Source organism: Phyllobates terribilis, unplaced genomic scaffold (assembly GCF_046119375.1).
Source record: "Phyllobates terribilis strain yellow unplaced genomic scaffold, ASM4611937v1 Scaffold_2__4_contigs__length_985480577, whole genome shotgun sequence".
NCBI classification, from domain to species: Eukaryota; Metazoa; Chordata; class Amphibia; order Anura; family Dendrobatidae; genus Phyllobates; species Phyllobates terribilis.
In genome coordinates, this window is record NW_027362762.1 from 435,321,761 (window position 1) to 435,744,086 (window position 422,326).

At 44.2% G+C, this 422,326-nt stretch overlaps 1 protein-coding gene across 1 annotated transcript; it reads left to right on the forward strand.

Annotated features, from left to right (window-relative positions):
• The first annotated feature begins 114,380 nt into the window (after positions 1-114,380).
• On the forward strand, positions 114,381-421,750 carry PPM1E (protein phosphatase, Mg2+/Mn2+ dependent 1E). The gene is made up of 7 exons (XM_073665370.1): positions 114,381-114,687; positions 277,898-278,016; positions 336,987-337,186; positions 353,209-353,397; positions 389,946-390,089; positions 399,539-399,632; positions 406,980-421,750. Exons 1-7 carry the CDS (start codon positions 114,506-114,508, stop codon positions 408,032-408,034), a joined length of 1,983 nt encoding a protein of 660 aa, XP_073521471.1. The 5' UTR covers positions 114,381-114,505; the 3' UTR covers positions 408,035-421,750.
• Positions 421,751-422,326: the final 576 nt, after the last annotated feature.

The window sequence follows — 422,326 nt, forward strand, 5'->3', positions numbered from 1 at the left end:
TTTTTGTTTTTTTTTACAGATTTTTAGCCGATTTTGGTCACTATGTCCATGTCCATCCATTATGTCATCCATTTTCCATGTAAGCGAAAAAAAAGAAAACTGATGGAGATTTCTCAAGCTTCTCCTAGCAACTAGTTAGTGAAGAACAGCACACAGATGCAACACATCCATGTGCTGTAGATTTTATTCACTAACTCGCTTGACTGTATAAGTTTCATCTGTGAATCGGTCCCAAAATAGGAAACGTCTTCTCATTCTTTATGCGAATTATTAGTCAGCATATAAAAACTGACATGAATGGCCCCATAGAATATAATGTATCAGTGTGCTGACAGTGGAAAAATTGACAGCACTCAAATTTGAAAATTGATATGTGAATGAGCCCTTAAGCTGCTGTTTACAGTGTATACTTCTTTCTAATACACTAACAGGAAGATACTTTCATTGACTGCTATGCTAAATATACAGTGGAGTGACAGTCTAGGCACTGTTTTTGCAAGCCTGCTAAAAAAACCATACACATTAGAACAGGGATGTCAGACTGAAACACACAGAGGGCCAAAATGAAAAACTTGGACAGAGTCGCGGGCCATACAGTATACAGAATAATGGGCCAAACATAGTCCTCCATACAGAATAATGGGCCCTACATAGTCCTCCATACAAAATAATGGGCCCCACATAGTCCTCCATACAGAATAATGGGCCCCACCTAGTGCTCCATACAGTAAAATGGGCCTCACATAGTCCTCCATACAGTATAATGGGCCCCACCTAGTGCTCCATACAGTATAATGGACCTCACATAGTCCTCCATACAGTATAATGGGCCCCACATAGTCCTCCATACAGAATAATTGACCCCACATAGTCCTCCATACAGCATAATGAGCCCCACAAAGTCCTCCATACAGCATAAGGGGCCCCACAAAGTCCTCCATACAGAATAATGGCTCCACATAGGGGTGGCAGTTCTGGTGTCGCGGGCCAAATATAACCATCCTGAGGTCCACATTTGGCCCACAGGACGAAGTTTGACATGTATGCATTAGACCAAAGGTAAGGCTAGAGCCATATACATCACAGGAGGGGCTGCGGCCATATACATCACAGGGGATGCTGGAGTTGGGACATATGTACATCACAGGAGACACTGAAGCCATATACATCACAGGGGGGCCGGGACCATATATATCACAGGAGATGCGGGGGGCATATACATCATAGAAAACACGGAGGGCATATGCATCACAGGAGGGGCTGAGGCCATATCCATCACAGGAAACACCAGGGCATATACAGCACAGGAGACACTGGGGGTACATACAGTCCTGCTCATCGTTATTGGCAGCCATGAAGTATAAGTACATAATGAGGAATATCTCTTGAAAAAAATGAATCAAGGGAAACAGTTTTTTGTACAGAGCCCTCATGTTAAATACAAATGAGCAAGTGATAAACAATAATTTAAAACAAAAAACATTGGGAGGGAAAAATAGAAAAACCTAAAGCTTGCTGTGTCACGGGTAGTGTTGAGCATTCCGATACTGTAATATCGGGTATCGGCCGATATTGGCGGTATCGGAATTCCGATACTTAATTCCGATACTTTTACAATATCGGATACCGGAATCGGAAGTTCCCATAATGCCTGCGCTCTGCAGTGTCTGTGAAGGATGACAAGTTGGATGGCAGCGCGATCCAGCCTGTCATCAGAATGCCATCCCAGCGGGGGAGAATTCTCCTGATTGTTTAAAAGCCGGCGGCTTTTAAACAATCACACAGCCCCATACTGCTTCCCCGCAGCCTCCCACCCCGATCCTCCGCTCCCCTCGCCACCTCCAATCCCAATCGTAAATTAGGACCGGGCGGGGAGCGCAGCACCAAGGAGCGAAGGACCCGGGCGGGGAAGCCGGCAGTGAAAAGACTTTACCGCCGGCTTTCCCGTTCTGTGCTGCGCTTTCCCGCCGGTTATTTCAAATGAACAGCTGAGGTATCAGGTGATGCTGATCAGCTGTTCATTTGAAGTCGCCGCGGTGCCCTCAGAGGGTTCATGTGAGTTCATGCTTGACTGCATTGCATGAACTCACATGAACTTTCCCACGGCCGCACAGGTCAGCCTCACCTCCCAGACCCGTCATGATTAGTGTGTGTGCGGGGTGTGTGTGCGGGGTGTGTGTGCGATGTTTGTGCGGGTGTGTGCGGTGTCTGTGCGATGTGTGCGGGGTGTGTGTGCGGGGTGTGTGTGCGATGTTTGTGCGGGTGTGTGCGGTGTCTGTGCGATGTGTGCGGGGTGTGTGTGCGGGGTGTGTGTGCGGGGTGTCTGTGCGATGTTTGTGCGGGTGTGCGCGGTGTCTGTGCGTGCAGGCAGACATAGGCCGATGTGACACTACTACTCCCATCGGCCTATGTCTGTCCCCCGTCCACTCCTGCCAGCAGGATCAGCTCGATGGGAGCAGTAGTTCCCATCAGCCTGATCCTGCTATTTAAATTGCCCTACTGTGTCCCCAATAAATGTTAAATACATGTCATTGGTGGCCAGTGGTTGCCTACAATAAATTAGTTCATACATTACCTGTCCCCGCCGATCGCCACCTAAAATAAAGTAAAAAATAAAAAACTACACCTATACTCACCTAGACACCTAATTCCCCGAAGCCATCGATCTCCTGTAATAAAATATAAAATAATAAACCACAACCTTATCCTTACCCCTCCGTAGTAGTCCACGAGTGTCCCACGAAGATCTCCAGTTCAGAGCAGCCACATAGAATGTGACCGCTCTGAACCGCTGCCGCCGCTAGAATGACGGGGCCGTAAGGGTTCACCGGAGATCAGGCAGCGCTGCTCCGGTTAGCTCCTTTACGGCCCTGCTGTATCGTGAGAAATTCCCACGGTACAGCAGTGCCGTAAAGGAGGTCTCCGGAGCTGCGCTGCCTGAATGCACTCCGGTGACCTCAGTCAGTGGCTCCCGCTGCCGGGAGCGGACGTGTTCCCGGCAGCGTGAGCTTACAGCAGCCATGACAGCTGTCACCATCTCCAGATGTGACAGCTGTGCATGGGAGATCAGCGCAGGAACGTGGACAGGTAACTATTATTTTTAGTAAACTAAGAATTAAATAAAATTGTGTGTTTTATTTCAAATAAATTATTTTTTTCTTGGTGTAGTGTGTGTTTTTTCTTTTTAACACTTTGTAGGTTAGTAATGGGGGTGTCTTATAGACACCCATCATTACTAACCTGGGCTTCATGGCAGCTGGCGCTGACATGAACCCCACCACTATTACCCCCTGCCACCGCACCAGGGCAGCGTGGAAGAGCGAGGCTAAGTGCTAGAATTGGCGCATCCTATGGATGCGCCATTTCTGGGGCGGCTGACGGCTGGTGTTTCTAGCCTGGGAGGGGGCCAATATTCATGGCACCCTTCCTGGGCTATTAATATCAGCCCCCAGCTGTCTGCCTAGCCTTTGCTAGCTATTAAAATAGGGGGGACCCCACGTCATTTTTTTTGGGGGGGTCCCCCATTTTAATAGCTAGTAAAGGCTAGGTATTCAGCTGGGGGCTGATATTAGTAGCCTGGGAAGCTCCGTGGGTTTTACCCCCTTCCCAGGCTTCAAACATCTGCCCCAGCCGTCTGCTTAACCTCCGCTAGAGACTAAAATTATGGGGGATCCCACGCCATTTTTTTTTTAAATAAATCCTTTATTTTAACACTAAATGACATTTGAGGAGTTAATAAAGATGCAGTCCCTAAATTATTATTTATTTTTTAAATAATTTTTCCCAAAACTTTTGACGTGGGCTTCGCCATATTTTTGTATGCCAGCCAGGTACAGCATCCAGCTTCTATGAACGCGCCATTTTCCGGGGCGGCTGCAGACTGCAATTTTCAGCGGGGGGGCAGAAAGCTTGGGCCTCCCTGCGCTGCAGATTCCATCCCCCAGCTGTCTAGTTGTACCTGGCTGGACACAAAAATAGGGAGAAGCTCCACGTTTTGTTTTTTTTAATTATTTCATGAAATTCATGGAATAATTAAGAAAAAAAGGGCTTCCCTATATTGTTGTGTCCAACCAGGTACAAATAGGCAGCTGGTGGTTGGGGGCAGCCCGTTCCTGCCTGCTGTACCTGGCTGGACACAAATATAGTGCAAAGCCCCACGTCAATTTTTTTTAAATTATTTCAGGAAATTCATGAAATAATTAAAAAAAAATTATGTGGGGCTTCGCCCTATATTTGTGTCCAGTCAGGTACAGCAGGCAGGAACGGGCTGCCCCCAACCACCAGCTGCCTATTTGTACCTAGCCGGACACAACAATATAGGGAAGCCCTTTTTTTCTTAATTATTCCATGAATTTCATGAAATAATTTAAAAAAAAAATGCGTGGGGCTTCGCCCTATTTTTGTGCCCAGCCAGATACAACTAGGCAGCTGGGGGCTGGAATCTGCAGCGCAGGGAGACCCAAGCTTTCTGGGCCACCCCCGCTGCAAATTGCAGTCCGCAGCCGCCCCAGAAAATGGCGCGTTCATAGAAGCGCCATCTTCTGGCGCTGTACCCAACTCATCCAGGGCCCTGGTGCGGTGGCTCACTGGGTAATAAAGGGGTTAAGGCCAGCTTGGCATTATCAGCTGGCCCTAAGCCCGAAATTCATGGGGTCACGCCAATATTAGACATGACCACCATGAATTTCTAGTAAAGTATTTAAAAAAACACAACACCCAGAATAAAGTCCTTTAATTGAAATAAACACACAATTCTTTATTGTTCTAAATTAAACCATACTTACCATCACGCCCATTCCAGCTGAAGCCAACGATCTCCTGCAATAAAAGTAAAATAATAAAGCAACCTCATCCTTACCTTTCCATGGCTCCCACGACAGCTTCAGCTCTGCTACATCGAGATGACAGGCTGGACCGCAGCAGAACGCTGCCATCCATCCTGTCATCCCGCAGACACTGAGAAGCGCAGGCATACTTCCACTCCTCAGTGTCTGGCTGTGACGGCATCCAGATGAGCCGAGGTCATGTCAAATGAACTAAGCTCACCTCATGTACGTCACTGACAGCGTGGGAAAATTCTCCTGCTGAAGCGCTGAGTGCAGGAGAATTTTCCCACGCTGTCAGTGACGTGCATGAGGTGAGCTGAGTTCATTACTGTACTTCATATATATGTGACTGACATGTTTCTATCTATCTAATCTATGTGTGAAGCTCTATTCTGTCTATTATAAATTGTCGGGTACAGATGCTGAATTGCCGGCCGGCTTTCTTAAAGAGACGGTGCACGAAAACACTAATATTTTTTTAAATAAATCCTTTACACTAAATGACAAGTACAGTAAGCAACACTGTCACTGTACTTCATATATATGTGACTGACATGTTTCTATCTATCTAATCTATGTGTGAAGCTCTATTCTGTCTATTATAAATTGTCGGGTACAGATGCTGAATTGCCGGCCGGCTTTCTTAAAGAGACGGTGCACGAAAACACTAATATTTTTTTAAATAAATCCTTTACACTAAATGACAAATACAGTAAGCAACACTGTCACAGTACTTCATATATATGTGACTGACATGGTTCTATCTACCTAATCTATGTGTGAAGCTCTATTCTTTCTGTTGTAAATTGTCGGGTACCGGTGAATGCCGCTGATGAATTGCCGGCTTTTCATGTCATTCTACATTATTCTTAGTTGTTTTACTTCATGTAGAATTAACCTACAAGGAAAGAAAGGGTTTATTTTCATTCCGATATTTGTGTCCCATTGACTTGCATTGGTTTCCGGTATCGGAATCGGCGATATCCGATACTTTTTGGGTATCGGCCCGATCCAATCCGATACGCTATTTCCTGATATCGGAAGGTATCGCTCAACACTAGTCACGGGTATTGACACCCTTTATATTAATTTAATATGGAAACAAATTTTGAATTGTCTGTGGTAAATCACAAAAGAGATTCACCTGTGATTAACCCCTTTCCAACCCATGACGTCTTAGTACGCACATTTGCGTACCATCCCGTTCAGTGAGGGCTGCTGCGCTGAGCCCTCACTGAACCGAGCACATGTCAGCTGATTCTTACAGCTGACATGTGCCCGCAACAGCCGCGGGTGGAATCGCGATCCACCCGCGGCTGTTAACATGTTAAATGCCGCTGTCAATCTCCGACAGCGGCATTTAACGCGCGCTTCCGGGTTGCGCGGCATAAGCCCCGCCCATCGGCGACCCCGTCACGTGATCGCGGGTCACCGATGGGTGGGCATGACAACCCAGGGTCTGCAGCAGACGCCTGTGGTTGTCATGATCTGGTCGCTATGAGCGCCACCTAGTGGTCGGCGCTCATAGCACAGGACCATTTCTGCTGCATGCAGGGGATCTGCTCGTCCCCTGTATGTAGCAGAGACGATCAGACAACTGCTGCTTCTAGTCTCCTATGGAGACTATTGAAGCATGCAGTAAGTGAAAAAAAAAAGTTTTTAAAAATATAAAAAAAAATAAAAAAAATATAAAAGTTTAAATCACGCCCCTTTCACCCCATTCAAAATAAAATATATATATATAAAAAAAACCTACATAGACATATTTGGTATTGCCGCGTTCAGAATCGCCCCATCTATCAATATAAAAAAAGAATTAATCCGATCGGTAAACGGTGTAACGAGAAAAAAATTCTAAACGCCAGAATTACGTTTTTTGGTCGCCGCAAAATTGCAATAAAATGCAATAACGGGCGATCAAAACATCGGATCTACCCCAAAATGTTATCAATAAAAATGTCAGCCCGGCGCACAAAAAATAAGCCCTCACCCGGCCCCAGATCACGAAAAATGGAGACGCTACAGGTCTCAGAAAATGGTACTATTTATTTATTTTTTTTTTTTTTTAACAAATTTTGGAATTTTTTTTCACCACTTAAATATAAAAGAACCTATACATGTTTGGTGTCTACGAACTCGTAATGACCTGGAGAATAAGAATGGCAGGTCAGTTTTAGCATTCAGTGAACGTGGTAAAAAATAAAAATAAAAAACAACTGTTGTATTGCACTTTTTTTGCAATTTTACCGCACTTGGAATTTTTTCCCCATTTTACCGTACACGATATGGTAAAACTAGTAATGGCGTTGAAAAATACAACTCATCCTGCAAAAAATAAGCCATCACACGGCCATATTGACCAAAAAATGAAAACGCTATGGCTCTGGGAACAAGGGGAGCAAAAAACGAAAAAGCAAAAACGAAAAAACCCAAGGTTGCGAAGGGGTTAATTGTTGATGCCATTGTGACATGAATTAGTCAATGACTTCAGTGTTTTTTTTTTAATAATAATTTTTATTAACCCCTTAAGCCCCGCGGGTGGTTTGCACGTTAATGACCGGGCCAATTTTTACAATTCTGACCACTGTCACTTTATGAGGTAATTACTCTGGAACGCTTCAACGGATCCCCCTGATTCTGAGATTGTTTTTTCGTGACATATTGTACTTCATGATTGTGGAAAAATTTCTTCGATATCACTTGCGTTTATTTGTGAAAAAAATGGAAATTTGGCGAAAATTTTGAAAATTTAGCAATTTTCAAAATTTGAATTTTTAAACCCTGAAATCAGAGCGATATGTCACACAAAATAGTTAATAAATAACATTTCCCACATGTCTACTTTACATCAGCACAATTTTGGAACCAAAATTTTTTTTTGTTAGGGAGCTATAAGGGTTAAAAGTTGACCAGCGATTTCTCATTTTTCCAACAAAATTTACAAAACCATTTTTTTAGGGACCACATCACATTTGAAGTCACTTGGAGAGGTCTTTATGACAGAAAATACCCAAAAGTGACACCATTCTAAAAACTGCACCCCTCAAGGTGCTCAAAACCACATTCAAGAACTTTATTAACCCTTCAGGTGCTTCACAGGAATTTTTTGAATCTGGAAGAAAAAAATGAACTTTTAACTTTTTTCACAAAAATGTTACTTTAGACCCAATTTTTTTTTATTTTCACAGGGGTAACAAGAAAAAATGGACCCCAAAATTTGTTGTGCAATTTCCCCTGGGCACGCAGATACCCAATATTTGGGGAAAAAACACTGTTTGGGCGCACGGCAGGGCTCGGAAGGGAAGGAGCGCCATTTGACTTTTTGATTGTAAAATTTGCTTGAATAATTAGCGGACGCCATGTTGTGTTTGGAGAGCCCCTGTGTGCCCAAACTTTGGAGCTCCCCCACAAGTGACCCCATTTTGGAAACTAGACCCCCCAAGGCACCTTTATAGATGCATAGTGAGCACTTGGAACCCCCAGGTGCCTCACAAATTGATTCGTAAAAATGAAAAAGTGAAAAAAAAACACTTTTTCATTTTTACGAATCAATTTGTGAAGCACCTAGGGGTTCCAAGTGCTCACTATGCATCTAGATAGGTGCTTTGGGGGGGTCTAGTTTCCAAAATGGGGTCACTTGTGGGGGAGCTCCAATGTTTGGGCACACAGGGACTCTCCAAATGCAACATGGTATCCGCTAACAAATTGAATGGAAAATCGGCTCAAATTGTTAGCGGACACCACATTGCGTTTGGAGAGCCCCTCTGTGCCCAAACTTTGGAGCTCCCCCACAAGTGACCCCATTTTGGAAACTAGACCCCCCAAGGCACCTTTCTAGATGCATAGTGAGCACTTGGAACCCCCAGGTGCTTCACAAATTGATTCGTAAAAATGAAAAAGTGAAAAAAAAAACACTTTTTAATTTTTATGAATCAATTTGTGAAGCACCTGGGGTTCCAAGTGCTCACTATGCATCTAGATAGGTGCCTTGGGGGGTCTAGTTTCCAAAATGGGGTCACTTGTGGGGGAGCTCCAATGTTTGGGCACACAGGGACTCTCCAAATGCAACATGTTATCCGCTAACAAATTGAATGGAAAATCGGCTCAAATTGTTAGCGGACACCACATTGCGTTTGGAGAGCCCCTCTGTGCCCAAACTTTGGAGCTCCCCCACAAGTGACCCCATTTTGGAAACTAGACCCCCAAGGCACCTTTCTAGATGCATAGTGAGCACTTGGAACCCCCAGGTGCTTCACAAATTGATTCGTAAAAATGAAAAAGTGAAAAAAAAAACACTTTTTCATTTTTATGAATCAATTTGAGAAGCACCTGGGGTTCCAAGTGCTCACTATGAATCTAGATAGGTGCCTTGGGGGGTGTAGTTTCCAAAATGGGGTCACTTGTGGGGGAGCTCCAATGTTTGGGCACACAGGAACTCTCCAAATGCAACATGATATCCGCTAACAAATTGAGCCGACAATTTGTTAGCGGATATCATGTTGCATTTGGAGAGTCCCTGTGTGCCCAAACATTGGAGCTCCCCCGCAAGTGACCCATTTTGGAAACTAGACCCCCCAAGGCACCTTTCTAGATGCATAGTGAGCACTTGGAACCCCCAGGTGCTTCACAAATTGATTCGTAAAAATGAAAAAGTGAAAAAAAAAACACTTTTTCATTTTTATGAATCAATTTGAGAAGCACCTGGGGTTCCAAGTGCTCACTATGAATCTAGATAGGTGCCTTGGGGGGTGTAGTTTCCAAAATGGGGTCACTTGTGGGGGAGCTCCAATGTTTGGGCACACAGGGACTCTCCAAATGCAACATGATATCCGCTAACAAATTGAGCACACAATTTGGAGAGTCCCTGTGTGCCCAAACATTGGAGCTCCCCCACAAGTGACCCCATTTTGGAAACTAGACCCCCCAAGGCACCTATCTAGATGCATAGTGAGCACTTGGAACCCCAGGTGCTTCTCAAATTGATTCATAAAAATGAAAAAGTGTTTTTTTTTTCACTTTTTCATTTTTACGAATCAATTTGTGAAGCACCTGGGGGTTCCAAGTGCTCACTATGCATCTAGATAGGTGCCTTGGGGGGTCTAGTTTCCAAAATGGGATCACTTGTGGGGGAGCTCCAATGTTTGGGCACACAGGGGCTCTCCAAACGCAACATGGCGTCCGCTAACAATTTGAGCCGATTTTCCATTCAATTTGTTAGCGGACACCATGTCGCGTTTGGAGAGCCCGTGATGTGCCTAAACAGTGGAGCTCCCCCACAAGTGTCCCCATTTTGGAAACTATACCCCTCAAGGATTTTATTAAGGTGTATAGTGAACATTTTGAACCCAGAGGTACGGCACAGAATTTGTTTACATTAGGTCATCATATTGAATAAGTTGTCATTATTCTTGAGCGCAAGTGCTCGCTACTTGAGTTTGCATCGGGTACTCAGGTATGCACCATGTACAGCGTGTGCTCGAGTGACATGCTCGAGTCCCTGCTCCGCATGTTTCACGGTTATTAGACACCCAAAAAAAAACATGCGGGGATCGCTCGTGCATGGCAGGCAATCCCCGTAAAGTTTTTTGGCCGCGAAGCATATGGGGCAGAGACTCGAGCATGTCACTCAAATACTCACGATACTCAATGCATACCAGAGCACCCGATGCAAACTCAAGTAGCGAGCACTTGCTCTCAACACTAGTCGCCATATCGTCATCTTTTTTTCTTACTTTTGAAAAAAATCCCAACCCCAGCCCTAACCCTAGCACAACCCTAGCCCTAGCACAACCCTAGCCCTAGCACAACCCTAGCCCCAGCACAACCTAGCCCCAGCACAACCCTAGCCCCAGCACAACCCTAGCCCCAGCACAGCCCTAGCCCCAAACCCAGCCCTAACCCTAGCCCAATCCTAACCCAAGAGTTTATTTTTGACGCTGTTCCTTGTGCGGTATAAGTGATTAGATGACTTTATTCTTCGAGTCAGTGTGATTACAGCAATGCCAGAATCATATGGGGTTTTTATGACTGACAGCTGTCACACACTAAAAGACGCATTTTTTGTAAAATCTAGTTTTTACATCGCCATATTTTGAGAGCTATAATTTTTTGCAGATTTTGGCAGACAGTCATGTGACGGCTCGTTTTTTGTGGGATGACTTGACGTTGTTATTGGTGCCATTTTCAGGCACGTGACATTTTTTGATCGCTTTCTATTCCGATTTTTGGGAGGCAGAATAAACAAAAACCAACAATTCAGGAATTTTTTTTTTTTTTTTTTAATTCTGTTCCGCGTGTGGTAAAATTGATGAGGTATCTTTATTCTTCGGGTCAGTACGTTTACAGCGGTACCACATTTGTATCATTTTTCTAAGTTTTGGCGCTTATACACAATAAAAGCTATTTTATAGAAAAAAATATTTTTTAGCATCGCTTTATTCTGAGAGCTATAACTTTTTTATTTTTTGGCTGATGGAGCTGTATGGCGGCTTGTTTTTTACGGGACGAGATGACGTTTTCAGCGGTATCATTTTTATTTATATGCGTCTTTTTGATCGCGTGTTATTCCACTTTTTGTTTGGCGGTATGGTGATAAAGCATTGTTTTTTGCTTCGTTTTTTTTTTTTTTTTTACCGTGTTCACTGAAGGGGTTAACTAGTGGGACAGTTTTATAGGTCAGGTTGTTCTGGACGCGGCGATACCAAATATGTGTACTTTTATTGTTTTTTTGTTTTTTTTTATAATAATATTTATTGATGGGTACATTATATTTTTATTTTTGGTGGATTATTTTTTTTATTTTTTTTTTTATATTTTTGCAAAATTTTTTTTTTATTTTTTTTTCCACTTTCACACAGTTTATACACTTTATTACTTTGTCCCACTCTGGGACTTTCACTTTTTTTTCTCTGATCGCCTTCATGGCACAGGAATGCAGCACCATCCCTATGCCATGCAAGCTGTCAGAAATGCACAGTGTGAAGATTGCTTGGAGATGCACTGCGCATGTCCAAGCAATCTTCCTGCTGTCTGGTGACCCGGATGTTGTCATGACGACATCGGGTCGTCATGGCAACACCCGGGAAGCCTTTGCAGACTGCGCTGGAAGCCGGAAGAGGAGGTATCGGCGATCACCTCCCCTTGCCCCCGCAATGCCGCGATCGACTTCGATCGACTTCGATCGCAGCATCGCGGGGGTTAATGTGCTGGGAGCGGTGCAGGACCGCTCCCTGCACATAGTACCGGGTGTCAGCTGTGACAATCAGCTGACACCCGGCGGCGATCGCGCCCGCACAGCCTGTGTGCGCGCGCGATCGCCATGACGTACTAATACGGGTCTGGCTCTTAAGTCCCAGGGCACAGACGCGTATTAGTATGGCAAATGTTGTTAAGGGGTTAAAATCTTCTGAAAACTCGAACATACACACAATGAAAGTAGGACTTTACAATCATTTAGCTTATTATTTCCACTTATTTTCTTATATCACAATCATGACAAACAATAACAGAAACAAGAAACCCCCACATTACTTCCCTCTTCCCCTGCAGATAAGAAAACAAGTATTAGCAAGATTAACGTACACATGGTCTTTTTCTTCTCTATTCTCAACACAGTAATACATATTTGCCACAATAACTCAAGTTACTTTCAGTTTTCCTAACGTGCCCTATGTCTTCTAGTAAGTACCAACAAGTTTGTTTAAACGGTGTCATGATTTCAATAAGTTCTTCATTAGTATGATACTTGTGCAAAAAGCATCTCCACTTTATCATAAGTGCCCTTATACTATTTTCTTTATTACGTTCATCTTCGAGCTATTCCAAGTGAAATTGCTCTTTCAATTGGTCTATCACAACTTTTTTATTAGTGGTATTCTCACTTAGCCACAGGTTCAGGATGTTTCTTTTTGTTAATATACAGTTATATGAAAAAGTTTGGGCACCCCTATTAATCTTAAGATTAATGTTTTCTTAAAATTGGAGTTTTTGCAACAGCTATTTCAGTTTGATATATGTAATAACTTTTGGACACAGCAATGTTTCTGCCTTGAAATGAGGTTTATTGTACTAACAGAAAATGTGCAATCTGCATTCAAACAAAATTTGACAGGTGCATAAGTATGGGCACCTCACCAGAAAAGTGACATTAATATTTAGTAGATCCTCCTTTTGCAAAAATAACAGCCTCTAGTCGCTTCCTGTAGCTTTTAATGAGTTCCTGGATCCTGGATGAAGGTATTTTTGACCATTCCTCTTTACAAAACAATTCCAGTTCAGTTAAGTTTGATGGTCGCCGAGCATGGACAGCCCTCTTCAAATGATCCCACAGATGTTCAATGATATTCAGGTCTGGGAACTGGGATGACCATTCCAGAACATTGTAATTGTTCCTCTGCATGAATGCCTGAGTAGATTTGGAGCGGTGTTTTGGATCATTGTCTTGCTGAAAGATCCATCCCCTGCGTAACTTCAACTTTATCACTGATTCTTGAACATTATTGTCAAGAATCTGCTGATACTGAGTGGAATCCATGCGTCCCTCAACTTTAACAAGATTTCCGGTACCGGCATTGGCCACACAGCCCCAAAGCATGATGGAACCTCCACCAAATTTTACTGTGGGTAGCAAGTGTTTTTCTTGGAATGCTGTGTTTTTTTGCCGCCATGCATAACGCCTTTTTGTATGACCAAACAACTCAATCTTGGTTTCATCAGTCCACAGGACCTTCTTCCAAAAAGAAATTGGCTTCTCCAAATGTGCTTTTGCATACCTCAGCCGACTCTGTTTGTGGCGTGCTTGCAGAAACGACTTCTTTCGCATCACTCTCCCATACAGCTTCTCCTTGTGCAAAGTGCGTTGTATAGTTGACCGATGCACAGTGACACCATCTGCAGCAAGTTGATGCTGCAGCTCTCTGGAGGTGGTCTGAGGATTGTCCTTGACTGATCTCACCATTCTTCTTCTCTGCCTTTCTGATGTTTTTCTTGGCCTGCCACTTCTGGCCTTAACAAGAACCGCCCCTGTGTTCTTCCATTTCCTTACTATGTTCCTCACAGTGGAAACTGACAGGTTAAATCTCTGAGACAGCTTTTTATATCCTTCCCCTGAACAACTATGTTGAATAATCTTTGTTTCAGATCATTTGACAGTTGTTTTGAGGAGCCCATGATGCCACTCTTCAGAGGAGATTCAAACAGGAGAACAACTTGCAAGTGGCCACTTTAAGTAGCTTTTCTCATGATTGCATACACCTGGCTATGAAGTTCAAAGCTCAATGAGGTTACAAAACCAAAAAAAGTGCTTTAGTAAGTCAGTAAAAAGTAGGTAGGAGTATTTAAAACAAGAAAATGATAAGGGTGCCCATACTTATGCACCTGTCAAATTTTGTTTGAATGCAGATTGCACATTTTCTGTTAGTACAATAAACCTCATTTCAAGGCAGAAACATTACTGTGTCCAACAGTTATTACATATATCAAACTGAAATAGCTGTTGCAAAAACACCAATTTTAAGAAAACATTAAGCTTAAGATTAATAGGGGTACCCAAACTTTTTCATATAACTGTACATAAGGTATGGAATAAGGGAGCCGAGGCACCCTCTCTTTTCTTTTTTTGTAAAGCATCGCTATCTCCACTTCGTCTGCAAACGTAAAAAAGATAGGGGAGAGGGTGTAACGTAACTTTCCCCATGCCCATATCATCTAGCAGACTTTTTCTATTCTTCCAGACAATTTGTATTTTTGGCAATTCCACAACCCATTTAGCAAGTCTGCATTTTTGAGCGAGCATTTTGGGCAATGCGTCAACCTGTCTCTCATTTTATCTGAGGGTGGAATATTAAATGCAATTATGGCACTATGCATAATTCTAAAGTGCGTGTCTCTCCAGACCTCACTTAAGACTTTTTTCCTAACCTCTCGCCAACCAATTAATATTTTTTCCCCAATTTCCTCTCCCTCGATCTTATTCCACCAGTTTTTAAATAGTTTTAGCCCTTTATATAAGTTGGATATGTTTTGTGTGCCAATCCCAGTAAAAATCAATTTATCCATTGAATTCCTCTTTGTTTCTTCTCTAACTCTTATTAATTGAGACATGACCAGCCCCTTAATTTGCCCATATTGCAGAAACTGGTGTTTCCGTAGGTTATATTTAGTTGATATGTTCTCCCAACACATTCATCTATCTTCTACACCATGAAACAGGTTAGCAACTTTATGAATACCCTTGGATTTCCATTCCTGGAATAAAGAGTTTTCGTTTAGAATTTGAAACGCTGGATTATCCCACAGCAGTAGATCTTTTGAGATTCTCCAAGATAATTTTAGTTTCCTTCTTAGTTCTTTCCAAGTGGCTACTGTGTCACGATAAACTATAGTTTTTTATTTTTTGGGGCATTAGGCCTAAAGGGGTGTGTAAAAGAGCTACCAAGTTCAGGGATGAGCGTACACTTTTTCCATCCTTATGTCCGAGTATCTGCTGGTGTCTCTAAACCAATCTATAATATGTCGTAGGATACATGCCAAATTATAGCGTTTACATCAGGTAAGTTAACCCCCCCCTCCTCATCTCTTGTCGCCATTAATGTACTCAGTCTTATACAGGGCCTTTTGTCTTTCCAGATACATTTTCTAATTGCCTTATTAATTTTTTTAATGTCTAGATGCTTCAGCAGTACAGGAATTGTCTGTAGGGGGTACATTAATTTTGAAATGCTCATCATTTTTAGTAAATGTATCCTACCTAGGAAGCTCAAAGGAAGGTTTTGCCATCTCTCTAACTCTTGTTTAATATGACTGGCGGGAAATTTAGATTATAAACTGATTCCTGTTTTTTACCCCATTTAATGCCCAAATATGTGATATAAGATCTGGCTATTGGGATGTCCCAAAGTTTCCCATCTCTCATCTTCGTTCAATCTTTTTCTGTCAGTAGGCTGATTTCACATTTACTTTTGTTTAGTGTGAAGCCCGAAAGACCACCGAACATTTCCATGAGGTTCAAAACTTTTGGCATATCCCTCTCAACACTTGCCATGTAGAGTATAATATCATCGGCAAAATATGAGGCTGAGAGTTTTGTATTACCAATTGAGATCCCTTCAAATGTTTCATTTTGTTCTAAAAAGCGGGCCATGGGTTCTAGCGCCAAGTCAAATTGTTGAGGGGAGGGCAACAACGACACTTCACGGTTGACCAAGTGAGTGTCAAATTTCTATGTTACAAGATTGATTGCGCAATCCAACAGAAAACCAGACGGAGACAGAGCTCTGTATGGGAGGATTCGGAGAATCTCTAACCCCGTTTATTCTACTTATCATTATATATTGTTTTGAGTATATCAATAACCAATCACCTACAGCCAAGCTACAGGCTTAAGCCAATGTTAGTACAATTATTATGGAAACACACATATGGTCATATTATCATAAGCTTGGCTCGTGATGGAAAGTTACACAAAGTTACACATCCCGGTGTAAACTAGTTAGAACATGAGCAGAGTGTAGCCTTCAGAATGTTCTGTGAAAAGAATGTATGCTATGCAAGGAGTACAATAACATGATTTTAGAAGCAAGCAACAAAAGTGGAGTAACTATGGCATGAATATCAATATGTCCTTTACATTTCCCCCCTAAAAAATTATGTTATTGTCAACAATAGAGGTGCTTTCCCAGGGTCATGTAGAGCCTGAGGGACATTGGTCTTCACTCAATTAGTGCCCATGTTACCAATTGAGGCCGTTGCGGCATGTCCATCCCCCCTTGTTTGTTGATATAATTGTAGAGCTCTGATCTTCAGACGTGAAGATGGTCGGGACGAGCGGGTAAAGGTCATCATTCCCTTGCCTTCTAGGCCTTCAATGCTGGTTAAATCTGGGAAATCCGTGTATCGTAACCCTGGATGTCGGTTGACAGCGTCCTCCTTGTTCTCTGACGACGGGCAGGTTTTCCTCATGCAAATTGTGATACAATAAAAGACTAGTTTTAGTAAGACATATATTAACAAAATGCAAACAGCAATACGCAACACTCCTTGTAATATTCCAACAATCCATCCACCAATCCCTTTAAACCAATTAGCAGGATTCAAAAAGGAGAATGTATCAGACCACCAACTGTCTTTGGTCAATTTGTTGTGTTTGTTATATGCTTCCCTGAGTTTCCTAATGTCTTCCATTTTAGTCTTTAACCGTATGGTAGAGTCGGGGTCAATATAGTGACAACAGGCTGGACCTATAACCTGACACATCCCTACTTGAGATGCTGCCAATAGTCCAGCACTAAGGTATGTTGATTGGTCACTATAATAAGCTGATTCTGCACCGCAACAGTAGTATTAATTACTTCCAATATACTCCAAATTTGGTCATCTAAGTAGTCCGTGACTTCCACTAATTTGTCCCACATTTGTGTTACCATAGGGTAGAGGAAAACAGTACTAACTATCTTATTGGGTATATCCATTTGTACCAAATGAGGTCTTCCTGATGGGCGTGGGGTATTGTCCTTGGCAAGTTTATAGATGATATGAAGAGGGATGGCTCTCATATCTACTTTACTATGGGGAATAAGATAAGTGGCTGGAGTTAGCCGGGCCAACGTACAAGTCCCCCCTACCCCGACTGGGAGCCATTTATACGCATTATTCCCACAGACCCAATATGTGGCTGATGGCAGATCCCATAAAGCGGAGTGCTGTAATACTAATTTATGTATCAAATCGATAAGAACAGTGATATTTGACAACATACACCATGAAGGCATTTGTCCCAGGGGGCTACAATATCCCACATCTGGATTGCCACATGTTGGATCACTAGGCTTATATTCAGAAGATTCATTACAAGGGACGTTACCAGATATTTCATAACATGTGTCATTGGTACCTTTTATAAACAGATTTGCATGTACCCATGAGTGATTATGAATGTATCTTTCCAATAATGACAGTTTAAAAGCATCTGCCGTACTAAAGGTATCATTAAAACTGATTTGTAGACCCTCAGTTGGTATGAAGCCTAAATTGGTCAAGGAAGACTTGTTCCTGGGTACCCATGTGTTTCCTTTAAGGGCAAGATATTGTAGATGTTTACTGGTGGCAGTAAGATTTCCTTGCCACCAGGGGAGATCAACCCACCCAACTACTGGTATACCTATAGTGGTGTTCCATAATTTACTAAACTTAGTAGCGTTATCAGCAAGGATGTCGCTACAATTGGGCCAGTTTAGTATTTCTTCTAGAGTGACTGGGACCACCAGAAAGGGCATACTAGCGTCTGAAACTGGTGAGTGAGTACATATCCAACAGTCACTGATTTGGTTGTTCTCTAATTGACTCAATTCTTGTACCAAAATCTGGTGGTGAGTAATGAACTTGTTATTAACCCCTTAAGCCCCGAGGGTGGTTTGCACATTAATGACCAGGCCAATTTTTACAATTCTGACCACTGTCACTTTATGAGGTAATTACTCTGGAACGCTTCAACGGATCCCCCTGATTTTGAGAATTGTTTTTTCGTGACATATTGTACTTCATGATTGTGGTAAAATTTCTTCGATATCACTTGCGTTTATTTGTGAAAAAAACGGAAATTTGGCGAAAATTTTGAAAATTTTGCAATTTTCAAAATTTGAATTTTTATGCCCTTAAATCAGAGAGATATGTCACACAAAAGGGTTAATAAATAACATTTCCAACATGTCTACTTTACATCAGCACAATTTTGGAACCAAAATTTTTTTTTGTTAGGGAGCTATAAGGGTTAAAAGTTGACCAGCGATTTCTCATTTTTCCAACAAAATTTACAAAACCATTTTTTTAGGGACCACATCACATTTGAAGTCACTTTGAGAGGTCTTTATGACAGAAAATACCCAAAAGTGACACCATTCTAAAAACTGCACCCCTCAAGGTGCTCAAAACCACATTCAAGAACTTTATTAACCCTTCAGGTGCTTCACAGGAATTTTTTGAATGTGGAAGAAAAAAATGAACATTTAACTTTTTTTCACAAAAATGTTACTTTAGACCCAATTTTTTTTATTTTCACAGAGGTAACAAGAAAAAATGGACCCCAAAATTTGTTGTGCAATTTCCCCTGGGCACGCAGATACCCAATATGTGGGGAAAAAACACTGTTTGGGCGCACGGCAGGGCTCGGAAGGGAAGGAGCGCCATTTGACTTTTTGATTGTAAAATTTGCTTGAATAATTAGCGGACGCCATGTTGTGTTTGGAGAGCCCCTGTGTGCCCAAACATTGGAGCTCCCCCACAAGTGACCCCATTTTGGAAACTAGACCCCCCAAGGCACCTATCTAGATGCATAGTAAGCACTTGGAACCCCCAGGTGCTTCACAAATTGATTCGTAAAAATGAAAAAGTGAAAAAAAAAACACTTTTTCATTTTTATGAATCAATTTGTGAAGCACCTGGGGGTTCCAAGTGCTCACTATGCATCTAGATAGGTGCCTTGGGGGGTCTAGTTTCCAAAATGGTGTCACTTGTGGGATAGCTCCAATGTTTGGGCACACAGGGACTCTCCAAATGCAACATGGTATCCGCTAACAAATTGAATGGAAAATAGGCTCAAATTGTTAGCGGACACCAAGTTGCGTTTGGAGAGCCCCTGTGTGCCCAAACTTTGGAGCTCCCCCACAAGTGACCCCATTTTGGAAACTAGACCCCCAAAGGCACCTATCTAGATGCATAGTGAGCACTTGGAACCCCCAGGTGCTTCACAAATTGATTCGTAAAAATGAAAAAGTGAAAAAAAACACTTTTTCATATTTATGAATCAATTTGTGAAACACCTGGGGGTTCCAAGTGCTCACTATGCATCTAGATAGGTGCCTTGGGGGGTCTAGTTTCCAAAATGGGGTCACTTGTGGGGGAGCTCCAATGTTTGGGCACACAGGGGCTCTCCAAACGCAACATGATGTCCGCTAACAATTTGAGCCGACAATTTGTTAGCGGATACCATGTTGCATTTGGAGAGTCCCTGTGTGCCCAAACATTGGAGCTCCCCCACAAGTGACCCCATTTTGGAAACTAGACCCCCCAAGGCACCTATCTAGATGCATAGTAAGCACTTGGAACCCCCAGGTGCTTCACAAATTGATTCGTAAAAATGAAAAAGTGAAAAAAAAAATACTTTTTCATTTTTATGAATCAATTTGTGAAGCACCTGGGGGTTCCAAGTGCTCACTATGCATCTAGATAGGTGCCTTGGGGGGTCTAGTTTCCAAAATGGGGTCACTTGTGGGATAGCTCCAATGTTTGGGCACACAGGGACTCTCCAAATGCAACATGGTATCCGCTAACAAATTGAATGGAAAATAGGCTCAAATTGTTAGCGGACACCAAGTTGCGTTTGGAGAGCCCCTGTGTGCCCAAACTTTGGAGCTCCCCCACAAGTGACCCCATTTTGGAAACTAGACCCCCAAAGGCACCTATCTAGATGCATAGTGAGCACTTGGAACCCCCAGGTGCTTCACAAATTGATTCGTAAAAATGAAAAAGTGAAAAAACACTTTTTCATATTTATGAATCAATTTGTGAAACACCTGGGGGTTCCAAGTGCTCACTATGCATCTAGATAGGTGCCTTGGGGGGTCTAGTTTCCAAAATGGGGTCACTTGTGGGGGAGCTCCAATGTTTGGGCACACAGGGGCTCTCCAAACGCAACATGATGTCCGCTAACAATTTGAGCCGACAATTTGTTAGCGGATACCATATTGCATTTGGAGAGTCCCTGTGTGCCCAAACATTGGAGCTCCCCCACAAGTGACCCCATTTTGGAAACTAGACCCCCCAAGGCACCTATCTAGATGCATAGTGAGCACTTGGAACCCCCAGGTGCTTCACAAATTGATTCGTAAAAATGAAAAAGTGAAAAAAAAACACTTTTTCATATTTATGAATCAATTTGTGAAACACCTGGGGGTTCCAAGTGCTCATTATGCACCTATCTAGATGCATAGTGAGCACTTGGAACCCCCAGGTGTTTCACAAATTGATTCATAAATATCACTTTTTCATTTTTACGAATCAATTTGTGAAGCACCTGGGGGTTCCAAGTGCTCACTATGCATCTAGATAGGTGCCTTGTGGGGTCTAGTTTCCAAAATGGGGTCACTTGTGGGGGAGCTCCAATGTTTGTGCACGCAGTAGCTCTCCAAACGCAACATGGCGTCCGCTAACAATTTGAGACGATTTTCCATTCAATTTGTTAGCGGACACCATGTCGCGTTTGGAGAGCCCGTGATGTGCCTAAACAGTGGAGCTGCTCCATAAGTGACCCCATTTTGGAAACTATACCCCTCAAGGATTTTATTAAGGTGTATAGTGAACATTTTGAACCCAGAGGTACGACACAGAATTTGTTTACATTAGGTCATCATATTGAATAAGTTGTCATTAGTCTTGAGCGCAAGTGCTCGCTACTTGAGTTTGCATCGGGTACTCAGGTATGCACCATGTACAGCGTGTGCTCGAGTGACATGCTCGAGTCCCTGCTCCACATGTTTCACGGTTATTAGACACCCAAAAAAAAACATTCGGGGATCGCTCGTGCATGGCAGGCAATCCCCGTAAAGTTTTTTTGGCCGTGAAGCATATGGGGCAGAGACTCAAGCATGTCACTCAAATACCCACGATACTCAATGCATACCAGAGCACCCGATGCAAACTCAAGTAGCGAGCACTTGTACTCAACACTAGTCACCATATCGTCATCTTTTTTCTTACTTTTGAAAAAAATCCCAACCCCATCACAACCCTAACCCCAACCCTAACCCCAACCCCAGCCCTAACCATAGCACAACCCTAACCGTAGCACAACCCTAACCCTAGCACAACCCTAACCCTAGCACAACCCTAACCCTAGCACAACCCTAATCCCAAACCCAGCCCTAACCCTAGCCCAATCCTAACCCAAGAGTTTATTTTTTGCGCCTTTCCTCGTGCGGTATAAGTGATTAGATGACTTTATTCTTCGGGTCGGTGCGATTACAGTGATACCAGAATCATATCGGGTTTTTATGACTGACAGCTGTCACACACAAAAAGACGCATTTTTTGTAAAATCTAGTTTTTGCATCGCCATATTTTGAGAGCTATAATTTTTCCAGATTTTGGCAGACAGTCATGTGATGGCTCGTTTTTTGCGGGATGAGTTGACGTTGTTACTGGTGCCATTTTCAGGCACGTGACATTTTTTGATCGCTTTCTATTCCGATTTTTGGGAGGCAGAATAAACAAAAACCAACAATTCAGGAATTGTTTTTTTTTTTTTTTATTCTGTTCCGCGTGTGGTAAAAGTGATAAGGCAGCGTTATTCTTCGGGTCAGTACGTTTACAGTGGTACCACATATATATCGTTTTTCTATGTTTTGCACTTTTACATAATAAAAGCAATTTTATAGAAAAAAATATTTTTTAGCATAGCTTTATTCTGAGAGCTATAACTTTTTTATTTTTCGGCTGATGGAGCTGTATGTCAGCTTGTTTTTTGCGGGACGAGATGAAGTTTTCAGCGGTAACATTTTTATTTATATTCGTCTTTTTGATCGCGTGTTATTCCATTTTATATTTGGCGGTATGGTGATAAAGCATTGTTTTTTGCTTCGTTATTTTTTTTTTTTTTTACCGTGTTCACTGAAGGGGTTAACTAGTGGGACAGTTTTATAGGTCAGGTTGTTCCGGACGCGGCAATACCAAATATGTGTACTTTTATTGTTTTTTTTGTTTTTTTTTATAATAATATTTATTGATGGGTACATTATATTTTTATTTTTGGTGGATTATTTTATTTTATTTTTTTTTATATTTTTGCAATTTTTTTTTTTTTTTTTTCACTTACTGACAGTTTTTATACTTTATTACTTTGTCCCACTCTGGGACTTTCACTTTTTTTTCTCTGATCGCCTGCATGGCACAGGAATGCAGCACCATCCCTGTGCCATGCAGGCTATCAGCGCTGCACAATGAGAAGATTGTTTGGAGATGCACTGCGCATGTCCAAACAATCTTCCTGCTGTCTGGTGACCCGGATGTTGTCATGACGACATCGGGCCGTCATGGCAACACCCGGGAAGCCTTTGCAGACAGCGCTGGAAGCCGGAAGAGGAGGTGAGTATCTGCGATCACCTCCCCTTGCCCCCGCAATGCTGCGATCGGCTGCGATCGACTTCGATCGCAGCATTGCAGGGGTTAATGTGCTGGGAGCGGTGCAGGACCGCTCCCTGCACATAGTACCGAGTGTCAGTTGTGACAATCAGCTGACACCCGGCGGCAATCGCGATGACGTACTAATACGGGTCTGGCTCTTAAGTCCCAGGGCACAGACGCGTATTAGTACGTCAGATGTTATTAAGGGGTTAAAAAGGTCAGTATTCTGTTGTAGGCTATTCCAGGTATTGACTGATTTAATCATGCATATTATCATAAAACATCTCAGGATGGTTGGCGTTTGCAGTGTGAAGCATGGATCCATGTTGACTTCCCTTCAAGTTTTACTGCTGTTGGGGTTGTCAGGAGCACTTGGTATGGTCCGTCATACAATGGTTCTAGTCCGTGTTTCCGAACATGCCTCTTCACATACACATAATCTCCAGGCTTGAGGGTATGACAACCTTCTGCATCAGCTGGATCTGGAATAGAAGATGATACTAACGCATGGGTGTTAGTTAGTGCTTTGGCAAGCTGAATCACATACTGTACAACATAATCCGTTTCTTCTGATAATTGTTGTGGGGTAAATCAAGCTATAGCTGGTTGTGACCCAAATAGTATCTCATAGGGTGACAATTTATGTTTCCCTATGTGGGTGGTACATATGTGATATAGTGCAATGGGAAGGAGCTCAGGCCACTGGGCCGTAGTCTCATGCATCATTTTGGTCAATTGCCTTTTCAGTGTGCCATTCAATTTCTCCACCTTGCCGCTTGACTGTGGATGGTCTTGGCAGTCATGTTTGGAACGGCAAATGCTTCTGGCCAGCTGGAAAACATATCCACTACCACTAAGCAATAATCATATCGTCCTGCTTTAGGGAGAGTGATATGATCAACCTGTAATTGTTGGAACGGATACTCTGGTTTAGCAAGGTGTTTTGTTGGTACATTCTGTAATCTACTTGGGTTGCAGGTTTGGCATATTGTGCAACCTTTGTTCTGTGCGCTCAACACTAGAGATGAGCGGTGTTCGACTAGAACTGTTCGCCAATCTCAAATTCGAGCTGTTTTGGGCGGTGTTCGAGTTGTTCGACGAACCCGAACGATTTGCAAAAAATTCGGCTGTTCGAGGTTATGTTCGATAACTGTTCGTGCACCAAAAGCGTGTCCTGCATGTCTGGCGCTATTTAGAGCACCAATCATGCAGGGATTGTCTGCCACTCACTGTAATGCCACAGCCATGGTGGTTGTGGCATTACAGTGATTGCCCAAATCGATGGGAACAGTGCCAACAGTGAAACATGAAAAGCCGGCAATTCAGCAGCGGCATACACCTGTACCCGACAATTTAGAACCGAAAGAATAGAGCTTCACACATAGATTAGATAGATATAAACATGTCAGCCACATATATACGAAGTACAGTGAAAGTGCTGCTTACTGTACTTGTCATTTAGCGTAAAGGATTTATCAAAAAAAATAATAGTGTTTTCATGCACCGTCTCTTTAAAAAAGCCGGCCGGCAATTCAGCAGCGGTACCCGACAATTTAGAATAGAAGGAATAGAGAATCACACATAGATTAGATAGATAGAAACATGTCAGTCACATATATAAGAAGTGCAGTGACAATGTTGATTACTGTACTTGTCATTTAGTGTAAAGGATTTATTTAAAAAAATAATAGTGTTTTCATGCACTGTCTCTTTAAAAAAGCCGGCCGGCAATTCAGCAGCGGTACCCGACAATTTATAACAGACAGAATAGAGCATCATACATAGATTAGATAGATAGAAACATGTCAGCCACATATATACGAAGTACAGTGACAGTGTTGCTTACTGTACTTGTCATTTAGCGTAAAGGATTTATCAAAAAAAATAATAGTGTTTTCATGCACCATCTCTTTAAAAAAGCCGGCCGGCAATTCAGCAGCGGTACCCGACAATTTATAACAGACAGAATAGAGCTTCACACATAGATTAGATAGATAGAAACATGTCAGTCACATATATATGAAGTACAGTGATAGTGTTGGTTACTGTACTTGTCATTTAGTATTAAAATAAAGGATTTATTATTAAAAAAATTGGCGTGGGGCTCCCCTTAATTTTAGGCTCTAGCGGAGGTTAAGCAGACGGCTGGGGCAGATGTTTGAAGCCTGGGAAGGGGGTAATACCCACGGAGCTTCCCAGGCTACTAATATCAGCCCCCAGCTGAATACATAGCCTTTACTAGCTATTAAAATGGGGGACCCCCCAAAAAAAATGACGTGGGGTCCCCCCTAATTTAATAGCTAGCAAAGGCTAGGCAGACAGCTGGGGGCTGATATTAATAGCCCAGGAAGGGAGCCATGAATATTGGCCCCCTCCCAGGCTAGAAACACCAGCCGTCAGCCGCCCCAGAAATGGCGCATTCATAGCATGCGCCAATTCTGGCACTTAGCCTCGCTCTTCCACGCTGCCCTGGTGCGGTGGCAGGGGGTAATAGGGTTGGGGTTGATGTCAGCTTATAATGCCAGCTGACATCAAGCCCAGGTTAGTAATGGAGAGGCGTCTATAAGACACCCCCATTACTAACCCCATAGTCAAAGTTAAAAAAAACACAAACACCCAGAATAAAGTCCTTTAATTGAAATAAAGACACAATCCTTTATTGTTCTAAATTAAACCATACTTACCGTCACGCCCATTCCAGCTGAAGCCAACGATCTCCTGCAATAAAAGAAAAATAATAAAGCAACCTCATCCTTACCTTTCCATGGTTCCCACGACAGCTTCAGCTCTGCTACATCGAGATGACAGGCTGGACCGCAGCAGAACGCTGCCATCCAGCCTCTCATCCCGCAGACACTGAGAAGCGCAGGCTTGCTTGCGCTGCTCAGTGTCTGCGGGATGACAGGCTGGATGGCAGCGTTCTGCTGCGGTCCAGCCTGTCATCTCGATGTAGCAGAGCTGAAGCTGTCGTGGGAACCATGGAAAGGTAAGGATGAGGTTGCTTTATTATTTTTCTTTTATTGCAGGAGATCGTTGGCTTCAGCTGGAATGGGCGTGATGTTAAGTATAGTTTAATTTAGAACAATAAAGGATTGTGTCTTTATTTCAATTAAAGGACTTTATTCTGGGTGTTTGTGTTTTTTTTAACTTTGACTATGGGGTTAGTAATGGGGGTGTCTTATAGACGCCTCTCCATTACTAACCTGGGCTTGATGTCAGCTGGCATTATAAGCTGACATCAACCCCAACCCTATTACCCCCTGCCACCGCACCAGGGCAGCGTGGAAGAGCGAGGCTAAGTGCCAGAATTGGCGCATCCTATGAATGCGCCATTTCTGGGGCGGCTGACGGCTGGTGTTTCTAGCCTGGGAGGGGGCCAATATTCATGGCTCCCTTCCTGGGCTATTAATATCAGCCCCCAGCTGTCTGCCTAGCCTTTGCTAGCTATTAAATTAGGGGGGACCCCACGTCATTTTTTTGGGGGGGTCCCCCATTTTAATAGCTAGTAAAGGCTATGTATTCAGCTGGGGGCTGATATTAGTAGCCTGGGAAGCTCCGTGGGTATTACCCCCTTCCCAGGCTTCAAACATCTGCCCCAGCTGTCTGCTTAACCTCCGCTAGAGCCTAAAATTAAGGGGAACCCCACGCCAATTTTTTTAATAATAAATCCTTTATTTTAATACTAAATGACAAGTACAGTAACCAACACTATCACTGTACTTCATATATATGTGACTGACATGTTTCTATCTATCTAATCTATGTGTGATGCTCTATCTTTCTGTTCTAAATTGTCGGGTACCGCTGCTGAATTGCCGGCCGGCTTTTTTAAAGAGACAGTGCATGAAAACACTATTATTTTTTTAAATAAATCCTTTACACTAAATGACAAGTACAGTAAGCAACACTATCACTGTACTTATTATATATGTGACTGACATGTTTCTATCTATCTAATCTATGTGTGAAGCTCTATTCTTTCTGTTCTAAATTGTCGGGTACAGATGCTGAATTGCCGGCCGGCTTTTTTAAAGAGACGGTGCATGAAAACACTAATATTTTTTTAATAAATCCTTTACACTAAATGACAAGTGCAGTAACCAACACTGTCACTGTGCTTCTTATATGTGTGACTGACATGTTTCTATCTATCTAATCTATGTGTGATGCTCTATTACTTCTTGTCTAAATTGTCGGGTACCGGTGTATGCCGCTGCTGAATTTGCCGGCCGGCTTTTTTAAAGAGAGTGTCTTCTGAGCAGTTTGTCAGCTTTTGGACACCTTTGCAGGTGTTTTCTATGTGTTTCTATGTGTTTTTGTTTGCCTGCCATTGGTTTTAACGGTGTTCGACGGTGTTCTAAGGTGTTCGACGAACAGTTCGACGAACAGTTCCTCGAACATCCCGGTGTTCGACGAACCGAACCGAACCCGAACACTACGGGGGTGGCTCAACACTACTCAACACAGTGGAAATTCCTGGGGCCCAATAAAGTTTCTGTACCAATAGCAAAGCTTGGTTTTTCTCTCGATGCACCGGTCCTTGGGCCCAGGCTGCAACGGCAGGATATAGGAGTCGAGGCAAACAATATAGTTGTTCCTTTTTCCATAGCCCATCTATCAATTTAGCACCTGCTTCCTTCCATGACTGGCGTTCCTCTTTAGAGACTTTCTGCTGTGTGGAGCGTAGCTTTGTGATTGGAGGGACCGGTTAATGATTTTCTGCCGGTTGATCCTGAGTTGGCACGGAACTTAGCTGTTTGGTCTGCTGTCGCGTAACAGCCATGGACATGGATGTCTGGAGAAGAGCTGCATGTTTAGCATGGAGATCAGCAAGTGCATTACCTCTTGCTTCAGGGGTGTCTTGTCGGGTATGAGCTTTTGCCTTTACAACAGCCAACTGTCTTGGTAGTTGTACCTGTTATGATCTGCTACAAGCACTAAGGAAAGACAGGAGATCTGTCCCTACAATAGAACTAAACTGGATCCCTACGATGTAACGGGGAACTTGATCCTGCGATCAGACCCGCTAAAGTCCTCAGCTAGTCTGTACGAAGACCTATAGATGCAAGGGAGGGATCCCTACAAGATCTAGGGACTGGGATAAAGTTGGACACCTCCTAGCAGAAACTGTAGCAGTAAAAGACAAACACACAACATAGAACATAGAGGTCAGAAAACCTAGCAAAACTAACAGAGAAAGGTAACAGAGCACCAAGCTAGCTCAAGAGTAGTAATACAATGAAGTCCAGCAAGGCCAGGAGGGCGGAGCCGGATTAAATAGGCAAAAAAGGTCATGTGACCAGCAAACTAGAAAAAAACCAACAGGAGAGTTCTAACAGTACCCCCTCTTCTAAGAGGATCCTCCGGATCCCCTAGGCCCGGGCTTATCAGGAAACCTCCTGTGAAACGCTCTGACAAGTCTGGAAGCAGAAACATCATCCGCCCTCACCCATGAGTTATCCTCGGGTCCGAAACCCTTCCAAGCGACGAGATACTGCAAACTCCCTCTATACCGTCTAGAATTTAGGATGCGGGAAATTTCATATTCCCCATCCTCCACCACCAGAGGAACAGTGGCAGAGGCGTCACCAACCGACACATCAGCTCTTTTCAACAGAGAAACATGAAACACCGGATTAATCTTCCAGGAGGTAGGAACCTCCAACCTAACAGCAGATTGGTTAACTATCTGAAGCACCTTAAAGGGCCCTACAAACTTGGGACCCAATTTTTTAGAAGGAATCCTCAATCGCAGATTCTTAGAGGACAACCAAACCATGTCACCAATAGCAAACGAAACCTCTTGCCGTTTCCTATCAAAGTACCTCTTAGATTTTTTGTTAGCCTCCTGAAGATTATCACGCACATCCGTCCAAACTCTCTCCAAATCACCGGAAAAACTCTCCTCCTCAGGCACAGCCGATACCAATTTGGAGAATGACCCAAAAGACGGATGTCTCCCAGAACAACAAAAAAAAGGCGAACACCCAGCAGAAGAGGATGTATGGTTGTTAAGAGCAAATTCAGCAAGTGGCAGAAACTCAGACCACCCCACTTGATTGTCTGCCACAAAGCAACGCAAGAACTGCTCAACATCCTGGTTCTTTCTGTCTGGCCATTAGACTCAGGATGATATCCGGATGAAAACGACAAATGAACTCCCAACCTGTCACAAAAGGCACGCCAAAAACGAGCCTCGAACTGAGGTCCCCTATCAGAAACAATGTCAGTAGGAACGCCATGTAGTCTGACAATTTCCTTGACAAAGGCCTTAGTGAGTGTCTTAGCGCAAGGCAGTTTGATGAAGGGAACCAAGTGACACATCTTGCTAAAACGGTCCACGACCACCCAGATGACCATGAAACCTTCAGAGGGGGGAAGGTCAGTAATAAAGTCCATAGCCAGATGTGTCCAAGGTGCACTAGGAACCTCCAGAGGGCAAAGCAACCCCGCTGCAGGAGCATGCGAAGACTTAGATCTAGCACACACAGTACATTGACGCACCCACTTAATGACTTCCTTCTGCCATCCAGGCCACCAAAAACTGCGACCCACAAGTCTCTTGGTCTCAGAAATTCCTGAATGACCTGCCAACCGAGACTCATGACACTCAACAAACAAATCTCTCCTAAAAGTCCTAGGCACAAACAACCTCCCATGGGGAGTGTTAGATGGGGCATTCTCCTGAGCTTTAAGAATCTCATCCTCCAAAACGGAGTCCAAAGCAGCAATCACAACACCTTCTTGTAAAATGCGCTCCTCCTCCTCCTCAGCACCGACCATGGGAGAAAAGCTGCGAGACAAAGCATCCGCTTTAACATTCTTGGTACCCGGGATGTAAGTAACGGAAAAATTAAACCGCGAGAAAAAAAGTGCCCACCTAGCCTGACGGGCATTCAAGCGCTTGGCAGCATCAAGATAGATCAGATTTTTATGATCAGTGAAAACCTGAATGGGAAATTCAGCACCTTCCAAGAGATGATGCCAGTGTTCAAATGCGAGTTTAATAGCCAGCAATTCCCGATTACCAATATCGTAATTAAGTTCAGCCTCAGAAAATTTTTTTGAAAAAAAGGCACAGGGATGTACTCCATCCTTGCTTTCCTGAGACAACACCGCACCGACCCCCACAGAAGAAGCATCAACCTCAACCACAAACGGCTTAGTCACATCAGGCTGCATAAGGATGGGAGCAGAGGTGAACCTCTCCTTTAGAAACACAAAAGCTTCAATGGCCTCAGAAGTCCACTGAACCGCATTAGCACCTTTCCTGGTGAGATCGGTCAGCGGTTTGACAATAATAGAAATTTTTTTTATGAATTTTCTATAATAATTGGCGAAACCCAAAAACCTCTGTATCGATTTCAAACCAATAGGCCTAGGCCATTCCTGCACAGCTTGAACTTTAACCGGGTCCATCTCAAAACCTTCACTGGAGATAATGTAACCCAAAAAACTAATTCTCTGTACAGCGAACTCACATTTCTCTAGCTTAGCAAAAAGCGAATTGTCCATTAATAACTGTAAAACCTCACGTACGCTCCGCCAATGAGACTCCAGATCAAGCGAATAAATCAGAATGTCATCCAAATACACAACCACATTTTTGCCGATCAAAGGTCTAAGGATGTCATTAATAAGATTCTGAAAAAATGCTGGAGCATTGGTAAGATCAAAAGGCATAACCAGATTCTCAAAATGACCCACAGGAGTGTTAAAAGCAGTCTTCCATTCATCACCCTCCTTCATGCGCAACAAATTGTATGCCCCCCGGAGATCAATTTTAGAGAACCACTTGGCCCCCACTAACTGGTTAAACAAATCAGGAATCAATGGCAGTGGGTAAGGATTGCGTACAGTAATTTTATTAATCTCACGAAAGTCCAGACAAGGACGTAAACCGGCATCTTTTTTTTTTACAAAAAAAAATCCAACAGCCACAGGAGACTTAGAGGGCCTAATGTGACCGGCGGCCAAGCTTGTCTGTATGTATTCCTCCAAAGCCTTTCTCTCAGGAATAGTAAGATTAAATAAACGACTTTTAGGAAGAGTCGCTCCAGGGACAAATTCAGTGGTACAATCATAGTCTCTATGGGGAGGCAAAATTTGTGACTCCTCCTCAGAAAAAACTCTACAAAAATCCTGAATAGGTACAGGTAATTCCCCTTTTTCCACCGCAGCAATACGTCCGTTACAACACTTGTCATAACATTTAGGGCTCCAGGACTTAATTTCATTGGTAGACCAATCCAGTACAGGATTGTGCAATTTTAACCAGGGCAACCCCAAAATTACTGGAGAAGGCAAATTATTTAATACTACCAAATCCAAATTCTCTTGATGAATACCATTAATAGTGAGGGGAAATTCACAGACCTTGTGAGTAACACTCTTCAAGGGAGAGCCATCAACAGAAACTACAGCAATAGGGGATGACAAAGGTTTAGGTTTTAATTTAAGTTTTTCCAAGAATCCCCCATCAATCACATTCAGAGTAGAACCACAATCCACAAATACCCGAAATTCAATTAATTCTTCCTGAGCAGCGGTAGTAGCAGATAGGAATACTCCCTTAATATTTAAACAGGCTATACGTGCATGACTGACCATTTTTTTTTCTTTGTTCATACGAAGCACACAGTTCTTAATGAAATGACCAGAATTTCCGCAATAGAAGCACAAACCTCCGGAAAGCCTGCGGTCTTTTTCCTGAGAGCGGGGTGCCATCGCCCCAATCTCCATCGGCTCTCCTTTGTCAGCACAGACCCTCTCAAGACTCGGAGCTGACATGGCAGAGGATTTACTCTCATTAACCCTTGCACGCAGTCTCCTGTCCACCCGTATAGCTAATTGCATTGCCTCCTGCAAGTTTCCAGGTGTGGGATAAGCAATCAGCAAATCCTTAACCCTTTCACCTAGCCCTGCAAGAAACAAACTTTTCAAAGCTGAATCGTTCCACCCCACCTGGGCAGACCACCGACGGAAGTGAGAACAATATTTTTCCACATTACCTGATCCCTGCCTCAGATGTCACAATTCAGACTCAGCAGATGAGACACGATCAGGATCATCGTACAACAAACCCAAAGCAGAAAAAAAACTATCCTCTGATCTAAAGCACGGATCACTAGGTTGGAGATAAAAGGCCCATCCCTGAGGATCTTTGTGCAAAAGTGACATTATGAACCCTATGCGCTGTGATTCATCACCAGAGGATCTGGGTCTTAAACGAAAATACAATAAACAAGCATTTTTAAAAGAAAAAAATCTTGTTGTTCACCAAAAAATAGATCAGGAAGACGTACCTTTGGCTCCACAAAATGTGCTCCAGAACAGCTACTCACGTGTTGCTGGAGCTCGGCCACCTCCAGAGAGAGTCCCTGCAAGCGTTGAGCCAAATCTTGAACCGAGACCATGATGGTCTTTCCTTAGAGAAATTTTTTTTTTTTTAGGCTGGACTTACTGTTATGATCTGCTACAAGCACTAAGGAAAGACAGGAGATCTGTCCCTACAATAGAACTAAACTGGATCCCTACGATGTAACGGGGAACCTGATCCTGCGATCAGACCCGCTAAAGTCCTCAGCTAGTCTGTACGAAGACCTATAGATGCAAGGGAGGGATCCCTACAAGATCTAGGGTCTGGGATAAAGTTGGACACCTCCTAGCAGAAACTGTAGCAGTAAAAGACAAACACACAACATAGAACATAGAGGTCAGAAGACCTAGCAAAACTAACAGAGAAAGGTAACAGAGCACCAAGCTAAGTCAAGAGTAGTAATACAATGAAGTCCAGCAAGGCCAGGAGGGCGGAGCCGGATTAAATAGGCAAAAAAGGTCATGTGACCAGCAAACTAGAAAAAAACCAACAGGAGAGTTCTAACAGTACCGCTTCCATCAATTGTCTGAGGCTTTCAGCATTTTTTACAGGAGAACCTGCAGTCGTGACAAAGCCTCTCTTTGCCCAGATCTCCCCAAAGTCATGTGCAATCCCGAAGGCGTATCTTGAGTCGGTAAATATATTCACACGTTTTCCTTTGGCCTGTTGACAAGCAGCAATCAGAGCTTTGAGCTCTGCTTCCTGTGCTGACATACTGGGAGGTAAGGCTGCAGCCTCTACCAATGTATCTTCAGTTGTGACAGCATATCCAGTATGAAACCTGCCAGAGGTATCAGCATATCTGGATCCATCCGTATATAACGTGAGTTCTGGGTCGTCCAAGGGTACTTCCCCCACTAAAACAAGTGGAGTTGACTCTGCAGTAATTTGTTCCAGACAATCATGTGGTGGAGCCTCTTTCCCCTCTCCTTCAGGTGCTGGCAGCAGGGTGGCCGGGCTGATGGTGGTAATTTCACATTTTCTGGTAAAATCAACGAACACTGCAGCCGCAGGTGTCTCTGTGTGGACAGATGGTTAGGTTACTGTAAAGCTAAAACAGCCGCAATATCGTGTGGAGCATAAATGTGAGTCTCATGTCCAAGCGTGATATCCGGCGTTTTTTTCAAGTAACTGTTGTGTGGCGTGAATCGCTCGTAGACAGCTGGCGGAGGCCCTGGCTACCGGGTCCAGACGCGCTGAGTAATAACCAACCGGGCGCTGCTTTGTACAGTGTCTCTGCGTGAGTATCCCAGCTGCATGCCCTCCCGTCTCGGAGACATACAAATGGAAAGGTTCAGCATAATCCGGGTTTCCAAGTGCAGGGGCTGTCATTATCCTTCATTTTAGTTGCTCAAAGGCTTGTTGCAGCAGTTCTTGGTGGTCCTTGTTGTTTACATCAGCCAGAGTGTCTTCTTTTAGTGCATCATATAGGGGTTGCATCAGACGTGAGGCGTCTGGGATCCATTGTCTGCAATATGTACATAGTCCGAGGAACCGTTGCAGCTCTATGGGATCCTTTGGGAATGGTAATAGATAGATGGCCGTTTTTCTTTCTTCTGTGAGATGCCTGGCACCCTAAGTAAGGCAGTGGCCTAAGAAAACCACTTGACCAAGGCAAAGCTGAAGTTTCGAGGCTGAGACTCGACAATTCAGTTTTGCTAGATGCTTGAGGAGGCTAACATTGGTCCTGATGGACATTTGCTCCGTGGGGGTGCACAAAAGAAGATAATCAACGTATTGTAATAGCACTACCTCAGGGTTGTCCAGCTGCCACGGCAGCAGACAGCTGAACATGTTCTTTGTAAACTAATTGGGGCTATTCTGTGCTCCCTGCGGCATCACCGTCCAAGTCAATTGCCTACCCTGATATGTAAATGCAAACAGAAACTGACAGTCTTTATGTAGTGGAATACTGAAAAAGGGGTTTGCCAAATCGATTACTATAAACCAGGCTGCGGTAGATGGTATTTGTGAGAGAAGCGTATGTTGGTTAGGCACCACAGGAATTTCCAAGACTGTCGCTGCATTTACTGCCCTCAAATCCTGCACCAATCGATAAGCAGGCGGCTGCCCCGGTTGGGATTTCTTCCTTACGGGGAACAATGGCGTATTGCACGGGGAGACGCAGGGAATTAGTACTCCTTTCTCTAACAAGGTCTGAATTTGCTGGTGTAGACCTTGTTCTTGTGCATGTTTGAGCGGGTACTGGCGAAGCTTGGGAAAGGGCTTGAGGTACGCCTGTATTGGTTCTACCGGCAATCTCCCAATGTCGTCTGGGCCTTGTGACCACAGATGAGAAGGAATTTCCCCTATGTATGGGGCTAACCTGGGATCGTTTGGGAGATTTTCATTCGTATCTGATACGTTAACCATAACCGTGGGTAGTGCTCATAAGATGCAGATCTCCTCTACGTGTGTATCAGAATTTGGATCCTTTATAGTAAGGATCATCTGACCATTGTCCTGGTATTGAATTCGGGATCGGAATTTAGACAAAAGGTCTGCCCCTAAAAGATTCACCGGGCAGGTCGGGGATATTGGTTTAGGTTTGGTGTGAGTATGTTGGTTAGGTCTGCCATCCACACCCATCAATATTAGATTGTCGTTAGAAAACTGGACCGGGAGACCCTGGAGCAGTTCAGAGGATTTTAGAATGGAGTTTGCCGCCCCAGTGTCTACCATGAACTTCAACGGATTTCCTCCTACTGGGAGAACGACAGATGAACAGAGCCCAGGGGTGGTTACGGGCATCACGATGGCAGACTCTGGTTGGCCTCCATTTCAGTATGGACGGTCTTGGGGGACATTTTCTCGTGAGTCTCGTGGGCCGGGCATCCTATTTCTGGATATGGGGGCTTGGACAGTACACTGGCTAGCAGGGGTGTGACAGTCCCTTTGGAAGTGTCCTGTCCGGCCACATCTCCAACATTGAAGACGGGAATTCACTACTGGTCTTTTCCCGGGATACAATACTTGTTGATTAGGCACCGCCATGGGATAATAGTGGGGCTGTAAGGGAGGATACTGTGTTATGGGTAATGCGGGTGTCGCAACTGCCACTGCAGCGGCTTTGGATTTAGGCTTAACTGCAGAAGCGGTCCGGGCGACATTTTTCTGGAAGCTTTTTGCTACCTTTAGGGCATCTCCTGGGGTGGCTGACTCAACATCTGGTCTTACAGCCACTATCGCGTCCTTGATTTCAGTATGTAAACCCTGGATAAAGGCGGACACTAACAGCTGGCAATGAGTTTTAGTATGTAAGGTGAACCCAAGGTCCTTATAGACCTGCATAAGGCGCCCATAAAACTTTTCAGCCGACTCCCCCTTCTCTTGAGTGACTTCTGTGAGGATAGTGGATTGATCAGCCAACTTATCCTGAGCCCATATTTTAAGGGCTTGACAAAAGTCAACCCCACTCTCGTACGTATTGGCGTCTAATGCTCTGTTATATGGGATAGCTGCCTCTACCATCGGATAATATCCTTCACCCGCTTTTACAAGGAGCAAGTGTAGAAGATCTTGCCTTGTTGTAAAATGTATCTCTCTATTTGCAGCCATGCCCCTGTAAAAAGCCATGGGAGAGTGTTCGGGATCCGGGAGATGGTTACACAGAGTATCCATCTCTGCTGGGGAAAATGGGGTATATTTGGGTGGGCCGGCATTCTGGTCCGCTTCTTCCATCTCTGGGAGAGGAGGCGGAGGGAAATCAGCATGAGTACTGAATGTTGGGAGATCTTGGAGGTAGGGGAACACTGGGGGAGACCAGATATTGGGTTTGATTAGTTGAGCGGCATAATCGACGAGATCCCTGTCGATGGCCAAGAGTCTTATCTCTCTTAGTTTAGTTGGATTCATTGCGATGTATTGCTTTATAGTCCCAACTATTATTTAGGCCGCGTCCCGTTTCGGATATCCAAAGATACCAGTGGAAATAAATGGCAGGGCTAGAGTTGGGGCCGCATGAAGCTGTGATGCGTATGCTATAATGTTCTCAATTGTTTCTGTAAGCAGGTGTTGTGACCTGGGTACATCCAGGGGGTCATATCTTGGTCCCACCGCATGTATAACATACCGACATGATAGCTGTCCCGCTCTCGTAGCCATCACCTCTCCTTCCCTTAACGGACCGTGGTCACGGATGTGATCGTTGGATGCGGTTTGTATTATAGGTCCCCCAATACGACATATTTCTGCAGCTAGCCCCCCCCCCATGCTGTAGTTTTGCATTTGCTGCGTTTACAATGATCCCAACTTGCTGTTGCGGTATACTCCCTATGCCTATTCTCAATATAGTGGAATATTCCGAGGGACCATTCAGTAAAACAGACGCCACTTCCTGGTACTCGTGTCCGTGTTCTATTTCCCCAGTTTGGGAGAGGGTGAATAGGGTAGAGTTCGGAGGACCTTGGGTCTCTCTGAATGGAGTATGAATCATGGTGGGAGCAGGTGGGGGCAATGGTTTATAATACCAGCCGTCAGTGTTAAGTAATGGGAAGGTTGGTGCTACAACTCCAGGTTTGCGTGCTTCACAATTATAACACGTCTCGCACCATTCCGGATTAGTAACTCAGCACACATTACAAAGCCAGCCATGTGGGTTATATGGTGGTGGCTGGCCATCAGTGGGAAGTGTAGGGTATTTAATCTCCTTAGGTATAAATTGCTCAGTTTCTGGGTTCATAGGCTGGCGTACGGCTACCTTTGTGGGGGTAGGGGATGTTTCTTTAGGGGCTTCAGATTCGGTCTGTGGACACATAAGTTGGGAAGGGGAATCTGCTTCCTCCTTCACCTTTTCCCCCTCAGCTTCATTTTGTAGCACAAAACAGCCAGTCTTTGTTACAGTACTAGATAATTTTCCCTTCTTGACAAAAAATACTTAAAATAACCAGGCTTTGTATCCTCCTCTATTTCAACATATGCTTCACTACAAATCTCATGTGCAACTTTCCTAAATTTTTCGGCATCATCAAACAATCCACAGTCAGCTAGTCTTCCCCTTTTCTGCCGGATTCCTTCGTCCCACAATGTAGGTTGAAGTCTCCCCTCCAAGGGAAAGTTTAACAACTTAAACATTTTCGGTGCATTCTTAAATGATCTTTTCCCTTCTCGACCGACCATGATGGTCATCACATCCTCTCCCTCCTGAGGGGAAGACACTTTCTTTCTGCTCCACGGAAACATTGATTAATCACTACTGCCTTCCGACTGACAAAGATCCTTGATTTGTATACAGTATGAGTCCGGCCGATCTCAACTGTGCCACTGACTAGTCCCCCCTTGGAGAAGTCACGTATGGTACTAGGTGAAAGGAGGAGGGCCCGCGTCTGCAACCCTCCGGACACTCCATATACGTATATCTATGTACATGTCCTACCCAATCTTCGATCACCTGCCGCGACTGATACTAATAGTGTTCAGTCTCCTAAGAATCTTTGTCAGAAGTTAAGTGAGATTCATACAATATTCACTTGTCAATCCAAGGTGCTACTGTTTTAAAAGTAATCAATATCAGACCCATAATGGGACAACACCCCTATAGTCTCACCTTTGACTATATCCAACCAAGACGTCCGGAGATACTGCAAGCAACCACACACCACGTGGAAACCATGCCAAACGGTTAGTATCACTAGTAAAGAACTCGTGCACTTACCGTGGCTTTTGTGGGGGATGATCAGTCCCAATTGCAGTGGGGGAGGCCGAAAACAAGTCTCTCTTTGTGGACGTCCAGAGGTGGTGGGGCGTCCCTGGTTAGGGGTCCCTGTTCAGGCGCCAGCTGTTGAGGGGAGGGCAACAACGACCCTTCACGGTTGACCTAGTGAGTGTCAAATTTCTATGTTACAAGGTTTATTAAGCAATCCAACAGAAAACCAGACGGAGACAGAGCTCTGTATGGGAGGATTCGGAGAATCTCTAACCCCGTTTATTCTACTTATCATTATATATTGTTTTGAGTATATTAATAACCAGTCACCTACAGCCAAGCTACAGGCTTAAGCCAATGTTAGTACAATTATTACGGAAACACACATATGGTCATATTATCATAAGCTCGGCACGTGATGGAAAGTTACACAAAGTTACACATCCCGGTGTAAACTAGTTAGAACAGGAGCAGTGTGTAGCCTTCAGAATGTTCTGTGAAAAAAATGTATGCTATGCAAGGAGTAAAATACCATGATTTTAGAAGCAAGCAACAAAAGTTGAGTAACTATAGCATGAATATCAATATGTCCTTTACAAATATAAGTGGGGAGAGGGTACATCCCTGACTAGTTCCCTTCTCAAGTGAAAAACTTTTTGATAGATGCCCTGCAGTTTGGATCCTAGTTACTGGGTTGGTGTATAATGCATCTATAAAATTTCTAAAATTACCCACCAATCTTACTTTATCGAAAACTCTACCTACCCACTTCAATTTTATCTTGTCGAACGCCTTCTCTGCATTTAATGTTACCAGTGCGGGATTTTCATTCTTGTCCTGAGCATTATGCACTGCATCTAACACTAGCAACGTTCTCTTGACGTTTGTGCCTGCACTCCTTCCCTTAACAAATCCCAATTGCGAGGGTGTTACCAGCTCTGGTAGTATTTCTGCCAATATATTAGCCATGAGTTTAGAGACTATTTTAATGTCTTGATTTATTAGGGAAATCGGCCTGTATGATGCCGGATCCTCCATGTCCTTCCCTTCTTTCGGAATCACACTAATATGTGCCACGTTAGTGCCCTCTAGAAGTTTACCTCCTTGCAGAAACCTCATTGTACCATTGTAATGTCAGTGTCGGTGCTATCTGTTGAGCCAGTGTCTTTTAGAAGTCCCCTGTAAATCCATCAGGGCCTGCGGCTTTTCCAGCCGACAGGTTCCAATAGCTTTTTTAACCTCCTCCTCTGAGACTGATGCATTTAACATTTGGAAGTGTGTTTCTGTAATATTAGGCATATTGATTGTCCCAATAAATTCTTCACTTCCCTGTTCATTTTCATTGGATGCCTCTTCTTTATATAGTTTTGCATAGAACTCGCTTAGGATTGAGCTTATTTCTAATGGATTATCTCTCACTGTTCCATTACTATTTTTAAGTTTAAGTATACTTTTTTTTTTAGTCTCCCCTTTGCCAAATTCGCCAATAATTTACCTGCTTTATCCCCACACCTTCTTAGTTCAATTTCCATTTGTGACCTCCTCAATAATTATTTTTTCTCCGCCCATTCATAAAATTATTTTTTAGCCTTTTTCCAGTCATCTCTGTTTTTTTTAGTATTTTGTTGTAAAAAATCCAAATAGGTCTTTCTCAACTGTTTGCCCAGTTCTTTGTATTTAATGTTAGTTTCTTTTTAATGTATGCACATAGGCTATTAGTTTACCCCTTATCACGGTCTTTCCAGCTTCCCAATACACTTGCAGTTTTACATCATCTGCCTGGTTGAAGTAGGCATACTCCTCCCACCATTCCTGCATTACCTGTTTAAACTGCTTGTCCTTAAGTAGAAAGGACGGGAACCTCCACAAGTAGTCTGCACCTTTGGGAAAGAGTTCCAATATAGTTAACTAAACAGGCGCATGATCGGATATTACCATTTCCTCAATTTTAGAGTCCTTGCTCCTGTCTATTAGCTCCCTGCTTATCAAAAATAGTCAATCCTGGACCAAGTTTGATGGGGGTGAGAGAAATGTGTAAATTGTCTTTCGTTAGGGAAATCCATCCTCCAAATATCAATTAAGTTTACATCCTCAATTAAAGCGTTGTTATTTCCTTATTGTTCCCTTTAGTCCCTCCTACATTACGTCTGTCTTCTGCTGTTACATGGACAATGTTGAAATCTCCTACTATAATTTTCCTATCTGTGATTTGGAGTAAACTATTTCGCAGTTTTTAAAAAAAAGGTTTTTGGTCTGAATTAGGCGCATAAACATTAATTATGCTAAAGTCTCCACCACCCCCCTCCAATTTTAACAAAATATACCTACCTTCAGTGTCTCTCTCTACCTGTTTGACAGTGTATGGCAGATTTTTATGCAACAGTACTAACATCCCTGCCTTCCTACCCTCCCTTTCTGAACCATTAACCTCTCCCACCCATAATTTTTTCATCCTAATAGATCCTTCGATTTTAAATGGGTTTCCTGCAATAGAGCGATGTCAGCTTTCAGCTTTTTTAAATGTCTAAGTACCATCATTCTTTTAGTAGGCGCCCTGAGATCCTTTACATTCCAAGATATAACTTGCATACAAAGTTACTTTCACTTTAACGTTATGTGCTTTGCGTAAATTAAATCTTTCGCTACTAGTTTTCCTGAGCTTATCTTGGTTCATCTGCATGTCCCCCATTTACCTAAAAACCTTAACCAAACTAATAAACAAGAAAAATGTTAACACTTTTAACCTTTCACGCCAAAAGCAATATTTTCTTTTTGACTCCCTTTTTTCTGACTCCTCTTCCCCAGGAGCTCCCTCCACCCAGCAATAACTGTAATATTAAACAATTTTTAAAGATCATATACAGTGGTGGCCAAAAGTATTGGCACCCCTGCAATTCTGTCAGATAATACTCAGTTTCTTCCTGAAAATGATTGCAATCACAAATTCTTTGGTATTATTATCTTCATTTAATTTGTCTTCAATGAAAAAACACAAAAAGAATTGTCCTAAAGCCAAATTGGATACAATTCCACACCAAACCTAAAAAAGGGGGTGGACAAAAGTATTGGCACTGTTTGAAAAATCATGTGATGCTTCTCTAATTCGTGTAATTAACAGCACCTGTAACTTACCTGTGGCACCTAACAGGTGTTGGCAATAACTAAATCACACTTGCAGCCAGTTAACATGGATTAAAGTTGACTTAACCTCTGTCCTGTGTCCTTGTGTGTACCACATTGAGCATGGAGAAATGAAAGAAGACCAAAGAACTGTCTGAGGACTTGAGAAACCAAATTGTGAGGAAGCATGAGCAATCTCAAGGCTACAAGTCCATCTCCAAAGACCTGAATGTTCCTGTGTCTTCCGTGTGCAGTGTCATCAAGAAGTTTAAAGCCCATGGCACTGTGGCTAACCTCCCTTGATGTGGACGGCAAAGGAAAAATTGACGAGAGACAGATTGTGCGGATGGTGGATAAAGAACCTTGACTAACATCCAAACAAGTTCAAGCTGCCCTGCAGTCCGAGGGTACAACAATGTCAACCCGTACTATCCGTCGGCGTCTGAATGAAAAGGGACTGTATGGTAGGATACCCAGGAAGACCCCACTTCTTACCCAGAGACATAAAAAAGCCAGGCTGGAGTTTGCCAAAACTTACCTGAGAAAGCCTAAAACGTTTTGGAAGAATTTTCTCTGGTCAGATGAGACAAAAGTAGAGCTTTTTGGCAAAAAGCATCAACATAGAGTGTACAGGAAAAAAAAAAGAGGCATTCAAAGAAAAGAACACGGTCCCTACAGTCAAACATGGCAGAGGTTCCCTGATGTTTTGGGGTTGCTTTGCTGCCTCTGGCACTGGACTGCTTGACCGTGTGTATGGCATTATGAAGTCTGAAGACTACCAATAAATTTTGCAGCATAATGTAGGGCCCAGTGTGAGAAAGCTGGGTCTCCCTCAGAGGTCATGGGTCTTCCAGCAGGACAATGACCCAAAACACACTTCCAAAAGCACTATAAAATGGTTTGTGAGAAAGCACTGGAGACTTCTAAGGTGGCCAGCAATGACTCCAGACCTCAATCCCATAGAACACCTGTGGAGAGATCTCAAAATTGCAGTTTGGAGAAGGCACCCTTCAAATATCAGGGAGACCTGGAGCAGTTTGCCAAAGAAGAATGGTCTACAATTCCAGCAGAGCATTGTAAGAAACTTGTGACGCTCACAGCCCTCCCTGGGAGATGGGGGTACTCGGAGCCGGGTCAGATGTTGGGGTGAAGCAGTCGTGGCCTGGACCCATTCCGTGCCCAGGGCCGTCACATTAAAAAGGATGTAATGGGCTATCAGGGTTGAGTGGTTGCTATCGACTACGCCACCTGTGGTACCTGGTGAAGGCCACCAGCGCTGCTGCAGTCCTCCGAGGCGGGATGTTGTGGCAGCCAAAGTTGTTACTACTCCCCAAAGGCGGAGCAGGGCCTCGGGGCAGAGAGACTAGGATGGAGGGAGTCGTAGTGTAGGAGTTCTGGTGCTGCGTAGCGCTGTGCAGTGCAGAAATAAAGAGTCCGGAGGCCATAGGGGTTGACTTCCAGGGTTTTTACTCACGATGGAGAGTACAGCTGCAAGGCTTCTCCCTGCTCCTCACGGAGTTCTGCGGTCACCAGGGACGGGGGTCCGACAACCTCCGAGTAAGTCAAGTGTCAATCAGGACCCCGCACCGGAGTGTTCCTAGACTTCAGACCGAGTCCTTTCCTTTCTGTGTGGGTGTAGATAGGCCGGGTCTCCCTCTGAACTTCACTCAGAAAAAGGGTATGGGTGGCAGCTCCGCTCTTTCCGTTACCCGATGGGATCCTCAGGGCCTACCGGACTTCCCTGACCAGGACGTAGAGTAGCAAGGTCAGGTGTTGGGGGCCGGTTCCCCTCTTGCAGCCGGAATGCCTCTGAATAAATCAGGTAGGCGAGGACAGGTGGCGTATACCGCTCCGTCTGCATCCCCCCCGGGATCCATTTGCGGTGGAGCTACACTCCTAAGCTCCGGGCCTTCTTGGTCATGGTCCTTGACTGGGCTGAGACATACATTATCTGCAACCTGCCCCTCGACCCAAGGCCAGGGTACGAGGGCCGTGCCTTCATCCGCTGCAGGTCCACACAGGATCCACGCTCAGGGAGGAAGGTCATGATAAAAGACAGTCAAAAGAAAAAAGAAACAAAATGGCTGTGTATTAAATATGAAATATCAAGTGTCACTAAAATGTGAGTCCTCCACCCTCACCCACTAATTGGTTCCCCCTATCTCTTGGTTCCCCAGTCTCCCAACTTCCAGTAGGGGCAGCACCTAGTGCCTTCTAGCCCCCTCTGGTGGGAGAAGTGTGGTGTTGGATGTGGAGGTAGGGTCCTGACCATCACACTGTTCTTACCTCAGAGGAGGAACACTACACTCCATTAGAGAAGTGCAGCATCCCTGTGGCGGTCGAACCCTCAGGGGCGCCACAAACTCATTGATGGTTACCGGAAGCGGTTGTTCGCAGTTATTTTGGCTAAAGGTTGTGCAACCAAGTATTAGGCTGAGGGTGCCAATACTTTTGTCTGGCCCATTTTTGGAGTTTTGTGTGAAATGATCAATGATTTGATTTTTGCTTCATTCTCTTTTGTGTTTTTTCCTTGCAAACAAATTAAATAAAGATAATAATACCAAAGAATTTGTGATTGCAATCATTTTCAGGAAGAAACTGAGTATTATCTGACTGAATTGCAGGGGTGCCAATACTTTTGGCCACCACTGTAGATGTTCACCCCCTTTATTGAGTCCAAACCGCGAGTCTCTTGGGTCATTTAGTTTATCACAATAACTCATTCCTGAGCCACGCTTCTCCCTTCAAGTTAACTTATCTGAGCCAACACCGTCCACTTGGTCTTTCCTGTTGCCACATGGGGTTCTAAGTCTAAGAGGTCCAGTTTTCGTCTTTCTCGAGTCCTCGTGTTTTCCTGAATTCTGTTCCAGGTTTTTCTCCAGGCATTGTGGTTCCCCAAGTCTTTGATCCTCTAGGTCGGCACCTCCCAGTAGCTTTAGCACAAAGTCCTTTGCCTCCTCTGGATCTTGAAAGCTCTTCACTGTACCATCCTCCTGTCGTATTTTCAGTATAGCTGGATATAGACGTTGGAACTGAATTTGGTTTTTAAACAGTTTGGAGCAACAGTCACTAAACAATCTGCGTCTTTTGTTAACTTCCACAGAATAGTCATTAAATAAGATAATTTTGTGGCCCTGAAAGGATAACGGTTCTTTACGGTGCTTAAAGGCTCGCAATATAGCCTCTTTGTCATTAAAATCCAGGTATTTGGCTATTGCTTGTCTTTGTCTCTGGTTGTCAGTATTTTTATTTTTTTTCTTTCAGCGGACCAATTCTGTGTGCCCTTTCAACCCGTCTCTTAGTGGATACTCCCAAGGCCTTATGCAAATCATCTTCAAAAATCTTCTATAATTGTCAGGGTTTAATAGTTCCTGGCAAACCCACTAGTCTCAGATTATTTCTGCGTGATCTGTTTTCCAAATCCTCAATGCTGTCTGCCAAGATGTGAACACTGTTTTGCAGAAAGTTAATGTCCTGGTTTGCCTGGTCATTATCATCCTCCATTTTCCCCACTCTGTTTTCCACTTCTTCTAGCCTTATTTCTTGTTGGGATACTTCCCCTTTAAGATCTGCCAGTGCTTGCTCCACTGCCTTTGTTAGAGAGTCTGTAATGTCTGGCACAATAAGCCTGGCAACCTCTTGTGCTAAATCCTTATAATAAACACTGTTGGGAGTAGTTTTTCCTGTTTTTTGAGTCCCTTCAGCAAGTAAACTGACTTCTCCCCTTCGCTCCTGCTCTTCACTTTCACCTCTCACCATTCTCTCCTGAGTGTCACAGATCTGTTCCCCTTTGTTCCCGGGTGAATCTGGTTGCAGTGGCGCATCACACACAGCCTCTCCTGCAGCGGCCATCTTGGGATCCCCTGCACACCACGCTGCCCGTCGCTCGCCGGGATTTTTTCACAGCTGTGCAGGACATAACAATCCATCAACATGCAGGTACAGTCCCCACTATGTTCCTCCTCCTATGCTGGAGTTTTGGCCCGTTCACGGTGCTCTCAATGGGGTGAAACTTGCTGGGGTTCTGCGGAGCTCAATTCACCTACTCCTCTGCAGCCAGCACCGTAACAGGAAGTCCAAGACTTCAGTGTTTTAAAAAGCCACATGGTAGGCCCTGATCCTTTGTCACAATGACAAAGGCAAAGGAGCTGTCTGAGGACATCAGAACTGCTATTATTAGCAAACACAAGACTTCCAAAGGGTATAAGGCCATCTCCAAAGACCTTGATATCCCAGTTTCAACAGTGCGCAATAAAAATCACGTCAAACATCCAAAGACCTGAAGGCCAACCTGGAACAGTCTGGGTTCATGGTTTCAACAAGTACCATACGCCACACCTTAAACCAAGCAGAGCGTTATGGGCGAAGGCCAAGGGAGAAACCATTGCTGAAGAAAAGACTTAAAAAGGAACAACTGATCTTTGCCAAAGAGTACCTTGACAAACCACAATCCTTCTGGGAAAATGTTCTGTGGACAGATGAAACAAAATTAGAGCTTTTTGGCAATGTAAAGCAACAGTTTGTTTACAGATGGTGCAATGAAGCTTATAAGGAAAAGAACACCTTACCAATAGTTAAGTAAGTATGATGTAGGATCCATAATGCTCTGGGGTTGCTTTGCTGCATCTGGTACTGGAGGCCCTGACCGTATCACAGAAATCATGAAATCAGAGAATTATCAAGAGATTTTAGAGCGAAATGTCCTACCCAGTGTAAGAAAGCTTGGTTTGAGTCGAAGATCATTGGTCCTCCAGAAAGTCAATGACTAGTGTTGAGCGATACCTTCCGATATCAGGAAATATCGGATCGGATTGGATCAGGCCGATACTCAAAAAGTATCGGGTATCGCCGATTCCGATACCGGAAACCAATGCAAGTCAATGGGACACAAATATCGGAATGAAAATAAACCCTTTCTTTCCTTGTAGGTTAATTCTACATGAAGGAAAACAACTAACAATAATGTAGAATCTATTGGGGGAGGTGGTTGCCCAAATCGATGGGAACAGTGCTCACAGTGAAACATGAAAAGCCGGCAATTCAGCAGCGGCATACACAGGTACCCGACAATTTAGAACAGAGAGAATAGAGCTTCACACATAGATTAGATAGATAGAAACATGTCAGTCACATATATAATAAGTACAGAGACAGTGTTGCTTACTGTACTTGTCATTTAGTGTAAAGGATTTATTTAAAAAAATAATAGTGTTTTCATGCACCGTCTCTTTAAAAAAGCCGGCCGGCAATTCAGCATCGGTACCCGACAATTTATAACAGAAAGAATAGAGCATCTCACATAGATTAGATAAATAGAAACATGTCAGTCACATATATAATAAGTACAGTGACAGTGTTGCTTACTGTACTTGTCATTTAGTGTAAAGGATTTATTTAAAAAAATAATAGTGTTTTCATGCACCGTCTCTTTAAAAAAGCCGGCCGGCAATTCAGCATCGGTACCCGACAATTTATAACAGAAAGAATAGAGCATCACACATAGATTAGATAAATAGAAACATGTCAGTCACATATATAATAAGTACAGTGACAGTGTTGCTTACTGTACTTGTCATTTAGTGTAAAGGATTTATTTAAAAAAATAATAGTGTTTTCATGCACCGTCTCTTTAAAAAAGCCGGCCGGCAATTCAGCATCGGTACCCGACAATTTATAACAGAAAGAATAGAGCATCACACATAGATTAGATAGATAGAAACATGTCAGTCACATATATAAGAAGTACAGTGACAGTGTTGATTACTGTACTTGTCACTTAGTGTTAAAATAAAGGATTTATTAAAAAAAAATTGGCGTGGGGTTCCCCGTAATTTTAGTCTCTAGCGGAGGTTAAGCAGACCGCTGGGGCAGATGTTTGAAGCCTGGGAAGGGGGTAATACCCATGGAGCTTCCCAGGCTACTAATATCAGGCCCCAGCTGAATACCTAGCCTTTACTAGTTATTAAAATGGGGGACCCCAAAAAAAAATGACGTGGGGTCTCCCCTATTTTAATAGCTAGAAAAGGCTAGGCAGACAGCTGGGGGCTGATATTAATAGCCCAGGAAGGGTGGGAAGGAAATAATTAAAAAAAAAATTGACGTGGGGCTTCGCACTATATTTGTGTCCAGCCAGGTACAGAAGGCAGGAACGGGCTGCCCGCAATCACCAGCTGCCTATTTGTACCTGGTTGGACACAAAAATATAGGGAAGCCCTTTTTTTCTTAATTATTTCATGAATTTCATGAAATAATTAAAAAAAAAAATACGTGGGGCTTCGCCCTATTTTTGTGTCCAGCCAGGTACAACTAGGCAGCTGGGGGCTGAAATCTGCAGCGCAGGGAGACCCAAGCTTTCTGCCCCCCCACCCTCCCCCCGCTGAAAATTGCAGTCCGCAGCCACCCCGGAAAATGGCGCGTTCATAGAACCGCCATCTTCTGGCGCTGTACCCAACTCATCCAGGGCCCTGGTGCGGTGGCTCACTGGGTAATAAAGGGGTTAGGGCCAGCTTGGTATTATCAGCTGGCCCTAAGCCCGAAATTCATGGGGTCACGCCAATATTAGACATGACCGCCATGAATTTCTAGTAAAGTATTTAAAAAAAACACAACACCCAGAATAAAGTCCTTTAATTGAAATAAACACACAATTCTTTATTGTTCTAAATTAAACCATACTTACCATCACGCCCATTCCAGCTGAAGCCAACGATCTCCTGCAATAAAAGAAAAATAATAAACCAACATCATCCTTATCTTTCGATGGTTCCCAGGACAGCTCCAGCTCTGCTACATCGAGATGACAGGCTGGATCGCAGCAGAAAGCTGCCATCCAGCCTGTCATCCCGCAGACACTGAGAAGCGCAGGCATGCTTGCGCTCCTCAGTGTCAGGCTGTGACAGCATCCAGATGAGCCGAGTCTCTCACGCTCACCGCATGCACAGGAGAATTCTCCCACGCTGTCAGTGACGTGCATGAGGTGAGCTGAGTTCATTGTCGGCTCATCTGGATGCCGTCACAGCCAGACACTGAGGAGCCAAAGCATGCCTGCGCTTCTCAATGTCTGCCTGCGGCATGACAGGCTGGATGGCAGCTTTCTGCTGCGATCCAGCCTGTCATCTCGATGTAGCAGAGCTGGAGCTGTCCTGGGAACCATCGAAAGGTAAGGATGATGTTGGTTTATTATTTTTCTTTTATTGCAGGAGATTGTTGGCTTCAGCTGGAATGGGCGTGATGGTAAGTATGGTTTAATTTAGAGCAATAAAGAATTGTGTGTTTATTTCAATTAAAGGACTTTATTCTGGGTGTTTGTGTTTTTTTTTAACTTTGACTATGGGGTTAGTAATGGGGGTGTCTTATAGACACCTCTCCATTACTAACCTGGGCTTGATGTCAGCTGGCATTATAAGCTGACATCAACCCCAGCCCTATTACCCCACTGCCACCGCTACAGGGCAGTGGGAAGAGCGAGGCTAAGTGCCAGAATTGGCGCATCCTATGGATGCGCCATTTCTGGGGCGGCTGACAGCTGGTGTTTCTAGCCTGGGAGGGGGCCAATATTCATGGCACCCTTCCTGGGCTATTAATATCAGCCCCCAGCTGTCTGCCTAGCCTTTGCTAGCTATTAAAATAGTCGGGACCCCACGTCATTTTTTTTGGGGTCCCCCATTTTAATAGCTAGTAAAGGCTGACATGTTTCTATCTATCTAATCTATGTGTGATGCTCTATCTTTCTGTTCTAAATTGTCGGGTACCGATGCTGAATTGCCGGCGGCTTTTTTAAAGAGACGGTGCATAAAAACACTATTATTTTTTTAAATAAATCCTTTAACACTAAATGACAAGTACAGTAAGCAACACTGTCACTGTACTTCTTATATACAGTATGTGACTGACATGTTTCTATCTATCTAATCTATGTGTGAAGCTCTATTCTTTCTGTTCTAAATTGTTGGGTACCGGTATATGCCGCTGATGAATTGCCGGCTTTTCATGTTTCACTGTGAGCACTGTTCCCATCGATTTGGGCAACCACTGTAATGCCACAACCACCATGACTGTGGCATTAACGTCTTAAAAAAATATTAATTCCTGCTATTCCATTTAATTGTAATGTAAGGGAGATAATGTAATGTCAGCGCTTGAGCAGGAGAATTCTCCCACGCTGGGATGGCATTCTGATGACAGGCTGGATCGCAGCTGAGCGCTGCCATCCAGCTTGCCATCCTTCAGAGACACTGCAGAGCGCAGGCATTATGTGAACTTCCGATTCCGGTATTCGATATTGTAAAAGTATCGGAACTCAGTATCGGAACTCCGATACAGCGAATATCGGTCGATACCCGATATTTCAGTATCGGAATGCTCAACACTAGCAATGACCCAAAGCACACATCCAAAAGTACACAGGAATGGTTGAAAAAGAAAAAGTGGACTATTTTAAACTGGCGAGCAATGACTCCTGACCTCAATCCCATTGAAAATTTTTGGGGTGAGCTGAAATCTGCCATTGGGACAAAGAATCCTGCAAACATTCAAGAGCTTGAACAAACTGCAAAGGAAGAGTGGGAGAAAATTCCAGCTGAGAAGTGCAAGAAGTTTATAGATGGCTACAAGAATCGTTTGGAGGCTGTCAGCAATGCCAAAGGGTGTGCAACCAAGTATTAATTAGAGGTGTCTTTATTGCTGGACATGCTGTTTATTCTGTTTCTTCCTTGAAATTGCAACATGGAAGTTGAAAAACAATGTTTTATTGTTGTATTACTTTGGACCACTAATTTTAAAAATCCCGAGGATATAACTTTGGTACATTTCCATTTATTTCTGAAGATATTGTGCAGTCTATGAAAAAAATGAAGGGGTGCCAATAATGGTGAGCAGCACTGTACATCACAGGAGGGGCTGGTGCCATATACATCACAGGAGACTGTGGGGCATATACAGGTGCTTCTCACAAAATTAGAATATCATCAAAAAGTTCATTTTTTTCAGTTCTTCAATACAAAAAGTGAAATTCCTATATTATATAGAACCATTATAAACAGAGTGATCTATTTCAAGTGTTTATTTCTGTTAATGTTGGTGATTATGGCTTACACCTAATGAAAACATAAAAGTCATTATCTCAGCAAATTAGACTACTTTATAACACCAGCTTGAAAAATTATTTTAAAATCCGGAATGTTGGCCTACTGAAATGTATGTTCAGTAAATGCACTCAATACTTGGTTGGGCTCCTTTTTGCATCAATTACTGCATCAATGCGGTGTGGCATGGAGGCGATCAGCCTGTGGCACTGCTGAGGTGTTATGGGAGCCCAGGTTGCTTTGATAGCAGCCTTCAGCTCGTCTGCATTGTTGAGTCTGGTGTCTCTGATCTTCCTCTTGACAATACCCCATAGATTCTCTATGGGGTTAAGGTCAGGCGAGTTTGGTGGCCAATCAAGCACAGTGATACTGTTGTTTTTAAACCAGGTATTGGTACTTTTGGCAGTGTGGACAGGTGCTAAGCCCTGCTGGAGAATCAAATTTCCATCTCCAAAAAGCTTGTCGACAGAGGAAAGCATGACGTGCTCTAAAATTTCCTGGTAGACGGCTGCGCTGACTTTGGTCTTGATAAAACACAGTGGATCTACACCAGCAGATGACATGGCTCCCCAAACCATCACTGATTGTGGAAACTTCACACTAGACCTCAAGCAGCTTGGATTGTGTGCCTCTCCACTCTTCCTCCAGACTCTGGGACCTTGATTTCCAAATGAAATGCAAAATTTACTTTCATCTGAAAACAACACCTTGGACCACTGAGCAACAGTCCAGGTCTTTTTCTCCTTGGCCCAGGTAAGACGCTTCTGGCATTGTCTATTGGTCATGAGTGACTTGACACAAGGAATGCGACACTTGTAGCCCATGTCCTGGATACGTCTGTGTGTGGTGGCTCTTAAAGCAATGACTTAAGCAGCAGTCCACTCCTTGTGAACCTCCCCCAAATTTTTGAATGGCTATTTCTTAACAATTCTTTCAAGGCTGTGGTTATCCCGGTTGCTTGTGCACCTTTTTCTACCACACTTTTTCCTTCTACTCAACTTTCCATTAATATGCTTGTATACAGCACTTTGTAAACAGCCAGCTTCTTTAGCAATGACTTTTTGTGGCTTACCCTCCTTGTGGAGTGTGTCAATTACTGCCTTCTGGACATCTGTCAAGTCAGCAGTCTTCCCCATGATTTTGAAGCCTACCCAAATAGACTAAGGGACCTTTGTAAACACTTAGGAAGCCTTTGCAGGTGTTTTTTGTTAATTATTCTAATTTACTGAGATAATGACTTTTGCGTTTTCATTGGCTGTAAGCCATAATCATCAACATTAACAAAAATAAACACTTGAAATAGATCACTCTGTTTGTAATGGCTATATACAATATATGAGTTTCACTTTTTGAATTGAAGAACTGAAATAAATTAACTTTTTGATGATATTCTAATTTTGTGAGAAGCACCTGTACACTGCAGGAGATGCTGGGACATATACATGACAGGAGACGTTAGGGGCATATACAGCACAGGAGACTCTGGGGCATGTACATCACAGGAGATGCTGGGGGCATATACTGTACTTTACAGGAGACGCTGGCAGCATTTACAGCATAAGAGACTCTGGGATATAGCAGGGACATATACAGTCATGGCTGAAAGTGTTGGCACTCTTGAAATTGTTCCAGAAAATGAAGTATTTCTCCCAGAAAATTATTGCAATTACACATGTTTGGTTATGGACATGTTTATTTCCTTTATGTCTATTTGAACAACACAAAAAAAATGAGAAAAAAAGGCAAATTGGACATCATTTCACACAAAACCCCCAAAATGGGTGGGAAAAAATTGTTGGCACCTTTCCAAAATTGTGGGTAAACAAATTTGTGTCAAGCATGTGATGCTCATTCAAACTCACCTGTGGCAAGTAACAGGTGTGGGCGATATGAAGATCACACCTGAAACCAGATAAAAAAGGGAGAAGTTGATTAAGTCTTTGCATTGTGTTTCTGTGTGTGCCACACTAAGCATGGAGAACAGAAAGAGGAGAAAAGAACTGTCTGAGGACTTGAGAACCAAAATTGTTGAACAATATCAACAATCTCGAGGTTAGAAGTCCATCTCCAGAGATCTTGATGTTCCTTTGTCCAAGGTGCGCAACATAATCAAGAAGTTTACAACCCATGGCACTGTAGCTAATCTCCCTGGATGTAGACGGCAGAGAAAAACTGATGAAAGGTTGAAACACAGGATAGTCCGGATGGTGAATAAGCAAGCAGCCCCAAAGAAACACTATGGCAGGAGACCCAGAAGGACCCCACTGCTGACACAGAGACATAAGAAAGTTAGACTGCAGTTTGCCAAAATGTTTTTGAGTAAGCTAAAATACTTCTGAGAATGAATCTTGTGGACAGATGAGATCAAGATAGAGCATTTTGGTAAAGCACATCATTCTACTGTTTACCGAAAATGGAATGAGGCTTACAAAGAAAAGAACACAGTACCTAATGTCAACTAAGGTGGAGGTTAAAAGATGTTTTGGGGTTGTTTTGCTACCTCTGGAACTTGGTGCCCTGACCGTGTGCAAGGCATCATGAAATCGGAAGATTACCAAAGGATTTTGGGTTGCAAAGTAGTACCCAGTGTCAGAAAGCTGGGTTTGCGTCCTAGGCCATGGGTTTTCCAAAGAAAGCACTGGAGTGGTCAGCAAGGAGTCTGGATCTAAATCTCATTGAACTTCTGTGGAGAGATCTTAAAATTGCTGTTGGGAGAAGGCACCCTTCAAATATGAGAGACCTGGAGCAATTTGCAAAAGAAGTGTGGTCCAAAATTTTAGTTGAGAGTTCTAAGACGCTTTCTGATGGTTATAGGAAGTGATTGATTGCAGTTATTTATTCCAAAGGGTGCACAACCAAATATGAAATTGAGGGTGCCAACAATTTTTGTCTGGCCCATTTTTGGGACTTTGTGTGAAATGATGTCCAATTTGCCTTTTTTCTATGTTTTTTTTTGTGTGGTTCCAATACACACAAAGGAAATAAACATGTGTACAACAAAACATGTATCCAAGGGGTAACATTTCTCCTTGCGGAGAGTGACATGATAAGCATGTCACGGTGAGGAGACATTTAAAGCCGCAATGCTCCTCTGGGAAATATGCAAATTGTCTCTTCAGAGAGGAAGAGGACTAGAACTCTAGTGCCACCTACAGAAAGTAGCAATCCTAAAAGTCAATGGTGACCCTTCAACGAGCCTTATCACATGACTTAGGATATAAGTCAGAACCAGAAACTCAATTTGCAGACAATGTGTTTCAGGGTACTGCCCCTCGTCAGTGCAAAGTGTGAGTTCTGGTTTGGCTCGGTGAGAGGCGTCAGACCGGTATCCAAGGGGTAACATTCACAAGTCATGTGATAAGGCTCGTTAAAGGGTCACTATTGACTTTTAGGATTGCTACTTCCTGTAGGTGGCGCTAGAGTTCTAATCCTCTTCCTCTCTGAAGAGACAATTAACAAAACACGTGTAATGGCAATAATTTTTTGGAAGAAATACTTCATTTTCTAGAACAATTTCAAGGGTGCCAACACTTTCAGTCATGACTGTTCATCATGGGAGGCACTGCACCCACACACAGCACAGAAGGCTTTGGGGCATATACATACCAGGAGACACTGGTGGCATATACAGCACAGGAGACTCTGAGCATTTACATCACAGGACATGCTGGGGCATATACATCACAGAAGATGCTTGGGGTATACACAGAACAGGAGGCATGGGGGCATATACATCACAGGAGACACTAGGGCATATATATGACAGGAGATGCTAGGGACATATGTGTGGCGCCCCTGTGGGTTCAGTCGCCACAGAGGTACTGCATCTCACCCAGAGGTGTGGTACCCCACTCTCAGGTAAGGAGGGAGTAGTGCCCGGGACCCACCCACCTACATCCAACACATCTACATCCAACACACCTACATCCAACACACCTACATCCAACACACCTACATCCAACACACCTACATCCAACACATCTACATCAAACACATCTACATCCAACACTACACCACTCCAGACCAGCAGGAAGGGCAAGATGCACTTGTTCACTGTTGAGCCCTGTCCCTGGCTGGAAGGGGGGGAACCAAGAGAGGGGGAACCATGTAGTGGGTGTGGGTGGAGGAAGAAGGTCAATGGAACACAGAGGGTAGGAGTATAAAAGAGAGGGTGGAAGGTTCTAGAGAGAGTACTGCTCAGGGGAGCAAGGTGAGAGGACAGAGTGGAGTTGGGAGCAGGAGCTCAGGAGGAGCTCTTCTCAGAGGAGTGGAGAGAGAAGAGACGGGCCTAGTCTGAGAGGCCCAGGAGAGAGAGCAGAGGGAAGGCTCCAGAGACAGAGGGGATCCCAGGGGCACGGCAAGTGCAGGAAGCCACCCGTGTGCCCGAATCTACATGGACGTGGAGGGATCAGGCCGCAGAGGGGACCGGCCCCTAAACTAGTGGAGAACAACCAGGCTCAGCTACATAACCGGAGGCTGCTGCATTTTCAAGGTGCTGCAGCCAACAGCCACAATTACATCGCCGAAAAGGTGGCCGCATAGGGTCCAGGGGATTGCAAGTCGCCCGACAAGACTCGAGGGTACTGGCTTGGGACACTGATTGTGAGGCGCAGGGCAGGAGGGCGAGAGCCAACCCAGGGAAGACGACCGGGAGAGGCACATAGAACGGGATCCCGTTTAAGTACTCCTGAAATACTTGAGAGTTTGCTGAACCCCTTCCCTGGAGGACACAGGATGACATGGGAGGTTACACACTGGCCCCGGTAACCTGGAGTCTTGAACAACCGTAAGTAAAACCTGAAGACTGCACCCCACTGTGTCCTGGAATTATTGCTGCGCCATCACCAGCCCTGCACTACACAGCACCAGCAACATCTACCTCATACCATTCTACATATACTGCCCTGGAGCTTAGCTCTGCCTGTGGAGAGCTGAACCAACTCTGCTGCGTCACCATCAGCTCCAGTGAATCTGCACTGCAGCGGCGGCTCCATATAGCCGCATACCACAGGTGGCGTCACGAACATTATCTCTAAAAACTTTATTTCCCTTTTTACTATCCCTTCAATTGACCGCCCTGGGTCACAGACCGGGTCACTGCCACCGTGACATTCCCCCAGCACCGACCGGCCTGGCTACCGGGTACCCCACGGCCCAGGGGGCGCGTCATATGCATCACAGGAGACACTGGAGCTGGGACATATACATCACAGGAGACGCTGGAGCTGGGACACATACATCATAAGAGACACTGGGGTATATACTGCACAGGAGACTCTGAGGCAAATATAGCGCAGAAGACACTGAAGCTGGGGTACATACATCATATTAGATGCTGGAGCATATACAGCACAGGTGACACTGGGGGCACATACATTGCAAGAGAGGCTGGAGCATATATATCACAGGAGATGCTGGGGGCATATACAGCACAGGAGACTGTTGTACATATATATCACAGGAGATACTGGGGTTTATAAATGACAGAAGATGCTGGGGCATATACAGCACAGGAGACATAAGAGCATATTCAGCACAGGAGACATCGGGGCAGGTACTGCTGAGAAGTTGCTGGGCAGTCGCTGTAGTCTTCAGTGGTGTGATAGGAGCATAGAGCACGCCCACAAAGTACATCGTCATTTCATGTACTGGCACTGGCCAGCATGAGGACGTAATCCATTATTGCATGCGCAGTAGCATTCAGTAAATGCTGCGTGCACATATTTGGTTAAAAGAAGCAGTTAAAGAGCCAGCCGCCTGCCCAAGCACTGTGGTCCCTTGGTATATGCCCAGCGAGAGAGATAAGAACATTGCGGGCTGTAAGTGGCCGACGGGCTAGAGGTTCCCTACCCCTGCATTAGACTAATTTTGGGTTGAACCCTCCAACATCAACAGATTCATTCAACACTTCAATTTTTACAGCAACCTGATTGTCTGGAGAACTATTGATTGACCATGTCCGATATTAGATTGTATTGTTCTCTCAGAGCTAAGCCACCAGCAGAGATGTCTGTCAGCGGCTTTCTCATAGAGAACACAGAAACACTCGGCCGAACAAGCACTCGAGTATGGTATGGTAGAGCTGGCCGAGATGACTGCCAGACGAATGATCGGCGAAGCATCATTTAGTCAACAGCCAATTAATGTGTATGGTGCGCTTCACTCATTACACTTGCTAATTTTTCCACTCCCCTCTAACATGGCAGAGACTGCCTGTTGAAATCTGTGCTGATGCTGCAGTGATCACAGGACTTCATTAGCTAGCAAGTGGCTTCCAATTACAGACACAGTTTGTATTCAAGTTATATTAACTTTATGTCTACATTTAAATTAATAAAGTGTTCAGCTTGCCAGTGATTATAATTAATAAGCAGCTATAAACACTAAATTTTATTTTTAGATTGAGACTTAAATTTACACACCAAGTTTGGTTCATATCCTAAAAGTCAATCACTTCAGATATGCTTTAAGAATATAGGACTACTGAAGACAAACAATAATTTGACGTCTGGATTAATAATTAATTTGACGTCTGGATTACAATTCAACCCCAGGTATCTATTCAAATGTATAACTTTACTATTTCTATCTATACTATTTTGTTATCAATTAGCGGCTTTATTATATACATACTATTGACATGAAATTCTCACAGATGTCGATAACAATCCATCCAATGCACACAGGCAAAGAAGTCAAGCCATAGATGTCCATAAATTAATTTATGTGTAATAATGAGAAATTACACAAGGTAAAAGTATTGAACACATGAAGAAAGGGAGGTGCCAAAAGCCATAGAAAGTCATGACACAAGCTGAAATCTATCAGTAATTAGAAAGCAATCCTGCCACTTAGTGAAAAATAATATCAGCTGGTTCAACTGAATGCCTATGAAAAGGTGTCTCTTTACCAAGGTGCCACACAAGGAACATCTCATGATGGGAAAAAAACAGTTAGCTGTCTCAAGACCTTTGCATCCTTATTGTTGCAAAACATACTGATGGCATTGGTTACAGAAGAATTTCTATACTACTGAAGATTCAAGTGAGCACTGTCGGGGCCATAATCTGGAAGTGGAAAGAGCATAATTTCACCATAAACCGGCCACGACTAGGAGCCCCCCGCAAAATTTCAGACAGAGGAGTGAAAGTAATTATCACAAGAGTTGTCCAAGAGCCAAGGACCACCTGTGGAGAGCTACAGAAAGACTTGTAATCAGCAGGTACAATTGTTCAAAGAAAACAATAAGTAATGCACTCATCCTCCATGGCCTGTATGCATGCTCACCACGTAAGACTCCATTTCTAAACAAAAAGCATGTTCAAGCGTGCTTAAAGTTTGCTCAACAACATTTAGACAAGCCTGTGAAATATTGGGAGAATATAGTCTGTTCAGATGAGACCAAAATTGAACTCTTTGGATGCCATGTTTGGAGGCCAAAAGACACTGCATATCATCCCAAAAACACCATACCAACAGTGACGTTAGGAGGTGGGAACAAAATGGGGTGTCGGGCTGTTTTTCAGCATTCGGCACTGCCAAACTCCTTGTAATTGAAGCTAGGATGAATGGACAAATTCTTGATAAAAATATGCTGCCATCTACCACAATGATGAAGATGAAATGAGGGAAGACATTTCAGTAAGACAATGATCCAAAATACACAGCCAAGGAAACTCTCAATTGGTTTCAGATAACGAAAATAAAGCTGCTAGAATGGCCCAATGTTATGATAATGTAGCAACTCACTTGGGAAAATAGGTAACACACTAAAAACTGCAACTGACCCTCCCGGTTCCTGTACTGACTAGAGATCCTGACCCTGCAGTCCCTAGTGCTTCCTGCATGAGGTGAGATAGCCTTAACCACAGACGAGACAAAGACAACACGGACCTATTGTAGCATACCTGGCGGCGTTCTTGCATGGTGTTCCATCTCTCATCATGCAAGATCGCAAACTTCATCTCCCGCCCAGCTTCCTGGTCTGGCTTCTTTCCTTGTGCTCTGCTCTGCTCCACTTTGGCTGCATAGGGCGACGCCCGCTGAACTTCCTGTTTCTTGTACCTGCTGCGGACACGCCCCTGTTGCACCTTCAGCCTATTGCTGTCCATCTTTGGGTATTTATACCACCTTCTTCCTCAAGATGGCGCCTGAGCATTGTTTCTTGTCAGTTGGCTTTTTGTCTCTGACATGCCAGGTCCTATCCTGTTTTCCTGCCTGTTTTCCAGTTCTGTGTCTGAACTGTGGTCTGTTCTTGTGAACACGCCTCTTGCCTGTTCTTTCGCCTTCTAGGGGCCGTATTCCTAGATCTGCCTGTCTGTGCCTTGCGGTATCTGTTCCCGTCTGAACAGAGTCCTGTTTGTGTCTCTGCCTTGCGGTATCTGTTCCCGTCTGAACAGAGTCCTGTTTGTGTCCCTGCCTTGCGGTATCTGTTCCCGTCTGAACAGAGTCCTGTTTGTGTCCCTGCCTTGCGGTATCTGTTCCCGTCTGAACAGAGTCCTGTTTGTGTTCCTGCCTTGCGGTATCTGTTCCCGTCTGAACAGAGTCCTGTTTGTGTCCCAGCCTTGCTGTCTCTGTTCCCGTTCCTCTGTTCCCTGTTGTCTGTGCCTCGTTTCTACTTTAACCTTGTCTCCCTTTTCCCTCTATGTCTGTTTTCTGCGTCTTTCTGCAGAGTCTGAACCCGCTCCTAAATTCCTTCTCGTCGTCTCTGTACCTCTGTTGTGAATTTAGTGTACGCTCGCTACTTCTATGTAAGTACTGTGCATGCTTCTGGTTCTGCCTTTCCTTCTCCGTCTGTTCTTTGTGAACAGAGTCCTATCCCCTTGCCTTGTTTACCGCTCTGCGGTGTCCGCTCTGCTCCTGCTTAGCTTGCCGCTCTTGCGGTTTCTGCTCTGCTCCTGCCTTGTTTACCGCTCTGCGGTGTCCGCTCTGCTCCTGCTTAGCTTGCCGCTCTTGCGGTTTCTGCTCTGCTCCTGCCTTGTTTACCGCTCTGCGGTGTCCGCTCTGCTCCTGCTTAGCTTGCCGCTCTTGCGGTTTCTGCTCTGCTCCTGCCTTGTTTACCGCTCTGCGGTGTCCGCTCTGCTCCTGCTTAGCTTGCCGCTCTTGCGGTTTCTGCTCTGCTCCTGCCTTGTTTACCGCTCTGCGGTGTCCGTTCTGCTCCTGCTTAGCTTGCCGCTCTTGCGGTTTCTACTCTGCTCCTGCCTTGTTTACCGCTCTGCGGTGTCCGCTCTGCTCCTGCTTAGCTTGCCGCTCTTGCGGTTTCTGCTCTGCTCCTGCCTTGTTTACCGCTCTGCGGTGTCCGCTCTGCTCCTGCTTAGCTTGCCGCTCTTGCGGTTTTCACTCTGCTCTTGCCTTGCTTGCCGCTCCTGCGGTTTCTGCTCTTATCTTGCTTACTGCTTCTGCGGTTTCCGCCCTGCCCTGCTTCTGCCCGCTGCTCCGGCAGTCCTGTCCTGCCCTGCTTGTGCTCGCTGCTCCTGCAGCCCCGTCCTGCTCTGTTCTTGCCCACCGCTTCGGGCGTTCCCTCTCTGCTGTGGTTGTCTACCGCATCTGCGGTTCTGTGACCCAGTCTGTACTGGGTCTTAACCTCTCTGTGCTCCAGCCCGTCCTTTCGGCCAGTACCTCCCTGCCTGCATACTCGCCTGTATCCACCCATCTGCATACCTGCCGTGTTTGCTTACATCCATCAGTCTGTGCCAGCCTAACCTGCCTGTTCCAGTAATCCTAGTGTGGGTCAACCCCCGTGTCCGGAGTTTGACCTGGAGTAGCACCTGGTCCCTCTGCCCGGTTTCTCCCTGGTGCACTGGCATCGTATGCCGTCGTGCCACCTTGGTCGGATCGGCCAGATACTTAGTCACGCCCCTCCAGGCACTCTCCGGTCCATGGTCCAGTGGAACCACAACACCCGCACACGCCAGTCAGTCCGGGCGTGTGCATAACACCTATGCTGCCTGAAAGGCCGGCAAGCGCTTCACGTTGGACATCCAAATGAGACTATCACCAGCAGGAAATACCAGCAGAGTAAAAGTATATAAAGCCGCATCCGAAAGGTGATATAGCAGACAAATGAGTAAATGAAAACATCCGTTACCCTAAAAAATCGGAAGCAAGGATAACAGAAACTAAACACGCGGAGAAAAGGTGTATCTGCTGTGGCTTGGCTGACAGAGAAGCCGACCACAAAGCACAGGCTCAAGGGTTTGAACTCAGACACGTAACAGTCAGCGAATCACCTGATCTGAATCCAATAGAAAATTTGTGGAAGGAACTAAGGTAATGCATGCGACTAGTTTCTCCATACAGTAGGTGTCTTGAAGCTGTCATCACCAAAAATGGCTTTTGTACAAAGTATTAAATACATTTCAATAAGTGTGTTCTATATTTATCCCCTGTGTCATTTCTCATTATTACGAATATTTACATTTATGGACAACTATGGTTTGATTTCTTTGCCTGTGTGGATTGGATGGGTTGTTACCGACATCTGGTGAGAATTTCATGTCAACAGCACTTTTAGAAATATATTTGTTTAGAAAATTTGTTGTATATTTCTATATGTATAATGTTAATAAATGCTACCTCTTGATAACACAGCACTCATATAACGGGCCAGAACACACTTAAGTAACTATGTTAATATCCATCTACGCCAGAAATTATTCATCTTTATCACACAATGTGTGTGTATCACTGAAGCAGTATTAACCCCTTCACAACCCATATGTCATAGATGGGAAGGGGTTCCCGACCTTTGACATATGAGGTACGTCATGTTGAACGTGCGAGCACAGGAGCCCGCACGATTGTCGCCAGGAACGTAGCTTAATTTAAAGCTGAGACTTGGCTGTCAGTGCCAGGAGTGGTGCTCGCATCTCCCCGGGCATTTTAATGCCCTAAATGCTGCGATAGATATCGATTGCAGCATTTAGAAGGCAAGGAGGGGGCTCCCTCTCCCGTCCGATCGGAGCCCCTGCCACGTCATCGCGAGAAACTGATCATTTGCCATGGCAACCCGAGGTAGTCATGATGACATCCGGGTCACCAGGCTACGGCAAGCCTGTTAGACCATGCTCAGAGCATGGTCTAAGAGGCTTCTGTCAGTACAGCACTGACATGTACAGTATAATGCATTGCAGTGCTGGTGCATTACAATGCATTATACCAGCGATCAGAGTGATAAAAGTTAAAGTCCCATAGAGGAACTAAGTAAAAAAGTAAAAATAAAGATAAATTTAAAAAATATATATATATAAAAAAAATCACAAAATAAAGAATAAATAAAAATATTATACCAATATACACATTTATGTAAAAAAAAAATAAACAAAAAAAGTACACATATTTGGTATCACTGCATCCGGAATGACCCGACCTATAAAATTGTCACACTACTTAACCCCTTCAGTGAACACCGTAAAACAAATTAAATAAAAAACGTGGCAAAAAAACAATGCTTTTTCATCATACCGCCAAACAAAAAGTGGAATAAAATGCGATCAAAAAGTCGAATAGAAAGAAAATTGGTATAGCTGAAAACGTCATCCTGTGCCTCAAAAAACAAAAAAAACAAAATGCAGCTCCATTAGCGGATAAATAAAAAAGTTATAGTTCTCAGAATATAGTGATGCAAAACCAAATTTTTTTCTATAAAATTGTTTTCACTGTGTAAAAGTGCCAAAACATAAAAACATGATATAAATGCGGTATCGCTGTAATCGTATTGACCCGAGAATAAAGCTGCCTTATCACTTTTGCCACAAGGTGAACAGTATAAGAAAATGAAAAAAAAAAAAACAATTCCTGAATTGCTGGATTTTGCTCATTCTGCCTCCCAAAACTTTGAATAGAAAGTGATCAAAAAATGTCATGTGCCCGAAAATAGTACCAATAAAAACGTCAACTTGTCCCGCAAAAAACAATCTCTCATTCTGACTGTCGGCAGAAATATACAAAAATTATAGCTCTCAAAATTTGGCAATGCAAAAACTTATTTTTGAATAAAAAGCGTCTTTTGGTGTGTGACAGCAGCCAAACACACCGACCCAAAAAATAAAATCGTCTAATCAATTATACCGCACGAGGAACAATGAAAAAAATTAATAAAACTGATTCTTGACCTACTGCTGATTTATTCATTTTGCCTCTCTAAGATCGCAGTATGGCTCGGCTCACATTTATCCTGTGCTCTACACTGAGCGCTTATATCGGGGTTTCCGTGTAAATCTCTGAAATACATAATTTAGACAGAACCTCCGGTGGAAGATTCCCTGTAATTATGTAATGCGCGCGGGGTGGTAGTTATGGTCGAGGAGCTGCCTCCTGTCACCCTGACTCCTTACAAGTAAAACGTGTCCCAGTCCATATGTGCTGTTTGTGTGGTGCAGAACACGCACGTTTCGGCCGCAGACACTATCTGCCATAATAAGGAAATGCTTTCCCTTTTAGTCTGACGTTATACCCTCCCATTCTGGGCTCGTCCAAAACATATTAACTGTATCCTAATCTGTACATATATCCTACTACTAATATGCCCACAGCTGCATATCTTCTTTTCCAACCTAACCTCACTATACTAAACCTTATGTCCTAAATCTAACTATACTTTCACTATGCACTGCACATTACTCACATTGTACATTGTTTACCTTATATTACAAGAACCGCATAAAGCAGTGCCCATAAGATTGTATTTAATGCTACATTTTACACCACTAATAAAAATACAATAAAATCAAATGTCACAACACATATTTTAAAACGGTTGTCTTCAGGAGGAAAGGCATATGACATTGTCATGGGTGTGTTAGATGTGACAGACAATCGCTCTGCAGTTGGTTGCAGAAGATCTCTTCATTTGGCATTACAGACACATTCTTAGCTGTCTCACTCTAGGACCCAGCGGCTACCTCCCTCCGGCTAATTGACACCCAGGTTTGGGGGTTTAAATGCTGGCTGTTTGCTAGAGGGAGGTACCAGTGATACTCATATGTTTCCTTGTGAATGCTTGGAGCACACAGACTGCTATCTTCCTCTGTGGTGCTAGGAGGACGCTTGGAGTTATCTCTCTGAAGTCGGCTAAAACTAAGCTACTTTCCCCAGTATTTGTCTCCCTTGTTGTCTTTAGTCGTTAGTGGGGATCGACTAGTGTTCATCCCCCCTTCCCTATCCAGGGCCAAGCGCTAGGGAAATACAGGGTTTAGGTTCGTGTGTGGCGATTGGTGAGGAGCCAATATAAGAACGTTAGTGGAGACATGGTCAGATCAGCCTAGGAGGTCTCCACTCTCCCCTTTCCCTAGAGTCTGGACTCCCTTTCCCCCTTCCCTTTGTGTTGCACTTAGTCTTTCACACACCTTGCGTGACATTATTACCGGCCGTGCACATTTAGGAGAAAAAAAAACAAAAAAACCTGACACTTGGGTTTAATGGTGTGTTCTTGTTTTTTTTCGGCCATGTTTTTTTTTTCCTTTCTCCTTGGTATGGGTTCAGTTGCAGAGCGGCTGCGCAGTCTGTCTGTGGAGGTAAATGACCTCCACTGTGAGGTTCAGCAACAGCATCAGCGGCTACAGGTCGCTAACGTGGGGGTCTCTGGAGGTAGGCCTGTCCAGCCTGAACCCAAGGTTGCCCTCCTGGACAGGTTTTCAGGAGGTAGGGACAATTTTTTTGTATTCAAGGAGGCCTGCAAACTGTACTTTAAATTTCGTCCTTACTCCTCCAGAAGTGAGGAGCAACGAGTAGGAATTGTGATCTCTCTACTGCAGGGAGATTCTCAGTCCTGGGCATTTTCTTTACCGCAGGATTCGGTTTGTCTACAGTCTATAGAGCGTTTTTTCCGGGCTCTGGTCCTCATCTATGATGACCCTGACTGAGTCGCCTTGGCAGGGGAATCAGTCAGTGGAGATGTACAGTTCTGAATTCCGTAGATGGGCAACGGATTCTAAATGGAATGACTCAGCCCTTAGAAGCCAATTTTGTGAGGGTCTTTCTGAAAGATTCAAAGATGCCATGGCATTGGCCATACGTCTTGATAGACGCCTTCGGGATAGACGGGTGAGTCCACCTTCTCCGGAACCTTCTTGTCGGGGTGATGTACCTCTGCCGGGGAAGCGGTCTGGCTGTGAACCAGTACTGGGAGAAGTGGAGCCATGCAGTTAGGGGGTGCCTTTACATCATACATTCCCCGGAGGTTTGCAAAAAAAAGGCGTAGTTTTTTTTGTGGGAAAAAGGGACATTTTATTGAGACCTGTCCTTCAATTCCTAACCAAAGGAGACTCGATTAACTCTTGGTAGTTTGGAGTTGGATAAATAAGGGGTGCATTTATCGCCCACCTGCAGTTCCCAGGTTTATCCTGACAGCAGAGGTGGTGCTAGAAAGCAAAACCGAGACAATTTCTGTGTTTGTTGACAGTGGAGCCTGAGTCAGAATGACTGATGCTGAGTTTGTGAAAACTCATGGTCTTGCTTGCTGTAATTTAGCTAAGCTTATTTCCATCTTCGCCATCGACTCGGTGCCACTTGCACAGAAAGCATTTACTCTGATTGTACATAATGTAAAACGGAGGGTGGGGTCGGTTCATTGTGAAATAATCCCTTGCTATGTCCTGGACAGTCTTTCCACCCCAATTGTTTTGTGTCTTCCCTGGCTGGTGAAACAAAATCTGCTGGTAGAGATCCATACCCTCTTCCTCTGATTCCTGATTTGTTCAGCCAGGTTGTAGGAGCTAAGGTATTCTCCAAGTTGGATTTAAGGGGAGCCTACAATTTGGTTAGAATTAGAGAAGGGGACGAATAGAAAACAGTGTTCAATACCCCTGAAGGGCATTTCGAGAGTCTGGTTATGCTTTTCGGTTTGACCAATGCACCTGCGGTATTCCTGCATTTCATAAATTATATTTTCCATCATTTGGTGGGGAGGTTTGTGGTGGTCTATCTGAACGATATTTTGATTTACTCACCTGATTTTGAGACACATCGGGGGCATTTTAAACATGTGCTCCAGATATTAAGGGATAACAAACTTTATGCCAAACTAGAAAAATGTGTTTTCGCCATTCAGGAGGTACAGTTTTTGGGGTACTTGTTGTCATTTTCAGGTTTTCGGATGGATCCAGAGAAGATCCGTGCCGTCCTTGATTGGGACCGTCCCGAGAACCTGAAGGCTCTACAACGTTTTCTGGTCTTCACTAATTTTTACCAGAAATTCATCCAAAATTACTCAGTAATTGTGAAACCCCTTACTGACATGATTAAGAAGGGGTCTGTTTTTTCCTAATGGTCGGATGCCTCCCTCCAGGATTTTTCTTCCTTAAAGAATTATTTTGCCACTGCACCTATACTCAGTCAACCCAATGTTTCCCAACCCTTTATTGCGGAAGTTGATGCATCGGAGGTGGGGGTGTGGGCTGTGTGGTCTCAGGGTCCGTCCCCTGCCCCAATATTACAGAAGGGGGTAGTCATTTCGGCATGATATCCTGAACTGGAGGGTGAGGTGTTGGAGGCTCAGGGGGACGCCCCTGCCTCCTGCCCTTCAGGAAGGTTCTTTGTACCATCTAATCTGCGCCGCAAAGTAATTAAGGAACATCATAACTCTGTGGCTTGCTGGTTATCCAGGTGGTAAGGCAACCGCGCACATCCTCTCTCGTTGTTTTTGGTGGCCGGGGTTGCATCAGGATGTGATTGAACACGCATCTGCTTGTAGTATTTGCGCGCGTCCTAAAATTTTGCATACCGGTCCGATTGTTACTTTTCTTCTGCTATCTTTCCCTAGTAAGCCATGGACACACTTGTCCATGGATTTTATTACTGACCTACCAGTTTCTGCAGGCAAAACGGTGGTTTTAGTGGTTGTAGATAGGTTCAGAAAATGGTTCACTTTGTCGCATTACCTGCACTTCCAAATTCCAAAACACTGGCTCAGGTGTTCATAAATGAGATCGTGAAGCTTCACGGGGTTCCCTCCGATGTGGTGTCAGATCGGGGGACCCAGTTTGTTTCCCAGTTCTGGAAAGAATTCTGTCCTCGACTGGGGGTGCAGTTGTCCTTTTCCTCTGCCTTCCACCCTCAGTCAAATGGACAGACCGAGCGCATCAATCGGAATTTGGAGACCTACCTCAGGTGTTTCGCCTACTTATCGCTGGCAGAATTTGCCATTAATAATCATACACAGTTTGGTACCTTTAGTGGGGGAGGAGCTTCGGGATATCCTGAGGAGGAACGTTTTGCTTTGTTGCTCTCCTCGGTGTGGCAGGGGGTTCTGAGTAATTTAAAGATCATGGGAGACTAGTATAAACGTGTGGCTGACAGAAAACTCTTGCCAGGTCTGGGCCTGAATGTGAATGACTTTGTGTGGTTGTCTACCAGGAATATAAGATTGAAAGTTCCTTCTTGGAAGTTGGGACCTAGGTTTATTGGTCCCTATAAAATAACTGCCGTCATTAACCCAACAGCGTTTCATCTTGAGCTTCCTCAGGCCCTTAAGGTCCACAATGTTTTCCACAGGTCCTTACTCAAGTATGTGGAACTCTTGAGCCCTCACCTCTACCGCCGCCCCCAGTAATGGTTGATGGTAATCTGGAGTTTCAGATTTCGAGGATTGTAGATTCTCGTCTCCAACGTCGTTCTCTACAATACTTGGTGCACTGGAAGGGTTATGGTCCAGAGGAGAGGATGTGGGTTTCAGCATCAGAGGTGAACGCACCCAGGTGGGTTTGTTCATTTCACATCTCTTGTCCTGAGAAGCCTGGCCCTGATTGTCCGGAGGCCACTCGTAGAGGGGTGTGTTAGATGTGACACACAATCGCCCTGCAGTTGGTTGCAGAAGATCTTTTCGTTTGGCATTACAGACACATTCTTAGCTGTCTCACTCTAGGACCCAGCGGCTACCTCCCTCCGGCTAATTGACACCCAGGCTTGGGTGTTTAAATGCTGGCTGTTTGCTAGAGCGAGGTGCCGGTGATACTCACATGTTTCCTTGTGAATTCTTGCAGCTCTCAGATTGCTATCTTCCTCTGTGGTGCTAGAAGGACGCTTGGAGTTATCTCTCTGAAGTCGGCTAAAGCTAAGCTACTTTCTCCCGTGTTTCCATTGTTGTCTGTAGTCGTTAGTGGGGATCGAATAGTGTTCATCTCCCCCTTCCCTATCCAGGACCAAGCGCTAGGGAAATACAGGGTTTAGGTTCGCGTGTGGCGATTGGTGAGGAACCAATATAGGGACATTAGTGGAGACAGGGTGATATCAGATCAGCCTAGGAGGTCTCCACTCCCCCCTTTTCCTAGAGTCTGGGCTCCTTCCCCCCCTTCCCTTTGTGTTGCACTTAGTCATTCACACACTTTGAGTGACAGTCTCTGTCACACCCTTACAATGAGGCAGATGGAGACATTGTGGATGCGGTCTGGCCTATGATCCAGTGGTGTCTGTCTTTTTAGAGTGCATAAAAGTACGGTCAGTTAAAGTTTTGTGCTCTTCTGGCACTTAGGGGCTCTGTATATGTAGTCTGCAAACTATTTTCTGAAAATGTGTCAAATAGCGCTCCTTCCCTCCCGCGTCTCACCGTGTGGTTAAGCAGTACTGTACAGTCACATGTGGAGTATTTCCACATTCAGCAGAAATTGTGTGACAAATTTTGGTGCCATTTTTACCCATTTTCCCTTGTAAAAATTTAACATGTGGGGCAGGGGTGGATTAAGAGTAGCAAGGGCCCCGGGCAGTTTAGAAGGCGCGGGCCCCCCCCCACCTGATTTATCACGTGACATGTCACATGATCCCCTGTGATAGATCATGTGATAGTTCACGGGAAATTAATTTGGCACAATATTAATTGTGCTGCCCCATTTGAGAGCAGCACAATATAGGGGCAGATACCCTGATTCCAGCGATGTGTCACTTTTTCAGCTGCTTGTTGTCATTTTGAGAAAATCACCGTTTTATCTGCTGCAGATCTAGCAGCTCTCTGAATGCTGCGCTCTGTATAGCCCCGCCCACACCACTGATTGGCAGCTTTCTGCCCATGCTCAGTGTACACAGAAATCTACTGATCAGTGATGGGGGTGGGGTCCTACAGAACTTACTAGTCAATTACCTTCTGACAAATCAATGATTTTATCAAAACAACACTAAGCAGCCCAGTAAGTGACACATTACTGGAATTATGCTGCTCGCAGATTAGGTGGCAAAAACCTGATGACAGATTCCCTTTAAAGGAGCTGTAAAGACAAAAAAGTTTGTATTAAAAAAAAATACAAGCCATTTGTGAAATTAACTTTTTTTCATTGTTAATTCACATTAGACTGTATCTTCAACACTTTTGTCAGCAGGTCTTATTACAGACTCTGAATAGGGCAGCTCTCTCCCTCTCCCTCAGCAGAAAGTCACAGCATGGTTAAAAAACGGGATCTTTTATGATTTTCTCCTAATAAATAAAAAAGGACATGCAAGTCCTCCAAACTATTTTCCGTTTCTGTATAGGGTAGGTCCTAAATCTTTCTTGTTCTTTAGTTGATCACATGTCAAAAAGGCAAAGCATTTACTATGAACTCGCCTAAAAAAATATGCACTTGGAGAGTAATATAATCATCTGCATGTAAATATTCCTTGACTCTAAGGGCTCGCTCACACTGTCGTATAACACGGCCGAATGCTATGTGATGTTTTATCGGATAGGACTCGGCCCTATGTTATACTATGGGACAGTGCAGATCTGCGATTATTGGCATGAGAAAATAATCTCATTCGATATTCGGACCATGTGCACCCATACAAGTCTACGGGTGCACGTAAAACATTGGACTGCACTCGGATGTCATCCAAGTGCAGTCCGATGAACACTCACAGAGACTATGGAGAAGATGGAGAAATTAAGTTCTCCATCTTCTCCATATCTGTGCTGCGAGAGAATCAGATCACACTCAGTTGAAGTTCTGACAGAGTTTGAGCCGAGTGTCTAGCATAATTGGCCCTATTCTCTTGCATGAGAGAATATATGGCTTAGTGAGTGGACCCTAAAACTGAATAGTAGTGATGGACAGGCACCTCACAAGCGGGATCCATGTAGCTCTCAGATGTCATGTAGGTAGGGCTTCATTCCATGGGGTAGGGCTTAATTTCAAGGTATATAAAAAAAATGGACTTCAAATAAAAATTAAATGAACACAAAAAGCACTAATTGAATTATTTTTTTCGTATTTATGTTTGCAGCCCCTTTAAAAACCCTTTGAGGACCAAGGCACATATATGTCCCATAGTTTTAAACTGGAAAAAAATTTGATTGAATAAAATTTAAGGTCCTCCAAGGTTTAAGTAGGTCATAAATTCATATGAATACTTGCTCATACAATTGCACATGCCAAAAGATGAAGAAGAACAGAATCAAAAATATGACATTAAGTGGAGCACTTACAGGTATTCAAGGTGAAAGAGACCAGCAAAGGCATCGTCTCGAATGACAGTAAATGAGTTAGAATTCAGCAAGCTGAAAATGAAGACAGCAGGTTAGAAGCGAACCAGACTTTATGGTGCTCAGAATTAGTCAAGCAGAATTTATTGACTGCTGTTGCAAAGCACTGAGACTCCTGCAATGTATAGATGGCGCCGTGCTGCCTCCCGCTGTGTATAGATGGCGCCGTGCGGCCTCCCGCTGTGTATAGATGGCGCCGTATAGATGGCTACGTGCGGCCTCCTGCTGAGTATACGTGTAAAGATGGCTACGTGCGGCCTCCTGCTGAGTATAGATGCCGCACGGCGCTCCCCCCAGAGACAGCAGGAGGCCGCACAGCACCATCTATACTCAGCGGGAGACCGCACGTAGCCGTCTATACACAGCAGGAGGCCACACGGCGACATCTATACTCAGCGGGGGGCCGCACGTAGCCATCTATACACAGCAGGGGGCGCACGTAGCCATCTATACACAGCGGGGGGCCGCACGGCGCCCTCTATACACAGCGGGGGGGCGCATGTAGCCATCTATACACAGCGGGGGGCCGCATGTAGCCATCTATACACAGCGGGAGGCCGCACGGCGCCCCCCCAGAGACATCAGGAGGCCGCACGGCGCCAACTATACTCAGCAGGAGGCCACATGCAGTCATACACACACACAAACATATACAGACACGCATAAACATATTTGAAACACACACACCTGCCCACACACACACACACCTGCCCACACACACACCTGCCCACACACACACCTGCCCACACACACACACCTGCCCACACACACACACACACACACACCTGCCCACACACACACACCTGCCCACACACACACACACACCTGCCCACACACACACACACACCTGCCCACACACACACACACACATATACACACACACCTGCCCACACACACACATATACACACACTCCTGCCCACACACACACACCTGCACACACACACACACCTGCCCACACACACACACACACACACATATATACACACACACCTGCCCACACACACACACCTGCCCACACACACCTGCCCACACACACACCTGCCAACACACATATACACACACACACCTGCCCACAAACACACACACACACACCTGCCCACACACACATATACACACACACATACACACACACACACACACACCTGCCCACACACACCTGCCCACACACACACACACACCTGCCCACGCACACAAACACCTGCCCACACACACACACCTGCCCACACACACACACACATATACACACACACCTGCCCACACACACACACACATATACACACACACCTGCCCACACACACACACCTGCCCCCACACACACACATATACACACACACCTGCCCACACACATACACACACACATGCCCACACACACACACACACACACCTGCCCACACACACCTGCCCACACACACCTGCCCACAAACACACACACACACCTGCCCACACACACACACACCTGCCCACACACACCTGCCCACACACACACATATACACACACACCTGCCCACAAACACACACACACACACACCTGCCCACACACACACACACCTGCCCACACACACACACATATACACACACACACATATACACACACACACACCTGCCCACAAACACACACACACACCTGCCCACACACACACACACACACATATACACACACACCTGCCCACACAGACACCTGCCCACAAACACACACACACCTGCCCACACACACATCTGCCCACACACACACACACTCACCATCCCCCGGCTCCATTCTTCCTGCCTGCTCTCTCTTCTCCGTTGCAGCAGTGCAGGCCGGGGCGCACTGCATGACGTCACAGCTAGGAGACACGGCCGCGCACAGGGCCGTGTCTCCTAGCAGTGACGCGGCCGGGCCAGCACAGGGAAGTTAACTGCTGCAGTGCTGGCCCGGCCGATGAAGAAGTAGCGGCGGCCGCTGCTGGGGGAGCGGTCCGGGCCCCCCCCTCCCGCCACTGCTACCGCTATGTGCCGCGGCGGCCCGCACGTATAATGAGGGCAATCCGGCATTAGACACCCCGCCTGGAGCCGCGGGCCCCCTGCCGGCTCGGGGGCCCGGGCGGTCGCCCGGATTGCCCTCATTATAATCCGCCTATGATGTGGGGCTAAAACAAAGTTTTTGTGGTAAAAATGTAATCATTGTTTCTTCACTGCCCAAAGGTATAAAATTCAGTGACACACCGGAACTGTCAATATGATCATTGCACCCTTAGATGAATTAATTGAGAGGTGCTGTTTGTAAAATGGGGTCACTTATGATTCAGTCCAATGTTATACAATTCTGTGAATCGCCTGAGGGTTTAAAAATGCTCACTACACCCCTAGATGAATTCCTCAAGAGGTGGAGTTTCCAAAATGGGATCACTTGTGGAGGGATTTCCACTGTTTAGGCACATCAGGGACTCTCCAAAGGCGACATGGCATCCGTTATCGATTCTAGCCAATTTTGCGCTCCAAGAGTCAAATGGCGCTTCTTTCCTTGCCGTTCACCCAAACAGAAGTTTTCACCACGTATGAGGTATCGGCATACTCAGGAGAAATTGCACAACAAATTGTATGGTCCATTTTCTCCTGTTACCCTTGTGAAAATGAAAAATTTGGGGCAAAAACATTTTTGCAGGAAAAAATATATTTTTTCATTTTCAAGGCTCTACGTTATAAAATTCTGTGAAGCACCTGTGGGTTCAAGGTGCTCAACACACCTCTAGATACAATCCTTGTGGGGTGTGAATCAATATTTTTGATGGAAAAAGTAAAATTTTAATTTTTTCCTTCCACATTTAGTTTGTGTGAAGCACCTGAGGCTTAATAAACTTATTGAATGTGGTTTTGAGCACTTTGAGGGATGCAGTTTTTAAAATGGCGTCATTTTGGGTATTTTCTGTCATATAGGACCCTTAAAGTAACTTCAAATATGATGTGGTCCCTACAAAAATAGGTTTTGCAAATTTTGTTGGATAATTGAGAAATTGCTGATCAACTTTTAACCCTTTTAACTTCCTAACAACAGCAACAAAAAAATATGTTTAAAAAATGATGCTTATGTAAAGTAGACATGTCGTAACTATTAACTTTTAACTATTTTGTGCGGTATAACTATCTGGTTTAAGGGCATAAAAATGTAAAGTTTGAAAATTGCGAAATTTTCTAAATTTTTGCCAAAATTCCAAAATAAACACAAAAAATATCAGCTTAAATTTACAACTAACATAAAGTACAGTGTGTCATTAAAAAACAAGCTCAGAATCACTGGGATACATTTAAGCGTTCCAGAGTTCTTACCACATAAAGTGACGCTGGTCAGAATTGTAAAATTTGGCCTGGTCAGGAAGGTGAAAACCGGCTGGGTGGTGAAGAGGCTAAAATTAGCTCATTTTGAATGTGATTCTATAGCGTGTGACTAAATATAGTATATTTAATTCAAACTTGGTCCAATAAACATGAGGTCAGACAACTTCCAAACTCTAGTAACACAAAAAAGGTCCGTCGTGGCCTATAACTGCCAGACAAGACGAGATTCTGACACTATATATAAAATAAGATACACAAAGTATCCTGAAGCGCAGGATACCAGAGGTGTCCTCCCCACACCTCTGGTCTCCTGCAGTTCAGGATCCACCTCCAATACCAGGTAGTAGCGTTCTCATCCCATAGGCCTTGCCCACATTAGCGCACACTGTATCAGGGATTTGATCCATAGCCTTTACAGCTGCCTTGGCCTTTGATATTTTGGGTTACTTTGTGTATATACGGAGAATATGCTCTTTGTCGCACTGGCGCTATACTGGAGTACAGTATTCCTCTGATTAGTATACTTATCATCTGTTTTGGGTGCTAACCTTTACTATATTGAGGTACATTATCCTACAAGTACCATCAGTCATATTATATGAATGCAGTGGACCAGCATTGTGTTTCCATTCCCCGGATTTTTGGAGGTTTTCCCTTGCCTAATTTTAACGTATTGTTTTAAAAATTCCTATTGAATAAAATTGTCTTATTTTATATATAGTGTCAGAATATCTTCTTGTCTGGCGGTTATAGGCCGCGACGGACCTTTTTTGTGTAAATATAGTATATGTAACATAATATTATGTTATTTTTACATAGCAAGTAAAAAAATTAAATTGGAAATCATGTTTCTTTAGAGTAACACAAAACTGATACAATATCTAAAGTCACTGCCTGACTAGGACTCATGTGCACAGCAGTCCAGCTAATCTGTGTAATCCCGCTCTCACCACTGATTAGCATCTTGCTGACATTGTACGCTAAAATAAAACCCAAAAAATTGATCCGAAGCATGTGTTGGTATAAGTGCAATGTCTACACATTGTGGCCATTTAACAGACAGAATCTAAGATAAAAAAATGTGCAAATAGTCTGCAGTAAGTAAATTAATAAATAGCAATAGACAATAGTAATAAAATTACATTGTACACTGGGTACAGGGGTGCCATTCAGTGGTGTGCAGGGTTTTACACAGTTTAGCATTATGACCACTGCTACTGTACATCTGCAACAGATAAAACTATTCTATCAACATTACACAAAGCAGTCCAGTAAGTGATTCCTAATTGTAATCAGGCTCCCTTGCCCTATATTAGGCTGTTCATGCTCATTAATTTTAAGTATATCTGGCATATCAACAGGATAAGCCATAGAAGTATGATAGATATGGTTCTCATCTCTTTAAAGTGCACCTGTCAGCAGGATTGTGCTTAGTTAACCACATACACTGTGAGGTGGGCGCCGTTACACTGAGTAAAATGATACCTTTGTTGATTAAATCCGCCTAGTGGTTCTTTTATAATCTTTATTTTCATTTTTGCCATAATGAGATGCTCGTGCTTCGGGGCGGCCTTTCTGGAGGGGCTGTAACTGGTGCTCTCATTATGTATTCCTATCTCTGGCTTCTGACGGGTCACTGTGCCTTCAGTGACCTGCCTACTATTTTAAATACTACTTTTGTAATTTCTGTGCCAAAGTGAAATTTACATGTCCCAAAATGGCCGAGAGATGCTACTGCGCATAGAAGTTTATCAAATCCAAGGAAGTTAATGATTGAAAAAAAATAGGTAATGGGAACACTATAAATAGATCTTTGATAATAATTCCATACTGGTTTGATGATTAATTAAGTTTTGAGGAGGAAATTTTGGAGGAAAATGGGGGGTGCGTCTTATAGTCCGAATGTTGGGGGGGGGGTGTATATATATGTTGGGTGTGGGGGGAGCGGTAGCGGTGGAGGAGCAGGGCACAGGAGGCAGCAGCCGCCCGCTGCAGCCTACACTGTCCCCGCTGCAAAAGAAAATGAATATTCAGTGGGGAGCACTGAATATTCATGCTCCTTAATAGCGGCACACAGTGAAGCCGCAGCACGGCTCCTCCTGATGCCGGAATCGCCTGTGCCCGCTGTTAATGGGCATGAATATTCAACCTCTCTCCACGCCCATGGGCATGGGGAGGGGGTGAATATTCATGCCCTTTAATAAGCGAGCACACACGATAGCCCGGCAGCAGCAGGAGCAGCGCTGCGGCTACGCTGTGTGCCGGCTATGAAGGAGCATGAAGTCACTGCTCCCCGCACACACAGTCCCGGCGTGGGGAGCAATGACTTCCGGCAGCTGATCTCTCCTTGTGAGTTGCGCATGGAGAAATCAGTGCGGGCAGACAGGACGCAGCGCTGGAGGAGAGAAGAAAGGTGAGTAGGAGTGTTTATTTTTTTATGTGCAGCATGATGGGGATTAGGGGGACCATGCATACTAGGATAAGGATGAGGGGGCCATACATACCAGGGTAAGGATGAGGGGGCCATACATACCAGGGTAATGCTGAGGGGGGCATACATACCAGGGTAACGCTGAGGGGGGCATACATAACAGGATAAAGATGAGGGGGCCATACATACCAGGATAAGGATGAGGGATGCCATGCATACCAGGATAGGGATTAGGGGTGCCATACATACCAGGATAGGGATTAGAGGTGCCATGCATACCAGGATAGGGATTAGGGGTGCCATGCATACCGGGACAGGGATGAGGGGTGCCATGCATACCAGGACAGGGATGAGGGGTGCCATGCATATCAGGATAGGGATGAGGGGTGCCATGCATACCAGGATGGGGATTGCTGTGCCATGCATACCAGAATGGGGATTGCTATGCCATGCATACCAGGATAGGGATGAGGGGTGTCATGCATACCAGGATGGGGATTGCTGTGCCATGCATACCAGGATAGGGATTAGGGGTGCCATGCATACCAGGATAGGGATTAGGGGTGCCATGCATACCAGGATAGGGATGAGGGTTGCCTTGCATACCAGGACAGGGATGAGGGGTGCCATGCATACCAGGATAGGGATGAGGGGTGCCATGCATACCAGGACAGGGATGATGGGTGCCATGCATACCAGGATAGGGATGAGGGGTGCCATGCATACCAGAATAAGGATGAGGAGTGCCATGCATACCAGGATGGAGGGGTTCCATGCATACCAGAATGGAGGGATGCCAGGCATACCAGGATTGGGATGGGGACCACGTATAAAAGTAAGGGGGGGGGCATATATATGAGGATGGGGGATATTGTCAGAATTGGGGGACATTACCCCTATACCAGTGTCAGCAGAAGACCCCCTCCCCCTTAAAAGTGCATCATGAACACATTTTTTGCTTAAATTTTTTTTTTTCCTCCTCTAAAACCTAGGTGCGTCTTATGCTCCAGTGCGTCTTATAGTCCGAAAAATACGGTACATCCTTTTTATAGAAGACTTATGCTTAATATTTATTGTGGACATCCCCCCCCCCTCCTGAGCTGTAGTGTATTTTATTTATGTTTTACATATTTTTAACTGTTTGTCTTGTTGTCTGTTTTTATTTGTCTTTATTGAATGAAATAAAACATATGAATTACACTTGATAGTGTTGTAGTCCCTTTTATACCTTTCTTTTGTGGTTTGTATTCAGAGTTTGAGGTATTTGGATTTACTATTTTTTTGAAATTTGTGGTATTTCCTTCTCTTTATAGGATTTATCATCAGACTACAGACCATTCAGGAACCACAGTGCTAGTGATAACATAGGCAGTGTCACATAAATACATTTATGTTCAGGTACCTTATAAGTGATATTTTCTCTGATTGAAGTTGTTCCCATCCCTTTTGTCTCCATGTAGTACAAACGCCATGATGAGATTTCACAGCCAGAGCTCATCTCTTCATACTTTCCCCTTCTCTGGTCTTCTTGAGAACTTCCTGCCAAGGTGACCTTAAGGCTAAGTGCCCACGTAGCGTTTTTCAAGTGGATATGCTGCGGAATTTCCGCAGCGCAAACGCTTCAAAAACGCATGGTAATCCGCCCCCCATGGTCCCCAATCACAAGCCGCACTGTCAATGCCCATGCTGCAGATTTTTCTGCAGCGTTTATGCTGCGCTCAAAAATCCGCAGCATGTCCATTAATTTCGCGGAAGCGCGGCGTAATCGCCGCCATTGACTTGCATTGAGACGCACATAATCCGTGTCAGTACATTTATACTCACGGATTATATGCGTTTCAATGTGCGGATGGTACCCAAGTCTGGAGGAGAGGAGACTCTCCTCCAGACCTGGGTACCATTGTACCTGTAAAAAAAAGAATAAAAAATAAAGATTATATTCACCTTCCGACGGTCCCCGGTCTCCTTCCCTGTGCTTGCGGGCAGGACTGAAGGACCTGCGGTGACATCACAGTCATGTGACCGCAGGCCCTTCAGTGCAGTGTCCCGCGATCAGATGGCAGTCAGGAAGGAGCGCAGCTACACACGCCGGGCCATCGGAGGGTAAGTATAGGTTTATTCTTTTATTTTTAAACATTCTTTCGGTCACACTATATAAATCCATGCTGTTTGCATGGATTTATATAGTGTGACCTAGTTGTCAAGCACTTTCCAAGTGATGCTAAAATCGCCTGGAAAGCGCTTGTCAATCCGCATGCAGAAACGCATGTGAATAACGCTTCAAATCCGCATGTATTTGGCAGGAAAAACGCATGCACAATCTGCATGCGTTTTTTCTGCCAGGGAGATGCAGAAATGCTGCAGAAATTTTCTGCTTCATTTCTACATCGTGGGCACATAGCCTAAACATAAAAGTATCACAAAAATTCTCCTGAATAAAAATATCTCCCATGATGTGTCCCTGAATAAAGAATTGTTTGTCACTGTGGTTCCAGCACAAAATATCTCCCTACACTGCCCCTTCCATAATATCCCCCCACACTGCCCCTCTCTATAATATCCACCCACACTGCCCCACTAGATAATGCCCCCGCCACGGCCCCTCTTTATAATGTCCTCCCCATTGCCCCTCTCTATAATTTCCTCCTATATACTGTTATGCTTCATAATGTCTCACAAACACTGCCTCTTTCCACAATATCCCTCCATACTGCCACTTTGTATATTGCTCTTCCCCCACATTGCCTTTCTCCATAATGTCCCCCCACACTACCTCTCTCGATAATATCCATCCCACACTGCCTATCTCTATAATGCCCCCCCACACTGCCCCTCTCCATAATGTACCAGCCAGACACTGCCCCTTTCAATAATGTCACACTCACACTGCCCCTCTTCATAATATCTCCAAAAACACACACTGCCCCTTGCTATAATGTGCCCCCTTTCACAATTTTACACCCTTTGCCCCATAATGTGCCCTCGCAGTAACACCCTCCCCCACACCAACTCACCTACCCTGCCATCTACAGTAATGGGACATTTAATCTTTGGCTCCTCTATGGAGTGCTTACTGTTCCCCACCGCATCCTCGCCACTTCTGCGCAACAATTCGGTGATAGCAGCAGTGTGATGAGATCAGCAACATGACACCACTGCACGTTGGGACAGGGAGCTGACAAGTTCTAGTATTAGTGACATATCCTCATGATAGAAACAAAAAACTGACCAGCACCTCCTAACAGAATGAAGTATAAACAGGTGCAAGCTTCTGTGACTGTATTATATAAAAACCAAAGAATAGAGTACCACACTGATTGCACTAACATATATGCAAACATTGAATATATGACTTTGAATATGTCATATTACTATGACATTGAATATATGACTTGTTAAATTAAGGTACTTAGCGCACAAATTGGCTAATTTGTGTTTTCCCACCAGCCTCAACAAGGCAACCTTTCTCTGATGGGTCCTTTTCTATCAGACATGCATCTACTGGATAAAATGCATAACAAAAGGGCAGGTAGGATCCAGCACTAATTAAAAACAGCCTTAGACTGATAGGAGCAGTACTCAGCTAACTAAGGAAGCAGTCTCCACCTCTAAATATCCTCAGGACATTGATGACCTCAGGATAGTTCATCAATATCATAGTAATGGAAACCTCTTTAGATTAAGTCTGACAATATATTAAACGTTTACATTTAGGATAGGGCATAATTTATCATAGTAATGGAAACCCCTTTTAACATAGTCTAGTTAATGAGAAAAATAAATCTAATAATGACACATTGTCAAGGTATAGTGATATCAAATCATAGATCAAACCAAAGTATGTGAACCTGAGTAAAAGCATTAAAGGGGTGGTCTGAAATACAACTTAATTTTCATCTAAAATCCCTAGATTTTTAAATCAAGTATATTAGAAAATAGTTTAGATTATGACATTAAATAGATAGGGTTTTAGGAGAAAAATTAAGTTGTGTTTGGACCACCCTTTTAATGTAATACACATAGCTTCAGAAATGACTATTGGTAAAAATTGTGAGGATTCACTCACTTTCAGGCTGTAGCATTCAGACAGGCACAAAGTTTCATGTTGCAACAGGAAGGTTTATTAAATATTCATAAACCTCCAGCATGAAGTGAAGCAAACACAGAAGCGTCTGAGCAGTACACACAACCTCTTTCCAACCTGCACACACAGACAGAGTGAAGTCAGCTGCCCTTTTAACCTCAGCTGCACCTCCTGGATTGGAGGGTGGGAACAACTAGTCCTGCCCATCTCTTCTAGTCATTCCTAAAAACCTGGACCGATTTGGTCCTATTTACCCTCTCAGCATCTATCAGTGCTGGAGCCTGCTTAACATGTTTCTCAACCTTGCCACCTCGGTGATACACACCTCCAATCCAGGATTCTGCCAGCTGTTTGCTACAACATCCATAGAGTGATGTCATTTGACGGGCTATAGTACAACTGAGAGTAAAATTTCCTGCTCGATTATCATACTTTAATGCTCATAATCAGAAAAAAATCCTAAAAAGCACTTTTACACTTACAATTTACACTCACTCATCTTGTAAACCTTTTTACTTATATAAAAAGGAATTGTATTTACAGAATTTTAAAATTTTGACAAATTACCCAGATCTCTCCCCTTACATGGAAATAATTCAGATGACAGTAGACAGCAGCAGAAGGACCTCAAATCCTCTATCTCTGTATGGAACACTTCCTCCTTATTCTCTGTAATCCAAATGGCCTAGGATTACAGGGATGGCTAAAACTATGTCCATCTTCACCCACCCTCTTTGTGTGCCCACATATGATGTTCTATGGACAAGACCACCTGGTTAAATTGAAGTGGAATAGCAACCCGCAACATTAGCTCCCAATATTTAGCATTTATATATATACTTTCAAAATAAATCACATCTACTGACCCATTTTAATGTGGTATTGTATGGATATGACATGTCTTCACGAAAACTAAAATAAGACCTACAGGAAGAGAAACCAATTCCCCTCTCCCCCCGCCCTTACTCTCACCTACTCCCTCTTACTCTCTCTACTTATCCCACCCTTCTCTTAATCACTCCTAGTTTGTTTTAACCCGTATATGACTTTTATTTTCCTTTCTCTACCCTTCTCTCTATAAGTTTTATGTGATTACTCATGTATGTTATGAGCTATATACACTGCTCAAAAAAATAAAGGGAACACTCAAATAACACATCCTAGATCTGAATGAATTAAATATTCTCATTGAATACTTTGTTCTGTACAAAGTTGAATGTGCTGACAACAAAATCACACAAAAATAATCAATGGAAATCAAATTTATTAACCAATGCAGGCCTGGATTTGGAGTCACCCCCAAAATTAAAGTGGAAAAACACACTACAGGCTGATCCAACTTTGATGTAATGTCCTTAAAACAAGTCGAAATGAGGCTCAGTATTGTGTGTGGCCTCCACCTGCCTGTATGACCTCCCTACAACGCCTGGGCATGCTTCTGATGAGGTTGCGGATGGTCTCCTGTGGAATCTCCTCCCAGACCTGGACTAAAGCATCCATCCAACTCCTGGACAGTCTGTGGTGCAACGTGACGTTGGTTGATGGAGCGAGACATGATGTCCCAGATGTGCTCAATTGGATTCAGGTCTGGGGAATGGGCGGGCCAGTCCATAGCTTCAATGCCTTCATCTTGCAGGAACTGCTGATGTGGCACCCTGCTACCACAGGTACCACAGGACCCAAAAGGGTGCATGGATGGACTTCTCCACAAGAGGCCCTCATTACATAACAGACACCTCCACCCTTCCACCTCATACCACCAGAGGGAACCCTGTTAGGCATATATATACTGGAGGGTGGAGTTAGGTAGTCAGTGTGTACTGGCACAGAGTTCAGTGAAGAGGCAGCATGTGAGCTGCTGTGCTGAGGGCCAGCCAGGGCCTAAAGCACGTGCTGAAGCCTCAGGGCCTAGAGCGTGTCCGGAGGCAAGGAGAAGAGTGAGAGGAGTTATGGGGGCAGAGGAGCATCTTAGGCTCACCCCAGAACACAAGTCGGACACCGGGTCCGCGCCTACAGGGTCCTCTACGCCCAGTAGGAATAACCGGTATACCAGGAGGATTCTAAACCCCTGGTCAACCTGAAGCTACAATCATTTAAAGAACTAGGAATCACGAAGGCCCCAGTGTCCAGGGATAGTGGTAGCCAGAAGAAAGTTCTTACCACCAAGCATGCAGGTGAGGAGAGGGAAAGAGTACAGAAGCTAGGCCTAGTTTCAGGCTGATCAGAAGCTTCAGAGAGAGAGGAAGAAACAGATCAGGAGGCCTTATACCCGCTCACTGGGGAGAGTCCAGAAGTGCACCCTTCCTATCAAGTACCCTGGACCTGCCGTCTACACCAGTAAAGGTACTGAAGTGAACCCCCTGTGTGCGTGTCTGTCATTCTCCCCTGGCCCGGCTGGGCCACCTCTCACCTGCATTCCTTCCATCAACCCTGCCCCGCAGGCCCGCTCCGCCTGTGGGGAGCAGAAACATCCCAGCTGCCATCCCATCACCCCCGGAGGTCTGCAGCAGCGCCGGTACTCATTACCAGAAACCATAGGTGTTGTCACGAGACAAAAACTGTTAACAAAACCCCCCTTTTAAAGAGTGACCCCAGAGGACGGGCCCGGGAGCCGACTGCCGTGACATCCTACAAAGAAGGTAAAGGCCCGGGTACCGAGTCCCCCATATCCCCCCTGGGCGAGTCAGCTCTTCCTGGCGTCACGAACAGGATTTCGTGACCCTTGCCACCGGGTACTGTGTGCCGTATTTGAACTGTGTTTGAACTGTGGTGAACAACATCACCGTCATTACTGCGCCGCCGCGCGGGAAGAAGAGGGGCGTAAACGCGGGAACCAGAGAGGCGTGACCGTTGGTAGCGCGAGAAGCTCAAGCCCTGCCTCGTGCCCTGACGCAGCACCAGGAAGCGTCAGTTCCTGGAAGGGGACCATGATCTGCGGAGCTGCAGCCTACCTGATAAAAGTAAAGAAGGTAGGCTACGGTTTACTAGGGGGGCGCAACTATGGCCGACGACCAGCAAGACGCCGGAGCACCAATTAATGCTCTTGATGCTCAACTCGCACCCGGCGCTGCTCAGGCCGAAGCGGCCGCCCCACCAGCAGGGGTCGTGGCTCCAGTGATACCCATGGCCCTGCCATATGTCCACAGGGTGGTGGAGGAGAGCAAACCCTCGCCACCTAGAGCTGATGACCCGGCTGGGCCAGCCTATTGTGGACAGGTGCTTCCCTGGAGGGAGCACCATTATTGAACTGCTGAAAAGTACTGTAAATAGTTACCCGGTAAGGGTATAAAAACATTGCAAGTTTAAAAAAGTTATATGTGTTTTATTTATAACATGCCTTTATTTAGTGCTTGCATTTATTCCAAAAGCCAGAGACTTGGAGGTCAACAACTGTGAGTGGCCCAGGACTGTCAGATGTAAATAGTTACCCGTAAGGGTACAGAAGAAAATTTAAAATTTGTGTGTGAACTGAAAATGTTATATGTGTGCATTTAGTTACCCGTAAGGGTATAGAGACTTGCAGGCTTAGGACTGTGAGCAGCCAAAAACTGTCCACTGTAAATAGTTGCACTTATTAAAGTGGCCACTATTGGTTTTATGTCAAAAGACCACTGAACAAAAACCCGTTTGGCGTGGCCGAAGATGTCGTCCAACACCTGGATCACTTATGCCCTGTAGCCACGCCCAGGGTCTACGTTGAGGGTTTTCAGACAGGTCCCTCATGCTGCTTATGTTGCACCTTCATCGGTGAGATGGACACCTGGTTATGGGACTCACTGTAACTTTAAAATGTGTTATTATAATTGTTGTTGTAATTACTATTGTTACTTGTTGTTACCTGTTTAAAATGCTTCAGTCCAGGAGTACTGAATTGTACTAGGGGGCAATGTTGCACCCTGCTACCACAGGTACCACAGGATCCAAAAGGGTGCACGGACGGACTTCTCCACAAGAGGCCCTCATTAGATAACAGACACCTCCATCCTTCTACCTCATACCACCAGAGGGAGCCCTGATAGTGATATATATACTGGAGGGTGGAGTTAGGTAGTCAGTGTGTGCTGGCACAGAGTTCAGTGAAGAGGCAGCATGTGAGCTGCTGTGCTGAGGGCCAGCCAGGGCCTAAAGCATATGCTGAAGCCTCAGGGCCTAGAGCGTGTCCAGAGGCAAGGAGAAGAATGAGAGGAGTTATGGGGCAGAGGAGCATCTTAGGCTCACCCCAGAACACAAGCCGGACACCGGGTCCGTGCCTACAGGGTCCTCTACGCCCAGTAGGAATAACCGGTATACCAGGAGGATTCTAAACCCCTGGTCAACCTGAAGCTACAATCATTTAAAGAACTAGGAACCACGAAGGCCCCAGTGTCCAGGGATAGTGGTAGCCAGAAGAAAGTTCTTACCACCAAGCATGCAGGTGAGGAGAGGGAAAGAGTACAGAAGCTAGGCCTAGTTTCAGGCTGGTCAGAAGCTTCTCAGAGATATGAAGAAACAGCCTTATACCCGCTCACTGGGGAGAGTCCAGAAGTGCACCCTTCCTATCAAGTACCCTGGACTGTACCTGCCGTCTACACAAGTAAAGGTACTGAAGCGAACCCCCTGTGTGCGTGTCTGTTATTCTCCCCTGGCCCGGCTGGGCCACCTCTCACCTGCATCCCTTCCATCAACCCTGCCCCGGGGGCGCGCTCCGCCTGTGGGGAGCAGAAACATCCCAGCTGCCATCCCATCACCCCCGGAGGTCTGCAGCAGCGCCGGTACTCATTACCAGAAACCACAGGTGTTGTCACGAGACAAAAACTGTTAAAAAAAAAACCCTTTTAAAGAGTGACCCCAGAGGACGGGCCCCGGAGCCGACTGCCGTGACATCCTACAAAGAAGATAAAGGCCCGGGTACCGAGTCCCCCATATCCCCCCTGGGCGAGTCACTGACACTCCAGCCACATGAAGTCTGGCATTGTCCTGCATTAGGAGGAACCCACGGCCAACCGCACCAGCATATGGTCTCACAAGGGGTCTGAGGATCTCATCTCGGTACCTAATGGCAGTCAGGCTACCTCTGGCGAGCTCATGGAGGGCTGTGCGGCCCTCCAAAGAAAACCACCCCACACCATTAGTGACCCACTGCCAAACCGGTCATGCTGAAGGATGTTGCAGGCAGCAGATCGCTCTCCACGGCATCTACAGACTCTGTCACGTCTGTCACATGTGCTCAGTGTGAACCTGCTTTCATCTGTGAAGAGCACAGGGCGCCAGTGGCGACTATGCCAATCCTGGTGTTCTGTGGCAAATTCCAAGCGTCCTGCACGGTGTTGGGCTGTGAGCACAACCCCCATCTGTGGACTACGGGCCCTCATACCACCCTCATGGAGTCGGTTTCTAACCGTTTATGCAGACACATGCACATTTGTGGCCTGCTGGAGGTCATTTTGCAGGGATCTGGCAGTGCTCCTCCTGTTCCTCCTTGCACAAAGGCGGAGGTAGCGGTCCTGCTGCTGGATTGTTGCCCGCCTACAGCCCCTCCACGTCTCCTGGTGTACTGGCCTGTATCCTGGTAGTGTGACACCTCGCCCTCCCTGAGCGGTGGGGTTACTCGGAGCCGGGTCAGTGTAGGGGTTGCCGGGGGGATGCAGTCGTGGCCTGGACCCGTTCCGTGCCCAGGGCCCACGGAAATATTGGGCTTTCAAGGATGAGTGGTATTTCGACTATGCCACCTGTGGTTTCCCCACAGGCGGAGCAGGCCTCAGGGCAGTGTGAGAAGGAATGGTGGGTGCAGTGCCGCGCTGGAAATAACAGGCTGAGGCGGTGTGTGAAGTCATCCGGGTCTTTACTCACTTTAGATGAACTTTCAGCCGCAAAGCTTCTCTCTGCTACACATGGCGTACTGCGGCCACCGGGAAGGGGGTCCAGCACTTCCCAGGTGGATCAGGAGCACCTGTCGAGACCCCTCTGGTGTTGTTCCTCTCCTTGGTTAGTTCTCCCACTAAGTCTTCTTCTGACTGTGTGTGGTTCGAACGTGGTGTAAGGCCGGGTCCCACTGGATAAACGCAGTGTGAGAGATACAGGTGGCGAATCCGCTCTGTCCGTATCCCCCTGGGATCCCCTAAGCCTCCGGGCTTTTCTGACTGAGACGTGAAGTAACAAAGTCAGATATCGGGGGCCGGTTACCCCTCTTGCAGCAGGAATCCCTCTGACTAAGCCAGAATAAAGAATACAGGTGGCGACTCCGCTCCATCCGTATCCCCCTGGGATCCTTTTGCCTGTGGAGCCTATCTCCTCTGCTCCCCTCCAAGGCCTTCTTAGGACAGGACCCTGACCGGGTAGAGACAGTGGTTAACTCTGACCCGCTCCTCGTCTCAAGGCCAGAATACGAGGACCGCGAACCTTCCGCCAGCTACAGCCTCTTGCTGGACCCTGACAGAAGACCCTCAATCAAAGACCTTGAACTTAAGATGGCTGTAGATTAAATATGAATCAATAAGTGTTTCCTAAAAGTGTGTCTTCCACCCTCACCCACTACATGGTTCCCCCTATCTTTGGTTCTCCCCATCTCCTCTATCCCGGGCCGGGGCAGCACCCTGATGCATTTAGGCCCACTACAGGACAGGAGTGGTGTAATGTTGAGTGGTAAAGTGGGGTCCTGAGAAATGCTCCATCCTTACCTGGAAGAGGAGATACCACACCTCAAGCTGAGGTGCAGTACCCCTGTGGCGACTGAACCCTCAGGGGCGCCACAGTAGTGCCTCCAGCCTCAGGACACTACGCTGACAGACACAGCAAACTTTCTTGCCACAGCTCGCATTGATGTGCCATCCTGGATGAGCTGCACTACCTGAGCAGCTTCTGTGGGTTATAGAGTCCGTCTCATGCTACCAAGAGTGTGAAAGCACAACCAACATTCAAAAGTGACCAAAACATCAGCCAGAAAGCATTGGTACTGAGATGTGGTCTCTGGTCCCCACCTGCAGAACATGCTGAGATGTGGTCTGTGGTCCCCACCTGAAGAACCACTCCTTTATTGAGGGTGTCTTGATAATTGCCAATAATTTCCATCTATTGTCTATTCCATTTGCACAGCAGCATGTGAAATGGATTGTCAATCAGTGTTGCTTCCTAAGTGGACAGTTTGATTTCACAGAAGTTTGATTTACTTGGAGTTATATTCTGTTGTTTAAGTGTTCCCTTTATTTTTTTGAGCAGTATAGATAGTTTCCTTAAAATTTCACTCAATTACCACCTAATTGTTTACAAGTTCATTTCTGAAATATTTTGTTACTATGTGATTTAGTGAATATAATACTTTGTCAAGCTTTTTGCAACTTTGATTATATGTATTTTCTAATATGACTTTAAAATATCAATAAAATTCTGATTTACAAAAAAATAAAGTATTGACAGGAAAAACGTTGTATAAAATATGGGTGTTTTTAATGCATTTTTTGGTGTGATTTTCATGTGTTTCTATATGTGTTTCTTTTCCCATTCAGTTGAATAGGTGGAATACATTGCAAAAAACTCTGAAAGAATTGATATCTAAATCAAATCAATAATTGATGTGACAACCTTTTGCCTTCATCAATCAATTCTTCTAGGTACACTTGTACAAAGTTAGGTATTTTGTAGGATTATAGTCTGTTGTATGAGTAACCTACGGCCCTCTGTTGTGAACAGTTTATTGAAGTGGGTTATCCAACGGAGAGTAGGCGCAAAGTTTGTACAAGAGGCTGAGAGGTGAGACTTTTCCTCCCGTGTGTATAACACTTCATGTCTTCAAAATCATCATTTGGCCAAGGATGGTAGACTCGTTGTAACCGGATTCCAATTATGAATATTGGGGTTATTGTGACAGGTATAGGTCCTATAGTTATGGGAGACATATGTTCAACGTCATGACGATGTGGCAAACATAACACATTCACCTACATCACTGAGTGGTCTGTGCATCAGCCCTGAATTAAAATCGGACAGATGGATAACGTTAAAGGGGTTTTCCCCACGAACAAAAATTCATTTTAATCCATGGCTGTGTCTGACCGTGTACACAACATACCACAACTCCTGTGCAGGGGAGGAAGCAAAAGAGAGTATACAGATTTTACAGCAGGGGATCACAGAGGATACATTTTGTGAGGTAAAATATTGTTTAAAAACAGGCAGTGAAATGTTTTACCTCAGAAAATGAATTTTCTGCGATCCCCTGCTGTAATATCTGTATTGTCTTTTGCTTCCTCCCCTGCCCAGGTGCTGTGGTATATTTTTATTTATTTATTTTACTCCCTTATATAGCGCCATTAATTCCACAGTGCTTTACAGACATTATCGGCACTGTCCCCATTGGGGCTCACAATCTAAATTCCCTATCAGTATGTCTTTGGAGTGTGGGAGGAAACCGGAGAACCCGGAGGAAACCCACGTGTGTCACCCCAGGCCTGGATGCCACAAACTTGTAAGGCTGTGTCTGAGAGCAGGAGGGAGGTTCTCTGGTCAGGGACTATTAGCATGCAGCACCTCCTGTCCCAAGCCAGTAGGGGGAGCAGGCTGCCCCTATAAAAACTGGTACTGAGGGCAGGGTTAGAGAGACCAGGACCCACTTCTGAAGCATCCAGAACAGTTCTCAGAAGAGAGGGACAGGTCAGCCGCAGCTGAGGAGTCCAGGAGGCAAAGGAGGAACAGAAAGCCAGGGACAGAGGCGATGAGAGCCAGTCCTGGCAGAGAGAGACTACACAACCGGACACTGGGGTCTGAGGCTGTCAGGATTGTAAGTCCTGCAGCAGATCACCTTCCTGCAAGGGATTTTAGGTCCCTTGGCCCGAGAAGCCTGGAGGCTCCGCCACACAGAGGTACCGGTACGGCACGGAGAAGCTACAGGTACCTAAAGCCCGAGTCGCAAGCCATACAGGCGTAGTACACGGCAAGCTCAGGGACGTGGGCTATCATACCACTAAAGGGGGAGATAGTCAGCAAGGGCAGAGAGAGAACGGTAGGCCTACCCACTCACCCTGGCCAGTGGAGCTCATCCGAATGCCCTCAGACACCCAGGTCCATTCCTACCCTGTACTCCTGGTGGGTCTGTGATAAGATCAGTAAAAGACCCTGGACTGCATTATTGGACTCTATGTGGTTACTGCTGCGCCTGCACCATCACCCCCAGCATCCTATTACACTGCCCTGAGGCTACACTCCTCCCGTGGGGAGTTGTACTATTCCCTGCTGCATCCCCAACACCAGCCTCAGCGGTCTGCCTTGCAGCGGCGGTCCTCCCTGGGTGGTGTAGTCGGACATTACCTAAAACATATAAAAGACTGCCACTGGTCTGACCACCCTGAGCCACGGGACCGGGTTGCCACTACTACTCCCAGCATTGCCCTGAAGCCTGATCCCGAGTGCCCCACGGCCCAGGGGGAGAGTCACATGCAAACACAGGGAGAACATACAAACTCCTTGCAGATGTTGTCCTTGGTGGGATTTGAACCCCGGACCCCAGTGCTGCAAGGCTGCAGTGCTGACCACTGAGCCACCGTGCTACCCCCGTACATGATAAGACACAGCCAATTACTAGAATGAACTTTTGTTCGTGGGAAAACCCCTTTAATACCATGTTTCCTATCTATTGAAAGCTAAAATGATGATAGGAAATATGACATTAATATCTCCAGCCTGCAGGGCTGGACTGGGCATCTGTCAATTCTGGCAATTGCCAAATGGGCTGGTACCTACACTGGGCCACTCTGTCACTTGGTGTCACCTAGTATCTTCCACTGCACAGGGATCAACAGCACACCCCTTCTCCCACGTGATCTACTTTTCTTCACATTCACGTTATGCACGTGAAGGGTGAAAGAGGAGATGACGCCTCAGACAGTCCGCATGATTATTACCTATGGCCAGCCTCGGAGGAGCAGGCTGAGGTACGTGGCTTCCACACACTGAAGAGCAGCAGTTAGTGCAGGAATCCTCTCCCAGTCCAGCTGGTGAGAAGGACTTTTTCCCAGTGTGCGGGACAACGTGTTAGCAGAAACGCTTGTTCTCTGTTCTGTCCAGTGGTTCCTGCCTCTGATCTGCTGCTCCCATGTTGCTAAACATGATCTTCGGCGTGCGAGCCATGGCACATGACGTCACTGCCATGTTCCCCCGGTTAGGGGCCCGCAGACGTCAGCTGCCAGCATCTGATTGGCCAGCAGCATATATGGCAGCATATGGAGCCGGCAAGCTCCCTGCATCGCAATACATTTCAGCTGGACGTGCGCCGTTGTTGAGCTACCCTTCCAAATCTGGGCTCTGGTGCAGCTGCACTGGCAATATGTCCTCCCCTGCCATTACTGATCCCTATGGCACCCCACTGTTAATTGTGACCCAATCTGAGTGTTCCATTAATAACCACTTTCTGTTTCCTATCACTGAGCCAATTGTTAACCCGGTTACACATATTTCCCCTGGTCCCATTGCTCTCATTTTATGTACCTACTGAGTCTTCATTAGAGCCTCTGGTGTGAGGTTAGGCTGGGCTGCCGGTAGACATCAGGTACTACTACAGGTCAGTCTCTGGGACTGCAGCAGCAGACCGGAGGGTCAGGGCAGGGCGTGGGTACCAGGTACAGGAGGGCAAAGACAAGGGCGAGGTCAGACAGTCTGAGGTCGGGGCAGGCAGCACAGGTTCAGGATAGAGAAAGTGACATGCTGCAGATTTCAAAAACTCAATGCATTTCAAATTCTTTAGTATTAAAAAAAGTGCACAGGGGCGTGAGATTTACATACATATCAGAAGCAAAAACATGCAATGATTAAGACAGTCATCTGAAAATGGTTTGCATAATTTTTTAATGGTTTTTAGAGAAGAAGTTGCGACTTCCTTTCTCTATTTTTGCACAATAAAGTATGGCTTTTAACCCCTTTACAACCCAAGGTGGTTTGCACTTAATGACCAGGCCAATTTTTACAATTCTGACCACTGTCACTTTATGAGGTAATTACTCTGGAACGCTTCAACGGATCCCCCTGATTCTGAGATTGTTTTTTCGTGACATATTGTACTTCATGATTGTGGTAAAACTTCTTTGATATCACTTGCGTTTATTTTTGAAAAAAATGGAAATTTGGCGAAAATTTAGAATATTTTGCAATTTTCTAAATTTGAATTTTTATCAGAGAGATATGTCACACAAAAGAGTTAATAAATAACATTTCCCACATGTCTACTTTACATCAGCACAATTTTGGATCCAATTTTTTTTTTTATTAGGGAGCTGTAAGAGTTAAAAGTTGACCATCGATTTCTCATTTTTCCAACAAAATTTACAAAACCATTTTTTAGGGACCACATCACATTTGAAGTCACTTTGAGGGGTCTTTATGACAGAAAATACCCAAAAGTGACACCATTCTAAAAAGTGCACCCCTCAAGGTGCACAAAACCACATTCAAGAACTTTATTAACCCTTCAGGTGCTTCACGGGAATTTTTGGAATGTGGAAGAAAAAAATTAACAATTAACTTTTTTCACAAGAATGTTATTTTAAACCCAATTTTTTTTTATTTTTGCAGGGGTAACAGGAAAAAATGGACCCCAAGATTTGTTGTGCAATTTCCCCTGAGCACGCAGATACCCCATATGTGGTGAAAAAACACTGTTTGGGTGCACGGCAGGGTTCGGAACGGAAGGAGCGCCATTTGACTTTTTGATTGTAAAATTTGATTGAATAATTAGCGGACGCCATGTTGCATTTGGAGAGGCCCTGATGTGCCTAAACAGTGGAAACCCCCCACAAGTGACACCATTTTGGAAACTAGACTCCTCAGGGAACTTATCTAGATGCGTGTTGAGCACCTTTAACCCCCAGGTGCATCACAGAAGTTTATAACATTGAGCCGTAAAAATAAAATTTTCACATTTTTCCCACAAAACTGTTTTTCAGCCCCCAATTTTGCATTTTTCAGAAGGGTAACAGGAGAAATTGCACCATGCAGTTTGTTGTGCAATTTCTCCTGAGTAAGCAGATACCCCATATGTGGAGGAAAACCACTGCTTGGGCATACAGCAGGGTTCGGATGGGAAGGAACGCCATTTGACTTTTTCAATGTAAAATTTGCTTGAATAATTAGCAGATGTGCCCCTGATGTGCCTAAACAGTAGAAAACCCCCACAAATGATACCATTTTGGAAACTATACCCCTCAGGGAACTTATCTAGATGTGTGGAGATCACCCTGAACCCCCAAGTCCTTTACAGAAGTTTATAACATGGAGGCGTGAAAATATCAAAATCAAACTTTTTCCACAAAAATGATGTTTTAGCCCCAATTTTTTTATTTTCACAAGGGTAAGAGGAGAAAATGGACCCCAAAAACTTTTGTGCAATGTCTCCTGAGTACGCCAATACCCCATATGTGGAGAAAATACAGTGTGTAGCGTCGGCGTCCCTGCCTCCTGCTAGGCAGGGACGCTGTTCTCCTCACCTCTCTGCTCCGTGCCCGGCGGCTTCCTCCCGCTCTGCCTGCAGCGCCCGCTCTCCCCCGGTCACTGTGCTTAGGGCGCGCGCGCGCACGCTCCCCCTCTCTTAAAGGGGCCGCGCGCGTCGCCCTAAGGAGTCCCCGGCCAATGGCCGGAGGATCCCTCCATATATAAGGCACCTCCTCCAAAATGGAGGTGCCCGAGCAATGTTGTTGCACTGTTCACTACTCTGCTTCAGCCCTCAGGTCCCGTTGCCAGTTACCTGCCAGTTACCTGCCAGTCTCCTGCCAGTTTGCTGCCTGATTCCTGCCTGTCATCCGCTTTCCTGCTTGCTAGCCTGAGGTCCAACGGTCTGCCTTCCGACACCTGTCAGTCTGTCTATGGACCAGCTTGCCCGCTCACCTGGGAGCGCTCACCTGCTACCTGCCTGATAGCCTACCTGGAGGCTCCGCCGTCATGTGCTGTGACCACCTGCCAGTCCAGAGACTCATGCCCGCTCACCTGGGAGCGCTCATCTGCTACCTGCCTGTTAGCCTACCTGGAGGCTCCGCCGTCACGTGCTGTGACCACCTGCCAGTCCAGAGACTCTTGCCCGCTCACCTGGGAGCGCTCATCTGCTACCTGCCTGTTAGCCTACCTAGAGGCTCCGCCGTCACGTGCTGTGACCACCTGCCAGTCCAGAGACTCTTGCCCGCTCACCTGGGAGCGCTCATCTGCTACCTGCCTGTTAGCCTACCTGGAGGCTCCGCCGTCACATGCTGTGACCACCTGCTTATCCTGAGACTCTCGCCTGCTCACCTGGGAGCACTCATTTGCCATCTGCCTGCTAGCCTACCTGGAGGCTCAGCCGTCACAGGTCGTACCTGCCCGTTTACCCAGAGACTGCCCCGGTCACTTGCCGTGACCTCCTGCCCGTTTACCCAGAGACTGCCCCGGTCACTTGCCGTGACCTCCTGCCCGTTTACCCAGAGACTGTCCCGGTCACTTGCTGTGATCTCCTGCCTGTTTACCCAGAGACTGTCCCGGTCACTTGCTGTGACCTCCTGCCCGTTTACCCAGAGACTGTCCCGGTCACCTGCTGTGACCGCCTGCCTGTCTTCCCTGGTCGCCACCCGCTTCCTTACAAGGACTGCCCCCTTGTATAAGTTGCTCAGAGGTTCCGCCTCCCAGACCCGTTACAGTTTGCTCGGGCCATGGAACCCGGTGGCACCCAAGCTCCCTCGCTCTCGGACCTTTGTCATGAACTGTCCCGACAGAGGTCCCAACAGGAGTCCATCCTGGGTCACCTGCGGAATGTCAATACTCGCCTGGACACTTTGACTGCCCCACCAGCAACCACCGCTAGTGTCATGACTCGCAGCCCGGCTGCTCCGCTGCCCACCAATACCATAGTATCCTGCTCTGGAATCCGGCTTTCTGCACCTCCTCGCTTCGGAGGCGACTCCGCTCAAGCTCGGGGCTTCATTAACCAGTGCATTCTGCACTTTGAACACCAGTCCCACCAGTTTAATTCCGACCGGGCCAAAGTAGCCTTCATCATGTCCCATCTCACGGGAGAGGCACTGGCTTGGCTAAATCCTCTATGGGAGAGAGGAGACCCTCTGGTGTCCGACCTGCCAGCCTTTCTCACGGTTTTCCGGAAGGTCTTCGACGAACCCGGACGGAAGACCTCATCCGCCTCATCTCTGCTACGCCTCCGTCAAGGGAGTCTCACCGTGGGCCAATATGCCATACGGTTCCGTACCCTTGCTTCGGAGCTGGCCTGGGATAACGACGCCCTGGTGTCCGTCTTCTGGGAGGGTCTGTCCGGCCGTATTAAAGATGAACTCGCCGGTCGGGACATTCCTACCACTCTCGACGACTTGATTACACTTGCCACCCGGATTGACATCCGGTTCCAGGAGCGCGCTAGGGAGGTCACCCGTGAGAGGAGGATTCCACGTCTAGTCCCTACCTTCCAGAGACCCGTCACTCCCCCTGTTACTCCCCAGGCACACTCACCTGAGCCTATGCAGGTCGACCAGACCAAGATGGTCAAGACCCGTCAAGACTTACGTCGTGCCGAGGGGAGCTGTTTCTACTGTGGCAGTAAGGAGCACCGGATCCGTTCCTGCCCTGAGAGGTCGGGAAACGCCTGTGTCTAGGATCGCTCAGAGAGGTCGCCCTAGACAAACGTAAACCCTCTCCATCCCTGATGCTGTCTGTTTCTATCCTCTGCGGAGAGAACCGCTATTTTGAACTGGCTCAACTTGACTCTGGAGCTGCTGGAAATCTCATCTCTCAATCCCTGGTAGAAAAATACCACATTCCCACCAAACCTCTGGCCGTACCTATATCTGTCGCCGCCGTGGATGGGGGCCTCTTACCACATCCCATCCAACTCATCACCGAATCTCTGACTCTACAGGTGGGAATGCTGCATTCCGAGAGCATCTCCTTTCATGTTCTGCCTGGACTCTCTCACGCACTATTGCTTGGCCTGCCTTGGCTCCAGAGACATGCACCCGTGCTTGACTGGCAGACCGGAGAGGTCCTTCGCTGGGGACAGGACTGCCATAAGACTTGTCTAGTTCCCGTTCATCCTGCCCGTCCTTCTCCTACCCCAGCCAATCTGCCCGGTATTCCGGTTCCCTATTGGTCTTATGCGGATGTCTTCGATAAAAAAGAGGCAGAGACTTTACCTCCTCATAGACCATACGACTGCCCAATCAACCTGATGCCTGGCTCTACTCCTCCCCGTGGGCGAATCTACCCTTTGTCCGCTGCTGAAACCCGGTCCATGTCTGAATATATTGAGGAGAACCTGGCCCGGGGATTTATCCGGAAATCTACCTCCCCGGCGGGTGCAGGCTTCTTCTTTGTCAAAAAGAAGGACGGCTCACTCCGTCCATGTATAGACTATAGAGGCCTAAACCAGATTACTGTGAAGAATAAATACCCCCTTCCGCTTATTCCTGAATTATTTGACCGTCTGAGGGGGGCTAGAATCTTCACCAAACTGGATCTCCGTGGGGCATATAACCTGGTCCGTATCCGTCAGGGGGATGAGTGGAAGACGGCATTCAATACCCGGGACGGCCACTATGAGTACCTTGTGATGCCCTTCGGTCTCTGTAACGCTCCTGCCGTCTTTCAAGAGTTGGTCAATGACATCTTCCGTGATCTTCTCTACTCCTGCGTGGTGGTGTACCTGGACGATATCTTGGTCTTCTCTCCGGATCTTCCTACTCACCGGAGGGACGTTCGTCAGGTCCTGCTCAGGCTCAGGCAGAACCACCTCTACGCTAAATATGAGAAGTGCATCTTTGAGCAGACCTCTCTTCCATTTCTGGGCTACATAATCTCTCAGACTGGTCTACAAATGGATCCTGAGAAACTGTCTGCCATCCAGAAGTGGCCCCGACCAGAGGGGTTGAAGGCTATTCAGCGGTTCCAGGGCTTCGCCAACTATTACCGCCTGTTCATACTGCACTTCTCTTCCCGGACCGCCCCTATCTCTGCTCTCACCCGTAAAGGTACGAACCCCAGAGAATGGCCGCCCAAAGCAGAGGAGGCATTTCTTTCCTTAAAACAGGCCTTCCTCTCCGCCTCGGTGCTGCATCGTCCGGACGGCAACAAACAATTCTTCCTAGAAGTTGACGCATCCTCCTCCGGAGCTGGGGCGGTACTTACCCAAAAATCTTCTTCCGGAAGAAAGGTAACCTGCGGCTTTTTCTCCAAACTTTTCTCCTCTTCTGAGCGCAATTATTCTATAGGAGACCGAGAATTGTTGGCCATTAAGATGGCACTGGAGGAGTGGCGTTACCTGCTCGAGGGGGCTCTCCACCCGGTAATAATTTACACTGACCACAAGAACTTGGCATATCTCCAGAGCGCCCAGAGACTTAACCCGCGCCAAGCCCGGTGGTCTTTGTTTTTTGCCCGCTTTGATTTCATTCTTCATTTTTGTCCGGCTGACAAAAACATCAAAGCTGACGCCCTGTCCCGATCCTTTCTGGTGTCTGATCTTGAGGAGGAGCCTAAACACATCATCGATCCCGCCAGAGTATTGCAGGTAGCCCCCGTGGGTCTAAATCGTCTCCCTCCCGGTAAGACGTTCGTAACGGAGTCCGATCGGGAGAAGATTCTACACTGGGGTCACTCGTCTAAGCTAGCTGGGCACGCCGGTCAGAAAAAGACCCTCCAGCTTATTACCCGGCACTACTGGTGGCCTACCCTGCACAAGGATGTAATTGACTTTGTTTCTGCCTGTGTGTCCTGCGCCCGCAACAAAGTTCCGAGACACCTGCCTGCCGGCCGCCTTCTTCCTCTGCCTGTGCCTGCTGCCCCGTGGCAACATATAGCTATGGACTTCATAACAGATCTCCCCGTCTCTGCCGGTTGTACGGTCATTTGGGTGGTCGCTGACCGCTTTTCCAAAATGGCTCATTTTATTCCCCTGCCAGGCCTCCCGTCTGCTCCCGAGCTAGCTAAGGACTTTATCCGCCACATCTTCCGTCTCCATGGTCTGCCTCTCCACATCGTGTCGGATCGTGGGGTTCAGTTCACCTCACGCTTCTGGAGAGCCACATGTAAACTGCTCGACGTCACCCTGGACTTCTCCTCCGCTTACCACCCACAGTCCAATGGTCAAGTGGAGCGGATCAATCAGAATTTGACCAGTTACCTCCGGCACTTCGTCAATGCCCACCATTCAGACTGGGTGGATCTCCTACCATGGGCCAAGTTCTCTTACAACAATCACGAGAGCGAATCTTCTTCTAAATCCCCGTTTTTTGTAGTCTTCGGTCAGCATCCTCGGATCCCTTTTCCTGTCTCCACCTCTGTGGACATCTCTCGTTAGCAAATTTTCCTCCATTTGGGAAAGCACCCGATCCGCACTCCTTCAGTCATCCGAGCGGATGAGGAGACACGCCGACAAAAAACGCCTGGATTCCCCACAATTTCGTCCCGGAGATAAAGTCTGGCTCTCATCCGAATATGTCCGGCTCAAGATTCCTTCCTATAAGTTAGGGCCTCGGTTCATCGGTCCACTGGAGGTTATCAAACAGATCAACCCGGTGGCCTATAAATTGAAACTCCTGGCCAACTTACGGATCCCTAACTCCTTCCATGTATCTCTTCTCAAACCCGTGGTACTTAACTCCTTTTCCAAGTCTACAGGTACGCCTCCTGCTCCGGTTTCTGCTGAAGACGAGTTTGAGGTAGAGAACATTCTGGCCACCAAAAGGGTAAGAGGAAAGACCTTTTTTCTAGTGGATTGGAAGGGGTTTGGTCCTGAGGAGAGACCATGGGAGCCCCGGGAGAACATCCATGCCCCTCTCATCCTTGCTAAATTTCTGTCTGGCCTAAAAAAGGGGGGGCCTAAAGGGGGTGGTACTGTAGCGTCGGCGTCCCTGCGTCCTGCTAGGCAGGGACGCTGTTCCCCTTACCTCTCTGCTCCGTGCCCGGCGGCTTCCTCCCGCTCTGCCTGCAGCGCCCGCTCTCCCCCGGTCACTGTGCTTAGGGCGCGCGCGCGCTCCCCCTCTCTTAAAGGGGCCACGCGCGTCGCCCTAAGGAGTCCCCGGCCAATGGCCGGAGGATCCCTCCATATATAAGGCACCTCCTCCAAAATGGAGGTGCCCGAGCAATGTTGTTGCACTGTTCACTACTCTGCTTCAGCCCTCAGGTCCCGTTGCCAGTTACCTGCCAGTTACCTGCCAGTTACCTGCCAGTCTCCTGCCAGTTTGCTGCCTGATTCCTGCCTGTCATCCGCTTTCCTGCTTGCTAGCCTGAGGTCCGACGGTCTGCCTTCCGACACCTGTCAGTCTGTCTATGGACCAGCTTACCCGCTCACCTGGGAGCGCTCACCTGCTACCTGCCTGATAGCCTACCTGGAGGCTCCGCCGTCATGTGCTGTGACCACCTGCCAGTCCAGAGACTCTTGCCCGCTCACCTGGGAGCGCTCATCTGCTACCTGCCTGTTAGCCTACCTGGAAGCTCCGCCGTCATGTGCTGTGACCACCTGCCAGTCCAGAGACTCTTGCCCGCTCACCTGGGAGCGCTCATCTGCTACCTGCCTGTTAGCCTACCTAGAGGCTCCGCCGTCACGTGCTGTGACCACCTGCCAGTCCAGAGACTCTTGCCCGCTCACCTGGGAGCGCTCATCTGCTACCTGCCTGTTAGCCTACCTGGAGGCTCCGCCGTCACATGCTGTGACCACCTGCTTATCCTGAGACTCTCGCCTGCTCACCTGGGAGCACTCATCTGCCATCTGCCTGCTAGCCTACCTGGAGGCTCAGCCGTCACAGGTCGTACCTGCCCGTTTACCCAGAGACTGCCCCGGTCACTTGCCGTGACCTCCTGCCTGTTTACCCAGAGACTGCCCCGGTCACTTGCCGTGACCTCCTGCCCGTTTACCCAGAGACTGTCCCGGTCACTTGCTGTGATCTCCTGCCCGTTTACCCAGAGACTGTCCCGGTCACTTGCTGTGACCTCCTGCCCGTTTACCCAGAGACTGTCCCGGTCATTTGCCGTGACCTCCTGCCCGTTTGCCCAGAGACTGTCCCGGTCACCTGCTGTGACCGCCTGCCTGTCTTCCCTGGTCGCCACTCGCTTCCTTACAAGGACTGCCCCCTTGTATAAGTTGCTCAGAGGTTCCGCCTCCCAGACCCGTTACACAGTGTTTGGGCGCACGGCAGTGTTCAGGAGTGAAGGATCACTGTGTGACTTTTTGAACGCAAAAGTGTCTGGAATCGAGAGCGGACGCCATGTCGCATTTGGAGAGCCCCTGATGTGCCTAAATATTGAAAACCCCCCACAAGTGACCCCATTTTGGAAACTACACCCCTCAAAGATTTTATCAAGGGGTATAGTGAACATTTTGAACCCAGAGGTACGACACAGAATTTGATAACATTAGGTCATCATATTGAATAAGTTGTCATTAGTCTTGAGTGCAAGTGCTCATTACTTGAGTTGGCATCGGGTACTCAGGTATGCACCATGTATCGCGGGTGCTCGAGTGACATGCTCGAGTCCCCACCCACATGTTTCACGGTTATTAGACACCCAAAAAAAAACATGCGGGGATCGCTCGTGCATGGCAGGCAATCCCGCGAGGATTTTTTGGCCGCGAAGCATATCGGGCGGAGACTCAAGCACCCTTGCATACCCAAGTACCCGATGCAATCTCAAGTAGCGAGCACTTGCGCTCAACACTAGTCACCATATCGTCATCTTTTTTTTTTACTTTTGAAAAAAATACCAACCCTAACCCAACCCTAACCCTAACCCTAGCACAACCCTAACCTGAGAGTTTATTTTTTACGCCGTTCCTCGTGCGGTATAAGTGATTAGACGTCTTTATTCTTCGGGTCGGTGCGATTACAGCAATACCAGAATCATATCGGGTTTTTATGATTGACAGATGTCAGACACTAAAAGACGCATTTTTTGTAAAATCTGCTTTTTGCATCGCCATATTTTGAGAGCTATAATTTTTCCATATTTTGGCCGACAGAGTCATGTGTGGCTTATTTTTTGCGGGATGAGTTGACGTTTTTATTGGTGCCATTTTCAGGCACGTGACATTTTTTGATCGCTTTCTATTCCGATTTTTGGGAGGCAGAATAAACAAAAAACAGCAATTCAGGATTTTTTTTATTTTACATTTTTTTATGCTGTTCCGCGTGTGGTAAAATTGATAAGGTAGCTTTAGTCTTCGGGTCAGTACGTTTACAGCGGTACCACATTTATATCACTTTTCTGTGTTTTGGCGCTTTTGCACAGTGAAATCTATTTTATAGAAAAAAATATTTTTTTGCATTGCTTTATTCTGAGAGCTGGAACTTCTTTATTTTTCGGCTGATGGAGCTGTGTGGTGGCTTGTTTTTGCGGGACAACATGACGTTTTCAGTGGTACCATTTTTATTTATATTCGTCTTTTTGATCGCGTGTTATTCCATTTTTTGTTTGGCGGTATGGTGATAAAGCATTGTTTTTTGCTTCGTTTTTTAAATTTTTTTTTTACCATGTTCACTGAAGGGGCTAACTAGTGGGACAGTTTTATAGGTCAGGTCGTTACGGACGCGGCAATATCAAATATGTGTACTTTTATTGTTTTGTTTTTTTCCATAATAATATTTATTGATGGGTACATTATATTTTTATTTTTGATGGATTATTTTTTTTTATATGTTTACAAAAAAAATTTTTTTTTCACTTTCTGATACTTTTTTTTACTTTTATACTTTGTCCCACTATGGGACTTTCACTTTTTTTTATTCTGATCGCCTGCATAGCACAGGAATGGAGCTCCATCCCTGTGCTATGCAGGCTGTCAGCCCTGCACAGGGAGAAGATCGACTTAGATCTCAGCATTGCGGGGGTTAATGTGCCCGGAGCGGTGCGGGACCGCTCCCTGCACATAGTACCGGGTGTCAGCTGTGACAATCGCCATGACGTACTATTCCGTACCTGGCTCTTAAAGCCCAGGGTGCAGGTACGGAATAGTACGTCATGGGCTTTAAGGGGGTTAAAAGAAGATTCTGATGCTGGATCACTGTTTTTTGCTTCTGCATACCTCTCGCTGCATTACAAGTTTCCGTGCATGGATCTTTTATGGGCGAGCTTACTTTTTTGGCCTTTTTGATAATATACATTTCATCCGTTTTGCTGGAACTGCAATACGCTGTAATGTTTTTTTTGCATGAAAATATGTAGCAGAACTTAGCCTAAATGAGTGCGTCTCAAACTCAAATGCAGTAGTTGGTTGTAAGAGAGGTGAGGATAGGTGTCACGGGTTTACCGCGACAGAAAGGGGCCAAAAGACTGCAGTGTCTGATTTCACGTACTCTTGCACTGATTAGAAGTACTTCACCATCATATTAAACAGTGCAGGTTTCTGTTAGCAGTGCAAGGGTTAAAAGTTTAGAGCTTCTGGAGCTTTTCTGCTTTGATGTTCTCAATTGTTCAGTATTGGCCACTCCCCTCTATTATATCTACTCGCCTCTGGCAATCAGGGATTAGCAGTGTTAGTTTCATACTGCCTGGTCCTGCAGTTGGAGGTGTTGGTTGTTTGAGGAGGCATTCGGAGAGTTGTTCTAAAGACTGTTGCTTGGTAATTTGTCTGTGTGCATATCCTCATCCTATCCTATTTGGTTTTTCCTTCCTTTACTTCCAGGTGTTTCGCTCTGTTGTTTGTGAGTGCATAGTTGTATGATTAGTATTTTCATTTATCCCTGTATGTCTTCCCTTGTTAGTCTGGATTGTGTATTCTTATACATTACAACTCCCTACTTCCCTGGGTGGAGGAGGGGATTGTATGATTGGTATTTTCATTTAGCCCTGTACATCTTCCCTTGTTAGTTTGGTTTGTGTATTTTTATACATTACAACTCCCCACTTCCCTAAGTGGAGGAGGAGACAGATAAGGGCTGATTTAGGAGCTCAGCAAGGCACGTGGCCCTGGCGTCTTCACCATCATGAGCAATCCAGGGAGCAGGGATAGCTTGCATGTCCCTAGCTTTAGGGATAGGAAAGGAGCCGCTAGCCCCAGGATATTTTACAACAGTGCTGTGACAATAGGAAGGCAGTTATCATAGAAGTGATTATATGCTGCAAAGTCTTTCCTGGGGAGGGTGAGAAAAGTACAGTTTGTTTGTTTTTAAAACGGCAACCTGGGGACAGGGGTTTTTGAAATGGGAAAACTCCTTTAACGCTTACAACTTCTGCTGCTTAGCTGCAACTCAAACTGTCAAATCAGTCAGTAAAGATTTAGGGCACTTTTAAATGGCGATGTTTTGCATCAGTATTTGTTAACAGACACCAGGAGTGGATCTCAAACAGAGAAGAGGTGAAAGTGTTTCAGTTATTATTTTTCTCTGTGTTTGTTGCCCTCTGAATTTTAGTTTACAAATACTGATGTAAATTACTGCCCAAAATACTCACTGTGTGAACGAGGTGAGGAAGCTGCTTGTAATATTGTTATATACTGTAAGTCCTTATTCCGAGGATGAGTGCACACTTCAAGGTGCTGTGCTGTAATGCTTGTCTTCTCTGCTCCATCATATTCCACAGAGCAGAGGCAACCCCTGGGGAAAAAACGCTGCCGGCAGATGTTCAGATGTATAACTCAGTGATATGTTATGGACCTCAACTCCCGAACAAACTGAATCAGACAGAAACACACAAAATAAATACACAAAGCATTACAATTAGGTGTCAAATGTTTTAAACTTTATTTAAATTCACATGACACCGAAAATAGCACAACCCCCGACTCACGAAGTGTCACCCTCTAACACTCAGGAGAGGAAAAACCCCTGTTAAGGAAACATCTAGGGAACCGTGGCTGGAGGATTGCCCTTCCCTTGGGCTTAGAGAGTTCGTGCCGATATATAACAGAACAGATGTAACAGCAGAGTTTTAGAATTTGTACATTGTACCAGATTTACAGAGAATGAGATAACAAATATAGACTATAAATGTGATAAACTGTATGTGGGAGAGATCTGGCTAAGATATATGTCACCACATTGACTGCTAGAATAAATTTAGCTGATCTGATTGCCGGGTGGATGTATCATTTCTCCCTTACAGATCCAGGTCCGACTCTCAAGAAGCTGGACATTCGGTTACACTGGTTGTTCAATATGAATAACCCCTTATAGGATAAATACCCCCTTCCTCCTCCCTCTTTCATTTATCATCCATTAAAGTCATAGATCCATCCATGAAGTCCCAAAGGAGAGCTGCTCTATGTAGATCGTGACAGAAGGGAATCCTGTGCTGGGGACCCCCCTCTGTTACCTTCCCATGCCCTGGGGGTGTGTAAAACAGACAACCCTTTTGTAGCATCGGCATCTCTGCCCCCTGACAGGCAGAGACGCCGTCCCCCTTACCGCCGCGCTCCTGGCCTGGCGTCTTCCGGCTCTCCTGCTGCTGCCGGTGCGCGCAGCTTCCCGGGCACTGTGTTTAGGGCGTGCGTGCGCGCTCCCTCCCTCTTAAAGGGGCCGCGCATGCCATCCTAAGGAGACCCCGGCCAATGGACAGAGGACTTGTCATATAAAAGGCACCTCCTCCAAAATGGAGGTGCCCGTGCAAGGTTGTAGCTCTGTGTTCTAACTCTGCTTCAGCCCTCAGGTCCCGCTGCTAGTCTGACTACCAGTCCAGTCCGCCAGCCTGACTATCAGTCCAGTCCGCCAGCCTGACTACCAGTCCAGTCCGCCAGCCTGACTACCAGTCCAGCCCGCCAGCCTGACTACCAGTGCAGTCCGCCAGCCTGATTATCTGTCTCCCCCAGCCAAGTACACTCTCCAGCCCGATGGTCTGCCTACGGTCCAAACCTGCCAGTCTGTCTATGGCCTAGGCTTGCCTGCCTACCCGAAGAACGTACCAGTTACCTGCCGTACCTACCAGCCAGCCTACCTGGAGGCTCCTACAGTTACCCATGGTGTCTGCCAGTCCGTCTACCCGGATCACCCGTCAGCCTGCCTGCCGTGCTCATCTGCTGTACCGGCCAGTCCCTGCCTTCTGACCCATGGGAGTCACCTGCTCTCATACAAGGACTGGCCCAGAGTAGCACCTGGTCCCTCTGCTCGGTCCTTCCCTGGTTCACGGAATCGATTGAGCCGCCGTGCGACCTTGGTCAGTCCGAGTTGATACCTAGTTATGCCCCTCTGGTCCCTCCTTGCACCGCAGCACAGAGGTTCCACCACCCGGATCCGTAACAGTTTGCACGGGCCATGGAACCCGGTGGCCCCCAGGCTTCTTCGCTTGCTGACCTGTACCAGGAGGTTTCTCGTCAGAGATCCCAACAGGAGACCATCCTGACCTACCTGCGGTCTGTCAACTCTCGCCTGGACACGCTGTCCGTCCCAACTGTGTCCACCTCGAGCCGAGCGACACCCGCTCCGGCAGCGCCTCTGCCTACCAGTGCCACGGCACCCAGCTCTGGACCCCGGCTCTCTGTGCCTCCTCGTTTTGGGGGTGACCCCGTCTTATGTCGGGGTTCTCTGAACCAGTGCACGCTGCACTTTGAACTACTGGCACATCAGTTTCCCTCCGACCGGGCCAAGGTGGCGTTCATCATGTCTCACCTCACCGGGGAAGCATTGGCATGGCTAAACCCTCTATGGGAAAGAGGGGATCCTCTGGTGTCCGATCTTCTGGCTTTCCTCACTGCCTTCCGGAGGGTCTTCGATGAGCTTGGACAAAGGACTTCTACTGCCTCCTCATTGCTCCGTCTCCGCCAATGGAGTCTCACCATGGGCCAGTATGCCATACAGTTCCGTACCCTTGCTTCTGAGCTTGCCTTGGACAACGAGGCCGTGGTGTCCACCTTCTGGGTGGGTCTTTCCGGACGGATCAAGGACGAGCTAGCCGGCCGGGACATTCCTACCACCCTGTATGACCTGGTGTCACTAGCTACCCGGATTGACATCTTTTCCTGGAACGAGCTAAGGAGACTACCCGGGAGAGAAGATTTCCTCGTCTTGCTCCTGTTTTCCAGAAACCTGCCTCCCAACCAGTACGCTCGCCCGAACCCATGCAGATCGACCAGATGGTCAAGTCTCACCAAGAAACACGCCGAGCCGAGGGGAGCTGTTTCTACTGTGGTAGTAAGGAGCATCTGATCCATTCCTGTCCAGTGAAGCCGGGAAACTCAAGTGTCTATGACCGCTCGTAGAGGTCATCCTAGGCAAGAGTAAATCCTCTCCGTTCTTGACTTTATCCGTTTCTATTTCCTGTGGAGAGAACCGCTTCTTTGAAACCGCCCACCTGGATTCTGGAGCCGCTGGGAATCTCATTTCTCAGTCCCTTGTAGAGAAGTATCAGATTCCCACCAAACCTCTGGCTGAACCATTGGCAGTCGCTTCCGTGGACCATCTTGCTCGTCACAGAACCTGTAACCCTTCAGGTGGGAATGCTGCACTCGGAGAGGATCTCCTTCCATGTGCTATCCGGACTCTCTCACTCCCTTTTGCTAGGTCTACCCTGGCTACAGAGACATGAACCCGTTCTGAATTGGCGATCTGGTGAGGTGCTCCGTTGGGTGGCAGGATTGCCATGAGACCTGCCTGGTTCCGGTTCGCCCGGCTCGACCTCCGTCTACTCTGGCTAATTTACCTGGTCTACCGGCACCTTACTGGTCCTATGCAGATGTCTTCGACAAGAAGGAGACAGAGACACTGCCACCTCATAGGCCATATGATTGCCCTATCGACCTGGTACCCGGTGCCACTCCACCCCGTGGGCTTATCTACCCCTTGTCGCTGGCCGAAACCCGGGCCATGTCGGAGTATATCGAAGAAAATCTGACTAGGGGATTCATCCAGAAATCTACCTCCCCGGCTGGAGCTGGATTCTTCTTCATAAAAAAGAAAGACGGTTCACTACGCCCCTGTATTGATTATACGGGAGTCAACCAGATTACTATCAAAAATAAATACCCCCTGTCGCTCATCTCTGAGCTGTTCGACCGCCTTAAAGGCGCGAAGATCTTCATCAAGCTCGATCTTCGCGGGGCGTATAACTTGGTCCGGATCCGCCAAGGAGATGAGTGGAAGACGGCATTCAATACTCGGGTCGGCCACTATGAATACCGTGTGATGCCCTTCGGCCTCTGTAATGCTCCAGCTGTCTTCCAAGAACTAGTTAACAACATCTTTCGTGACCTCTTATATTCATGCGTGGTGGTGTACCTGGACGACATCTTGGTCTTCTCTCCGGATCTACCCACACACCGGAGGGATGTTCGTCAGGTCCTGCTTAGGCTCAGGCAGAATCAGTTATACGCAAAATTTGAGAAATGCCTCTTCGAGCAGACCTCTCTTCCGTTCCTGGGCTATATTATCTCTAAGACTGGTCTACGGATGGACCCCGAGAAGGCCTCTGCCATCTTAAAGTGGCCCCGACCGGAGGGGTTGAAGGCGATTCAGCGATTCCTGGGCTTCGCTAACTATTACTGCCTCTTCATCCCACATTTCTCTTCCCGGACTGCACCCATCTCTGTGCTCACCCGAAAGGAAGCAAATCCTAAGGAATGGACGTCCGAAGCAGAGGAGGCCTTCCTCTCCTTAAAACAAGCCTTCTCTTCGGCCCCGGTGCTGCACCGTCCTGATTGCAACAAACAGTTCTTTCTGGAGGTTGATGATTCCTCTTCCGGAGCCGGAGTGGTGCTCACCCAGAAATCTCCATCCGGAATAATGGTAACCTGCGGCTTCTTCTCCAAGCTTTTCTCCTTGTCCGAGTGCAACTATTCCATAGGAGACCAAGAACTGCTAGCCATCAAATTGGCGCTGGAGTTGTGGCGTTACCTGCTAGAGGGGGCTCTGCACCCGGTGGTCATCTACACTGACCGCAAAAACCTGGCATATCTACAAGATACCCAAAGACTCAATCCGCGTCAGGCCCGGTGGTCTTTGTTCTTCACCCGTTTCAACTTTACCCTACATTACCGCCCTGCGGACAAGAACGTTAAAGCTGACACTTTGTCTCGATCCTTCCTGTCTTCTGATCAAGAGGAGGAACCTATGCATATCATCGATCCCTCCAAAGTGATGAATGTGGCTCCCTTGGACCTGTCTCGTCTCCCACCCGGTAAGACGTTTGTAGCGGTTCCGGATCGTAAGAAGGTTCTTCACTGGGGTCATTTATCTAAACTAGCCGGCCATGCTGGCCAGAGGAAGACCTTCCTGCTCATTACCCAGCATTACTGGTGGTCTTCCCTGCGCAAGGATGTTGTAGACTTCGTCACAGCCTGTTCATCCTGTGCCCGCAACAAGGTTCCCAGACATCTTCCAGCCGGCCGTCTCTTGCCTCTTCCCGTACCTGCTGCCCCGTGGCAACACATCGCTATGGACTTTATTACTGATCTCCCTGTTTCTGCCGGTTGTACTGTCATTTGGGTGGTCGCTGACCGGTTTTCTAAAATGGCCCACTTTATCCCTCTGCCTGGTCTCCCGTCTGCATCTGTGCTGGCTAAGGACTTCATCCATCACATCTTTCGTCTCCACGACCAACCCCTCCACATTGTGTCTGATCGAGGGGTCCAGTTCAGTTCGCGCTTCTGGAGAGCTACGTGTAAGCTGCTGGATGTCTCCCTGGATTTCTCCTCTGCTTATCATCCTCAGTCCAATGGCCAAGTGGAAGGTATCAACCAGATCCTTACCAGCTTCCTCCGGCACTTCGTCAACGCTCACCATACCGATTAGATAGAGCTCCTACCATGGGCCGAGTTCTCCTATAACAACCATGAGAGCGAATCTTCTTCCAAGTCCCCGTTCTATGAGGTCTACGGTCAATACCCCTGGATTCCGTTTCCCGTCTCCGCTTCAGTGGACAATCCTGCCACGGAGTCTCTGTTCAGCGAATTTTCCACCATTTGGGAGGACACTAGATCCGCACTTCTTCAATCCTCCGAGCGGATGAAGAGACATGCCGACAAGAGATGTCTGGACCCACCTCAATTCCGTCCGGGAGACAAGGTTTGGCTCTCCTCCAAACATGTTTGTCTCAAAATACCCTCCTATAAGTTGGGTCCACGGTTTATCGGTCCATTTGAAGTTCTCAAGCAAATCAATCCAGTGGCCTACAAGTTAAAACTCCCGGCCACCATACGGATTCCCAACTCCTTCCACGTATCTCTCCTCAAACCGGTTGTTCTTAATTCTTTTTCTGACGATCCAGGTACCTCCCCAGCTCCGGTCTCCGCTGAAGACGTCTATGAGGTAGAGATCATTCTGGCCACCAAGAGGGTAAGAGGAAAAACCTTTTTTCTGGTGGATTGGAAGGGGTTTGGCCCAGAGGAGAGAACTTGGGAACCCAGGGAGAACATCCACACCCCGCTTCTTCTTAAAAAAAAAAAATTCTGGCCTAAAAAAGAGGGGGCATAAAGGGGGGGGGGTACTGTGGCATCGGCGTCTCTGCCCCCTGACAGGCAGAGACGCCGTCCCCCTTACCGCCGCGCTCCTGGCCCTGCGTCTTCCGGCTCTTCTGCTGCTGCTGCCGGCACGAGCAGCTTCCCGGGCACCGTGCTTAGGGCGCGCGTGCGCGCTCCCTCCCTCTTAAAGGGTCTGTGCGAGCCGTCCTATGGAGTCCCCGGCCAATGGCCGGAGGACTTCTCATATAAAAGGCACCTCCTCCAAATGGAGGTGTCCGTGCAAGGTTGTAGCTCTGTGTTCTAACTCTGCTTCAGCCCTCAAGTCCCACTGCTAGTCTAACTACCAGTCCAGTCCGCCAGCCTGACTATCAGTCCAGTCCGCCAGCCTGACTATCAGTCCAGTCCGCCAGCCTGACTACCAGTCCAGTCCGCCAGCCTGACTACCAGTCCAGTCCGCCAGCCTGACTACCAGTCCAGCCCGCCAGCCTGACTACCAGTCCAGTCCGCCAGCCTGACTACCTGTCTCCGCCAGCCAAATACACTCTCCAGTCCGACGATCTGCCTACGGTCCAAACCCGCCAGTCTGTCTATGGGCTAGGCTTGCCTGCCTACCCGGAGAATGTACCAATTACCTGCCATGCCTACCAGCCAGCCTACCTGGAGGCTCCTGCCAGTTACCCGTGGAGTCCGCCAGTCCGTCTACCCGGATCACCCGTCAGCCTGCCTGCCATGCTCATCTGCTGTACCGGTCAGTCCCTGCCTTCTGACCCGTGGGAGTCACCTGCTCTCATACAAGGACTGGCCCAGAGTAGCACCTGGTCCCTCTGCTCGGTCCTTCCCTGGTTCACGGAGTCGATTGAGCCGCAGTGCGACCTTGGTCAGTCCGAGTTGATACCTAGTTACGCCCCTCTGGTCCCTCCTTGCACAGCAGCACAGAGGTTCCACCACCCGGATCCGTAACACCTTTTCCCTGCTAGAACCTCCAAATTACACCAAGGTTGGCACATTACATGGGGTGGTCAAGCTCAAGGTCCTCAGGTGCATCAGTAATGGCGCTGATCATTGCAGTGCGCCTTTCTTTATGGAATCTTCTTTATGACACTTGTTTATGACCTCATAATAGTTGTCGTTGTTACTACTGGGACTGTTACGGATTCAAGTCCTAAGTATTAACCCTTTGATCATTGGTAATTCGCTTTCATTATAGACACAAATAACTGCACTTGTTACCAAGCAGGCGCCTTATCATTATTGCTTCCTTTAGGCACCATAAGAAATACAGATTATATGTGCAAATATTTCAGGAGTGTTTTGCACTTTTACGATGCAGAGATTGGGGTTATAACTAGCACTTTACAAAGACAAAAATTAAGAGGAAATTACTTGTAAAATAATATTATAGGAAATTGCATTTCAAGCATTTTCCCAATGTACATTCTACATACCGGTAGTTATATAAGTTGAAAAAAGACCTAGGACCATAAAGTTCAAACTATCTTCAAAGTTATACATTTTCTATTGCTAGATTATTTATAAGTCACAATGTCATGTTTTGTTAAAAAAGTATCCAGACCTTTTTAAGTGCTGCTATAAGTGTCTGCCATTACTATCTCTTGTAGTAGGGCACTCCACAGTCTGACTGCTCTAACTGTAAAGAACCCTTTCCTATTTAGCTGCCAGAATTGACTTTCCTCCACGTGTAACAAATATTACATTACCCTTTGTAAGGTCCTGGAAAGTGATAAGTCATGTGTCAGTACTATGCATTAACCACATATGAATTTATACATATAAATGAGATCTTGTAATAATGTAATAATCTAGTTTCTGTCTTTGAACTGACTCGAAATTCCAAATATCTTTTTTTAAAATGTGGAGCCCAAATTGGATCCCATTTCCAAGATGTGGCCTTACAAGGGATTTGTAGAGGGGTAATAATACATTTGGATCACAGGATTTTCTCTCTTTTTAGATACACCCTAAAATCTTGCTTGCTTTTGCAGCTGCTTCCTGACATTGAGTACTGCTGCTCACTTTACTTGTAACCAGAATACCCAAGTCCTTCTCCTGTTCTGTAATCTCTAATATATTTACATTTAATCTATATGCAGCAGTACGATTACTCCCGTTGTGGTGCATTGCTCTACATTTATTGACATTAAACTTAATTTGCCATGTGTTTGCCCTTACAGGAATATTTTCCAGATCCATTTGTAATATTATAATGTCAGAGGCATAGGCGGATTATAATGAGGGCAATCTGGGCTACTGCCCGGGGCCCCGGGGGGTCCATGACCAGATTGCCCTCATTATAATATGTGCGGCGCCGCGGCACATATCGGCAGACAGTGGCGGGGGGGCCCCCGGACCGCTCCCCCAGCAGCGGCGCACGGCCGCTGCTTCTTCTTCGGCCGGGCCAGCACTGCACCTGTTAACTTCCCTGTTTGCTGGCCCGGCCGCGTCACAGCTAGGAGACATGGCCCTGTGCACGGCCGTGTCTGCTATTGTGACGTCACGCAGTGCGCGCCCTGCACTGCTACTTACCACCGGAGAGAAGCTGGACGACTGGAGCCGAGCAGGGGGATGGTGAGTGTGAGTGTGTGTGTGAGTGTGTGTGTGTGCGAGTGTGTGTGAGTGTGTGTGTGAGTGAGTGTGTGTGTGTGTGAGTGTGTGTGTGTGTGTGCAGGCAGATATCATTGTATGATGTCTGTTTATATGTATTTTTGTGTTTCAAATGTGTTTATGCGTGTGTGTGCAGCGGAATTGCCGCTGCGGCAACGCTTAAAAAACGCATAGTGGGCACACAGCCTAAAAAAATATATTATAATTAATATATTAATATTGTGCCAAATTAATTTCACGTGAACTATCACATGATCTATCACAGGGGATCATGTGACATGTGATACATCAGGCTTGTGTGTGTGTGTGTGTGGGGGGGGGGCGCGCCTTCTAAACTGCCCGGGGCCCTTGCTAATCTTAATCCACCCCTGGTCAGAGGTTAATAATCAACATGTGCAGTATGGAGGGTGACTTGATCCATTGGAAAAGGTAGGGCTATCCAGCCATTTTTTGGATATTTTTTTTTTAAATTGCATTAGTTGAATTGAATAAAAACAGAGCATTTTGGAAAAGGTCTCACATTTTTTCTGTAGTAGTGGGAATGTTCTGTTTATATTGAAATCTACTAATAAAATTGTTTTGAAAATTTTTATCCAAAAAAAAGTCCGGATATCCCTATCTTAGCCTATTGCTACCACCAAGCAAGAGTAGTTTTTTTTTCATCCGAGCTGAGGATTCCCTGGCTAGTTCTACATGGGTGAGCTAGATCACTCTCTTTTATTTATTGTTTTGATCCATTGCTTTTAGATTCAGAACAGCTGCTGAGTTTAAATAATTTTTACTTAAAGGGAATCTGTCAGCAGTTTATAGCTATTTCATCTGAGAGCAGCATAATGTAGGAAAAGAGACCCTAAATCCAACGATGTATCACTTAGTTTACTGGGTGCAGCCGTTCTGACACAATCAGAGTTTTTAGATTTAGCAATGCAGCAGAGCTGAGAAAGCTAACCCCGCCCACACTATAGCTAACTCCGCCCACACCAGGCTCATAGTATACATAGCTAAGCTATAGAGAGTGAGCTGCTTATTACAGAAGGGGGTGGAGTTGGACCAGGGCTCACAAGACCAGCTAGTGACAGCAATGTTAATATAATTGTGATGTTTGTATTATTAGTGAGATATGTGCTGTTGTAAGGCCACCTTGAGCTAGTAATGCTTGGGTGAGCTTCAGGTCCATGATGGCAGGCAAATTTGCCCCTGACGATCATGCTCCTTTGTTTTTATGTAAGGTTAGGTTCTTATTTTGTGGGACGGAGGCATCTTTAGTGTTGCATGTCCACATAACCCAGTATATATTATATTGGGAGGTTTTTTACACATCAGGTATATTGTGTATGATGAAGTACTGAGTGAGGTCTGCAGTAAAGCTGCCGTTGGTGAACAGACACCTCAGCCTGGACATTTGTACCATCCAATCATGGGGTGGTGTGAGGGAATCTGGTAGAGGCAGCAGAAGAGTACTCTAAATTGGGGATCAAAATGTACTTATTGGTTTATTGAGTAGGTGGCAGCAGTACTTGAGCAAGTAGGACATATAGTGATTGGCCCAAGACCCAGCTTATAAAATAATATCTTCTGTAGCGCCAGCGTCCCTGCATGCTGTCTCTCTCCTCCGGCAGAGACGCCGGCTCACTCACCGCCGTGGCCCCCGTCCTGCACTTCCTTCTCCTTCAGGGTCTGCGAATGCCCGGGGTGCGCGCACGGCACGCAGATCACCGGGCACTGTGTTTAGGGAGCTCGCCATGCTCCCCGTCTCTTAAAGGGGCCGCATGCGCCGTCCTAAAGTATTCCCAGCCAATTGCTGGAGGTCACTTACTATTTAGGGCACCTCCTCCAAAATGAAGGTGCCTGAGCAACGTTGTATGTCTGTTATTAACACGCTTGCTAGTTCTCAGGTCCCAGTGCTTGTATCCTGTATACTTGCCTGTCCATCAGCCAGGCCTACCTGCCTGTCTATCAACCGTACCCGCCTGCATGTTCATCAGCTGTGTTTGCCTGCCTATCAGTTGTGCCAGCCTGCCTATCAGCCGTGTCCACCTGCACCAGCCTGCCTATTCTCCAGTTGTGCCCACCTGTACCTGCCTGCTCGTGTCTCTGGCATACCTGTTACTATACCAGCTTTGGAAGCCTATCTACCATTCATGGCCTCCCTGCCTCCTGTCCCTTGGGGGTCAGCTGCCCTCCACTCAAGGTCAGTCCCGGAGTAGCACCTGGTCCCACTTTCCTCATCTCTCCTCAGATCATGGTATTGTCAAGCCGCCGTACATTTGAGGTCAGACTTGGTGAGGTCTCCAGTCACGCCGCCCAAGGCTCTCCACGGATTACGGCACACTGGTTCCACCACCCAGCCCGTTACACCTTCTAAGGATTCCCACAACATTTAATGATGAGGAGCTGAGCTCATGGCTTACTGATTGGCAATAATGCTCAATTTTGTCCAGAGGGGTTTGTGCCCTTGGTGCTTGTCACTAGCAATGCCGATGCTCTATGGCTAGAGTAGCACTGTAGTACCTAAAACCCATCCCATCAAAGGGAAATGATTAGAGAAGTCCATGTATTGTTTATGAAGTACATGTGTATGGCTTCTTTTAATAGCAAAAAATGCAAATCTTGGTGACCTCATTAGTCAGGTATAGTGGGTAATTTGTGAATTGTAAAAAATTAAAACTATTGGCAATTGATTTCACCAAAATCAGTTTCAGATGGTTCACCTCATTCTGGAATTCATGGGCACCGTTGTGCCATTATCATGTAATCGAGTCCACAGGATCATCCGGAGTCTGTGAGCTTTGGGTGCATATATTTCAGACCAGAGTGCTTTCAATTTGGTCCATGATCGGCTGAGTTACAGAATGTGATAAATGCTGTATGGCTCCATTTAGAAGGTACAAAATCAGCACAGCCCAAACCCGAAAACATATAGAATTGATATCTATACAACCAGTTTGTATGGTACATAGGAAGGAACTGGTTCTGGTATGTAGTCTAAGGACTCTTGGGATATATGAATAGGGCTACAGAGGCAGGTTTTTTGGTGTATGAAAGTGACAAACAATGGCACATGCTCCGATTTGGGCTACAGTTTGTGACTTTTCCCCCTGCTCGACAGTTTTGAAACCAGGCAAAGTGGGAGATAGTGGGAGTGGGCAGGGTCTCCGTCCTTTTCACATATAGTATATATCACATGTAAAGCACATATTGATGCAAATCTAAATTACTGAACAAAAGTTTGGACACGCCTGTCCATGCAATAATTGTCCTTCCTGGTGATTCCACAAAGGAGCTCTTGATGAGGCATGCCTGTTCATTGGAAGCCATTCCAGGTGGCTACCATGTGACGCTGCTTGTGCGATTGCCAAGGGGATGTAAATCTGTTATCACAGTGAAAGGGGGTACATTAAGGAATCTAATATCTAACACATACTCTGTTTTATTCTTGGGTTTTGTCTGTTAAATTGCCACAGTGTGAACGTGCTCTTACAGGTTGCACGTATACCAACTTATGCTGCGGCTCATTTCTTTGGTTTTATTGTAGTTCCTTGTACTTTTTACAAACAGGGGCGTGGATCCCATTTCTGAGCGAGGCATTTCATCTATATAGCTTCCCATGGACAGGTGGCTGCATAGATGGGCCCCTGTCTCGTTCTGCCCTTATTCACCTTGAAGCCAGCTGACAAGGTAAGGGATTAAACCTACAGACAGGCTAGGACCTACCAATGGAGCCATCTGATTGGGGTCACTACACCTACGTAAAATCCCATCATGTATACCCCCAATCAGGATCAGGTGGAGAAATGTGACCCAGGAATGAAGCACAGTCACCAGGCACATCACCAGGTGTCTTACTCTCCATGCCTGAATGTCACTGCCGGGCTCCGCAGCAGAAGCACACAGGAGTCACAGTGACAGCAGCCATCGTGTGACAGCGCAGGCCCCGCCCCCGAGGTCACATGACCGCCTGCTGCCGTCACGCCGCCGCTATTTGTAGGATGCAGGAGCAGATCGCTCAGTGCCGCCAGTGCCAGTGCTGCCGCCGCCGCTGCCAGTCCTTCTTCCCGATCTCCGCCCAGGAATGAGAAGCGATGTCCGGCGCATCCAACGAGGAGAAAACCTGCCGCAGGTTCCTGGAGCTTTTCCTCGGGGAGTTCAGGGGACCCTTCGGGGAGGAGGACCCCATCCCACTCCGTCCGCTGTCCGACCATATCACTCCGGAGGAGGTGGAAGGAGAATGCCTGGACCTGTGCCTGCAGCAGCTCTGCAAATAGTTAAGTGCTGGATTCTTCTGTATGCATAGAGTTGGCTGGTGCAGAGGGCATGAGAGCAGGGCTAGGCATGGGCTTTCCCGGGAGCAGAGGGCACTTGATGAGAAGGGGTACATGAGTGCTGCTAAAAATAGCCTGAAAGCGCTGTGATCAGTGACATTGACAGGATGCATGTGCCCTGCCTGACTTCACAATGACTGGCACGGAGAGCTCTACCTGTAGGGCAGGATCCCCTCGTGTGGCAGATGTCCTACAGGGCAGCCATGGCTGACAATCCCACCTAAGCCCTGTTACATAATGCTGGTTGTAAGATCAAGACATCCCAGCCGGCAGTGTGCTCATCCTCATCCCAGAGAGTTCCAGCCAGTCCTGGGGTCCACAGAGCTGGCAGTGTGTCACCTGGTGGAGGAGCTACAGCCCCCTCTGCCCTGCTCACCTGACACCTGCTGAGCTGTCACTGGCATGCTGTGCCACTGCCGGGCACAGAGCTGGCATCACAGGGTGTCTGTCTATTATCTATCTCTCTCTATGTATCATATCTATCTATCATCTATCCATCAATTATCCATCTATCTATCCATCCATTATCCATTTATGTATCAAATCTATCTATCTGTCTATCTAGCCTTATCTATGTATCATATCTATTCATCTATCTATCATCTATCTATCCATCCCATATCTATCTATCTATATCATGTATCATATCTATTCATCTATCTATCCATCCCATATCTATCTATCTATGCATCCCATATCTATCTAGCCATATCTATGTATCATATCTATCATCTATCTCTGTCTCTTTGTATCATATCTGCCATCTTTCTATCTCTATCTATGTATCATATCTATCATCTATCCATCTCTGATCTATTTCTCATTGACGTACCTATAAGCAACAAGTTCTATCACTTAGCCTCATCTTGCTTATCCGCTTTGTTTAATACAGTGTGCCTTTTAGGTAAAATATATAATTATTCTCTTCCGATTGTTAGAATTGCATCAGTTCTTTGGAAAGCTGGTTGAGCCCCAATCTGACTGCTATAAAGTCAGTCCACTGCAGCCATGGGGAGGTGTTGGAGCTTTACATTTGTGCAGAATAACTGTTCTCCATTCAGGATCTTATACAGCTTGGATGGCACTCATATAGTCATCAGGGCTGCAGAACTATAGATTTGACAGTCAGTATTTTGTGGAAACCCAATGCCAGCTTTAATAGCTGATTAAGAGGTTTGGGGGGAAAGAAAGGCCATTTTGTATCACTCATAATGGGAAGATGAATGTATTATTTACCAATATTGCTGACAATATTCTATTGTTTGTAATTTGCTTACATGAAAACTGTTTTTATGGAAGGCTATAATGTACATCTTGGTGCCAGTTATGCCATCACCGTCCCAGCAAATGTGCTGCCTCCTCTTTCCATCTCTATAGCAGGGCAGAGGCTGGGGGTCCTTTGCCGTGTTCCCCTCCTAGTGTGTGTGCTAGCATTGGAGTAATTTTGGGAAGGAGAGTTTGTAGATTCCCACTGCCCATGAGAACGGGCTGTATCCAGACGAGCTTGAAACTGCAATACCCAGCTCAACCAGCAGGTCTACTGATCTGTTCTTACTGGCCCATCAGGACAGTCGTATATGAGGCAGTTAGCACAGACCAGGAAACCTGCCCATCAGGCCAGGAATTGTAATCCAATCAAGGTCATGGACATGTCGAAAACCCCTTTCACTTATATTATACAGCATATTGCTGAGAACTGAACATGTGAACATGGCCTTATAGCGCCAACCTGAGCTGGCCCTTAACAGTCATTGAAGATGGCTTACTAGAGTAAATGCCCATTGTGTACAGATTAGGATATAAATTTATTGGCAAATTTCTATCCTAATCCCACAATTCTCACAGACAAGAACAATGTTAGAAAGACATGAGTTGTCTTTTCAGAGAGAAAGAGGACTTGCCTTGTCACATGACTTAGGATAAAAGCCAGAATCTCAATTTGCAGACACAGTGTTTCGGGGTACTGCTTCTCATCAGTGAAAAGTATGAGATCTGGTTTGGCTGGGTAAGAGGCGTCTGACCGGGATCCAAGGGGTAATGTTTCTCCTTGTGGAGAGTGACATGTTAAGCATGTCAAGGTGAGGAGACTTTTAAGCTGCAATGCTCCTCTGTAATATGCAAATTGTCTCTTTAGAGAGGAAGAGGACTAGAACTCTAGTGCCACCTATAGGAAGTAGCAATCCTAAAAGTTAATATTGACTCTCTAACGAGCCTTGTCACATGACTTAGGATAAAATCCAGAACGAGTGTTACGTCACCTCACAGATAATGACAATGTTATATAAGAATTGTGATGCTAGCAATGGCAAACTGTAAAATTTCCCTTCATGATGTGTACATGTACTACAAAACCAGCTCATCAGGCTCCATTCACATCGGCATTGAAAGCACAGCATGGAGTCTTTGCCGCAGATCCGGGTAAAATTATGCTTCATTATTTTGTTTTGTAAAATGGTGGATACCATGACAGAAATCAGATGAACATATTATTATTTATTTATTATTAGTGATGAGCGAGTATGTTTTGTTAACCCTTTCTCCGAGTATACTCGGCCGAGCACCGAGTATTTATAGCGTGCTCGGGCTTTAAGTTTTCGTCGCTCCGTGAACATGATCTGCAACTGTTTGACAGATTTAATACATGTGAGGAATGCTGGAAAAACAGGCATTCCTCACATGTATTAAATCTGTCAAACAGTCGCAAATCATGTTCACGGAGCGACGAAAACTTAAAGCCAGAGCACGCTATAAATACTCGGTGCTCGGCCGAGTATACTCGGAGAAAGGGTTAACAAAACATACTCGCTCATCACTATTTATTATGCTTCAATTATATAGCACCATCATATTCCACAGCGCTTTAAAGATATTGTCAACTCTGTCCCCAATAGAGCTCACAATCTAAATTTCCCTATAAGTATGTCTTTAAAGTGTGGGAGGAAACCGGAGAACCTGGAGGGAAACCAGACAAACATGGGGAGAACATACACTGCTTTGAAAAAGTATTCATACCCCGTGAAGTTTTCCACATTTTTTTCACATTACTTCCATAAACTTAAATATATTTTATTGGGATTTCTTGTGATATACCAACACAAAGTAGCAAGTGTTTGTGAAGTGTAAAGGAAATGATACATGGTTTTCTAAATATTTTGAAAATATAAATCTGAAAATTGTGACGTGGATTTGCATTGAGTCTCCTTGTATTCTGATACACCTAAATACTTTTTCAAGCCACTGTATGAACCCCATTATAGTTAATGGGGTCTGTCTGAGCTCTGCTGGTGTCCAGGATGTCCATCACTTCCACAGTTTTTGCATTTCTATTCACAGAACATAACAAAAATACAAAAAATAACATCGCAGATGTGAACAGAGCCTTACCCTCGGGGATATCACTTATACACATAACTGTTTATAAAGTATTATGATTTATCTTAAGATAAATATTACATTTATATACTATTGGAATCTAGTAATCGCTTTTAAGCCACCACCTCTCCCCCCCCAAAAAAAAATGTCAATGCAAAACAAGAAAAAAAATAAAGAATAATGCAAAATAAGTTGACTACAAATACAGATAAGACACATTCTTCTATATAAATGTCAGAAATATTTTCTGGAAGCTAAAACATTGCTTTCTATATGACTGAAGGTGCTTCAGGAATAGAATAAAAAGTGCCCTGTAGTAAAACTCACCTGGCGACTTGGGGAGGCGAGGTCTGGCAGTACTACACATGTCCAGTTGTGGATAGTTTTCAGCAATGAATGTTCCCAATGTTCAGCAATGTATGTAAAATACTTACCAGTCACCGTCTTCTGCTGTTCCCAGCGCCGCTCCAGTCTCCTTCTGCGCCACTTAAGCAGAGTTCTGACTGGTCGGATCACTCCAGTGACTAACAGTGACTTCCGGCCAGTCGGATGTGCGGTCACAAGATGGCGGAGAAAGACCAGAGCGGTGCCGAAAACCGGTAAGTATTTTAATACACACAGGGAACACATAAATTACTGATACCTAACCCGTGGTGAAATAAAAAAGTGTGTGGTACTTTAAATTATTTGGTAGTGAAATGGCGTACACATCCAGCGATGTGATAGAAAGCCAGTTTATGAACTAGATTTAGGAAACAAGTTCATTGCTGATCATGCTGAATATGTGCAAACATGAGGAACAAATTCTTTCTGCCTGCAGTCACAGTGAGGAGCCCTGCTGCGCTCTATAAGGAGAAGAGACATGTTTACGGTAATATGGGATGATATAGGTCACTTTTTTCAGAGCCTTAGCTAGATTTCTCTCACTCATGGCAAAAAATCAGTTTACTGCCCCTCGGCAAGATAAAGTGGTTTGATGGCATCTCTCCTACCACCCATCACCTGAGGCTAATGCATGGATTTCCTATGGTTTGTTGGTGTCCCTCCTACCTCACAGCTTCTGAAGCTAATGCACTGGTTGCCTAAGGTTTGATGGCACCCCTATTACCACACAGTACCTGAGACTATTGCATTGGTTGCCTAAGGTTTGATGGGGTCCCTCCTACCATACAGCACCTGAGGCTAATGCACTGGTTGCCAATGGTTTGATAGTGTTCCTCCTGCGACATAGCACCTGATTACTGGTTGCCTAAGGTTTGATAGCGTTCCTCCTGCCACATAGCACCTGATTACTGGTTGCCTAAGGTTTGATAACGTTCCTCCTGCCACATAGCACCTGATTACTGGTTGCCTACGGTTTGATAGTGTTCCTCCTGCCACATAGCACCTGATTACTGGTTGCCTAAGGTTTGATAGCGTTCCTCCTGCCACATAGCACCTGATTACTGGTTGCCTAAGGTTTGATAGCGTTCCTCCTGCCACATAGCACCTGATTACTGGTTGCCTAAGGTTTGATAGCGTTCCTCCTGCCACATAGCACCTGATTACTGGTTGCCTAAGGTTTGATAACGTTCCTCCTGCCACATAGCACCTGATTACTGGTTGCCTACGGTTTGATAGTGTTCCTCCTGCCACATAGCACCTGATTACTGGTTGCCTAAGGTTTGATAGTGTTCCTCCTGCCACATAGCACCTGATTACGGGTTGCCTAAGGTTTGATAGTGTTCCTCCTGCCACATAGCACCTGATTACTGGTTGCCTAAGGTTTGATAGTGTTCCTCCTGCCACATAGCACCTGATTACTGGTTGCCTAAGGTTTGATAGCGTTCCTCCTGCCACATAGCATCTGATTACTGGTTGCCTACGGTTTGATAGCGTTCCTCCTGCCACATAGCACCTGATTACTGGTTGCCTAAGGTTTGATAGCGTTCCTCCTGCCACATAGCACCTGATTACTGGTTGCCTACGGTTTGATAGCGTTCCTTCTGCCACATAGCACCTGATTACTGGTTGCCTAAGGTTTGATAGCGTTCCTCCTGCCACATAGCACCTGATTACTGGTTGCCTAAGGTTTGATAGTGTTCCTCCTGCCACATAGCACCTGATTACGGGTTGCCTAAGGTTTGATAGTGTTCCTCCTGCCACATAGCACCTGATTACGGGTTGCCTAAGGTTTGATAGTGTTCCTCCTGCCACATAGCACCTGATTACTGGTTGCCTAAGGTTTGATAGCGTTCCTCCTGCCACATAGCACCTGATTATTGCACTGGTTGCCTAAGGTTTGAGAGCGTTCCTCCTGCCACATAGCACCTGATTACTGGTTGCCTAAGGTTTGATAGTGTTCCTCCTGCCACATAGCGCCTGATTACTGGTTGCCTAAGGTTTGATAGCGTTCCTCCTGCCACATAGCACCTGATTATTGCACTGGTTGCCTAAGGTTTGAGAGCGTTCCTCCTGCCATATAGCGCCTGATTACTGGTTGCCTAAGGTTTGATAGCGTTCCTCCTGCCACATAGCACCTGATTAATGCCCTGGTTGCCTAAGGTTGGTAGCGTTCCTTCTGCCACATAGCACCTGATTAATGCCCTGGTTGCCTAAGGTTGGTAGCGTTCCTTCTGCCACATAGCACCTGATTAATGCCCTGGTTGCCTAGAGTTTAAAGTTTTTTTTGAGATCTAATAAGCTATGAATTTTGACTAAATTTAAAAGCTAACAAGCTTTACCATTTACATATCTTACCAATTGTGTTCCTACTTCTCTGGGCCCACATATCTGACACCTCTCGTGTTGTCCCCTAGTGCTGACATATTTTCAGTAATGATAGGCCATCATGGTGGGAACAGGAGTGGAATGGGCAAGGTAAGTATATTTGAATATTGATATGTTTGAGCCTAAGTTCAAGGTTTTTCAAATCCTTGAAAACCCTTTAAATGGTTTTAAGAGTTATTCACATTTTATAATTATATTTTTATGGGCTCTAAAGGGTAGATCTACCTTACCAGCCTCACACAAGAACCAATTGTGCCAATCTAAAAGCAGGTATTATTTTCCTTTTCTTCAATTTTCTGCCGCATAGAAATGAGCACTCCCGCTTAGCTGTTCTTCCTGATAAAATAAATGTGCTGTTATAACATTATGCAAACTCATGTTGTGAAATTGTGCTGAATCCTTTCAGATCCTTCTCATCTAATCATTTATGTGTAATGGAAAGTGTTACAATTTGAGTAAAGGCGATTACACACACTGGTTACAAACAGGAATGTATATAGAGTGTCTGGATACAGTGCTTGTACTTGAGCAATCCCCATCTCATCTCATCTCATCTGTAAGCGATGAGGCACATTTTTGGTCTAAAGTTAAATATTCAAAGTATAACCATATCATTGTGTGATTGAAACCATATTATCGCAACTAAACAATGTGAGAAAGTCAAACTTAATAGGGAAAGCTCAAATACAGGTTGTAAGGGCTTATACACATGGTGGTATGATGACCATCCATGAGCCATATATTTCAAGTCAAAGGCAATTCATATCTTGTCCTACAATCGAAGCCTCTCAGAACGTCTCTGCATTAATGTAGTTTGGAGAAACATGGGGCTTTGACATAGAGATAAATGCAGGGCTCTCTGTTGGGGGGCCCCGCAGTAATTACATATTTGTCAGCTATCCTGTGGATAGTTGATAACTATCTATGGTGGGAAAAGCCATGATAAAACAGTTATCTTTACATTTTACACTGTGTAAAATGTAAAGAAAATAAGAATGCAATGATTTGGAAAGCGTTTATAGCATATTATTTCACAACAGAGCACATATCAGAAGGTAAAAGTTAGACATTTTTCCATTTAATTTGAAAAAATTAACTAATTTAGAAATTGATGTCAGCCATGCATCTCCAAAACCTTGGACCAGTGCCATGTCTATCATTGTGTGGCATCTCATCTTCTTTTTACATTAGTCTGTAACCATCTGGGAAGTGTGGAGACCAACTGCTGGACTTTTGGGAGAGGAATGTTGTCCCATTCTTATCTGATGTATGATTATTTCTTTTCAACAGTCCGGGGTCTTCTTTGCTGGACTTTTCATTTCATAATGCACCAATTGTTTTCTATTGATGAAAGGTCTGAATACAGGGAGGTCACCTGAACTCTTCTTCTGTGGAGTCATGACGTTGTGATGGATGCAGTATGTGGTTTAGCATTGACCTGCTGAAATATACAAGGCCTTCCCCGAAATAGACATTGTCTGGATGGGAGCATATGTTGTTCTAAAACCTCTATATAATACTCAGCATTGATAGTGTCTTAAAAGATGTACCATCAGCGGTGCAGACTTTTGGACTGTGCACTGATAACAGGCTGGATGGACCCTCTCCTCTTTTGTCCATAGGACACCGTGTCCCTGATTTCCATAAAGAATTTCAAATTTTGATTTATTTGACCACAGAAAAGTTTTCCGTTTTGCCTCACCCCATTTTAGATGCTTAGGCCCAGAAAAGACAACAGCGTTTTTGGATTGTGTTGATATAAGGCTTCTGTTTTTGCATGATAGAGCTTTAACTTGCATTTATGGATTGTACAGTGAACGTTGTTCACAAAATGATTTCGGGATGTATTCCTGAGCCCATGCAGTGATTTACCTAACCAAATCATGACTATTTTCCTGAGAGCCCTTAGATCATGAGCATACAATATTGACCTTCAGCCTTCTCCCTTGTACTCCAGGATTTAGGCAGAATCACTCAATCTTTTGATGATATCATGTACTATATAGGTGAGATATTAAAAATATTTGCAATTTTACGTTGAGCAACATTTTTTTAACTTTTTTTTCCACAATTTTTAGAGGCAGTTGTTCACAGATAGGTGAACATCTGACCATATTTGATTCTGAGAGCCTCTGCCTCTCTAACATGCTCTTTTTATACACAGTCATGTGAGTTAGTTGAAAATGACCCTTCAGTTGTTTTTCACTATACTTTTCCAACCTTGTGTTAACTTTGTCCCAACTTTTTTGAGATTTGTTGCTTCCATCAATTTCTAAATGAGTTAGTTTTTTCAATTAATAGAAAAATATCTATCTTTTAACTTCTTATTTGTGCTCTGTTCTCTTGTGAATAAAAAATAGCTATAAGAGATTTCCAAATCATTGTTTTCTTGTGTTCATTACATGTTAAACAGCGTCCTAACTTTTTTGGAATTGGGGTTGTATGTCAGAATGTCTACAATAATCCAAGGGATGCCGTCAAAAATATTATGTAGTAACCTGAGGGAAACTTATGTGCACACATCTTTTTCAGGCTGAAACCCCTTACAAAACTATCAGAAAATGATTAAAAGAATGAACATATGCATTTTTATGTAGAAACAAGTTGCAGTGCATATGTTGAGGCTTTTGTATGTTTTTTAGCAGCTTCAGGTTCCTAAAAACACCATTAAAATAAAATGCCATGCACTTAAAATAAGTGACATGTCCATTTTTTACATCATTTTCCGCTTAGAAGAATCTTTGTACTTTACAGTACAAGTCAATGGACAAGTTCAAAAGATGCCCGAAGACCCCCAGACGTATTTTGGAGTGTTTTGCCATTGTGTTTGCTAAAAAAAAACACATTACTGGTTTCCTCATTATTCAGTGGAGTGGGAAAAAACAACAACCGGAGAATGACACCATTAAAGACATCACAAATGTGATGTGAATTTGTGATTTGAAAACCCTTCAAAAATCAAGGCATAGGTCTCTTTTGGAATGTTTCGCCATTGTTTTTGCTTAAAAAAAAGCATTAGCAGGTTCTTCATCATTCAATAGAGTGGGAAAAAAAAGACGACTGGAAAATGACAGTTAAAAAAACACCACAAGTACTATGGGAAAACCCTGCAAAAGTCAAAACTGTTGGAGAAAAGCTCAGGAAACAAATGAAAAATTGGTCATGGTCCTTATCAGCTTAAGATTTAAAGGAAAAGTTGCTTTACCAAAGTTTGTTGTGTTTTATTACATAAGTATTCATTAAAATGATAGGTTCGTATCCATACATAGTTTATGAAACTGTATTTTTAATTATTACGATTTATGCGAACTGTCATTTAGGGTTAGGCAACATATACTTAGTACTTCTGCATGTCAAAACCTCATACTTTGATCCTCCATGGCAACACATGGGGACCTCACAGTTCTGAACTACCATAGGTAGTCTTTTGCACCGTGTGGTGCCTTCAAAGTGCACCATATTCTCCACTAGCAGCGCTCTGACTAGTAGAATCATTAGTCTCTAAATGATGAGTCCAAACTAAGAGTATCTTCTTCTAGCCTTTAACAACAGACATGCTATGGTTGCATTTTAGCCGCCCTGGTCTATCCAATATCTGTTTGGGAATCATAAACCTTGGAATGGAAATGCACTTGCCATAAATTAATTATATATTTAATGCTCTTTAACTTGCCATGTCATAACCTGGTGCTAGCCAGCCATAAAACTATTGTGTATCACAGCTACAGATTAATCAATCAACCCACGTTTTGTTACATAGACAAGGAAAGAGAATGCCATTACTGTGCCCAGGAACCAACTTTATGACCTTTCAAGAAATGTTATAATCCTGCATTTCAGGAAATGGATATCATCCGGGTTCTCTGTGGGTGGGTGGATGCTGTGCTGTTGATCTGCTGTGTCTAAAGGGACATCTCAACTGTCTACTTTCAATAGGAAAAGTAGACTGTGGTCATAAAAATACTACTAAAGTTTGAGAAAGTTTTAGGCTGCCATTGTCCTTTCTTTGTTCACTTTCAGACCACTTGATGTACAATCTGTTTTTAGTTTCAGACTTTCCTCTTATACATGTGTTTGGTCTGTGTGTCAAGGAAGCTGCTATCTTAACTGGCTTTCATATAGCAGTACAACTTCATTGCTGTTATACCTTCCCCTTTTACATCCTTTGTTTCTTATCCAAAATGCTGAGAGAACAGTAGGGGAGAGCAAATGACATCCATCCTAAGCTGACCAGGTGCAGTGTGCTACCTATTCTGTCAGAAGCAGCAGGACAGCCAGCTATGTTTAGGTGTTGCACAGATTCTAAAGCAGCAAATATGGTAGGAAATGTTTTTCTTTAAGCTGTTGTTTCATTTTGGAAGCAAATTAACAACAACAAAAAAAGTGTTAATTCACTCTGCTGTAGGCAGAGCTGTGTTACTCTGCTGTCCCTCTCACCCTGTATTGCATTAATTCCAAATCTTCATGGCCAGACTCAAAGCGGTTGTCCACTACTATTTAAAATGCCCCCGAATGTATTTAAACTGTGGAGAGAAGATTTTTTCTAATTACCTTGCGTTGTCTTTATTGCCTGTGAGCGGCGCTATCGCTAACAGCTCATAGGAATCATGTAACCCCCGGCTGCAGCCTTCTCTGGCATCCACATAGGTCACGTCAAGTCAGGTGTGACTCAGTGACGTGCTCCCCGCTGATTGATGGGCTGTGGGCGGGGTTTCCCCCGCGCGTCACAGCCCAGCATCCACCGTGTGCTTTCCCTATCCTGTATTCATTGGGAAAGCACACGGTGGATGCTGGCCTGTGACACGCTGGGAAACCCCGCCCACAGCCCATCAATCAGCGGGGAGCACGTCACTGAGTCACGCCTGACTTGACGTGACCTCAGCGGAAGCCAGAGCCGGCTGCAGCCAGGGGTCACATGATGCCTGTGAGCGGCCAGCGATGCCGCTGCTCACAGGCAATAAAGACAGCGCAAGGTGTGCTGTTCCCTTGTGTCTCTTTCATATAGTTCGGTCTGCTGTTCTGTTGTTTCCTGTTCATGCTCGTCTGCTGCCCCCTGCTGACCAGAAGCTTTATGTCACTCCCTCGCTCCTCCTTTTACCTTTTTTCTAGAATGTGGGAGTGTCCTGCAGCTCTGTGTAGTAACCTCACTTCCTGGCATCCATTTTTACTCCAGCCACCAGTGTGAGAGGTACACATTCCCCTTAGGGCTGCAGAAAGCAAAGTCTTTTGACCAGCAGCAGCTCCGCAGCTCAGTAGCGGCTCCAGAAGTGAACACCCACAAGACTATTACAGTACTGGCTACTCGTATCATCTGCACTGTATTACCTCACTGTCTTCGGGTATGGTTCAAATAAACCACCGCTGATCCATCTCTCTGCGTCCACGTTTGACTCCATCCACCTGGAGCCGCACTTGCTCCTGTCTGCCTCGCTTCAAGGATAAGAAGGTAACACCTCTCACATCATAATTTTACTGTGCACCTTCAATCGCCTTAAGTGGGGACAGAACAGTCAAAAGACTGCTTTAAGCCCAGCAAAAACAGTGCCTTAAGATCATTATCCGGCTACTGACTCCCTAAGAATCCAGCACCTCACTCTGGAATCTGCCCAACAACAGCGCTTGCCTGGGTAAGCCTAACAGGAAGCCCTCACATCTGTGCCAGAGGTTTCCCTCCGCCCATACCCTGCTATAAACTTGCAGTATGTTATACCACATCACTGTTGATTGCCGCACCGAAAAACAAACAAAAACCCACATTTCTCTACAAAACACCTTAGGAATCTTATCAGGGCGTCTTAATGAAGCTGCACCGCAATTTCCAGCCCCCAATTCAAAAGTTTAGTTTCTTAAAGAGACAGCACACCTTAAACCAAAATGGCTGAAAAAGACCTTGCACAGTTTCCCACTGCTGAAACAGAGCAAATACAACCCGATTCTGTCCACGATGAAGAGCGAGAAGCAGAAGCCACGATCCCAGCAGATAAAGTTGTTTGACAAAGACGCTCTGTCAAACCAACAATAAAGGCTATTGAGAACTATCGCAATACAAAAGACGAACTATGTGACAACCTTGAAGAACTATGGGAACAGGTTTCTTGCCACATATCAAAACTTCAATCCTCTTCAGGTGACACTGCAAACTTACAAGCTGCCATTGAACGACTGAACACAGCTCAAGAAAAATACCAGAGGCTGTTTACGAGGTACACTACCTTTCTAAAAAGCTTCAATCTTGACGAAGCCCTTTCAGATCTGAGCAAGGCAGAATTGGTATACAGGGAAAGAGACGCCAAGGTACAAAATGTCAAAGATGAAGCAGAATACCGTATTTCTCACCAGCAAGAAACTAGATCTCACAGGACAACCTCATCTAGACACTCCTCTCCGTCATCAAGAGCATCATCCTCAAGAAGCTTAGCCTTGAGTGACAGAATTCTAGAGGCCCGCATAAGAGCAGAACAATCCAAGGTGAGATGTTCCTTCACAGAAAGAGAAGCTGAAGCAGAGATCAAGAGAGCTGAAGCAGAGATCAAGAGAGCTGAAGCAGAGATCAAGAGAGCTGAAGCGGAGATCAAGAGAGCTGAAGCGGAGATCAAGAGAGCTGAAGCGGAGATCAAGAGAGCTGAAGCGGAGATCAAGAGAGCTGAAGCGGAGATCAAGAGAGCTGAAGCGGAGATCAAGAGAGCTGAAGCGGAGATCAAGAGAGCTGAAGCGGAGATCAAGAGAGCTGAAGCGGAGATCAAGAGAGCTGAAGCAGAGATCAAGAGAGCTGAAGCGGAGATCAAGAGTGCTGAAGCAGAGACTAAGAGGGTAGAAGCAGAGAATAAGAGGGCAGAAGCGGAGGCTCGGATAAAGGTTCTTCATTTACAGATGGAAGAGGAAGTTGCGTTAGTTGAAGTGAAGCTACTCGAGCAAGCTTTGAGCCAAGGTCTTGATCCAGTTTGCTCTCCACCACAGGAAATAGACGATCCGGTTGATCGCACCAGAGACTGTGTTGAGCCAGTTACCTGAGTCAATCCCAGGCTGCATCGCCGTCCAAGCCAACGACACTGAGGTCTCCAAGTCAGCTCCACCGGCAGTACCAAAGCCTTCCACGGCACCTGAGCAAGTGAATGACAGTCACCAGGAGGTGCCTTCTCAAATGCAGTCACTACAGCAAGCTGGCTACCAAGCATTTCTTCATCCACCTCCACAGCTCAAGCAGCAGTCATCAGAATCTACAGAGGCTAAACCACAGCTCAACCCTGCCGCAACATCATTCTACCCGGAAACATCTCAACCTTTCACGCCAGGCAACCCATACGCCCAAAGGACATCACAAGTTGTCGTGACAACAAGCAGTGAGAAATCCGATATGTCGGAGTTTGCCAGGTTTATGGTGAGCAGAGAGTTAATCAACACCAGTCTTTCCAAATTTGATGATTGTGCAGAGAACTACAGGGCCTGGAAGACAACCTTCAAGGCTGCAATCGCCAACCTCAGTCTCACCGCAGAACAGGAGCTTGACCTCATGGTCAAATGGTTGGGTCCAGAGTCTACAAACCATATCAAGAACCTTAGAACTGTCTACGTGGGACAAGCAGGAGCAGGTCTCGCTGCTGCCTGGCAAAGACTGGAACGCACCTTTGGCAGTGCAGAAGCAATAGAAAAGGCCCTATTCAAGAGACTTCAGAACATCCCAAAGATCAACCTCAAGGAAGTCCACAAGCTTCGAGACCTAAGTGATTTGCTCATAGAGCTGGAGCTCGCCAAAAGAGACCCTCGTCTGTCCGGCCTGTGTTATCTGGATGCAGCACATGGAGTGAACCCAATCGCGATGAAGCTACCGTACAGTTTGCAGGATAAGTGGGCAACGTCAGTCACAAAGTCCAAGAGAGTGCACAACGTCACCTTCCCCCCCATTCATTCATTTCTGCAGGTTCGTCGACGAGCAATCCCAGATGAGGAACGACCCCAGCCTCGACTTCCTACAGCTTAACACCGCAACCTCGACTACACCATCATCGAAGTATGAAGGTGTCATACAGAAACGTAGAGACTTTGAGAACACTGTGATTGTTAGAAAGACTAATCTCCCATCACCTGCAGTACCCACCGGTACACAGTACACCGCATCATCAGGAGACAAGTCCTTCAATCAGGAGTGTCCCATTCACAAGAAACCTCACTCACTGAGCAAGTGCAGAGGGTTCAGGTCCAAGGCCCTTCAGGAGCGCAAAAAAGTCCTCACCGAGCTTGGGGTATGTTTCAGATGCTGCGCTTCAGTGGGGCATATGGCCAAAGACTGTGAAGCTGTCATCAAGTGTAAGGAGTGTGATAGCGAAAACCACACCTCAGCTATGCACCCAACCCCGCTCTCCAGAGATTCACCGACTGCAGTCTCCGACATCGCTCCCACTTCCAGTCATGGCGGGGAGCCCTGTCAGTAGAGAACAAAGAATTCATCAAGATAATGGTCTGTGAGTTCTCTAAAGACGAAACAAACCACTGGGTTTCTCCATTACCCTTCCGAGCTACCAGGGTAAGACTCCCAAACAATCGGGAACAAGTTCTGTCTAGATTTAACTCCCTTCAGCGTACCATGAGCAACAAGCCCAAAATGAGAGAGCACATCGTCACCTTTATGGACAAGATATCCCGCAATTCTTATCACTGAAAAGATCGACAACGCAATATTGCCTAGCGGAGATTTTACTCATGCAAACATTTATCAGAAGCATTGGAAACGTGTTCAATACTTGGCGGACTATTTCAGAAGGTGGAATTTAAGGTCGTCGGGAAAGGCGAGGCAAAGCCTTTTACAAGACCCATCCACGAACTTGTTCTGTTGTTGCCTGTTGAGAGCATCCCTACTGAATGAACAGTACAAGTCTCGAACCTTGAGTCTTCTTCGATACGGACTTGACTTGTGTTTAGCGTTACATTTTAACATGCCTTTTCTTTACAGGTTGTTTTTTAGTTATAGACTCTAGTAGTGAAATCCCCTAAGTGAATTTCAGACGGGGAGTGTGCTGTTCCCTTGTGTCTCTTTCATATAGTTCTGTCTGCTGTTCTGTTGTTTCCTGTTCATGCTTGTCTGCAGCCACCTGCTGACCTGAAACTTTGGGTCACTCCCTCGCTCCTCCTTTTATATTTTTTCTAGAATGTGGGAGTGTCCTGCAGCTCTGTGTACTACCTCACTTCCTGGCATCCATTTTTACACCAGCCACCAGCGTGAGAGGTACACATTCCCCTTTGGGCTGCAGAAAGCAAAGTCTTTTGACCGCAGCTCAGTAGCGGCTCCAGAGGTGAACACCCACAAGACTATTATAGTACTGGCTACTTGTATCATCTGCACTGTATTACCTCACTGTCTTCGGGTATGGTTCAAATAAACCACCGCTGATTCATCTCTCTGCGTCCACTTTTGACTCCATCCACCTGGAGCCGCACTTGGTCCTGTCTGCCTCGCTTCAAGGATAAGAAGGTAACACCTCTCACATCATAATTTTACTGCGCACCTTCAATCACCTTAAGTGGGGACAGAACACAAGGTAATTAGAAAAAATCTTCTCTCCACAGTTTAAATACATTGGGGGAATCTTAAATAGTAGTAGACAACCCCTTTAATTTGACAAAAATGTTTTATTAAGTGAGCATGTACAAGTCCAGGATTAGAAAGGCATTCCTGATTTATTCTAGAAACAGGTTTTTAATTTTTTCAAATTATCCAGCATTCTTATATAAAGGTGATACAGAAAAAACTTCAACGTAAAGGGGTTGTACGGTGAAAACAAGTTATCACCTATCTGCAGGGTAGGCAGAATAGGTCACTAATATCTGTGTAAGAATGATTAAATACTGCTTCACTCATTCCCTATGGGTTGTGGCCAGCTTTTTCCAGCAGCTCCATAAAGAATGTATGGAGCAATGGTCAGGTATCCCGACTTTTCGCTCCATTTTGATACAGGTAAAAAATTCAGGTAAAAAAAAAATCACCTTTCTGCTGATGAATAAACCGATTTTAAAGCGCACCTGTCAGCAGGATTGTGCGCAGTAAACCACTTACACTGTCAGGTGGGCGCCGTTACACTGAGTAAAATAATACCTTTGTTGATGAAATCCGTGCTGTGCTTCTTATATAATCTTTATTTTCATTTCTGACATAATGAGATGCTTGTGCTTCAGGGCGGGACTTTAGGGAGGGGTGTAACTGGTGCTCTCATTATGTATTCATATCTCTGGCTTCTGACAGGTCACTGTGCCTTCAGTGACCTGCCTACTATTTTAAATACTGCCTGTGTAATTGTGTTCCAAACCTGACATTTACATACACCAAAATGGCCCCCGCCGCCCGTGCATGTGCAGTAGCATCTTTCATTTTCTTCCAGAAAAATGGCAGAAAAAGAATTTGCCTGCAGTAATATGGCACCTTCAGACGCGCTTGCGCAGTAGCATCTCTTGGCAACCGAAGGCACAGCGACCTGTCAGATGGCAGAGATAGGAATACATAATTAGAGCACCACATAAAGCCCCTCCCCAAAGGCCGCCTGAAGCACGAGAATCTCATTATGTCAGAAATGAAAATAAAGATTATATAAGAACCACAAGACAGATTTCATCAACAAAGGTATCATTTTACTCAGTGTAACGGCGCCCACCTGGCAGTGTATGTGGTTTACTGCGCACAATCCTGCTGGCAGGTGTGTTTAATTCTGAAAGGCATAAGCTTTTGTGCAAATGTCGAGCTATAAGGAGTTGTTTGTTATGTTGTTATGTTTCATTAATCAAATCAATATGGTAATGATCCTATAATTTAAAGACTGAATATGTGACTCATAATTATTTTTCCATACAGGTGAAGATGGTGGTGATAGAACTATTCATTTACAGTTTGCTATCTTAAATTCCCCTTTCCTTCTATTCCAAATAGCACACATTGTCTCTGGTTATATTTTCAGATTGGCTTGGTGATCTCATGGATGTCCTAAGCTAGCCCTGCACATTCCTTGCGTGTGCTGAGGCTGTCCTGGAGCATTCATGCATGTCCTGAGAATCCCCTGGAGTGTCTGTGTCCTGTATTTCCAGCTTCAACTCCTGCCTTGTTGTGGGGGAGTCATTGCTTGCACTTTAAACTGCCTGTGTGTTATATGCTATGCATGTTGAAAGATTTGATTAAACAAAATTTGCCTTTATTTTCAGTACAGCAAGTTAAGAGCCTCATTCTCCCACGCTTCATGGGTTAAAATTTGCCTGGCAACTGGGAGATTATATTGTGTTTGCTGTGAGCTCTGAAAGAAAATGTTTCATTTATGTGAAATTTGTCTTGCCTTCAGAATGTTTTCCTGTTCTGCTACTCCTGATATTTCACATTTGTTTTTACCGGCCTTTTCTGAAAATATGTGCGTCAGTTTGTACATAATCAAATCCGTTAGGTTATATAACTCTACACATGCAACCTTCAACATGTAGAAATTTACTAGTGATACATACGAGTTCATGCTACCAACTCTCAGTGTGAATGAGAACATCACGATCTCTACAAGAGCATGGATGTCCAACCTTGTCACCCAATGACTATGTTTTTTGCTGCTAAGCAACAAATTGTCTTTAGTCCATTGCTTGTAACTAAAAGAATTATCTTTGGTAAGCTTACCTTTGCAATAATATATGAAATGATTATATATATATATCATTTACAATGGGGCAAAAAAGTATTTAGTCAGCCACCAATTGTACTCCCACTTAAAAAGATGAGAGAGGCCTGTAATTGACATCATAGGTAGACCTCAACTATGAAAGACAAAATGAGAACAAATCCTGAAAATCACATTGTCTGATTTGGAAAGAATTTTTTTTTCAAATTTTGGTGGAAAATAAGTATTTGGTCAATTACAAATAAGCAAGATTTCTAGCTCTCACAGACCTCTAACTTCTTCTTTAAGAGGCTCCTCTGTCCTCCACTCATTACCTGTAGTACTGGCACCTGTTTGAACTTGTTATCAGAATAAAAGACACCTGTCCGCAACCTCAAACAGTCACACTCCAAACTCCACTATGGGGAAGACCAAAGAGCTGTCGAAGAACACCAGAAGCAAAATTGTAGCCCTGCACCAGGCTGGGAAGACTGAATCTGCAAAGGCAAGCAGCTTGATGTGAAGAAATCAACTGTGGGAGCAATAATTAGAAAATGGAAGACATAGACCACTGATAATCTCCCTCGATCTGGGGCTCCACACAAGTTCTCACCCCGTGGGGTCAAAATGATCTAAAAAATGGTGAGCAAAAATTGACCTAGTGACTGACCTGCAGAGAGCTGGGACCAACGTTACACAGGCTACCATCATTAACACACTACGCCGCCAGGGACTCAGATCCTGCAGCGCCAGACATGTCCCCCTGCTTAAGCCATTACATGTCCGAAGTTTGCTAGAGAGCATTTGGATGATCCAGAAAAGTATTGGGAGAATATTATATGGTCAGTTGAAACCAAAGTAGAACTGTTTGGTAGAAACACGACTCGTCGTGTTTGGAGGAGAAAGAATGCTGAGTTGCATCCAAAGAAACACCATACCTACTGTGAAGCATGGGGGTGGTAACATCATGCTTTTGGGGCTGTTTCTCTGCCAAGGGACCAGGACGACTGATGCGTGTACATGAAAGAATGAATGGGGCCATGTATCGTGAGATTTTGAGTGCAGACCTCCTTCCATCAGCCAGGGCATTGAAGATGAAATGTGGCTGGGTCTTTCAGCATGACAATGATCCCAAGCACACCGCCAGGGCAATGAAGGAGTGGCTTTGTAAGAAGCATTTCAAGGTCCTGGAGTGGCCTAGCCAGTCACCAGATCTAAACCCTATAGAAAACCTTTTGGAGGGAGTTGAAAGTCTGTGTTGCCCAGCGACAGCGCCAAAACATCACTGCTCTAGAGGAGATCTGCATGGAGGAATGGGCCAACATACCAGCAACAGTGTGTGCCAACCTTGTGAAGACTTACAGAAAACGTTTGACGTCTGTCATTGCCAACAAAGAATATATAACAAAGTACTGAGATGAACTTTTGTAGGTGACCAAATACTTATTTTCCACCAAAATTTGAAAAAATTTTCTTTCTAAATCAGACAATGTGATTTTAAGGATATATATATATATATACAGTACAGACCAAAAGTTTGGACACACCTTCTCACTTAAAGATTTTTCTGTATTTTCATGACTATGAAAATTTTACATTCACACTGAAGGCATCAAAACTATGAATTAACACATGTGGAATTATATACTTAACAAAAAAGTGTGAAACAACTGAAAATATGTCTTATATTCTAGGTTCTTCAAAGTAGCCACCATTTGCTTTGATGGCTGCTTTGCACACTCTTGGCATTTTCTTGATGAGCTTCAAGAGGTAGTCACCGGAAATGGACTTCCAACAATCTTGAAGGAGTTCCCAGAGATGCTTAGCACTTGTTGGCCCTTTTGCCTTCACTCTGCGGTCCAGCTCACCCCAAACCATCTCGATTGGGTTCAGGTCTGGTGACTGTGGAGGCCAGGTCATCTAGCGTAGCACCCTATCACTCTCCTTCTTGGTCAAATAGCCCTTACACAGCCTGGAGGTGTATTTGGGGTCATTGTCCTGTTGAAAAATAAATTATGGTCCAACTAAACGCAAACCGGATGGAATAGCATGCCGCTGCAAGATGCTGTGGTAGCCATGCTGGTTCAGTATGCCTTCAATTTTTAATAAATCCCCAACAGTGTTACCAGCAAAGCACCCCCACACCATCACACCTCCTCCTCCATGCTTCATGGTGGGAACCAGGCATGTAGAGTCCATCAGTTCACCTTTTCTGCGTCGCACAAAGACACGGTGGTTGGAACCAAAGATCTCAAATTTGGACTCATCAGACCAAAGCACAGATTTCCACTGGTCTAATGTCCATTCCTCGTGTTCTTTAGCCCAAACAAGACTCTTCTGCTTGTTGCCTGTCCTTAGCAGTGGTTTCCTAGCACCTATTTTACCATGAAGGCCTGCTGCACAAAGTCTCCTCTTAACAGTTGTTGTAGAGATGTGTCTGCTGCTAGAACTCTGTGTGGCATTGACCTGGTCTCTAATCTGAGCTGCTGTTAACCTGCGATTTCTGAGGCTGGTGACTCGGATAAACTTATCCTGAGAAGCAGAGGTGACTCCTGGTCTTCCTTTCCTGGGGCGGTCCTCATGTGAGCCAGTTTCTTTGTAGCGCTTGATGGTTTTTGCAACTGCACTTGGACACTTTCAAAACTTTCCCAATTTTTCGCACTGACTGACCTTCATTTCTTAAAGTAATGCTGGCCACTCGTTTTTCTTTACTTAGCTGCTTTTTTCTTCCCATAATTCAAATTCTAAAGTCTATTCAGTAGGACTATCAGCTGTGTATCCACCAGACTTCTGCAAACACAACTGATGGTCCCAACCCCACTTATAAGGCAAGAACTCCCACTTATTAAACCTGACAGGGCACACCTGTGAAGTGAAAACCATTTCCGGTGACTACCTCTTGAAGCTCATCAAGAGTTTGCAAAGCAGTCATCAAAGCAAAAGGTGGCTACTTTGAAGAACCTAGAATATAAGATATATTTTCAGTTGTTTCACACTTTTTTGTTAAGTATATAATTCCACATGTGTTAATTCATAGTTTTGATGCCTTCAGTGTGAATGTACAATTCTCATAGTCATGAAAATACAGGAAAATCTTCAAATGAGAAGGTGTGTCCAAACTTTTGGTCTGTACTGTATATATATATATATATATATATATATATATATATATATATATATATATATAAAATCTCAGCAGATGTTAAAATCAGGACTCTTCCAGGATTCCTTGTTCTTATTTACACTGAAAATGGTTCTTAATGATAATGGCAGTATGTTTGGGGTCGCTGTCCTGCTGCAGAATGAATTTGGAATCAATCTGACGCCTCCCTGATGGTATTGCAAGATGGATAAGTATATGCCTGTAATTATCAGCATTAAGGACACCAATAATGTTATGACGGTGTTGAGAATATGGCCGCTAACCAGGTCCCTAGTTTTAGGGGCGCCCTAGTGTATCACCAGATTACTCCTGAAGGTGGAGACGCCGGGTTCACGTGCCTTGCTATGCTACTATATCAACCCTTATTTGTCCCCTCCCCCACCCAGAATAGTGGGAAGCTGAAGTGTATAGGAACACATTAACCAGACAAGCAAGGGAAGACTGACAGGAATAAATGAAAATACAAACCATACAAAATTCACACACCAAACAGAGTGGGACACTGGGGAGTTTAAGGAAGGAGAAACCAAATAGGAGAGGATGAGGATGTGCACACAGACAAAACTCCAAGCAATAATCTCCTGAAAAATCTCCAAACGCCAACTCCAACCACGAACTACACCTTAAACTCCATAACCAGATAGTTAGAAATTTGTGAAACCAGATACCGCGGTCTTCTGGCCCTTCTCTGTGTTGGTATCCCTGTGACAAATAATCTTGACTAAATTGCTAACTCCATTTGCTGAAATGCAGCCCCAAACTTACAATGCACCTCCACCATGCTTCACAGATGCCTTTAGACACTCATTATTGTACTGCTCTCTAGCCGTTTAGTGATAAACTGCCTTCTGTTTCTGCCAAATATTTCACATTTTGACTCCTCAATCCAGAGCACCTACTGCCATTCTGCACCCCAGTTCCCATGTCTTTGTGCCTATTTGAGCCCTGTTTCCATGTGGATGGTTTGGTTTTTGGCCAGTTTTTGCATAAAGACCACTTTTGGCCATACTTCTCCGAATAGTAGATGGGTGTAGCCGGGTCTCATTAGTTGCAGCCACTTCTGAACTAATGGCACTGCTGGACATTTTATGACGTTAAAAGGAACTAATCATGATGTGTCTTTCATTTGCTGCACTAAGTTTCCTTGGCTGACCACTACATCTAAGGTCCTTAGCGTCCATTTCTCAGTGTCCTCAATGGTGAGAAATACAGGCAGATATTTAACCATTATACCATAGCATCAAGGAGGTGTTTAGCTTCAAATTTATTTTTCATCAGGGCAATGAACCCCAGATATACAGCCAATGTCATTACGAACTATCTTCAACGTAAAGAACAAGGAGCCCTGTAAGTAATGAGATTGCCTCCACAGAACCCTAGTCTCAACATGATTGAGTCTGTCTGGGCTTATATGAAGAGACAGAAGGATTTGCTGAAGCCTACATCAAAGGAAGATCTGATGTTAGTTCTCCAAGATGTTTAGAGCAACCTTCCTGCCAGGTTGCTTCAAAAACTGTGTGCAAGTATACCTAAAAGAACTGATACTTTGATGCTGTTTTGAAGGCAAAGGGTGTATGTATGTATGTGGACTCCACCTCACTCCATATATTGGGCACTTCACATGAGAAAATGTGAAGGCCCCCACACACATTAGATTAACAGCCGACAAATTTTCATATATATGTGTTTAGTCAAAAGTGATGAATGTCAGAAGGATGTGTAGTTGATGGCTGTTAGAGTAAGGAAAGGGTTAATGTCTTTGGGCCAAATCTGACAAGGTGTGTTAGCTCTCACAAGAACTTTTCAGAACACAGAACTGTTGCGGGTGTGAATAAACCGGGATACAGGGAGTGCCTTTTACTTATTATGCAGCTGTGTATCCTGCTATTTGCTAACATGTAAGAAATCCTAAATTTATGCATGGAATGCCTATATTCATGACTGGTGTAAAATAAATGAGCACTCCAGAACTTTTTGGAGATTGTTTGAAATAACAAGCTGTGCATTTCTTATCCTCATCAGCCTTAAAGGGGCTTTCCGGGACTATTTTATTATTTTTTTTTACTATGGGCCTAAAAGCTAACAGGCAGGTAGTTGCTTCTCTTTTCTTTGAGGCTTCTCTGTCAAGGGGCATGACTGCCGACATCATGCTGATTGTCAACAGAGCAGAACGGAGGAGAAGCTGCTGCCCTGTTGACGGAAGCAGCTGAATTGCCTGCAGGAGCGGTCTGTTACTACTCTGTGCCAGCAGAGATTGGCGCCAGGCACAGCCGGTAGGTAGTTAACTACAATCTGCCTGTTAGTTCTTAGGCCCATTGTAAAAAAAAAAAAAAAAAAGAGCTGGATAACCTGTTTAAATTGAATCCCAGAAACTTTCAAGTTGGAGTTACCCCTGCTCCAACACAGCTATCTAAGGTGTATGTGTAACTTAGAACTTAAAAGTGATATTTTCAACCAGGTCACTGAGCTTGCCTTGTACCCTACTCTTATGCATCAGACAACACTTCGCTCTGGCAGCTGCAGTTTCTCTAGCAGTCCAATCAATTATTCCCCCACCACTTGCATTTGACCCGGTCTTTGATTCTTGCCTGTATTGTTTTGCAGTTTTAACCAGCTTCTGCTCAAAAATAAGCTGGAGGCCACCATAGGCCGGGGATGACCCAAGCACCCAATACCTGGAAGCACCAAACTCATCATTAGGCTACAACAATCTAATCACCAATTGGGATCAGAAGGAAAGCATTTCGCTTTTTGGGCTGGTTGGCTCATGAAATACGTTCTTTTTCCTTCATGTGGATCAGTATGAGGGGAATATTTTTCTCAAGCTTAGCCATGCCCCTTCACTTCATCCTTATCTTCTCTGATCCTTTAATTTTAACTTGAAGGAAATTTTTCTTTTTTTTTTAACCATTATTATTTTAAAATATTTTGGTCAAGGGTAAACAAGGAATAAACCTGTAAGATGTCTAGTTTCCTTGCCACTTCCATGCCTACATCAAATGTAGCTTTAGTTTAGCCTGTAGTAAGCTGTACATTGGATTGTATATGGGTGAGAAGTCTGAGACTTACAGGAAAAAATCTCTGAAGCTTTATGAAGAGATTTATATTATATTCCTCTGGATGACTACAAAATCAATGTGAGATCCCTTGTATCTCCCTTGCGTATTGTTATTTTTTTCCCACTAAGAAAAGTCTGCATGCTCTATAGGCGTCAGTGTACCAGCAGTATATAGTAATTATAGTGAAGTATGTAAATCTGAAACATGCATTAGCAATTGGAATGCTTCATTCTAATTTTTTCGTGAAAGCATTTTTTTAAATTGATTCTAGTTTCATCTAATTTCACCAATGACCAAATAATACTGAACATTTACCTTGCAACCTGTACTGAGGAGCATTCGCACCAGATGCAAGGATATTACATTAGACTGAGGCAGACCTAATTCTAGTTATGATGACAACTGTTTTAGACAATTTTCTATTTTATTTCAATCACAACTCCTTTTACTATTGATCTATAAAATTCTAATTGCCTACCATTTAGCATAGCCACAGGGTATTTCATTAAGTCTGGACAAGTGTTAGTCCTTAATATGGCCACTTCAACAGTAGCGTTTTAAAAATTGTGAACCATTCAGAATTTTCCATATTTCGGCATAAATTTGGCAGAAAACTACAGTGAGTTTTCAGAAAAGTAGAGAGAACCAAATCAAACAAATGAGGTAAAAATATTAGACTTTATAATTTGTTAAACGTATCCAGTATATTTTAAATTTATGATATATATATTTTTTAATTTATCCAATATCTCATATTTGTGAGTGACAAAAGTATGTAGACCTTTAAGATTAGCAGATAATTTGAAGTTGAAATTTTCATTCAATGGGGATAGCAATCAGGTATGAGTGGGAGACCTATTTTATTTAAAGCACCACTTCGGCGTTTATTTGAATTTTACCGCTGGAGTGGTGCGTAATCCAAGTCTCCTGCCCCCTGTCTGATACTCACCTTCTGGCGTTTTCATCTGTTTTTGCTACTCTGGTCTATCTCCTGCAGTTTGTGACCTGCCTGCTGCTCCAGTGTTTCATGGAGCGAGCTGGAGGTCATAATCAATGTAATTCTATGAGAGCCTTGTTCTGGCTCTCATAGACTAGCATTGAGCGCTTGTAACGTAGTTTATGAGTTTCGGCCAGCCAGAAGCTGTGCTTACAAGATGGAGCTGTTGGACTGGACCATCACCGGAAAAATGGTGAAGACGCCGGAGGGTCAGTATATGACCAGAAGCAGGGGACTTGCATTTAGAACGCTACATCAGCTGTGAAAAACAAAATGATGGAGTGGTGCTTTAAAGAACAGGGATCTAACAAAGTCTGATCTCTACAGCGCTTGTTTGTGAACGTGTATCATAGCATGAACAAAGGAGATTTCTGAAGACCTCAGAAGAGTTGTTGTTTCTTATCAGGAAGGAAAAGGCTACTACACCATCTCTAAAGAGTTTGGACTCCACCATTCCACAGTCAGATAGATTTTATACAAATGGAGGAAATTCAAGACCATTATTACCCTCCCCAAGAGCAGCTGACCAACAAAGATAACTCTAAGAGCAAGTCCTATAATAGTCTACAAGGTCATAAAGGAGCCCAAGGTAATTTCTAAGCAACAAAGCACCTCTCTCACATTAACTAATGCTAATGTTCATGGGTCCACCATCAGGAGGAAACTGTACAACAATGATGTACACGGCAGGCTGGTAAGAAGAAATCCACTGCTTTCCAAAAATAACATTTCTGTCTTTCTGCAGTTTGCTAAAGATCTCCTGGACAAGTCAGAGGGCTACTGCAACAATGTTTTGTGTATATGTAGCGCCCCGAGGGCTCGGCCGCTACAGGGGTATTGCACCTCTGCCAGAGGTGTGATATTCCACTCCCGGGTGAGGATGGAGTATGGACCAGGGCTCAGTTAGCTGCATACAGCACACACACCCCATTTCCGAGGGACAGCTCAACGGTGCTCCCACTAGACAGAAGTGCAGGCACGACCGACTATGTCCCTGGCTGGAGTGGGGAGGGGGGGTGGAATACCCAGTGCTGTAGGGGCAGATAGGGGTTGGTTCCTGAGCGTAGGAAGGAGCCCATTGGTTGCTGGTCACCTGGGCTCATGGTCAGAGGGAGGTATATAAGGTGGGCACCATCTTAGCTCTGGGAAGTTCAGTCTGTTCAGTCAGTGAGAGGAGAAGACCGGGAGTGGAGGCTCTGTAGGAGCTCCACTCAGGAGCGGGCCTAGAGAGAGGCCGAGGAAGAGAGAGTGGAGGAGAGAGAGAGAGGAGGTGAAAGGGAGCTGTGATTACGTCTCACCCCAGCTCCACAAGAAAGGAACAGAAAGGGAACAGGAAGGAAGAGAAAAGGAGAAGAAGAGACAGAGAAACAGAAGGGCTCAGGAACAAGAAGGTGGAAGGGACCCTAAGAACCCACGAGAATACAGGGTGAAGGGTCAGGCAGATTAAGGGTGCCGGATCCCAAGTTGGTGGAGGAGAAACTACCCTCAGCCAAAGACCGGACGTCGTGATCATTTATTGGTGCGACCCCTCATCAAACCTGCTAGGAAGGCACCATATAGGACAGCGGAGAACGGGGCCCACGTTTACCCGCACAAGTCCGCGGCAGCTGGACAAAAGTGGGTCACTGGTGAGGCAGGCCAGAGAAAGGAAAGAAGGGGGTCCTGTGCCATATTCCTGAGCTGCCTGGGAGTTGACCGAGCCCCTCACCTGGTGGACGCAGCACGGCTCGGGCGGTCACTACCTGTACAGAAGTGACCCGGAGTACCTGAACTGTGAGTAAAAGACATTGGACTGCAGTACGTTGTCTGTGTGCTCTTTCGCTCCTCCAGCACTAACGGTACTGGGACTCTCACCACCATCACTCCCACCATCCACTACACTGCCCTGGGGCCGCACTCTTCCCGTGGGGAGTCACACCATCCCAACTGCATACATCACCGGCCCCAGCGGTCTGCCCTGCAGCGGCGGTTCCTAATAACCGCAATCCACGGGTGGCGTAGTCGGACATTATCTAAAACATCTAAAAGACTGCCACTGGTCTGACCACCCTGAGCCACTGGACCGGGTCGCCACTACTACCCCCATCGTCTCCCTATTGCCCGGTTCCGAGTGCCCCACGGCCCAGTGGGCGAGTCAGCTTTGGCGTAGTCGGCAGGATTACGTTCCCGCTAACAACGGGTACTGCGCGCCTGAAGAGAAAGAGACTGTTTTATTGAGATTGACTGTGTTGGAAAATGGCGCCCGCCCCAGAAGAACGAGCGCCATAATGTGCGCGCCAAAAGACCACAGGAGGCCGCCTCCCATCATGGGCCAGGTCCCAGAATGGTGCTAAAGAAGGAGCCCGCCCCCAACAGCCATGAGCATGGCTGTGGAGATGTCCATCAAGGTGGGGGGGCTGCCCCTGAAAGTGATTGTCACCAAGTTGCCCCGGGACCACCCCCAATGGGGGTGGGAAGAGAAGAAAACTGTGGGGCAGGGCGCGGTCTGGATCAGTCTAGACATACCGCACCCGGGAATGGACGCCTTCAGCAGCACCAGCCTCCTGGCCCGAAGCCTGCTGCGGGCTGAACCGCCCTGCAGCCTAGCAGAGGTCTTAGCGCAGCTCCCCCGAGATCCGGAGCGTGCGCAAGCTGCGCTGGAGGACCTGGAGCGGAGGATGGTCCGGGCACAGCGGGTTGCGCTCATCGAATGGAGAGAGGAACTGGCCCGGCAGGCTGAAACCCGCCAGCGGCAGGTACCACTCTCACCCTGGAGTCCGCCTGCCTCTGAGGACAGAGCAAGAGAAGTGAAGGCCGGAGGCGGCGTCGCGGAGGAAGCTATGAGGACCGAGGCAGGTACAGGGGACGTCACCACCCCAGACCCAGCAGCTGCAAGCCTGCCCCAGCCTCCCCTAGCAGAACCCGAGGCCCCACTTACCACACCGGTTTCCGCACCGCCACTGCTCCCTGCTAGGCCTCAAGCGGCGAGCGCCGCGGCCACGCCCCGCCCGGCGCCACGCCCCTTGACTACGGGCGCCATAAAGCGAGAAGCGTCATCGGCCCGGTCGCAAGGCCTGGATGACCCGGGCGCCATTGCTAAGCCTGCGCCCCTGTCCTGGACGGGACTGCCATCAAGCGCAACCAAGAGACCCCCGGCCTGGTCGCAAGGCCGAGTGCCCCCGGGCGCTGCTCCCAGACCAGGTCCCATCGCTGGGCGTGGACCTATTTGCACATCATACCGGTCCGGATGGACTGCCGCTGGAGTGGCCGGCTGAAGTGACCAGCAGTCAACCATGGAAAACCCAGCCCCCGCACGAGCCTCTGATACCGGCTCCAGAGCCCGTAGATGTCACCCTACCCCCACTGGAGGACGCCCAATTTGAGTGGGACCCCGCCGGCGAGAACTTGATGGGGTTCACTCAAGAGACCCGGGCAGACGCGGTCCGTCATCTGGAGGCTTGTCAACAGCAATTGGCGACCTTCGAACGGGAACGGCGGGAGAGGCGCGTCAGGGAGGAGCAGCTCCAGGCCCGAAGCGCGGAGCAAAAACGCAGAGCCCGTCAAAACCCCCGGGCCGCCCGCGGTCCCCGAATCACCGGGACCATAATCAAGTTTCATCTGGAGAATGGCTGGGGCTTTATCAGGGGTCCAGAAACTGCCGGCGACGTCTTTTTAACCCGCAGGGACGTTGAAAGCCACCTACCGGAGGGACACCGTGGCCGTGACCTCTACCCTGGTGATGTGGTCACCTTTACCCGACACGAGGGCGCAAAAGGACCATATGCCCTACATGTCCATCGGCTCACCGAGAAGGAGCTGCAGCACTACGGCTGTGAGGAGAGCCAAGAGGGCCTGGATGGGTCTGAAGAACCCTATGAGGAGGAAGAAGGAGCATATGGAGGAGACCGCTACTAGTAAGTAGCAAAAGCATGTGTGTAAATAGTTACCCGTCGGGGTAAAAGAACTGTTTCCAGAGAGTGTGTGGTCCCCGTTAGGACTGTTACCTGTGTGCTCCTCATCCCCTACAGGCTGAGGACTGTGAGCAGCCATTTCCCTCCCCCTTTCCAACCGGCCGAGGACTGGGAACGGCCAACCCCCTGTAAATAGTTGCGCTTCCTAAAGCGCCCCCTACTGGTTTTATAAAAAGACTACCACGTCTACCTCGGGACAACAAGTCCCTCATGTTTACAAGTTTGCCAAGGTTCCTGCACTTAAAAGAAGAATGCACACCTGGTCGCAAGTTGCACCGCCGCCAGGATCCAAGAATATGTTTTGAAAAATGTTTTCTTGCAAATGTTTTATATGAAAAGTTTTTATATGCTGCTAAATAGTGTTGTGAATGTTTTCTATAGTGTTTATATGTCAAAAGAGTTCCAGAAGTATTAGTATGTGTTTTATAATAGTGTGACAAGAAAAGAAAAGCGTTTCCCATAAAGGGAATTGAACCATATTGCCTGTTTTCTGATGTGAAAAGTTTTGAAAAAGTTTTGCATGTCCTGTACTTAATTGTTTTTGCTCTTTTCCAGCCCGATGACGTGCTGTGGTTTACCAGGGGGGAATGTAGCGCCCCGAGGGCTCGGCCGCTACAGGGGTATTGCACCTCTGCCAGAGGTGTGATATTCCACTCCCGGGTGAGGATGGAGTATGGACCAGGGCTCAGTTAGCTGCATACAGCACACACACCCCATTTCCGAGGGACAGCTCAACGGTGCTCCCACTAGACAGAAGTGCAGGCACGACCGACTATGTCCCTGGCTGGAGTGGGGAGGGGGGTTGGAATACCCAGTGCTGTAGGGGCAGATAGGGGTTGGTTCCTGAGCGTAGGAAGGAGCCCGTTGGTTGCTGGTCACCTGGGCTCATGGTCAGAGGGAGGTATATAAGGTAGGCACCATCTTAGCTCTGGGAAGTTCAGTCTGTTCAGTCAGTGAGAGGAGAAGACCGGGAGTGGAGGCTCTGTAGGAGCTCCACTCAGGAGCGGGCCTAGAGAGAGGCCGAGGAAGAGAGAGTGGAGGAGAGAGAGAGAGGAGGTGAAAGGGAGCTGTGATTACGTCTCATCCCAGCTCCACAAGAAAGGAACAGAAAGGGAACAGGAAGGAACGGAAAAGGAGAAGAAGAGACAGAGAAACAGAAGGGCTCAGGAACAAGAAGGTGGAAGGGACCCTAAGAACCCACGAGAACACAGGGTGAAGGGTCAGGCAGATTAAGGGTGCCGGATCCCAAGTTGGTGGAGGAGAAACTACCCTCAGCCAAAGACCGGACGTCGTGATCATTTATTGGTGCGACAACTCATCAAACCTGCTAGGAAGGCACCATATAGGACAGCGGAGAACGGGGCCCACGTTTACCCGCACAAGTCCGCGGCAGCTGGACAAAAGTGGGTCACTGGTGAGGCAGGCCAGAGAAAGGAAAGAAGGGGGTCCTGTGCCATATTCCTGAGCTGCCTGGGAGTTGACCGAGCCCCTCACCTGGTGGACGCAGCACGGCTCGGGCGGTCACTACCTGTACAGAAGTGACCCGGAGTACCTGAACTGTGAGTAAAAGACATTGGACTGCAGTACGTTGTCTGTGTGCTATTTCGCTCCTCCAGCACTAACGGTACTGGGACTCTCACCACCATCACTCCCACCATCCACTACACTGCCCTGGGGCCGCACTCTTCCCGTGGGGAGTCTCACCATCCCAGCTGCATACATCATCGGCCCCAGCGGTCTGCCCTGCAGCGGCCGTTCCTAATAACCGCAATCCACGGGTGGCGTAGTCGGACATTATCTAAAACATCTAAAAGACTGCCACTGGTCTGACCACCCTGAGCCACGGGACCGGGTCGCCACTACTGCCCCCATCGTCTCCCTATTGCCCGGTTCCGAGTGCCCCACGGCCCAGGGGGCGAGTCATATAGAAAAGACCAAAATACAGCTTTTTGGTTGAAATGAGAAGTATAATGTTAGCTGAAAGAAAACCAATTCATTACAGCATTAAAACCTGATACTATCTGTGAAACGTGGTGGTAGTAGTGTAATAGTTTGGGCCAGTTTTCCTGCATGTGGGCTAGGACAGCTTGCCATTGATAGAACAGTTAAGTTCTGAGTTTTAGCAGAAAATTCTAAACTAAAATGTCAGGACATCTGTCCATGAGTTGAATCTCAAGAGAATGTGGATTATGCAACAAGACAACACTGTACTACAAAAGAATGTTTAGAAACAATAAGGTTAGTTTTCAAATGGCAAAGTCAAAATCCTGACCTTAATCCTATAGAAATGTTGTGGAAGGACCATGTTGTGCAGTTCATGGGAAAAAACCATAACCTACTAGAAGCTTTTTTGTAGGGAAAAGCTAATGTGCAGGACTAATCAACAAGTGCCGGGAACATTTAGATACATTTATCGCTGCTGTACAAGGAGGTCACACCAGATACTGAAAGCCAAGAATCCCTTACTTTTGCCACTCACAGACATGTAAAATTTGATAATTTTCCTCCATAAGGCTATGTTCCCACATTGCGTTTTTGCTGTTTTTTAATGCAAATTTTAAGCTGTGTTTTACTGCACAAGCAAAAGCTATGAGATTTCAGAAATCTCATGCACACACATTAGTTTTTTTCCTGACTGAATTGGAAAACTTCTGCATTTTTGAAAACTGCAGCATGTACCTTCTTTCAGCTTTTTTTGCAGTGTTTTTTTTACCCTAGAAAGCAATGAGTAAGTGCAAAAACACTGCAAAAAACACAGATATCGGGTTTTGCTGCATTTTTTTGTGAAAAAAAAAAACATGTACAGCAGGATGCAAAATTATTTTTGGGATTTTCCCAAGTTTAAACCATAATGTCTTGGTCTCCTCACATGAGAAAGGTCAGTTAGGATTAGTACAGTTTAATTAAATTAGTGATATGTTTAAAATAACCATTGTCTGTCCAAGGTGTGAAATTGAACAATACCTGACCAACCCAAGGGCAGACCAAAGTGTGAAAGTAAATGGTGTCCTACAAACTTAATGCTCTGCCAATGTCTTAGGTAAACTATTCCTGACCAATTCAACTGCCCCTGCTGTTACATTTGTAATTGTGTATTTTTTCATGAACTCATGTGAACTTTTTTGTTCAGAATAGTCACTATTTTTTCATACTTTATTATTTGTTACTTTTCCTCTCCATCCCTGAGATATGAGATATATAAACCTCATTTTAGCCAACTAATCCTCAGAAGACCCCTAAAGAGAAGAGTTGAGGACCACACCCACTTGGGAAAAAAAAGACTAGATTTACATGTCTCAGTTGTAGAGTTGTAGAGACTGAGGAACAAAAGAAACATAACGCCAGATTTAGGAGAGCAGTGGCACTTACACCTGTCTAAAAATTATTATGGCCCTCTTTAATGTCTCATTTATTTTGGTGCCCATACATTTTTTCAATTTAAAATAGGGTGACATTTTGCAGTTCAGCTTGTGCCTAAACATTTTATGTAATATAGGGAAACGAGAACTGAATTCTGGTGACTTTGATATTATATGCAAATTACCTCTTCAGAGAGGAAGAGGACTTGAACTCTGGCGCCACCTGGAAGTAGCAATCCTAAAAGTCAATACCGCCCCATTAGCGAGCCTTGTCATATGGCTTATAAAAGCTAAACCAGAATCTCTATTTACAGACACATGTTTGGGGTTATTGCTCATCCTCAGTGCAAAGCATGAGATCTGATTTGGCTGTATTAGAGGCCTCTGACTAGGGTCTAATGGGTAACATTTCTCCATTTCCATTCCCATCTCTTCGACTGTTATTCTCATTTTCATGGGTATTACCATTACTATATTTATTGTTGCAGTCATGTTTAATTTAAAGAAAGAAAATGCTAATGGTGGCTTAAAAGAGATTTGAAACCTGTAAAATCACTCCCAAGGCCTTTCCATAGTGACCTTCAAGGCATCTGACAATTTCCTCACTTGGGTATTAGTTGAGCTAATGCAACAAATCAAGTCAAATTGCAGATAATTGTGGCCAGGCTTTCTGTAGCAAGGACACAGAGCCACAGGGGAAGCGTGCTCAGATGTTTTAGCAACAAAAGTCATTTTTCTGAACTCTAAAAGGAGATCTCACCATCAGCATATTATGGTTATTTTTATCTTCCCCTGAATCAATTGTACATTTAACCAGCTTCAAACCGAGGCCTGGTATTTTAAAACAAAGTTTATGCAATGAGACACAGTCTGTGCTATTAGCTCTAAGCAGAACATCAATACAAAGTCCTGTGTTGTCAAGAGACTGTAGCGTGGGAATTGACACCAATGTTTCAACTTCTGTGGATGTTATTAACTGAGCTTTAGAGATCTTTAATGCAGTTTTTTCTTAATGAGTAAAGATATTAAAAATCAATGGACATTCCCAGGATACCGTTTGTACCATGTGCTTTGTGCATAGGCATTGAGGCATTTATCCTGCAGTAACGTCTACCTTAGAGCCACTTTAAGTGATTCTCTATTATATTATTTAATGGGCACGTAGCCATTCTAATAATAGCTGGAAATTTCAATTTCTTAAGGTTGCATTGCAGACCCTTAGTAGAGTGCTTAAGAGAGTCAATCAGCGCCTTTAGATAATTAATTGCATTCTGAAGACTAGCCCTTACCCTTGACCTCCATCTTCAACAGCTGATCCCCCATGTAAAAAAAAGTATATTTTTTATATACCACCTCCCATAATCTAATACCCCTTCTGTAATATGCACACCACGTTTTCTCTCTACTGTTATATAAATCTATAGATAATCAGATAATCCTCATCCATGCCTTCAGTTTCTGAGATATGAAGTGCCAATTTACTGACCTCCATCTTAGCTTCCATAGGGCTATTTTCTTTCTGACCCATAGGGTTTTCCTTTCTAACTAGTAATCAGAATGAAATGACCCTACCCCTTTCATCTTTATAGACTATGTAGTCTCTGGCTTGGGAAGAAGTCCACTGGGTGTCTCTCCTTTGGCTTCTTCCCTTGTGGCTTAGCTTGATTGACAGGTGTCTATACACTAATAAGAAGAGACCTGCCAATCATCAAGTTGGGCCGGGTCAGGGGAGCCAAAAGGGAGTTACCAGCAGACTTTTCTTCCCAAGACCTTCACCTTTAAAACTAAGATTTATTGGAGTCGTAATTCATTTTTATCCATGAGCCTGGTACTATTTCATACTGCCCGATTTTCTTTAAGCTGTCATTGTATAATAAGTTATTACAGACAGTTGTCTGCTTTGGCTTGTCTGTTAAGCTGTGAGATTATTTCTAGAGCTGGTTGTTCGGAGAATTGAAATCTTTAAAGGCCTTTCCACCCAACACTAAGAACAGCGAAGATGCTAGGAACATAAAATACATGGCAAAATAGAGCATGTAATGTAACACACAGCAATGTCTTTATATATCCAAAAATTTTGCACTTGAAACAATTATAGTAAAAGTTAGGCAAGACACTCTTACTATGGTGCTTATGTATTAATGCAGTAGCTTGCGAAGGTATTCACCCCCCTTGGTTAATTACCTATTTTGCTACATTTCAACCTGTGTTTAAATATTTTTGTAATCTGATTTGGGTGTGATGCATCAGCACTAAATAGTATAAGTTGGTGAAGTGAAGTGAGAAAAATATAGGCATAATTTAAATTTATGGGACCAAATAACTAAAAATTCTCATGTGCATATGTATTCACCCCTTTTGCTATGAAGCCCATAAAAATTTCTGGTGCAAGTAATAACCTTCATAAGTCACCTGCTTAGTGACAGGAAGTCCACCTGTGTGCAATCTAAGTGTCACATGGTCTGTCAGTATATACACACCTTTTCTGAAAGGCCACAGAGGCTTCAACACCATTAAGCAAGAGGCACCACTAACCAAACTACACCGTGAAGACCAAGGAGGACCCCAAACAAGTCAGGGACAAAGTTGTTGAGAAGTACAAGTCAGGGTTGGGTTATTAAAAAAAAAAAAAAAAATATTCCAATCTCTGATGATCTCCCAGAGCACCATCAAATCCATTATCATCAAATGGAAAGAACATGGTACCGCAAGAAACCTGCCAAGAGAGGGCCACCCATCAAATCTCAGCCCAGGCAAGGAGGGCATTAATCAGTGAGGCAGCACAGATACCAAAGATAACCATGAAGGAGCTGGAGAGTTTCCAAGCAGAGACTGGAGTATCTGTCCATACGACCACAATAAGCCCTACACTCCATTAAGGTGGCCTTTATGGAAGACTGGGCAGAAAAAAGGCCTTTACTTACATGCAAAAATTGTAAGGTTCGTTTTGAGTTTAAAAAAACAGGTGGGAGACTCCCCAAATGTATGGAGGAAGGTGCTGTGGTCAGATGAGACCAAAATTGAACTTTTTGGCTACCAAGGAGAGTGCCATGTCTGGCACCAAACCAATACTGCTCATCACCCCAAGAATACCATCCCCACAGTGAAACGTGGTGGCAGCATCATGACCTGAGGATGTTTTTCAGCAGCAGGGACAGGTAAAATGGTCTGAGTCGAGGGGCAGGTGGATGGTGCAAAATACAGGGATATTCTCGAGCAGAGCCTACTTCAGTCTGTCAGTGAGTTAAGACTGTGACGGAGGTTCACCTTCCAACAAGACAAAGACCCAAAGCATACTGCTAAAGCAACACTCATGTGTTTATGATTATATTGGACTAACGCTTGTGGCAGAGTGTCAAAAGTCTTATGATGTACCTATCAGAATTATTTCTGGACCCACATTCTGATCCATACTACAAAGCAACAATGTCTGTAAATTGTAAAATGCTTAAAAAGTTATTTATTTCAATTCCTCCTTATGTGAAAGCGTAGATTTCTACTGTCAAGCATAGTAGGGTTAAGGGGAAACTAGTAAATGTTTTGGAGTGGCCTAGTCAAAGCCCATATGTTAAAAGGAATCTGTCACATCCTAGTTACTATCTACGCTGTCCCCATAGCATTGTTAGGGATGCAATGTGCATCACTAACAAGCTTTTTTCATTAAAATTGTTGGTATTATAATGATTTTATAACTTTTGATATACTTTGTCCTACATACTCGTATTGAGTCTTAGGGGTGTGATTCTCACATTCAGTCATGGGTGGGCGCCACATTCAGTCACTTCTGGCGCCGCCCTCATATTTGAATATTGCTCCTGGCAAGCGCTATTATTGTGGGGCGCATGCTTATTTGTACATGTCCTGCCGCCTGCGCAGTGCTGTTTGATTACCAGCTTCACTGCACACGTGCTATGTTCCCCGCGCATGCGCAGTGAAGCTGTGTAGTTCGCAGCTTCACTAATCATGCGCTATGACGCTCTATTCCCCACGCGTGCGCAGTGAGGCTGTGTGATTACTAGCTTCATTGCGCACGCGCTATGTTCCCACGTGTGTGCAGTGAGGCTGTGTAGTTTGCAGCTTCACTACGCACGCGCAAGGAACATAGAGCGTGAAGCTGGTAATCACACAGCATCACTGCGCACGCTCGGGACCAGCGGCCGGACATGTAGAAATGCACATGCTCCCCTCAATAATAGCGCTTGCCGGGAGCAATATTCAAATACGTGGGCGGCACCAGCAGTGAGTGAATGCGGCACCCGCCCTTGACTGAATGTGAGAATTACACCCCTATGACTGAATACGAGCAGGTAGGGCAAAGTATATAAAACATTATAAAATCATTATAATACCACCGATTTTCATAAAAACTGCTTGTTAGTGATGCACAGTGCATCACTAACAAAGCAATGGGGGCAGTGTAGTTTGTAGCTAGGACGTGACAGTTTCCCTTTAATCTGATTGAGAATCTGTGGTGAGACTTGAAGATTGCTGTTCACCAGAAGAAACCATCTAACTTGAAGGAGCTGGAGCACTTTTGCTTTGAGAAATGGGCAAAAATTCTAGTGAAAGATGTGGAAAGTTCACAAAGGCTTATCCAAAGCGACTTGCAGCTGTAATTTCCAGAAAAGGAGGCTCTACAAAGTACTGAGTTTAGGGGGGTGAATAGTTATGCACACTTAAGTTTTCAGTTATTTTGTCCTGTTTGTTGTTTGCTGTACAATAAAAAGAAAACCAAATGTTCACAGTTGTAGGCATGTTCTTTACATGAACTGATGCAAACCCTAAAAAAAGACAGTGAAATTCCAGGTTGTGGGGTAGCATAACATGAAAAATGCCAAGGAGGGTGAATACTTTTGCAAGCCACTGAATGTATGACAATTCCATTGGTGAGTCTGTGATATGCTTGTAGCAGCCAATCGGAGGAGGCAGAAGAGTGCAGAGGGAGGGAGAAAGCAACAGCTTGAACCAATGACTAGTGAGGAGGTTTGTCCTGGACTACCTGTAGTTACTGTAGCTAGGCTGTAATAATAGATGGCAGGTATTAAAGCTGAGATAAAAGAAGCCAAGCAGCTAGCACTAGGAAATCAGCAGGTATATTTGTGAATATGAACATTCACTATAATTTCCAATACTTTAGCTAATCTGATGAAGTGCAGGACAATCCTATATTTTTTGGTGTATGGTTTTACAAGCTCTATTGGGCTGAATTGTACAAAAGGATTAGGTATCCCCCCACTATCCAATATAGTGAGATTTGTGGAAGACTTAGGGGATGGTTTCCACATGTGGCTCAGGATTCACCTGCCACACCTAAATTCAGGGGCAGGTGTGACAAACTCCGTCAAGGTTTGTAAGGTTCATACTAGACCACTCTTGCTGCATATTTGTCTTTTAGCACTTAATATTTTAGAATACCTAATTAAAATACTGACCAAATACTCAATGTGTGAATGTGGCCTCACACTGATATGGAAGGTTATTTATATACAAGTCTAAATTCGGACTACAAAATACTGTATCTCCTGTATATTGGGGGTGCTCTGAAGCTACAGAACAGGTGGTTAGAAGAAAAACATTGCTTCCAGCCTACTGGCGGACACAGACAGAAAAGGACCCCTGTGGAAGAACAATATATGGGCCCTTTGCAGCCCAAAAGCTCCTACAATTGCACCTGCTTTGGAGGTAGAAATAGGCCCCCTTAACTCTTGGGCCCCTGTGCAGCCGCACAGGTTGCACCAATGGTATGTCTGCCCCTGATTCAGCCTAAGTTTTACATGTAACTTTTTTGTGATAGAAGTTGCTAAACAAAGATGATGGTGTAGGAATCTATTTAGAGAAAAGCCTACAATCCTAGTATACACATTTATAGTTTATGGCAGGTATTGCCTTTGTTCTTAAATCCTGCTGGTTCACAGTCAGTTTCTATCTTAATAACATTCATGGACTATTATTTTCACGGTATTTTAGGTTGATGACTTCAGCGGATTATCATAACAGACAGAGAGCAGGGTCATTATTTATGGTAACTGGACCATCCTGCGTTATCAGCTGTATATAGTGTTATCTGTCATTATAATTCTGCCTCTGATGATAAGGAACCTGCTGAAAACTCTTCCTAAAAGGACTGAAAGAATGAGTCTAAAAAAGTCCCAGCTGCCACTGTGAAAATTGAAAGATTACTAATTTTATTGTTTTATTTTGTTATAAAGATATGAAGATGGTGATATGAAATTGAAACATAGCCAAAAATATTTAAAACCTACTGTGAGGAGCTGCCCACTTACTAAAGACTATGATACTTTTCCAGCAACGGACCACCATTTTTGTCAATATTATTATTGTGTATTATTAGTGATTTACTTGTTATGTTTTATATAGTTCTGCTTACTTGTCAGTATGTAAGATTCACTTGTAAAATGTCCAGCATTCCACTAATCTCATCTTTATCTCAGGAGTTAATTGTTTCAACAGACAATAATCTCATTAGGTGAGTGTAGATTGAGACACAGTGGAGCCGTCACCACAGGGGGTCTTACAGGCTGTCTCGGATGAAGGCTTCAAGAAAATTCTTCATTGCTTTTTAGGGAACAGTAAATGCTTAAGGCGGAGGGGTGATCACTTCTGACCTGGGAGGGGACTGATCCCAGGGAAATAAAGGAGAGTCATGTTTTAGTGAGAGTGGTGTGGAAGGATTGAAGGAAGAGGATGGAGACCGTGGACTTGGAAGGATGAATGGATAAACATGTTTCCATTATGGATTATGTTGTTTGGATTTACACTTTCTTAAAAGGACTGCTGCTACTGGATACCTGTGCTTTCATCGTTTTATCTGCCGTCTAGAGGATCATGGACTGTGGCTACAGACTATACTGGCTAGAGATACGAAATCTGTGGGCCAACCAAAAGTTAGGAGACAGTGAGTATGGCCTTATACAAAGCCAGTGGAACTACTGAACCTAGATTGGGAATTTGAGGACTGAGAGAACTGTATTTTGGCCATTTACCTGGAATTGCTTTATTACCATGGCTGTGATCAATAAAATTTTGTTGCATCGTTAACCTGCCTAGGTGATTACTTACAACCCACAATCTCAGATCTCTACACATACATATACTCAAAATCCTGATTTAAACTGGTAATTTTCTGATGACCCATTCCCTATAAGGCCACTGTGATTGTTGGCTTGATTTATAGGGTAGAGATAAATTGAATTAACTAAAATTATTAATTCATTATTATTTTTCCCAGTGATAACAGGTAATGATGATTTTTAGTACAGGCACCATGTCCATTTCTTGTATTACTGCTGCCCCAGTCATTTGCTGCTGGCTTAGTGCCATTTTACCACCGCTACACCAAGTACTAAACTAACTTCACGCTTATTTGACATGGGACTATTTTTTCCATACTTGATTTATAGAGTATAGTCAATTATAGAGATAATTTGTAATTACTGAGAAGCCAGGTTGGCCATCTGATGATCAAGCCTTCATCATATCTAGGTTATTATTACAGTATAATCTTGTTAGGTGCTTTATTCATTGAAAATTTATGACGAAACGTTAGTGCACACTGTGCATGACGTACGTTTCTCCTCAGCTCCAGCACATATATTTTTATTATGATGGTTAACATTTATCATTACTGAGCATGCAAATATAAAGTGGAAACAAAAAAACAACAAAAAATAGAAAAGAAAATTACAATAGGTCTTAGAGCAAAACAATATAAGCAGCCATGACAGGATGACAAATGGAATAGCTCTGCCTGGGAAATATCTGACGCAAGCGGTAGAAAACTTCACCCACACAATATCCCTTTACAGAATCTCTGAGGAGCCTGCAAGCTATTCTTAAATGAGTGGAGGGCTTTTCTTGTAACATAAAATGAGTCACTTCGTATGGAGGACACCATGTAATTTATTTAATAATATGTATACCTTCAAAATCGCAAGGTACGGTTTAGAATAATAAAACTTAGAGATAAAGAGGTTCTTTTCAAATGGCAGAAGGAAAAAAGAAAATACACCTTAATAGATTAGTTTGCCTAATAATCAGAGTTAGTTATGAGTAATTACACACTTTGACAAAAATGGCAGATATTTTAGAGAAATGTTTTGTGATTCAGTTGAATTTTGGGAAACATTTGCTTTTTAAGGGGAATTATCAGTGATTTTAATTTCTCAATGATTCTATGGCACTATCTTTGGGTATGTTCACATGGATGCCAAAATGTAATTCTGCCCCGAAAACCACATCTATGCCTTTTCCTTTTGATTTCAATGGGAATCCGTTCCATGGTTCATATGGTGTGATTTTTTTCTGCTGCGGATTAGAAATAGGTGACATATATCTTCTGGGTGCTGTTCATATCAAATATTTGCTGGATGTCCATGGTTTCCATCTGAATATGAATGCGAGAAAAAGGTTCCAGCCTCATAAAATTGCAAACATCTTTATTAGAAAAATGAGTTAAAAAATTCCATATAAGAACGTGGGCTGGAGCGTTCGAAACGCGTAAGCTAATCCTGTTTTAACCATGGAATCTGTTTTTATGGAATAAAGTTTTGTCTGCTGCACTTCAGAAGTTGGAATTCCTCCTTTCTTTTTTTTTTTCCTGCAATTTGCTGGGGAGTGGTTCTTCGTCTATTCCGTGCTTCGGGACATCTGAGTCAGGGTGAGCCGGTGTTTGCTTTCTTTTAGCCATAAACTGCACCAATGCAGATGGAGTTGAAATGGACTATTGGAGCACAGGAGAGCAGAAGGGGAGAGCCGGAGCACCATACCTGACTGCTTTACAGGTGATGTATTGTGTTGCTTATTTCCTGTTCTCTGGTTCTCCAATAGGAGGAAGGGATGCAATGACTGTGGAGTGAGAACGTGTTCAGTCAGGCTGCTGCCGTGACCTTCTCTTTTTCATCTCTATGATGCGGCCATGTTTTGATTGGTCAGCATCATAGAGAAGATACAGTAAACACCCACAGAACAGGTCACACCTGACTCAATGAGTTCTCACTCCAATGGAATTCTGTGTTAAACACCCAGTTGGTTGAAGGGAGCATTTGTATCTTTATTACTGGGGTGGGCATCTCTTTGGAATGGAGGGGTACGAAAGGAAAACTGTTCAGGAATCAGTGGAGCAGTGTAAAGGAAAAAAATCCAGTGAGTGGTCCTCTGCGGTCCTACATTGATTACATTTCATCATTCATTCACTTGATTGTTGCAGCCAATTCCTGACATCATTGTTCATATACTGTGTATGTAAATGCATGACATGATCACTGCAGGACTGGAATCCCTCCAGCTACATCAATATAATGCAAAAAAGACTATTGAAATATTAGGTTTTTTTTCAACGTATTTTGAAGCACTGTTTGTTAAATTTTAGTTACTAAAGTCTGAGTACAGAATCAGTTGGTGCATAGGTGCTTGATCCTACAGGGAGAAACTTTAATGTCAAAATCACAGTGAAGGAAACATTCAAAAATGTATTTTGGTGGGGCTGTGGATAGAAATGCTACATATAAATCTGTACAATTCTTACAACCTTCTCATCTAAGTAGCATCTTTACCAAGGTACACCAACAATGCGGCATTGAATTAACGTATTGATAATTGGAACTTCATGTTCTATCAGTCAGCACTTGGCATTCATCTGCAGAGTTGCTTTTTAAGAGAGGCTGCTACAAAACATTGCCTTATAAAAGGAAGATGGTTTCCTGCCATGGCAATTCCTTTCTAGCAGTGCTTTTCCTCATAGAATATTTTTTGTTTTCTTGTAAATAAGAAATTCATTACATTTCAATTCTCTATCTTTTGTCACATCTTATGTACCTTTCCCAGACTCGCTATTTGGACAAACTGCTGTATCATTACTTGATCTACTACTCTGCAGTTGGGGAAGACCGATGAGTTATATTTTTTCAGAATTTGTGTTTGTTTTTTAAGTCCTATATAGAAGCTTTTGGGAAAATTCTATAAAGAAACTAAAATAATCAGAGCATGTCAAGTGTTAAAAAAAATTACATAACCCCCAAAATGGTGTAAATAAAAAACATTGTGTATGTAGACATTTCAAAATTTGTTATAGACTTATTTTTTGCAAAAGAAAATGTCAATGAAAAAGGCATTTTCGAACCTTTTGAAGTTAAATTGCAAATTATCGTATTTTTTTGACTATAAGACACACTGCGGTGGAAAATGGGATTTTTTTTTTTTGTATAAGATGGGGGTCCGTCTTATTGTCCGAATAGGTATCTTACCTGGGGGACGGCGGCGGTGGAGCAGGGGTCACAGGAGGCATGGTCCCTCAGGAAGTCGACTGTGGCATTAGTGGAGCAATACTGCAGGCCTTGGGTGGGAGAAAGGGGTGCCCCAGCAGCGGGGGGTTGCGGTGGTGGTGGAGCGGGATCGCAGGAAGCAGGGTCCCTCCTTCAGGAACCTGGCGGCGGCAGAAGCGGTGAGATGCTGCGAGGCTGGTGTTGACGGCATTTCTTTTTCGACGGCCATCTTCCTAAAGCCGTGGTCTACAGGGAAATGGCTGCCTGAGCCGGTTTCCTGAGGGAAGGACCCTGCTTCCTGCGATCCCGCTCCACCTACACCGCAACTCCCAAGTAAGCTACATTCGGACCATATGACGCACTCCCCATTTTCCTCCCAAGTTTTTGGGGAAAAAGTGCGTCTTATGGTCCGTAAAATACGGTAATAAAATAAATGTAAAGTGAAAAAAAATTTAAAACATGATATTAAATTTTTTTTTAAAATTGGAGCTTTCAATGAAACCAAAGCTGTGATCCCAAGTCCTGACCGGCTTGTTTCAGCATCTTTGCTAGCCCTCTTCTTTGACTATCCATTGTGTGTAACTAGTGTTCAGCGAGTATGTTCTGTTAACCCTTTGGGCGAGTATGCTCGGGCCGAGCACCGAGTAGTTACAGCTGCTCGGTGATATGTTTGAATCGCTCCTGTGTGCATGATTTGCAACTGTTTGACAGTTTTAATACATGGGAGGAATGTCTATTTCTTACACATTCCTCACATGTAATAAAACTGTCAAACAGTTGCAAATCATGCACAAGGGAGCGATTCAAACATATCACCGAGCAGCTATAAATACTCTGAGCTGGGCCCGAGCATACTCGGACAGAACATACTCGCTCAACACTACGTGTAACTTAACGGAGGGCAAGTTTAGCTACTGAAATAAGCCAGTCAGCAGCCACATTTACAGAGAAGGAAGTCTAATCCAGAGGTAATAAATAACAGATTTGGGTGCCTGACTCTTGGGACCTCTGCTCATAGTTGGAATGGGAGACCACTATGCTGCTGGATTTAGGAGTGGTATAACTTTTTATTAGGACACCATGACTGTGTGGCATCATTGCTGTTCAGAGCCTGAACTTTAGGTACACTTTAATGCCATGTGTATTGTGTATGTCTGGCATTATGTAACCGGACGGGATGGCATTGTTTATTCTCATAGTTCTGAATATTTTCCTAAATACAAACATCTGTTCCTAACATTGCGTGCTTACCGGTGTACCGAACAAAGAAGCTGCTTGTCATCTGCAACTGTTCCTTTCAATTGCAGGCTCGAACCCTTGCTGTGGGCACAGTATTCTGTACCCTTTTGTACATGGCATAAACCTTTTGATTCTAAATGCAGTCTGCTTTTCCATTTAGTAATGCTTTTATTATGAGGTAAGACTAATTGTTTTTTTTTTTTCATGAGCGTTATGAGACATTTTTGCAACTCTTATTTATTGCTTTGTCTTCTCTTTAATAATAATGTGCTGATCTGGAGTTAACACACAAGAAAAAGCATATTAACACGCCAACTTCCCAGCTACTTGGTGATGGCGAGTTGTGCAATGAAGACATGTAATTAAAGATACCCACGTGTTTTATTTTAGTAACTTTCCACCCTACATACATATATCTGTATGCCCCAAATGATATTGATTTCTAACACATAAAATTACTTTTATGATCAAGTATGTATCTTGATCTAGCTTCTGTATTGCACTGTCTGTTGCTGGCTGCAGAATGAGTTAACTGAGAGTTTGTTAGTGAGTTAACAGGAGAGCTTGTAACTCTTATTTGTCTTTTTTTCTGAGCTCCTCTCAGCTGATTTATCACCACATACCACATCAAAGCTGAATGCGCCAGGAAACAAAAAAGATTTGACAGCCAAATGATTCAAAATGTTCAACGAAACCCAACTGCAAAAATTATTTTAGTCCATAATATCAGCACATTTCTTAGTGTAGATATATGAAAACTGATCACGCACGGACGTTACACGGACACATGAATGAAAATTAGAAGAAAATCATCCTAGTTTTCTGGATGAAACTCAGTTGATTTCTCATACACTCGTTCTTAAGCAGGGGATACCATAGATTTTTATGGGATCCATTTGGTTTCTCTTTGTTTATTTTTAGAACAGGAAAAAGTTCTGCATGTGGGACTTATTTTGTTCCGTTCTGAAAATAAACTACAAACGGAAGCCAGGCGGACCCTGTATAAATGCCTGCTTCCGTTTGTAACCGGAAGGCACGGAATGCTAGTTCCGTTTATCTATTCTTTTTGTCAGTTCTCAGCAGAATAAATAGACGGAAAGCATAAATAGACGTGTGAACAAAGCCTTACTGATGTAGATGGTAAAAGGAGAGGACTTCAAACTGGTGGTACTATATATGTTTTCTTTTTCTAAAATATCTAATTAAATAGGCATTCTTTTAGTAAGTGTCACTCGACTCAGAATTTGGTGTTTGATTGAAAGAAAAACAATATGGTAATAACAGCTGTAGTAAACAAAAGTTGACTTTGATTTTCAGACCGAATAGTAACACATTTATAAATGGAAACATGTATATTTCTTACAATATGTGAACCCAGAGCAGAAGAATGTGCACTTTTTTTTTAAAAACATTTAGCATTCACTTCTCATATGACTGTCTTTTATGCCTGCGCAATAATTAGTTTTCTGTATTGGTTTTTCTCTTCATTTTTTATTTTATTGAAAAGAATGAAAATGATATTGACTTTTACATATTTGGTTTCCCCTTGTGAGTACAAAAATATCATTCCTCTGCCTCAGCAGAACCGTTTAAAAATCTATTTCCTTTAATATTCTTTCATTGCTTCTGCTATCATCCTCCTCAATCTTCCTTTTTGTTGATTGAAAACAACCCATTAAAGCAGGATAGTTAATTAAAGTCTTGACCGAAAATAGCAATTTTTATCTGGATTTTCACACTTCAGTAACTCTACCTTGCTGTTTGTTTTCATATAGATAAGTCGAAAATTAATGGTGGAATTAACTCTAAAACATCAAATGCAAGTCTGTGTTTTGTACAAAAGCTGGAACAGGCCAGTGATTTGTGGCAATAAATGCCAATATGCCATAAAATGGAATTGAATTGTACTGGCTTTTTTTTTCTAAAGTAAAACAGATAGAGACGGGGTTTGTACCGGTCAGTTAGTGTCCATAGCTAAATGCCGAACACTGACGTCACCCGGAAGTCCATTGCAATGGTCAAAGTTCCGGGTAAAGTCCGTTAGATAGAGAGAGAGTGTTCGGGTACCAGAACTGAACTTTCGGATAGGGTACCAGAACCCGAACTTCCACGGGTCCTTTCATCCCTAAAAACAGACTATAGCTTCATAATATTTTCCTAACTTTTCAGAGTCTCATAGAGTTTAATAGAAACCTCCTTATGTTAACTAGTAGAGATGAGCAATTCAAATAAAAATTAAACTCAAATAAGCCAGCTTCGCTGAATTTTTCATAAAAATTGAATTTGCAAATCGATTCACAATGAATAGCAAGTACTCAAATTGTCCTGAAAAGATATTGTAGGGATGTTACTCACTTGTGTGCGTCGGGAGGCAAACAGGAGGAGTTTTCACTTCAAATGTCCACAACGGTTTATTTGCTTCATAAACCGGTCAAAACAGAATGCAAACAAACAGCCTTTAGTGCAGGCAAAAGCAAAAGAAAACAGTCCTTTAAGCAAAGCATCTGGTAAACCGGACCTGTGGTCACACAGGCTTGTAAGCATCCAGCACACAGCTCAGTCTGGAGACAACACACAGAAGGCTTTCTCCCTCCAAACACAGACCATGTGCCAAACAACAGCCTCCATTTTATAGGCTGTTAACCACACCCAGAGGTGAGGTATGTGGGTAGCAAGACCCGTCCAACTCTCAAACTACCCGTAACCCGGCTCCCAGGTGCACCAAACGATCCTCTTAGTGCTTATGTGCACTAGAGAAAACACTCTGGGTTACATCACAGAGGACAGCCATCTCTGTGACACATACCTCCCATCGACTATGCGACCATTAGCCACCTTACAATATATATAACACTCTGAGGTCTCCTATGACTTTATCCAACTAATTTCAAGGTCTTTATACAATAACAGTCCTTAATGTGTCGAGGTGACCTCAAAATATATGGCTATGGTGAAGAGATTTTAACTATTCTTCACTGCTGTGCTGTCACACACTATCTGCAATGTTTATTCCTTGTTTTATGGCTTTCTCTACCTATCTCTTTTGCTAAGCTGTGTGCAGTGCCATCCTCTGATGATCTAGATTCACTACAATCTGGCTGCTGCATTCCCTGCCTCTGCTTTTAAGTAGGCTATGATAGTTCCTTCTGATTGGCTGTATTATACCATGTCATGTGAAGGCTGCAAGGCATTATGAAGAAGCCCAGCCGCTCCTGACGTCATGCCAGCCTTCTCTGGCTAATGCAGTCTTCAGAAATTTGTAAAATAGCGGCCAGTTGCAGATTGTTTAGGTTTGTCGGGTTCGGCGAAGTCCTAAAAATCTGACATGAATGTGATTTGTATTGAATTGATTCACTCATTTCTCTTACCTACTGCTGAGAGTCAATTCCTCTTATTACGAGATTTCCAATATTAAAATAGTTTTTGAGATTGGCAAAAATTAGCCGTGTTTTTCTATAGAAACAGCGCCACTCTTGTCCATGGGCAATGTCTAAAATTGCAGGTAAACTCTATTGACTCTGAATAGGGCTGAGTTACCATACTTTACTTATACAGCAATGGCATTGTTTTAGGTATAGGAGATACAGTATTTGTTATCTAGGGGCTACTGTTACTGAATGGGGGGCACTATGAGTCAAAATAATTTGGATTGACCGTATCTACTGGAAATGTTCTGCTATATTTTTTCCCCTTCGCAATGTGCATACCTTTAAAACCAGTTCATTTTTTACACTGATTTAAAACGAGTTATTGACCACTTGATTGATAAATTAGGTTTGCTAATTAAAGGTATAGTCATTGGTATCAAATATTTCCTAAACTACCGATTGCAGTGTTGATGAACAGCGGCTGAGAAATTACCAGTCAAACACAAATGGCATGTAGCTTTTCCGTATCTCATAGACCACCTCTCAGCTGTCACCAAAAGTAATTCATTCTCCACAGAATGAATCAGGCATCACCTATGTCCTAATCAGTCTTGTGCTGACAAGTGACACATCTACTCAGATTGGACTAGGATGATTTGTCTTTTTACCTGTCGGCTGAAATGGTACAACAATTAATTATTCAAGTGGATTTATAGTTTTATACTATATAAACATTTCTATGTTTTTAATTTTAACATGTAAAATCCATTTTTCACCATGTGTTATGACTGCGGTGATGCAAACTTTAGAAATCATGATAGTTTGATGGTGTAACTTTGAAGATCATACCGGGTTAATATTATTCCTGTTTTGATGCAATTCATTACTGTGCAAAAGGTCATCAAAATAGATCAAAGATGCCGATCTCTTGATAAACCAGTTCACCTGATGATGAAATGTTAGAGGCTTCAATATTCGAGCCCTGAGCTATAGATTATTTTACTTTATAATACCTTTTAAAAACAGATCTATCCATTTTTTTTAATCTGTAAATTGTTATTTCAGATAAATAAGCCATATTTTATTTTTGGAAAAGTTACTGAAACCACTCATATTATATTATATTATATTATATTACAGTGTGCGTACACCACAGATCATACAACGTAGATCGAACATACAGGTGCATCTCACTAAATTAGAATATCATCAAAAAGTTAATTTATTTCAGTTCTTCAATCCAAAAAGTGAAACTCATATATTATTATATAGAGTCATTACAAACAGAGTGATCTATTTCAAGTGTTTATTTCTGTTAATGTTGATGATTATGGCTTACAGCCAATGAAAACACACAAGTCATTATCTCAGTAAATGAAAATAATTAACAAAAAACACCTGCAAAGGCTTCCTAAGCTTTTAAAAAGGAACTTTAATTTGTTTCAGTAGGCTCCACAATCATGGGGAAGACTGCTGACTTGACAGATGTTCAGAAGGCAGTCATCTGTGCAGAAGGCAGTCATTGCATTTCATTGGGAAATCTAGGTCCCAGAGTCTGGAGGAAGAGTGGAGAGGCACACAATCCAAGCTGCTTGAGGTCTAGTGTGAAGTTTCCACAATCAGTGATGGTTTGGGGAGCCATGTCATCTCCTGGTGTAGGTCCACTGTGTTTTATCAAGACCAAAGTCAGCGTAGCCGTCTACCAGGAAATTTTAGAGCACTTCATGCTTCTCTCTGCCGACAAGCTTTTTGGAGATGGAAATTTCATTCTCCAGCAGGACTTAGCACCTGTCCACACTGCCAAAAGTACTAATACCTGGTTTAAAAACAACAGTATCACTGTGCTTGATTGGCCAACAAACTCGCCTGACCTTAACCCCATAGAGAATGTATGGGGTATTGTCAAGAGGAAGATGAAAGACACCAGACCCAACAAATGCAGACGAGCTGAAGGCTGCTATCAAAGCAACCTGGGCTTCCATAACACCTCAGCAGTGCCACAGGCTGATCGCCGCCATGCAGCAGTGATGCAGTAATTGATGCAAAAGGAGACCCGACCAAGTAGTGAGTGCATTTACTGAACATACATTTTAGTAGGCCAACATTTCGGATTTTACAATCATTTTTCAAGCTGTTGTTGTAAAGTATTCTAATTTACTGAGATAATGACTTTTGTGTTTTCATTGGCTGTAAGCCATAATCATCAACATTAACAGAAATAAACAGTTGAAATAGATCACTCTGTTTGTAATGACTATATAATATGAGTTTCACTTTTTGTATTGAAGAACTGAAATTAACTTTTTGATGATATTCTAATTTAGTGAGATGCACCTGTAGGATACCATTTATGATCAAAAGTAAAATGTATGTGAATACTGTGCTTCAATGAAGAATTACATAGTCATCTTTTTCAAGTCTTTCCCATATTGAGCTTAGTTTTTGGGACAGATGTACCTTTGCAACAACTTTTCAGGAAAATTATCTTCTACTGTTTTGTGTATTGAGCTTCTATCCAGAACTGTGTCTCCATAGGTACAGACTACAGACAATCCCTGCAGTCATTGGTACCTTCCATTTTCCCCATAATCTTACTCATCAGTTGACGGAGGAAGAGACGACTAAGTGTGGAGAAACAGAGCATTGAACAGAGAGTCAGCAAGCAGCAGCATTCAGTAGAGTAGCAGTCACTGCTGGGTACTGAAGATCAGCTCCTATTCTCTGCACAGTGCAGCGTCAATCAATGTTTCCATCTGGTTGCCGATGGAACTAATAACAGCTTATCTTTCGGAATGATAGTTGTCAGTATCACACCAGCCCAATATTGATGACCTTTCCTAAAATAGGGAAGGATATACTGGATTCATGAGACAAAAAAGGAATACTAAGATGTTTAATGTGAGTGTGAGAATCTTATGTTGTGGGTTGTAATAATCACCTAGGCAGGTTAACGATACAACTATTTTTTATTGCTTACGTCAATGGTCTTACAGCAATTTCGGGTTGATGATCACAATGCAATGCTCCCCATTCCACAAGATCCCACCCTGGAGCCGGTAGTTCCACTGCCTCTGTGCCAATCAATACCCACTGTCTCTCAACTTTTGGTTGGCCCACAGCTTTTGTATCTCCCTCCAGTATACAGTGGGTACGGAAAGTATTCAGACCCCTTTCAATTTTTCACTCATTGTTTCATTGCAGCCATTTGGTAAATTCTAAAGTTCATTTTTTTTCTCATTAAAGTACACTGCACCGCATCTTGACTGAAAAAAACCCCAGAAATGTAGAAATTTTTGCAAATTTATTAAAAAAGAAAAACTGAAATATCACATGGTCATAGGTATTCAGATCCTTTGCCCAGACACTCATATTTACGTCACATGCTGTCCATTTCCTTGTGATCCTCCTTGAGATGGTTCTACTCCTTCATTGGAGTCCAGCTGTGTTTAATTAAACTGATAGGACTTGATTTGGAAAGGCACACACCTGTCTATATAAGACCTCACAGCTCGCAGTGCATGTCAGACCAAATGAGAATCATGAGCACAAAGAAACTGCCCAAGGAGCTCAGAGACAGAATTGTGGCAAGGCACAGATCTGGCCAAGGTTACAAAAGAATTTCTGCATTACTCAAGGTTCCTAAGAGCACAGTGGCCTCCATAATCCTTAAATGGAAGAAGTTTGGGACCACCAGAAGTCTTCCTAGACCTGGCCATCCAGCCAAACTGAGCAATCGTGGGAGAAGAGCCTTGGTGAGAGAGCTAAAGAAGAACCCAAAGATCACTGTGGCTGAGCTCCAGAGATACAGTAAGGAGATGGGAGAAAGTTCCACAAAGACAACTATCACTGCAGCCCTCCACCAGTCGGGCCTTTATGGCAGAGTGGCCATACGGAAGCCTCTTCTCAGTGCAATACATATGAAAGCCGGATAGAGTTTGCTCAAAAACACATGAAGGACTCCCAGACTATGAGAAATAAGATTCTCTGGTCTGATTTGATGAAGATAGAACTTTTTGGTGATAATTCTAAGCGGTATGTGTGGAGAAAACCAGGCACTGCTCATTACCTGCCCAATACAATCCCAACAGTGAAACATGGTGGTGGCAGCACCATGCTATGGGGGTATGACAGGACGACTGGTTGCAATTGAAGGAAACATGAAAGCAGCCAAGTACAGAGATATCCTGGATGAAAACCTCTTCCAGAGTGCTATGGACCTCAGACTTGGCCATAGGTTCACCTTCCAGCAAGACAATGAACCTAAGCACACAGCTAAAATAACAAAGCAGTGGTTTCAGAACAACTCTGTGACCATTCTTGACTGGCCCAGACAGAGCCCTGACCTAAACCCAATTGAGCATCTCTGGAGAGACCTGAAAATGGCTGTCCACCAACGTTCACCATCCAACCTGACGGAACTGGAGAGGATCTGCAAGGAAGAATGGCAGAGGATCCCCAAATCCAGGTATGAAAAACTTGTTGCATCATTCCCAAGAAGGCTCATGGCTCTACTAGCTCAAAAGGGTGCTTCTACTCAATACTGAGCGAAGGGTCTGAATACTAATGACCATATGATATTTCAGTTTTTCTTTTTTAATAAATTTGAAAAAATTTCTACATTTCTGTTTTTTTTTCAGTCAAAATGGGGTGCAGAGTGTACTTTAATTAGAAAAAAAATAACTTTTTAGAATTTACCAAATGGCTGCAATGAAACAAAGAGTGAAAAATTGAAAGGGGTCTGAATACTTTCCGTACCCACTGTAGTCTGTAGTCACATTCCATGCTCCTCCAGATGACGGGTGTAGTGACCTACCACGTGTATCCCAGTCAGCAACAACAGTCCTTAGGATAGTTCCTCAAATCAGAACGACAGATCCCATGACCATAGCACGTGCAACCAGCTCCAGCCGGCATCCGATCGCCAATCTCCATAGGCCATCCATACATGGTCATCAGGATCTCAGCAACAGATCCTTCCCCCTCGACAGCACTGCACCAACTCTCTCACTAAACATGTGGCTTATTCTCCCTCTCCTGGGATCAGCCCTCTGGATGGGCAGCAGTTTTCACACCCTACCCCTTAAACATTTGCTGAAGAATGTTCCAGAAGCCCAGTCTCCAGTCTGTCTGCAGGGTAGTGTATTAGGGATGCCCCCCTGCAGAGAGGAACAAAGACACACATGCCCCCACCAGATGCAGGACAGAAATGCTAATGTAGGCCTTATACAGTACAGACCAAAAGTTTTGACACGCCTTCTCATTTAAAGATTTTTCTGTATTTTCATGACTATGAAAATTGTATATTCACATCGATGGCATCAAAACTATGAATTAACACATGTGGAATTATATACTTAATAAAAAAAGTGTGAAACAACTGAAAATATGTCTTATATTCTAGGTTCTTCAAAGTAGCCACCTTTTGCTTTGATGACTGCTTTGCACACTCTTGGCATTCTCTTGATGAGCTTCAAGAGATAGTCACCGGAAATGGTTTTCACTTCACAGGTGTGCCCTGTCAGGTTTAATAAGTGGGATTTCTTGCCTTATAAATGGGGTTGGGATCATCAGTTGTGTTGTGCAGAAATCTGGTGGATACACAGCTGATAGTCCTACTGAATAGACTGTTAGAATTTGTATTATGGCAAGAAAAAGGCAGCTAAGTAAAGAAAAACGAATGGCCATCATTACTTTAAGAAATGAAGGTCAGTCAGTCCGAAAAATTGGGAAAACTTTGAAAGTGTCCCCAAGTCACGTTGCAAAAACCATTAAGCGCTACAAAGAAACTGTCTCACATGAGGACCGCCCCAGGAAAGGAAGACCAAAAGTCACCTCTGCTTCTGAGGATAAGTTTATCCGAGTCACCAGCCTCAGAAATCGCAGGTTAACAGCAGCTCAGATTAGAGACCAGGTCAATGCCACACAGAGTTCTAGCAGCAGACACATCTCTTCAACAACTGTTAAGAGGAGACTTTGTGCAGCAGGCCTTCATGGTAAAATAGCTGCTAGGAAACCACTGCTAAGGACAGGCAACAAGCAGAAGAGACTTGTTTGGGCTAAAGAACACAAGGAATGTACATTAGACCAGTGGAAATCTGTGCTTTGGTCTGATGAGTCCAAATTTGAGATCTTTGGTTCCAACCACCATGTCTTTGTGCGACGCTGAAAAGGTGAACGGATGGACTCTACAAGCCTGGTTCCCACCGTGAAGCATGGAAGAGGAGGAGGTGTGATGGTGTGGGGGTGCTTTGCTGGTGACACTGTTGGGGATTTATTCAAAATTGAAGGCATACTGAACCAGCATGGCTACCACAGCATCTTGCAGCGGCATGCTATTCCATCCGGCTTGCGTTTAGTTGGACCATCATTTATTTTTCAACAGGACAATGACCCCAAACACACCTCCAGACTGTGTAAGGGCTATTTGACCAAGAAGGAGAGTGATGGGGTGCTACGCCAGATGACCTGGCCTCCACAGTCACCAGACCTGAACCCAATCGAGATGGTTTGGGGTGAGCAGGACCGCAGAGTGAAGGCAAAAGGGCCAACAAGTGCTAATCATCTCTGGTAACTCCTTCAAGATTGTTGGAAGACCATTTCCGGTGACTACCTCTTGAAGCTCATCAAGAGAATGCCAAGAGTGTGCAAAGCAGTCATCAAAGCAAAAGGTGGCTACTTTGAAGAACCTAGAATATAAGGCATATTTTCAGTTGTTTCACACTTTTTTGTTAAGTATATAATTCCACATGTGTTAATTCATAGTTTTGATGCCTTCAGTGTGAACGTACAATTTTCATAGTCATGAAAATACAGAAAAATCTTTAAATGAGAAGGTGTGTCCAAACTTTTGGTCTGTACTGTATATACATGAGATCCAGTCCCCACATCTTCCTTTGCTTACTATCACTGAATGGAAACATTGATTTGTGAGGCTGAACACTTTCCAGGAGAGATTTGTGGACCTTAAACTGAAGAACAAGCAAATCTCTAATAAAGCAACAATAAGATTGACGTAACCGGTGCTCCGTGCTGGAAAAAGTCTGTATCCCTTAGAGCCGTGGACTCCGCTCTACATCCATTGGTCCAATAGTCTTTAGTGTGTGGCCATCTCCTCATAGTGAGCATGAATTTCCACTACAGATGGTGAGGCCCACATCAGCTTGGTCTATCTGTTGAGGCCTAAACATTATGTTAGTCAGCTGAGGCCCCAGCAGAAATAGTTTGCTTTCCCTGCTTTAATTCAGCCATGCATATTGGTTAGCTGTCAGCTGTTTGATCAATTCGCTAACTTCTATCTATCCCAATGGCCTTCATAACATATATGCATGTTTGACTTGACCGAAGTGATTAGTAGATGACAGACCACTCTGGTTTTTTGATCTCCTACAGAGTCAGAATTGAACAGGAAAAATCCACCCTTTTACTGAAAGTAGCTGTAGGGGCAGCTTCAAAAATTCATTTTGTCATGACGAATATATATATATTTTAAATTAAATTGGTTTATTAACAAATAGACATTTTACATTGAGAATAATGCAAATTCAACTGATAGATATTATAGATTTTTACATTAATGAAGCAGAATATTCCTAAAAATGAATTATTTCCGTATTTTCCAATTACATAACCATATATTGTACACAAGGTTTATAAAGTCAATAAACTTATTGTTTCAAGTTTATGTATGTGTGATTATTACCCAGAATGACATGTCTAACAAAACAAGTGTTCTCTAAAATTAAAAAAAATAACTACTTTGTTGCCAAAAATTATCCTATTACAGAAATTTAGGAAGATAATTAAAGTTGCAGTGTTTATGGTATTACGAAAATTAAATATGAGTCACTATACCTTTATGTTTTATTCGTCATTATATCTCAAATCATTATCTGTGTGTCGGGATAGTAAGATGGGATCAATTTCAGAGATCCCAGATCTTATTAAATTTCTCCAAACATCCTCTATTCTGGTAAACCGTTAGTTCATACGGTATGACTGAATTGACCAGTTCAATCTAGGATCTAAGAGATGGGTGGGAATTACCCATCCAGTGTACAGCTAGTAATTTTCTGGCTAAGAAGAGGGTTTCCCTTTGGAAAATTTTATTATGATGTCCCAATCACTCTTCCTCCAGAACACCAAATAAGCAAATTAACGGGTCATGGGGAATTGGAATAGATATTAGAGAAGATAGTAGTGAAGTAACCTCATTCCAAAAAGAAAGAATAGTTGGGCATTTCCACACCATGTGTATAAAGTCCGCGTCAGGTGCATGACATCTCAAACATTCCGAGGTCTGGGATCACCCAATCTTAAATAACCTCAACGGGGTTAAATATGATTGATGTATAACAGGATCATTTTGTTATTAGCAGATGGAGAAAGTTTGGTTGAAGAGTCCAAAATCTCTTCCCAGTCCTCATCCTGAATACTAGGAATAAGAAGCTTCCATCTTTCTTTTACCCCCCAGGGGAGTAGATTCAACACCTATGGATAACTTATATGTATATAAAGTGGAAATGAGGCCCTGTGGGCCTTGTGATTTGAGTATCCCTATTAAAGGGAAAGATGATATTAACTTGATGGTGCCCATATTTTGTAAGTGAGATTGAGTTGCTGTTCTAAGTTGAAGGTATCAAAAAAATTGGGACCTTGGAATTCCATATCTGTTTTGTAATTGTTCAGGACATTATGACGTTTTGTTCGTGTATGTCTTTTAATAGAAATATATTATCTCATATCCAAAACTGAGTGGATGGGTGGTTTAACAGAATAGGGAAATATGTGTTCTACCATAGTGGAATCTCAGCTATAACATTATCGAAATGATGCACCTTTTTAGTCTGCCTCCAGATCGATCGTGCCAGTTTAAGAAGTGGTAATAATCTAAGGACATTAGGCTCATCCATTTCTAGAAAACTCAAAAGGCAGTCAACTCCAGCAGCGTGGGCCAAGTGACTTTCTGAGTTAGGCAAGCAAGTATTAGGCATTCATTTACCCATTGCTTTAAGTTGTCCTGCTAGATAATATAGAAAAAACTCTGGAGGTGCTGCTCCTCCCATTTGTTTAGATCTATGTAGAATGGATAGTTTAAGCTTAGGTCTAGCACTTCCCCATATAAAGGAAGAGACCAGTGAGTTAAGGGTTGAAAAAAAGGATTTAGGAATTGACACTGCACTGTGTTGAAGAAAATAACTAAGCTTTGGAAGTAGAATCATCTTGATTAGGTTTATACGACCAGATACAGATAGTGGTAATTTACTCCATATGGCAAATTTTAAGTTTAATGTATTCTAGTAATGAAAAAATATTTAATTGTAGGTCATATTTACTGTGTTTGGATATATTTATTCCCAAGTAAAGCTAGATACAATGGATAGTGGGGATAATATTTCCAGGTGATCTGTCGGCCAACGAGAAAGAGGCATCATTGCAGACGTTTCCCAGTTTATATATAGCCCTGAGTATATACTGAAGATATCTATAGTCGCAATCACTTCGGGTAATGTTTCTTCTGCTTTATCCATGAAAATCACCATGTCATCGGCATATAAACCAATAGTATCTAAACGGTCTGCTATAGTAATGCCTTTAATGGTTGGGGTGGAACGTATCCGTATTGCCAGTGCTTCAATAGCAAGGGCAAAGAGGGCTGGGGTAGAGGACACCCTTGATGCGTTCCCATTGCCAAGGGGAACACTTCAGATGTAGAATTATTGATTATTATTCAGACTTTCTATATATTATGCTTATCATGAAGAGTATATTTAGGGTCAAATACACTGATCAGCTATAACAATAAAATCACCTGCCAAGTATTCGGTAGGTTTTCTTTGTGCCGTCAAAGCATCTATGACTAGTCAAAGCATGAATTCCACAAGATCTGTAAACATTCCAAAATACAAAACTAGCTGGTCTTATAAATAATATGCGTAGATTATATTAAACATTCTAATACCATTACCGTATATTCCGGCGTATAAGACGACCTGGTGTATAAGACGACCCCCCTACTTTCCTGTTAAAATATAGAGTTTAGGATATATTCACCGTATAAGACTACCCCTTTTCCAACGCATACCAAACACCGGTAAAAATTAAAAAAAAAACAGATTTGAATTTAACATGGTCCTTTTTTAATTTAAATTCTTATGACATGCAGGTATATAGCAGGAAAACTGTCACTCATAAACATATTAAAATAGGGGGGACCCCACGTCATTTTTTTGGGGGGTCCCCCATTCTAATAGCTAGTAAAGGCTAGGTATTCAGCTGGGGGCTGATATTAGTAGCCTGGGAAGCTCCGTGGGTATTACCCCCTTCCCAGACTTCAAACATCTGCCCCAGCCGTCTGCTTAACCTCCGCTAGAGACTATAATGATGGTGGATCCCACGCCAATTTTCTTTTTAAAAAATCCTTTATTTTAACACTAAATGACAATTGAGGGGTTAATAAAGATGCAGTCCCTAAATTATTATTAATTTTGTAATTAATTTTTCCCAAAAATGTTGACGTGGGCTTCACCATATTTTTGTGTCCAGCCAGGTACAGCAGGCAGGAACGGGCTGCCCCCAACCACCAGCTGCCTATTTGTACCTGGCCGGACACAACAATATAGGGAAGCCCTTTTTTTTTTAATTATTTCATGAAATAATTAAAGAAAAAAAGACGTGGGGCTTCGCCCTATTTTTGTGTCCAGCCAGGTACAACTAGGCAGCTGGGGGCTGGAATCTGCAGCGCAGGGAGGCCCAAGCTTTCTGGCCCCCCCCCCGCTGCAAATTGCAGTCCGCAGCCACCCCGGAAAATGGCGCGTTCATAGAAGCGCCATCTTCTGGCGCTGTACCCAACTCATCCAGGGCCCTGGTGCGGTGGCTCACTGGGTAATAAAGGGGTTAAGGCCAGATTGGCATTATCAGCTGGCCCTAAGCCCGAAATTCATGGGGTCACGCCAATATTAGACATGACCGCCATGAATTTCTAGTAAAGTAATTAAAAAAAACACAAACACCCAGAATAAAGTCCTTTAATTGAAATAAAGACACAATTCTTTATTGTTCTAAATTAAACCATACTTACCATCACGCCCATTCCAGCTGAAGCCAACGATCTCCTGCAATAAAAGTAAAATAATAAAGCAACCTCATCCTTACCTCTCCATGGTTCCCAGGACCGGTCCAGCTCTGCTACATTCACATGACAGGCTGCACCGCAGCAGAACGCTGCCGTTCAGCTTGCCATGCGGCAGACACTGAGAAGCGCAGGCATGCTTGTGCTCCTCAGTGTCTGACTGTGACGGCATCCAGATGAGCCGAGATCCTGTCCAATGAACTCGGCTCACCTCATGCACGTCACTGACAGCGTGGGAAAATTCTCCTGCTCCCCACATGCGCAGTAGAAGTTTCCCACGCTGTCAGTGACGGACGTCCAGGAGGTGAGCTGAGTTCATTGTCGGCTCATCTGGATGCCGTCACAGCGAGACACTGAGGAGCGCAAGCATGCCTGCGCTTCTCAGTGTCTGCGGGATGACAGGCTGGATGGCAGCTTTCTGCTGCTGTCCAGCCTGTCATCTCGATGTAGCAGAGCTGGAGCTGTCCTGGGAACCATGGAAAGGTAAGGATGAGGTTGCTTTATTATTTTACTTTTATTGCAGGAGATCGTTGGCTTCAGCTGGAATGGGCGTGATGGTAAGTATGGTTTAATTTAGAACAATAAAGAATTGTGTGTTTATTTCAATTAAAGGACTTTATTCTGGGTGTTTGTGTTTTTTTTAACTTTTACTATGGGGTTAGTAATGGGGGTGTCTTATAGACGCCTCTCCATTACTAACCTGGGCTTGATGTCAGCTGGCATTATAAGCTGACATCAACCCCAGCCCTATTACCCCCTGCCACCGCACCAGGGCAGCGTGGAAGAGCGAGGCTAAGTGCCAGAATTGGCGCATCCTATGAATGCGCCATTTCTGGGGCGGCTGACGGCTGGTGTTTCTAGCCTGGGAGGGGGCCAATATTCATGGCTCCCTTCCTGGGCTATTAATATCAGCCCCCAGCTGTCTGCCTAGCCTTTGCTAGCTATTAAATTAGGGGGGACCCCACGTCATTTTTTTGGGGGGGTCCCCCATTTTAATAGCTAGTAAAGGCTATGTATTCAGCTGGGGGCTGATATTAGTAGCCTGGGAAGCTCCGTGGGTATTACCCCCTTCCCAGGCTTCAAACATCTGCCCCAGCCGTCTGCTTAACCTCCGCTAGAGCCTAAAATTAAGGGGAACCCCACGCCAATTTTTTTTTAAATAAATCCTTTATTTTAACACTAAATGACAAGTACAGTAATCAACACTGTCACTGTACTTCATATATATGTGACTGACATGTTTCTATCTATCTAATCTATGTGTGATGCTCTATCTTTCTGTTCTAAATTGTCGGGTACCGCTGCTGAATTGCCGGCCGGCTTTTTTAAAGAGACGGTGCATGAAAACACTATTATTTTTTTAAATAAATCCTTTACACTAAATGACAAGTACAGTAAGCAATACTGTCACTGTACTTCATATATATGTGACTGACATGTTTCTATCTATCTAATCTATGTGTGAAGCTCTATTCTTTCTATTCTAAATTGTCGGGTGCCGGCTTATGCCGCTGCTGAATTGCCGGCTTTTCATATATTGTCACAGAAGCGATGCGAACTTCCCTGCTCCGGACACAGCGCAGCGCTTCTGTGACAAGTGAAAGCTGTCGGCACAGAAGCCCTGCGCTGTGTCCGGAGCTGGGAATACGCAGCGATGTGTCAGTTTCAGCACAGAAGCGCTGACTGTCTGGACCTACCGCCGCCGTATTTTAACTCCCTCCACCTTATATTAACTCCGACATGGCAGGGATACGGCCACGGCAGCTTATTAACACCCCCAGAGTATCCCCGCATGTCAATTTCTGAAAGTTCAAAAGCATTACCGGCGTATAAGACGACCCCAGACTAGACAGAAGATTTTTCAGTCTTCAAAAGTCGTCTTATACGCCGGAATATACGGTAATTCTGATCAGTGGGGGTGGTGGACCCCCATAGGTCTAATATTAGTGACCTATCCAGAGGATCTATCATTAATATTGTAAGCCTAGAAAAACCCTTTAATTCTAAACAGAAATTTAGGGTGTTGTGGTGTTTGTTATAATCTGCACATAACTTTTAAGTAAATTATTTATAAGAATTGTTAGTTTTTACTCTTTTTAGCATTTTTTTCATATTGAATCCCCTTATGTGAGTGAAATTTTCCATTCCCTTTACTTTTGCTTCCCATTTAATCTTTTTAAATAGTCTTCCTCTGCTTTTACTAATCCTTTCACAATGTTGTAGAAATTTTCCGTATAATGCCTATTATCATCTTTCAATCATCTCTTTCTATACAATCTAAAACTTCCCATTTACCAATTCTTTTATTTTGCATTATTTTCCAAAACTAGCCCATGTTACAGTTGAAAATACGGAAACTTGTAGCTGTCTCTAAGTACATACATTTTTATGTATTTATTTTTTTATACTGTATCTAATTTTCCTCTCAGAAAAGTTGTTTATTAAAGGAGTTGTCTCAAGTTCTTAAATAGGTGAAAATTCTAATTTAATTTCCATTTACCGCCTATTAAAAATCCTCTCCATTCTCAAGAACAAAGGGAATTTTAATTTTATAGTGTACAGCTCATTGCCTAGATTACCGACCACCCTGTAGCCTCAGAGTGGCTTTGGAGTCTATTCGTGGTTTTGTGAAGCTGGCCGCATCGCTGGATCCAACTAGTCTCCGTCCCCCTTTGCTTCACCCATGTTGCAAGGGTAAAGACGCCTTTTGCCAGCAGCGTGGTAGAGAGGACAGTTCGGATCAGTAGTGCCACCATGCAGCTAGGTTGAACTATCAATCTTCCTGAGTGCACCATCCCCAGCAAAATAGGAATGCCGGGAGCGGTGTGCTACTGGAGAATGACCATTGAAATGCCTTATAACTTCACAATTCCACCATTTACCCAAAAGGTATTCTTCAGCCTTATTTTCACTTCTTTTATGTATTCTCACACGTTCAGCACCCTGGACTTAATGGTGCTTTAAAAATAAATAATAGTAATAATAGTACTTTACATAATTCAAAGTGCAATGTATTTTTCCTGAAAGCATCTCACTAACTTTTTTTGTAATAACCCATATTTTGTTCATCATTTTCCCTGTTGGGAATTTACATTTCAGCAGATTACAAAAGTTTGTAAATGTATTCAAACTTCTTTTTAGCCCAAACATCAACCAAAAGTACCGCATTTGCATACATTTTCATATAAAGTGGTAAAATCTGCAGTTGAGTTGCTAAATAATATTGGGTAAAATTAGGGAGGCCCATTCCTCCATGATTTTAGTAAAGAAAATATACATTTTATTAAGAGGGAATGTTCTCTTTTCAGGTTTATGATTCTCCCATTTGTGTATTTACTCCTAAAATATTCTTGTCGGGCTCGTAACAGTGTGCTGGTCTCATTTACTATACAGGAAAAATGAGCTGTATTTATTCATACTTCTCATTACAGTAAACATTTTATGGTTGGTACCAGTGATTAAAGCAAATCTCAGAGACAGTCTGACACTAGGATAAGTCTAAGCTAACTTTTCAATTCCATTTATAGGGACCATATCAGGTTTTACAGCGTACAACTGTCTAACATAATATTTACCAGTGATGCAATGAAGGGAGATCCTAGGATTTCTAAAAGTGTACGTCTGTTTGATCTCTGTAATTCAGTGTCTTGTTAAAGGGAACATATCATGTTCCCAAATTATATTAACTTGCAGATATAGGGTTAGTCTGCAGGTTAAAAGTGTTACAATTTTGTCTGGACGTCTTACTTAAAGCACAGATACCGGGACAAAAATTACCTCCATTCCTCCAAGGAGCCGCTGAATTTCAGTCATACTGGCATGGCTAAGTGGCTACAGTCACTGCTCAGTATATGGTAAAAGGTGGCTGTAAGCACACCCCTGCACTTTGATTGACAGCTCGCTCTGCAGAGCATCTGTGCAGAGTGAGCAGTCAGTCGAAATGCTGGTGTGTGCTCACAGTCACCGGTGACTGTAGCCACTCCGGTACTCCGCTATGACTGAAAGCCGGCTGCTACCAAGAGGAGTTAAGTTCATTTTCTTCTGGTTGCCGTGATTTTAGTAAAACGGCCGAATAGAACTGTAAAGTAATTAATCTGCAGATTAACCGTAATATGCAGGTTAATATAGTTTGGGGACATGGAAGGTTCCCTTTACTTACACTTTATGGAGTGTACATATCTATCTTGTGTGCATATACATTATTTATGTATTTTCTAATATTTTTTATATAGTGTATTCTTTAACAGCTATGGTTTCAAAAGTTGACTTTCATGTTAACCTTCACTAGAAAAAATTATTGGACTTTTGGTAAAATGCCAGCATTCAAGTGATATGTCTTCCTTCAGACTGCAGGAGCATGTGCATTAGTGACCCTCCAAGAGCTTTGTCCTTGATCAGTCATTAGTACATTCACCGCGAAATGCTCTGTCACATGCAATGCACCTATTGAACTGGCTTTTTCAGGAGATCAATTTCAGTAATAGTATTATCTTCAGTTAGCTTAAAAGGAAAAATAGTTGCAGTCCATAGGATCATACATGAACATAAATGTACTATTTTCCTCACCAGTGGAATTCAGCATTTTCTTATATAAGTTGTGTATCCAGAGACATAGATATTGGTGAACTAAAGAAATATAGTGGGCTTGCCTACATGTAGACCATAGTGGCCCCTTATGTTTTAATATTATTTCACTGTGCCATACACAGAGCAGGGGCAACTTAAGTGCTGTACTGCAAATAGGTGTCACTAAACAGACAATTATGCATCTACTCTGTCACTTTTGTGCGAGAATCTGGCCCCAATGTGATCTGTTAATTGACATTCATTTTACCTGTGAAATAAGTTATAAACTCCATTACATCTTAAATATATTGGAACCTTAGCCCTCTGAGGGACCGCATGTATTATTAGGAAGTAATCATACTGCTTCCGGTGCCTATTAAATACCCTAATTCAGACAGGTTTTTTTTTAAGTTGATATTTAAAAGAAAAAAATTCTGGAACAATTTAAGAAATGGGGTGAGCTTCTTAGTTTACTAATGCACACAGATTCATTGATGATGAGAGTCGTAGGCAAATTGGAGGCATATTTTTTTCTGCTACCTGTCTTTGATTGAATTGAATACTGTATTCAGTGTAACAGAACACTTAAAGGGAACTTATCATCAGAAAATGACCTGTTGTTTAAATGAGGTCATTAGACACTTCATTACAAAAGATAGAGTCAAGATCTGACCATTGTGGCTATGTACACGCGTTGTTTCCCGTAACAATAGGAAGTTAGAATCTAAAAAAAAATACCAGTGGTCAGGTTGAAAATTGCAAGAGTTCTTTTCTCCTTCCACCCATGACGGCACCATGGAGAGAGGGGATCCGCCCTTCAAGGACAGGAAACCTACAGATAAAAAGGACGGCACCTCTCTCCCGCATCAGTTGGTTTCCTGTCCTTGACGGGGACCTACAGAAAGAAGAAGGAAAGAAAGAAAGGAAAAAGAAAGAAAGAACGATAGAAGATGGACTTACCAGACCCGGCCAGACCGGTTCAGGCAGCGGGGTTCCCTGCCGCGGCTGGTGCGGTGTCCTGTAGCGCCACCGCTGGGGTCTGTGGGCTTCTAGGGTGGCAGGGAGACATAGCACAGGAGAAGACTGGAGCCGCCGCGTTCTCCAGTGGTGTCGGGGCCCAGGTGGTGAGTATGCCTGGGCTTCCGGGGCCCAGGTCAGTGAGAATGCCTAGGCTTCCGGGGCCTGGGTCGGGGGGCCACAAGCACTCTAAAGGTTCAGGTTGCGGCACTAGGAGCCCTATACAACTGCGACCTGGCCAGAAATAGGTTGATTTCTAGGTTCATCAAGGCATCACACAGGTCTAGGCCCATCCCCTCCCGGAATAATCCTCCTTGGGACTTAAATTTAGTTCTTTCGGCCCTAACCAAACATCCCTTTGAACCTTTAGCGAATGCATCTCTAAAAGTCCTATCTCTTAAGACGTCTCTCCTAGTAGCCCTCACATTGGCACGTAGAGTTAGCGACATACAAGCCTTATCAGCAGGGCCCCCCTTTATGCAAATTCTAGAGGACAGGGTGACACTTAGCACTGACCCAGCATACCTTCCTAAGGTGGGATCACACTTCCACAGATCGCAGGAGGTCACCCTCCCTTCCTTTTGCTCAAATCCTAAAAACGGGGGAAGAAGACCTACACACCTTAGACGTCAGAAGGTGCATTATCCAGTACTTAGAGGCCACACGGGAGTATAGGAAGGACAGGTCTCTCTTTGTGTGCTTCCAGGGACCTCGGAAGGGACAGAAAGCTTCCAAGGGCACATTGGCAAGGTGAATAAGGGACACCATCTCACTGGCATACTCATTAAGCGGGGAGACCGCCCTGGAGGATTTAAAGGCTCATTTGACTAGGGCAGTGGCAGCCTCCTGGGCGGAGAAAGACGGTGCTTCAGTTGAACAGATATGTAGAGCTGCAACCTGGTCTTCACCTTCTACATTCTTTAAGCACTACCGGCTTGGACCTTACCTTTGGTAGAAGGGTTCTGGAAGCGGTGGTCCCTCTCTAAATGACACTTCTCTGCAATTCTCTCCGTGGTGCCGTCATGGGGGAAGGAGGAAGACGTAATTACTTACCGGTAACGGGATTTCTCAGAGCCCATGACGGCACCCGTACATTCCCTCCCTTCACTCATGGGTGTGCACATTTATTTATTACCTATGTTTAGTCACAGAGTGTGTCTGGTAAGCTCCTTAAAAATGTTAAAATTTGTATTACTAACCTGGGGGTCCTTTCTGTGCTCTGTAAACAACTGATGCGGGATAGAGGTGCCGCCCTTTTTATCTGTAGGTTTCCTGTCCTTGAAGGGCGGATCCCCTCTCTCCATGGTGCCGTCATGGGCTCTGAGAAATCCCGTTACCGGTAAGTAACTACGTCTTTTTTTTTATTTTTAACACTTATTGTGTGTCTTCTGCCTCTTTGTTTAAACCCTCAAAATGATGGAATTTATAGTGGTTCTGGATTAAAATAACTGCATTCATCCATATACTGTTCATAAAGCAGGACAATGTCAATAAGGCTGTAATACAGTCTTTCATTGGGCACAGTTCTTTGCCTAAAATTCTAGACATAACTTGCCAATGAGTCTGGGTATATCCATATGTAGAGTGAATGAAAGAAAACATATAACATGATATCCAAAAAAAAAACATTTTAGTGGACCAAAAAAGTAATCAGTCACATTTTTATTAGTAGACTGCAGTGATATTCCATCACTTGTTGATCTGAGAGGGAACCTCACGTATTCTCAAAGTGAAGGGACCATAGTGACAATGTAAAGTTGGCTTTTTCAAAGTTATTCCTGATACCACTAGCTACTTCTTGTAAGTTTTTACCTGTTTAGTGGTGCTATCGGACATTTTTTGTAATGTCACATTTCTGGGCAGGAAAAAGCAAAAATGTATTTTCTTCTTCATTCATGTGGTTTGGGCCACACAGGTTAAGATGTCCAATAGATTTGTCCCATTTTGCACTGCATATATATTGTTTTTATACTTTTTGGTTCAATGCTGAATTTTTGTATTGATAAACTTTATGAAATATAGGATAAAAAAATTCTGGTAATAAAAAGCCTAAAAATAGAGATTATGGCTTTAGTTTGTGACAGCTAAAAGTATATTCTGCCATGCATGCATAAATATGACATAGACTAAGACTAAAATCTTTCAAAGGTCTCCTATTTGATTTTAAGTTATGTTCACATCTGCTCTAGGTTTTCTGTTCCTTTATAGATACAGAAAAATGGAATTCAAGCAGGGGGCGAATCCATCACATGACTGATCTTAGCGTTGGATGGTGAACCCCATTGACTACATAAGGGTCCATTGGGATTCCATCATGGTGTCCATAATTTTATCTAAGAAACCTCACAGAATGTTTTCTTTTTTTTATCAAAATAAGTTAATACGTCATAGTGATTATTTTTATGACAATTTTGTTCTACAATCGCAGTAGGAATTAGACTCTGTCTGTTCTTGTGACCATCGCATATGGCATCACCGTCTGAAAATGAAATCTGGAACATTAGAGCCCTGCAAGGATTGCTACTAGCACTATAAGACCTGAATGGAATCTTTTCCTGTCACTTGGTCAAAAAAAGTATCTCAGTACAATATTTCTAGGATTTAATTTTTTTCTTCTTTTTTTGTGACCATCGCATATTGTCATATGGTCTGCAAATTAGATGTCCTACACCATCACTGGGACCCGGATCTATCTCGGAAACAGGGCCCCAGCACACATTCATAGGGGGCTGAATACGAAAAGTATCAACCACTAATTTCTGGCTTCTATAAAAAATGTTTCCTTTCCAGGAAATCTCCTAGCAGAATGGTAATTAAGAAATATACTGCTTAAGTATTTCAACTTCAAGTATGAACTTCATCTGAAGGTTTCTTTAAGTTGTCAGAGTTCTTCGTCCTTTCTAGAAAATTATCTGACTTGGTTTTCTTTTATATGTTTAAAAGAAAAAAAAAATATTCACATCTGATATTGTTTGCTTTCCATTTTGAAGTCCAATATTAGTAATTCATTTATTCTACAGAGCCTCTGGGATGCAATAGTAATTCTATTTCTCAAGTGACCATTTCCAAAAACTGAAAGGAAAGTCTCTCCCAAGTTCCCATAAAAATTAAGCCCCAGAACTAATACTTCAGTGATATAATAGCAAGGCATATAATCCTTCCATTCATCTGTGTACCAGATATCCTCAGCATTTATGAGAGTAGAACCGAGCTGAGGAGCTCTGGTATTTAGAGAACATGATTATGAATATCTTGGCCATATTTTTGCAATTCACAAATGTGACTATAAATATAAAAAGTAGGAAATTAATTACTGGCATTTATGGAAATATAGTGGTCTCGCATTCTCAATTTTAAAACCTCACAATAGTGTTTAACACTTCGTCGAGACAGTGCAATAAGTTATAAAATGTATATGATGACTTAAAGGAACATTCCAAGCTTTACTGAGACCCCTGTTATGCCTTATGCTGCATTATGTGTAACACAGTGTACTAGTTTTTCACATTTATTTTAAAGATTGCTTTCCACACCTAATATTTCTGCCCCTTCCTTATTCCAGGGGGATACTTAAAGGGAATCTGTCACCAGATTTTTGCTATATCATCTGAGAGCAGTATGATATAGGGACAGAGACCCGGATTCCAGCAATATATCACTTATTGAGCTAGTTGCTTCAGTTTCAATAAAATCTCTTTAATCTGAATGCTGAGCTCTGTATAACTCCATCCACATCATCGATTGGTAGCTTTCTGTGTACACTGTGCATAGGCAGAAAACTGGCAATCAGTGGTGGAGGTGGGATTACACAGAGCTCATGAATATGGAGGACTACATGGCCGCAGATTTATATAGTTCTAGTGATAATCTCCTGCTGCAAGCTACACCAAGCAGCCCAATAAGTGACACATCACTGGAATCAGGGTCTCTTTTCCTACATTATGCTGATATCAGATGGAGTAGCAAAAACCTGGTGACAGATTCCCTTTTAGAGGTATTGTATTGAGATTTAGAGCACTTGCATGAGTCATGATTGTGTCCCTTGTGCTATCGTATATATATAAATGTTAATGGTGTCTGTGGAGATGTTAAGCAGTAAAATAACTGTTCTTAAAGACAACTTGTCACCATGAAATTGAATTATCTGCAGGCACCATGTTATAGAGCAGGGTGAGCTGAGCAGATTGATGTATAGTTTTGTGATAAAAGATTCAGTATAACCTGGGTTTCATCATTTAATCCTCTGCTCTTTCTGGGACTTTCAGTCAAGTGGGCGGTCTTATCAGTGACTTACAGTTATCTCTGTGTGCCTATTTATAACAAGACAGCTGTCAATCACTGTCAGATCTGCCCACTGGACTGAAAATCCCAGAAAGAGCAGAGGATTCATTTATTAAACACAAGTTAGGCCACGTTCACACGTTAAGTATTTGGTCAGTTTTTCACCTCAGTATTTGTCAGCCTAATCCAGGAGTGGGTGATAAATACAGAATTGGTGACGTGTTCCCATTATACTTTTCTCTTGACTGTCCCACTCCTGGTTTTGGTAAAAAACCTCACCAAATTCTGAGGTAAAAAACTATCTCTATATCTATATATATCAATCTGCTCATCTCCCCCTGCTCTATCACATCATGATTTTAGATTGAACTGCATTTTCATGGTGACAAGTTCCCCTTAACCCCTTCATCCTCATGCCATTTTCAGTTTTTTTGTTGTCGTTTTTTCTTCCCCTCCTTCCAAGAGCCATAACTTTTTTATATTTCTGTTAATATGGCCGTATGAGGTCTTGTTTTTTGCAGGATGAGTTGTACTTTTGAATGACACCATTGGTTTTACAATAAAGTTTCCTGAAAAACAGGAAAAAACCTCCAAGAGCGGTGAAATAGGAAAAAAAAAGTGCAATGCCACAATTGTTTTTTGGGTTTTCTACTTACCATGTTCACTGACCTGGCAATATGATTCTCCAGATCAGTATGAATATGCAGATACCAAAGGTGTTTAGTATTTTTTTTTTAATTTAAGTGGTGAAAAAAAATTCAGAAATTTGTATGAATTTTTTTTTTTTTTTGCTTTTGTCGCCATTTTACGAGACACATAGCGCTTTCATTTTTAAGGATCTGGGACTGTGAGGGATTATTTTTTACACCCTGAGGTGACGGTTTTTACTGATGCCATATTGGGGTAGATACGATGCTTTGATCGCTTGTCTGATCACTTGTGCTTTACATAGCAGTGATTCAGAAGAAATCACGATCTCTATGAACAATGACCACGAGTCGGTGTTCACAGGAGTATTGTACTAAGAGGCATTGGGGTCATCAGCAGACCCCTGGCGGTCAAGACAACCCATCATCGCCCCGCGATCACATAATGAGGTCGTCGATGGGAGCGTGGAATAACGTGTGCCACTGTCGGTGCGAGTTAAATGCCGTTGTCAGAGATTGACAGCAGGATTTAACAGGTTAACAGCCGCGGGCAGATCAGCGCTCCACCCGCGGTTGTTAAAAGCACATGACGGCTGATTAAATCAGCCGTCATGTGTTGGGGAAGGTGCGGGCTCAGCATGTGAGCCTGCATCAAAGTCAGGGGCACAACTTATGACGTAAGTATTTGTCATATGTCGTGAAGGGGTTAGATTTGTTATGCCTGTGGTTACTTTCTAAAAATGTACCCAATTGTTCCTGCAGCCGGAGGGGAAGGCAGTATTGAGTAAATAATTTTTTTTTTTAAGAATTTCAGCCAATTTCCAGGTTAAATTTTGTTGGTGTCCTGTACAAACAAGTAGGAACATCCATAGATATGGGTTCAAAGTGTGCCCAAATTTTTCAGCTGCTTGATGGCCTGTTCAAAGCATTAGGACGCAAGATTAAGTAGTTTCCAAGGCAACCAGGAAAAGTATCATATTCTGCATGGTTATGAACATAAGAATACTTTTGCAAACAGTAACCTTGACTGAGCTTATTCATTATTTTCATCCGTTTAACTGCTTCAGTATTTGTAAAACCTCTCGTCCTATAGATTTTACTTGTGTTGTTGTTTCCTTTAGTTTGGTTGAAATTCTGTAATTTTTCCTCCCAGTTTTATTAGACCATTTTGTTGTAGTAAGTCTAGCATTTCGAAAAGATTAAATATTCCATAATAAAATAAATTTTTCTAGTATTTTTTGCTGGTGTTTAGGAATATATCACCTTTTCTTTATTTTGTATATGTTTGAGCTGTGTTTCTGAACTGTCACTCTTATTACTAAGGACGAGTTAGAGCTATGCACTAATATGTCCCAATGCTGGAATATTAGTGCATAAGTGACATTATGGAAAATGTTCTGCCTCCATCTTTGTGTTAACAGTCTGGGTAAGGGCATTGCGTGTTTCAAAGAATCAGCGCTCCCCACCCTCCCCCTGCTCAAAGGGAAGAGTAGTTGACAGAGTTTGGTGTAGAAGCATATGCTTGGCCTACTTACAGCCTTGACCTCAACTGCTTTAAAAGCCAGCCGTCTTGATCCAGAATCAAGTGGAAATCCTTCCTAGAAAAGTATATCTAGCAAAAGTGCAGCCTACTAATATGCTTTGATTACAATATAACATATTTTGTAACAATATAATATATTATTATAGTACTGTTTATCTGCCATTCGACAGATTATGTGCGCGTCCTCTTGACTCTCTTGTATCCTAGACATAAAAGTGTATAAAACACATTATAAATGTGGTGTAAGGCATGCACACCATGGATTGGCGCACATTGTACCAAAATTCTGGCTCATTTACCCCACTTTGTTCAACAATAGCACAGGTGATATTTGGTGTCTAGATATTTCTGTCCATTAGTAACTGTATAGTAGTCCAATAGTCTCTTACCTTGTATATACTGTAGTTCCAGCGCACCCATTGGCATATCACAACTTATTATTGTATAAGCTTTTCATTTCCTTTCACTGCTGATTATTGCAGGAAAGTGAATGCAGAAACGGAGCAAAGGATAGGATGAAGGTCTTTCTGCATTCAATCATCTGAATATATGTACATAAACATGGTCTCTGATGCATTTTTAATAACCATGTTACATTATTAACCATAAGTTGTCTTAATAATAAATCATAAAAAGTTCATCGTGTTTTTTGTTCATTGAAGAGTTATGGGCATGATACATGGGAAGTCAGAAAAAAACTAGTGAGAGTGAAAAACAAAAAAGAAGGTAAAAGCCGAAGTTGCATTGGTCACAACATCCATAAAGCCAAGTCTCTTCAGCGTAGCATGTAGTAAAGCCACGTCTCTTTATATCTTGTGCTATTTGCTTATGTACTGTAGACTAGACTGATTTCAATAGGTAACAGAAAATGACTATTTTTCACTTGCGTACAGGCCGATTTAAAGCAAGGAATATATCAGAACTTCATGTGAAATAAACTATGCAAATTGTCTCTTCTATAGAGGAAGAGAACTAGAACTCTAATGCCTCCTATAGGAAGCAGCAATCCTAAAAGTCAATATCGACCCCTTAACGAGCCTTGCCCCATGACTTAGGATAATAGCCAAAACCAAAATCTCAATTTGCTGACACTGTGTTTGGGGTTTCACTTGCGCACAGGCAGATTTAAAGCAAGGAATATATCAGAATGACCCAACTTCATGTAAAATAAAATAGACATTCTGAATAAAAAGTGAAAACTCTCCAAGGTCAGATCTGAGTCCTGCGCAGACCTGTAGCTCTGCAGAATGTGCTGCATTTTATAGGAGTTGTCCGGACACTCATGACATCCTCTGATTTTTCTACTTCGTTAGAGCATTTGGTCATCATACAGAAGGGCCACCACAGATAAATCACTATCCCCTTATTACTCAGAGCCGCAAAGACTGACTTACACTTTGGAAGACTTTAATTTATAATGTAATGAGCGCCGTGAATTACTACAGTTACCCTGTTCGTGGAGCAGTCTGAAGATTGTAACTTTATGATATCTGTATACTTATTTAAGGGTACGCTCACACTGGCATATAACACGGCCAAGTGCTATCCGATGTTTAATTGGATAGCACTCGGCACAGTGTTACACTATGAGGCAGTGCAGATCTGCAGTTATTTTCTCATGCCGATTCAGCATAAGAAAACAATTGCAGCAGGCTGCGAGTGGCTCCAATATTTGGCTCACACGCTCCCATACAAGTCTATGGGTGCGTGTGAAACATTGGACTGTACTCAGATGTCATCCCGGTGCAGTCTGACAATGGACAAGATAGAGAAATTAGGTTCTCCTTCTTCTCCGCACCTGTGATGCGATTCTCTCATGCGAGAGAATCAGATCACACTAAGATGACACTCGAATCAAACTCTGACAGAGTTTAAGCCGAGTGTCATTTGCATAATCGGCCCGATTCTCTTGCAAGAGAAAATTGATGCAAGTGTGAGCGAGCCCTTATGGTCGTGCTTTTATTTGATAATGAATATTTGACCCCATACCTGGGAGGGCTAGGTTCAAATAAGTCAGTGGCTCCGTCTGGGCTTCTTTATGAAGCCCTGAAAAATGGAATTCAGTTATATCCATTGATTTTAATGAGGCAGATGGAGTCACTTTGTGCTCTGTCTGACCTCCTTTTTGGCAGTGTCCACCTTTTTCATTCAAGTGGCCATGAAAACACAGTTGACCACACTTTTGTGCCTGCCGGACAAAGCGTACACAGACATAAGGTCAGATAGAGAAGTAAGTGACCACAATCGCTTTATTACAGTCAATGGCCCTGTCAGCGTACACGTTTTAATCTTGTTTTTCAGGGCTTCAGAAGGAAGCCCTGATGGAGGTCACTGATGTGTGGCTAAAACGTGATGTGAACCTGACCCTTATTCAGTTGTGACCAGAGACACTGAACCTGATGAAAGAGTCTGCATGACTCTGGAATGGTTTGGCCATCTTTTTATATACAATGTCCCTGTTTTAGAAAAATTAGCTGTCATTCCTTTTGAATTTAAAGGGGTGTTTCAAAACATTTTTTTGTTACTCCTAAATATCTATTTGATGTCAAAATCTAATATTTTGTTTATTTTTTCTAATATACTTTAAAAATTCCCTATTCCTCAATCACTACACTATTCAACTTTTTTTTTTTTCTACTACTTCCTCTTTGATGATGCTTTATGACGTCACTTGGCAGGTGCTGCGCTGGTCTCTGCTTGCTTGTTCTCTCCTTACAATGTGCAATGACAGTGCGCTCTGTTGCCAGTTCTTCACTTCTGTTCATAGCCGGCAAAAGAGCGCATTGTCACTGTGCACTGAGAACAGTCCACAGTGACAAGATCTTACTGAGCATCCATTGTAATTGACAACCGACGCATGCTCAGTAGGGCAGGGACTATCCTAACCCCTCAAAACGGAGGTCACTGATGACACTGCATTTTAGGTAGGGGGCAGAGGCGGCAGTAGTGACTGCCGCCTCTTCACTCTGATAACGACTCGTTTGACACTGGGATTCTCAAATGAAGTGTCATCAAAATGGAAGTAGTAGAAAAAAAGAAAGCAGTTAGAGTAGTGAGAGAAGGATAGGGAATTTTTAATTAAAGTATATTAAAAAAAATATTAGATTACAACATAAAATAGATAAGGATTTAGGAGTAAAATCAAAAAAATTTTTGGACTACTCCTTTAAGTCTTGAGTACCCGGTTTTCTGGAAAAAGGAGTACTGTTCTCTATAACACTAATTCCTGGTCTTCAGTTGGAGGAGAAATAATATTGCCAAGATCAGAAGTGACCACTATTTGTTGAGGAGGACATCAGTTAAGGGACTTTCGTCCTTCACTTTGATTCCTCCATCTGGGTTGTGCCTGGAGCATAGGCTGTAGGTATACTCGGAGCATACCGAGCTGCACTGTTAGCATTGTAATGATCTTATACATATACGAGGCGTCAGAACACTGTGATTAATGAACACATGAACTCTGCTATTGCTATACGTGTAAAAAACGTGAGGTACTTAGTGTTTTGATCAAAAAGTGTAAAGCCATCCAACCACAACAATGTGACCTCATTTTATATAGTCCCTATCACTAACATCCTACCTCTCAATGTGCCAAGCCAGGCCTCATCTGAATGGGGAAGTAAAAGGAATCCTGACATAGCTCGTAATTAAAATCTTCGTAGGAAATATTGGTGGATTAGGGTGTTCAGCCCTGATGGGGGAGAGAAATCTCAATACTTAAAGAGCCAAAAAAAAGTTCTGCACACTTGCGCAAATACGCTATGTGATCGATATACAAACATATACATGCACTATGGTTATTTTTATAGTAATCCTAATAATGTCAGTAGTATGAAAATATCTTGAAGATGCCCCATTGAGTGTAAGGCTAAGTGCCCACTATGCAGAAATGCTCCGGATTTTTCCTGAGCGTTTCTGCATCTCCCTGGCAGAAAAAAACGCATGCGGATTGTACATGCGGATTGTACATGCGTTTTTACTGCCAGGGACAAGCGTTTGTGAAGCGTTTTGATCATGCGATTTCGCATCCAGGTTGTCAAGCGCTTTCCAAGCGATTTTAGCATCACTTGAAAAGTGCTTGACAACTTGGTCACACTATATAAATCCATGCAACCGGCATGGGTTTTATATAGCGTGACCAAGTTAGTTAAAAAAAAGAATAAAAATGGTAAAAAATAAACATATACTCACCTTCCGATGGCCCCCGGTCTACTTATACGATGCGTCCGGTCTTCCCGGTGTCTCGCGGTTGTGTAAAAGGACCTTCCATGACGTCATTTAGTCATGTGACAGGTCACGCGACCACCGACGTTAGCGGTCACTTGACCCGTCACATGACTAAATAACGTCATGGTAGGTCCTTTTAGACCATCGCGAGCTGCCGGGGAGCCAGGACGCATCGCTATGGAGACCGGGGGCCATCAGAAGGTGAGTATAATGTATATTTTTTATTTTAATTCTTTTTTTTTTTACAGGTACTATGGTACCCGGGTCTGGAGGAGAGTCTCCTCTTCTCCAGACCCGGGTACCATCTGCACATTGAATCGCTTAATATCTGCATGTGCACATGTAGTCATGTAGATACTGTATTAAGCGATTCAATGCAAGTCAATGGCGGCGAAAACGCTGCGATTACGCAAAATAATTGGTAGTGCTGCAGATTTTTCCGCAGTGATAATCCGCAGCGGAAATTTCCGCAGCATGTGCACAGTACATGCGGATTATCATTGGGGAACATGGCAAACCGAGCGTTTTTTAAGCTTTTCTGCAGCGGAATTGCCGCTGCAGAAACGCTTAAAAACGCATAGTGTGCACACAGCCTAACATGTCACCTACATTAGATCCACTTTGAATTTTCCAAATATTAGATAGTTTGTCTTATTGGCATTAAATATAGCAATAAATTGAATTCATGCTTGAAATTGTTGTTGGGGATTACATATTGCACTATTGTGTTGCTGTTCTTTTCCATTGAAGATGCAGTTGTTAGCATATAATAGTGAGCACGAAAGTTCTAGCACGTACGCATATGCCGACTCTCTGCTGTTGACAGCTGTGAGGTAAAGGCTTTAGTTACCATAGAGACCAATTTACAGCCAAAGCATTTCCTAATCATAATGGTTGTGGGCTCTGGATGTATATGTAGAGATGGGGCTGTGCACAGAGCTTAATGCAGAGTTAGCTATCTGTATCAGCTGCAAGTTCCACACTTTTTCAACCTGCCTTTAAGATATTGGCAAAACTATAACTGAGAATAACCTACAGATTCCGATGTAAGATAAAGTATTTTTTACGCAAATTGATGAATTGTCGCACTATTTGTATAACCTTTTTTATTCTTTTTTATATATTGCTTCCATGCTTATGAGTAAACACAGTCTTATTTATATATATATATATACAGTACAGACCAAAAGTTTGGACACACCTTCGCATTTAAAGATTTTTCTGTATTTTCATGACTATGAAAATTGTACATTCACACTGAAGGCATCAAAACTATGAATTAACACATGTGGAATTATATACTTAACAAAAAAGTGTGAAACAACTGAAAATATGTCTTATATTCTAGGTTCTTCAAAGTAGCCACCTTTTGCTTTGATGACTGCTTTGCACACTCTTGGCATTCTCTTGATGAGCTTCAAGAGGTAGTCACCGGAAATGGTTTTCACTTCACAGGTGTGCCCTGTCAGGTTTAATAAGTGGGATTTCTTGCCTTATAAATGGGGTTGGGACCATCAGTTGTGTTGTGCAGAAGTCTGGTGGATACACAGCTGATAGTCCTACTGAATAGACTGTTAGAATTTGTATTATGGCAAGAAAAAAGCAGCTAAGTAAAGAAAAACAAGTGGCCATCATTACTTTAAGAAATGAAGGTCAGTCAGTGTGAAAAATTGGGAAAACTTTGAAAGTGTCCCCAAGTGCAGTTGCAAAAAGCATCAAGCGCTACAAAGAAACTGGCTCACATGAGGACCGCCCCAGGAAAGGAAGACCAAGAGTCACCTCTGCTTCTGAGGATAAGTTTATCCGAGTCACCAGCCTCAGAAATCGCAGGTTAACAGCAGCTCAGATTAGAGACCAGGTCAATGCCACACAGAGTTCTAGCAGCAGACACATCTCTTCAACAACTGTTAAGAGGAGACTTTGTGCAGCAGGCCTTCATGGTAAAATAGCTGCTAGGAAACCACTGCTAAGGACAGGCAACAAGCAGAAGAGACTTGTTTGGGCTAAAGAACAAAAGGAATGGACATTAGACCAGTGGAAATCTGTGCTTTGGTCTGATAAGTCCAAATTTGAGATATTTGGTTCCAACCACCGTGTCTTTGTGCGACACAGAAAAGGTGAACGGATGGACTCTACATGCCTGGTTCCCACCGTGAAGCATGGAGGAGGAGGTGTGATGGTGTGGGGGTGCTTTGCTGGTGACACTGTTGGGGATTTATTCAAAATTTAAGGGATACTGAACCAGCATGGCTACCACAGCATCTTGCAGCGACATGCTATTCCATCCGGTTTGCGTTTAGTTGGACCATCATTTATTTTTCAACAGGACAATGACCCCAAACACACCTCCAGGCTGTGTAAGGGCTATTTGACCAAGAAGGAGAGTGATGGGGTGCTACGCCAGATGACCTGGCCTCCACAGTCACCAGACCTGAACCCAATCGAGATGGCTTGGGGTGAGCTGGACCGCAGAGTGAACGCAAAAGGGCCAACAAGTGCTAAGCATCTCTGGGAACTCCTTCAAGATTGTTGGAAGACCATTTCCAGTGACTACCTCTTGAAGCTCGTCAAGAGAATGCCAAGAGTGTGCAAAGCAGTAATCAAAGCAAAAGGTGGCTACTTTGAAGAACCTAGAATATAAGACATATTTTCAGTTGTTTCACACTTTTTTGTTAAGTATATAATTCCACATGTGTTAATTCATAGTTTTGATGCCTTCAGTGTGAATGTACAATTTTCATAGTTATGAAAATACAGAAAAATCTATAAATGAGAAGATGTGTCCAAACTTTTGGTCTGTACTGTATATATATGTGTGTGTGTGTGTGTGTGTGTGTATCTATATATACTAGTGTAGCACCCTGAGGATTCGGCTGCTACAGGGGTATTGCACCTCAACCCAGAGGTGTGATATTCCACTCCCGGGTAAGGATGGAGTGTGGAACTGAGCTCGGTAGGCTGCATGCACTACACACATCCCATTTCCGAGGAACAGGCCGACGGTACTCCCACTTAGAAATGTGCAGGTACGACCGAGTCTGTTCCTGGCTGGAGTGGGAGGGGGGTGGAACATCCCATGTAGTGTAGGGGCAGATAGGGGGAGCAGCCTGGGTAAAGTTAGGAGCTCATTGGGTGCTGGTCACCTGAGCTCACACATAGAGGGATATATAAGGTGGGCACCAACTAGAATCAGGGTCAGACGCAGAGAGTCAGATGCAGAGAGGATCAGCTGCAGAAAACAAGTTAGGAGAGGAGAGAAGAAAGACCAAGACCCAGAGTGAGAGAGGAGAAAAGAGAAAGACCCAGAGCACAGAAGAGAAGGGACCCAAGAACCCAAATCAGAGCACCGGGTGAGGAGTCAGCAAAAGGGTACCGGAACCCAAACTGGTGGGGGTAAAAACAATCCCCAGCCAGAGACCGGAGACCGTGGGCAGTGTCTGTCACGGTCACCCACCACATTCACCCCGAAGGCACACCACATGAAGGGTCAGGGAACCCACGGCCAAGGGTGTCCCAACAGAAGGCCCGAGGGAGCTGGACCTAGGTGGATCACTGGTGGGGACGGCTGAAGAAAGGACAGAGGGAGAGCTCAGGGCCACGCTCCGGACTTGTTTGGGGGTTGGCTGGATCCAGGACCTGGTGGACGCAGCACGGCTCGGGTGGTCACTAGCAGCTGGAGTGACCAGTACAACATCTGCAGTAAGTAAACACCCTTAACTGCACAACCCGACTCTGTCTTCACTGCCGTCTGCACTACACCACCACAACCCCCATCCTCTGCGCCTGTCCCCTCTGAGGCTATACCCCTCCCGTTGGGGGTTATCTCACCAAGCTGCGCACCCACCATCAGCCTCAGCGGACCCTGCTGCAGCGGCGGCCACAGTGACCGCATCACAACGGGTGGCGTAGTCGACACAAAAGAACTTTAGCAACATCTGTAGAACTGCCACATCACACTGAGCTTGACGCCCTGGGCACGGGACCGGGTCACAGCCGCTCGGAGACTACAACCCCCCATCTGATCCGGTGCCGGGTATTCCCCTCAAAAAGGAATATGTCCCAGGGGGCGCGTCAACTTTGGCGTAGTCGGCAGGATTACGTGCCCGCAACACCCGGGTACTGCGTGCCTGAAGAAAAGTGCAAGTTTACCTCAGAAAGAAGTCTCCCGCCGGTTCCGGAGGGTCCACGCCATCGGACTCCATCACCAGCCGTTTCCCGCCGATTGTCCGCCATTTCCAACTTGTTCCCGCCATCTGCAGAGTTTCCCGCCACTGGGCGACGCTTCCCGCCAAAACCGCAGATTTCCCGCCTTGGAAGAGCAGCGGACGCCATTATGGGCGTGCCAAAGGAGGGCAGGAGGCCACCTCCCATCGTGGGCCAGGACAGAAAATGGCGCCAAAAGTGGAAACCGCCCCCACCAACAGAGACTGTGATGCTGGAGGTGTCTGTCAGCGTGAAAGAACTACCCCTGGAGCTGACAGTCACCGAGTTGCCCCGGGACCGCCCTCGAAGTGGGAGGAGACGAAAGAGAAGAGAAAAGATGGGTGTCGCTTGGAGCAGTCTGGAGCGAGCGCACCCGGAGACAAGAGGTCTAACGAGGAGTAGCGGAGGAGCTCACCCGGAGATGGAGGGAAAGCAGAACAGCACCGGCCCGCTGGCCAGGAGTCTGCTAGAGACCGAGGAAGGAGGGCAGAGCAGCACCGGCCCGCTGGCCAGGAGCCTGCCGGAAGCAGAGCAGAGCAGCACCGACCCGATGGTCAGGAGCCTGCTAGAGTCCACAACCCCGCTAGGTCTAGCGGAGATCTTAGCGCAGCTCCCCCGAGACCGGGAGTGTGCACAAACTGCCCTGGAGGGCCTCGCACGGAGGATGGCCCGGGTACAGCGTGAGATACTGGCGGAATGGAGCCGGGAGATGGCCCAGCAAGCTGAAACCAAGACGCAAGCTGAAACCAAGACCCGGAGCACGCCAGCCGAGATGAGGAAGGAGACCGCCTCTGAGGATGGCGCGGGAGGACCCAAGGCCGGAGACGGCGCTGAGGAGGGAGCCGAATACATGGAGGCAGGTAAAGGGGACGTCTATACCCCAAGCCGTGACACCGCTTACCTGCCCCAGCTCCCCGTCGCAGAGCCCGAAAGTCCCCCTGCTGTGCCCGAAAACGCCATGTCACCGGCGCAGACTAGGCCCCAACCGGAAGCCGCCGCCGCGACCCCTGTGACGTCACACGCCTCGACCCCGAGCGTGACCAAGCAGGAAGTACCACCAGCCTGGTCGCAGGGCCTAGAATTCCCGGGCGCCGCAACACCAACAGCGCCCCCTACCTCCGCGGAGCCTCCGGCCTGGTCGCAAGGCCAGGTAGCCCAGGGCGCCGCCGTATTAACGGTGCCCTTCACCTTCCAGGTGCCCCAGGCCTGGCCGCAAGGCCTGGGCAACCCGGGCGCCACCACCACCGCGCACGCACCCGTAAAACCAAGGGTGCCACACCTGGGGGAGGACTTGTTCAGCCAGCTTACATGGCCGGACGGGTCTGAAGTAACAACCAGCTGTAAGCAAAAAGCAGGAGGGAGCCGTCGTTGAGGACGGGAGTAGAGACTGTATATAGTTGCCTGTTGGGACCAGTGAACTGTTTACCCGTTAACCCCTTAATCCTACAGGCTGAGGACTGTGAGCAGCCATTCCCTTCCCTCTACCTGGCCGAGGACTGAGAGCGGCCAACTTCCCCTGTAAATAGTTGCGCGTCCTGAAGCGCCCCCTACCGGTTTTATAGAAAACCAGATTTTCTAAGAGACTGTCGCACTTTTCCCGGACACACGGTGCACAGTGTCCGGAGGAGGAACCGGAAACAGGAGACGACGAGAAAGTTTTATCTGCTAAGATATGTTATTTATATAATGTTTTTTATATGTTTTATATGTTTATATGAAAAATTTTGTATGTTTTGGTGTTTTTGTCTTTACAGCCCGAGGACGTGCTGTGGTTTACCAGGGGGGAATGTAGCACCCTGAGGATTCGGCTGCTACAGGGGTATTGCACCTCAACCCAGAGGTGTGATATTCCACTCCCGGGTAAGGATGGAGTGTGGAACTGAGCTCGGTAGGCTGCATGCACTACACACATCCCATTTCCGAGGAACAGGCCGACGGTACTCCCACTTAGAAATGTGCAGGTACGACCGAGTCTGTTCCTGGCTGGAGTGGGAGGGGGGTGGAACATCCCATGTAGTGTAGGGGCAGATAGGGGGAGCAGCCTGGGTAAAGTTAGGAGCTCATTGGGTGCTGGTCACCTGAGCTCACACATAGAGGGATATATAAGGTGGGCACCAACTAGAATCAGGGTCAGACGCAGAGAGTCAGATGCAGAGAGGATCAGCTGCAGAAAACAAGTTAGGAGAGGAGAGAAGAAAGACCAAGACCCAGAGTGAGAGAGGAGAAAAGAGAAAGACCCAGAGCACAGAAGAGAAGGGACCCAAGAACCCAAATCAGAGCACCGGGTGAGGAGTCAGCAAAAGGGTACCGGAACCCAAACTGGTGGGGGTAAAAACAATCCCCAGCCAGAGACCGGAGACCGTGGGCAGTGTCTGTCACGGTCACCCACCACATTCACCCCGAAGGCACACCACATGAAGGGTCAGGGAACCCACGGCCAAGGGTGTCCCAACAGAAGGCCCGAGGGAGCTGGACCTAGGTGGATCACTGGTGGGGACGGCTGAAGAAAGGACAGAGGGAGAGCTCAGGGCCACGCTCCGGACTTGTTTGGGGGTTGGCTGGATCCAGGACCTGGTGGACGCAGCACGGCTCGGGTGGTCACTAGCAGCTGGAGTGACCAGTACAACATCTGCAGTAAGTAAACACCCTTAACTGCACAACCCGACTCTGTCTTCACTGCCGTCTGCACTACACCACCACAACCCCCATCCTCTGCGCCTGTCCCCTCTGAGGCTATACCCCTCCCGTTGGGGGTTATCTCACCAAGCTGCGCACCCACCATCAGCCTCAGCGGACCCTGCTGCAGCGGCGGCCACAGTGACCGCATCACAACGGGTGGCGTAGTCGACACAAAAGAACTTTAGCAACATCTGTAGAACTGCCACATCACACTGAGCTTGACGCCCTGGGCACGGGACCGGGTCACAGCCGCTCGGAGACTACAACCCCCCATCTGATCCGGTGCCGGGTATTCCCCTCAAAAAGGAATATGTCCCAGGGGGCGCGTCACTAGTATTAGAGAGGGAGATCAGATGTGTTATACCTTTTCAGTTTTGTCAGAGTGCAAAATTCCATACTAGATGATATCACTAAGGCTGTGTGCCCATGCTGCGTATTTCATGCGTTTTTGGTGCGGAAATTACCGCAGCGTAAACGCATGGTAATCCTTCTTCCATGGTCCCCTATGCAATTCCACACTTTCAATGCCCATGCTGCTCAAAAATCCGCAGCATGTCCATTAATTTTGCGGAAGCGCAGCGTTTTCGCCGCCATTGACTTGCATTAGAACGCGCCAATAACGCAAGACTGCATCTGTACTTGCGTAATTGGCGCTTTCTAATGTGCGGATGGTACCCGGGTGTAGAGGAGAGAAGACTCTCCTCCACACCCAGGTACCATAGAAACTGTTAAAAAAAGAATAAAATAAAAAATAAAGATTATACTTACCTTCTGATGGCCCGAGCTGCGCTCCTTCTCCTTTGCCGGCACATCGCGTTGGACTGTAGGACCTGCGGTGACGTCACAGTCATGTGACGGTAGGTCCTTCAGTACACGGCATCGCGATATCCCGGCAGCCAGGAACGAGCGCAGCAGCACACCTCGGACCATCGGAAGGTAAGTATCAGTTTTTATTTTTTATTTTTAACCATTTAAAGGTCACACTATATAAATCCATGCTGTTTGAAAGCGCTTGTCAATCCGCATGTGGAAACGCATGTGAATCCGCATGTATTACGCAGGAAACACGCATGTACAATCCGCATGCGTTTTTTCTGCCAGGGAGATGCAGAAATGCTGCAGAAATTTTCTGCTTCATTTCTGCATCGTGGGCACATAGCCTAATAGTAGTGGTGTGAATTTTGGCTGTCCAGCCATTAGTGGGCATCTTATAGTATTGGCTTATTCCAATAAAATGGCTTGCTCTGCTAAGCCTGGGTTAGTTGCAAAAAATAACCTTCATTAATGTAAGCACGGGACTTCCCCTTTTAATGGGATTAATTAGGCAAGCATTCTGACATACATTTCACTTTAATCTTCTTCAGGCATTACCACAATCCGCGCAGCATTACTGGGTTGTGTGCTCTTTTTGTGTATGAAATGAAATCCATGCTGATACAATACAACATACAGTACACCAGTCAGAATTACATGTAATATATAATTATATCAGAAAACCGAGGCCTGTAAAGGAGCAGTCAGACCACAGTATAAACCGGAGCAAGATCTGAACGCAGTGCATGGACTGGCCAGCGGCTCTCCTGATCCGAACGTGGCAGGTGCATAGAAATCCAGGAAGCTGTCACGCTCGGGTCGGGCAGTCCGTGCACTGCATTCAGATCTTGCTCCTATTTATACGGCCGTCTGACTGCACCCTAATTGTGAAGTATCTGAAGTACACAGAGAGCACCCCAGACATAAAAAGACGAGAAAAACAGTACAATTAAGTGGTCAATTATTTATTTTCAGCAGAGGATCTCCGAGATCTCTCACAGATATGCTTAAAATGAGTGAAGAAACAAGTGAGGGTCGCACTGCAATTCTCAGGTGCATTAAAAATCTTTGGGAGCCATGGTTCGACAGTGACCGTTGAGAGACCAGAAAAGGCAATATGGTACCTGAGATCTTTACAGTAAGGGCCAACCTGGACGGCAACCACGTAGGATAAAAACAGGGCAGAAAGTTAAACATGGAGCTGAATGATCTCTATTGTTTTTGTGACATGCGGGAAAGAATCTGATCATTCCATTTCTTTAAACTCCCTTTTTTTTTCTCTCTTTTCTCAAATGGAGGAGACCTTCTGTTTCATCCCCACTGCATTTTGGCTATATTAGGCTCTTAGAATATGTATCGGGGCTGTGCTGTCAAAAATTGTAGAAAGGGAGGAAAGAGTGTAAGCGGGTAGTTTTGCTTTGTTGCACTACTGAATAAGGAGGAATAGAGGTCACACTGTTGTTTTTTGTTAAAATAGTCTTTTTTTAGGCTTGGAAAGGGTTTACCCAGTTGATCAGGTTGACACATTGACTGCGACATGTAGCAGAGGAAATTTGGTTAGCACTCATATGATGGAATGTAGAGAACCATGGCAGTCTTGCAATAAAGATGATGGCTTCATTCATACTGGTAAGTAAGCAAATATTGTCTACTAGACTCCAGCAATGCCCCACATGAATTATCCAGCAGTCTACTCATTGGTGCATTTATGCTCAAATGTTTCTCCGTCAGGAATAATAATATATTCTGCTTTGTTTTAAAACCTGCAAACCTAAACTATATGCCATTTATTATAATGGGTAAACTGCTGATAATTGAAGTCTTTACTTGGTCGAAAATCTCTTGACCCTTATCTCACTAATAATGCAGAGACAGAGAAGGGGGCTAGATTAATTAATGAACTGAGCCAGCTAGTCAGCCCCCTTCAAGATCATCACTAGTCACCTGATAACACAAAAAAGGGGGTCTTTTTATGTTGGAAAAATGTATAAGTAGAGTGGAACAGCCCTGAAATCAGGACATTGGGGCAGCTATCATGATGAAAATATATATTAGTTAGTTTTATGAATTTTAATATTACTCATTTACTCATCTTTTTTTTTCTGTCCGGACAACCCCTTTAATGGAAAGCATACATTTTTTATAGGGTCTTGGTAAATTTGACCATCTATTTTGTATTACTTTTAATACAATGCAGACTTTGGATGTACTATTACAAGAAATAAACTGATACTTAAGCAAGACAATTATGCTGCTATGTTTCTGTACCAAGTGAAAGTCGCAGTATCTCCTGACACTTTATCATCATTCCACAGCTCTCTTCTTGTGTGTTATTGCAGAAACTAATTTTCATTATAGTAATGATGAAGCTAGGGATCACCTTGTTAAAAGCTGTACAAAGCCCCCAGCCCTTTAGAATTCCTGCATACATTGCATGGTTCCTCAATGCTTTTGTGCTGTTTCCAGCTCCTGCATGAACATTCAACATTCTGTATACTTAATTGACCTTAGGGATGATGCTCTGCTGCCCATCCAGCTTAGCTGTCACGCTGAGCCTCCAGTATACAAGATGTGATGACGCGCCCCTGGGCCTGTGTCGCGCTGCGTTGCGCACGCGGGAGCTTACCCGGAGCCGGATCTGTTTAGGGTTGTAGTCTCGTGGCGGTGACCCGGTCCGTGCCCAGGGAGTCAAACTGGACGGCAGTCTGTTAGCGGTAGAAAATGGTTGATGACTACGCCACCCGTTGAATGCAGCCAGGGGGCTGCTGCTGCAGGGCAGACCGCTGAGGCCGGTGGAAGGATGGTGCAGCGTGATAGTATAACCCCCAACGGGAGGGGTATGGCCTCAGGGCAGCCGACGTGGATGATGGGGGTAGCAGGAACCACTCAGAGACGGTATGGTAGCGTTCAGGGTCTTTACTGGTAACAACGATAGACCCTCCCGGAGTACTTGCTAGCGAACGGGGCCTGGTCAGTCCTTGAGCAGATGGGATCTCCCCTGGCCAGGCGTAGTTGTAGGCCTCCCAAGCTGACTGTACTCTTCTGGCTACCTTGCTAGAAGCTGATGTAAGTAGCCCACGTCCCTGAGTGTACCGTGTGGTGCTCACCCGTATGGCCGGTGACTCGGGGCCTTCTAATGGCTTCCGCTCCACGATGGCGGTGCTGGTCCCACGCGTGTGACCGGGCCTTCGGGCTTCTGGGCCAGGGGACCTGAAATCCCCTGCCTGACGGATTCTGCTGCTGGGTAGAAGTTAGTCCCCACAGCCTTGGACTCCGGGTCCGGTAAAGAATCTTCTTAGTCAGGGCGAGCTCTTTAGCTGCCAGCCCCTGACTCCTTGTGACTCTGCTGCTTCCTATGCTGCTCTTGTCTCTACTCTTCCTGGACTCACTAACCCTGCCTCAGCCCCGGGTTTATACAGGGGAAGTTCTTCCCCTCCCAAGGCTGGGCAGGAGGTGTGGCATGCACAGGATCCCTGACCAAAGGACCTCCCACCTGCTCTCAGACGTAATATCTCTATCACTGTGACAACCAGACCCCTGGGGTGTCACACTCCCCCCTAGTGAAATTTAGTACTCCGGGACTAAACACTTTTTAGAAAAATATAACAAGGTATATCAAAGAACAATAAAATACAATAAGGAAACACAATAAGATGGTCACGGATGTCCGCAACCGGGTGCAGTCTTTGAAGAAAAGCAAAGGTGTCCATTTCACCAACACAGGGAGACGTAACCAGGTAGGGGTCTGTCCTACCCCGAGTCCTTAACAGTCTCTAGTCCATCCTGGGTTACGCTCCAACTATATACAAAGGATTCCCGGCAAATCCACCGAAGACTCCTAAAAACAACTAGAAACACAAAATTACACACAAGCAACAATAAACAGGTAAACATTGTAAAACAACTTAAACATTTAGATCCTCCAACGTGCGGGTAACTGGCCTCTAGTGGCCCTAGTGGACCTACGGAGCTGACTGTCTGGCCCTGAACTACAGGGTGTAGGATCTGTCAAGGGTAAACTGGGCAGCTGTCTACCGGCTCTTTGTCTCACTAGGGGTACGGCAGGCTCACTATAAGCAGAGGGTGGATTCTCCTGTTCCGCTTGGGTGGAGTCTTCTGCCTCCTGGACCGGCTGCTCTTCCAGCTCTACCCGTTGCTCCGTAGGTTCTTGGGATGATGGTTGGAGGAAGGTGAGTACGGGTACCACAACTGCACCATTGACTTGAGTCCAAGACCGAGGGAAGTCCCCGAGCACGGTACTAACCATATCTTCCCTTTCTTCCACGGGTCGATGGTCTTCCTGTTCCTCCTCAGGGTTCCTCAGTTGTTCGGGGCACTTCTTCAGGTGGTCCCGGGATACAATGGCTGTGGTTTCCCCTCCGTCTTTACTGATGGTACAGACCTTCGGGTTCTCGTGGCTTGAGGGCAGTACGGTGTACGGGTCCTTCTCCCACTGGTCGTCCAACTTGTGGAGCCGTCTCTTCCTCTTCAAGACCTGCTCTCCGGGTACCAGGGGAACAGCGGGAGCATACTGGTTGTAAGTCTTCTCTTGTCTTTCCCTAGCCTGACAGAGACTTCGCTCCACGCTCTCCTGTACTTTCCGGTACTGCTGCTGCCTCTCTGTGTCCCAGTCTGTTTCTGGTGAAGTGTCTTCGGGCGTCAGGACTCCCATTTCCAGGTCAACAGGTAACTTACCAGGTCTTGCCCTCATTAGGTAAGCCGGGGTACAGTTGGTGGAACCTACCGGGATGTGGTTGTATAGGTCCACCAGATCGGGCAACTTCTCAGGCCACAGACTGCGTTCTTCCAGGGGCAACGTTTTTAGAAGATCCATTACCACCTGGTTCATTTTCTCACAAAGTCCATTAGTTTGCGGATGGTAGGGTGTCGTCCTTATCTTCCGGCAGCCATACAGATTGCAGAATTCCTGGAAGACCTCCGCTTCAAAGGCAGGTCCCTGGTCCGTCAGCACTTGGTCCGGGTACCCGTGTGGACGGCAAAAGTGCTGCTGGAAGGCTCTAGCTGCTGTTCGAGCCGTTAAGTCCTTGACGGGGACGACAACCAGAAACCGGGAGTAATGATCCACGATGGTTAACGCGTAGACGTAGCCACTTCTGCTCGGGGTCAGTTTTACATGATCCAAGGCTACCAGTTCCAACGGTTGCCGGGTGACGATGGACTGCAGGGGAGTCTTCTGGCTGGCCCGGTCCTTCCTTCTCAGATTGCACGGGCCACAGTCTCTGCACCACTTCTCGATGGTTCCCCTCATGCCTACCCAGTGGAACCGCTCGCGCAGCAAGAACTCCAGCTTTTTCCACCCGAAGTGTCCAGCTCCGTCGTGGTATGCCTCCATCACCATGGCTGCGTCTCTTCGTGGCACCACTACTTGCCAGAGTAGTTCATGCGTCCTGGAGTTAACCATTCTGCGGCACAACTTCCCCTTGTAAAGGAACAGTCGACTCTTCTCTGCCCATAGTTGTTTGGCTTCCTCTGGAGCGTCTGATTCCAGGCTAGCCTCCGGGCGAGTCAGCATCTCCTTCACCAGTCGGACGGCAGGGTCGCTGTCTTGCGTTTCCGCCCAGTTGTAGTGAGGTAAGGGGTTCAACGTAGCAGCCTGCTTACTCCTTACCCGGTGGGAATACTGGATAGTCCCATGACGGTGGAACGCAGGGAGTTCAACTTCTTCCAGTCCCTCCGGATCTTCTCCTCCGTCCGGCAGGTTGGGCATCCTGGACAGGGCGTCCGCGTTGGTATTGGAGCGCCCTGCCCGGTATTTAATTGTGAACTCGTAGTTGGACAGACGGGCCATCCACCTCTGCTCCAGGGCACCGAGTCTTGCCGTGTCCAGGTGTGTCAGCGGGTTGTTATCCGTGTATACGGTGAACCGGGAAGAAGCGAGGTAATGCTTAAAGCGCTCGGTGACTGCCCATACCACGGCCAGGAACTCTAGCTTGAATGAGCTATAATTCTCGGGATTCCTTTCGGTGGGTCGCAGTTTTCGGCTGGCATAGGCGATTACTCGCTCTTTCCCCTGCTGAATCTGGGACAGTACGGCTCCTAGCCCGACGTTACTGGCGTCGGTGTAGAGGATGAAGGGCTGGCTATAGTCCGGATACGCCAAGATTTCATCCCCCGTGAGGGCCATCTTCAGCTGGCGGAAGGACTCTTCCTCTAGCTCTTCCCATTTGAAGGGCGGCTTCTGGTTCTTGGCCTTCCGGGACTGGCCTATCAGGAGGTCCTGCATAGGCGCCGCCTTTTTGGTGAAACCGGGAATAAACCTTCGGTAGTAGCCTACCAACCCTAGGAACTGCCGCACTTCTTTTACGCTGGAAGGGCTTGGCCATCCTTTGATTGCGGTGATCTTATCGGGGTCGGGAGCCACTCCGTCAGCGCTCACCACGTGTCCCAGGTATTGCACCTTTGGTTTCAGGAGGTGACACTTGGAGGGTTTCACCTTTAGGCCGTAACTCGCCAGAGCTTCGAACACCTCCGCCAGGTGTTTCAGGTGGTCCTCATAAGTTTTGGAGTATACGATGACATCGTCCAGGTACAACAGGACCGTCTCGAAGTTTCTGTGGCCCAGACAGCACTCCATTAATCGTTGGAAGGTTCCTGGGGCGTTGCAGAGTCCGAACGGCATGCAGGTGAACTCGCTAAGTCCCATCGGGGTGGTGAATGCGGTCTTCTCCCGGTCCGCCTCTGCTACAGGAACCTGCCAGTACCCGCTAGTGAGATCCAAGGTAGAGAAGAAGTTAGCAGATCTTAAAGCAGCCAATGACTCCTCTATCCTTGGTAAGGGGTACGCATCCTTGTGTGTGATACGGTTGATTTTCCGGTAATCTACACACATCCTCATGGTGTTGTCTTTCTTTTTGACTAAAACTAGTGGGGCTGCCCAGGGGCTACAGCTATCCCGGATTACCCCAGCCTCCTTCATGTCTCTAAGCATCCCCTTGGCGTGTTGGTAATGTGCAGGGGGTACGGGTCGATACCTCTCTTTTATGGGAGGATGATCTCCCGTGGGGATGCGGTGTTCTACCCCCTTGACTCGCCCGAAGTCTAACGGGTGTTTACTAAACACTCTCTCATACTCTTGAACCACCCGATAGACTCCCTGTTTCTGGTGTGAGGGAGTGGAGTCAGTACCCAGATGTAGTTGCTGACACCAGTCCTCCATGTCTTTCTTAGAGCCGTTACCTTCCTCCGGGTGAGATGGAGGCAAGGGTTCCACAGATTGTATAGAATTTTGATTAGTGGTATATAATTTGGCTAGCGTGGCATACCGGGGCAGGTACACTTCCCTCTCCCCGATATTTATTATGCGAACGGGCACCCTCCCATGGCGTACATTGACCACCCCCCGTGCTGTCAAAATGGTGGGCCTACTGTCTGAGTAAACTGGTTCTACCATTGCCTGGTAATCTCTACCTCTCAGACCAATAGCTGCCCGGCACCAAATCATCATTTCACTTTTTGGGGGCATGGCAATAGGAAAAGGGTCACACATTCTTACGCTACCAATCTCACCGCCGGAGAGTTCCACTTGTTGCCGTTGCATCAGTGCCCGGATCTCTTTCTGGAGCACCCGCTGCTCGCCGGAGCTGGCATTCTTGGCAACCTGCTGTAAAAGGAAAATCACCTCTGCAAGACAATTTTCAATTACATTAGTTCCTAGAGTTATTTTTGGGTGACTCTCATGTTTGTCAATATCTACAATGATCAGTCCCTGTGCGGCCAGTTCGACTCTACCAATTTTGATGGTCACCTCTTTAAATCCGATCTGTGGCATGGGCTGACCATTGCTGGCGATGATACTCAAGTCGTCGTCAGGGTAGCGGGTAATATCCGAGTCATTCCAGTACTGCTTGAAGAGCACGTACGGGATGGTGGTGACCTGTGACCCGGTGTCCAGTAGGGCACTCATGGGAATGCCATCCAGTACCACAGGCAAGACTGGACGTCCTCCCACATATCTGTCGCGCCAGTTCGATGGGCCTGGTGATCTTTTTCCTGGGGGTTGGCCCTCTACCCCAGGTTGTGCCCGTTTAAAGAACAGTACCTTTCCATATGTCCGGGTTGATTGCAGCGGCGGCAGATGGGTCGTCCGTCCTCGCTGTATCGGTCACTGGGTCTTCCTCTGGCCGGTGGGGTCCTCCTTGGTCGACGCCACGGGATGTCCTCCGGTCCGGATGCCAGCTGGATCTTCCCTGGAGTGGAAACCTGTAAAGACTGCACAGTTCGGGTTAGCGCAGCAACGCTTTTAGCTAGCTCTTGGACCTGATGGTGTAGGTCTGGAGCCGGGTCATTGTCCAAAGCCTGCGCATCAGCTCCCACAGGCCCTGCTGACAAGGGCGCCGCCTCCTGGTAGTAAGTGGTAGTGGGGCGTCTGTGGGTCACAACGCCACCTGGTGCCGGTTCTCGGAGCACCCGGATGGCTCTGTCCTTGAACTGTGCAAATTCTAGATGAGGGTCCTGTAAGGCCATTGCCCGCAACTGGGTGCGGTGGGCATTGCAATATAAACCCTCTATAAATTGTTCGGTCAACAGCCTGTCCTCGTTTCCCACTCCATTAGGGTCGGTCTGCTTAATGGCCCTCAGGGCCTCTTGTAGGTTGAGTGCATAGTCCCTTATACTCTCATGCGCTCGCTGCTTGCACCCGTAGAATCTAAGTTTAATCTCGGCTGAGGTGCGGGTATCAAAGGTGTCCTTCAGCCGGGTTAGTATCCCTGCGACAGTCTTCCTCCCAGGTGGCCAGGATTTTACTTCCCTTTTGGCTGCCCCAGTTAGTTGGGCCACCAGGATGCTCACTTTTTGCTCTTCTGTGAGGGGGTACACCTGGAAGAGGCTATCCAGCTTTTCTCTAAAGTCATGCAGGGTATGTGACTCCCCTGAGTACTGGGGTAGCCAAGCTGCTCCCGGGATATAGGGCATGGTGAAGGGCATAACTGCAACAGCGGTAGCGCTGGCGGGGGTTGAGGCAGTGGAGCTCCCCTCCGTATCCGACATCTTCCTCCCCCCTAGTGGACCGTGGCCTACCTTGCGATGATCCTGTTCCGTAGGCCGCGGCTCCGCAGTGGATCGTCAGGGTTGAGGACCTTCCGTCGCGCTCCTGTGACGTCGGCGTCTGCTGGGCTCCTTCCAGGACCTTACGCAACGTCCGGACGTGAGGCGGGGCTTCAGTTCTCGCGCACTTTCGGAGTCCACGCCCCTCTTCTTCCCGCGCGGCGTCCTCAAGATGGCGTCCAATGGCGGGAAAACTCCACGGATGGCGGGAAGAAGGCTGAAGATGGCGCCGGATGGCGGGAAACTTCACCGATGGCGGGAAGAAGGCTGAAGATGGCGCCGGATGGCGGGAATCTTCACCGATGGCGGGAATCTTCACCACTGGTAAGTTTGAACAGTCTTTGCTTTTCAGGCACGCAGTACCCGGTGGTTGCGGGCACGTGATCCTGCCGACTACGCCAAAGTTGACGCGCCCCTGGGCCTGTGTCGCGCTGCGTTGCGCACGCGGGAGCTTACCCGGAGCCGGATCTGTTTAGGGTTGTAGTCTCGTGGCGGTGACCCGGTCCGTGCCCAGGGAGTCAAACTGGACGGCAGTCTGTTAGCGGTAGAAAATGGTTGATGACTACGCCACCCGTTGAATGCAGCCAGGGGGCTGCTGCTGCAGGGCAGACCGCTGAGGCCGGTGGAAGGATGGTGCAGCGTGATAGTATAACCCCCAACGGGAGGGGTATGGCCTCAGGGCAGCCGACGTGGATGATGGGGGTAGCAGGAACCACTCAGAGACGGTATGGTAGCGTTCAGGGTCTTTACTGGTAACAACGATAGACCCTCCCGGAGTACTTGCTAGCGAACGGGGCCTGGTCAGTCCTTGAGCAGATGGGATCTCCCCTGGCCAGGCGTAGTTGTAGGCCTCCCAAGCTGACTGTACTCTTCTGGCTACCTTGCTAGAAGCTGATGTAAGTAGCCCACGTCCCTGAGTGTACCGTGTGGTGCTCACCCGTATGGCCGGTGACTCGGGGCCTTCTAATGGCTTCCGCTCCACGATGGCGGTGCTGGTCCCACGCGTGTGACCGGGCCTTCGGGCTTCTGGGCCAGGGGACCTGAAATCCCCTGCCTGACGGATTCTGCTGCTGGGTAGAAGTTAGTCCCCACAGCCTTGGACTCCGGGTCCGGTAAAGAATCTTCTTAGTCAGGGCGAGCTCTTTAGCTGCCAGCCCCTGACTCCTTGTGACTCTGCTGCTTCCTATGCTGCTCTTGTCTCTACTCTTCCTGGACTCACTAACCCTGCCTCAGCCCCGGGTTTATACAGGGGAAGTTCTTCCCCTCCCAAGGCTGGGCAGGAGGTGTGGCATGCACAGGATCCCTGACCAAAGGACCTCCCACCTGCTCTCAGACGTAATATCTCTATCACTGTGACAACCAGACCCCTGGGGTGTCACAGTGACATCACCTGAACTCAGCCGTCAGTGTAGTTGAGACTTCACCTAGAAAAATCTCTTTAAAGGGAATCTGTCACCAGCTTTTTGCTATGTAATCTGTAAACAGCATGATGTAGGGACAGAGACCCTTTATTCCACTGATGTATCCCTTACTGGTCTGTTTGGTGTAGCTTTGATAAAATCACTGTTTTCTCTGCCGTGGATCTAGCAGTTCTCTGAATGTTCAACTCTGTATAACTGCACATCACTGACTGATAGCTTTCTGTGTACACTGTGCATTGGCAGAATGCTGCTAATCAGTGGTGTGACTGGGGTTACACTGAGCAAGAAGACTACTTAGCACGAGACAACTAGTCCTCTAGGTATAATCTCCTGCTGATAAAACACTTATTATATTGAAACTACAGCAAGCAGCCTAGTAAGTCACATATCACTGTAATCAGGGTCTCTGTCCCTATATCATGCTGCTCTCAGATTAAATAGCGAAACCTGCTGACAGATGCCTTTTAAAGGAGTTGTCCGATGAAAACAAGGTATTATCTATACATGGGATAGGTGATAACTTGTTGATTAGTGGGGGTCCAACCCACATCGATCAGGAGAACAGGAAACTTTTATCACCGTCAGAATGGAGTGACAGTGTGCATGTACTACCTGTGCTCCATTCATTTCCTTTACGGCTGCTAAGTGCTGCGCTCGGCTTTTTCCGGCAGCCTCATAAAGAATGAATGGAGCTTCTGGGTGCCCAACCTACCGCGCCATCTTGTAACATGGCTAATTGCAATTATTTTTTCACTTGAAAAAGACGCTAGTCCAGCATTGAAACGCGTTGTGGAAATAAAAATCGTTCAACTCATCTTGGTCCTAAGGATTCTTCAGTACAGCAGCACAGCCTGATATTGTGTTATATCATCCAAATTGGTCAACTATCCTGGAGGAGATCATCACCCTGCCACGAGGCAGCAGCTGCAGATATCTTCAGGTGTTCATAGGAGTTGTGCCTGCACACAACCTGCTCAGGGGAGCACCTTCCTTTTACTTTCATTTGCAACTAAAAGGGTATCACTTGATGGTCTTGTGCACTTTAGTTTCCTTACAGTTTTTCTACCATTCCCACTGTATTGACAGCATTATAGCCAATTTTAGGTTCCGGCCCAGTGAACTGGTTATGTAGCCAGCTATTTTGTGAGTCAATAGTGTTAAGTCCTATTTCACTGTTAGGTATAGTCAATGTATCAGCAATCCTCAAGAAGAAAGATGCTCCTAATTCATTTTGCTGAGTTTTATAGTTGCTGCCTACTACCGGACCTATGTGTGTTTTTTATAGCTTATAGGAGAAGCTCCAATTCTGGACCTTTAAAAATTAAAGTATATAAGTTTGTTATTTTACATTTGTAAAAAAAAGTTTTTCGGACATCGGAAAACTACCTGAGGGAGCTTGTATGCCTATAAATTGAAGTTAATAGAACTTACAAATGTACTTTGATTATGAAATCTGCAATGATGTCCTAATTTCAGTGCTGATGTTGTTATCCATGAAGCTCCCCTTCTGCATTCATTCTAACACTAGCAAAGAAATTTCTCCAGCTCCCTTTTATGGTGACATATTTAAAGGACAATGTCTGGTTCAATGCCTTAGCTAAGACTAAGCCAGCCTTCTTCTTTGTCCCTACATCAGCCATGAATGTGCATTAGTACTTTTTATTAATTTCCATTTGTAAAACAGGCAAACAACTTTTAATGTTGCCGGACCATTAGTGTTTAACCACCGACCCCCAGAATATAATATGCTAAGTAAAGGAGGTCTAGACACTCTCCTAGAACTATGGATCTGCCCTATTTAAAGTGTACCTGTAGTTTTAAGTGGCTTTTCAATTATGTTTGTATACAAATAATAACACTATTTCTGGCCATTATATGACTTGTATCCTGCATTTCATTGTTCACCTGTTTTCCACTCTGCAGGCTCTATCTCTAATTTTCAGTTGTCTCTGAGCTAGTGAGTGGAGAATAGCTGCTGTGATGTCTCACATATACAGTACACATAGACATGAGGGAGACCTGCTCTCCTATGCCTATCTAGCACACATACAGAAGCAGCAGCATGGCAGTACTGAGCAGTATAGCCATGAATCCAGCACTGGAGTGAGTTAAACACTTACTAGAAATCTTCAGCTGGATCTGTTTGTTTGCATTTCCTTGTTTACTCACTGTGCTTCACCCCTCCCTCTACTAGACTCCAAAAAGCAGCTATAATCTGATATGTCAATGAGCTAGCAGACTTTTTTGCTTTGACTAAGATGGATACTTGCTATTTTTCAAAGTGAAGAATGAATTATATTGCCAGGGTTTTTGTTATAGTTGCTCATACCATTGATTTATTTGTTGAAACAAGTGACCATTTAAGTGAATGGAACGGAGCTACAGTACCGGCCACAGACACAATCCTATGTTTTCATGGTACTGGACAACTCTTCTCGCTAGTAAACCATTTTGCCCTCATCTGTCACAGTATATTGTTTTGTTAGTCCCTCAGCTCACCAGACTTTTGGGTCATAACAATGGGTGAAAAGTTGAGAACCCTTCAAATGGTCCAGGTGATCTTGACCTTTTCATGAGCATGCTTCTGCTACTAATGGAACAGCAGGAAGACATCCAGGCATGGACACAGGACTGACGCACTGCATTATCTGCATTGAAAGGTTTACGCTAGACAACAAGCTGATTTTCTAAAATCACTATGTGGGTAACAGATGAGTCTCGGGACTGTCCTGCTCTTTCCATAGTTGTCCTATTTTAAATTTATATCTATAGGTGAGTGTTGATGATGCCAGCAAGGTTTGTCATATGTGGAAACAAGAAATATATATTTATATTTTTATTGGCATATTTTCTAATAACAGAAAACCTACTGCAATGTGTCACCATAGTTTCTGTTGCCTCAGTAATTCTTTCACAGCATTTGCTGCTATAGTAATGATTAGTCAAAGCTCCTGATTCTGACAACATCATCCCTTTGCATATATGGATTTTTCTGATGAGGTCTATATAATTGATATGAACTGGTTTGTGACACTATTGAAGCCTTCTCCTGGAGAAGCACTGTGCTCTATTACTTCATACTGAACAAACGTTTTCTATTGCTTGCTAATGATTTTGTGGTCTTTTCCTTCTCATGTACTCAGAAATATATTATGTTATGTTCCAGCAATGCAACCTTTAAGATGGGGTCCCTACACTAACATATGGAGCACAATTACAGAGAGCATTTAAATAGGGATGGAACCTATTTTTTTTATTAAATACCTTATTAATCATAACAAAAAGTACATAAATATGAAATACATACATACTGTACGTATATACGTAGATCTCTCCCCCCTTCCTCAAAAAAAATGTCGATGAAACCTATTGTTCATTTGCAAATAAACCTGTTGATGTAATTACTCAGACTTGGACTGGCCCACAGGAGAACAGGAGAATCCTCCGGTGGGCCCTTTTGCAGAAGTGGGCTACCACCCTCTTATATGAGCAGTACTTGGCACAATATACTTGAAGGAATTACTATGTACAAACAAATTCAGCATCTTATTCATTTAACAATCTACCCAGATCATTGTTGAAAAGTGGGGCCCTGGAGATGGTTAATGGTGGGCTCTTGGCACCCCAGTCCGACACTGTATTTTCTGCTTGGTTCAGTCACAGCAAATATGTTCCAGTCTTCACAAAGGATCATCAATGCCAGTCTGTAAAGAAAGACCAGGGGTCCCCAACCTGTGGCTTGGGAGCCACATCTGGTTCTCGGGCCAATGATGTGTGGCTCAAGGCTGCCTGCCAGCTTGGTGAATTGACACCAAGTCTAGCAAACAACTATGAAGAGTAGGTCTCCATATGGTGAATTTTGTGAGTAGCCCTGCACAAAAGAGCAGATCTGAATGTGCATATTCTGCCCTTAGGCTCTGTGCCCAATATGCGTTGTTTAAGCGTTTCCGCAGCGGCAATTCCGCTGCAGAAGCGCTTAAAAAATGCTTGGTAGAAGGTCTGCCATGTTCCCCAATGATAATCCGCATGTGCTGTGCACATGCTGCGGAGATTTCCGCTGCGGATTATCATTGCGGAAAAATCCTCAGCACTACCAATTATTTTGCGTAAACTTGGCGTTTTTCGCCGCCATTGACTTGCATTGAATCGCATAATATCCGCATGACTACATGTGCACATGCGGATATCATGCGGTTCAATGTGCGGATGGTACCCGGGTTTGGAGAAGAGGAGACTCTCATCCAGACCCGGGTACCATAGTACCTGTAAAAAAAAAAGAATAACACAAAAAATATACATTATACTTACCTTTTGATGGCCCGCGGTCTTCATAGCGATCCGTCCGGTGTCCCCGGCAGCTCGCGATGGTCTAAAAGGACCTGCCATGAAGTCATTTAGTCATGTGACGGGTCACGCGAACGCTGACGTCGGTGGTCGCGTGACCCGTCACATGACTAAATGACGTCATGGAAGGTCCTTTTAGACCACCACAGGACACCGGACGGATCGGATAAGGACACCAGGGGCCATCAGAAGGTAAGTATAATATTTATTTTTTATTTTTTACCATTCTTTTAGGGTCACACTATATAAATCCATGCCGGTTGCATTTCCCATTTCCCAGTGATGCTAAAATCGCTTGGAAAGCGCTTGTCAACCCGCATGTGGAAATGCATGTGAAGAACGCTTCACATCCGCATGTCCCTGGCAGGAAAACGCATGTACAATCCGCATGTACAATCCGCATGCGTTTTTTTCTGCCAGGGAGATGCAGAAACGCTCAGGAAAAAATCCTGAGCATTTCTGCATCGTGGGCACATAGCCTTAAGGGTTTGGAGATAATTTAAGTATAGTAAGCTGGAGACTGGATGATGCTGTCAGAACAGGAGCTTGAAGCTGAATGGAAAAGTGTGGTGGGAATGATTAATGTGAGAATACTGAATGGGGGGTATTGTGAGAACCTCTGGATCTTGGTATTCTGCCACTGTGTGATTACTGTGGAAAAGCTTTGGTCGTCATTATACCAGTAATGGGGGCTCTGTAGCTCTAGTGTGAGGGGGGTGGGAAGTGGATGTGGCTTGCGACTCTCTTAGACCTAAATGTGGCTTGCGACAGGCCCTCAAAGATGAATGTGGCTCTCAAGGTCAGAAGGATTGGGAACCAGTGATCTAGAGAAGAGTTAATAGATATAAAAAAAAGAAAAAAGATGGGGAAAACAACAGAGCAGTCTAGTAGCTCCTGAAGTATTGATCCCACTATCACAGAAGGTGAATGGAGGGTCCTGGAGTAGTGATAATGAATCCAAAAAGTTGATAAAATTCCAGAACACCCAAAACTCATAGGCTCTGCTCATGGCCGCTGCACATGGCTACTTGTGTTTTTAACTATTATACAATTAAGAATTTACATTTTTACATCAGGTGCAGGAATGTTCTCAACTTTTTTAGAGAGTAAATGGGTTTCTTTCACTTTATATAGCGTGGGTGCATTAACACGACACTTAATAAATATGATAAAGTAGATTAATTCATGTTCACACAAATGGCACACATAAGCCAGTACTCTTCTTGAATAACATCTGTATACATATATAAATGAACACAATCAGTGGAAACTTAGACAAACAAATCATGATGGAGGACAGTTATAAACTCTCGTGCACGGAAAAATAGCCCCAATCATATTTAATGTGATTCATTGAAATTAAATAGGTTGTCCACTACTAGTTCTACCACTTCTCAATCTGAATATTTGCCCCCCATTAAAATAAAAACACTCATACTCGCCTCTGGTGCTGGCGCCATTCCAGCATTGTCCGCAATCACATTCCTGTGGTTCACGTGAGGTTGTTATGTCACGTGAGCCCAATCAGCCCTGGCGTCACTGTCTCTGCCTACGGACATATAAGTAATCAGGAGGAGGTGAGCGAGCAACTTCAGCCCTGACTTCCTCTAGATTAGTTATTCGTCTGAAGGCTGGAATAGTGAAGCCGGCGCTGAGTGCGCGCAGGGCTCACCTGCCATAACAATGTGACGTGAGTGCTGACACCGCTGGAATGGCGCCACCACCAGAAGTGAGTATAAGTTTTTTATTTTAAAAGGGCCAAACATTCAGATTGAGAATCAGTTGTCCTAGTAGTGGACAACCCCTTTAATAACCGTAAAATCACAAAAATGTCTGCCTCTATCATCACTGAATAGATCTAATCCTTCAGACACCTTGACTTAGTAATAGTTCTTTTATGAACAGCATATTACACTTGTAGTACTCCTTTATTTTTTATATTAATTTGTTCTATACGACTGCTCATCTTGCTCATATCATTTAACCATCAACTTGCTTGTCAACATTTTAGAATTGGTTACAATTCTGATTTTACCAACAGTTGTACATTTTTACTAGCTACTAAATATGCAAAGCGAAACGTCAGATTCCATTATGAATGCTACGAGTTCTCTAGTGTTTCCAAATCACAAGGACAAATTACTTTCTCAGCAGTGACCGGAGGGGAAGTGGATGAAACAGAGCAGAACACTAATTTTTTTTGCAAAACTGGGTGAAATTATTAAAGTCATGTAATTGAAAAGCATCTTCTGATTAGGAACGTTGCTTCCTTTCAAATGAATAGTCTTAGTTTTGCATGGTGGGTTTCCTTTAAGCCCTTATGGTCACCAAGAGCTCAATTAGTAAGAAATAGGGCAAAAATTCACATGCCCTTGTTGAAGAATTTGCGTCATGTATTAATTGATGAGGTTCTTCATGAATGATTGCATTGCAGATATCAGCAAATTAACAAGGCGACATTACAAATATTAGGGGTACGAATATAGCAGGTGAGTCAGTAGAAAAATCTGGAATGAACAGAGCCAGTCCTGTGTGGCTGAAATAACACGATAAGCTGTAGACCTCTCATCCATCAGCAATAGTAGGGTACTAAGCACCTGTCCTAAGCAATAGGAAGGCATGTATGTCACAGAGAAAATCTCTATCAGCATGCATGGCAGGTTTGTGGAGCTGAACAGGGAGAACATCTTGCAGGATTTTGCAATCTGTATATCGTTTCATTCAACATCTTTCTGGAATTTCCACCTGGCTAATTGGAGTCGGGGTTTTCATTATTGATCCGCTTTCTTATAAACCTTATCAATGGGGTGTTTATCAGTCTAACGTGATTTATTCAGTTTTACATGGATCGGCAATGGCTGAAATAAAACAGAACTAGACAGGCCTAATATCTGGATATAACAAGTGAGCCCTTTGTTCTCTCTGTTTTTTGTTGTCTTTAATTTACTGTGATCCCATCCATAGCATTTTATAGACTGTGTAAATCCTATCACAACATGTAGGGAGCTCTGCTTGATCTCCATTGTGAATTTCCACAACATATTTAATAGAACCTGCCCGAACTGTGGGCAGTATGTATCAGGCACTGGCAGTATTATCATAGCCAGGTATGTTTGACATTGGAATGACACCAAAAACAGAGAAAAAAAGGCGAATTGGACATAATTTCACACAAAAACACAAAAATGGGCTGGACAAAATTGTTCGCACCCTCAAGTTAATATTTGGTTACACACCCTTTGGAATAAATAACTGTAATCTATTGCTTCCTATAACCATCAACAAGCTTCTTACACCTCTCAACTGGAATGTTAAATCGCTTTTCTTTTGCAAACTGCTCCAGGTCTTTCATATTTGAAGGGTACCTCAGTGGGTTCACTGTGACTTCCCAGCGCCTGCGCACAAGATCACTGCTGGAGAAAATATAGCCGGGAGAAAAAAATGTGCACCTTGAGTTATAGGTGATTTGCGCATGCGCGGGATCTGGAAGACGAGACTGCACGTCACAGGGCACTGTGACGTTCAGGGGAGGGGGGAACATTGTAATTATCAAAGTAGGCAGGGATTTCTTCCCATCCCTTGGCCCGCAAGAATGAGAAACCAGACTGAATAAAGAGACATTTCAGAGGAACCAGACCCCTAATATGAGGTATACAGGTAGGTATAGATTTACATTTCTATCACCTGCATGCCCATATTAGAGGTCAGATAAGTCCCAGGTGTCTCTCCACAGGTGTTCAATGGGATTTAGATCCGGACTTATTGCTGGCCACTTCAGAACACTCCAGTGCTTTGTTTACATCCATTTCTGAGCACTTTTTGAAGTACATTTGAGGTCATCGTCCTGCTGGAAGACCCATGACCTAGGACGCAAACCCAGCTTTCTGACACTGGGCACTTTATTGTGACCCAAAATCCCTTGACAATATTAAGATTTCATGATGCCTTGCACATAGTCAAGGAAAACAAAAGCAATTGGAGCGCCAATGGTGAAGAGCCTGAGGTTTGGGGGGGAATGAAGGGGGAGGATGTTGTGACCAATCACTTGGTCTTGTTGTGCAAAGGAGCCCCGCACAACAAGGGAAAACGCTTCCAGGTGGGAGTCTGTATGATGACCACAGCTTAGCAGGAACTGCTGTAGGGAGTTTCTGTCTGCTTCAGCGGTCACATGACCAGGACCGTGCGACCGAAGTGGGCGTTCCACAATAACATCACGGCAGGTCCTGTAGTAGGCTAGTTGTAAACAGAGCAGCTTCCACCGCTCTCCACAGGGGAGATTAGCAATCAAGAAAGAAAGAATTGTGCGGTGTTAGTGAAGCGCTAGAACAACTAGACAGGGGATTAGGTTATAACACACAAACCTTTTATTGTTTAGTACGCTCTCTAACGCCACGACGCGTTTCGATAGCAGAAGCTATCTTCCTCAGGTCTATGTGATTGCACATAGTCAAGGCACCCAGTGCCAGAGGCAACAAAACAACCCCAAAACCTCATTGATTCTCCACCATATTTGACTGTAGGTACTGTGCTCTTTTCTTTGTAGGCCTCAGTCTGTTTTTGGTAAACTGTAGAATTATGTGCTTTACTAAACAACTCTCTCTTAGTCTCATCTGTCTACAAGATGCTTTCCCAGAAGGATTTTGGCTTAACCACATACATTTTGGCAAACTGCAGTCTAGCTTTTTTATGTCTCTGGGTCAGCAGTGGGGTCCTCCTGCGTCTCCTGCCGTAGCATTTCATTTCATTCAAATGTCGATGGATAGTCCGCGCTGACACTGAAGCACCCTGAGCATGCATGACAGCTTGAGTTTTTTTGGAACTTGATTGGGGCTGCTTATCCACCATCCACACTCTCCTGCGTTGCAACCTTTCATCAAGTTTGGTCTGCCGTCCACATCCAGGGAGATTAGCTATTACAGGGCTGTGGAGTCGGTAAGCCAAACCTCCGACTCCAACTCCGACTCCTCAATATCCATGACACCGACTCCACGACTCCAACTCTGACTCCCTCATACATGGCTCATGTTTAAGTGATAAATTTACTGTAGCACAGATTAATCTCAGCTAAAAGTCTAGACCCTTAGATCAGGAATAGGACAGACATTTATAGGAAACTTCATAACTTTCCCAAATTCTTATGAAAAAATATTCCCCACAAAACTGCATTGAACTACTGTACCCAATTTATTATATATTTTACGAGTTGGAGTCGGTCCATTTTATACCGACTCCGATTCCGACTCCACCAAAATGGACACCGACTCCATGACTCCAACTTCACAGCCCTGTTAGCTACAATGCCATGGGTTGTAAACTTCCTAATTATGTGGCACACCGTGGACTAAGGAACATCAAGATCTGGACTTGTAACCTTGAGATTGTGGATATTGTTCAACAATTTTGATTCTCAAGTCCTCAGACAGTTCTCTTCTCTTTCTCTTTGCCATGCTTAGTGTGGCACACACAGAAACACAATGTAAAGGCTGAGTCAATTTCTCCGGTTTTTATCTGGTTTCAAGTGTGATTTTCATATTGCCCACACCTGTTACTTGCCACAGGTAAACTTGAGCAAGCATCATATGCTTGAAACAAAGTTGTTTACCCACAATTTTGGAAAGGTGCCAACAATTTTGTTGGGCCCATTTTGGGGATTTTGTTTGAAATTATGTCCAATTTACCGTGTAATTGCAATAAACTTCTGGGAGAAATAGTTAATTTTCTGGACCAATTTCAAAGGTGCCAACACTTTTGGCCATGGTGGTATATAAATATATATATATATACATGTATATTTATATATATATATATATATATATATATATATATATATATATATATATATGCATATACATGTATATTTACAGTTATATGAAAAAGTTTGGGCACCCCTATTAATCTTAAGCTTAATGTTTTATAAAAATTGGTGTTTTTGCAGCAGCTATTTCAGTTTGATCTATGTAATAACTGTTGGACACAGTAATGTTTCTGCCTTGAAATGAGGTTTATTGTACTAACAGAAAATGTGCAATCTGCATTCAAACAAAATTTGACAGGTGCATAAGTATGGGCACCTCACCAGAAAAGTGACATTAATATTTAGTAGATCCTCCTTTTGCAAAAATAACAGCCTCTAGTCGCTTCCTGTAGCTTTTAATGAGTTCCTGGATCCTGGATGAAGGCATTTTTGACCATTCCTCTTTACAAAACAATTCCAGTTCAGTTAAGTTTGATGGTCGCCGAGCATGGACAGCCCTCTTCAAATGATCCCACAGATGTTCAATGATATTCAGGTCTGGGGACTGGGATGGCCATTCCAGAACATTGTAATTGTTCCTCTGCATGAATGCCTGAGTAGATTTGGAGCGGTGTTTTGGATCATTGTCTTGCTGAAAGATCCATCCCCTGCGTAAATTTAACTTTATCACTGATTCTTGAACATTATTGTCAAGAATCTGCTGATACTGAGTGGAATCCATGCGTCCCTCAACTTTAACAAGATTCCCGGTGCCGGCATTGGCCTCACAGCCCCAAAGCATGATGGAACCTCCACCAAATTTTACTGTGGGTAGCAAGTGTTTTTCTTGGAATGCTGTGTTTTTTTGCCGCCATGCATAACGCCGTTTTGTATGACCAAACAACTCAATCTTGGTTTCATCAGTCCACAGGACCTTCTTCCAAAAAGAAATTGGCTTCTCCAAATGTGCTTTTGCATACCTCAGCCAACTCTGTTTGTGGCGTGCTTGCAGAAACGGCTTCTTTCGCATCACTCTCCCATACAGCTTCTCCTTGTGCAAAGTGTGTTGTATAGTTGACCGATGCACAGTGACACCATCTGCAGCAAGTTGATGCTGCAGCTCTCTGGAGGTGGTCTGAGGATTGTCCTTTACTGATCTCACCATTCTTCTTCTCTGCCTTTCTGATGTTTTTCTTTGCCTGCCACTTCTGGCCTTAACAAGAACTGTGCCTGTGTTCTTCCATTTCCTTACTATGTTCCTCACAGTGGAAACTGACAGGTTAAATCTCTGAGACCGCTTTTTGTATCCTTCCCCAGAACAACTATGTTAAATAATCTTTGTTTTCAGATCATTTGACAGTTGTTTTGAGGAGCCCATGATGCCACTCTTCAGAGGAGATTCAAACAGGAGAACAACTTGCAAGTGGCCACTTTAAGTAGCTTTTCTCATGATTGCATACACCTGGCTATGAAGTTCAAAGCTCAATGAGGTTACAAAACCAAAAAAAGTGCTTTAGTAAGTCAGTAAAAAGTAGGTAGGAGTATTTAAAACAAGAAAATGATAAGGGTGCCCATACTTATGCACCTGTCAAATTTTGTTTGAATGCAGATTGCACATTTTCTGTTAGTACAATAAACCTCATTTCAAGGTAGAAACATTACTTTGTCCAGCAGTTATTACATATATCAAACTGAAATAGCTGTTGCAAAAACACCAATTTTTATAAAACATTAAGCTTAAGATTAATAGGGGTGCCCAAACTTTTTCATATAACTGTATATATATATATATATATGTGTGTACACATTTCCTATTTCTACCACCATGATAGTGCTATATAATTAGAATCTACACTTTTTCCAGGTCGCATAATGTGACCATTATGTTCAGTTCAGGAACTGAAGGAGACTTTTTCGAGATTCTCTCTGGCTAAATATATTTGATGCCAGTGTCGGCTATACGTACGTACGTGCATTCCTTAAACCGTGGCTGACGCAGGCCTGTCTTTGGTAATCCTTCACATTTCTTTAGTTAACACGTTGAGGCAGCTTCACAGGGAAGAGTATTAAAAATATCTGGGGAGGAGGAGTAGTGAGGTTCAGACAAATCCAGCTGTTGCATTTAAAAATAGCTGCACATGTCCGTGGTGATAAAGGGTTTCCTTGCGTTGTCATGGCAACTACAATTCCAGAGAATCTCCATATAATGTGATGTTGGGCGTTTTCCCACTGCATTTATATTTCAACAAATTGTAACGTCAGCTGCAAGGCATTAACCCTTCACTGTCTTTTTTTTTTTTTTCTTCTTACCAATTTGACCTCTTTATTGAATGTTTTTTTGAATCACAACCATAAATATATTTTATAATTAGCCTTGATGCATAGTGGCCTTGAGATTTTTGAAAAATGAGTGTTCGTTGAGAGATTTTGTTTTCACCCTTCCAGTTTCCATGATCATTTATAAATGTGGGTTTAGTTTGGATTATCTGATGCCTTTAGTTCATTACTCAGGTAACTTTACTGAAGAACTTGATAAAGGGCATGATATCCTTAGGAGAACGATGCCTTTGAAGTTGCGCCTCCACAGTATTTGGAAGTAAATCTACTATTTGGTATTAGGTGGACATTTATATGCATTGAGTGTAATGTGTTTAGGAAATGAGCCCCGGCTTAGTGATGGAAACTAGGACAAGTGATCACACCATTATGAACATCGCTCAGAGCTGTTTCCTAAGAAAAAGGAAGCTGTGCAGTAAGAATTCTCCTACATGTAGTCAATACAGTTTTGATTTGTGATGCTTTAATGTATTCATTCCTTAAGTACCCCCCCTCGCTTACCCCCCTCGCTAACACCCCCCACCCCCTTGTTGCGTTGTGTATTGAGGATTACCTTCATATGTGTCAATACACATGTAATTGCCATGGGGGTACTTGAGGACTGGTCTGGAATATCCCCATCATGTATTGAGCGCAGTAAAGACAAATGTTTTCTGCAAATACAAGTTCATTAAAATAAACCAGTGGCAGAGTGTAAACCTTACAAAAGTATCACATAATGGTGGCAGAAAACAAGGAATACCCTGACTCCAGTGTCTCCTGATCATTCACTTCCATTGTTCTTGTTTCATGTATATCCCTCTACCATTGATTGTTGTTTAGTTCTACCAGTTAAATAAGATGCTATTGTAACATGCATCTATTAGCAAGTGGGCAGGGGTTGGAATTGTATTTTTTGCTTTGAGAAAGACTAGTAAGACCAATCTTCTCTACCCCCTCAACCTCACTCCAATTATGTAGAGATGGAGTAGTTTCAAAGGCTGAGAGTATATTGGACACCATACAGACATTGAGGATGTCACGAATTAGAGTATATTGGATACAAAATGGGTGTCGTGAATTATATTGGACACCATACAGACATTCAGGGGGTCATGACTTAGAGTATAGTGGGCACCATACGGGTGTCATGACTTAGAGTATAGTGGACACCATACGGGTAGTCATGACTTAGAGTATAGTGGGCACCATACGGGTGTCATGACTTAGAGTATAGTGGACACCATACGGGTAGTCATGACTTAGAGTATAGTGGACACCATATGGGTGTCATGACTTAGAGTATAGTGGACACCATACGGGTGTCATGACTTAGAGTATAGTGGACACCATACGGGTGTCATGACTTAGAGTATAGTGGACACCATATGGGTGTCATGACTTAGAGTATAGTGGACACCATACGGGTGTCATGACTTAGAGTATAGTGGACACCATATGGGTGTCATGACTTAGAGTATAGTGGACACCATACGGGTGTCATGACTTAGAGTATAGTGGACACCATATGGGTGTCATGACTTAGAGTATAGTGGACACCATACGGGTGTCATGACTTAGAGTATAGTGGACACCATATGGGTGTCATGACTTAGAGTATAGTGGACACCATATGGGTGTCATGACTTAGAGTATAGTGGACACCATACGGGTGTCATGACTTAGAGTATAGTGGACACCATATGGGTGTCATGACTTAGAGTATAGTGGACACCATACGGGTGTCATGACTTAGAGTATAGTGGACACCATACAGACATTGAGGGTGTCATGAATTAGAGGAACTTTGAAATTTCTTGATAACTGGAGCCAACCTAAAGGGGGTTTGGGAAAACGGGCCTTTAGTTTAGTTTTGTATTAGTGTTGTACCTACACACTATATTCTCACTGTTTAACACTGGATATGTTCAATGTAATTCATACAAACTATTTCTTGTTCTGCATTACATGCTTTTAACTTCTACGTACTATTTTTTTGTCTCAATTGAGCCATGGCTGACATAGGCCAGCGAGCCTGGCAACCGTTGCTATAGTTACGTAGTTGAATATAAATTATATGAATATATAGACTAAAAAAAGAAGAGGACCTACCGTGAAGTTGATATTATTTGTGGTGCTTTAGCTCATAAGATACATGTTTTTGACAGAATAACAAGCATTTAAAGGAGTTTTAATCAATAGATCTTGGAATAACAATAAGATCCACAATTAGATGTGTTAAATAAAATGTCCCTGTGCTGAGATAATCTTATAAATGTGCCCCTGCTGTGTACTGTGTAATGGCTGTGTCTGACCATGCAGGAACATGGTCTGATCATACCACATCTCCTGGTCAGGGGAGGAAGCAAAAGAGTATACAGACATTACAGCACGGGATCACAGCCGATTCTTTTTATGAGGTAAAACATTTCCCTACCTGTTTTAAACATGGTTTATCTTCAGAAAGAATCAGCTGTGATCCTGTGCTGTAATGTCTGTATACTCTTTTGCTTCCTCTCCTGCCCAGGAGATGTGGTATGATCAGACCATGTTCTGTACACGGTCAGACACAGCCATTACACAGCAGGGGCACATTTATAAGATTATCTCAGCACAGGAACATTTTTTTAATACATCTAATTGTGAAACTTATTTTTATTCCAAGATCTTTTGATTAAAATGTACTTCGTTCTTGGGAAAACCCTTTAATGAATAGATTTCTTGCTCAATGATTTCTCAAGAGACAGAAACTATCCTTTTGCCAGGTATCTCAGACCTAATTTAGTTGCATGTACTATATGATTCCCCAATGGATTAAATTAATAAATGCCAAGAGACACCTTGGCAGTGCTGATGGGTGAGCTGCGAATAGCAATTTCCTTTTCCTGGATAGAGTATGTTATGCTATTCTCCCTTCTTCTCCTGCATAGTGATTGCTCATGCCACCTATTCCTATTTTTTTTTATAAATCTTTGAAGGGAATCTTCATAAAAAATAAATCCTGAATGGACTTCTCTAACCTCAAGAAGTTTACTTACCCGAATGATGCTGAGATCTCTGTGCTTCAACTTTTCATTATTGGTGTTATAACCAGACCAATATTTAATATAAAAATTCTCCCATTGGTACACATTACGAGATGAAACAGTGGATGCATGTATACAGCTAATTGAATGGTTCCTGGCATCATTTCATGCATATTGTGGACCCCTATGTTTTCTTGTAGGTTGAATGTCTGCATTTTAAAGGGAATCTGTCACCAGGTTTTTGCTACCTAATCTAAGAGCAGCATAATGTAGAGGCAAAGACCTTGATTCGAGAGCTGTGTCACTTACTGGGCTGCTTACTGTAGTTTTCATAAAAATCATTGTTTTATCAGCAGTAGTCGTGAGCTTTCTATAATCCCTGTAAGATGGCCGCCAGACATGTCCTTGAGGGGAGACATGTATCACCGAAATTGGTAGCTTCGGTGATGTAAACCTGGGAAAGCATGCTTCAGCACATGTAGTGCTGAGAGGGTTAAGAGGGCTTATCATGGCCGGTTTTTATGAGCAGTCATAAGAGATGGGAGGGAATGGCTGCTCACATATCCCCATCCCCGGGGGCGTAGTTTTGTAAATAAAATGGAAACCAAGTGTCTCATTCAGTGTCTGTGGATGAAGGCGTGCAGACCTACAGCGTGTTTGTGCTAAAGGACACTGACCGTGAGTGGGCGAATCCGCAGTACTGTATGGACTGCTTATTTTCTGTTTTATTATGCTGTGCCGGACTAGGCTGTGTTTTGTTTTACTTCTGAAAGTGCGGTTTATGAAGTTACAATGAACCTGCCTTGACATTTTAAAGAAACCGCTTCCTGTGCCTACCTCAAAAGCAGCTGAGTAAAACCTTACACCTCTCTCCGACGATCCAATGATTGGCAGCTGTCTGCCTATTGAAAGTGTACACAGAAAGCTGTCAATCATTGATGAGGGTGGGATTATACAGAGATCAGAATTCAGAAAACTGGTAGATGTAGAGCAAATAAAGTAGATATTTTATCAAAAATACAACACACAGACCAGTAAATGATACTTTGCTGGAATCAAGGTATCTGCCCTTTTATCGTGCAGCTCTCAGATTGGATAACAAAGACCTGGTGACAGATTCCCTTTAAGATGCAAGTAGCCTCTTCAGAGAGGAAGAGGTCAGGAACTCTAGTGTCACCTATTGTAAGCAGCAATGTTAGAAGTCAATATCGACCCTTTAAAGGACCTTGCCCCAAGATTTAGGATTAGAATCCAAATCAGAAACTCCATTTGTGGACACATGTTTTAGAGTGCTTACCCCCCATCAGTACAAAGCAGGAGGTCTGATTTGGCTGGGTGAGATGCCTCTGACAGGTGGTCTAAGGAGAAAAATGTTTCTTCTTGTGGAGAGTGCCAAGTTGGCATATACACCCGAGATGTGTTTTATCATTTTGCTGAAGATTTTAGTTAATTGTCTTAACTATTAAATCTCATTCAGATTGGTGGCTGCTTTTTTATTAGTCTATATTAACGTAGTGTTACATCTGTCACTTCCAGTGAAGGATTTATATCTAATAATATGGGAAGTTTATTTGATTAGTATGCATATTGAGTCTGTATCATAAACTAACATACGGGGTTACTCATTATCCTATCAAAACGTTGAAAAAAAAATTGCCAATGCAACAACAGGAAAGTAGAATAATTAATTTGGCAGAGAGGTAAATATAAAGAATCCTGGACCACACCAGTTATAATATTGGGTGTGTAGCATTAATATATTTGCCATACCTACGGATTTCTTTCTGTTGTATTATTTGTATTCTCCCCTATACAACTAACAGGAGCTGTCCAAAGTGCTGAAAATTGTGTCACGCCAGCAAAGTTTCTCAAAATAGAATATTTGGACACAAAAACTAAAGAGACCTATAAGACGAAAATGTGAAATTCAAAAAGATAATAAATGTTGGCTGCAAAACCTATAATACTACTTAAATGACATGTCCATACAAAATATACACATTTAAAAATATTAGTAAAGTAGAAGTCATCATTAGGATTGGCAATAATGTAGCACTAAATGTTTAAAATAATGTTTGTTTTTTCTTTGTAATTTGAAAATTTTTTAGCCACGTTGCTATTTAATGGCATTCATTCATTGTGAATATATTATTTAGTCAGCTACATGTGTTCTGTCATAGATATTATTGGCTCTAGCATGTCTGACCATTGCTTTTATTGAAAGCATAGCCTTGCACTTGAGAAAATAGTATATGAATTTGATCTTGTGTAATAGGGCTTTGTATGAAGCCATTGTCTCTACCTTCTGATTTCTCTGTTGTTGAGAAACTCTGACTTCCATTATGCCCTGGCAGCTGTTTGCTATCAACCCATGCTAGGAGTTGGTTTCATAAGTGCTAAAATAAGACAAACGTGGGTTTGACACCACTGTTCTTTAGGGCACCACTCCAAATCTGCATTGTGTGATGAAGACCTAAAAGCCAAATGATTTTGTTTGGTCCTTAGATTCTGCTTCTTGCTTTTATACTTGAACATGAAAAATGATTTTGGCTATTTTTCAGTAGCATTTATATGAAAGCCATAAAGCTGAGGCAGATCCAAAGATGGCAGTCATATTTATCTCACACATATTCAGTATGTCTGAACTATCGACTTATAAATATTTATACTTATAAGATAAACCTAATTGTAGTGATCACCTTGGACACTTAAAGGTGTTGCATCATAAAGGGAGTTGTCACCAAGTTTTTGCCACTTAATCTGAGAGCGGCCTAATGTAGAGGCAGAGGTCCTAATTCTAGCTTTGTGTCACTTACTGAGCTACTTACTGAGCTGCTTGCTGTAGTTTTGATTAAATCCCTGTTTTATCAGCAGGACATTATCACTTGAGAACTAGTAAACCTGCTGACATGTAGTCCTCTACATTCAGGAGTTCTGTATAACTCTGCCCCCACCCACTGATTGGCAACTTTCTTTGTAGCTGTGCATAATAAGAAAGCTGCCAATCAGTGGTGGGGCTAGGGCAGGGGTATACATATAAATCATTGGGCCCCATAGCGGAAGTTCTAATTGGGGCCCCCCCCCCAACAACAAAAAAAACATAATATTTGGCGGGGGTCACAGAACAGTATATTTCACAACTTTGCAGCCCTTACAACGTAATTTCCTCCCTACTGATCCCTAGATTCTCCTTTCATTGCACACATAAAATAAGATGCCAACAAAAGTGTCACACAAACACTGCATGATACCCCCACCGTGAATTCCTCCACAGTACCCTTCACATGCACAGTATCCTTACTGTACCCCACCTCAACTCTCCCAGCAAAGTATGGTGACCACAACACAGTATGATCCCTCAACTGTGACCCCCACACAGCCCTCCATACAGTATAATGGGCCTACATACAGTATAATGGCCCAACACCTCACCACACTGTATAATGGCCCCCACTAACCCTCCTAATAGTACAATGGCCCCCACTCAGCCTTCAGCATAGTATGATGGACCCCACACAAACCTTCACACTGTAATTGCTTGCATACATTATAATGGCCCCCACATAGCCCTCCATAAAGTATAAAGGCTCCTACATAACCCTCCAAATATTTTAATGACCCCCGTATAGCCCTACAAATATTAAAATAGCCCCCCATATAATATAATGCACTCGCCATGGCCCTTATAATATAATGCACTCCCCATGGTCCTTTGTATAGTATAATGCACTCCCCATAGTCCTCCATATAGTACAATGTACTCCCCATAGTCCTCCATACATTATAATGCACCCCATAGTCCTCCATATAGTATAATGCACTCCCCAAAGTCCTTCGTATAGTACAATTCACACCATATTCCTCCATATAGTATAATGCATTCCCCATAGTCCCCAATATAGTATAATGCACCCTATAGTCCTCCATATAGTACAATATGTCCCATAGTCCTCCATATAGTATAATGCATCCCATAGTCATTAATATAGTATAATGCACTCCCCATAGTCCTCCATACAGTATAATGCACCCACCATAGCCCTATATATAGTATAATGCACTCCCCATAGTCCTCCATACAGTATAATGCATCCACCATAGTCCTATATATAGTATAATGCACTCCCCATAGTCCTTCATATAGTATAATGCACCCACCATAGTTCTCCATATAGTATAATGCACCCAAAGGTCCTCCATATAGTATAATGCAATACCCATAGGCCTCCATATAGTATAATGCACCCCATAGTCCCCATACAGAATAATGCATTCCCCATAGTCCTCCATATGGTATAATGCACCCCATAGTCCTCCATATGGTATAATGCATCTCATATTCCTCCATATAGTGTAATGCACTCCCCATAATCCTTCATACGGTATAATGCACCCACCATAGTCCTATATATAGTATAATGCAACCCATAGTCCTCCATATAGTATATTGCACTCCATAGTCCTCCATATAGTATAATGCACCCCCTACAGTCCTCCATCCTCCATATAGCATAATGCACTCCCCATAGTCCTCCATACAGTATAGTGCACTCTCCATAGTCCTCCATGCAGTATAATGCAACCTCCATAGTCTTCCATACAGTGTAATGCACCCCCATAGTCCTCCATATGCTATAATGCACTCACCATACTCCTCCATATAGTAAAATGTACCCCCCCATAGTCCTATATACAGCATAATGCATTCCCCATAGTCCTATACACTGTGTTCCAAATTATTATGCAAATAATATTTTCTCAGATTTTCCCAAATTACCTATATGAATTGCAGTCATTGTAATTTTCCAGTCAAATAACTATTAGAGTACAATTGAAAGGTTTTTGTACAAACTGCCTATGATAACAGTATATTTTTTAAAAAATAAAACACTCAAACTGCACTCAAAATGCATGTTCCAAATTATTATACACAGCAGAGTTTTCAACCTTTTCATTTTAATAAAGAACAAAAAAATGGTCATTTTTGAAATTATAACCATTGGCAGGTTATTACAAACTGAAATCAAACAGTTTTCAACTCAAAACTTTATTCTAGGTGATGTAATATTTGCACATAGGACCCCTTGTTCGAAAGGAGCTTTTGAACTCTCTCATTCATTGAATTTGTCAGGTTTTGGATGGTTTCTGCTTCAATTGTTTTGCATGAGGACAGAATACCCTCCCAGAGATGTTGCTTAGATGTGAACTGCCTCCTGCCATCATAGACACTCCTTTTGATGATGCCCCAGAGGTTCTCAATGGGGTTGAGGTCAGGGGAGCATGGGGGCCACACTATAAGTTTGTCCCCTTTTATGCCCACAGCAGCCAGAGATGCAGATGTGTTATGTGCAGCATGAGACGGGGCATTATCATGCATGAAATGATCTCGATGGTCCAGATGGATGGAGTGGAGGATGGCTGGTTGATGGACACCAATGCAAACACGGCTACGGCGCCAACAAGGAGGAGGTGGAGTAATGTTTTGGGCTGGAATCATGGGGAGAGAGATTGTTGGCCCTTTTAGGATCCCTGAAGGGGTAAAGATGAACTCCATAATGTATGTTGAGTTTCTCAAACAGCACTTCCTGCCATGGTTCACGAAGAAGAACCGTGCATTCCGCAGCAAGATCATTTTCATGCATGATAATGCCCCGTCTCATGCTGCACATAACACATCTGCATCTCTGGCTGCTGTGGGCATAAAAGGGGACAAACTTATAGTGTGGCCCCCATGCTCCCCTGACCTCAACCCCATTGAGAACCTCTGGAGCATCATCAAAAGGAGTTTCTATGATGGCGGGAGGCAGTTCACATCTAAGCAACAGCTCTGGGAGGGTATTCTGTCCTCATGCAAAACAATTGAAGCAGAAACCATCCAAAACCTGACAAATTCAATGGACGAGAGAGTTCAGAAGCTCCTTTCGAACAAGGGGTCCTATGTGCAAATGTTACATCACCTAGAATAAAGTTTTGAGTTGAAAACTGTTTGATTTCAGTTTGTAATAACCTGCTAATGCTTATAATTTCAAAAATGACCATTTTTTTGTTCTTTATTAAAATGAAAAGGTTGAAAACTCTGCTGTGCATAATAATTTGGAACATGCATTTTGAGTGCAGTTTGAGTGTTTTATTTTTTTTTAAATATACTGTTATCATAGGCAGTTTGTACAAAAACCTTTCAATTGTACTCTAATAGTTATTTGACTGGAAAATTACAATGACTGCAATTCATATAGGTAATTTGGGAAAATCTGAGAAAATATTATTTTCATAATAATTTGGAACACAGTGTATATAGTATAATGCACTCCATAGTCCTCCTAATAGTATAATGCACTCCCCATAGTCCTCCGTACAATATAAAGCACCCAAAATAGTCCTATATATAGAATAATGCACTCCCTATAGTCCTTCATACTGTATAATGCACTCTCTGTAGTCTTATATATAGTATAATGCATTCCATAGTCCTTCATATACTATTATGGCCACCGCAATGTACTCATTGATTTAAAAGAAAAAAATAACAATACTCCCCTTTCCTCCACCTTGACTCTGCTCCGGTCTCTGCATTCTGAAACACTGCACATCTAAGCCCAGTGAGGCGCCATGTAGTGATGTCATCGCACTTGCTGCGCTGAGACATCAGATCTTTTAGAATTATGGAGGAGAAGGCGTCACAGCGCATGCGCGGCTCCCAGCGCTACAAGCTTTACTGGCCATGACATACTGTGCAAGTGCCGCATACTTGCGTGAGCGCAAGCCGGGAGCAGAATTCAAATGTGTGGGAGGCGCCAACCCTGATTGAATGCGAGGAATCACACCCTTATGACTGAACGAGCAGGTATGATATAAACATATAAAGTGGTTTTTACACATTATATTAGCGCTGATATTAATGAAAAAAGCGTGTTAGTGATGGTTAGAATACCATATTTTTCCAGCATATTCTAGTGCATGGCTTTGTGAAAAATTTCCCACCTAATGTAGTCCAGGATCTCTAGGTCATTCAATATTCTAGTATTCACAGAGATATGTTGGCATGCATGTTGATTGCCACACAGGTTGCTACCGTTCTGTCTGCTTATTCTATAAGATACATTTGATGATTAAAGCATATGCTCACCCTCAGGCGTCTTTTCCGTTTTTTGGTGTCGCACTGGTCCCCCTGTGCCATCTTGTGAGCGCAGCTTCTGACTGTCGGGAAGTCAGAAGCTACATCACAAGCTCTCAATACAAGTGTATGAGTGCCAGAACGAGGCCAGAACAAGGCTCTCATAGACTTGTATTGAAAAGTGACCTCCCCACCACTCCATGAAACACTAGAGCTGAAGGCAGGTCACTTTTCTCTGGAGACAGATTGGAGCGGGAGTGAAAACAGATGAAAACGCTGGAAGGTGAGCATCAGACAGGGCGCAGGGGACTTGCATTTAAAGCACCACTCCAGAGATGCAATAAAAAAAACGCTGGAGTGGTGCTTTAAGCACTACAACAATAAATGGAGGAGAAGGCATCTATGGAATGGACAGCATCCCCTATGAGAGCTTTTACTATGGACTACTGCTAGGAAGGCGTGCAGACTTCACACAGAGCTGAATATGTATGTACTGACCTGCACACTACTAATATAAAACATGCTCATTTACAATATGCTGACATTGAAATGTATATTCTCATCAGTTTAAAGGCGGTTGTTGAGAGATCTTGTTGACCTATTCTCAGGATAGGTCATCATCAATATCAGATTAGTGGGGCCCAACACTCGGCACCCCCACCGATCAGCTGTTTTCAGCTCCATTTACTGTGTAGCAGCCATTACTGAAAGCCACAGCTCAGTTTCTATTGAGTTGAATAGGAGCTGAGCTGCAATTCTCAGGAACAGCCACTACATAGTAAACGGGGCTGTGCTGCTTTGGCTCCATTCATGGCTTACATCCGACTACCGCCAGAGCTGAAAACAGCTGATCGGTGGAGGTGCCAATTGTTGGACCCCACTAATCTGAGATTGATGACCCATCCTAAGAATTGATCAGAAATATTATATGCCTGGACATCCCCTTTAAGAACAGGAAAATTGTTGTAAGAAATAATGTTATGCTGGCTGAACAAACATTCAGTTTAGATAAATGATAGTTTCTTTGTTGTGATTAAATGCTTCAATTGGCAGAGTAATGGCCAGAGAGCGTTGCCACAGTGATAAAGCAATGGGGTGCTAATAAAGTCATAACCTAACTCAGGAAGTATTATAGCTAATGTGTTAAGATGGCTTTTTTTGTTCTTGTACATGTAGTGATGATTGAACATAGCTGTACTCACATGGTGGGGGAGCAATTCTGTATCTTCTTTATCATAATAGATGGACCACATGCTCAGAGGCCAAACCTGCAAAGATCAAAATAATTTACAGGTCAGTAGTTTTCAAGGATACAATCTGCAAATCAGTTTTTTTTTCTTCTTTTGACGTATATTGAGCAATTGGAAATTATCGTTGCATAGCAAATAAGGTGAAAGTTTGTGACTAATTTGACAGCACCGACGTGTTTGACCTCTCTGCACCAACGTCAGTGATAGTAAAAATCTTCACTGTCATTTACTATCACTGACGCCAGCACAGAGGTGGGCGTGGGGAGCAGTGCATATTCATTTTGGATTTACTATAAACTATGTCGGTGCCAAGAGGTTGGTGGGATCATGGGAGTGGGGAGCAGTGCATATTTATTTTGGGTTTACTATCAACTGTGTCTGTGCTGAGAGGTGGGTGAGATCATGGGCATGGGGAACAGTGCATATTTATTTTGGGTTTACTATCAACTATGTCTGTGCCGAGAGGTGGGTGGGATCATGGGCGTGGGGAGTGGTGCATACTCATTTTGGATTTACATATGCTTAACTAGCCGGCAGGCATCTGTAAATTCTCTAGTGCTTACAGCAAGAAACCCAGAGAAGCAATAAAAGGTACATATTCTGAAAGGGCTGCCCTATTTCAGGATACCATTAGTATCGTACTAAAAAAATCACCTGATAGATTCCCTTTAAAGGGTGAAGGTCAATGGGCTCTGGTTAATGCAGTAGCTTGCACCAAGCCTATTCGTGGTTGCCTTTTTGGAGCTTCCAGGTGACTTAGAACAGTGCCCGCCTGACACTTTAGCACTAAATACATGCATTTACGGTAAGTAAAAAGAGAAAACTATCTTAAGAATCAGCAGAATGCCTATAGTGAATATGTCTATCCTAAAAAAGTATTGCATATTCCCATGATAGGTCATAAATAACTGATGCAGTGGGTGCTGGTCCCACATCTAAGAATACGAAATCCTAATTTTTACAGTAGCCGAGTTTTTTAAATTTAGGACCTACATCTATCAAGCTCATCAGTGTAGTTCTGCATTACTTTCCTCCGCCTACTAGAACCTTGAAATCTTCAATACTGTAAAAATGTTTCTTATAAATCTTCAGGTTCAGGTAGGCCATCGATGTATCCTTGGATGGTGTCTGTCAGGATAAAGGCCACTTTTCATTATTTACATAAATCTACCAGTACTGCCAACTAGACTGTATGGTGTGTATACAGTTGTGCTCAAAAGTTTACATACCCCGGCAGAATTTTTCCCTGCTTGGCCTTGTTTCAGAGAATATGAATGATAATAAAAAAACTTTTTCTCCACTCATGGTTATTGGTTGAGTGAAGCCATTTATTGTCAAACTACAATACGCTATTTGGCGTATTGTAGGCGAGATACTTTGTGGCATTTGCACAGTAATGGCTTTCTTCTGGTGACTCAACCATGCAGCCCATTTTTGTGCATCTTGAAATAGTCACACTGCTAGTTTTCAGAGAGTCCTGAATTCCAGCTGATGTTATTTGTGGGTTTTTCTTTACATCCCGAACAATTTTCCTGGCAGTCGTGGCCGAAATTTCTGTTGGTCTACCGGACCGTGGTTTGGTTTTTACAGAGTCCCTGATTTTCCATTTCTTAATCACAGTTTGAACGCTGCTGACTGGCATTCCAATTCCTTGGATAATTTTTTGTATCCCTTTCCTGTGTTATACAGTTCAACTACCTTTTTCCATAGATCATAGATCCGTTGACAATTCTTTTGCTTTCCCCATGACTCACAATCCAGAAACGTCACTGGCTGGATGAAAGATGCAAGAGTCTGTCTGGATCCCAGAAATTCACTCAGCTTTTGTGCACACACACTGATTACAAGCAAACAGGTCACAAGTGAGGATGTTACCTTTAGTAGCCATTCAAACCCATTTGTATCAAATTCTGTGAATGTTATCAGGCCAAAACCACAAGGGTTTGTGAACTTTTGATCAGTGTCATTTGGATGTTTTTGGTTGTCATTAAGATTTAAAAAGAGAAAACACAGTAGTTTGACAATAAATGGCTTCACCCAACCAATAACCACGAGTGGAGAAAAAGTTTTTTTGTTATCATTCATATTCTTTGAAACAAGGCCAAGAAAGGAAAAATTCTGCCGGAGTATGTAAACTTTTGAGCACAGCTGTATATATAATTTCTGCTGCCCATTCTTTGTGCATTGACAAGTAGACCAATCTGTACCAAATTTGTCACATAGGTAAAATATGCTCTTCTAATGATTTTAGACTGAGTTTCAGCTCTCTAGTACATACCGTTCTCGAAAAATTTGCAACAAGAAAAATAAAAATGGACTATGAGAGTGAATATTAATTTACAGCCAAACGACTGGACCAATGTGCCTCAAATTTGACATATAGATAAATTGGACACTTTGGAAGGTTTACACTGGGTTTCAGCTCTCTTGGACATACCATTTCTTAAGATATTCTCCAAAAAAGCAACTCAAATGCAAATATTAATTCACAGCCAAATTACTGGACCAATCTGCCCCAAACTTGCCATATTGGTAAATCAGGCACTACTGAAGGTTTTACACCATACTTCAGATCCCTTCGACCTACGCTCTCAAGATATTCAACCCCCCAGCCCTCCAAAAAATGGCTCACAAATGGAATCATTAATTTAGGGCCACATAACTGGACAATTTTGCCTCTAATTTGGTATGTAGATAAATCAGACAGCTCACTGTTATTCTTATATTCACCAAAAAAACATAATACAAAAGCGTGCTTGAGATAGTCGCCAAAAAACAGAACATGAAAACAAATGTAAATTTACTTCCCAATGACTGAACCAATTTGCCCCAAATTTTCCACCAAAAAAATATGATTTTACACTGGGTTGTAGCTCTCTAGAACTTATAGTTTTTCAAGATATTTGGCAATAAAAACAGAATATGAAAGCAAATATTAATTTACGGCTATACAAAGGGACCAGTCTTCACCAAGTTTGGCATATAAGAAAATCATGCGCTTCCAAACATTTTACATCGGATTTCAGCTCTCTAGAACCTACCATTTTTAGATATTTAGCAAAAAATGGTACATTAACAAAATAGGCTAATTGTACTAGTAGATATACCCACATCTATCCTGCAGACTCACAAGGCTAACATAAGCCCCAGGCTTATACTGTACAGAGCATGCATAGCCTACATAAATACATAGTAGGCACAGACACTTAAAGAGGTTGTCCACTACTTTAAAATTGATGATCTATGATTAGGATAGGTTATCAATGTCTGATCGGTGGGGGTGCAACATCCAGTATCCCCGCTGATGAGTAGACAGAGCAGCTCCGTATCTGACCACTTCTGGTCTCCAAAAGTGAACAAGAACAGCTGAACTTTGGAGGTGCCGTGTGTCGCACCCCACCCATCAGACATTCATAACCTATCCTAAGGGTAGGCCATCAATGTAAAATTAGTGAAGAGCGTCTTTAAGGCAGACCAAGTATGTCTGCCTTAAAGAGACTGGCCACTACTTTTTCATTGATGGCCTATATATAATCTACTATACACACACATATGGTCTGCTATATACGCACACACATGCTTTCTTTAGTCTGCTGTTAGTGTCAGCACCAACTATGTATTTACCATAATCCTAGCCCAGGGCTTGTGTTTTCCTGCAGGGAAGCCTTCATAGTTTTTTTGACAATGCAGTGTTGGAATGAATATTTGTGGCTCTGAAGATATACCCATGACCTCTCAATCCTGACCTTCATCAAAATAAAAGAGAGTGGCTCAGAGGCATTTCTACCCTGCCAGCTTTCCACTGAATATAGTTGTATTATTATCTTTTTGTTCTGTTTTCTTATTTAGTAATATTTATAGAAATAGTCACTTACCTTTTAACCTTTTTTTTTTTTTTTTTATGTAAAAGAGTATAGAACTACTATCCATCTAGGAGTGGTCTATGACTTGTGAAGTATTCCAATAAATATCTTGTTATTGGCTCAGCGGTTAGCACTATTGGCTTGCAGCGCTGGGTTCAAATCCACCAAGGACAACATACTGATAGGGAAGTTAGATTGTGAGCCTCGAGGGAGACAGTGATGATAATGTCTGTAAAGCGCTATGGATTAGGTTGGTATATAAGAAAGCATACTAAATAAATATCAACATTTATGGCTTTCATCATCTAGATTACATAGAATCCACAGCCAAGCACATACAATTTCTATTCTTTATATAGTGTTATCACATTCTGTTGCACCACACAGAAATTGTTATTCTTCACATTAGTCTCTGTCCCCAGCGGCGCTCACAATCTAATTCCTTTATTTGAGACTCAGAGCAGATTTAATAGAAAGCTAATTAAGCTATCAGTAAGTTTTTAGAGTGGTTGAAGCCCATGCAGATGTTTTTTATTGTCATATTCAAACCCTTTCATATGAATTAAAGGAAATGTATCATAAGAAAATTACCTATTGTTTAAATCAAGTTGTTTTCTTTGTTAAATGTAGTTTGTTTGTTTTTTTTGCAGTATTTTTTTCAGATAAAAATATGCATTAAATAACTGATGGGGGGTGGAGTGCCCCTGGGGTAGTGGCTGATCAGGAGGAGAAAGGGAGGAAGGCTTCTGGGGCCGCACTTTTTTCTATGTGGGGCCGCACTTTTTTCTACGTGGGGCCGCACTTTTTTCTACGTGGGGCCGCACTTTTTTCTGCGTGGGGCCGCACTTTTTTCTGCGTGGGGCCGCACTTTTCTCTGCGTGGGGCCGCACTTTTCTCTGTGTGGGGCCGCACTTTTCTCTGCGTGGGGCCGCACTTTTCTCTGCGTGGGGCCGCACTTTTCTCTGCGTGGGGCCGCACTTTTCTCTGCGTGGGGCCGCACTTTTTTCTGCGTGGGGCCGCACTTTTTTCTGCGTGGGGCCGCACTTTCTTCTGCGTGGGGCCGCACTTCTGCGTGGGGCCGCACTTTCTTCTGCGTGGGGCCGCACTTTCTTCTGCGTGGGGCCGCACTTTCTTCTGCGTGGGGCCGCACTTTCTTCTGCGTGGGGCCGCACTGTCTTCTGCGTGGGGCCGCACTTTCTTCTATGTGGGGCCGCACTTTCTTCTATGTGGGGCCGCACTTTCTTCTATGTGGGGCCGCACTTTTTTGTGGGGCCGCACTTTCTTCTATGTGAGGCCGCACTTTCTTCTATGAGGGGCCGCACTTTTTTGTGAGGCCGCACTTTCTTCTATGTGGGGCCACACTTTCTTCAATGCTCTATACATTTTCCTTTAGTGCACAATATTGGGCTCCTCACACCTCCAGATGAGCGCTAATACCAAGGTCAGAATTGAGTCCTAGTTTCACACACAGTTACATCTGTTGTAATATTGTCTTTAATGATGTTGGTATGGGCGCTGTGATTCCTTGATCTCACAGATGGCCCAGCCATTCACTACTGTGGGACTTAGGGAGCTAACTAGTACTGATCAGCCAGCCCTTCAGGTCTGAATTGCCAGATTTGCCCATCTAGCCTTACTATGTAATGTTGATTCTTAAACTAATTCTGGTATGAAGCCTATATATATCATAAACTCTATGTAGGTCATCTCAATGACCAATCCCTGTACTGCCTAGCTAGGCAGCATAGCTAGAACAGCATGTAGTTGTAAGACGAAGACGGGGGAGTAAGACTGCTCTAGTGTGAGGCCGTGGAAGTGTGCAACCCACATGAGACCAAGATGCTGCTAGCACATGACAAGCGTTGACATTTACAGATATTTTAAGGCAGACTGGGAAATGACATTACAGAGACTGCTGCAGGCTCCTGAGAGCTGCTTCTGAATAGAAGGAAAGCTGTCTGAATAAAAAGCAAAGAAAATGAGTCATTTTGAAAAATCTGAAGCCAAAGTATATCAAGGGCTAATATAGTGTTGCATTAATCTATCACAAAGCACAGGCTCCTGAAAAACAAAGGTATTTACATACCCTATAAATGCAGGGATGTTGCTCTTAATTTTGATATAGTAGTCAAAAGCATGTCAATTATTTCTGTATAGCCTTAAGGACCAACTTCTATATGGTCCACTATGACATCCGCCAGTACAGATCCAGTTATTCCAAATGGCTTGCAGCCATTTCTGACTTGATAGCTTTCTTCTAGTGCAAGATATGAAAAAGCAAGGCTTCTGTGGTCCAGCACTGACCACCCTCCTGTTTTCTAGGTGTGTTATACTCTCCTATTTAGGGAAATAAAAAGAGCAAAGAAATGTAAATGTATTTTAGGGAAATACAAAAACCATTCCCAGTATGCCGATTACGTTATATATATACGGAATATATAAAGCAAAAGGTGGCTACTTTAAAGAACCTAGAATATAAGACATATTTTCAGTTGTTTCACACTTTTTTGTTAAGTATATAATTCTACATGTGTTAATTCATAGTTTTGATGCCTTCAGTGTGAATGTACAATTTTTATAGTCATGAAAATACAGAAAAATCTTTAAATGAGGTGTGTCCAAACATTTGGTCTGTACTGTGTGTGTGTGTATATAGATAGATAGATAGATAGATAGATAAAGTATTTGATACACTGCCAATTTTGGAAGTTTTCCCACCTACAAAGAATGGAGAGGTCTGTAATTTTTATCATAGGTACACTTCATCTGTGAGTGGCGGAATCTAAAAATAAAAAAAATAAAAAATCACATTGTATGATTTTTAAATAATTAAATTGCATTTAATTGCACTCAAACCTCTCCATCATGGCCAAGACCAAAGAGATGTCTAAGGACACCAAGGACAAAATTGTAGACCTGCACAAGGCTGGGATGGGCTACAGGACAATGGGCAAGCAGCTTAGTGAGAAGGCAACAACTGTTGGTACAATTATTAGAAAATGGAAGAAACACAAGATGACTGTCAATCTTCCTCGGTCTGGAGCTCCATGTAAGATCTCGCCTCGTGGGGTAAGGATGATTCTGAGAAAGATCAAGAATCAGTCCAGAACTACACGTTAGGACCTGGTCAATGACCTGAAAAGAGCTGGGGCCACAGTCTTAAACATTACCATTAGTAACACACTACGCCGTCATGGATTAAAATCCTGCAGGGCACGCAAGGTCCCCCTGCTCATGCCAGCACATGTCCAGGTCCGTTTGAAGTTCGCCAATGACCATCTGGATAATCCAGTGGAGGAATGGAAGAAGGTCATGTGGTCAGATGTGACCAAAATAGAACTTTTTGGTATCAACTCCACTCGCTGTGTTTGGAGAAAGAAGAAAGATGAGCACAACCCCAAGAACACAGTCCCAATCGTGAAGCATGGTGGGGGATCCATCATAGCCCCGAAACCTGAAAGATCTGGAGAAGATCTGTATAGAGGAGTGGGCCAAAATCCCTGCTGCAGTATGTGCAAACTTGGTCAAGAGCTACAGGAAATGTCTGGCCTCTGTAATTGCAAACAAAGGTTTCAATACTAAATATTTCAAGCAATAACATGCAAATTAATTATGTAAAAATTATACAATGTGATTTTTAGGATTTTTTTAAGATTCTTTCTCTCACAATTAAAGTGTACCTACGATAAAAATTTCAGACCTCTCCATTCTTTACGGGTAAGAAAACTTGCAAAATCATCAGTGTATCAAATAATTATTTTCCCCACTGTATATATATAACATTTTTAAAGAAAAGCAATTTATTTAGACCTCACAAGCACAGGGTGCCATTCCATTCTGGTTCTGATGCAATGGATCTTGGCACTGAGACCCAGCGATTCAATTAAAGCACCACTACAGTGTTTTTTTTTTATTGCCGCTCTTGAGTGGTGCTACTAATCAAAGTTCCCTGCTGCTAGTATTATACTTACCAGTTGCTGTCTTCATCTCTTCCCGGCGCCACTCCGGTCTTGATCTCCATCTTGTGACCGCAACTTCTGAATGACCAGGAGTCAGAGGTAATCATCACAAGCTCTCAATGTAAATCTATGAGAGCCTTGTTATGGCCTCGTTCTGATTGTCATAGACTTACATTGAGCTGTGACTTCCGGATCGCCCATCAAACACTTGAGCAATCCAGCAGGTCACAACCTGCAAAAAGACTAATCGGAACAGATAAAAGATGAAGACGGCAGCTGGTAAGTATAAGACTCGGTGTAGTAAACTTTAATTAAGTAGCACCACTCCAGTGCTGCAATTAAAAAAAACATTGCTGGAGTGGTGCTTCAAATAGGTGGTCACTGGTCATCCTCAGATGGATCAGGGAGTGCCTAACAAAGTGTTGCTCCTGTTCTTGTGGACATGGCCAATCCATTCATTACTCAATCAGCTATTTGTTTAAAATGCTGGGAGCAAGTACTCAATTTTCACATATGGCACCAATTACTGGGAAAATATATGGCCAGCTTCTCCCTATGTCCGAAACTAGACCTTTAGCGCACAGCTGATTGACCAAGCTGGCTTCAATTTAAGGAGGGTTATCTTCATGAGATTACTCCATTTAACTAAGCTCAAGGATGTTTCCTTTTATTAATTATGGACATTGTTTCCCTTAGTTTGTTCCACAATCTCTTAATATTACTGATGTTTTCTCAAGGTTATTGCATTATATAATTTTGTAATGGTTGTTTATTGTTATTCTTTTTCGCTGTACCCTCAACAGAAAGTGGGTCACAGCTTTTTCTGAGATTACTTTGAAACATATTCTAAATCATTTCTTTCACAGGATTTTTTTTTTTTTTTTTTTAGAATGAAGGTCTTTACAAAATATTTTAGAAATGTAATTTAAAATGATTGTAGATTGTAGAGAGGATTTTACTGTTTTGTCATTTTCAAGATTGGCAGAATTACTTGAAAAAGGGCTAGTATCTTTTGGATTCTGAAATTGTTGCCATATAGATTTTAAGGGTGCAAGCAGTTTATGTAAGATGCAGGTTATGAAACACGTCAATCCATTGTACAGATTTTATTTATGCATTACTACATATATAATATTTAGTTTATCCAAATATGATGACTTTTTACGTAAATACCCTGTTGGATGCAAATGAGAAGCCAGATGAGATTAAGACATCAGGAATCTGCCACAATCTTTACAGGCTCAATATCATTGTATATCACTGTCCAGGAGAGGAATACACCAAATCGACTGACCTACAACAATATATTTTTTTAAATGGATGACAATCAAGTACTAGCAATTAGATCTTTTTCTGTAGCCCAAATTACAAGTACTCGTTAACCTTTAATTCAAATATCATCTGAATGCCGGTCACCGCACAGGTGGTGGTGGGCATACATTTAGTGTTAAAGCTTGGCCTTTTGGAAAGTCATCAGCTTTAACACATTCTTGTGCTTCAACATAAGAATTATCATAAACTAGTTCATTATTAAACACGATAACGGAGTGAAGATGAAGAACTTGTATTTCCAATGCTAACACACAGGTGCCACCTGCTCAAGTGTATGGCTTTATAATCCTTGTACTTTACCTATTTCAATCAATTGAGGAGGCCCTGTCAACTGCTTGGTGTGATGATCTTTGAACTTTTTTTAACCAGTTTCATAAAGAGCTCAAAAATCTAGTTATTCCTAAAAGAGAGTATCTAACCAGAATGCCCATTCCATACTATGTAATAGTTACTTTCACTAAGGCCACGGCCCCACTATCAGTATTCGGTCAGTAGTTTTTCTCAGGAGTGGGAGCCAAAACCAGGAGTGGGTGATAAATGCAGAATTGGTGACTTGTTTCTATTATGCCTTTTCTCTGATTATTCCTCAACTGGTTTTGGCTCCCACTCCTGAGAAAAAATACTCACCGAATACTGATAGTGGGGCCGTAGCCTAAGACCTACTACTGCGTGTTTCTTCCTAAAAAATGCTTAGTTCTAATTTTGTATAGCTTCCACATAATAAGTGTTCATAGGGAAGCTATAAACTCACCTATTCATTCTCCAGCACCCATCTTGTCTGCCAGGCACCACCACCACCATGCATCACCACCACCGCCCTTCTATGATTACTGGCAGTGCCACTTTCAAAATCACATTGTCTGGCAGCTGATCCAGGAGTGACAGTCAGCAGACCAATAGAATGACGACTTTTGGTGGCCAATTATGGCTCCCCACACCCTATTTAATTTCCCTATGTTTTTCGCACTTTGGTAGCAATTGTATTCTTAGGCACTAGGGTTGCATATTAGATTGTTATATTAGTCTTCTGACCTAGCTTTTACCTTGAGCTTTCCTCTCAATGAACTTCTGGATGCCCACTCTGACTTCTTGCTTTAAAGGGAGTCTGCCAGGTCAAAAAGACTGTTCAAACCAAGCACAGTGGCTTGGTGTACCCTTGGCACCCTGAGCAGTTCAGTGCACTTTCCTGTCTACTTATTTTGCATCTATTTCCGTTGTTCACTGACTCCTGTAAAACCAGATCTGTCAATTAAGAAAGGTCTGGGATGTGCGTAGATTCAAAACAAGTAGTCGGGAAGTTGCACAGAACTGCTTGGTCACGCCAAGATTGGCGCCTTTGCTTGGTTTGAACAGTCATTTTGTACTTTAATGGATTCTGACGCGGCTACCTCTGAGTATGTTTTTATATCTGATGCTATCCTTCAGATTTTCTGGTTCTCTCCTCAGCTTGTTTGGTTTCTTCCTTCTCCTCCCTACACTAGTTAGTAGCATTTTGCAGATACAATCTGAGGGCCCCTGTGGCAAAGACAAGTTCACTGTGTAGAGGAGTTGAAGGGTGAAAACAAAGGAGACCATTATTCTATGCAAATGGAGTGACCAGAGTAAAGCCTAACTGTAGAAGTCTGCTTCAAGCTAAAGGTCTGTTACTGAATCCATTAAAGGTAACCTGTTGCCAGGTTTTCCCATATAAAGTAGGGCCAGCACATGTAAGCCCTCTAGAATGCTGTATATATGTTCCCAATGCAATCTGCATAAAACAAAAAATAGCTTTTATTATACTCACTTATGGGGCAGTCCGGTCTGATGGGTGTTGCTGGTCTTCCTGTGGCGCCTCCTCTCGCAATTTCCGTCCTCCCTCTTGCTTCGTGTGGATAACGCATCCTACATCATCCACACACTATCCTTCACCAGGTTCCTGCGCAGGCGCACTTCTCTACATCCTGCAGAGGGGCAGAGCTAAGTACTGTAGTGCGCATGCGCAGGAAAAGGTCAAAGAGCGCCGGCACCCTTTAAGCAGTGCACATCTGTGCCAAATTAATATTTAATAAAATTTTATTATTTTTGCTTATGTTCTATATTTATACATAGTTGCTTATTATACTTAAGGAAAAACGCTAACATTAAGAAATCATCTATTTCATGCCATGTTGTAAATGTAATTTCTATGCTGTGATCTAGTATATTCAGTATTAATTTGATGACTGCTAACGACCCAGTGTTCATCAAAAACAGCAATAATATTTTAGATGCGTAAAATTCTTTCTCTGCTTCTAATGATTTAATATAAAATCCCATCACCCTTGTTGCAGTGGTAAGCTAAGCAGCCCAGATTGCAAAGTAATTTTTCCCAATAATAAGTGGTTTAAAGAGAGCTAGCTTACCCCTGCCAGTATGTGTGGGCTGTAGGCTATGTAATTAAGAGTTTTCAGAGAAAAATGCACTATGAAAGATTACATTTCCTAATAGCACAATATAAAGTGCTGCAGTCTCTCCACAAACTGCCAGGACAACTCCTAGTAATAAAGAGAATTTCCAGTGATGACCTATAAAATATATGCTGGGTATCTGTCATAGGATCTACAAATAAATGACAGTCTTTTTTTTAACACGTTCAATGTATAAAGCTTTAGTCTCATCTCATCAAGTGATGGCATATTGCTAGGACAACAGACTACGAAACATTGAAATCATACATCAGATCATGATGAAGGACAGATTCAACTGGAAAATCTTTGTCAATTATGAAATCAAAATCACGTATCAGTAATCATAGGAAACCAAAATCATCAACCAAAGGAAGGTTGGATTCTAAATCACACCAAAAATAAACTAAAATGTTGAAATCGCATGGCAGATCCAATTTGAATTTTATCATGACAACTCATAAATGTGTATAACCCCCACATGTCTGAATACACTCCCGACAATGTCTGGGATGCTCTTGTTGAGATGGCCTGAGATCTATCAGGGTATCAGTGATCTCCTGAAGAGTCTGTGATGCTACTTGGCAGCATCAGATACACTGGTATATATTGTCACAGAGGATCTCAATTGGATTCAGGTCTGAGGAACTTGAAATGTAATAAATGGGATCAAGACCTTCATTATCCAAGAACTGCCTTCTCACTCTGACCACGAGGCCATGCATGGTCCTTCACCAGGAGGAACCTAAGGTCAACTGCTTCAGCTAAATATCTTACAGTGGCTTGAGGATCTCATCCCAGTAGTACCTCACAGCAGTCAGATTACTGTTGACCATCATGTGAAGGTTTGTTCAACCCTTCCAGAATATGATACCCCAGACCAATAACTTACCCACCACCAGACTGATCATGCTGGATAATATTACAGGCATCATAATGTTCACCGCAACATCTCCAGACTCTTTCACGTCCGTAGCGTGCTCAGTGTGAAATATAAGTAATTTGCAATTGAATAATTTTGGTTGAATAATTTTGATTGAAATTGTATATATCATTTTTTGGCATGTGTAAGTCTGAATTTACTTGAGGGGTCTAAACTGGGGTCCTGATTAATTTTTAAGGGTTCTAGTCTGAAGTTTGATTTAATTAAGGGGTTTGATGTGGAGTCTGAATGAGTTTAGGGTTCTGGGGTCTAAACTAACTTTGGAAAAGAAGAGATTTGAGTTTTTGCATCTGACCTGTATCTTCTCGTAAATACGATGGTGAGGAAGTAACTTTTTATGTCACAAACTGAAGGGCCACATAATGGTTCAGAAACACTTTGTTTCTTTCATTGACAGTTTAACTTTTGCCAAATGTTAATTAAAATTTCTTGACACATACAGTACAGACCAAAAGTTTGGACACACCTTCTCATTTAAAGGTTTTTCTGTATTTTCATGACTATGAAAATTGTACATTCACACTGAAGGCATCAAAACTATGAATTAACACATGTGGAATTATATACTTAACAAAAAAGTGTGAAACAACTGAAAATATGTCTTATATTCTAGGTTCTTCAAAGTAGCCACCTTTTGCTTTGATGACTGCTTTGCACACTCTTGGCATTCTCTTGATGAGCTTCAAGAGGTAGTCACCGGAAATGGTCTTCCAACAATCTTGAAGGAGTTCCCAGAGATGCTTAGCACTTGTTGGCCCTTTTGCCTTCACTCTGCGGTCCAGCTCACCCCAAACCATCTCGATTGGGTTCAGGTCTGGTGACTGTGGAGGCCAGGTCATCTGGCGTAGCACCCCATCACTCTCCTTCTTGGTCAAATAGCCCTTACACAGCCTGGAGGTGTGTTTGGGGTCATTGTCCTGTTAAAAAATAAATGATGGTCCAATTAAAGGCAAACCGGATGGAATAGCATGCCGCTGCAAGATGCTGTGGTAGCCATACTGGTTCAGTATGCCTTCAATTTTGAATAAATCCCCAACAGTGTCACCAGCAAAGCACCCCCACACCATCACACCTCCTCCTCCATGCATCACGGTAGGAACCAGGCATGTAGAGTCCATCCGTTCACCTTTTCTGCGTCGCACAAAGACACGGTGGTTGGAACCAAAGATCTCAAATTTGGACTCATCAGACCAAAGCACAGATTTCCACTGGTCTAATGTCCATTCCTTGTGTTCTTTAGCCCAAACAAGTCTCTTCTGCTTGTTGCCTGTCCTTAGCAGTGGTTTCCTAGCAGCTATTTTACCATGAAGGCCTGCTGCACAAAGTCTCCTCTTAACAGTTGTTGAAGAGATGTGTCTGCTGCTAGAACTCTGTGTGGCATTGACCTGGTCTCTAATCTGAGCTGCTGTTAACCTGTGATTTCTGAGGCTGGTGACTCGGATAAACTTATCCTCAGAAGCAGAGGTGACTCTTTGTCTTCCTTTCCTGGGGCGGTCCTCATGTGAGCCAGTTTCTTTGTAGCGCTTGATGGTTTTTGCAATTGCACTTGGGGACACTTTCAAAGTTTTACCAATTTTTCGCACTGACTGAATTTCATTTCTTAAAGTAATGATGGCCACTCATTTTTCTTTACTTAGCTGCTTTTTTCTTGCCATAATACAAATTCTAACAGTCTATTCAGTAGGACTATCAGCTGTGTATCCACCAGACTTCTGCACAGCACAACTGATGGTCCCAACCCCATTTATAAGGCAAGAAATCCCACTTATTAAACCTGACAGGGCACACCAGTGAAGTGAAAACCATTTCCGGTGACTACCTATTGAAGCTCAACAAGAGAATGCCAAGAGTGTGCAAAGCAGTCATCAAAGCAAAAGGTGGCTACTTTGAAGAACCTAGAATATAAGACATATTTTCAGTTGTTTCTCACTTTTTTGTTAAGTATATAATTCCACATGTGTTAATTCATAGTTTTGATGCCTTCAGTGTGAATGTGCAATTTTCATAGTCATGAAAATACAGAAAGATCTTTAAATGAGAAGGTGTGTCCAAACTTTTGGTCTGTACTGTATGTCTAATGCTTGTGGAGAGGAGAAAATAGCCCTGAAGTGACACTCTGTAGTTGTGCCATACGATGTGCCATTGTGTCTGTCATTGCATGAGCTAATGCTGTGTTTGATGCCATGAGGGGTCACTCAGTAGATGGTGATTGTATGGGAGCATGCTGCAGTGGTCACTGTATTGGAGAGCACTGTGGACCACTGTATACAACCACTGTGGTGGGTGCTCAAGGGCTGACATATAGCCTGTTCAGCCAATGCAGCGGCACTGGAGCTCAGAGGGGAGGTGGGCCCCTCACAATCAGAAATGGGCCCTAGTTAAACTGTGTACCACATAATGAATATAGCCCTGGAAAGTAAACAGAAGATTGCAGTGCTTGTTGAATGGGGAGGGGCTTATATGTTAGTTGAAGCTTAGGTTATCCTGAATTGAGCCTATTGAAGAGGAGCCCTGGGAATTGTAAGTAGAGATGAGCGGTGTTCGACTAGAACTGTTCGCCAATCTCAAATTCGAGCTGTTTTGGGCGGTGTTCGAGTTGTTCGACAAACCCGAACGATTTGCAAAAAATTCGGCTGTTCGAGGTTATGTTCGATAACTGTTCGTGCACCAAAAGCGTGTCCTGCATGTCTGGCGCTATTTAGAGCACCAATCATGCAGGGATTGTCTGCCAATCACTGTAATGCCACAGCCATGGTGGTTGTGGCATTAGAGTGATTGCCCAAATCGATGGGAACTGTGATCACAGTGAAACATGAAAAGCCGGCAATTCAGCAGCGGCGTACACCGGTATCCGACAATTTAGAACCGAAAGAATAGAGCTTCACACATAGATTAGATAGATAGAAACATGTCAGTCACATATATATGAAGTACAGTGACAGTGTTGCTTACTGTACTTGTCATTTAGTGTAAAGGATTTATTTAAAAAAATAATAGTGTTTTCATGCACTGTCTCTTTAAAAAAGCCGGCCGGCAATTCAGCAGCGGTACCCGACAATTTAGAATGGAAGGAATAGAGCATCACACATAGATTAGATAGATAGAAACATGTCAGTCACATATATAATAAGTACAGTGATAGTGTTGATTACTGTACTTGTCATTTAGTGTTAAAATAAAGGATTTATTTAAAAAAAAATTGGTGTGGGGTTCCCCTTAATTTTAGGCTCTAGCGGAGGTTAAGCAGACTGCTGGGGCAGATGTTTGAAGCCTGGGAAGGGGGTAGGAGCTTCCCAGGCTACTAATATCAGCCCCCAGCTGAATACCTAGCCTTTACTAGCTATTAAAATTTGAGACCCCCCAAAAAAATGACGTGGGGTCCCCCCTATTTTATTAGCTAGCAAAGGCTAGGCAGACAGCTGGGGGCTGATATTAATAGCCCAGGAAGGGTGCCATGAATATTGGCCCCCTCCCAGGCTAGAAACACCAGCCGTCAGCCGCCCCAGAAATGGCGCATCCATAGGATGCGCCAATTCTGGCACTTAGCCTCGCTCTTCCCACTGCCCTGTAGCGGTGGCAGTGGGGTAATAGGGCTGGGGTTGATGTCAGCTTATAATGCCAGCTGACATCAAGCCCAGGTTAGTAATGGAGAGGCGTCTATAAGACACCCCCATTACTAACCCCGTAGTCAAAGTTAAAAAAAAACACAAACACCCAGAATAAAGTCCTTTAATTGAAATAAAGACACAATTCTTTATTGTTCTAAATTAAACCATACTTACAATCACGCCCATTCCAGCTGAAGCCAACGATCCCCTGCAATAAAAGAAAAATAATAAAGCAACATAATCCTTACCTTTCCATGGTTCCCACGACAGCTTCAGCTCTGCTACCTCGAGATGACAGGCTGGACCACAGCAGAAAGCTGCCATCCAGCCTGTCATCCCGCAGACACTGAGAAGCGCAGGCTTGCTTGCGCTCCTCAGCGTCTCTCTGTGACGGCATCCAGATGAGCCGAGTTCATGTCCAATGAACTCGGCACACCTCATGCACGTCACTGACAGCGTGGGAAAATTCTCACGCTGAAGCGCTGAGTGCAGGAGAATTCTCCCACGCTGTCAGTGACGTGCATGAGGTGTGCCGAGTTCATTGGACATTAACTCGGCTCATCTGGATGCCCTCACAGAGAGACACTGTGGAGCGCAAGCAAGCCTGCGCTTCTCAGTGTCTGCGGGATGACAGGCTGGATGGCAGCGTTCTGCTGCGGTACAGCCTGTCATCTCGATGTAGCAGAGCTGAAGCTGTCATGGGAACCATGGAAAGGTAAGGATGATGTTGGTTTATTATTTTTCTTTTATTTCAGGAGATCGTTGGCTTCAGCTGGAATGGGCGTGACGATAAGTATGGTTTAATTTAGAACAATAAAGAATTGTGTGTTTATTTCAATTAAAGGACTTTATTCTGGGTGTTGTGTTTTTTTTAAATACTTTACTAGAAATTCATGGTGGTCATGTCTAATATTGGCGTGACCCCATGAATTTCGGGCTTAGGGCCAGCTGATAATGCCAAGCTGGCCCTAACCCCTTTATTACCCAGTGAGCCACCGCACCAGGGCCCTGGATGAGTTGGGTACAGCGCCAGAAGATGGCGCTTCTATGAACGCGCCATTTTCCGGGGTGGCTGCGGACTGCAATTTGCAGCGGGTGGGGCCCAGAAAGCTTGGTTCTCCCTGCGCTGCGGATTCCAGCCCCCAGCTGCCTAGTTGTACCTGGCTGGACATAAAAACAGGGCGAAGCACCACGTCAATTTTCTTTAAATTATTTCATGAAATAATTAAGAAAAAAAGGGCTTCCCTACATTGTTGTGTCCGGCCAGGTACAAATAGGCAGCTGTTGGTTGGGGGCAGCCCGGTCCTGCCTGCTGTACCTGGCTGGACCCAAATATAGTGCGAAGCCCCACCTCAATTTTTTTTTAATTATTTCATGAAATAATTAAAAAAAAAAGGTCTTCCCTATATTGTTGTGTCCGGCCAGGTACAAATAGGCAGCCGGTGGTTGGGGGCAGCCCGTTCCTGGCTGCTGCACCTGACTGGACACAAGTATAGTGCGAAGCCCCACGTCAATTTTTTTTTAATTATTTCATGAATTTCCTGAAGTAATTTAAAAAAATTGAAGTGGGGCTTCGCACTATATTTGTGTCCAGCCAGGTACAGCAGGCAGGAACGGGCTGCCCCCAACCACCAGCTGCCTATTTGTACCTGGCCGGACACAACAATATAGGGAAGGCCTTTTTTTCTTAATTATTTCATGAATTTCCTTAAATAATTAAAAAAAATTGAAGTGGGGCTTCGCACTATATTTTTGTCCAGCCAGGTACAGCAGGCAGGAACGGGCTGCCCCCAACCACCAGCTGCCTATTTGTACCTGGCCGGACACAACAATATAGGGAAGGCCTTTTTTTCTTAATTATTTCATGAATTTCCTTAAATAATTAAAAAAAATTGACGTGGGGCTTCGCACTATATTTGTGTCCAGCCAGGTACAGCAGGCAGGAACGGGCTGCCCCCAACCACCAGCTGCCTATTTGTACCTGGCCGGACACAACAATATAGAGAAGGCCTTTTTTTCTTAATTATTTCATGAATTTCATGAAATAATTAAAAAAAAAATACGTGGGGCTTCGCCCTATTTTTGTGTCCAGCCAGGTACAACTAGGCAGCTGGGGGCTGGAATCTGCAGCGCAGGGAGGCCCAAGCTTTCTGGGCCCCCCCCCGCTGCAAATTGCAGTCCGCAGCCACCCCGGAAAATGGCGCGTTCATAGAAGCGCCATCTTCTGGCGCTGTACCCAACTCATCCAGGGCCCTGGTGCGGTGGCTCACTGGGTAATAAAGGGGTTAGGGCCAGCTTGGTATTATCAGCTGGCCCCAAGCCCAAAATTCATGGGGTCACGCCAGTATTAGACATGACCGCCATGAATTTCTAGTAAAGTATTTAAAAAAAACACAACACCCAGAATAAAGTCCTTTAATTGAAATAAACACACAATTCTTTATTGTTCTAAATTAAACCATACTTACCATCACGCCCATTCCAGCTGAAGCCAACGATCTCCTGAAATAAAAGAAAAATAATAAACCAACATCATCCTTACCTTTCCATGGTTCCCATGACAGCTTCAGCTCTGCTACATCGAGATGACTGGCTGGACCGCAGCAGAAAGCTGCCATCCAGCCTGTCATCCCGCAGGCACTGAGAAGCGCTGGCATGCTTGCGCTCCTCAGTGTCTCGCTGTGACGGCATCCAGATGAGCCGAGGTCATGTCCAATGAACTCGGCTCACCTCATGCACGTCACTGACAGCGTGGGAAAATTCTCACGCTGAAGCGCTGAGTGCAGGAGAATTTTCCCACGCTGTCAGTGACGTGCATGAGGTGAGCTGAGTTCATTGGACATGACCTCGGCTCATCTGGATGCCGTCACAGCGAGACACTGAGGAGCGAAGCAAGCCTGCTCTTCTCAGTGTCTGCGGGTTGACAGGCTGGATGGCAGCGTTCTGCTGCGGTCCAGCCTGTCATTTCGATGTAGCAGAGCTGGAGCTGTCCTGGGAACCATCGAAAGGTAAGGATGAGGTTGCTTTATTATTTTTCTTTTATTGCAGGAGATCGTTGGCTTCAGCTGGAATGGGCGTGATGGTAAGTATGGTTTAATTTAGAACAATAAAGAATTGTGTGTTTATTTCAATTAAAGGACTTTATTCTGGGTGTTGCGTTTTCTTTTAACTTTCACTATGGGGTTAGTAATGGGGGTGTCTTATAGACGCCTCTCCATTACTAACCTGGGCTTGATGTCAGCTGGCATTATAAGCTGACATCAACCCCAACCCTATTACCCCACTGCCACCGCTACAGGGCAGTGGGAAGAGCGAGGCTAAGTGCCAGAATTGGCGCATCCTATGGATGCGCCATTTCGGGGGCGGCTGACGGCTGGTGTTTCTAGCCTGGGAGGGGGCCAATATTCATGGCACCCTTCCTGGGCTATTAATATCAGCCCCCAGCTGTCTGCCTAGCCTTTGCTAGCTATTAAATTAGGAGGGACCCCACGTCATTTTTTTGGGGGGTCCCCCATTTTAATAGCTAGTAAAGGCTAGGTATTCAGCTGGGGGCTGATATTAGTAGCCTGGGAAGCTCCGTGGGTATTACCCCCTTCCCAGGCTTCAAACATCTGCCCCAGCCGTCTGCTTAACCTCCGCTAGAGACTAAAATTACGGGGAACCCCACGCTAATTTTTTTTTTAATAAATCCTTTATATTAACACTAAATGACAAGTACAGTAACCAACACTGTCACTGTACTTCATATATATGTGACTGACATGTTTCTATCTATCTAATCTATGTGTGATTCTCTATTCTTTCTGTTCTAAATTGTCGAGTACAGATGCTGAATTGCCGGCCGGCTTTTTTAAAGAGACAGTGCATGAAAACACTATTATTTTTTTTAAATAAATCCTTTACACTAAATGACAAGTACAGTAAGCAACACTGTCACTGTACTTATTATATATGTGACTGACATGTTTCTATCTATCTAATTTATGTGTGAAGCTCTATTCTTTCTGTTCTAAATTGTCGGGTACCGCTGCTGAATTGCCGGCCGGCTTTTTTAAAGAGACGGTGCATGAAAACACTAATATTTTTTTTAATAAATCCTTTACACTAAATGACAAGTGCAGTAACCAACACTGTCACTGTGCTTCTTATATGTGTGACTGACATGTTTCTATCTATCTAATCTATGTGTGATGCTCTATTCCTTCTTGTCTAAATTGTCGGGTACCGGTGTATGCCGCTGCTGAATTGCCGGCCGGCTTTTTTAAAGAGAGTGTCTTCTGAGCAGTTTGTCAGCTTTTGGACACCTTTGACGGTGTTTTCTATGTGTTTTTGTTTGCCTGCCATTGGTTTTAACGGTGTCCGACGGTGTTCTAAGGTGTTCGACGAACAGTTCCTCGAACATCCCGGTGTTCGACGAACCGAACCGAACCCGAACACTATGGGGGTGGCTCAACACTAGTTGTAAGTATTCCTTGCAGTGTGATTGATTTGATTATGATGTGGTTTGTGCAGTGATAAATGTACACATGCTGTATTTGTTTTTGCTTGTCTGAGGTGTATGTTCAGTGTCACGGGGGTAACTCACATGCGTTCCACCACCATGCGGCTCACTACATTCGCCGCTCAGCGTTTCCTCATGTCTGGCCTCCGCGCTGAGTTCATGCAGCACTTCCAATTCTGCTGCATACCTCTGATGTTTCCACATGGCAATAGGGGGCACGGCCAGATCCTGCAGGAATGTAACCCTGCTGTGTCCTGCAGGGTTTTTAATTCCCCAGCCAATCACCAACCATCAGGTGCTATATCAGGCAGCTTCTCAATCCTCACCTTTGCCTGAGCTTAGGTTCCAGTTTGCTGTTAGCATCTAGTTCCCAGTCAAGGTGTTTTGTTGTTTATTACTGACCCGGCTTGTCTTCTCGTCCTGTCTGACCTTTCCGCTCCTGACCTCGGCTATGTATCCTGAACCTGTGCTGCCTGCCCTGGGTAGTCTGACTATGCTTCTGTTTCACCCCTACTGTACCTCGTATACCTGCTTTGACTCGTGAGTCAGCTGCTGCAGGTCCGGACACTGCCCCTGGTGGCTATCCTGCAGCCCTTGCCTATCCTAACCACCTAGTGAAGACCAGGTAGCCACTTAGTAATGCCTCTCCAGGGTAAGCCCATGGATGGCGCAGTGAGTCCACACCCATCAGCATTACAGTAAGCTCAGGCAATGGTGAGAAGGGATGAGCTGCCTTTAGAAAGCAATGTAGCAACTGCTGGTTGGTGATTGGGTGGGGAATCCAAACCCTGCAGAACACAGCAGGGTTAAATTCATGCAGGATCTGGCCGTGCCCCCCTATAACCATGTGGAGTCATCAGGGATATGCAACAGAGTTGTAAGTGCTGCATGAACTCAGCGCGGCGGCCAGACATGAGGATACACAGATCGGCAAACATACTGAGCAGCATGGCGGCGGGAATGCATGCGAGTTACCGCTGTGACATTCAGTGAGTTGTACACTTCTGTGACTTGTGCTCTGTGTTGTGTAACGTGTCTGAAGTGTGTTTTGTATGGAATAATATATCCCTATTAATACATTTTCAAGCAACTGACCCTTGCTTTTATACACTGCTCAAAAAAATAAAGGGAACACTCAAATAACACATCCTAGATCTGAATGAATGAAATATTCTCATTGAATACTTTGTTCTGTACAAAGTTGAATGTGCTGACAACAAAATCACACAAAAATCATCAATGGAAATCAAATTTATTAACCAATGGTGGCTTGGATTTGGAGTCACCCCCAAAATTAAAGTGGAAAAACACATTACAGGCTGATCCAACTTTGATGTAATGTCCTTAAAACAAGTCAAAATGAGGCTCAGTATTGTGTGTGGCCTCCACGTGCCTGTATGACCTCCCTACAACACCTGGGCATCCTCCTGATGAGGTTGCGGATGGTCTCCTGTGGGATCTCCTCCAAGACCTGGACTAAAGCATCCGCCAACTCCTGGACAGTCTGTGGTGCAACATGACGTTGGTGGATAGAGCAAGACATGATGTCCCAGCTGTGCTCAATCGGATTCAGGTCTGGGGAACGGGCAGGCCAGTCCATAGCTTCAATGCCTTCATCTTTCAGGAACTGCTGACACACTCCAGCCACATGAGGTCTGGCATTTTCCTGCATTAGGAGGAACCCAGGGCCAACCGCACCAGCATATGGTCTCACAAGGGGTCTGAGGATCTCATCTCGGTACCTAATGGCAGTCAGGCTACCTCTGTCGAGCACATGGAGGGCTGTGTGGCCCTCCAAACAAATGCCACCCCACACCATTACTGACCCACTGCCAAACCGGTCATGCTGAAGGTTGTTGGAGGCAGCAGATCGCTCTCCACGGCATCTCCAGACTCTGTCACATGTGCTCAGTGTGAACCTGCTTTCATCTGTGAAGAGCACAGGGAGCCAGTGGCGACTTTACCAATCCTGGTGTTCTGTGGCAAATGCAAAGCATCCTACACAGTGTGGGGCTGTGAGCACAACCCCCATCTGTGGACATCAGGCCCTCATACCACCCTCATGGAGTCAGTTTCTAACCATTTGTGCAGACATATGCACATTTGTGGCCTGCTGGAGGTCATTTTGCAGGGCTCTGGCAGTGCTCCTCCTTTTCCTCCTTGCACAAATGCCGAGGTAGCGGTCCTGCTGCTGGGTTGTTGCCCTCCTACGGCCCCCCTCCACGTCTCCTGGTGTACTGGACTGTCTCCTGGTAGTGCCTCCAGCCTCTGGACACTGCGCTGACAGACGCAGCAAACCTTCTTGCCACAGCTCGCATTGATGTGCCATCCTGGATGAGCTGCACTACCTGAGCAACTTCTGTGGGTTGTTGAGTCCGTCTCATGCTACCACGAGTGTGAAAGCACAACCAACATTCAAAAGTGACCAAAACATCAGCCAGAAAGCATTGGTACTGAGATGTGGTCTGTGGTCCCCACCTGGAGAAACCCTCCTTTATTGAGTGTGTCTTGATAATTGCCAATAATTTCCATCTATTGTCTATTCCATTTTCACAACAGTATGTGAAATTGATTGTCAATCAGTGTTGCTTCCTAAGTGGACAGTTTGATTTCACAGAAGTTTGATATACTGGTAGTTATATTCTGTTGTTTAAGTGTTCCCTTTATTTTTTTGAGCAGTATATATATATAGGCACTTTACTCCTCAGCTAATTGTAATCTACATACACTGTACGGTATACGGTTTGATAGCCCATAAATGAAAGAATATAATTTTTCTTCCATTCTTTTAGTTGTAAATACCTGTGCATTCTACTCTATTTTAGATATATTTTATAATTCTCCCCAGAGATTGAAATATACTACTATATAAGGCTGAACTCATAAATCTACTGGTGTGTATGAAGGCATTAATATCCTACTGTTTCTATCTGCAGTAAAATATTAATGTGTAGAGTATCAAATAATAAAATAAAGTGAAAAATATTGTAGCATGTCACCGTCTCTCTAGAAGCCCATTGGAAACGTGTAGTTCATTCACAATCAATCCATATAACGTTTATGTGCTCACGCTACCTAAATATAGCAACACACTGCAGGCAAGATAAACGCTGCTGTGGGTCTGCGAGGCTCAAACTGCTTAGAAATTCATTTTCAGAATCCGAGTGGGGAGAGTAGAAATTAACTCTTTGCTGATTTTTATTGCAGATTCTAAACTTCAAGTGCGGAACAATTTTAAAGGGAAACTACACAGTGGTACCCCAATTATGATTGACTTTTTTAGGAGTACATTTGTACGTAGTTTTACATATGCTGTATGCTTCAGTCACTGAGTGATATAATCTCTGATTATGTTTTACCAGCAGCAATTTAAATGCAATTATCTCTTGTTATATTGGAATAATTATTTTATAAGGTCCATGAATTGTATTGTCTTTTATATGACTATGCATGCATACATGTATTATATTTTAGGTGTTGACATGTGTTTTTTTCTGTTTGATTGCATGCATGTATGTTATATGTGTAAAATGTGAGTTTTACCTATATACTTAAAGTATAAAAAATCTTCCTGGACATGGGGATTTACATTTACTTTCCTTCCACATCATTGCCCATAGTCATAGATCCTTCTGAAAAGGATCAGGATACCCAGTAGAATTGCCCTCCACCACCTGCTGTTGCGTATGGTGCACTATTATCCAACTGCTTTGTTTTCCATGTAATATTTAAAGGGAATCTGACTGCAAGTTTTGCTATGTAATCTGAGTGCAGAAAGCCTGATTCCAGCAATGTATCACTTACTGCTTCTTGTTATATTTTGAATAGAATCCCAGTTTTCTCTGTTGTAAATGTAACAGCGGTCAGACTGCTGAGCTGTGTACAACCATGCCTACATCCTTGATTGGCAGCTTCCTGTGTACAAGCTGCCAATCAGAGGTGGGGGTGGGTTACACAGATTAGCCTGATGTGGGGGTGGGTTACACAGATTAGCCTGATGTGGGGGTGGGTTACACAGATTAGCCTGACTGTTCTACATGTGAGAAGTAGTCCTCTAGTGATAATCTTCTGCTGTTAAAACACTGATTGTTTTGCAACTACAGAACACAGTCTAAGGCTGTGTGCCCACAATGTGTAATTCCGCTGCAGAAACGCTTAAAAAACGCTTGGTAGAAGGTCTGCCATGTTCCCCAATGATAATCCGCCTGGGCTGTGCACATGCTGCGGAAATTTCCGCTGCGGATTATCATTGCGGAAAAAACGCAGCACTACCAATTATTTTGCGGAAGCGCTGTGTTTTCGCTGCAATTGACTTGCATTGGAACGCATGGATTCCGCATCACTGCATCTGTACATGCGGAATCCACACGTTTCAATGTGCGGATGGTACCTGGGTGTGGAGGAGAGGAGACTCTCCACCAGACCCGGGTACCATAGTACCTGTAAAAAAAAGAATAAAATAAAAAATAAATATTATATTTACCTTCTGATGGCCCCCGGTGTGCTTGTCTTGGCTTGCCGGCAGATCGCGGTGGACTGAAGGACCTGCCCTGACGTCATTTAGTCATCTGACGGGTCACGCGACCGCTGACGTTGGCAGGTCCTTTCAGTGTACCACGAGCTGCCGGCAAGCCGAGACGCATCGAATAAAGACTCCGGAGGCCATCAGAAGGTAAGTATAATATTTATTTTTTATTTTTAACATTCTTTCGGTCACACTGTATAAATCCATGCCAGTTGCATGGATTTATATAGTGTGACCAAGTTGACAAGCACTTTCCAAGTGATGCTAAAATTGCTTGGAAAGCGCTTGTCAAACCGCATGCAGAAATGCAAGTGAAGAACGCTTCACATCCGCTTGTCCCTGGCAGGAAAACGCATGTACAATCCACATGTACAATCCGCATGTGTTTTATCTGCCAGGGAGATGCAGAAATGCTCAGGAAAAAATCCGGAGCATTTCTACATCATGGGCACATAGCCTTATAAAAAAAAAACATCCCTGGAATCAGGCTCTCTGCCCCTACTTTATGCTGCTTACATATGCTGCTTAAATAGCAAAACCTACTTACAGATTCCCTTTAATAAGGACCCATATGAAGCAATCACACCTAGATTAAAACTTCTATACCACTCTTTGTTCATAGTTAGGCCTCATTCAGGCAAATCCTGTTTTCTCAGGTTGATGCCCTACCAAGAATGATGATCCTTTATACAGCCCAAAAAAATCATTGCACCCGAGGAACGAGCTCGTTTTGATCGGCAGCCTGTTTAGACTGCACGATTATTGAGGGTTCCTGGGATCCCTCGTTCATGATAATCTGGCAGTGTAAATGGATCTTCAGATGCCACAGTTTGTGATGAAAATAAAGATTTGTCCATTCTATGTAAATCTGCAAAGGCTTCTACAGAATAATCCTTTTGTGTGCGAGTTGCTCAGCCAAGGAAGATTAATTTTTGTTTCTTGCTCTTGCGAAACACGCTTGAAACAAAAGAGACGTTGTGTGTTAACCTATTCTAATAAAAGGAACTGCAGGCCCTGAGTTTTACAAACTGCCACCAGAATGGAGGAGGAACTGGCACAGTGTTTCACTAGAACACTGTGCAAACAAGAACAGGATATGTGGGTGTGCTGAGTGAATACTGGCATAGCAGCAAACAGTGCCATAGGAACACTATGTTGCTGGCTTTCCAGTGGTGAGCATGAGCTGTGCAGTCACAGTACAAGGACAAGGCAGCCTGATCAAACATATATTTTAGCAGTCACTGCAAAAATATCATATGATTAAATATGTGCTCCATAAATACGAAATACGTTTTCAGCAATCTAAAAACTTAGAATCTCAAAAAATATTTTATGGGCCTCAAGTTTTAATTATTTTCTCTTCTGTTCTCTTCTTTTTACTCTAATTTTATTTCTACTGCTCCCATTAGTAGTCCAATTTTTATTGTTTTTTTTTAATCTTTATCACATCTTGGTTTCAGATATAAAGGCCTGTTTATTTAGTGCTCGCAGGATTCTCTGGGGAGTGCCGCCCACGTAAAGACCATAAAAATAGCACTAAATAAAAAGCCCCCTATCTTTGGTACTATATAGCGGATTTAAAAAAAAAAAAAAAAAAAAAAGGAATACTTGGGAACGGCGGTAAAAAATAACCATTTTTAACTTGTAACAGTTCTTCTTTAACCACTTTTCTGTAATTATATTTTGAATTTTTATAGTGCATTCTCTCCACTTGCCTGTGTCTATATTTGGCTGTACATCTAATCTCCTATCTAAATAAAAACTCTGATTGTGCACTGATATAAAAAATATAGCGTGCTAATAAATGTAACAATGAGTAATCCCTGACCTCTACTATTATGACGATGACGTGTAGATGATTACCGAGTATATCAGCCAGATCAATTTGAATAGTAATTTCCTTGGTTTGCTGTCTATTGGCGCAACCTGTGCAGTCACATAGGGGTCCGCTATTATTAATCTGCAAAGGGCCCATACACTGGTCTTGCACAATGGCCGTCTTCTGTCTGTGTCCACCTTTGTGAGCAGGTATCATACCCCTGGGTCGAGTCCAATATACTTAGAGCGCCCCAGCTGGTAGCAGCTCTCTGAAGTCCACAGGTTTCACAGATGATGCAATTTGGTGACATCACCCAGGGCTGCAGAAGTCTGGACAGTCATGGAAACTGACTAATATAATGTATGGTACGCAGCAATCATCTACACACTATAGTCGCAAGAGTAGATGTTAATGGTTTCTCATTGCTACATTTATAAGCTCACTATATTTTACGTATATATCCACAGTGAGCGCTTATAATTGGATAGCAGATTAGGGTCATTTGCTAATACTATACATGTTGCTGTAGACATAAGCAAGTAGGTATATGCTATTATATAATATTCTTTTACTCCTTTTTTTAAGTATGCAAACACGTACACCTAGCCCTGCTGCTGTGGCAATGTATGGTGGTAGTGCTGGTGTTAATTAATATAGAGTATGTATGTAAGTCGTCAGATACTGCAGAGGGGGTTGCCAATCATACACATGCCATATTCTCCACCCTTTTAGGTTTACCCAAGCCTGTTTTACTGCTATAGTAGGTAGGTTGGCAATACCCACTCTGAGAGAAGAGGATAAGCCATAAATGTCCTCTCAAAGGAATTGGCTGTAACAAGTCACTTTAGCAACCCCATTGAAATGCTGAAAGTGAGACCGACCTTCTTGTCCATCTCATAAATGTTCTTTTTGGTGAATGGCCACAAGTTCCCACAAGCATACTTGTAGAAAGCCTTTCCAGAAGAGTGGAGACATTTGTGGCCTCCAACAGAGGTCCAACTCTTTATGAATGACAATGATTTTGGATTGGAATTACCAACAAACTCCTAAGGGGCATTTATACTGCATGACAATAGTGAACGAGCTTTGTTAAACCGTTTGTTTCATGATTATCTTGGCTTATAAACAGTCTGCCAATGAATGAGCAAAACTCACAATAGAAGCCTATGCGCACTAAGTGATCTAGTATTGGTGTGCCTGTTTAATCAAGCATTTAAATGGCTGCCGATCGGTAAAAGTGTATCGATAGGCAGTCGCACTGTGCTGCCAGTTAGTCCATGTAAATGGACCTTTACACAATATGAACTTGCATTGAGTTGCCCAATATATGTAATTTGCTTATTTGCATACACTTTCATCTTAAGGCTGTGTGCGGCAAAAACGCTGCAGAAACGCTTAAAACGCTTGGTAGAAGGTCTGCCATGTGCCCCAATGATAATCCGCATGTGCTGTGCACATGCTGCGGAAATTTCCGCTGCGGATTATCATTGTGGAAAAAAACGCAGCACTACCAATTATTTTGCGGAAGTGCTGCGTTTTCGCCGCCATTGACTTGCATTAGAACGCATGGATTACGCATCACTAGATAAACACATGCGGAATCCATGCGTTCAATGGGCGGATGGTACCCGGGTTTGGAGAAGAGGAGACTCTCCTCCGGACCAGGGTACCATAGTACCTGTAAAAAAAAGAATAAAATAAAAAATAAAGATTATATTTACCTTCTGGTGGCCCCCGGTCTCCTTGTCTGTGCTTAGTAGTGAAAAATTGTTGTGCGCTGTTTGTATTCCGTGTCAACTGTAAAAAGTAATATGAAATGTGATTTTTCCATTGGAAAAAAAATAATATATGTTTAATAATATGTAAAGAGATGGAACCTTCCTGTAAACAAGATAAAATGGATCAAGTAAGTGCAGAGGACTTAGTAACATAGGAAATTTCAGTCCCACCTTCAACCATGAGTATCAGATGATAAGTGGGTGATCTCCGACTGAAGGTGTCAGTACAATGGAGAGAGGGTGAAGACATGTAGATTGGGGGTGGGGGTGTTTATAAAAACAAACAAACTGAAAAATACAGTGATGTGACAATACAGACATAGAAATTATTAGAAAAAATAGTCCAAAAAACAACGTAAGGTCAGAAGCATGCCTGTCCATCCTTATACAGAAGTAGATATGCTTGATGTCTCCCGATATGTGCCTGAGCCCATCCTATAACCGAACCAATATTGTTCAGCTTATGTCCTAGTCCTCTAAGAGCTTATTCTCAGGGCATTAAACAATGCTTTATAGCTGTGCGTCCTTATCATTGCCGAGACCTTCTACTGTCAGGCCGATGTTGTACATGAATCTGCAAGCTGAAGCAGCGGCTTATCTTTAGCTCTGACTTCACCTTCTGATACGGCGTGTTTCCCATGGGACAGGGGCATAAAATGAATCTGACAAAAACGTCAGTAATAGCTTGTGTTGCTTTTGAAGGGTTAACAATCAGTTTCTAGGCCCCATTTTGTATGTGTTGTGCTTGACAAAGGGCAGATCGCTTTGTGCTGTACTTGACAATGGGTGATATATTTCTGATATGAGTAATGCATTTTATATACACTGCTCAAAAAAAATAAAGGGAACACTTAAACAACAGAATATACAGTAACTCCAAGTAAATCAGACTTCTGTGAAATCAAGCTGTCCACTTAGGAAGCAACATTGATTTACAATCAATTTCACATGCTGCTGTGCAAATGGAATAGACAATAGATGGAAATTATTGGCAATTATCAAGACACCCTCAATAAAGGAGTGGTTCTGTAGGTGGGGACCACAGACCACATCTCAGTACCAATGCTTTCTGGCTGATGTTTTGGTCACTTTTGAATGTTGGTTGTGCTTTCACACTCGTGGTAGCATGAGACGGACTCTACAACCCACAGAAGTTGCTCAGGTAGTGCAGCTCATCCAGGATGGCACATCAATGCGAGCTGTGGCAAGAAGGTTTGCTGTGTCTGTCAGTGTAGTGTCCAGAGGCTGGAGGTGCTACCAGGAGACAGGCCAGTACACCAGGAGACGTGGAGGGGGGGCCGTAGGAGGGCAACAACCCAGCAGCAGGACCGCTATCTCCGCCTTTGTGCAAGGAGGAACAGGAGGAGCACTGCCAGAACCCTGCAAAATGACCTCCAGCAGGCCACAAATGTGCATGTGTTTGCACAAACTGTTAGAAACCGACTCCATGAGGGTGGTATGAGGGCTCGACGTCCACAGATGGGGGTTGTGCTCACAGCCCAACACCGCGCAGGACGCTTGGCATTTGCCACAGAACACCAGGATTGGCAAAGTCGCCACTGGTGCCCTGTGCTCTTCACAGATGAAAGCAGGTTCACACTGAGCACATGTGACAGACATGACAGAGTCTGGAGACGTCATGGAGAGCGATCTGCTGCCTGCAACATCCTTCAGCATGACCGGTTTGGCAGTGGGTCAGTGATGGTGTGGGGTGGCATTTCTTTGGAGGGCCGCACAGCCCTCCATGTGCTCGCCAGAGGTAGCCTGACTGCCATTGGGTGCCGAGATGAGATCCTCAGACCCCTTGTGAGACCATATGCTTGTGCTGTTGGCCCTGGGTTCCTCCTAATGCAGGACAATGCCAGACCTCATGTGGCTGGAGTGTGTCAGCAGTTTCTGCAAGATAAACGCATTGAAGCTATGGACTAGCCCACCCGTTCCCCAGACCTGAATCCGATTGAGCACATCTGGGACATCATGTCTCGCTCCATCCACCAACGTCATGTTGCACCACAGACTGTCCAGGAGTTGGTGGATGCTTTAGTCCAGGTCTGGGAGGAGATCCCACAGGAGACCATTTGCAACCTCATCAGGAGCATGCCCAGGCGTTGTAGGGAGGTCATACAGGCATGTGGAGGCCACACACAATACTGAGCCTCATTTTGACTTGTTTTAAGGACATTACATCAAAGTTGGATCAGCCTCTAGTGTGTTTTTCCACTTTAATTTTGGGGGTGACTCCAAATCCAGGCCTCCATTGGTTAATAAATTTGATTTCCATTGATGATTTTTGTGTGATTTTATGGTCAGCACATTCAACTTTGTACAGAACAAAGTATTCAATGAGAATATTTCATTCATTCAGATCTAGAATGTGTTATTTGAGTGTTCCCTTTATTTTTTTGAGCAGTGTATATTATATTACTACATAATGTACAGATGGTAACGCAATAGGGGAGAAGGTCACATGTATAACATTAGTGTATGTCAAGTTCATGTAGAAATCACATATTAAAAAATCCCCCTGATCTAAAAATGTCCTGATCCCTAGTGTCTTTTTAGTACCGATATTGTGTAGACAGGAAAGTTCAAAAAGGGCAAAATAGTAATGGAACCAGGAAAAAAGTGGCAGTCTCTGTGTGTCTTTCACAATGGTTTCATTGGTCCATATCCTTACTCTGCAATGTGTGCTTCTACATATTGTTTTTGTAAACCCAGTGCTGATGCTGCTTATTTACATTCATACAAATGCCATTGTCCAGAAACAGCCCTTGCTCTTGGTTTTGTCCTTCTTGGCTGTTGCCGTCATAGACGTGTGGTCCCCAACTAGTGGTTTGCAACCCCCATTTGTGAGTTACACCTAACTTATTACCATATTCGCTGGTTACTATACAGCATCCACATTGATAATATTGCAGATGTGTTGTGAACCCTGAATGGTACCAGTTTGCATAGTGTAATAACAATGAGTCAGATTTACTGATGACAAAATATCATGATGTTTCATTTCGCCAAGTTTACCATTTTTCACCCCCATTTTTTAATTAAATACGTTGACAAATCAATTAGAGTGGATGCTTATGGGAACAATGGGAGTAATACTTTTTTTACTCATGGTGTTCATTCAACTTTACTGAAAATCACTTTTCTGTATTGGGTAGAGATTACATAACTTATCTAATGTTCTTTTAAAGGGAATCTGTCAGCAGGTTTTTACTATGTAATTTGAAGACAGCAGAAGATGGACACTGAGACACAGATTTCAGGGATGAGTCACTTGTCAAAGTGCATGCTGCTGCTTACTAACTGTGAAGGATTCATCACTAAGAGCTTAGCCTCTTCCTGTCACAGGCAGCTCACTGTCTATGGACTTTGTACATGTAGATCCTGGTGTAGGCGGGGTTAGCTTTCTCCGCTCTGCTTCATTCTAAATATAAAAACTCTGTAAGAACGGCTGCGCCCAGTAAACTAAGCAATACATTGTTGGATTCAGCTTCTTTTTGCCTACATTATATTGCTCTCAGATGAATTAGCAAAATCCTGCTGTCAGATTCCCTTTAAGTGGGGTTCAAACAGGATCGTTAATACAAAATTTGATTTTTCCATTTATAAATTACCCTTTATTAATATGCATCATTTAATATTTTTATTTATATTACCTATAAATTGTTTTCAATTACAAGCACAAAGTTTTTCACTTACTCTTTTACATTTGCAATAAAATATTAGCATAAGTAACGCTTTTTCTCTCAACATGTTTATGTTGTGGACTGGGAATTGGTCCAGATAACTTCTCTGTTAAAAGCATTTTCGAATTCTCAAGTATGTGATTCTTTTTGTGTACTTCACCAAAAATAGTTGGGTTCCTACCACCCATTGATCATTGATAATGGATCTGAAGCTGTGACACACTGTTGAACCCGGCGACTTTGGGGGAAATACTTCAAGAAGTTGTCTGTGATACGATGTATTGCTATTGAATAAAAGACTTTAATATAGAATGGGAAAAGAAGAAAGAATGCATACAAGAGGACAGGCAGAGGTTAAGACACCAAGGTAATTACCGTGTAAAAAGCATCCCAAAGCTCTTCTCAAGACTGAAGGTTGAATGTTAGGCCACATTCACACGTTCAGTATTTGGTCAGTATTTTACATCAGTATTTGTAAGCCAAAACCAGGAGTGGAGGTAAAATGCAGAAATGGTGCATGCGTCTCTATAACACCTTTCCTCTGATGGTTCCACTCCTGATTTCGGCTTACAAATACTGATGTGATATAGTGACCAAATACTGAATGTGTGAACGTGGCCTTAGCTTGAGAATCCTGAAACTTGAAAGCTTTTCATTAAAGATTAACTGTTGTTTTAATTTTTTCTTTTCACAAATTAATAGTACACGTGAAAATAAGAAACTTTGTAATACATCTCATTAGAGAATTATGCTTCTTTCTCCTTTTAGACTGATCATTCATTCTCAAAATTCTGATTGATTGAAATTTCTGAATTTTTTTACACCACTTAAATAAAAAAAAAACTATACATGTTTGGTATCTGCATACTCATATTGACCTGGGGAATCATATTGCCAGGTTAGTTTTACCGTATATTGAACATGGTAAATAAAAAGCCCAAAAAATCATTGTGGAATTGCAGTTCTTTTTGCAATTTCACTGCTCTTGGATTTTTTCCCAGTACACTATGTGGCAGAATGAATGGTGTCATTCAAAAGTACAACTCGTTCCGCAAAAAACAAGCCCTCATATGATTACAGTGGGTGCGGAAAGTATTTAGACCCCTTTAAATTTTTCACTCTTTGTTTCATTGCAGCCATTTGGTAAATTCTAAAAAGTTTTTTTTTCTCATTAAAGTACACTCTGCACCCCATCTTGAATGAGAAGAAACAAATGTAGAATTTTTTTTGCAAATTTGTTAAAAAAGAAAAACTAAAATATCACATGGTCATAAGTATTCAGACCCCTTTCTCAGACACTCTAATTTAAGTCACATGCTGTCCATTTCCTTGTGATCGTCCTTGAGATGGTTCTACTCCTTCATTGGAGTCCAGCTGTGTTTAATTACACTGATAGGACTTGATTTGGAAAGGCACACACCTGTCTATATAAGACCTCACAGCTCACAGTGCATGTCAGACCAGATGAGAATCATGAGCTCAAAGGAACTGCCCAATGAGCTCAGAGACAGAATTGTGGCAAGGCACAGATCTGGCCAAGGTTACAAAAGAATTTCTGCATTACTCAAGGTTTCTAAGGGCACAGTGGTCTCCATAATCCTTAAATGGAAGAAGTTTTGGACCACCAGAAGTCGTCCTAGACCTGGCAGTCCAGCCAAACTGAGCCATCATGGGAAAAGAGCCTTGGTGAGAGACAGGGCCGGCGTCAGCACCCGGCGCACCCGGGCAAATGCCGGGGCCCTGAGCAGGCAGAGGGGGCCACTGGTGGTCGCGCACCCCGCTGGGCTATGGGCGGAGGAGAGCGGTGTCAGCGCCCGCCCTTCTCCGCCGCTTGCTCAGGGCCCCGGCAGCTGGATACTTACCTCTCCCCGTGCCTCCGCAGATCAGCTGTCTTCCTGCTCTGCGCTCCCTGTGACATCCCAGGTCAGAGGGCGCGGTGACGTCTTTACACCGCGCCCTCCCCTGAGCCGTCACAGGGAGCGCTGAGCTGGAAGACGCCGACAACGCTGGAGTTCGGACCCGAGCAGCGGGCCGCGGGAAGCGGGCAGCAGGTAGCAGGTGAGGAGGAGGGAGGTGAGTATTTGATTTTTTTTTTTTATTGTATGGAGGCATGGGGCAGTATAAAGAGAAGGGGGGGGGCATCCTGCATGGGGCATTATAAAGAGAGGGGGGGGACATCCTGCATGGGGCATTATAAAGAGGGGGGGTGACATCCTGCATGGGGCATTATAAAGAGAGGGGGGGGCATCCTGCATGGGGCATTATAAAGAGAGGGGGGGACATCCTGCATGGGGCATTATAAAGAGAGGGGGTGACATCCTGCATGGGGCATTATAAAGAGAGGGGGGGGGCATCCTGCATGGGGCATTATAAAGAGAGGGGGGGACATCCTGCATGGGGCATTATAAGGTGGGGAACAGCCTGCATGGGGCATTATAAAGGGGGGGGGGCAGCCTGCATGGAGCATTATGTGGGGGGTAACAGCCTGCATGGAGCATTAAAAGTGGGGGGCCTGTATGGGGCATTATGTGGGGGGTAACAGCCTGCATGGAGCATTATAAGGGGGGGACAGCCTGTATGGGGCATTATGTGGGGGGTAACAGCCTGCATGCAGCATTATATGGGGGCCAGTATCCTGTATGGAGCGTTATAAGGGGACCGGTATCCTGTATGGAGCGTTATATGGGGGCCAGTATCCTGTATGGAGTTTTATAAGGGGACCAGTATCCTGTATGGAGCGTTATTTGGGGGCCAGTATCCTGTATGGAGCTTTATAAGGGGACCAGTATCCTGTATGGAGCGTTATATGGGGGCCAGTATTCCGTATGGAGCCTTATATGGGGGCCAGTATTCCTTATGGAGCCTTATATGGGGGCCAGTATTCTGTATGGAGCCTTATATGGGGGCCAGTATTCTGTATGGAGCCTTATATGGGGGCCAGTATTCCGTATGGAGCCTTATATGGGGGTCAGTATTCCGCATGGAGCCTTATATGGGGGCCAGTATTCCGTATGGGGCCTTACATGGGGGCCAGTATTCCTTATGGGGCCTTATATGGGGGCCAGTATTCCTTATGGGGCCTTATATGGGGGCCAGTATTCCGTATGGGGCCTTATATGGGGGCCAGTATCCCGTATTAAGCGTTATATGGGGGCAAGTATTCTGTATGGAGCCTTATATGGGGGCCAGTATTCTGTGTGGAGCGATTCACCAGTTTCTGAGCTATTGTGGAATTTACAATAGATATCACTCATGTAATGTAAGAAGTGAAATCTTTGCATTGTACTATATATATATATATATATATATATATATATATATATATATATTTCTCCGACGTATCTCTGCATCATGAATCGTGGTGTGTGTTAAAGGGGCCCACTGAGACTCTTTCGCCCGGGGCCCATAAAAACCTGGAGCCGGCCCTGGTGAGAGAGGTAAAGAAGAACCCCAAGATCACTGTTGCTGAGCTCCAGAGCTGCAGTAGGGAGATGGGAGAAAAGTCCACAAAGTCAACTATCACTGCAACCCTCCACCAGTCGGGCCTTTATGGCAGAGTGGCCATACGGAAGCCTCTCCTCAGTGCAAGACATATGAAAGCCCGCATAGTGTTTGCTCAAAAACACATGAAGAACTCCAAGACTATTAGAAATATGATTCTCTGGTCTGATGAGACGAAGATAGAACTTTTTGGTGATAATTCTAAGCGCTATGTGTGGAGAAAACCAGGCACTGCTCATCACCTGCCCAATACAATCCCAACAGTGAAACATGGTGGTGGCAGCATCATGCTATAAGGGTGTTTTTCAGCTGCAAGGACAGGACGATTGGTTGCAATTGAAGGAAACATGAATGCGGCCAAGTACAGAGATATCCTGGATGAAAACGTCTTCCAGAGTGCTCTGGACCTCAGACTTGGCCGGAGGTTCACCTTCCAACAAGACAATGACCCCAAGCACACAGCTAAAATAACAAAGGAGTGGCTTCAGAACAACTCTGTGACCATTTTTGACTGGCCCACCCAGAGTCCTGACCTAAACCCAATTGAGCATCTCTGGAGAGACCTGAAAATGGCTGTCCACCAACGTTCCCCATCCAACCTGACGGAACTGCAGATGATCCCCAAATCCAAGTGTGAAAAACTTGTTGCATCATACCCAAGAAGACTCATGGCTGTACTAGCTCAAAAGGGTGCTTCTACTCAATACTGAGCAAAGGGTCTGTATACTTATGACCATGTGATATTTCAGTTTTTCTTTTTTAATAAATTTGCAAAAATTTCTACATTTTTGTTTTTTTCAGTCAAGATGGGGTGCAGAGTGTACTTTAATAAGAAAAAAAATGAACTTTTTAGAATTTACCAAATGGCTGCAATGAAACAAAGAGTGAAAAAATTTAAAGGGGTCTGAATACTTTCTGTACCCACTGTATATGGCTGGAAAAATAAAAAAGTTATGGCTCTGGGAGGAAAAGAAGGAAAAAACAAAAACGAAAAGGGGAAAATAGCCTAGCGGTGAAGGGGTCGAATAATCCAAGTTTTTAAATAATCCAAGCTATGGGGCTAGCTATATTTTTAGAAATGCTATAAATTCAGAGCACTAAACAACGATAGACATGAAAAGAATGTCTCAGTACTAGTATGTGAGGGTGAATTTAGCTAGTGAATGTTGAGGTAAGGGTTTAGTTTGTATTGTTCCTCCATTTCATTCAAGTCTTTGTTCATGGTGACACATGAGCCAAGCATGTCAGCATTGCATTGTAGCATTATGGCTTTATACAAGCAGTATAAGTTTATGACATAGCTGTAATAAAGAATCAATGTATGCGATTCCTGAAATCTCTTTTTCTACAAGTTTATGTGAGATGCCAAGGTCTTGCCCTGTGACTGTTTTGCAGTCATATGGATTGGTGAGCTAGCAAATTCCTTACTTTTTGCTGATGTGTCCAGGGTGCTAAGATTTTCAGTTGCTGGTATATTTTTACAGCTTCTTTCCTCCTTCCATCCTGCTATTTACCTTTCATGTTCTTTCATCTTTTCTATAGACTGTTTTCTTTACCCTTTTAGAAGTAGTTTTCCTTGCTGTAGAGTTTAGTGTACATTCCCTCAAAGTTGCTATCTCTAAGACTTTGTTCAAGGGGTAACGGTTCTCCTTGCAGAGAGTGACATATTAAGCATGTCAAGGTGAGGAGACTTTTATGCCACAATACTCCTCTGGGAAATATGCAAATTGTCTATTCAGAGAGGAAGAGAACTAGAACTCTAGTGCCACACATAGGAAGCAGCAATCCTAAAAGTCAATATCAACCCTTTCACGAGCCTTGTCACATGATTTAGGATAATAGCCTAAATCAAAATCTCAATTTGCAGACACTTTGTTTTGGGGTACTACCCCTCGGCAGTGCAAAGTGTGAGATATGGTTTGGCTGGGTCAGCGGCGTCTGACCGGTATCCAAGGGGTAACGAGGGGCAGTTCTGCGAAACACAGTGTCTGCAAATTGAGATTTTGGTTTTGGCTATTATCTTAAGTCATGTGACAAGGCTCGTTAAAGGGACGATATTGATTTTTAGCATTGCTACTTCATAAAGGTGGCACTAGAGTTCTAGTTCTCTTCCTCTCTGAAGAGACAAAAGAGACAATTTGCATAAGACTTTGTTCACATGTCGTTCTCACATTCAGTTTGTCTGTTCCATTTTAGGAACAGACAGAATAAGTGATCCCTTGCCAGCTAGTGCAGGATGTTGTTGCCAGGAGCGGTGACCATGAGAGTTGTTGTGATGAGCTCTGTGAATGTGTACTGAGAGGCGTAGGAAGTGACAGAGACTATGCAAGAACGAATGAGGTGTGGTTAAAGGGGTTATCCAGGACTATTTAATTTTTATTAGTATGGGCTTAAGAACCAACAGGCAGGTCTTTGCTTCCACTGACATCACGCCAACAGAGCAGTGGCTTCTCTTCTATTCTGCTATGTGGACAGAGTGTGACTGCCGACATCATACTGATAGACAGCTGGCTCCTCGCTGCATAACTGTGGGGAGCTGGCTGTCCATCAGCATGACATCGGCAGTCAAGCCCAATTGACAGAGCAACCCAGAAGAAAAAGAGCTGCTCTGTTGACGTGGAGCAGCTAAATCTCCTACAGGAGCAGTTGATGGATGCTCTGAGCAGGCGCTTGGCAGAACAGGCAGGTAGCTGCCTCCGTTAGGAACTACCTTCATGTTTAGTATTTAAGCCCATAGTAAAAGAAAAAAAGTAGTGCTGAACAACTTCTTTAAGGACAGTTGTTTCCTGTGAGACTGAAGAAACTATTAACTTTGTTGCCTCATGTAAAACTATGTACCACCAGGCTTCTTGTTTCTTAGTGAGTAAAGTTGTTGAACGAACAGCTGTGTACTCTTGTGTACTTCCGCCAGTCCTAAGGAGTCAACCACTCATCTACCAGGTGCCACTACATCCTAATATTTCAACATGACCTATCACTCTATATTTCTTCATAAAGGGCTTCTGTCGCACATCAACATCCAAACAAATCAACCCCATTACAGTCTTATAACCAAACAGTTAATGGAAACTTTACATCTAATCCCAGTATTAAGATGTACAAACATAATATTTAGCATTTAATGGTCAATTTAAAAATGTGCGCACCACCCCTAAAAGACAAGGAAAGACAAGGGGTGAAGCAGAATTTGCAGGAACAATTGTTTGTTTCTGAACTTCATCCTAATTACCGTAATATTCTGGCTAATGGAATAAATAATGGCTAAAATGCTAAAAGGCTAATTGTTTTGTAATGCAAAATGTGGATTAATACCGAAATTCAGAAAATCAGGAAAGGTACAGTAGTTGTAGTTTAATACATCAGATGCAGCCTTTATATGTGGTACATTATTGTTCAAGGCCACATAGCTGCTATATTTAGAGCTTTATCTGCGTCTGCATCGACGTAAGATTTTCATGCAAAGCCTCGAGAAAATATTGCTTGTTTTTGTCTTTGTTATATTTAGGTTTAAAAAGAGCGGAGGGTCCTTCCGACAATGTATGGAGTTTGGATGGGCTCCGGGGTCATATTGCGTAACTATAGCAATAATTGCTGTGTATACATTTTCCGCCTTAGTGGCTAGGCTATCCAGTGATTCCATGATGATGCTAGATGAATATCTATTATGGAATAGAATGAAGTGCGTATGATGTAGCTATGAGTCAGACATGAAATGTGTTCAATTTAACATTTTTAACAAAGGTGAATGGTACAAAAATTAGTTTGATCTGTTTTCTGGTAAATTTCTGCGTTATATGATGACCAAGGTTAGCGACCTAATTATCTCTCCAGTGGAGCTCTACCTTTTTCTGGACACTTCTTTTGATCAGTGTAAAAATCATTATTATTAAAGCATGTTACTCACCCACGGAGGATTCGGATTCCATATCCTGCAACCTCCACTCTGCAGTGCAAAAGGCAACAATATTTCTCCCCACCTTATTATTTTGGCATTAAATAAATACTCCCATTAAAGTTTAATGTGTTAATATACTCACCGAACAGAACTTTCCCTTGCTTCCAGTGCTGCTCCGGTCTTCCTCTGAGTCACATGATGGCGATTCTAACCAGCTGGATCACATCGGGCTCTATGTGAACCAGATGTCGCTTTTACATTTTAAGTTTATGAAGTCCCATTCTGTTCATTGTAAACCAGCAAGTTGGAATAGCCAATACATATACATTTACACAGGTTTAGTACATAAAAAGTTTGTGGGAGAGGGCTTGGCTCATTTCTTAGACTGACCTTCCAGAGTGCACATTTTCAGTGCATTTAGCCCCATTAGGATGATGCCATGTTGGGCCTTAAGAAAGCAGATTTTTTTACATTCTTTCTTTCTCTTTTCTCATCTTTCACTCTTTCTCTTCCCCCCTCACCCTTTCTCCCCCCCTCATTCTGTATTTCTTCTGGTCTTTCTCTCTTTTGTCTTGTTCTCTCTCCCTCACTCTCTCTCCCCCCTTTCTCTCTCTCTCCTCCCTCTTTCTCTCCACCACTCTCCCTCTCTCTATCTCTCTTTGTCTTTTTCTCTCTCTCGTCTTGTTCCCACTCTCTCCCCTTCTCTTTTCTCTCTCTCCCTCTCTTTTTTCCCTCTTTCTTTCACCCACTCTCCACTTCTCTCACCCACTCTCTCTCTCCTCCTCTCTCTTTTCTCGACTTGTTCTTTCTCCCTCTCTCTCCCCTTCTCTTCTGTCTCTCACCCACTCTCTCTCTCCTCCTCTCTCTTTTCTCGTCTTGTTCTTTCTCCCTCTCTCTCCCCTTCTCTTCTGTCTCTCCCCCTCTCTCTTTCTCTCCCCCTCTTTCTCACTCTCTCCCCTCTCTCTTTCTCTTTTCTGGTCTTTCTCTCCCCTCTACCGCTTTGATATATATGTACAGTAGTGTGAAAAAGTATTTGCCCCCTTCCTTATTTCTTATTCTTTTTCATGTTTGTCACACTTAAATGTTTCAGATCACAAAACAAATTGAAATATTAGACAAAGATAACACAAGTAAATAAAAAATGCAGTTTTTAAATGAGGGTCTTTATTATTAAGGGAGAAAGAAACCCAAACCTACAGGGCCCTGTGTGCAGTCTATAGGACTAATCATGGACTCTTATGAAGTGGCTTAACTCAAAGGAGAGCCAAAATGGCAGCATCTGTTAGTAACAGATGTCTATGTAACATAGCTGACATCTACTAACTACATATGGCACGGGCTCAGCTCCTGAGCCTGCTCCAAATATTATGACCCTCTCCATGTAACATTTCAAAGTCGAGATTTTTGGCGAGAATCTCAGGTGGGGGTAGATATCTCAGACCACCAATGGGTACTCGATGGATTTGAGATACTCATCTTGCCTCATGGCAGTAGGGGTCCTAATGAGAGAAGTTAGAATTCATGATGCACTTCTCATAGTGGATGAGATAGCATAAGACAACTAGACTATTTCTTACACACACACAAATTGATGAAAGAAAATTACTGAATTGTAAAGCGCTGTGGAATATGTTGGCGCTATATAAATAAACAGATTATTATTATTATTACAGTATACAGATGGAATGGGTGGAATGTCTGAATGAAATGTAATCTTTTTTGATTTTATCATAGCTACTAATTGATGGAAAATGTCCATCATAATTTTCTCCCTAGTAGGTTCAAAATGCTGCAGTAAGTGTGTTATGTAACACCCACTCCGCATTTATAATCAGAAAGAATGCACTTGCAAACAATTTACTTCCCTAATGAGGTCTTTAGTGACAATGAATCAGTTTTGAAAAAGCAACAAAAATGCAAGGCAGGCGGAATATGTTGAGACCTGAAGTCATGATGCTGACATTTGCTTGTTATTCCTTATTTTTAGCATCTTGCAAGTTTTTCTTATGAGGAACTCCCGATTTTCTTTTTTTATAACTTGATCAATTAGTCTATAATTGTTATGTAATTTTTTGTTTGTTTTTTTCCTGCATTCTCAATTCAGCTATATGACTACCTTATTCCTAATATTTACACACTTGACAAAATGGAAATCATTTACAGTGAAGCCTCTTAAAAGAAAAAACAAACCATATACCATATATTATGGCTAATGGCAAAGTTGGTGGTTATCTTTATTTATTTCACTTTATTACCATAATTAAAGGTGTAGTTCACTATTGGACAACCCTTTATTACTGGGCCCAGGAAGGTGAGAAAAAAAAAAAGAATACTTGCCTCTTAGTTTGGCACCACTCCCCCGTAATCAGTGCTGCATTTTTCGTTGGTGTGCTCGGATCAATGTCCTGCTGGGCATTACTTGAGGAAATGCTTCTTTCCATGAATACAATTTTCTCCTAGCTATTGAGTCTGCTTTATTCTTTGATCTGTCCTATTAGCCAAATGGCACAATATATTATGGCGCCATTTTTGGTTAATAGGAGTACACACTTGTATCCAGAAAATAAAGGGACGCCTTTTATTCCATCAAATACATTACATTAAGGAGTCAATTTACTTTTCTAGATGATCATTGGTGTGCTGGGTTTTTTTTTGCATTAGTTTGTCTACTGGGCTGCTATGTAGGAGACTCACTCTATGTGCTATGTGTGAACTAAGGCTCGACAGAATATCCTATGAGGTGCTGCTGTTAACTCAGTATTCAGGGGGTTCAATCTATGTCTAAACCTTCATTTTGAGGAAGTCAGTAGACTTAAGTGGTTTACAATATGAATTATAAGTCTTGTTAAAGGGGTTTTCCACTATCAGCAAAGTGGACCCAAAATACTCTATAATACCTAAAATTACAAATAATTCAGATAATCGCCCTCTTTGGGTCCAGTGCTGGCTGCTTGGGTCTCAGTGTTTTGCCTGCAGCAGTGCCGTCACGTCAACAGCACCACTGTAGCCAATTACTGAGCTCAGCAGCTCGTGCCGCCTAGCTATTTCCTTGAGAAGGCTTTATTGAACATTTTACGTACTGTACATTTTTTTTTTACATAATTTATAGGAATATTTTAAAGATATTCTGGTATTATGACCTTGACATTCAACCATTTCTGCATTAAGTGCTGTCCTTGTGGTTGAAACTTCCAAGCGTTTGGGCCTTGATTGGATGCAGTGACTCACGATCGTCATGTCATTGATTGGATAATGTGACTCATGAGTGTCACGTCACTGGTGGAGCCATAAGGGAACTTTAGGTTAATATAAGTCATTTCTCTAAAGCTTAGTTAAAAATCCCAGAAAGCCACGACTGCATGTCAGAAATAATTTGTTCTACCTAATATTTTAAAAATGCCATTGAATTTATGTTACCTATGACAAGTTAATATTGAGATATCTTCAGTCTCGTTCTTGTGGTTTCCAGAAATGATGACTAGTTTAAACTTTATTTATTCTGGAGGATTTTTCCTTGGTTCTTGTGGGAGTATGAATTCCAGTATGTGGAATATATTGCTATTTGTGTTATTTTAATGAAGGTCTGTTAAACCTGCTTGCGTCCCTTTGTCTGGTAATGTATGCATGCCTGGAGGACACAAGTCACACCGCTCTAATGCCGATATGGGAAATGACTTCTGCTAATGTCACAGTCCTGCTGTAGTCGCTGGATGAAATTACAAAGACCAGCTAGGATACTTTATCTTTTTTGCTAAAAGCAAATGTTCAAGCAGTTCTTGAACTGAATACTATTTATGAATCCCAGGGGAAATAAAAAAGAAATAAGAAATAAATCTCAGAAGACCCTTTATTTAATAACATGGTTTCTTCTAAAAGTGTTACCTGGGAAGATGACACAACAGCTAGTGTTCCTGAAACAGTCATTCAGAGCCCCGTGTTCTGGAGATCCCTTGACACAGCCTTACGCTGTACTGAAATTTATAAAAAAAATAATAGTAATTTAGTTAGATTTACTACGTTTCTTTTAGTGTTTGGCTTCTTGGTTTGTGACCTGCATAATACAATCTGCTTTATAGCCATATTTATAGAGTGAATTTTTTTTATCTTGAACCAGAGGTCAAAGAAAATATAAAATGGCAAGTTTTAATAAGGAAATGTGTTGAAAACTGGGCCTATTTTTTTCCTTGTTGGCCCCCAAATATTTGTAATTGAATGCCACAAGAAGCCTATTTTGACTGGTTAAATGACTGGGGTTATAAGTCTTCTTTCTCTTTCAGACAAGCTCATTTTTACCATCTATACTCTGTGTCCAAATGGACTGCGCACAACAGAATATGGACCAGTTCAAATTATTGGGGTAGATCAAATGAATGTTGTTACATGTGAGGCGATGGTCCGGGTATGAAAAGTTACTGATCCATTTTTTGGATGAGTCTTGGACATTAAAGAGGTTGTCCACTACTTTTACATTGAGTCCCTATCCTTAGGATAGGTGACCAATGTCTGAGTGGCAGGGGTCCGACACTCGGCACCCCTACCGATCTGCTGTTATCAGTGGCGGCTGGAAGTACTCACTTGCCGAGCTACTCCGCCTACTTGTAGTGGCTGCCGCAGGGTACTGCATGCCCGCCTCCTAGTGATTTGAATAGGCAGCGGATGTGCAGTAATAAGCCCCAGCCACTACAAGTAGATGGAGTAGCTTGGCAAGTGAGTACTTCCAGCCGGCGGCCACCGACACCAATAGCAGCTGATCAGTGGGGGTGCCAGGTGTCAGACCCCGGCCGATCAGACATACATGATCTATCCAAAGGATAGATCATCAGTGTAAAAGTAGTGGACAACCTCTTTAAAGTTAATGGACTCGTGAAAAAAATGGATGCTAATAATAATAATCTCTTTATTTATATAGCAGCAACATATTCTGCAGTGCTTTACAATTCAGACACATTTTTGGCACTGTCCCCATTGGGGCTCACAATCTAAATTCCCTATCAGTATGTCTTTGGAGTGTGGGAGGAAACACGGGGAGAACATACCAACTCCTTTCTGACGTTGTCCTTGGTGGGGGGTTGAACCCAGGACCCCAGCGCTGCAAGGTTGCAGTGCTAACCACTGGGCCACCGTGATGCCCTATGCTGTATGGACACCATCGGTATGGCATCCAATTTTGCTGAATCTATTGTAATTATTATAAGACACTGTATTCGGTCTTGTAAAATCTTTTAATTGTTGATATATAGCAATGGATGTCATGCGAATGTCATAAAGATGTAAAAATAACTGAAGAAATGAAGAACTGCCCATTTTTTTCTGAATGAAAAACTGATAATTTTACATATGCTCGTCTGAACCTGCTCTTAATCTACACTTTATTGGAGTAATATGCACTATACAGAGGCACACATCTAATTTTTGGTGTAAGTCAATCTGATAAACTTAAGGAAACCATTCCCCTGTATGTTAACACAATCCAATTTTCATTGACATTTTTTAAAAAGTGTCAAGAGGCAAGAAAAGTTGCAGATTATTGTGCAAATATGATGTGCATTAGAATTTTCATATTTTTAATGGCACAAAAGTGGCACAGATCGTTTAATTTAATTTCCCCTTTAGTTTCTACCAAGGCTTCATGCTAAGGGTCTCCATTGTCTCCCGGAATGTCAGGTATCAAATTCTTTTTCCATCAGATCCCAATAAGTTTTTATTGATCCCTTTGACCTCTTGAGGTCAGCCAGATTTGTGTAATGATTCCAAAACAGCACGAATATCCCTACAAATTGTGTGATTTTTGCCTTAGGCCTCATCCAGACATCCGCTTTTGGCGTTCAAGCTCTAGCTCTCATAACCTATACTAGTGAATGGGGCTGTTCACATGTCCGTAATTTTCCACGGACCAAGCGGTTCATGCAGAATCGCAGAGACATGTCTGATATTGACGCAAGTGTTGGATCAAAATTGGCACTGCAAGTCTATGGTTCGGTAAAAAGTAAAAAACAAATAATTGAAAAGCACTTGGATGCCAAGTACGGTCTGATTGTCACGGTCTGTTACATAGGAAGAGGTGTAAAAACCTTTTTTTTCCACATACCAGAAAAACTGGTGAAAATCTGACCAAACTCTGATAAAAATAATTGATGAAACTCAGTTCGTTTTTCTCATACGTAAAAAAAAGCCATCTGAACGAGGCCTTAAACTATGGAACCCAGACTGAACAGAAAGAAAGCATTAGAGGAATATCGTTGTTTTGCAGAAAGCCAATGGTAAAATTGATAATATCTTTTCAAAACATTATAAACACAATGGTTATCCCAACAATTGCTACATCACACTTCAATTGGCCAATTATGACCACAGCTATGGCTACTTTAGTAACCTGTGCAATGTGCTATAGTGATGAAGACAAACAGGTCTAACTTAATATTGCATATGAGGGTCACTAATAAAGCGATTTCACGGTAATGAGCCTCATTCCTCAATATTAGATATGCATAAAAACTTTCAACAACAATCAGACTCTTAGCAACTGCCGGTCCTCTTGTGACTACATCTGATTTCTCTGAAGAATGATGGGGAGAGTCAGGAATAGAAACCATAACTCAATCTGCTAGAAGAAGTCGAGCAGTCTGCTAACCTGTAATATAATTTGTTATGGAGCATAACTGTGGAATTGTATTTTGCCAGTTTTCCTTTGCCCTCTAGTTCCAGGAATCGTACAAAATAAATCACTTGTTAGGACTGTTTGACTAACGTCTCTTTCTGTCTTCTTTCTATAGTAATTGCCCATCTTTCCTGGCGGCTGGTTTGGCAAGGGCAACAGCTGATGAGATACTGCAAAGTGACCTGTCTGCATACTATGTACCAAAGCATGTCGATGGCACAGAAGGAATCATACGTAAGAAAATTATCCTAAACTTCTATATTGCACTTTAACTTTATAAGGAAATATTCTAAATACATTTTGCATATTTATGTCATTGTACTGCAGTTAAAGGGTTAATTGAATAAAACTGACAGATTAGGGCTGTCTACCTAGAGACTGTTCTATGGATTCAATATGATGCAGTCTATTTTCTAAAAAACTGCAAGGATGCAAGAGTTTCAATGTATGCCTTGGATATAAGAAAACTTCACTTCCCCCTTTTTATCATGTCTTTTGATGCTTTTTGAAGTCGTAATTTATTATATAGAAGATATAACCAATAAGTATTGCACTACGGCGCAACCTCAAATGCCTTCACCTTGTAGAGCTCCAGACATCATACTGATACCAATAAGTATTAGACTATGGCACAACCCCAAATACCTTCATCTTATATAGGTCCGGACATTATACCAATGAGTATTAGACTACAGCGTAACCTCAGATACCTTAAGCTTGTAAAGCTCCGGACATCATACCAATACCAATAAGTATTAGGCTGCGTGCACACGATGCGTTTTTCATGCGTTTATGCTGCGGAATTTCCGCAGCGGAAACGCATCAAAAACGCATGGTAATCCGCACCCCATGGTCCCCAATGGCATTCCGCAATGTCAATGCACATGCTGCGGATTTTTCCGCAGCGTTTCTGCAGCGCAAATAAATCCGCAGCATGTTCATTAATTTTGCGGAAGCGCCGCCATTGACTTGCATTGAGACGCATAGAATCCGTGTCTGTACATTTGTACAAGCGGATTTTATGCGTCTCTATGTGCGGATGATACCCAGTTCTGGAGGAGAGAAGACTCTCATCCAGACCTGGGTACCATTATACCTGTAAAAAAAAGAATAAAATAATAAATAAAGTTTATATTCACCTGTCCGGCGGCCCCAGCAGCGCTTCTCCTTCCAGGACCTGAGATGACGTCGCGATCATGTGACTGCAGGCTGTCTCGCGACCTGCCGGCAACCCGGAAGAAGCCAGGACGAGCGCGACAGCACACGCGGCGGGGGATCGGGGGTAAGTATAGCTTTATTTTTTTTATTTTTATGGTCACACTATATAAATCCATGCCGTTTGCATGGATTTATATAGTGTGACCTAGTTGTCAAGCACTTTCCAAGTGATGCTATCGCTTGGAAAGTGCTCGTCAGTCCGCATGCGGAAACACATGCGTTAACGCATGTGGGTGCGCATGTGAATCCGCATGTATTCCGCATGTATTATGCAGGAAAAACGCATGCACAATCTGCATGCGTTTTTTCTGCCAGGGAGATGCAGAAATGCTGCAGAAATTTTCTGCTTCATTTCTGCATCGTGGGTACATAGCCTTAGACTACGGCGCAACCTCAAATACCTTCCGCTTGTAAAGCTCCGGACATCATACCAATACCAATAAGTATTAGACTACGGCGCAACCTCAAATACCTTCTGCTTGTAAAGCTCCGGACATCATACCAATACCAATAAGTATTAGACTACGGCACAACCTCAAATACCTTCAGCTTGTAAAGCTCCAGACATCATACCGATACCAATAAGTATTAGACTACGGCACAACCTCAAATACCATCAGCTTGTAAAGCTCCGAACATCATACCAATACCAATATTATTAGACTACGGCGCAACCTCAAATACCTTCAGCTTATATAGCTCCAGACATCATACCAATACCAATAAGTATTAGACTACGGCACAACCTCAAATACCTTCAGCTTGTAAAGCTCCAGACATCATACCAATACCAATAAGTATTAGACTACGGCACAACCCCAAATACCTTCAGCTTGTAAAGCTCCAGACATCATACCAATACCAATAAGTATTAGACTACGGCACAACCCCAAATACCTTCAGCTTGTAAAGCTCCAGATATCATACCAATACCAATAAGTATTAGACCACGGCACAACCCCAAATACCTTCAGCTTGTAAAGCTCCAGATATCATACCGATACCAATAAGTAATAGACTACGGCACAGCCCCAAATACCTTCAGCTTGTAAAGCTCCAGACATCATACCGATACCAATAAGTACTAGACTACGGCACAACCCCAAATACCTTCAGCTTGTAAAGCTCCAGATATCATACCGATACCAATAAGTATTAGACCACGGCACAACCCCAAATACCTTCAGCTTGTAAAGCTCCAGATATCGTACCGATACCAATAAGTATTAGACCACGGCACAACCCCAAATACCTTCAGCTTGTAAAGCTCCAGATATCATACCGATACCAATAAGTATTAGACTACGGCACAACCTCAAATACCATCAGCTTGTAAAGCTCCGAACATCATACCAATACCAATATTATTAGACTACGGCGCAACCTCAAATACCTTCAGCTTATATAGCTCCAGACATCATACCAATACCAATAAGTATTAGACTACGGCACAACCTCAAATACCTTCAGCTTGTAAAGCTCCAGACATCATACCAATACCAATAAGTATTAGACTACGGCACAACCCCAAATACCTTCAGCTTGTAAAGCTCCAGACATCATACCAATACCAATAAGTATTAGACTACGGCACAACCCCAAATACCTTCAGCTTGTAAAGCTCCAGATATCATACCAATACCAATAAGTATTAGACCACGGCACAACCCCAAATACCTTCAGCTTGTAAAGCTCCAGATATCATACCGATACCAATAAGTAATAGACTACGGCACAGCCCCAAATACCTTCAGCTTGTAAAGCTCCAGACATCATACCGATACCAATAAGTACTAGACTACGGCACAACCCCAAATACCTTCAGCTTGTAAAGCTCCAGATATCATACCGATACCAATAAGTATTAGACCACGGCACAACCCCAAATACCTTCAGCTTGTAAAGCTCCAGATATCGTACCGATACCAATAAGTATTAGACCACGGCACAACCCCAAATACCTTCAGCTTGTAAAGCTCCAGATATCATACCGATACCAATAAGTATTAGACTACGGCACAACCCCAAATACCTTCAGCTTGTAAAGCTCCAGACATCATACCAATACCAATAAGTATTAGACTACGGCACAACCCCAAATACCTTCAGCTTATATAGCTCCGGACATCATACCAATACCAATATTATTAGACTACGGCACAACCCCAAATACCTTCAGCTTGTAAAGCTCCAGACATCATACCGATACCAATAAGTATTAGACTACGACACAACTCCAAATACCTTCAGCTTGTAAAGCTCCAGACATCATACCAATACCAATAAGTATTAGACTACGGCACAACCCCAAATACCTTCAGCTTGTAAAGCTCTGGACATCATACCAATACCAATAAGTATTAGACTATGGCACAGCCTCAAGTACATTCAGCTTGTATAGCTCCAGACATCATACCAATACCAATAAGTATTAGACTACGGCACAGCCCCAAATACCTTCAGCTTGTAAAGCTCCAGACATCATACCGATACCAATAAGTATTAGACTACGGCACAACCCCAAATACCTTCAGCTTCTAAAGCTCCAGACATCATACCGATACCAATAAGTATTAGACCACGGCACAACCCCAAATACCTTCAGCTTGTAAAGCTCCAGATATCGTACCGATACCAATAAGTATTAGACCACGGCACAACCCCAAATACCTTCAGCTTGTAAAGCTCCAGATATCATACCGATATCAATAAGTATTAGACTACGGCACAGCCCCAAATACCTTCAGCTTGTAAAGCTCCAGACATCATACCAATACCAATAAGTATTAGACTACGGCACAACCCCAAATACCTTTAGCTTCTAAAGCTCCAGACATCATACCGATACCAATAAGTATTAGACTACGGCACAACCCCAAATACCTTCAGCTTGTAAAGCTCCAGATATCATACCGATACCAATAAGTATTAGACCACGGCACAACCCCAAATACCTTCAGCTTGTAAAGCTCCAGATATCATACCGATACCAATAAGTATTAGACTACGGCACAGCCCCAAATACCTTCAGCTTCTAAAGCTCCAGACATCATACCGATACCAATAAGTATTAGACTACGACACAACCCCAAATACCTTCAGCTTGTAAAGCTCCAGATATCATACCGATACCAATAAGTATTAGACTACGGCACAACCCCAAATACCTTCAGCTTTTAAAGCTCCAGACATCATACCGATACCAATAAGTATTAGACTACGACACAACCCCAAATACCTTCAGCTTGTAAAGCTCCAGACATCATACCAATACCAATAAGTTTTAGACTACGGCACAACCCCAAATACCTTCAGCTTGTAAAGCTCCGGACATCATACCAATACCAATAAGTATTAGACTATGGCACAGCCTCAAGTACATTCAGCTTGTATAGCTCCAGACATCATACCGATACCAATAAGTATTAGACCACGGCACAACCCCAAATACCTTCAGCTTGTAAAGCTCCAGATATCATACCGATACCAATAAGTATTAGATTACGGCACAACCCCAAATACCTTCAGCTTCTAAAGCTCCAGACATCATACCGATGCCAATAAGTATTAGACTACGGCACAGCCCCAAATACCTTCAGCTTTAAAGTTCCAGACATCATACCGATACCAATAAGTATTAGACTACGGCACAACCCCAAATACCTTCAGCTTCTAAAGCTCCAGACATCATACCGATACCAATAAGTATTAGACTACGGCACAACCCCAAATACCTTCAGCTTGTAAAGCTCCAGATATCATACCGATACCAATAAGTATTAGACCACGGCACAACCCCAAATACCTTCAGCTTGTAAAGCTCCAGATATCATACCGATACCAATAAGTATTAGACCACAGCACAACCCCAAATACCTTCAGCTTGTAAAGCTCCAGATATCATACCGATACCAATAAGTATTAGACTACGGCACAGCCCCAGATACCTTCAGCTTGTAAAGCTCCAGACATCATACCGATACCAATAAGTATTAGACCACGGCACAACCCCAAATACCTTCAGCTTGTAAAGCTCCAGATATCATACCGATACCAATAAGTATTAGACTACGGCACAGCCCCAAATACCTTCAGCTTCTAAAGCTCTAGACATCATACCGATACCAATAAGTATTAGACTACGGCACAACCCCAAATACCTTCAGCTTTTAAAGCTCCAGACATCATACCGATACCAATAAGTATTAGACTACGGCACAACCTCAAATACCTTCAGCTTTTAAAGCTCCAGACATCATACCAATACCAATAAGTATTAGACTACGGCGCAACCCCAAATACCTTCAGCTTGTAAAGCTCCAGACATCATACCAATACCAATATTATTAGACTACGGCACAACCCCAAATACCTTCAGCTTGTAAAGCTCCAGACATCATACCGATACCAATAAGTATTAGACTACGACACAATCCCAAATACCTTCAGCTTGTAAAGCTCCAGACATCATACCAATACCAATAAGTATTAGACTATGGCACAGCCTCAAGTACATTCAGCTTGTATAGCTCCAGACATCATACCGATACCAATAAGTATTAGACCACGGCACAACCCCAAATACCTTCAGCTTGTAAAGCTCCAGATATCATACCGATACCAATAAGTATTAGACTACGGCACAACCCCAAATACCTTCAGCTTCTAAAGCTCCAGACATCATACCGATACCAATAAGTATTAGACTACGGCACAACCCCAAATACCTTCAGCTTGTAAAGCTCCAGATATCATACCGATACCAATAAGTATTAGACCACGGCACAACCCCAAATACCTTCAGCTTGTAAAGCTCCAGACATCATACCGATACCAATAAGTATTAGACCACGGCACAACCCCAAATACCTTCAGCTTGTAAAGCTCCGGACATCATACCGATACCAATAAGTATTACACTACGGCACAACCTCAAATACCTTCAGCTTGTAAAGCTCCAGACATCATATCAATAAGTATTAGACTACGGCACAACCCCAAATACCTTCAGCTTGTAAAGCTCCGGACATCATACCAATACCAATAAGTATTAGACTACGGCACAACCCCAAATACCTTCAGCTTGTAAGGGTCCGGACATCATACCAATACCAATAAGTATTAGACTACAGCATAACCTCAAATACCTCCAGCTTGTAAAGCTCCAGACATCATACCGATACCAATAAGTATTAGACTACGGCACAACCCCAAATACCTTCAGCTTGTAAAGCTCCAGATATCATACCGATACCAATAAGTATTAGACCACGGCACAACCCCAAATACCTTCAGCTTGTAAAGCTCCAGATATCATACCGATACCAATAAGTATTAGACCACGGCACAACCCCAAATACCTTCAGCTTGTAAAGCTCCAGACATCATACCGATACCAATAAGTATTGCACTACGGCACAACCTCAAATACCTCCAGCTTGTAAAGCTCCGGACATCATACCGATACCAATAAGTATTAGACTACGGCACAACCTCAAATACCTTCAGCTTGTAAGGGTCCGGACATCATACCGATACCAATAAGTATTAGACTACGGCACAACCCCAAATACCTTCAGCTTGTATAGCTCCAGACATCAGGGACAAACATTGTGAAATATGGTGGTGCTACACAGAGTCACGGATACAAAATAGCTTGTTCCCAAAAATCATGGCACTCACCAAAGCGATATAAAACCAGGTAATACCGTAAGGTTATGTCCACATGTCCAATAATCATCAGTTAGAATGGAATCAGCAGCAATCCGTTAACGATAAAGTTGTGCAGACATAACTTTTTTGTCCGGCTGAAAAAAACTGATTTCAACTGGATCCATTTTCTAACATTGAAGTCTATGGAAAACTGATCCGTTAAATAGTCATCAGTTGTTGTTTTTTTCATTTGAAAAGGATCCTTTTTTTGCTTACTGGATCACTTTCAAATGACAGAAAGCGGTTGGCTGTGTAACGGATCCATTTTCTATAGACTTCAATGTTAAAAAAATGGATCCAGTTGAAATTTGTTTTTTTTTAGCTTGACAAAATAGTTGTGTTTGCACAACTTTTTTGTCAACAGATTGTTGCTGGATCCATTCTGACTGATGATTACTGGTCATGTGAACTTAGGCTAGAAGTGCAGGAGTTGCGAGGCAATCTCACAATATAACGTGCTTCCACTGACCTTTGCTCTCCAGAAGATTGGTGAGTGCCATGGTCTTTTTCTTCGTTTGGAAACATTTTATTATACACATAGAGATACATATGGTGAATAAGAAAATCAAAAAGGTAATCTCTAGGGCATTTTTGACTTAGTAATACTAAGGAGATGTAATTAAAACACTGTAGCCTGTACAAAAGACTTTGAAAGTAAGTACAAAGGCTCCCCAGCTTGTGATCCTACTTCAAGTCATCAGACGTTCCCCCGAAATTGTTGCGATAATTGAAGGGTTGGGTGGAAAAACTTTACAGTTCCAGAAATAGTAGCTACTTCATTGTTTCCTGTATCTTCATTGTAATTGCAGCAGTATCCCCTCCCCCCTCAGTGTTTCCCCAGGAATAAAGCTGAGCCACCTTGTCTTTCCACATTAGTCACAGCAGTCCTATGCTCTTCCCAATAGTTATAGCCTAACTTCCCAGTATTCCAACAGATGCTCCCCCTCAAATACATTCCTGTGATCTACCCCCTGCCGGAAGGAATGTGAGCAGCCTTTTCTTTGTATCTGAATGAAGCGTCCTGCTTCTCTGCCATTCTCCTTGAAGGAGGGACATAGCACTGCTGTTGGTTGTAGCGTGCACCATCTGCTTTGCATGAGTGGTCTGTGACTACTTCCTCTGGCACCAATGTGCATAACCTGTCTAATATGATATCTAGCCCTGTATATGACGCACCCCCTGGGCCAGTGTTGTTTGGGGGATACCCGGAGCCGGATCAGATGGGGGTTGTAGTCTCCGAGTGGCGGTGACCCGGTCCGTGCCCAGGGTGTCAAGCTCAGTGTGTGGCAGTCCTACAGATGTTACTGGATGTTCTTTAGTGTCGACTACGCCACCCGTTGATTTGCGGTCACTACGGCCGCCGCTGCAGCAGGGTCCGCTGAGGCTGGTGGTGTGTGTGCAGCTCAGGTAGTATAACCCCCAACGGGAGGGGTATAGCCTCAGGGGGTCAGTTGCAGAGGATGGTGGTTGTGGAGGTGCAGTGAGGATGGTAATGAAACTCAGAGTCGGGCTGTGCAGTTCAGGGTTTTTACTTACTGCTTTTGTGTTGGTCACTCCGGCCTTGAGTGACCACCCGAGCCGTGCTGCGTCCACCAGGTCCTGGACTCGGCCAACCCCCAGGTGATTCTGGAGCGTGTTCCTGAGCTCCCTTTCTGACTTGTCCTTCTCTCTGGCCTTCCCCACCAGGGATCCACCTAAGTCCGGCTCCCTCGGGCCTCTTGTTGGTAAAACCCTTGTCTCTGGGTTCCCTGACCCTATTCTTGGTTTGCCTTCCGGGTGGATTTAGTGGGTGGTCGTGGCAGATCCTGCCCACGACCTCCGGTCTCTGGCTAAGGATTAGTGCCCTCCACCAGCTTGGGATCCGGTACCCTTGTGCCAACTCTTCACCCTCTGGTCTAATTTTGGGTTCTTGGAGTTCCCTCTTCTCCCCCTCTGGGTCCTTCTTTTCTCCTCTCTCTCACTCTCTTGGCCTTGGAGCTGGCTGAGCTGTTCTGCTTGTCGGACCAAACCTCTACAAAAGACCCTGTTCTAAGATGGTTCCCACCTTATATACTCCCTCTATGTGTGAGCTCAGGTGACCAGCACCCAATGAGCTCCTAGCATTACCCAGACTGCTCCCCCTATCTGCCCCTACACTACTGGGATGTTCCACCCCCCTCCCACTCCAGCCAGGGACAGACGCTGTCATACCTGCACATTTCTCTAGTGGGAGTACCATTGGTCTGTCCCCCGGAAATGGGATGTATGTAGTGCATGCAGCCTACTGAGCTCAGTTCCACACCCCATCCTTACCCGGGAGTGGAATATCACACCTCTGGCTTGAGGTGTAATACCCCTGTAGCAGCCGAATCCTCAGGGTACTACATTCCCCCCTGGTAAATCACAGCACGTCCTCGGGCTGTAAGATATAAAAAAAACATCCAAAACATACAATTTTTTCATAAACATAAACATATAAAACATCACATATATTATCAGCAATAACTTTTCATATAAAACTTTTCATAAATAACCTCCTTGTAAACACTCTTGCTCCTCCGGCCACGGTGCAACTTGTGACCGGGAAAAGTGCGACAGTCTCTTCAAGAAAAACAACAGTTTCCTATAAAACCGGTAGGGGGCGCCTTAGGAAGCGCAACTATATACAGGGGGAATATGGCCGCTCTCAGTCTTCGGCCAGGTAATGGGAATAGGGACACACGGGTTAACAGTTCACTCTTGTCCCAACGGGGACTTATTTAAAGCAGCAACAGTTCACTGTACCCCGATGGGTAACTATTTACAGTCTCTTTACCGTACTTTAACGATGGCGTCCTCCTGCTCCTTCTTTGGATTTAGACCCGTCCGGGTCCTCCTGCTCCTCCTCACACCGCAGCTCCTCCTCCGTCAGGCGATGTACATGGAGGGCGTAGGGTCCTTTGGCACACTTGTGCCGGGTGAAGGTGACCTCGTCCCCTACATACAGGTCACGACCTCTGTGTCCCTCCGGCAGATGGCTTTCTACGTCTCTGCGTGTGACAAAGACGTCGCCGGGGGTATGATGGTCTTTTATGAAGCCCCACCCATGCTGCAGGTTGAATTTAATCACAGTCCCGATGGTACGGGGACCATGAGCTGCACGGGGGTTCCTCCTGGTCCGGCTCTTCTGCTCCGCGCTCCTTATCTGTGCTTGCTGTTCCCGGACCCGCCTCTCTCTCCGCTCCTTCTCGAAGACCTCGAGCTGCTGGCGGCAGCACTCTGCACGCTCCGCTGCGGCCGCCCGAGTCTCCTGAGTGAACCCCATGAGGTCTCCTCCGGTGGGGTCCCACTCAAACTGTGCCTCCTCTAGCGGGGGCTGGGTCCTCCTGACGGGCTTCGGAGCCGGAATCAGGGGCTCACACAGGGGCCTCGCCCTTTGGAGTTCCAGTTGGTAGTACTCCTGGGGCCATATGAAGGGCTGCCCATCCGGGCACGTATGCTGGGCGAACAGGTCCTCACCCAGGTGCGGTACTTTAGGTGTTATGGGCGCTGTGGTGGTAGCGGCGCCCGGGTTGACCAGGCCTTGCGACCAGGCTTGGGACACGCTAAAGGAAAAGGGCACCGTAAGAACGGTGGCGCCCGTGGTTACTCGGCCCTGCGACCAGGCTGGTGGCTCCGCGGAGGTAGGGGGCGCTGTTGGAATGGCGGCGCCCGGGTGTACTAGGCCTTGCGACCAGGCCGATGGTATTTCCTGCTTTGCCTCGCTCAGGGTCGAAGCGCGTGACGTCACAGGGGTCGCGGCCGCGGTTTCCGGTTGAGGCCTAGTCTGCGGCGGTGACGATGCAGCGACGGGCACGGCAGGGGGAATTTCGGGCTCTGCGACGGGGAGCTGGGGCAGGCACGCGGTTTCCCGGCTCGGGGTAGAGACGTCCCCTTTACCTGCCTCCATTCGTTCAGCTCCCTTCTCGGCGCCGTCTCCGGCCTTGAGTCCTCCTGCACCATCCTCAGAGGCGGTCTGTCTCCTCGTCTCGGGTGGCGTGCTCCGCTGACGGGTTTCGGTCCGCTGGGCCATCTCTCGGCTCCACTCCGCCAACGTCTCTCGCTGCACCCGGGCCATCCTCCGTGCGAGGCCCTCCAGCGCAGTCTGTGCACACTCCCGGTCTCGGGGGAGCTGTGCCAGGACCTCCACTAGGCCTAGTGGGGTTGTGGCTTGTAGCAGGCTCCTGACCACTGGGTCGGTGCTGCCTGACTCTCCCTCCATCTCCGGGTAGGCTCTCTCTGGACTCCTCTCCAGACTTCTTGTCTCCGGGTGCGCTCTCTCCAGACTGCTCCAGGCGACACCCATCTTTGCTCTCTTCTTCTGTCTCCGCCCACATTGAGGGTGGTCCCGGGGCAACTTAGTGATTGTCAGTTCCAGGGGCAGTTCTCTCACGCTGATGGACACTTCCAGCATCACAGTCTCTGTTGGTGGGCGCGGTTTCCGCTTTTGGCGCCATTCTTCGACCTGGCCCACGATGGGAGGTGGCCTTTTGCCACCCTCTGGCACGCCCATAATGGCGTCCGCTCTTCCAAGGCGGGAAATCTTTGGAAAGGGCGGGAATCGTCTCCCAGTGGCGGGAAACTCCATGGATGGCGGGAAAAAGCTGCAAATGGCGGACAACCGGCGGGAAACGACCTGTGATGGGGTCCGTTTGCGGGGACCCTCCGGAACCGGCGGGAGACTTCTTTTTGAGGTAACGGTGAACTTTTCTTCAGGCACGCAGTACCCGGTTGTTGCGGGCACGTTATCCTGCCGACTACGCCAAAGTTGACGCACCCCCTGGGCCAGTGTTGTTTGGGGGATACCCGGAGTCGGATCAGATGGGGGTTGTAGTCTCCGAGTGGCGGTGACCCGGTCCGTGCCCAGGGTGTCAAGCTCAGTGTGTGGCAGTCCTACAGATGTTACTGGATGTTCTTTAGTGTCGACTACGCCACCTGTTGATTTGCGGTCACTACGGCCGCCGCTGCAGCAGGGTCCGCTGAGGCTGGTGGTGTGTGTGCAGCTCAGGTAGTATAACCCCCAACGGGAGGGGTATAGCCTCAGGGGGTCAGTTGCAGAGGATGGTGGTTGTGGAGGTGCAGTGAGGATGGTAATGAAACTCAGAGTCGGGCTGTGCAGTTCAGGGTTTTTACTTACTGCTTTTGTGTTGGTCACTCCGGCCTTGAGTGACCACCCGAGCCGTGCTGCGTCCACCAGGTCCTGGACTCGGCCAACCCCCAGGTGATTCTGGAGCGTGTTCCTGAGCTCCCTTTCTGACTTGTCCTTCTCTCTGGCCTTCCCCACCAGGGATCCACCTAAGTCCGGCTCCCTCGGGCCTCTTGTTGGTAAAACCCTTGTCTCTGGGTTCCCTGACCCTATTCTTGGTTTGCCTTCCGGGTGGATTTAGTGGGTGGTCGTGGCAGATCCTGCCCACGACCTCCGGTCTCTGGCTAAGGATTAGTGCCCTCCACCAGCTTGGGATCCGGTACCCTTGTGCCAACTCTTCACCCTCTGGTCTAATTTTGGGTTCTTGGAGTTCCCTCTTCTCCCCCTCTGGGTCCTTCTTTTCTCCTCTCTCTCACTCTCTTGGCCTTGGAGCTGGCTGAGCTGTTCTGCTTGTCGGACCAAACCTCTACAAAAGACCCTGTTCTAAGATGGTTCCCACCTTATATACTCCCTCTATGTGTGAGCTCAGGTGACCAGCACCCAATGAGCTCCTAGCATTACCCAGACTGCTCCCCCTATCTGCCCCTACACTACTGGGATGTTCCACCCCCCTCCCACTCCAGCCAGGGACAGACGCTGTCGTACCTGCACATTTCTCTAGTGGGAGTACCATTGGTCTGTCCCCCGGAAATGGGATGTATGTAGTGCATGCAGCCTACTGAGCTCAGTTCCACACCCCATCCTTACCCGGGAGTGGAATATCACACCTCTGGCTTGAGGTGTAATACCCCTGTAGCAGCCGAATCCTCAGGGTGCTACATATACACTGATCAAAATAAATGGGAACACTTAAAGGGGTTTTCCACCTTAAGTAAGAAAACTTTTCTTTCCCCCAAAATGCAAGCAGTTGGGGCTAAAAATAATTTTTGCAATTGGGTTTCATTAAAAATGTTGCACCGTTTGCCTCTTCTAGCCTCTGATTCTCTCATGCAAGACAATCGGATGCAAATGACCCTCGGCTCAAACTCTGCTGCGAGCGTGAGCCGAGTGTCATCTTACTGTGATCCGATTCTCTCGCATGCGAGAATTTACTCACAGGTGCGGAGAAGATGAAGAACTTAATTTCTAGGCCCTGAGGTTCCCCACCCCTGCACTAGACGGTGCTACATGGACCATGGGATTAGAGCACAGTGTGAGGGTAATACACACAATGTGACACTAGGTGGTGCTAGTAAAAAAAAAAAATGGAGCAAAGAGGAGAGTGTGACAATGGGATAGACCTGCTAAGACACATCATCACTAGTTCTTGCAGATAAAAATGAGACAATATTGTAAAATTGTAAACAATAAATATTTGAAACCACAACAAGTTATTAAGTAAATACCATTAAATAGGTGTAATGGAACACCTACAAATTATAGCATGTAAGTGCCATAATATAACTATCCTAATGCTACCAAAAATTACTGACCTACACCAGCCATAATAGTGATAGGAACATCAGCCCCCACCACAGACCTCTGACACACGTTTCGCCCCTAGCTTTGTCTGGTGGTACTGAGGTGAGGGGGATGAGATTTATAGTTAATACCATAATCAGATATTGGTTGTCAGTAGTACATGCACAACAGTACAGTTTGCTGCTGAGCTACAGACTCTGTTCATTTAACCTTCTCCTGGGTCCCATCACTGCGTCTGGAGGAGTGATGTTTTGGAAGTCAGGTGGGAGGACATGATCACTGGAGTTATCGCTGATACACAGACACAGTAAAGATGGGAAGGCACCATATTGGTTCAGGGCTTGGAATTGTTAAGTAATACTATCCCTGGCAAAAATTATGGAATCACCGGGCTCGGAGGATGTTCATTCAGTTGTTTAATGTTGTTGAAAAAAAGCAGATCACAGACATGGCACAAAACTAAAGTCATTTCAAATGGCAACTTTATGGCTTTAAGAAACATTAAAAGAAATCAAGATTAAAAATGTGGTACTCAGTAAGGGTCATTTTTTTCAGACCAAGCAGAGGGAAAAATTATGGAATCACTCAATTCTGAGGAAAAAATTATGGAATCATGAAAAACAAACACTCAAAAGAACACTCCAATACATCACTAGTATTTTGTTACACCACCTCTGGCTTTAATAACAGCTTGCAGTCTCTGAGGCATGGACTTAATGAGTGACAAACAGTACTCTTAATCAACCTGGCTCCACCTTTCCCTGATTGCTGTTGCCAGATCAGCTTTGCAGGTTGGAGCCTTGTCATGGACCATTTTCTTCAACTTCCACAAAAGATTTTCAATTGGGTTGAGACCCGGACTATTTGCAGGCCATGACATTGACCTTATGTGTCTTCTTTCATAGAATGTTTTCACAGTTTTTGCTCTATGGCAGGATGCATTATCATCTTGAAAAATGATGTCATCATCCCCAAACATCCTTTCAATTGATGGGATAAGAAAACTGTCCAAAATATCAATGTAAACTTGGGCATTTATTGAAGATGTAATGACAGTCATCTCCCCAGTGCCTTTACCTGACATGCAGCCCCATATCATCAATGACTGTGGAAATTTGCATGTTCTCTTCATGCAGTCATCTTTATATATCTCATTGGAACGGCACCAAACAAAAGTTTCAGCATCATCACCTTGCCAAATGCAGATTTGTGATTCATCACTGAATGTGACTTTCATCCAGTCATCCACAGTCCACGATGGCTTTTCCTTAGCCCATTGTAACCTTGTTTTTTTCTGTTTAGGTGTTAATGATGGCTTATGTTTAGCTTTTCTGTATGTAAATCCCATTTCCTTTAGGCGGTTTCTTACAGTTCGGTCACAGACATTGACTCCAGTTTCCTCCCATTCGTTCCTCATTTATTTTGTTGTGCATTTCCTGTTTTGGAGACATATTGCTTTAAGTTTCCAGTCTTGACACTTTGATGTCTTCCTTGGTCTACCAGTATGTTTGCCTTTAACAACCTTCCCATGTTGTTTGTATTTGGTCCAGATTTTAGACACAGCTGTGAACAACCAACATCTTTTGCAACATTGCGTGATGATTTACCTTCTTTTAAGAGTTTGACAATCCTCTCCTTTGTTTCAATTGACATCTCTCTTGTTGGAGCCATGATTCTTGTCAGTCCACTTTGTGCAACAGCTCTCCAAGGTGTGATCACTCCTTTTTAGATGCAGACTAACGAGCAGATCTAATTTGATGCAGGTGTTAGTTTTGGAAATGAAAATTTACAGGGTGATTCCATAATTCTTTCCTCAGAATTGAGTGATTCCATAATTTTTTCCCTCTGCTTGGTCTGAAAAAAAATTACCCTTACTGAGTACCACATTTTTAATCTTGATTTTTTTTAGTGTTTCTTAAAGCCCTAAAGTTGCCATTTGAAATGACTTTAGTTTTGTGCCATGTCTGTGATCTGCTTTTTTTCAACAACATTAAACAACTGAATGAACATCATCTGAGCCCGGTGATTCCATAATTTTTGCCAGGGGTTGTATATACATGTTCACCTATCCCGCTACATATGGTGAAGCTATGAAATAGTGCAAACACAAAAATCGTGAAACAGTGCGTAACAGTAAAAACAAGCTGTGCAATGAATAAGGAGTGCAATAAGTAAGGAGTGCAAGGGAAAGTGTGAATGAACAAATGATAGGAGGTAATATGAAGTTGAGATTCGGTGGGCATGAAAAACAGCCCAGTGTGAACTTGTGCTGAGGTGAGGTTAATGAAATTGGAAGTGTAGAGACACAAAAAAAACAAAAGGTGACTTAATAAAAAACAATGTAGGGATATAATGAAAGCATTAACAAAAGAAGTAAAGAAAAATTAAAATGATGTGAAATATATGAATGAAAAAGTGAATTTAAGAGTGATTTATAAATGGGATGATATAAGTGTATGCTGAACTTATCATCAAGCCTCTTGATTTGAAAAAATAAAGTAGTAAATTGAAAAACAAATGGCAAATGTAGGCTGCAATGCAGACCTAATAAATAGAATACTAGTGAACAAGGGGTGTAAATTACCCAACACCATGAAAATTTATGACCCAGTTTTTTTTATATAGACAGAAATGCAGCTCTGTAATATAAAATAGGCACATAAATGTGCACAGGTAAGTATATGATATGTGTAAAGAGGTATGTATATAGATTATGATGTGTGAAAACTACCAAAGAGAAAAAAAATACTTTTTTGAGTATTGCTTTTTGGAAGAATCTAACTTTTACTTCCAATTGTGAAGTTGCATACAGTGGATCCAAAAATTAATTTTACTGGCGGAGACATCTTCTTTCAATATCAAAATACCCATATACAAAGGGGTGAAAGAAAAAATTATTATTTTTTTATTAATATGGGTAAAGATTTTCAGCTTGAATCTTTTCTTTACCAAGATCCGATGACTCAAGTGTTCCCTTAATTTATGTGACCAGTGTATAATACGAAAATAAAACTCAGCTCACTGCAAATAAATAATTCTCTAACAAAGGAAATAGTAAGCATTGCCAACAACAGAGGGAAGAGTTGCTATCACCATAATCCTGAAATTATGACAGAAACTTGAAGACTTACGGCCCAATTCATTAAGATTGATGTTGTACTTCCCAGTTTTAATGACACGCAGGAGTAAGATGTGCATAATTCAGTAAGACGCGCACACCACTTAACGAATTAGGTGCATCCTACCATAGCCATGAGCCTCCCCCAGAAATGTTACTCCAGTCAGAGACTGTCGTATATTTCTGCTGAAAGTTAGGTCACTTAAGTTCTGTAACTTTTCATGAATAGACAGGCAGGAACAGCCACCCTATACTGCCTATACTCCACCCATTTTGGCAAAACTGGCCAGAACTGCTATGAAAATGTCAAAGTTGCAACATTTTTGCACAACTCAGAAAGTGCGCAAAAATCATGTGACTTATTCAGATGTTTTTCTAAAAAAAAAAAACTGGTAAAAACACCTTCATGAATCAGGGCCACAGACTGCTAGTTGTAGTAGCTTTCCACTGTAATTATTCGATTGTGGACCCAAGCAGGGGATTCTTCCTTCAATAGTAATAATGCTTTTTAACAGAGTCCAGTTTGAACAGACCCTTTTTCATTAGCTGATTTCTGGATCTACTTTAAACCAGAAAACATAACTGTCATAGAGCCTGTCTCCCCAAAATTGATAATTAAACTAACGATGGGGATTTACCCTATAAAAATCATACTTTTGGAGTAACAAATGTGCTGAAAAAAATGTATCTAATTTGCAAAAGAGTGTGTTTGGGCATCAGTCCATTCCCCAATTACCATGCCTCACCACCTCTTTATATGTTTATTGACTGCGCTTGCTTGGTCAGAGTGAGTGCTCCCTGAAAAGAAGCCTCCTGCTTGCAAGTACTCCTCTCTCTCTCCTCTCTGCTGACATTGCTCGCTACACTGATACACCAGTCAGTGTAGCTAATGGCTTCCACAGAGAGGAAGAAAAAAGATTAGCGCTTGCTCTTGCAGAATACTCTGTGCTTTTATACTGGAGATTTCTTTTCATGCAGCGCTCTCTCTGATCAATCAAGCAATGTCAATCAATATACATGGAAGTAATGAGGCAAACGGTGCACTAAATTCTTGGCACCAAGGGTGCACTGAACACCCTCGTTTACATGTCGGACAAACTACTTTTTATGCCTCTCAAATGCAACATTTCTTACACCAAATGTATGTTTTTTATTGGGACTAAGTCCCCTCATTGACCACATGGTTAGTTTATATAGTGTGTCTGGAGTGACGTAATCCCCTTAATTTAAACATTACAATCCTATAAAATACGAGCCAACTGTTACATCTAAAAAATTAATTTAAGAGTATGTTTACACAGACCGCCCGTTGGCACCATGCGACCACTGATCGGTAAACTTTTACCAATCGGTGGTCATTTGAAAGCCTGTTTACAAAGGCAGGCCAAAGTAAATCTATACTAGATTGCTCAGTGTACATAGGCTGCCGTGGTTCTCTAAAGTGCGAGTCCTGTTTACACAGGGTGAAGCACCGCCGAGAATGATGATTTTTTTATGCTGCATAAAAGATCACTTCACCCGATGTTGGACCTTTCCGCTCGTTCATCGGGTGATCGACAGCCTGTTTACATGGCATGATAATCATGAAATATATATTTTTAACAAAGCTGGCTCACGATTATCTTGCAGTGTCAAGGCCCATTAAGTCATAGCTTTTATTGATGGTAAATGTTGTATGATTATATTCATTCTTCGTTTGTATGGAATTACCCTTATCACACATATTGTTTCACTGCATGCATTGCATTACATGTTTTATGTGCCTTTGTTGGTCTTGGCATCCCTGAATCTCCTGCTGCATTGTCTTCCAAATGTAGTTCTTGCCAATAAGACACTTGCAAACTGTAGCTAGAGACACTAAAGCCAGAAAGATAAGTTATCTTGCAATTGCTCATTGTTTCATTGGACAGATACACAATGGTATCTGTAGGGCTGTGATTCCTGGCCTAATGTCTTTCCTTTTGTTCGAAATCTGGATGTAAAAGCTTCTATTGCTGTGAAGGCCAAAGCTGGATTGTAGGTGCTGAAAATTGTTGCAGAATATTTTTACACATTACTTATGGCTTTAAATTATCTTCCATTCTGGGAAAAAATGAAATTATGAGTAAGTGAGGCCCTTAGTCTTGTCTCCCGCACCAACCTAGTATCATTTTTATACTTTATTAAATCCTGTTGATGAATATTAGACCACGGCCCCACTATCAGTATTTGGTCAGTATTCGGTCAGTATTTTTTCTCAGGAGTCTGAGCCAAAACCAGGTGATGAACAATCAGAGAAAAGGTATAATAGAAACAAGTCACCAATTCTGCATTTATCACCCACTCCTGGTTTTGTCTCCCACTCCTGAGAAAAAATACTGACCAAATACTGATAGTGGGGCCGTGGCCTTAGAGGGGTTTTCCACTTTCAGAAAAGTGTCTAAAATAACAATCACAGTAAGTACTCGCCCTCTCCAGATCCAGCGCTGGCTCTCTGACCCTGCTCAGGTCTTGGTGTTTTGGCTGCAAGTTGACAGTGTGCATCATTGCTACATCAATGCCTCCACCTTGTGCCAGTCATTGCACTGGTTACCCATCCAATACAAAGTACAATATAAACTTATCACTCTCACCCACAATGCTCTCCACAATTCTGCACCGCCATACAGCTCCTCTCTCATCTCTGTCTATTACCTTACTCGTGCTATCCATAATACGAACCTCTCACTTCCGTCTCCAAGTCTTCTCTCGTGCTGCACCAGTTTTCTAGAATGGACTACCCCAGATAATCCGATTAACACCTAGCCCCCAGATTTTTTAAGCATACTCTAAAAACACATCTCACTTCACTAATCTAACTCTTCACTGTTCCCCCTTCCTAAATTTTCATCTGAATATGGTCCCTCCTATTCATCTGTCTCAATATCTTCCATGCACCCAATAGCACTTAGTAACTGTACTTAGACAGATACTGGCTGATGGCCGGTCATGTAGCATTATTTCAAAACCCCTATATATTCTAATGATGGCTGGACCATACATGACAAGCACTTTTTACCTATTGTATCCTCCCTATTTTCTTATAGGTTGTAACCTCATGCAACTCTTGAATTATGTGTTACTTTGCAATGTCTTTATTGTAAAGTGCTGCAGAATATGTTGGAGGTATATAAATAAAATTAAGATTTTATTATTTTTATGATCAGAGAACACTAAAGTTGGTCTTTTATTGTTTAACTCCTTAGATGCTGTTGTAACTCCTTATCCTTCCCACATCCTGACAACTTGTTACTGTTCGATAAAATAAGAATACAAATGAGATGTAAATCACCATATGCAGTCGCCTAGCGTCACTGTGTATTCATTGAACACTCTCGCTCTTGTTAATACACTGTGTTTGCCAGATCGTCTTCATTTAGGTAATGAGGGTGCTGCAAGCAGCATCTCTAAGGCTTTTGATCCAGAAAAAGGAGGGAAATGCGAGTCCACATGACAGACAAATTGAGAGCTGAGTCAGCTCTTGAACAACACAAGGGTTTTATGTGTAACTTACAGCTGTGAGTGGGTGGCTATCATTTGCTTTGAGGGGTTCGGTACTATTTTTAATTCTACTCTATCTTCTTTCTTGTATCATTTTTCCACCCTCTCTATTTCAGTTACATACAGTTACTTCCGCCCCCTCTTTCCCTTTTCTCTTTAGTTGTCAAGTATACATTTCCCACAAACCGCACAGTTAATGTAATGATGATGAACATCACTGATGTGCTCCGTGAAGAATCATTGTGGGGGGCTAAATATGCCAGATCAAGGGTGACTATAAATATTAAGGAAAGGCAAACCTGTGCACTTGATATTAGAAGTCTTGGCATTAGGACCTCAATTTAGTAATTTCTAATTGTACTTTGCAGCATTATTCCAGCTAAAAATATTCCAGATTCGTATATAGCAAGCCAAAATCCAAGGCTGAGGTTATTACAGGAAACCCCTATATCTTGAAGTTACAGATGCCGCATTGTTTCCTGATATGTCTCAATATCTGGCATCGCAGAAGCCTCCTATCGTTCACCCATAACCTCCCAGTGTATGAATAGAGAACTAGTGTGACACTGGATGATACATAGGAAAGAGGGAATCAGGAATGAGAATGTATGTGCCACCCAGAGTTTGCAGAAATATGAGTGAGTACTTGTGTTGCAAATCTTCCAGTGGTGTGAACCATTGTTCTATTTTTCCAGCTGCCAGCACAGCAGCAGTTCACAGAGCTGGCTGAGACTGTGCACATGTATTTTATTTTTTTAATGACCTTTGGCTCGATCTCAAGCCATGGCGACTTGATGGATGAATGATCTATAGAAAGATTGATCTTGTTCAAGCCTAGATAGGTCCACCAGAGTCTTCTCTGCCGTTATCTTGATAGTATCAAGCCATCGGGTTTGCTGGTCTTCCTCTTCGCCTTGTTCCTTCTATTCCGACTAAGATGTCCTTCTCCAGTGATTGCTCTCTTCGTATGATGTGTCCAAAGTAGAAAAGTCGTAGCTTGGTTATCCTTGCTTTGAGTGACATGTATGGCTTGATTGGTTCCAAGATTGATTTATTTGTTATTCTTGCCATCCATGGTATTGATAACATCCTTCAACAGCACCACATTTTGAAGGTGTCAATTCTGCGTCCCATGTGTATACTGTCAGTCAATAAGGTAACAAATTATATTATGGCTTTTAAAAGGTATTATTGGAAATAAATTACTTTATAACAGTTGTGGTAGATCGACTCACTTGGTTACACATAGAGGTACACAGGAAAAATGTCTCTTTGATTTATTCCCAGATTTATTAGTGGCAGCATAAACCGTGGGGAAGTAAAACAAACACGGCCCTTTTTGCAAAAACAGGAAAACAAAACAAAGTGGTGAAACCAAACACAGTCCTTGAGGTAGTGGGGATCTACCTGCTCAGAGTCCAGCAAACACAGGGTTCAGATTAGCACAGAAGACACATCTCCTGTCTGGAGTATGCTACTACAGATACACTGAACAACTAATGCATCAGCAGGCCGTGTATTTAAACCCCAGACCACTCCCTGAGGTGGAGATATGGAGAACAACCTCCCACCTGTTCTATGGTTGTTCTCATAAAAACACGCCCTTTTACCAATGGTGGATTAACCCCTCTCAGGAAATAACATGCTGGTGGAAACTTAACGGTTTTAATTCACTGAAGCTAATACCCTCAGGGAAACATATCTCCTTTCCAGCACTTTACCAGTGACTTTGTCACACAGTGCATTACTACTTTTTATATGCTGCAAAGTTTCACATTCAAGGCAATGAAATAAGTAGTCTTTAAACCGTAAACTGTTTGAAATATGAAAATTAATGGGGATTCTGAATCTGAGGAGATTTAGATAGGCCATCTTAGGACAGTGACTGTAGTAGGAAATGCATCCACTCATGGGCAGAGTACTTGTCCCAGGACAATGACTGAAATCCATATATACACTGCTCAAAAAAATAAAGGGAACACTTAAACAACAGAATATAAGGCTGTGTGTCCACTATGCGTTTTTTAAACGTTTCCGCAGCGGCAAAAACGCTGCAGAAACGCTTAAAAAACGCATGATAGAAGGCCTGCCATGTTCCCCAATGATAATCCGCATGTGCTGTGCACATGCTGCGGAAATTTCCGCTGCGGATTATCATTACGGTAAAAAACCCAGCACTACCAATTATTTTGCGGAAGTGCTGCGTTTTCGCTGCCATTGACTTGCATTAGAACGCATGGATTACGCATCGCTGTATATGTAGATGCGCATTCCATGCATTCTAATGTGCGGATGGTACCCAGGTCTAGAGAAGAGGAGACTCTCCTCCGGACCTGGGTACCATAGAAAACTGTAAAAAAAAGAATACAATAAAAAATATATACTTACCTTCTGGCGGCCCGCGGTGCACTCCTCCTTGCTTACCGGCAGTTCGCGATGGAATGAAGGACCTACGCTGACATCAGTCATGTGACGGGTCACACGACGCTGACGTCGGAAGGTCCTTCAGTCTACCGCTGCCGGCAGCCGGGACGGTGAAGCAAGACAGCGCGGGCCATCGGAGGGTAAGTATAGATTTATTTTTTTATTTTTTGACATTCTCTCGGGTCACACTATATAAATCCATGCTGTTTGCATGGATTTATATAGTGTGACCAAGTTGACAAGCACTTTCCAAGTGATACTAAAATCGCTTGGAAAGCGCTTGTCAACCCGCATGCGGAAATGCAAGTGAAGAACACTTCACTTCCGCATGTCCCTGGCAGGAAAACGCATGTACAATCCGCATGTACAATCCGCATGCGTTTTTTTCTGCCAGGGAGATGCAGAAACGCTCAGGAAAAATCCTGAGCATTTCTGCATAGTGGGCACATAGCCTAAATCCAGGTAAATCAAACTTCTGTGAAATGAAACTGTCCACTTAGGAAGCAACACTAACTGACAATCAATTTCACATGCTGTTGTGCAAATAGAATAGACAGTAGATGGAAATTATTTGCAATTATCAAGACACACTCAATAAAGGAGTGGTTCTGCAGGTGGGGACCACAGACCACATCTCAGTACCAATGCTTTCTGGCTGATGTTTTGGTCACTTTTGAATGTTGGTTGTGCTTTCACCTTCATGGTAGCATGAGACAGACTCTACAACCCACAGAAGTTGCTCAGGTAGTGCAGCTCATCCAGGATGGCACATCAATGCGAGCTGTGGCAAGAAGGTTTGTTGTTTCTGTCAGCGTAGTGTCCAGAGGCTGGAGGCGCTACCAGGAGACAGGCCAGTACACCAGGAGACGTGGAGGGGGCCATAGGAGGGCAACAACCCTGCAAAATGACCTCCAGCAGGCCCCAAATATGCATTTGTTTGCACAAACGGTTTGAAACCGACTCCATGAGGGTGGTATGAGGGTCCGACGTCCACAGATGGGAGTTATGCTCACAGCCCAACACCATGCAGGACGCTTGGCATTTGCCACAGAACACCAGGATTGGCAAAGTCGCCACTGGCGCCCTGTGCTCTTCACAGATGAAAGCTGGGTCACACTGAGCACATGTGACTGATGTGACAGAGTCTGGAGACGTCGTGAAGAGCGATCTGCTGCCTGCAACATCCTTCAGCATGGTAGTGGGTCAGTAATGGTGTGGAGTGGCATCTCTTTGGAGGGCCGCACATCCCTCCATGAGCTCGCCAGAGGTAGCCTGACTGCCATTAGGTACCGAGATGAGATCCTCAGACCCCTTGTGAGACCATATGCTGGTGCGGTTGGCCCTGGGTTCCTCCTAATGCAGGACAATGCCAGACCTCATGTGGCTGGAATGTGTCAGCAGTTCCTGCAAGATGAAGGCATTCAAGCTATGGACTGGCCTGCCCGTTCCCCAGACCGGAATCCGATTGAGCACATCTGAGACATCATGTCTCGCTCCATCCACCAACGTCACGTTGCACCACAGACTGTACAGGAGTTTGCGGATGCTTTAGTCTAGGTCTGGGAGGAGATCCCACAGGAGACCATCCGCAACCTCATCAGGAGCATGCCCAGGCGTTGTAGGGAGGTCATACACGTGGAGGCCACACACAATACTGAGCCTCATTTTGACTTGTTTTAAGGACATTACATCAAAGTTGGATCAGCCTGTAGTGTGTTTGTAGGCCTCCATTGGTTAATAAATTTGATTTCCATTGATGATTTTTGTGTGATTTTGTTGTCCGCACATTCAACTTTGTACAGAACAAAGTATTCAATGAGAATATTTCAATCATTCAGATCTAGGATGTGTCATTTGAGTGTTCCCTTTATTTTTTTGAGCAGTGTATATAAATATACAAACTCGCAAAAATTACTTGGTGGAGATAGGAATAATAGTTTAAATGTTAAGGCATCAGCTATTTTAAATACACAAAATATTCAGGTCACACCAACATGGAGGTCTCTTTTTGTATTGCACCACTGGTCTACTTTCATAGACACTTGTGGAATTTTCCCTAAACCACTGCGCAGCAGGAACTGCTTGGCACAGGAACCTCTTTGATCCGAATCCGCTAAGTTTGGACTCCTTTGGGCTAGTTAGCACCCATATCACACTCTAAATTCCTGTATAGTCCGTCGATGTGCGTGCTGAATGCCGCAGGAACTGGTTTGCACAGATTCCGATGAGCATCGCCTCTTCCCAGGCTTGGTACCGCTCACATACCTATACAGTGCTCTGATAGGGGCAGTGAATGCAGCAGGAGGGGACAGTCACAGGTTAGTGAAGCAGGAGCTGATGAGGCAAAAACGCAGGTTAGTGTAGCAGGAGCCACTCTCCGCTACACTGTTATGTACAGAGCACAGTGGAGTATGTTTGGATAGACAGATTTCTTCCCCTCTCCCCACCGTTTGGTACCAACCACATCACGCTTTACATTCCTCTACAGTGTTTCAATGTTCGCACTGACTGAAGGTAACCGCAGCCGCTCAACCACTACCACTCCCCCTCCCCCTCATTGTCAGTCTGCCCATATATATAAATGCCTTACAAAGTCACTGGCAAAGGCAAAGTACTGGAGGGAAGATGTGTAGCACTGAGATTGTTAGCTCCAGTAATATAAACATAGAAAAGAATATTCCAGCACACGAAGTGATGAGAGGGGTTAATCAGCCATGTTTAGTGCTATGGTGCTTAAACACCTGTACAGAGGGAGGAGTTCAATGGATAAACTCCCAGCCTTTGAGAGCATTTGGTATGGGGTGGGTCTGGAGGCACAAGCTCTGTAGCTGTTTTTTCATGTGAAGGAAAACTAAACCTTGGGTTGTTTGTTCCAGAAATGGGCGGTTCTCGATAGCAACAAGGCCTGTGCCATATGTTATGTTTTATTTTTCCTCTTAGGCCGGGAAGGCCGTGTTTGTTTTGCTAACATTGCCGTGGTTTATGCAGTAATCTTAATAAACCATTGGAAGATTTAAAGACAGTGTTCCTGTGTCTACCTCTGTGTGCTGCCGAGTGAACCGATCTACCAAAATATATATGCAGGTGCACCTCACTAAATTAGAATATCATCAAAAAGTTAATTTATTTCAGTTCTTCAATACAAAAAGTGAAACTCATACACTATGTGCAGAATTATTAGGCAAATGAGTATTTTGATCACATGATACTTTTTATACATGTTGTCCTACTCCAAGCTGCATAGGCTTGAGAGCCAACTACCAATTAAGTAAATCTGGTGATGTGCATCTCTGTAATGAGGAGGGGTGTTGGCTAATGACATCAACACCCTATATAAGGTGTGCTTAATTATTAGGCAACTTCCTTTCCTTTGGCAAAATGGGTCAGAAGAGAGATTTGACGGGCTCTGAAAAGTCCAAAATTGTGAGATGTCTTGCAGAGGGATGCAGCAGTCTTGAAATTTCCAAACATTTGAAGCATGATCACCGAACAGTCAAGCGTTTCATGGCAAATAGCCAACAGGGTCGCAAGAAGCGTGTTGGCCGAAAAAGGCGCAAAATAACAACTGCCCATGAATTGAGGAAAATCAAGCGTGAAGCTGCCAAGATGCCATTCGCCACCAGTTTTGCCATATTTCAGAGTTGCAACGTTACTGGAGTATCAAAAAGCACAAGGTGTGCGATACTCAGGGACATGGCCAAGGTAAGGAAGGCTGAAAAACGACCACCTTTGAACAAGAAACATAAGATAAAACGTCAAGAATGGGCCAAGAAATATCTTAAGACTGATTTTTCAAAGGTTTTATAGACTGATGAAATGAGAGTGACTCTTGATGGGCCAGATGGATGGGCCAGAGGCTGGATCAGTAAAGGGCAGAGAGCTCCACTCCGGCTCAGACGCCAGCAAGGTGGAGGTGGGGTACTGGTATGGGCTGGTATCATCAAAGATGAACTTGTGGGACCTTTTCGGGTTGAGGATGGAGTGAAGCTCAACTCCCAGACCTACTGCCAGTTTCTGGAAAACAACCTTTTCAAGCAGTGGTACAGGAAGAAGTCGGTATCGTTCAAGAAAAACTTGATTTTCATGCAGGACAATGCTCCATCACATGCATCCAACTACTCCACAGCGTGGCTGGCCAGTAAAGGTCTAAAAGAAGAAAAAATAATGACATGGCCCCCTTGTTCACCTGATCTGAACCCCATAGAGAACCTGTGGTCCATCATAAAATGTGAGATCTACAGGGAGGGAAAACAGTACACCTCTAGGAACAGTGTCTGGGAGGCTGTGGTGGCTGCTGGACGGAATGTTGATCGAAAACAGATCAAGCAACTGACAGAATCAATGGATGGAAGGCTGTTGAGTGCCATCATAAAGAAAGGTGGCTATATTGATCAGAAATTTTTTTGGTTTTTGTTTTTGCATGTCAGAAATGTTTATTTCTAAATTTTGTGCACTGATATTGGTTTACCTGGTGAAAATAAACAAGTGAGATGGGATTATATTTGGTTTTTATTAAGTTGCCCAATAATTCTGCACAGTAATAGTTACCTGCACAAACAGATATCCTCCTAAGATAGCCAAATCTAAAAAAAGAACACTCCAACTTCCAAAAATATTAAGCTTGGATATTTATGAGTCTTTTGGGTTGATTGAGAACATAGTTGTTGATCAATAATAAAAATAATCCTTTAAAATACAACTTGCCTAATAATTCTGCACACAGTGTATATTATATAGAGTTATTACAAACAGAGTGATCTATTTCAAGTGTTTATTTGTGTTAATGTTGATGATTATGGCTTACAGCCAATGAAAACACACAAGTCATTATCTCAGTAAATTAGAATACTTTATAACAACAGCTTGAAAAATGTTTTTAAAATCCAAAATGTTGGGCTACTGAAATGTATGTTCAGTAAATGCACTTAATAATTGGTCGGGGGTCCTTTTGCATATGTAAGGGGGAAGACCGGGGTGTAAGTACTTTCAGAACAAGGGATCCAAAACTGCCAGGGCCGTGCCTCTTGTTGCAGGGGGAAGACAGACTGCGAGACAGGAGTCAGGTGACCAGGAAGCTGGGGTGTGTCCAGAGAGAGAGCTGAGGAGTCAGATGACCGGGGAGCTGAGCTCGTATCTAGGAAGAGGGTGAAAAAGGAGTTTTTGCACGGAAAAAGCGGCAGTGGACAGTGGGAGTCAAGCCCGACTAGAGGGAGAAGAGACGCAGGATCCCTGGAGCCGAGCAAGTGAGGTGCAGTGTTATGGACTAGGGGCTCAGCGGGTCAAACCGGAGACCGCCCGCTGCCTCCAGAAGACGGAGCATTGTTTAGGCGGGGAAGCCGGAAGAAAGCAACACCGGCACCAGCCGGCAACTGCCTTGTGAGGAGCAAGAGTCAGCTAAGTGAAAAAACTGCCGATTACAACCGTGTCAACTCTGCTACATCTAGCCCAACTGTGGATTGTCAGTTATAGCATATTACCTGCTACTTGCCTTGTTATCCCCATATTTCCCCTGTTACTCCCTGCGTGGAGATTGACCCTGTTACAGTAAATCCCCCTTGTTTATTAACCCTGTACTGGCTGCTCTGTGTTTCTGTGTCACTGCATCTAAAGTACTTGTGTTACACATCAATTACTGCATCATTGCGGTGTGGCATGGAGGCGATCAGCCTGTGGCACTGCTGAGGTGTTATGGAAGCCTAGGTTGCTTTGATAGCAGCCTTCAGCTCGTCTGCATTTTTAGGTCTGGTGTCTCATCTTTCCCTTGAAAATACCCCATCGATTCTCTATGGGGTTAAGGTCAGGCGAGTTTGGTGGCCAATCAAGCACAGTGATACTGTTGTTTTTAAACCAGGTATTGGTACTTTTGGCAGTGTGGACAGGTGCCAAGTCCTGCTGGAGAATGAAATTTCCATCCCCAAAAAGCTTGTCAGCAGAGGGAAGCATGAAGTGCTCTAAAATTTCCTGGTAGACGGCTGCGCTGACTTTGGTCTTGATAAAACACAGTGGACCTACACCAGCAGATGACATGGCTCCCCAAACCATTAATGATTGTGGAAACTTCACACTAGACCTCAAGCAGCTTGGATTGTGTGCCTCTCCATTCTATCTCCAGACTCTGGGACCTTGATTTCCAAATGAAAATTGGAACTCTGGAACCTTGTGGAGTGTCAGTGACTGCCTTCTGGACATCTGTCAAGTCAGCAGTTTTCCCCATGATTGTGGAGCCTACTGAAACAGAATAAGGGACCTTTTTAAACGCTTAGGAAGCCTTTGCAGGTGTTTTTTGTTAATTATTTTAATTTTCTGAGATAATGACTTTTGTGCTTCCATTGGCTGTAAGCCATAGTCATCAACATTAACAGAAATAAACACTTGAAATAGATCACTCTGTTTGTAATGACTATATAATATGAGTTTTACTTTTTGTATTGAAGAACTGATATAAATTAACTTTTTGATGATATTCAAATTTAGTGAGATGCACGTGTGTGTGTGTGTGTGTGTGTATATATATATATATATATATATATATATATATATATATATATATATATATATACAGTACAGACCAAAAGTTTGGACACACCTTCTCATTTAAAGATTTTTCTGTATTTTCATGACTTTGAAAATTGTACATTCACACTGAAGGCATCAAAACTATGAATTAACACAAATGGAATTATATACTTAACAAAAAAGTGTGAAACAACTGAAAATATGTCTTATATTCTATTGGTCTTCCTTTCCTGGGGCGGTTATCATGTGAGCCAGTTTCTTTGCAGCGCTTGATGGTTTTTGCAACTGCAGTTGGGGACACTTTCAAAGTTTTCCCAATTTTTCGCACTGACTTACCTTCATTTCTTAAAGTAATGATGGCCACTCGTTTTTCTTTACTTAGCTGCTTTTTTCTTGCCATTATACAAATTCTAACAGTCTATTCAGTAGGACTATCAGCTGTGTATCCACCAGACTTCTGCACAACACTACTGATGGTCCCAACCCCATTTATAAGGCAAGAAATCCCACTTATTAAACCTGACAGGGCACACCTGTGAAGTGAAAACCATTTCCAGTGACTACCTCTTGAAGTTCATCAAGAGAATGCCAAGAGTATGCAATGCAGTCATCAAAGCAAAAGGTGGCTACTTTGAAGAACCTAGAATATAAGACATATTTTCAGTTGTTTCACACTTTTTTGTTAACTATATAATTCCACATGTGTTAATTCATAGTTTTGATGCCTTCAGTGTGAATGTACAATTTTCAAAGTCATGAAAAAACAGAAAAATCTTTAAATGAGAAGGTGTGTCCAAACTTTTGGTCTGTACTGTATATTTTAAACCACTTACTTTAAATGTTTTTTCAACTCTCTATATATTCCACATATGTTATACCAAATCCTTTTATATTCTCACTGTTTTCTAAATTTCTCTGGCTATTAATGCGGTTGTCCAATAACCAATACATATCATCTATACACAGAATAGGTGATCAATGTGTGATCACTGTGGGTCCAATCACTGGAATGGTTCTTCTTGCAGTTTTCTACAGCGCAGGTGGCAGGAAACGCTGTTGACCAGGTCAAGCCCCAAAGGAGCTTCTGTTTTTTTGTTATTTTTTTTAACTCTGCTGCATATCCCAAACACCCATCAGTTATAATGTAATAATGCTATGGAACACCCCAGTCATGGGAGCCATGAAATTACAAGAATATCCCTTTAAACTAAAATGATGTAAAAACGTGAAATATTGCTTTTATAGAGGCAAAGGTCACAATTATCCAGGCTGTCGTCACTGGCTGATTACACATGTGAAAACTGAGTAATAACGCAGCATAGAAAAATAATTGATGCCTTTGAACTTTTGTAAAGACGTTTGTCGATACCGATGACAAGGAAAACAAACATGTCAAGTAGAAAGAGAAGAGGAAGCGGATGACTATCAAAAAGCTGGAGAATTTGTGAACACATCATTGAGCAGCCCAAACACCCAATTAGAAGTCAGGATATTCCATAGATGAACTACTCATATAGTTACTGGGATTTGCAAGCAACTTGTCAGCACTTAAAGAGGTAATGCTGTCTTATAAAATTGTCAATCGTTACTTTCCATAGGCCAGTAATATTAGGCCACGTTCACACGTTGAGGATTTGGTGAGTTTTTTACCTCAGTATTTCTAAGCCAAAACCAGGAGTGGGTGATTAATACAGAAGTGGTGACGTGTTTCTATTATACTTTTCCTCTGATTGTTCCACTCCTGGTTTTGGCTTACACATACTGATGTAAAAGAATGACCTAATACTCAGTGTGTGAAAGGGGCCTGACTCTCAGCACACATGCTGATCAGACGTTTGAAGAGGCTGTGGCGCTTTTGCAAATGCTGCCGCCTCTTAAATGTTTGGGTTGCTTCCTACTTGCATACACCGTATTTTTCTTTGCTGCAGTGCAAGTAATTGCATTCACTTAAAGGGGCCATCACTGTAATGATTTGAATCACTGATGCTAAGTTTGGCGCAGTTTAGTATAAACCAGCATGAGATAAAAATATGAGGAAGACTCTTCAGGAAATGCCGTTTGTTTCGTTTTTTTTTCCCTGAAGCATATTCTTTAGTTTTTTTTTTTCTTTTACATTTTCATTGTGCTTTTTTGACATTTTTAGCCACCGGCATTTTTTTTCAGAGGGGGGGTGTTAGAAGGGGGTTTGCACTTGTCCAGTGCTTTTGTAGCGTCTTTTTAAGGGCTCATACTCATCTGCGTATAAATCGGACGAGTGCAATGCTATAATAAATCGGATTGCACTGTGACTAATGTTATTCACTGATTCAATGTTCATCTGCAATTTTTTCTCAGCTGGAATCTGGATGAGAAAAAAAAATCGCAGCATTCTGCGCGTGGCCTCATATATCGGATGAGACTCACCAATGCAAGTCAATGGGTGCGAGAAAAAAAACGGAATGCACACGGACCATCTGTATGCCGTCCGATTTTTATGGATGCATTACCATTCTGTAGCAAAGAACACTGGAAATTATTGTAGAATAATAGAAAACAAACGCATTGCATACGGATGTTACGTGAGAAAATCGCATTGTACTCGTATGACACTCGTCCTACTTTTCTGGATCAACATCAGATCGATGTCTTAAACACAGATGAGTGAGTGCCCTTACTGGTATTTTTGCATGTTTTTTAACTCCATTTAACAATTAAGAAACCATTAGGTATTTTTCAAGCATCAACACTAGTAAAGCGCTCAACAAGATTAGTGTTGAGCCACCCCCGTAGTGTTCGAGTTCGGTTCGGTTCGTCGAACACCCGTGTGTTCGCCGAACTGTTCGTCGAACTGTTCGTCGAACACCTTCGAACACCGTTAAAACCAATGGCAGGCAAACAAAAACACATAGAAACACATAGAAAACACCTTCAAAGGTGTCCAAAAGCTGACAAACTGCTCAGAAGACACAACTAACACATGGAAAAGTGACAAGTACATATAGTCATGCGAAAATAAAAGAGGTGGAGGAGTAAAAGGAGGGGGAGACACAGATATAGGCATGTCATGCCCTTCTAAAATCCAAAAAGTGAGAAGCCGACACGGCCAGTCCGCTCCTGCCCGTGCCACCTCCGTGTCGCCGGGTTTGTGCCAGAGCCGCGGTGAACCCTGATGGCCAGCCCCCCTCTCCCAATACTGGTGCCTGTCCGCTGGTGGGTCGAGCGAGCCCCCCTGTGGTGGAGGCAGCTCTAAGCTTTTTAATTTAAATTGTCTCTCTAATTTGAATGAATACACTTTAAATCCATTTACAAGGATCTATTGGAGGGCAAGTCTCATGCCAGCAGCCGCGTAATTCCAGCTCCAGTAGCGTCCACTAAAGCTGCTGCAGTTAAAAAGCTTTTATAAGGATCGAGCTCGGCTGTCCACCGCAAGGCATCCTACTGCCAGTCCCAGCCCCTATGCCTTGGGGTGCCTCCTGATGCTCTTCACTGAGTATCCCGTGGTCCCGAAGCATTTCCTTTGAAAAAATGAAGTGTCCAAACTACAGGTGGTGTAGCTTGCTTAACAGCCGGGATAATCCGCTGACTAGCAGACCCTGCTACTAGGCACAAAGTATTTCCTGGGCTAGATGCAGTTAAAAATTTGTAATTAGATACTCTCGTTGGATGCTGAGAAAGCATTCCATAGAGTCTCCTGGCACGCCATATATGATTCTCTTAAAAAGCTTGGGGTAGGGGTCTAGGGGACCCTTTTATAGCCAAAATCACGGCCCTGTATCGCAATACGTCACCTAGGCTGAAGATAAATGGAACTGTAGCACCCTGAGGGCTCGGTTGCTACAGAGGTATTGCACCTCACCCAGAGGTGTGATATCTCACTCTCAGGTAAGGATGTAGTGTGGATCAGGACCCGACACCTGCATGCATTACACCACATTGCCGTGGGGCAGGGCGACCAATATGCCCCTGAGATGGGCACGACAGTCCCTGTCCCTGGCTGGAGTGGGGGGAGGGAACACTGAGGAAGGGGAACCCTGTAGTGCAGGAGCAGGGAGGAAGCAGTTCCTGGGTGCATTGAGAAGGGAGTATAAAAGGTGGGCACCATCTTAGTTCAGTGCAGAGAAGTCTGAGCAGAAGTGGCAGGGAGCAGGGGCTCTGCATGAGCTCTGCTCCGGAGGCGGGCCTAGTAACAGAGGCCCAGGCCTGGAAGAGGGAGAAGGAAGGAAGAGGAGCGGAGAAGGCTCCAGGAACGAGGAACGAAGGGATCTCAGGGGTGCGGACGGGCGAGTCGCCACCGCACGCCAGAATCCACCTGCGTGGAGGGGTCAGGCCAAAGGGGGAGACCGGTCCCCGAAACTAGTGGAGGCAGGAAACGACCCTCAGCTAGAAACAGGAGGCTGTGACATTTTATGTGGCGCAGCCCCTCGCTACACCCGCTAGGAAGGCACCACATAGGGTCAGGGAAACTGGCGCCAAGTTTACCAAGAGGAGGCCCGGGGCAGCCGGACAGAAGGGTTGGTAAGAAAGGCCAGACAAAGGACACACAAAGGGGGTCCTGTGAAGCGCTCCAAAGTTATCTGGGAGTTGTCTGAGCCCCTCACCTGGTGAGCACAGTACGACGTGGGCAGCCGTTACCTGCAGACGTGGTCTGGATAATAAGAACTGTGAGTAAAGGCCCTGGACTGCATCACTGACTCCGTGTCATTACTGCTGCTGCCCTGCACCATCACCCCCATCCTCCGCATACACTGCCCTGAGGCTATACTCCTCCCGTGGGGAGTTATGCTACGCTCTGCTGCACCCACAACACCAGCCTCAGCGGTCTGCCCTGGAGCGGCGGTTCACTCTGACCGCAATCCACGGGTGGCGTAGTCGGACATTTAAACATCAAAACCACATAAATAGTTCCGCCACTGGTTTGACCGCCCTGAGCCACGGAACCGGGTTGCCGCCACGGAGACTACAACCACCAGCATCCACCAAAAAGGGTCCGGCTCCGGGTGTCCCAAGGCCCAGGGGGCGCGTCAGAACATTTTCATTACCTTTCACAATCACCAATGGGACAAGGCAGGGATGTTCTCTGTCCCCTCTCTTATACATCCTAGTGACGGAGCACCTGCTCTCATCAATTCGCCATAACCCCAATATTAGGTGGATTGAGGTGGGAGGCACCGAGTACAAGTGCTCTCTATTTGCTGTCCTAGTATATATCACTCAATCACATATATCCATCCATGCTGTTATGGCTGAAATAGATCACTTTGTTACATGGTCAAATTTTAAAATCAATGCAGCGAAGTCTGAGGCCCTCGATGTCTCCCTCCCCAAATCCATATAGGATTCCATCCAGTCCAACTTTCCCTTTGCCTGGCCCTCACAGGGTATCAAATACTTAGGAATTCCTATTCATAGAGACCTCTCCCATCTATGTTATCTTAATTTTGGGCCCTTTATTGAACAACTCCATACAGACCACGGTTGGCAAGTTAGAACTGTAAGATTCACTACGTGAACCACTGGTGTTTTGTGGAAAAGCACATGTACACTGTGTTCCAAATTATTATGCAAAAAGTGTTTAGGAGTGATAAGGGAAGAATTTGTTTGTTTGTCAGTTAAACTCATTGATGGTGATGTGTGTCAGGGCTCTTTATATCACTGTAAGCAATTGCAGACACCAGTGCTAATTAGTTTGGCAGGTGTGTCCAATGAAAGGCAAGACTACTTAAGAAGGCTCTCTCACATTATTCAGCAGCCTACATTTTCTGCCAAAATGGGAAAGAAAAAGGATGTGTCGGCTGCTGAGAAGCAACAAATTGTGGAGTGTTTAGGTCAAGGCATGACTACAATCAACATTGTGCGATGATCAGGATGAAGTGTCTTGGCAATCAAGAAGTATGTAGCTGATTCACAGTACACACGTGTGCGTGCTGATAAGGGCAAATTGAGGACTCTTTCCTACAGGCAATTACGTCAGGTTGAAAGAGCAGCGGCAAAAAAGCCTTGTCATAGCAGCAGACAAGTTTTTGAAGCTGCTTGTGCCTCCAACGTCCCCCGAACAACAAGATGCAGGGTCCTTCAGAGGTTTGCAGCTGTGCATATGCCATCCTGTCGACCTCCTCTATCCACTTCACACAAGCAGAAACGGCTCCAGTGGGCCAAACATTACATGAAGACTGATTTCAAAACTGTTTTGTTCACGGATGAGTGCCGTGCAGCGCTCGATGGTCCAGATGGATGGAGTGGAGGATGGCTGGTTGATGGACACCCCACGCAAACACGGCTACAGCGCCAACAAGGAGGAGGTGGAGTAATGTTTTGGGCTGGAATCATGGGGAGAGAGATTGTCGGCCCCTTTAGGATCCCTGAAGGCGCTAAAGATGAACTCCATAATGTATGTGGATTTTCTCAAACAGCACTTCCTGCCATGGTTCAAGAAGAAGAACCGTGTATTTCACAGCAAGATCATTTTTCTGCATGATAATGCACCATCTCATGCTGCACATAAAACATCTGCATCTCTGGCTGATATGGGCATAAAAGGGGACAAACTTATGGTGTGACCCCCATGCTCCCCTGACCTCTACCCCATTCAGAACCTTTGGAGCATCATTAAAAGGAGTGTCTATGATGGCGGGAGGCAGTTCACATCTAAGCAACAGCTCTGGGAGGGTATTCTGTCCTCATGCAAAACAATTGAAGCAGAAACCATCCAAAACCTGACAAATTCAATGGACGAGAGAGTTCAGAAGCTCCTTTCGAACAAGGGGTCCTATGTGAAAATGTAACATCACCTAGAATAAAGTTTTGAGTTGAAAACTGTTTGTTTTCAGTTTCTAACAACCTGCTAATGCTTATAATTTCAAAAATGACCATTTTTTTGGTCTTTATTAAAATGAAAAGGTTGATCGAAAAGTTTGGGGGATCTAAGAGTGTGGCAACCCAGTAGTCATGATTACTTCGAATTCTGACATTATGAGGGTCATGCTGCAGGTAGTGCAGCAAGAAGGCACTTATGTGTCTTGCTCATCTCGGAGCCCCAAAATTATTTTCCGGGCTAGATGCAGCTAAAAATTATTTTTAATTTTAAATCTGGTGGAGCTTATTATAGATGGCCTAATAGGATCAGTGCTGCACACTGCTACAAAGCCCAAATTATTTTCCAGTCAAGATACAGATAAACATGATTAGTAATTTGAAAGCTTAAAACGGTTGGTAGGGTGATTTTAAACAATCATCAAGCTTTTACTCTCCCCAGGATGACACAGGGGTAGAAAAGTCGTTTCGGATCCATGATTTGTTCATCTTTATGAACGTGAGTCTGTCTACATTATCAGTGGAGAGCCGCGTGCGCTTATCTGTCAGCACACCACCAGCAGCGCTGAACACACGTTCAGACAGAACGCTGGCTGCGGGGCATGACAAGATCTCCAAGGCGTAATTGGCTAGCTCCGGCCATTTATCCAGATTGGAAGCCCAAAAAGAGCAAGGGTCCAGTGACACAGTCGTGGCTTCAATGTTTACTTGGAGATACTCCTGTACCATCGTCTCTAGGCGTTGACTATGTGTCAGACTTCTTGTCTCCTGTGGCCTTGCAAAGGATGGGCTAAAAAAGTGGTGAAATGATTCCGCAAAATTGATGTTACCACCAGATACTGTGGTTCTGTTACGGTTTGAGTGCTGAACACTTGACGGTCCCACGGTTGGCAAGTTGGAACTGTGAGATTCACTACGTGCACCACTGGTATTTTGTGGAAAAGCACATGTAAGATTCTGCAACAGTCTCTGCTGATACTCCTGCATGCGTGCATCCCTTTCTATGGCAGGAATAATTTCTGCAAATTTACTTTTGTACCGGGGATCTAACAGTGTGGCAACCCAGTAGTCAGGATTATTTCTAATTCTCACAATTCGAGGGTCATGTTGCAGGTAGTGCAGCAAGAAGGCACTCATGTGTGTTGCGCATCCAGGAGCACCAAGTCCCTGTTGTGTTGGTGGCGAGGTAACAATCATGCTTCCTTCCTCTGTCCTCTCCCCCCAACCTCGCACAACAGAAATGTGATCAAGGTCTCCCTCATCTGATGAGTCTTCCATCAGTTCGTCCCCCACTTCTTCCTGGGCTCCTGCACCTTCCTCACTAGTTTGGCTGCTACCATGCGCCCTGGTAAAACCATCTCCCCCACCCTCACATGCCTGCCGCCTTGGTGGTGCCGACCGTCTGGACCTTGCAGATGTTAGCCCTTCCGCATACAACTCCTCCTCCTCTACTTCCTCCACCTCCTCTTGTGCCACCACCTGACTCCGAATTCTGTTTAACATGTGCTCCAGCATGTAAATCACCGGAATAGTCATGCTGATAATGGTATCGTCAGCACTAAACATCTTCGTCGCCATTTCAAAACTGTGCAGAAGGGTGCATAGGTCCCTGATCTGAGACCACTCCTCCAGCGTGATTTGCCCCACCTCTGAATCTCGTTGGCCCAGGCTATACGTCAGAACGTATTGCACCAGGGCTTGTCGGTGCTGCCACAGTCGCTGCAACATGTGCAGAGTTGAATTCCACCGGGTAGGCACATCGCATTTTAGCCGGTGAAGTGGCAGGCCCAACGACTTCTGTAGAGATGTAAGTCGCTGAGCTGCGGGATGCGAACGGCGGAAGTGAGCACACAGCGACCGTGCCCTCTGCAGAAGGCCATCTAGTCTGGGATAGTGGGCTAAAAATTGCTGGACAACCAGTTTCAACACGTGAGCCATACAAGGCACGTGTGTGACATTGCCCCGGCGAAGGGCCGCACCCAGGTTTGCAGCATTGTCGCACACGGCCTTCCCTGGTTTCAGGTCCAGTGGAGACAACCATTCATGAAATTGGTTCTCCAGAGCTGACCACAACTCCTCAGCTGTGTGACTCACATTTCCCAGACATTTCAATGTAAAAACCGCCTGATGACGTTGAGCCCTACTGCCAGCATAGTAAGGAGGTGTGCGGGATCCCTTCTGCGCAGTTAGAAAGCTTGTGGCATGACCAGACAGGCTTTGGGTGCAGGTGGAAGACCGAGAGGAGGTTGAGGAGGCAGAAGCAGTGGAGGAACTTTGACATAAAGAGGATTGACGCACAACTCGTGGGGACGGCAAGACTTGGACAGCAGCCCCTTGTCCTGCTGTCACCATAGTTACCCAGTGCCCAGTCAGCGACATGTAACGCCCCTGTCCATGCCTACTCGTCCAAGTGTCTGTGGTGAAATGCACCCTGTCACACACAGAGTTTCTCAAAGAAGCGGTGATGTTGTGTGCGACATGCTGGTGGAGCGCAGGCACACCTTTCTTTGAGAAGTAGTGCCGACTGGGCATCTGGTACTGGGGCACTGCGACGGACATAAGGTCTCGAAAATCCTCTGTGTCCACCAGGCGGAAAGGCAGCATTTCTGTAGCCAAGAGCTTGCAGATGGTGAAATTCAACCTCTTAGCTTTCTCATGGCTAGGAGGAAATGGTCTTTTACTTGTCCACATCTGAGGGACCGAGGGCTCGCTATTGTGCTTAGACGGGGTTGATAAGGGTGTCCTCGGCAAACTGCCGGTCTGTGAGGAAGATGCAGGCGGACATGTTAGGTTGCCTTGATCCAAAGGTGGTGCTATCGATGTCGGACAGCGCTCAACACCAGCTGCTGTTACCACCTCCAAAGAAAATGATGACCTGCCAATCACGCTGGCTGTTGCGGGTAAAGAGGTGGCAGGTCTGCGCCCCAAAACAGGTGTGACTGCTGTCCCCCCAGTCACAGAGGATGAAGAGGCCGCGGATGCACAAGATATGGCAGACGGTGGTTGGCCCGGCCGGCTAGGCCGCATTGTAGCACACTGAGCTTCCCACTGCAACTTATGCTTCATGTCCATGTGCCGGTTCATGCATGAAGTACTCAAACTATGTATTTTTTGGCCTCTACTTAGCTTTTGCTGACAAATGTTACAGATAACACGAGTTGGGTCATCTTTATCGATCTGAAAAAATGCCCAGGCTATGCAAGGCTTAGCACCCATGCGACCTGAAGAGCCACCACGACTTGTGGTGAGAGGCAGAGTTGTGTTTGAGGATGCAGTTGTTGACGTGCTTCCAGTACTACGTCTCTGTCCAGGAAGGCGCAACCTGACCTCGTCGTCACTAGCATCTTCCTCCACCTCCTCTGCTGACCTCATCTCTTGGCTGACTGTGGGTTGACAGTAAGTGGGATCTCCAACCTCATCATCATCACCCTGTGTGTTATCACACCCGTCGTCCTCAGAGCCAACCTGTTCCTGCCCTGACAAAAAACTAAAGTTGTCGCTCCAATCAGGTATTTGAGTCTTATCATCGTCTTCCTCATTGTCTCCACCAACAGGAGTTACAGTTTGGGAATGAGGGTCTACATTATGGTCAGAACCTTCTGCGTCTGGTCCTGGATCCGACTCATAAAGATTCTGGGCATCAGTGCAGATCATTTCCTCGTCTGGATTCACAGAAGCGCTGGAGTCGACCTCTGATTCCCAGGCTATAGTATGAGTAAATGTGGCACCCCAGGGGTCTGGTTTCCCACAGTAATGTAATGTTATGTCTGAGAGCAGGTGGGAGGTCCTTTGGTCAGGGATCCTGTGCATGCCACTCCTCCTGCCCAGTCTTGGGAGGGGAAGAACTTCCCCTATATAAACCCGGGGCTGAGGCAGGGTGAGGAGTAGAGAAGAAGCAGAGACCAGAAACAGTCATAGGAAGAAACAGCAGAAGCTCAGTGGGAGCAATACTACTACGAGTCAGGGGCTGGCAGCTGCAGAGCTCGCCTTGACTGAGAAGCTTTCTTACCGGACCCGGCGTCCGAGGCTGTGGGGACTAACTCTTACCCAGCAGCAGAAGCCGACCGGCAGGGGATTTCAGGTCCTCAGGCCCAGAAACCCGAAGGCAAGGTCACACGCGTGGGACCAGCACCGCCATCGTGGAGCGGAAGCCATTAGAAGGCCCCGAGTCACCGGCCATACGGGTGAGCACCACACGGCACACTCAGGGACGTGGGCTACTTATATCCGCTTCTAGCAAGGTAGCCAGAAGAGTACAGTCAGTTTGGGAGGCCTACAACTCCGCCTGGCCAGGGGAGATCCCATCTGCTCAAGGACTGACCAGGCCCCGTTCGCTAGCAAGTACTCCGGGAGGGTCTATCGTTGTTACCAGTAAAGACCCTGAATTACACCGCACCGTCTCTGAGTGGTTCCTGCTACCCCCATCTTCCACGTCGGCTGCCCTGAGGCCATACCCCTCCCGTTGGGGGTTATACTATCACGCTGCACAATTCTACATCGGCCTCAGCGGTCTGCCCTGCAGCGGCAGCTCCATAGCTGCAAATCAACGGGTGGCGTAGTCGACACTCAAATAACACCTATCAAGACTGCCACACACTGAGTTTGACTCCCTGGGCACGGACCGGGTCCCCGCCACTCGGAGACTACAACCCTCATTTGATCCGGTTCCGGGTAAGCCCCGTGCGCGAGACGCTGCGCGACACAGCAGGCCCAGGGGCGCGTCAACTTTGGCGTAGTCGGCAGGATCTCGTGCCCGCAACCACCGGGTACTGCGTGCCTGAAAAAGAGACTTTTAAAACTTACCATCCGTGAAGTTTTCCCGCCATCGGTGAAGATTCCCGCCATCCGGCGCCATTTTCAGCCTTCTTCCCGCCATCTGTGAAGATTCCCGCCATCCGGCGCCATCTTCAGCCTTCTTCCCGCCATCCGTGGAGTTTTCCCGCCGTTGGACGCCATCTTGAGGACGCCGCGCGGGAAGAAGAGGGGCGTGGACTCCGAAAAGCCCGCGAGAACTGAAGCCCCGCCTCACGTCCGGACGTTGCGTAAGGTCCTGGAAGGAGCCCAGCAGACGCCGACGTCAGCGGAGCGCGACGGAAGGTCCTCAACCCTGACGATCCACTGCGGAGCCGCGGCCTACGGAAGAGGATCATCGCAAGGTAGGCCACGGTCCACTAGGGGGGAGAAGGATGTCGGATACGGAGGAGAGCTTCACCGCTTCAACCCCCGCCAGCGCCACCGCTGTCGCGGTCATGCCTTTCACCATGCCCTATATCCCGGGGGCAGCCTGGCTACCCCAGTACTCAGGGGAGTCACATACCCTGCAGGACTTTAGAGAAAGGCTGGATAGCCTCTTCCAGGTGTACCCCCTCACAGAGGAGCAAAAAGTGAGCATCCTGGTGGCCCAATTAACCGGAGCAGCCCGAAGGGAGGTAAAGTCCTGGCCACCTGGGGGGAGGACTGTCGCAGGGATACTAACCCAGCTGAGGGACACCTTTGATACCCGCACCTCAGCCGAGATCAAGCTTAGATTCTACGGGTGCAAACAGCGGGCCCATGAGAGTATAAGGGACTATGCCCTGAACCTACAAGAGGCCCTGAGAGCCGTTAAGCAGACCGACCCTGACGGCGTGGGAGACGAGGACAGGCTGTTGACTGAACAATTTATAGAGGGTTTATATTGCAATGCCCACCGAACCCAGTTGCGGGCAATGGCCCTACAGGACCCTCATCTGGGATTTGCACAGTTCAAGGACAGAGCCATCCGGGTGCTCCGAGAACCGGCACCGGATGGCGTTGTGACCCACAGGCGCCCAACTATCACTTACCACCAGGAGGCGGCGCCCTTGTCGGCAGGGCCTGTAGGGGCTGATGCGCAGGCTTTGAACAATGACCCGGCTCCAGACCTGCACCATCAGGTCCAAGAGCTAGCTAAAAGCGTTGCTGCGTTAACCCGAACTGTGCAGTCTTTACAGGCTTCCACTCCAGGGAAGATCCAGCTGGCATCCGGACCGGAGAACATCCCGTGGCGTCGACCAAGGAGGACCCCACCGGCCAGAGGAAGACCCAGTGACCGGTACAACGAGGACGGACGACCCATCTGCCGCCGCTGCAATCAACCCGGACATATGACAAGGTACTGTCCTTTAAACTGGCACAACCTGGGGGTAGAGGGCCAACCCCCAGGAAAAAGATCACCAGGCCCATCGAACTGGCGCGACAAATATGTCGGAGGACGTCCAGTCTTGCCTGTGGTACTGGATGGCATCCCTATGAGTGCCCTACTGGACACCGGGTCACAGGTCACCACCATCCCGTACGTGCTCTTCAAGCAGTACTGGAATGACTCGGATATAACCCGCTACCCTGACGACGACTTGAGTATCATCGCCAGCAATGGTCAGCCCGTGCCACAGATCGGATTTAAAGAGGCGACCATTAAAATTGGTAGAGTCGAACTAGCAGCACAGGGACTGATTATTGTAGACATTGACAAACACGAGAGTCACCCAAAGATAACGCTAGGAACTAATGTAATTGAAAATTGTCTTGCAGAGGTGATTTTCCTTTTACAGCAGGTTGCCAAGAACGCCAGCTCCGGCGAGCAGCGGGTGCTCCAGAAAGAGATCCGGGCACTGATGCGACGGCAACAGGTGGAACTTTCCGGCGGTGAGATTGGTAGCGTAAGAATGTGTGACCCTTTTCCTATTGCCATGCCCCCAAAAAGTGAAATGATGATTTGGTGCCGGGCAGCTATTGGTCTGAGAGGTAGAGATTACCAGGCAATGGTAGAACCAGTTTACTCAGACAGTAGGCCCACCATCTTGACAGCACGGGGGGTGGTTAATGTACGCCATGGGAGGGTGCCCGTTCGCATAATCAATATCGGGAAGAGGGAAGTGTACCTGCCCCGGTATGCCACGCTAGCCAAATTATATACCATTAACCAAAATGCTATACAATCTGTGGAACCCTTGCCTCCATCTCACCCAGAGGAAGGTAACGGCTCTAAGAAAACAATGGAGGACTGGTGTCAGCAACTACATTTGGGTACTGACTCCACTCCCTCACATCAGAAACAGGGAGTCTATCGGGTGGTTCAAGAGTACGAGAGAGTGTTTAGTAAACACCCGTTAGACTTCGGGCGAGTCAAGGGGGTAGAACACCACATCCCCACGGGAGACCATCCTCCCATAAAAGAGAGGTATCGACCCGTACCCCCTGCACACTACCAACACGCCAAGGGGATGCTTAGAGACATGAAGGAGGCTGGGGTGATCAGGGATAGCTGTAGCCCCTGGGCAGCTCCACTAGTCTTAGTCAGAAAAAAAGACAACACCATGAGGATGTGTGTAGATTACCGGAAAATCAACCGTATCACACACAAGGATGCGTACCCCTTACCAAGGATAGAGGAGTCATTGGCTGCTTTAAGATCTGCTAACTTCTTCTCTACCTTGGATCTCACTAGCGGGTACTGGCAGGTTCCTGTAGCAGAGGCGGACCGGGAGAAGACCGCATTCACCACCCCGATGGGACTTAGCGAGTTCACCTGCATGCCGTTCGGACTCTGCAACGCACCAGGAACCTTCCAACGACTAATGGAGTGTTGTCTGGGCCACAGAAACTTCGAGACGGTCCTGTTGTACCTGGACGATGTCATCGTATATTCCAAGACGTATGAGGACCACCTGAAACACCTGGCGGAAGTGTTCGAAGCTCTGGCGAGTTACGGCCTAAAGGTGAAACCCTCCAAGTGTCACCTCCTGAAACCAAAGGTGCAGTACCTGGGACACGTGGTGAGCGCTGACGGAGTGGCTCCCGACCCTGATAAGATCACCGCAATTAAGGAATGGCCAAGCCCCTCCAGCGTAAAAGAAGTGCGGCAGTTCCTCGGGTTGGTAGGCTACTACCGAAGGTTTATTCCCGGTTTCACCAAAAAGACAGCACCTATGCAGGACCTCCTGATAGGCCAGTCCCGGAAGGCCAAGAACCAGAAGCCGCCCTTCAAATGGGAGGAGCTGGAAGAAGAGTCCTTCCGCCAGCTGAAGATGGCCCTCACGGGGGACGAAATCCTGGCGTACCCGGATTATAGCCAGCCCTTTATCCTCTACACCGACGCCAGTAACATCGGGCTAGGAGCCGTACTGTCCCAGATCCAGCAGGGGAAGGAACGAGTAATCGCCTACGCCAGCCGCAAGCTGCGACCCACCGAAAGGAACCCCGAGAATTACAGCTCATTTAAGCTAGAGTTCCTGGCCGTAGTATGGGCAGTCACCGAGCGCTTTAAGCATTACCTCGCTTCTTCCCGGTTCACCGTGTACACGGATAACAACCCGTTGACACACCTGGACACGGCAAGACTCGGTGCCCTGGAGCAGAGGTGGATGGCCCGTCTGTCCAACTACGAGTTCACAATCAAATACCGGGCCGGACGCTCCAATACCAACGCGGACGCCCTGTCCAGGATGCCCAACCTGCCGGACGAAGGAGAAGATCCGGAGGGACTGGAAGAAGTTGAACTCCCTGCGTTCCACCGTCATGGGACTATCCAGTATTCCCACCGGGTAAGGAGTAAGCAGGCTGCTACGTTGAACCCCTTACCTCACTACAACTGGGCGGAAACGCAAGACAGCGACCCTGCCGTCCGACTGGTGAAGGAGATGCTGACTCGCCCGGAGGCTTGGCTTGAACCAGACGCTCCGGAGGAAGCCAAACAACTATGGGCAGAGAGGAGTCGACTGTTCCTTTACAAGGGGAAGTTGTGCCGCAGAATGGTTAACTCCCGGACGCATGAACTACTCTGGCAAGTAGTGGTGCCACGAAGAGACGCAGCCATGGTGATGGAGGCATACCACGACGGAGCTGGACACTTCGGGTGGAAGAAGCTGGAGTTCCTGCTGCGCGAGCGATTCCACTGGGTAGGCATGAGGGGAACAATTGAGAAGTGGTGCAGAGACTGTGGCCCGTGTAACCTAAGAAGGAAGGACCGTGCCAGCCAGAAGACTCCCCTGCAGTCCATCGTCACCCGGCAGCCGTTGGAACTGGTAGCCTTGGATCATGTAAAACTGACCCCAAGCAGAAGTGGCTACGTCTACGCACTAACCATCGTGGATCACTACTCCCGGTTCTTGGTTGTCGTCCCCGTCAAGGACTTAACAGCTCGAACAGCAGCGAGAGCCTTCCAGCAGCATTTCTGCCGTCCACACGGGTACCCGGACCAAGTGTTGACAGACCAGGGACCTGCCTTTGAAGCGGAGGTCTTCCAAGAATTCTGCACTCTGTATGGCTGCCGGAAGATAAGGACGACACCCTATCATCCGCAAACTAATGGACTTTGTGAGAAAATGAACCAGGTGGTAATGGATCTTCTGAAAACGTTGCCCCTGGAAGAACGCAGTCTGTGGCCTGAGAAGCTGCCCGATCTGGTGGACGTATACAACCACATCCCGGTAGGTTCCACCAACTGTACCCCGGCTTACCTAATGAGGGCAAGACCTGGTAAGTTACCTGTTGACCTGGAAATGGGAGTCCTGACACCCGAGGACACTTCACCAGAAGCAGACTGGGACACAGAGAGGCAGCAGCAGTACCGGAGAGTACAGGAGAGCGTGGAGCGAAGTCTCTGTCAGGCTAGGGAAAGACAAGAGAAAACTTACAACCAGTATGCTCCCGCTGTTCCCCTGGTACCCGGAGAGCAGGTCTTGAAGAGGAAGAGACGGCTCCACAAGTTGGACGACCAGTGGGAGAAGGACCCGTACACCGTACTGCCCTCAAGCCACGAGAACCCGAAGGTTTGTACCATCAGTAAAGACGGAGGGGAAACCACAGCCATTGTATCCCGGGACCACCTGAAAAAGTGTCCCGAACAACTGAGGAACCCTGAAGAGGAACAAGAAGACCATCGACCCGTAGAGGAAAGGGAAGATATGGTTAGTACTGTGCTCGGGGACTTCCCTCGGTCTTGGACTCAAGTCAATGGTGCAGTTGTGGTACCCGTACTCACCTTCCTCCAACCAGCATCCCAAGCACCTACGGAGCAACAGGTAGAGCTGGAAGAACAGCCGGTCCAGGAGGCAGAAGACCCCACACCAGCAGACCAGGAGGATCAACCCTCTGCTTGCAGTGAGCCTGCCATATCCCTAGTGAGCCAAAGAGCCGGTAGACAGCTGCCCAGTTTACCCTTGACAGCTCCTACACCCTGTAGTTCAGGGCTAGACAGTCAGCTCCGTAGGTCCACTAGGGCCACTAGAGGCCAGTTACCCGCACGTTGGAGGATTTGAAGTGTATAAATTGTTTTATTTATGTTTACCTGTGTATTGTTGCTTGTGTATAATTTTGTGTTTCTAGTTATTTGTAGGAGTCCTTGGTGGATTTACCGGGAATCCCTTGTACATAGTTGGAGCGTAACCCAGGATGGACTAAAGACTGTTAAGGACTCGGGGCAGGACAAACCCCTACCTGGTTACGTCTCCCTGTTTTGGTGAAATGGACACCTTGCTTTCTTCATAGACTGCACCCGGTTACGGATATCCGTGACCACCTCTATGTGTTTCTTCTTATTGTACTATTATTGCTGTTATATCTTGTTATGTTTTTCTAAAATATGTTTAGTCCCGGAGTACTAAATTTCACTAGGGGGGAATGTGGCACCCCAGGGGTCTGGTTTCCCACAGTAATGTAATGTTATGTCTGAGAGCAGGTGGGAGGTCCTTTGGTCAGGGATCCTGTGCATGCCACACCTCCTGCCCAGTCTTGGGAGGGGAAGAACTTCCCCTATATAAACCCGGGGCTGAGGCAGGGTGAGGAGTAGAGAAGAAGCAGAGACAAGAAACAGTCATAGGAAGAAACAGCAGAAGCTCAGTGGGAGCAATACTACTACGAGTCAGGGGCTGGCAGCTGCAGAGCTCGCCCTGACTGAGAAGCTTTCTTACCGGACCCGGCGTCCGAGGCTGTGGGGACTAACTCTTACCCAGCAGCAGAAGCCGACCGGCAGGGGATTTCAGGTCCTCAGGCCCAGAAACCCGAAGGCAAGGTCACACGCGTGGGACCAGCACCGCCATCGTGGAGCGGAAGCCATTAGAAGGCCCCGAGTCACCGGCCATACGGGTGAGCACCACACGGCACACTCAGGGACGTGGGCTACTTATATCCGCTTCTAGCAAGGTAGCCAGAAGAGTACAGTCAGTTTGGGAGGCCTACAACTCCGCCTGGCCAGGGGAGATCCCATCTGCTCAAGGACTGACCAGGCCCCGTTCGCTAGCAAGTACTCCGGGAGGGTCTATCGTTGTTACCAGTAAAGACCCTGAATTACACCGCACCGTCTCTGAGTGGTTCCTGCTACCCCCATCTTCCACGTCGGCTGCCCTGAGGCCATACCCCTCCCGTTGGGGGTTATACTATCACGCTGCACAATTCTACATCGGCCTCAGCGGTCTGCCCTGCAGCGGCAGCTCCATAGCTGCAAATCAACGGGTGGCGTAGTCGACACTCAAATAACACCTATCAAGACTGCCACACACTGAGTTTGACTCCCTGGGCACGGACCGGGTCCCCGCCACTCGGAGACTACAACCCTCATCTGATCCGGTTCCGGGTAAGCCCCGTGCGCGAGACGCTGCGCGACACAGCAGGCCCAGGGGCGCGTCATAAACAGCTCTGCAGACTCAACCATCTGTTCTACCTCATACTCAGACGGGCAGCTGGAGATTTGGGAGCTGTGAGGAAGCAAGTGCGATTTGGGTGACACCTTTGAGGACTGGAGTATTTGTGATGTTGAAGTTGATGTGGAGGAGAGCCCACTTAAAGGAGCACTTGATATCCGTTGAAGCACCTGCTGTTTTTGTGCCTCATCTGGAATTTGTAGCGATTGGCGTGGCCGTAAGAAAGGGATCTTATCACATTGTCCGCTAAAAGAAGTAGACATTTTAGTTTGGCTGGAAGATGGTCTTTCTTCTGCAGATGTTACTGTTGCTTTAACACCTACCCACGGACACAACCTTTTTTCCCCTTCCCATCACGCCTATTCCCCTTTCCACCAGCAGCAGGCCTTTTTCCACTCATTTTGGTGGTTAACTAATTCACAACTCTGGAGTTGTTTGCACAAAAAAACAATGGATGGTAACCGAGCAGAGCTGAGTGGCCAAACTGTGGTATTAGGCCAAAACTATTGGCTGGGTTAGATGCAGAAAAAAATATATTCAGTTTGCAACCTGATGGAGGTCAGTATAGATGGACTAATAGAGAAAGTCCGACACACTGCTACAAGGCCAAATATTTTTTCAGAGGTAGATGCAGAAAAAAATTATATTCAGTTTGCAACCTGATGGAGGTCTGTATAGATGGATTAATAGAACAAGACCCACACACAGCTAGAAGCCCAATATTTTTTCAGAGGTAGATGCAGAAAAAAATATATTCAGTTTGCAACCTGATGGAGGTCAGTATAGATGGACTAATACAACAAGTCCCACACACAGCTAGAAGCCCAATATTTTTTCAGAGGTAGATGCAGAAAAAAATATATTCAGTTTGCAACCTGATGGAGGTCAGTATAGATGGACTAATACAACAAGTCCCACACACAGCTAGAAGCCCAAATATTTTTTCAGAGGTACTGTAGATGCAGATAAAAATTATTTTTAATTTGCAACCTGATGGAGGTCAGTATAGATGGACTAATAGAGAAAGTCCGACACACTGCTAGAAGGCCAAATATTTTTTCAGAGCTAGATGCAGAAAAAAATTATATTCAGTTTGCAACCTGATGGAGGTCAGTATAGATGGATTAATAGAACAAGACCCACACACAGCTAGAAGCCCAATATTTTTTCAGAGGTAGATGCAGAAAAAAATATATTCAGTTTGCAACCTGATGGAGGTCAGTATAGATGGACTAATACAACAAGTCCCACACACAGCTAGAAGCCCAATATTTTTTCAGAGGTAGATGCAGAAAAAAATATATTCAGTTTGCAACCTGATGGAGGTCAGTATAGATGGACTAATACAACAAGTCCCACACACAGCTAGAAGCCCAAATATTTTTTCAGAGGTACTGTAGATGCAGATAAAAATTATTTTTAATTTGCAACCTGATGGAGGTCAGTATAGATGGACTAATACAACAAGTCCCACACACAGCTAGAAGCCCAAATATTTTTTCAGAGGTACTGTAGATGCAGATAAAAATTAGTTTTAATTTGCAACCTGATGGAGGTCAGTATAGATGGACTAATAAAATGATGCTATGCCCAAAAGATTTTACTTCACTAGGTGCAGTAAAAAAATTGGTATTCTATACACAGGTGGTATATCTTGCAGCACAGATAGGCTACTCCACTGACTAACACACTCTGCAATAGGCCAAAAAGGATTAGCTTTGCTAGATTCAGCCAAATGCTGTGAAAAAAACTTGCACAGCACTGGCACAGACCTGCCTGGCAAAAACTGATAGGAACTGATGTAACCTAGTCCTGAAAAGGACTCCAATTACAATTAGTCTTTACTCCCACAATCTATCTATTTAAGAGCACAGACCTGCCTGATAAAAGTCGTAGGAAATGCTGTAACCTAGTCCTTAAAAGGACTGCAATCACAACTATTCCCTACTCCCAAGCTATCTGTATATTTGTGCGAAAATTGGCTTGAAATTAACAAGGTATAGCGCACACAGCAACAGCGGTGCCGTCTAACACGCAGCTGCAGCAGTGAGAAAATGGTGGCGACGGGGAAAATGGCTGGGTCTTATAGGGCAAGGACATGTGACATACACTGCCAATGACACATGCCCTTGCTTGTGTGAAAAAAAGCACTTCGCTCCGTGTGTGCGCTGCTGATAGGCTGACAGATTGCACCTCCCCACTGCAAATGCGGGAAAGAGAAAAAAAAATGGAGATCTTCATTGTTCCTGCAGAGATCCATCCCCTGCCCCTCCCCCCACCCCGCTGTACACTCAAACTGCGTATTAAAATTAATTTTCATCATTACTGAGAAAAAATCCAGTTATGATTTTGGTGCACGAACAGTTATCGAACATAACCTCGAACAGCCGAATTTTTCTCAAATTGTTCGTGTTCGCCGAACGGCTCGAACACCGCCCAAAACAGCTCGAATTTGAGATTGGCGAACAGTTCGAGTAGAACAACGCTCATCTCTAAACAAGATGTCCGGTAGCTTTTGAGCCTTCCCATTGACTTGTATTGTAAAGTATAGAGCATCTTCAGAGCAGAAGGTGCCTGAAGAATAGTCTGCTTCTCTTACTTCTTTGGAACCTTGAAGTGGTTAAAAGTAAGCAGTTTATTGTTATAAATCGTTTTTACATAGAAATGCAAATGTTCATTCTTTTGATTATTTTCTGTATGCTTTTTCAGTTTTAAAAATGTTAAAAAAATATTTAAAAAACCCCATAAAGATTGGAATCCCTTCCTTTCCCTGGTCAAAAATAAAGAAAGTTAAAAATAAAAAATGTATGTTGTACATATGCAATTAACCCCTTTCTGACTTAGTGTGTAATAGTACTCCCTTTAACACCTTAATGACTGTCAATAAGACTTAAAACTGACCTGCAATATAAGAGACAAGCATCCTCTGACAGGTGACAGTCCAGCAGCTATCAGTTGTACACTGTAGCTGACAACTTGCTGCATCAGCCACGATCAGTGTTGGCACCGACCATGGCCGTGTAACCCCTTAAATACTGCTGGCAATAGTGACTACAGCATCTAAATGGTTAACAGAGTGTGGAGGGCTTCCTCTTTAACCACATTGGCACCCTGTGATCTTGATTGTGTGGTCCTAATTTTTGCCATGGCAGGTAACAGCCAAATAACGGCCTTAGAGTCTTCCTGTATAGTGGCCTGTTGAGAAGTTAGAAACATTTAGGTGGTAAAAATAAATTTTTTCGTTCCTGTCATGTCACTTTGCATTAATTCCTGAAAAGCACCTGAAGGGTTAATAAACAACCTGAAAGCCATTTTGACTACGTTGAAGGGTGCAGTTTTTAAAATGGTATCACTTTTTGAGATTTCAAGTATATGGTATCCCCAAAGTCCTTTCAAAACTGAATAGGCCCCTAAAAAATTTTTTTTTGTGCATTTCCTTGAAAAAAATGAAAAATTACTGCTACATTTTTAAACCTTCGAAAATGTTAACAAAATAACACAACATTTTACAAATGGTGCTGATGTAAAGCAGACATAAGGGAAATATTATTTATTAATGTTTTTGTGTGGTATGACTAGCTGGATTAAAGTGATATTCATTCAAAGTTTGAAAATTGCAAACTTTTTGAAATTTTTGTCACATTTCTGATATTTTTATGAAAAATACAAAACATAACAACCTAAATTTACCACTAACATAAAGTATAATGTGTCACGAAAAAACAGTCTCAAAATCAATGAGATATGTTGAAGCTTTCGAGAGTTATTACTACTTAAAGTGACACATGTTAGATTTCAAAAATTTGGCTTGGTCATTAAGGGGTTAAAGGGAATCTGTCATTAGGTTTTTGTGACCTCGTCTGAGAGCAGCATAATGTAGGAAAAGAGACCCTGATTCCAAAAACGTATCACTTAGTTTACTAGATGCAGAAGGCATGATACAATCCTTTTTTAGATTAGCATGTAGCTGTCACGCAAGGTGTAGGAAAGATTAAGTGCAACACAAAGGGAAGAGGGAAAAGGAGGCCCAGACTCTAGGGAAAGGGGGTAGTGGAGACTTCCTAGGCTGACCTTATATCACCCTGTCTCCCCTAACCCCCATATATTGGTTCTGCACCAATCACCGAACAGGAACCTCGCCCTGTCTTTCCTTGGCGCTCGGCCCTGGCTAGGGAAGGGAGGGGATGAGCGCTAGTCGATCTCCACTGACAACTAAAGACAACAATAGGGAACAAACAAGGGAAGATAGCTTAGCTTTAGTCGAATTCAGAGAGATAAACACACGTCCTCTTAGCACCAGAGAGGAAGAAGTAATGCACTTGCTCCAAGCCTTCACACGAGGTCATGTGAGTATCGCCGACACCTCCCTCTCGCAAATAGCAGATATTTATACACCCAGGCCAGGATGTTAATTAACAAGAGGAAGGTAGCCGCTGAGTCCTAGAGAGACAGCTTCTAAGAAGGTGTCTGTAATGCCAAACGAAGAGATCTCCTGCAACCAACTGCAGGGTGACTGTCTGTCACTTCTGACACACCCGTGACAGTAGCAGAGCTCAGAAAGCTAATCCCACCCACACCCTTGATTAGTGGCTTTCTGTGTACATTGTCTAGTAACAGTGAGGGGCCGGATCGGACCAGGTCTCATGTGAACTTTAGTCCATGCCGTGATAATAAACATTCATTGTATAGAAACAACAGCAGACAGCCTAATAAGTGATACGTCCCCAAAATCAGTGTCTCAGCCCCTACCTCATACTGTCCCCAGATTACATAGCAAAAATCTGCTAATAGATTTCCTTTAAGGCCTACCTGCACATGACATAAACAGTACATCCAGGGATGGAAACATGCTACCATTACACCCTATATATCTATTGCATGCATGAAAATCACTGGACTCCATATTTTGATGTGCTCAATTGACTCCATCTTTATCATTTGTTAACAGTAACAAACAGTGGCAGAAACATAATGAAGAGGGCCCTTGTGCAAGAACAGTACAAGGGCACCTTCATGTGTTTGTGATAAAAGCTGCTTGCTGCTTTGGAGGTGGTAGTGGGCCTGCTTATCTCTTGGGCACCAGTGATAGGTCTGCCCTTAGTAACAAGTTCTCCACCTTCTGTTTGACAGGGTGCAGTGGCCTTTCTACATCATATTGATGTATTTATAGCTGAATACTTTACAGAATTTGATCTTACTTTTATAACCCCCAGCAATCACCTATCATTGGCTGGCTTAGTCACACTCCGTGACCTGTGCACGAGGTGTGAAAGGTGAGCTGTCTCCATCATCTTTTGTATGGTGTTATTCTATGTTGTCTAATATATATATATATATATATATATATATACAGTACAGACCAAAAGTTTGGACACACCTTCTCATTTAAAGATTTTTCTGTATTTTCATGACTTTGAAAGTCGTACATTCACACTGAAGGCATCAAAACTATGAATTAACACATGTGGAATTATATACTTAACAAAAAAGTGTGAAACAACTGAAAATATGTCTTATATTCTTGGTTCTTCAAAGTAGCCACCTTTTGCTTTGATGACTGCTTTACACACTCTTGGCATTCTCTTGATGAGCTTCAAGAGGTAGTCACTGGAAATGGTTTTCACTTCACAGGTGTGCCCTGTCAGGTTTAATAAGTGGGATTTCTTGCCTTATAAATGGGGTTGGGACCATCAGTTGTGTTGTGCAAAAGTCAGGTGGATACACAGCTGATAGTCTTACTGAATAGACTGTTAGAATTTGTATTATGGCAAGAAAAAAGCAGCTAAGTAAAGAAAAACGAGTGGCCATCATTGCTTTAAGAAATGAAGGTCAGTCAATGCGAAAAATTGGGCAAACTTTGAAAGTGTCCCCAAGTGCAGTTGCAAAAACCATCAAGCGCTACAAAGAAACTGGCTGACATGAGGACCGCCCCAGGAAAGGAAGACCAAGAGTCACCTCTGCTTCTGAGGATAAGTTTATCCGAGTCACCAGCCTCAGAAATCTCAGGTTAACAGCAGCTCAGATTAGAGACCAGGTCAATGCCACACAGAGTTCTAGCAGCAGACACCTCTCTACAACAACTGTTAAGAGGAGACTTTGTGCAGCAGGCCTTCATGGTAAAATAGCTGCTAGTAAACCACTGCTAAGGACAGGCAACAAGCAGAAGAAACTTGTTTGGGCTAAAGAACACAAGGAATGGACATTAGACCAGTGGAAATCTGTGCTTTGGTCTGATGAGTCCAAATTTGAGATCTTTGGTTCCAACCAATGTGTCTTTGTGCGACGCCGAAAAGGTGAACGAATGGACTCTACATGCCTGGTTCCCACCGTGAAGCATGGAGGAGGAGGTGTGATGGTGTGGGGGTGCTTTGCTGGTGACACTGTTGGGGATTTATTCAAAATTGAAGGGATACTGAACCAGCATGGCTACCACAGCATCTTGCAGCAGCATGCTATTCCATCCAGTTTGCGTTTAGTTGGACCATCATTTATTTTTCAACAGGACAATGACCCCAAACACACCTCCAGGCTGTGTAAGGGCTATTTAACCAAGAAAGAGAGTGATGGGGTGCTACACCAGGTGACCTGGCCTCCACAGTCACCAGACCTGAACCCAATGCAGATGGTTTGGGGTGAGCTGGACCGCAGAGTGAAGGCAAAAGGGCCAACAAGTGCTTAGCAGCTCTGGGAACTACTTCAAGATTGTTGGAAGACCATTTCCGGTGACTACCTTTTGAAGCTCATCAAGAGAATGCCAAGAGTGTGCAAAGCAGTCATCAAAGCAAAAGGTGGCTACTTTGAAGAACCTAGAATATAAGACATATTTTCAGTTGTTTCACACTTTTTTGTTAAGTATATAATTCCACATGTGTAAATTCATAGTTTTGATGCCTTCAGTGTGAATGTACAATTTTCATAGTCATGAAAATATAGAAAAATCTTTAAATGAGAAGGTGTGTCCAAACTTTTGGTCTGTACTGTATATATGTGTATATATATATATATATATATATATATATATATATATATATATATATATATATATATATATATATATATATATATATACACATACACAGGGTGGTCCAAAAGTAGGTGGATGGAAAGTGTAATAAGGTTATGAAGGGGGAGATTTATCAAACATGGTGTAAAGTGAAACTGGCTCAGTTGCCCTTAGCAACCAATCAGATTCCACTTTTCAGTCCTCACAGACTCTTTGGAAAATGAATGGTGGAATCTGATTGGTTGCTAAGGGCAACTAGCCAGTTTCACAGATCTAGTTTTCACAGGTAGATCTCCCCCAAATCTGTTTTCTTTTCAGGTAATTCAGATAACACATAATGGCAAATAATTTAAATACAGATCAAAGAAAGTGGATTTTAACAGAGCATTGGAAATCTCAAAATGCTGAAACCGTTAGAGCAAATTGGGTTGAAACATTTGGTACTCAAGCCCCAAAGAGACAAACCATTTACCACATTCGTGACAAATTCAATGCCACTGGCTCAATCCTTAATGCTCCAAAAACTGGTCGACCCAAAACAGTCTGTACAGAAGATAATAAGCAACTTGTTGCTGAAACATTTGTTCAAAGTCCAAAAAAGTCCACCAGAAGAGCCTCTTTGGAATTGGGAATTTCACAAGCTTCTATCATGCGAATCCTGAAATCTATTGGGTGGAAAGCTTATCGTCCACGTCTAATTCATGGTTTATTGGAGGATGATCCAGACAGGCGGCTGCAATTTATTGTTTCATAAATCTCCCCCTTTATAACCTTATTACACTTTCTGTCCACCTACTTTTGGACCACCCTGTTTATACAGGTATTACCTTTGATTATAATCCTGCCTGATACTGCGATGATTACAGAGAATTGATCTCTACAGAACAGAAAGTATTTGCCTAAGGTGAGACTTAATGGCCAGTGTGAATGTGAAAAATGTTCTGAATTTGTTCACAATTTAGATGAGATAGTGACATGGAAAATGCTAAAAAAAAAAAAAAAAATTCCTAAATATTTTTTAACATATCTTAAATTAAACAATAGGTTGTTTTCTGATGATATATTCCTATGGTATTGTTCCTTAAAGAAGCTCTACCATGAAAATTAAGAAAGTGACATACAGAGGTCTTTGAGGATTGGTAAACTAGGTAATAGCAGGCAAAAGGTGAGACATTGCTTCTGGTGCTAATTTAAGGCTGGCTATACACATCAGATGGCCGATTGTTCACCTGACAAACATCTGTTCAGTTAGCACTATTCCCAAGCGCTGGGTGCTGAAGGAATCTCTAATCATTGTTCCCTGCTTGCGCTGCGATCAGTGCCAGCAGGGGACAATGTTGAGAGTTGTATTTTGCTCCGGCTGTGTCCAAGACCTGTGAAAATAAGAATGAAATAAAAAAAATTATACTCACCTGGCTTGAGACTACCATACACGCTGATTAGCATAGGAGAATGACGTGCTGCAGCGAGCGGGCCACTGCGCTTAGCTCACTGAGTGACAGGACACCGCTCACTGAGCTCAAGCAGGTCAGGGACCCGCTCACTGCAGTGAGTCATTCTCTTCTGCTCCTCAGCATGTGTGGTCGCCTCAAGCCAGGTGAGTATAATGATTTTATACTCACCTACATTATATTTAGTCCTATGCAGTATTACCTTTGAGAATTTTAGTGTGTAACTACAGTTATATGAAAAAGTTTGGGCACCCCTATTAATCTTAAGCTTAATGTTTTATAAAAATTGGTGTTTTTGCAGCAGCTATTTCAGTTTGATATATGTAATAACTGTTCGACACAGTAATGTTTCTGCCTTGAAATGAGGTTTATTGTACTAACAGAAAATGTGCAATCTGCATTCAAACAAAATTTGACAGGTGCATAAGTATGGGCACCCTTATCATTTTCTTGTTTTAAATACTCCTACCTACTTTTTACTGACTTACTAAAGCACTTTTTTTGGTTTTGTAACCTCATTGAGCTTTGAACATCATAGCCAGGTGTATGCAATCATGAGAAAAGCTCTTAAAGTGGCCACTTGCAAGTTGTTCTCCTGTTTGAATCTCCTCTGAAGAGTGGCATCATGGGCTCCTCAAAACAACTGTCAAATGATCTGAAAACAAAGATTATTCAACATAGTTGTTCAGGGGAAGGATACAAAAAGCTGTCTCAGAGATTTAACCTGTCAGTTTCCACTGTGAGGAACACGGACAGTTCTTGTTAAGGCCAGAAGTGGCAGGCCAAGAAAAACATCAGAAAGGCAGAGAAGAAGAATGGTGAGATCAGTCAAGGACAATCCTCAGACCACCTCCAGAGAGCTGCAGCATCAACTTGCTGCAGATGGTGTCACTGTGCATCGGTCAACTATACAACGCACTTTGCACAAGGAGAAGCTGTATGGGAGAGTGATGCGAAAGAAGCCGTTCCTGCAAGCACGCCACAAACAGAGTCGGCTGAGGTATGCAAAAGCACATTTGGAGAAGCCAATTTCTTTTTGGAAGAAGGTCCTGTGGACTGATGAAACCAAGATTGAGTTGTTTGGTCATACAAAAAGGCATTATGCATGGCGGCAAAAAAACACAGCATTCCAAGAAAAACACTTGCTACCCACAGTAAAATTTGGTGGAGGTTCCATCATGCTTTGGGGCTGTGTGGCCAATGCCGGCACCGGAAATCTTGTTAAAGTTGAGGGATGCATGGATTCCACTCAGTATCAGCAGATTCTTGACAATAATGTTCAAGAATCAGTGACAAAGTTGAAGTTACGCAGGGGATGGATCTTTCAGGAAGACACTGATCCAAAACACCGTTCCAAATCTACTCAGGCATTCATGCAGAGGAGCAATTACAATGTTCTGGAATGGCCATCCCAGTCCCCAGACCTGAATATCATTGAACATCTGTGGAATCATTTGAAGAGGGCTGTCCATGCTCGGCGACCATCAAACTTACAGGAACTGGAATTGTTTTGTAAAGAGGAATGGTCAAAAATACCTTCATCCAGGATCCAGGAACTCATTAAAAGCTACAGGAAGCGACTAGAGGCTGTTATTTTTGCAAAAGGAGGATCTACTAAATATTAATGTCACTTTTCTGGTGAGGTGCCCATACTTATGCATCTGTCAAATTTTGTTTAAATGCAGATTGCACATTTTCTGTTAGTACAATAAACCTCATTTCAAGGCAAAAACATTACTGTGTCCAACAGGTATTACATATATCAAACTGAAATAGCTGTTGCAAAAACACCAATTTTTATAAAACAATAAGCTTAAGATTAATAGGGGTGCCCAAACTTTTTCATATAACTGTATTTCTAGATTTGTTACAATGTATCAGTGTTGCACAGTTTAGTGTTTTTTTGGGGGGGTTGTCAGATAATATTGAATAAAAATGTATTTATACTATAAGTGTTTATTTTGTCTTAGGGCCGTTGTTAGGCTGTGTGTCCACTATGCGTTTTTTAAGCGTTTCCGCAGCGGCAATTCCGCTGCAGAAACGCTTAAAAAACGCTTGGTAGAAGGTCTGCCATGTTCCCCAATGATAATCCGTATGTGCTGTGCACATGCTGCGGAGATTTCCGCTGCGGATTATCACTGCGGAAAAATCCTCAGCACTACCAATTATTTTGCTTAATCGCGGCGTTTTCGTGCATTTGTGAATAGCTGCACAGTTCTCCCCATAACAGCTAATTTTGATGTGCACATCACCTACAGCTTTTCCTGCTGTCCTGATCAGTTTAGTGCCAGGCAGAGAAGGGAAAACAGTCACTGAATTGACAGTGATCAGGTGTAGCACTTTTTGAGCACTGTGGTTATTAATAGAGCAATCAGGGAGTCTGGCACTAGTGACCATCCTGACTGCGGACTATAGGATGTAGGACCTTTCCAGGTGAAAATGTGTCACGTATAGATAAAAAAACATACAAGATATTCTAGAATAAACATATAATTAGTATAATAGCTAAAAGAGAGCAGTGCCGTTGGTGTACCCTTCGACAAAAAAAAAATCAAGCAGATTGCTTAATTTAATATTGATTAAAGCTAAGTTCATTTACATTATGAAAAATTACATTTTTATAAAGGCTGGGAACTTCATGGTTTTAATCTGCATAAAAAAAGATTCCAATTGTCAAGAATTTTTGTTTTGGTACAATGTGGAGTAAAAAATGGTTTAGATTTGGAGTCCATATGTAAACATAAATATGTTGAGGACTGAGGATAAATGTATAGAGACTTCATTATCAACAGGGTCAAACGCCGAAAAAGTATTGAGCACGCAGATAAAGTGAGTGGAATTTAGAGTTAGATGAGTATAGTAAAAGCTTCCCAAAGGCTATTTAATATGCTTTTTTAAAATAGGAATAAAATCATGAATCAGTTCAAGGTTAATATTGGGTCAATGTGGGACTGAGAAAGAAGTTAGTATTAAACATTTGTGAATATTAAGCATACTTGTGAATAATAGTTTTGGGTTTAAAGCCTTGATTACTGCCTGCAGTGCCTATAGCAAACCTGTATTTTGTAACCTTGCATTATGATTTTAGGCCACAACTTGGTTCTAAAGAATAAGAGCTTTCATAAACCTATTCCTTGTCAAATCTATTGTTATTTTTTGCTTAACGGGTTTTTTTTTGCTTACCTTCTAGAGCTAGAGACTGTGAAACTGGCCCATGCAGTATTCAGCAAGTTACATGAGATCTGCTGTAGTTGGGTGAAAGATTTTCCCTTGTGCCCAAAACCACATCTCTATTATGAGACATCAATTCATGCTATCAAAAACATGCGAAGAAAGATGGAGGACAAGCATGTCTGCATCCCAGACTTTAACATCCTCTTCAACCTTGAGGTATAAAAATAAATGATATACAATACTTTCAAAGTAAATATCAAATTGCAATGTGGGGCGTTATATAATATTTTACTTCTGTAAATATATTTTACTTCTTTTTTTTTAAAGATAGCATTTCTCCTTCAGATTCGCTAGTTAATGCTAATGTTCCATGATTTCAAGGTCCTTGGTACTCTACCACAACCCGACAAACCTTTAGAGATTGCAGTATTTTCTTAACTTGTTGTTGTCAAGTATGCTTTATATCACTTACCATAACCCAGACAATTTTTTATTTTCTGTCCAACATCATTTAACATGGCTTGCTCTGATGGTTTTATCCAATTTAAATTGAAATCACCGATTAGAGAAGAACATTACTCTGAATCCAAAATGGCATACTTTTTGATTATTCTATCTACTGATGTGGTTTGCTTACTCTTAAGACCACTGGACGGTGGTCGAGGTAGAATTTTTTGCTATATATGATCAAACAGAGTTTTTAAAAAACTGTAAGTTCACACACCCTTTAAAACTGGTGTTAAAAGGGGTTGACCTGTTTCATAAAAAAGAGACCAAGGCTGTAATGCTTTACATTAACAAAATAGGAAGTTCTTACCCACTGAAGCCCTTGCCACTTCTGCACTCGCTCTATGGTGCCAACCGCTAGTCTTTGTTAAAGGGCTGCAGTGGTAACATGTTACCTCTGCAAGCTAATTATTGAGCTCAGTGGTGATATCGACCACTGTGACCATTAATCGGCTGCAGTGGACCAATGGGGATCAGGGAAGGATAGGAGCTGGATAGGCAGGGATTTCAGCATATTTTGGCTTATTTTGCTATTTTAAATTGTAAACAGGATTGGTTACAATTTTTAATGTAACTGGACAACCATTTTAGGGCTATTAGATATAGAGGAAAAACTCACAGAAGAGGGCAGCATTGTAGACAAGACATGGCCATTGATGGGTGTAGTGCCTCTAAGAGATTGACTTTTTGCTTCCATATGAAACAGAAGCAGAAGAAAGGAGCAATCCAAGGAATACTCATCAGAAAAAGATTATGTATTGACCCATATATCATGCACAGGCTATGTTTTATCTCTTACATAGAGCTATTATTATAGAAAGCCAGAGCAAGTGGACTTCAAGTGCGCTGCTGATTCAAGAACGAATCATAAAACAAATTAGTTGAAGGTGGTTTATTTGTCAATGCGTTTCAGAGTCAAATCCGACTCCTTCCTCAGGACAACCACGTGTGAAAGACTCCCTTATATAACCATAATGCAATTCATTAGTCAAAATTGTAGTTGTGTGCAATGATAAAAATGAACAATCCCAAGAATATATTTCCTTCTCATCTACCAAATACTATAATTCAATTGTTAGTGTCATACGATACCAATCAACTAGAATTTTTGAATTATCAGAGCAGTATTGTGAAAAAAGTTTAAATTACCCAGTGAACATATCAGTAAGGCTGCGTGCCCACGAAGCATTTTCCAAGCATTTATGCTGCGGAATTTATGCAGCGTAAACGCTTGGGAAACGCTTGGTAATTCGCCCCCCATGGTCCCCAATGACAAGCTGCAATGTCAATGCCCATGCTGCGGATTTTTCTGCAGCATTTATGCTGCATTCAAAAATCCGCCGCATGTCCATTAATTTTGCGGACACACAGCGCACTCGCCGCCATTGACTTGCATTGGACCACGTGACATCCGCATCACTACATGTGCACAAGCAGATATCACATGGTTCAATGTGCGGATGGTACCCATGTCTGGAGGAGAGGAGACTCTCTTCCAGACCTGGCTACCATAGAAACTGTCAAAGAAAAGAATTTAAAATAAAAAATAAAGATTATACTTACCTTCCAATGTCCTCCCAGTGTTTTCTCCCCTCCGTCTGGTCTGCTCTATGGGTCACGGTGTTGTGCAGGACCTGCCACGACGTCATTGAGTCATGTGACCTGTCACATGACTCAATGACGTCACCGCAGGTCCTTCACACCACCGCGAGCAGTGCAAGAGACATTTTTTATTTTTCACTATTCTTATTCTTTTTTTTTAAACTAACTTGGTCACACTACTATAAATCCATGCTGGTTGCATGGATTTATATAGTGTGAACAAGTTGTCAAGCACTATTCCAAGTGATGCTAAAATCGCTTGGAAAAGCGCTTGATATCCCGCATGCAGAAATACATGCAAAAACACTTGACAAACGCTTCTACCTGGCGGGAAAAACGCATGTAAAAACCACATGCGTTTTTCCTGCCAGGGAGAAGTGGAAAAAATCTGCAGCATTTCTGCATCGTGGGCACATAGCCTAAACCACTGCCACTCACCCTGTCCTAAAATCCCATATTCTTAAATACATAGTCCACTGGAATAAAAACATGGCTAAAAGTATGTGCTACATGTCCCTAGAGCCGAACTGCACAGACATGGCACACCCCTTCTATCAATCATGTGGGGAGTTTGGAAGTCATTAGTGAAGTCCCTCTATTACATTAGTACTAGCAATTAGGAGACCAAGATGTTGCTGTTAGGAACATAACTATGGCAGCTTTGTAATGAGGAATTATATATACAGTATGTATATACAGTACAGACCAAAAGTTTGGACACACCTTCTCATTTAAAGATTTTTCTGTATTTTCATGACTATGAAAATTGTACATTCACACTGAAGGCATCAAAACTATGAATTAACACATGTGGAATTATATACTTAACAAAAAAGTGTGAAACAACTGAAAATATGTCTTATATTCTAGGTTCTTCAAAGTAGCCACCTTTTGCTTTGATGACTGCTTTGCACACTCTTGGCATTCTCTTGATGAGCTTCAAGAGGTAGTCACCGGAAATGGTTTTCACTTCACAGGTGTGCCCTGTCAGGTTTAATAAGTGGGATTTCTTGCCTTATAAATGGGGTTGGGACCATCAGTTGTGTTGTGCAGAAGTCTGGTGGATACACAGCTGATAGTCCTATTGAATAGACTTGTAGAATTTGTATTATGGCAAGAAAAAAGCAGCTAAGTAAAGAAAAACGAGTGGCCATCATTACTTTAAGAAATGAAGGTCAGTCAGTCCGAAAAATTGGGAAAACTTTGAAAGTGTCCCCAAGTGCAGTTACAAAAACCATCAAGCGCTACAAAGAAACTGGCTCACATGAGGATCACCCCAGGAAAGGAAGACCAAGAGTCACCTCTGCTTCTGAGGATAAGTTTATCCGAGTCACCAGCCTCAGAAATCGCAGGTTAACAGCAGCTCAGATTAGAGACCAGGTCAATGCCACACAGAGTTCTAGCAGCAGACACATCTCTTCAACAACTGTTAAGAGGAGACTTTGTGCAGCAGGCCTTCATGGTAAAATAGCTGCTAGGAAACCACTGCTAAGGACAGGCAACAAGCAGAAGAGACTTGTTTGGGCTAAAGAACACAAGGAATGGACATTAGACCAGTGGAAATCTGTGCTTTGGTCTTATGAGTCCAAATTTGAGATCTTTGGTTCAACCACCGTGTTGTTGTGCGACGCAGAAAAGGTGAACGGATGGACTCTACATGCCTGGTTCCCACCGTGAAGCATGGAGGAGGAGGTGTGATGGTGTGGGGGTGCTTTGCTGGTGACACTGTTGGGGATTTATTCAAAATTGAAGGCATACTGAACCAGCATGACTACCACAGCATCTTGCAGCGGCATGCTATTCCATCCGGTTTGTATTTAGCTGGACCATCATTTATTTTTCAACAGGACAATGACCCCAAACACACCTCCAGGCTGAGTAAGGGCTATTTGACCAAGAAGGAGAATGATGGGGTGCTACGCCAGATGACCTGGCCTCCACAGTCACCAGACCTGAACCCAATCGAGATGGTTTGGGGTGAGCTGGACCGCAGAGTGAAGACAAAAGGGCCAACAAGTGCTAAGCATCTCTGGGAACTCCTTCAAGATTGTTGGAAGACCATTTCCGGTGACTACCTCTTGAAGCTCATCAAGAGAATGCCAAGAGTGTGCAAAGCAGTAATCAAAGCAAAAGGTGGCTACTTTGAAGAACCTAGAATATAAGACATATTTTCAGTTGCTTCACACTTTTTTGTTAAGTATATAATTCCACATGTGTTAATTCATAGTTTTGATGCCTTCAGTGTGAATGTACAATTTTCATAGTCATGAAAATACAGAAAAATCTTTAAATGAGAAGGTGTGTCCAAACTTTTGGTCTGTACTGTATATAGATTTCATCCAGTATGGAAGGCTATAAAACTTTCATATCAGAGGATTTGTCATCATTCCTAGAAAAACAAAATTGCTTCCTTTCCCCTACTTTTCCTCAGTCTACTTGCCTACCTTTAGATGCATTGATGTCAGAACATACTCATTTGGAGTACAGTTGATGGCAGTGATGGGTCAGCTCAACATCTGTGCTTCGCTAAGGGCTCTTTCAGACATGCCTGATCATCGGTCTGATCTCAGATCACAAAGCAGGGGCTGGCTGTGTGTTTCCCCACCCGAGAGTGGCAGCTTTAGGCCACAGCCCCACTATCAGTATTTGATCAGTATTCGGTCAGTGTTCTTTCTCAGGAGTGGGAGCCAAAACCAGGTGAGGAACAATCAGAGAAAAGGTATAATAGAATCAAGTCACCAATTCTGCATTGATCACCCACTCCTGGTTTTGGCTCCCACTCCTGAGAAAAAATACTGACCAAATACTGATAGTGGGGCCATGGTCTTATAGAAATATATGAAGCTGTAATGCTCAGGTCGAAAGATGCACGGCCAGGCCGTGTATTGCACTCCGAGATCAGACCGATGATCAGAGATGTCTGAAAGATCCCTAACTCTGGAAATAGGCCTGCTGCAGGACATTGTTCTGATAAGGATAAGCACAAAAGCACTCACAGGAGGACACAGGTGCTGCCCCTTTCACTGCCATTATTTGTACTCCAAATGAGTATGTTCAGATATCCGTGCAGCTGAAGGCAGGCGAATAGACTTGGAAAAGTAGGGGTTTGGAAGCCACTTAATGCAATTTTTTTGTACAGGAATTCCCTAATAAAGTGATCACAGTTTCATAACTTTCCATGCTAGACAAAATTATTAAAAAAGAGGGTTTAGTCCTGTTTGTTCTACGTTTTTTTTTTGTATTTTTGTAATTGAAAATTCTATAACCTTTCAATAAAAATTTAATTTTGAAAAAAAGAGGGTTTAGTTACTCTTTAACATTATGCATTGATACATGTACAGATTTGGGTGACCCCATTCAGACCTAATATGTTCTGACATGTTTATATTCTGAAGTAACACACGCACTGCTAAAATTAAATACAAATCGCTGTAAGAGACAATGGAGAAAAAGAGAGAACAAACACATCACATATGGGAATAGAAGCCTAAGTCTATGTGGAAATTATATACACTGTGTTCCAAATTATTATGCAAATAATATTTTCTCAGATTTTCCCAAATTACCTATATGAATTGCAGTCATTGTAATTTTCCAGTCAAATAACTATTAGAGTACAATTGAAAGGTTTTTGTACAAACTGCCTATGATAACAGTATATTTTTAAAAAAATAAAAAACTCAAACTGCACTCAAAATGCATGTTCCAAATTATTATGCACAGCAGAGTTTTCAACCTTTTCATCTTAATAAAGTACAAAAAAATGGTCATTTTTGAAATTATAAGCATTAGCAGGTTATTACAAACTGAAATCAAACAGTTTTCAACTCAAAACTTTATTCTAGGTGATGTAACATTTGCACATAGGACCCCTTGTTCCAAAGGAGCTTCTGAACTCTCTCATTCATTGAATTTGTCAGGTTTTGGATGGTTTCTGCTTCAATTGTTTTGCATGAGGACAGAATACCCTCCCAGAGCTGTTGCTTAGATGTGAACTGCCTCCCGCCATCATAGACGCTCCTTTTGATGATGCTCCAGAGGTTCTCAATGGGGTTGAGGTCAGGGGAGCATGGGTGCCACACCATAAGTTTGTCCCCTTTTATGCCCATAGCAGCCAGAGATGCAGATGTGTTATGTGCAGCATGAGACGGGGCATTATCATACATGAAATGATCTCGATGGTCCAGATGGATGGAGTGGAGTATGGCTGGTTGATGGAGACCCCATGCAAACACGGCTACGGTGCTAACAAGGAGGAGGTGGAGTAATGTTTTGGGCTGGAATCATGGGGAGAGAGATTGTCGGCCCTTTTAGGATCCCTGAAGGGGTAAAGATGAACTCCATAATGTATGTTGAGTTTCTCAAACAGCACTTCCTGCCATGGTTCAAGAAGAAGAACCGTGCATTCCGCAGCAAGATCATTTTCATGCATGATAATGCCCCGTCTCATGCTGCACATAACACATCTGCATCTCTGGCTGCTATGGGCATAAAAGGGGACAAACTTATGGTGTGGCACCCATGCTCCCCTGACCTCAACCCCATTGAGAACCTCTGGAGCATCATCAAAAGGAGTGTCTATGATGGCGGGAGGCAGTTCACATCTAAGCAACAGCTCTGGGAGAGTATTCTGTCCTCATGCAAAACAATTAAAGCAGAAACCATCCAAAACCTGACAAATTCAATGGACGAGAGACTTAAGAAGCTCCTTTGGAACAAGGGGTCCTATGTGCAAATGTAACATCACCTAGAATAAAGTTTTGAGTTGAAAACTGTTTGATTTCAGTTTGTAATAACCTGCTAATGCTTATAATTTCAAAAATGACCATTTTTTTGTTCTTTATTAAAATGAAAAGGTTGAAAACTCTGCTGTGCATAATAATTTGGAACATGCATTTTGAGTGCAGTTTGAGTTTTTTATTTTTTTTAAAAATATACTGTTATCATAGGCAGTTTGTACAAAAACCTTTCAATTGTACTCTAATAGTTATTTGACTGGAAAATTACAATGACTGCAATTCATATACAGTACAGACCAAAAGTTTGGACACACCTTCTCATTTAAAGATTTTTCTGTATTTTCATGACTATGAAAATTGTACATTCACACTGAAGGCATCAAAACTATGAATTAACACATGTGGAATTATATACTTAACACAAAAGTGTGAAACAACTGAAAATATGTCTTATATTCTAGGTTCTTCAAAGTAGCCACCTTTTGCTTTGATGACTGCTTTGCACACTCTTGGCATTCTCTTGATGAGCTTCAAGAGGTAGTCACCGGAAATGGTTTTCACTTCACAGGTGTGCCCTGTCAGGTTTAATAAGTGGGATTTCTTGCCTTATAAATGGGGTTGGGACCATCAGTTGTGTTGTGCAGAAGTCTGGTGGATACACAGCTGATAGTCCTATTGAATAGACTTGTAGAATTTGTATTATGGCAAGAAAAAAGCAGCTAAGTAAAGAAAAACGAGTGGCCATCATTACTTTAAGAAATGAAGGTCAGTCAGTCCGAAAAATTGGGAAAACTTTGAAAGTGTCCCCAAGTGCAGTTACAAAAACCATCAAGCGCTACAAAGAAACTGGCTCACATGAGGATCACCCCAGGAAAGGAAGACCAAGAGTCACCTCTGCTTCTGAGGATAAGTTTATCCGAGTCACCAGCCTCAGAAATCGCAGGTTAACAGCAGCTCAGATTTGAGAGCAGGTCAATGCCACACAGAGTTCTAGCAGCAGACACATCTCTTCAACAACTGTTAAGAGGAGACTTTGTGCAGCAGGCCTTCATGGTAAAATAGCTGCTAGGAAACCACTGCTAAGGACAGGCAACAAGCAGAAGAGACTTGTTTGGGCTAAAGAACACAAGGAATGGACATTAGACCAGTGGAAATCTGTGCTTTGGTCTTATGAGTCCAAATTTGAGATCTTTGGTTCAACCACCGTGTTGTTGTGCGATGCAGAAAAGGTGAACGGATGGACTCTACATGCCTGGTTCCCACCGTGAAGCATGGAGGAGGAGGTGTGATGGTGTGGGGGTGCTTTGCTGGTGACACTGTTGGGGATTTATTCAAAATTGAAGGCATACTGAACCAGCATGACTACCACAGCATCTTGCAGCGGCATGCTATTCCATCCGGTTTGTATTTAGCTGGACCATCATTTATTTTTCAACAGGACAATGACCCCAAACACACCTCCAGGCTGAGTAAGGGCTATTTGACCAAGAAGGAGAATGATGGGGTGCTACGCCAGATGACCTGGCCTCCACAGTCACCAGACCTGAACCCAATCGAGATGGTTTGGGGTGAGCTGGACCGCAGAGTGAAGACAAAAGGGCCAACAAGTGCTAAGCATCTCTGGGAACTCCTTCAAGATTGTTGGAAGACCATTTCCGGTGACTACCTCTTGAAGCTCATCAAGAGAATGCCAAGAGTGTGCAAAGCAGTAATCAAAGCAAAAGGTGGCTACTTTGAAGAACCTAGAATATAAGACATATTTTCAGTTGCTTCACACTTTTTTGTTAAGTATATAATTCCACATGTGTTAATTCATAGTTTTGATGCCTTCAGTGTGAATGTACAATTTTCATAGTCATGAAAATACAGAAAAATCTTTAAATGAGAAGGTGTGTCCAAACTTTTGGTCTGTACTGTATATAGATTTCATCCAGTATGGAAGGCTATAAAACTTTCATATCAGAGGATTTGTCATCATTCCTAGAAAAACAAAATTGCTTCCTTTCCCCTACTTTTCCTCAGTCTACTTGCCTACCTTTAGATGCATTGATGTCAGAACATACTCATTTGGAGTACAGTTGATGGCAGTGATGGGTCAGCTCAACATCTGTGCTTCGCTAAGGGCTCTTTCAGACATGCCTGATCATCGGTCTGATCTCAGATCACAAAGCAGGGGCTGGCTGTGTGTTTCCCCACCCGAGAGTGGCAGCTTTAGGCCACAGCCCCACTATCAGTATTTGATCAGTATTCGGTCAGTATTCTTTCTCAGGAGTGGGAGCCAAAACCAGGTGAGGAACAATCAGAGAAAAGGTATAATAGAATCAAGTCACCAATTCTGCATTGATCACCCACTCCTGGTTTTGGCTCCCACTCCTGAGAAAAAATACTGACCAAATACTGATAGTGGGGCCATGGTCTTATAGAAATATATGAAGCTGTAATGCTCAGGTCGGAAGATGCACGGCCAGGCCGTGTATTGCACTCCGAGATCAGACCGATGATCAGAGATGTCTGAAAGATCCCTAACTCTGGAAATAGGCCTGCTGCAGGACATTGTTCTGATAAGGATAAGCACAAAAGCACTCACAGGAGGACACAGGTGCTGCCCCTTTCACTGCCATTATTTGTACTCCAAATGAGTATGTTCAGATATCCGTGCAGCTGAAGGCAGGCGAATAGACTTGGAAAAGTAGGGGTTTGGAAGCCACTTAATGCAATTTTTTTGTACAGGAATTCCCTAATAAAGTGATCACAGTTTCATAACTTTTCATGCTAGACAAAATTATTAAAAAAGAGGGTTTAGTCCTGTTTGTTCTACGTTTTTTTTTTGTATTTTTGTAATTGAAAATTCTATAACCTTTCAATAAAAATTTAATTTTGAAAAAAAGAGGGTTTAGTTACTCTTTAACATTATGCATTGATACATGTACAGATTTGGGTGACCCCATTCAGACCTAATATGTTCTGACATGTTTATATTCTGAAGTAACACACGCACTGCTAAAATTAAATACAAATCGCTGTAAGAGACAATGGAGAAAAAGAGAGAACAAACACATCACATATGGGAATAGAAGCCTAAGTCTATGTGGAAATTATATACACTGTGTTCCAAATTATTATGCAAATAATATTTTCTCAGATTTTCCCAAATTACCTATATGAATTGCAGTCATTGTAATTTTTCAGTCAAATAACTATTAGAGTACAATTGAAAGGTTTTTGTACAAACTGCCTATGATAACAGTATATTTTAAAAAAAATAAAACACTCAAACTGCACTCAAAATGCATGTTCCAAATTATTATGCACAGCAGAGTTTTCAACCTTTCCATCTTAATAAAGAACAAAAAAATGGTCATTTTTGAAATTATAAGCATTAGCAGGTTATTACAAACTGAAATCAAACAGTTTTCAACTCAAAACTTTATTCTAGGTGATGTAACATTTGCACATAGGACCCCTTGTTCCAAAGGAGCTTCTGAACTCTCTCATTCATTGAATTTGTCAGGTTTTGGATGGTTTCTGCTTCAATTGTTTTGCATGAGGACAGAATACTCTCCCAGAGCTGTTGCTTAGATGTGAACTGCCTCCCGCCATCATAGACGCTCCTTTTGATGATGCTCCAGAGGTTCTCAATGGGGTTGAGGTCAGGGGAGCATGGGTGCCACACCATAAGTTTGTCCCCTTTTATGCCCATAGCAGCCAGAGATGCAGATGTGTTATGTGCAGCATGAGACGGGGCATTATCATACATGAAATGATCTCGATGGTCCAGATGGATGGAGTGGAGTATGGCTGGTTGATGGAGACCCCATGCAAACACGGCTACGGTGCTAACAAGGAGGAGGTGGAGTAATGTTTTGGGCTGGAATCATGGGGAGAGAGATTGTCGGCCCTTTTAGGATCCCTGAAGGGGTAAAGATGAACTCCATAATGTATGTTGAGTTTCTCAAACAGCACTTCCTGCCATGGTTCAAGAAGAAGAACCGTGCATTCCGCAGCAAGATCATTTTCATGCATGATAATGCCCCGTCTCATGCTGCACATAACACATCTGCATCTCTGGCTGCTATGGGCATAAAAGGGGACAAACTTATGGTGTGGCACCCATGCTCCCCTGACCTCAACCCCATTGAGAACCTCTGGAGCATCATCAAAAGGAGTGTCTATGATGGCGGGAGGCAGTTCACATCTAAGCAACAGCTCTGGGAGGGTATTCTGTCCTCATGCAAAACAATTAAAGCAGAAACCATCCAAAACCTGACAAATTCAATGGACGAGAGACTTAAGAAGCTCCTTTGGAACAAGGGGTCCTATGTGCAAATGTAACATCACCTAGAATAAAGTTTTGAGTTGAAAACTGTTTGATTTCAGTTTGTAATAACCTGCTAATGCTTATCATTTCAAAAATGACCATTTTTTTGTTCTTTATTAAAATGAAAAGGTTGAAAACTCTGCTGTGCATAATAATTTGGAACATGCATTTTGAGTGCAGTTTGAGTTTTTTATTTTTTTTAAAAATATACTGTTATCATAGGCAGTTTGTACAAAAACCTTTCAATTGTACTCTAATAGTTATTTGACTGGAAAATTACAATGACTGCAATTCATATAGGTAATTTGGGAAAATCTGAGAAAATATTATTTGCATAATAATTTGGAACACAGTGTAGACGGAGAAAGACTGGTAAGGACCTCAGGCAATGGGATCCTTAGGAATTAAATCATTAAGACACGGACACTTTCACTTGTACGTGTTTTAGCAATAAAAACATGTAAGGGGTTCAATGTGTCAACCACGATTTATCTTCAGAGTGGTTATCATGGGATATATAAATATCCAAGGGAAAAACATAAAACGGAAAAATAATCCATTAGTAAAAAAAAAATTAAAACATTTTTCAAAAGTGTAATTCAGTTTTGGGAAAAAATGGAGGATATACTTTTATCTAAATGTGTCCTTCATCATAGGTCTGTTTTGCATGTCCATGTAATATTTATGTCCCTATTTAAAAATGTTTTTCCTTTAAACATTTACGGTATTTAGTATAACATTCAATTCTTAAAATGTCTGTTCCTTAAGACCAAAAAGAGTTCTCCAGCACCCACTTTAGTCTCTGAAAGTCAAAATATACTTATGGCAAATGGGATGTCTGGCTGTTTTAATATCACAATGTATTTGCTTTGCTTAAAATGTTCCAGATATTACATTTAATCGCATCATTGAATACACACTTCAACCCTGACAATACCCAGCATCAAACATGCATGTTTCAAGAAAGATATAATCAACGTATTAAGCACAGACTGTCTGGGATGAGATGTGACAAGTGATAGGCTCGGAAGTAATAATTCTCTTCACTCCATTTTCAATCTACAGCATAACAGTTAAAATTAGCGTAAAAAGAGTAAAAACAGGCAATTAATGTATCATTCAGACACCCTCTTTTCCTAAAAAGGTTTTAACTAGGGGTTGTGTAAGATTAGAAAAGGGATCTGCTTTTTTGCCACTTGTCCATGCACTACATCTGATTTTGAACTGGAATAAGCTGCAATACCACACGCAGCCTTTAGCCAAGAGTGGCGATGTTTCTTGAAAAATAAAAAATAACCTTTTTTGTAATCTCAGATAGCCAAATATTAAAATGGTTATCTGGTTCATCTAATCATCTTGATTCTTAAGGGCCTATGCACACACCAATAGCATATGGAGAGACATTTTATAGCTGCACACAGAATGACTATCCACTGAATGGTACCTGTATAAGGTAGCGTATTCTTCTCTAGGAGCTCCGGCAGTCAGATCATCTTCATAATATGGCATGTGATGGAGCACAGTAGGTATATTATTGGGTTATAGGGTACTGTGGCCCATGAGTGGATGACTCTGGCACATCTCAAGTCTGTTAGGCAATGCTGATGTTTAATTCATACAAGAGGCCGATTCTTAAGATATCTAATAAGGTAGTACTTCTTATTAGATATTTCATGCATTTGTACAGATACAGTCAGTTGGTAAAAGACCTTCACCTCTTTAGCACCAGTTTCAGGGTATATTTCCTTCCCTCAAGCTTGGAAATTTTGGCTTCTTATGTGAATTTGTTTTTAGAATAAGTCATTTAAAAGGACCCGAGAGATCCTTATTTTCACATGCCGGGTGCCTTGTCCTATGTGGGTTGCGATAATGGTATAAATTGCGTTTGGTGTCTGTAGTGTCACAGATAAGACACAGTGTTGTGGATTCTGTCGTCAACTTGAAGTAATATGAACAGATTTTAGAAAAATAATGACAGTTTTACCCATAATGCACTACCCTGGATACTGTAATGGTTAATCTCGGTAAATGAGCACCCCCTTAATGTGCTCTGTATGTTTAAAATTCCAAGTTAAATGTAGTCATCCGATTAATAACAGTGTAAGGATTCTGCAAATGATATGGAATTGAAAAATTAAAAGTGCACTTAAAATTCACCTACTAGGGGTCGTTATAGCAAACAGTTCAAGGTGTCATCTAGGCGTAGCGTTAAGTCTGGGGAATCGGGAGACCACAAACCTTTGCTCACTATACTTTTTTCTGTGAACTCGGCCCAGGGAGCATGTAGCATTGCAACTCTTCCTATCTTGAAGAAAGAATAAATCCAAAGCTGTCAAACTTTTTTTTGGGCACAGGGCTTATGTTTCACCAATTCCTCACCAAACTATGTATGCTGCTTATTGCTAGAATGGGGCTGAAAGCTGGCCACTCTCAGGAGGAAATAAGCTAATTATTTCCCACAATTCGTAGTTTTAGTAAAGGCCAGGCATCATTGTAACAACATTTGCCTGCAGATTACTATATACCTTCAGGTAAATAGCATTTCCAAGGTGACAGGTTCCCTTTAAGGTTCAATACAGGTTAAACATATATAGCAAATAACTAATATTCTTAATTCTTAGATGCAAAAAAAAGTGAAGAATTGTTAGGAATTGTTGTCCATTAGTGATGAGTGAGCATGCTTGTTACTCGAGACTTACGAGCATGCTCGGGTGCTCGCCAAGTATCTTCAGCGTGCTCGGGTGATATGTTTTAGTCACTCCATGCTCATGATTTGCTAATGTTTGACAGCTTTAATACATGTAAAGAATGCCTAAGAAACAAGCATTCCTCACATGTATTAAAGCTGTCAAACAGTCGCAAATCATGAGCACGGAGTGACTAAAATATATCACCCGAGCACGCTGAAGATACTTGCTCGCCTAAAGGGTTAACAGAACATACTCGCTCATCAGTATTGTCCATCTGTCCTTTACAAAATGGACAGTAATTAGTTAGAACTAATTTGCAGCACTGGAATCAGAAAATCAATATGATGAGAGATTGCCTTTTATTACAGCACACAATTTCAATTCGTTACAAAGTCATACAATCTTGACCTCTTGGGAATTGTCTACTAAGGAATAAACCACTTTCTAATGGCAAATGATAAATTATAATTTATATTGTACCCAATTCCTTAACTGCATCATTGTTGTTGAATTGAGTGGATACATAACCCCTATGTGAACAAGGTCATCACTGCCTCATGTCCAGAGAGTATCCCAAGCATCTGTATACAGAAGTTGGTGTTTTAAGTATTTGATGAGATGCAGGAGGTTAGAGTAGATAAAAAATTAGTGACAATGTAAAATTGGCACCTACAAAATGTGTCCATGTCAAAGAATACAGGTGATTACATTTATTGTATATTGTTTTTTTATTATTTTCCTGTAACCCTTTATAGGTTACACACAATAATGATGTAACAGATGTAAGTGTTTAGATCACTGTTGGCATGTAGGGCATGCCTGACCACTTGTGACAGACCATGATGTTCTGGCAGTGTCGCTGGTTACCATACCAATAACCTTAGGATGTAGATATGGTTCCTTTTAGATTTAGGTCCTAATGTTCCTGAGCTGATTTAGGCACTTTAAAAAGTTATTATAAATGCAAACATCAAATAAAAATATTATCCAAAAGTAATGAAAAGAATGCTCCAACCTCCCCAAGTACTGAGGAGGCGATAAACAGCACTTTAGTGCCAGGTAATGGTCATTTTCGGTTGGACAAGAGGCTGTATTTGTCTGCATCCAACTGAGGAACGTTGATAACTTCTTTCATCGGTATGTATTACTGCATTACTGCATACCCTCTCAGTGATGCTGATTGTCCCCCAGCAAACAAGTAATGCTCCTCCCAAATGTACTTTTCATACGAGTGCAATATATCTCCTCCTCTTACTCACTTATGTAGCGCCATTAATTCCACAACACTTTACAGACAACATCATCGCTGTTGCCACTAAGGCTCACAATCCGAAATTCCCTGTCTGTATGTCTTTGGAGTGTGGGAGGAAACCGGAGGACTGGGAGGAAACCCACACAAACACAGGGAGAACATACAAACTCCTTGCAGATGTTGTCCTGGGTGGGATTTGAATCCAGGATATTTGGAAGTTAATGTCAGTTCAAAGGCGGGCAACTGGATTATTACAAGGGATGGAAGGCCTCTCATATGATGAGAGGTTGAAAAAGTTGGGCTTATTTAACTTAGAAAAAAGACATCTCATAGATCTTATGTACATGTATGGTCAATGTGTGGTCAGTACAAAGGAATAGCACATGATTGTATTCTTTCCAAAGACCATACAAAGGACCAGGGAAATTCATTAGAGGAAAGGTGATTCGGGTAGCTAAACAGGAAAGGGTTCTTTACAGTCAGAGCAGTCAGACTGTGCAATGTCCTAACACAAGAGGTAGTAATGGCAGACACTATAACAGCTTTTAAAAAAGGGCTGGACGATTTCCTCACAACAAATGGCATTGTGGTTTATAGAAAATCTAGAGACAGAGAATGTATAATTGGTGGAGAAAAGTTGAACTTGATGGATCTATGTCTTTTTTCAAACTATATAATGGTCTAAGTAACCAGAGTACTGAAGGCTACAGTGCTAACCACTGAGCCACCGTGCTGCCCTCGGGGCAAAGAAGCGTAGCATCCAAACCTTTTTAGTGACATCACATCATGATGTATGCTATGTGCTATTCTGATGAGAATATAAGAGTTTAAATAGGGAGAATTCTAATTAAAAATTGTGAAAAAAAATCTGTGGTCATATAATAGCTCTAGTTCCTATTTATTAGCAGCACTTACATATAAGAAATGTACATGTTCACACTTCATTTACGTGATCAACTGATCTGTGTGTGCTATCACAACACTTCATCTTCTTGAGGCTGAATTTTTAATACCTGCATCACACAATACTATTGGACTTTAAAGCTGATATGTGCTGATAAATGCAGAATAGGAAGCAAAACTGTGTGGATTTTCTGGTTTTCTAACTTTGTTTTCCTCCTGCTCCCTAGGATCAAGAGGAGCAAGCTTACTTTGCTGTGTTTGATGGACACGGAGGAGTAGATGCTGCCATTTACGCTTCTATTCACCTGCATGTGAATTTGGTACGCCAAGAAGTGTTCCCACAGGACCCAGCTGAAGCCCTGTGTAGAGCTTTCCGCATCACAGATGAAAGCTTTGTAAAGAAAGCTGCCCGTGAGGTCAGTATGCTGAATTTTTTATTACTTTTTTGTTGATGTTGTTGCTCTTGCACTTATAAGTTCAGAACTGACAACAAAGGGCGAGGGGACGGAGTTAACGAATATGTATTTACACACAGAATATCAATACATGAGAAATGTATGGTGATCTACGAATGTATTTCTTGTCCATGGCAGCTGCAGTCTTCAAGGTCTGTGACCAATAAAGGAAGTCCGTCTCCCCCAAAGTGCATTTTTAATGATTATACAGTGATATAGGGGACTTGACCCCAATTATATCATAGTAGCACTGTACCTGTTACTGGTATAGTGCCTGAGAAAATAACTTTTATGCACGGTGGCTCAGTGGTTAGCACTGCAGTCTTGCAGCGCTGGGGTCCTGGGTTAAATCCCACCAAGGACAACATCTGCAAGGAGTTTGTATGTTCTCCCTGTGTTTACGTGGGTTTCCTCCAGGTTCTCCAGTTTCCTCCCACACTCCAAAGACATACTGATACGGAATTTAGATTGTGCGCTCAAATGGGGACAGTGATGAGAAGGTCTGTAAAGTGCTGTGGAATTAATGGCGCTATATAAGTGAGTAAAATAAATACATATGAAAATGAGGGGGCTTAGGAGCACCCTTGGAGTAGATTAACGTTTAGGGCATCGTTACACCTGCTCATTTCTCTTTCCTGATTAACAGTGCTCACTTCCCAGAGCGAGCACTGTCTGAATGCTACCGGTGTGTGTGCGCATGCGCATTGACACTGCTTGTGCCCGGCCGTGCGCACACAGTGTCACAGCTTGTGTCCGGCCGTGTTCACACAGTGTCACAGCACGCTCTCCTCCTTGAATTCTTTCTGCTGACGCCATTTGCTACACTAATACACTTGGAAGTGTAGCGAACAGCTTTAAAGAAGAGGAGAGAACAGAGAGCTATCATTTTCACTTTAAATAAATGGGGCAGAAAGGCCGTACCAAAGTATGGCATGGATTTTGGAAATTTCGCTATGTTTTTCGGCAGATTCTCTCTTTAGCTGTATTATTGGAATTCAATTAGACTGTTGACTTTTTCCAATTACAGCAAACTCAGAAACTGGAGTACATTTCTGTCATAATTTGCACCACTTTTGTGGTGTAAAGTTCATGCTCTCTCTCGGCAAAGTTCCCATTAATTTTTCCTGAGTTTGCTGAGACTGGCGTAAAAAAGACAAAAGTTTTACAAACATTTTTATGACATTATGCCAGTTTTCTGCCATAAAGCTGCTTGATGAACCTGGGCCATATTTCTTAAAATATAAGTAATGTATTATAAGTTACTTTCTATGTCGATTATATGATATATCTATATATATATATATATATATATATATATATATATATATACTATAAAAATAGAATTCACATGCAAATGTATTCTTTGATGGATCATCTGAGTGACATATCTGCTATGTTAAAAGGTTTTTAACATCCACAAAAATAGGCTTATAGTTTGTGAAAAGTAAAAGATTGCTGTAATGTAGAAACATATGTCAATTTAACTAATTCTTACTGATGAATTAGGATTTATAGGAATACATTTAAGTGTAAAACATGCTAAAGATGTGTAATATACTGTATGTAACTATTCTTTACTATTATAATGTACTTCATATGTCTAAAAGGAACCACTGATGGCTCTAGAAACGCTTGGTTACCTATTAACGTGACCTAGAGCAGTGCTTCTCCAACTGTAGGGTGCTGGATAATCGTTGGTGAGGCACAGATGGGGAGGCAGTTTTCATAGAAGTGATTAGAAGCTGCATAGTTCTTTCTCTGACTAGTAATTTACGGTTTGATAACATACTTAACTCATTTTGTATTAATTTCCATATTATATAAATTTTAGGTGACAAATGAAATACAAATTCAGTAATAAATTTAAATCTGCCATGGAGTTCCACCCAGTGGCGCAACTAGAATCCCATGGGCCCGGTGAAAAATTTGGACCTGGGCCCCCTCTGCCCGCATGTTGATCAGATGTATGTGTTGCCCCCCATCACCCATTATGTAGCAATGTCCCACATTCTGGGCCCCTTCCAGGTATATATGACCCCCATCTGGGCCCATCCTGGTAAATATGATGACCCCTATCCTGGGCCCATCGTGATATATCTGTTCCTTATCTTGGACCCCTTCCTGGTATATATGTCCCCCACAGGGGTGGATTAAGAGTATCAAGGGCCCCGGGCAGTTTAGAAGGCGAGGGCCCCCCCTAGACACACACCTGATGTATCACGTGATATGTCACATGATCCCCTTTGATAGATCATGTGATAGTTCACGTCAAATTAATTTGGCACAATATTAATATATTAATTAGAATAATTTTTTTACATTAATTGTATGACTTAATATTGAGCACAATTAAGTATGCTGACATCCCCTATATACAGTATGAGACCCTACATACAATATGAACTGCCACAATCCTCCTATACACAGCAGGAGGCCGCACGTAGCCATCTATACACAGCGGAAGTCCGCACATAGCCATCTATACACAGCGGGAGGCCGCACGTAGCCACCTATACACAGCAGGAGGCCGCACGTAGCCACCTATACACAGCAGGAGGCCGCAAGTAGCCACCTATACACAGCAGGAGGCTGCACGTAGCCATCTATACACAGCGGGAGGCCGCACGTAGCCACCTATACACAGCAGGAGGCCGCACGTAGCCACCTATACACAGCAGGAGGCCGCAAGTAGCCGCCTATACACAGCAGGAGGCCGCACGTAGCCATCTATACACAGCAGGAAGCCGCATGACGCCATTTATACACAGCTTGAGGCCGCACGTAGCCATCTATACACAGCGGGAGGCCGCACGTAGCCATCTATACACAGCTGGAGGCCACACGTAGCCATCTATACACAGCTGGAGGGTGCACGTAGCCATCTATACACAGCTGGAGGCCGCACGTAGCCATCTATACACAGCAGGAGGCCGCACGTAGCCATCTATACACAGCAGGAGGCTGCACGGCGCCATTTATACACAGCAGGAGGTCACAAGTAGCCATCTATACACCGCGGGAGGCTGCACATAGCCATCTATACACAGCGGGAGGCCGCACGTAGCCATCTATACACAGCGGGAGGCAGCACGGCGCCATCTATACACAGCATGGGGCCGCACGGCGCCATCTATACACAGCAGGAGGCAACATGGCACCATCTATACACAGCAGGAGGCAACACGGCACCATCTATACACAGCAGGAGGCAACACGGCACCATCTATACACAGCAGGAGGCCGCACGGCGCCATCTATACACAGGAGGAGGCCGCACGGCGCCAAATATACACAGCAAGAGGCCGCACAGTGCCCCCCAGATACAGCAGGGGGGCGCACGGCGCCATCTATACACAGCAGGTGGACACACTGCACCATCTATACAAAGCAGAAGTCCGCACGGCGCCATCTGTACACAGCAGGGGGACACACTGCGCTATCTATACAAAGCAGGAGGCCGCATGGCGCCATCTATACACAGCAGGAGGCAGCACGGCGCCCACCCCCAGATACAGCGGGGGGCCGCACTGCACCATCTATACACAGCAGGGGGCCGCACAGCGCCATCTATACACAGCAGGAGGCCGCACGGCACCGTCCATACACAGCAGGAGGTCGCACGGCACCGTCCATACACAGCAGGAGGCCACACGGCACCATCTATACACAGCAGGAGGCCGCACGGCACCATCTATACACAGCAGGAGGCCGCACGTAGCCATCTATACACAGTAGGAGGCCGCACGTAGCCATCTATACACAGCAGGGGGCAGCATGGCGCCATCTATACACAGCAGGGGGCCGCATGGCGCCATCTATACACAGCAGGAAGCAGCACGGCGCCCCCCCAGATACAGCGGGAGGCCGCACTGCACCATCTGTACACAGCAGGGGGACACACTGCGCCATCTATACACAGCAGGAGGCCGCACGGTGCCATCTATACACAGCAGGAGGCCGCACGTAGCCATCTATACACAGTTGGAGGCAGCATGGTGCCCCCCAGATACAGCGGGAGGCCACACTGCGCCATCTACACATAGCAGGGGGGGCTGCACGGCGCCATCTATACACAGCAGGAGGCCGCACGGCGCCATCTATACACAGCAGGAGGCCGGACGGCGCCATCTATACACAGCAGGAGGCCGCACGTAGCCATCTATACACAGCAGGAGGCCGCACGTAGCTATCCATACACAGCAGGAGGCCGCACGGCACCATCTATACACAGCAGGGGGTCGCACGGCGCCATTCATACACAGCGGGGGGCAGCACGGCGCCATCTATACACAGCAGGGGGCCGCACGTAGCCATCTATACACAGCAGGGGGCAGCACGGCGCCATCTATACACAGCAGGAGGCCGCACGGCGCCATCTATACACAGAAGGAGGCCGCACGGCGCCCCCCAGATACAGCAGGGGGGCGCACGGCGCCATCTATACACAGCAGGTGGACACACTGCACCATCTATACAAAGCAGGAGGCCGCACGGCGCCATCTGTACACAGCAGGAGGACACACTGCGCCATCTATACAAAGCAGTAGGCTGCACGGCGCCATCTATACACAGCAGGGGGCAGCACGGCGCCATCTATACACAGCAGGAGGCAGCACAGCGCCCCCCAGATACAGCGGGAGTCCGCACTGCGCCATCTATGCACAGCAGGGGGCCGCACTGCGCCATCTATACACAGCAGGGGGCCGCACCGCACCATTTATACACAGCAGGAGGCCGCACGGTGCCATCTATACACAGCAGGAGGCCGCACGGCGCCATCTATACACAGCAGGAGGCCACACGTAGCCATCTATACACAGCAGGAGGCCGCACGGCACCATCTATACACAGCAGGAGGCCGCATGGCGCCATCCATACACAGTAGGGGGCAGCACAGTGCCATCTATACACAGTGGGAGGCCCACGGCGCCCCCCAGATACAGCGGGAGGCCGCGCGCCCCCCCCCCAGATACAGCGGGAGGCCGCGCGGCCCCCCCCAGATACAGCGGGAGGCCGCACGGCGCCCCCCAGATACACCGGGGAGCCGCACAGCTCCCCCCAGATACAGCGGGAGGCCGCATGCATTCACGCACACACACAAACATATACATACACGCATAGACACATTTGAAACACAAAAATACATCACACAATGATATCTGCACACACAGACACACTGTGACACACACACTCACTCACTAACTCACCATTCCCTGGATCGGCTCCAGTAGTCCAGCTCCTCTCCGGTGGTAAGTAGCAGTGCATGGCGCACACTGTGTGACGTCATGTTAGCAGACACGGCCACGCACAGGGCCGCGTCTCTTAGCTGTGACGCGGCCGGGCCAGCACACAGGGAAGTTAACAGGTGCAGTGGTGGCCCGGCCGAAGAAGAAGCAGCGGCCCTGCGCAGATGCTGGGGGAGCTGTCCGGGGGCCCCCTGCCTCTGCCTGCCGGTGTGTGCCGCATTGGCGCTGGCACCGCACATATTATAATAAGGGCAATCTGGCCATGGGCCCCCCCAGGAGCCTTGGGCCCCGGACGGTAGCCCAGATTGCCTTCATTATAATCCGTCTATGGTCCCCCATCTGGGCCCATCCTGGTATATATGTCCCCCATCCTGGTATATATGATGATCCCTATCCTGGGCCCATTGTGATATATCTATTCCTTATCCTGGACCCCTTCCTGGTATATATGTCCTCCATTCTGGGCCTATCCTGATATATCTGTCCCTTATCCTGGGCCCCTTCCTGGTATATATGTCCCCCATCTGGGCATATATGTCCCCCATCTGGGCCTATCCTGGTATATACAGTATGTCCCCCACCCTGGTATATACCGGTATGTCTCCCATCCTGGGCCCATTGTGATATATATGTCCCCCGTTTTGGCGCTGTACTTTAACAAATAAAAAAAAATAAGCAGCATCCTCTTCTGAAGCTGGTAGCTCACTTCTGCATACCAGCGACAGGCAGTTCATGACATCACTGCTATGCGCAGCATGTGACTAGCTTGCCGACATCAGCCGTCAGCCTCTAGTTAGCTGGCAGTGTGTATTGCAGCACAGGGACCTGGCAGGTCTCTGTGCCTCAAAACACTTCAGTTCAATATGCTTTCTCGGACGTACATCCAACTGAAGTATGTACTGACGTCGGCTGGCCCCCCTCCTATGCAGGCCCAGTCCATAGATGAGGAGGACTAGACATCAACTTTACCAGTGTGGTGAGATTCTAGTACTTAAAGTTTGTGAAGCCCTGTCCTAGAGAGCCTATTCTGGATTGGATCAAACTTTGACCCTAGTTTAAAAATACAAAGGAAAACATGTAATGTATAACCTATTGTTTGAATTGAAAAAGCAAACTCAAACAGTTACATCTAACTTGTGGAACATATTTTTTCTGATTTGTAGGTAATAGATTTAAAGAGGTTGTCCAGCCTTTTAACAAAATTTACCAGGAGAATAGGTGGCTTAAAAATAATGCAATCACTCATATTCACCTGCTGACACCCGTAGATCTACTGCTAGCCACTCCAGTAGTTTGCAGTTGGACAGGAAGAGATGACGTCCTGAACTTCAGTCATCTGACTGCTGAGGTCTGTGATTGGCTGCAGTGGTCAGTTAACAGGAACTACGCATCATCACAGTCACATCCAGTAATGCATTGTTCAAGTCGCCTGAACACTCCAGCCAATCATGGGCTTCATCAATCAGGTATTGAGTGAAAGGATATCATCACTTCCAATCTCAACACAGACCACTGGAGAGGCGTGTGTTTTATCGATGGAGGCTATAACAGATGACAGTGAATGATTTTATTGGCTCTAAGCCATACATTCACCATGTAAATTTTGATTGGGGGCTGGACAAACCCTTTAAAAAATATATATATATATTTTTTGAAATATGTTTGATATCAAAACTTTAAACAATAAGGAATTTTAAAGACTCTAGTGTGGTCTGTGTAAGCTCAGTATATAATTTTGTGCCTTTGTTTTGACATTATTCTTCCTAGGGTTATTTTATTAGGTTTTGCACGCAATGGGAAACACTTTACGTGTAAAATGAGAGTATTTGCTAACAGTTTTCTATGGGGAGGGACAACTTTACATTCAGTCTTGAGATTGTGTGAGTCGCTCTGTACATTGATGTGTTTTGTCTCTCTAGATAACTATGCAAGTAGATGTTCTGTATATGAGTCTGTTCCTGACATTATTTTGGACTGGATCTCATGTACTGATCCTTCATTCTTTTCCATCTGTCATCTGTGACAATAAGCATTGCTGTTCTTTCCTGTGAAGATACGTACGTTGTTCATATTACATAAGAAATTGATCCACTAAAATGTTGACACCGTTGGCAGGGCATAGGCCGGTCAGTTTTGAAATACCATCTAATGTATATGAGATGATGTAAGTTCCACCAGGATCTTTGTTAGTCCAATTATAATGTTTAAAGGGAAATTGGGAGAAATATCTGTTATTCATATGAATGTCAGCCCCACAAATTTCTAATATCTATGGCCAAATTTAGAGTACAGTTATTAATAATGAACATGAAATCTAGTGTTGTGGCAATGATTTAATTTCCACCATATCTACATGCAATTTGCCATCAGTTCAGTACATAGTGGTTAACGGTAAGTTATACAAAATTCTACATATAGTCACAAGTTGAAGATATCTCTATGGCTCCTTTCACCTGTCAGATGCCAACATAGTGTTACTCATTAGTGTGGCCTGCACATCTTTCCTTCACCTGTATGGAATAGCATTGTTAGTATTAATTTATCAAAGCGACATATGTCATTGTAGGCCTACACGTTAGCATACATGTGAGACTTGTGTTTGTGTTATACGTAAATGTGAATAGATCTTAATAGGACAAATTAATTTTTAGTGCCTTGCCCCCAAATATATAATTAAAAAAATCACAGGAGTCTGGGAAGCCTGTCTGCAGACCTGGATCAAGAACATTTTTTTTTACACTGCAAAGCTGGTATTATGAAAGTCATTGAAAGAAAACCACATACCACAGTGAACCCTCCACATCAGAACCGAGCAAAGTGTTAGCTAATGCAGTTCAACAGTTTCAAGATCTTACCAAACAGCGCCCCCTACCTCAGTTTCCTGGATCTACAGGATAAGTCTGACCACTGGGACCCCTACAGATGTCAAGAATGGTAATGTCTTAGTCTTGCATGACCCTGTGCCTTTTGCTTCTTTGAGACTGAAGTTATGGGACTTTGGGATCCCTTGAAGTCTAGCATTTGAACCCTTAGCAATTATACATTTGTCACCTAATTTGTGGATAGGTGGAAAAATACCTTTTTTAATTAATGCCACTTGATAGTCAGTCAATGAATTACAAATCCTTGTAGAGCTTACAGTAGTGTGACTATTAATCGTGTCTCTGTTTTGAGAGTCCACGAACGATTACAAGAGGAAAATAAATTCAGACGGGTCCTAATTCTTTCATTTATCATTTTCTTTAAAGAGCTCTTGGTTGCTCTTTCGATCCTCCGCCTAGCAGTTAATTATATCTCAGATGTCAAGAGTGATTAATAAAGTGCAGAATTCAATTCTCCAAGACGATTACAAAACAGCCTCTCTCATTCATAGGCTTGCGATTTCAGGCTCCATTTTAAAATCCATCTAGTGCAAGTTACATAGTCTGTAAGCGATAGATGGTACACCGCACAATATGCCAACACATATATAATGATATATATAATAACTGATCTAAATATATGTGAATGTCACACTGATCTTTTGATATCAATACTGCTAATATATAAAAAATCTCATCCCATTCCTTAGTCTTATGGGTTATTATGTAGGGTTTTAAAGGCTACCTAAACTTTTATATAACTTTTCAGATTAAGCAGTCATGTGTACATGAAAACTAACTATATCTCTGTTCATTAAATTACTTGTGTCCTGCATTTTCCTCCAGTTTCCCTTTTGTGTACTCTATTTCCAGTTTATAATTAACTCTGAGCTAGTGGGTGGAGACTAGCTACTATGATGTCTCCTATTCACAAAGATAGACACAGAGAGGGTTTCCTACGCTACTTTCCTTTCCTTTTAGTCAATCAATTCTCATTTACTGGCCTGCTCTGATGGGTTCTTTTTTTTATTCTATTCTTCCCCTTACCCTCTTTGATGGGAAAGATTTTGTACAGTTTCTTTCTTTATTGGGGGACACTACTCAGTGGAAGATGGATGCAGACGCATGTTTACATAGGCCAATGAGTACTGACCCCATACCGCATCATGTAAACAGCAGCACATGCCCTCTTTACACGGCGTGATGCTCTGCCAGTAATGATGATTTTAATGCTGGCATTAATTGTCCAATCACCCAATCACAACAAACAAACGTCAGGTGATCACCAGCATTTTTACATGGGTTGAATTGTTAACGTATTCTTACAAATGTTTATTCACTGATTTTTGGTCCATCTAAGTTCACCGTTAGAGAGCACACAGACAGAAGCAGAAAATGCCCTTAAGACATTATACATCGGTACTGAGCAGTGTAGCTATGAATCCTGCACTGGGATAAGCTCAATGAAGCTTCAGCTCGTCTGTATTTCTCTGGCTCTGCTTCTTTTCTCACTTTGCTCCTCTGTTTTCCTCCCCTCTCCCACCTCACTGTGCTGGTTTTCCTTCTTTTCTTGAGCAAGACCGATTTGGTCTGTTTTTTTCAGATTGGTTGATAAGTTCAAGAAGAAGAGAAAGTGGGAAGGGAAGAAGTGGCTCATAATTGGATAAAGAAGTATATTTCTCAAATAACATACAGTGGTTTGGAAAAGTGTTTGCCCCCTTCCTTCTTTCTTATTCTTTTGCATGTTTGTCACACTGAAATGTTTCAGATCACAAAACAAATTTAAATGTTAGTAAAAAAAGACAAATTGCCACTGCGCTGAAAGAGTAATAGGTACCCACTCAATAAAAACTGCTGAAATGGACACTGAGGGAAAAAGCAACCGATAACTAATAAAAATTACAGAAAAGTGAAACAATATTATTCAGTTGTGAACGTTCATCCTGTTTTGCCACCACACCGCTGGGTATCTTGGCCGCATGGTCACACGCCGGCTACTCCTACACGCAGTCCTTCGCAGCTTCAGGTGATTCAGCGGCTGGGACTGAATGCTTTCGCCTCGGCTTTTGTCGGAAGCTACCAACATACCCAATGCAGGACTACGCAAAGACGCAGTGAGTCATACTACGGACAACTGTTTCTTGACTGTTATCCATGCATTTCATGTATTGGCATTTATGTACAATTCTTAATAACCATCGGACATGGAACTAGTAATGTTTAACCCTGAAGGGTGTTATTAATAATACTAGATGGTGGCCCGATTCTAACGCATTGGGTATTCTAGAATATGTATGTGGCCGACCGGGCGCGACTAATCAGCGAAGCAGTGTTTAAATGGGTTGTGCACTACTTTAAATTAACCCCCCAATGTATCCCCCCGGGGCCCCTAATGAATTTTGTAATTACGTCATGTTGTCAATACTGCTTGTGACAACATCGCTGACCACGCGGCAAGTGTGAATGGGAGGACCGGGGAGCGGGGCCGCCGGTCGGGGTACTTCTGCTGCGAGCAGCCTGGAGAGGACCGACTAGCACCGGTCATCTCCCGGCTGCGTCGCCGCTGATCTCCCGACGGTGGCCTGCGTGTTTCAAATCCACCGGCAATTCGCGGCCGGACTGCACTCGTTGCTGATTGGTGGTGGCCGCCGGCCGCGACCAATCAGGACAGTGGTGTTTTAAATTTCGCGACAATATCGCTGATTGGTTGTGGCCGCTGACCTCCATGCGGCTACCGTTGGGAGATCAGCGGTTGGGGCCGCTGATCTCCCGACGGCAAGTGTGAATGGAGGACCAGGGAGCAGCGCCGCCTAGGCCGCCGGTCGGGGTACTTCATCTCCCGGCTGCATCGCAGCTGACCACCGTGCGGCAGATGAGCCGCTAACGGCCGCCATCTTGTTCTGAAATCCCACGTCGCTGATTGGCCGGACCAATCAGCGACGCGGGATTTCCTGGACGGACAGACAGACGGGATAAGCCGATTATATAGTAGATAATCATCTGTATTGGCATACAATTGGTGACATTCTGTACACCAAACAGGTTACGTTTTTATAAACCCATCTCTATTATTGCAATACCTATTCAGATAACCTGTTAGGTCTTTTGTATTTGCTTATGTTAGCCCCTGTGCTGTTGGGCTTCCTGTACAATTGTGTTTTAGTGTATGCTAATTGTACTGCTAGCGGTGGCAAAACTGGATGAACGTTCGCAACTGAATATATATATTATTGCTTCACTTTTCTGTAATTTTTATCAATTATAGGTTGCTTGTTCCCTCAGTGTCCATTGGAGCAGTTTTTATTGATTGTGTACCTATTACTCATTCAGCACAGTGGTAATTTGTCTTTTTTTACTATGTTTGTTCGCATATACAGTACAGACCAAAAGTTTGGACACACCTTCTTATTTAAAGATTTTTCTGTATTTTCATGACTATGAAAATTGTACATTAACACTGAAGGCATCAAAACTATGAATTAACACATGTGGAATTATATACTTAACAAAAAAATGTGAAACAACTGAAAATATGTCTTATATTCTAGGTTCTTCAAAGTAGCCACCTTTTGCTTTGATGACTGCTTTGCACACTCTTGGCATTCTCTTGATGAGCTTCAAGAGGTAGTCAACGGAAATGGTCTTCCAACAATCTTGAAGGAGTTCCCAGAGATGCTTAGCACTTGTTGGCCCTTTTGCCTTCACTCTGCAGTCCAGCTCACCTCAAACCATCTCGATTGGCAGTAATCAGGCCTGTGTGTGGGTAGGGAAATTGAACCGGCATGGATTTATATAGTGTGGCCAAGTTAATAGTTGAAAAAAAGATTAAAAATGGTATAAAAAAAAAAAAACATTATGCTTACCTTCTGATAGCCCCCGGTCTTTTCTCCGCTGCGTCCGGTCTCTTGTACGGCTCACGGTAGTCTGAAAGGACCTGCCATGACGTAATTTAGTCGTCACATGACTAAATGACGTCATGTAAGGTCCCTTTAGACCATCGCGAGCTGTACAAGAGACCGGACGTAGCGGAGAAAAGACCGGGGGCTATCAGAAGGTAAGTATAATGTATTTTTTTATTTTAAAATTCTTTTTTTTTTTTTTTTTTTTTTACAGATACCATGGTACCCGGGTCTGGAGGAGAGTCTCCTCTTCTCCAGACACGGGTACCATCTGCACATTGAATCGCTTAATATCCGCATGTGCACATGTAGTCATGCGGATATTAAGCGATTCAATGCAAGTCAATGACGGCGAAAATGCCGCGATTCCGCAAAATAATTGGTAGTGCTGCGGATTTTTCCGCAATGATAATCCGCAGCAGAAATTTCCGCAGCATGTGCACAGCACATGCGGATTATCATTGGGGGACATGGCAGACCTTCTACCAATCGTTTTTTAAGCGTTTCTGCAGCGGAATTGCCGCTGCGGAAACGCTTAAAAAACGCATAGTGGGCACACAGCCAAAAAATGGACCTATCTCACGTGTTTTAGATCCAATTTTCATCAGTGTTTGGTCAGTGTATCAGTTTTTAACATCAGAGTTGATGAGAAATGTTTGTAATGTGTTGCTTCTTCTATCAAACAAACATTAAAACCTGACAGCGCATAGATTGTACATGGATGACATACAAGTGCTGTCCAATTTTTTTCACGGACACACAGACTTGCATTGACAAGTTTGATCTGTGAACTCAGAGTATAATCAGATATGCCTGTGTTTTGGTGCCGATCAGTTGGTCCGCAAAAAACACTGACATGTGATCAGCCCCATAGACTATTAGGTGTATGAGTTCCATCCATGATAAACAAGGAGAGAGCTCATAAATAGAAAAACTGATGTCTGAATGATCCCTTACTCAGTCAGGCTACCTCTGGCGAGCACATGGAGGGCTGTGCGGACCTCCAAAGAAATGCCACTCCACACCATTACTGTCCCACTGCCAAAGCGGTCATGCTGAAGGATGTTGCAGGCTGCAGATGGCTCTCCACGACGTCTCCAGACTCTGTCACGTCTGTCACATGTGCTCAGTGTGAACCTGCTTTCATCTGTGAAGAGCACAGGGCGCCAGTGGCGACTTTGCCACTCTTGGTGTTCTGTGGCAAATGCCAAGTGTCCTGCACTGTGTTGGGCTGTGAGCACAACGCCCTCATACCACCCTCATGCTGTCGGTTTCTAACTGTTTGTGCAGACATATTCATTTTTGTGGCCTGTTGGAGGTCATTTTGCAGGGCTCTGGCAGTGCTCCTCCTGTTCCTCCTTGCACAAAGGCTGAGGTAGCAGTCCTGCTACTGGGTTGTTGCCCTCCTACGGCCCCCTCCACGTCTCCTGCTGTACTGGCCTGTCTCCTGGTAGCGCCTCCAGCCTCTGGACACTGCGCTGACAGACACAGCAAACCTTCTTGCTACAGCTCGCATTGATGTGCCATCCTGGATGAGCTGCACTACTTGAGCAACTTCTGTGGGTTGTAGAGTCCGTCTCATGCTACCATGATTGTGAAAGCACAACCAACATTCAAAAGTGACCAAAACATCAGCCTGAAAGTATTGGTACTGAGATGTGGTCTGTGTTCCCCACCTGCAGAACCACTCCTTTATTGAGTGAGTCTTGATAATTGCCAATAATTTCCATCTATTGTCTATTTCATTTGCACAACAGCATGTGAAATTGATTGTCAATCAGTGTTGCTTCCTAAGTGGACAGTTTGATTTCACAGAAGTTTGATTTACTTGGAGTTATATTCTGTTGTTTAAGTGTTCCCTTTATTTTTTTGAGCAGTGTATAAAAAAAATGTATTTCAATGTACCGTATATGTTTGTATGTATATAGTATATCATGGGAGAAATGTACATCAAATGGGTATCTGTTTGACATACGTTTGTACACTATCCATTTTGATGCATTTCTTTTTACAGGATGATAAAAGTGTACTTACTTAAAAAAATGGATGATAAGTTGATCTGTTTTTAATAACATTGTGGTGTCTGGAAGACAGAGAGAAACATATTGCCTTACATTTGCATGTATTCTTTCATCCATTTTTTTCAGCTTTTTTTTTTTTTTTTAGAAAAAAAGTCACATGATCTCCAGACACACATCCCCCCCCCCCCCATAAGCTGTAAAAAAAAGATAGGTCAATGAAAAAAAATATATGCTGGCTTATATACACATATGCTTGCATCTGTCTGTATCCGTTTTATTGCTAATCCATTTTTTCATTTTTTTTTTTGCAATAAAATAAAATGTGTAACTATAAAAAAAATTACAAAAATATGGTGTGAAATAGGCCTTATGCCACAAATGTTAATCTTTTATGGAAAGACATGACTGGTTTATGGTGTAGAGCAGTATGGAGAATAGTTGAGTATTTTTAATCTTAATAGGTCTAATCCTAATATTTCTGTGAGCTCTGTATGGAGATTACTCTAGAAGTGTCTGTTAGGCATTTCAAGTGTTCTCCGACCTCTGCAGCACCCACTTCCATCTAGGCTTGATTGACATGTCTTTGGTGGGAAATGTTAATCTTGCCTAGATGGAAAGAAACAACCAGTAATTTTCATACAGCAAAGGAGTTGTTAAACCTTCTTTTTCTAAGGAATGTTTAATGACTGCTGCTATACATCGTTATGTACTGAAATGTCTCTCTAGACACAAGATAGTGGTTTAGAATTATCAAAACTAATGGCCATTGCCCTTCAATTTATTTATCTTGTTTTACTTTACCATATGACCATTTGACCAATGCTATAATACACTGCTCAACAAGTCACTGGACAAGGTCTTCAAATCGAGGAACATTTCACTGGTGACGAAGACACGGTTCGTGCATAGTTTGGTCTTTTATGTAGTAACTAGTGACACTTATTGTCGCCGTGCCTGCAAGTGTCACGGCTGTTAGACAGCTGTGACAGCCTGTTCGCCAGGCTATCTCTGCATGTGTCACAGCTGTCTAACAGCCGTGACACTTGCAGGCGCGGCGACAATCAATGAAATGCCGAGTGCGCCAAAATACTCGGCGAGCACTCAAGTTTGCTCGCCGAAAGGGTTAATGAGGCATACTCGCTCATCACTAGTAGTGACATACGGATGCAAAAGCTGGACGATGAGAAACAAGACAGAACAAGAATCGATGCCTTCGAAATGTGGTGCTGGAGAAGGTTATCAGAAACATGGATGGCAAGAAGAGAAAACATTAGTTTTTCTTTCATTTGTAATAGATCCATTTTTTGCTTACTAAATCCGTTACAAATCGAGGAAAATGGATGTCTAATTAACAGATCTGTTTTCCATAGACTTCAGTATTAAAAAAAACAAAACAGATCCAGCAGAGTTTTTTAAAAATGGACTAAAAAGTTGTGTCTGCACAATTCTTTTGCCAACAGATTGCTGCTGGATCCATTCTAACGGATCATTACTGGACATGTGAACATAGCCTAAGATCATGTTTAGTCCAGAGGTTTTCTATATGTGGTCATCTGTAAATTAGGAGTAAAAATATGTGGATCTTCCAAAATGGAAAGAGCTTTGTAATTTAGGGAAAGGATTCTAAATTGTAATCTCTGGATAACAGGTAGCCACTGACATAGGTGAGGGACATATTAGAAAAGGGGTCAACAGAGATTAGTTTGAAGCAAAGTTGAGGGCACTATAGACCACTAGGACCATGATATTGGAGATGCAAAAGACATAATTCCCCCCATCACCACATGGTGCCCATCAGAAAATCCCTACATTTTAGCAGCTATTATGGTATCCACCATTTTAGCTCACAATGAGACCTCATAAGTAAAACATGTTACGGTTTTGGTGACGCAACAGCGACCTCACAAGCGATGTCGCTATGTGTGACACTTTGCAGCGATCAGGCCCCTGCTGTGAGGTCGCTGATCGCTGCAAAGTGTCCTGGACCATTTTTTGGTCGTTGCCCTCCCGCTGGTCAGCACACATCGCTGGGTGTGACCAGCGGGAGCAGCGATCAGGCTGGTAACCATGATAAACATCGGGTTACTAGGGGCACACGCGCACCTAGTAACCCGTTGTTTATCATGGTTACGAGCCTGCTAAAGTGAGCGGTAACCTCCCGCTCACCGTAGCAGAGTGGTAACCATGATAAACAACGGGTTACTAGGTGCGCGTGTGCCCCTAGTAACTCGATGTTTACCATAGTTACCAGCCTGCTCCTGCTTCAGCAGGCTGGTAACCGGAGCAGGACATCATGGAAAGATTCTTTCCACGATGTCGCTGCTCCCCTGATCGTTGGTGAGCCTGCGTGTTTGACAGCTCACCAGCGACCACATAGCGACGCAGCAACGATCCCTGACAGGTCGTATCGTTGTCGGGATCGTTGCAGCGTCGCTAAGTGTGACGGGGCCTTTACTTGGGTCAGTCCCGCTAGCTACTAAAACCACTAATGATACATGTTCTTATCTCTGCTTTCATTGTTCTCTGTGTTTCCATAGCCGGGCATCATGCTATTTTCAGTCTGGGGATGATACATTTCTGTGTGCCAGTAGGTTGAGGTTAGGGTGTATTATCTCAGTTTTCAATAAATATATATAATATAGTTCAAATTAAAATGATAAATAGATCAAATGAATATGTGCACCTTTGGCCAAAACTTAATTGTTAGCCTCTATGGCAAACAAGGCTGATGAGACAACACCAGTTGCCTTTGGATGGCATCTCATAGCTTGCCTTAACACAGCAGAATCCCGGCACTTCTCATGAATGTACTTTTCTTGCTCATGTTTCTTAGTTGTTCTATTTGAAGAGAATTGGGAATTCCTTAGGAATTGCAGCATTGTATGAAGTTTGACAGCGAAGCTGCACTGAACTGCATTCCCATCTATCATAGTCACATCAGCTTACCAGGTGACCGGTTATCCACATAGCATTAATTAGAAGTAACTACAAGAATAAGGAATAAAATATAATTTGATTAGGAACAATTAAAACAATGTGATAATTGTAATGTCTCATACCATGATAATAGACATGAAGCTGCTTCCTAAAATTGACTGGTTGATGTAGTCCAAATGCACTGATGCACCTTCTTGACACTAGTAATTCTCCATCTATATTATTAATTCTGTAATGATATGGTCACAGAGCACCTAGGATAGTTCTTTCATATGATAGCTGCATTCTAGCAGAGCAGTGATAGGCTGTTCCCTGCCAGATTTATTGATTGAACCATACGGCATTAATATAGTAATTTTGATACACCAGTTCCCTTATTGTATGTAGTAATAGGTTCCTCAAGTCTTCTATCTGTTGGTACTTTTTCATTTTTAATTTGTTTTAATTGTTCCTAATAAAATTATATTTTATTCCTTATTCTTGTAGTTACTTCTAATGGTAGGTGGATAACCGGTCACCTGGTAAGCTGATGTGAATACTTTAGATATAGAAGTACAATATACATGGTTGTATGCTAGGACATTCAGTGTCCGCCGCTGGAGTATAAACAGAGGCTGCATCTTGAAAAATTAGTTTTCCAAAGAGTAAGCTAGCCACAGACTAGACAGAGAGGCTTTGACCTGGGTTAGATTTGAAAGTGTGCCAGGGCATTCAGGGGCACTGCTAAATTGAAAATCTTATTGTGGCACAACCGATAAAAGAACAAATGTGAGCGTGCTTTATTTTATAAAGCATTTAAATGATAACTATACTTTCAAGTAACTTATCAGAATAAGCTGTCTTGTGCGTGTACTTGAGGAGTAACACTTTTTCTGTCCATATCTGCATTTTCACTAGATTTCCCCTGTGTGTGCTATCTCTTAGGGGACCTGTCATCAGGTGAAAAGTGTTCCTGCTGCTCTCCTGAGTATTTTTGTATAATCCGTAAATGTTTCCAGAAATACGAGCCTTCCTACTATGTGCTAAATTTTATGGTCTTTACCAAAGAGGTGCTGCTCCCAGGACTCTCTGAGGGTGTGTATTCTGGCTGCTCTGCATAATCACCCTGTGAGCAACGCCCCTGTAAAGACCATAATCATTACCACAAAATAAAAAGACCCACATCCAGGGGTGGATTAAGAGTAGCAAGGGCCCCGGGCAGTTTAGAAGGCGCCCCCCCCCCCCCCCCCCCCACACACACACACACACACACACACACACCTGATGTATCACGTGACATGTCACATGATCCCCTGTGATAGATCATGTGATAGTTCACGTGAAATTAATTTGGCACAATATTAATTATAATATTGTTTTTTAGGCTGTGTGCCCACTATGCGTTTTTTAAGCAATTCCGCTGCAGAAACGCGTAAAAAATGCTTGGTAGAAGGTCTGCCATGTTCCCCAATGATAATCCGCATGTACTGTGTACATGCTGCGGAAATTTCCGCTGCGGATTATCATTGCGGAAAAATCCGCAGCACTACCAATTATTTTGTGGAAGCGCGGCTTTTTCGCCGCCATTGACTTGCATTAGAACGCATGGAATCCGCATCCCTGCATCTGTAGATGCGGAATCCATGCGTTTCAATGTGCGGATGGTACCCGGGTGTGGAGGATAGGAGACTCTCCTCCGGACCCGGGTACCATAGAACCTGTAAAAAAAGAATAAAATAAAAAATAAATATTATACTTACCTTCTGATGGCCCCCGGTGTCTTTATACGATGCGTCCTGGCTTGCCGGCAGCTCGCGATGGTCTGAAAAGGACCTGCCGTGACGTCATTTAGTCATGTGACGGGTCACGCGACCGCTGACGTCGGCAGGCCATCAGAAGGTAAGTATATATTTTTTATTTTTTACCATTCTTTTACGGTCACACTATATAAATCCATGCTGGTTGCATGGATTTATATAGTGTAACCAAGTTGTCAAGCACTTTCCAAGTGATGCTAAAATCGCTTGGAAAGCGCTTGTCAACCCGCATGCGGAAATGCAAGTGTAGAACACTTCACATCCGCATGTCCCTGGCAGGAAAACGCATGTAAAATCCGCATGTACAATCCGCATGTAAAATCCGCATGTGTTTTTTTCTGCCAGGGAGATGCAGAAACGCTCAAAAAAAATCCGGAACAATTCTGTATCGTGGGCACATAGCCTTACATTAATTGTATGACTCAATATTGAGCACACGTAGCCATCTATACACAGTGGGAGGCCGCACGTAGCCATCTATACACAGCAGGAGGCTGCACGGCGCCCCCCCCAGAGACAGCAGGAGGCCGCACGGCGCCATCTATACTCAGCAGGAGGGGGCACGTAGCCATCTATACACAGCAGGAGGCCGCACGGCGCCATCTATACACAGCAGGGGGCCGCACGGCGCCATTTATACACAGCAGGGGGCCGCATGGCGCCATATATACACAGCAGGGGGCCGCACGGCGCCATCCATACACAGCAGGGGGCCGCACGGCGCCATCTATACACAGCAGGGGGCCGCACGGCGCCATCTATACACAGCAGGGGGCCGCACGGCGCCATCTATACAAAGCAGGAGGCCGCACGGCGCCATCTATACACAGCAGGAGGCCGCACGGTGCCATCTATACACAGCAGGAGGCCGCACGGCGCCATCTATACACAGCAGGAGGCCGCACGGCGCCATCTATACTCAGCAGGAGGGGGCACGTAGCCATCTATACACAGCAGGAGGCCGCACGGCGCCATCTATACACAGCAGGGGGCCGCACAGCGCCATCTATACACAGCAGGGGGCCGCACGGCGCCATCTATACACAGCAGGGGGCCGCACGGCGCCATCCATACACAGCAGGGGGCTGCACGGCGCCATCCATACACAGCAGGGGGCCGCACGGCGCCATCTATACACAGCAGGGGGCCGCACGGCGCCATCTATACACAGCAGGGGGGCGCACGGCGCCATCTATACACAGCAGGAGGCCGCACGGCGCCATCTATACACAGCAGGAGGCCGCACGGCGCCATCTATACACAGCAGGAGGCCGCACGGCGCCATCTATACACAGCAGGAGGCCGCACGGCGCCATCTATACACAGCAGGGGGCCGCACAGCGCCATCTATACACAGCAGAGGGCCGCACGGCGCCATCTATACACAGCAGGGGGCCGCACGGCGCCATCTATATACAGCGGGAGGACGCACGGCGCCCCCCGCCCAGAGACAGGAGGCCGCACGGCGCCAACTATACTCAGCAGGAGGCCGCACGCAGTCACGCATGCAGTCACGCACACACACAAACATATACACACATATACATACACGCATAAACACATTTGAAACACAAAAATACATATAAACAGACATCACACAATGATATCTGCCTACACACACACATACACACACACACACACACACACACACACACACATATACATACATATACATACATACATACAGACACAGACTCACCATCCCCCGGCTCCATTCCTCCTGCCTGCTCTGACTCCTCTGTTGCAGCAGTGCAGGCCGGGTGCGCACTGCGTGACGTCACAGCTAGGATACACGACCGCGCACAGGGCCTTGTCTCCTAGCCGTGACGCGGCCGGGCCAGCACAGGGAAGCTAACTGCTGCAGTGCTGGCCCGGCCGATAAAGAAGTAGCGGCGGCCGCTGCTGGGGGAGCGGTCCGGGGCCCCCCCTCCTGCCACTGCTACCGGTATGTGCCGCGGCGGCCCGCACATATTGTCGGGGTAAAAGAGAATATATATATTTGTAACTTTTATACTTTTGTAACTTTTATACGTTTTTTTGCTAATGTACTAACCACCATTTTGTGTCATATAACAATAAGCTTTCCTTGCTATGTAATACTCAAATCGAAACTTAAACTAAGACAGTTCCAGTGTTGCCAAGACTTATTTCAGAGAAACGAAACAAGATTATAAGCTGACGGCTGCAATATCTGCCCAGAGACTGAGATAAGGAGATGTGGACCAATCAGGAGTGGCCAGACATTGGACTTTCATGGCTTACCCCGCTCCGGACAACCTCTTTCCCCTCCCATTATGTAGTGTATTTAGATTTGTGCATGTAAAAAATAAATTCAGAACATTGCTGAGGACGTTGTCTGTAGTAGCCTTCTGAGCGTGCTCTGAGTTTGAACCAGCTTGTTGTCTGACTCATTCTTTGAATGGTTGACCCATGCTCATAGTTTGAATTTGGAGTGACTGGAGGACGAGTGGAATGTCATCACGACCCCCACAAATGGCGCTCAACGTGCGGCGTGGCTAGCGGTACGCCGCCCTCCCGGACCCATATTGCTGACTTCCCTGGTGGTGACCGCGGTGGCTGAATTTGAGGCCTGATCAACCTCCATCGAACACGGTAAGTTGAGATGTATTTTATATGTCTCACTTGCCTGTGTGTCAGCCGCAGCGGTTCCTGTGGGGTTGTCAGGTTGGATCTGGGTGGGTGACCGGTCGAGTGGTGAGACCTTGGGCGTCCCGCACCACGTCCTGAACCAGCAAGTGTTAAACCGAGTGACGTCGCATGCCTGCGCGTGCTCGTGTGCACACCACCTCCTCCTCCCCCGGTCACTGTACTTTTCTTAGATAGCTGCCTCCCGTAACTGATAGTCGAAGTTTCAAAGCATTCCTGAATTGTAGTGTAAAGGAGGTGTTGTGCTGTCAGAATCTGTGACGAATTGAGGAGTACTCTTCGTCTAACACAGAGACTGCTGTAAAGTCAAGGTTAGGAAACAGTGTATTGAGGAGTACTCTACACTGACGGGTGGTGCCGTAGTAGGAAGGAAGACGAATTGAGGTGTACTCTTCGTCTTATACAGAGAAACCTCATAAGGAGGGGTTCTGCTGTAAGGGTCTGTGACGAATTGAGGTGTACTCTTCGTCTTATACAGAGAAACCTCATAAGGAGGGGTTCTGCTGTCAGTCAGGGTGCCGTGGTGAGTCGTACTGTAAAGTCGCCATTCAAGGTTAGGGAAGGGACGGATCGAGGTGTACTCTCTGTCTTATCAGTGTATTGAGGAGTACTCTACGCTGAGGAGTGGCGACCTGTAGACTGCACCAGTGATCTGAGTCGCGACAGATCATTGCATTCTATAAGAAAATGTTGTGTATATTCAAATTTGAAAGATTTCGTAAGTTGCGGAATGCTGCTGTGGGAGTTAAGCCAATTAGTGGAGTTACGGGAAGGCAAGAAGGCAAGAAGAATGTTAGGAATTTGTATAACATGATAAGCTTATCCAGTACAGGCAGGCTTTAGTTTTCAGTGTAGAAAGAATGTGTGATACAGAAGTTGGGAAAGTTGGGTGAGGATTTTTGCACCAGACTCAAGCACATCTTAGAGTAGATGGTGCAGGGGGGAACAGAGAATGCCGAGCCTTTGTTCGGATACATGAAAGCTGCAGAATGTGATTTGTTATGTGCCCCCAAAATGGCCGTTGCACCTTTGATGCCTGTCACTACACTGAGCCCTCAGTCACCACCCTATAATGGCGCCGACGCCAAATTACCGGAGGGGTGGACGTGTCGGGTGTGTGGAGAGCAAAACCCACTCTGGGCGGGCCGCCCATGGCACGATGCCCAGCCTGCCCCCAAGAACAATCCCACCCCCACTCCCCCCTCCTCCCTCCAACGGCCATCTTACTACACCTTTTCCTGCCTCCAAGAATAATCCCACCCCCACTCCCACCTCCTCCCTCCCACGGCCATCTTGCTACACCTCTTACTTGTTGTGGGAGGCCCGGAAAGCCCCAATCCGGCCTATATCCACTACTAGATCCGTCCGGTGCATATTACCAGCCACCAGCACAGGTGGAAAAGCCCGCAGTCCCAGAGCACCCATCTGAAACTAATGTGACACCCTCTGCTCCAGCCCACGATGCTGAGACGCTTCCCCTGTTTCCTATGGGAGTCACCCACAACCCTGGGGATATCCTCCTCAACTCCCCAGAATTTCAGGCCAGACTGCTCTCCCTCCGCCAACATACTGTTACTCAAGACGATACGGAGCCAGATGAGGGATGGGCTCAAGATACTCCAGCCCCCCCCCCCCCCTCCTTTACCCCATACGTCTCCTATGGCATCCTCCACCCCATATCCATTACCCGTACTCCGGCCCTTGCTCCAAGCAACTGCTGAAAGAGCACCACCCCTCAGCCCCTCAGAAGTCTGGGACCCCTGCCGCTCCCGTAATCTAGTAGACCCATCAGGACGCCCTGTCACTCTGTCAATAGGCTATGGTGACATCCTTACACATCGGGTGGGGGCCATAGTCAACCCTGCAAACACCTGTATGAGCCATGTTGGAGGATTGGCTCGCAAAATTTCCCTTGCTGCTGGTTCTACTCTGGCTGCAGAATGCCAGGCTCACTTAGCCGAAAACGGAGAGCTTTCAAAAGGCCATGGTTTCCACAAAAGCAGGACCCCTTAGTACTTATGAATCCGGCCTAGAATACATGAAACAGTTAAAAGCCTGGGCTCAGGATCGCTTGTCAGATCAAGCTGGGTCTGTACAAGATGTTCAACAAAACCCTGATGAATCTGTGGAAAAATATGCTGCAAGACTCAGCATGCATTTTGAGGATCTCGGATACAGTTCTCACGTTAAGACGCAGGCCGCCCTGTTGGTTCAGGCCCTAGTAGATGGCCTACAAGACGCTCTCAGAGATGACGTTCTGAGGGTACGCCCCGAGATTCGTTCTTCTTCTTTCAACGACGCGGTGGACATCGTTAAAGCTTTCCAAAAATCAATGCTAAAAATGGAAAAAGATACTAAGCCAAAGAAGAAAGCCGCACCTGCCATGCTATATCAAGCTCAAGAAAGCTACCCACCCCCTGGCAACCAACATGGAATCAAGTGGGTAATGGTTAAAGGCACAGGTGATGATACTCCTCCCACATATAGAAAACAAGACAGAAGAGATGACAAGGGATCATCTAGAAACAGAAGACAACCTCGTGATTCTGAAGGATGAATGTTATGTTGGGAGTGTGGTAGCCTTGACCACATCCTCAGAGACTGTCACTTTACAGGTGGACACTGGGGCGGCCACATCTGTCATTTCCTCTGCACAGCTCCCTCCTTCTGTATCCCTATCACCGGATACCCTCACCTGTGTTGGGGTAGAAGGCCAACATATTTCCTCTCCACTCACAGTCCCTGTGTCTGCAGGACCGTTCACCGGAGTACTCACAAGATTCTTGGTCTCTGAAACTTGCCCTGTCAACCTGTTGGGAGCCGATCTCTTAGAGCGGATGAAGGCAACAGTTACCTTCGGAAACCATGGTATGGAGCTTCTTTTGCGGGACCCTCATTCCAAACAAGGGACTGAAGACCGCGGTGTTCTTAAAGCCTTCCCTCTCATGATGATGACCATACAACCTCACAGTTCCCTCACTCTCTGTGGTCCAGCGGGCCAGAGGACGTTGGCCTCCTGCAGGTTCCCCCGGTCCAGGTACACCTCAAGCCTGGACACAGGTACCCACGGTTGCCACAATACCCCCTCAAGGCTGCACAAGAACAAAGCTTGAGTACCCAAGTCGCTTCCCTCCTGGAATCAGGAGTCCTTGTCAGATGTGTATCTCCATGCAATACACCCCTCTTTCCTGTAAAAGAGAAAACCGTTCCGGGAGAGTCTCCAAGATACCAGTTGGTTCAGGATCTCAGAGCCGTCAATGCAGCTACCATTTTAGAAACTCCAGTGGTACCTAACCCAAACACCCTCTTGTCTCAGCTGCCTCCAACGGCCACCTTGTTTACGGTGTTAGATCTGGCCAACGCCTTCTTCAGTATACCCTTACATGAAGATTCGTGGTTTCTTTTTGCCTTCACCTTTCAAGGAGCACAGTTTACATGGACCAGGACTCCGCAAAGAGCCCAGAACTCTCCTAACCAATTCACTCATTCTATGAAGTCTATTCTGGAGCCTTGGGTTCAAGAGAACCCTCAGGTCACCCTTCTACAGTATGTGGATGATCTTTTACTCTGTGGCACTGAAGAAAATTTGCCAGAGATGTCAGTATCCCTTCTCTGGTTTCTTCACTCAGCTAACTGTAAAGTCTCGAAAGGCGAAGTCCAATGGTGTCTGCCCAAGGTCATTTTCCTCGGACATTGTATATCACAAGGTGCTAGACATCTGACTGAAGAAAGAAAACAAGCCATCATGGATATCACCTTCCCAACCACCTACTCCGCTATGCAGACTTTCCTTGGCCTCATCACTTACTGCAGGCAATGGATCCCTGATGCCTCAAAGCTCATGCAACCTCTGTACGACTGTCTCAAGAATGAAGGCTCAGTTTGGCTTCATGCTGAAGATCCACGTGTTTCTCATCAACACAGACTATGTTTTGACCGTCTTAAACAGGCTGTTGTCTCTGCCCCGGCCTTGGGCTTACCAGACTATACTCAGCCATTTCACTTTTTTGTCTCGAAATCGGAAGGTCATGCCTCTGGAGTTCTAGCACAACGCTATGATCATAAGTATCGGCCTTTGGGCTACTACTCAGCCCGCCTGGACCCTGTCGCCCGAACTGCCCCCATGTGCCTTAAGGCGGTCCACGCTGCTCACATCCTCCTTGACAAGTCAGCTGATATCGTCCTTGGCCATGATCTCTCAGCTGTTCTGCAACAAACATCTCCGAAACATCTTACCAACCAAAGACACCTGCGGCTGCAGTGTTCCCTATTGTTGCCCTCCAATATAACATTTACCAGATGTCTGACTATCAATCCTGCCACTTTGCTTCCACCTTCTAGGGGGGAAGGTGAAGAGGGTGAAGGTCCATTGGTGGAACCTCATGATTGTATAAAAATTTTGCAGGAAGAGACTTCTGCTCCAGAGAATATGGTGGCACATCCGCTCGCAGACCCTGCCTTGCACCTATGGACTGATGGATCCCGTTTCGCAGACCCTCAAGGGAAGTTCCACACGGGATATGCTGTCACAACAGACCTAACAGTCCTCAAGGCTGAAGCTCTACCACCATACATGTCTGCACAAGAAGCTGAACTTGTGGCTCTCACAGAGGCCTGCCACCTGGCAGCAGGAACAAAGGCGAATATGTATATACCGATTCCAGGTATGGACATGGAATTTGTAATGATTCTGGACTCTTGTGGAAGTCAAACATGTCTCATGGATTAAGGCCCTAATGAAGGCCCTGGAACTACCCATTCAGGTTGCTGTTATCAAGGTCAAGGCTCATGGAAGACTAGAATCCAGAGAAGCCAGGGGCAACCACCTAGCTGACCAAGCAGCCAAGACTGCAGCAGTGGAGAATGTGTCATCAAAGTGGCAGGAAAAGGAAGAAGAGATGGGAGAGACTCTGCAAACCGTAGCTGTGGCGCTCACTAGAGCAAGAGCCAAGGAACAGCCGGCGGAAGACCATACAAGTCCAGCGGAGACACGAGTGGAATCCAGGGGGGTCAGGATGCCTAAAGAAAAATTGTGTGAGGAACAAAGGAAGACCCCCCACTGAAGAAGTCAAGCAATGGAAAGCGGCAGGAGCTGTGCTGGCAGGTTGCAAAGATTCAAAGGTCAACTCGACTCTTTACCAAGTGGATGGGAAGCCTTGCTTGCCTAGACGCATGTACTCAGCTGTGGCAGCATGGGCTCACGGGCCTACACACAGAGGAAAGAATCAAGCCTTGGCATGTATCAAGAAACTGTACTTTGCATCCGGAATCTCTTCCACTGTGACTGCGTACTCAAAATCCTGCTCTGTCTGCGCTACCTGCAACCCAACGTGTATGGCACGGGTCCCTCTTCAACATCTGGCTAAACCAGACTACCCTTGGCAGAGAATACAAGTCGACCATATCCAAATGCCTAAAGCAGGAAAATAGGAGTACGTTTTGGTAGCCGTGGATATGTTCTCAGCCTGGCCCGAGGCCTACCCGGTTGTCAACATGACTGCTAAAGTCACAGCCAAGAAACTGATCACCGAAATTGCCTGCAGATTTGGAGTTTCCCCAAGTCATAGAATCGGATCAAGGACCAGCTTTCACAGCAAATATCTACGAAGAACTCTGGAACATGTTGGGAACAGATTTGGGCCTCCACACTCCATACCATCCTGCCAGTTCAGGCAAAGTGGAGAGAATGAATTCCACACTCAAGACCCAGCTCTTGAAAATGACCAAAGATCATCCCCTCCCCTGGCCCGACCTACTCCCCATAGTATTGTATCATATCACACACACTCCTCAGGCCAAACATGGGCTGACTCCCTATAAAATTTTGTTTGGGACCCCACCCAAGATAGGAGAGATTAGGCCCCAAGAGTTGTCTGAAACACATGATAGAGTGGTAAAATTTGTGATTGTTTTGTCTAGAGAATTGACTAACACCCGCTCTCCAGTATCTGCTTCTCTCCCAGAATCTACAGGTGATGCAGTACATGATTTCATCCCAGGCGATCTAGTGTATGTGAAGAAGTTTGTCCGGAAAGACTGCCTCCAGCCGCGGTTCGAGGGACCGTACACTGTGCTTCTCACCACCCCGACGGCTCTGAAGCTTGAGGGCAAGAGCACCTGGATTCACGCCTCCCACTGCACGAGAGACAGAACGAGTCTATAAAAGATGACTACCTTCTTCTATATCCTTTCCATATGCTTACTGTCTGTCCCAGGGTGGACAGCTACTACACAGGGGTAGATACCTCCTTCTTCTCAGGTTGGTTGGGAGGGCTCAAGGGATTCCTCCAACAAGTTTGTCTAGTAATGGGAGGCCTACTAGTATTGGGCCTGGTGGTCCTGTGCTGCATAGTCCCCTTATATAGAGAAATATACTCCTTTGAACAAGCCTGACCAGACCCCCCCCATGATAAAGTCCAATTGAAAGATTCAGTTTAGGATCAGTTGGGAGAACTCCATGTGTCATTCAGGATAGGGCTCGATTGTCTGGGGGCGTCCCATAAGGGGGCAGCTTCTAAGATGATTGGGTGAAGAAATCCACCTCCCCTCTCTCCACACATGGACAGTCTCAAAGGCCCCAAAGCAAAGGAAAGCTTAGTGTTTAGGGGGGAATGTCGGGGTAAAAGAGAATATATATATTTGTAACTTTTATACTTTTGTAACTTTTATACGTTTTTTTGCTAATGTACTAACCACCATTTTGTGTCATATAACAATAAGCTTTCCTTGCTATGTAATACTCAAATCGAAACTTAAACTAAGACAGTTCCAGTGTTGCCAAGACTTATTTCAGAGAAACGAAACAAGATTATAAGCTGACGGCTGCAATATCTGCCCAGAGACTGAGATAAGGAGATGTGGACCAATCAGGAGTGGCCAGACATTGGACTTTCATGGCTTACCCCGCTCCGGACAACCTCTTTCCCCTCCCATTATGTAGTGTATTTAGATTTGTGCATGTAAAAAATAAATTCAGAACATTGCTGAGGACGTTGTCTGTAGTAGCCTTCTGAGCGTGCTCTGAGTTTGAACCAGCTTGTTGTCTGACTCATTCTTTGAATGGTTGACCCATGCTCATAGTTTGAATTTGGAGTGACTGGAGGACGAGTGGAATGTCATCACGACCCCCACAATATAATGAGGGCAATCCGGCATTAGACACCCCGCCCGGAGCCGCGGGCCCTCTGCAGGCTTGGGACACCGAGCGGTAGCCCGGATTGCCCTCATTAAAATGCGCCTATGCCCACATTGCTGGAACCATTTTGCGAGTAAAGAAATTCTCAGTATACTAAAAGTAACAGAAAAAATAAAATAAGAGTAAAATCTGTTTACTCTGAAAAAAATTCCATAAATATTGTCATTTCCAGAGGTCGATTTGTTCATACGACTGGTTATGCAAGATATCCAAAAAATCCCAAAAATTATTAAGAGGGATAATCTGAATAAAAGAGAAAAATGTGCTTTGAGGGAATTGTCAGACAAAGGGAGTAACGTTGTCATCTAGCCTACAGAACTATACGAAAAGGAAATGCTGTATTTATATCATAGGTTTTAAAAAGGTATATATGTGAGTGGCATATTTAATTACCCTTGCCAGACATCTCACTTAGTACCCTACTTTTAAATAGTAACAAATTTTTATATACAGCACTTTGCTTCACCATCCCTCCCATGAGATATTTATAGGTTTATAGATAAGGGCAGCATGGTGGCTCAGTGGTTAGCACAGCAGCCTTGCAGCACTGGGGGTCCTGGGTTCAAATCCCACCAAGGACAACATCTGCAAGGAGTTTGTATGTTCTCCCTGTGTTTGTGTGGGTTTCCTCCAGGTTCTCCAGTTTCCTCCCACACTCCAAAGACATACTGATAGGGGATGTAGATTGTGAGCCCCAATGGGGACAGTGCCCATAATGTCTGTAAATTGTCTGAATTTTAAAGCACTGCAGAATATGTTGGCGCTATATAAATAAAAAGATTATTATTATTATTTGGATACACATAACATGTATGTGCCTATACTTTAATGTGTTTTTGTTACCTTTTTATGACACCGCAGAAAACTATTGTTGATATTATGTACATGGTATTTATATAATATGTTTATATTTATTTTTTTTTGTCCAGGTGTACTCCCCAATTGCCTCATCTCTGGTTTTTCCTTGTTATGCAAAATGACTGTTATTGTGAACAGTTCAGTTCAGCAAGTTGAAGATGAAATGATCTCTAAAAGGCCTAAAGCTCAAGATTACACATTTCCTTTGTATTTTAGGCAAAAAAAATGTATTTTCATCTTTTATATTTTAAAAATTACAAATAGGAAAATGAGCCGATGCAATAGTTTGGCCACCCTGCATTGTTAGTACCTAGTAGCACCCCCTTGTGAAAGTATCATAGCTTGTAAATGCTTTTTGTAGCCAGTCAAGAGTCTTTCAATTCTTGTTTGAGGGATTTTCATCCATTCTTCCTTGGAAAATTCTTCCACTTCTGTGAGATTCCTGGGTCGTCTTGCATGCACTGCTATTTTGAGGTCTAGCCACAGATTTTCAATGATGTACCTCATCGGTCCATAGAACTTACTTCCAAAATGCATGAGGCTGCTTGTTTAGATGTTCTTTTGCATACTTCTGACGCTGAATTTTATGGAAAAGACACAGGAGAGATTTTCTTCTGATGACTCTTCCATGAAGGCCATATTTGTGCAGCTGTAGAACAATGTACCACAACTCCAGAGTCTGCTGGTCTGCTAAATCTTTCTGAAGGTCTTTCGCATTCAAGCGGAGGTTCTGATTTTGCCTCTCTAGCAATCCTACGAGCAGCTCTCACCGAAATTTTGCTTGGTCTTCCAGACCTGATCTTGACCTTCACTGTTCCTGTTAACTGCCATCTCTTAATTACTTTTCTAACTGAGGAAATCACAACTTTAAAACGCTTTGCTATCTTCTTATAGCCTTCTCCTGCTTTGTGGGCCTCCATGCATGATTTGAATTTTAGGTATTTCTACACAGAAAAACAGGACCATGGAGGACATTAAATAAAGGTACTGAGCAGTGTAGATATGAATCCAGCTCTGGGGTGAAGTAATTTACTTCTTTGGAAGCTCAGCACTATTTTTATGTCTCTCTGCCTTTGCCTGTTTTCTCACTCAGCTCCTAACTGTTCTCCTCACTCCACTCTCCATAGAATATAATAGGAGGTGTAACCTGACATTTCACTGTGATACCAGTCCATCTTGTCAAGATGAAGTTTAGCTGTTTTTGTTCAGATTGGATTATAAATTCAGGAGACAGGGATCAGAGAAAGAAGTGTCTCATAAGTGGAGAAAGAGACCAAATTCTCTGATAAGATGCATTACAGAGTTTCTTATATTGGACTATATTATTGATTTATGCAAAATTTGTGGAAAGTACAAATTGTAATCTAAATTTATGATAATTTCATTATTTTTTTTAATGATCATTTTTTAATGAATACTGAATTGTGAATGTAACTGTATTTGTATACATTAATTTATATTTTAGATCAGTAAGTTTTGCTGTTGTATTGACGAAATAGATGACGTTTCTAGAAATGGCAAGTAATTATTCACCTGAACAGACAAATGTAATAGATCCATTTAGAAGAGATATGTATACTTGCACAGTATTAAACAGCTTGATGATTTCTTGTGCGCAAGCAGTGAATTGCTTTCCTGAAGCAATATAACTGGCATGAGGTGGGGGAGGGGTTCGCCGTAAAATTATTCTGTGCACGCGCAATATTCTCTCAGATTGGAGCAGATGTGCATGTGACACCGTGATATCTATCACAGTGACATGAAACTCAAGGTGACATTGGACAGAAACAAAACAGCATTGAGCTGTCAGTATACTCAGATGATGTGCCTTGAACCTCACCAGCTGCGTCCAAAGTTAAGGCGCCCAGTAGAATTATCTGACAACCACACTTGGAGAATGATAATAACAAATAATATTTCTTTATCGTCTCCAACTTTTTGCTGGATCTTGGACATCCTATGATGACATATTGCGTACAGCGTAATCTTGTAACTTGGATTCCATAGACATGGCACAGTATTATAGGACTGGAATTCAATACAGAGCCATACACATATGGCACTCTGGAAGTTCATTAATTCATCATATTCTCCCCAATCATATTATCCATGAGCAATCATTTGTTCCTACACCGCTGTCACAAATGAACTGACGCAACACGTTCAAACCTGCACAGCAGTGACTGGGGAGACAGCGACCTCATAAGGAATGTGCTGATATTATAGTTTTACTATAACCGAAGTGCTGATTATGTTTGACTCACCCTCGTAACTATGCTGATCTAAGCAGAGTGTTTTTGTTCATATATATATTGTGTAGCAATCACTCTAAACCTCTTTAGACATGGTACACTAAAATCAGAAAAAGTACCCTAATAATAGATTTAAAAGGAATCTGTAGGTTTTTGCTTTGATCTGATAGCAGCATAATGTAGAGACAGCGTGTTTCCAGCCATATATAATTTACTGGACTGCTTGGTGCAGTTTTGATAGAATCTCTATTTTATCTGATGGAGATGCAGCAGAACTAAAGGCCCCGTCACACATAACGAGATCGCTAGCGAGATCGCTAATGAGTCACGGTTTTGGTGACGCAACAGCGATCTCGCTAACGATCTCGTTATGTGTGACAGGTAGCAACGATCAGGCCCCTGCTGTGAGATCGCTGATCGTTACAAAGCTTCCTGGACCATTCTTGGGTCGTTGCGCTCCCGCTGGGCAGTGTGCATCGCTGTATTTGACACCTTATCAACGACCTCGTTAGCGATTCAGAACTGAGACATGTAGGCGTGCATAAATTGGACTTTTCTGCGCTCCTCGTCCCCGATTGGTGGTCACTACTGCGTCCTTGTTTTTTCAGATCCCACCAGCGTTCCCCGGCTGTGACTCCACTTTGAAGAAATCAGGCATCTTTAGCGAGGTAGGTATTGCTTGGGGTCTCAAATGAGTTTCCATTTTTAATGGAGACGCAGTAGAGATCTCATCTGACCGGAGACAAAGTGTTAAAACAAGGCCACCCAATCAGAACGCAGTAGCGTCCACCAGCTGGAGATGAGGGGGGCGCGGAAAAGCAATTTTATGCACGCCTTTCTGACACAGTACAGTCCCTATCAAGGTGTGGATCATTGAAATAGCTGCTGTGTGAAAGCGTCCCAACGACCACCGAGATCGTTGGTTAGATCGCTGGGGCGGCAGAGATCGTTGGAAAGTTCTGCATGTTTGACATCTCCCCAGCGATCCCAAAACCGTGACGCAATAACGATCTCGCTAGCGATCTCGCTAGCGATCTCGTTATGTGTGACAGGGCCTTTAGACTAAGCTCTGTGTATAGCCCCACCCACACCCCTGACTGGCAGCTTCCTATGTACACTGTGAATTCTCAGCAATGGTGTTGGGGCTATTGGCGCTAACCAGGTACCTAGAACTAGGGGCGCTCTAGTCTATCTCTGGTCCACGGATTACTTCTGAAGGGGGAGACGCCGGGTTCACATGCCTAGCTATGGTCCTATATCAACCCTTATCTGTCCCCTTCCCCACCCAGGGTAGTGGGAAGCTGAAGTGTATAGGAACACACTAACCAGACAAGCAAGGGAAGACAGACAGGGATAAATGAAAATACCAACCATACAAAATTCACATACCAAACAACAGAGTGGGACACATGGGAGTTAAAGGAAGGAGAAACCAAATAGGAATGTGCACACAAGACAAAACTCGAAGCAATAATCTCCTGACAAATCTCCAAAATGCCAACTCCATCCATGAACTACACCTTCAACTCCAAAACCAGGCAGTAAGAACTAACACTGGCAATTCTTAAGTGCCAGAGGCAAGCATATATAGCAGAGAGGAATGGCCAACACTGAACAGCTGAGTTAATCCAGGTAGGAGAGGCCCAGGAGCTTCAACTGAACAGATTAACCCTTGCACTGCTAACAAGTAAAAAAACCTGCACTGTTTAATAAGATGGTGAGGAAATTCTAACCAGTGCAGGAGTTTGTGAAATCAGACACAGCGGTCTTCTGGCCCCTCTCTGTCGTGGTATCCCCGTGATACTGCCAATCAGTGATGGTGGCGGGTTACACAGATTAGTCTTGACTGCACGTGAAACATAGTCCTTTAGTGATAACATCCTGCTGATAAAACACTGATTGTAATGAAATTACAGCACATAGCCCAAGTGACACATCCCTGGAATCAGGCCCTAACTCCTACATTATGCTGCTGTTATGATCTGCAACAAGTACTAAGGAAAGATAAGGGAAAACTGTTCCTACAATAAAACTAAGCTGAATCCCTACGATGTAGTGGGCTGCCTGTTCCTAGTGAACAGACCCGCCATTGTCCTCGGCTAGTCTGAACGAAGACCTATAGCATAAGGGGAGGGGTCCCTAAAAGGACTGGGACAAAAATGGTACACCTCCTAAACAGAGAAGTTGTTGTAGAACACAAAAAGACAAACAGACAAAAAAGTACTAGAGGTCCCAGAAGGACCAAACGCACTGACAGAGAAAGGCACAGAAGCACCTGGCTAGAGAAACAGTCAAACACTGAAGTCCAGCACAGCCAAAAGGGCGGAGCTGGAATATAAAGGCAGATGGTCACGTGACGGCAAAACACAAGATGGAAAAAACAAACAGGAGGGTTCTAACAGCTGCTCTCAGATTAAATAGCAAAAACCTGCTGACAGATTCCCTTTAAGCACAAATTCTACTATAATTTACAACAATAATTTTTGTAGGATAAATTATAGTGAATCTGTTCAGCTGTTCAATTTCATACTGCCTCTACTAAGCTTCACACAAGATCCAAAAAATTTGTGGAGCTGTTATAAACTCCCCCCCCCCCCAAAAAAAAATACATTTTTAAACCTATGTATTGCACAAAAATTTGCAATGTTCCTGCGCATGTTTTACTTGATAAATTTATCCAAGTCTAAGTTGACACTTCTGTTAAAAGTTGTGTCTAGAGCCGATAGCACCCACTCTGGAAGATTTGATGGAAAAAAATAGATCCCCTTCTACGTCAATGACTGATGTAGCCCTTTTTTGTGATTTCTACTATGAACAGAAGCCATGATGCAGATGTAATCCGGATTTAACCCCTTCACGACATGCGCCGTATATGTACAGCGCATGCCATGTCCCTCCCTTTGGTGCGGGCTCCGGCGCTGAGCCCGCACTTTTCCAGGCACCTGTCAGCTGATTCTTACAGCTGACATGTACCCGCAACAGCCGCGGGTGGAATCGCGATCCACCCACGGCTGTTAACTAGTTAAATGCCGCTGTCAAATTCTGACCGGCATTTAACTTGCGCTTCCGGGAAGCGCGTTGTTGGCTCCGCCTATCGGCGACCCCGTCACGTGATTGTGGGTCACCGATGGGTCGGCATGACAACCCGGGGTCTGGATGAGTCTGTCATAGCCGATCTGCTATGAGTGCCACCCAGTGTTCGGCGTTCATAGCAGATGAGCACTTTTGTTACACATAGCAGGGCTTCATGTGTAGCAGAGGCGATCGGACAATTGCAGCTTCAAGTCTCCTATGGAGACTATTGAAGCAAATAAAAAGTAGAAAAAAAATGTTTTTAAAAATACAAAAAAATTAAAAAAATATAAAAGTTTAAATCACCCCCCTTTCGCCCCATTCAAAAGAAAACAATAAAAAAAAATCAAATATGCACATATTTGATATCGCCGTGTTCAGAATCACCCGATGTATCAATCTAAAAAAAAAATTAATCAGATTGGTAAACGGCGTAACGACAAAAAAAATCTAAACGCCAGAATTACGTTTTTGTCACCGCAACATTGCAGTAAAATGCAATAATGGGAGATCAAAAAATCGTATCTGAACCAAAATGGTATCAATGAAAATGTCAACTCGGCGCGCAAAAAATAAGCCCTCACCCGGCCCCTGATCCCGAAAAATGGAGACGCTACGGGTCACGGAAAATGGTGTCTTTTTTTGGGGGGGGGGTGGATTTTATTTCACCACTCAAATAAAAAAGAATCTATACATGTTTGGTGTCTACAAACTTGGAATGACCTGGAGAATAATAATGGCAGGTCAGTTTTACCATATAGTGAACATGGTAAAAAAAACAACGATTGGTAAAACCAATGGTGACGTTCAAAAGTACAACTCGTCCCGCAAAAAACAAGCCCTCACACGGCCATATTGACGAAAAATAAAAAGACTGTGGCTCTGGGAAGAAGAGGAGCAAAAAACAAAAACACAAAAATGGAAAAGGGCCGCGGCGTGAATTCACAAATACATTTCACATTTGGTATGATAATATGGACATGCATGAGGAATGGATATTTTGAACAAGTGTGATTATTTCAAGGGAATTTGTCTGCAGGATTTTTACCCCCCAAAACTATTCATATGCGCATATAGCTCTTTAAAAAAAACAAGTCCCGCAATACTTTTACATGACCAGGCCCTTCCTACATTACTGAGAAATCAGCATTTGACTTGATATGGAAATGAGGCCTTTATGCTGTGTGACTTCAGGAGTTGTCACTCAATCAGGAGGAGGCCCTGCTAGGTGGGGAATAGAGCTGGAGTGACAGAGGCTTCTGATCTTCAACCTCATTTTCATATCAATTCAAACGCTGATTTCTCAGTAATGAAGGAATGCTTTGTCTATGCAAAGGTAATGCTGAACTTGTTTTTTGAAAAAGCTACATGTGCATATACTGTAAATAGTTTGATGTGGGGTGAGGGGCGAAATAATTTTGAGATTCCTCTTTACTGTTTGATATGTTGAAGCAATAGTAGTGAGAGTTGTTATGTATCCATGTTCATTGCTAAACTAAGAGGAATGGGAACATTAGAAGTGTGTTGTTATAGGAACAGAATAGGTTATCTAGACTCCTATTCATGAAACCACATTAATTTCTTGTTTATGATTTATATAAGACAATCGTGTGCGTCAATTTCAGTTCATCAAGAGAGATTTCGTTTTGTTATATAGTGTCTTATACTTTAAATAAATGTATACATTTTCTCATTTATACCCTAGAACCTACGTTGTGGCACGACTGGTGTGGTGATCTTTATTCGTGGCAACATGCTGCACGTGGCCTGGTTGGGAGACTCACAGGTGATGCTAGTACGAAGGGGACAAGCTGTGGAATTAATGAAGCCACATAAACCTGACAGAGAGGTGAGGACTATGGAACTAGTACAGTCATCTTTATCTGGAGTGTTTTCTTCATCTGTAAATAATTCAGTGTTTTTTACCAAACGTAGCAAACACAGTATGCAGAATTGCATCACTGTATCATTATTGTGGAACTTAAAGGGAACTAACTTGTCAGAAAATTTTACTCCTCAAAAGCATTAATATGATTGTGTAGCCCTTTATGACCTGAAAGCACTACTCCAGCAGCAATAAATCACATTTTGAAGTTGTGATTTGCGGTATGACGATGCACTTCTAGTTTCTCATGGGTGCTACTAGGTAGATAATACAGCATTAGGCTGAGAAGCTAGAAGTGCATCCTCACACCCCAGTGCTCTTCCTGACACCTTTTCAAAACGTGATTTCTCACGGCTGGTGCTTTGGGGCCATAACAGGATCGACTGGCTTATCTTTTAAAGGGCTACAGAGCCAAATAAATTATTTGGGAGACTTAAAGTTTCTGACTGCTTCCTTTTATTTCATTACCTTATTTGTTTCCTTAATTGATCACTTTTATATTGCTGGAGCTTTCAAAGCTAATCTTTCTAATTTCCTTGAATGGTTCTGTACGGTTAATATTTTGATTCTGCTACTATTTGGAATTAAAGGAGCCATTGAAAAATATGCAGTTAAAATAGCATTGTACACACAACATGGTGACATTTCTTAGATAATTAATTTAGAACAGTGCTTCTCAAAATGTGAGACGGACCTTACCTGTGAGGTGACCCCCAGTTGGTGAGGTGCAGCTGGGAGGCTAACATAACTGGCTTATTTTGTGCTTATTGTAATGTTATCAAGTCCAGAAGACATATATAATTAAATTGAGCACCATTTTTCATTCTGGCAATCGCTTTCACCTTTAAGGGTTCGCTAACACTAGCGTATAAATCAGACGAGTGAAATCCGAAAAATCTTATTGCACTCGGACCAATGTTATTTAATGAGGCCATGCAGGTCTGTATATTTTTTTTCTCAGCTGTATTCAGCATGAGAAAAAAATGTCAGCATGGTACGATTTCACTCCGAAATCGGTACAGTACGAGAAAAAAAATGCCATATGGACCGTCAGTATGGTATTTGATTTTGTAAAAAAAAACTGATTGCATACGGACAGCTCAAGGCCACGTTCACATGCTCAGTATTTGGTGAGTTTTTTACATCAGTATTTGTAAACCAAAACCAGGAGTGGGTGATAAATACAGAAGCGGTGACGTTTCTATTATACTTTTCCTCTGACTGTTCCACTCTTGATTTTGGCTTACAAGTACTGACATAAAATACTGACCAAATGCTGAACGTGTGAACGTGGCCTAACAATGAGGCTGACAATCTTGGTTTGGTTTTGATTCTTCTGGCAAGGCACCAGAAGAAAAAGTTTTAGACACCCTGATTTACACCATGGCATTTAAAACTATTTTTGGGCCTCATCAGCAGTCTAAATCCATGCCAAAAAAGAACATGTAAAGTATCACTAGTGCCAGCAACAGCACCTACCGTACCAGCCACAGTGTCCCTAGTCATGACAAGACTCGACGGACTCCTACTGAAAGAAACAAGCTAACTGTAGCTTGGAACTACCTGTTCCTATTTGCACAGAATATCTACTTGGATGAAACACTATATAACATATGACTTCTGCCAGGACAGATCTGTTGTAACGGGTCTGGGAGGCGGAACCTCAGAGCTACTATACAAGGAGGCGGTCCTTGTAAGGGAGCGGGTGGCGACCAGGGAAGACGGGCTGGAAGTCTCAGCAGGTGAACGGGACAGTCTCTGAGTGAACGGGACAGTCTCTGAGTGAACGGGACAGTCTCTGAGTGAACGGGACAGTCTCTGAGTGAACGGGCTGGAGATCACGGCAAGTGACCGGGACAGTCTCTAGGTATAGGGTTGGTACGACCTGTGGCGGCTGAAGATAGACGTGAGCTCCCAGGTGAGCAGGCGAGAGTCTCTGGATGAACGGGTGGTCACAGCATGTGACGGCGGAGCCTCCAGGAAGACCAGCGGACAGGCGACAGATGAGCGCTCTCAGGTGAGCGGGCAGAAGTCTCTGGACAGGCGGGTGGTCACAGCACGTGACGGCAGAGCCTCCGGGTAGGCAAACAGACAGGTAGCAGAAGAGCGCTCCCAGGTGAGCGGGCAGGAGACACAGGACAGGCAGGTGGTCACAGCACGTGACGGCGGAGCCTCCAGGTAGGCTAGCAAGCAGATAGCAGACGTGCGCTCCCAGGTGAGCGGGCAAGCTGGTCCATAGACAGACTGACAGGAGTTGGAAAGCAGACCGTCGGACCTCAGGCAGGCAGGCAGGTAGCTGATGTGCGCTCCCAGGTGAGCGGGAAGGCTGGTCCTTAGACAGACTGACAGGATTAGTAAGGCAGACCGTCGGACCTCAGACAAGCTGGCAGGTATCTGATGTGCGCTCCCAGGTGAGCGGGCAGGCTGGTCCTTAGACAGACTGACAGGATTAGTAAGGCAGACCGTCGGACCTCAGACTAGCAGGCAGGTAGCAAGTAATCAGGCAGGAATCTGGCAGGTAACTGGCAGGTAACTGGCAACGGGACCTGAGGGCTGAAGCACAGGTGAGACACAGGTGCAAACAACATTGCTCGGGCACCTCCATTTTGGAGGAGGTGCCTTATATACGGTAAAGTCCTCCGGCCATTGGCCGGGGACTCCTTAGGACGGCGCGCGCGGCCCCTTTAAGAGGGAGGGAGGGCGCGCGCGCGCGCCCTAAGCACAGTGGCCGGGAAGGAGCGCGCGCTGCCAGCAGAGCGGGAGAGGGACGCCGGGCTCGGAGCAGAGCGGTGAGGGGAACAGCGTCCCTGCCTAGCAGAGGGCAGGGACGCCGGCACTACAGTACCCCCCCCTTTAGGCCCCCCCTTTTTTAGGCCAGATAGAAATTTAGCTAGGATGAGAGGGGCATGGATGTTCTCCCGGGGCTCCCACGTTCTCTCCTCAGGACCAAACCCCTTCCAATCTACCAGAAAAAAGGTCTTTCCTCTTACCCTTTTGGTGGCAAGAATGTTCTCTACCTCAAACTCGTCCTCAGCAGAAACCGGAGCAGGAGGCGTACCTGTAGACTTGGAGAAAGAGTTAAGCACCACGGGTTTGAGGAGAGATACATGGAAGGAGTTGGGGATCCGTAAGTTGGCCGGGAGTTTCAATTTATAGGCCACCGGGTTGATCTGACTGATGACCTCCAGAGGACCGATGAACCGAGGCCCTAACTTGTAAGAAGGTATCTTGAGTCGAACATATTTAGATGAGAGCCAGACTTTATCTCCTGGACGAAATTGTGGAGGATCCAGGCGTTTTTTGTCAGCGTGTCTTTTCATACGCTCGGATGACAGAAGGAGTGCGGACCGGGTACTCTCCCATATGGAGGAAAATTTGCTAACGAGAGATTCCGCAGCCGGGTTGTCCACAGAGGTGGAGACAGGAAAAGGAATCCGAGGATGCTGACCAAAGACTACAAAAAACGGGGATTTGGAGGAGGATTCGCTCTCGTGATTATTATAAGAGAACTCGGCCCATGGTAGGAGATCCACCCAGTCAGAATGGTGGGCATTAACGAAGTGCCGGAGGTAACTGGTCAGGTTCTGATTGATCCGCTCCACTTGACCATTGGACTGTGGGTGGTAAGCGGAAGAGAAGTCCAGGGTGACGTCTAGTAGTTTACAAGTGGCTCTCCAGAAACGTGAGGTGAACTGTACCCCACGATCCGACACGATGTGGAGGGGCAGGCCATGAAGACGGAAGATGTGGCGGATAAAGTCTTTAGCCAGCTCGGGTGCAGACGGAAGGCCTGGCAGGGGAATAAAGTGAGCCATCTTGGAAAAGCGGTCAGCGACCACCCAAATGACCGTACAACCGGCAGAGACGGGGAGATCAGTTATAAAGTCCATTGCTATATGCTGCCAGGGGGCAGCAGGTACAGGAAGCGGAAGGAGGCGTCCGGCTGGCAGATGTCTCGGGACTTTGTTGCGAGCGCAGGACACACAGGCAGAAACAAAGTCAATTATGTCCTTGTGCAGGGTAGGCCACCAATAGTGCCGGGCAATAAGCTGGAGGGTCTTTTTCTGACCGGCGTGGCCAGCTAGTTTAGACGAATGGCCCCAGTGTAGGATCTTCTCCCGATCAGGTACTGAAACAAACGTCTTACCGGGAGGGAGACGATTTAGACTCACGGGAGCCACCTGCATTACTCTGGCGGGATCGATGATATGTTTAGGTTCTTCCTCGAGATCGGACACCAGAAAGGATCGGGACAAGGCGTCTGCTTTGACGTTTTTGTCAGCCGGGCGAAAATGAAGAACAAAATCAAAACGAGCAAAAAACAAGGACCACCGGGCTTGGCGCGGGTTAAGTCTCTGGGCATGCTGGAGGTAAGCCAAGTTCTTGTGGTCAGTGTAAATTATTACCGGATGAAGAGCCCCCTCGAGTAGGTAACGCCACTCCTCCAACGCCAGTTTGATGGCCAATAACTCTCGGTCTCCTATGGAATAGTTGCGCTCAGAAGAGGAGAAGAGTTTGGAGAAGAAGCCACAAGTTACCATTCTCCCGGAAGATGATTTTTGAGTAAGTACCGCTCCGGCTCCAGAGGAGGAGGCGTCAACTTCCAGGAAGAACTGCTTGTTGCCGTCCGGGCGATGCAGCACCGGGGCGGAAGAGAAGGCCTGTTTTAGGGAAAGAAAGGCCTCCTCTGCTTCGGGCGGCCACTCTTTGGGATTAGTACCCTTACGGGTGAGTGCGGAAATTGGGGCAGTCCGGGAAGAGAAGTGCGGGATGAAGAGGCGGTAATAGTTGGCGAAACCCATGAACCGTTGAATAGCCTTCAACCCCTCTGGTCGGGGCCATTTCTCGATGGCAGACAGTTTCTCAGGATCAATTTGTAGGCCGGTCTGAGAGATAATGTAGCCCAGAAACGGAAGCGAGGTCTGCTCAAAGAGGCACTTCTCATATTTAGCGTAGAGATGGTTCTGCCTGAGCCTAAGCAGGACCTGACGAACGTCCCTCCGGTGAGTCTGGAGATCCGGAGAGAAGACCAAGATGTCGTCCAGGTACACCACTACGCAGGAGTAGAGAAGGTCCCGGAAGATGTCATTGACCAACTCTTGAAAGACGGCAGGAGCGTTACAGAGACCAAAGGGCATTACCAGATATTCATAGTGGCCGTCCCGGGTGTTGAATGCCGTCTTCCATTCATCCCCCTGACGGATACGAACCAGGTTGTACGCCCCACGGAGGTCCAGTTTGGTGAAGATTCTAGCCCCCCTCAGACGATCAAATAACTCCGGAATGAGCGGAAGGGGGTACTTCTTCTTCACCGTGATCTGGTTTAGGCCTCTATAGTCTATACAGGGACGGAGAGAGCCGTCCTTCTTTTTGACGAAAAAGAAGCCTGCTCCCGCCGGGGAGGTAGATTTCCGAATGAATCCCCTGGCCAGATTTTCCTCAATATATTCGGACATCGACCGGGTCTCAGCAGCGGATAATGGATAAATACGCCCACGGGGAGGAGAAGTACCAGGTAACAGGTCGATAGAACAGTCGTATGGTCTATGAGGGGGTAGTGTCTCTGCCTCCTTTTTATTAAAGACATCAGCATAAGACCAATAAAGAATCGGAAGTCCAGGTAGATTAGCTGGGGTAGGAGAAGGACGGACGGGATGAACGGGAACCAGACAGGTCTTATGGCAGCCCTGTCCCCAGCGAAGGACTTCTCCGGTCTGCCAGTCAAGAACGGGTGCATGTCTCTGGAGCCAAGGTAGGCCTAGCAAGAGGGCGTGAGAGAGTCCAGGCAGAACATGGAAGGAGATACTTTCAGAATGCAGCATTCCCACCTGCAGAGTAATTGATTCGGTGATGAGTTGGATGGGGCGTGGTAAGAGCCCCCCATCCACGGCAGCAACAGACAAGGGTACAGCCAGAGGTTTGGTGGGGATGCGGTATTTCTCTACCAGGGACTGTGAAATAAGATTCCCGGCTGCTCCAGAGTCCAGTTGGGCTAGTTCGAAATAACGGTTCTCCCCGTAGACGATTGAAACTGACAACAGCAGGGATGGAGAGGATTTATTCTTGTCTAGGTGGACCTCTCTGAGCGAACCTAGACACAGGCGTTTCCCGATCTCTCTGGGCAGGCACGGATCCGGTGCTCCTTACTGCCACAGTAGAAGCAGGTCCCCTCGGCACGACGTAAGTCCTGACGGGTCTTGACCATCTTGGTCTGGTCGACCTGCATAGGCTCAGGAGGGTGTACCTGGTTAGAGACAGAAGGAGTGACGGGTTTCTGAAAAGTAGGAGCTAGACGTGGTAACCTCCTCTCACGGGTGACCTCTCTGGCACGCTCCTGGAACCGTAGGTCAATCCGGGTGGCAAGAGTTATCCCAGGCCAGCTCCGAGGCAAGGGTACGGAACCGTATGGCATATTGGCCCACGGTGAGACTCTCCTGACGGAGGCGTAGCAGCGATGATGCGGATGAGGTCTTCCGTCCGGGTTCGTCGAAGACTTTCCGGAAAGCCGTGAGAAAAGCAGGCAAGTTGGACACCAGGGGGTCTCCTCTCTCCCATAGAGGATTTAGCCAGGCCAGGGCCTCCCCGGTGAGATGGGTCATGATGAATGCAATTTTGGCTCGGTCGGAGTTAAACTGGTGGGACAAAAGTTCAAAGTGCAGGGTGCACTGATTTATGAAGCCCCGAGCCTGGGCGGAGTCGCCTCCGAAGCGAGGAGGTGCAGAAAGCCGGGGTCCAGGGTAGGATACCATGGTATTAGTGGGCAGCGGAGCTGCCGGATTGCGAGACATGGCACTGGCGGAGGTTGCTGGTGGAGCAGTCAGAGTGTCCAGGCGAGTATTGACATTCCGCAGGTGACCCAGGATGGACTCCTGTTGGGACCTTTGACGGGACAGTTCATGACACAGGTCCGAGAGCGAGGGAGCTTGGGTGCCACCGGGTTCCATGGCCCGAGCAAACTGTAACGGGTCTGGGAGGCGGAACCTCAGAGCTACTATACAAGGAGGCGGTCCTTGTAAGGGAGCGGGTGGCGACCAGGGAAGACGGGCTGGAAGTCTCAGCAGGTGAACGGGACAGTCTCTGAGTGAACGGGACAGTCTCTGAGTGAACGGGACAGTCTCTGAGTGAACGGGACAGTCTCTGAGTGAACGGGCTGGAGATCACGGCAAGTGACCGGGACAGTCTCTAGGTATAGGGTTGGTACGACCTGTGGCGGCTGAAGATAGACGTGAGCTCCCAGGTGAGCAGGCGAGAGTCTCTGGATGAACGGGTGGTCACAGCATGTGACGGCGGAGCCTCCAGGAAGACCAGCGGACAGGCGACAGATGAGCGCTCCCAGGTGAGCGGGCAGAAGTCTCTGGACAGGCGGGTGGTCACAGCACGTGACGGCAGAGCCTCCGGGTAGGCAAACAGACAGGTAGCAGAAGAGCGCTCCCAGGTGAGCGGGCAGGAGACACAGGACAGGCAGGTGGTCACAGCACGTGACGGCGGAGCCTCCAGGTAGGCTAGCAAGCAGATAGCAGACGTGCGCTCCCAGGTGAGCGGGCAAGCTGGTCCATAGACAGACTGACAGGAGTTGGAAGGCAGACCGTCGGACCTCAGGCAGGCAGGTAGCTGATGTGCGCTCCCAGGTGAGCGGGAAGGCTGGTCCTTAGACAGACTGACAGGATTAGTAAGGCAGACCGTCGGACCTCAGACAAGCTGGCAGGTATCTGATGTGCGCTCCCAGGTGAGCGGGCAGGCTGGTCCTTAGACAGACTGACAGGATTAGTAAGGCAGACCGTCGGACCTCAGACTAGCAGGCAGGTAGCAAGTAATCAGGCAGGAATCTGGCAGGTAACTGGCAGGTAACTGGCAACGGGACCTGAGGGCTGAAGCACAGGTGAGACACAGGTGCAAACAACATTGCTCAGGCACCTCCATTTTGGAGGAGGTGCCTTATATACGGTAAAGTCCTCCGGCCATTGGCCGGGGACTCCTTAGGACGGCGCGCGCGGCCCCTTTAAGAGGGAGGGAGGGCGCGCGCGCGCGCGCCCTAAGCACAGTGGCCGGGAAGGAGCGCGCGCTGCCAGCAGAGCGGGAGAGGGACGCCGGGCTCGGAGCAGAGCGGTGAGGGGAACAGCGTCCCTGCCTAGCAGAGGGCAGGGACGCCGGCACTACATCTGTCATGTTCCAAAATGGTGAGTCTTTCATGTTGGCTTTAGGACAATTGAGTGGCAGCATCTCCTCATCTAGAATTGGCTGACACCTCTCTAGTGAGACCGCTTAACCGTTTTAGAAGCACTGATTTAGGCATTAAAAGGGCCAACATATTGTACAGTGCTTTAGTTACATTATCATCAATGTCATCAGAAGGGTTCACAATCTAAATTTCCTATCAGTATATCTTTGAAGTATGAAAACAAACCAGAGTATCCCAAGGAACCCCATGGAAACTCAATGCAGTTGTCCTTGGTGGTATTTGAATCCAGGACCCCAGCGTTGCAAAGAAACAGGGCTATCCACTGTGCTTCCTTGTATTGCCTCTACTGTATCTCTTCTGTGCTGCTGGTTTCTTACATTAGAAAGTTGTTCTAGCAGTAATATGTTGTTACTTCAGTTTGGGTGCCATACCCCCAAAATGATCAGAACAGGAGAAAATAAGATAAAATGCTAGTTCTTCCCAACAGGGCAGCACTGTTGTAATTCACATGGTGCACTTACTTTAACTCAATACTGTACACAACATATGTTGGGCAATATTGCAGGGTTCAGATGAGCGTACTCCATGGTTCACATATGGGCCACAATGTCTGGACTGGCCGCTGGTTTCCAGGTCCAAACTTACATCCTCATATGTGTCTTATTAGGCTAGGGTCACAGGACCATATGTTCTACATCTGAGAAAATTGGTTTGATTATGCTAATGATGAGAGTTTGATCAGTGTAATTCGATTTTCTCGGATGTGGAGAGTAAAAAAAAAAAGGTAAAAAAGTCTCCATCTTCTCCATTCTGTCAGTCGGTGGAAATCGGACTACACTCCGAGTGTGGCCGGCCCGATGTTTTCCACGGACCCATAGATATGAGTGGGCAAGTGCCATCCGATTATAACAGTGGAAGATTGTGCATGCTGCGATTTTTTCAGACATGTGCACAGCCTCATTGAATAACCTGGGGGTAAGTGCTATGCGTCAACACAACGGATAGCAGTCGTTTGAGGTATACAGATGTCTGCACGAGCCCTTAGGGTGTAAGCTCGGGTCGGGACAGTCCGGAGCATGAAATACTCTCGTGTGGACCCGTCCTTACTTTAGCTTTCTATGTCAAATTGTTGTAATGGTTTTATATAACCCTCAGATGAGTCTTGTTTGGTATCAATAAGATGATAAACCTTTGATCACCCAACAAACCTTGTGGATTTTTTTTATATATATAGGATGAAAAACATCGTATTGAGGCCCTTGGAGGTTGCGTGGTCTGGTTTGGTGCATGGAGAGTTAATGGAAGCCTGTCTGTCTCTAGAGCTATTGGTAGGAGATTGACTTTAATTAATTCTTTCCTCTTTTCTTTGTCTCCTTATGGCCCTGATTTTAATTAAGTGTTTGATGATCTCAGACATCCAGAAATCTAAAGAAACATGAAACAGAAGATAAATTATACTGGGAAATCCAAATTCATCTCACCTAGGATGCAATTAAATTGCAGGAGCCCTAGACTCTATTAACTAAACTGAATAATGTATTTGAGACTCATGCTAACGTTCTGGGCTGTACCTACTCACTGTATTTGCCAGATAAGAAGATATATCACTATACATATATCAGCACAAGTGGGCAGCGACACTGTGCAATCTCTTATTTCTAAAGCCCCTATACACATTAGACTAATGTCAGCTGCATGCGGCAATATCCCGTTGGGCCCGTTTGGCTGCACAGATTGCACCGTTGGCATGTCCGCCCCTGCACCAGTCCATCACACCAAAATGGCATAATCTAAAAATTGATACTTGATGCTAAACTCATTTGAATAAATCTGTTTCCCACTTTTCCAGTTTTTGGTATTGTTCAGTAATGTGTTTTAATATTCCCCAAAAGTTTTGCTCTGGGTTTTGGCATAATTATGAAGTCTCCAGATCTGACTTAAAAAAAGAACAAAAAACTAGACCTATGAAGTACTATTGTAATTATATCCACTTCTAACCTACCGCAATAAAATATGCTCCCAAGGGGAGAAAATTGCAGAACACCACTGTACATTTAACAGACTTCATTGTCTAATCTTGGTGGATAGGTGGGGACTGATTGGTGGCTGCAGATTAGGATATTTAGATACTACAATTTTATTATATAGTCATCTAAAATGATCTTTAAAATAATGTAGAAGCGATTCATTTATTAAACCTTTTGATAATGAAATAATGAAAATCTAGTATAACACACAACATTTTTAAAAAAAATATGGACAAAAGTATTGGGGCACTTACACATTTCACCTACTGGAGCATTTATGACCTCCCATTCTTAATTCATAGGTATTAATATGGAATTGGTCCCCATCTCTTTGCAATTTCTAGTTTTCTGGGAATAATAATAATAATAATAATAATAATAATAATAATAATAATGGGAAGGCTTTCTATAAGATTTTGGAAGGTGTTTGCGTGAATTTTTACTCATTCATCCAGAACAACATTTGTGAGATTAGACACTGATGTTGATGAGAGGTCCTGTCTCAAAATATATGTTGTAGTTAATCTCAAAGGTGTTTTATGGGGTTGAGTTTAGGACTGTGCCGGCCATTTCTTTTACACCAAACTCACTCAACCATGCCTTTATGGATCTTGCTTTGATGATCTTTACGCGGCTCCATATGACTTTTGGCATTGTGCTTGGTGATGTAAGGCTTGCATGCCAAAGCTCGGAGATAGAAACACTTACTTGGAGGTCCTGGCTCACAGATTTTGTGTTGATGTTAATGCCATGGTGTCCCACATGCTCAAAAATCCAACCATTTTGGAAGAACTTATTTTAAATTATGAACAACATTTTTGTTGATTAAATGTCAGACAATCCTATAAATTGTTGTAAGGAAAATTAGATTAAAGAGAAAGAAGACTTAGCAATTCTCCTAATATAGAAACTAGAAACAGCAAAAAGATCATTTGATAATTGTGTTTATAGTGTTTAATAGGGCTGAAAATACCATAAGAAAAACTAAGTAATAGCTGGTCCTTAAGATGTATTAAAATGAAGTAAGTCCAACCTCAGACAAACAAGAACACATGAGAAATTACACTTGTCATTATGTATTTAATAAAAACTAGGCTAAAATGCAGAGGCAGTGTGTGTAAAATTAGGTACACCTTCAAGTTCCAAAATCTGTCACCTCCATACATCAACATACGTAATCTTCGATCATCACAGGATCTGCTTCTCTCCTCCGCCCTCGTGCATTCCTCACCCAAGATTTTTCCTAAGCGTACCCCATCCTCTGAAATTCAGTGCCTGTTCAAATATATTCCATAATTGAAACCTTCAGACTCAACCTGAAAGCTCATGCCGTCAGAAAAGCCTGCAATAATCCCTCTGCCACCTCATTACCATCGGAGCTGCTGCAACCCTTGACCTACTGTCTCCTTCTCAATATCCTGTAGATTGTAAGCTCTTGAGGGAAGGATCCTCCCCCTTTGTTAGTTTTTCATTGTTAGTTTGTTCACTGTATTTTATATATGTATTTTGCATGTAAACCATCTTCACATGTACAGCACCATAGAATCAATGGTGTTTTAAAAGGAATAATAATAATAATGCTTCCATAGGAATTAAGAAGGTAAGTGGTAGCCAAGTGCTGCTAATCAAATGTCCTCAATTAATCCCTTAATGGCCCAGGGCGTATTAGTACGCCCCAGGCCATCACCCCGGTTTAGTGAGGGCTCCGGCGGTGAGCCCGCACTGAACCAGGCACATGTCAGCTGATTCTTACAGCTGACATGTGCCCGCAACAGCCGTGGGTGGAATCGCGATCCAACCGTGGCTGTTAACATGTTAAATGTCGCTGTCAATCTCTGACAGGGGCATTTAACATCACCGTTCCGGAAGCACGTCACTTACCCCGCCCATCGTTGACCCCGATCGCGGGTCACTGATGGGTGGGCATGACAACCCTGGGTCTGCAGCTGACCCCAGTGGTTGTCATGTAATGATCTCTATGAGCGCCACCTAGTGGTCGGCGCTCATAGCACAGGAGCATTTCTGCTACATAAAGGTGATCTGTTCATCACCTCTATGTAGCAGAGGCGATCAGACAGTTGCTGTTTCTAGTCTCCTATGGAAACTATAGAAGCAAGCAAAAAGTGTAAAAAAAATGTTTTTAAAAATATAAAAAAAATTAAAAAAATATAAAAGTTTAAATCACCCCCCTCAAAATAAAATACTAAAAAATAAACCCCTACATAGACATATTTGGTATCGCCACGTTCAGAATCACCCGATCTATCAATATAAAAAAAGAATTAATCCGATCGGTAAACGGCGTAACGAGAAAAAATTTCCAAACGCCAGAATTACGTTTTTTTTGGTTGCCGCAACATTGCAATAAAATACAATAACGGGCGATCAAAACATCTTATCTACCCCAAAATGGTATCAATAAAAACGTCAGCCCGGCGCGCAAAAAATAAGCCCTCACCCGGCCCCAGATCCCAAAAAATGGAGACACTACGGGTCTCGGAAAATGGCACCATTTTTTTTTTTTTAGCAAACTTTGGATGTTTTTTTCACCACTTAAATAAAAAAGAACCTATACATGTTTGGTGTCTACGAACTCGTAATGACCTGAAGAATAATAATGGTAGGTCACTTTTAGCATCCAGTGAACGTGGAAAGAAAAAAAAAAAAAAAAAATCTGTGGAATTGCATTTATTTGCAATTTCACCGCACTTTTTTTTCCTGTTTTCCAGTACACGATATGGTAAAACTAGTAATGACGTTTAAAAGTACAACTCGTCCCGCAAAAAATAAGCCCTCACATGGCCATAGTGCCCAAAAAATAAAAACGCTATGGCTCTGGGAGCAAAGGGAGCAAAAAACGAAAATGCAAAAACGGAAAATCCCAAGGTCGCGAAGGGGTTAACTATTCATCAGAAAGTGTGACACCTATATAAAAGCAGACGTTTTGCTGGTTTACTGGTCTGGAGCATTCAAGCATGCATTATTAATACAATGCCAAAGAGGAAAGACATTAGCAATGAGGTTATAGAAGCAATAGTTGCTGCCTGTCAATATGCAATGCGTTATAAGACAATTTCCAAACAATTTGTAGTCCATCATTCTACAGTGAGCAAGGGGAAAACTTACAAGACGTGATAATTATCCCAGTAATAGATGCACCTGTAAATTCTTCCCATGTTCAGACCATGCAATGCTCACTGAAATTGCAAAAAGCCCAAGAGCTACAGCTCAGACTCTTAGGGCTCACTCCCACTTGCAATGTAATCAGACGAGTACAATCTGATAAAAAAGCGGATTGCACTCAGCCGAATGTTAACCTTTGGCTCAGCTTACACCTGTAATTATTTTCTCATACCAATTCAGCATGTGAAAACAATTGCAGCATGTTGCAATTGCATTTCTTGAATCGGATTGCACGCACCCATACATGTTTATGGGTGCGTGTGAAACATTGCACTGCACTGGGATGTCACCCGAGTGCAGTGTGATTCCTGCTAACGCCGGCAATGTAGGAGATGGAGAAATTAATTCCTCTATCTCCTCCGCAGCTGTGCTGCGATTCTCCCATGCGAGAGGATCAGAGCACTGACACTCGGCTCTTGCTTGCAGCAGAGCAGGAGCCGAGTGTCATTAGCATATCGCATCTGATGCTCTAGCAATGGCTGTGATACACTAATGTGACTCCGGCCTAAAAGTCTTGGTTAGCATGGTAAATGTTCAAGTTCATGACAGTATAATTCGAAAAAGACTGAACAAGTAAGACTTGCTTGGATACGGATGCCAGGAGAAAGTCTCTTCTTTCTAAAAAGAACATGACATCATGGTTAAAGTATGCAAAGTTGCATCTGAAAAAAAAACACAAGACATGTGGAACAATGTTTGGTTGTATTGTTTTGCATCTTGTTTGGTGAAAACCAAATACAGCATACTGCATACTAACTGTCAAGCACAAATGATGATTTGGGCTTGTTTTGCAGCCTTAGGATCTGGGCATCTTGTAATCATTAAGTTGACCATGAACTCATCTGTATACCAAAGTATTCTAGAGTCAAATTTGAGGCCATCTATTAAAAGACTAGAGTTAGGTCGGAAACTGAGTTATGTAACAGGACAATGATCTCAAGCAAACCAGCTAATGTATATCAGAATGGCTGAAAAAGCAAAGAATCAAGATGCTGCAATGGCCAGTCAAAGCCCAAGCCTCCACCCAATTGAAATACTGTGGCTCGACCTTAAAAGGACTGTGTATAAAGAAACGCCCACAAACTTCAAATAATGTATAAGGCAATCTGTCAGCAGGATTCCAGTTCCTCCCTCCCCCACCAAAAAAATCAACTATTTATAATTGGGTCCAGAAATATTTGGACAGTGACACAAGTTTTGGCATTTTAGCTGTTTACCAAAACATATTCTAGGTACAGTTATATAATATAGGCTTGAAATGCTGACTCTCAGCTTTAATTTAAGGGTATTCACATCTTAATTGAAGTAAGATTTTAGGAATTACAGCTCTTTAAAATGTAGCTGCTTCTTTTTATAAGGTACAAAAAAATTGGACAATTATCTTAAAAGCTCTTTAATGGGCTCAATGGGTTATTCCCTCAGTAATCCATCATCAATTAAACAGATAAAAAGTCTGTAGCTGATGCCTTGTGTGGCATTTGCATTTGGAAGCTGTTGCTGTGAACCCACAACATGCGGTCACAAGAACTCTCAGTGGAAGAGAAAGACATGATTAGGATGAAAAAAAAAAGAAAAAGTCCATCAGAGAGATAGCAGAAATGATAGAAAGAGACAAATCAACAGTTTGGTACATGCTGCAAAAAAAAAAAAAGCGCACTAGTGAGCTTGGGAAAGGCCTAGATGTCCACGGAAAACAACAGTGGTGGATGATCGCAGAATTCTGTCCATGGTGAAGAAAAACCACATCACAACATCCACCCAAGTGAAGAACACTCTCCAGGAAGTAGGTGTTTCAGTATCTTAGTCTACCAAAAAGTGAAGACTTCATGAGAGTAAATATAGAGGGTTCAACACAAGGTGCAAACCATTAAGCATACTTAAAAATAAAAAAGACCAGATTAGATTTTGCCAAAAAACATCCTAAGAAGCCAGCCCAGTTCTGGAAAAGCATTCTTTGGACAGATAAAACTAAGATCAAACTGTACCACAATGATGGGAAGAAGAAAGTATGGAGAAGGCTTGGAACAGCTCATGATCCAGAGCACTTGACATCCTCTATAAAACATGGTGGAGGCAGTGTGATGGCATGGCATGGGCATACGCATCACAGAACATATGGACAATGACCCATAACATACTGAGAAAGCAAACCAGGAGTTTTTTAAGGTAAAGAAATAGAATATTCTGCAGCGGCTGAGTAAACCCCATAGAGCAGCATTTCAAATGGTTATGACAAAACCTAAGGCAGAAAGACCCACAAGCAAGCAACAACTGAAGTCAACTGCAGTAAAGGCCTGGCAAAGCAGGAAACCCAGCGTTTGGTGACATCCATGGCTTCCAGACTTTAGGCCGTCATTGCCTGCAAAGAATTCTCTACAAAGTGTTAAAAATTAACATTTATTTTATGGTAAAGTTAATTTGTCCAATTACTTTTGAGCCCCTGAAGTGAGGAGGCTTTGTAGAAAAATAGTTGCAATTTCTAAAAATTTCACAAAATATTTTTTTCAACCCCTTTAACTAAACCTCAAAGTGTACACTAGTGGCACACAGAGCCCAAATCACAAAGATTCTGTCACTGTCCAAATATTTCTGGACCTAACTGTATGTGAACATGAAGCTCATTCAAGAAAAATTCAGCCATACCTTTACATGGCCAGTGCATTTCTCTTCTACTGAGAAATCAGCATTTGAATTAACATGAGTGAGGCTGAAGTGCTTGCGGTGCCTGGAAACCCTTCCCAAGCCTCTGTCATTCCAACCCAGTTTTTCCTTCTGCTTGACCTGCAACTCATTTTATCAATTCAAATGCTAATTTCTCAGCAATAGGGGGACAGACTTTGCTTGGAAAGTGATACATGTACATATATATAGTTTTGGGGGTCAATCATGCTGACACATTTAATTTTAAGCAACATTGTAAAGAAGAGTTAGCGAAAATTCCTTCAGATAGATGTAAGAGAACGATAAAGTCAAATCGATGGCAATTACTTCAAATTATTACTGCTATATGAGGTTTTAGAAGATATTAAATGATAAGGTGTCCTTACTTTTTCACAAAGTGCATCTGCCTTTTGGCCTACTTTTTCATAGCTATATAAATAATGACATGGTGTAATTTGTCATGTGTTGTTGTTAATCAATGATTGTCCTACATTTACGTAATTTTAAGAGATTCTAAGATCCAGATGTTTTCTTATTATATTCTGATAAGTAAAACCATAGAACTAAAAAAGTGTGTACTTTTTTTGTGGTTTTTTTGCATGACCCTATGTAATATGGCATGACTTTAGACACTTGTGGGTGTACTTCATTTTTTCATGACTGTATATTAAATTAAACTGTAATTTGATACATTAAAATATATATATTTCCCCTAGAAAATATTTCAAAATAAACTAATGGCCTTCTATTTTTAAGAAATGATTGAATTTGTTTGGAATTTATTCTGTTTTCCTTGTCACACAGGGGATGCTGAACACAAGCCATATATTTGCGGTGATGCAGACTCTACTTCCATGGTCCTTGATGGCTCTGAAGATTATCTCATTCTTGCTTGTGATGGTTTCTATGATACAGTAAACCCAGATGAGGCTGTGAAAGTTGTATCTGACCACCTGAAGGAAAATAATGGAGACAGCAGCATGGTTGCCCATAAACTGGTAGCATCTGCTCGTGACGCTGGCTCCAGTGATAACATCACAGTCATTGTGGTGTTTCTCAAGGACCTTAATCCAACAACCAATACAAGCCAAGACAATAACCAAGCTGAAAATTCTTATGATGGAGGGCAGGAAGATAACGGAGATGACAAGGAGAATCAAGGAGATTGCAAAGGATCATGGCCTCTTCATCAGTGTTCTGCCCCAGCTGATCTAGGAGGTTATGATGGGAGAGATTCTTTCACAGACAGAACTAGTTTGAATCTTGGTCCTGAAGCGCAGGTTCTAGAAAAACAAGACTATTTAGACCCTTTGCAAGGAGGAGGTGGCAAACCATATAGTGCCAAATGTTTGCCATGGTCCCAAGTATCCAGAGCTAGCTCACCAAAGAGAGCCAAAGGAAGCAAAGAATCTGTAAGAAAGGCATCTTTAGAAAGTCAACCTTCTTGTGGAGAGAAAGAGTGGGATGAAAGTATATCTAGAAATAAAGGCTTGGGATATATGAATATCTTGATGCCCAAAAAGGAGAGCTTACACTGCCCTCTGGAGTTAAAGGATGAATGTTTGAAAGGAGTCATGAATGGTCCAACACGTGCATCTCCTGTACGTTTCAGAAAGAGGAGAGGTGGGACTAAGCTGAAGCCAAACTTTCCAAAGCTCCTATCTTCGCAAAAGCCTTTTCACAAAGCACGGTCCACTTTATCAGTGCCAGTGCAAAGCATCGGCAAACATAGGATTTCAGTACATTGTCCTGTAGCTTCTAGGAGAAGTAATCTTAGAGGTCATTTGATGACTAGAGCATTGTTAAAAGAGAGCAACTGTATAGCATTGGTAGACATGCATAGGATCTATCAAGTGTAAAAGGAAAGCTGACCTCCCCTGTGTGTTATATAACTGTAGTGCTCCAGTGAATTAGGTTAGATAGACCCAAACTTTAATGGCATCCTCTTCCTCTCCTAGTGTATTGATCTCACCCAAGTAGTGCAGTGTGATACTCTATTAACATACAGATGGACATTCCCATAGTTGTCAGAAATGTCAGCTTGACTTTGTTGATAATGGAAGACATAATATTTCCCTTTTCACATGCAGCAAGTAGAGGATGAAAGACAATGTAGGTTGTATTAACCAGTGTGCAATGTCCCTTTCTGTAAGTGAATAATTAGGAGATATATGTACCTGGTATAAAATCCACAATGTAACCTCTATCAAATGCAGTGCAAACTGTCAACCCTTACCCAAGATGTCTTGTGTGTGTACGTATGTCTCACAGGGTTTTTATTCACAGTTCCCGTGGTTTTGTGGTCCTGGCCTTTATCTGAAAAGGCTACTATGTTGAATGATGCAGCTTGCAGGTCCTTCTCGAGGTTTTAACCTTCACCGATAACTACATTGGTTCACAGCAGTCATTATTAGATCAGTGTTAAGCAAAAAGAGCCAGGTAATTATGGAAAGAGTGTTGTGGCCTCAATTATGAACTGGCGCCCTGAGCAACTCTCTACTGGAAATACTATTGCAACTGTATATTTACCTCTTAAGTATTCTTTCTACACAAAGGCTTAGAGATTATTACCAGTTATTTTTATAGTTTTAGATAGATGTCACACTTTATAATGGCAATAAGGCACTGCTGGAGTACAGTGAGATACAGCCAATTTTGAGCGATTCCTGCGGATTAGCCGACCTCTACAGCATGAGGAACTCAGGTATTAAGGCGTTAAATCAATATCAACATTATAGAAACCATCCCATCTGTTAAATAGAAGTTCACAATCCACTTTTCATTACCCTGTAAAGGTGGGTTTAGCCATAAGTAATCCAATCCAAGTTCAGCTTCACACGTCTCTCATTTCCCAGTACAATAAGAGGACATTTACTCATGGAAGAATTAGCATCCAAACTATCATATTTAATCAAACAACAAAGAAATGGGGCTATTACTGTGTTAACTCATCATGTATATTTAATTATACAGCACAGCATGTTCCTTTCCATATGGGTTCATTGACCTTCAGGCTGCCTTAATTTCATGCATCATGTTTCCTTTAAAAAAAAAGTGTAATATCAATTTTGCAAAGGTGTATTTTAAATGAAGATGGCTAAAGCCAGGATGGTGTTTCTCAATTAAGAAACTCATTTATCAACTCCAAACCTAATCTTTATAACATTGTACCCCAGAATATGCATCTCCATACTTCAGACTCACACAACTTGTTCAATTGTAATTCTATTTCAATGAATACAAGCATTAACAATGCTACATGGATGGTCCACTGTCCACTATAGCATATGACTATGTATCCACAGTACTCCAATATTATCTACAAACTCTTTCTCTTATAGGCAAAAGCAAAGGCTTTGTCCCCAAAACTCCAAGAGGTACAGTATATAGCATTGATTCATCATCATGGTTTTCGATACACGAAACTTCAGCACAAGTTATTTGATGGAAAAGGCACTCTAGTTCTCTAGTGGGTTTTGTATCTTAGTAGGAGGTTTGTCAGATTCAAAGCATACTTGTGTTTTTTTGATATTCAGCAGTATCACCATCTGGCTTCAGTGTTAGCTTGATTTTCCCAAATGTTACAGGGATTTCCCTACAAATTACATATATCACCCATCTACAGAATTGGTGATAGATATCTGATCAGTAGGGTCCCCATCAATCAATAGAATTGGGGTCACAAGTTCTTTCACACTGCATATTTGCAAAGAAGATGTGATTGGTGTGGTAGCTCACATGCTCAGCTATTCAAAGTCTACAGCACTGATGGAAACAGCAGAGTACTGTTCTCTGCTGTTTCCATCAGAAAAATGAAAACTGAATGGAGCAACTGTTCACATGATCGATCGCCTCTTCTTTCAACCTTCTAACAAAAATTGTTAGACTTCTAGAGATCCGGCTTGATAAAGGTTGTTTCAAGGAAAAACCCTTTGAAGTAGATTGAATGGTATGTGATTATTCATAGATTGATATACCACATACAGTGCCTACAAGTAGTATTCAACCCCCTGCAGATTTAGCTGGTTTGATAAGATGCAAATAAGTTAGAGCCTTCAAACTGCAAACGAGAGTAGGTTTTATGAACAGAAGCATAAATCTTACAAACCAAAAAGTTATGTTGCTCAGTTGAATTTTATTACATTTTAAACATAAAAGTGTGGGTCAATTATTATTCAACCCCTATGTTTAATATTTTGTGGAATAACCCTTGTTTGCAATTACAGCTAATAATCGTCTTTTATAAGACCTGATCAGGCCGGCACAGGTCTGTGGAGTTATCTTGGCCCACTCCTCCATGCAGATCTTCTCCAAGTTATCTAGGTTCTTTGGGTGTCTCATGTGGACTTTATTCTTGAGCTCCTTCCACAAGTTTTCAATTGGGTTAAGGTCAGGAGACTGACTAGGCCACTCCAACACCTTGACTTTTTCCCTCTTGAACCAGGCCTTGGTTTTCTTGGCTGTGTGCTTTTGGTCGTTGTCTTGTTGGAAGATGAAATTACGACCCATCTTAAGATCCTTGATGGAGGATCGGAGGTTCTTGGCCAAAATCTCCAGGTAGGCCGTGCTATCCATCTTCCCATGGATGCGGACCAGATGGCCAGGCCCCTTGGCTGAGAAACAGCCCCACAGCATGATGCTGCCACCACCATGCTTGACTGTAGGGATGGTATTCTTGGGGTCGTATGCAGTGCCATCCAGTCTCCAAACGTCACGTGTGTGGTTGGCACCAAAGATCTCGATCTTGGTCTCATCAGACCATAGAATCTTGAACCAGTCTGTCTCAGAGTCCTCCAAGTGATCATGAGCAAACTGTAGACGAGCCTTGACATGACGCTTTGATAGTAAAGGTACCTTACGGGCTCGTCTGGAACGGAGACCATTGCGGTGGAGTACGTTACTTATGGTATTGACTGAAACCAATGTCCCCACTGCCATGAGATCTTCCCGGAGCTCCTTCCTTGTTGTCCTTGGGTTAGCCTTGACTCTTCGGACAAGCCTGGCCTCGGCACGGGAGGACACTTTCAAAGGCTGTCCAGGCCGTGGAAGGCTAACAGTAGTTCCATAAGCCTTCCACTTACGGATGATGCTCCCAACAGTGGAGACAGGTAGGCCCAACTCCTTGGAAAGGGTTTTGTACCCCTTGCCAGCCTTGTGACCCTCCACGATCTTGTCTCTGATGGCCTTGGAATGCTCCTTTGTCTTTCCCATGTTGACCATGTCTGAGTGCTGTTCACAAGTTTGTGGAGGGTCTTAAATAGTCAGAAAAGGCTGGCAAAAGAGATCTTTAATCCACACATGTGAAGCTCATTATTCTTGGTGCCTGAACTACTTCTTAATACTTTAGGGGGACCAAACAGAATTCTTGTGGTTTGAGGGGTTGAATAATAAATGACACTCTGAATTAACTTTTAACGTTTTAAAAAAAAAAAAAAAAAAAACAATATTTGCTGCAGTGCATTTCCCACTTCCAGGCTGATCTACAGTACAAATGTCACAATGCCAAGTTAATTCCGCATGTGTCAACCAGCTAAATCTGCAGGGGGTTGAATACTACTTGTAGGCACTGTATGTAGTAAGGCAGTCACATGATGCATACAAAGTGGACTATACTTAACCTGGTATTAGTATGTAATTGTATTATCTAGACTCCCAGTTATGCAATATGTGCCTTGTAGTGTAACAAAGCTAAATCAAAACCTCAAGTGAAATATGCATCCAAGAATATTTTTTTTTAGAATATAATTAAGCAATACCTCTCACTGTGTCCATCATATTGTAAAGACTTGCATCCTAGTAGCAGAGCTATTGTTTCAGAGAGAGGGGTCTCAAGCTTGCCAAACGTTGGTTTATAAAGTAGTGTTCAAAATAATAGCAGTCCAATATGACTAACCAGATTAATCACTGTTTTTGGTATAAATTCTATTACCACATGTCAAACAATTTACCAGTTGGTGCAGTAGATTCTAAGAAAACCAACAGGCTCCGCATTCATGATCTGCAAGTTTTTGAGTCTGTGTATTTGAATAATTGAAAGGGGGTGTGTTCAAAATAATAGCAGTGTGGAGTTCAATTAGTGAGGTCAATCATTCTGTGAAGAAACAGGTGTGAATCAGGTGGCCCTTATTTAAGGGTGAAGCCAGCACGTGTTGTACATGCATTTCTCCTTGAAAGCCTGAGAACTATGGGTCGTTCGAGACAGTGTTCAGAAGAACAGCGTACGTTGATTAAAAAGTTGATTGGAGAGGGTAAAACTTATAAAGAAGTGCAGACAATGATAGGCTGTTCAATTAACTTGATCTCCAATGCTTTAAAATGGAAAGTACAACCAGAGAGACATGGAAGAAAACAGAAGATTACCATTCAAATGGATTGAAGAATAGCCAAAATGGCAAAGGCTCAGCCATTGATCAGCTCCAGGATGATCAAATACAGTCTCAAGTTACCTGTGAGTACTGTGACAGTTAGATGCCTGTGTGAACCTAATCTCTTAGCAAAGTCCCACTGTTAAAAAAAAGACATGTACTGAAGTGGATACAATTTGCCAAAGAACACATCAACTGGCCTAAAAAGAAATGGAGAAACATTTTGTGGACTGATGAAAGTAAAATTGTTCTTTTTAGGTCTAAGGGCTACAGACAGTTCATCAGACAACCCCCAAACTCTGCATTCAAGCCACAGTACACTCTGAAGACAGTGAAGCATGGTGGTGCAAGCATCATGATATGGGCATGTTTCACTTACTATGGAGCCTGACCTATTTAACGCATACCAGGGATCATGGACCAGTTTGCATATATTAAAATACTTGAAAAGGTCATGTTGTCTTACACTGAAGAGGAGATGTCCTTGAAATGGGTGTTTCAACAAGACATGACCCTAAACACACCAGTAAACGAGCAAAGTCTTGGTTCCAGTCCAACAAAATTGAGGTTATGGAGTGGCCAGCCCAATCCCCGGACTTTAGTCTGATAGAACACTTGTGGGGTGACATCAAAAATGCAATTTCTGAGACAAAGCCAACAAATGCCAAAAAATTGTGGGATGTAGTCAAAGCATCCTGGTCTGGAATAACAGTTGGCAGGTGGCAGAAGTTGGTTGACCCTATGCAACATAGATGTGAAGCAGTTCTAAAAAACTGTAGTTATACAACTAAATATCAGGTTAGTGATTCACAGGAATGCTAAATCCTCAAAAAAAAAAAGAGTACATATTGTGAGTTTGTAAAGACAAATGCTGACACTGCTATTTTTTAGAACAGCCCAATGTTCATTTTTTGTTATTTTTTATTAAGTACCGTATTTTTCGGACTATAAGACGCACCGGACCATATGACGCACCTAGGTTTTAGAGGAGGAAAATAGAAAAAAAAATGTAAGCAAAAAATGTGGTCACAATGCACTGTTAAGGGGGAGAGGGTCTGCTGCTGATACTGGAATAGGGGTAATGTCCCCCAATTCTGATAATATCCCCCATCCTGGTAGATATGCCCGCCCTTCCTATTATACTTGGCTCCCATCCCCATCCTGATATGCATGGCACCCCTCCATCCTGATATCCATGACAACCCGCATCCTTATCCTGGTATGCATGGCACCCCTCATCCCTATCCTGGTATGCATGGCACCCCTCATCCCTATCCTGGTATTCATGGCACCCCTCATCCCTATCCTGGTATGCATGGCACCCCTCATCCTTATCCTGGTATGCATGGCACCCCTCATCCTTATCCTGGTATGCATGGCACCCCTCATCCTTATCCTGGTATGCATGGCACCCCTCATCCTTATCCTGGGATGCATGGCACCCTTCATCCTTATCCTGGTATGCATGGCCCTGCATGGTCCCCTCATCCTTATCCTGGTATACATGGCACCCCTCATCCTTATCCTGGTATGCATGGCACCCCTCATCCTTACCCTGGTATGCATGGCACCCCTCATCCTTATCCTAGTATGCACGGTCCCCCTAATCCCCATCAGGCTGCACATAAAAAAATAAACACTCTTACTCACCTTTCTTATCTCTATTCCAGCACTGCATGCTGTCTGCCCGCACTGATCTCTACATGTGAGCCGCGCATGACTTCACTGCCATGCGCGGCTCACAAGGAGAGATCAGCTGCCGGAAGTCACTGCTCCCCACGTCGGGACTGTGCGCGGGGAGCAGTGACTTCATGCTCCTTAATAGCCGGCACACAGCGTAACCGCAGCGCGGCTCCTGCTGCTGCCGGGCGATCGCGTGTGCCCATGGGCATGGAGAGGAGGTGAATATTCATGCCCTTTCATAGCGGGCACATGCGATCGCCCGGCAGCAGCAGGAGCCGCGCTGCTGATACACTGTGTGCCGCTATTAAGGAGCATGAATATTCAGTGCTCCCCACACCTATGGGCGTGGGGAGCAGTGAATATTCACTTTCTTTAGCAGCGGGGACAGTGTAGGCTGCAGCAGGCGGCTACTACCTCCTGTGCCCGCTCCTCCGCCGCAACCGCTCCCCCCAGCACAGTATATATATATATATATATATATAATATCCCCCCATTAACATTCGGACTATAAGACGTTCCCCCCGTTTTCCTCCAAAATTTTGGAGGAAAAAAGTGCATCTTATAGTCCGAAAAATACGGTAGTTAAAAATGATATACATTTCTCTTCATGTTTTGAAGTAGAAAACAGTGTGCAATGTTCCCAATGCATGGAAATAAAAACTAGTGTAACGATTTTTTGCTTAACTCATGTTTTTGAACACACTGCTATTATTTTGAACACTACTGCACATGTCCTTTGGTGACTTTTGTCCAGAAACAGCTGCACGCCCTTCCATGGCTTGTCTGGTATTGTGGCTTGGCTTTATTGAAGTGTATGAAATTGAGCTGCAAGGCCAAACACAACTTGTGGATAGGAGTGGACCTATATATTATTCAGAATAAAGGAACCATGTTGTTTTAATCCTAGTCAACCCCTTTAAAGTGAACATCACAAAAGGGAGAAAATCATTTGTGGTCAAAACCGACATTGTGGAAATTCACTGTCACTGATTAATGGGGCTAATATTGCATGAAAATTTACCCAGTGCTTACCCAGTATTTCTCTCATAATACTTCAACAGTAAAACATCTCCATATAGAACTGAATTATTAGTCCCACCTATGGGGATGTAAATATATAAACAGTTCTTCTCACACAGAACAAGGGTCAGTAGGAGGTATTTGAACGGACGTGTATTCAAAGTGTCCAAAAGTGATTTTCTGCGATGTCCTAAACACAGAAGATCACATACATGAAGCATCTGAGCTTACACCTATGAACCAACCCTTTAAAGGACAGCTCAAAGATTTTTTTTCCTTGGGAATGGCCTGTTGTTTTTTTTCCAAATTTACATTTAGTGGAGCTGGACATTACTCTTGAGCTGAGCACATACATTCCATCAATATGTTCTTCTGACACTTCTTTATAGCACTATTGGTGGGATTGTACTTTGTTTGACCTCAGCTTTTGTTGCCATTCATATCAACTAATGTCCTGTGCCTTATAATTTGTCAAGTATGAACTCTCTTTTTCATGGCAGAAATAATATGGATAGGAATCTAGTCCCATCTAGATTTATGAGCTTGACACTTGAAAAACAGCGTGATTTGAGAAGCAATTATTTTTATCATCCATTGTTATAGGATGTTATAATGTGTGTTTCACACAGTATAAATAGAGGAGATACAAACTTAATGGCACAGTTAGACAAGCTGACAACGGAAGTTAAATGGCACTTGGTTGACCAGATGTAAGACTATCGGCAGTCCTTTAATGTTGTGTTTACACAGGCTATAACAAACCTTCCATGTGTACAGAACATCGTGTTAGTGGCAGCACTTGTTGTTTTTACACAGAATGATGTGCTGCCAAGAACAGTTGTTTTAAGCTTGCTTAAAAATCGTTGCACTGACAAACAAGCGTTTTGCTCATTTATCGAATGTGTGCTGGTCTGTTTAGATGGACTGATAGTCCGGAACTGGCATCTTACAAACGCCCATTCCCTGATTATTAGCCCTTCAAAATGGTCTTTAAAACTTATACTGATATATTAGACAGCGCAGAAGAAGAGATGCCCAAATGAGATAAAGTTTACGGAATAAATGGTGGGTTATATTTGTAGACATTGTATATGGCCGTTTACTTATGTGTACAAATATAACTGCATCACTGATAAATGACAGAAGTTTTTTGGTCTAATTAATGTGTTCACAAAACTTTGTAGTCCAGTGTAAAACTACACCAACGGCCGGTTTCACACATTCGTGTGTTGCTGTTGAGTATGGCTCACGATGCATGGGCCGGCCGCGGGTCTCCCGGCCTGAACTTGACAGCCTCATATATTCTTGTAAGACTGTTAAATTCAGTCCATGACACATATGTGTCATTATGGCTTAAGGGCTCGTTCAACAAAGCATATTCTCTGTTTGCGCGTGCCATGGAGAGCACATGGCTTATTACAACCGGTGTGTCCAGAAAAAAAATTGCAGCATGCATTATAGTTAGTTCATACAATGTCCACAGGGCGAATGAGCACAAGGAGCTGCCCAAAAGAGTCAAGTCACGTCTGCAGTTTGCTGGTGACAGGGCTCATCTTTTCAGTATTGCTATGTAAACCTTTCCAAACACTATATCCAAACTTCCCAGCTTCAAATGAACTGTCCATTGAGTTTCTATCTTTACTGTAGTGACTAAAGATTCGAGCTTTCACGAGAACTTCCTGATTTGAAGATGGCTAGAACAGGTCGGTCTTTCAGTTTGCTAATAAGTCACTTTCAGGATAGGCTCCCTCACTGCTGGCATCTATTACTCAAAACCGATGCAGTGTTTTATATATGTTTCCCAGTGACCTGGTACAAATGTCATGGGGGCAGCCTATGATACATACAACACAGAAGGAATTTTTCAGTAAAAAATGTCAGCTGATCAATTAACCAAAAGCACACAGTATTGCCTAGTAAATATATTCAATACGACCAGGAGAAAAGTCCATTCCAACTGTTTGATAAACTGTAAAAATTCCCCCATCGTCATCCTTTTATTTACGAATTGTATAGATTGGTACAATATTTTGGGGTGTACACTAGCTCATTATCGGGTGCCTTCTGGTTACTAGTGATATGCTTGCTTGTGGTAGTGTACATCGCTAAAGTATCTGCTGAATGGGTGAATAAAATGTGAGAGGGGTGTAGAAGTGTGTGCAGGGCTAGGCGTGGTATATCTAGTGATAGGAGGGAATATGCAGGTGTCACCGATGAATTTATGTGCAGGGAAACATGGATTTTGTGTTATCTTTGATCTATGCAGATGGATTATGTAAAGTTAGCTGAGAAGTACTGTGCTACAGAAAGTTCACCGATACTCCAACAGTGTATCTGTTCCTGTAATATTGTACATTCAGTGGATTTGCAGACATATCTACTAAGCCGACAGGTACATTTGTAGCTGAAGAAAAAACATGTTCAGTATGTGAGGCTACTCATCCAATTACCTGAAATATCAGGCACAGGTCTGCACAGCTTTGTGCTACATTGTATTGCTCAGTTATGTCATTCAGTACATTAGAGATCTTGCCTCCAAGTTTCCCGAAGCTAGTTCTGGATGCAGAATGTGTCTGTGGGTGGCAGCTAGCAAGATAAATAACATGAGCAAAATGCACATTACAGAGGAAGCAGCAGACAAGAAGCCAGACATATCCCACTTGTAGAAGGTGCCAGGCCTTAGCCTGGACCTTCACTGCAAATGTCCGATGTCTTCTATCAGCCCTGTAAGGCTTTGGTCATTTGTATCAGTGCCCCTGGTTCAGGACTTCCTATCATAAAGGCTTACTGGCTAGAGGTTGCAAAAAAAAAAAAGGATAATTTGGAACAAAATAATGTTATGTAAAACCAATCTGCAGGAACCATTGAGCAAACACTAGTATGACTGCAATGGCAGCAGCGAGAGAGCTGGAACATATCCTGCTTTAGCCATCCTGCAGACGGTCTGATTTTTCTAATGTATTATGATATTGGGTATGTAACACGTACCTAAACATAGTTTTTTTTAACCAAAAGTGGAAAAACTAGAGATATCCATAAAATATGGTCTTTTGGACCAATTATGGGATAATGACCTTGAGTAAAAGTTTGTGTTGCTACTTCTAAGCACTAGCCTTGCCATATCTCATTCACGTGAATAACACATTTCAGTATACGGATACCTATATATAGTAGTGGTTTACTGGTCTGGTATATATACTGCTCTGGAATATATGCTTTAGGTGAAGCAGTTCTTTGTGAAATACAGTGTTCTCTCTTCATTCCACTGGTGATTAGAAATCTGTGCCCTAATTTGCTGCTTGCTGATGTAAGCAATAACTACCCCTATAACTAATGGTATATAACATCTCTGTATATTGTAATTTATGATGGTATAACCTGGTGATAATGTAAAAAAAAATAATATTAAACCGTTCTGAAACTATATAACATTGTATTTATTTACTTGTTAATGCAGAGGAGTAATCCTCAGGTTCTGTATTCTGTACTTTTAGCGTGGTCCTGGTAGTGCTGATGTGTTACGAATAAAATAAAAAATTGAAAAAAAATAAACGATAAATATATATGTATGTGATTCAGCTAAAAGGCTGAATTATCCCTATAACATCTGGTGAAAGGAGTGTAGTGTTGGTTATGAGATCTAACCCCTAAGTCATTAACTTTACACTGCTCATAACTCGCTTGAAAACTTCACTGTGAGTTGGAAATAAACCACTTGGTTTCCTTGTATACATCTTAACGTGGCTTCAAAACGGCTTCTTACCTGTAGCCATTGCTGGGCCCAGCAATGTGTGGAAGATGCGTTATTATACATATGTAAATATTTTATTTGCCTAGAAGTGCCATCAGTTTTCTTGCAGAGAATAGAATCACAAATAAAAATGGCAATTTTAATTCTAGCTGTTATTTTTTAGTTACCTTTGTTATCTTCACGATTTTCTCATGAAGGTATACGAACAGAACCTTCAATTTAAAGGACTTATCCAGGTCTTAATTTATTCTATGGGGCTAAACACTTTTTGGCACATAGTTGCTAACTACCGGCCTCTTCTGCCCTGCGATGATCTAATGGCAGCAATTATCCTACTTCCTGTGACATTATGTCAACAGAGCAGCTCCTACTCTCCCGTTTTGTTGATTGACAGCTGACTCAACCTAACACAGCATAGCTGGCTAACAGTCAACATGACTTGGGAGTGACAGCCATTGACAGAGCATTGCAGAAGAGAAGGAACTGCTCTGTCCATGTGATGTCACAGGAAGTAGGAGAATCACCGCCAGAAGCGGTCCATTACTGCTACCATCTTTTTTTGTGGCATTTTTATTTTGTACCTGTTTTTTTTTTTTAACTGGCATTTAAGAGTAAAAAGAAAGCAAAGCCTATAAGATAAATGTCAGGAAAAAAAAATAGTACATGCTGAATACTGAATTAACTCAAGCAATGCTGTTTATGTAGACTTTTCACTTTTTTTTTTTTACTGGTTCAAAATGTTAAAGACTATAGTAAAATATTGGAAATGCCACGGAAAAGAAATGAAAATGTTGTATGTGAATCCAGCACAAGACATTTTAACGGCAGGTAAAAATTGCATATGTTCGTAATGGAATACTTCATGCTTTGATGAAGTAATTATGAAATTAAGACATATTAGGTCATATATACCCTGCAGTAATTCAGTCCCATAAAGCAGATCTTAGTTTTTAATAGAGTGCTGTTTATTCATAGACTGTTCATACAGGGCAAGATGTGTGTGCACAACACTATAGACATGCTGGATACAAAGACCACTATCTGGGAGGGCAAGGCCAATGGGTCTCTGCAGCAAAGGATGAGAGCAGTGGGAAGTATCTTAAACAGGTCTGCTTTTCTGTGAAGAAACACAGCTAAAAAAATGCCCCAGAAAAAAAGCTCACAGCCATGAATGCCCACAGGGAAATTGCCCACAGGGAAATTGCCCACACGGACAAAATAAAAGTCATGTAAGTCCACTCCTCCACCCTGGCCATGTAATATATTATATCGCACCAGAGCCTGTGTACAATGCAACCCCGGCTGTACCGGCATGTGCTCAGTTTTCCGTGTGTGAATACAGCCTTGGCCCTCTGTAATAGGGCTAATGTCTCTTTGGAGCGCATTCCACAGGGCGACATTAGCCCAGGCTCCACAGTGCTATTTTTCCTGGTGTTCTGTCTCACCAGCAATCCGTCTGATGAGGGTTGAAGTGTATGACCGAAACGTTACTTTATGGATTGCATTTCATGAACGCTTTATGGATCATATTCTTCTAGATAATAACATGAGCCGTAACATCTTTGTAACAGTGTACCCCCCAACTCAAAAATAGCTCCTGCTGAGGGAAATTCTTTAAACCTGGTAAGGTAAAGCAGTAATGAAGCATTCAACCTGATTATAAGGGAGCACAACGTGACTGTATCACCAGTGCACAGTCAGCTCTCTCTCTTCGGAGCATTGCACAGAGGGAACAGTCAGCGTTCAGCTTCTTTGCACAAGGACCACACTAAACTCTGGGGGTGGTATGAAATAGTGATTCCTTTACAATAAGCAAAGGTTTCTGAAATGCTTTGTCTAGTGAGGCTCTAGTAGAAAACAAGCTGATGCCTAGATCTTACCATACAGATAAAAAAAAATATTTTGCCTCCCGATCCACAAACGCCCATGCCAAAATGGAATAAAAAGAACTGTGCAACATATACTCAATTCTCCCAAAGCGACCTCCCTAGCTCTGCCTCATGAACAAATAGAGGGTGCCACAGTTAGTAACCCTCAGGGTCTAGGGCAACGTTTCTCAAACATGAACTCCCTTCACTTTCCCAGATCTTCAAACATACACATATTAGTCTCTTGTCTGCCTTAGATTACAGACATCTGCATCATCCATAACAGATAAGGGGGCTTCTTGTGTCTAAGTCAAGGCAGAAGTAGAGCAGCCGGGTCACAGAAACTGGGTCAGGGCAGAACTGAGCAATAAAGTATATTCATAAGTGCAATTATATAACATGTCATACACATCAGAACATATTTTGTACCACAGGACAAACCCTAAAGTAAACCCTTCATGCAAGCTTGCTGCAGAGTATATATGACAAAGTAGGAGTGCTTTGTGCTGGTTTCAAGTGACTTTGGACTCAGAAGCCCAATAACACCTACAGTCAAACTAAACTGTCTGAATATATCATTACAAATCACATTACATTAAAATTACTGTCTTACTGCAAGGTGAGTTTCTACTAGTATTGTGTTTTTTTTCCAGTATGTATTAAAATTTATTTTATTTGTCCAATTGCACATGTTCTTTTTTCTCTTCTGATCTTCTGCTCATTTCACTTCTATTGTTCACAAGACCATGTACCCTACACTAAATGGATAGTCTTGTTTAAAAAGGAGAGAAATTACCAACCTATGTTAACCTATAATGCAAGATGTTCTATCTGATAAAATATTGTTGGGATTTGACCAGTACAGTAATAAAACAAATTTGTGAACTAGATATTCTCATATGTCTTTATTTCTGCATGACCCGGAAGTATTTGACACACAAGATAAAAAGGTATATGACCATGTAATTTCTTCAAGTCTGCAATATGGAAGGGGGAATCAATAACCCGATTGAACCGGTGCTGATCAAGAATGCTGTATTTCTAGAAACAGCATGTCTTATAGGAGGCCACATTATGGAGAAATCAACTGAGCCTGAAAATATATTTTAGCATGAATAATTTTGATTTTACTCCCATATTTGTATCTTCGATTTGGGTGAAAATCTGTAGCGTTGCTACAGTAGCCCGGGGCACAGGGTGTGGTCGCCTCGGGCCCTGCACTGAGAGACCCTCCTGGAGCTAAGCTACCGGTAACTGATCAGCATGCATAGAGATTCAGTTAAGCCCTGCTGTAGAGCAGGAAGACATCATCTATCTGCACTACTGTTCTCCGTTCTGTAAACCACAGGTTGTTTTAAGCCTGCAGTCTACAGAACGACCGAGGCACCGACGCATGCACACGACGTTATGAGTCCCGTCATGGTGACTTCATCAGGCCAAGACTCACGTTCTGTGCGTGCGTGC

Excerpts from the sequence above, each read along its gene's own strand:
- PPM1E (XM_073665370.1), top strand. The coding sequence starts at position 114,506 with ATGTCCGGCGCATCCAACGAGGAGAAAACCTGCCGCAGGTTCCTGGAG. Across the intron at positions 278,017-336,986 it reads TGGCACAGAAGGAATCATAC|AGCTAGAGACTGTGAAACTG; the intron begins GTAAGAAAATTA and ends CTTACCTTCTAG. Across the intron at positions 390,090-399,538 it reads CACATAAACCTGACAGAGAG|GATGAAAAACATCGTATTGA; the intron begins GTGAGGACTATG and ends TTATATATATAG.